Source organism: Chaetodon trifascialis, chromosome 19, assembly GCF_039877785.1.
Source record: "Chaetodon trifascialis isolate fChaTrf1 chromosome 19, fChaTrf1.hap1, whole genome shotgun sequence".
Taxonomy (NCBI): Eukaryota; Metazoa; Chordata; class Actinopteri; order Chaetodontiformes; family Chaetodontidae; genus Chaetodon; species Chaetodon trifascialis.
In genome coordinates this window covers 337,658-914,373 of record NC_092074.1, presented here as the reverse complement: position 1 = coordinate 914,373, position 576,716 = coordinate 337,658, and the positions used below count along the sequence as shown (strand labels likewise).

The 576,716-nt window shown below is 42.4% G+C and overlaps 9 protein-coding genes across 12 annotated transcripts in view; 4 read left to right on the top strand and 5 right to left on the bottom strand.

Annotated features, from left to right (window-relative positions):
• Positions 1–107,207: 107,207 nt before the first annotated feature.
• On the top strand, positions 107,208–115,088 carry LOC139347490 (uncharacterized). The gene is given in 4 exon segments (XM_070987148.1): positions 107,208–107,261; positions 113,421–114,047; positions 114,541–114,670; positions 114,940–115,088. Coding segments are annotated over 4 exon segments (960 nt in total).
• Positions 115,089–308,564: 193,476 nt separating this feature from the next.
• Positions 308,565–314,189, bottom strand: gja1b (gap junction protein alpha 1b). Its single transcript, XM_070988161.1, has 2 exons — positions 314,080–314,189; positions 308,565–311,440 (listed from the first exon to the last, which is right to left on the bottom strand). The coding sequence occupies exon 2, from the start codon at positions 311,422–311,424 to the stop codon at positions 310,258–310,260; it is 1,167 nt and encodes a 388-aa protein (XP_070844262.1). The 5' UTR covers positions 311,425–311,440; positions 314,080–314,189; the 3' UTR covers positions 308,565–310,257.
• A 5,195-nt stretch (positions 314,190–319,384) lies between these two features.
• On the bottom strand, positions 319,385–321,886 carry LOC139347616 (gap junction Cx32.2 protein-like). The gene is made up of 2 exons (XM_070987334.1): positions 321,812–321,886; positions 319,385–320,286 (listed from the first exon to the last, which is right to left on the bottom strand). The coding sequence occupies exon 2, from the start codon at positions 320,268–320,270 to the stop codon at positions 319,398–319,400; it is 873 nt and encodes a 290-aa protein (XP_070843435.1). The 5' UTR covers positions 320,271–320,286; positions 321,812–321,886; the 3' UTR covers positions 319,385–319,397.
• A 1,228-nt stretch (positions 321,887–323,114) lies between these two features.
• On the top strand, positions 323,115–326,619 carry LOC139347376 (gap junction Cx32.2 protein-like). The gene is made up of 2 exons (XM_070986936.1): positions 323,115–323,167; positions 325,818–326,619. The coding sequence occupies exon 2, from the start codon at positions 325,827–325,829 to the stop codon at positions 326,592–326,594; it is 768 nt and encodes a 255-aa protein (XP_070843037.1). The 5' UTR covers positions 323,115–323,167; positions 325,818–325,826; the 3' UTR covers positions 326,595–326,619.
• Positions 326,620–327,343: 724 nt separating this feature from the next.
• mcm9 (minichromosome maintenance 9 homologous recombination repair factor) lies at positions 327,344–358,132 on the bottom strand. Its single transcript, XM_070986932.1, has 15 exons — positions 355,940–358,132; positions 348,291–348,479; positions 347,083–347,248; positions 346,298–346,404; positions 345,599–345,805; positions 345,007–345,088; positions 344,359–344,559; positions 344,150–344,275; positions 343,404–343,523; positions 343,032–343,206; positions 341,280–341,482; positions 340,632–340,835; positions 335,388–335,470; positions 332,315–332,460; positions 327,344–331,792 (listed from the first exon to the last, which is right to left on the bottom strand). The coding sequence occupies exons 2-15, from the start codon at positions 348,453–348,455 to the stop codon at positions 329,869–329,871; spliced, it is 3,909 nt and encodes a 1,302-aa protein (XP_070843033.1). The 5' UTR covers positions 348,456–348,479; positions 355,940–358,132; the 3' UTR covers positions 327,344–329,868.
• Positions 357,887–390,889, top strand: cep85l (centrosomal protein 85, like). 3 transcript variants are annotated; one of them, XM_070986934.1, is made up of 14 exons: positions 357,893–358,261; positions 358,394–358,458; positions 362,181–362,345; positions 368,798–369,663; positions 371,753–371,838; positions 372,336–372,453; positions 372,558–372,710; positions 373,033–373,185; positions 384,739–384,893; positions 386,272–386,389; positions 386,478–386,528; positions 387,976–388,080; positions 388,507–388,687; positions 389,194–390,889. In XM_070986934.1, exons 2-14 carry the CDS (start codon positions 358,410–358,412, stop codon positions 389,358–389,360), a joined length of 2,367 nt encoding a protein of 788 aa, XP_070843035.1. In that variant the 5' UTR covers positions 357,893–358,261; positions 358,394–358,409; the 3' UTR covers positions 389,361–390,889. The 3 variants fall into 3 exon arrangements, with proteins under 3 accessions (XP_070843036.1, XP_070843034.1, XP_070843035.1); XM_070986935.1 differs by having other exon boundaries at positions 357,887–358,458; positions 384,742–384,893; XM_070986933.1 differs by having other exon boundaries at positions 357,887–358,458.
• A 23,335-nt stretch (positions 390,890–414,224) lies between these two features.
• gopc (golgi-associated PDZ and coiled-coil motif containing) lies at positions 414,225–438,827 on the bottom strand. Of its 2 annotated transcripts, XM_070987626.1 has the most exons (9): positions 438,286–438,827; positions 433,211–433,375; positions 430,341–430,364; positions 425,841–426,016; positions 418,983–419,148; positions 418,803–418,898; positions 417,773–417,937; positions 417,526–417,691; positions 414,225–416,557 (listed from the first exon to the last, which is right to left on the bottom strand). In XM_070987626.1, the coding sequence occupies exons 1-9, from the start codon at positions 438,544–438,546 to the stop codon at positions 416,442–416,444; spliced, it is 1,335 nt and encodes a 444-aa protein (XP_070843727.1). In that variant the 5' UTR covers positions 438,547–438,827; the 3' UTR covers positions 414,225–416,441. The 2 variants fall into 2 exon arrangements, with proteins under 2 accessions (XP_070843727.1, XP_070843728.1); XM_070987627.1 differs by lacking the exon at positions 430,341–430,364 and having other exon boundaries at positions 438,286–438,817.
• A 10,660-nt stretch (positions 438,828–449,487) lies between these two features.
• On the bottom strand, positions 449,488–554,739 carry LOC139347565 (potassium channel subfamily K member 10-like). The gene is made up of 7 exons (XM_070987264.1): positions 554,212–554,739; positions 551,662–552,047; positions 470,659–470,776; positions 469,614–469,774; positions 467,872–468,064; positions 454,424–454,566; positions 449,488–452,668 (listed from the first exon to the last, which is right to left on the bottom strand). Exons 1-7 carry the CDS (start codon positions 554,264–554,266, stop codon positions 451,991–451,993), a joined length of 1,734 nt encoding a protein of 577 aa, XP_070843365.1. The 5' UTR covers positions 554,267–554,739; the 3' UTR covers positions 449,488–451,990.
• Positions 554,740–574,347: 19,608 nt separating this feature from the next.
• Positions 574,348–576,716, top strand: part of LOC139347273 (ankyrin repeat domain-containing protein 9) — a 4,102-nt gene continuing 1,733 nt past the window's right edge. Inside the window, exon 1 of the mRNA XM_070986700.1 lies at positions 574,348–576,716. This exon is cut by the window's right edge and continues 1,733 nt beyond it. Within this exon, the coding sequence (XP_070842801.1) occupies positions 575,375–576,259 (885 nt within the window). The 5' untranslated portion in view covers positions 574,348–575,374 and the 3' untranslated portion in view covers positions 576,260–576,716.

The following is a 576,716-nucleotide window of genomic DNA, read 5'->3' as shown; positions in this document are numbered from 1 at the left end:
TGAGCTGATCGTGCGCTGAATCAGTTGCTGCCGCCCCATGAGCCTGTCGCATTGCTTCCACCAGTTCTTTCCATGAGCTGTACTGGGTAGCATCAGGGATGGTATCGTTGGGCTCCATGGCTGTGAAGCAGCAGAAGGTGATACCTTTCAATTCGGATGAGCTCACTGTTGAAGTTTGCTCTGGTTTCCTCGGCCAGTGTTCTGCACTCTGTTTAAGGAGTGGGGGTCCTTGGCTCCAGCGACCAGGTCCTGCTAGCTCCAGCAGTGATTTTCCTCTGGTTATATCGTCTGCTGGATTGTTTGGACTGTCAATGTATCGCCAAGTTTGTCGGTCAGTGAGTTCTTGGATCTCTGACACACGGGTTCCAACGAACACCTTATATCGACAAGAGTCTGATTGAAGCCACTCCAATACTGTGGTGGAGTCGGACCGCAGCACAGTTTGTCGAATGGGAAGCGTCATTTCATTCTCTGTGAGCTTGGACAGTTGAGCTCCGGCTAGTGCTGCGCGGAGTTCTAGGCGGGGTATGGACTGTTGCCGTTTGGGAGCAACCCTGGACCTAGCCATAACGAAGGAGGTGTGGATGGTGTCTCCTGCATCAATCGTAAGGTAAGCTACTGCTCCGTAGGCTCGCTCTGAAGCGTCACAAAAGATGTGGAGATCATACTTCGCATCCGCACCTTTGACAGAAAGTGGCGAATAACAGCGGGGAATGGATATACTGTTAAGATGTTTCAGCTCGCTCTCCCAGGTTTCCCAGGCTTCTCGGAGGGCAGGAGGTAAGTCAGGATCATCCCAGCCCCTTTGTTTGGACCAAAGCTGCTGGATCAACACTTTGGCCCGGGTTGTGAATGGCACCATGAACCCTAGAGGGTCATACTGACTGGCTAGCACTTGATAGGCCGTCCTCATCATCAGGGTAGAGTGCTCAATGATCCGATACTGATAACTGAGGGTGTCAGCAGCACAGTTCCATCTTAGGCCTAAAGTGGGTTCGAGTGGGTCTGTGCGGCTCTGGCTCAGCCACTGCTCTGTGGCTGAAGACCTAGCATCGGTGGGAAGGTGGGCTACCACTGTTGGTTGATTACTGGCCCACTGCCTGAGGTCAAATCCTCCTTCGGCTAATAAGGAGCGGAGCTGGTCGACTCTTTGCTTGGCTGCAGATATGGTGGGAAAGCTTTCGAGGCAGTTGTCGACATAGAAGCTCTGCTGCACCGACTGTAGTACTTCAGGATGGCTGTCTTGGTGGTCACGAGCATGTTGCTGTAAGGCGAAGATAGCACAGCACGGGCTGCTGGTTGTGCCGAATGGTAGCACCTGCCATTCGTACACATCTGGTGGTTCTTCACAGTGTAGGTCCCTCCAGAGGAACCTAAGGAGTGATCTGTCTTCAGGTAGCAGGCGGACTTGGTGAAACATAGCACGGATGTCACCGCTCACTGCAATCTGGTGCTGCCTGAACCGGATGAGAACGCCTACCAGCGATGGACCGAGTGTAGGCCAAGGTAAGAGTTGCTCATTCAGGGAGACATTTTGGTGCAGAAATGAACAATTGAAGACCAGGCGTGGTTTATTGTTGTGACAGATAAGATGATGGGGGAGATACCATGCTTCAGCAGACTGTTCCACCTCCTTAGGTTGTAGCTTCCTGACGTACCCAGCGTTGACGAGTTTGGTGATCTCAGCTGAATAGATTGCTGCTCTCTCTGGCTCTCTCTTGAGTCGCTTCTCTGTGGCTCTCAGATAAGCCATGACTGAATGAGTGGAACTGTTGAGCTTGGGTGCTCCTTGTTTCCTCAGGAGGGGGGTTGCATAGCGGTGGACTCCTTCAACCTCTATTCGCCGTGCCTTTGTTTCCAAAAGGTTCATGGCATCCTGGTCCTCACAAGAGCGGACGACCATTTTCCCATTTCGGAAAGGTAGGACATCAAGTTGCCATAACCTCTCGACATTCCGGTAGAGGAGATCATCTGAGCTGGTGAATGAGGTGAACAGACACTGAGACACTGATGTTTGCTCTGGCACACACCTCACTGCTCCTTGCAGGGCCCATCCTAGGGCAGTGCGGATGGTTATAGGTCCACCATTGGATCCTCTGTGGGTTGGCTCTGTGGCTGTAATGAGGTGCACATGATCTGAGCCGAGCAACACTAGTGGCCGTACTTTGTTGAATGATCTCAGTGGTATTCCGCGCAAGTGGGAATATCGTTTTTGGAGCATCTGTACAGGGTAGGTTTGCTCCACTAGATCTAAACTTGCTGCTGTGAATGCTCCCTGCAGTTTGAACCGTTTCTGTGGGTTGCCTCTGGGGGAGATCTCGAAGTTAACCCTTAACCCTTGGAGGTGTGTGACATCTGTCCTTACAATGCGCAGGGCGAGGGTCTGAGATTCACCATTCAACTGGAGCTGTTGGACAGCGTTTGGTAAGATCATAGTCCGTTGTGCTCCATCATCTAATACAGCGAAGGTCTCTACTGAATTAGAATCATTGTGCAGCAGGACGGGAACCACCTTAAGGAGCACTTTGCTGGAGGTTATGCTGGGTGTCAAGTATACTCGGCTCTCGGATGTTCTTGACTGTAGGTTGGTGGAGCGGCATTGAGCAACGCTGTGGAGCACTTGAAGATGGATGTCGCCACAGTCACTGCAAGGTTTCTTGAGGTTGCAAGACTCAGGTGCGTGGGCACGTGCACACTTCCAGCAGCGTTTTCCATCTGTTATCCACCTGTCCAGCTCTGTTGTCGATTGCACTTTAATGCTAGGGCAGTGGCTGATGAAATGTTCTTTGCTGTCACAGAAGAGGCAGTGCACTTTAAATGGCTTCTTACCACTTGCTGACATGGGCTTGCGTGTAGTGCTCAGTTGGATAGGCTCTGCACCATGATACACTGCTATGCTCTGACCTTTCCCTTTGAATGGGATTTTCTCTCTCCCATTACTGGCAGGTTTCTCAAGTTGATAGTGCTGTGCTAGTCTGTTTGACAGGCGTTGTTGTTGAGCCTTACCTTGAAGCCAACCATTCAAGTCTTGTAGGTTGTAGGGGTTGAGGCTTGTGGTGTTGAGCTTTCCCTGCAGCTGGAGATATTCAATGAACCCATCCCTATGATATTTAGGCAGTTTACTGATTAGGCGGTCGACGTGGGAGCAGCGGTGGACTCTGAGAGCAAAGCTTTGGAAGGTGCGTGCGTCCCCAGACTTCACATCAGGTGTAGTGAGGATAGCTGCTATTTCACTCTGTGCTAGCTGATATGGCTGACCATACTGAAGCTGCAACGCATGCATGGCTGCTGTGTATGGGCATGGATCATGTCTGCAGGACTGGCCGATCATCTGTGCCTCTGGAAACTTGAGATGTTCAAGAAGCACATGGTATTTGTATTTTTCAGACAATTCAGAATGGGGCTCGAGCAGGTTATTCAAGGCTAACTTGAGGTTAGCAAACTCCCTTTCACTATCTGTAGTGAAATCTGGGATTTTGGGCTTGGGCACACCATATATGGAGCGTGGTTGCAGACTGAAATTGTGTGGAGCTGTAGCCTGGCTTATTGGGAACTGTGGCTGAACAGCTGGGAAAGCAGTCGCTACTGGGGCAGATGGCAGTGATTGAAGTGGCACTACAGGTGATGGCATAGGTGTGCATTGAGGTGGACTATAGATCGAGGGGGACTGAGGCGGAGGATAGTTCGGCGCCGCTTGTGGTCCGTGAAATGAAGCTGTGGGGTTATAGGGTCGGGCTGTAGTTGTCAACAGCTGCTGCGCTGGAGGTAGGTGACTGGGGACTGGTTTTATCAGCTGCTGTGGGGCTGAGGTTGCCGTCACTCTACCAGATGAGATGACTGGATAGGAGGAGATTGGGTGCTTTGGAGAGGCTGGATGTATTGGTGTGAATGCAGATTTTGCTCTGTTAGCTACTACTTCAGGGGTGTAGTTTTCCAGCTCAGTTCCTTTCTCTAATGTTGAAATCACACCTGCTGGTAGGTGTCTTTCAGTGTGAGACTCTTTGCTATGCACCTGCTTCTCTGTGGATGGGGAATAGCTTGAAGAGTGGATGTATGAAGGGGAGCGTAGTGGTGAATGTGTTTGCATTAGGGGGGATGTGGCACCCTTCACATTGTAATTCTCATTATTCTCCTCTTCTTCCCGTAGAAATGATGTAATATGCTCCAACAGCTCTCGGCGACGACGTTGTCGATGTTCATATTGGCGGAGTTTATTGGTGACCTGAGCTATTTCAGCCCTTTCCTCCCTCTCACTCTTGGATATGGATTCCATAAGTTGCATGAGTGATGTGGTGCTCAGTGGATCACCTGGACTGGGGCTACGTGAGGCTCTGCTGGTACCAAGACAAAGACCTGCATCTGCTTGTCTACTGTCTGCTGCGGCTGCTGCTCCTCTCTGCTCCTCATGCTCTCTGTCGTTGGGGTGGGAGGAAAGGGCAGGTCCATGATGATGGTAGGCAAGGATGTAGTCTTCTAGGTGCTTTGCCGTGCGGCGTTGCCTCCTATGTCGCTCTTGCGTATTGACAGGTGGGGGAGATGGATCTTCCTTTGATGACATATTCTGCAGCAGTCAATATATCCGGCTCGAAGGACCTTTGTTGAGGATTATGACCTCTGATGCTGATTTTTAGCCTAATTGACCACTGCAGGGCTTCAGTCAGAAAGCACACTAGACTTCAGAGGAATTCACGTTGTTTACTGTGCAACGGTGCAGTGATGCATGTTGATACAATGCAGTTTCTGAAAATACATCCCAAAATAAAGAACTAATTACTACTATGTACGGCTTAAATTAAATACAGCAGGCTAAACAATCACTTTACAACAAACTCATCTATCTCACTGTCAATCTCTTATATTGAAGAATGCTGCTTCAGATTTTAACCATGTAACATACAAATGAAAGTGGTATGAAAGCTAACAGTCATACATTCAACTCACTCCAACTCAGTTAGCTTAAACATGCTAATTCGCGATCATGCTAACGAGTGAAAAACGGACATTTTAACGAGAGCAAGTACACCCCAGGAGCAACGCAACGTAATCAGAAAAAGCAAGTCACATGTACACGTTCATTTTACATCCCTATGGACCCTACTTACATCGTCAGTGACTGCTATCCCACCGCAAACATGTCAAAACGCTGAACGTGAGGCAGGAAGAGGAACCACATGAACTATCTTCAAAATAAGATGCTCATGTCAAAATAAAGGCATGCATACAAACATTTCTGGCTTGAAGAATTCTTAACAACTATCAACCAGGAAGTCAATCTGGGAGGGACTAACGTTAGCATAAGACTCCTCTGTTGTATTGAGACATGGCATTGAATTAAATACTGATGGGATCATATCCTTAAATTTAGCTACAGCACTATCAGACAGGAGTCTGGTATAAGAATTTTTGCCTACTGGCTGGTAGTCTGGTAATATGAATTCGAAAGTTATTAAATGATGGTCTGATAAAAGAGGATTCTGTGAGGAGACTATTAAGTCTTCGATTTCAATGCCATATGTCAGAACAAGGTCGAGGGTGTGGTTAAAACAGTGAGTCGGTTCATGTACATTCTGGCGGAAGCCAACTGAGTCTAATACTGAGATAAACGCAGTGCTAAGGCTATCATTATCAACGTCGACATGTACATTAAAGTCACCTACAATAATTACTTTATCTGCTTCAAGAACTAAACTTGATAGAAACTCTGAGAACTCAGCTATAAATTCGGAGTAAGGACCAGGAGAGCGGTATACTACAACAAATAAAAGTGGCTGCACTGTTTTCCATTTCTCATGAGAAAGAGTGAGAACAAGGCTTTCAAATGAGTTATAGTCGAGTTTAGGTTTAGGGTTGATCAAAAGGCTTGAGTCAAAAATGGCTGCAACTCCACCTCCTCTGCCGCTGCCTCAAGGAATGTGGGTATTAATATGGCTCGGAGGAGTAGCTTCATTTAGGCTCACATACTCTTCAGGACACAGCCAGGTTTCAGTCAGACAAAATAAATCAACATTATGGTCTGATATTAACTCATTTACTAGAACAGCTTTAGAGGACAGAGATCTGATGTTAAGGAGTCCACATTTAATTCTCCTATCTTGTTGTACTATTGCAGAGGTTGTTCTAATTTTAATTAGATTCTTATGTTTAACTCCTCTTCTCTGTACTTTTGGTTTACTTAGTTTACGTGGTCGGGGGGCAGACACAGTCTCTATGGAGTGTTGGGTGGGTAACTGCTCTAATGGAGGCGCAGAGAAGCGTGTAGGACTGCAGCTCTGCCTCCTGGTCTCAACTCTGAGTTGTCAGGGGTTAGGTTCATAAATAAAATCGGTCAGATTTCTAGAGATGAGAGCTGCTCCCTCCAAAGTGGGATGGATGCCGTCTCTCCTAATCAGACCAGGTCTTCCCCAGAAAGTCTGCCAATTATCAATGAAGCCCACACCGTTTGCTGGACACCACCTCAACAGCCAGCGATTGAACGGTGACATGCGGCTAAACATGTCATCACTGGTCAGATTTGGCAGGGGTCCAGAGAAAACTACGGAGTCCGACATCGTTTTAGCATATGTACACACCGATTCCACATTAATTTTAGTGACCTCCGATTGGCGTAACCGGGTGTCATTACCGCCGACGTGAATAACAATCTTATGGTATTTACGCTTATCCTTAGCCAGCAGTTTCAAATTTGATTCGACGTGGCCCGCTCTGGCCCCCGGCAGGCATTTGACTATGGTCGCTGGTGTCGCTAACTTCACATTTCTCAAAATGGAGCTGCCAATAATCAGACTTGGTTTCTCAGCGGGTGTGTCGCCGAGTGGGGAGAACCTGTTAGAAACATGAAGCGGTTGGTGGTGACCTGTGGGCTTCAGCCTGGGACTATGCTTCCTTCGAACAGTCACCCAGCCTCCCTGGTTTCCCGGCTGCTCGGGAGCTGTTGAGGGACGGCTAGCCGGAGCTGCACTTGGTCGGTCCGCACCGACTACGGGGGCCTGGCTAACTATAGCTAATGGTTTTGTTTCCATGGTGCGGAGCCGCACTTCCAATTCACTAAGCCTCGCCTCCAACTCACCAAATAAACTACATTTATTACACGTACCAGTATCACTAAAGGAGGCAGAGGAGTAGCTAAACATGTGACACACCAAGCAGGAGAGAGCTGGAGAGGGACAGAGAGAAGACATCGCTAGCTGCTAGGCTAAGTTGGTATAGCTAGCAGAGCAGACAAGCGCGTAGACAAATAAAATTGACGGTCGCTAAATAAACAGACTTATGGGTGCTTGAGCAGAACTAATGTTACTCTAGAGCGCGGATAAAAGGCCGTTGTAACAAAACACAGAGCAAAATACACTCAGAGGAACAAGAGCGACAAACGCACACTACTCGTAAGGCAGCAACCAGAAACAGGAAGTGAGACGATACGCTTACCTCAGCACGTCAGCACGTCCCTCAATCATTTCTTGTCAATCCCATTTTCTGCAGGATTGTTCTAAACATTAGTGAAGCATGACAAAAGGTAAAGACACAAGATTACATTATCACAGATATGTACAGATTCACAAAAAGTGACATCAGGACAGACATAAAATTCCCACCCCCACCCAAAAACAACATTCATTTGATGTGATCTAAAGATTATATTTGTTCCTTCATGTAACTTTCACATGCAAATACAGTATGTATAGAGAACAAATGGGCTATTCATTTATGCCTCAACAGTTACCTCCATCCAAGTGTGGCCGTGTTTTTTGCCCCTGTAAACAGGTGGGCGTTTTGACCACGGAGTTTAATAAACTCCGTGGTCGTTTTGACCACGGAGTTTAATAAACTCCTCCATCTGCTCCTTGTTCACAAAATGACACGCAAGCCATATTTTCTGTTACGTCAACAGACAAAATTATTGTTCGATAAAATAACGACAATAACAATAATAATGGTGCTGCTGGTGCTGTTGGTCGCTATTGTTAAAAAAAACAATCGGTGCGCAAAGCATTTTGGGATATGTGAGGCCGCGAAGGATAGTAGCGATGCATCCTCCGAAAACAGTGAAAAGGAGGACGCATTTGTCGGCTGCATTTGGAGGACCCTTCGAATTTGGACGAATTGGGACAGCCTTAGCGCGGCGCTATGACGTAATCAACCTTTTAATGCGTCCTCCAAAGGATGCAGCCCCTGAATTGGGACACACTCAGCTAGACAGACAGGGGAAAACAGACATACAACACATAACACTGGGAGAAGGGAAAAAGAAACACTAGGAACAGACAGGTCTGCAGGATCGTAACACAAACAAAGAATAGAAACACATTTCTCCCTCCTTTCTTCCCCAGACTCCAGAAAAGTTACATTTGAAAGGCAGATGTAAAAAACAATGATCATAGCTGAGAGCCAGAGATATCCTAACCTTAATCCCTAGTATGTGTCAAACTCCATAAACACTGGGTCTTACATTTCCCATAACACACGGTGATAGCATCTTTTTATTAGATGTCTTTCTGCCTGGTAAATACCCTTTAAACTCCACACCTTCAAACTGAAATACAGGTATTTCGTTACAAATTTGTAGTCTCCAATAATGATCTGAGTTAACTTCTGGGACATTACTGTGGTTTCATCAGGGTTATTTTCTCAGAGCTCATAATACTCCTAAAGGGCCACAGAAGAATAACAGTTTTCAGAGGCAGGATAGGACTACAACTGGTAGCATGCCCCTTTAATGGCAAATTGAATGATTGGTAAACATGTCTGTAACATAACATGTACAGCTGAATTCAGATGAAAACATAAATGATAGATAGATAGATAGATAGATAGATAGATAGATAGATAGATAGATAGATAGATAGATAGATAGATAGATAGATAGATACTACACAAACAATGTATAAGTTCTTATTTACGTGAAAGTTCTTATTTATACTTTTCGTGCTTCTCTCACATATGTGCATTGTCCTGTAGTTTTATTTTTGATCACCAGGGGGTGTTTGTATCTTCACAAGCTCAGGAAGAATGTGATGTGGTTTATGCTTCCCTGCCTATGACAGAGCACATGCAGAGAGCTCAAACACAAAGGCAAACATCCTGCAACAGGGAAACCAAAAAAAAAAAAAAAAGTGAATTGTGAGAAGACTGACGGCAGACAAACATAGCTGAGCGACATCTGTGTCACACTGTGGGATGACAGGAACTCCTCACCATGGGAACTGTGTGAGGGGAACACAGGGTTCCGGCAACACTCAAAGAGAGCTGAACTCTCTTTTTCTCACACACACACACACACACACACACACACACACACACACACACACACACACACACACACACACACACACACACACACACAACAAGTACTGTTTGTATATAAACATGCCTCATATCCTCTGTTCTGTGGTGGAAGCATGCAAATCATCCACATGTATACTTGAGGGAATATGGGAGCTGCTCTCAGTAAATCCCTATAGTTCCTCCATGTAAGCATTAACTGTGATATCCAGTGAAATGCTTTACTGTTTGTAGAAATAAGGAGAAACTGTAATTATCTTTTTGAGAAATAATGGCAAACTTTTATACATGTAGTTTTTACAATCTAGGTCTTATTTCATAGCTTTGGCTGTTGCTATTGTGTGATATGAGAGCATTTTATGCATCGCTGCAGTCTGAGAACACAGCAGTACTATGACAGCAGTATCACCAGTCCCACCATACCTTCATAAAATAACCATTAGGTTAGTATTAGGCCAGTAGTAGTATTAAGTAGTAAGAAGATGCCCCTGTATCCACAGTGAATGTAGGAAACTTCAGTGCTGTGAATTTCTGCTCTCTGAAACTGACCTGTCAAAAACCAGCTCTCAGTAAGTTAGCCACTGAGGTTCGATATCCAGTTCTATTTACTTCTGTAATTTAAGCTAACATAGTTTTCATTTCTAGTATATATTTGTTTTCCTCTTGAATGATGGCAATTCATTGCTTACTTTGATCTTGCAGAAATTGTGAATGTCATTCCTCCTTGTATCCACACTAGAGTGCTGTGAGTGATGTGTGCACACTTGGAATAAGGGCATCAAAGCATTTTCTGATGATAGGCTTTTTTTTGCCATTACCATCATTGTTTCCTCCACAAACTTGGTAACGGTACTTGAACTATATACAGGCATGCAGTCATAGCTGAAGAGGGAGTAGAGGAGAGGACTCAGTGCACAGCCCTGTGCGACACCGGTATTTAGGGTGAGGGTTGAGGAGGTGTGGCTGTTTAGCCTAACATAGGAGTATGTTGGGAAGGAAGTCCAGTGTCCAGTTGCAGAGGAAGGTGCTGATAACAAGGTAATCAAGTTTGGTGATCAGTTTGGAGGGAATGGTGGTGTTAAATTCTGAGCTGATGTTTATGAACAGCACCTAGGTGTTTTGCTATTGTCCATGTAGGAGAGGGCAGAGCGGAGTGCTAAGGAGATGGATCAGCCTCTCAACAGGGCTGGTGGCCACTTGCAAACTTGTCATGGTGAACGTTTCACCAAGCAGTTTCACTCTCATTTTATTTCTAGTTTGGTCTCCAACTCCTGATAGACATATCTGGCTTTATAGCAGCTCGGTGCTCCACAACATTCAACAGTTGGTAACTAATTTGAATTCGAATCCCACTGTGGGCGCTGGTGGCGTGTCCTCCACCATGTCTTCAGTGCCTGCTGCTCAAGGAAAAAGGGGGCCTTTCTGTGTGGTGTTTGCATGTTATCCCCGTGTTCACCCGGGGTTTCCTCCTTAAATAACCCCCACTAAAAACATGCAAGAAGATCACCACCTGATCAACGGTGACGAAAAAAGATGGGTCCCCGGGCGCAGGCACCGGCATCGGCTGGCAGCCCACCGCTCCTGGTCTGCCGCGGAGGAACGACGGACCGAGGATGGGTCAAACGCGGAAAAAATAATTTCACATTGCATGGCGTGTGTACAGTCTCCTCCTCCCTGTAGCACGTGTATGCTGTGATGAATAAAGTACAAATCTTAATCTTAATCTTAATCTCTCTAACTGTGTCTGTCTGTTTAGTGCTGAGCAGGTGTGGCCAGAGGTTGTTTCCCTTCTGGCCACTGTTGGGCACTGCACCAGCGATGCGGGCTTCGGGATTGCTGGGCAGTGCCATGGGCACCAGGTGTGTTATATCCAGGTGTGTGGCGGTGGCTCTTTCTCAGTGGCACAAGTGGTAACACTGTCGCCTCACAGCTAGAAGGTCCCCGGTTTGAATCCCGCTGTGGGCGCTGGTGGCGTGTCCTCCACCATGCCTTTGGTGCCTTCTTCTTCTTCTTCTTCTTCTTCTTCTTCTTCTTCTTCTCACTTGCTCCTGTGGTGACTGTGGCTTGGTGTGGCAGCATTATGTTTGGGCAGTCTGGTGTTGTGATCACCATTGGGATGCACTATTCTCTCCACTCATGTAAGTGCCCAGCCATCTTTTCCTTGCTGTCTATGCGTTAACATGCTTGCTGGTCACACAATCTCCACTCCTTTCAGCGCGGCTGATTGCTGTGGCCAGGGAAGAAGAGTGATCTGCTGCGACCCCGCTGTGCGGTGCACGGTTACCTGCAGCTGTGGTACGTTAGTTTGCAGCCTGGCCATTTTGTTCGCAAGCGTGATGGTGAGCAGGTGCTTCCCCACTCCTGTGCTAATTCTGTCTCTGGTGTGAACTCTAACACTGCTGAACTTCCTTCCCCCCACATGCCGGAAAACTGAAGCCTGCTGAGTTGCCAAGCCACAGCTCAGTTGGAGAGTTGTTCACAAGCTCACAAGTAGGTGCAGTGGCTGAATTAGTTGCTCCCTCTCCAAACATTGAAGTCTCCATTGAGGGGTCACGGTTTCATGCTTGGTGGACACAGGTTCCATGGTGTCCACTGTCACCGAGATCTTCTTTATGGCACAATTTGCACCTTGGGGCCATGATCGCCTTCACTCTTGTCACTGGCTACAGCTGCGAGCAGCTAATAGCCTAGCCATTCCATATATCAGCTACTTGGAGCTTGATGTGGAACTTTGTGGTAACGTGATGCCCCTCTGTGGGATCCTTGTTATTAAAGACCCCCCTGGTGCCATGTCCCTTGCCCCTGGAATCTTGGGAAAGAATGTGATTCAGGGGTGCTACAGAGAACTCTTTGGTGCATTTGGCCCCTCTCTTTTTGATTCACCTTTTGTGTCACAGGCACCTAGCCCAGTCATTGCAGCCTTGCAGAGGTGCTATCAGGCTGCCACTGAAGCCCTGAAGAGCTTCACAGGTGCTGTGAGGGTCCAGGGCAGGCAAGCTGTGCACCTACCTGGTGGGGTAATGAAGTTGGTTGCTAGCACCTGCCCTGGACAGTTCTCTGGTCAGTGTGTGCTGTTTGAGCCCCCCAAAGCTGGGCTACCTGCTGGGTTGTTAGCTTCTCCTTGTCTTGTCCAAGTTGTCCAGGGTACAGTGTATGTCCCTGTGGTTAATGAGGTTCGTCTTTACCCTAGGACAGGTCTTGGCACACTAGGAGTTGCCCAGGTTGTCAGCCTGCCTGCTGGTGTGACTAAAGAGCCCATGGTGGTTACTGAGTCCTCCCAAACAGCTACCGCCCATGATGATGACTTGGGCTGCACCAACCTCATCTCACATGATATACCTCTGCTGGATAATGTGCCAGTCAGGCATCAGAATATGAGGCAGTGAATACCCATATCAACCAGTTTCTGGAGTCTGAGGTCATCAGGGAGAGCAGTAGTCCCTTCACATCACCCATCGTTCTGGTTCAGAAGAAGGATGCGAGTTTGCGTCTGTGTGTGGACTACCGCCTCCTAAACAGCAAGACCAGGAAGGCCTCATATTGAGGAGAGCTTGGATGCGCTTTCTGAGGCCTGCTGGTTCTCCTCACTCGACCTGGACAGCGGTTATAACCAAGTTCCTGTGTCGGAACAGGACCGGCCCAAAATTGCCTTTGACCACCCTTTGACCTTTTTGATTTTGATCGCGTGCCTTTTGGCTTGTGTAATGCCCCAAGCAATTCCAGTGGCTGATGCAGAGGATGTTTGGTGACCAGCAGTGTCAGTCTGTGCTGCTCTATCTTGACGACATTGTCGTCTACTCATCCTCTGTTAAGAAATATCTGCACCGCCTGGAAATGGTGTTTGGTGTTTACGGACCCCAAGAGGAGAGAGGCTTTGGCTAACTGGTGGTGCCCCAGCCATGTGTCAGAGCTGTGCTCTTTTTTAGGTTTTATCAGCTACTATTGGTGCTTCGTAGAAGGCTTTACCAATCTGGCAGCCCCTCTGCATCGGTTGGTGGCCGAACTAGCCAGCACAAAATCAAAGGTCGGGTCAGGCTCTGGGGCCGCACGGACACCTCAATGTGAAGACAGCTTTGAGGCCTTAAAGACAAAGTTGGTCCCAGCCTCAGTCCTTACCTATGCTGACTTCTCGTGCCCTTTTATTTTGGAGGTCAACACCAGTCACAGTGGCCTTGGAGCTGTCCTCTCACAGCAGACAGCTCAATAGCTCAAGTGGGCCATGACAGAAGTTCCGGGAGTATCTGTTGGGGAATAGGTGTATTGTTTACAAGGACAACAACCTATTGAGCTATCTCCACTCTGCCAAATTGGGGGCCACAGAACATCATTGGGCTGCCCAACTTGCTGCTTTTGACTGTGACATCAAGTATTGTTTTGGCCGCAGCAACAAAAATGGCAGTATGTGCCAGCTTCACATGTAGTTGCTGATTCCTTGCCTGCACTCCAGTTCCCAGCGACCTTCAGCAAGACCCACGCTTAGGCCCTGTGGTGTTCAGCACTCAGTCTGTCATCTCAGTCCTTCCCTCCCACTCTGTTGCCGATCTCCGCTCCTTGCAGGAGACGGATCCCCTCTTGAAGGCTGTGCTGCCATTTTCGTGTCAGAAAGCCTCGCACATCTGGGCTGAGTGACAGCAGCTTTCAAAGGCAGCTCCAGTTCTTCTGCACCAATGGGACCGCCTGGTAGAGAGGGATGGGGTTCTTTTCCACAAGGTCTTCTGTCCAGATGGGGGAAAAGAGTGTCTCCAGCTCCTCTGGCCTGAAGAGGACGCGTTACGCGTTAATGATGACTCCTCTGTGCTCACTAAAGTCAGCTATGGAGTTCCGCAGGGTTCTGTGCTTGGACCAATTCTATTCACCTTATATATGCTTGCTTTAGGTAAGATTATCAGGAAGCACTCAATAAATTTTCATTGCTATGCAGATGATACCCAGCTATATTTATCAATGAAGCCGGAAGAAACCAGTCAGTTAACTAGACTACAAGCATGTCTTCATGACATAAAGACCTGGATGACCTGCAATTTTCTGATGCTAAACTCGGACAAAACTGAAGTTATAGTAGTAGGCCCTAAACATCTTAGAAAGTCACTTTCTGATGACATAGCAGCTATGGATGGCATTGCGCTGGCCTCCAGCACCACTGTAAAGAATCTGGGAGTCATCTTTGACCAAGACATGTCCTTTCACTCCCATGTAAAACAAATTTCAAGGACTGCCTTTTTTCACCTACGTAATATCGCAGAAATCAGGCATATTTTGTCTCAAAACGATGCAGAAAAACTAGTCCATGCATTCGTAACTTCCAGGCTGGATTATTGCAATTCTTTACTATCAGGCTGCCCAAATTCGTTGCTGAATATTCTCCAGTTGCTCCAGAACGCTGCAGCACGTGTTCTGACAAAAACCAGGAAGCGAGATCATATTTCTCCAATACTCGCCACTTTGCACTGGCTCCCTGTAAAGTTTAGAATAGAGTTTAAAATTCTCCTCCTTACTTACAAAGCCATAAATGGCCAGGCACCTTCTTATCTTAAAGAGCTCATAGTACGTTATTGCCCTACTCGAACACTGCGTTCCCAGAATGCAGGTCTACTTATGGTTCCTAAAGTCTCAAAAAGCAGAACAGGAGTCAGAGCATTTAGCTATCAAGCTCCTCTCCTGTGGAACCATCTTCCAGTCTTTGTCCGGGAGGCAGACACTGTCTCTACATTTAAGAGTAGGCTTAAAACTTTCCTTTTTGATAAAGCTTATAGTTAGGGCTGGCTCAGGCTTGTCCTGGACCAGCCCCTAGTTATGCTGCTATAGGATTAGACTGTCGGGGGACAACCAAAGATACACCGAGCTCCTCTGTCCCTCTCCATCCGCACGCTCTCATGTCCTACCACGGCGTGTTACTAACTTAGCTCCTTCCCCAGAGTCTCTGTGCTTTGTCGTCTTGCAGGTTCCCATGGACAGTGGCTGAATCTGGATTGTGGATTGCAGCTGCGTCTCCTGCCTTGGCCCTGCCTGACATCCACTGCAACTGCTACTGCTATTATTACATCCACTGTCACTGTTACTGTGATTGCATGTCTGTCTCTCTGTCTCTCTGTCTCTCTGTCTCTCTCTCTCTCTCTCTCTCTCTGACTGCATTTCTGTCTGTCTGTCTGTCTGTCTCACTCTCCCTCTCTTGCTCTCCCTCTCTCACCCAACCGGTCGAGGCAGATGGCCGCCCACCCAGAGTTTGGTTCTGCTCGAGGTTTCTGCCTGTTAAAAGGAAGTTTTTCCTCGCCACTGTCGCCAAGTGCTTGCTCATGGGGGAATTGTTGGTTTCTTTGTAGATAAAAGAGCTTGGTCTGTACCAGCTCTATATGGAAAGTGTCCTGAGACAAGCAAGCCTATCCACGTTTCCATGTTGATAACAGTATTAAAATGATAATTAATGGGACATTTAGAGTAGATAAAAATGTGTGATAAATTTGCGATTAATCGCGAGTTAACTATGACATTCATGAGATTAATCGTGATTAAATAATCGATTGACAGCACTGATATATATATATATATATATATATATAGTTACAAGGATGATGATGATGATGATGATGATATAAATGATGACTGGGATAGATTAGAGGGAAGGATGACAAAACAGACAAATAAACAATAACATAGAACTAATAACAATATTAGCTTCTATTCATATATTGGCCCTATTTTCACATTTACCATTACCACTAATACAATTAATACTGAGAATAATGTCATTACTATCTTGATCAATGATGTTATTATCATTACTGTTATCATCATCATCACTATTACTGCCATCATCATCATCATCGTCACCATCAATTTTATTATTATTATTATAATTATTGTTATTGTTGTTATTATTGTTATTAAAATTAACAATTATCCGTATTAATACCAATATTGTCACCCCCTACTGTTACAAAACCTGTATTATTACAATTGCCATTATTGCTATCATTATTATCATTACCCTAATTAATTGCGCTGTTGCCCCCACTATCACCATTCCTAATGTCATTTCAGTTTAATAATGTTATATTATGTATACCTATTGTATCCTAAAATTACTATTACCACTATCATTCTAATTTTGTTACTTACTATTGCTATTATTATTATAATCTAATTTTATATGGTAAAATTATTATTGTTTAAATAATATTTATATATATGGTTACAATGACTTGTTAATGGTGTTGAAGCTGGCAGTGTAATGATAATAACTCTCTACTGTTATTGATAATATTACAAAAAATACACGTATCATCATTATTATTATTGTCATTATCCCTGCTATTACTGATACTATTATTATTATAAATTATTTATAATCTTGATATTGTTATTGCTATCATTACAAGCACGATCTCTATTAATAAACCACTATATTATACCACCATTAATAATATGTGAAACAAATAAACACACCACACAAACCACACATTACATCAGCAATATACGCAATACCTACATCAGTTCGAATTATTACACCCAATCAGTAGTTTTGTTTCCCTTTTTTTTTTGTCTTTGTTATTATAATTTCATTATTAATATTACTTTAATCATAAGATTTTATTCCCCCCTTTGTTTTCTCTCTCTCCCTCCATCTTCCTCCATATCTTCCTGACCCTTCCCCAATGCCTCCACGCCAAAAAAGATGGGGTGATATCTCAAAAATAAATAAATAAATAAATAAATAAATAAATAAATAAATAAATAAATAAATAAAAAATGAATAACCCACATCCACCCCATGAACGCCCACTCCCATTGGGTCTGGGGGTTGTTCTGCATGGGTGAAGGAGCAGCAGGTGATGTCACCTGAAAGTCAGCCTCCTCACCAGGGTCTGGGGGCGACTGAGGGGAGTCAAACCTCTGCAATTTAACTCAACTAATAATTTATTATAATAAATTTAGGGGCGAATGGAGGAAGAGAAAGAAAAGGAGGAGGGGGGATGAAAAGGGAGGGAGGAGAGAGGGAGAGGGGTAAAGGAGAGGGATTATTTATTTATTTATCTATTTATTTACTTATGTCTGTCCTTTATATTTATTATTATTATCATTTATTATTAATATTTAAGTATTTATTTTCTCTCTCCTATTTCATCTAGTTCAACTTATACCCTTTTCTCTTTCGCTCATGTTTGCTCCACCTGTCTCTCTCATATTCCCCTTTGCAACTTTGCCAGCACGCGCGCACGCACACACACACACACACACACACACACACACACACACACACACACACACACACACACACACACACACACACACACACACACACAAGCTACCTTTCACAACCCTCAACACTCAACATACATTTAACAGACTTGCCATTATGCCTGTAAGTTTGTCTATCGTGCCTACTGTCTCTTACACTTGTCCTTTTCTGTTGTCTCTGTTATTCACCTTTTGTGTACTTGCATCACTTAATAAAAAATAAATAAATAAAAATGAAGCATGTCCCCCCGGCTACAGTTACTTGGAGGCAGCCCGCAGCACTGGCCGTGGTGGTGGCCTAGCTGTCATTCACCAACAGAACCTGGAGCTGTCCCCCATCTCACTGCCCTCAACATCCTCCTGTGAGTGTCTTGCATTTAAATGCAAACTCCCCTTTCCCATGACTGTTCTCCTTATCTACAGGACCCCAGAAATGTCTGATCTCTTCACACGACTCTGCCTCTGTCTCAACATCATTATCTTGGGAGATATAAACATTCATGTCAACACCCCCTCTTGCCATCATACTGCTGATTTCCTTCAGCTGCTAGACTCCCTCAACCTACAACAATATGTTGATGTCCCCAAACATTCTAGGGCACACGCTCGATCTCGTCATCTCTAACTCTGCCCCCATCATTACCCTTCAGGTCTACAATCTTGGTGTTTAAGATCACAAGGTAGTGTCAATGGAGCTGCCTTTTCCTTCCCACCACACCAAACCAAAGCGACAGATCCACTTCAGAAATCTGAAAAACATCAATCCTGATGTACCTTGGTACACCTGTGAGCTGCAAAAAATGAAGACAGCTGGGTGTGTCAAGGCCTCTGTTCACAAATAGGCATACAGGGAACAGAAGAGGGTGTATGCAGAAGCTCTGAGGGATGCACGGTTTATGTCTACCATAATCAACAACAGCCCTGTGTAAGGGAAATTCTCCTTGTTGCTTGTTGAGAGTTGCTAATTCTCTGAAGAATTATAGACTCGGTGTGATGAATCAGGTCTCTTTAATACATGCAGCATGGAGGGAAGACTCATGTAGAGTGTTCTCTCCAGATCTCCACAATGTCTTGGCTTTTATACTTTTCAACAAAAGGACAGATGATTATCACACACACACCTGGTAATCATAAACCTTCCTTCAAAGACAACGACCATTTGGGGGAGTTCACTCTTCCTGTTTCCCAGGGTTTATACTATACCATAAACTCCTCAGGTACAGTGAATCGCACCTTAACCTTCCCCCTCTATCCTGTGTCCCTCACTGAATTGTCCTTTGATCCTCTTTCTCCCCTCAGTGACAAAGGGCCATAAAGAGTTTTACAATTCATAGAATGATTCCCAGGATTAGTAAGTCATCTAATTCCTACACCTGGTAAGTCCAAAAAACTATTTTCAACAATAAATCACCTTCTTTAACCACCCTCACCCTCCCACTCCAAAAAATTGATAACATCCACTGCTGCCCCCCCCCCCCCCCTTTCTTAAAACTAGACAGTGCCAAAATGGAAGCCATCCTGGTTGGCCACATCAGCTCTGCTCTTCTCCTTCACCAGTATCAACTTCTTTGGCCAAAACATCTCCCTCTCCACATCTGTCACCAACTTGGATGTAAAAATGGACCCCCACCTCACATTTGGCCACATCAAACACTTTTGTAAGACTTCATTCTACCACCTCAAGAACATCGGCAAACTCTGTCCAACACTCACCCTGGCAGATGCAGAGAAGCTTGTCCACACCTTAATCTCCTCCAGGCTGGACTACTTTAATGCACTTCTCATCGGGATCTCTGGCAAGAGCTTCCAAAGACTGCAAAACAATTTGTGGTTTTCTCAGTATTCCATACTATTGCATTACAGCTACTGGTAGTGGGTATTTTCAGCATAATTGACTGTTCTGACTCTTGTCAGTGTTTGTGTATTGTCCCGCTGCCCCTAGTGGCATGTCAGGGTATTACGCCCATGAAAAAAAAAGTCCGTGAGGAGATACGAGACGATACATGCAGGCTGTGCTCTACCGCAGTTGCTGTCTAACCCCTTAGTAGATCCGTCAGTGAGTACAGCTGTTATAACCCCATTAAGTTATGTTTAAGGTTGTTGAGAGCATGTTTAAGTTAAGAACATTTCATTTTATGTGTTTTATGGTTAGTGAACAACGCTGACGGCACAATGCTAATGCTAACTAGCGTCGCTATTAGCATAGCAAATTCATGTTATTGTTCAGCCTCATCCGCGTTGTGTGCGGCGTTCGTGTGTAAACTATGATTGTTTAATGTGTTTATTTGTCATCTGCCTGTCAGAACATCCTGTAAAGAAAGAGATGTGTTTAATAATTTGATATTGTGTGGGCACTTGGCCAATGCATAACTTGGTAAAGGAAGAAAGGAAAGTGTAAGTCTAACCAGTGTTGCTGCATATATTTAATTTGATATAATTGTAACATACTGTATGTTTACTGTATTGCAGTTTTACAAAAATACAAACAGACTACAAACAGACAAGCAAGTTTTCAGTAAACCCTTGAACTGGAATCAAGTCTACGGAGTCTTCTGTGTTCGCTATCTGTCTAAAGACACCTGACGTGTTATCCAGGACAGAATATTGACAGAATATACGCAACAAAGAACTTCACCACAAGGTAGCAAGTTTCCTTGCATCCAAGTAAACATCCATGGAGTTTCTGCTTTCCCAGAGGAGCAGTTTGACATTTTCCTCTGTGCACACTTATTTCCAGTATACAACAACAGCATACATGAGGTCTTTTGAAATACAAAAAGTGTTTGCATTCCATGCATTTCTGAATGGTGCTGATGATGTTGGTCACAGGTCTTGCTATACTGTTTCATGAAGTGCTTTTAAACATGTCTGAGCTGTGGTGAAGAGCATTCTCACAGGTACAGTAACTTGGAGTAAATGAACACAATAGTAAATCTGAGTACAAAAGCATCAGTCGGTTTATTTCTTTTACAAAATTAAGCATTCATAAGCAACATATTCAAATGAGCCTATAACGAGTGATTTGATGATCAGCAGATTTGTCAATCATTGCTCAGTGTATTCTTTAAATTTTCTTTACCATCTGGTGTTTATTTCTATCCTTATGAGGACACTCATTGACATAAAGCGTTCCCTAGCCCTTACCCCAACCTTATCCTAACCCTACGTTTCCACAGGATCTGCACCTTCCCGGAGCATGTGGAGGAAGCCGTAGGCACCCTCTTCACTGCGCTGAGGCCTAGGGGTTACTCGAGGCGTCAAGGCAGGCAGAGGTCAGCCGAACTTTTAAAGAAAAATATCACAATATCGTCCCCCAGCCAGCCGGCCCCACCCTCGACCCCTGGTGGTCACCTACTCAGAGACCACCAGGAGCCTCCTCTCTACCATCAAAACCAACTTTGAAGGGGCTATAAGGAACTGCGACGTGCTGGGGGACTGTCGGCTGATCTCTGCCCATCGAAGGAACAAAAACCCCAGGGACATACTGGTGCACTCAAACTTGAACAAACCAACACAAACTGGGGAGGCGCGTCAAGGCTTGGCGGTTGGTTTTATTTCTCTGCCCCACATTTTTAACCCTCACGCTAGAACGGGTATCAATCCGTGGCAGGCCTTCAAACCCTCAACCAGTAATGTTATATATGCTATTAGGTGCAAGGCCTGCCACAAGTTGTATGTGGGGAAGACCAGACACTCAATTGCAACTAGAATAAAACAGCATTTTATGAACAACGGGAGTGGCACCAGTGTCCCGTATGCACATTTTAAACTCCATGGCCAACACAATGTCCAGAGCATGGGCCTGGAGAGCAGAAGGGATTGGACTACGGGCCTGAGACAGGCAGCGGAGAGGAAATGGATTCATCTACTAAAGACCATAGATCCCACTGGGCTAAATGAAAAGCATGGTTGATGAGTCCATTTCCACTTGATAATAACAAACTTTTTTTTTTACAGAATTTACTAGAAGTGCTTACCTCCTTACTTTCAAGGGCCTCTTCTCCCACAGGTTTCTGACAGGGCTCTGGCTGCGGCAATCCAAGTGTGATGTGTATGTGCATGTGCATGTATGTATATATGTATATATATGAGTGTGTGTGTGTGTATAGATATATATTTTTATGCATAGTTTTAATCTTCCTTTATATATATTTTTATTTGTTCTTATTAAAATTTATAAAAGGATCATTTCCTCAAAGAGGCCTCTCACTGCAGCCTGAGCCCCAATTAGTCCTTGCTTTTAATAAAATGTGTTTTATTACTAAGAATAAGCTCTTTTACTTTAGAATTGTTTTTTATAAATGTAAGGCTTTAGGCAAGGAACGACAGAACCATGCACGACCCAATTTTAACCCTGTTTGTATATGGATGTGTTTATCTCTTATTTAACTTTTAACCTCAGCACTTGTTTATATATTGTTATACATTGTGATTCTTACTAGCACTTGTTCAAAGGCACTTTTTTATATGCTTTTAGCACTTATGTTTTACTAACCCCCTTGTTCTGTGTCTGACTTCTTACATCTTAGCACTTATTATTTATTCTCTTATTATTATAATTTATAAAGCTTGCTCTTTTTAACTGATGATAGCCCTAAACGTGACAGCAGAGACCCCAGAAAGAGGAGGTACTCTGATAAACATACAAGTTCCCACTTCCTGCCTGCACCGTTGCCCAATCCACCATGGATTTCTGGGTATTACACTTGGCCAGGTTTTCAAGTATTTTTTTAGGATCAAAGATCTTTTGAGCCCCCGAGAGCCCATGCCGCTCGGAGTGTTCCCCCAAGAGCACTGTGCCTTTACCCAAACCTAACCTAAATTCTCACTCCCAAGGTCTTAAACTCAAAGTGGTTCACAAAGTATCACAGAGATAGCTGTACAAGTAAACAGACACACGCAGCTACACAGTTAATAGTCCAGATAATATTCAGTATAGTTGAGTGGAAGTATGGAAGTTTTTTATTAGCCTTTAACCGTTCTAACCTACAGAAAACAATCCACAAATCTGCACCATGATTAACAAATGTGACCCGCCACGAGAAAACCAGCAACAAGTCGGCCCGGCGCACTTGTGTAAACAAAGAAAAATCTTTTTTTTTTTTTAATTAGTGATTTTTGTTTTTTTGCAGAATATTTAAGTTGAAATCATGAAGAAGCCACTCCATGTTTCAAATAACAGTATTGAGAGCCTTAAAACGATAAATGTTGTATTTGAATTTGGGTTGTTTTGCATTACACTGGAGAACATCCCTAATCTACAGTTGACCTCAGCTGAAGATGAAGACAATGAATAACACGACGAAGAGTAGTAGTAGTGATGCCAGCGCGTGCGGACACAGTGGCTCCTCTCTGTCCCGATAATGTGGTGTCTACATGTTTGTCTTTGTCGGTGTGTTCGAATGATTTTATGTTTTTGTCGCACTTGTTTGTCCCAATGTGTACATACAGCCGTAGGACTCATTTTGACAGCAGCAACACAGCAATCTGCAAATTAAACCCGGCACACGCTAAGGAGTTACTCGACCTCGGCCTACTCTGACGGCCCATTTCGACACCGACCCCCACTTCTGCAGTGCACCTGCAGAGGAAGCACCGCAGGCAGTGCGAGAGGAGGCGGAGAGCGCGGGGGTATCCGGGCCAGGCTAGTGGCGAATCCACACAAGCAAGCTCATACACTGCGATCATAAGTGTAGGTAAAGATAATGTGACTTGTGGCACCTCCTGGCAGCATAATGTTCTCAGGCTCTGACTGCATTGTTGCACAATTTTCACATGTGCACCTATTCAAACAAATTAAAAAATGACGATTCATGCATATATAAAGCTAAAGAAATAAGAAACCTTGCATACCAGTATTTGCAACCAATAATAGCACCCACGTATTAGATTTGAATATGCATGCTCTAGCCAGTTACTTTTTCTCAGCCTGAGATGAAAGGCCAGTAGTGCTGGTCAGTAGTGTCCTCTGTGTGCCCTCTGCTAATTCATCTAATGACAAGGCGCGCTGAAACTAACAGCGCAGTTAGATTGGTCAACGTCTCAGCAACCCAGTGGTCGAATTTAATGATTGACACCTCTATCGACCAGTCAGAGGCAAGAGAATCGAAGGGCAGCACCCAAGTTCACCATAGAAACACTAATGACAATCCAGAAGGAAGTAACCCCAGAGACAGTATATTGCATGAGGAGCGCTCCCCCCACTCTAGAAACCCCCTCTTTATGTAAACAACATCTCTCTGCTTTCATATGATACCAGGCTTGTGTGGTTTGCATGACGTGGTGACATCAGCAGATGCACTGAAGTGGACATTTGCTATTTTCGTGTTTTCGTTACATGCTCATGGAATTTCTTGGGGTATGAATTATGTATCCTTTGGGTGGCAATGCTTGGTAGAGGCTTTTAGTTGAGTTTCTCCCTGTCATTCTGGTATGCTACAAGTTAGGATTGGTGCTGCCTTAGCATGAGCAATGACCGTCTGAACTGCGCACATCTCACGGCGCCCCCCGTATAGGTGGCGCTCGCATTAAAGAGAAAAAAAATAGAAAGACATTTTTGACCAACCATTCAGAAGTGTCCTATTGAATTCTCTAAGTCTGAGCTTCTGTAGGAGCCTCCCCTTCAGGATCCGATTCAGGTTCGAACAAGTACGGTTGAACCAGGGACGGACTGACCATCTGGCATACCAGGCATTTTCCCGATGGGCCGACGTGCATTTTGGGCCGACAGTCAGCCACTTTTTTTATTCTAAATATTGGTCATATTGGTAATGGAGAGAAAACAAAAAGGAGGTGCGGAAAAACTGCGAGACAAGAAGAAGCTGGCTCTTCAAACCAATGCTGCCAAATGCGCAAAAATTTCTGCGATGCTTGCCACGGCAGGGCCCTCATCAGCTCCCTTGGCTGATGACAGTGGTGGTGGTGGTGACATTGCACAGGGACATGCAGTTAAACTTGCGGTAAGCTGGACTGCTTTCAGAACACTTGTAATGAGTAAAGCAACCCAATCCCTTGGTAAATCTGAAAATGATAAAACGTCAATAACATTTTTTTGGCTAATGTTCCATGGCTAGGTTAGTTTGTATTCTAGTTAGTTTTTAATACCTGTATACGCAGGTATTTTTAAGACATTGTGTATGTAGCCCTCTCCCTCATTCATATGTCAACATCCCTCTGAAGTTTTCAGTTTCTACACTGCTATTTTTATCTTGAAGATTGACCAAGAATTAAATCTCTCTCTCTCTCCTTCTCTCTCAAACATACATACACAGAGTTCAAAGTTTATTCAGGAGTTCAGCTACATTAATCCTTTTGGACTGGGTAAGTTCACAATTTATTGAGTACTACTCTTGGAAGAGTTAGCATCTGATCCATCATTTCTCATCTCTATTATTTCTTTTTTCTTCCTCCCTGAAACACATAGGTACACCCAATAGGATAAATTCTGCTTAAAGATCCATTACTGTGATGGACTGGTGGAGTATACTTTTTTTGTAGTGTTAATAAATTACAGTTTTTGGAAGTATTTAATGTGTCCACTCTCACTGATTCCCGTTAACTCATTGCATGGCTTAAGGTATGTGGTTTTAAAGAGTTGCACAGTTGGTATGCACATTCAAGAGACCGAAAAGACCGAAAAGGTGTGTGTTGTCAAATGTGGTGGGCCAGTCTGGTCCAAAATGCCAGGGCCGATTTCTTGTCCCAGTCCGCCCCTAGGTTGAACGACTGAAGAACTTGGTCTGTTCATTGCCACCATGTCTGCTACTTTCACATGGGTAGTGCTACATGAGACTAAGCTCTCCCTGTTACCATGGTAACAGTTTATGGGTGGGGCATAGGCTTGAGCAGCAGCTCATTTGCATTTAAAGCTTAGACACCAGAAACAGTGCAAAACTTCACTTTTAACAGGCTAAAACCTCATCAGTCTGTGTCCGTCAGGAGGGTGGGAGATTCTATTATGCTTCTTTGCTTCAGAGGCCTGTGCGACGATTGGGCCAGAGTTCTCGCCTATTAAGTATCAAATGGTGACTGCTACTGTAGGAAAGGAATAGGAAGAATTCTGGTTTTTATGTTCATTCTGTCTTTTTTTTGTAAAGCACTAGCTATTCTTGTATGGAAAGTGTCCCTTACAGAAAAACCACATGAATGTCACGTGTGCAAATCACATGTGGTCACATGTGATTATATGGACGAGTGATTTTGCACATGTGAATATAACATGTTAAAACATGTTAAATCCACATGTGAAAAATGTGGAACACATGTGATTTGCACATGTTAAACATGGGAAACATGTGGTTTTGGAACATTTTTCATGGTGTAATGTGTGAAACCCATGTAAATTCCTATGTGAACCCCATGTGATCACATGTGAAACTCATGTTATTACATGTGTAACCCATATAAACTCCCATGTGAAACCCATGTAAATTCCTATGTGAAAGCCATGTGATTACATGTGAAACTCATGTTTTTACATGTGTAACCCATGTTATTACATGTGTAACCCATATAAACTCCCATGTGAAACCGATTAAAATACCCATGTGAAACCCATATTATTACATGTGTAACCCATATAGACTCCCATATAGTGTGTGTGTATTGTGTGTTTGTGTTGTCTCAGTCCTCTGGGTATCCTCCAGCATGCTCCCTGTTTTGGGATTGAAAGACAAAATCAAGATTAGGGCAGTGCAAACACCAGTCTATTCTATCAAAGTAAAGGTTAATTTTCTTTCTATCTGGATTACAGGGTTGGTTCTGTTGTTTTCAAGTGATGACTGGTCTATGTAGAGTAGTCAAATATGTAAACAAGCACAGATCCTGTGCAGACCCACAGCAGCCCCCTTAGAAGCCATCCAAAACTAGATTCTACGAATCAAAGTATAATCAACAGTATCATATACAGTATAAATAGGTTACCCTGTTTCCCTCTCAGCTCGTCTGCTGGTGTCTTTTAATTTTTGTGCCTCGCAGGCTTTGATTTCAGTGTGTCCGATGGCTCCGTGAACTTTTTTGACATGGTCTGTAAGAAATGAAATGCTACTAAATTTACTCGGGGTTCACCAATGAATTCATGTTGTGTAAGATAGGTGTCAATGAGGATGCTAATGAAAATAATTGAAAAAGAGCAACATCTTTGTGTGTTAACAAGCTGATACAATAGCATTTTGCCCAACCCAAACAATATTCAGGCATGCTTACCAATTACTAGCTTCACTTTGCCTTTGTCAAGGCTCTGTCTTTTCTCCCCTATAATCCCCTTTTTTCCTGTGATGGAGCATGGTGGTCGGCATCTCTTCCACAGTGAAGATGGAGTCCATCACAGTCCTGCTTCTTGTAGCCATCACACCTTTGAGCATAATCCAAGGTGGTTCGATTCATTTAATCCATTACAGACACTAATTCTGCCTTTATTTGCTGCCTAGTTTTCTGCATTTATTTGCTGCCTTGTTTGCTGCCTAGCCACAGCATGACTGAGATCTCTGACAACAATCAGTTGGGTGCTGCGGCCTATTTTACACACTGTCTTAAAAAATAAATGAATAAAATAAACAACTACACACAAAAAAAACCTTAGTTCTACTTTTAATAACATGAACTGTTACATTTAGCTTTGGTCATTTTGGAGTCCTGTATGGGTCCTCCTGAAAAGTCTGAAACACAAGTGTGGGGGAAGGGTGCAAAAGGTCAGCAGTTATGGTGATGAGTATAAGACTGAATAGTTATATGTGTACTGCCCAAAAGTTGTATACATACTCAGGTTTGTAAAAGCATAATGATAAATGTATGACATAGACAACAAATCATCAGTAAATTATGTCACAACTGAAGCAATCCAAAAAATTAAAATAAAAGGTAACTGAAAAAAAAAGCAAGAACATGAACATATGTTTGTACAGCCTTTCTGTACCTTCTGGCTTTGAGATGTGTCATCCTCATCATCAGAGCAACCACTTTCCTCAGTGGCAATTGTAGTCTGACAAAACAGCGAATTGCAAGGGAAAGGAGAGGACAGGAGGGAGTATAAATGGTTGGTTGGTTAATGCTCACGTTATGCTAATGTTACTTCCACGTCAACATCATCCGCCAACATGTCCCAAGTAATGTTAGGAGTAACACTCACGTTACTATCGCTAACTTCTGCAAACTTTTGCCAATGCTCACGTTATGCTAATGTTAGCCGGCCCGTGGGTCGACAACTGCCAGTAACACTAACGTTACTATTGCTAACTAGCTAATCGACTTAATTTCTCTAAATTCTCTCACATCAACTCACAGCATCACTCGACTGACAACTCAAGGACACAGCTCAGCCCACAGCCATGTGATTGGTGCCTTGAGCTTCGCATTGCATGCAGGGAGTATTAGTTTTTTTGCATGCCTGAAAGCCATGAAACAAAACGATACAGTTTTCTTAAAGAACGACGAATATTGATATAACGTTATGGTAGCATTGCCTGCAATCTGAGCGATCACCTGTGCGAGAAGGTTTTTTTTCCTTTTCGTATACATTATTAATTGCCCTCACCATGCTTGTTCCGCGTCCTGGACAAGCCCTGTTGATGTATTTTTTGTTCGAAAGGAACTTCTCCAGATTAGGAAACTGACTTCATACTACTAAACTATTCCAGTTTGGATTTTTACAACATATGGAAGGTAAGGAATCACCTTTTTGTATATCAGAAGAGTTCACCCTTCACCTCTCTTAAATCAGGAAATGCGTTGAAATTCGAGCTGTTTGAAAGATTTTATATGCCGAATTTAACACCCTACCACTACCACTATATACCTACATATATATATATGTTTATATGTGTGTGAGTATACACACACACACACACACACACACACAAACACACACACACACACACACACACACACACACACACACACACACACACACACACACATATATACATATATATACATATACATACACACAAACACACACACATATATATTAAACACGGTAACTCTGGCGCTACTTCGTAATCACTTTTACAACCCGTACACTTTCTCCGTGTCTGTGGGTCCGTGAGAGACAATGGCTCCCATTGTTTACAGTAGGGATCAGCTGCTGGCCCTGCGTAACACAGCTGTGCGGCCGGAGGAGCGACCTGATGTCCCCCACGAGTTAAGGAGGAGGATGCGGGGGTGCCGTGCTGGGATCAAACGCCGCGACAGGAGGAGAGCTTACAGACCGACTCTCCCGTCCGTCATCATAGGGAACCTAAGATCTCTTCCCAACAAGATGGATGAGCTGGCAGCGCTGACGCGACATGAGCAGGACTACCGGCGGTGCAATTTGCTACTGTTCACGGAGACTTGACTGCGAATGCAGCACACGGACGCGACTGTGGCGCTGGATAGACCGGACAGAGAAGAGCGGTAAGAGAAAAGGAGGAGGGCTGGCAGTGTTTGAGAACGATAGATGGTGTAACTCCAGGCACATCACTATCAAGGAGCAGCACTGCTGCCCGGACATTGAACTGTTGGCTGTTTGTCTGAGGCCATATTATCTGCCACGGGAGTTCTCGCACGCCATAGTGGTGGCTGTGTATAATCCCCTCTCTGCTAACGCCGACGCAGCCTGTGACGTCATCAACACCGTGATCAGCAGGCTGCAGACTCAGAAACCACAGGCTTTTAATCATGCCTCTGTCCTCCACTCTGCCCAAATTCATGCAGTATGTCACATGTGCCACCAGAGACAATAAAACACTGGACTTATTCTATGCCAACACCAAGGAGGCATACGAATCATCACCCCTCCCTCCTCTGGGAAGAGCTGATCACAACCTGGTTCATCTCTTGCCTGTCTACAAGCCCCTTGTCAACAGGCAACCAGCTGTGTCCCGCACAGTGAAGAGGTGGTCTGACGAGGCTGAAGAGGCTCTGAAGGACTGCTTCGAGACAACCGTGTGGGATATATTCAGTGACTCTCATGAGGAGGACATCGACAGCTTGACAGACAGCATCACAGACTACATAAACTTTTGTGTGGGGAACACTGTACCCACCAGGACTGTACGGTGTCACTCTAACAACAAACCCTGGATTAATCCTGACATTAAGGCTCTTTTAAGGGAGAAGAAGAGGGCCTTCAAGGCAGGAAACAAAGAGGACCTTAAAACTGTTCAGAGGGAGCTCAGAAGGAAAATCAGAGAGGGGAAGGACAAATACAGGAGGAGAATGGAGGAACAGCTGCAGGAGAACAACACCAAAGGAGTCTGGAGAGGCCTGAAAACGATTTCAGGCCACCAGAAGCCAAACTCCCAGGCAGCTGGGGATTCAAAGTGGGCAGATGAGCTGAACAGCTACTTCTGCAGGTTTGAGGAAACATCTGCCACTCCCCCAGCTGTACCAGCCCTGCAGCAGCCCTCCTTTGTTCTGCCAGCACTCTGCCCAAGTACCCCTATGACCCCCCCCCCCCCCGTATTCATCATTCATCTCACCGCCACCAATGCCACCCCCCATTGTTCCTCCCAGCCCCCCAGCCACTTCACAAGACACTCAGCCCCCCTGCTCCAACTTGTCTCTCACTCCTCTCCAGGTGAGAAATCAGCTGAGGAGGTTAAAGACCAGGAAGGCTGCAGGACCAGACGGCCTCAGTCCCAGACTCCTCAGATCCTGCTCTGATCAGCTGAGCGGGATCATTGGACATCTGTTCAACCTGAGTCTGAGGCTGGGAAGGGTGCAGCGACTCTGGAAGACGTCCTGCGTGGTACCTGTGCCAAAGACCCCACATCCTAAGGACCCTAGCTGCTACAGGCCGGTGGTACTAACATCGCACCTCATGAAGGCCTTGGAGCGGCTGGTCCTTGCCCACCTGTGCCCCCTGGTGAGCTCGTCCATGGACCCGCTGCAGTTCGCGTACCAGCCTGGCATCGGAGCGGACGATGCCCTCATCTTCCTCCTCCAACGAGCCCTGTCTCACCTGGAGCTGCCGGGGAGCTCTGTTCGGGTCCTTTTCCTGGACCTCAGCAGTGCTTTCAACACCATCAGGCCAGCCATCCTGAGAAACAAGCTGGAGCTTTCAGGAGTAGACCAACACCTCACATGCTGGATAGTGGATTACCTCTCCAACCACCCACAGTATGTGAGGACACGGGACTGTGTGTCAGGGACTGTCCTCTGCAGTGTGGGGGCCCCCCAGGGAACGGTGCTGGCACCGTTCCTCTTCACCCTTTATACAGCAGACTTTTCCCACCTGTCACCCACCTGCCATCTGCAGAAGTTCTCTGATGACTCTGCCATTGTCGGCCTCATCACAGATGGGGACGATAGGTCATACAGAGGACAAAATGCGGATAAAACCAAGGAGCTGGTTGTGGACTTTCGTCAGCGCCCACACACTGCATGAAAAACCACATTTTCGACCCGTAAATCTCCGCGAAGTTCATTGATTTTCGGCGATTTATGGCAAGTTTACGGGGAACTTCGCCGGCTCCGAAAATCGTCGGAAACGAACCATCTGTCGGCGGGGGGCGTGGTTAATTGCGCCTTCGCGAAGGTGCGAATAGCTCTAATTAGCACATGAATGCTACCAACGTTGATCTACTCAGGCTGGCCTGCTGACTTCACAAACAACCATTGGATGATTCCACAGGCATTTTAAAAGGTAACCATCATGTGATTGGATAGCAACTCCAATCACATGAGTGAGTGATCATGTGATTGGATGACAATTCTGCTGCTATTGGTCATCTGTGCGCCACAAATAATAATAATAATAATAATAAATACATATTAAATTCATATATTATATAATAAATTAATATATTAAAATAGTTATTATATTGTTATATTTATGTATATATAAAATACAAATGACATATTTTTATATATATATATATATATATATATATATATTTTATTTGATTGATGATTCATTGATTTATTTGGCAATCCACCTTCTACACGACCACACAGTGGAACACAAAGAATACAGTTGACAGAAACATTTTGAAAAAAAGTCTCTAATGAAATCGTGACACACACATTAACAAGGATCAACCAAGTAAAATCAGTGACTACTGGGGAAAAAAAGCAAGGAAATGTGCAGAGGGGTTCACTGATAAGAGTCTCTGGGTTGGGCCATGCCGCTGGTCCATGGTGCATGAAAAAGAGTCTAAGGCCTTTGGAAATGCTTCTTTGCTGCCTCTAGGGCATACTGAGTTGGCGCCTGTCGCTTTGAAGGGGACTCGATGCGAAGCCTCTTGCGGTGTGTCGCCACATACTTTGGGTTGCTCTCCAGCCGATCTTGCAGTGTCTGGCAGAGTTTGGAGAGCTAGGACACTCCTTCTTGCTTCCAGAAGCTGTAAATACAGGTATTAATATAACATTAGTACTGCTAAGAAACAATAACACATGATAACATATGTGAGTATGTTTGTCAAAAACAATGCAGATAATAAATAAAATTCAGCCCATTTTTACATTGTTGTGAAAATAAAGCGGCATTTATGGGACTCTTACCCGCTTCCTTCTCTGTCTGCTGCGAGCTGAAATCTTCACAGCTGCTGCCTGAACTGAAAGAGCTGGCTGGGCATACCTGAAGTGCATCCACACCATCTCATAATATGTCTTACAGGCCGCTGGAAGCAAATATATATTGGTTTGAAATAATTAAGACAGGCTTCAGTAAAAAAACAACAAGAAACAACAGAAAGGGTTTAAAAGACTGCTGTCCACACCATCCATGTCTGGACTCCCAGTTAAAGTCGCCATCAAATATGACGTCACCGTTTCGTTGTGGGGCGAGTTTAGTCTGTAAAACACAAAAAGTACAGGTCATGCAACGTTTACGTTTACTTATATTCTGCAGAATATTTCCTGTGTATTTTATTAACTTACCCCTGCTCAGGTTCATATCGCCTGTCGTGTCCGTCACTATTGTGCAGACGTTGCACCTTTTCCTTTAGAATACAAAATACATTGTAATGTTAAATGCAACGTGAACGATTACCAAACGTTTGGAACGTAGTGCAATAAGAATAATAAAGGTTTGGCGCCCTAAAAACTGCACAATGTCGTACTAAATGCTAACGTTTCTTACGTAACTTACGCACCCGTCTCTTCGTCTCCGCAGCAGCAGTTCGGTCGGGGCTGCTCCTCCAGAGCGAGCAGTCTGGCTTTTTTCACGGCCATTCTCCTCACCAACTGCGCGATCAGCTGCGTTAGCAGCCGAGACAATCCACTGAAGACGCTCAGCAGTTTCTTCTCTAAATTGTTTGGACTTTCTGGATATGGTCGCTCCGCAGCCAGGCCGTCCACTCGTCGCAGAGGAGTGCCTTCTGGGATGAACTGAAGACGACGTCCGGCCATTGTATGAACAGAGTTAAAGTTTAGCAAGACCCGAAACGTAACTGTTGTAATCCAAGCTCGATTCGCATTCACAGACGCGCCGACATCATTTTCTACCGACGTCATTGCGTCAGAGGAGGCATCCAATCATATGCGAGGCCGCGCTCTCGGAATTTCTCGTGAGACCATTTTTGTTGCGTAAATGAAAAACATGCTGTGATTTTGTTAGGTACTTTGATTTTCTATTTTTGTACCTGAATATTTTATAAAACATGGAAACTTCTTTAGTGACATCATCGAAAATAAAAAAAAAGAAAAGTTACTTTGGTGTATTCCCTTTTTATTCCTACTTAAAGAATCATCAGTGGACTTACCCTGCTGGAATTTTGCAAGCTAATCACGCAAGCACTGCACCTTATAAAAAAGGACAGGAGGAGGCTGAGGTCTTTTGGGGTGCGGGGGGGGGGGGGGGGGGGGGGGGGTACTCCTGAAGTACTCCTTCTATGACTCTGTTTAGGCCTCTGCCTTGTTCTATGGTGTAGTCTGCTAGGGAAGCAGCATCACAACAGCTGACAGGAAGAGGCTGGACAAACTCATCAAGAAGGCCAGCTCTGTCCTGGGATGCCCTCTGGAACAGGTAGAGGAGGTGGGGGAAAGGAGGATGACAGCCAAGCTGTCCTCTATGACAGACAATTACTCCCACCCCCTCCAACACACTGGATCAGAGCTCCACTGATGGAGCTCTTCCACTGCACTGAAGAGCTCCATCAGTGACAGGATGCTACATCCAAAGTGTGTGAAGGAGCGGTATTGCAGGTCTTTCCTTCCTGCAGCCATCAGACTTTACAATAGAAACTGTTCCAAGTAGGCGGTACAATAATCTGCATAACATTCTGTGCAATAACTGAACTGAACAATTTTTTGGGAAACAATCTGTGCAATAACCTGGGCAATAATCTGTGCAATATTTCAGTACATAAAAGCCTGTAATCTGTGCAATATTTCTCTGTAAACTGTGCAATATTTTAGGACATGAAAGTCTGTAAATACAATTCCCGGTACACCCTTTTGTACATACTTTGTGTTAACTGCATGCACTTTGTCTTTTAATATTCTATTCTGTTATTAATGCTGCTGTAAAATTCGGAATTTCCCCTCGAGGGACGAATAAAGGAATATTGAATTGAATTGAATTGAATTGAACAATAACAAAATAATGAATTAGAAAATTCCAGTGTTAGGGGTTATTTTATAGCGAGGTGAGCTGACACATTCAATAATGCCTAACTAGCTGTTATTAATATGATAGTGTCAGGTTTTGCTGTGATCTGTACGTTGTAGCTAGGTTAGCGGTTATAGTATCTTGCTGGCTAAGTTTGTTAGCCAACCTAATGGAGATGCAACATTAACGAGTTCCCTACAGACCACTACTATACGTTACCATTTTGTTGCTTGACTTAACGGTAAGTAATAATAAGATGGGCGCAATTGATCATAAACACTTATAGCACTAACGTTGAATTATTTATAATTGATTCACTTACCTTTTACACTGAGTATCTGGGCCGGAAAGCTTTCCAGCCACCTTTAGGTGGCTTTACTCTAACCGCCCCATGTTCCACCAGGCCAATCCTCTTTGGGTCACTTAACATTTTTTTGTCTTTTACACTTCTCTCCAATCCCACACTTACTTTGTTTTCTTCTATCCACTTTATCAGCACATACATAGCTTTCTTGTCCCTTTGCTAACGTAGCTTATACCTCTGGTGTAATTAGTTTTGCCTCAGCAACTGACAGTAAAAGCAGAGCCAATCAGCGGGCTTGCAAAGTCTCCACGCGCGTCATCTATAGTTTCTAACAAGATGACCATGTGGTGATTTAACAGAATTGTTTCCCCTCTTATACAGCAGTCCTTTGATGACAACACTGACAGCGATGGGACAGGCGCAAGTTTGGACTCTGACTTTGAGGTGAATTTGCATTTAAAACACCTTAACAGCTCAGAAATCACTTTGGCCTCATAAGCACACCTCATGTCTTCTGCCATTGCTCTGAGAGGTCAGCCTACTCATGTTATCAAATATGAGTAATGATCAAGACTTAGCCCCACTTTGAAATAATGCTACCTATTGTCTCCTAGCAATTCCTTGATGACCACATGGACAGAGACAGCAATGGCACGGCCGCAAGTTTGGACTCTGACTTTGAGGTGAGTTTGCGTTTTAAGTTTTCACTTTCAAAGCGGAGTAATCAAACATGATGTTCTGGGGGACCTCTCAGAACCAAGGACCGAAAACATGACTAGTAGTTGTGCTAACAAGGCTTGAAATTGATTTACAGTATTTATTCATCATCATCATCATCATTATCAATATGATGATTTTGTATAAATACTGTATATCAACTTCTAAATCCTTTCACAGAAACTGATTTAACACAACAATTTAAATCCAGCACTTCTCTTAACTAATAACAGCTATTGGTGTCTCTCCTCTCTGTAGCATCTCCTCTAAAGCAATACGGATGACGATGATGGTGGCGATGGTGATGATGGTGGTGATAACGGCTCAGCTTCTGATTCTGAACACATGGTAGGATCATTTTTGATACAAACCAGTCTGATTAGAAATATGAATCAAATCCTTGTTGAAGTTCAATCACTTCCTATAAAATATGAGCTGTTGTGGTTCACACTACATGCAGTTGGATAATCTTTATTATAATATATCCCACAGTAGAGCCATCAAACATTTTGTCCTTGTACCATAGTTAGCTTGGAATGAGCACTGGGAATGGCTGAGCAGGATTCAAAATAATGACAATTTCTGATAATGCACTAATAACTCATAACACTCATAACAACCAGTGGTTCTGAATAGTGTGCCATCATAGAGCCAATGGTCAATATTTAGTCAATATTTTACGGCAGCCCCCTGGCACTTCACAGCTGGAATCCAGATTCTTGATTCTTCTGCCAATAGCAAGCAGTTTAATTTATGATGTCACAACATTTCATACTGCCTCTGAAAGAGGGTGGGGGTGCCTCTGCTGCCAAGAGGCCAAATGGTTCGATCACATCTCCTACTTTAACCACATTACAGGAGCTATAACTAATAGGGATCCTGTTTTTTATTCAAGGTTAATGATGACATACTGAGGTCCCCACTGTACAGAGGAGCATCTGTTACTCTTGGGACAAACCATCCTACTTTTGATGGCTTTTGCTGGAGCAGTGGGATTGACACAAGATTGTCTGCAAACACTTCTCCAAATTGTGATCCTTATTCTGCCACAAACTTTCCTCTTGCCATCCACCAAATATCTGCTCAAAAAACTTTTCAAACTAGGGAAATATGATTTTCATGTATATTGGCCCAACTGCTTTTGTGCTTTGGAAAACAATGCATGCAAGACTTGCCATCAGGTATTTGATAAAAATGAACTAATGAAAAATGGTAACTTTGTCTTTACCTTATCCCTTGTCAGCCAACTGAAACATGTCCTAGAGACTCTAAATCTTGGAGAGTTCTTTCAATACATACAGTACTGCATTACATTCAAGACTACATCTGGTGTCATTATTTCATACTTAAGTCCAGCTTCACTAAGTCATTCAGTCAAAATAAAATACTTTTAAATGCCTACCATCTTTGTAGTGTATGTATTGCCATTATGCAGATTCTATATGTATTTATCATTTATCAATATTGCTGAACCATTGTTTAGTACTCAAATTACTGCACTTGTTTAAAATGTTATGGTGAAACCTTGAAAATGTGCAGTATTTCTCACATATGTGTCCTGCCACGAGAAAACGAACAACAAGTCGGCCCGGTGCAAGTTGTGTAAACAAAGAAAAATCGATTTTTTTTAAACAATTAGTGATTTTTGTTTTTTTGCAGGATATGTAAGTTGAAATCATGAAGAAGCCACTCCATGTTTCAAGGAACAGTGTTGGGGGCCTTAAAACCATAATCTTTGTATTTGAATTTGGGTTGTTTTAGAGGAAATTGTCGGTCCTAGTTGGGGGTGTGGAGATGGTATGGTATGATATGGTAACATGATTTCCACATGTGCTCCATATGTTGCAACAAGGTAAAATGTTTGCTACATGCACTCCACATGACCACATATTAACAACATGTGGAAACACATTTTCCAAATGTGCTCTTTATGGTACCACATGTTACCATGTGCCTCTGTGGGAAAAACACATTTAAAGTATTAGTCAGCATCTCATCAAGCTCACGTCTGCATTTTGACCCACGCACGCACGCACGCACACACACACACACACACACACACACACAGACATACACACACACACGTTTCACATGTGTCGACATATAGTAACGTGGTACCACATGTTACTATATGTGATAACGTGGTATCACAGGTGATAACATGGTACCCATGTGGTACCACATGTTATCACATCTGTCCACATGTGGTACCACATGTTATCACAAGTGGACACATGTGGTAACATGTGTTTCACCCATTCAAGATGTAACAATACTTGACAGTTGTGTAGCTGAGATCAAAATGAAGGCCAAATTAGAAGATGGGTGCAGTCTGACTACTCATGTAATAATGAAGCAGTGACTAATGGGTACTAATGGGTTGGAACATCAACATGTTGATGGGCATCATGGCTGGTGTGTTCACCAAGACAGTCTCTAGTCTTCATGTAAAAAACAGAAAACAAGGATTACAATGATCTGACCTACAATGAGGAAAGCCAGTCAAACCATGGGGAGATTTCAGCCAGCCAGCAGATTTTTAGCCTCATGTCTAATGTGCCCTGTTGTCAAGTTTTTGACATAAGCTGAAAGGAATAAACTAAGTCTAGACTCCATTGATCTGGTATTTCCATGTGGCAGAATGGAATTTTCCAAAGCAAATCACTGGTGAATTAAGCCAACTGCTTTCAGTCACGGTGGCCAGAGGCAGCTTTACTGAAAGGGAGAATTACTGTTCAACCATGACTTAAGGTTGCATAAATGCTGTTTAAAAAAGCAAAGTGCCAGGTATTTTCCAGTGTGGAGGGGAGGTTGATGGTGGAGTTACTTGTCTGACATTAAATTTGCTGCATACTTACTACACTTCATTTAGATCATAGTAAAAACATTTTCTCTCTATTGCAGCACACTATGGCACTCTCAGTACTAGTCCTGCTTATCTTCCATGATGTTAAGGCCTATTATCTGATAGGATCTGAAATAAGATATAAAAAAGCAATTATAGCAAACATTCCACAAAGGGAAATATTTTTGTCTTGAATAAATTCAAGATATTTTCTTCATGTCTGCTCACTGTAGGTTGAGCAAGTGAGTCAGGGGAATGTTGGAACAGCACTGCAACATTTCCAGGTCACCAGAACCACTGATAGTCTGCTGTGTCATGCAGCTGTTCACACCAGAGCTACCAAAGACAGTCAAAGATTTTATGAACTCAGAGCATAGTGCCACTGTTTCATATCAATTACAGAGCTAATCCATTTACTTTACTTGAAAGACCACGTGATCAGAATGTCAGTGCTCTTACATAAATTGTGTGTTCATGATATACTGATAAATAATTAATAAGAGTGAGGAATCTTCATGCAATAAATAAGTTCATAAATGAATAATTTGATGTAAGGTTAAAATTTAGGCGTTAAAATCTGTCATGTAAGAGGTAAAATAATCTAATTTACTAAAAATGTTGTAAGCACATATGCTTTAGTTCATTGTTTTAATTTTATGTTTCTTGTCCGGAACCAAAATTCATTGTTTGCGGCGCACCTACAGTCAAGTTTACTGTGGGACTGTACACAACACAAGGCGAACGTTTCATGAGGCCTTGCCTGTTTTTTCGTTCAAGTTGAGTTAATGTCTGAAGCCTAAGCAGACATTAAAGGGACGTTAAGTTACTTATAAGTCTGTAAAGAATTTTTCATGGACTTCAAACCTCTCTTTACAACAAGCGGCCAATGAGGTATTGTTTAATTTGTAAATGTTCTTTATTTCATGGCGCTGAGTGTCATTTTATGTTTACTTTTATTTTCATGTCATGGTGCCTTGTAGCTCATTTAGATACTTTGCACTGTGTTTAGTCACGAATATAGTTCTCAAGGCGTAAGTGGCATAAGTGGCGTAAGTGTGATGGCATCAAGGAGAGGATGCAGCGGAGATATGCCCAAGCAATAAACGCCCGTTTCAAAGAACCGACCTGTGTCTATGTTGTTGTGGAGAGAGCTACACAGAATGGATAGCAATTCTTTTTGGTACAACATGGTATCAAGGTTCAATTCACAGTCAGCAGTGTTCCATAGATGGAAATCAGTCTAACATTATACCTACTCAAGATGAAATTTACAGCATTTCTACCAGATTACTACTAATATGGCACTTTCCATATGAAAAAACAAACAAATAAAACAAACAAACAAACAAACAAAAAACCAGCTTGAAATCAGTTATCTTCAAGATCACAATTATTTGTCACCAGAACTGTAACTGCACTCAAAGGATTGGTTCAGCTAAATGACAATAACATATTTCTCTCTCACCTCTGCTGGACAGTCAAAAGTGGGCAATAATGATGTTAATGACCACCAATGCTTCCAATGATGAACTGTGTTGAATTGCTGATCCAACCAGCTACCTTATCGACCCCAGCATGTTTTTACCCACTAGCATGGTTATTTTAGTGTTTAGTGTGTGTGCCATAATTTTGTTTTAACTTGTACTTAAATATTCTGGCCTCCATTTTCGATTCCGCCGCCGGTGCAGCGGAGATGGAGCGCAGTCAGGTTCGCTTTGCCGATGGGGCATGGCGGCGCAGACTTTGGTAATTTCTTCCACTGCGCTGCCGGCACAACTCCTCCCCCTTCTCATCTCAGTCCCACCCAGCGGCGCAACTCAGAAGGAGGGAGGGGAGAAGGCGTGGAGTGGGTTTGACACAGCCGAGTCCAATCTTCACCAATTCAATTTTTTTTTCAATTCAATTTTATTTGTATAGCGCCAAATCACAACAGAAGTTGTCTCAGGACACTTTCCATATAGAGCTGGTACAGACCAAGCTCTTTTATCTTCAAAGAAACCAACAATTCCCCCATGAGCAAGCACTTGGCGACAGTGGCGAGGAAAAACTTCCTTTTAACAGGCAGAAACCTCGAGCAGAACCAGACTCTGGGTGGGCGGCCATCTGCCTCGACCGGTTGGGTGAGAGAGGAAGAGCAAGAGAGAGAGAGTGAGACAGACAGACAGACAGACAGACAGACAGACAGACAGACAGACAGACAGACAGAAAGAAAAGCAGTCAGAGAGAGAGAGAGAGAGAGAGACAGAGACAGAGACAGACAGACAGACATGCAGTCACAGTAACAGTGACAGTGGATGTAATAACAGCAGTAGCAGTTGTAGTGGATGTCAGGCAGGGCCAAGGCAGGAGACGCAGCTGAAATCCACAATCCAGATTCAGCCACTGTCCATGGGAACCTGCAAGACGACAAAGCACAGAGACTCCGGGGAAGGAGCTAAGTTAGTAACACGCCGTGGTAGGACATGAGAGCGTGCGGATGGAGAGGGACAGAAGGACAGAGGAGCTCGGTGTATCTTTGGATGTCCCCCAACAGTCTAATCCTATAGCAGCATAACTAGGGGCTGGTCCAGGACAAGCCTGAGCCAGCCCTAACTATAAGCTTTATCAAAAAGGAAAGTTTTAAGCCTACTCTTAAATGTAGAGACAGTGTCTGCCTCCCGGACAAAGACTGGAAGATGGTTCCACAGGAGAGGAGCTTGATAGCTAAATGCTCTGACTCCTGTTCTGCTTTTTGAGACTTTAGGAACCATAAGTAGACCTGCATTCTGGGAACGCAGTGTTCGAGTAGGGCAATAAGGTACTATGAGCTCTTTAAGATAAGAAGGTGCCTGGCCACTTATGGCTTTGTAAGTAAGGAGGAGAATTTTAAACTCTATTCTAAACTTTACAGGGAGCCAGTGCAAAGTGGCGAGTATTGGAGAAATATGATCTCGCTTCCTGGTTTTGTCAGAACACGTGCTGCAGCGTTCTGGAGCAACTGGAGAATATTCAGCAGCGAATTTGGGCAGCCTGATAGTAAAGAATTGCAATAATCCAGCCTGGAAGTTACGAATGCATGGACTAGTTTTTCTGCATCATTTTGAGACAAAATATGCCTGATTTTTGCGATATTACGTAGGTGAAAAAAGGCAGTCCTTGAAATTTGTTTTACATGGGAGTGAAAGGACATGTCTTGGTCAAAGATAACTCCCAGATTCTTTACAGTGGTGCTGGAGGCCAGCGCAATGCCATCCATAACTGCTATGTCATCAGAAAGTGACCTTCTAAGATGTTTAGGGCCTACTACTATAACTTCAGTTTTGTCCGAGTTTAGCATCAGAAAATTGCAGGTCATCCAGGTCTTTATGTCATGAAGACATGCTTGTAGTCACACCAGCTCCTCGCCTCACCTTTTAAAACGCCGCTGGCGAGGCGCATGGCAAGTTTCAAGGATGACTGAGCCCGCGCAAGAAAGTGTCTGACGCCCAAACTTCTCCCAGGAGGAGACTGACGTTCTGGTCCGGGAGGTCCAGGCTTGCAGTGGCCATATCTACAGCCTCAGGAAATTTATTTCAATACTGTCTCTCTGTTTAGTGTGGAAAGTTATTGATAGTCAGATGTTCGCTCCCTCCTCTCTCATACGCTCTGCTGCTCTCCCAGTTGACACGGCACATGCAGTTCAGCCTCTCTCTGTCTTAAGTTCCTTAATGTGTCCTCCGTGAGTTCATAGTGACATCCACATCGTACAGCCATGTTGTGTTAAACGCAACATGCCACGAAGAATGCATCCACACTCTGAGGGCTGTATGTTAATGAACCACCTGTCCTGTCCAGATATCTAAAATGCATTTTAAGAACCCCAAATGTGCGTTCGATGACTGACCGAGCACTACTGAAAACACCGTTAAAACCACACTGCCGCTTCTGGTTTGACCACCATCGTGAATGGCTGTGCCGTGAGAGGGCTCCCGTAGGGACATGAGCAATTAGTGATTTAACCCCGTTTAAACGATGTAAACAAATAAATAACTGTGAAACAAGAAACGGGGGAGAGAGTGAGTGAACCAAGAGACCCAAGTGAAATTTGTGCACTAGAATTAGCGACTCAAGCTAATACGCAAAGCTAAATAAGTCAACAGTAATACATAAAATAAAATTACGGGCCATGGCCAACTATGAAGTTATCCTACAAGAACTGAGGGATTTTCGACGAGAAAATAAGGAGCAACTAGAAAGCCTCAAGGAAGAGCTGACCAAAGTGAAAAACAGACTGGAAGAAGCCGAGGAGAGGATCGAAAAGTCCGAGGAGAGAATTCAAAACATAGAGGAAGCTACGACCGAACTTGTACAGCTACACATACAACTGGAGGAGAAGATGATGGATATGGAGAGACACTGTAGAAGAGAGAATATCAGAATCTACAGTGTTCCAGAATCATCCGAACAAGACTCTCCATCAATGTGCGCTTTTGTTGAGACACTACTGTGTGAGGGCTTAGAGCTGGACGGTGTGGATATTACCATTGAACGCACCCACCGCTTTCCGGGTCCCCCACCCCCGAACGAGGCTCCAGCGTGCTCTATCGTGGTCAAGTTCCTGAGCTTCAAGATTAAAGAGCAGATACTCCGCAAAGCATGGCAAAAGAGAGTATTAACTTGGAAGGGTAAACATAACGCTGGACAATGATTATGCCCCTCTTATCCTTAAGAAACGAAGAGAATACGCAGAAGTGCGCAAGATTTTGAAAGAAAATCAAATACTGTTTCAAACCCTCTACCCAGCCAAAGTGAAAGTGAAATTCACGGACGGAAACAAGATCTATATCAGCGCGGCGGAGGCGACTGAGGATATGTCAAGAAGAGGCTATGCTCAGGAAATTAAGGTTTTACTTTGACCAAGTTAAGAACTCTATACATGTTTTATCTGTGACATAACAATATTACTGATATATTTCTGGGTGCAAACATTTAAGAAAAGCATGGTCCTGGGAGATCACATTTCGCAGCAGAGCCCCAGCCACTAGGGCCCCCTTCATGGAACTGATGTGGAAGTTGCCTTTAGAGGCTCTGCAGGGTCTGTTTAATAGACCCCAACCTTGGGAGTTTGCATTGTTTATAGTTATTTTTGTTTTAGGTTCAATGTTTATTATGGGGAGAGGGGTACCAGTCCATACACACAATGCAGCTAAAGGTACAACATAAATGTACGACAAACATGTAAAATTGGTAACAATTAATATAAACGGCTTACATAACCCAGTCAAAGGATGGAAAGCCCTATCTAAACTCAAAAGAGATAAAGCACAAATTGCTATGATGCAAGAAACGCATCTTTCAGATGAAGAACACTCAAAATTGATAAAAATGGGCTTTAAACACATATTTTTTTCCTCTCACAGTTCAGGACGGCGCAGAGGAGTGGCAATTCTGATAACTGGGGCCCTGAATTATGAATACCTCAAGAAGGCAGATACATAATGATAACAGGTAGGATTGAAGGTACTCTTACAACCTTACCAAACATGTATGTCCCCCTGGGTAGTGACTGGTGCTTTTATAAACATATATTATGGCGCATTTCCATTACACAGTTCCAGCTCTACTCGACTCGGTTCTACTCTACTCGACTTGGTTTGGTTGAGTTTCCATTACAATTGAGTACTTCATAGTACCTCCTCAACGTAGGCGGGGTCGTCATACCACGGCTGCGCGAAACTGCCATGACGTCAATTTGTACGCGACGCAAACAGAGCCAACAAACAATGGTGGACATCGAGGCAATGTTGTATTTGCCGCTCGGTTTGTGGTCTGGAAAAGTCTGGACCTTGTCGACGGACCACGGTGATATTTTACGAGCAGCCATTTCCCTCGAGTGAGAATAAAGAATAGAGTCAGCGGTTGTTGTTGCCCGGCGTTACAATGGAGGGGGCGGGATTGTTTTTCCGGTGTTGGACGTCGCAGACCAGTGACAACACTCTCCGGCCAATCAGTGGCTGACAGGCTGTTGACGTCGTACATATAATATCGCTTCTACTCGCTTGGAACCTCGCCAGAGCAGGTACTAAAAATAGTATCGGGTACCAGGTACTATCCCTAATGGAAACACAAAACAACCGAGTAGAGTAGAGTCGAGTCAAGCCGCGCTAGTGGAAATGTGGCATTAGAAATAATGACAAGGGACCCTAATATGTGGTGGAGATTTCAATATTATACTGAATGCAAAATTAGATTCTTCAAATGGGAAAGGTGACTCGAGAAATATAGGGAAAAAGATGACACATTATATGGAAGATATCGGTGTCCTCGATGTATGGAGAGACATTAATCCAACCAAAAGAGAATATACTCACTATTCTCACGCCCACAATGTCTACTCCCGTTTGGATTATGTATTCATGTTCAAAAATGATTTACTCAGGATACAGAATTGTGAAATTGGGCCTTGCACAGTTTCTGACCATAATCCTGTTTATGTGCAAGTTCTTCTTGCAAAGAATAGAAGATCCACTCTTTGGAGGTTAAACACAAATATCTTAAATGATTCAAAAATTAAAGAAAACTTGAGAGTGGCAACCAAGGAGTATTTTGAACTCAATGACAACGAGGAAGTCAGCCCAGGAATACTTTGGGACGCATATAAGGCAGTAATTAGGGGGAAAATAATAAGTATTTCTTCCCATCAAAAAAAGGCCAACCTTCATGAAATAGAAGAGAAATGATCGAAATTGCAACAGGAACATTCTAAAAATATTAAAGATGAGATCAAATCTGAAATAAAACAATTGAAGGAAAAAATAGATGAACTTAATACAATGGATGTACAAAAAAACCTAATCTTTACTAAACAACAGTATTTCGGTCATGACCCAAAGTTCATGACCATAGGTGAGGGTAGGAATGTAGATTGACCGGTAAATTGAGAGTTTCGCCTTTCGGCTCAGCTCCTTCTTTACCACGACAGACCGATACAGCGACTGCATTACTGCAGCCGCTGCACCGATCCGCCTGTCAATCTCACGTTCCATCCTTCCCTCACTCGAGAACAGGATCCCAAGATACTTAAACTCCTTAACTTGAGGCAGGAACTCTCCCCCAACCTGAAGGGAGCAAGCCACCTTTTTCCGGTCGAGAACCATGGCCTCGGACTTGGAGGTGCTGACTCTCATCCCAGCTGCTTCACACTCGGCTGCGAATCACCCCAGCGCATGCTGAAGGTCCTGGCTCGAGGTAGCCAACAAGACAACATCATCCGTGAAAAGCAGAGGCGAAATCTGCCGGCCCCCGAACCGAACCCCCTCCGGCCCCTGGCTGCGCCTAGAAATCCTGTCCATAAAAATGATGAACAGAACCGGTGACAAAGGGCAGCCCTGCCGGAGTCCAACATGCACCGGGAACAGGTCCGACTTACTGCCGGCAATGCGGACCAAGCTCCTGCTCCGGTTGTACAGGGACTGTACAGCCCTCAACAGAGGGCCTCCAACCCCATACTCCTGGAGCACCTCCCACAGAATGACGCGAGGGACACGGTCGAATGCCTTCTCCAAGTCCACAAAGCACATGTGGACTGGTTGGGCAAACTCCCATGAACCCTCAAGCACCCTGTGGAGGGTATAGAGCTGGTCCAGTGTTCCACGGCCAGGACGAAGACTGCATTGTTCCTCTTGAATCCGGGGTTCGACTATCGGCCGGATTCTCCTCTCCAGTACCCTGGAATAGACTTTACCAGGGAGGCTGAGGAGTGTGATCCCCTGATAGTTGGAACACACCCTCCGGTCCCCCTTTTTAAAAAGAGGGACCACCACCCCAGTCTGCCAGTCCAGAGGCACTGTCCCCGTCTGCCACGCAATGCTGCAGAGGCGTGTCAACCAAGACAGTCCTACAACGCCAAACGGTTTGCCAGAATTTCCTCGAGGCCGACCGGTAGTCCTCCTCCATGGCCTCCCCGAACTCCTCCCAGACCTGAGTTTTTGCTTCTACAACCGCCCGAGCTGCCGCACGCTTGGCCTGCCGGTACCCATCAGCTGCCTCAGGAGTCCTATGAGCCAACCAGGCCCGATAGGACTCCTTCTCCAGCTTGACGGCATCCCTTACTTCCGGTGTCCACCACCGGGTTCGGGGGTTGCCGCCATGACAGGCACCGCCGACTTTACGGCCACAGCTACGGACGGCTGCATCAACAATGGAAGTGGAGAACATGGTCCATTCGGACTCAATGTTTCCAACCTCCCTCGGGATCTGGTTGAAGCTCTCCCGGAGGTGGGAGTTGAAAACTTCCCTGACAGCAGGTTCCGCCAGACGTTCCCAACAGACCCTCACGGTACGTTTGAGTCTGCCAAGTCTGTCCTGCTTCTTCCCCTGCCAGCGAATCCAACTCGCCACCAGGTGGTGATCAGTTGACAGCTCAGCCCCTCTCTTTACCCGAGTGTCCAAGACATACCGCCGAAGGTCAGATGATACGACTACAAAGTCGATCATTGACCTCCGGCCTAGGGTGTCCTGGTGCCACGTGCACTGATGGACAATAACAATAATGATCCAATAACAGAACACCACTCGGGTTCAGATCGGGGAGGCCGTTCCTCCCAATCACACCCCTCCAGGTGTCACTGTCGCTGCCCACGTGAGCATTGAAGTCTCCCAGCAGAACAATGGAGTCCCCGGTTGGAGCACTTTCCAGTACCCCTCCCAGGGACTCCAAGAAGGCCGGGTACTCTACGCTACTGTTCGGCCTGTAGGCCAAAACAATAGTGAGAGACCTATCCCCAACCCGAAGGCGCAGGGAAGCAACCCTCTCGCTCAGCGGGGAGAACTCCAACACATGTCGGCTGAGGGGGGGGGCTATAAGCAAGCCCACACCAGCTCGCTGCCTCTCACCGCGGGCAACTCCAGAGTAGAAGGGAGTCCAGCCTCTCTCAAGGAGTTGGGTTCCAGAGCCCAGACTGTGCGTGGAGGTGAGCCCGACTATCTCTAGCCGGTACCGCTCAACCTCCCGCACTAGCTCAGGCTCTTTCCCCCACAGTGAGGTGATATTCCATGTCCCCATAGCCAGAGTCGTTGTAAAGGGTTTGGGTCGTCAGGGCCCCCGCCCACGACTGCTACCCATTCCACATAGCACCGGCCCCTTCTGATCCTTCCTGCGGGTGGTGGGCCTACGGGAAGGCGGGCCCACGTCACTCCTTCGGGCTGTGCCCGGCCGGGTCCCGTGGGCAAAGACCCGGCCACCAGGCGCTCACCTGCGAGCCCCAACCCCAGGCCTGGCTCCAGGGCGGGGCCCCGGTGACGCCAATGCGGGCGACGTACGCTTCCTTGATTTGATGTCTTTCATAGGGGCTTTTTGAACTGCTCTTAGTCTGACCCGTCACCTAGAACCTGTTTGCCTTGGGAGACCCTACCAGGGGCATTAAGCCCCGGACAACATAGCCTCTAGGATCATTCGGGTACTCAAACTTCTCCACCACGATAAGGTGGCAGTTCAAGGAGGAGCACTTCAAATGGAAATGGGATGCAGAATTCATCAAATACCTAGGGGTTTTGCTACATAGAGATTTTACAAAGATGTATGATGTCAATTATGGACCTCTGAATACAAAAATAAAATCTGACATGGATAGGTGGAATACCATACCCTTCTTAGATCTCTATTCTCGGATTGATTCTATGAGAATGAACATCCTTCCTCGAATGCTATATTTGTTCCAGTGTTTGCCTTTTACTTATACCTCAAAAACAATTTGTAGAATGGGACAGAATTCTGTCAAGGTTTCTATGGAAAGGTAGAAAACCCAGAGTCAAGTTTAAAACCTTACAAATAAAGAAGGAAAAGGGTGGTATGAGCCTCCCATGCCTACGAAAATATTATTATGCTGCCCAGTTGAGACCCGTGGTATGCATGTGCTCTCCGGTTTACACAGCAGGGTGGAAAGATATAGAAGAGGCGATAATGAAAAAGATGCCACTTAAAGCTTTCATAGCAGACACAAAATTGTAATCTAAACTCTGCCTCTCAACTGAATGCATATCATACACAACAATAACAACCTGGAATGAAAGTCTAAGTCTAAAATTCTGCGATGGTGTGCATATGACTCAGAATTCACTCCTAACAAATACGACGATCGATTCAAAACATGGATTTCTAAAGGATTAACCGACTATAACTCATTTGTCCACAAAGGGGCTTTCCAAACATTTGATAATCTCAAGCAAAAGCATGGGTTGAGCTCTGAGGACTTTTTTAGATACCGGCAAGTCAGGCACTATTTCAACCAGAACGTTAAAATACCTTCAACTGACCAAGGGCCGATTCAAACATTTATGTCACTTATCACAAAATCAACATTTCCCTCCAAAATTATCTCTAAGTTGTACAACAACATGCTGCAGAGTGGGGGGGAGTACATATTATGTGAAAGAAAAATGGGAAAGAGAAGGAAGTTTTATGATAACTGAGGAAGACTGGGAGTGCATCTGTGAAATCCAATGGGTCTCAACAGCGTCAAATATGTGAATTTTGTTGGAAGAATATTATGCGTTTTTTCATTACACCAGCTCAAAAAAGGATACCATGGAATTGGAGATGCCTGCTGGAGATGTGGTATAGAAGGAGCTAACCATTTCCATGTTTTTTGGAACTGTCAAAATATTCAAGGGTATTGGGTTGAGATTCATCATCTTGTACAAAATGTGTTTTCAGTTGGTTTCCCCTTTGTATTTGAAACTGTGTCCCTCGGTAACATAATACTAGACGGCCTTAGCAATGGAGACAAGAAACTGCTTTATATTCTTTTAGCAGCAAGCAAAAAGGCCATTACCAGAAGATGGCTCAAGCCTGAGCAACCAAGAACTGAGGACTGGATCAACATTATACAAGAAATCTATAAAATGGAAAAAGTGACTTTTCAACTAAAATTGCAAATGGACTCATTTTATAAGACATGGTCAAAATGGACAGAATATGTCAAGCCTATAAGATCTGATTTTATGTAAACCTGTTAACTAACGATGACTGCTGCGAAAGATGATGATATGTGAAAAAGATGATGCTGTGTGGTAGAGGTACCCCCACCCCAACTGTTCCGGTTCTTTGTTCTGTATAAATTGTTAAAAAATCATCAATAAAAAGTAAATAAAAAAAAAAAAAAACACTGCCGTCTTGTTGAAGGTGTGATATATGGCGTCATCAACCACATTTTCAGTGGATAGCCGTTATCACCTAGCAGCCACCCATCCAGAGGGGTGTCCCCCTGAGAGACTGTAGGGATGCTTGAATTCGCCAGGATGAACGATTCATGTGCCGATCCGGGGAAATTGGCTTACACGTTTGTCACCAGGCAATTTGAATCACAGATCACCAGACATCCCTGTTTCACCTGTGTACATTAGGTCAGTGTGAGTGACCATTACGCGTGCCGAACGTGCTTGCGATGTGGTCAGTTGAGATACTGATCAAAATATATAAATTTAGGTCTGACTGTACGTGCTGAGTCAGATAATTGCATTGAATCATGGCTGTTGCTAATTATTGATCGCAGTGAAATGCCAGAGACTGTGGAAACCTGCCTGTGAGGTATTGGTGCCATGGGTGCACGACTCTGCCGGTTTAAGAAAATCCACTTGCCCAGCGGTGTGCCGCTGGCGCACAGAGTTGATCAGGGGCCTCATGTACAAAAACGTGGCGTACACTCTTTCTCACGCAAAGGTCAGATGTATCAAGAGTGAAATGACCGTGGAAATGTGCGGTGCCTCACGCCAACTTCATGGCTGACGTACGCACGTTTTTACAGCTGTTGATCCTTTGGTGACATTAGAGGTGATGCTGGGATGTGCACATCAGAGACACATGAATAATTAACACTGATGAACAATTAACGCACCCATGTGTCTGCAATTACATGAGTGGATATATAAGTATGCGCAAAGTGGTGCAAAAAATACCGTTAAAAACAATGGCTGCTCTAGCAGCATTCGAAGATATTGCAAATGGTGCAATGCGAAGAAAGCATGTGTTCAGAGACAGAGAGGATTTACTGGCACTTATTTCACTTTTTTTTCCCTGTAATCGACTGACGACTGGTCCAGGGTGTACCCCGCCTCTCGCCTGTTGACTGCTGGGATAGGCTCCAGCCCCCCGCAACCCTGAAAGGGATGGATGGATGGATGGATGGATGGATGGATGGATGGATGGATGGATGGATGGATTGCACATTGTATTTATCACAACAGCAAGACAGTAAACAACGTGAGTGATTTTATATTTTCCTTTAACCTATTTGGTGAATTTGATCATTTTGAAGACACACACAAGCGGTTAGAGGTGCACTTGCCCTCTGAAATGATACTTTGTATCATGTAACATAATGTTACATAATGTAGTAATTGTCCTACTATTAATCCCCATGATGCGCATTCAGCAGGTGCGCCCCCAAATTCTATCCCATCTTCACAGCATCATTACTAGTCAGTGGTTAAAGTTAGTGACTTGCTGTTTGTTGCTGGTTAAACTACAGCTTAAGATATTTTTAACAAGCCCTTGATTGTCTCTGTGTGCAAAGCACTCATGTTAATAACCCAGTGCGTAAGGTGTGAAATGCCTTAATCAGCCTCACCCTTTCCCCAGGCGCACTTCTGCACTAATTTGCAACAATAGTGTGTGATCCATGTATGTAGTATATAAAATTAATGAATGGAAACTGTAAATCCAGTTTATTTTGTCTGCTTTCAATTGATCCCAGGCAACCGTGGCTACCCACTTAAGAGCTGGCTGATGACCCCTCTCACCAACCCTCAGACTGACCAAATAGGGGTGTGGACAGGAAGGGGTCGGGTACTCCAACATGTGGGCTCAATTCCATGTTGATTGGGATGTACAAAGGAAATGTGCTTGGATTTGTACGTGCACACAGATTCATAAATCTGGACGATTTCCTGGATTTGAGCGTACGCCATGTCTCAGTAGGAAATCCACACAAGTCTTTGTACATGAGGCCCCTGGTCTGGGGTGACGAGCCTTCAGCGCACTTTTACCCCACTGACGTGGACCAAAATGGACCGAAAATCCAAATCTGCTGATTATGCCGATACCTCCCCCTACTGTGCCACAACGCCCATTTAATTCCCAAGCTCCTAACTAGGGGTTTTGCTTTACATATCATTGCATATATACTGCATACTGTATATGTGAGAGAGACGGTCATCCGTGAAGACAACACCTCTCCAACGTGCCAGACGCCGAATGTGAGCATTTGCCCACTCAAGTCGGTTATGACGACGAACTACCGTCAGGTCGAGACCCCGATGAGGACAACGAGCATGTAGATGAACTTCCCTGAGTCAGTTTCTGCCAGTTTATGCAGAAATTCTGACTACTTTACATTGTATCAAAGTGTCATATCTTCAGTGTTGTCCCATGAAAAGATATAATAAAATATTAACGAAAATATGAGGGGTGTACTCACTTGTGAGATGGCATAGGGATGCGGATGAGTAATGAGCAATGAGCAACTATCCAGAGAATTAATTGATTAATTAGTTGGACCTAAACTAGTGTAATGTAGTATGTAGTATTTATTATTATTATTATTATTAATGATAATAATAACAATAATAATAATAATTAATAATAATAAATAATAATAACTTTGTTTATATAGCACCTTTTAAAAACAAGGTTTACAAAGGGCTTGTGGTCTTGAGTCTTGACTTTGGAACAACCAAGAGTGACTCACCCGACGATCTAAGGCTACGAGTTGGGTTGTATGGTGTCAACAAATTGCCGATATAATTTGGGGCCAAGCCCTGACGAGCTTTAAAAGTGATCAGTAGAATCTTAAAATCAATCCTAAAACACATGGGGGGCCAGTGGAGGGAAGCTAAAATCGGGGTAATGTGGTGATATCTATTAAAACCGGTGAGAAGCCTAGCTGCTGTGTTCTGGATCAGTTGGAGGTGAGAGAGTGATTTGTTGTTTATGCTGGAGAAGAGTGAGGTGTAGTAGTCCAGTCTTGAGAAAATGAAGGAGTGTTTTATTTTTTCCAGGTTGGTGCATGAGAGCATGGGTTTGATTTTGGAGATGGTGCGTAATTGGAAGAAGCAGGACCGGACGAATTTATTAATGTGCGGTTGGAAGGCTAAGTCAAATATAATTCCTAAATTTCTGGCAGTGGGCTGGATGTATTTGGACAGTGTTCCCAGGGTGTTTTCCGTGGGAAAGGTGGAATGTGGGGGAGTGAACAATAACATTTCTGTTTTTGATTCACTGAGTTGAAAAAAGTTTTGGGCATTCCAACATTTTAAATCAGTGAGACAGTTGAACACAGCAGCTAGGCTTGCAGGGTCATCATCAGGTCTCAACGGGAGGTATCTCTGTGTGTCATCCATGTAGCAATGGAAAGAAACTTTATGGCAACGGATAATCTGACCAAGTGGCAGCATGTATATAGAAAATAAAATTGGACCTAAAATTGAACCTTGCGGTACACCACAGGCAGCCACAGCTTTAGAGGAGGTGTGACTGCCTATGGCAACTGCATAGGTTTGATCTAACAGGTACAACTGAAACCAGCTGAGTGCAGTGCCCCTGATGCCAACCCAAGTCTCTATGCGATTAATTAAAATGCTGTGATCTATAACAGAGAAAGTTTCTACTACAAGATAAAATGTGATCTGAGGGGGTAATCTGATTCCTTAAAGTATTGACTTTATTGGTAAAAAAGTTTAAAAATTCTTCTCACAGCCCTTCAGATGCATCATTAAAAGGACAGGGGGAGGGATTGGTGACAGCATCTAAAACCTTAAATAAAATTTTGGGGTTGTTTTTGTTTGTTAAAACTAAATTAGAGAATAAGTGAGCTCTTGCTTCTTTAACTGCTCGTTGGAAGGTCTTCATAGCCTCTTTCCAAATTTCACAAATACCACTGGGCCTGTCTTCTTCCAGCGCCTTTCTTTTCTCCTACAATCCCACTTCAAGTCATTGGTGGACTCATTTAACCATGGTTGTGGAGTGGCATTGTTTCATTTTAATTTGTAAGGGGTGACAGAGTCCAGGATATTTTGACAGGTTTGACAAGAGACCTGCTCCTCTATGCTAAAATTTGTATTAAAAGCAGTTGAAAAAGCAGCACGAAAAAGCTCAGTAAACTGGCTGGCAGACTGGGAATTAAAAACATGACGACGGACAGGTAAAATATGATTAAGATGGGAGAGAGATAAAACTATACTAAATAAAACAGCTTTGTGGTCCGACACACAGATATCTGTAGTTGTGAATTTGTCTAGGTTGGGACCCTGATGAAGCACCAAGTCAAGTGTGTGGCCTTTGGCATGTGTGGGTTCCTGTACAGCCTGAGTTAGGTTAAAAGAATCCAAGATGTCCATAAAATCGGTACTAAAAGTCATAGAGGGACAATATACATTTATATTAAAAATCACCCAAAATAAGAATTTTCTCATGCTTTGTTATAAAACCAGAAATAAACTCAGCAAACTGTTGGATAAAAGCATTATTTGGCCTTGGTGGTCTGTAGATAATTAAAACCAACACAAGAGGTAAAACTGCTATGTGGAATGGGTCTGCACTTAAAAACTTTCTTATAGATGACAGCAACTCCCCCTCCGCAGCCTGATAGCCGCGGTTGGTGGAGGTAGGTAAAATCAGGGGGGGTTGCTTCGATGAGAGGGCCATAGTCACCTTTGGTTAGCCAAGTCTCTGTTAAGATAAAAAAAAGTCTAATTCATTTGAAGTAATAAAATCATTGCATATAAAGGTTTTACTATTCAAAGATCTAATATTTAAAAGGCCAAAGTTAACAGGATTAGAAACAAGGGCAGATGGTGGCAAAGAAAGCAGAGGGATTTTGATCAAGTTACGGTGGTTTACGGCTGAGGGGTGTGATAGTGGGCGTTTTACTGTAGGTCTGTGGTGAGAGATGAGTGCTGGGATGTCGGTTCTGCATGTGTTGGATGAGAGTGGTATTTGGCCAATGGATGTCCTTCAGGACCTTCTTTCTGTGTTTATTTTAGTGCTGTCAATCGATTAAAATATTTTATCACGATTAATCTCATGAATGTCATAGTTAACTCGCAATTATTCGCAAAAAAATAATAAAATATAATAAAAATATCGCATATTTTATCTAAATGTCCCTTGAATTATCATTTTAACACTGTTATCAACATTGAAAAGGGGATAGGCTTGCTTTTTATGCAAATGTTTTTTAATTGAAAACAACGTGTAGTGTTATATTTCACAGACATGCTCACTTTGAGCAGTCATTCACATTTGACTGAATCGAATCTCACACAATTTAACACTGTCAGTAAACAGATGACAAAAAAATAAATACTCGGTTACAAAAAAGCCCCTTTCAACAATTCTTTCTAAGGGATCAGAACAGGGTGATACAAGATAAAGTTACGAAGTGCACATCATTGTAAACTAGGACTCAGGCTATAGTGCAGGTAAACCATGGCTTAAACTTTCCTTTCTTAAGTTTCCTTTGAACATAATAGCATCCATATGCCTCTGTCCAAAGCCATCCATTGTTGCCTGATTTTGACAAGGAGGTGGCGTAGTATTCGTATTCACCGTGTGTTTGGCCATCAAGTGGTATTTTAGAATCTTGTTTGCATCCAATTTGGCGTTTCGCACGTGACATCCACACAAACCAGTAGCCTACTCTTTTACAGCTAGCGAGCAGACAAGTGCAAACACGTGCGTGGGGCATGCCTATTGTTTTGTTTCCCGTTTACAACCGGATCCTGTAGTTTTTCTTACATTACTAGCGGTGGCCACAGCTTATAAACAACTACAAGTTCACTAGGTCACAAAGAGCGTTAATCTCGCAATTAAAAAAATGACGCAGTTAAAATTGATTTGCGTTAACGCATTAATAAAGCAATATTTTTGACAACACAAGTTTATTTACTTCCTCCCACCCTAACCACATCTCACCGAACCTTCTCACATAACTTGTAGTGTTACAGTATTGCTTGCATAAATTTTTCTCTGTGTGAAAAGAAACTGAACCAAGAGGAAAGCGCAACAAGTTCATTTACTAATCAACTGATTTAGTTCAGAGCAAATGAACTAAAATACCTGAACATTAGGAAAATGGCAACATATTTTCCTCTTCCTTCTCTGTCTGTTAGCAAACAACAAAACCATGCAAGCCTCCCAACATCTGGTGAGGACTGGGACAGACATAATTAAACTTCTGTTCTCTCCCCTTCAACCCTCCATCATCAGCTAGTGGCGTGTCCTCCACCATGCCTTCGGTGCCTGCTGCTTGAGGAAAAAGGGGCCTTTCTGTGTGGAGTTTGCATGTTCTCCCAGTGTTCACCTGGGGTATCCTCCTTAAGAAAAAAACATTAAGAACATGCAAGAAGATCACCACCTGACCAAGGGTGACAAATGAGAACTGGGTCCCCAGGCGCCGCTGTTGGCTGGCAGCTGGCGCTCCTGGTCTGCCGTGGAGGAAGGATGTGACAGGATGGGTTAAGTACGGAGAAACAAATTTCACAGAGATGCATGGCGTGTGCAGTTTCCCCCCTCTGTAACTCTGTGTATGTGACTAATAAAGGGATGTCTCTCTTTTTTATTTCTTTCTTTTTATCTTGTCAAACTCAAAATTTGTTATGTTCTCTTCTGCATATTTTTTGGTTTCTGTCAGACAACACAACGCAACTCAGCTCAACTGAAACAAGGATCACTGCTCATCAGTACTACAAAACAGAAACTCCAAGGTCACTTAAGAGCTGAAAAAAAAAAGGCATGGAATGAACTGTGTGTGTAACATTTGGAAGAAAACACCCTATTTGTGGACAACAAAAACAGAACAGTTTTTGAGTCCAACACTTTTACAGTTGCTGTAAACAGTAATTATCTGGGGAGACAATGACTGCTTACAGTTATTGTCTTGAAGTGATACACATTAAGTTTATGGTCTCTCTAACAAACATTATGTAATAATAAACCAAAATGTATGATTTCATCTGTACACGTCTGTACACACTTTTAACAACTGAGTTTAATTAAGCTTTTTAAATTATTGGACTCCTATGCCCTCTTGGGGTTATAGTTGACTCTGATTTTAATCTAAATAGCCACACAAAAGCAGTAACAAGAAAGCCCTTCTTGCAAATATTGCCAAACTAAGGGACTTTATGTCAAAAGCCAACCTGTAGCAGGGTTGATTATTACAATGGTCTCTTGATAGGGCTCCCAGACAAGACTATCAAAAAGTTTCATCTTATTCATTGATGCAGTTGCAAGAGTTCTTACAGGGACCAAAATTGCAGACCACATCAATTCAATTCTTAAGTCACTACACTGGCCTCCTGTCAGCCACATAATCGAATTGAATTCTACAATAGTATAGTATAGTATAGTTTATTTTAAACAATTCCTTATTTTTTGCATCACCCACAAAATTGACCACAGATAAGCCTCATCAACGTGCACACAATTGTCGATGCACTTAGACCTGCACCCACCAGGAAATGGGAGCAAGATTTCAAGTTGTACATATCAAGTTATGTCAGCAATTACGAAGGTGAGTAATTAAGCCTGTAGTTTTATGTCGACAAATTTCTTGTCATCGTTTTGTTTTTTGTCTTTTATTGCTAAACTAGTTTAAAAAACAAGACAATGGACAGTGTGTGCATTTTTAAAGACTTTATTTTTTCTCAGTATCCAAGAAAAAACAAGTAGTCTTTCTGTGAGGATTTTATGCTAATGTTACAGGTCCACAGGGAAGTCAGACAAGCCCTATAGAGTGAGTGTGGGATGAAGGAAGCAATTTTAAAATTCGTCAACCGCACATTCCACTGGGCATAACTGTGTTACATTCCAGCTGCAATGATTGTGACCATTCCAGACAATGCTTGCGATTCCACCAAAAACACTGCAGCATCTCAGAAGCAGCTCTATTTTTGATGTAAGCCGAGTCATGCTGCATAGAGCAGATTGAGCCAGGCAGAAACAAGAACAGACATAGAAGAAACCATTTAAATACATAGCGTACTTTCTCCTGGTAGAAACACAAACAAAAATCAAGAAAAAAAATGAACAAATTATCAAAGTCAACAACATCAGACAGGCAAAACAATCCAATTCTGAAACACTTTCAGTGGGGTACACTGCAGCCCAATTGCAACGCAGTCATGCCTGGTGGGATCTCCAGGCTACTGTGATTGCTACCCTTCGGTTAACCATGTTCCAGGGGATTTGACTAAGTTCAGACATCCATCCATCCATTTTCTATACCGCGTATCCCTTTCGGGGTTGCGGGGAGTGCTGGAGCCTATCCCAGCCGCCAACGGGCGAGAGGCGGGGTACACCCTGGACTGGTTGCCAGCCGATCACAGGGTACAAACAAACAATCATTCACACACACACTCACACCCAGGGGGCAATTTTAGAGTCACCAATTAACCTAATGAGCAGTTTTTGGTCTGTGCAACCTTGTTGCTGTGAGGCACGTGCACTACCTGCTGCACCACCGTGCAGCCCAAGTTAAGACATGTTAGAGCCAACAGTAAAACCTTTACCATATACCTAAAGAACTGAAATTGCACAAGATAGCTAGTCCCCAAGATCTGTGTATCTTCATCCTTGTTATTTTCCTGTTCTGAAAAAAAAAAAAAAAAAAAAAAAATCAGTTTTCTTTAAAAATAACTGTTTTGTCACTCACTTTGAAAAATAAACAGGAAAGCATTTTTTCTGACAGGATAGATAGAAAACGGCTCGAAATTCAGTTTTTCATTAGCAACTTTCATTTTTCTTGATAAATGTAAAAATGTATCCTGTATCGGAGGTTAATATGAACCCTAACCCTTCATCATTATTAACAACAGCTACAACACAGACAGTTGAGTTATATGTAGGTTGCGTCCCGTCTATAAGTAAGCACAGGACAAGTGCAAGACAGCAGATTTCTGCCAACAACATGGGGGTAATCTCCCAAGTCTTCTCAAACTAATTTTAATTCTATTCTAATTCAAACTGCTCCCAATTAGCTTGTATGTGTCTCCTTGTATTTGAAAGTTTTTTTCAGCCAAAATTTCAGTCCCTTTACAGTAACAAAATTGGCAACGATTACAATGATGACCTGCAAGGGCAGTAATCACAAGACATGGGCCCACTGGTAACTGTGCTATACTCAGAGCTTAAATAGACATTTGGTGAACAGTAATGTTAGCCATGATAAACAGAGGGGCTAACGCGATGTAGTTTGCACTCACCCACAGACACACATACCGTAGAGCCTCACATAGAAGAGCCAATAGCTTAGCTACACAAACATTGACCCTCTTCTACCAGCAGTAGCAATAGTCACACTATGTAGCAACGAGGCCACGCTGCCTAAAGTAGTTGCTCTCTCCCTCCTGTTGCTTTTTGTAAATATGTTGGGAGAGGGCGTTGCAGCAGACCTTTAAAATGTACCTTTAACATAAACTTGACAGGGTTATGTTAATGAAACTATAAACAGCAACATTTTGCAGCAACTGAAAACAACCTCAGTGTGTGCCTCAGTGGAGCACCGATCACTAAGAAATATGAAAATAAAATAAAAAAAAGGAATAATAAACAAACTCAGTTCTTAATGTTCTAATTTTAATGTTGTAATGTTTATTATTTTAACCTGTCATTGCTTTGCTTTGCTTTGTCTTTGCTTCCATGCACACAATTTTTCAGATTAGAAACAATATGATTTTAGATATTTATCTTAATCCATCAAAAAGTCCTCCCAGAAAAGATGAAATACATAGGTGAAGAAGAAAAGCACACTTCAGTAGATTGCAAAAAAGTCCTTATTTTTGAGAATTTCAATTTGAGTATTTTTGTTTGTTTCTAGGATCCTAAGCGAGGTTGACAACAATGGGGATTTATTCATTTTGCATCATACAAAAATTTAGTGGATCATAACATTTTTGGGTATGAAATCAATCTGCCACGCTCCAGTGAAAAAGTAACAAGTACATGTGCAATATAAATTTAAAATTGGAATTTATAAATAAACAATTTGTAGCATATAGGTCTAATAGCCCCCAAAACATTCAGGGTCAATCTTCACCCATGCTCAAGCATCAGATTCTTGCCAGTCAGAACCGGATGACTACCCATTTCAAGTTTCAAGTTTGTTTATTGTCAGTCATCCATACACACAGTACCCAGCTGAATGAAATGTCATCCCTCACAGGTCCAAGGTGCTGCTACACCACCAAACAAAAAATGTCACCAAAGTGTATTTATTGAAATATAATGAAAATCTAGGGCTCTATTTTCGACTCCGCCACAGGTGTGGCGCAGGCGCAGCGCAAAGTCAGGTCTGCTGCGCCGATGGGGCGTGGCAGCGCAGACTTTGGTATTTTCGTCCACTGCACTGCCGGCGCATCTCCTCCCCCTTCTCATCTCAGTCCCACCCAGCGGCGCAAATCAGAAAGAGGGAGGGGAGAAGGTGTGGAGTGGGTTTGACACAGCCTAGTGAAATTTTCACCAATCACAACAGTTCCTCGCCTCACCTTTAAAAACGCTGCTGGCCGGGTGCATGGCAAGTTTCGGGGACGACTGAGACCCCACAGGAAAGTGTCCAACGCCCAAACTTCTCCCAGGAGGAGACTGACGTCACTCATATCTCATGACATCTGTTTGTATTACTTTGGACACCCGTTTGTTATAATGTTTATTTTTTCTCAGTATATATATATTGTTTTATATTCTGTTCTATATTTTATGGTATATTTTGTATGAGGTCCTTAGATGCTAAATCCTCGGCCTCCTCCTCATCCTCCTCAAAGCAATGATGTACTCCATCTTTGTAGATAACGTTAAGCATTACAATGATAACATTTGTATTTGGAATGAAATGACGTGGGTAATAGCGGACAACGATGCTCTGTAGGATGCCACGGCTGTTTCTGGTTGGCACAGCGACGTCAATTGATTAGTTCGCATCCCTGTTTCACCTGTGTACATTCGGTCAGGGTGAGTGACCATTACGCGTGCCGAACGCACTTGAAATGTCGTCAGATAAGATGCTGATCAAGTGATCGCAGTGTGCGTTCAATCACTGATCGAGCACTGCTGAAAACACCATTAAAACCATGCTGCTGTCTTGTTGACAGTGTGATATATGGCGTCATTGACCACGTTTTCAGTGATAGCCGTTATCACCTAGCAGCCACCCATGCAGAGAGGTGTCCCCCTGAAAGACTGTAGGGATTGGCATGATTCGGCATGATGAATGAGTCGTGTGCCGACCCAGGGAAAGTGGCATATACATTTGTCACCAGGCAATTTGAGTCACAAATCACCAGACATCCCTGTTTCACCTGTGTACATTCGGTCAGTGTGAGTGACCATTACGCATGCCGAACGCGCTTTCGATGTGGTCAGATGAAATATGGATCAAAATATAATTTAGGTCTGACTGTATGTGCTGACTCAGATAGTTGCATTGAATTGCGGCTGTTGCTAATTATTGATGGCAGTGAAATGCCAGACACTGTGGAAACCTGCCTGTGAGGTGTTGGTGACGTGAGCGCATGACTCCGCCGGTTTACGAAAATCCACTTGCGCCGCTGGCGCACAGAGTTGACCAGGTCTGAGGTGGTGAGCTTTCAGCGCACTTTTACGCTGCCAGGGCAGACCGAAATGGTCGAAAATTCCAATGTGCCGGCTCATTATTCAATTCAATTCAATTCAGTTCAATTCAATTCAATTCAATTCAATTCAATTCAATTCAATTCAATTCAATTCAATTCAATTCAATTCAATTCAATTCAATTCAATTTTATTTGTATAGCACCAAATCACAACAGAAGTTGTCTCAGGGCACTTTCCATATAGAGCTGATACAAACCAAGCTCTTTTATCTACAAAGAAACCAACAATTCTCCCATGAGCAAGCACTTGGTGACAGTGGCGAGGAAAAACTTCCTTTTAACAGGCAGAAACCTCGGGCAGAACCAGACTCTGGGTGGGCGGCCATCTGCCTCGACCGGTTGGGTGAGAGAGGAAGAGCAAGAGAGGGAGAGTGAGACAGACGGACAGACAGACAGACAGACAGACAGACAGACAGACAGACAGACAGACAGACAGACAGAAATGCAGCCAGAGAGAGAGAGAGAAAGAGAGAGAGAGACAGAGAGACAGACATGCAGTCACAGTAACAGTGACAGTGGATGTAATAACAGTAGTAGCAGTTGCAGTGGATGTCAGGCAGGGCCAAGGCAGACATTATGCCGACACCTCCCCCCTACTGCACCGCAACGGCCATTCTGGCGCACCTCTGTAGGCCTGGTTTTACCAAAATACCAAGTGCGTTGTGCGCCTGCCTGCGCTGCTCGAAAAATAGAGCCCCTAGTCTCAATTTAGTCAATTTACATACTCAGAGTGAAACCTGGGCCTGTTTCATTAAACACAAAGCTGATATTCTCACAGGAATTGACGGAAGACACACACAGGACTCTTAAGTTTGAACTGAGCTCAGAGTGAAATTTTGGCAGTGCCCGTGAGGGTTGGGGTGGATACAGGGGTCTGATCTGATAAATGACACATAAATTCGTACAAATAAAAATACTTATTCAATTCAGCATTTCTTAGTGCAAATATGTGTGTGCGCGCGCGCTGTGTCTGTAACCCCCGCCCATCCCCCTCCTGCTCAGTGCCTACACACAAAAGCCACCACACATCATGTAGTTGACCAATCACGTGTGGTTTGAACAGAAAAAAAGTTCAGAGAAAAAAAACACAGAAAACAAAGTGGCTCCCACTCCAGCTCCCAGGCAGTAGCTGGCTCTGATCGTTCACTTCAAAGTGTCGACTCTAAGAGCTGTTTCGTTTGCGACCGACACATCACTAATCCCTCTACCTGTTCCACTGTTATAAAAAATAGTGGCGCAACTTGGTGGGCGTTATCCTGATAATTTCTCTGCTTGAGAAATATAAAATATGGCGTGTGAGTGTGTGAACGGGTTGAAATGCATGTGTCTCATGCTCAATGGGTGAGACTTGAGAGCTTTGCATACAGGAAGATTTCACTTGATTGGTGCTCTAAGGCTTAGATGTGAAGGCCAAATGCACAAACCACAAAGGCCAAAAACACCCAAACTCAGCTATCTAATTATTTCAAAAAATCTTCTTGAAGGTGTCCAAATAAAGATCTACAGGAGTCAGAAGTCCAAGAGAGCAAAGTACTTTATTGTCGACAATAAAGGGGAACACATCAGAAACACCCAACAGGCAATCCTGATCAATTCCAACTCACAATGGTCTGCGCTCTGTCTTTTATACAGTTCAGCTCAGGGTCTACTATTGTCATTAAGTGCACTTTGAGATTACATTAAATCATAGTGAGATTATATATTGAACCATAGTGTGATTATAAGAACATTCAATCTATCAGTAGTCATTGTAAAACACACAAATATGAGTTGTAAAAGAATACATGTTTAAAGGCTCTGTTCAAATAGTAAGGTTACATAAAGCCACACAAAAAAAGCTGCTGTAAAGATACCTGCAAGGGCACAGAAGGCCTCAGAGATCCCTGATAAGGGTGCTCTGCGACTGTGATTTCATGATCTCTCCGCTCTGCACTTTGACTTTCTCTGTTTCTCCTACAGTGTCATTTTCAAAGCATCAGCTGCACTCTAAGTACATGAACTATTATCACATCACATCAAATGGATCGTCTTCACTTACAATATCATGTTCAACAAATCAACTATTATCATGCTACCATTGGTTATAGTGTTTTCTCTCAATTCTCTCAAATCATCACATATAATGTAATTATACTACAAAAGTAAGACTAGGCAGTCATATCCCCCCCGCTACTCCTTCATGCCTCCATCCCTCCTTCCTTTCACCCCTCGGCCCTCACCCCCCATTCCCCTTGTCCATTCATCCATCCATCTGCTAGCCTTTCCCCCTCCTCCCAATATGCTATGCCAAGCTAACAGGCTGACATGGTAGTGGTATTGATTGACTCATCTGACTCTTAGCAAGAAAGCATATAAGCGTATTTTCCAGTGTCAAACTTTTTCTTGAAACAATGTCAGGACCTGCAGTTTCCCCTCCTTTTTGCCCTATTATGCCTTTGTGTTTCCCTTTCCCTTTGTTTCATGTCTGTCTATCCCCTGTCTGTCTTATGGGTGTATGGGTGTTTATTTACAGGTGTAGCAGAACTGGCCTCTAACTGACCTTCTCTTACCCTCTCTGACTTCTCATGAGAAACGGAGGTGTAAACCAGCCAACCGATTGAATTATATACCATCTGGTTTACTTATAATGAAATGTGATTTCGGAGAGAGACAGGATGTCTGGCTGAGTCGACTACTCTTCTCGCACGTTGAAGGAGGCGAGCCAAAAGGTCAACGCCTATCTCCTACCCAGGATGTCCCATGTTAAGGCTAATTCTTCCCCAATAGCCCTAAGGGCTCAAGACAATAAAACTGTCTGGAGAGACAAATGACATGCCTCAGAGGAATCCACAAAAATCAGCAAATGCTGATGGGTTGTAAATTGGACATTCCTGAAGCAACTGGTGCATGCTTGTGTGCTTTTTCTCAATACTCCAGGATGTTATTACATCCACTGTCACTGTTACTGTGACTGCATGTCTGTCTCTCTGTCTCTCTCTCTCTCTCTCTCTCTCTCTCTCTCTGACTGCTTTTCTGTCTGTCTGTCTGTCTGTCTGTCTGTCTGTCTGTCTGTCTGTCTGTCTGTCTGTCTCACTCTCTCTCTCTTGCTCTTCCTCTCTCACCCAACCGGTCGAGGCAGATGGCCGCCCACCCAGAGTCTGGTTCTGCTCGAGGTTTCTGCCTGTTAAAAGGAAGTTTTTCCTCGCCACTGTCGCCAAGTGCTTGCTCATGGGGGAATTGTTGGTTTCTTTGTAGATAAAAGAGCTTGGTCTGTACCAGCTCTATATGGAAAGTGTCCTGAGACAACTTCTGTTGTGATTTGGCGCTATACAAATAAAATTGAATTGAATTGAATTGAATTGAAATTGATAACCAAGCTTCTATGTTAAACTTGACTTTTGATGTTTTCACCTTACAGGTCTCATTGTATGCATAATATTGGTGTTTTCCCAGTATCTCTAACCTGAAGTATGACAAAGTTGTGATTTTAACTGTTTTATAAAGTTTGTCTGAATTTTTATCATGGAACCATACTGGGGCTGCACGGTGGCGCAGCAGGTAGTGCAAGAAGCACCTCACAGCAAGAAGTTTGCCGGTTCGATCCCCGGGTCAGGTGGGGCCTTTCTGTGTGAAGTTTGCATGTTCTTCCCGTACATGCGTGGGTTCTCTCCGGGTACTCCGGCTTCCTCCCACAGACCAAAAACATGCTCATTAGGTTAATTGATGACTCTAAATTGTCCGTAGGTGTGAGTGCAAGTGTGAATGTTTGTTTGTCCTTGTATGTGGCCCTGCAATCGGCTGGCGACCGGTTCAGGGTGTACCCCACCTCTCGCCCATTGTAGCTGGGATAGGCTCCAGCCCCCCGCAACCCCGAAAGGGATAGGCGGTATAGATAATGGATGGATGGAACCATACTGCCATCTAGAGGTTCATAATAATACGCTTGACGTGATGCATTTATTAATAAGTAACCGTAATAATGATAATCATCTTGGGCAAATATAGTCTGCCTCTCTTTATTTCTTTATTTTGTGTTAGTTATACCTTGAGTCATCATTCATATTAGGACGAGTATTATAAATTGTCACCATGATTATCGTTTAATGTTGTCATCCAATCATAGGAATTGCCTAACGCATGTTGTGAACAATGTTGAAATGTCATTGAAAATCGTCCATTCAAAATATATGTGATTGACCATAGTGAGAAGCAGATGAGCCCCTCGTATGAATCATTAATTAATTCCAGTTCCAGGAGGCGAGATTACATTGTGCGTCACAAACCGTCTCGTGTGTGACGGCCTGCCCATTAGACACGCCCCGGAGCGAGATTTAAATGTCTGCAGCCGCAGCATGAATTCAGTGCGCGTTACTCAGTCTTGTCTTAAGTTATGTTACGTTATGTCTTAGTTTTGTTTGTTACTTCTTAGTTATCTTAGTCTTGTACAGTCGTTTTGCTCTTTAAGTTTTTCCCGTCTTCGAGCTATGCAAAAGCCATACCGAGTAGCGTGATTTAATTTTCCGAAGACGTGTTTCTATAGTTTGCCGTAAAACCTTCATTTTTCTAAGCCACATGTTTTTGTTTTAGTCTGTAAATTTTAGTCAAATAATAATAATTTTGTAGACCCTTTTCGATCGGCCATCGAAGAGACTATCAATTTTGTTACTATCTGTCTAAAATAATCCTTCACGGACTCAACCGAACCAAAACCCTGCAGCCAGCTGTTGATCCTTGGTCTGGGTTAACAACCATCCGGAGCCGTCCCTTATCTGTAACCGACACCGTAGAACCCAGTTCGAGAGACATCACCGTCCAGCATCAGCTCTTCACCTTGGTGTGCCTGGGCCTTCCACCGGACCACCGAGCAGATCGAGCCACGGACGAGCACCTGGGCATCTTCGAGTTAGTTTGGAGCAGAACTCACCGTGACGCCATCAAACCAGTGGGCATGCTCAGCGGGTTTGAATAAGAGTTGGTCCGCGAGGTTAAGATACTGCTAATTTATCCAAATTCTCTCAAATGCTCATTTAATCCCTTAACTTTACGTTCGGGTCCCCATTATCCCCTTTACAACTACTTCTCACTATCGCCAAACTTGTTTGTCATCGCGTTGCCATAAGTTTCTTTTGTGTTCTGTCATATCACCTCATATCTTCTGTCGTACCATTCATGATATATCATTCATTATCCATAATTCTGCTTAATAAATGAGATTTTGATTTAAGTCCTGGTTAGACGGTGTCCTTTTGAGCTGAATATATACGATTCCTGTATCCAGAGTTTACACTTCAGATTATCAGACTGGTTCTCCGTTAGTTCATTCGTTAGTATTGTATCAGTGTTATAGCAGTTAATTTCTGCAGTCCTTCTTAGCTGAGGAAGGTGGTGCCCCATCATTTTATCAACGAATGTAACATCAAATTAAGGTAGTTCCCCTACACAGGGCATGGCTAACAGGTCTGGTCTGGCCTTCTCCTCTCCTGAGCACACCTCTGACCAATTATTCAATCAAAACCAATCTGCTGACACAATATAAAAACGCCACCCTTTCACCCAATATTCGTCAAATCATCCGGTCACCTCTGTGGTAACACTGAGACTCCTGAGATCTACCTGTTATAGTGACTATTTTTGCCTTGTCTTCTTCTTGACTTCCTCAGTTTTGTCTTCATGTGTCCAGGTGCTTAGCCTCATGCTACAGCCTATGCCCTGTCAGTCTGTCGTCCTGAATAACTTGGAACTGAATTCTCACCTTTTATATGAGGTGGTCCAAACTTGTAAAACACACATACACACTAAACCATTTATTGTTGGAATTGTATACACATGTTTTTATATAAAAATAATAAGAAATTATGAATCTTTATGAAAACACATAATTAAAAAACAAGCAGCAGAAAAAGGCTACCAGCAGGGAACCTTGAGGGAACGTCGCAGAAATTACCCCTAAAAAGTGTTACTCCATGTGGTTATTAGAATGCTTTGGAAATGGCATGTTGAACAAAAACATTTGCACAACATTTTTTCTGCAAGTTGTGGGAAGTTGCTAAATAGAAACCTGCAAGGAACGTTCTGGAAATGTTATTGGAAGGTTTGTGTTAGCTGGGGTACAATCATATCTCAAAGGAAATTCCTACATACTGACTAACATTTAACATTCAAGTATGGCACTGTTAGCACAGTAAGTATTGCAGTGTGTGACTCTGACTCATGCCACTTAAATAAGTGAATAACAAAAGCGATGTTAAGAAGTTGTTTATCACCTCATCGTGTTTTGGATGGACAGACATGTCGGGTACGACTCCTATGTATTCAGTATTTTTAAATTAAACACCATCCTGGCAAATCCAGCCATTGTATAATGCCTGGATTCCTGTCTCCATACCACACAGCAGCCAGACTTAATGCACACATGATGGGGCAGAAAACAGAAACAAGTTTCTATTTTTTAAACCATCACATTAGATATAAAGGAGAGGTTCACTGTGCAGCTAACAATGCTCTGTTTGCACTGTATTGACTGACGAAGAAGGTTTGATACTTTTTTGTGTGTGTGTGTGAGCATGTGTGTGTCCATGTCTATATGAGGCTGCTGAAAAGGCAGGAAGCAGGGGGAAAGTGCTGTTTTCAATTAGCATGCCAGTCTGATGGTCATGTTCGAGTGGGAGGACTTTATAAGCAGCTATGAATGAGAGGAGAGGGAGAGAGAAGTACACTTCCTCTGTGTGGGAGAGAGAGCAGAGAGCAGCCCTTACCCATTTATACACTAACATCTGAATTGACTTCAAATTGTATAAGTTTTTCCGAAGTGTCTGTGTGTCCGTGTGTGTGTGTGTGTGTGTGTGTGTGTGTGTGTGTGTGTGTGTGTGTGTGTGTGTGTGTGTGTGTGTGTGTGTGTGGAGGCTGGGGGGGGGGGGGGGGGGGGGGGGTAGTGAGAGAGAACAAATTTGGCGTCTACAGTCAGCCCAAGGTATGTCAGGTATGTGTGCCAGGGCATGTGAGGGCACACACCAGTGAGCTGTCAGCAGATCTAATCTATTTCATGTTATCTTGTTCACTCTCTCCAATAATGTGAGATTACCTTGGATAAATTCCTTGTGCTTTATTGGCCTCCTATGTGCAAAAAAAGGAAAAAAAGTTGAACCTGTTTTCCAGGTGACTGGATTAGGTAGAGCACAAACACATAAAATCTAGGTGAAGATACAATGAAAGATGTTGTCAGCACCCACCCTTTTGCACTGTTCAGCCAAAATAAAGGACCAATCAGCCATTTTTTCCACCACATAAATTACAGGAAGCAATACAGGCCAGTTTTACTCATTGTTTACAGCAATGTTTACAGAATGATGTGAAAACACCTATAACAAATTATATCCTAATTATTAGTTAGAACTTTGTTGTTGTTCATTGTGTAAAATATCTGTCAGAACTATCCCTTTCACCAGACATGAACACTGATACTGGTCAATTTTGGTTTATACTGGTCAAAACCCCAAAATATGTACAGTGACAAAGTTATTCAGTAATTTTTTTCAACAGTATTCTGCACTTGGAAGTTCAGTTAAGTTTTTTTGTTAGTGTTTTTTGCAAGACTGCGGTGGTTAGTTTAAAAAGAAGCAGAAGTTAACTGTCATTTAAGTCTGGTCTCATTTAAGTCAAACCCATCCACGATCGTGACCTCCATACCTGTTGAGTCATGCATTATATGCTGTTGATTTTTTCAGGGTGACTAGGTGTTAAATGTTTAAGTTGTGTGTGAGATATGTGCCAGAGGGCAGTAGAGGGTCCGAGTGTTCACTTTTCAGGGAGAAAGTGAGAAGCACCAAGCTGATTAACCTTGGTTGAGCACCTGGGTGGCCTTTGTCTGCCCTGGGTTCAGCTTGATGGAGAGAAGCACAGAGACGCTATTGGTATGTATGAGTGTTTATGTACATTAATTATATGTTGATATAAAATTGATTTGATTGAGGATATGGATCTGAATCTGTTGAATTTGCGAAGGCTAAGACAGAGAGCTGATTACATGATTACATGAGCTGATTAAGTTCAATAACTTTGATTTCATTTTTAGGAAATGGTGTTCTTATATTCTGCAGGCTCTCTTTATTAAGTCAAAAAACCTATTCAACCTGTTTTTATTGGTGGTGTGAAAACAACATGACAATGTCAAAGGGGTCAGTCAATAAACTGGCAAAGAATTATCACATGAATTTGCAGTTTGCCTCTGTTTTGCATCCATTATTGCAAGTTATTGGCTACTCTCCATTTTATGAAAATTGCTTACAAACATGATTTTGAACTGATGATATCTTTCTGAATATCTCTACTGATTATTTGGCATTTTTTGCTGTTTGGCTTTGAGACCACAGTCGTCGTGTGATTAAATAAAATGGATTTTTATCTGCTTATCTTAGATTCATGTTGTGAATACTTTTTATACAGCAACTCTTCCCAAATAAGTCAGTTTAGATTTCTGATATTGGAGTTTTATAACAGTTTGTTCATAAGAGGTCAGGGAGTTAGATTTTTCTATTTTACCCAGTAAGTGTAACATCACCTTTAACAATCAATGTGTAAACTCATTTTTGGCAAAGGGAGGGTTATCACTTCAATACTTCGCTACATTTTGGGTTTGACAGGAGAAAATTAATTGGTTTTCAAATTATTGTTTGGTATAATCAGGGCCGGCGATTGCTATAGCCAATCTAGGCGATTGCCTAGGGTGACAAATGTGTTGGGGGCACCCTCTAGTGTCACCCTTGCTTTTTGTTGCCCTTAACCATTAGGGCGCCCCTCTGCCGCACGTTTACTTGTCAATGTGATTATTAGATTGAATTGATGAATTTGTCGATCATTCCTAAGGGGGGGTGGTGCTAGTTCGCATGCGCACTCTATTTGTGTTGCGTTACATTAGGCAAGCACTCAGCTGCTGCCTTGATCAAGCTTCACCACCTAGGCTGATTCCCAAAATGAGGCGGTCTAAACCCTCTGGTGCACAGGGTCGAAAATGGAAAAAGGAAGAAGATAAAAGAAAGCCAAATATAGAGGTAAGTCTTCTCATCTCAGTCATTTAAGTGTCAAACGTTAAAGTTTGTTAAGTTAGTATTGTGCATCACCTAATATTGGATTTTCCATTGCTGTCACTACGCTATGGCTAGCTAGCGACTGTTACTTTGCTAGTGTGCTACGTATAGGTATAACTTCACTGATAACCTACATAGATGTAAATGTCAAAGGCAAGTATCTGGATAACGTATACTTTGAATAGTGCAGGTTGTCAGAGAGGTTGCATTGTAACATTCATTTTAATTATCTCTTAAACATAGGATGTTTCAGATACATGAACATGAACTCTATTTTTGCAAGCATAAGCAGGCTACTGCGTCTGAGTTTAGCCATGGTTCTGGGCAGTGGACTCCTTAGCTTATTCCACAACTTCCAGAATCATAGCCTAGATCGCCAGCTAATGTGCTGTCAGTAATATCTCCAGTGCTTCGACCCCTTCTTTCATTTTTTTTTGCATTTTCCCCCTCCTTTTGGTTTTGAAAACCCTCATAATAGTTATGAAAAGTAGGCTACAGTCTCTACATTTATTATAGTTAAAAGTGGTGCTGTCAGGCGATTAAAAAAATTAATCTAATTAATTACAGGATTTGTAATTAATTAATCTAATTAATTGCATTTTAATCTCATATCTGCTAAAGGTCCCCAAATAAAGAATTTGAATTCTAGGACATTACAAAATTGTAGTGCATGACTTATCAATTGAATACACCAAGAAGAGAAGATTTGATATCCACATTTTTATTGGTGAAGTGTGCTTCATAAATGAAATTCAAAAGAAAAAAGGTCAAACACATCAGCAAACCAATTAGGCCAGGTGCATTATTCAAAAATGCAATAAAACGGTAGCTGGAAATTAGAGTCAGATGACGCTATCTGAAACGCCTCTTTTAGGCCCTCGTCTTCCACGATTGAAATCGGCCTGCAATCAGCAGCAACCCACTTTGCAATTGAGTTTGTCAGTTTTTCTGATGGCTTTGCTCATTCGTTTTCCTAACTCAGCAAGTGTGGGTTGGCGGAGTGAGCTCACGGTAGCACTAGCGGCACTAGCAGCAACTACATGTTTAGCATTTAAATGATAATTCAGGCTGGAGCTGCTACGGTGATAGGAAAATTCTTTTTTACACAAGGTACAAATCACTGCGTTCTTGTTAATAGTCCAGTCTTTGTTCTTTTTATAAATAAACTTGCCGTTCAAAGGTCCAAGTAGGCTTGCCTCGCTCTCCGCTGTCGAATCCATGTCTGTTGTCACCCTGCTTATGACTAGTGGCGTAGGTAAGATGCGACCTGCCACTGCAGCCTATACGGGTCACTCAAAGGGCCAAATTTCAAATGCTTGCGCATTGACTTGCCACTCATGATTAATTGCGTTAATTTTTATAGCGCGTTGATTTGCAGCATAATTAATTAATCTAATTAACGCGTTAAACTGACAGCCCTAGTTAAAAGGTATTCTTTTTAGTGAGTTCTCAACTAGCAATACAGTGGGGTTTTTGGTGATAGTGGTGGTGTTCACACTTCTGTAAAGTTCCCCTCCAGGAATATACTAATATAGGTATATGTTTTTTTGTTGTTGTTGTTTTGTTTTACTTTGTTTTTTTTGTTTGTTTTGTTTTGTTTTTTTAAATGGCCAGATCCACTCAGGCAATATTTGTAGAGGCCAGCACCTGGTAGAGAAAGGACACCAGATCCTTCATGTTCGCCTCCCTCTGAACTTTGTAAGTACAACTAGTACTATTGTTTCAGGTTTTTGTTATTGTTACTATTATTAGCAATTGTTACTTTTATAATCACATCACATTAACACTACTAGTATTAATCAGTAGTGTTATTTAACTTTGTTACAGCCTAATAGTAATAATAGTAGTGGTGGTAGTAATTGTAATTTATCTACCACAAGTCACATGGTCAGATAAAATGTATTTGTACAAACAGAAATATTAAATTAAACAATTTTATAGTTATATTTGAGAATGCATCACAGAGTTTCATCTTAAAACAGCTTTCTAAAATGAAAATGTTCTCCATCCAGACAAATGGTTTAGCACTGTATCAGAAATAATCTCCATCCAGACTAACACACCTGACAAAGCATATCACATAACCATTCACGTACAGTGACTTGCAAAAGTATTCACTCCCTTGGCATTTTTCATGTTTTGTTGCCTCACAATCTGGAATAAAAATGGATTGTTTGAGGGTTTACATCATTTCATTTACAGAACATGCCTACAACTTTGAAGACGTGATTTTTATTTTATTTTTTTAATTGTGAATTAATCAATAAATAGGACAAAATAACAGACAACTTCAGCGTGCATAACTATTCACCCCCTAAAGTCAGTACTTTGTAGAGCCACCTTTTGCCGCAATTACAGCTGCAAATAGCTTTGGATAAATCTCTATGAGCATGCTATATCTTGCCACTGGGATTTTTGCCCATTCCTCAAGGCAAAACTGCTCCAGCTCCTTCATGTTGGATGAACAATGCTGAAATTTGTCTCCAGTGGTTACAATCATGGATGCACCAACTTTTCATTACACTTCAAATTTGAAAGGCAATGATGTTATTTCTAAGAGTGGTCCTGGAGAACCATGGCATTTACCAGCTACCAGAACCACTGGATGTGTAGATGTGTTTGCTTTTGACCTTACTGCTGTAACACACTGTTTCTCTCAGCATCTTAAATAAATAAAAGCATTACATTCTAAGCCACATAAGTCCAAAAAGTTTTCATGCATATTGCCTTTTCATTAAACAGAGACTGAGGATTGAGAGGAGACCTTGCAGGGGTTTCTGGGTGCTTTGCTGTTCAGTGGAAGAGGCAAAACAAGCTTTTCATTCCAACTTTGGCACATTCTCTCAAAATGGGGCTTAAGAGGCAGTGTGGAGGTTGGGCTTCGCAGTGTGCTTTTAATGTTTTCCCAGGCACATCCAAAATAAAAGTCCCACAGTGCCTTTGTTGCTGATGGTTGCACAACTTCAGCAAGACTACCTGGTGTTTATTCATGGACCTGCACAGCTGAAGTGTTAACTCCTAGATGGCACAGATACATTATAGAAGCTTTCTTCAGTGAATTAATAGTCTTCATTTATGGTTAAAAAAAAGACAGAATGACATGAAGCAAAACAAATTCATCCAATTCATCAAGCGCTACTGCATTTTAACTTGATCAGCAGCACATCAAATGGCTTCACGTGATTTTCAGTGAGAAACTTTTGTGATATTGGGGTGAGCTTTATATGAGCTTAGTTCTTCCAATGAACTGTTAAGTTGTTTTAAACTACATGACACTTAAATACACCAATCCTGTTAAATGTGCTGTATATACATATATGATATGAAAAAAAAAGTATTAGAAACCCCTGTCAATGTGAGACATTGACATAACATCACTATTAATTGCATAGCCTAATTAATTAAACCCACAGATGACAATCCACAAATGTGTACCATAATTGGTAAACATTTCACTATCCATAAACATGCAATTTTTTTGTGTTGTGTAGTCATATCAATGGAGTGATTTACAAATATGCATGACTTACTCTGTAAACACACATTTTAATTTCACAAAAATGATGGTGTCTTGACATTTAAAACTTCCCTTCTATTTGTTAACATAATTCTGTCTAATTTGTACTGCAGCAGATCTGTAAACAAAACATCTACAGATGTGAGGTGCACTTAGTAGGTACCCCAGCAATGACAAGATTCTGAATAGAAAGTTTAGTTTCAAAAAGTTGCCAGATGGGTCGACTGACAAGATCTAAGTTTGGACAGAGGCATATGGATACTGCAACTAAAAACAAGCTTAGTGCAGCCATAGCCAAGTAATGTGCGTTGATAAACCTCTGGTGAATAAAACAGAAGAGCAGGAAAGTTTAAGCCATGGTTTAACTGCACTATAGGCTGAATCCTAGTTTACAATGATGTGCACTTTGTAACTTTATCTTGTATCACCCTGTTTTGATCCGTTAGAAAGGGTTGTTGAAGGGGCTTTTTTTGTAACCAAGCATTTATTTTTTTTTTTGTCATCTGTTTATTGACAGTGTTAAATTGTGTGAGATTTGATTCATTCAAATGTGAATGACTACTCAAAATGAGAATGTTAGTGTGAAATATAACACTACACATTGTTTTCAATAAAAAACATTTGCACAAAGTAAGCCTATCCACTTTTCCATGTTGATAACAGTATTAAAATGATAATTAATCATTATATATATATATATATATATATATATATATATATATATATACATATTATCAATATGTACATATATATATTGAAAAAGTCCAAGGGCCATTTAGAGGGAGGAGTTGTACAGTTTGATCGCCACAGTCAGGAGTGATTTCCTGTGGTGTTGTGCATTTTGGTGGGATGAGTCTCTCACTGAAAGTACTCTTGTGCCTAACCAGTACATCATGAAGTGGGTGTGAGACATACAAGATAGTCCGTAGCTTAGTCAGCATCCCCCTCTCTGACACCACTGTCAGAGAGTCACACTCCATTCCCACAACGTCACTGGCCTTGCTGGCTAGGCCACTCCAGAACCTTGATATGCTTCTTACGGAGCAACTCCTTGGTTTTCCTGGCTGTGTGCTTCAGGTCATGTTGGAAGGCCCAGCCACGACCCATCTTCAACGCTCTGACTGAGGGAAGGAGGTTTTTGCCCAATATCTCACAATACACGGCCCCGTTCATCCTCTCCTTAATACAGTGCAGTTGTCCTGTCCCCTGTGCAGAAAAACATGCCCAGAGCATGATGCTTCCACCCCCATGCTTCACTGTAGGTATGGTTTTCTTGGGATGATACTCCTCCTTCTTCCTCCTCCAAACACGGCAAATCGAGTTAAGACCAAAAAGGTCTATTTTGGTCTCATCTGACCACATGCCTTTCTCCCATGACTCCTCTGGATCATCCAGATGGTCACTGGCAAACTTCAGACAGGCCTTGACATGGGCTGACTTCAGCAGGGAAACCTTCCGTGCGCTGCATCATTTTAACCATGACATCTTGGTGTATTACTGATAGTAGCCTTGCAAACGGTGGTCCCGGCTCTCTTCAGGTCATTGACCAGCTCCTCCTGTGTAGTCCTGGGTTGATTCTTCACCTTCCTTAGCATCATTGATACCCCACGAGGTGAGATCTTGCGTGGGGCCCCAGTCCGAGGGACACTGACAGTCATCATTAGCCTCTTCCATTTTCTGACAATTGCTCCAACAGTTGTTCTTTTCTCACCAAGCTGCTTGGCAATTGCCCCGTAGCCCTTTCCAGCTTTGTGAAGGTCTACAATTTTGTCTCTTGTGTCTTTTGACAGCTCTTTGGTTTTGCCCATGTTGGTTGTTAGACTTTTGACTGATTGTGGGGTGCACAGGTGCCTTTATGAAAGCTAACGACCTCAAACAGGTGCTACTAAATTAGAATCATGAGCAGAGTGTAGTTGGACTATTTAAAAGCAGCATAGCAGGTCTTTGCTGGTCAGAAATCTGTCTGATAAGCAAGTGATCAAATACTTATTTGACACAGTAATAAACAAATAAATTGTTTAAAAAAAATCATACAATGTGATTTCTGGATTTTTTTTCTTTTTCTTTTTTTAGATTCTGTCCCTCACAGTGGAAATGCACCTACGATGAAAATTTTAGAGCCCTCCATGATTTCTAAGTGGGAGAACTTGCAAAATCACAGGGTGATCAAATACTTATTGACCTCACTGTATATAGTGCTTGTTGCTGCGGTCATTGTATGGGAAACAATTTTATACAACATTCAGCCAAAACCTTAAACCTGGTACCTGGTTTTAATGTTGTGATGTATATCCAATCTAGATATGAAGTTAAACAGCTTGCCACAGTATGATAATACAAATGCCTGTAACTAACTACCTTTCTTATGAAACTAATGATTTATTATTATTCTAATAAGGAGTTATATATTTTATTTTTGAGTGTCCTACTTGCTAAAGGTCTTACCATATTTTGGGGTGAATACTTGATGATGGCTAGAAAGACAATGAGACAGCAGAGACTTTCATTTTAAAAAAATTGTTAGGTGATTGTGCAAGATTTGTTACCCTCACCAATATAAGACAGATGTACACTTTGAGTCAGTTCCCGAGACCAATGTAGTAAGAAAACAATTTGAAAATTACGTACTTGACTTTGCTCCAAATCCCTCGCCGCCGTCATCTTTCACGCATGCGCAGTTTGTAGAATCGATGTTATCTTCCACTCGATACATAATGCCTGTGACCTCGTGACGTAGTTTTGACAGTTACTTCACGCTTGTTAGATTCGTATTCATTCTGAAGGAAGCGTACGTCCGTAAACTGCAATCAGTATTTGTCATTTTGGAAAGTTGTAACTTTACGAGTTGCATTCTCACAGATAATTTATACACTGCATAATCTATGCATGATTTGACTTAAACAAGAGTTTACAAATTTTTTATTTATGCACAACTACAGACTAACACGCACACATTTTTAATACGTGCACGATTTTTATGTGTCCACGCACGAAACTTTTGACAGTAACCTTACCCCATAATTTTCAGTTTCAATTCTGCCTGTTGGTCTCACATTGTCATTGGCAAGAAAAAAAACTTTTGGCTTTTCTTGAGAGTTTGTGGTGACTATGTTTGATTGAAGTGCCCAATGTTCTTTTTTTTTCTTTCTTTTTTTTATTAGGTGATGAAAATACGCAAAAAGTGAATAACAGAGACAACAAAAAAGGACAGGTGTAAGAGACAATAGACACAATAGACAAACATACAGGCATGATGGCAAGTCTATTAAATGTATGTTGAGTGTTGAGGGTGTTGAAGATGTTGAAAGGCAGTGTGTGTGTGCATGAGCGCGTGTGTGCTGGTGAAGTTACAAAGGGGAATATGAAAGACAGAAGACAGGTGGAGCAAACACAAGGGAAAGAGAAAAGGGTATAAATAAGTTAAGCTAGGTGAAATAAGAAAGGGTAAATAAATAAATAACAGGTAACAATAATAAATATAAAGGAGAGACATAAGTAAATAAATAGATAAATAAATAAACCCTCTCCTTTACCCCTTCTCCCTTTCTCCTCTCTCCCTCTTCATCCCCCCTCCCCTTTTCTTTCTCTTCCTCCGTTCGCCTCTTTAAATTTATCATAATAAATTATTAGTTGAGTTAAATTGCAGAGGTTTGAATTCCCTTAGTCACCCCCAGACCCTGGGGAGGAGGCCAACTTTCCGGTGACACCACCTGCTGCTCCTTCACCCATGCAGAACAACCCCCGGACCCAATGGGAGTGGGTGTTTGTGGGGTTGATGTGGGTTATGTGGGTTACCCCCCTTTTTTTTGGCATGGAGGCGTTGGGCAAGGGTGAAGAAGATAGAGGTGGGAGGTTCAAGGGAGAGAGAGAAAACAAAGGGGTAAATAAGATCTTATGATTCAAGAAAAAAAAAAAGGGAGGGAGACAAAACTATTGATTGGGTGTAATTATTCAAACTGATGTAGGTATCGCGTATATTACTGATGTTATGTGTAGTTTGTGTGGTGTGTTGATTTGTTGCAAATATTATTAATGGTGGTATAATATAACGTGGATTATTAATAGAGATTGTGCTTGTGCTTGTAATGATAGTAATAACAATATCAAGATTATTAATGATTTATAAGAATAATAGTATCATTAATAAGGGGATATTAATAAGAATAATGATGATAAGTGTATTCATTAAGTGTATTTTTTGTAATATTATCAATAACAATAGAGTTATTATTATACTGCCAGCTTCAACACCATCAACAAGTCATTGTAACCATATATATAAATATTATTTAAAAGATAATAATTTTATCATTTAAGATGAGATTATAATAATAGCAATACTAAGTAGCAAAATTATAATAATAATAGTAATAGTAATTTTAGGATACAGTAGGTATGCATAATATAACATTATTAAACTGAAATGACATTAGGAGTGGTGATAGTGGGGGCAACAGCACAATTAATTAGGGTGATGATAATAATGATAGCAATAATGGCAATTGTAATTATACAGGTTTTGTCGTAATAGGCGGTGACAATATTGGTATTAATTCTGATAATTAATTAATTATTAATAACAATAATCACAACAATAACAATAATTATAGTAATGATAATAAAAATTGATGGTGACGATGATGATGATGACAATGACAGTAATAGTAATGATAGTGATAACAGTAGTGACAATGACATCATTGATCAGGATAGTAATGACGGTATTCTCAGTATTAATTGTATTAGTGGTAATGGTAAATGTGAAAATAGGGCTCATATATGAATAGAAGTTAATATTGTTATTAGTTCTATGCAAGGTATAGTAATATAGTTAACGAAAACGAACGAAACAACAAAAACTAAAATTGAAAAAACATTTTCGTTAACTGAAATAAAAATAAAAACGAGAGTTTACAAAAAAACGATAACTAACTGAAACTGTTTTGTGTTTTTACAAAACTAACTTAAACGAACTAAAATTATAGCAAAAACATCCATAGTTTTCATCTTTGTAAATGTACTTCATACATAATCCTTTTGGGTTGATATGAAATCTATTTGCTTAGCTCTGCCGGTTTTACGCCAGGTGTCTGCACCATACGGCACCTCTTGGTCCGTGACATCACCTGCTGAAAATGTGCCTGCACCAGCTAGCGTGATGGCTACAGCCAAAGTTGGGAGAAAGCGGCAGAGTCCTATTTGGGATTTCTTTGAATATGGCCGCGTCGACGGTAAAAGTAAGTGCCTTGTTGTAGAAGCAGGCGATAAAATATGTGGAATACTTCTCAAGGGGAAAAATCCCACGAATCTGAAAGTCCATTTGAGAAGCTCGCACAAGAAGGCTAACAAAGAGTACCTGGACAAGGTAGCCTCTCTGCCCCCCTCCCCAGAAAGAGAAGCTACAACAAGGCCAGGAAGCATGAGGACGGAACGTGAGACAGCAGCATCCATAATGGACTGCTTCCACCGGCGACCAAATAGCTGCTGGTCAGTAAATACGCAAGAGCACCACAAGCGGGAAGAAGCATTGGTAAATATGTTTATTGAGACTGGAATGTCTCCGCGACTATGTGACTCGATTGCCTTCAAAAAGTTCAGCACTTCACACGAACCAAAATTCAAAGCACCCGGAGCTGCAAGAGTCAATAACCTCATTGGAGCTAAGATGGATAAGGCTAAGCAGAAACTGAAAGACATCATAAAGGAGGCGGGGAAGCTGAGCCTATGTGTAGATGGTTGGAGCAAGAGAGGACTAACGGCATCATTCATGGGTGTGTCAGCTTGTTTATATCATCCGCCCGGAGGCCATGTTCACCATGCTTTGCTGAACCTACACCGAATGGAGCACCCACACACCGGGGAGGCCATTGCCCGCTGCATTGATCAGATGTTAGATAGACATTGACATATATATTAGTTTATATTATGTGATTTTTTTTTTTTAATTTGGATGTTAAATGTCACAATGATATAAACAGCATTCTTGATAGTTCCTCATAGAGTTCAACAGGGGAAAAGAGAGAGGAAAATCCTTGTTTACTTGCTCCCATTTACTGCAATTATGTATTTCATACATACTGCAGCTACCCTTTAGTCCTGTGTATGAAGCAACCTTCCCCAAACTTGGAGATGCCTCTTAATGTGGTCCCTTTATTTATTTTTATTTTGTTGAACTAAAATGGCCAATAATATTTAGACTAGTCATTGACATGAAAAAAGATTATCCATGCTTTTGTAGTTGATTAGCCTACATCAGTACACTTTTGGCTACCGATATAAGTCTACACAAACTTAAAAAAAATTCCAAGCCAAGTAGTATACACCTGTTAAAAAGTAAGGAGGGTACTCTAGCCCAGGTTAAAAACTTTGAAGTTTAAACTAACTGTCTGCACTTTGACATCGTTATTATTACCATTTCCTATGATTTGATATTCAGGATTCCAGGAGGTTGGATTCTGATAGGAATTCGCCAGTGGCAAATGAAGCAATGATCAAAAAGTGCGGCAAAACTCTGGTCCGGGATTGTAGCACACGCTGGAACAGCACATTTGATATGCTGAGAAGACTGCTGGAGATCAGAGCGGAATTAAACCAAGTACTGGAAGAGCTGGGCATGGACACACTTCTCACAAGCAATTGGGCTAAGCTAGAGAACCTGGTCAAGCTGCTTGAGCCCTTTGCCATTCACAAAGACCAGCTTCAGAGTGACAGCCAGTCACTCTCACAAGTAGTACCATGCCTGCTCAACCTTGAGGCACACCTGCTGACGACTACTGCTGGAAAGCAATTAGCTCAAGTGCTGCTGAAGTCCTTGCGAGAGCGTTTTGTTGCCATTCTTAAGCCTGATTCCCCACAGTTTGATGCTACACCAGCAGCAGCCTGCCTAATGGATCCAGGTGTTTTGCTGGTTCTTCAAACACCAGACACAGTGCCACTGAGGAGGGCAGCACAGTCTTTTGTGCAGAACATGGCTGCTCAGTATAACCCAGCTTCTCAGGATGATGTTGCCACTGCAAGGGCCAGTCAAACTCCAACAAGCTCCCCTCCTACTGTCCTGCAGAAATACTGCTTCCTTGCATCCCATATGGAGGTCAATGTATCAACGACAAATCAGCCTGATGTGACCAATAGTCTGTTGACTGAAATGAAGAAGTATGTTGATGATGTCAAGCAGGGTGTGTTTAATGAGACAACTCTGCAGTTCTGGAGATCAAGAGAGGCTGTCTATCCAAAACTTGCCCCTGTCGCATTGGACCTTGTTAGTGCCCCTGCCTCACAAACCTTTGTGGAGCGTATCTTCTCTGTGTGTGGACTGTTGTCATCTGGCCTTAGAAACAGAACAACCACATCTCTGGAGCAGTGTGTTTTCCTCAAGATCAACAAGAAATTGTTGCTTGACTAAAGTGACACACATCTCTTGCTTTTTCTCACACACACACACACACACACACACACACACACACACACACACACACACACACACACACACACACACACACACACACACAATCTTGAAAACCTGAATTTGAAATAGTTCATTCATTCATAATGCTAAGACTTAAATTTGTTTTTGTTTAGAATGTTGGACAGAAGGCTATGTAAGTTTAACATAGAAAAAAAGCACATCAGCATCCAGCTGAAGTAGAACAGTATCTTAACCAGCAGTCTGCCTCTGTGTTCTATCAGATACTTGTGCACTTTCAGTGTCTAAAACATTCACTGTATTCACTTTATGATGTCAAATATGACATGCGAAGTACTGTATTATTAATCAACTGCAGTGATTTGCACTAATGCTTAGGCAGCTAGGCAGCTCTAGTGCAATTCTTTATGTAGTTAATTTTGAGTTGGTTCATCTAAATTAATCAAACCTCAATCCAGAGTTTGTTGGGTTTTTGAGGTTGTTCATGATTTCTTAGATTGAGCTCCCTAAGACACCTGGCTGCCAAGCAATGTGACTTGTCTCATGAATGGGTTCATGTTGTTATGTCCTTGTTATGTGTGTCTTTAGTCTGTTGGCTATGTGGATTTTTACCCAGCACATTACGTGCATCTAACCTCAGAAGCAGTATTGCACTCATTTTGTACTAAAGGCTGCTATCTTGTGGGCTGTTGTATTTGATTTGTGGATGGCTGTTTATCTATCCTCTGAATACATGTTTTAAAATTCTGTTTCGTTGAGTTTTTATTATACAATACATATTCTGACGATTTTGACAAATACCTGACAAATACCCTTATTTAGAAAAAAACTCAAACTAACACTAAAACTAATAGAAACTAAACCAAATCTAAGCATTTTCAAGAAAATAAAACTAATAAAAACTAGAAAATATGCTCTAAAAACTAATTAAAACTAACTGAATTTGAAAACAAAAAATCAAAACGAAATAAAAACTAAAACTAATAAAAAATCCAAAACTATTATAACCTTGGTTCTATGTTATTGTTTATTTGTTTGTTTTGTCACCCTTCCCTCTAATCTATCCCAGTCATCATTTATATCATCATCACCATCCTTATAACTGTATAGGTATACAGTATGTGTATATATACATACACATTCACACACTCACACACACACACACACACACACACACACACATATATACACACACACATATACATACATACATACATACACACATACACACATACATACACAATCACACAGATATATGCATGCACAATACATATATTTATACAAACATACACACGTACACACAAATGCACACGCACACATACACACACACACACCCATGCACACACGCACACAGGAGCATACCCAGCCATCATCACCATCTTTATATACGGAAACATATATATATATATACGGAAACAAAACAATAGGCACGCCCCACGCATGTTTTGGTCTCGCCTGCTCGCTAGCTGTGAAAGTCTAGGTGGATGTCAAGCGCAAAACGCCGAAATGCGAACAAGATTCTGAATAGAAAGTTTAGTTTCAAAAATTGCCAGATGGATCGACTGACAAGACCAAAGTTTGGACAGAGGCATATGGATACCGCAACTAAAAACAAGCTCACTGCAGCCATAGCCAAGTAATGTACATTCTTTTTGGAGAGAAATAAGAGGCTGGGTTGAGCAGTATAGTCTGACTGCTTGTATGTTCAGAGGAAAGTGTAAGCCATGGTTTAACTGCACTATAGCCTGAGTCCTAGTTTACAATGATGTGCACTTTGTAACTTTATCTTGTATCACCCTGTTTTGATCCCTTAGAAAGGGTTGTTGAAGGGGCTTTTTTGTAACCAAGCATTTATTTTTTTTGTCATCTGTTTATTGACAGTGTTAAACTGTGTGAGATTTGATTCATTCAAATGTGAATGACTGCTCAAAATGAGAATGTTAGTGTGAAATATAACACTACACATTGTTTTCAATAAAAAAACATTTGCACAAAGCAAGCCTATCCACTTTTCCATGTTGATAACAGTATTAAAATGATAATTAATGGGACATTTAGAATAGATAAAAATGTGTGAGTAATTTGTGATTAATTGCGAGTTAACTATGACATTTATGCGATTAATCGCGATTAAAAATTTTAATTGATTGACAGCACTAATATATACATATATGTATTATATACATACACACATATACATCTGATGAGGCTGATATCTATGGATAGGATCAGGATTGTAAAAGGTTAATGAGTAGTAACCAGATCAAGAGGGGTTCTATTGCAATGTATTGAATGGGGGTGGATAAGTATTCTGTAGAGATTTGTGCGATGTTTGTGTTGACTTTTGATTTCCAGTTCATAAGGATAGTTTTCTTGGTGATAGTTAGTGAAGTGAGGACTATCATATTATTCGATCCGTTGAGGTTGATTGTTGATATGTCGCCTAGTAGACAGAATGGGGGGGGGGGGGGGATAAAGGGATAAGGCACCCAAAGAAAGCAGAGAGTGATTCAGTGACTTTTTTCCAAAATTGTTGGATAGGTATGCAGTGCCATATTGCATGAATATAACTGTCCGGTTTCTTTTGTGTGCAGTTGGTACAAACTTCTGAATTGAATCCCATTTTAAACATTTTCTGCCCAGTGATGTGAGTTCTGTGGAGTATTTTGTATTGTATTAGTTGTCGATTTGCGCTTTTTGACATGATGTAGTTGTTTTTGTAAATTTGGTTCCAGAAGTCGGGATCAGGCGCAAGAAATAGGTCTTTTTCCCATTTTGCTGATGGTATGGATAGTGTTGTGTGAGATTGTAAAATTACTCTGTTTATTTTGGAGAGGAGTTTTCTTGTAGAGCTGATGTTAACCAATTTTGAGCTTAAAGTGGGGAGGTCATGATTGATTGTTGTAAAGTTATATGTGCTTTGAATTGATGATTTGAGTTGTATTGAGTTAGTTTGACAGATATCCTAGAAATTGATCGCTTCTGATTCTGTACTGCTGGACCAGTTGGGGAAATGAGATAAGAGTATTATTTTAAAATATGTGTTGCAAGTGTGTGATCCCTTTGTCTGACCAAGAGCGGAAATTAAGTGGTTTTTTGTTACTTAGAAAGCCAGGATTGTTCCAGATCAGAGTGAATTTAGACGTGGTCAAAGTAGAATGATTTATTTTATGGAATTTCCACCAGGCTGTCAGAGTTGCCAATATTGTTATTGATTTGAAACAAGTGTGGTGTTTTATTAGCTGGCTGAGGAATGGTACATTTGAGATCATAATTTCTTTGCAAACTGTCTGTTCTGTGTCTAACCATGTGACATCTGATTGTTGGGGGTGAATCCATTTAATGTTTTATGTACTGCAGTTGATTTGCCAGAGAGTAATAGCCAGCCCCCCTTGTAATTTGGGTTTTTGTAGGGTTGCCAATTTTATTCTTGGTGTTTTATTTTTTCAATAAAATTTTGAAATTATTGAGTCTAGTGATTTGAACCAGGAGGCGGTTGGTTGGGTTGGGATCATAGTGAAAAGGTAATTTATTTTGGGGAGTATTGACATCTATGCTGTTGCTATTCTGCCTATTAGATTGAGTGGTAAGTTCATCCAGTGGTTAAGGTTGTCAGTTATTGTTTTAAGAAGAGGGGAGAAATTGAGATCAAACAGCTCTGACAGCCTGGTGGAAAGGTAGTGGGAGGATGGATGATTTCAGACAGTTCATGGAGTTATCAGAAATGTTGGAGTATTCTTCTATGAGTTTGACTGTTTCTTGTAGTGATGTGTGTGGGTTTTGTAGGAAAAGCAGAATGTCATCAAAGACTAATTTTATGGTGTGCATTTGGTGTTTGAATACTTGTGATTTTTGTTGTTTAGGCAGATGGCTGCAGCAAGTGGTTCAGTGAAAATGGTTAATAGTAAGAGTGAGAGTGGGCATCCTTGCCTGGTCCCCCTGTGTAGTGTGAAGCGTTGTGACGTTAACCCATTGGTGATTACAGTTGCTGATGGTGCAGTGTACATGATTTTAATCCAGTTAATAAATGATTTCCCAAAGCCAATTTTTTGTAGCGTGGAAATGAGAAAAGTCCAGTTGACTCTGTTGAAAGCTTTTTCTGCATCTAATGTAGCAATGATGGTTTGTGATTCTTGCTGCGAGTAGTCCATTAAGTTGAAAAGTCTACGTGTGTTACTGGATGAATTTCTCCCCTTAATGAAACCAGTCTGATCTGGGTGGATTAGGGATGGAATGTTTTTTTCTATTCGGTGGGTGAGTGCTTTAGTGATGATTTTAGTGTCAACATTGAGGAGAGAGAGATTGGGCAGTAACTAGCTGGTTGTGTTGGGTTTTAGAAGAGGAGAAATTGTGGTTGTGTTCATGTTTGGCAGTATTTTTGAATTTTGTTTTATATCTTTTTATGAGTCTGTTGAAGAGTGGAGCTAAAATGGACCAGAAGTGTTTATAGAATTCAGCAGGGAAGCCATCGGGTCCTGGAGATTTATTGTTGTGCATAATATTGAGAGCAGTGGAAAGTTCTTTATCTGTCAGTGGTGAGTCTATTGTGTCGATTTGTTCCTTGTTGAGTTGTGGTAGATTGATATTGTTAAGAAATGAGTCCATGTCTTCTTGGCTTGTTGTTTTTTTTGATGAATATAGATTTGCATAAAAATTTCTAAAAATGTTATTTATTTGTTCAGGTGATTGTATTAGTTTCCCTTCTGAGTCCTTGATGATGGAGATTATTGATTTTTCTTTGTTTTGTTTAATTAAATTTGCCAGGTATTTGCCAGATTTGTTGTTATGGTGAAGATGCTTTTGGCAGAGTCTATGTATGAAAAATTGGGTTTTATTGTTTATGATTTCATTCAATTTAAATTTGTTCTTTCTTAATACATTCTGTGTTTCTTCTGTTGGGTTACCTGAGTTGATGTTTTCTAATTGTACAATTTTATGTTCTAGTTCAGCTTCTTCTTGTTGATCTTTCTTTTTTTGTAAACGGAAAATGAAATGAATATGCCTCTAAGAACTGCTTTACCTGTTTCCCATAAAACAGACAGAGATGACTTTAGGGAATCATTTAGTTCTAGGAGGGATGCCCATTCTTTTTTGATGAGGCTGTCAAATTCTGTATCTTTGAGGACTGATGTATTAAAGCACCATCTAGTGTTGGGTTTGTGTGAGTTGATTGTGTTCCATGTGAATGTTACTGGGGCATGGTCACTGATAATTATAGGGTGGATCTTTGAAGTGAGGATGCTAGGTGTAATTGAGTTGCTGGTGAGGAAGAAATCAATTCATGAATAGGAATGGTGAACTGGTGAAAAGGATGAATATTCTCCAGTGGATGGGTGTTGTAATCGCCAACTATCGCCAAGACCTAGATCACTCATGAATTGTTTTATTGTTTCTGTTGAATGCCAGATTGGTTGTTGTATGATGTGTTACTTCTGTCTACTGATGGGTTAATGACTGTGTTGAAATCGCCTCCCACTGCATGAAAAGTAACATTTCCTTCAATTTCCGTCACTGTAAATTGCTGTGGAAGTTCTCTCTCAGCCCCTGTGACCATGAGTTGTTAAAATGCAAATGTAAATGCTGCAAGCTTTACAAATGCAAATTGGGATTGTGTGTGTGTGTGTGTGTGTGTGTGTGTGTGTGTGTGTGTGTGTGTGTGTGTGTGTGTGTGTGTGTGTGTGTGTGTGTGTGTGAATACAAAGATTTTTTTTTTTTTTCATGAGGATTTAAAAGTGTGTTTAAATAATTTTATAGGGTACATACAGATTAAGTGTCCTGACTCTCAAAAGACTTTAATTTTCCACTTAAATTCCTAAATCAAATTGTGAAAATTAAAGCATCTACAGTTCTTGGACACTGGTCACAATTTTTCTCATTTTGCCACCACAACACCAGATGAACAATGCTTGCATGATTAGCTTGCAAAATTCCAGCAGGGTCAGTCCACTGATGATTCTTTAAGTAGCAATAAAAAGGGAACACACCAAAGTAACTTTTCTTTTTTTATTTTCGATGATGTTAGTTTAAAGAATTTTACATGTTTTATAAAATATTCAGGTACAAAAATAGAAAATAAAAGTACCTAACAAAATCACAGCATGTTTTTCTTTCTGCAACAAAAATGGTCTCGCGAGAAATTCCGGGAGCGCGACCTCGCATATGATTGGATGCCTCCTCTGACGCAATGACGTCGGCAGAAAACGACCTCGGTGCATCTGTGAACGCGAATCGTGTTTGGATCAGAACAATTACATATCGGGTCCTGCTAAATTTTAATTCTGTTCATACAATGGCCGGACATCGTCTTCAGTTCACCCCAGAAGGCACTCTTCTGCGACGAGTGGACGGCCTGGCTGCGGAGCAACCATATCCAGAAAGTCCAAACAATTTAGAGAAGAAACTGCTGAGCACCTTCAGTGGATTGTCTTGGCTGCTAACGCAGCTGATCGCGCAACTGGCGAGGAGAATGACCATGATAAAAGCCAGACTGCTCGCTCTGGAGGAGCAGCCCCGACTGAACTGCAGCTGCGGAGACGAAGAGACGGGTGCATAAGTTGCAGTAAGTAACTTTAGCATTTAATACTACATTGTGCAGTTTTTAGGGCACCAAACCTTTATTATTCTTATTGCACTACGTTCCAAACGTTTGGTAACCGTTCGAGTTACATTTAACATTACAATGTACAATGTAGGAAAAGGTGCGACTTCTGCACAATAGTGACGGAAACGACAGGCAATATGAACCTGAGCAGGGGTAAGTTAATTAAATACACAGGAAATATTCTGCAGAATATAAGTAAATATAAACATTGCATGACCTGTTTGTACTTTTTGTGTCATACAGACTGAACTCGCCCCACAACGAAACGTGACGTCATATTTGATGGCCACTTTAACTGCGAGTCCAGACATGGATGGTGTGGAGAGAGAAGTCCTTTTATGTAAGTTTTTATATAAGAAGGAGTGTCCTAACTTTTTTTTTTTAAATTTAACCCCTTTCTGTTGTTTCTTGTTGTGGTTGTTGTTGTTGTGCTGTTGTTGTTTTTACTTTCCTGAATCCTGTCTTAATTATTTCAAACCAATAAATATTTTCTTCCAGCGGCCTGTAAGACATATTATGAGACAGTGCGGAGGAGCTTCAGGAATGCCCATCCAGCTCTTTCAGTTCAGGCAGCAGCTGTGAAGATTTCAGCTCGCAGCAGACAAAGCATGTTATCATGTGTTATTGTTTCTTTGCAGTACTAATATTATATTAAAACCTGTATTTACAGCTTCTGGAAGCAAGAAGGAGTGTCCTAGCCACCCAGCAGGAAATAGATTTTTGGCAGGGGGTCACTGCTGACATGATGTCTAATGAGGAGGATGACACCGTGGAAGGGGAAGCTGGGTGGGTCGTAAAGCCTCCATCTTTCCGCAGACAGAGGCTCTTCCGACTCTGCCAGACACTTCAAGAGTGGCTGGAGAGCGACCCAAAATATGTGGCGACACACCGCAAGAGGCTTTGCATTGAGTCCCCATCAAAGCAACCGGCACTAACTGTGTATGACCCAGAGGCAGCAAAAAGGCATTTTCACAGGCCTTTGGCATGCACCGTAGAACAGCGGCATGGCCCAACCCAGAGACTGTGTGAACCCCCACATTTCCTTTCTTTTTTTCCTTCCCTTGTTAATGTGTGTGGCACAATTTCATTAAAGACTTTTTTCAAAATGGTTCTGTCAACTGTGTTCTTTGTGTTCTACTGTGTGGTAGTGTAGAAGGTGGATCGCCAAATAAATCAATGAATCATCAATCAAATAAATCATCTATATTTTATATTTTATATATACATAAATATAACAATATAATAATTATTTTTAATATATTAATTTATTATATAGTATTTAATTTAATATGTATGTATTTATTATTATTATTATTATTTGTGGCGCACAGATGACCAATAGCAGCAGAGTTCCAATCATCCAGATCATCCAATCACATGATCGCTCACTCATGTGATTGGAGTTGCTATCCAATCACATGATGGTTTCCTTTTAAAATGCCTGTGGAATCATCCAATGGTTGTTTGTGAAGTCAGCAGGCCAGCCTGAGTAGATCAATGTCGGTAGCATTCATGTGCTAATTAGAGCTATTTGCACCTTTGTGAAGGCGCGATTAACCACGCCCCCCGCCGACAGATGGTTCATTTCCAACAATATTTGGAGCCTGCGAAGTTCCCCGTAAACTTGCCGTAAATCGCCAAAAATCAACAAACTTCGTGGGGATTTACGGGTGTGGTTTTTCATGCAGTGTCCTAGATAGATGAAAAAAGTTTTGAAAAAAAGAAGGGTTGTCAGTATTTTGACCATAGATATTGCCTATTGTGATTGGATTATTATCGATTGAAATGTTAACGATGATGAAACGTCTTTCTGGATGTGTAATGGTGGAATTATGGGAAAGAGAGACATTTTTGTTTATTAGAATAGATACCCCTCTTTGTTTCGAGTTATAATGAGCTGAGGATGTATGAGTGAATTGTGATGATTTTAATTTGTCGTGGTCTGATTTGGAAAGATGGGTTTCTTGAAGTAAACATTGTATTGTACATTGTATTTTAGCCAGGTGATTCAATATTTAGATTTTTTTTTGCCTGTGAACCAATCCAATTCAATTCAATTTATTTGTATAGCGCCAAATCACAACAGAAGTTGTCTCAGGACACTTTCCATATAGAGCTGGTACAGACCAAGCTCTTTTATCTACCAAACCAACAATTCCCCCATGAGCAAGCACTTGGCAACAGTGGCGAGGAAAAACTTCCTTTTAACAGGCAGAAACCTCGGGCAGAACCAGACTCTGGATGGGCGGCCATCTGCCTCGACCGGTTGGGTGAGAGAGGGAGAGCAAGAGAGGGAGAGTGACACAGACAGACAGACAGACAGACAGACAGACAGACAGACAGACAGACAGACAGACAGACAGACAGACAGAAATGCAGTCAGAGAGAGAGAGAAAGAGAGACAGAGAGACAGACATGCAATCACAGTAACAGTGACAGTGGATGTAATAATAGCAGTAGCAGTTGCAGTGGATGTCAGGCAGGGCCAAGGCAGGAGACGCAGCTGCAATCCACAATCCAGATTCAGCCACTGTGTAACCTGCAAGACGACAAAGCACAGAGACTCCGGGGAAGGAGCTACGTTAGTAACACGCCGTGGTATGACATGAAAACGTGCAGATGGAGAGGGACAGAAGGACAGAGGAGCTCGGTGTGTCTTTGGAGGTCCCCTGACAGTCTAATCCTATAGCAGCATAACTATGGGCTGGTCCAGGACCAGCCTGATCCAGCCCTAACTATAAGCTTTATCAAAAAGGAAAGCTTTAAGCCTACTCTTAAATGTAGAGACAGTGTCTGCCTCCCGGACAAAGACTGGAAGATGGTTCCACAGGAGAGGAGCTTGATAGCTAAATGCTCTGACTCCTGTTCTGCTTTTTGAGACTTTAGGAACCATAAATAGATTTTGGGAACGCAGTGTTCGAGTGGGGCAATAAGGTACTATGAGCTCTTGAAGAGAACAACAACAACAAAAAACAAACAACAAAAGCAAAAACAAAAACCTCTGTGTATGTGTGCAGGGGAATGAGAGTGCGTGTGTGTGTGAGAGTGTGCCCATTGTTCTTGAAGCATTTAACTAATATGCAGAGTTGGTTTTTGTAGCATTGGCATTGTATACCAGGTTAAATTTTGGTTTAATAAATGCTTTCTTAAAATGTTACTATGTGTACTTTTTTTTTTATTAACAATTGATTCCATTAAAGCATTCCTGGAGTAAAAGGTAAAATACAATTTTAAAATTAAGTAAGTACAACCTAATTTTTTTTGATAATTAACCATCACAACAATTAGTAAAATTAGCACATATGTCTAATTTTCAGTTACATCGACTTTGCATTTGGAATTTTATGTACTTAGTTTTTTTTGTGGTTTTCGACTTACGAGGCACAGTTGCATTGACTCAGGATCTACTCAATTGTTTCACGTCATGGTACTAAACGTGTTTAGTTAGACTTAATATTTTTACTTAGATTTACCAAGATCATAAAGTCTATTTACTATTATAATATTTACTCAATATTTGTAAGTATAAAAATGTTTCAGCAAAGAAATTGAGTAGAGCACAGTAAAAGTTTTGAGTGCAGGCAGCATAACATTCAACATAGCATCTTCAGCAGTAAAATGCAACATAGACAATTAATGGAGTGCTAATATAAATCCAAACCATCGGACATAATAGTAAAACACTGACAGGGACCATTTTACTAGCCTTACACAGCACTGCAACAGTGGCTACAGATGTTGGTTGTGTTTACATTGGCCATGCAAATTCACAGTTACTTAGCTTCTAAAGTACAGCTGTTATTCAAGCCTCTTGTAAAAAAAAAAGAAGAAAAATCTCTTCACCAGGAGATAACGATGAAACTAATGATAGCAAACTGAGGCTTCCTGAACCACTGAAGCTTCACTACCCGAAGCTTCATTCAGTTCTCACTAGCGACACCTGTTGCAAGAAATAAAACTAATTTTGCTCATCACCTGAGTAGACACTTTTTCTGTGATTGTATATAATAAAACATTAATCTTTGTCACAGTTCTCTCACACACCCATGTTTATGCTCATTTGTCAAATATTGTTTTTGATTACAGATGCCTGTGTGAACACCACAAATAAAACTTTGTTTTTGTGCTTAGGGTTATGGATGTTGGACTGGGAAAGTTACATGGGAGACACTGTTTCATTGGGTGGTGGATGAGACTACTTAATGTTGTTCATGGATGTTGTTGTTGAAGATATTGCTGAAGAGGCTGCTACCTGAGCTGGGGTTGTGCCACTGGCAGAATTTACTGCAGATAATACTAATAATAATACTATGAATAATGATAATAATTGTTATGATGACGGGCAGCACAGTGGCGCAGCAGGTAGTGCACGTGCCTCACAGCAAGAAGGTTGCCGGTTCGATCCCCAGGGCAGGGCAGGGCCTTTCTGTGTGAAGTTTGCATGTTCTTCCTGTGCATGCGTGGGTTCTCTCCGGTACTCCGGCTTCCTCCCACAGACCAAAAACATGCTCATTAGGTTAATTGGTGACTCTAAAATTGCCCCTAGGTGTGAGTGTGTGTGTGAATGGTTGTTTGTCGTGTGTTGCCCTGCGATTGACTGGCGACCGGTCAAGGGTGTACCCCGCCTCTCGCCCATTGATAGCTGGGATAGGCTCCAGCCCCCCCACAACCCCGAAAGGGATAGGCGGTATAGAAAATGGGTGGGGTGGGTGTTATGATGACATGAGTACTGATCTAGCTATATACTGATCACTTGCTAATAGTCTATTTATATAATCTACTGAACTCACTACTGACACGCTGAAACACTACCACCACACTACCATAAACACCGACACACCCACAAAGACACATGCATTTCGAACGCGCTTTATATGGAAGCGATACTCGGAATGAGACAGTTACGTCACCCACACAAACCGAGGCCTCGTTTGTCATCAGTCACGTGATTTCCACAAGAACGATACAAGCCTCAAATCGGAGCTTCATCTGTCACACCCACTTTTACTCAACAGATGCTCCAACGCCTCAAATCATGTGTCCCATCATTAGATGAGACCAATCATGAATCAGGACTAATGGGTTAAATAAAGATGGCCCACTTTGTCTTTCATGCTTGTTTTCTCTTGTTGTATGAATGTAGATGCTAGGTGGACCCTTGTTGAAGCCTTCTAATACAGACTGTACTTCTATCAACCTGTGTGAGCTACAGATGCAGCAGCCTCGAAATTCCCCTCCCAGCCAGAGGCCATCCAGCTCCCAGCTGGCTCCCAGCCGGCTGCCAGCTAGCTACCAGTCCCCCCCCTCCTCTTGGGGGTGTGCCCAGAATCCACTATAAACACGCCTCTTCATTCAATCGCAGGGTGTCACCAAGAGATGGCGTGTCCCTCACAGGAACACATCTCAAGGGCAAAGATTTTTACTCCACTACATTCATCTGCTTTAGTAGGCTTATTTGTAGTTAGGCAGTCACAGTTACTCAACTATTTTACGTTGATTATTTAAATCAACTTAGAAAAATATTTCTCGCACAAAGTCTTAAAAAAGTCATAAATGTGTGTTTCCATCAGCCTGTTTTAATGCATATTTTCGATTTGCAAACAGGAAATTCCTAAGTTTTTCTCTTACAATATACTGTATGAATTTTTTTGTGATTGTTGCGATCAAAAAAAACAAACTCATGTAAAAAAGTTGTATATAATCACTTCCTATATGATAATAAGCATACTTCACATTACAGGAACAGTCGAAAAGATTCAGTTCTCATCCTAAAAAAAAAAAAAATGTTTTAACTTGATAATGAGAAGTATCAGCTCAAAGTTACGTGGAGGAGATTTGGCGCAGTTGGTAGAGCATCCGCCCCATGTTCTGCAGCGGCTACGGGTTCGATTCCCGCTTTCAGCCCTTTGCTGCATGTCATCTTCCCTCTCTTGAACCACCTTTATGGCTGCTCTTCAGCTGTCCTATACACTAAAGACCAAAAAGCCCAAAACATAACTTCGAAAAAAAAAAGTTACCAAATCATTCCTGAGTCATAAAAGTGATGTAGCTTTACAAAACAGCCTGTGACCTCAAAAATAAACAGGCTCCATCTGTTTACATAGTTTGCTTTTGATAATTATCAACAAAAATGATGACCTAATTTTACTTTACATGCGCTGGAACAGAGACAGAGCTGCAGGAGCAGAGCGTGTCATCTGGAGAGGGCAGGGCTCGCCTATGTTTTCCGCAACAGGCGCGCGCGGCTCTCCCTCAGCCCTCCACCTATTTTACTGGCCATAGCTAGTCTGTGGGACAGTGGGGGCTGGGAGCCTGTTTGGCTGGCAACCATCCATTGAGTTAGAACAAAGGATACACTGTAATGCAAATAATGACTTTTCAGCCAACAACGTGGCCGGCTCGACACTACACATGCCTGACAGAGTGACAGACAGGAGAACATCATGACGCCCATGGTGATGATGCGCGATGTGTCAGAGAAACTATAGGTTTACTCAGCTCTGAAATGTGCCGGGAGTTAATCGCTTCAAATGCACAAATGCAGTGAAGTTCACAAACCACCAACAGTTTATAGAATAGGATGGACTGTCTATCAGTGGCCATTAGAGCAGCTCTCTAATAATTAAAATAGATGTCACACTGTGCGGAAGAGCTTATTAAGTTAACAAGAGATTTGGCCACGACAGCTGAAATGTAAACTTCTGTGATGCAAAACTGTGTTTGCTTCTGATGTCTAAGTGTGAAGTGTGCAAATCATGTGCGTCTTCTTTGTACTCAGAAGCACATCAAGAATGCATTTTCTACTCCGGAAATTATGAAGAATCAACAAAATATCACAGCCTAGAGAAGGATCACAAACTTTTCAATGTCTAATGTCAATTTAGTCGGCTTTATATTTATTTATTTACGTGCATAACGTGCTGTCTGCCACCAGCTTTGTGTGGAAATACTTCAAAATATGAAACAATGAAACAATTGGATTTATACTTTATCCAAAATCGTGGTGCAATATTGCATGCCACGGATTAGATAGATACAGAAATCATCATCTGAGAAATAGTCATGATACTGATTTCACTGTTTATTGGCCATTTTCATGTCTGTGTGTTAACTGATTGGCCAATAAAAACAAGTAGATTGGCCCATCTACATCGGCCCATTGGCCCTTTATGCCCCACAACATTGTTTTTTTTCATTGGTCTGATTGGCCCATTAGGATTATTCATGATTGAATGTAGGTGTCGTGCGGGGGATGAGGCTCGCTGGCTGCGGAGGGAGAGTTGATGTTGTAGTAAGAACCTGTCTGCCTGGTCTAACATGAAGTCATGTTGAACATTTCCGTTTCCCAAAAAAACATTTATTTGAGGTGCAACGGCACAATATTAATATCAAACACGCATGCACAACGCCTGATGTAAAAAAATGCATTCTTGGTGTGCTTCTGAGTACTATGTTTTCCCGCAACTATAACTTTTTTTAATAGTTACTGTTTATATTCATTGCGTGAACAGTCTGAAAAAAGAGACAGAGACACAGAGAGGAGGACACAGACAGTCACACAGACAGAGTGATGAAAAAGATCAGTGATAATTAACTACAGTATATTAAGCCTATGATGTTGAACATCGCAGTGCGCAGTGCGAGCCGTCTGCTGCGCTCCGCAGCCGCCTATGAAGGCGAACGAAATCTGGAACCTTTCATCTCAATGACATGACATTGAAAGCACCAGGTGATTTGTTTTAACGAATTTCGTTAGATTAAAATATGTAGAACTGTAAAATATCACTTCCATGAGGCTGTTCAGTCAGACATTAACAGATCACAGGCTGAAATTGGCATTTCATCCTCCCGTCCCTCCCTCTTCAGCGCACTGTAAATGATTTCTGTCCAGTAATATACAGTACACACACATACAGGACTCTGCGTATTGCTGGTCGCCGCATCAAATAGCGACCCGCAAATCTAAAATGCGCTATAAAAACAGGAAACCCACCAACTGAAAAGCAGAGTGGCTCCGCGAATCAGGCAGAGTATTAAACATTTAACTGTTTAGCAGTTCAAAATGCTAGAAAAACGCGACGCACAACTTCTGTTATTCATGATTAATTTTCTGGGCACAAATCACTCGGCACGCGGAGATGCGCTGGGAGCCTCTCCAAAGGTGGAGAGAGATGTGGAGGAAAAGGCAGGATGGGCAGATGAGCAGATCCAAGAAGTTTGTGAACGAGCACTACAATAATGTGGATGATTAAGCATAATTATATTTAAAAAACTGCACAGGGTGCTCTACTAGACAAGCAGTTTTTCTTACAGCAGTGGAGGCTAGGTGCAGATCTAATGAATGACTCAGCAAAGCTGACACATTGGCCAATTATAATGACTGCTCCTCCTGGTGGACTGATCGAGCGAGTGCAGGTAGTTTCCGCAAATGGAGCTTAGGGGCGTTACGAGTTGGCCCCGCGCCGATGACGTCATCGCAGGGGATCTCATTACAGTCACGAACCCGCCTACTGCAGAGCAGGGACTGGTCACGGACCCGCCAGGGCCCCAGCACGAGATTAGGGGAATTTCGAGGCCGCTACATCTGTATTGGCGACGTGAGCACATGAATCTGCCGGTTTACGAAAATCCACTTGCCTGGCGGTGCGCCGCTGGCGCACAGAGCTGACCAGGTCTGGGGTGGCTAGCTTTCAGCGCACTTTTATGCAGACCAAAATGGTCGAATATCCCAATGCACCGGCTCATTATGCCAACACGTCCCCCCTACTGCGCCGCAACGCCCATCCTGGCGCACCTCTGTACGCCTCAATTTACCAAAATACCAAGTGCGCCATGCGCCTGCCTGCACTGCTCAAAAATACCACTGCAGCCTGCGCCGCACTGGCGGCAGAGTCGAAAATAGAGGCCCATGCGTCTCAAGTCGGAAATGGTGTGAAGCCATCAGAAATATTTTAAGTCCTGACGGCTGTTTAAAAGGCACAGTTTCTGAATACAGACTGTGCGCATTTCGTAGGGGATTGAGCATTTTGATACTTTTAATCACTGTAGTTATATGGCACCTAGACCTGATTTATAATAATAAAAAAAAAAGATACAGAAATTTCACTTTCTACAATACAGGACTTTTAAAGCTGGCACAAACAGCAACATTACAGGGTTATTCAAGAATAGTATCAAAAAAATTGTTAATATCACAGCTAAATATATATATACACAGAACTGTGCAAAAGTTCTAAACAGGTGTGAATAAATACAGTAAACTAAGAATGCTTTTAAAAATATACGTAATAATTGTTTATTTTGATCAATTTACACAATGCAAAGTGAGCAAAAAATCTATATCAAATCAATATTTGGTGTTACTACCCTTTGCCTTCAAACTAGTATCAATTCTTAGGGACACTTGAACAAAGTCAGGGATTTTGTAGGATTATAGTCAGGTGTATGATCAACCATATATACCAAAAAGGTGCTAATGATTATCAAGGTAGTTATGCTGCATCAGCAAGGTCTCTCCCAAACAAAGATTTCAAAACAGACTGGGATTTCAAGTTGTGCTATTCAAGCTCTTTTGAGGCACAAAGAAACGGGCAGTGTTGAGGATCGTAGATGCAGTGGTCAGCCAAGGAAACTTTTCCGTCCTGAAATCGGAAAATGTCCAGCAGTGCCATCAGCTCAGATGGCAGAAACCAGTACACACATTTACTGTCCAAAGAAGTCTGGCCAGAAGTGGTTTTTGTGAAAGGGTTGTAGCCAAAAAGCCATACCTCTGACATGGAAACAAGGCTAAGCGAATCAATTATGCATAAAAACATAGGAACTGGGGTGCAGAAAATGGCAGCGGGTGCTCTGGACTGAGTCAAAATTGTAATATTTGGCTGTAGCAGAGGGCAGTTTTTTCACCGAAGAGCTGGAGAGTGGTACGATAATGAGTCTCTACAGGCAACAATGAAGCATGGTGGACATTTTTGGTTTGGAGATTTTGGTCATTAATCCTGACCAAATCTCCAACTCCATTTGCAAGTCTGGGGCTACATTCCTGCAAATGGAGTTGGAGATTTGGTCAGGATTAATGGTGTCCTCAATGCTGAGAAATATAGGCAGATACTTATCCATCATGCAATACCATCAGGGAGGCTTATGATAGGCCCCAAATTTATTCTGCAGCAGGACAACAGCCCCAAACATACAGCCAATGTCATTAAGAACTTCAGTGTAAAGGAGAACAAGAAATCCATCACCTCGATGGTATGGCCCACACAGAGCCCTGATCTCAACATCATCAAGTCTGTCCAGGATTACATGACAGAATGATTTGAGGAAGCCTACATCTACAGATGATCTGTGGTTAATTCTCCAAGATGTTTGTAACAACCTACCAGCCGAGTTCCTTCAAAAACTCTGTGCAAGTGTAAATAGAAGAATTGATGCCGTTTTGAAGGCAGAGTGGTCACACCAAATATTGATTTGATTTTGATTCTGTTCTGTTCATTCACTGCATTTTGTTAATTAATGAAAATAAACTACAAACACTTACATTTTTTAAATCATTCTTAGTTTACAGTCGCATTTTTTTACACCTGCCAAAAACTTTTGGCAAAGAGGAAGAGAGAGACAGAGAGAGATAGAGATGTAGCTGGGCATTTGTTCCATTATCTCACATCTTTTACTTTTAGTATCCACTGAACAACCATGGAAGGCCTGGTAGGCTTAGGCTTCATCTAATTAATAATAATTATATTTCTTACATCAACAAAATATGTAGTATATGACTTGAGTGTGGTAAACAAGGTGACACTTCTAATAACAACAAGGTAAGAACTAGAATGGGTCCAGGGGTGTTTTCTGAATATTCTTCATTTCTTGTTCCAGTTCCAAATATTTTAGTATGGCCATCTATCATACCACAGTTTCTCCAGCATTTGTTGGTAGAATTGCTTTTCAAACATAAGTTGTCAGCAGGGTCCTAAAGAACCTCACTGCAACCTTCTAATCACATTCTTTCTATAACTGGCTCCTAACCCCTTGCACACACTTTCTGAATGGCCAATCAGTATAGAAACAACTTTTCACCAAGATGGACGTGTTTCTGACTCACATTCTTTCAGTAACGCATTGAGATTGACTGCCAACACAACTTTAATCCATGTCACGTGTCAGTCTGAGAAGTATATGATTGGGTTTCCATTTCTAAATTTTTAAAGCTTTGTTCGATCCCATCTTCCTCCCACCTGTTTAGCTTCAGTTCCTCTTCTTCTTCAGTCCCTACACACACACACACACACACACACACACACACACACACACACACACACACAGACACACACACACACACACACGTTGTGTTTATAGCACTTGCGGGGACATTACATAGACTTACATTCATTTCCTGGAGCCTTACCTTAACCCTAACCATAACCACTATTTGCCTATTCCTAACCCTGTACTTAACTTAACCTTACCTAACCTGTAACCCTATCCTCATTCTTCACCCTAAAATTTAATGATTTACATTAAGGGGACCTCCATTTAGAGTCCCCACAATGTGACTGTGTAAAAGGATGTATGTCCCCACAACGTGATGAATACCAGGTCACACACACACACACACACACACACACACACACACACACACACACACACACACACACACACACACACACACTTGTTGTCATATCAGTCTTCCATACCATGAAGGTTTCAAACACTAATTCCTGCTGTCAGCGGCCTCTTTGTTTTCAGCGTCATCTAACTTAACAGGTGACTGAGTGACCCTTGCCTGGAGATTAACTAATTTCTTTAACAACTCTGAGCTGTCACATTTATTACAGTCTCTGCCTTCAGACATGACTAAAACGCTGGAGAACTGAGCTCATACATACTGTGTGTGTGTGTGTGTGTGTGAACAGGTATTTATCACGTTGTGGGGACAAAAATCTGTTTACAGTCACATTGTGGGGACTGACCTCCCTTATGGGGACAAAATGCAGGTCCCCTTAAAGTAAATCATTAAATTTCAGGGTGCAGACTGAGGATAGGGTTACGGGTTAGGTAAGGTTAGGTTAGGTACAGGGTTAGGAATAGGCAGATAGTGGTTATGGTTAGGGTAAGGGTAAGGCTCCAGGAAATGAATGTAAGTCTATGTAATGTCCCCACAAGTGATATCAACACGACGTGTGTGTGTGTGTGTGTGTGTGTGTGTGTGTGTGTGTGTGTGTGTGTGTGTAAACCTGTGTAGTCATGGGGCCTTGATTGGCCACTATCAGCTAAAAATAATAAGCCACTTGATAAGTAAAATTGGAGGCATCATTAACAATTTGCACACCTCAATGATCAGTTGTTGTTGAGGAAATCCTTGGTCCTAGTTGGGGGTGTGGCAATTCAACAGTAAATTAGCACACTGACTTTCTTTGGCTATTCACGTGCTTCTGTTCTTTTTTCAGCCAATCAGCTGCATGGTAAAAGGGAACCACATGGCTACTTATGCAGCTTCTGGTTACGCCAACACCGAGCTCACCTCTGATTCTGAACCCAAACTAAAAGATGAAACTGAAGAAATCAATGAGAGCAACTGCATGCTGAAAATGAAGACAATGAAGAATATGACGAAGAGTAGTAGTAGTGATGGCGGCGTGTGTGGACGCAGCGGCTCCTCTCTGTCCCGATAATGTGGTGTCCACATGTTTTTCTTTGTCGCCGTGGGACTCAGCATCACAGCAATCTGCAAATTAAACCCGGCACGTGCTAAATTAACTGAGTTACTCAACCTCGGCCTACTCTGGTAGCCCATTTCGACACCGACCTCCACTGCTGCAGCGCACCTGCTGAGGAAGCTCCGCAGGCGGTGCGAGAGGAGGCGGAAGTGGGGAAAACGCAAGGGTATCTGGGCTAGGCTAGCAGCAAATCCACACAAGCCAGCTATACCATCTATCGTACTTGCCAATGTACACTCCTTGGACAACAAACTGGACTATATACACCTTAAATGAACACCTGAAAATGACCCAGCAGATCGTGAGAGTGCTGTGTTTCCCACCATCCAGCTGGACCGGCTAACATGCTACAGAGCCGACAGAGCCCTCATTGAAGGAGGTAAAACCCGCGGTGGCAGAGTCTGTGTTTATACCAGGGATGCATGGTGTCAAGACGCTGTGGTGATTTTTAAACACTGTTCACCCCTTGTGGAGTTTATGATCATCAAGTGCCAGCCTCTGTTAATGTCCTGTACATATAGCAACATTGACAATAAAGTTGACTTGACTTGACTCATTCAGCTTATTCAGCAACAGACTGATCCATCCCACTGTACCGCAGTGACAGAATTGATTTTATTTTATTTAATGTTAGAAATAAGTATCTACGTTTGCTCCTTCTGGCTCTTAAGTATATTACCTTTCTTGTTTTTTTATCCAGGGGCTTTTTGTAACAAAAGAATTTCCATTTCCATTAGATAACCATTGATCAAAATACTACAATCTTTCCTGCAGCCTAACAGACACCAGATGCCACTGATAGCTAGGCCAGTAGCACTGCATGAAAAACCACATTTACGACCAGTAAACCCTCGCGAAGTTCATTGATTATCGGCAATTTACAGCCAGTTTACGGGGAAGTTCGCCCGCTCCAAATGTTGGAGGAAATGGACCCTCTGTTGGCGGGGGGGCGTGGTTATTCGTGCCTCCGCAAAGATGCAAATAGCCCTAATTAGCACATGAATGCTACCAACGTTGATCTACTCAGGCTGGCCTGCTGGCTTCACAAACAACCATTGGATGATTCCACAGGCATTTTAAAAGGAAACCTTCATGTGATTGGATAGCAACTCCAATCACGTGAGTGAGTGATCATGCGATTGAATGGCAACTCTGCTGTTATTGATCATCTGTGCACCACAAAAGAAAAAAAAAAATCATAATAATATATTAATATTGATTAATAATTGATTAATCAAATATTTGAATCAATTGATTAAAATATTTAATTGTGATTAATCGCATAAATGTCATAGTTAATTTGCAATTAATCGCAAATTAATCGCACATTTTTATCTATTCTAAATGTCCCATTACTTATCATTTTATTACTGTTATCAACATGGAAAAGTGGATAGGCTTGTTTTGTGCAAATGTTTTTTATTGAAAACAATGTGTAGTGTTATATTTCACACTAACATTCTCACTTTGAGCAGTCATTCACATTTGAATGAATCAAATCTCACACATTTTAACACTGTCAATAAACAGATGACAAAAAAATAAATGCTTGGTTACAAAAAAGCCCCTTCAACAACCCTTTCTAAGGGATCAAAACAGGGTGATACAAGATAAAGTTACAAAGTGCACATCATTGTAAACTAGGATTCAGCATATAGTGCAGTTAAACCATGGCTTAAACTTTCCTTTCTTAAGTTTCCTCTGAACATACAAGCAGTCAGACTATAATGCTCTTCTATTAATTCACCAGAGGCTTATCAACCCAGCCTCTTATTTCTCTCCAAAAAGAATGAACATTACTTGGCTATGGCTGCAGTAAGCTTGTTTTTAGTTGTGGTATCCATATGCCTCTGTCCAAACTTTGGTCTTGTCAGTCGACCCATCTGGCAACTTTTTGAAACTAAACTTTCTATTCAGAATCTTGTTTGCATCTATTTCAGCGTTTCGCGCTTGACATCCGCCTACACTTTCACAGCTAGCAAACAGGTGAGACCAAAACATGTGTGGGGCGTGTTTATTGTTTTGTTTCTGGTTTACAATCGGATCCTGTAGTTTTTGTAATGTTACTAGCAGTGGCCATAGCTTATAAAAAAACTACAAGTTCACTAGGTCACAAAGAACGTTAATCACGCGATAAAAAAAATGACGCAGTTAAAATTGATTTGTGTTAACGCCTTAATAGCGAGATATTTTTGACAGCACTATATATATATATATATATATATATATATATAATTTTAATGATTTATTTATTTGACTATCCACCTTCTGAAAACTACACTACCACACAGTAGAACACAAAGAACACAGTTGACAGAAACATTTTGAAAAAAGTCTTAAATAAAATCGTGGTAAACACACATCAACAAGGATCAACCAAATAAAAATACATTGTAATGTTAAATGTAACGTGAATGGTTACCAAATGTTCGGAACGTAGTGCAATAAGAATAATAAAGGTTTTGGCGGCCTAAAAACTTGCACAATGTAGTATTAAATGCTAACGTTTCTTACTGTAATTTCTTACTGTATACACCCGTCTCTTTGTCTCCACAGCTGCAGTTCGGTCGGGGCAGCTCCTCCAGAGCGAGCAGTCTGGCTTTTATCTCGGCCATTTCTCCTCGCCAATTGCGCTGCGTTACCAGCCAAAACAATCCACTGAAGGCGCTCAGCAGTTTCTTCTCTAAATTGTTTGGACTCTCTGGATATGGTTGCTCCGCAGCCAGGCTGTCCACTTTAAACTGAAGACTCCATTTGCGTTCACAGATGCACCGAGGTCGTTTTCTGCCGACGTCATTGCGTCAGAAGAGGCGTCCAATCATATGCGAAGTCGTGCTCTCGGAATTTCTCACGAGACAATTTTTGTTGCGTAGAAAGAAAAACATGCTGTGATTTTGCTAGTTATTTTGATTTTCTTTTGAATTTCTTTTTTTTTTTATATAAAACATGTAAACTTCTTGAAACTGACATCATCGAAAATTTAAAAAAGAAAAGTTACTTTGGTGTGTTCCCATTTTATTCCTACTTAAAGAGTCATCAGTGGACTTACCCTGCTGGAATTTTGCAAGCTAATCATTAGTAGCAGAACTGGCCTCTAACTGACCTTCTCTTACCCTCTCTGCATTCCTTCAGAAGAAATGGACTTTTCACGAGCCATTGACCATTTGACCTGTTTACAGGGAAGGTGTTAATTTCAGAGACAAGATGTGTGGCTCAGAGACATCCCCTCCACACTCTTTCGGAAGAGCAAGAGACACAGATATCTTAACATCAGAGGTTGCCTTCTCCTCACCATGTTTGTTTATGGCAATGCTAATTCTTTCCTGATAGCCCCATGAGAGAGCACAATAAACCTGTCTGAATGAAAAGTGCCAGGCTCCAGAGGAACCTACAAAAATCAGATAATGATGATGGGTTGTAAATTAGACATTCCTGAAGCAAACTGTTTTGTATGTCTGTGTGCTTTTTCCTAATACACCAGGATAACCAAACCTCTATGTTGAACTTAACTTTTGATGTTTTCACCTTACAGGACCCACACTATGTTGTTTAATGTGTTTTTTCCAGTTTCTCTAACTTGAAGAATGACAAAGTTGTGATTTTAACAGTTTCATAAAGTTTGTCTGAATTTCTACCATGGAACCATACTGCCATCTAGAGGTTCATAACAGTCAGGTTGAATACGCTTGACATGATACATTTATTAATAAGTAACCGTGATAGTGATAATCCATCCATCCATCCATTTTCTCCCGCTTATCGGGGGCCAGGTAGCGGGGGGAGCAGTCTGAGCAGGGACGCCCAGACTTCCCTCTCCCTAGACACTTCCCCCAGCTCTTCCGGGGGGATCCCGAGGCGTTCCCAGGCCAGCCGAGTGACATAGTCACCCCAGCATGTCCTGGGTCTTCCCCGGGGTCTCCTTCCGGTGGGACATGCCTGGAACACCTCCCTAGGGAGGCGTCCAGGGGGCATCCGATAAAGATGCCCGAGCCACCTCAGCTGACTCCTCTCGATGTGGAGGAGCAGCGACTCTACTCTGAGCTCCTCCTGGGTGACAGAGCTCCTCACCCTATCTCTAAGGGAGCGCCCCGCCACCCTGTGGACGAAACTCATTTCAGCCGCTTGTATCCGGGACCTCGTTCTTTCGGTTCAACAAAGTTCATGACCATGGTGAGGTGGTGAGGGTAGGAACATAGATTGTGCATACATAGATAGAACATAGATCCGCCTGTCAATCTCACGCTCCATCCTTCCCTCACTCGTGAACAGGATCCCAAGATACTTAAACTCCTCCACTTGAGGCAGGAACTCTCCCCCAACCTGAAGGGAGCAAGCCACCTTTTTCCGGTCGAGAACCATGGCCTCGGACTTGGAGGTGCTGACTCTCATCCAGCTGCTTCACACTCGGCTGCGAACCGCCCCAGTGCATGCTGAAGGTCCTGGCTCGAGGGAGCCAACAAGACAACATCATCTGCAAAAAGCAGAGACGAAATCTGGTGGCTCCTGAACCGAACCCCCTCCGGCCCCTGGCTGCGCCTAGAAATACTATCCATAAAAATGATGAACAGAACCGGTGACAAAGGGCAGCCCTGCCGGAGTCCAACATGCACCGGGAACAGCAAGCTCCTGCTCCGGTTGTACAGGGACTGTATAGCCCTCAATAGAGGGCCTCCAACCCCATACTCCCGGAGCACCTCCCACAGAATGACGCGAGGGACACAGTCGAATGCCTTGTCCAAGTCCACAAAACACATGTGGACTGTTTGGGCAAACTCCCATGAACCCTCAAGCATGCTGTGGAGGGTATAGAGCTGGTCCAGTGTTCCACGGCCAGGACGAAAACCGCATTGTGTCTCCTGAATCCGAGGTTCGACTATCGGCCGGATTCTCCTCTCCAGTACCCTGGAATAGACTTTCCCAGGGAGGCTGAGGAGTGTGATCCCCCACTAGTTGGAACACACCCTCTGGTCCCCCTTTTTAAAAAGAGGGACCACCACCCCAGTCTGCCAGTCCAGAGGCACTGTCCCCATCTGCCATGCGATGTTGCAGAGGCGCGTCAACCAAGACAAGCCTACAACATCCAGAGACTTGAGGTACTCAGGGCGGATCTCATCCACCCCCGGTGCTCTGCCACCGAGGAGCTTGTGAACTACCTCAGTGACTTCAGCCCCGGTGATGAATGAATCGACCTCCAAGTCCCCAGTCTCTGCTTCCTCTACGGAAGACATGACAGTGGGATTGAGGAGATCCTCGAAGTATTCCTTCCACCGCCCGACAATATCCCCAGTCGAGGTCAACAGCTCCCCATCTCCACTGTAAACAGTGTTGACAGAAAGCTGCTTCCCCTTCCTGAGGCGCCGAATGGTTTGCCAGAATTTCCTCGAGGCCGACCGGTAGTCCTCCTCCATGGCCTCCCCGAACTCCTCCCAGACCCAAGTTTTTGCTTCTCCAACCGCCCGAGCCGCTGCGCGCTTGGTCTGCCGGTACCCATCAGCTGCCTCAGGAGTCCTATGAGCCAGCCAGGCCCGATAGGACTCCTTCATCAGCTTGACGGGGGTTGCCGCCACGACAGGCATCGCAGACTTTACGGCCGCAGCTACGGCTGCATCAACAATGGAAGTGGAGAACATGGTCCATTCGGACTCAATGTCTCCAACCTCCCTCGGAATCTGGTTGAAGCTCTCCCGGAGGTGTGAGTTGAAAACCTCCCTGACAGCGGGTTCTGCCAGACGTTCCCAACAGACCCTCACGGTACGTTTGGGTCTGCCAAGTCTGTCCCGCTTCCTCCCCTCCCCCTAGCACAGAAATCCAATAACAGAACACCACTCGGGTTCAGATCGGGGAGGCCGTTCCTCCCAATCACACCCCTCCAGGTATCACTGTCGCTACCCACGTGAGCATTGAAGTCCCCCAGCAGAACAATGGAGTCCCCAGTTGGAGCACTTTCCAGTACCCCTCCCAGGGACTCCAAGAAGGCCGGGTACTCTGCACTGCTGTTCGGCCCATTGGCCGAAACAACAGTGAGAGACCTATCCCCGACCCGAAGGCGCAGGGAAGCGACCCTCTCGCTCAGCGGGGAGAACTCCAACACATGGTGGCTGAGCTGGGGGGCTATAAGCAAGCCCACACCAGCTCGCCGCCTCTCACCGCGGGCAACTCCAGAGTAGAAGAGAGTCCAGCCTCTCTCAAAGAGTTGGGTTCCAGAGCCCAGACTGTGCGTGGAGGTGAGCCCGACTATCTCTAGCCAGTACCACTCAACCTCCCGCACTAGCTCACTCTTTCCCCCACAGTGAGGTGACATTCTATGTCCCCATAGCCAGAGTCGTTGTCCAGGGTTTGGGTCGTCAGGGCCCCCGCCCACGACTGCCACCCATATCACAAAGCACCGGCCCCTTCTGATCCTTTCTGCGGGTGGTGGGCCCACGGGAAGGTGGGCCCACGGCGCTCCTTCGGGCTGTGCCCGGCCGGGTCCCGTGGGCAAAGTCCCGGCCACCAGGCACTTGCCAGCGAGCCCCAACCCCAGGCCTGGCTCCAGGGTGGGGCCCCGGTGACGCCAATCCGGGCGACGTACGCTTCCTTGGTTGTTTCTCTTTCATAAGGGGCTTTTGAACCGCTCTTAGTCTGACCCGTCACCTAGAACCTGTTTACCTTTGGAGACCCTACCATGGACATTAAGCCCCGGACAACATAGCTTCTAGGATCATTCGGGTGCTCAAACTCCTCCACCACGATAAGGTGTCGGTTCAAGGAGGAGAATAGTGATAATCATTTTGGGCAAATATAGTCTGCCTTTCTTTATTTCTTTATTTTGTGTTAGTTATACCTTGAGTCATCATACATATTAGGATGAGTATTATAAATTGTTACCATGATTATTGTTTAATGTTGTCATCTAATCATAGGAATTGCCTAACGCATGTTGTGAACAATGTTGAAATGCCATTGAAAATCGTCCATTCAAAATATATGTGATTGACCATAGTGACACATTAGACACGCCCTGGAGCGAGATTTAAATGTCTGCAGCCGCAGCATGAACTCAGTGCGCGTTACTCAGTTAGTTTTAGTTGTCTTTTTGTTTCTTCTGGTCCAGTTGTCCTTTTGTCTTCGTGTTTTTGTTCCTTCGTTTTCTAAGTCTATTGTACTGATTTCATTCTTCAGAAGACGTATTCTTCAAGTTTGCTCTCCTTAAAACTTTAATTTTTACTTGCCACGCTAAGTCACATGATTTGTTTTGTCTGTAGTAAATTCTCGTCAAGTAATAATAATTTTGGAGACACTTTTCGACCGGCCATCGAAGAGGTTATCAATCTTATTATTGTTAAACCTTAAGTCTTGCTTCATGGTTACCAACCAAGCTGAAGCCCTGCAGCCTGCTGCTAACCCGCTGGTCCGGGTCAGATGACCATCCAAAGCCATTCCTCGCCTGTCACTGACGCTGTCAAAATCCAGTTCCTGAATCATCACTGTCCAATATCAGCTCTCAACCTTGGTGTGCCTGGGTCTTCCATCGGACTGCCGAGCAGACAAGCCACGGACGGACACCGGAAGCATCTTCAGCTAGTTTGGAGCAGGCCTCTACAGGAGTGTTGCTGACAAGTAGGCATGCATTAAGCGGGTTTGAATAAGAGTTGGTCTGTGAGGTTACGATACTGTCAATTTATCCATATTCTCTCAACTATTCGTTTAATCACTTAACTTTATGTTTGCGTCCCTATTATCCCCTTACAACTACTTCTCACTATCGCCAACTTGTTTTGCCATTGTGTTGCCATAAGTTTCTTTCGTGTTATGTCATATCACCTCATATCTTCTGTCGTACTATTCATGATACATTATTCATTATCCATAATTGTGCTTAATAAATAAGATTTTGATTTAAGTCCTGGTTAGACTGTGTCCTTTTGAGCTTAATATATACGTTCCCTGTATCCAGAGTTTACACTTCACATTATCATACTGGTTTACTGTTGGTTCATTCGTTAGTATTTTATCAGCATTATAGCAGTTAATTTCTGCAGTCCTTCTTTGCTGAGGAAGGTGGTGCCCCGATAGTTTATCAACAAATGCAACATCAAATTAAGTTTGTGACGTGTCAAAGAACTGTCAATGCTCTAATTTTCAAAATTTGATTTAGCAATTTATTTGGAAAATGAAAGGCTTTTGAGAGTCAGGACACTTATCCTGTATGTAACCTATAAAATTATTTGGCAGATGGCAGTATAGTTCCATGGTAGAAACTCAGACAAACTTTTTAGGAGAGTTAAAATCACAATTTTGTCATTTTATAAGGTAGAAACACCGGAAAAGCGTTGATATCATACAGATTATGGGCTTAGTAATGTAAAAACATCCAAAGTTAAATCAGACATATAGATTTCATTATCCTGGTGTGATAGAAAAGGGGCACACAGACATACAACACAGTTTGCCTCAGGAATGTCTAATTTACAACGCGTCAGCATTATCTGATTTGTAGATTCCTCTGAGACATGGCACTTGTTCATCCAGACAGTTTTATTGTCCTTATCTCTCATAGGGCTATCAAGAAAGAATTACCATCTCCATGAGAAACATCCTGGGTAAAAGGTAACCTTTGAAGTAGAAGTGTTGGTATTTCCCGCTTCCCTGAAAGAATGTGGAAGAGGTGTTTCTAAGCCAGACATCCATCCATCCATCCATCTCTCTCCGAAATCACACCTCCCTGTGAACATTCCAAATGGTCAATAACTCTTAAAAGTTGGGATGTTTTACAACTCCATTTCTCCTGAAGGAATGCAAAAGCGGGAAAGAGGGTCAGTTACAACTCCAGTTACAACAATAAAACTCCACCTAGGTCACCATCTCCAACTACTAAAACTCCACCAAGGTCACCATCTCCAACTACCCAAACTCCATCTAGCTCATCATCTTCACTGGGTATCCCATCACCGTCCTCCCTCCAGCTGGAGTTTACTGACCAAATTAACAAACCTGTCAGCGCTGGTATCAGGCTTACTCCTCGCCCATCTGGGATCCTGTCCCCCCAAATCCCACCCCACCCCCCACAACCATCCTGTCCCCCTCCACCACCACAACGCTGATGGGTACCACCACCACCACCCCCTCCACAGCTTAATCTGAGCCTACTCCAGTCCCCTTGTGAGAGCCCAGCACAGCCACCTATTTGTGTAACTGATGTGTTCTGGGTCCAGCTTTTAAGGCAAATGTTATGCCTGACTTTTCCAAGGAAAAGCCAGGGCCTATTGTGCTGGAAGCTTCATTGATTCATGTCTCAATAGGTAGGAGGAGAAGATCTGTCCATCTCTCCAGAAACATCACATCATCGAATTTAACATGTATTCCATGTCAACCACAGTATGTTCTAAAACATGGAGATGTTGGACTTTTTAGCACATTTAAGTTAGGTCTTTTAAATGTTAGGTCTTTGGCAGGCAAATCATTCTTAATCAATGACTTTATCATCAAACACAAGCTTGATTTTATGTTTTTAACTGAAACTTGGTTCGGACAAATAATGGCACAGCAGTTCTCAGTGAGTCAGCCCCTCCGAATTTCAGTTTCATAAGTGAAGTAAGAATGCATAAGAGAGGAGGCGGAGTCGCCATTTTTTTTAATGATAACATTCGATGCAAGAGAGTCTGTTATGGTCAGTTTGAATCTTTTGAATATGTTGCCATTCAATCAAAGTCTCCCTGTCGATCAGTCTTCGTAACCATCTACAAACCCCCAAAATACAATGCAAAGTTTTCTGATGAGTTTGCCAATCTACTGTCTGTTGATTGTATTGATTTTGACTGTGTTGTGTTAGTGGGTGACTTCAACATTCATGTTGATAATCTCAAAGATGGATGTGCTACAGAACTTTGAAACGTTCTGGATCATTTTGGCCTCAACACGTAACACATTCAACACATAACAAAGAGCATATATTAGATTTGGTTATCTCCAAAGGGCTTAATATCTCTGAGGTTGTGGTGATGAATGTTGCTCTTTCTGATCATTACTGTGTATCATTTAAAATGGCCACACTTGCTATTCTTAACAAAAGTGGAACAGAGTCAATCAAACTCAATGTGTGTTTTTTAACATCGCCAGTTTTATTCAGCGGGAGGCACCAGTGAGAACAGTAAGGAAACGCTACCTAACTCCTGAAGTGGCTGCAAATTTTATCCAGATTTTACAGAGCACTTCTGCAGAGATTTTACCAGCATCCTGTGATTTTATCGTTGACAATTTTATCAGTAATCTGAAGTCAACGCTGGACTCAGTGGCTCCTCTTTTAACAAAAACAATTAGGAAAAAACCTACACCTCTGTGGAGAAATGAAGATATTAAGCATCTGAAAAGAAACTGCAGGAGTGCTGAGAGGAAATGGAGAAAATCAAAACTGACAGTCCACTATGAAATTTTACGTCATCACCTCAAAACTTACAATAACACCATTAAACAGGCAAGAATTTCTCACTTCAAAAAGCTAATCTCTGACCATAAAAATAATCCCAAATTTCTCTTCTCCACAATTGATCTTTTAATAAACAGTAATTTTAACAGACCTCATAAGACAATAACAAATACCCTGTGTGAACACTTTGCAGATCACTTCAGGCGCAAAAAAATAACATCAGATCCAGTCTTTTATCTCAACAGGTTTTAGCTACCAATACGTCTGGATCACATGTATTACCTGAGGAAACACTGGAGAGTTTTGCCCTGGTTGACACAAGGACACTTGGTCGAGTTTTCTCCCAGGTAAACCCCACAACCTGCCTTTTAGACCCAATTCCCACACCGGTTTTTAAAACTCTCTTTGGGTTCTTTGAGGAACAGCTGCTATACATGGTGAATTGCTCTCTTCAGACAGGTGTCTTCCCTGTCTCCTTTAAAACGGCGGTGTTGAAGCCCCTTCTGCAGAAGAGCAATTTAGACCCCAATATTCTCAATAACTACCGACCTGTATCCAACTTACCTTTTTTAAGTAAAATTTTCAAAAAACTGGTTTTTAACCAAGTAAATGATTTTTTAAACAAAAAAAAAAAACATTTTAGAAAGTTATCAGTCTGGTTTTAGGATGAACCACAGTACAGAGACAGCCCTATTAAAGATTCTAAATTATATCAGATGCAACTTAGATAAACACAAGCTCATAGTCTTGGTACTACTGGATCTAACTGCCGCCTTCGATACAGTAGACCATCACATTTTATTAAACAGACTGAGGCACCTGGTCGGCCTCTCAGGTACTGCTTTTAACTGGTTTGTCTCATACCTCACTGACCAACACTTCTTTGTAAGTTGGGATGCATGTTCCTCAGGTACCCATGAGATCAAGTGTGGGGTTCCCCAGGGGTCAATTTTAGGTCCACCTCTTTTTAATCTGTACATGCTACCCCTCGGGGACGTCATCAGGAGGCACAGCATCAGCTTCCATAGTTATGCTGATGATATGCAACTGTACATTGCCGTGTCTCCTGATGACACAGGGCCTATTGATGCCCTTTTTAACTGTATTTTAGACATCAAGTCATGGATGGCAGAAAATTTCCTTCAGCTCAATCAGGACAAAACAGAGGTCTTAGTCATTAGTCCTGAAGGCCAGAGAGAGAAACTTTTACCAAAACTAAAATATCTTAATCCAACACATTCTGATTTTTGACTCTGAGCTTACTTTTATTCCACACATCAAAAACATAACAAAGATAGGTTTTTACCATCTTAAGAATATAGCCAGAGTCCGCCCGTTTCTCTCTCAGGCCAGCACAGAGGTGCTGATGCATGCTTTTATCTCTTGTCGCTTAGATTATTGTAATGCCCTGCTCTCTGGTCTTCCCAAAAAGAGTATCTCAAATCTTCAATTACTACAGAACTCAGCCGCTTGCGTGCTGACGAGGACCAGAGGGCGGGAGCACATTACACCAGTTTTAAAATCGCTGCATTGGCTCCCCGTGCGTTTCAGGATAGATTTTAAGGTTCCTTTATTAGTTTTCAAATGTCTTAACGGTCTCGGGCCTTCTTATTTATCTGAACTACTTTTACCATATCAACCCTCGTGGACCCTGAGGTCCTCAGACTCCGGCCTCTTAACCATACCAAAAGTAAGAACTAAAACACACAGTGAGGCGGCTTTTAGTCATTATGGCCCCCGACTGTGGAACAGCCTGCCAGAGAACCTCAGGGCCGCAGAGACTGTTGATGTTTTTAAAAAGAGGCTCAAGACTCACTTTTTAATCAGGCTTTCGATTGATATGTTTGATTTATCTCATTCCTTTAATCAAGCTTCTTATCTTATCATATTTTAGTTGTATGTTTTAACGACATGACTATTTACTATTTATTTCATTTACTCATCTTATTTCATTCAATGTTCATGTTTTATATGTTGTATTATTTTACTCTATTTTATTTACTTTACTTATTGTCTTATGAACTTTTCTTCTTTTAAATGTTTATTTTATTTATTTATTTATTTAATTCCAGTGTTTCCTCGGCAGGTCCTCCACACTGAGAGATGTGTCTGATCTGTTGCAGGGGGCGCTGTCCTTGGGCCCTCTTGGCCCGGCTGGTTGGGGGACTCCCTACCTTGGTGTGGGGTCCACCGGTCTATTTTTTATGGCTGATGGTTTTCTCCTTCTGTAGCTGTTGTAAACACTGTTTTCCCCTTGTAGTGTGATTACATTGAAAAAAGGTTAAAACCGTCATACAACTACAGTAATAATGTAGTTGAAGTGAACACGCTGAACAACAGCTTGGAGGGAAAGGCATCACAAACATTACTGTGTAAGCACTTCCTGGATGATGAAGGTAGTGATGCCATTGACACCAAACAACAAACTTGACAAACTACTCAATTCAGCAAGGCATGATTGGAAATGTGGGCTTTCGCTGTCAGCAAACTCTGTCCAGACAGCAGCACACTCTGCTCCACCTAGATTGCAAAATGTAGATAAATATATTCTGTCTCTCTTTATTGAGCATCTACCTTGCGTTAATGTGTGTAAAAAATAGACTTGAAGTGTAAACGCTTCAGGTAATGGTTACATCTGTGAGAAACAACAACACATGCATGGCGCTGGTGCAGACAGCTGCATATCTTAAAAGAATATTGCAACCCACACAGGAATGTAATTTAGGGGAAAAAAAAATCCAAAATACAGTGCATTCAGAAAGTATTCACAGCCCTTCACTTTCCCCACATTTTATGTTACAACCTTTTTTGAAAATGGATTCAGTTCCTTTTCTACACACAATACCCCATAATGACAAAGTGAAAAAGCTTTCAGAAATGTTTTCACATTTATTAAATATAAAAACTTGAAATATTGCATGTACATAAGCAACACTCTTTGCTATGACACTCAAAATTGAGCTCCGGTACATTCTGTTTCCACTGATCATCCTTGAGATGTTTCTACAACTTGATTGGAGTCCACCTGTAGTAAATTCAATTGATTGGACATGATTTGGAAAGGAACCCCTCTGTCTATATAAGGTCCCACTGTTGACCGCACATCTCAGAGCAGAAATCAATCCATGAAGTCATAGGAATTGTCTGTAGACCTCTGAGACAGGATTGTATCAAGGCACAGACCTGAGGAGGAGTAAAAAAAAAAATAAAAAATCCGCTGCAGTGAAGGTCCTGAAGAGCTCAGTGGTCTCCATCATTCATATATGGAAGAAGTTTGGAACCACCAGGACTCTTGCTAGAGCTGGCCACCTGGACAAACTGAGAAATTGGGAGAAATGGGCCTTTGTCAGGAAGGTCAGCAAGAACCGGATGGTCACTCTGACAGAACTCCAGCGTTCCTTTGTGGAGATGGGAGAACCTACCAGAAGGACAACCATCTCTTCAGCACTCCACCAATCAGGCCTTTATGGTAGAGTGGCCAGATGGAAGCCTCTACTCAGTAAAAGGCACATGACAGCCTGCTTGGAGTTTGCCAAAAAGCACCTAAAGGACTGTCAGACCATGAGAAACAAGATTCTCGGGTCTGATGAAACCAAGATTGAACTCTGTCCTGAATGCCAAGTCTCACATCTGGAGGAAACCAAGCACCTCTCATCACCTGACTAATAGCATCCAAATGGTGAAGCATGTTGGTGGCAGCATCATGCTATGGGGATGTTTTTCAACAGCAGGAACTGGAAGACTAGTCAGGATCGAGGAAAAGATGAACAGAGCAAAGTACAGAGAGATCTTTTTTGAAAACCTGCTCTAGTGTGCTCAGGACCTCAGACTGGGGCGAAGGTTAACCTTCCAACAGGACAGCGACCCTAAGCACAAAGCCAAGACAACGAAAAAGTGGCTTCCCGATAAGTCTGTGAATGTCTTTGTGTGACCAAACCAGAGCCCAGACTTGAATCCAATTGAACATCTCTGGAAAGACCTGAAATCTAACCTGACAGAGCTTGAGAAGATCTGCAGAGAAGAATGGGAGAAATCTGAATCAGAAGCTTTATTGCCAAGTATGATTTTACACATACGAGGAATTTGCTTTGGTGAGGTTGGTGCATGACACATGACATGACACGCAAAAATAACAATCTAAATATATATATATGCACAAGTCTGAGGTTGTGGTTCTGATGGACCGCCGCCTCCTGCCAGAGGGAAGTGACTCAAAGAGTTTGTGTCTGGGGTGGGAGGGATCAGCCACAATCTTTCCTGCATGCCTCAGGGTCCTGGAGGTGTACAGGTCCTGAAGAGATGGGAGATTGCCATCAATCACCTTCTCTGCAGTCCTAATGACGCGCTGCAGTCTGCCCTTGTCCTTGGTGGTGGCAGCAGCGTACCAGATGGTGATGGAGGTGAGGATGGACTCAATGATGGCTGTGTAGAAGTGCATCATTGTCTTTGGCAGATTGAATTTCTTCAGCTGCTGATGAGGGAGCTGATGTTCAGCTCCCACTTGAGGTCCTGGGCGATGATAGTTCCCAGGAAGAGGAAAGACTCCACAGTGTCAATAGTGGAGTCACAGAGGGTGATGGGGGCAGGTGAGGCTGAGTTCTTCCTGTAGTCCACAACCATCTCCACTGTCTTTAGAGCGTTGAGCTCTAGGGTGTTCTGGTTGCACCAGGTCACCAGATGATCAACCTCCCACCTGTAGGCAGACTCGTGGCCATCAGAGATGAGTCTGATGAAGGTGGTGTTGTCCGTAAACTTCAGGAGCTGGTGACTGGAGATGCAGAGGAGAAAGAATGCAGCCCTGAGGGGATCCGGTACTGATGGTCTTTGCGTCGGAGATGTGTTACCCCAGTTTCATGCACTGTTTCCTGTCAGACAGGAAGTCTGTAATCCACCTGCAGGTGGAGTCAGGCACGCTCAGCTGGGAGAGCTTCTCCTGAAGCAGAGTTGGGATGATGGTATTAAAAGCAGAGCTGAAATCCACAAACAGCATCCTAGCATAGGTTCCTGCGGAGTCCAGGTGCTGGAGGATGAAGTGGAGGGCCAAGTTGACTGTGTCGTCTACAGACCTGTTGGCTCTGTAGGCAAACTGCAGGGGGTCCAGGAGAGGGTCGGTGATATCTTTGAGATGTGAGAGCACAACGCGCTCAAAGGACTTCATGACCACAGAGGTCAGGGCGACTGGGTCTGAAGTCATTAAGTCCTGTGGTCCTTGGCTTCTTGGGAACAGTGATGATGGTTGAAGACTTGAAGCAGGCTGGCACATGACATGTCTCCAGTGAGATGTTAAAAATGTCTGTGAACACTGAAGACAACTGATCAGTGCAGTGCTTCAAGGAGGATGGGGAGACAGAATCTGGTCCAGCTGCTTTCCAAGGGTTCTGTGTCCTGAAGAGCTTGTTGACGTCCATCTCATGGATGGAAAGAGTCGTCACTGGGGGGGGGGGGGGGGGCCTTTAAGGTAGGCATTGCTGGATGTGACTGCAGCTGGAGCTGTTGGGAGGTGTCATGGGGGATGGTTGCTGGACTGTCCCTTTGTCTTTCAAAGCGGCAGATAATATTTAAAGAAACACAGAGAAAAGTGGCATGAGGACAGACAACTAGGGAAGGTGAAGACAGTTCAAGACTTGCGTGAGAGGGAGAAGAGATGCAAGAGACGCTATTGGAGAAGAACCCAATGCCAGGCCAGAAAAAGAAAGTGATAGAGAACCTCCATCCCAGAGTCCTGAAGAAGTTGAGCCTCAGATGTCAAGGTAGAAATTTATTTAACAAAAAAGTTTTAGAAAATAGATTTGATCATACAATCATGGTGAAAAGAGTAGTGTAGTGTATAAAGTTAACATTAGCATGTGCATTACCCGTACAGACATCAGGTCTTTCATGGCAAGGAAGGTGGGGAAAGGGGAGGTGGGGAAAGGGGTGGTCAGGGGTAGAGACATGGTTGTCTGATATCAAGTGAAAGACCTCTAAAATTTTCTTTGTTTGCGTATCATTTCAGACATCGTAGTGCTGGAAGGAAAAAAATCAAGAGGAGGGATTCCAAACTGTATAGGGAAATTGAGGATCTGAAGGAAAAACTCAAACAAGAGAAAAGAAAAACTGACAAATTCAGAAAAAGACTTAACAGCAAGATTCAGAATCACCCAGATCAAAAACTCAGCACTTGTTAGAAAGGTTTCCTGTGCCTAGAGAATTGCACAAAATGTTAGTTTTCCACCATGCTCTGCTGGACAACATACGCACAAAGTTCACCTTGACCAAAAACAAAAAACATAGACAGGTAATTGCAACTGCAGTTTCAGGAAAGATTTTGAAAAAATATTAGTTCAAGAAAAGAATTCAGGAGACCCTTGCAATTTCTAGAAAACAACAAAAACACAGTGAGTCATCCATCATCAACAAGGTGAAGTAAAAATCCCTGTGCTACAAACTGTGGGAAACTGCTGAAACTGCTGGGAAATCTTAAACAATTACAAGAGGAAAGTTCAAGAAACAGAAAAGGTTCCTGAATGACACTATGAGAAACTTGCATAGGAAGTTCTTTCTTCTAGTTACCGTGATGTGAGCTGCCTTTGCTCAACAATCAGAATCAGAATCAGCATCAGAATCAGATGTTCCTGCATCCTGTCCAGCTCAACTTTAACTCTGTCTTTCATAGCCACAGGAATACGATGTGCAGGACGAACAACAGGTCTCACATCCAGATCTAGTGTCATGGAGTAGGTTACAGGTAGCTTTCCGAGCTCATTAGAGAAGAGGTCGCTATATTCAGCTTGAATTAAGTGTGAAAAATCATCATCAGTGAGGCTCAGCTGATGAACGTCTTTGCTGAATGAAACTGGTCCCAACTGAATGCATGCACGTAGCCCAAGTATTGGCAAAACATCTTCCTGGACAATGAAGAATGGTAATGTATACCTCTGTTCTTCTAGCTGGCACTGTAGCTTAACCATACCATGAGTCTCTATTTCACTGCTGTCCGAAAGCGGGGCATTTATCCTTCTTAGCAGCATGGCTGCCTCCACAGTTGTGGCAGTTAACAATGCACCGTGTTACATTTGTTTCTATATGCTCTTTCATCTTTGTGTTATGCTTTTGTTTTCTCGTGAACTTAGCTTGGACCGCATCAACACTTGCGGCAGAGTGTTGTGGAAAAGCTAGTGTTTTGTTGAGCTCTTCAGTTACTTTATGAACCTGACATATGTTAATAGCCTTAGCCAATGTCAAATCAGTGTCACGCAATAACACTTTTCTCAGATTGTCATTATTGATACCACATACCAGTCTGTCTCTAATAAGTTCCTCATGGAGATCTCCAAAGTTGCAGCTTTTTGCTTTAATCCTTAAATCGCTGACATGAGATTCAATTGTCTCACCAGCCCTTTGACTTTGTGTGTTGAACTTGTGTCTTTCCATGGTGATGTTGGTTTGAGGGTTACACATCTCTCGAAACTTTCTCTTGAGGCACTCAGGGTCCCCTTTGGATTCAGTGGGAACAAGGATGTTTCCATCCTGGCCTTGTTCTCTTACTTCTCCCATATACACAAAAGACACACGTTCAATGGCCTCTGGTCCTGGCAGATTGAGGAGAATGTACGCTTGTGTGCGGGCCGGCTTGTCAAAGTGTGCTGCCGCAATAAAGATGTCATACTCTTGTTCAAAGATAAGCCAATTTTCTGCAATGTTGCCGTGCAGTGGGTCCGGCCTCCGGAATCTGTCCGCCATGTTTTTTGTTTAGCCGCGTTGTTATACGTCCATGTGTCTAACCGACTGTACTTCTCCTCGCTCGAAAAAACCTAGAAAATCACTTGTCCGTAAAAAAAATCCGGAAGAAATCTTCTGACACCATGTTGAAAAATGTGTTCAAAAACACGTCAAGCAGAGTTGCTTCAAACTTAGTTTAAAAGGCACATGACGACGATGCAAAGTAAGCATGACAGTAGCACTGAACCATGAGCTCAACACCATATTGACATAGTGCACATGCGCAGCATACCGATTAGAAACTACGGCATCAGTAACAGATCAGTATAGACAGCTGTGAACGTAATGACTGATCTACCTCCAGGAAATATTGGCGTTCAAGAACAGTCTGTCAAACCTCAGGAAACACATAAAGGTAAGTCATTAGTGCTAGCTACCGCGCTTTTTTCTACTAGTCAGCTGTAACGTTATGACCAGGGCTGCACATAAGCGTGGTGCTCAGTACTCATGAGCGCTCAAAATATTAAAATGAGCACCACATCCAAGTGTGTTAGTGCTCATTTGACTACCTAACATTTTACAGTGCAGACATTATTGCTATGAGCATCTAGATTAACATGAATTCATGTTCTTAGGGATACAAACATTGTCTGGGGAAATGATTTTAGGTAGATGGTGCTATTGTTAAAACTCAAAAACAGTAAACAGTACTGTTAACAGCAGTAATGTTATAGTGAAACTTGTGGGTTTTTTTTCTTTTCATTTCATGAAGTCAGATGTTAATCTGTAGGTTTTATTCAATTTCCAGCAAAACTAAAGATTCAGATTCCTTTATTGATCCCCGAGGGGAAATTGTTTTTTTGTAGCAGTGCTCCGTACAAGATAGAATTACAGAAATAGAATAAAAATAGAAAGAAAGAACAAGAAAGAAATATATATATATAAAGGCAAAATTAAAAAAACTGAATATTAATACTAAGGATATATGTAAGTAACAAATATACAACATAATAAAATGCACAACAATAAAACAAGTATATATACTGAGCAACTGTGCAAAATTGAAATGGGAAATATATATTACAATTACTATATATGGGTCAAAGACGTGGCATGTCGATTCTGGTGTGTGGAGGCATGTTTATAATGTTAAAAATATATAAAAATTTTAAAACGCTACATTTTCAACTCTCCCCACTTTATTTACTCATATGAGTATTTAGCATAAGAAATGAAAATTCAAGGAGCTATTTAGCTCAAAAGTACAAAACTGTCCTTCCTGGATAACGTCCGGGCTAAAAATCTAAGCACAAAAATATGCTAAAAATGTCAAAAATCTCAATAAAAGCATAAATGATGTACTGGGGCATAATGTGTTGATGTTTGTAATGAAACCTACAAATATAGTAACAACACTAAGCTCATTTACATTTTTATTCAAGAAATACTTTTGTCCCTATTTTTGGATTCTCTAATGTCCTTCCTGGGTAACAGACATAAAGTGGCTATACATGACTATAATTGGATATGGATAGTCATGTGGCAGGGTGCTGCATCAGCCAACAGATTCTGAAGGACCCCCAAAAGATATCAGAAGGTCAGTCTCTCTTAAAATGTTGATAATTTGACCTTTTCGCTCGGTGGTACATGATGTACCACCATAATGTGTCTTTCTGGATAACGCTAAAAAAAATTTGAATGTGAAATATGACATTGATGTGTTGAAGATTAAGCTAATATTTTACACAGTAGACCCAGTTAGTGCCTGATAATAAAGGAAAAATTGTTTTTTTGTCCTTCCTGGATAACGATATGTCCTCCCTGGATAACAAAGATATTCCGTTACCCAGGACATGTCCTCTGTTATCCAGAATGGACATGTTAATCAATTCAGATTTGTATCGGTATCTGTAGCTTTTTAGGCATTGATTTGATGTTGTATTGTTATACTTTTATTATTATTAATAACAGCAATTGATTAATTCAATAAAAGAAGCAGTGTTGTGTAGTGCTGGGCGATTAATCAAAAATAGACCCTCGATCTAGATTCAGATGCTCGTGCGATCTCATTCCTGATAAGATCGAACTGCGGCGATTCTATGACATCACGCTGCATTCTGTATTTTATTTTGCTTGTGAATGCTTCTTCTGTAAAGCAAATTAAGCTATTGATTTAACAAAGTATTCAGATTGTGTTCTGTCCGTCTCCTCATGCAGCAAGGTCCCCATTGCTATGGCAACCCGACACCCAACACTCATTTACTGCACTTGATTAGCACATTAGCTTTAATGCAGGGAGCACTCAATGCAGTCAAGTGCGTCAGCACAGTTGGTGATGGACCAAAGAGAGAAATGAGTGACCAAATGAACATTGAAGGCAGCGCAGACGATGGCCACGACGAATGTGGCCAAGCCAGCGGGCGAGCCAGCGAAGTTCTCGTGCCGAAAAAAGGACCACATTCTTCCAGCGTGTGGAACTTTTTCGGTTTTGCTCCCGACGATGACCTGCAAAAACAAGCCATCTGTATGCAATGTCATGCATTGTCAAAACCAAGTCAGATAACACCATAAACCTGCTCAATCACTTGGAGCGGCACCACAAAATACAATACAAACAAGCAACGAAAGACAATCCAAAAAAGAAAAAGCCAGGTCGCCCGACCACACAAACATCTATAACTCAACGGAGGCTGTAACCCTTTTTTTGGCTAAAGATATGGCCATCCATAAACACCGTTCAAAATGACGGGTTCAAGCACTTGGTGAAGACGCTGGATAAACGATACGAGATGCCGTCTCGCAACTACTTTTCACACACTACACTGCCTGCTTTGTACTCCGAGACCAGAGCCACAGTCGAGACAGAACTGCAAGACGTCACTTACTTTGCTGCGACAACAGATTTCTGGTCAAGTTGAACCATGGAACCATACATGAGCCTGACGCTTCATTTCATCAGCAGTGATTTCACTATGAAAAGTCGGTGCTTACAGACGGCATTCTTCCCAGAAGACCACACAGGTGACGAATATGCAGTGGGATTATTGGAAAGTCTCAACTCATGGAACTTGGATCAGGAAAGGATGGTGTACATCACTACTGCACTTTATTTTTAAGTTTACATTTTGATCTTGATCTTGTTTACACTGCATGTTATACCAAATTGCACACACATATAATAACAGAAAAAGATGGTTATTTATCTATTTATTTTTGTTGATTTTGTTGTTTTATTTACAAGGATTCAGTTTTAAGGTGTGATGTATGTGCCTTTTTAAGCCTCAGCAGTTGACTAAGGCTTCTTGTTCCTTGTTTTAATTTTTATCAATGTTCAAAAAATTTTCAATACAGTTTATAGAAATTTTTAAAAATGTTGAAAAAAAAATTGTGTGAGAATCGTAGATCTCAATCTTTGTGGAGTAAAAAAAAAAAATTCACATTTTAGCAAAAATCGCCTAGCACTAGTATTGTGTATTTTTGAACTTTTGTGGTATTTTTGCCATCTTTTTCAATGATAGCAACACAGGACATTGTCATAGATATTGTGAAGCTATTACCCAAAAATGAGTATAGCTTTTGATGTTTAAGGGTCAGTTTTGTTCTTGCAGATGCCGCTGTCTAATAAAGAAAGGCAAAGACTTTTCAGGGCCAGGAAGAATGCTGACCCACAAGCTAGGGCTGAGTATCTCGAGAAAAAGAGAGCAAGGTATTGTGATTTAGTAATAAAGTGATTCTGCAGATCAGTTAAAAAGGATTAAAAAATAGGTTTACACTTGTTTGCAAAAGGCTCGATATGTAAGTTAAGCAATATGATAGCTTATACCAGGATACATTTCTTCTGGAGCAATTGGCATCGAGGTAATTGATCAAACCATTATGTCATTTGTTTTGTTTCTAGCTACTACAAATCTAAATTCAAAGCTAAGCCCAAGACACCTATACATCTTTGAAAGATTTGTTGCTTTTAGTTCATTTTATTGTGTAATCAAATCCATTGCATTTTAAGTGTTTACTCGTCTTTGTGTTTAGAAAAATCAACTCAAGGTTTTTGAACAGTTTAATATTCTAACATTGAAAATGACTTGGTCACATAGTGACTTTAACTCTGACATTGTGGAAAAAAAAGTTTGAATTTTTGAAAAAAAAAAAAAAAAAAAAAAAAGTCACCAAACCTGTTTCCTTCCAGTTACATTGCTGTGTTGCACAAGTTACATTGTTGCATGAAAAAGATGAAAGGATTAAAGAATTTTAACTCTTCAAATCTTTAGTTGTCAGTTTCTTTGCAATATGTTTGTTAAAAACTATGTTCCTTAAACAGCCTTTCATGAAATACTTGATCATGGTCATTCCTGGCTAACAGCATGACATTCTGGGTAACAATGGCAGAGTCAAATAATTTAACCCAGATTTCATGTTATATTACAGTATCGTGTTTTTTGAGTTGAGGATACAATAACAACCCTTTTACTTATAATGTAAAAAAAAAATTAAGACATTTTCTATCATTTTTCTCTTTTTGGCATTAACTATAGTGTGACAAACAGGAACGAATGAAGCAATTTCACTATAAATGTTTAAATGCATTACATTAATTCTGCTGAAAATGTTGTTTTCTGAGCAGTAATTATTTGGTGGGCTCTAACTGTTGTTATCTATAAACTTTTGAATGCCAAAACAATAATAAACATTTTAATTTATTTTCAAATCCATTGATGTTACCCAGGAAGGACATTTTTCATGGGAGAAATCACGATTCACTGAAAAATGTTTATTGTATTCTCACAACAACTTCCTGTTGTTGAGTGGTATACAGAACACTCTAATAAAGGTAGAAAGTAACTTAATGGGCATTTTTAGCCAATTAGATTTTTTTTTTTTTTTTTTTTTTTTTTTTTCATTTTTTTAGATCCTTATTCATCTTTGACCCATATACTGAACTTTGAATGTGCAAAATTGAATTGGATGTGCAAACTAAACTAAAGCTCTGCAAACCTGTAGTGAGGACATCAAGGAAGTGGAGGATCTCCAGGCGTGTTTGGACTCTACTGACTGGGATGTGTTCAGGACTGCTACCAACAGTCTGGATGAGTACACAGAGGCTGTGACGTCCTACAGCAGCTTCTGCGAGGACTGCTGTGTTCCATCATGCACCAGGGTGAGTTACAACAATGACAAACCCTGGTTCAAAGCCAAACTCAGAAAGCTAAGGTTGGTAAAGGAAGAGGCCTTCAGGAGTTGGGACAAAGACAGATTCAAAGAGCGAAGTACAAGTTTAGCAAGGCGGTGAAAGAGGCTAAATGACTGTACTCTGAGAAGCTCCAATACCAGTTCTCAAACTATTTAACAGTTTCCTCGCCCTCCCTTGCTCTCAGTCCCTCCTTTCTCTGTCCACCCCCTTCTCTTGTATGCTAATTCTGTTTCTTCATTTGGTTTTGTATCCCCCATAGGCCTCGACTACATCAAAACCCACCTGAAGGAACAGAGCAGTGCAGCCCAGTCTGGTGACTCTCTGCCCTTGGCGGAGGAGGAGGACTTCTTTTCGACAATCAAGCAGACGGATCAACAGGATGGTAACACCAAGGAACTAGAGTCCTACCTGGGCAGTCCAACTGATACCATGGACATCCTGAAAACATTTCCATCTTTGTGCCACCTGTCTCTTCAGCTCAACACAGCAGGAATAATTTTTAGACCCAAGAGGGCTAAGCTACTTTCTGAGAACTTGGAAAACCTGCTTCTCATGAAGCTCAACAAAAGGTTTTGTTAGATTTGTTTTGTTTACCATGCCTTCACATTAGACTTGCATAGAGGGATGGAGTGATGCAGTGTAGAGAGATGGAGAGGGGGCTCTAGTATGTGTTGTGTTGGTGTAAACATATGATGAGTTACTTATCTGAGGAGCACAAGAATTGTGTCTTTAATGTGAAGGGTTTTTCATTGAGCTTCACTGAATGCACAGTGTGCAACTTTTTCTTTTTTTCCATTTTTAATTTATTTGGCAGGGACATTGCACAGTGTTTATTGTACCAGAAAATAGCTAGAGAAAATAGCTAGAGAAGCTTAGTTATTTTCATCTGTAGTTCCTGGGTGTGCTACTCACAATAACCCACCTGTACAGTGTTAAACAATTGTTGCCTGATGTGTTATTAAAATTTTTTGATTAAGAGTTGGGAACTTTGAGAACCTGCTTCTCTTGAAGTTCAACAAAAGAGTTTGTTACATTGTTTTGTTTACCATGCCTTCATATTAGACTCACATAGAGGGATGGAGTGATGCAATGTAGAGAGATGGGGGGGTCTAGTGTGTATTGTGTAGGTGTAAACATATGGCGCATTTCCATTACACAGTTCCAGTTCTACTCGACTCGGTTCTACTCTGCTCTTCTTGGTTTGGTTGAGTTTCCATTACATTTGAGTACTTCATAGTACCTCCTCAGCGTAGGTGGGGTCGTCATACCACAGCTGCGCGAAACTGCCATGACGTCAATTTGTACGTGACGCAAACAGAGCCGACAAACAATGGAGGACATCGAGGCGATGTTGTATTTGCTGCTCGGTTTGTAGCTTTTTGTCACACACAAAGCAAGAGAAGAAACCCAGAAAAGGCTTCGGGCTGCAAGGCAGAACACTCTGATATTTTACGAGCAGCCATTTCCCTCGAGTGAGAATAAAGAATAAAGTCAGCGGTTGCTGTTGCCCAGCGTTACAATGGAGGGGGCGGGATTGTTTTTCCGGTGTTGGACGTCGCAGACCAGTGATGACACTCTCCAGCAGATCAGTGGCCGACAGGCTGTTAACATCACACATATAGTATCACTTCTACTCACTTGGAACCTCGCCAGAGCAGGTACTAAAAATAGTATCGGGTACCAGGTACTATCCCTAATGGAAACACAAAACAACCGGATAGAGTCGAGTTGAGTCGAGCCATGCTAGTGGAAATGTGGCAATAGTGAGTTACTGTTCAGAGGAGCACAGGAATTGTGTCTTCATTGTGAAGGGTTTTTCATTGAGCTTCACTGAATGCACAGTGTACAAATTTGTTTTGTCTTTTTATTTTTTATTAATTTAATTGGTGGGGATATAATGGCTAGAGAAGCTTAGTTATTTTCATCTGTAGTCCCTGGGTGTGTCACTCACAATAACACAACACCTGTACAGTGAGAAACAATTGTTGCCTAATGTGCTATTAAAAAAAAGTGCTACTAAAAAGGTTGATTATGAGTTGGGCCTATGAGCATGATTTGTGACACCATAGTTTACAAGCTAATCCCGGTCAGAAGTGTGATGTGTTAACCTTAATTGTACAATACGTAAGGGATAATGCCCGACGAGGTGTCCATTATCAGAAATGAATGGATGATGCAGAGGCGTGAACCATCCGACGCAAAGTAATTTCTGATAATGGACACCTCAAAGGGCATTATCCCGCTTATACCATGGTCACTTATGAAAGAAATAAATATTAAATCAATTATTAATACATTGTTGTTTTTTACCATTGAAATCGTAAGTTTTTCACAAGAAGCAGCTTAGTGGACTATTTAATATTTCTCATTGTGATGCGTTGCCAAGGTAACCGGCTCTGGCCACAGTCGCAAAATGTCATTGAGAGTAGTGGCAGTGTAAATCTCAAAGTTGATGTCCATGTTTTTCTGAGCCAGGAAGTCTCTTTAACTGCCCATTTTGTGGTTTTCTTTTTGTTTACCTCGTCCTTGTCATCCTCTAAATTGTTAAATTCCTCCGGTGTCACCTCCTTGTGTCACATCTCCTTCTTCTTATATTCTCTTCTCTCTTTTTCTTCTGCTGCATCCCAGTCTTCAAAATTATCGAATTCACCAAATAGGTTAAAGGAAACTATAAAATCACTCATGTTTTCTACTGTCTTGCCGTTGTGATAAATAAACTGTGAAATAACGTATGTTAACGTATGTTCTGAGTTTCTGTTGCCACGGTTACCAACTAGTTTGAGCCAGCACAATAATTTAGAACAATCAGGCTATTTGACCATGACTTTTTTATAGGTGTCCTACAACACTTTTTAACAGACACCCTGCAGCCAATCAGAATCGAGTATTCACCCAGACCATGGTATAAAAATGCCGAAAGAACTATATAGTGAAGTACATTGGGATACCTTGCAGGTAGTGTTTATTCAAACAATAACATTGCTAAAGTAGATTCCATATCAATTATCCTGTTTAATAGCTTTGCAGCCAGCAAATCATGCAATAGAAATACTTTTAAAAATACTTTTGAGTACATTTCAGAGCCTGTACTTTTTACTTTACTTGAGTAGATATTTGGATCAGGCTGGTCTCAGACGATCATGGAGGTGAACATGCTGCATGTGGAGGTCCTGTGCTGGTGTGGTTACACGTGGTCTGCGGTTGTGAGGCCGGTTGGATGTACTGACAAATTGTCTGAAATACCTTTGGAGACAGCTTATGTAGAGAAATGAACATTCAGTTCACGGGCAACAGCTCTGGTGGACATTCCTGCAGTCAGCATGCCAATTGCACGCTCCCTCAAAACTTGCGACATCTGTGGCATTGTGCTGTGTGATAAAACTGAACATTTTAGACTAAGGCACACCTGTGCAATAATCTTGATATGCCACGCCTGTGAGGTGGGATGGATTATCTTGGCAAAGGAGAAGTTCTCACTAACACAGATTTAGACAGATTTGTGAAGAATATTTGTGAAAAACGTTTTGTTTTGGATTTTTTTGCGTATATAGAAAATGTTTTAGATCTTTGAGTTCAGCTCATGCAAAATGCGAGCAAAAACAAAAGTGTTGCGTTTATATTTTTGTTCAGTGTAGTTGCTGAGAGCCGACAGTGGTGTCCTGGGTGGGAATGATCTGTTAGAAATCACCGGCTGCTTAACGTGGCCAAGACCAAGTAGATGGTGATTGATTTCAGACAGAACAGGATGACCACACAACCACTGTGTATGCTGGGGGAGAATGTCACAGTGGTGGAGAATTACAAATACCTCAGAGTGCGTCTCCACAACAGACTGAAGTGGAAAACTAACATCAGTGCTGTTTACAAGACAGGGATGAGCAGACTCTATTTCCTGAGGAAATAGATCACCATTTCCTTGGTCTTGGCCATGCTGAATGATCCTCAGATCATTCAACATGTGCAGCAAGATGTTGGAGATCTTCTACCAGTCTATTGTTGCCAGTGTACCTTTCTTTGCTGCAGTGTGCTGGGGGAGCAGCAGCAGAGCTGGTGACACCAACAGACTGAACAAACTGATCAGGAAGGCTGGCTCTATTATTGGCTGCAAATTAGACACCTTTGAGGAGGTGGTGGAGAGGAGGACACTGGACAGACTGTTAATCATGGATAACACTGAACATCCTCTTCACCACTTCATGGACAGACAGCAGAGCTCCTTTTCCAATAGACTGCTTCAGGTCCGCTGTCACAAGGGCCGCTTCATGAAATCATTCCTGCCACGAGCCATCACACTATACAATAGTAATTTAAACAGTTAATCTCCACTGACCACACAAACTCCAACAGTTCAATATTCACATATTATTTGCTCTACTGCAATATTGCACATTACTGTTTATTGTTTACATTTATTTATCACTTGGAACTTGCACATATTTTTTCTAGTACATTGTTTATAGCTCTGCCTTTCTCACTTTAAGACTGGCTTTTATTCTTTGTTTATATGCTTAGTTATACTGTATTTTATGATATATTATCATAATATATATTGTGAAATATGTATTATATATTATAATACATATTATAGAACTATAGATTTAGTTATACAAAGTTATATTTTTAACAATTACTGTTATTCTTGTTTAAACATTCTGTCATCTTTTATATACTTTATATACTTAGTTATTTTTTATCATCCTTATTCTTCTTTATTATATATTTATGTTATGTGTATGTTGAACCTGCTGCTGCAACAAAATAATTTCCCAAATTGGGATCAATAAAGTAAAATCCCAGTCTAAGTCTGTTAGCAACATTTCAAGTAGGGGTCACTTTCAGTTTGCCTCAAAATAAAGTGGTTTAGATACTTTGGAGAAACTTAACAATTATCCTTTCGTAAGAGTAAAGAGTAAAAAGTTGTAAAAGTATGCAGTTAGAAAATGGGAACACCCAGTTGCTTCAAAAATGTACCTTGGTGTGATACTTGAGATAAATACTTCTCAATTTAACACTATAACAACATGACAAAGACGTGTTTTCTATTTTGTAGTTCAGCATATATTGCTGCTGTCTCTTACGAAGAAGATCTGGATTTAATGGACTCTCCCATCTATTTATTTGACTTGATACATCTGCTCAAACAGCCATGTTCAACAAAGATCAGAGATTGTTTATTGATGGAGACAGCTATCCCTGCCTGAGAGCTTTGTTATATCTCTCCCAGCAGTTTTCAGAGGGACAATAATAACAGTAAGGTGAATCCTTTCACTTTGACTTGAATAACAGTGCAGTCACCACTGAGCCCTGGATCCATGCTGCTGCATCCCACTGAATCAGCAGGTGCTGAGACTTAGAGGAGAGGAACAGCAGAGAGTGTTATTCACAGCTAAAGTAAAGTAGATGCACCTTCGCACTTTCCATTATCTGTTGCAATTGCCCAAGGAAGGAAATGCAGGAGGTGATGCGCGAGGAAACTAATAATGTCATATGTAGGCTGGGTTCCATACTATTCTAAATGCAAAACCCAACAGGCCAACTGTCCTATCATTTCTATTGTCCGATGCCCAATCACTGGAAAATAAACTGGTATAATACTACACACAGAGAAATGAGAGCCATTTTGCTGCAAATTTAATCTCAGAGAAATGTGGCTTCATGACAACATTCCAGACACAGCCATCCAGCTGGATGGGCTGATATCCTTACATGTAGACAGAAATACTATGTAAAAGGATACTGTGTGTCTGCTTCAAAAGAACCTGGTCTACTAATGCTTTGTTAGTTGATAGCCATTTGTTGTACAGTTTTGATTGTGAAATGCTGACCATTTGACCCTCCAAGGGAATTCACTGTCACTATAGTGGTGGCTGTGTACCAAATATCCTCCAAGTGCTAACTTTAATGAAGCACTAGGGGAGAGCCACAAAATTAAAATGGAAAATTCAGAGTTAACCAGCCATGGCAGGCAAACAGGATGTGACACGAGAGCAGTCTACGATGAGTCATTCAGTGTCACTTCCAATAAATAAGCAAGCCCTTTTACATAGTCATGTGACCATTAAATAAACCTTCTCTCCACCACTCCACAACAGAATGTTTCATATTTCGCGTATCTGTGTGTGCATGCATGTGTGTGTGTATTACTCATCTCCTGTATGGCAGCAAACAATACTGGGAAGCAGATAAATGATCGAAGGAAAAGTAGGAAGGATAAGAGAGTGTGGCTCACATTAACCTGGTGGGAGGACAGAGAGAGAGAAAGACACAGAGAGAGAGAGAAAGACACAGAGAGTGACGCGTAACAACATGGTCATCTTATCTTCAATGTTTTCACAGGGGAAGTCTGATCCGGGGTCAGGCAACATCTCTGCTGTAATTTCATCACACGCACACACACACAGACTGATGGGCCCTCCAAGTATCCCACTGACCAGATCAGTTATGAAATAACTCATCAGGTGTGAGATCAGTTCCCATCAGTATTACCACCGTGAATGTTTGACTGAATGAAAAAAATCATTCCTCATTGATAGTGTGGGACTTGGTGTCTTTACTGTATCCTCAGGTGTTTCCAGCTGGCAGGGTTCCAGTCCTCTATATGCTCTCACAAAATGCCAGTCAGTGGTAAAGCTAACAGAAAACCTGAAACAGACTAACCAGACTGATCTCTGTTTTTCCACAAGATCCTGCCCTTCTGTGCCTCTCTTTCTTCTTTTGTCATATCATTTGCTCTGTGATTCACTCAAAGCAGTCCTTCAATTTAAAAATCAAAGAAAAATATAGTATCATGTTTTCATTTCAAAATCAAACACAAAAGAGGTGATATCCATTTTGCTCAGATCAGTCTCATCACATCTAACTATATACCTTTTACATGATATATTTACTAGTGCTGTCAAAAATATTGCATTATTAACGCATTAACGCAAATCAATTTTAACGGCGGCATTTTTTTAATCACGTGATTAACGCTCTTTGTGACCTAGTGAACTTGTAGTTTTTTATATGCTGTGGCCACTGCTAGTAACATTACAAAAACTACAGGATCCGATTGTAAACCGGAAACAAAACAATAGGCACGACCCACACATGTGTTTGGTCTTGTCTGCTCGCTAGCTGTAAAAGAGTAGGCTGTCGGTTTGTGTGGATGTCAAGTGCGAAATGCCGAAATGGATGCGAACAAGATTCTGAATGGAAAGTTAAGTTTCAAAAAGTTGCCAGATGGGTCGACTGACAAGACCAAAGTTATCTGTGTGTATTGTTGGTGTGAACTACATTATCACCGCAGCACATCCAGTCTGAAATACCACTTGATGGCCAAACACAGGGGGAATGCGAATTGTCCGCCGCCCCCAGGCAACAATGGATGGCTTTCAGCAGAGGCATACAGATACCGCAACTAAGAACAAGCTTACTGCAGCCATGGCCAAGTAATGTTCATTCTTTCCGGAGAGAAATAAGAGGCTGGAAAGTTTAAGCCATAGTTTAACTGCACTATAGGCTGAGTCCTAGTTTACAATGATGTGCACTTTGTAACTTTATTTTGGATCACCCTGTTTTGATCCCTTAAAAAGGGTTGTTGAAGAGGCTTTTTTTTAACCAAGTATTTTTTTTTGTCATCTGTTTATTGACAGTGTTAAATTGTGTGAAACTTTGCTTCAAATGTGAATGACTGCTCAAAGTGAGAATGTTAGTGTGAAATAAAACATTACACGTTGTTGTTTTCAATAAAAAACATTTGCACAGTATTAAAACAGTATTAAAATGATAATTAATGAGACATTTAGAATAGATAAAAGTGTGCGATTAATCGTGTGCGATTAACCATTTAATTTATAGGCGACTTTCTTGACACTCAAGGTCACCTTACACCATCAATCATAAAAACAGAAAAATGCAAAATACAATTTAAATTAGGCAATGCAGCTGTGATCAGAGGGAGTAAGCTAGTTTAAACAGATGAGTTTTGAGTTTGGATTTGAAATGTGGTAGTGAGTCTGTGTTACGGAGGTCAGGTGGGAGTGAGTTCCAGAGCTGGGGAGCAGAGCGGCTGAATGCTCTGCTCCCCATGGTAACAAGACGGGCAGGGGGGACAGTGAGATGGATGGAGGAAGAGGATCTGAGAGTGCGGGCAGGTGTAGCAATGTGGAGGAGGTCAGAAAGATATGGAGGGGCGAGATTGTGGACAGCTTTGAAGGTAAGAAGCAGTATTTTGTAGTTGATGCAATATGTGATGGGGAGCCAATGGAGCTGTTGTAAAATAAATGTGATGTGATGGATTGAAGGGGTGCGTGTGATGATACGGGCGGCTGAGTTTTGGACCAGTTGTAATTTATGGAGGGTTTTATGCGGAAGGCCAAAGAGAAGAGAATTACAATAATCTAAACGGGAGGTGACCAGACTGTGAACAAGAACAGCAGTGGAGTGACGAGTGAGAGAAGGACGAAGCCGGTTGATGTTGCGAAGATGGAAGTAGGCAGACCGAGTAATGTTATTGACATGGGAGGCGAAGGAGAGGGTGCTGTCGAGGATGACGCCCAGACTCTTGACCTGAGGGGAGGGAAAGATGGAGGAATTATCGATGGGAATGGAGAAATTATGGAGTTTGTTTAATGTAGATTTTAATGTAGAAGCTCTGTTTTACTGCAATTTAATTTAAGGAAGTTTGAGGTGAACCAGGATTTTATTTCAAGGAGACAGTTGGTGAAGGACAGAGGTGGGAGTGTGGAGTTGGGTTTGGTTGAAAGGTAGAGCTGGGTGTCATCCGCGTAGCAATGAAAGTGAATATGATGTTTGCGGAAAATGTGACCGAGGGGGAGAAGGTAAATAATGAACAGCAGGGGCCCCAGGACAGAACCCTGGGGGACACCTGAGGTGACGGGGACTGGATGGAAGGTGAATGATTTTAACTGAATGAACGAAAGATATGAATGAAACCAGTTTAGAGGTGTATTTGTAATGCCAAGAGAGGAAAGTCTGTCCAGAAGGATGGTATGTGAAATTGTGTCAAAGGCCGCAGTCAGATCAAGCAGAAGGAGAATGGATAGTGAACCGGAGTCAGCAGCGAGGAGGAGGTCATTAGTGACTTTAAGGAGTGCTGTTTCAGTGCTATGGAGGGGACGGAAACCAGATTGGAATTGTTCATATGAATTATTGCAGCACAAGTGAGTATGGAGTTGAGCAGCAACTGTTTTTTCAAGAATTTTGGAAATGAATGGAAGATTTGAAATTGGACGCAAATTATTGAGGTTATTGGGATCTGAACCAGGTTTCTTGAGTATTGGGGTTACAGCAGCTGTTTTAAGGGCGGAAGGAACAACACCAGTGGTAAGGGAAGAGTGTATAAAGTCTGTGATAAGAGGGGACAGAGAGGGGAGGGTGGCTTTAACAAGAATAGTGGGAAGCGGGTCTAATTGGCAGGTTGAAGATTTGGATTTTTGAATGAATTTAGAGACTTCATTGACTGAGGGCAAGGTGAATACTGAGAGTGTGTGGGTGGGGGCAATTGAAACAGAGGCAGAGGAAGTTGAAACAGAGGTGGGTATAAGCTGTTGGTGAATGTGTTCAATTTTCGAAGAAAAAAATGATACCAAAGTGTTACAGAAATCAGAGGAGTACAGGTCGGGAGGGAGTGAATCTGGCGGTTTTGTAATATTTGTAAGTAGGGAGAAAAGGGCCTTAGAATTACCCTCATTTGAACTGATTAAACCAGAAAAGTATATGGATTTAGCTGTAGAAATGCAGTCCTTGTAGGAGAGAATATGATTTGAATACATGTCTTTGTGCACAGTGAGACCAGTTTTCCTGTAGTCTTTCAAGTTGACGTCCTTTTGCTTTTAACTGTCTAAGAGTGGGAGTAAACCAAGGTGCAGTATGAGTGAATGTGACAGATCTGGTTTTGAGTGGAGCGAGATTGTTTAGAAGGTTATGAAGGCTGTTGTTATAGTGTGAGAGTAGTTCATCTGGTGTGGAAAACCTGTCAACACTGGGAAGGCTGTTGATACAAGAAGATAAATTGTCCAAGTCAATGTCCTTAATTTTACGAAAAGTTATATTGCGTGGGGGGTTAGCTTTGGAGAGTGAAAGATTAACACTGAATGATAAAAACATATGGTCTGAGACAGGGAGGGAATCTGCTTTGCAGTCAACAGGTATAACACCTGAGCAGCAGACTAAGTCCAGGATATGTCCTTTAGCATGTGTAGGAAAATTGATATATTGCTGCAGTCCAAAGCTGTCCAAGCAGGATGTAAAGTCTTTTGTGAGTGTATTGTTGGCATTGTCCATATGAATGTTAAAATCCCCCAGAAGTATTATGTTTGGTGAGAGTGTGGAAAGATGCATCAGGAAGGCTGCAAAATCAGTAATAAAATCCTTGTTGGGCTTCGGTGGGCGGTAACAATAGTGGGAGTAGGTCCAGAGAGCTGGCATACAGTTGCCTCAAATGAGTGACAGACAGGAACATTCACAGGCGCTATCTTCCACTTCTCGCGGTAGATTATTGCGAGACCTCCCCCTCGACCAGTATCACGAGGTTGAGCGATGTAAACAAACCCCGGAGGAGTAGCATCGTTAAGTGGAATAAAGTCATACGGCTGCTGCCACGTTTCAGTTAAACATAGAAAGTCTAATTTACGGTCAGCGAGGAGATCCTGCACAAAGTACCCCTTACTCGTGAGTGAGCGGATGTTGAAAAGACCGAAGTTGACAGTAGTCCTGTTGTTGGTGGGAGCCGTGTTAGCTGACCTAGCCAGGCGGGCCAGCACACTGTGATCAGCGCAGCGACCGGTGTTCCTCAGTGGACGCCGAGCAGTAGACCAGAAGGACTTGATGGAGTTGGATCCGTCCCACCGGAGGTTCCGGCGGGAGCCGCGGTGAATGTATTTCCGACGGGGCAGGTGTAAAATGTCCGGGTGCTGCAGCAAAGCTGGTGGTGGTGGCACATGCAGATGTAAGCGGAGCTTAAGAAGCTCAGCAGCAGAGTACTGGAGCAGTGCTGTCGTTGGATGATGGACTAGAGACAGGACGATCCAGGCCAGCACAAGCCACACATAACAAGCCCACATAGTTGCCAGAGCCATGGCAGCGGCGGAGGCAGCAGGTAGTCCAACACGCACAGATATGGATTGCAGCTAATTTACGAGTAGGAAGACTGGATTTACGAATGTTCAACACATAGATAACAGCTGCAGAGTCCACATGTGATAAAATTACTTAAAAACCATAAAAGCTGAGGGGGTAGCGGCAGCTAAAACGCGCAAGCGTTCACTCTTGCGGCCATCATGTGATGTTGCTCAGAAAGTTTGGTGCGCTTTAGAAATCACAGTGTGAAAGCAGAACCGAAACTAGTGATAAATGCAACAATGTTGCAACTTTCAGCTCCCCAATCAAACCGAGACCTCTTGGTCAGGTGTGAAAACGACCTAAGAAACTAGTAGTGGACCTGAGGAGAACCAAGGCACCAGTGACCCCTGTTTCCATCCAGGGGGTCAGTGTAGACATTGTGGAAGATTACATGTACCATTGTATTTAAGGTTATTAAATCAGTATTGATTCATGAAAACCTTTGACCTGCTTCAAGCAAGACTGAACTGTAGATTATATGAGTTTTGTTCTTTTTATGACTCTTGGGTATATTAGATAGATTTTTTTTATATGTGACCAGCCACGAGAAAACCAGCAACAAGTCTCCCGGGGGCATTTTGAGTTATTTACAGATTCTGAAAGTGTAGTTTCTAAGCTTTCCAACGATGTCTAACACATGGAATTGAAGAAGATGTGGCCATTTGAATGTAGGCACTCCTCAAACTAGTTTTATAAAAATAAATTCTGTCACTCTGTGGTGCAGTGGGATGGATCAGTCTGTGGTGGTGTGGTGGTGGTCGGTGTCGAAACGGGCGCCGGCGTGTGCTGGGTTTAATTTGCAGATTGCTGTGTTTCCGATGTCAAAAAGAGTCCCACGGCTGTATGTGCGCATTAGGACAAACAAGTGCAATGAAAACATGAAATCATTCGAACACACCGACGAAGACAAACATGTAGACACCACATTATCAGGACAGAGAGGAGCCACTGCGTCCGCGCGTGCCGCCATCACTACTACTACTCTTCGTCGTAGTCTTCATCGTCTTCATCTTCAGCTAAGGTCAACTGTAGATTAGGGATGTTCTCCAGTGTAATGCAGTCACTCTCATCGATTTCTTCAGTTTCATCTTCTAGTTCGGTTTCAGAATCAGAAGTGAGCTCGGTGTCAGTGTAACCAGAGGCTGCATAAGTAGCCATGTGGTTCCCTTTCAACGTACAGCTGATTGGCCGAAAAAAGAACAGAAGCAGGCAAATAGCCAAAGAAAGCCAGTGTGCTTAATTACTGCTGAATCGCCACACCCCCAACTAGGACTGAGGATTTCTGCTAAAACAACCCAAATTCAAATACAAAGTTTATGGTTTTAAGGCCCCAATACCGTTATTTGAAACATGGACTGGCTTCTTCATGATTTCAACTTACATATTCTGCAAAAAAATGAAAATCACTATTTTTTTTAAAAAAAAATCGATTTTTCTTTGTTTACACAACTTGCGCCAACTTGTTTTCTCGTGGCAGGTCACATATGTCTTTAAAGAAAACATATAAAGTATATTGTTAGTTGTTTTTTGCATGTTACATATCCATCTTGAGAGATAAGTAAGTTGAAATCAAAAATGTGGAAAAATTCGTGTAGATTGTTGAAACTGTAGTTTTACTATGAAAATCTCTACTGTTTGGTAACAGTTGAGATATCTACTGTAGAAATTTAAGAGCATTCATAGAAACATGTAGAAAATGATTTTAATTTCTAAGGTGGAAAAAGGTGGTCCTGGTTGTTAATGAACTGGGTCTGTAAGTAGTTTAAGGCTCAGTTTGAAAAATAATGTGTACTTATTTAACATGCATCTCTGGCAAGATGCAAAATGCACTCTGTGAAACCAGTGAGTAATCAAAGCTGCTGTAAAAGGGACTGTCGGACCACACCAAGACAGACATATAAATAAAAAAATTGAATAATATTGGAATGGACACAGATTTAACTCACAGTAAAAACTGTGATTTGACACTGCATCCATTTCGTTATTTATTTTCATCACTGACATAGTGGCTTTACAGTGGGCCATATGTGTTCACAACTGAGTGCTCACAATTGTAAATTAGAGTAATTGCTCTCATTAGTATTGTTATTAGGATTAGTATTGTCTTTTGTATCCTTATTTAAGATCATCCTGAATAACACAATAATTAATAAGATCATAAGCCTTGCCTTGGGGCTGCTCTCTCAGCAGCTTGCCTCACACCTTTGTGGTTGTAGGAGGTGTGTTTTGACTGAGTCCAGAAGAATGTGCTGATGGCCCTAGCTGTAGGGCTCCACCATAACAACAGCCACATTCCCTCTGGCTATTGACCCAAGAAGGATGGAATGCAATTAGCACCTATTAGAGAGAGCCTGGAGGAGGCCTGTCAGGCCCACCGGAATACCATAGCTACCAGCTCAGACCTGACCTAGGCACAAACACACCCACCCTGGCAATTATTGTATGATGACAAGAACTACTTCAGTAGTGTACTAACACTACAAAAACACTAAAAATATAACACTGACCCATGACAATAATTCAACGATAGAAATTATAACACGTCACCTAGTCTTTATCAGTGTAAAGTGAGCAAAAATGAAATCAACCCTCCACTCATTTTCAGCCTTATGAATGTTGTCAGTGTTGATCAATTCATTAAAGACAGCATGAACACATGTGACCATTGGCTTTAAAACGCGAAACATATTCGTGACCCTATACTGAGAGTTGAGTAATAGTCGATCAGTTCAGGGTGTAAGGTGGGCTGTCCAAACTTTTCATGCAAGGTGCCACAAGGAGAAAAAAAATATGGTCACAGAGAAATGACATGCAAAAAAATATATGACACAAAAAGATATCAATTTTTCAGCTTGATAACAAATAAATTAACATCAATATGCATAAATGTAGATACCCATTATCATTATTACTATATGACAGAAAAGTCCACAACACATAATACAATGGCTGTTATGTTCTGTTCTGTCTCCTTAAAAAGATCATTTTAGCTACATAGCTTATTTTCATGCTCATGCTCAAAAGACATTAGCTTCAGGGCATTCAATCGATCGCAACTGGACTTTGTCAGTTTGTCTTGGAAGACGTTTCGCCTCTCATCCGGGCAGGCTTCATCAGTTCATGCGCACCGGACTAGATAGGACAGCTCTAGTCCAATGAAATGTTGTTAGGTTCAAGTATTTATCCTCTGAGTGAGGCCAACCCCCAAAACCAAGGATGGTATCATTCTATTGTGAGGCAAATGATCCCCCATTAAGGTGGGGTAGGGTGCGACCCTTGGGTGTCAACGACAGTCGTCTTCCTCGTTAGTGTCCCATTCTTGTCATTGGGAGGCTCCTTGAGCCATGTGTGAATGGCTTTGTTGTTTATTTTCAGAGGCTAAGTTTTGGAATCTCTTTGGAAGAGATGAAAGGACAGCATTGTATGTGGGAGATAGGTGGTGTCTCAGACCTCCCCCTCTGTTCAGAGATGGTTTTTCAACCTTGACATGGATGGCTTCTCTCACTCCTCTTTCAAACCATCTGTCTTCTCTGTCCAGAATATGCACATTTTTATCCTCAAAGGAGTGTGCTTCCTCCTTGAGATGCAGGTAAACAGCTGATTCTAAACCTGAAGAGTTAGCTCTTCTGTGTTGTGCCATGCCTCTGCTCAGTGGCTGTTTTGTTTCCCCAATATATAAGTCTGTGCATTCCTCACTGCACTGGACTGCATACACCAGATTTTTCTTCTGAGTATGAGGTGTCCGGTCTTTGGGGTGCACCAGCCTTTGTCGGAGAGTGTTCCCAGGTTTGAAATGTACCGGGATGTTGTGTTTGTTAAAGATTTGCCCGAGTTTCTCTGATACACCAGACACATATGGAATGACAATGTTATGCCGTCTGTCTCTCTTTTCTTCCTCTGTCACCCTGTTCTTTCTGGAAGTGGCTGAACTTTTCGCAAAAGACCAGCTGGGATAACCACAAGTTTTGAGAGCATCCCTCAGGTGTTTATGTTCCTTGAGAACAAACACAACATCCCGGTACATTTCAAACCTGGGAACACTCTCAGACAAAGACCGGACCGGACAGACCCCAGAGGTAGGTTGGATTGGTCACAAAACTTGTGTCAGGTGTTATCACTGTTTGTAGGACTGCAATGCAATGTAACGCTGTATGTTAGCTGTATATAACTTATACTACACTCATTTCATGTTCAAGTAACTTGGAACTCATTCAGACATTTACAGACCTTGTTTTCCTGACTTAGCATGTTTGTGCTACTGCTTCCTTTCTTTTACAAGTAAAAAAATCTATTGATATCCATGACTGACCAACCGCGTGAGCTTAGCTAGTTAGCATTTGACATAATAACCTTTGGAAAATTGACAGTCTTGTCAACCAATAAGACACAAGTATTTCAACATATTTTTGTTTAAACCCTCTCTGGTCTCATCTTGACTATGTTCCATTAATTGAAGATAGACAAAACACCAAACACCAAAGTGAAGAATTATTCAGGGAAAAGGAGAAAAATCTTAATGACCAGGCTAGGCGACAGCTGTGGTGCTTGTTAAGCCTTCCCTGTGTATGTAATTATCTATCTCTTCACTTGCTTTATTTAGTCTTAATTTGTGTACCAGGAAGAGGCTAAAGCCCTACTGAGTTTAATGAAAATACAGATATTACATAACAGGTGTCCTACATATTAGCAATGATGTAGCCATTTGATAGTGCTTTGTAATACCTAATATTTTCCCAACAGACCTTGTGATTCTAAGTGCTTCCAAAGGCAGCTGGACTTGTTTGTTGCTCTAGAAGATGTTTTGCCTTTTATCCAAAGGGCTTCTTCATTTCTAACTGACTGGTTAGGAGTCTCAGGTATTTATCCTCTTGCAGGATCATACCTCCACCCAGAATCATGCACTCGCATGATAGGGCCACATGAGTCACAGTGAGTCAAGGCTGGCACAATAGGCATTGATGGGTGATAATGGTTGGGTCGTTGACCCACCCACCCATCATGTGATACAACAGGGTCATGTGATTCCTGGATTCCTTGCTGCGCTGCCTGGGGAGATAGTGGCTGATAAGTTCAATTCAATTTTATTTGTATAGCGCCAAATCACAACAGAAGTTGTCTCAGGACACTTTCCATATAGAGCTGGTACAGACCAAGCTCTTTTATCTACAAAGAAACCAACAATTCCCCCATGAGCAAGCACTTGGCGACAGTGGCGAGGAAAAACTTCCTTTTAACAGGCAGAAACCTCGAGCAGAACCAGACTCTGGGTGGGCGGCCATCTGCCTCGACCGGTTGGGTGAGAGAGGAAGAGCAAGAGAGGGAGAGTGAGACAGACAGACAGACAGAAAAGCAGTCAGAGAGAGAGAGAGAGAGAGAGAGACAGAGACAGAGAGACAGACATGCAGTCACAGTAACAGTGACAGTGGATGTAATAACAGCAGTAGCAGTTTCAGTGGATGTCAGGCAGGGCCAAGGCAGGAGATGCAGCTGAAATCCACAATCCAGATTCAGCCACTGTCCATGGGAACCTGCAAGACGACAAAGCACAGAGACTCCGGGGAAGGAGCTAAGTTAGTAACACGCCGTGGTAGGACATGAGAGCGTGCGGATGGAGAGGGACAGAAGGACGGAGGAGCTCGGTGTATCTTTGGATGTCCCCCGACAGTCTAATCCTATAGCAGCATAACTAGGGGCTGGTCCAGGACAAGCCTGAGCCAGCCCTAACTATAAGCTTTATCAAAAAGGAAAGTTTTAAGCCTACTCTTAAATGTAGAGACAGTGTCTGCCTCCCGGACAAAGACTGGAAGATGGTTCCACAGGAGAGGAGCTTGATAGCTAAATGCTCTGACTCCTGTTCTGCTTTTTGAGACTTTAGGAACCATAAGTAGACCTGCATTCTGGGAACGCAGTGTTCGAGTAGGGCAATAAGGTACTATGAGCTCTTTAAGATAAGAAGGTGCCTGGCCATTTATGGCTTTGTAAGTAAGGAGGAGAATTTTAAACTCTATTCTAAACTTTACAGGGAGCCAGTGCAAAGTGGCGAGTATTGGAGAAATATGATCTCGCTTCCTGGTTTTTGTCAGAACACGTGCTGCAGCGTTCTGGAGCAACTGGAGAATATTCAGCAGCGAATTTGGGCAGCCTGATAGTAAAGAATTGCAATAATCCAGTCTGGAAGTTACGAATGCATGGACTAGTTTTTCTGCATCATTTTGAGACAAAATATGCCTGATTTTTGCGATATTACGTAGGTGAAAAAAGGCAGTCCTTGAAATTTGTTTTACATGGGAGTGAAAGGACATGTCTTGGTCAAAGATAACTCCCAGATTCTTTACAGTGGTGCTGGAGGCCAGCGCAATGCCATCCATAACTGCTATGTCATCAGAAAGTGACTTTCTAAGATGTTTAGGGCCTACTACTATAATTTCAGTTTTGTCCGAGTTTAGCATCAGAAAATTGCAGGTCATCCAGGTCTTTATGTCATGAAGACATGCTTGTAGTCTAGTTAACTGACTGGTTTCTTCCGGTTTCATTGATAAATATAGCTGGGTATCATCTGCATAGCAATGAAAATTTATTGAGTGCTTCCTGATAATCTTACCTAAAGGAAGCATATATAAGGTGAATAGAATTGGTCCAAGCACAGAACCCTGCGGAACTCCATAGCTGACTTTAGTGAGCACAGAGGAGTCGTCATTAACGCGTACAAACTGAGAGCGATCTGACAAGTAGGATTTAAACCAGCTTAGCGCAGTTCCCTTAATGCCAATGAAATGTTCCAGTGTCTGCAATAGGATGCCATGGTCAATGGTGTCAAATGCAGCACTAAGATCCAGTAAGACTAGTACAGAGACAAATCCTTTATCAGATGCAATTAGAAGGTCATTTGTAACTTTAACCAGTGCTGTCTCTGTGCTATGATGCACTCTAAATCCTGACTGGAAATCCTCGAATAAACTATTATTGTTTAGAAAGTCGCACAGCTGATTGGCAACTGCTTTCTCAAGAGTTTTTGAGAGAAAGGGAAGGTTGGATATCGGTCTATAGTTGGCTAAAACCCCTGGATCAAGAGTAGGCTTTTTCAGTAGCGGTTTTATCACAGCTACTTTAAAGGACTGTGGTACGTAGCCTGAGAGATTGAGAGATTGATCATGTCTAAAACTGAAGAGTCAATTAGAGGTAATACTTCTTTAAACAGCTTAGTCGGGATAGGATCTAAAATACAGGTAGATGATTTTGATGATGAAATTATTGAAATTAGTTGGTGAAGGTCGACAGGAGTAAAACAGTCTAAAACTGCGACAGACTGAGTAACAGTTTCTACGATTTCTGCGTTTGAAGACAAAACAGTACCTGTTAACGGCAGGAGTCGATGAATTCTGTCTCTAATAGTTAGAATTTTATCATTAAAGAAGCTCATGAAGTCATTACTGTTCAGAGCTAAAGGAATACATGGTTTAACAGAATTATGGCTCTCTGTCAGCCTGGCTACAGTGCTGAAGAGAAACCTGGGATTGTTCTTATTTTCCTCTATTAGTGCAGAGTAATAGGCTGCCCTGGCACTGCGGAGGGCTTTCCTGTATATTTTAAGACTGTCTTGCCAGGCGGACCGAAATTCTTCCAAATTGGTAGAACGCCATTTCCTTTCTATTTTCCGTGAAGTTTGCTTTAATTTGCGGGTTTGAGGAGTATACCATGGAGCTAACCTCCTATGTTTAATTTTCTTCTTTTTTAGGGGAGCAACAGAGTCAAGTGTCATACGCAACGATCCTGTAGCACTATCAACCAGGAAGTCAATCTGGGAGGGACTAACGTTAGCATAAGACTCTGTTGTATTGAGACATGGCATTGAATTAAATACTGATGGGATCATATCCTTAAATTTAGCTACAGCACTATCAGACAGGAGTCTGGTATAAGAATTTTTGCCTACTGGCTGGTAGTCTGGTAATATGAATTCGAAAGTTATTAAATGATGAGTCGGTTCATGTACATTCTGGCGGAAGCCAACTGAGTCTAATACTGAGATAAACGCAGTGCTAAGGCTGTCATTATCAACGTCGACATGTACATTAAAGTCACCTACAATAATTACTTTATCTGCTTCAAGAACTAAGCTTGATAGAAACTCCGAGAACTCAGCTATAAATTCGGAGTAAGGACCAGGAGAGCGGTATACTACAACAAATAAAAGTGGCTGCACTGTTTTCCATTTCTCATGAGAAAGAGTGAGAACAAGGCTTTCAAATGAGTTGTAGTCGAGTTTAGGTTTAGGGTTGATCAAAAGGCTTGAGTCAAAAATGGCTGCAACTCCACCTCCTCTGCCGCTGCCTCGAGGAATGTGAGTATTAATATGGCTCGGAGGAGTAGCTTCATTTAGGCTCACATACTCTTCAGGACACAGCCAGGTTTCAGTCAGACAAAATAAATCAACATTATGGTCTGATATTAACTCATTTACTAGAACAGCTTTAGAGGACAGAGATCTGATGTTAAGGAGTCCACATTTAATTCTCCTATCTTGTTGTACTATTGCAGAGGTTGTTCTAATTTTAATTAGATTCTTATGTTTAACTCCTCTTCTCTGTACTTTTGGTTTACTTAGTTTACGTGGTCGGGGGGCAGACACAGTCTCTATGGAGTGTTGGGTGGGTAACTGCTCTAATGGAGGCGCAGAGAAGCGTGTAGGACTGCAGCTCTGCCTCCTGGTCTCAACTCTGAGTTGTCAGGGGTTAGGTTCATAAGTAAAATCGGTCAAATTTCTAGAGATGAGAGCTGCTCCCTCCAAAGTGGGATGGATGCCGTCTCTCCTAATCAGACCAGGTCTTCCCCAGAAAGTCTGCCAATTATCAATGAAGCCCACACCGTTTGCTGGACACCACCTCGACAGCCAGCGATTGAACGATGACATGCGGCTAAACATATCATCACTGGTCAGATTTGGCAGGGGTCCAGAGAAAACTACGGAGTCCGACATCGTTTTAGCATATGTACACACCGATTCCACATTAATTTTAGTGACCTCCGATTGGCGTAACCGGGTGTCATTACCGCCGACGTGAATAACAATCTTACGGTATTTACGCTTATCCTTAGCCAGCAGTTTCAAATTTGATTCGACGTCGCCCGCTCTGGCCCCCGGCAGGCATTTGACTATGGTCGCTGGTGTCGCTAACTTCACATTTCTCAAAATGGAGCTGCCAATAATCAGAGTTGGTTTCTCAGCGGGTGTGTCGCCGAGTGGGGAGAACCTGTTAGAAACATGAAGCGGTTGGTAGTGACCCGTGGGCTTCAGCTTGGGACTATGCTTCCTTCGAATAGTCACCCAGCCTCCCTGGTTTCCCGGCTGCTCGGGAGCTGTCGAGGGATGGCTAGCCGGAGCTGCACTTGGTCGGTCCGCACCGACTACGGGGGCCTGGCTAACTATAGCTAATGGTTTTGTTTCCATGGTGCGGAGCCGAGCTTCCAATTCACTAAGCCTCGCCTCCAACTCACCAAATAAACTACATTTATTACACGTACCAGTATCACTAAAGGAGGCAGAGGAGTAGCTAAACATGTGACACACCAAGCAGGAGAGAGCTGGAGAGGGACAGAGAGAAGCCATCGCTAGCTGCTAGGCTAAGTTGGTATAGCTAGCAGAGCAGACAAGCGTGTAGACAAATAAAATTGACGGTCGCTAAATAAACAGACTTATGGGTGCTTGAGCAGAACTAATGTTACTCCAGAGTGCGGATAAAAGGCCGCTGTAACAAAACACAGAGCAAATTACACTCAGAGGAACAAGAGCGACAAACGCACACTACTCGTAAGGCAGCAACCAGAAACAGGAAGTGAGACGATACGCTTACCTCAGCACGTCAGCACGTCAGGCTGAGGAAGTGGTGTCTTAGCCCACTTCCTCTGTTCAGCAAGGGACTTTCCAGTTTGACATGGATGGCTGCTTCACTCCTCTTTCAAACTATTCATCTTCCCTGGCCAAAATATGTACAGTATCGTCCTCAAAGGAATGTCCCTTATCCTTGAGATGCAGGTGTAGGTGAACTGCTGAGGTGGCTTTAGCTCAGGAGGTAGAACGGTCATCTGCCAAGCAGAAGGTTGACAGTTCAATCCCTGGCCTTGACATGCCGAAGGCAAGATACTGAACCCCAAATCTGTCCCCGATGGTGCTCCATCGGTGTGTGAATTCACATGTACGTTGCTTTGGATAAAACTGTCTGCCAAATATAACGTAATTGTAATTGTAATTGTGTTGTGTTGGCTCCTCTATGTTGTGCACTTGGTTGCTTGGTTTCCCCAGTGTACAAGTCTCGGCATTCCTCACTGCATTGCACTGCATAAACTACATTGCTCTGCTTGTGTCTGGGTGTTTTGTCCTTAGGGTGGACAATTTTCTGTCTTAAGGTGTTACTAGGCTTGAAGTGAATGGGGATTTGGTATTTGTTGAAAATCCCTCTGAGTTTTTCCAGATACTTTTGCAATGTAGAGGGTGACGGTGATGTTGTTCCGTTTACGGTCCCTTTCTTCCCTCTCTGTTCTGTGTCTTTTTGCGGCCTTGATGAAAGCCCAGTTTGGGTAGCCACACATTCTGAGTGCTTTCGTGATGTGTTTCTGCTCCTTATTCTTGCCTTCTAGTACCCCTCCCAGGGACTCCAAGAGGGTTACTAGAACCAGAGACTCCATTGTTCTGCTGGGGGACTTCAATGCTCACGTGGGTAGCGACAGTGATACCTGGAGGGGTGTGATGGGGAAGAATGGCCTCCCCGATCTGAACCTGAGCAGTGTTTTGTTATTGGATTTCTGTGCTAGTCACAGTTTGTCCATAACGAACATCATGTTCAAGCATAAGGGTGTCCATCAATGCACGTGGCACCAGGACACCCTAGGTCAATGACTAACTTCGTAGTCATATCATCTGACCTTCGGTGGTACGTCTTGGACACTCGGGTAAAGAGAGGGGCTGAGCTGTCAACTGATCACCACCTGGTGGCAAGTTGGATCCGCTGGCAGCGGGACAGACTTGGCAGACCCAAATGTACCATGAGGGTCTGTTGGGAATGTCTGGCGGAAGCCACTGTCGGGGAGGTTTTCAACTCCCACCTCCGGGAGAGCTTCGACCAAAAACTCGCGTCTGGGAGGAGTTCGGGGAGGCCATGGAGGAGGACTACTGGTTGGCCTCGAAGAAATTCTGGCAAACTGTTTGGCGCCTCAGGAAGGGGAAGCAGCTTTCTGTCAACACTGTTTACAGTGGAGCTGTGGAGCTGTTGACCTCAACTGGGGATATTGTCGGGCGGTGGAAGGAAAACAAGGATCTCCTCAACCCCACTGTCATGTCTTTTGTAGAGGAAGCAGAGACTGGGGACTGGGGACTGGGGACTGGGGACTGAGGACTGGGCTGAAGTCACTGAGGTCCGCCCTGAGTACCTCAAGTCTCTGGATGTTTTAGGGCTGTCTTGGCTGACACGCCTCTGCAACATCGCGTGGGAGTTGGGGACGATGCCTCTGGACTGGCAGACTGGGATGGTGGTCCCTCTTTTTAAAAAAGGGGACCGGAGGGTGTGTTCCAACTATCGGGGATCACACTCCTCAGCCTCCCTGGGAAAGTCTTTTCCAGGGTACTGGAGAGGAGAATCCGGCAGAAAATCGAACCTTGGATTCAGGAGGAACAGTGTGGTTTTTGTCCTGGCTGTGGAACACTGGACCAGCTCTATACCCTCCACAGGGTGCTTAAGGGTTCATGGGAGTTTGTCCAACCTTCTTGGGGGTATTTGTGTCTGTTTGCGTGTGTGTGTGTTCCTGTATCTTGCATGCGTCTGAATGGTTGCAGGTGAAGGGGTGTGGAAACCGGACTCCTCCTCCTAGTCAGCTGCTGCCCAATCGCCTGCAAGCTGTCATTTCCTACCAGCTACAAGAGACGTCTCAGCCTGGCAGTCTGCTGCTGGCATCTTGGTGACCAGTCCTTGGCACAGGAGAGACACAAATTGATTTGTGACAGTTTTGCTCTTTGTATTGTTTTGGCAACCAGACTTGAAAGTGTGTGTGTGTGTGTGTGTGTGTGTGTGTGTGTGTGTGTGTGTGTGTGTGTGTGTGTGTGTGTGTGTGTGTGTGCGGGGGGGGGGGGGGGCTGATTTGTATACACACTTAGGAATATTGTTGTTAGCTTCACTAGGCTTAGGGGTGCTATTTCATCTTGTACTTTGTGATTCTCGTTTACACCTTTTACTGTAGGCCTCATTTAAGAGGGTTTTATTTCCATTTTGTTTTGAGTGTGGGAATTAGGTAAGCTCTTCTTTATGAAGAGTTCTGTTTTCGTTTGCATTACTTAAGGTCTTCCTTTTGAAAAGTTCTCTTTTAGTTAAAGTTGGTTAAACTCTCATTTTAGGAGAGTACTCTTTTGGTTTGGATTATTTCAATTGTTTGAAAAGCACCCACTCGCTCTTTCTATTGTCTTGGCCTTTTGCCTTTTGTGAATTAAAACAATTTAGAACACTTTGGTTTCAATAAATAACTACATTTCAACCACTGCCATCGGTTACTACCTTTCCCCTAGTGAGCTGGGTTGTAACAAAGGAGCTGAGCCGAAAGGCGAAGCTCTCGATTTACCGGTCAGTCTACGTTCCTGCCCTCACCTATGGTCATGAACTTTGGGTCATGACCGAAAGAACGAGGTCCCGGCTGAAATGAATTTCCTCTGCAGGGTGGCAGGGCGCTCCCTTAGAAATAGGGTGAGGAGCTCTGTCACCCGGGAGGAGCTCAGAGTAGAGTCGCTGCTCCTCCACATCGAAAGGAGTCAGCTGAGGAGGCTGGGGCATCTCTATTGGATGCCATGCAGGCATGCCCCACTGGGAGGAGGCCCCGAGGAAGACCCAGGACACACTGGAGTGACTATGTTGCTCGGCTGGCCTGGGAACGCCTTAGGATCCGCCCGGAAGAGCTAGAGGAAGTGTCCGGGCAGAGGGAAGTTTGGGCGTCCCTGCTCAGACTGCTCCCCCCACGACCCGGCCCTGGATGAAGTGGGAGAAGATGAATGGATGGATGGATGGATTCTTGCCTTCTGTCCTTGTGGACATGTTCTGAGCTTGGTGTTGAAGGGTTCTGATAACCCCCAGCTTGTGCTCCAGAGGGTGGTGAGAATCAAAGAGCAAATTTTGATCAGTGTGTGTGGGTTTTCTGTATATTTCAAATTTGAGGCTCCTGTCCTCTGCAATGTGCGATGGACAATCCAAAAAGGCCAGGCTGTCTCCTTTGACATCCTAAGTGAACTTGATGTTGCTGTCTTCTGCATTGATGTATACAGTGAAAGCTTCCACTTCCTGTGTTCTTAATTTTGACCCAGGTGTCATCCACGTACCTAAACCAATGGCTTGGGGGAGTTCCTGTGAAGGTGATCAGGGCTCTGATCAGAGATTGGCCATTATTGGAGAGAACTGGTGATTCTGTACACCATACTGCACATACGGTGTAATGGACAATGATGCCAAAGAATGGGATCGAACATCATGGAGGAGGAATCCTTTATCTAGACTTTTGACACACTTTGTCAGAATATGGGAAATCAGAGCAAAATATGTACTGACCAGGGCTTAATATGTGCTGGAACAGGATCCTGCTGAAACAGAATCTGAGACCTCCTAGAGGGTTGACACCTGATTGAAAGCAAGTGGGCATTCGAAGTGTGTGAAGTGTGAAAGTGTGAAGGGACAGCCCCCCTGCTGATTTTGAGAGATTAATGTTAATGCTCTCATTCATAAGTGTAAATAAGTAATGCTTTGTTTGTCACAAGAGTTTTATTTTGTTTCATTTAGTTTTAACATCTAGCACCTGGGTGTTTTCCAATGTGCTTCAGGCACTGTAGATTTTGATATGACCTGTTCTTTTTCTTTCCACTAGAACAGCACCCTTTCCGTGTTTCGGGACCTGCTGATTTACAAATTAAAAACTGGTACCAATCCTCATAGGGAAATAGCTTCTGTCTTCAGCAAGTATAGAGGATTTGAGTTTGTTGTTTGGCATGTTGATTTTTTAATTGGTGCATTGACTTGTGCAGGAGTGATGCAGGAATCTCTTTGAAAGAAGATTCACCCAGTAAAATTATGGAATGTATTTCATTTGAACTCATTCTCTCTGCTCCACAAAAATGGCATGCTGACACAAATAATGTTGTTTGTTTCAAACAAACTTCATTGTCATTCAGTAAACAGCAAGTGTACGCCAAACAAAATGTTGTTGCAACATGCTCAGGACAGGATTAAAATATATATAAAATGTTGTGATATGCACAAGTATATTAAATTAAACAGCAGAAATATACACTGAGGTTATTGTAAAGTGTATTAGTGAAGAATGACCTAAGGTGTTAACAGTGGTGCAAAAATATTCATTTTGAGTTCAGCAGTCTGATGACCTGAGGGAAAAAGCTGTTGCAGAACCTGGCACAAAATGCTGCAAAACTGCATTTCATTGTCTCTGTGTTGCACTCTGACAATGACAATAAAGTTGAATCTAATCTAAAAACCTCTTTCCAGAGGCTAGCAGAGAGAACAGACAGGGGTGTGAGGAGTCACTGATGATGTTTCTGGCATATGACATGCAGTGTTTAGGTGCGATGTCCTGAATGGAGGGGGGAGAAGTCCCAATGATTTTCTCTGATGTCCTCACCACTTTCTTCAAAATCTTCCAGTCAGCGACACTGCAGCTTCTGCACCACACAGAGATGCAGCTGGTCAAGATGCTCTCTATGGTGCTTCTGTATAATGTAGTGAGGTTGGGCGGAGGCAGGTGGGCTCCCATCATCCTGAGCAGGAAGTGCAGCCGTTGCTGTGCCCTCTTGACCAGTGACGTGCTGTTCACAGACCAGATGAGGTCATCTGTGATGTGCACCCCCAGGAACAACCATGTTTTTGAGGAGAAGTGGAGCGTGGCTGGGCTAGTTCTTCCTGAAGTCAACAATGATGGTTAACTGTCGCGAGCCCATGCAGCCAAGCAGGGTGCTGCCATCTTTTCTGTCGCCAAGTGCTTGCTCATGGGGCAATTGTTGGTTCTCTGTAGATAAAAGAGCTTGGTCTGTACCAGCTCTATATGGAAAGTGTCCTGAGACAACTTCTGTTGTGATTTGGCGCTATACAAATAAAATTGAATTGAATTGAATTGAATAGTTGTCATTTTCTTTACTAGCAGTTTCTTATATTTTCCATTGACATACTATACTGAATAAAATACATCATTTTAAGTTGTTAATGTGCAGGACATTGCTTATGTGTTATCGTTTTTTTAGGACATGTGGGCTGACATACTCCACCTTGTCACAGGAAAACACAAGTAGGCTCATAAAAGTGATAGGGATAGAGTAGATAGAGATGGAAGATAATGCTAAATGCTAGCTAGGGGAAGTTGAGTGGCACCTGGGCTTTAGGTGTGTGGGCATGGGTTTTAAATTGTAATGTTTACATTCACAACTGTTTAACAATGATTCCTATGCTTGAATTAGAGCACAGATGACATTGTTTAAATATTACTCATATACAAGGCAAGTATAAGTCATTAATTTAATTTCTCAGTGGAAGGATGATAGCCCGGGGGTTAACCCTCAGAGCAGACATGAAAAAACTCCCTACAAATTCACATAGAGAAAGAAAAAGGGAGTAAATCTTGGGAAGAATCTCACAGAGAGTGGTTCCCTTCCTGACAAGTCTCGAAAATACAGGTAGTTGTAAATGAAGCAGCACTTATTAGAGACTTATTAGAGTCCTTTCAGAACCAAATTCTGATGCATACCAGGAAGAGATTCAGCTTTATCCCGCTTGTCTATTAATCTCGCACACAACTTTCCGGTTTGGATTCTAATCATCATATTGTATTTACATATCTTAGGTCCTGTCTACCACATTTAAAACTGAATGACTCATGAGTGTGAGGACTCAGTGTCACGCTGTTTGACACTGAAGAAGGTTTAGAAGCAGACTTATGTTCCAACAGTGTTCTATGCCGTAGATGAGGACATGAGAGAGAGGCAGAAAAGAAAATCTGAAACATTGTGAATACATGCAGGGATAAACCCAATAGCAATAGCTCTTAGAGGGTGAATCCTTTCTGAAATAGTACCACTAACCAGTGCAAAGAAAAGCTGATGGCTCCATTTATTAAATGCTTGAAATTAACAACAATATACCCACTAAAACAGAAGGGTTCATTTTATATAAGATGAAAAATATATGTCCATGCTGCAGGCCATGTTAACTGTATGAAGCACACATCTAAAATAATCATAGTCAATGTCTCCCTTTTCCTGTTCTGGTCATATTCTAATTTCCTTATGTCAGCTACCAGAAGCTGTTCAACAAGAAGTCATGGAAGTGGAGCCTGTAATCAGTGAAGATAGACAAGGAGTATGACTACATCCCTGACCCCAGACATGACATGAATTACTAATTACTCACTGGGTGACATGTCTCTCATAACAGTACAGTTTTATGGGACAAAATAGCTTTTGTAGGGTTTTTTTTTTTTTTAGTCTTTCCCACCTTGGTCATCATATCCCTATTACTACTTTTTTTATTTAGTAAATTTCTTGAACAAAGAGTAATCCTAAAAATATCAGTATTGAGGTATTTGGTCATCAATAGCATATTTAATTTTGTCTATTTTGCCCAGCTCGAAAATGGGATAAGTCTTTCAGCCTTCATAAGATGTTTGTCATTACACTGATTCAAGTTGCCTATATTTTGTTAATTACAAGCTGCTTTTTTGACAGTTTGTCACAGATATTATACAGACACTGCATGGTGCTATACAGGAAAAGAGGCAGCATAATTTCTGTTGACCAACAAAATACCAATATAGAGTTCAGAACAACTGAATTCAAATTCGAGTATACTATTCTGTGTTCCTTCACAAGGCCAAAGACTATCAACATGAATGGCTGACTACAAGAGTAGATGAGATACCTGTGAATACTTAAGTTCCCCTCTAATTAGGGCCACGGGGCAATCACACTGAGGCCTATTGCCCTTACAGCTATGCAAAAGGCAATAGTTTTTTCGCAACGAGTAAAACTGCGATAAACTGTAAAATTGCGATAAATTTTCCATAAAGAATGAATGGGAGGAAGTCAAAAAAAAAACCTGACAAATCATTGGACTTTTTCTACTGCCTATTGCTCTGGCACACTTTCACCTAGAGACTCCATTTAAACTTCAAACTGTAGACATAAGTCTTGTGTATTGTTGTGTTATTCCACATTTTGATAGGTGTTATAGTTTTTGATCAATTACTGTTCAATGACCATGATCATTTTGGGAGAAATTTTGAGCTTTCAATGGGTGTGTACTGCACGGAATGTTCATGTCAGAGTGGGTGATATCGGTCAGAGTTGGGAGAGAGCCGAAAAAGTCCTGATTTTTGATTCTTTCCATATTCCTCCCAGCCACAATTTACACTCTACATGCATGATTTATTCCAAGTTTGTAGATAAATTTGTTCTGTCTCTCACAATGTTCTTGAAAAATCAGAGAGACTAACAGAATTTGAGTTAGCAGCCTCTAAGTGTGGCCACGTCTGTCTCTGCTCCTCGTTGACTCCAATACAAAGATTTTCTGAGAGAAGCAGAATGGACCCCTGATTTAAACTCGCAAGTGTCTCCAAAATATTGACTGTAGAAACATCGAAATCACACCGACTCGTTCGGGAAGTCCTTATAGCAATGATGGTCTGTGTTTATTTCTGATAGGAGCTACGGTTTTGTCAGCATGTGAGACCAGTGGCTCTTTGTCTCTGAATGCATGTGTGTCTGCTGCGCTGAGAGCAGGCGTGTGTGCATGTGCACCTGTGTTTGAGTGGGTGACATCATCGGTCAGAGTGGGAGAGAGCCTAAAATGACTCCAGATTTTTTCTCTTTCCACACTCTTCCCAGCCACAATTTACACTCTACACTGGTGCTGTCAGGCGATTAAAAAAAATAATCTAATTAATTACAGGATTTGTAATTAATTAATCTAATTAATCGCATTTTAATCTCATATCTGCTAAAGGTCCTGGGGTTGGGGCTCGCAGGCGAGCGCCTGGTGGCCGGGTCTTTGCCCACGGGACCCGGCCGGGCACAGCCCGAAGGAGCGACGTGGGCCCGCCTTCCCGTAGGCCCACCACCCGCAGGAAGGATCAGAAGGGGCCGGTGCTATGTGGAATGGGTAGCAGTCGTGGGCGGGGGCCCCGACGACCCAAATCCTGGACAACGACTCTGGCTATGGGGACATGGAATGTCACCTCACTGTGGGGGAAAGAGCCTGAGCTAGTGCGGGAGGTTGAGCGGTACCGGCTAGAGATAGTCGGGCTCACCTCCACGCACAGTCTGGGCTCGGGAACCCAACTCCTTGAGAGAGGCTGGACTCTCTTCTACTCTGGAGTTGCCCGCGGTGAGAGGCGGCGAGCTGGTGTGGGCTTGCTTATAGCCCCCCAGCTCAGCCGCCATGTGTTGGAGTTCTCCCCGCTGAGCGAGAGGGTCGCTTCCCTGCGCCTTCGGGTTGGGGATAGGTCTCTCACTATTGTTTCGGCCTACGGGCCGAACAGTAGCGTAGAGTACCCGGCCTTCTTGGAGTCCCTGGGAGGGGTACTGGAAAGTGCTCCAACCGGGGACTCCATTGTTCTGCTGGGAGACTTCAATGCTCACGTGGGCAGCGACAGTGACACCTGGAGGGGAGTGATTGGGAGGAACGGCCTCCCCGATCTGAACCCGAGTGGTGTTCTGTTATTGGATTTCTGTGCTAGTCACAGTTTGTCCATAACGAACACCATGTTCGAGCATAAGGGTGTCCATCAGTGCACGTGGCACCAGGACACCCTAGGCCGGAGGTCAATGATCGACTTTGTAGTCGTATCATCTGACCTTCGGCGGTATGTCTTGGACACTCGGGTAAAGAGAGGGGCTGAGCTGTCAACTGATCACCACCTGGTGGTGAGTTGGATTCGCTGGCAGGGGAAGAAGCGGGACAGACTTGGCAGACCCAAACGTACCGTGAGGGTCTGTTGGGAACGTCTGGCGGAACCCGCTGTCAGGGAAGTTTTCAACTCCCACCTCCGGGAGAGCTTCAACCAGATCCCGAGGGAGGTTGGAGACATTGAGTCCGAATGGACCATGTTCTCCACTTCCATTGTTGATGCAGCCGTCCATAGCTGTGGCCGTAAAGTCGGCGGTGCCTGTCGTGGCGGCAACCCCCGAACCCGGTGGTGGACACCGGAAGTAAGGGATGCCGTCAAGCTGAAGAAGGAGTCCTATCGGGCCTGGTTGGCTCATAGGACTCCTGAGGCAGCTGATGGGTACCGGCAGACCAAGCGTGCGGCAGCTCGGGCGGTTGTAGAAGCAAAAACTCGGGTCTGGGAGGAGTTCGGGGAGGCCATGGAGGAGGACTACCGGTTGGCCTCGAGGAAATTCTGGCAAACCGTTCGGCGCCTCAGGAGGGGGAAGCAGCTTTCTGTCAACACTGTTTACAGTGGAGGTGGGGAGCTGTTGACCTCGACTGGGGATATTGTCGGGCGGTGGAAGGAATACTTCGAGGATCTCCTCAATCCCTCTGTCATGTCTTCCGTAGAGGAAGCAGAGACTGGGGACTTGGAGGTCGATTCATTCATCACCGGGGCTGAAGTCACTGAGGCAGTTCGCAAGCTCCTCGGTGGCAAAGCGCCGGGGGTGGATGAGATCCGCCCTGAGTACCTCAAGTCTCTGGATGTTGTAGGACTGTCTTGGTTGACACGCCTCTGCAGCATCGCGTGGCAGACGGGGACAGTGCCTCTGGACTGGCAGACTGGGGTGGTGGTCCCTCTTTTTAAAAAGGGGGACCGGAGGGTGTGTTCCAACTATCGGGGGATCACACTCCTCAGCCTCCCTGGTAAAGTCTATTCCAGGGTACTGGAGAGGAGAATCCGGCCGATAGTCGAACCCCGGATTCAAGAGGAACAATGCGGTTTTCGTCCTGGCCGTGGAACACTGGACCAGCTCTATACCCTCCACAGGGTGCTTGAGGGTTCATGGGAGTTTGCCCAAACAGTCCACATGTGCTTCGTGGACTTGGAGAAGGCATTCGACCGTGTCCCTCGCGTCATTCTGTGGGAGGTGCTCCAGGAGTATGGGGTTGGAGGCCCTCTGTTGAGGGCTGTACAGTCCCTGTACAACCGGAGCAGGAGCTTGGTTCGCATTGCCGGCAGTAAGTCGGACCTGTTCCCAGTGCATGTTGGACTCCGGCAGGGCTGCCCTATGTCACCGGTTCTGTTCATCATTTTTATGGACAGGATTTCTAGGCGCAGCCAGGGGCCGGAGGGGGTTCGGTTCGGGGGCCGGCAGATTTCGTCTCTGCTTTTCGCGGATGATGTTGTCTTGTTGGCTTCCTCGAGCCAGGACCTTCAGCATGCGCTGGGGCGGTTCGCAGCCGAGTGTGAAGCAGCTGGGATGAGAGTTAGCACCTCCAAGTCCGAGGCCATGGTTCTCGACCGGAAAAAGGTGGCTTGCTCCCTTCAGGTTGGAGGAGAGTTCCTGCCTCAAGTGGAGGAGTTTAAGTATCTTGGGATCCTGTTCACGAGTGAGGGAAGGATGGAACGTGAGATTGACAGGCGGATCGGTGCAGCGGCTGCAGTAATGCGGTCGCTGTATCGGTCTGTCGTGGTAAAGAAGGAGCTGAGCCGAAAGGCGAAGCTCTCGATTTACCGGTCAATCTACGTTCCTACCCTCACCTATGGTCATGAACTTTGGGTCATGACCGAAAGAACGAGGTCCCGGATACAAGCGGCTGAAATGAGTTTCCTCCGCAGGGTGGCGGAGCGCTCCCTTAGAGATAGGGTGAGGAGCTCTGTCACCCGGGAGGAGCTCAGAGTAGAGTCGCTGCTCCTCCGCATCGAGAGGAGTCAGCTGAGGTGGCTCGGGCATCTCTATCGGATGCCCCCTGGACGCCTCCCTAGGGAGGTGTTCCAGGCATGTCCCACCGGGAGGAGGCCCCGGGGAAGACCCAGGACACGCTGGGGTGACTACGTCACTCGGCTGGCCTGGGAACGCCTCGGGATCCCCCCGGAAGAGTTGGAGGAAGTGTCCGGGGAGAGGGAAGTCTGGGCGTCCCTGCTCAGACTGCTCCCCCCGCAACCCGGCCCCGGATAAGCGGAAGATAATGGATGGATGGATGGATCTGCTAAAGGTCCCCAAATAAAGAATTTGAATTCTAGGACATTACAATTCACTGACATTCACATTACAGCTAAATTAGAGTCAGATGACGCTATCTGAAACACCTCTTTTAGGCTCTTTTTCTTCCACGATTGAAATCGGCCTGCAATCAGCAGCAACCCACTTTGCGATTGAGTTTGTCAGTTTTTCTGTCGTGGCTTTGCTCATTCGTTTTCCTAACTCAGCAAGTGTGGGTTGGCGGAGTGAGCTCACAGTAGCACTAGCGGCACTAGCAGCAACTACATGTTTAAATGATAATTCAGGCTGGAGCTGCTACGGTGATAGGAAAATTCTTTTTTACACAAGGTACAAATCACTGCGTTCTTGTTAATAGTTCCGTCTTTGTTCTTTTTATAAATAAACTTGCCGTTCAAAGGTCCAAGTAGGCTTGCCTCGCTCTCCGGTGTCGCATCCATGTCTGTTGTCACCGTGCTTTTGACTAGTGGCGCAGGTAGGAGGCGACCTGCCACTGCAGCCTACAGGTCACTCAAAGGGCCAAATTTAAAATGCTTGCACATTGACTTGCCACTCATGATTAATTGCGTTAATTTTTATAGCGCGTTAATTTGCAGCATAATTAATTAATCTGACAGCCCTACTCTACACGCATGATTTTTACCAGATTTGTAGACAAATTTGTTCTGTCTCTCACAATCTGCTCAAAAAATCAGGTTTGACTTTTGATGTTGGGTTGTTGTGCTAATGATTAGCATGCTAATGCTAACATGATAACCTACAGTAAAATGATTCTTAAATGCATTCTAATGGTGTTTGAGATCTTTTTAATGTGTTATTTGACATGCTAATGTTAGCTTAACATTAGCCGCTGTTAGCATTGTCATAATATACACACTCCAGCAGTAGCCCCCGTGGTCCTTTCAAAATTTCCCCAGGGGAAATTGTCTAGTTGTGGCAACCCTATCCAAAACTACTAACCAGGCCAGACAGGCCCGAGCCCACACAAAGATGGTAGTATGTTAATTTTATAATGTTATGTATATTTTTGATTGCCATATATATTTTCCAATGAAAGCTATGTCAGCTATGAATGTCTTTCCTTCACAATACTTCAAATTGGCACTAGCTGTCATTTCAACGAAGGAAGCAGGTGTTCATCCTTCAATGGATTTAGTTTTTCCAAAAACAATGGTATCTATCAGAATCAGAGTTTCACTAGTAGGAAGTTTTTCATTGCTCTCAATGTATTACACAGGAAAAGACACAGCTAAGAACAAGGACAATAAAGCTGAACAAATAAAGATTTTTAAAAAAAAAGTAAAAAAAAAAAAAACAGTATATAAGCTGTGCTTGGGTGTTAAAAATGGTGTCCCTCTGGTGCTCTTCAGTTTGGGGATCCTACTCAGTTCTAATTGTTGTACACATCTATGACACTCAAGAAAGTGGTGAATTAAAAAGCCTTCAATATCTCACAGCTATTGAATCACAACAACATGTTTCAGCCACTGAAGTCTTCATCAGGGCAAGTACATACAGAGAGTTGGGCCGCTTTGCTGTCACTTTTTCCTTTTTAAAAGTTAAAGATTCACAACAAATTGCTATTATTATATTATATGTGGTGCTGCACGGTGGCGCAGCAGGTAGTACGCGTGCCTCACAGCAAGAAGGTTGCCGGTTCGATCTCCGGGTCAGGCTTTCTGTGTGAAGTTTGCATGTTCTTCCCGTGCATGCGTGGGTTCTCTCCGGGTACTCCGGCTTCATCCCACAGACCAAAAACATGCTCATTAGGTTAATTGATGACTCTAAAATTGTCCGTAGGTGTGACTGTGAGCGTGAATGTTTGTTTGTCCTTGCATGTGGCCCTGCAATCGGCTGGTGACCGGTTCAGGGTGTACCCCGCCTCTCGCCCATTGTAGCTGGGATAGGCTCCAGCCCCCCGCAACCCCGAAAGGGATAGGCAGTATAGATAATGGATGGATGGATATTATATGTGCCTTTATCTGTTTGGGGTGCTGTGGGCGCTGGGGGGCGTGTCCTCCACCATGCCTTTCGTGCCTGCTGCCCTTTATCTCGAGGAAGGGGCCTGTCTGTGTGGAGTTTGCATGTTCTCCCCGTGTTCACCTGGGGGGGTATTCCAGGTAGGAGGTTCAACAAACTCTGAGTTTATCTCTGAACTCTGAGTTGACTTACTCTGAGATGGGCAACTCTGAGTATCTGGTTCCAGAACAGCTGGAGGGTATTCCAGAAAGCGGGTTATGTGAAAACTCAGAGTAAGTTAACCCTGAGATGAGGGAAACTCTGAGTTTTCCGTTCCATAAAGAGAGGTAACTGAAACTCTGAGTCAGTCACCATGGTAACAGACTCTGTGAACATAACCTGCTCGCTGGCAGGTTTACTTTAAGAAACCCTGAGTTTCTACCTCTCCTCCCACATGAAGAAAGCTGGTAGACATGGATTGCCCGTTCATTACCAATCCGATTGATATCGAAGCCCAACTGATTCGAAACGCTTTACGCTGCAAGAGAGTCTTCCGACCGAGATTAGATGTCCAGTCATTTCCAGAAGAATATCTGTTCAAACGCTACCGCTTTTCATCAAACGGTAGAATTTATCTCGATGACATTCTCCAGCCATACATCACCAACCTCACACACCGCGGACGTGCGCTCACATCACAGCAAAATTTATGCATAGCGCTACGTTTTTCTTTTTGCAAACGGTAGTTTTTTGTACAATATTGAGGATGCAGAGCACTTCGGAAAGGCAACAGTGTGTAGAGCTGTGAGGAAAGAGCTGTGAGGAAAGTGATCCTCGCACTGAAACGCCTGTTACCAATGATGGTTGTGACTGGTGTCTGATGTAGAAATCATATATTCTTTTATTTAATTCTGATATACATTCTGCTGCGACCTCAGAGTGGGTTCAGTAGCTTAATTAGCTGTCATTTTGCAGGGCTTCCAAATGTGATAGGATGCATAGATGGGACACAAATTCCTGTTACTGCGCCTTCAGAAAACGAAGGGGACTATGCGAATAGAAAATCCTTTCACAGCATCAATGTCCAGGTTTATGACCTACCATCTTAAAAATTATGTACATGAAAATGTATACATTACAATACACTGTAACTCATGTCATTCTCTGCACTGTGAAGATCATATGTGATGCTTACATCATTACAAATGTAGAAGCCAGGTGGCCTGGCTCTGTACATGATTCCCAGATCTACTGGAAGTGTAGTCTGAGCAACACATTTGCACGCGGTAAGGAAGCTAAAACTTTGCACAAATGTTTTTTGTCTCCCTTTTTAATGCGCTCAAAAGTGTCCTCTATAATTACAGGAGTGCTTGATGGCTACCTACTGGGGGGTCGAGGCTATCCATGTCAGCCCACTCTGTTGACCCCTTACCCTGACCCTGAGCCGGGGCCCCAACAACGTTTTAATGTGGCCCACTGCAGGACTGGAGCCCAGATAGAGGTGGCCATAGGCATATTCAAATCCTGGTTCCAGTGCCTGCGTAACCCCAGAGAGGGCATGTGACATCATTGTGGCACGTGTTGTTCTCCATAATATTGCAACTATTAGAGGAGAACAACACCCTGCTGTACAAATGAATGACCCTGAGGATAACCATCCCATCCACCCTGCAGATATCCAGGATGGAAGGGCTGTAAGGGACCTAAACAGCAGACACTTCTTTTGATTAAAACAGTCAAATAATGACAAATTCACATGTGGTTTGGTCTTCTTTATTCCCTAAAAGTAGAAAAGCAGCAGTTAAGATTTGTAATATAGTTCCATCCATTAACATATTTCACCTGTGAAGTGCACCCACCTCAACTGGCATCCCAGTAATGGAATTTCAAGGTCTGTTTTTCTAATCTGGCAATCCAGATGGACCATTTCCTTTTCACTTTTCTCTATACTCTTCATGAAGTGGACTCTATACAAACTTATGGATGACATTTAAATCCTACAGTTCTACATACAGATTTAACATGGTATTGACCAAAAATCTGACTGTGTCAAGCTGTGCTGTGAAAGTCGATGGACCTTCCTCCTGGTGATGGCCAGTTGTTCTGTTGAAGGACAAGAATGTGCTGGTTGTTTGTACATTATCTATGCTCATCAGTGTACACGTCAAACTCCAAATTCCACTCCAGAATGTAAAGGAATGTGAATGGGCAGAGCACTGCCAGTAGTTATACATAATATTAAGACACACTTCAGTAGGCCTCTCTGGATTGCTCCCTGTGGCAGCAGACAGTGTTTCATCATCATCATCATCCTCCTGTGATGAAGGAAAATATACTGTTTCAGAATACTTTGGTGGTGGAGGTGGCCCTCTGCCATCTCTCTATTGGCTGAGCAGAACTCAAATGTTAATCCATCCATCCATTTTCTACGCCGCGTATCCCTTTCGGGGTTGCGGGGGGGCCGGAGCCTATCTCGGCTGTCAACGGGCGAGAGGCGGGGTACACCCTGGACAGGTCGCCAGCCGATCGCAGGGCACAAACACACAAGCATTCAGACTCACACTCACACCTAGGGGCAATTTAGAGTCACCAATCAACCTAATGAGCATGTTTTTTGTCTGTAGGAGGAAGCCAGAGTACCCGGAGAGAACCCACGCATGCACGGGAAGAACATGCAAACTTCACACAGACCTGGGAATCGAACCGGCAACCTTCTTGCTGTGAGGCACGCGCACTACCTGCTTGCGCCACCGTGCAGTCCTCAAATGTTAATCTTTTTTAAATTAGTATTTTATTCAGTGTTCGTGTACACATCGTCACATTTTAAATGACTTCAATACCTGTAAAATAAAAATGTGTAAACATTGTATCAAGTGTTAATCTACTAAGTGGGATATTAAGTGAGATGACATATTAAAACAACATGTTGTTAGGGGTTTAAATTACTACTTGAAGTCGCCACTGAATTAATATTCACTTTGTTTAATTTAAGTCAATTAAAAAATAAAATTAAAATCAAAGTGAGGTACAATCATAGCCTAGCAAAATATGCCTTACCTTTTTGAATGATGTTTTTATATTTCATTTTTCGCTGCTTCTTTCTCTGCTGTTGGATTGCACCTAAATGAAAATCAGATTTTATTCCTACTTACATTCATAACTGTATGCTACGATCTTAAGTACGGTTAAATGTTAAGTCGATGGAATAGTACACTTTAAACTTACGCGTTGTCTCGGGTAGCAGTTTTCTCCCATGCCGTTTCTATCTCCTTCGCTGCTGCAGCGGTGATATATTTACGCCGAAATATGTGCTCATACTCCACATAGGCCAACAATAAGACCTCCAACTCCGTCGGGGTAAAATAACTTGATCTTTTTTTCTCTTTTTTTTTTTCAGTTGTCATGGTGACTCGCGGTATCGGGGCTCTATTGATGATGGCTTTTTATAGTGGCTGTGCACGCGCGCAACTCAAGGTTAACATACTCAGAGTTGATTGAACTAACTCAGATCAGCTGTTCTGGAACCGGATACTCAGAGTTTCCCATCTATCTCATGATCTATCTCTTGTAAGTCAACTCAGAGTTCAGAGATAAACTCAGAGTTTGTTGAACCTCCTACCTGGAATACCCCCCAGATCTGAGTTAGTTCATCCATCCATCCATTTTCTATGGCGCTTATCCCTTTCAGGGTCGCGGGTGAGTTAGTTCAATCAACTATAAAAAGCCATCATCAATAGAGCCCCCATACCACGAGTCACCATGACAACTGAAAAAAAAAAAAAAAAGATCAAGTTATTTTACCTTGATGGAGTTGGAGCTCTTATTGCAGGCCTATGCGGAGTATGAGCACATGTTTCGGCGTAAATAGGAGTTAGAAATGGTATGGGAGAAAACTGCTACCCGAGACAACGCGTAAGTTTGAATGTACTATTCCATTGACTTAACATTTAACCGTACTTAAGATTGTAGCATACAGTTATGAATATAAGTAGGACTAAATATTAATTCAGTGGCGGCTTCAATTAGTAATTTAATCCCCTAACAAAACATTCTTTTAACGTGTCATCTCACTTAATATCCCACTTAGTAGATTAACACTTGATACAATGTTTACACATTTTTATTTTATACGTATTGAGGTCATTTAAAATGTGACGATGTGTCCACGAACACTCAATAAAATACTAATTTAAAAAAAGATTAACATTTGAGTTCTGCTCAGCCAACAGAGAGATGGCAGAGGCCCAAAAATGGGTGGAGGGCCACATCCACCACCAAAGTATTCTGAAACAGTATCTTTTCCTTCATCACAGGAGGATGATGATGATGATGAAACACTGCTGCCACAGGGAGCGATCCAGAGAGGCCGACTGAAGTGTGTCTTAATATTATGTATAGCTACTGGCAGTGCTCTGCCCATTCACATTCCTTTACATTCTGGAGTGGAATTTGGAGTTTGACATGTACACTGAAGTGATGAGCCTAGATAATGGACAAATAACTAGCACATTCCTGTCCTTCAACAGAACTTCCACAGTGCAGCTTGACACAGTGAGATTTTTGGTCAATACCATGTTAAATCTGTTTGTAGAACTGTAGGATTTAAATGTCGTCCATAAGTGTCCCAGTTACCAGTGAAGAAGTTGTATAGTGTCCACCTCATGAAGAGTATAGAGAAAAGTGAAAAGGAAATGGCCTATCTGGATCGCCAGATTAGAATAACAGACCTTGAAATTCCATTACTGGAGCACCAGTTAAGGTGGGTGCATTTCACAGACGAAATATGTTAATGGATGGAATTATATTACAAATCCTAACTGCTGCTTTTCTACTTTTAGGGAATAAAGAAGACCAAACCACATGTGAATTTGTCATTATTTGACTGTTTTAATCAAAAGTAGTTTCTGCTGTTTAGGTTCCTTACAGCCCTTCCATCCTGGACGTCAGCAGGATGGATGGGATGGTCATCCTCAGGGTCATTAATTTGTACAGCAGGGTGTTACTCTCCTCTAATAGTTCAATTCAATTCAATTCAATTTTATTTGTATAGCACCAAATCACAACAGAAGTTGTCTCAGGACACTTTCCATACAGAGCTGGTACAGGCCAAGCTCCAACAAGACCCAACAATTCCCCCATGAGCAAGCACTTGGCAACAGTGGTGAGGAAAAACTTCCTTTTAACAGGCAGAAACCTCAGGCAGGCAGGAGACGCAGCCACAATCCACAATCCAGATTCAGCCACTGTCCATGGGAACCTGCGAGACAACAAAGCACAGAGACTCTGGGGAAGGAGCTAAGTTAGTAACACGCCGTGGTAGGACATGAAAGTGTGCAGATGGAGAGGGAGCGAAAGAAAGAGGAGTTTGGTGTGTCTTTGGAGGTCCCCCGACAGTCTCATCCTATAGCAGCATAACTAGGGGCTGGTCCAGGAACTATAAGCTTTACCAAAAAGGAAAGTTTTAAGCCTACTCTTAAATGTAGAGACAGTGTCTGCCTCCCGGACAAAGACTGGGAGATGGTTCCAGGAATCATGTACAGAGCAAGGCCACTTGGCTTCTACATTTGTAATGATGTAGGCTGGATCACCTATGATCTTCACAGTGCAGAGAATGACATGAGTTACAGTGTATTGTAATGTATACATTTCCATGTACATAATTTTTAAGATGGTAGGTCATAAACATGGACATTGATGCTGTGAAAGGATTTTCTATTCACATAGTCCCTTTCGTTTTCTGCAGGCGCAGTAACAGGAATTTCCATCCCATCTATGCATCCTATCACATTTGGAAGCCCTGCAAAATGACAGATAATTAAGCTACTGAACCCACTCTGAGGTGGCAGCAGAATGTATATCAGAATTAAATAAAAGAATATATGATTTCTACATCAGACACCAGTCACATTAGTAACAGGCGTTTCAGTGCGAGGTTACTTTCCTCACAGCTCTACACACTGTTGCCTTTCCGAAGTGCTCTGCATCCTCAATATTGTACAAAAAACTACCGTTTGCAAAAAGAAAAACGTAGCACTGTGTGTAAAATTTGCTGTGATGTGAGCGCACATCCGCGGTGTGTGAGGTTGGTGATGTATGGCCGGAGAATGCTATACCGTTTATACCGTTTGATGAAAAGCAGCAGCATTCGAACATCTCGCGACGTAAAGCATTTCGAATCAGTTGGGCTTCAATATCATATATATATATTGGATTGGGAATGAATGGGCAATCCATGTCTACCAACTTTCTTCATGTGGGAGGAGACAGGTAGAAACTCAAGGTTTCTTAAAGTAAACCTGCCAGCGAGCAGGTTATGTTCACAGAGTCTGTTACCATGGTGACTGTCTCAGAGTTTCAGTTACCTCTCTTAATGGAGTGGAAAACTCAGAGTTTCCCTCATCTCAGGGTTAACTTACTCTGATTTTTCACATAACCCGCTTTCTGGAATACCCCCCAGTTGTATCCTCCACAAAAAAAAAAAAAAAAAAAACACTAGAAACATGCAAGAAGATCACCACCTGACCAATGGTAACAGGAAGGAACTGGGTCCCCAGGCGCCACTGTTGGCTGGCAGCCCACCGCTCCTGGTCTGCCGTGGAGGAAGGACTTACCAGGATGGGTTAAACGTGGAGGAAACAATTTCACAGAAGCATGGCACATACTTACTAGCCAAGTATAGACCGATATCCAAACTCCCCTGTCTCTAAAAATTCTTGAGGAAGCATTTGCTAGTCAGCTGTGCGACTTTCTACACAATAGATTATTTGAGAATTTCTAGTCGGGATTTAGAGTGCATCATGGCAAACAGACAACACTGGCTAAAGTTACAAATGACCTTCTAATTGCATCAGACAAAGGATTGTCTCTAGTCTTATTAGATTTTAGTGCTGCATTCAACACCATTGACCGTAGTATCCTATTGCAGAGACTGGAACACTTTATTGGCAGTAAGGGAACTGCACTAAACTGATTTAAACCCTACTTTTCAGAGCACTCTCAGTTTATACCTGTTAATGATACTCCTCTGTGCTCGCTACAGCCAAGACCAATTATATTTACCCTATATATAATTGGTCCTTTAGGGAACATTATCAGGAAACAAATTTTCATTGCTATGCAGACGATACCCAGACTACAAGCATGTGTTCAGGACATAAAGACGTGGATGCCCTGCAGTTTTTTGTTGTTAAACTCGGACAAAACTGTTGAAGTAGTGGGCCCTAAACACCTTAGAAACTCACTTTCTGATGATATAGCAGGGTGGTATTGCGCTGGCCACCAGCACTACTGTAAAAAATCTGGGAGTTATTTTTGATAAAGCTTATAGTTAGGGCTGGCTCAGCCTGGTCCTGGACCAGCCCCTAGGTGTGCTGCTATAGGATTAGACTGTCGGGGGACCTCCAAAGATACACAGAGCTCCTCTGTCCTTCTGTCCCTCTCCATCTGCACGCTTTCATGTCCTACCACAGCGTGTTACTAACTTAGCTCCTTCCCCGGAGTCTCTGTGCTTTGTCGTCTTGCAGGTTACGCAGTGGCTGAATCTGGATTGTGGATTTCAGCTGCGTCTCCCGCCTTGGCCCTGCCTGACATCCACTGCAACCGCCACTGCTATTATTACATCCACTGTCACTGTTACTTTGATTGCATGTCTGTCTCTCTGTCTCTCTGTCTCTGTCTCTCTCTCTCTCTCTCTCTCTCTCTCTCGCTCTCTCCCTCTCTCTGACTGCATTTCTGTCTGTCTGTCTGTCTGTCTGTCTGTCTGTCTGTCTGTCTGTCTGTCTGTCTGTCTGTCTGTCTGTCTGTCTGTGTCTGTCTCACTCTCCCTCTCTTGCTCTCCCTCTCTCACCCAACCGGTCAAGGCAGATGGCCGCCCACCCAGAGTCTGGTTCTGCCCGAGGTTTCTGCCTGTTAAAAGGAAGTTTTTCCTCGCCACTGTCGCCAAGTGCTTGCTCATGGGGGAATTGTTGGTTTTCTGTAGATAAAAGAGCTTGATTTGAACCAGCTCTATATGGAAAGGGTCCTGAGACAACTTTTGTTGTGATTTGGCGCTATACAAATAAAATTGAAATTGAAATTGAAATTGATATGTCTTTTAATTCCCATGTAAAACATATTTCAAGGACTGCCTTTTTTCACCTTCATAACATTGCAAAAATCAGGCACATCCAATTGTTAATTCTGACAAGAATTTAAAATTTAGTGTTAGTCTTAGTTGTTTACTGAAAATAATTTGAAATGTATTTTTAGTCATAGTCACATAGTGAAAATCATTTTAAATTTAGTTTTAGTCTTAGTTGCTTAGCTGAAAATTGTAGTTGGTTTAAGTCACATTTTAGTCTTTTATTTTGTTCTCCTCAAGATTAAGTCAGTGGAATCCAGGTTTTGTTTAATTTTAGTTAAATGTTTAAGTTAGAATTTTCTCAGACAGTTTCATGATACTTTGGACTATGCATTTAGTCAGAAGGCTGAGAATGTGTTACTAACTTACCATACTTATACTATATATATATATATATATATATATATATATATATATATATATATATATATATATATATATATACACCATACTAAATCATATAAAAATGAATGCTTACAGTGTGCCAGATAAAGTGCCATGAAACAATTAGGTTTCCTTACAGGTCATCCTATTTTCTTATTTTCTGCATACATGGCACTGTGACTGGATGTACAGTAAAAGTGAAGCAGACAAGTAGACATGGCAATTATTTGGTCCAACTTATATTTCTACTCGTTGACTGGGGGGTCGTCTCTCCTCTTTCTTCCCACCTGACATACTGGTGAAGATGAGACCCTCAGCAGTGTCTCAGCAGATGAGACACTGCTGAGTGGCCAGCAGCAGCTAAAATTGTTTCTTTAGGCTTTAAGCTAGCTAGCTTAGACTAGGGGTGTCAAACTCAAATACACAGTGGGCCAAAAAAATTGTTCCCAGTTGAGGGCCGGACTGGTGAAAATTGAAATTGACTGAAATTACCTTATTGCACATATTGAACCTGGAGCCTATAAGTTATTGCCTATAAAACAACATTAATCATTATAAAAAATGAAAAAATCAGTTGCATTCATTTCTTATGGCTTTATCTGCAGCTTTCCATAGTAATTTCAAATGAAAACATTTTCTGACAGGCCAACAACAGCCAAAAAATAATTTCCTTCAAAGAAAGCCAAACATGCCCATTGGTAGCAAGAAAATAGTGCCAAAAAATAAAAAATATATTAAACCTGAGTTTGCTGATCTCTGATGCAGTCTAAGACAGATACTTGAACCTGAAACTAACACAGTTTGTGAGACCATTTTTTATCTATAAACGACAACGTTAAATACAAGAAAAATCAGTTGCATTCATTTCTTATGGCTCTTGCAGCTTTTCCAGAGTAATCTATCTGTCGTGGTGTCCTTTCATATTGTCTTCTTAGGTTATATTCTTTCATTACAGCCACACTGTCTCCGCACAGAGGACAGCTTTGCCCTTCATATCTGTGGACATATACTCTGCCTCCCACCTGCCTTGAAGACTGTTTTCAAAGTCCACCTTCTGTTTAGCCATTTTTTGAGGAGAGGGAAACTGAAAGTTGACCACAGGTAACTAGCTCCGTCAGGCTGATTACATTGAGTCGATGCATTCATAACTTCCAGGTTGGATTATTACATTTCCTCACAATCAGGTCAGGCCCTAAAGTCGTTGCTGTATGTTCTCAAGTTGCCCCAGGGTGCTGCAGCACATGTTCTGACAAAAACAAGGCAGAGAGATCATATTTTTCCAATATTAGCCACTCTGCACTGGCTCCCTTTAAAATTTAGAATAGAATTTAAAATCCTTCGCCTATGTACAAAGCCAGAAATGGTCAAGCACCATCTTATCTTAAAGAGCACTACTACTGTAATTAACCTTGTAAGCCAGGCAAAGGAATGCTGCCACCACCTGTAACTTACCAGTAAGGTTTCTGTCAGAGGAATAGAATAAACCCACAAAGGACAGACAGCCGTAGTGTATGAAATATGTACTTTATTGATATTCTTAAAATAGTTAATAAATTAGGGCGCAGGAATATGATGGCTATAAAACACAGACAGGCAAGAATTACAAGTCAGGCTACAGAGCTTATCCCATCATAAAGAGCTAGATAGAAACTGGACTAGCATTAACCACACAGCACTCCGGTTTAAATCACGCATGCCACTGCACGCTTCAGTTACACAGCACACGATACACGCTGGAGATACTGCCCGTATTAATCCCCACAAGGTTGTCATCCACCCGTTCTCCCGATTCAGCCTGCCGGCTCCCCATGCAATTTAAAATAAATCAGTAACACAAATAAACTAACATAAGATAACATATAAGACACAACTCAATAATAAGATAAGGTCACAAAACACAAATGAGTACTTAACACGCCCGTTGGCGAGGATATTATGGTTTCTGAAACATTCGGAATAACCTGTTTACATGCGTGAGCAAACAGGGGTAATCAATTGGGATATCCCGATCAAAACAGCGATGCACAGACAATGTTTCGATGCACGGAGAACGTCATGACACAATGCGTGTCATTTCAGTTTCTTCTTCTTGTATCCAAAAACAACAACAACAGCAACACGGCAGATAATGAACAGCCCAGTGCGGTAGCAGTCGCCTTCGTTTGCTCTTTTGTGCTGGTACTGACCCACCACCAGTACTGGACAGTATTCCGCCTCACTTTCTTCATTAATGGAAGGCGAGAATGTGAAGAAATAGGAAATGGAGCTGGAGCTGTGCCAGGGGTCATATTCGGATTTTTAAAAACCAGAATATAAGCATATTCTGTTTTTTCAAAAGGGTTATTGGTGTTTACATGGCCGTGCGCAACTGGGTTGTTGCTGATATTCCGGTTATGAAAAGGTTACTTGACTGCATGTAAACGTAGTGATCGTCCCTTTTTGACACCTCTCCTCTCTACCTGGCATTCACCAGGTGTGTACCATTGTCTTTATTTAGTCTTTCTCTTGCAGGGAGACAGCTCTGCCTGCTGTCTCACTACAGTACATTATTACCCCACTAGAACCCTGCATTTCCAGAATCCAGCCTTACTTATGCTTCCTACAGTCTCCAAAAGCACAATGGGAGCCAGAGCCTTTAGCTATCAAGCTCCTCTCTTGTGGAACCATCTTCCAGTCTCTGTCCAGGATGCAGACACCATCTCTACATTTAAGAGTAGGCTTAGTATTTTCCTTTTTGATAAATCTTATAGTTAGGGCTGGCTCAGGCTTGCTTTGGACCAGCCCCTAGTTATGCGACCATAGGATCAAACTGTCAGGGGACTTCCAAAGATACACCAAGCTCCTCTCTTCTTGCTTTCATGTCCTACCAAGGCATGTTACTAGCTTAGCTTCTTCCCCAGTCTTTGTGCTTTGTCATCTCACAGGTTCCCATGCTAAACCTGGATTGTGGATTATAGCTACGTCTCGCAAGGGCTATGCCAGACATCCACTCAACTGCTACTACTGCCTATTTACCTCTTGCTGCACTCTCTGTCTCTGTGAAGCACATGAGACTACCCTCTCAGTACTCCCTATGCAGTCTGGTTAGCAGAGATGGCAAAAGTACCCAGATTCCTTACTTGAGTAGAAGTAAAATACCTATGTAAAAAAACGACTTGAGTAAAAGTAAAAAGTACTTATGCAAATATCTACTCAAGTAAAAGTAAAATGTACAGGCTCTGAAATGTACTCAAAAGTACTTTTAAAAGTAAAAAGTATTTCTATTGCACAATTCACTGGCTGCAAAGCTATTAAACAGGATAATTTATATGGAATCTACTTTAGCAATGTTATTGTTTGAATAAACACTACCTGCCTAGTATCCCAGTGTACTTCACTATATAGTCCTTTAGGCATTTGTATTGTACAATTAAGGTTAACACATCACACTTCTGAACACTGAATTTTGGACCGGTATTAGCTTCTAAACTATGGTGTCACAAATCATGCTCATAGGCCCAACTCTTAATCAACCTTTTTAATAGCACTTTTTTTAATAGCACATCAGGCAACAATCGTTTCTCACTGTACAGGTGTTGTGTTATTGTGAGAGACACACCCAGGGACTACAGATGAAAATAACTAAGCTTCTCTAGCCATTATGTCCCCACCAATTAAATTAATAAAAATGAAAAGACAAAACAAATTTGTACACTGTGCATTCAGTGAAGCTCAATGAAAAACTCGTCACATTAAAGACACAATTCTTGTGCTCCTCAGATAAGTAACTAATTAACTCAGCCATTGTGCTGCCACAGAAATTAATTTAGAGAGAGACACACACACACACACACACACACACACACACACACACACACACACACACACACACACACACAGATATCTCTATTTTAGGGTTAGGCTCTATTGTAATCTTACCCATTCACTTTTAATGACTAGTCATTTCTGACTGGGAAGACCAAGGGTGTACACAAGTTCAATAAAACATCAAAAATTGAAAAAAAATCTCAAAATTCATTTTGTGTGTTCAGATACCATGGGTGAACAAAGTCAAGGAATGTTATTACAAACAGATGAAATTAACTACATAATTTATAGGGAGAAACTGTCATTCAGTCAGATTTGACCATGAAGACAACAGGAGGGTTAAAAATGACGAACAGAACAGAGAAAAAATGTGAGATGTGATCAGGTACAACTTGCATTTGAGTGGATGTTATTGTGCACTGTTACACAGATGGCTGTGGGCAGAAATGACCTGCGGTAGCACTCCTTCCTGCAGTGGGGATATAAAACTCTTGTGCTGAAGAAGCTGCTCACAGTGTGCAGTGGGCAGCCCAGGACAAAGCTGGTGTAGCACTGGTCGAATCGGCTGACCACTCGGGTATAGTTAAGGCTGTCTAGACCGCTCTGGTATAGTTATGGCTGTCAAGCCATACCTGTATGTCATACTCCAGTCTCCTGGTTGCTTAGGCTGTCGTCCTGTATGTCCTCCCTGTGCCAATCAGACGATCTCCTCCGATTTACTACTACCGCCCCTTTCACACGGTAAAGTACGAGCAGCGTCTCAGTCATTCAAGTATGTCTGGCCGTCTGTCGCAGCAGGACACTCGCTGCTCGTGGCTCATTTTGTACACCATGGTTGTGGATTTCAGTTAAGTTGGAGTTGGATGCTGTGCATTTTGGAGGCATTCCTGGCACTGTTGACCATCTTCATCTGCTACTTTGTGCTGACGCGCCGCTGCTGCCATGGAGCTGAGCAGACACTCGACAGACCACTGGTCAAGTTTTTGGATGGAAAATGGAGCGAGCTGAAGGAATCGAAAACCTTGAAGAGACTCTGATCACTCCACCTGGCTGACTCCTGTAGCGACAGGCTCCAAGCCTGACACCCTACATATTCGGTGGTGTGGTAGGACGCTTAAACCCTTGGAACATTGAATCATCCACTTCCTCACTTAAAAATAGAATTCACTAAATAAGTGAGATCCTGTGTAGGACTGTTTTACCTCTTTTTCCCTATTGTTACTAGCAACAACTTTTAAGCACTTTAGCACATTGGCACTTTGAATTTAAGTGCAATAGTAACCGTAAAGGGTTTAACTGGGAATTGTGCATTTTTTGTCCTGTGGAAATTTGTGTGTGTGAAACTTAATGAACTGGCATCTATTGAATGATGAAGGTGATTTATGATTAAGGGATGTGGATTTCAATGCATTGTGAACAGGACTTGAAGCAACTACTAGTAGTACTGTGCTCTGAATACATTTTCATTGATTTTGGTTTTTCTTATTTTAAAGGGTCAACTTTTTTTTGTAATTTAATGTCATGGTATTTTCTCTTGCATATTGGCAAGTATTTTTGTTATAATTGAATCCAATACAACCGGTTAATTCAGTTCTGTCTCCCGAGTGTTCTGTTAATTTTCCCTTGGCTCCCCGAGTGAACCTAAACTAGCCCAGACTCACCTTAATTATATGCTAACCTTGTAGCCTAGCATACTTACCATCTTTACCTTAAGTGCTACACTGGCTCTCTTAACCAGTTTGTTCAGTCTCCTCCTGTCTCTGTCCGTGCTGCCCTCTCCCCAGCACACTATGGCATAAAACACTGCAGAGGTCACCACAGTGTCATAGAAAGTCTGGAATAGAGCCCTGCACACACCAAAGGACCTCCGACTCTGGCTCCTTCCAGGTGTAGCGGGCAAAAAGGAACGATGACAGCACCGTTCCCTGGGGGGCCCCTGTGTTGCTGGCTACCACATCTGACACATGGCTGTGTAGCTTCATGTACTGCAGTCTGTCAGTGAGGTAGTTGATGGTCCAGGCAGCCAGTTGTTGGTCCACACCAGCCACCTCCATTTCCCCTGCAGCATTGATGGCTGGATGGTGTTGAAAGCACTGGAGAAGTCAAAAAAACATGACTCTCACAGTGCTCCCGGGGGACTCCACGTGAGACAGGGCCCGGTGTGGCAGGCAGGTGACGGCGTTGTCCACCCTGATGCCAGGTCGATAAGAGAACTGCAGCAGGTCCAGCGCAGAGTTCACCTGGGTGCGGAGGTGGCCGAGGACAATCCTCTCCATGGTCTTCATGAGGTGGAAGGTCAGGGCGACAGGTCTGTAGTGGCTTGGTTCCCTGGGATGGGCTGTTTTTGGAACCGGCACCACACAGGAGGTCTTCCACAGGGTTGGGACTCTGCAGACTGAGGTTCAGGTTGAACATGTATAGAACCACCTGACTGAGCTGGTCTGCACATCCCTGAGCACCCTGGAGCTGATGGCATCTGGGCCTGTGGCTTTCCTGGCCTTTGTCTTCCTGAGCTCCCTCCTCACCTGGTCCATAGTGATGAAGAGGTGGGAGGGGGATGACTGTGGACAGTACTCCAGAGCTGTAGGTGGTGGTGGGGGGGGGGACCTTGATGACAACGGGGGTTGGAGCAAAGTGGTCTGAGGCGAGCTGAGGTGTTAAGGACTGCAGCTAAGAGGAGACAACTGGCCTGGAGAGGTGTGAAGAAGTTGCGCCCCAATGACAGGGGGCTGGAGTGGAGGCAGAGTCAAATCTATTAAAAAATAAGTTCCACTCATTTGCCTAGAATTCGTGTATCATTCGTTCATCGTTTTTCAAAATAAAACCAAAAACCGTTATCCGTTTTTTCGTTTTGGGTCTGGAAACAAATATTGAAAAAATTAGTCGTTATTTCATTTTTCTGGTTTTGGTTTTATTTTGAAAAATGGATGAATGAATGATACACGGATTGCCTAAGCCTGATCTCCAGTGGTGGCTTGCCCATCCCCACTTTTGCCATGGCCTGAGATATGTTTCAGACCTCTGTTACGGAAAACATCTTGTACTCTGGTACACAAAAACACCTTGTCACTGTGATAGAAGACCTGACTCTTAGCCCTGAGTCATAAATATCAGGTCTCCAGAGACAATCAGTAGTGATAAACAAGATGCCCATGGCACCTCTCCTCCTTATTTATGACGTATGTAATATTATCCTCACGCCTGATGACAACACACATACACACATATAGATTACTTATCACATGTTCAGAAGCTAGTACTTGAAGATGTCTAGAATGTCCTGAACTGATTAATGTACGGGGTTGGTCAATCCCAACTCCTTAAATGTGAACCATTGTCTGACAACGGTGCTCATTCTGGCTGAGATCCTGAGGGAGCTCTGTCAGTCTGAGACTAGCGCTGCATTGCTTTACCTGTGACCTACAATAAATACTTTGACTGTGAACTGAAGACTTCTCCGGACCGTTCTTGAGCTTCCAATAAAGAACCGAGCTTCAAAGCTAACACCTCTCCACACATCTTAGACATTGTTTTTCTCCAGGTGCTGCTCCAGTTTCTCTCTGTGGTTTTCTTACACCTCCTGATACTTCAGTTCCCGTTGTACTCTCTGCAGCTCCTCTTTGTCCCCTGAGATGAAGGCCCTCTTCTTCTCATTTAGCAGAGCTTTCAGGTCAGGGGTCACACAGGGCTTGTTGTTGGGAAACACGGTACTCTCTTGGGTGGCACAGTGTTTTCCACACAAAAGTTGATATAGTCCGTGATGCAGTGAGTCAGACTGTCAATGTCCTCCCCATGAGAGCTGCACAGTATTTCCCAACTGGTGGTGTTAAAGCAGTCCCAGCTTTCCTCTGTGGAGACTGTCTTTTCAGCACTGATGTGTATTCTGGCTGCAGATGGATGAAGTTATGATCAGAGCAACTGAGAGGGGGGAGGGGGGTGGAGGTGTATGTGTCCCTGACATTAGCACACAGAAGGTCCAGAGTTTTATTGTCCCTTTTGTGACAGTTTACATACTGTGAAGTTGGGGAGAGTGGTGGAGGGAGTGGCATGATTGAAGTCCCCAGAGATGAAAAAGAGGGCCTGTGTATGTCTTGTCTGCAGCATAGACAATGTGCTGTATGTGCTCACAGGCAGCAGCAGCATCAGCCAATGGGGCGATGTACACAGTCAGTACAATAACACGTGAGAACTCCCGAGGAATGTAATACGGCCAAATGCTGACTGCAAGAAGCTCAATATCCCCGCTACAGAGCTGATCTTTAACAGTTACGTGGCCAGGGTTACACCATCTGTTGTTAAGAAACACACACAGTCCACTGCCTTTCTTCTTAGCGCTCTCTGCCACTTTCCGGTCCACACGGGCTAGGGTAAATCCGTCTAAGGAGACAACAGATTCCGGTGTGTCCTGGTTTAGCCATGTCTTCAAAAAACACATAAGACTGCTCTCCCTGTACTCCCACAGCAGCCTTATTAACGCTGATAGTTTGTCCATCTTGTTGGCGAGAGAGTGGACGTTTCCCATGATAACAGCCAGTAAACATGGTTTATACCTCTGTCTTCTCTCACAGCGCTTGAGACCACCTCTACACTCTCTCCGTTTCCTCCTTATCACTGGAGCAGTACAGTGTGTCTGAAGGCTAACAGCTGGTCCCATGTGTAGACAACAGAGCCGTGGCTGAAAGGGTCTCCCAAGGCAGACTCAAAAAGTCCAAAAGTAAAAAAAAAAAAAAAAAAAAAAAAAAAAAAACAGAAAAAAGAGCGCAAAAATTACAGAAGTGGCTAACTATTTTGAGACAATGTGACCAAAATGAGAGCTGTCATTCTCCAGGTATGGTGGCTTTAGGAACTGGTCTATTGTCTCAACATACCTCCATTAAGAAGATTGTTATCCATGTTAAAATGTGATTTTAAGTGCCTTTTTAATCTCCTGATGCTGAAGCCAAGTCTGATTATTACCTGCATTCCTTTTATCAGATCTTCCCATGATACGGGTACAGTTTTAAAAGTTGTTAAATCACTTTTTAACAGCTCATTTCCAACTCACATTGGCAGTGGGCACAATCAACTAACATATCTTACAGAAATATGCACTGCTTTTAATAATCATTTTGTTGCCTCTGGTCATCTTTTTGATTTTAACAGTCTTAATCATAACATCGAACCACATACTAAATCACAGGGTACCATTTCTTGAAGCTTCAGTCACTGCATGAAAAACCACATTTACGACCAGTAAACCCCCCTGAAGTTCATTGATTATCAGCAATTTATGGCAAGTTTATGGGGAACTTCGCTGGTTCCGAATATCGTCAGAAACGAACCATCTGTCAACGGGGGGCGTGGTTTTTCACGCCTTCACGAAGGTGTGAATAGCTCTAATTACCACATGAATGCTACCGACATTGATCTACTCAGGCTGGCCTGCTGGCTTCACAAACAACCATTGGATGATTCCACAGGCATTTTAAAAGGGAACCATCATGCGATTGGATGGCAACTCTGCTGCATTAATATGTTAACAAATATTATATTGTTATATTTATGTATATATAAAATATAAATGATATATATATATTATTTGATTGATGATTCATTGATTTATTTGGCAATCCACCTTCTACACTACCACACAGTAGAACACAAACACAGTTGACACAAACATTTTGAAAAAAGTCTTTAATGAAATCATGACACACACATTAACAAGGATCAACCAAGTAAAATCAGTGACTACTGGGGGACAAAAGCAAGGAAATGTGCAGAGGGGTTCACTGATAAGCGTTTCTGAGTTGGGCCATGCCGCTGGTCCATGGTGAATGAAAAAAAGTCTAAGGCCCCTGGAAATGCTCCTTTGCTGCCTCTCGGTCATACTGAGTTGGTGCCTGTCGCTTTGAAGGGGACTCAATGCGAAACCTCTTGCGGTGTTTCGCCACATACTTTGGGTCGCTCTCCAGCCGCTCTTGTGGTGTCTGGCAGAGTTGGGAGAGCTAGAACACTCCTTCTTGCTTCCAGCAGCTGTAAATACAGGTATTAATATAATATTAGTACTGCTAAGAAACAATAACACATGATAACATATGTGACCATGTTTTTCAAAAACAATGTAGCTACTAGATAAAATTCAGCCCATTTTTACACTATTGTGAAAATAAAGCGGCATTCATGTAACTCTTACCCGCTTCCTTCTCTGTCTGCTGCGAGCTGCTGCCTGAACTGAAAGAGCTGGCTGGGCATACCTGAAGCTCCTCCACATCATCTCATAATATGACTTGCAGGCCGCTGGAAGAAAATATATATTGGTTTGAAATAATTAAGACAGGCTTCAGGAAGTAAAAACAACAACAACAACAACAACAAGAAACAACAGAAAGGGGTTAAATTAAAAAAAATTTAAAAAAACTTACATAAGAGGACTCCTCTGTCAACACCATCCATGTCTGGACTCCCAGTTAAAGTCGCCATCAAATGTGACGTCACCGCTTCGTTGTGGGGCAAATTCAGTCTGTAAAACACAAAAAGCACAAACATGTCATGCAACGTTTACATTTACTTCCATTCTGCAGAATATTTCCTGTGTATTTCTGTGTATTTCATTAACTTACCCCTGCTCAGGTTCATATCGCCTGTCGTTTCCGTCGCTGTTGTGCAGACGTCGCACCTTTTCCTTTAAAATACAAAATACATTGTAATGTCAAATGTTACGTGAACGGTTACCAAACGTTCGGAGTGTAGTGCAATAAGAATAATAAAGGTTTGGCGGCCTAAAAACTGCACAATGTAGTATTAAATGCTAACGTTACTTACTGCAACTTATGCACCCGTCTCTTCGTCTCCGCAGCTGCAGTTTGGTCGGGGCTGCTCCTCCAGAGCGAGCAGTCTGGCTTTTATCACGGCCATTCTCCTCACCAATTGCGCGATCAGCTGCGTTAGCAGGCGAGACAATCCACTGAAGGCGCTCAGCAGTTTCTTCTCTAAATTGTTTGGACTTTCTGGATACGGTCGCTCCGCAGCCAGGCCGTCCACTCGTCGCAGAGGAGTGCCTTCTGGGGTGAACTGTCAACGATGTTCGGCCATTGTATGAACAGAGTTAAAGTTTAGCAGGACCCGAAACGTAACTGTTCTGATCCAAACTCGATTCACGTTCACTGACGCGCCGAAATCGTTGTCTGCCGACGTCATTGCGTCAGAGGAGGCATCCAACCATATGCGAGGTTGCATGGAATTTCTCACGAGACAATTTTTGTTGCGTAGAAAGAAAAACATGCTGTGATTTTGTTAGGCACTTTGATTTTCTATTTTTGTACCTGAATATTTTATAAAACATGTAAACTTCTTTAAACTGACATCATCAAAAATAAAAAAAAAAGAAAAGTTACTTAATTAAGTTAGTTAGTGTTATCCCTTTTTATTCCTACTTAAAGAATCATCAGTGGACTTACGCTGCTGGAATTTTGCAAGCTAATCACGCAAGCTTTGTTCATCTGGTGTTGGGGTGGCAAAATGCGAAAAATTGTGACCAGTGTCCAAGAACTGTAGATGCTTTAATTTTCACAATTTGATTTAGCAATTTAAGTGGAAAATGAAAGGCTTTTGAGAGTCAGGACTCTTATCCTGTATGTAACCTATACAATTATTTAAACACACTTTTAAATCCTCATGAAAAAAAAAAATCTTTGTATTCTGTAGGCACAGAACACACACACTTTTAGTCTTAGGGATATTACTGATGCTCTTCTTACAGTTGATACAAGGAAAGCAACTTGAATGCCCGTTTTCAGAAACTCTCAGTGCCACTGACTCATATTTTTAATCTCTGTCAATACTGGAATAATCCCTACTGCCTGGAAAACAGCTCATGTCCTTCTTTTGCATAAAGGTGGTGACAAAACTAATAATTATTGTCCAATCTCCCAATTGTGTTGTCTCACTAAAATCTCAGAAACCTTGGTGAATGATCACCTTAAATCATATCTCTCCTCATGTTCTTTACTCACCCCCTATCAGTCTAGATTTAGACCCAAGCACAGAACCAGTCCTTGGTCTTAAATGACACTTGACCTGGATAGCAAAATGTCCTGCGCTGCTCTGTTTATAGACTTGTCAAAAGCTTTTGATTATGTTGACCATTCACTACTCCTTAGCAAACTCTCCAACTTTGGTTTTTATTCAGATGCTTGCCTTTTGTTTGAAAACTATCTTTCAAACAGATTTCATGATCTCAGATGTAAAAATGGGTGATGTTTACTCAAACACTTTATATATTACCAAAGGAGTTCCACAAGTTTCAGTATTAGGCCAAATCTTACTCTCAATTTACATTAATGATATTGTCCCCTCTTCTGATTCCTGTAAATTTCATCTTCATGCATACGATACAATTTTATATTGTATGGCAACCTCTGTGAAATCAACCATTGAATGTCTTCTTTTGACTCACCCCAACTCAAAGTATAAATTAGTGCTTTATATATATATATATATATATATATGTATATGTATGTATGTATGTATGTATGTGTGTGTGTGTGTGTGTGTGTGTGTGTGTGTGTATATATATATATATATATATATATATATATATATATATATATATATGGGCTGCACGGTGGCAGAGCAGGCAGTGCGCATGCCTCACAGCAAGACGGTCTCTGGTTCAAATCCTTTCTGTGTGAAGCTTGCATGTTCTTCCCGTGCATGCGTGGGTTCTCTCTGGGCACTCTGGCTTCCTCCCACAGACCAAAAACATGCTCATTAGGTTGATTGGTGACTCTAAATTGCCCCTAGGTGTGAGTGTGAATGGTTGTGTGTATGTGCCCTGTGATCGGCTGGCGACCAGTCCAGGGTGTACCCCACCTCCCGCCCGCTGACAGCCGAGATAGGCTCCAGCCCCCCCGCGACCCCGAAAGGGATAAGCGGCATAGAAAATGGATGGATGGACATATATATATATTTATATATATATATAACCAATATAATATAATATATAATTATAATATATAATTTCAGGACCTGTGCTACATATATATGTAGCACAGGTCCTGAAATGACCTGTGTTCTTAGTAGTTTTCTCTGTGCTGTCACTATGTCAAGATTCTCTAGCATTGTTTCCAGTCCAGCCATCTTCTGTAGTGCCTATGGATGGCGAGAAGGTGTGTTTAACAATTTCCCATTCACTTTTGCAATGTAATCTCAGCATAATTTCTGCACCAGCAGGAAGGACATTGTAGGTGTATTATAGACCATTTCTTTGAGCTCACCTGGAGTCCAACATTTTAGAACAACTTGATTCCCTATAGTTATTGTGGGAGTTTATACCTGGCTCATCTCTTCTCGCTTCCTTCTCTCTCTTTCTTTTAATTTGTTTTTCGTGTTTTCCGTCTGCCCTCTTTCCCTGTTGCTCCTTCACACTCTTCTGGTCTGGAGGTGTGCAGATTTTTATTTTTTCAGCATCTCTACATATATGACAGCCATTCCATTCCAGTGTCTGTTGAATTCAAATACAAGCACACCTAGCTCTACTAAATGAGGTACTCATTAGGTAATCACCTGGACCAAATATTATTGGATGAGTGCCACTCATAAATAACTATTGACCATGCCAAAAGAGTTAAAAAGAACGAAGTAGAGGGAGACCTGGTAAGGCTTACAAGTCACAGTGTCTCGCACCCACTGTGAAATTTGGTGGAGGATTGGTGATGATCTGGGGGTGATTTAGCAAGGCTGGAATCAGGACACATGAATCAAGCCACGTACAAGATTATCCAGGAAGAAAACTTGGTTCCTTCTGCTCTAACCCTAACCCTTACTGTCAGGATCTGTCACGTCTCTGTTTTCTTTTGTTTCCTGTTTTATTTTGATAGTCTCGTTTTCCCCTGTGTTGTCTCTACATTTGCTTCCTCCCTTTGTTCTTTTTCCCGCCATTGTGATTGTCTGCCCCACCCTAATGTGCTTCACCTGTGCTACCTCCCTCCTAGTTTATTTAGTCTGTGTCTTCCCTTCCTCCTGTGCCAGATCTTCTTTGCCTTCATGTGAGAGTTCCAGCATACTTTATATCTATATTCCTAGTGTGTGTTTCGACCCTCTCTTTGTTCATTGACCATTCTTCTGCCTGCTGTTTTGGATACCTCTGCCTGATTGGATTGCCTGCCCGTGTACCGACCTTTGCCTGGATTAAACCTTTTGAACTGTATCAGTCTGTTGTCTGCTTTGTGAGTCCATACTTTTGTGAGTCTGATAGCAAGATCTGGCCACATTATGAACTCCGCAGACCCAGTTACTCTCTGCCAAGCGCTCCAAATGCAGGAAGAAAGACTGCAACACCAGGAGGAAAAGATAAGTGTTCTCGGACATGAATTGAGAGCAATGTCTGAGCAGCAGGGGAGCCTGTTGTCAGCCTTTGGTTCCCAGATGAACTTTTTGGTGGAGCAGATTCAGCGGCTCCAGAAGCTGCCACCACCCAGTGACGCCGTTCGTGATCCATCTCGGCAGTCCGTTCCTGTCCCATCTCCTCCCGTGTCCCCTTCCTCGCCTCCTCACATCCAGTTGTCCAGACTGGAGCGCTTCTCTGGTGACTCGGGCAACTGCAGAGCCTTCCTAACACAATGTGAGTTACATTTTGAGTTTCAAACCACATCTTTTTCTACCGACTGGTCCAAGATAGCCTACATCATTTCCCACCTGACCGGTAGGGCTCTGGACTGGGCCACTGCTGAGTGGAACAGGAGGTTGGAGACCTGTAATTCACTCAGGGGGTTCACTAAGACCTTCTCCCAGATTTTTCAGACTACATCACCGGGCTGGGAGGCAGCCAGGCTGCTTGTTGCTCTTCGTCAAGGGAAGAGACGGGTCACAGATTTTGCCATCGAGTTCCGCACCCTGGCAGCTGAGAGTGGTTGGAACGAGTTCACTCTGTCGGATGCCTTTCTAAATGGCTTATCTAAAACAATTAAGGATCACTTAGCCCCTCTTGACTTGCCCACTGAACTTGATTCCCTAATCGCCCTAGCTTCTAAGATTGATAAAAGACTGTTTGAACGCGAAAGGGCTAGACCTAGTGCTTCCAGTCCTGTGGTTACAAGTCAGAGATCTTCATCTGGTGTCACCCCGTTTTCCTGGGGTCAGTGCCCATCCTTTAAGCCAGTCGAAACCCCCTCGCTTCTACCTGAAGAGCCCATGTAACTCACCACACCTCTCCAGTAGTCCTCACCTTCAGTGACTCTCAGCACCCCCCAGCAGTCCGACTCACCCTTGTAAGGTGGCCCAAAGTGAGGGCTCTGAAACAGACTTTACGGACCTCTCCAATGTGCCTCCCTGCTACATGGACTTAAAGGAGGCCACCTCCCTGCCTCTTCATCGCCCCTATGATTGTGCAATTGATCTGTTGCCGGGCACCTCCCCTCCCAAGGGGCGTCTGTACTCCCTCTCAGGCCCTAAGACACAGGCCATGAAAGATTACATCGACTCTGCCCTGGCCGCAGGTATTATCCGCCTGTCCTCCTCCCCGGGCAGGGTCTTTTTTGTGGACAAGAAGGACAAAACGCTCAGGCCCTGTATTGATTACAGAGGCCTGAATGGCATCACCATTAGGAACAGGTATCCTCTCCCTTTAATTTCTTCTGGGTTCGAACTGTTGAAAGGGGCTAAAGTGTTCACTAAACTGGACTTACGTAATGCTTACCATTTAGTTGGGGGGATGAGTGGAAAACAGCGTTTAACACCCCTAGTGGACACTATGAATATCTTGTAATGCCATTTGGCCTACCCAATGCCCTAGCCGTGTTCCAGGCCCTAGTGAATGATGTACTCCGTGATATGTTAAACCACTATGTCTTTGTGTACTTAGATGACATCCGCTTTCTCGGGTTTGCTAACTTTTATAGGAAGTTCATCAGAAATTTCAGCACCATTGCCGCCCCCTTGCATGCTCTAACCTCCACCAAAGCTCAATTCTTTTAGAGCCCACAGGCAAAGAAAGCCTTCCAGAGACTTAAACAAAGCTTCACCATGGCACCTGTTCTCACCCTGCCCGACCCCTCTCTTCAGTTTGTGGTTGAAGTGGATGCCTCGGATCTGGGAATTGGAGCCACCTTGCCACAGAGGTCAGTAACTGACAATAAGTTACATCCTGGTGCCTTTCTGTCCAGGAAATTATCCCCGGCAACTGAGAAGTGCTAGCCATCAAGGTGGCCCTGGAGGAATAGAGGCACTGGCTGAAGGGGCAGAGCAACCCTTTCTTGTGTGGACTGATCATAAGAACTTGGAGTACCTGAGAACTGCCAAGAGATTGAATGCAAGACAGGCAAGGTGGAAATTGTTTTTCGATCGGTTCAGCTTCCATCTGTCCTATCGTCCTGGTTCTAAGAATGTAAAACCTGATGCTCTGTCAAGACTATTCTCCCCAGATTCGGGACCCAAGGTCAACGTCCCCATTCTGCCCCCCTCATGCTTCATTGGGGCACTTACCTGGGAGATCGAACGCAGAGTGATGGAGGCTAACCGAGGCCGTTCCACTCCTGAAGGGGTTCCCCCTAACCGTCTGTTTGTTTCCCCAGAGCTGCGTTCTCAGGTTATTCATTGGTCCCACTCGTCACTCCTGTCCTGCCATCCTGGCGTCAGCCGGACCATCTTTATGATTCGGCAGAGATTTTGGTGGCCGGCCATGAGGAGGGAGGTAACTGAATATGTGGCTGCATGTCCTGTTTGTGCCAGGAACAAGTCCTCCCGAAGACCTGTCTCAGGCCTCCTGCATCCACTGCCCGTGCCTCACCGCCCCTGGTCTGATATCTCTTTGGATTTTGTCACAGGATTACCACTTTCTGAAGGTAATAGTAGCACGGTGGCACAAGTGGTAACACTGTCGCCTCACAGCTAGAAGGTCCCCAGTTCGAATCCCGCTGTGGGTGCTGGTGGCGTGTCCTCCACCATGTCTTCAGTGCCTGCTGCTCGAGGAAAAAAGGGGGCCTTTCTGTGTGGAGTTTGCATGTTTTCCCCGTGTTCACTCGGGGTTTCCTCCTTAAATAACTGCCACTAAAAACATGCAAGAAGATCACCGCCTGACCAACGGTGACAAAAAAAGGATGGGTCCCCGGGCGCGGGCACCGGCATCGGCTGGTAGCTGGCAGCCGATGCCGCGGAGGAACGACGGACCGAGGATGGGTCAAACGCGGAAAAAATTATTTCACAAAAAGCATGGCGTGTGTACAGTCTCCTCCCTGTAGCATGTGTGTGCTGTGATTAATAAAGTACAAATCTTAATCTTAAATCTTAATCTTAATCCTAATACCACCATACTCACTGGAGTGGATCATTTTTCCATTTCATTCCGCTGCCTAAACTCTCGTCTGCCAAAGAGACAGCAGAGGTGGATTTGCACCATGTTTTCCGGCTCCATGGTTTCCCTAGGGATGTCCTGTCAGACCGGGTGTTAGGATCCTGCCTTTCTGTCTCTCCTTTTGTGTCTCCTCCCCTTTTCCCTGTGTGTGTGTCCGTCTGTTCACCCCTGTTTCCACGGCTGGGCATCCCCTTACCTGCTGCCGGCTCCGCCTCCAGGTGCTCACCTGGAGCACACTTCCTGATTGCCAGAAGAGTATTTAAGAGGCATGCAGACCTTACCTCCTTGCCGGATTATTCCTTCGCCCTTCCATGTCGGTGTTTGGTCTACAGGTCTTAAGTTCTAGTTCTTCATCTTCCTCTCTATCTGAGAAATTGCTATTGCTCCATTGTTTGTTCCAGCCACTTATAGTGTGCTTTGTCTTTTGTTTGTTTCAGTGCCTGCCAGCCGCTTCCACGTGTGCCAGTTGTGTTGATACCCGCCTCGTCGGTGCTCTTTTCGTTTCTCCACTCCTTTTGAGTGCGCTTTTTGTTGTTTGTTCATCCACTCGTTCGAGTGCGCTTTTGCTTTTGGTTTTGTTAATAAATCATGTTTAGTATCATAATGCCTGTCTCCTGGTCTGCATTACTGGGTCCTATAACTGAGTGGCACTCTGCCTAACACCGGGGGCCACAGTTCGTGGCACAGTTTTGGAAGGCATTCTGCAATCTCCTTGGTGCCTCTGTCAGCCTCTCTTCCGGCCATCACCCACAGACCAATGGACAGACGGAGAGACTCAACCAGGAGCTGGAGACCTGACTACGGTGTTTCACCTCTCAAAACCCCACCACTTGGAGTAAAAATCTCATTTGGATTGAATATGCACGTAACACCTTACCTTGTTCCTCCTCCGGCATGTCTCCTTTCCAGTGTGCTTACGGCTATCAGCCTCCTCTGTTACCTGCCTTCGAACGAGAAGTCAGTGTCCCCTCTGCGCTCGCCTGAGAGTTCCAGTGTACTTTATATCTATATTCCTAGTGTGTGTTTCGACCCTCTCTTTGTTCATTGACCATTCTTCTGCCTGTTGTTTTGGATACCTCTGCCTGATTGGATTGCCTGCCCGTGTACCGACCTTTGCCTGGATTAAACCTTTTGAACTGTATCAGTCTGTCGTCTGCTTTGTGAGTCCATACTTCTGTGAGTCTGATACCTTACACCCAAACCTAACCCTTAGGTTTGTTTTTTTTTTCCAGCAGGACAATGTTCCATGCCACACAGTTAGGTCAATCAAGGTGTGGATGAAAGACTACTAGATCCTGTCAAGACCCTGTCATGGCCAGCCCAATCTCCAGATCTGAACCCCATTGAAAACCTCTGGAATGTGATCAAGACAAAGATGGATGGTCACAAGCCATCAAACATAGCTGAGCTGTTGAATTTTTGTGCCAGGAGTGGCATAAGTCACCCAACAGCAATGTGAAAGACTGGTGGAGAGCATGCCTAGATGCATAAAAGCTGTGATTGAAAATCAGGGTTATTCGACCAAAGATTGATTTGTGAACTCTACCTAAATTAAAACATTAGTATTGTGTTGTTTAAAAATTAATATGAACTTGATTTCTTTGTGTTATTTGAGATCTGTGTCTTAACGATCTTGGGCCTTCTTATTTATCTGCATTACTTTTACCCTATCAACCCTCGCGGACCCTGAGGTCCTCCGGTGCTGGCCTTTTAACGATACCACAAATTAGAACTAGAACACACGGGGAGGCGGCATTCAGTTATTATGGCCCCCGATTGTGGAACAGCCTCCCAGAGAGCCTCAGGGCCGCAGAGAATGTTGATGTTTTTAAAAAGAGGCTCAAGACCCATCTTTTTAATCAGGCTTTTAACTGACTCATTTAACTATTTATAATTTCTTAAGCTGACTTTTATTCTTACATTTTCTAATATTATATTATATATATTTTTATTTTTTATTTTTATTTTTTATTGTGTTACTTCAGTGTTTCATTTCAATTGTTTTAGTCATTACTTATGGTCTACTTTATACATTCTATTGTTTTATCCTCAGTTTTAGCTTCTATACCTTTTATTTTACTGCTCTAGCCCCTCATTTTCCAGTGTTTCCTCCTGGGGGCCTACCACACTGGGATTTGATTCTGGTTCACCGATGGGGGTGCTGTTCCATGGATGGCCCTGGCCCGGGTAGCTAGAGAGCTTTACACTTTGGTGTGGAGCCTCCTGCCTGCCTGCCTGGGCTGGGGTGGTCCCTGTGTCAGCGCCCCCGCAGTCATGGACCATGATTCCTCTCGGTGTGCATGGCCCCCAAAGGCAGCTTCTTCCTCGCCTCGGTTCTCGGTGCCCAGCCATGTCTCCTCAGTGACAGTTAGTGTATGTATGTGGGTGAGTGTATGTTTGTGTGTGTGGGTATGTATGTCTGTCCGTATGTCTATGTATGTGCGTGAGTGTGTATGTAATTGTGTATCTGTGTGTATATTTGGGGGGGGTGGGAGGTTTCGGGTCACAGTGTTCTGTATTGTTCTGTTTTTTGTTTTTACCCCCTGTGAGGCACTTTGTACTACAGGAACGTATGAAAAGTGCCATATAAATAAATTAATTTGATTTGATTTGATCTGAAAACACTGCATTTTTTGTTATTTTGACTATTTTTTTTTTCCATTTTCTGCAAATAAATGCTCTAAATGACAATATTTTTATTTGGAATATGGGAGAAATGTTGTCAGTAGTTTGTAGAATAAAGCAAAAATGTTCATTTTACTCAAACACATACCTATAAATAGTAAAATCAGAGAAACTGGCAATTTTGCAGTGGTTTCAGTTTTTTCCAGAGCTGTAGAGGGATGTGCCTAGTCTGAGGCTAATTTTCACTCTCGTGTCAACGCGAATACCTCAGAATTATTTTTTGTTGTTATTTTGACTTAAAACTATACATTGTTACATTTTAGTTCTCAGTCCAATGTAGCAGCATGGTTAAAGCTTTTCCAACATTCTCAACCAAATCATTCAAGTTCCAGCTATTTCTTTTGTTGATCTTTGGGCTACTGCTGTTATGTGAAAAGAAACAAGAAGACAGGGAGGTAGAATTAGGCCTTGGGCGTAGTTTTTGATAGATACTGCCAGGCAGTGGATGGTTTGGAGGTAAATGCAGTCACTGCTCGGCCATATGACGAGATTGCAGAGATGAGATAAATTCAATTTATCAATTAGATCAATTAGATACTAATATGAAATATACCACTGCCCAGTTCTCAGAACGTGCTCAGGGTGATGCAGTCCACAATATTGCTAAACATTTCTGCTTTCAAGTAGATGTCAAGCAAATCACTAATTGTCACCATTGTAATAGGGCAGATTATATTGCTAGGTTCTGTTGAGTAAACCTTATAGTCTCCAAGACCAACAGAGGATCTGATTCTGAAGTTGGGGTGCACAGCCAAGGTAGAGGGAGGTGGCTCTGACTCAGCCATTGGGAAACTAGACTCCTCTAGTGCAAAGATCCAGGCACCATAAAAGGGTTTTGCGGGCTCACTTGAAGAGAAAATGGATGATCCCTCTCAATTTATTGGAGATCGCCAGTGCTTGAGATCAGCAGTGGGGATGCTATGGTGCCCTGTTTTGGATCCTGGGTCAAGGGTCACTACCATCAGATGAAGTTTTTTAGAGAAACAGCTATGTGAGCTACATATGATCCATGTCCAGGCTTGGTCTTCATTGAGAAGACAGAGGATCAGAACACGAGAACACTCTAATTCAAAAGGAGACGGCAGTCAGTTCCCCTTCCATTGATATTACCAAGGATTAGAGCTTTTGCAGAAGCATAGCACAGTCTTCAGTCAGGGAGAAGAAGACCTGGAATATTATGCAGTGGTGGAGCACGACATTCCTTTAGTGGATGATGCCCCAGTGTGGCAACACTACTGCAGGCTCCCACCATCCAAATATGAACAAGTCAAAGCTGCTGGACAGAACATTTATTTGCAGTAGCTGATGTGTTAACATCATTACCAAAGCATGTAATGTGAGAGCACATTGAAAATGTTGGTCAAACTACGGAAACAAACAAGCATTTGTTTCCATAGACCTCACTGGACAGCAGTTTAGATAAGATTGTTTACCTTATAGATGCACTGTACTCAACTCTCTTACAGCATCATTCAAATTGCTTGCCTGTAAAATGCACATAATGTGGTTTTTGTTTTACCATCAGGGCTGTACCTTAACTTTTTTGCAGCTTGAAAGTTTTGTAGAGGACACAAAATTAGAGCACAAATATAAAATGTCTGTTACCTTCTCTATGGTAACATGACTGTCCTGATACTTCAGACTAAGTTTAGCTAATTTATTGTTTGTAAGATAAAGAAAGAAGATTATGATTTTTTTTTATTTAAGTAACATTAGCAAGATGCTAAAAATTATATTTATTCAATGATCATATTTATCATATATCTTTTAATTTATCGACTGTGATAGAGCTAAATTTGTGTAATTCATCTCTCTTCTAAAAACATGCAGCCATAAATCTTTTTTTTTTTTTTTTTTTCTCCAGTTGTACAAAGCTATAACATTATTTTATCAGAATGTGTAACTGTTACATTGCAACTCTGCACAACACTCCTGATATGCTGGATATACTGTGTATTTTTGTATATAATATTAGATATTTTACCATGAGGGATAGTTTATTATTGCAAGGACCTTTATGTGATAAAAGGAAGTAAGTCACACACTTATCAGAAAAAGTCTATCTATTTAACAAAAGAATTTAATTTGCATTGAATTAACCTTAGGGCATCAGTCTTTGATAGGGAAAAATTTAATTAATTGCTAATTAATTAATTTAAATTCAATCTGAAGATTACTCTGGAGTTTTAGACTTGTGCACAATGACCATAATGCTTCACACACACAAACTCACACAGCAAAGTTTGAAAATAAAGCTTTATTTGTATTGAATACAGTAAACACTAATTACACACTACGCACATGACTTCAAGTCCGTTTCCAAAATAATTGGGACACTGTGTAAAATGTAAATAGGAACAAAATCTCATGATTTGCAAAAGATTGAAACTCCATAATTTAATTGAAAATAGCACAAAGACAACACATCAAATGTTGAAACAGAAGAATTATATCTTCATTTAAAATTTGAAAAAGTTCAAAAAAGTATTTTCAATTTAATATGGGGTTTCAATGTCTTGCAAGTCATCAGATTCTGTTTCGCTTTACATTTTTCACAGTGGCTAAAATTCTTTGGAAATGATATGTATGGTTGTAACACACAGCTACTGACTACAAACAACAACCACCCAACTAATAGCGAGTCATACACACACAATTAAATGAACAAATAAATGTGACCATTAACAGGATAAATGCTACGATGAATGAATACAAAGAGTACAATGATTAACAATTAATGGGTAAATGATTGCATGGCTGACTGAAGTTGTGATTGCAGTAACCATACCAAATTTGTGAATGAAGACCATCCGACCAGATAAAGCTTGATATCTTAATCAGCATGCATCAATTAGTCAAAACACAAAACACATGAAATTTTTAAGGCTAAACATTGAAATAAGGCTTAAAGCACTGTTCGCTGCTGCTGAGATGGATGGGAGGCCATAAAAAAATTTCTGAAGTAATTAAATATGATAACTATATCGATGGATCAGAAATGCAAACTTTTGATCTAACCCTTATTAAGTATTCCTATTAATCTTTTGCATCAACCCAGTATCAAAGGAGAAGTATTGTTTCAGCTGTTGCTTGATGGCTAGGGGAAGAGGTCGCTCTGTGGGGAGGAGCAGGTTGGCCAGCTGATGTGTCTGCTTTTTCATCTGGAGCTTCCTGGGGGTCTTGGCCATTTTCAGGCCTCTTGAATCCCACATGGTGCCTGTGGCTTGAGTCAGCTGGCTCTCAACAGGCAGCAGGGTGATTACCAGTTCACAACACTTCCACTTGTGCAGGAGACGTGGTGGCAGCTTTGACAAAAAATTGTTACAGTTCTGACTTTTCTTACTTTGATCTAGTTTGAAATAAAGAGTCTTTGAAGAAGGCTTTATTCCTTTCAAGTTAGCTGGATGCCTTCAGCACATTCACAGTAGCTCTTGATTCACCTGATCTCAAGGCCATAGAGGCGAGTTGGTCTCAAGATGGGACAAGGCTCAGTCAATAGAATGAATTGAAGAGCAAATAAGGTGTGAACTAAAAAAAGACCCTGTCAGGGGCAAAAAACTTCACACTATATATATATGTATATATGTGTGTGTGTGTGTGTGTGTGTGTGTGTGTGTGTGTGTGTGTGTGTGTGTGTGTGTATGAATGTATGTATGTATGTATTCTGTTATTGATGCTGCTGTGAAATTCAGAATTTCCCCTCGAGGGACGAATAAAGGAATATTGAATATTGAATGTGTATATATATATATATATATATATATATATAGGTATTCCAAGAGTGTATGTCACAAATCCAGCAGAGGGCTGGTGGTTGCGAGCAGCCAGAGTTTCTGGATTCACCTCCTGTCCACTCGCTACCCATCATTCTGCCTCTTCCTGTCAGTGAACCCCCAGTGGGCACCCCTGAAAGCTACACTGGAGATCCAGAGACCTGTAACACCTTTCTGACCAACTGCTCCATACTCTTTGCTCTACAGCCCCACACCTTCGCCCCTGAGCAAGCCGAGATAGCCTTCGCCATTAATCATTTGACGGGAAAAGCTGTCTTGTTCAGGAGTTGTCAACTGACCACCATCTGGTGGTGAGTGGTGGGGAAAGACTTTAGACAGACCTGGTAAACCCAAGCTTTTGGTGCGGGTGAACTGGGAACATCTTGAGGAGGCCCCTGTCCGAGAGATCTTCAACTCATACCTCCGGCAGAGCTTTTCTGGCATCCCTGTGGAGGTTGGGGGCATCGAACCTGAGTGGACGATGTTCCAAGTTTCCATTGCTGAAGCTGTGGCGGAGAGCTGTGGTCTAAAGGTCTTGGGTGCCTCAAGGGGCAGTAACCCTCGTACGCCGTGGTGGAGACTGGTGGTGAGGGAAGCCGTCCGACTGAAGAAGTCCTTCCGGGATATGTTATCTCGGAGGACTCCAGAGGCAGTTGCAAGGTACCGACAGGCCCGACTGGCAGCAGCTTCCGCCATAGGGGAGGCAAAGCAGCAGGTGTGGGAGGAGTTCGGAGAAGAACTTTCGATCGGCACCGAGGTGTTTTTTGGAAAACCGTCAGGAACCTCAGGAGGGGGAAACGGGGAACCATCCAAGCTGTGGACAGTAAGGATGGGACACTGTTGACCTCTACGGAGGAGGTAGAGGTGGTGGAAGGCACTTTGAGGAACTCCTGCATCAGATCAATACGGCCTCTATTGTCGAGGCAGAGCTGGAAGCTGATGGGGGATCATCATCAATTACCCTGGTGGAAGTCATTGAGGTAGTTAAACAGCTCCGCAGTGGCAAAGCCCCGGGGATTGATGAGATCTGCCCAGAAATGCTGAAGGCTCTGGGTGTTGAGGGGCTGTCTTGGATGACATGACTCTTCAACATTGCGTGGAAGTCTGGGACAGTGCCTAGGGAGTGGCAAATTGGGGTGGTGGTCCCCATGATTAAAAAAGGGGACCAGAGAGTGTGTGCCAATTATAGGGGTATCACACTACTCAGCCTCCCTGGTAAAGTCTACTCCAGGGTGTTTGAAAGGAGGGTTTGGCCGATAGTCGAACCTCAGATTGAAGAGGAACAATGCAGATTCCGTCCTGGCCGTGGAACAACAGACCAGCTCTTTACTCTCGTAAGGATCCTGGAGGGGGCCTGGGAGTATGTCCATCCGGTCTACATGTGTTTTGTGGACTTGGAGAAGGCATATGACCGGGTTCCCCGGGAGATATTGTGGGAGGTGCTGCAGGCATATGGGGTGAGGGGGTCACTACTCAGGGCCATCCAATCTTTATATGCCCAAAGCAAGAGCTGTGTTCAGGCACTCGGCAGAAAGTCAGACTTGTTTCCGATGGGGGTTAGCCTCAGGTCTGTGCCTTGTCACCAATCCTGTTCGTGATATTCACTGCTGCTGTAGGTGATCCCAGAGGAGAGAGAGGGGCGTCGCCAGGCCAACCTCTGCATGTATTGTGGCTAAGCTGACCATTTTGTAAATGTAAAAGGTGGTGCTCACCAGTAGATGGAGAGGTACTGGTGCCTCTGTCCAGACCCATCTTCGCCAGTCCACTCAACTCCTCCTTATACCAGCGACCGCTGTTCCAGTCCAAGCTTCTCCTCTCAGAAGGCTCACATGCTGGCCACTTTCATAGACTCTGGGACCGATGTGAGCACAATGGATGAGGAGCTTGCCTGCCCTCTCAGACCCATCTCCACCAGTCCACTCAACGACTGTCTCACCACCCCATCCACATTCTGCTTTCCAGAAACCACCAGACCTCTGCATATTCCCCTCATCCTAGGCTACTCTTGGCTACGACGTCAGAACCCTCACATCGACTTGACTACAGGGGTCATCCTGGTATGGAGTACTTCATATCAGGTTTGTGTCAGACAGGCCACAGCTCCATAGCACTCCCCTACCCCAAGCTACACTCCTGACCTGTCCACAACACTGCTGGAATACCACAACTACCGAGAGGTTTTCAGCAAGGCCAAAGCCACCTCTCTACCTCCTCACCACCTCTATGATTGTGCCATCGACCTACAGCCTGGCACGTCTCCACCAAAGGGCCTGTACCAGCCTGTACTCACAGAGAGTCAATGGAGAACTATATTAATGACTCTGGTGGCAGGCATCATCCAACTGTCATCTTCACCGGCTAGGGAAGGTTTATTCTTCGTGGGTAAAAAGGATGGGACACAGAGGTCATGTATCGACTACAGGGGTCTGAATGACATCACCATCAACAATTGCTATCCACTCCAGCTCATCTCCTCCACCTTCAAACTGCTCCAAGGGACTACGGTCTTCACAAAATTTGATTTCTGCAATGCCTAGCACCTGGTTCACATTTGGGAGGGAGCTGAGTGGAAGACAGCCTTCAACACCCCCACAGGCCTTCATGAGTAGCTGGTGATACCTTTTGGACTAACCACTGCCCCAGCAGTGTTGATAAATGACGTCCAAACCATTCTGTAGCACCTCGCCTAATCACCCTGGACTAGAAAGGGTGCTAGTGGAGTTGCGGCACCAGTATTGGATCCTGAGAGGAAGGGAGGCCATACATAAGCACCACCGCACCTGGAGACTGACAGTTCTGGAGGGCAAAGTCAAATATCCCCAAAGTGGCTGATCCTTCCACCTTGGCGTCTAGATCTCTATAAGACACCATTTTACTCAACAGGAGTTGACTGCTTCAGCCTGTTCACTGTAAAAATCATCTGGTGGACTGAAAACAGTTGGGGTATAGTGTTGAACTTGCCATTGGATAGGTCGTGTTCATCATCAATCCCCAACTCCCACATGCTTTATGGCCTGTGGGCATGGTTACTGACTATGCAGGATCTGAGGGGCATGTCAGGCTTTTAAAGTCAAAGAAGGATGTATGTTCGTCCTGTCGCCCAGTTGATGAAGCTAAGTGAAATGTATGATGAAGAGGATTCTGCCACCAGACTTTCTCCATGATAACAAATGTCCTGATAGACATTTAGGGATGGCTGTGTAAGAAAGCCTGGCAATACCCCCAGCAGGCCCCAGTAGCACTTGTTGATGACTGCTCAGAGGGAAAACTGACTATATTTTCTTTCTCACTAGTTTCCTGTTTATGCTTTCATGAGGATAATGTGACTACTGTACCTCTAAAGCCTGCTAAATAAGGATATGTTGTGGCCTAAAGTTATGGTTTTAAAAGGGTAAATGGTGCAGTTACTAATATGCCTGTGTTTTTTCTTAGAACAATTCACTCAGGGCTCACACATTAATTATGCAAGTCATTTAATTTCCATGCTTCCTTTAGTATATCACCACTGCAGTTAATGTCACTGCCTGTCCTTTACTTTGAAGTGTTTATTTGTTTAAGTTTATAGCTTAAGTAAATGGAGCGTGAATCTCCATTTCCTTGTTCTCTGTGTACTGAGTTAATTCTCTTAATTGCTTGTAAAGCCTCATGTCGGTCCAAGAAGCAGCTACAGTTAATATTGTGCATTGATTGATTATGAATACCTTATAGAACACAAACACATCTTAAACCCACACAGACGAACTGTGCACACTTGATGTGCTGCAACTAAACAATACAGCAGCTATGAACAGAATTATCTCTCCTCTGGAGCCAGATACTTTGACTGGAATCGAGCCCATATTTGCTGCCTCAACCAGCTAATCTGTTAAGGTCCTTGCCCTCCGTTTTATTAAGAAAAACCAGACATAATTTTAGAGTATTTAACATTTATCATTTGGGTTGAAGCAGGAGCCTACGCTAATGAAACTGTTTCCGAAATTATTAAGAGTGTCACTGAAAAAAGGGTTTATATCAACCACAAAAAATTGTGATCCCTGTTTTCTAAAAATACTTCACACCTCATGTCTTCACATATGGAAACAATTCCTGTTAATCCAGGGGTTTTTTGTTCCTGCATCCAAAATTGTACCAATTATCACTATAGTGACCGGAGATATTAATACTCCCAACTACAAGAAAGCTGCAATGACTAGTGTTCCTGCTATCAAGTATAGTGCTTAATAAGTAATTCTATTTTATCAACCCAAGTTCCATCACTTTATATTGGAAAGCTTACATTGCCTGAACCGTCTTGCGCCACTGTAAGGTTGGGTGACATTAGATCCTAAAAATCTGGGGGATAAGTTGCATTTATCTGTCATCCTCTGCAGTAAAACAAAACTAATGAGTAATGACCCCTGTTAAATTTCAGTAATTGTAATTGTATTATAATCACTAGTAAATGTGGTACTAGTTGTAATTCCCCCCAGGCACAAGGAACACAAGTAGCTTTCTTGAACTGATTTAATGAAGCCTCCTCCTCTTCATCAACACCGTGAAAACTGTGCAGAACAATACAATTGACAAAATTAGCTACCAAGCACATTGTCAAACCACACAATATACATTGCATGTAGCTAGCTTGCAAGAGAATGAAACAATATACAGACAAATAATAAAATACTTCGTTGGCTGCATGCCACAAGGAGGAAATTATCCATGACACTTAAAGGTGATGGTCCTTTTGTTGTCCTTTGCTTGACGAACTTAAACTTATAATGTGATCCAAAAAGACCACAGGGCCATATGACGGTCCATCCATCATTGTCAAGAAGATGAAACCCAGAAGAAGAAGGAAACTACGTCTAACTAACTCCATGTCATTGTATGAGCTTCTCCAGCCGTGCTCCTCTGACTCCAGGAATCACCATGTCTCTCTGTAGCCTGGCTACAGTGCTGAAGAGAAACCTGGGGTTGTTCTTATTTTGGAAAAATAATGTTCACAAAAAGTAAACATGGAATAAGAGCAATTCTTAAAATTGACGAAGGATATAAACATAGAATAGCAACAATTCTTAAAAGATAACAAAGTATATAAATGTAGAATAATAGCAAAAATGAAAATGAAAATAAATGACAGACAAGAATAACAGCAATCGTTAAAAATATAACTAAGTGTAACTAAATGTATAGTTTTATAATAGATGACATATTATATAATATTATAATAATCGAATAAAAATACAATATAACTAAGTATATAAACAAGTTTTAATGTGAGGATCCACTAGAAATCGTAGAAACTGTTACTCAGTCTGTCGCAGTTTTAGACTGTTTTACTCCTGTTGACCTTCACCAACTAATTTCAGTAATTTCATCATCAAAATCATCTACCTGTATTTTAGATCCTATCCCGACTAAGCTGTTTAAAGAAGTATTACCAGTATTAGACATGATCAATCTCTCTTTATCAACAGGCTACGTACCACAGTCCATTAAAGTAGCTGTGATAAAACCGCTACTGAAAAAGCCTACTCTTGATCCAGGGGTTTTAGCCAACTATAGACCGATATCCAACCTTCCCTTTCTCTCAAAAACTCTTGAGAAAGCAGTTGCCAATCAGCTGTGCGACTTTCTAAACAATAATAGTTTATTCAAGGATTTCCAGTCAGGATTTAGAGTGCATCATAGCACAGAGACAGCACTGGTTAAAGTTACAAATGACCTTCTAATTGCATCTGATAAAGGATTTGTCTCTGTACTAGTCTTATTGGATCTGAGTGCTGCATTTGACACCATTGACCATGGCATCCTATTGCAGACACTGGAACATTTCATTGGCATTAAGGGAACTGCGCTAAGCTGGTTTAAATCCTACTTGTCAGATCGCTCTCAGTTTGTACGCGTTAATGACGACTCCTCTGTGCTCACTAAAGTCAGCTATGGAGTTCCGCAGGGTTCTGTGCTTGGACCAATTCTATTCACCTTATATATGCTTCCTTTAGGTAAGATTATCAGGAAGCACTCAATAAATTTTCATTGCTATGCAGATGATACCCAGCTATATTTATCAATGAAACCAGAAGAAACCAGTCAATTAACTAGACTACAAGCATGTCTTCATGACATAAAGACCTGGATGACCTGCAATTTTCTGATGCTAAACTCGGACAAAACTGAAGTTATAGTAGTAGGCCCTAAACATCTTAGAAAGTCACTTTCTGATGACATAGCAGCTATGGATGGCATTGCGCTGGCCTCCAGCACCACTGTAAAGAATCCGGGAGTCATCTTTGACCAAGACATGTGCTTTCACTCCCATGTAAAACAAATTTCAAGGACTGCCTTTTTTCACCTACGTAATATCGCAAAAATCAGGCATATTTTGTCTCAAAATGATGCAGAAAAACTAGTCCATGCATTCGTAACTTCCAGGCTGGATTATTGCAATTCTTTACTATCAGGCTGCCCAAATTCGTTGCTGAATATTCTCCAGTTGCTCCAGAACGCTGCAGCACGTGTTCTGACAAAAACCAGGAAGCGAGATCATATTTCTACAATACTCGCCACTTTGCACTGGCTCCCTGTAAAGTTTAGAATAGAGTTTAAAATTCTCCTCCTTACTTACAAAGCCATAAATGGCCAGGCACCTTCTTATCTTAAAGAGCTCATAGTACCTTATTGCCCTACTCAAACACTGCGTTCCCAGAATGCAGGTCTACTTATGGTTCCTAAAGTCTCAAAAAGCAGAACAGGAGTCAGAGCATTTAGCTATCAAGCTCCTCTCCTGTGGAACCATCTTCCAGTCTTTGTCCGGGAGGCAGACACTGTCTCTACATTTAAGAGTAGGCTTAAAACTTTCCTTTTTGATAAAGCTTATAGTTAGGGCTGGCTCAGGCTGGTCCTGGACCAGCCCCTAGTTATGCTGCTATAGGATTAGACTGTCGGGGGACATCCAAAGATACACCGAGCTCCTCTGTCCTTCTGTCCCTCTCCATCCGCACGCTCTCATGTCCTACCACGGCGTGTTACTAACTTAGCTCCTTCCCCGGAGTCTCTGTGCTTTGTCGTCTTGCAGGTTCCCATGGACAGTGGCTGAATCTGGATTGTGGATTTCAGCTGCGTCTCCTGCCTTGGCCCTGCCTGACATCCGCTGCTACTGCTACTGCTATTATTACATCCACTGTCACTGTTACTGTGACTGCATGTCTGTCTGTCTGTCTGTCTGTCTGTCTGTCTGTCTCACTCTCCCTCTCTTGCTCTTCCTCTCTCACCCAACCAGTCGAGGCAGATGGCCGCCCACCCAGAGTCTGGTTCTGCTCGAGGTTTCTGCCTGTTAAAAGGAAGTTTTTCCTCGCCACTGTCGCCAAGTGCTTGCTCATGGGGGAACTGTTGGTTTCTTTGTAGATAAAAGTGCTTGGTCTGTACCAGCTCTATATGGAAAGTGTCCTGAGACAACTTCTGTTGTGATTTGGCGCTATACAAATAAAATTGAATTGAATTGAATTGAATTGAATTGAATTGAATTGAATTGAATAGATCTGTCTGCTCGTAGTGTTCTCTATTTCACCTTTCCTTTAGTGTTTGCTCTCCTGTCTCCTGTGGCCAGAGTTTTTAAAAATGATCGTTTTCCGTGAAAAAAAACTCTGTTTGCGTGTAAACGAGAGGCAAAAACCGCATGAAAACATATGCGTTTTCCCTATGCGTAAACGGGGTCTCAGTTAGAGTGGTCCACGGATTATCCTGATTTCTTCCATGAGTTATTAAGAACCGAGCCCAGTGAGTTGCGATCTCCGGTGGGTTTTTCCCTTGACTCACCTGTGCTTGGTCTGTTCGTAGTGCTTACCAGTCACGTTCAGCCTCAGCCTCCCACGTGGGGAAATTGTTTGTTCCACTCGTCGAGTGCGCCTTTTGTTTTTCTCTCCACTCGTTAAGTGTGTTTTGTGTTTTCGTTCCCACTCCTTATGAGTGCGCTTTTGGTTTAACTAATTGTTAATAAATTTGTTTATTTTTTCCTCTTACTCTTGTCTCCAGGGGCCTGTTGCACAAAACTAGGATAAGGGATTTGTTTGGCAGAGTGCCACTCAGTTATAGGACCCAGTAATGCAGACCAGGAGACAGGCGTTATGAAAGTAAACACGATTTATTAACAAAACCAAAACCAAAAGCGCACTCGAACGAGTGGATGAATAAACAACAAAAAGCGCACTCAAAAGGAGTGGAGAAACAAAAAGAGCACCGACAAGGCGGGTATAACACAACTGGCACGCGTGGAAGCGGCTGGCAGGCACTGAAACAAACAAAAGACAAAGCACACTATAAGTGGCTGGAACAAACAATGGAGCAATAGCAATTTCTCAGATAGAGAGGAAGACGAAGAACTAGTACTTACGACCTGTAGACCAAACACCGACATGGAAGGGCAAAGGAATAATCCGGCAAGGAGGTAAGGTCTGCATGCCTCTTAAATACTCTTCAGACAATCAGGAAGTGTGCTCCAGGTGAGCACCTGGAGGCGGAGCCGGCAGCAGGTAAGGGGATGCCCAGCCATGGAAACAGGGGTGAACAGACAGACACACACACAGGGAAAAGGGGAGGAGACACAAAAGGAGAGACAGAAAGGCAGGATCCTAACAGGATTAAGCCGGAATATGTTGGTTATCCTGGCTCAATTTATCCGTGATCCGGTTGCACAAAAGCAGGATAGTTGAAAGTGGGATATGTTATGGGATAAGTTACCATGGAGATTTACTCTGCGGAGCTAGCCTGCTCCAGACCAGGCTAAATTCCAGGATCTTATTTAATCTCATCCTTTATCTCAGTCAGCAGTCATCACAAATGGAAACCAATAGTTATTCCACTGCCCACTACACATTGTTATCACAACCAGCTAGATCCACTGTCATTATTTAAACATTAACACAAAACATAAGCATCAGCATCATCAATTTTAATTAATTTCATTAATTTCAATCATTGTAGATAAATTATGATTTTAGATGATGTTGCAATCATTAGATAGACAGTTTCCCATAGACTATATATAAAATACACATCCAATAGAAATATAAATACACATCAAAGAGTAACATGATGTACCTTTATTGAATAAGGATAACTCAAAGCATCAGTTCCTTTCAAAACTGAAGTCAGACAGTGACTCTACAAGATAGAAAGCACAGAATCAAAGCATATTATACAACACAAGAATAAATACACATTCAAAGGTCTATATATAATACACCCCACATGTCTGCACACTGAAATAAATGCAAGACAAATCCGTACACAACAAATGAACAGACGAATGGATGCATTAGCCTCCCTGCAAGCTTGTATACACACAGTATACAGCACAAACATAAGAGGCCAAATCAATCTAAATTGAAAACAAACAAACAAAAAACAACAACACAAATTTCTCTGCCAATGCAGGACATATTTAACTAAAACTCACAGCATGCGTCTCTGCCAATGCAGGCCATATTTAACTGAAATTCACAGCATGCGTCTCTGCCAATACAGGACATATTTAACTGAAATTTAAAGCATGCATGTTAACTAAAATAATTTAACACATATTGGTCCCTGACCAGCCGAACACTGTTGTCATCAGGGAAGATGGCAGGATTGTCCCAGTCCATGTGTGATGGCACTCTGGGGGCCCTCTCCCTCCTCAGACAGGCCACATTGTGGAGGACAGCACAGGCCACAGTGATGTCACATGCCCTCAAAGCCTTCAGGAGGCCAAAGGTCATTTCAGCCCTGGCCCTTGTCCTGGCAAGGGCATGATTGTAGGCCTGCTATGCTTCCTGGGGGTCTGTGTACGGTGTCAGGAGAAGGCTGGCAGGCATACCCCCTGTCCCCCAGCAAGACACCAGAGAATTAACCTGTCGATACAAAATCTCATCACAACCTCATAAATAGAGTAACATTCTTGACAAAGCTATGTATGTGTGTGTGTGTGTGTGTGTGTGTGTGTGTGTGTGTGTGTGTGTGTGTGTGTGCTGTCAAAAATATCGCGTTATTAACGCATTAACGCAAATCAATTTTAATGGCATCATTTTTTTATCGCAAGATTAATGCTCTTTGTGACCTAGTGAACTTGTAGTGTTTTAAAAGCTGTGACCACTTCTAGTAGCCTTAGGAAAACTACAGGGTCCGATTGTAAACTGGAGACAAAACAGGCATGCCCCACGCACGGCTTTGGTGTCTTGCCTGCTCACTAGCTGTGAAAGAGTAGGCTACCGGTTTGTGTGGATGTCAAGCGCGAAACGCCGAAATGGGTGCGAATAAGATTCTGAATGGAAAGTTTAGTTTCAAAAAGTTGTCAGATGGGTCGACTGACAAGACCAAAGTTATCTGTGTGTATTGTCGGTGTGAACTGAGTTCTCACGTAACAGACGTAGACGCTGATCAGTGGGAGTGACACGCTAACACGCCAATCACGTAAGAGTATCATGTTCGGTTGCGCCATCTTGTTGTCTCGTAACTGAATTGAATAGTTCATGTATGTTTAGAGTAAGAAGAGTGACTAAAGTTATTCATATGTCTAGGCTGGTTTTATAGTTCAATCAATCTTATTCTACTGTCTATCATGTTTGTTTACAGATGTCAAGTCTACCTCAGTTTCTGCTATGTTTACAAAACACTGTACATATTTGAAAACATTTTATTCACCACAAGGTGAATCAGCTTGTGAACTTCCTGGCACTAAACCTGCAGAAAAAAAGTTCTCAGGTTTCTCTCTGTTTATGTTTTTACACTTTTATTTACATTTATTATTTGAGTGTTTTCCATGGTTGTGTTGACAGTTCCTTTCCTTTCTGCCTTGATAGCTGAGGGGATTATAATCAGAGGAAGGTTAAATTTAGAATAAAAAATGTGTAAATTGAATGTATTTTTCTCCTGGTCCTTATTTTGAATAGGTAATAAAAAAATATCAATAATTATCGATATCGACTGATATAAAACACTTATATCGTCATACATTTTTCTGCCATATCGGTTAATAGACACTTTCAGTTCAGTCACTTATCCTGGATGTCTTTATCCTACTTTTGTGCAATGGGCCCCTGGTTTGTGCTTTGAGTCCAGTAGCTTCTAAATACAGGCCAAGCCTAACAATTAACAGCAATTCTTAAGAGAGAGAGCCAGAGCTATAAACTATATACCAGAAAAAATATGTGCAAGTTGCAGATGATAAATAAATGTAAACAATAAACAGTATTGTGCAATATTGTACCAGTGCAAATAATATGCAACACTGAAATATTGGAGTTTGTGAGGTGGGTGGAGATTAACTGTTTAAATTACTATTGTATAGTGTGATGGCTCGTGGCAGGAATGATTTCCTGAAGTTGGAGCTGGAGCAGTCTATTGGAGGAGGAACTCCACTGTCAAGAGGATGTTCACGGTTATCCATGATGAATAATAGTCTGTCCAGTGTCCTCCTCACCACCACCTCCTCGAAGGTGTCTAATTTGCAGCCAATAATGGAACCGGCCTTCCTGATCAGTTTGTTCAGTCTGATGGTGTCATCGACTCCAATGCTGCTCCCCCAGCACACTGCAACAACAGACTGGTAGAAGATCTCCAACACCTTGCTACACACGTTGAATGATCTGAGCCTCTTCAGGAGTCTGTTCATCCCCTTCTTGTAAACAGCATTGATATTGGTTTTCCAGTTCAGTCTGTTGTGGAGGTGCACTCTGATGTGTAATCCTCCACCAGAAAACACAGTGGTTGTGTGGTTTTTCTGTTCCTTCTGAAATCAATCACCATCTCCTTGGTCTTGGCCACATTATGCAGCAGGTGATTTCTACCAGACCATTCCACAAAATCATTCACCACTGCTCTGTATTCCTCCTCTCATCCATCCTTTATACATCTCACCACCATTGAGTCGTCTGGAAGTCTGAGGTGTACAAGATGAAGAAGGAGGCGACAAAACAGTTACCTGTGATGCTCCTGTACTACTTTCCATGGTCTCTCTCATGGACAGAATATTGCCCAGTTGAACAAACTGTGGTTTGTCTGTCAGGTAGACAGTAATCCACGGGATAGTGGGTGAGTCGACAGCTTCTCACGCTGCAGCAGGTGTATAATGGCGTCGTCCACACCCAGATGGGGTTGGTAGGTGAACTGTAGAGGGTGCAGTGATGATTTCACCCGGTGGGCCAGGACCAGCTTCTCCAGCACCTTCATCATGAGTGATAACTGTTTCCTCTTTTAGTGAAGAGTAGTAGGCTGCTCTGGCACTGCTTTGCTGTATGGTTTAACACTTGCTAGGTTAAACGAAACTCTTCCAAATTGGTAGAACGCCATTTCCATTCTATTTTTCGTGATGTTTGATTTAATTTGTGGGTTTGGGGTGTATACGATGGAGTTAACCTTGTCTCTTTTTTTATCCTCTTTTTTTTAGAGGGGCAATAGAGTCAAGTGTCATATGCAATGAACCTGTAGCACTAGCAACCAGATAGTCAGTTTGGGAGGGACTAAAGTTAGCATAGGAGTCCTCTGTTGTATTGAGAAATGGCATTTAATTAAATACTGATGGGATCATATCCTTAAATTTAGCTACAACACTATCAGACAGGAATCTGGTGTAGGAATTGTTGCCTGATATCAGGTAGTCTGGTAATATGAATTCAAAAGTTATTTGATGATGGTCTGACAAAAGAGGACTATTAAGTGTCAGAACAAGTTTGAGAGTATTGTTAAAACAGTTTGTAGGTTTGTGTATGTTGTGATGGAAGCCAGCTGAGTTTGATAATTTGTACATTAAAATCTCAGAACTCAGAACATTCAGAATAAGGACCAGGAGAGCGAAGCACAACATTTTTTTTTCTTAAATCATTGGAACAATTTTAAAAAACAGCCTGATTTTTCAACATTCTCATCCTCCTCAATCTCAGCGCATCAATCACTTCATCCTTCTCTGCCGACTGGAAACTACCTTTCATATCACTGGCTCTGCCCTCAACTTGTTTTTCATATCTCTCTGACAGACCTCAATTCCTCTCCATCAATAACTGCAAATCCCCCTCTGCTTCCCTCCCCCAAGGTGTCACCCAAGGTTCAGTCCTCGGCCCCCTCCTCTTCGTCGTGTACCTATTTCCTCTCTGTCACATAATCCACCAACATGTCTCACTGCTTCACTGATGACATCCAGCTCCTCGTATCTACACCAAGACAATCTCCGCTGCCACAGCCTCAACCTTGACAAACTGCATCAATAAAATAAAATCCTGGCTTCAAGACAGTTTCCTCAAACTCAGCTGTGACAAATCAGAAATCATCATCATTGGACCAAAATCACTCTCTAAATCCGCCCACAACATCAACCTAAATATTGACGGCTCCACAGTATCCACCTCCCCCCATATCTGAAATCTTGGCATCCTATTCAACCAAACCCTCTCCTTCAACCAGTACATTAAACACATCACACATCATAATTCTTTCACCTCAAGAACATTGCCCACCTTTGGCTATCCCTCTCAGAAACCCTCATCCATGCCTTCATCACCTCTCGTCTGGACTACTGCAACAGTCTCCTCTATGGTTCATCTTCAAAAATTCTCAATATTTGGAACTTACTTTCAAAAGCCACCAGAGACTCCTCCTCACTCTCCATTTTCAAAAAATCACTTAAGACTCACTTGTTCAACACTGCTTTCCATCTCCGATAGTCTCATCTCCTGATGTCCTATTTATTCTTTTTCTCATTATTTCATTATTTTTATTGATTTTGTGCAGTGTCTTTGAGTACCTTGAAAAGCACTATATAAGAATAATGTGTTATTGTTATTATTATTGTAGTTTAAAGTTTAAAAACTATAGTGGATCGCTATATTAGCTCTGCAGTTAACACTAGTGCAGCAAACAGTTGCTGCTGTCTGGCATGAATGAGTGACCAAAAACAGATCAGTGTGGATCATCCTATTGCCTCCAAAATGGAAGAGGAAAAGACAAAGAGTCTCCATCCATGCTAGCAGCTCTGTGAATCTATGTTTGCGTAGCTATGCTTTGAGCTAAAGTCAGGGAATTACCTAAGTCAGTAGGATACATCCTCTGGGAGGCCATGCATATCTGCACAAATTTCCATCTTTATCAAACCAATAGCTGTTGAAATTGTTCAAATGGTGGATCAGTAAACATCAGTTGACTGGCAGAAATTATCATCGCTAAAGCCATACAACTGCCATGGCTAAAAGAACAATCCATTTAGGTATGGCTGCATACCTCTAAATCCTGTAGAAAGGCTAATCTCCCTTTGCAATGATGACAAAGCTGAGAGTTGGACTGCTTCAAGTGGAGATAAAATCTGTGTATGACAAACGGAAGCAGATGGCTCTGTTGTGCGCTTGCAGAACTGTGGTGTGCACACATCCCTAATCAAGTTTAGAAAATGTTTCTAGATCTTGCAGGGAGAGGCATGTGGTCACTATGTATGCACGCAAATGCGAACTGCAGTACTCAGCCTGTCTACTTTTAGTTTGTTGTCCTGATTCTTGCTCACACTAATAGACACGATCCCAGAAAATGTGTGTGCATCTTTCTGTGTGGTTTTGTGAAGCATGTTTAATGATTGCATCAAGGGAGCAGTGACTAGCATGATGGTGCAGAAACCACAGAAATCCAGGTAGAAGATACAAAAGTAGTGGAAGCTTAACACAGACAGATTTTTAAAGGGAGTGTGTGTGCATGTATACTTGTGAGAGAGAGAGTGTGTGTGTAAGGATAGGTGGTCGACTAGGTGCATGTCGGGCACATGCTAGAAAGAATGTGTGTACGTTTCTTTGCTCCGCCTCTGTATGTTTCGCGTGCATGAGCATTAGCACGTGTTATAACCAAAGAAATTATGTGACGCAGGGGCTTTGAGTTTCCTCTGTGTGTGTGTGGCTGATTATGATTAAGGTTTGTTCAAAGTTATATATGTGATCTGTGTAGGATAATGGTGCCAAAAATAGGACAGTTTGTATGCAGGAGTAGCAGTTGCTTATTGAAGTTACTGAACGTAACTGCAGTACTACAAGTGTGTGCATAAAACATAACTGAACATCAGCTTACCAGTGTAGCTATCCAATAACCTGACTACAAAGGCATCACAACAATAGGCAGCGAATTAACCAGATCAATACATGTACACTGCTTATCCATATACTAATACGTTATGCTATGCCCAGTTAACGTTACCAGTCTGTGAAGGGAGACGGGTTGTTTGGCTTGCTGCTTTGTTAGCTGGTGATTTCTTCATTTGTGAGTTGGCCAGGTTGGGAAGAGTTGTGGCTCAGGGGTCCGTTGCACAAAATTAGGATAAGGGATTAAGCTGGGATATGTTGGTTATCCTGGCTCAATTTATCTGTGATCCAGTTGCACAAAAACATGATAGCGAAAAGTGGGATATGTTATGGGATAAATTACCATGGAGATTTGTTCTGTGAAGCTAGCCTGCTGCAGACTAGGCTAAGATCCAGGTGTGCTGAAGGACAGCCTCAGAAGGAGAAATGTGGTATTAAGTGGTAGAGCTGTGCCCCCTGCTGACCAAAGAGAGTCGCAGCAGAGTGAGCCGATGAATCGGGGGAAGCGTGCTATGGAGAGAAAGGAGACTTTGGCTGGGATTATTATTGCTGTTGTTCCTGTCGGGAGCTAGACGTGTGTGTTCATATACCAGTGAATGTAATGTTTATGGTTGCCAAACATGTTATGCTGTTATTGTAGTCTATTTCTGTGTTGATAACCGGGCTAACCCGGTCACTCGTTAAAGCTAATAATTGCTAATAGCAAGCAGTTGCTCACGTGTATGTTCACAGTATTAGCTTATAACATCGGTTGATGTAAGCTAAGAGGAGGATTCATTCTTATTTCATTGATTATTTACTTACATTGGTTAATTACCACTACTGGTAGCAAAGTGTACAGTTAAAATAATATGCTGCACTGATCATTTATTTTCTTATTCTCTGTGTTACAGAACCACACACATAAACCTAGAAACATGCTCCTCAGACACAGTTTCATACTGTCCTTTATTATTGATGGACAATAAATGAATGAAAGGAACATCATCTGGACTTGTGCATTTTAACTGATGCCCCCCAGTGGCCACAAGTGTTTGTGCCCAGCACATGTACAGTCCTTAGAATAATCTCCAGAACACCAGGATCTATTTAATCTCATCTCTTATCTCAGTCAGCAGTCATCCCAAATGGAAACATACACATTGTTATCACATTCAACAAGATCCACGGTCATTATTTAAACATAAACACAAAACATAAGCATCATTAATTTCAATTTTAATTAATTTCATTAATTTCAATCATTGTTGATAAATGATGATTTTAGATGATGTTGCAATCGTCAGATAGACAGTTTCCCATAGATATATATAAAATACACATCCAAAAGAAATCACCGGTTCTTGAAACTTTGGCAAAAACATGTCCCACTAAGAAAAGTGCTAATTCTGTTGGTAATTAATAACATTTTCATGAATAAAAAGAAGTAAGGTTATAATCAGGGAGTCCTTCGCACATACGTAAGGTTCTTTCATAGGCTTATTTTTATTTTTTATTAATTTAATGATTAGAAAATCAAAACTGCACCCACAGTGAATCCTGAATCTTAAGTCATTGGATATTCTGTATTGTTATGTGTACTTAATGTATCTGAAATTTGTACTCGTATTATTCCTGTGTATTTGTCTAGCTGTTAGGAATGTTGCTGGTGACGGGCCAGTCTGGTGACCCTGTATGCCTGCATACATTTACTATGTATGCAAATTTTGTAAAGGCATACATAAGTATATCTATGTATGCTATCCTGTGCAATAACACCTGCACACACACGTCTGTGTGTGCAAAATATGTGCAATTTGCCAATGTGCAATATCCATTCAGCACTTTGAAACTTTAGCACTTTAGCACCTAAGCACTTTAGCACTTATATCACTTTAGTATTCCAGCACTTTAACATTTAATGGTCTTTCTTGTTCTTGTTTATTGTTTCTTGTTTTTTTTTTTTTTTTGTCTGTCTTGAGTAACAAGGTTTTTTGTCTGTCTATGCGAAGTACTATACCTGTCATTCCTATTGTTATTGTACCTTACACCTTTTACTGATAATGTATCTTTTTTTTTATTAACTCCATGTTAACACCAACCTGCCAAGGGACAAAGGATGGAAATTAGCTGCTTGCTACAATCCTATGTATTTACACGAAAGTGTCTATTAATATGTATTGTCCCTGATGTTTTTCATTAAATAAAATAAATCCAAATCCAAATTATATGCTGGCCCATTGCCTACAAAATCAGTTGTCCTCAGATAGGAGATAATCATTTCAACTTGATTTAAAAAAGAAAAAGTAATAATTGAATTGAATAATATCTTTACTGCGTGAAAGAGTACATTGTAATATGTATTAAATACTACGAACACTGAGTTTTGAACAATATTTACTATTATTTTGTGATTGCTCAAAATGTGTCCCACATATTCGTCACTACTGTTAGATATTTATAAAAAGCAATAAAATCAGGCAACTACAAGGTCAACTATATTCCTGAGGACCCTATTTTCAAACCTTCAGCTCTGCTGCACACCTCCAGATCACTCAAGCTCCTATAAGTTTACTATTTTCTCTTAAACTTGTTCATATTTTTTATATTCAACCATAACATGTCAACACCGTCACTTTTGTAAAAAAAAATAAATAAATAAATATTAGATTAGATTATGACATAAATGTATACTTTTCAAGAAGAGGTCGGAAGTACCTAGTAACAGAAGGGAAACAAGATGGCTAATCTGCACAACTCATGCATATCATGTGAAAGAGTTGGTTTTTGTCACCACCATCAAACGTCACCACCGTCAAGTTTTCTGTCTTACGGTGGTGACGTACAGTCTGATGGCGGTGACAAAAACCTCCAAATGGTCCTCAATGGAGGCTAGAATATAAATGTTGATCACAATAAATACCAATATGACCTGTGATCTTTCTTTAACCTCTTTTATATTTTTATTTATTTAATTTCCCCTATATTTCTTCCGTATTGTCCAACCCTAGAGGATGAGGTGTGCCTTCCCTCTCTCTCAATTCACTATTAAGCCATGTTCATTTGGCTTACATCATTTGGGATGCACATAGTGCACCTGCTACCTACCTATATACAGTGGTGTTGCTATGGTCTCTTGGGGCTCCAAGCAAGAAATCCCTGGGGCCCCCAACCCACCTGTGTACACTGCAAAAATTTGTTTTTTGTGCACCTAAATGCACAATTTCTGGGACATTTGAGATGAATACTGAAAAAATAGATTAGTGGTTCACAAAGTGAAGTCCAGGGACCAACAGAGGTCCCTGAAAGCCCAGGCCTATCAATAATCGTTATAAATAAGTTGCCAGGGCCCCCCCAGTGGCCAGAGGCTCCAAGCAACTGCCTAGCTTGCCTGTCCACAAGCCCTGCCCCTGCCTATATAGCACATAGTATAGAATATCCCTTGTAGGCTATGCATCTCCAATGACTAAAGCCAAATGAAAATGGCATGACAACATTGAACCAAATCTAATATTCAGAACATTCCCCCCAATTTCATAGTCATTTGATGATAAGGGGATGGGGTACTTTTAAAAATGATATTGCTTAATTGTACCATAGGCCTATATTCCTTGAAAAATGTTCTCACAGTGATCAGGATTGTTATTTTTTGGACCAAATAGCTAACTGAAGTTATCAAGCAAGAAGTCATTGACTTGATTGGTATAAATTTTGGAATTGTATGTTGTAATGAGGCCAAAGTCACCACTGTCAGTTCTAAAGTCACTACCATCAGAGGGAGTTTTATTTGTTTTAAATGAATATGTTTACAACATCTTTCTTCAGTTGAGTTATTAAAGTAATAGTCTCTCTTAATAAAAAAAAATATGCTTGTTAAATAAAAAAAAACAAACATTATTTTTCTCTTTAGGCTTAAAGTAAACATTCTATGACATTAGATCTTTTAAAGGAGTACATGTGAAGCAGTATAGAAAATGAACAAAAGTGAATATTCAACATTTAACACCATATATGTGTACTGAGAATGCCAGATAATGATTTAAAAACTCTAAATACATATTAGACCAAATAAAAAAAAAGATTAGCTTTTTATTGTGCCTGACGGTGTTGACAGAAACAAAGTATTAACTAAAAAAAAAACACCTATTTTATGGAGAAAAAAAAAAAATGAGGAGGTTGCACCGGTACATTGCTGAACAGCCAAGAGCTTGGTCTATAATGATATACCTTCAGATTTTGTAATTTAAGTAATTTTTTATTTTCAAAATTAAAACCTGTTTTATCCAAATTCCCAAGAATCAGTGAAATATAAATACACATCAGAGAGTAACACATTCCTTTATTGAATAAGGATAAATCAAAGCAGTTCCTTTCCAAACTGAAGTCACACAGTGACTCTACAAGACAGAAGGCACAGAATCAAAGCATATTATACAACACAAGAATAAATACACATTCAAAGGTCTGTATATAATACACCCCACATGTCTGCACACTGAAATAAATGCAGGACAAAACCATACACAACAAATGAACAGACAAATGAATGGATGCAGTAGCCTGCAAGCTTGTGTACAGCACAAACATAAGAGGCCAAATCAATCTAACTTGATAAGATAAGATCAACTTTATTTATCCCAAAGGGAAATTATGTAAGGGATAATACCCGACGAGGTGTCCATTTTCAGAAATGAATGGACGGAGGCGTGAACCGTCCAACAAGAAGCTCCGCTTATACCATGGTCACTTACGAAAGAAATAAGTATTAAATCAATTATTAGTACGTTAATGTTGTTTCTTACCTTTAAAATCGTAAGTTTTTCCACAAGAAGCGGCTGAGTGGACTATTTAATATCTCTCGTTGTGACGCGTTGCCACAGTAACCGGCTCTGGCCACAGAACCTGCAGCTCGGTTGGCCACAGCTGTTATATTAGGCCTAATCAGTGGAGGGAAGTGAGATGATTGCTTAACGTTATGTTACGTGATACAAAGTATCATTTCAGAGGGCAAGTGCACCTCTTACCGCTTGTGTGGGTCCAGAGGATGATGCGAAATTTTGTTTCCAAGAAACAAAGTCCACAGATAGTTTCCTAAATCGTTTTTATTGCAAGAAATATTATCCACCATTCACTCTGATCATTAAATGTGTATCAAGCAAGTAAGTCTATCCTAAATCGATTTTATAAATATTATCCACCATTCACTCTGTATCAAGCAAGTAAGTAAGTAAGGTAAGCAAGACAGTTTCTGTTGCCACGGTTACCAACTAGCGTTTGAGCCAGCGCAATAATTTAGAGTCAGGCTATTTCACCAGAACTTTTTGATAGGTGTCCTACAACACTTTTTAAGGGACACCCTGCAGTCAATCAGAATCGAGTATTCACCCAGACCATGGTATAACAAGGAGTTATACAGTCTGATGGAGTTACATTTACACAATTTCAATTGATTCAACTGATTCATAATCAGAGTAGTAACTACGTTGATTGTATCAGTGTTGGTTAGTCACTGTGTGGATTTGCGACCTGAGTGGTATTCAGTGCTAGCTTCAGAACTTTGCCATTCTGCATCTGCATTTCTCTCGTTGTTATAACTAATCCTACTACTTTTGTGCGGGATTTTGTTGACCTGCTGATATCACGGGTCAAAGGCCACACACAACCATTGGTGGTAGCTGAGATCTGGGTCCATGGAAGGAATACATAACTGTGAGTAGCTGGAGGATTTTGGAGAACGGGAAGGAGTTAGTCAGTAATACATATAACTGAATTCATCGGTGGAGTTTCCACGGTACATACAATGTGGATGAACTGTTAGTCTGTTTGAAATGTCATCATCCTACTGCTTGTGTTTGTTGACCAATCAGATGGTGATGTCACCACGCAGATCTCAGCAACTTGATGAGTACACAAGACAAACTAAAATAATCAGATATCTATTCAAATGTTGCTTAAATCATTACTTTATTCCACTTTAATGGTTAATCTACAGTATACAGAGTTGAATTCAAACTGAAAAATCCAAGCAGAGATGGGTTAAGAATATCACTTCCAGGTACCTTTGTAGTTTGAAACAGATGTGACTAATGTGTCTGAGCAGATGTGTTTGAAGCAGAAATGCGTCAGAGGGTGAAAAAACAGTCCAGTGTTAGTATGGTTTCATATCCATCCTGCCGTTATTGTCAGTGTTGAGCATGGGGATGGAGGAGAGCTTGGGAACCTCTGACTAGCTTTGTTCTCTGCCATTGTTCGTCTTCAGGATGTCCTTCAGGAAAGTTAAGCAGGAGGTCAGAGGAGCAGCTCTGTATTACTGTCTGGAGGGAAGCCAACAGGGCCCAACTCCTCTGATGTCCCTGGAAGACTAACAACAAAACAGGCCAGTTTTGTTCCTCTGGGAAACAACCTGTACATGTATTCGGTGTGTGTTGGTGTTCATAAAAAGTTCATGGTGCCTTATTTATTTACAGTACTCACTTTTAAATTAGAACCAGATGAAAATTCCACACCCAAACTGTAGATTTAGTTTTTGAGTATATTGTTTTACATGGATAGATTTCACTTTTTAAAGTAATGCTTTCACTTGTCACGAGCTTTACATTATTACTTTTCTTCCAGTGGGGCAACCAAAGAAACTCATTTTGGCCCCTTAAATCCGTGATCTCATTCTTTCAATCTTTCAATCCAAAGCTCATAACCATAAGTAAGGCTTGGAATGTAGATCCACTAGAGCTTCATCTTCAGGCACAGCTCCCTCTGTGCCTGAAGGTGAAGCTCATGACACACCACTTTAAATTTTGTTTGGAAATATTGTCTCTGAGATGTCTGCCTCAACTCTAAAACAATGGAGAACAATGGAATTTAGTTTGTGCTGTGCACAGCATTGAAACATTGCACTTAAAATTGGAACATATAGGAGCATCTCTTTACAGACAGTGCCACGTGAATTTGAAATAATCTGTGAGGTTAGATACCACAAAGAATTACAGAATAAAATAGTTTTTTTTCAATTTGCGCAAACTAAGTGTGCATGGCTAATGAAAATGTGCTACTTGTTCAATACAAGCATTTCATATGTATCACAGTCTGGAAGTGTGCAGTATGTTTTCTCTGAAAACTTTAAAATTAAATAAATGAAACTGTTATACCACACACACCACACTGTTATACCACACACACAACAACAACAACAATATACAACTGACTTTTGTGAAACCCCACAGATGTTGATTTATTTATAGCAAAGAGTTTTATTTGAACAGTGATTGTTGGATTTTTATGGATTTCCTGAGTAGATTAACCTCTCAGACAATAGGCTCCCCCATAGACTTTATAGCTCAAATTACAGTCATTGATGGTTGGAAACATCTGCCCTTAGTGTGGTTTCCTCTGCTCTCTGTTCCCTGGTAATGAAGCCTGTCTACACTGTTATTTGTACTCAGCAACGATGGGGTACACTGATGGAGCAAGGAAGGCGTAGTGTGTGTGTGTGTGTGTGTGTGTGTGTGTGTGTGTGTGTGTGTGTGTGCGTGCGTGCGTGCGTGCGTGCGTGCGTGCCTGCCTGCGTGCCTGCCTGCGTGCGTGCGTGCGAAAGGCAATTACATGAAGAAGCAACCCATGACGGCAGTTACTGTTCTCATAAGCGAGGCATAGAGGAGTACTGAATGCACTGCACACTTGCTTTGTTAGCACACACACTTGCATCAATTTATGTGTGTGGTGGCTGTGGCTGAAGAGGCAGTCCATGTGTTGAAGTGTCCTTAGGCAAGACACTGAAGCCCACATTGCTCCCTAGCAACTGGCGATATGCAAACCAGTGCCTTTTTAACTTTCGGTCCCAAGTCCAGATAAATAGGGAGGGTTGCATCAGCAAGGGCATTTGGCCTATAAAACCTATGCCAATGCTTATATGTGGATCTCCCTGTCGAAATGGGAGGTCGGTCTGCCAGTGAGCAGATGATCTGCTGTGGCACCCCACCAATGAGGAGCAGCAGCAGAAGAAGAAGAAGAAGAAGAAGAAGCCTTGCGTGTCCAGGCTAGACGGTCTTCTTTCTTGTCTAGCAACCAGTCTGACAGCAGCAATTATGTCAGTGCGTGGATGTCAGTACAAACATAAAAACCCTCTTTTAGTGCCTGGCTGGCTGCTGAGATCATTCTGTGAATAATTATATTTTTCATTTGATAGCCACACTCACTTATGTTGTGGCCAAATCTCTATTCTTCAGCCCTAAGTGGCACTTAAATCATCGAGATAATTACCATCATCTTCTGCAGACTTTATACTGTATTTAAGAGCTGGGACAATAACAGATTGTGACAAAGCTGAGGTTCTGCTTTTCACGTCAAGCCTGAAACTGATTTTAAAAAGTGGAGAAGCTGGAGATTGTACCACATACTGAAATTTTAGCCATCACTTCAAGATCTCGTCTTTTTTTTTTTTTTACAGTTATACAGGAATATGAGTTCGGAGCCTTGTTTGTTTATTATTTATTTTAGGATTACAACAGTTGCATTTTTTTTACTTACAGACTTGTACAGTACAGTTGAGAGAGACAAGGTTGACATACTGACCATTCTAAACATCTTGTTTGTTTTTGCATAACTACTATGACTAAACCATGACTTTAATCACAATATGTGATTGTAGTTGCTTTATTTTTCACACAAGAGTCTCATCAGTTTCTAAAAGAATACAAATCTTAAACAGCTGCTGCTCTTAGATGATAAGGCAACAACTTCTGCTTTTTCTTCCAATGTTATGATAACATTCATTCCAAGGTGGATGAATATTCTGCAGTTAAAAAAGAAGTTGTGAAATATTGGAGAATACTCACAAATTTTAAGTAAGCGGTTCTAAGATTATTTGTGTTTATTCACAAAATAAATCAGCAAAGTTTTAGTCGCACATATCTTGCCTGAGTCTTTCTTGCTTCTCTTTGTTGCATCTCCATTGGCCAGAGCTGAAACACAAGGAAGGGAAGCGAGTGAGAGAAGCAAGAAGTCATCTTAGCCAAGTGGAAAGCAGCCTTCAAATGGAAAGGTAAATGGACTGTATTTAAACACCCCTAACCCCTAACCCTTACTTTTAATTCATTTTATTCCTTTTAATCTCCTTCTTTGGATTTGTGGAGCTTTTTTAGAAAGCAGTGATTGCTTTTATTGGATCTTTTTATTTTTTTATTTATTTCTACCCTCATGGCCCAGCTTTTAACAGACCCCACAACGGCAGGAAGAGTCATGGAAATGAACTCCTAAGTGGTGAGTGAAAAATACCAAAAAGCGTGTGCACACTGGAGAATTTTCATCTTGCCACTGAAATGATGCCTTCTATGCACTACTAGATGCTGCTTTTAACTGTTTTTACTGGCCCCACTGGTGGCCTTGGTGGAAACTTAGGGAGGGGCAAGCCTTGACAAGGCCCTCTCCCTATCCTGTCAACATAAAACTAGTCTTACACCAGCACCAGGTCGTCAATCTGTGAGTGTGCTTTTCTTTTATTTACTTTTATTTTCCATTTTACTTCTTTTTATTTTATTTTTTATCTCATTTCTTTCTATGGAGGCCATAGCAATAATCAAATCAAATCAAATTATACTATCATCAAAACTGTAATTAATTAAATCTTAACAGAACATGTTCAGTATAGTGTTTGGCTGGCAATGTGCAATCAATACAACTTTTTACAATTCAACATTTTGAGAGCACAACATAATACAACTGAACGGTAATTGCCTTGCAGTTGCAGTTGCTAGCCATGTCGATCTTGCAGTCTCCCGAGTCCCGACACGTGCGCGCGCGCTGCAAGTATCTTTTTTTCGTGCGCTGTGCGTATAGTCCGAGCACACATCAGTGCATATGAGTAGTCTGCGAAATGTTTAAATCCGGGCATTCGGGTCCCAAATCCGTCACCCTTTTCTTGTCCACATCCGACCGAGGAAAAAAGGAGTTACACGTAGAGAAACAATCGAGTTTTCCTTCACCACAGTCGCCATCCTTCCTTCACAGTCTCCACTAGCCATCTTTTCTCATCTCTGGAAGTAGTTACAGCTGTGCGAATGCTTGCTGATGGACGTGATCGATTCAATGAATTGTCCAATCACGCTAAGATTAAAAAATTGGAAAACAATGCCATTGGTGTAGGCACACAGAGGTGTGAACTAGAAACAAATTTTCATGCGGCAATGAAAAGCTGTCTCTGCTCATAAACAACAAAAAAGTTTGCTAGCTCTCATAGACTCCAGTATTACCGGTGCCCTTGAGGAGGAGGGCCTTATATCAAATGGCAAATCGTAAGTCTAGCTTAAAGTTGGACGCATTTAATGGTTGCTGGCAGTGTGGCTGGTACCACTACACCATTGCACAAGTATAAACACGATGTATTTTTGTTTATTTGTTTCATATTTGATTGATTCATGGTTGATCTTGGTAGATATATAAAAGAGTCAATATTTCACGGTAGAGGCGGTGCCCTAGCGCCCTCTATTGACCAGCTGCCACTGCTAACCGTGCCCTCTGGGGGGGCCTTAAAACATTCTGGCTATGAGAAGCAAAACTACCAGCTCATGGGGTGCTGGAAGCAGGTGAATGTTCTGAATCTTTTCATTAATAGATTTGATCAGTCATCTGCCCCTCCCCCTGTCCAGTCCTTCCTGCTACAACTCCCACTGTCTGCAGCCCCTGTGTAGCAGGTGTGTGCCACACCCACAAAGACTGTAGCCCAATAACCTGAACAGCTACAGGCCAGTGGGAATGACAATCCCACCTGATGAAGACACTGTGTAATGGGTACCAGAAAGACCGAGGTGCAGTACCGGCCAATAGTAAACGGGGACAGGCAACCAGACGACCAAGACAACTGTGTGACAGCACATCTTTGACAAATTTGCTGTGATGAGATTGTTTTGAGGATGGAAGCCACTGAGAGACTTCAGCAAGGGCAAAAGTAACAAGAACAGGATCAGATGAGGAGTTCAGGTCAGGTTCAGATGAGGTTGAAGGCTGAAAAACATGCTGAAGAAGATCACTGGAGAGTCAAGCATGAGCAATGACAATCTGGAAAGTGAAGACAATCTGGAAAGTGAACAGTGGTGACTAATAATTGACTACAGATGAATGAAAAAAAAAAAAACTGATCCCACTTCAAAGGAGTACTATAACAGTTTAGTGTGTCACTTTCACACAGTTGAGGGACTTATGAGAGACAGACTGAATCCTGGCTTCCTGGCTTTTGGTCACTTGTGTGAGTCAAGCTCCCAATTTGTTATAACCTATAACAAACCATAACTTCAACATATACTCAGCTGTCAGTTTATTAGGTACACCTTACTAAAACTAATTAACTTAAATACAACAGTCATATAATAGTTAGTTTTTGTTAAAACTGTTGTAGAGAGGTGTGGGTGAACTCATTTTGGAGGATGTCAGTTCTGTTGAACTGTATCACATTATTCCAGGCTGATTAAAGAGGTCAAACAGTTAAAAAAATGTTAAACTGTGGACAGATGAAGCAACAGCAGCTCTACAGGCGTGTTTAGAGTGCACAGACTAACACATGTTCACAGATGCTACCACCCATGAGAACCCTATCAATCTTGAGGAATATACATCAATACTGGCATCATACATCAGCAAATGACCGAAAACTGCCATCGAGGAGGCAAAGCATAGATCAGCAGAGACTAGAGAGAGACCTCAACACCAACCACAAATATGTGGCCAGTGACCCAGATCACAGTAGGCTACAAGAGCAGACCCATCTTGTGTGAGCGCACATTGCCAGATGAGTTTAGTACATTTTGTGCTCACTTTTACCAACTAAGCAAAGAGTCAGCTGTGGTGTCTACTCTGCCTCCAGAGGGCAAGACATTGAGTGTTCCACAACCTGTTCCTACAAATGTTTCACAATAAAAGCGTTTTTTTAAAAATGCAGAGACTCTATCCACTGAAACCCAAGATGGCCTTTACTTTGAAATGGATACAAAAAGCGTTCAGTTTGTATACAGCATATCACAGTAACAAAAATGTAATGGGGCAACTGGGAACAGATCAGAAAACAAAGGAGGCTTTGAACTGAAATAAAGGCAAATATACTTATCAAACAGAGGGCATTAGGAATAGAGGACTGTCTCTAATATAAGCCTGCTTCAAATAGGGGGGCGAGGTGGAGCGGTCATCCACCAATCAAGAAGTGGATTGATCCCTGGCCTCAGCAGTCCGATGCTGTGCCATCGGTGTGTGAATTCATATGTACATCGCTTTGGATAAAAAGCAACCAAATGATAAATTGTAACTGTAAATAAATGGATTGTTTTTATATAGTGCTTTTCTTGTCTGATGACCACTCAAAGCACTTTTACAGCATAAGTATACATTCACCCACTCACACACACATTCATACAATGGTGGCTAGGCCACCTGTTTATTACTAGCTTTAACCATTCACACACCAATGACATACAGTAGCATCAGGAGTAATTTGTGGTCTTGCCCAAGGATACCTGTTTCTGGTACTCATGTAGAGTGCTGAGGCCAGGGATCAAACTATTGACTTTCTAGTATGTGGACAACCACTCTACCTCACCCCTGGGTAAATAAAGGCCTAGTACCCTCTGTAGTTGAGGTAAATAAATCGTTAGACACTATTTTCTTAGCCACTAAAATAAGTTTTGCATCCACAAGAAAAATGGTAGGTTGGGAGCTGCTATTTTAAAGTGGTTACTTACATCTACTGGATTTACTTACTATGAAATAAGTCAATAAGTGCTCACATTACATTTCACGTACAGCAAAGATGCCTGTCAGAAACCCAGCCCAACCCAGTATTATCCCATTGTATAAATAATTTTGGCAATGAGAGGAAGTGCAGAAATAATAGAGCAGACACCCAAAAAGCTGCTGAATGTGACAATCCTCATTTACAGTAGTTACCAAAATCTCAGGACCCCGCTCAAAATCCAGAGAATGGACTCCACATATGCCCCCTTACAACAATAATGGAGGCATTCATTCCAAATCCATGAAATAATAAACCAGCAGATATTTCCATTAACCTCTGAGCTGCTCTCATGTTACACAGTCACCTGACCTGGAATAACACTGAGTAAAGGTTGTGCAATGGACAAAATAGTGTTAACATGGCTAACAGGACTTTTTACATGTTAACACATTAATGTCAAACTACTCTTTCACTATATTGAGGAAAAGAGGTGTCAGAATGCACTAAATCACTGCTACATAATCCAACTGTCCCATTCCACACACTCCACTGCCAACGTTGCTGGTTTTGGACAAGACCCAGTCAGACTTCTAGTTGTAGGTAGCCTACCGGTAATTAGATTTGAGGCAGTGGCTTGTGGCTACAATTCCATGATGTCAGCATCTCAAGTTGAAGCATGTAGTTCCTGTTGTCAGCCACTTTTCTTGCCCATGCACACTGACCAATATCCAATGTATGACTCTCATCAAATCCTACTTGTCAGATCGCTCTCAGTTTGTACGCGTTAATGACGACTCCTCTGTGCTCACTAAAGTCAGCTATGGAGTTCCGCAGGGTTCTGTGCTTGGACCAATTCTATTCACCTTATATATGCTTCCTTTAGGTAAGATTATCAGGAAGCACTCAATAAATTTTCATTGCTATGCAGATGATACCCAGCTATATTTATCAATGAAACCGGAAGAAACCAGTCAGTTAACTAGACTACAAGCATGTCTTCATGACATAAAGACCTGGATGACCTGCAATTTTCTGATGCTAAACTCGGACAAAACTGAAATTATAGTAGTAGGCCCTAAACATCTTAGAAAGTCACTTTCTGATGACATAGCAGTTATGGATGGCATTGCGCTGGCCTCCAGCACCACTGTAAAGAATCTGGGAGTTATCTTTGACCATGACATGTCCTTTCACTCCCATGTAAAACAAATTTCAAGGACTGCCTTTTTTCACCTACGTAATATCGCAAAAATCAGGCATATTTTGTCTCAAAATGATGCAGAAAAACTAGTCCATGCATTCGTAACTTCCAGGCTGGATTATTGCAATTCTTTACTATCAGGCTGCCCAAATTCGTTGCTGAATATTCTCCAGTTGCTCCAGAACGCTGCAGCACGTGTTCTGACAAAAACCAGGAAGCGAGATCATATTTCTCCAATACTCGCCACTTTGCACTGGCTCCCTGTAAAGTTTAGAATAGAGTTTAAAATTCTCCTCCTTACTTACAAAGCCATAAATGGCCAGGCACCTTCTTATCGTAAAGAGCTCATAGTACCTTATTGCCCTACTCGAACACTGCGTTCCCAGAATGCAGGTCTACTTATGGTTCCTAAAGTCTCAAAAAGCAGATCAGGAGTCAGAGCATTTAGCTATCAAGCTCCTCTCCTGTGGAACCATCTTCCAGTCTTTGTCCGGGAGGCAGACACTGTCTCTACATTTAAGAGTAGGCTTAAAACTTTCCTTTTTGATAAAGCTTATAGTTAGGGCTGGCTCAGGCTTGTCCTGGACCAGCCCCTAGTTATGCTGCTATAGGATTAGACTGTCGGGGGACATCCAAAGATACACCGAGCTCCTCTGTCCTTCTGTCCCTCTCCATCCGCACGCTCTCATGTCCTACCACGGCGTGTTACTAACGTAGCTCCTTTCCCGGAGTCTCTGTGCTTTGTCGTCTTGCAGGTTCCCATGGACAGTGGCTGAATCTGGATTGTGGATTTCAGCTGTATCTCCTGCCTTGGCCCAGCCTGACATCCACTGCAACTGCTGTTATTACATCCACTGTCACTGTTACTGTGACTGCATGTCTGTCTCTCTGTCTCTGTCTCTCTCTCTCTCTCTCTCTCTCTGACTGCATTTCTGTCTGTCTGTCTGTCTATCTCACTCTCCCTCTCTTGCTCTTCCTCTCTCACCCAACCGGTCGAGGCAGATGGCCGCCCACCCAGAGTCTGGTTCTGCTCGAGGTTTCTGCCTGTTAAAAGGAAGTTTTTCCTCGCCACTGTCGCCAAGTGCTTGCTCATGGGGGAATTGTTGGTTTCTTTGTAGATAAAAGAGCTTGGTCTGTACCAGCTCTATATGGAAAGTGTCCTGAGACAACTTCTGTTGTGATTTGGCGCTATACAAATAAAATTGAATTGAATTGAATTGATCATCAACTGGAGCAGAAACAGGGTATGATTTGTACCTTACAACATTGGGGTGAGACTGTATACACACATTCAGAGGCTCAGGAGAAGGAATATAATAACATTAAACAAGCACTGAAATGTTGTAAGTATTCAGAGTGGTCATCAAAACACACTCAATACACAAGAAGATATCTAGACAATCAAGGAAAAGGGATTGCAGTGACTGAGGAAACCTGTCATCATCTAATAAAAGTTCTGAAGAGTTTTCTCCAAGCACAATGTTCCTGGGTATTTTAAATTTAAGAACAAATAATGTTGCATATGTGTAGTGAGGAGTGTAAGAAACTGTATACAGGGAGCAATCAACATGTCTCTGCACAGGCACACAAACTCCTCAGAACAGAATTCAGGCGTTTTCTCTCAATTACAACAAAACTAACACAGTTTTAATGATCATGAGATATATATCCCAGACCGAGTGTTAGGCAGAATTGCCGCAAAGTGTTAGGACCCAGAGATGCAGACCCGGAGACAGGGTTTGTGTAAAACCAAACAATATTTATTAAACAAACGAGAAACAAAAACGCACTCAACGAGTGGATGGGAAACAAACAAAAGACGCACTCAAACAGAGTGGGTAAATAACAAAACTAAAGACGCACTCAAACGGAGTGGATGAAGGAAAGGAGCTCCGACGAAGCGGGTTCGGAAAAAACGAGGCACGCGTGGCAGCGGCAGGGAGGCACTGAAACAAAGAAAAACACAGCACATAGTCAGTGGCTGGAACCAAACAATGGACAACAAACAATTTCTCTGAGATCGAGGGAAAACGGGAGACGTGGTACTTACAGACCAGAAAACCATACACCGACATGGGCGGATGAAGGAATAATCCGGCAAGGAAGAAAAGACTGCTCACTCCTTAAATACTCCAGCTCATCTGGGAGAATGAACACAGGTGAGTCGAAGGAGGTGGAGCTGGCAGCAGGTAAGGGGCTGCTCAGCCACGCCAGCAGGGGTGAACAGACAAACACACACAGGAGACAGGAAGGCAGGATCCTAACAGTACCCCCCCCCCAATGGTCGCCTCTCTGCGGCCTAGGTGGTCTATCCAGGTGTCTTCATCATCGATGAGGGTGTGATCCAAGATGAAAGACCGGGGCACCCAAGAGCGCTCCTCAGGACCGTAACCCTCCCAGTCTACCAGATACTGGAAACCCCTGTCACAAGACAGGATCCCCGTCGATGAGTTGGGGGGGGGGAGGAGGTTCAGCTGGGGGGCACAGAGGAGACGGGCTTCAGCTGAGAGACGTGGAAGGTAGGATGGATCTTCATGGATTCAGGAAGCTTTAGGGTTACAGCCTGCGGATTTATTATCTTGATGATGGGGAACAGACCAGTGAACGTGGCGGACATTTTACGGGATTCAGTCTTAAGAGGAATGTTGCGGGTAGAGAGCCAAACGGACTGACCTGGTCTGTACTCTGGGGCAGGTGTCCTATGGCGGTCCGCAGCATGTTGCTTGACCCCCGGTTGCGTTCTAGGGCCCTTGTGGCTGTTTGCTAAAACCCCTTGATTCTTTTTATGTGGTCTGCCACGGACGGAACAGCAATCTCGGCCTCCTGTGCTTGAAAGAGAGGAGGTTGGTAGCCTAAAGAGGCCTCGAACGGAGAGAGTCCACTGGCCGAGGAGGTGAGGGTGTTGTGGGCGTACTCCACCCAGGGGAGGAACGAACTCCAGTTCGTCGGGTTCTCGGAGGAGATGCACCTGAGCGCCGTCTCCAGGTCCTGGTTGGCTCATTCAGTCTGTCCATTAGACTCTGGGTGGAAACCAGAGGTCAGGCTGACAGTAGCCCCTAGGGCCTTGGCGAAAGCCTTCCAAACTTGGGATGCAAACTGTGGTCCGCGGTCGGAGACAATGTCCGCTGGGATCCTGGGAAAACCTGGGAGACCAGAAGCTCGGCTGTCTCAGATGCGGAGGGGAGCTTGGGGAGAGCGATGAAATGGGCGGCTTTAAAGAAACTGTCAACAATGGTGAGAATATTTGAATTACCTTGGGAGGGAGGCAGACCAGTGACAAAGTCCACAGCGATGTGAGACCAGGGTCTGCTGGGGATAGGGAGAGGAAGGAGGAGCCCCACTGGTGCCTTATGAGATGCCTTCCCTCGAGCACAGGTGGAACAAGCGGCCACATATTCCCGTGCGTCGGCCTCCAAGGTGGGCCACCAGAAGTGGCGACGTAGCAGGGAGATGGTGTGGTTGGCTCCGGGATGGCAGGAAAGGCGATGAGCATGTGTCCACTGCAAAACCTGAGAATGAACAGTGGGGGGGGCAAAAAGCTTATTGCGAGGACTGTTACTTGGGTCCGGGTGTTGCCGTTGAGCCTCCTTGATGACCCCCTCAATCTCCCAAGAAAGGGAAGCGATGATACAGTCCTGGGGAAGGATGGACTCGGATTCTGTAGTGGCGTCGGGAGGAGAGAATTGTCTGGATAAATCATCCGGCTTAGTGTTGCGTGAACCGGGTCTATATGTAAGGGAGAAACTGAAGCGGCTGAAAAATAACGCCCACGGGCCTGCCGGGAGTTAAGGCGCTTGGCTGCCTTGATGTAGGCCAGGTTTTTGTGATCAGTCCAGACCACAAACGGATGTTCAGCTCCCTCCAGCCAATGTCTCCATTCTTCAAGGGCTAGCTTAACTGCTAGTAGTTCACGATTGCCCACGTCGTAATTTTATTCTGCAGGAGAGAGACGACAGGAGAAAAAAAGCGCACGGGTGCAACCGGTTGTCTGACTGGGCGTATTGGGAGAGAACAGCCCCCACCCCAATATCCGAAGCATCAACCTCCACCACGAATGGTCTGGAGGGATCAGGTTGGATTAACACGGGCGTGGAGGTGAACAGAGCTTTAAGTTTCTTGAATGCCTTGTCAGCCTCTGCTGACCAGTCGAACTTCACTTTGGGAGAAGTCAACCTGGTCAGGGGAACGGCTATTTTACTGTAGTCCAGAACAAACCTGCGGTAGAAGTTGGCAAAACCAAGAAAGCGCTGCAACTCCTTCCGGGTCTCCGGGACTGGCCACTCAGCTACTTCTCTGATCTTCTCTGGGTCGGCCTTCAGGTTGCCACCCTGAATAATGAATCCTAGAAAAGAGACAGTGCTGGCATGAAACTCACATTTTTCAGCCTTAACAAAAAGACAGTTCTCCAAAAGTCAGGCCAGAACCTGCTGCACATGTCCCTCGTGTTCCTCCAGAGAATGGAAAAAGATGAGTATGTCATCCAAATAAACGAAGACAAACCTGTTGAGAAAATCTCGGAGGACGTCATTGATTAGGGCCTGAAAGACAGCAGGAGCATTAGTGAGTCTGAAAGGCATGACTAGATATTCGAAGTGGCCCAAGGGGGTATTAAAGGCGGTTTTCCACTCGTCTCCCTCCCTTATGTGCACCAAGTGGTAGGCGTTTCGCAGGTCCAGCTTAGAGAAGACACGAGCCTGTTGGAGGGAGTCAAAGGCGGAATTAATGAGCGGAAGGGGATACTTGTTACGCACCGTAATTTCGTTGAGGCCCTGATAGTCAATGCAGGGTCAGAGAGACTTGTCTTTTTTCTCCACAAAGAAGAATCCCACGCCCAGCGGGGACATGGATGGTCTAATAATACCTGCCGCTAATGACTCTTGGATATACTTCTTCATAGCCTCCTTTTCCTGACGAGAGACATTGTACAGCCGGCTTTCTGCCAGCGAAGATGAGCCCGAGCAGGAGATCCGGAAGATCTGCGCTGAATTCGCTCCCTCCGCCTGTTGTCCAACTGGACCGCCAAGTCGACCAGTGCGTGCAGATCTGCAGGTTTCTCTCTGGTGGCGATCTCCTCCTGCAAGCACTCAGACAGTCCATGAATAAACACTCCCTGAAGCGCGGTGTCATTCCACCCTGAATCCACAGTGATCGTGAGGAAATCCACTGCGTAATCAGCAGCAGACTTGGTACCCTGTGTTAGCCTCAGGAGACGACTGGATGCATTACCCGCGTGGTCAGGATGTTCAAAGACCAGTCTCAGTCTCCTCTCAAACTCAGAGAAAGAGAGTGCGCTAATGTCCACGGAAGAGTTGAGTGCCTCTGCCCAAACCAACGCCTTACCTCGCAACAACCCGAACGCGTAATGAACCTTGGAACGGTCGGACAAAAAGGCTCGGGGTTGTTGATGGAAAACAATATTGCACTGAAGCAAGAAACCCCTACACTTGTCATGGGGATTTGTAGCAAGAGAATCGGCAAGAGCTGGTTCGGAGGGATTAGCAAGAGGCTGAGCCGGGGGAAGAGAGGAAACTAGACAGGTTAGTCATGTGGCAAGACAGGTCGGCTACCTGAGACGCCATGTGCTGTGTGGATTCACACAAAGCCTGTAACAGCTGCTCATGCTGGCCCAGCAGTGTGCCTTGCATGGAAACTGCCTTGCGAACGGGATCTGCTGGGTCCATACTGGCCGGATTATTCTGTTAGGCAGAATTGCCGCAAAGTGTTATGACCCAGAGATGCAGACCCGGAGACAGGGTTTGTGTAAAACCAAACAATATTTATTAAACAAACGAGAAACAAAAACGCACTCAACGAGTGGATGGGAAACAAACAAAAGACGCACTCAAACAGAGTGGGTAAATAACAAAACTAAAGACGCACTCAAACGGAGTGGATGAAGGAAAGGAGCTCCGACGAAGCGGGTTTGGAAAAAACGAAGCACGCGTGGCAGTGGCAGGGAGGCACTGAAACAAAGAAAAACACAGCACACGGTCAGTGGCTGGAACCAAACAATGGACAACAAACAATTTCTCTGAGATCAAGGGAGAACGGGAGACATGGTACTTACAGACCAGAAAACCATACACCGACATGGGAGGATGAAGGAATAATCCGGCAAGGAAGAAAAGACTGCTCACTCCTTAAATACTCCAGCTCATCTGGGAGAATGAACACAGGTGAGTCGAAGGAGGTGGAGCTGGCAGCAGGTAAGGGGCTGCCCAGCCACGCCAGCAGGGGTGAACAGAGAAACACACACACAGGGAAAAGAGGAAAAAGATACAAAAGGAGAGACAGGAAGGCAGGATCCTAACACCGAGAAGACAGGTGGTTTGAAAGAGAGGTCTAGGAGGCCATCTATGTCAAAGTGGCACAGTCCTCACTAAACAGAGGAGGCAGTTTGAGTGACCATCCTTTCCCAGCTTACAATGTTGTGTTAAAAACTATATGTCAGCGCTTCATGGATGAACCGGCTTGCTACACCTCACAAGGGATGAGGGGCATAACAATAAGCTGCGGGGATACACCATCTCCTCTGACAAGCACACTTCACTTCACTTCGTGAACGTCTGATATGTCTCTTGACTTGACTTGAATGGATTGTTAGTGGACTCAGTGAAAGCAGATGTATGAAAAATTGAGGCTGAAACAATCCAAAGACAGTTCTTACAGTAACATAGAACACATTTATATTTCATCTTGACCAAGACAGAGTTAAATAAATGAGCATAGTTTCCCCATAATCTAATTCTGTCTGTCAGACTGATGATTTTTATTATTATTATTATTATTATTATTATTATTATTATTATTATTATTATTATTATTATTATTTTGTTTATTCAGCTGTCTTTGCTAGGGCTCATAATATATTTTATTAAAAAGCAAAAGAAAGAAAAGTAATTCCAGAGAAATACAAACCAAACAGACAAATTCAGTTGTAATGTCTTTTTGGCAGTCAGAGATGTGACCTGGATGTTCAGACAATAATTAGATATTGTCTTAAAACTGACAAAAACAATGCATCATCTATTATGTTAGCTTTTAACTTATTAGCAGCTATGTGACAATACTGTGGTTTCTGATAACTAAATGAACATCCCACTGTCCCCAACACATGATGAGCAGACCCACTTGGTGATGGCTCAAAAATGTTGTGATATCATAACAGGTTCATATTCAGTCCAAGAGGAAATTAAGTAATTGGGATTTTAACCTTTTCTGATAGAGGTATGTTGTACAGCTGTTTGTTCAGCTGTATGTTTGAGGGCGTGTGTCTGTGACTGCATTATATTTGTGTATTTGTGTTCGTATGTATTTTGAAAATGAACAGTGCATTCTGACTTTGGAAACAAGGTTCAAGTTGAGGTCCACTGGCCTATTGCAGATTTTTTGACTCTGTCACATGGTCTTTATCAACATGAATATCAGTATGATTTTCACCTCAGAAAGGCTACAGACACTGATCTGTCATGAGCAAGCGGGCCCAAACATTTCCTTTGGGGAGCCAAAACTGAAGCTTAATGTTGGGCCATGGCACAAAGCTAAACACCTTTTGCTGTGTATTCTGTTGTTAAGATGCAAAATGGTACTAGTGCTACAAATTTCCTTTATTGCATATTTTTTTTGGCTTTTACATAGTAACAAGTTAACACTGCATGTTTCAGTCAGTACAATGTTATATTTGAAAGGAACTTCCATTACATTGCATGTCATTTTTTCAAGTGGAGGTAACTCAGGTGGAAACAATCAGAACCAGAACTACACATATAAAACTTAAGAATCTTAATATCAGCCATCCAGTCCATGATCAACTGCAATATCAGTGACCAGTAGAAATATATATTCTGGTCGAGAGAGTTGAATTTCCTTTTGAGCTCTGAGTCACACTGAAACTCAATCAGTTCCATCTGAAGGTCATCACTGACTGAGTAAACATTAGTGCTGTTTTCCCAGTCCTTCAAGTCAGCTGCACCCTCCCTGAAGTCCTCAAAACATCAAACTCCTGGTCTAGATTGCTGTGAAGCGCAGCACACTTAGACAGCCATATCTACCTCTCTGACACAAGGAAAGTCTCAGAGAGTTAAGTATTAAGTTCCCTGTGAGATGCAGAGAGAGAGAAGTTGGGTGGGGGGAATGTTTAATTGGTTTAATGAATGCAGTTACATAAGACAACTTTAAATGTATTTATTTCTGTTGTATTCTGTATTTGGGCATTAAAAGATTATGAGAACTGATTCAACTGCATGTAACCAGTGGTGGAATGTTGGAATGAGTGCATTTACTGAAGTACTGGACTTAAGTAACCTACAAATTCAAGTTATTTGTACTTTACTTGAGTATGTACATTTTTCTATACTGTGTTTCAGAGGAAAGTATCATACTTTTACTGCACTACATTGGTCTTACAGTTACAGTTACTTTCAGATTAAAATTTTTCATACACTTCCCGTCCAGCGAAAACCAATTAATACATTCAAATGGAAAAAATTTTGTATAAAAGAATTCAAAGATTTTTTCATACAAACATGTTATTAAAATATCATTCATTGATTTAACAACAGAATATGGCATTCCTAGGTAACAGATATTTTAAATATCTACAAATTCAGTCTATTCACTTATCATATAAAATAAGTCAAGGTTTGAATGCTCTGAAATAGGGGATATGATAAAGGTAAAATTAGTGAAATTACTGTTATTTGATCTAAAGGAGATCACTCATCTTTCTAAAATACTGCCATAGGAGGTGCTGGTGAGCTCGCTCCCAGGTCCCCTTGCAGCAGCGAACCAAGGACAGGGCGGGTGGAACAGAGCTCACAGGGTCTGAGGAAGGGAGAAGAGACAGTGGGTGACCATGGACAACATGAAAAGGAGGAAAACCAGATGATGCAGAGGGTAGAGAGTTATGGGCAAGTTCAATCCAGACCAGTTGTGATGACCAGGTGTCAGGATGTCGTGATGCTGTGATGCATAGACCCTTGGCAGTTCCTGGTTAAAACATCAGGTTCTTCTTGGCCAAGGGAAGCTTGGGAAGTGGGGTGAAATGAGCCATCTTAGTATATATATATATATATATATATATATATATATATATATATATATATATATATATATATATATATATATATATACACACACACACACACACACACACAGTGGGGAAAATAAGTACACTGTTAGAAATTTTCCTGTAAGCAACTAGCAGTAGGGTTGCCATTATGTTACTGTAAAATTAACATCTTTTTACTGTCACTGAAATTTACGGTTTTGTACTGTAAATGAAAAAGACAGTATGAACTGTTTTTTTTAATCAATTTTCCTGTAAAAAAAAAAAAAAAAAACGGTAAACAACTGGCAGTAGGGTTGCCATTATGTTACTGTAAAATTAACATCTTTTTACTGTCACTCACTTTACAGTTTTGTACTGTTCATTAAAAATACAGCATGAACTGGTTTTTACTTTCACAGAATTTTACAATTAAATGACTACTAGTTTGTATTGTTTGCACATTTTAATAAACTTTAAAAAAAAAAAAATTAATTAAGACATGATCAGTCATACAATTACATACAATTAAAGGCACTTTTGTTAAGAAAAACATGTTAATAGACCTCACTGGTTGTAGGTTTCACAAAATCTCTGTTTGAACCTGGCTACACGCACAGAAGGCAAAAATAAAATGTCCTTTGTGAATGAAGAACATAATCATTGATTTTTCAATCTGTGATTACAAAGTAAGAAAAAAACTTTGCTTTGCATGTTAAACGAATGCTTACAAAAACCAGAGACAGAGCCTTCTCTCTCAAAATGAAATGAAAATAGTGCAATAAGTTAGTACAAGGCACTTGCAACTAACAATATTGAAAAATGATACAGTCTTTAGAAAATTAGAAAATTAAACCAGGTGACCAGTACAGAGCAAACAACTTGCCCTACATCATGTAACATCTGAATATACTGTATTGCCCAGCCTTAAGGCATATCCGTGGTAAAAATAAAACAAAGAATAAATAAATAAATATAATGTCTGTGCAACAGTTCAAATTAAAAAATAACAGTATAATGAAAATCACTATACAGTACATGTTACACAAGCACACAAGAATTTTCATATGTCTCAAATAGGCCACTGAGGTGCTAGACTGATGTTCACAGATCTGACAAGAAAACACCATTGCAAGCCAAACAGACTTGACTGATGTGGTTCAATAAACAGTAAACTACAGTTGTAAAACTGTGAAGCAAGAAATTAGAAAACAGCTCCTTTTGCCAGTTAACCTGACAGTTGCTTATTTCAGGGTTTGATGTCTGAAAAATTAACTGATCAATTGTGTCATGTGATGAAGATGCAAGTATGCTGCTTACTGTGATCAGTAGGGCAGCGGTAAAGTCATCTACTGCATCTGCAATATCAGAGAAATGTGTCAAAAATCAATCTAAATACAAATGAACAGTCAATTGAGATGATGCACAGTACACGGTGGAGAAACAATAACGGTTACAGCAAAGCAAATCTTCAGTACTTAATTTGTGATCCAATAATTATCTTTAAAATAATCCGCCTTTATTTGAATCTGCACTATGACCCACAATAATTAGCATGCACTGTATTCTTACATAATATTAGTCTAATTCAGCTGTTGAAGTGACTTACATAGACTGTAAAATGTTTACACAAGAATTCACTGGCAAAATGCAGGCGTCAACACACGTTAACTTAGTAGAAATTAAAATGTGCTCCTTGTGTTGTTTGATTAATTGGCAATCATCTTTGAAAATTTAGCTGCTAAATCCTTCTAGCATGATGTGTACATGCTGTAATCATCAATGCAAACAAAACAAAACATTGCTTATAGTAGCTACATACTTTGCACCAATTTATAAATCAAATAAAATTGCTACTCACCAAATAATTGATGGGGATAGATCATGAAAGGCGAGTATCTAGTTACACATGTGCAGCTCAGGTGATGTATTTCCCAGAATGCAAAAAATACTGCATGATACTGTTAGTTAAGATACTTTAACGGTAAAGTGCTGCAATTTAGGAATACATTACAGTTCTGTTAAAAAACAGTAAATGGGGTGTAATTTAACAGATTTTCTTTAGTATTAACAGTAAAGCACTGTATTTTTTAAAAAACACCTTAATACTTTTGAAATCCTGCTGTAAATTTACAGCAATTTTTTACAGTGTATTTGACCCCTTGCCAGGCCCCGGAGTGGCTAGTCTGGAGGACTGGGACAATTCCCGGTGGGCCGGTGTGATGTTTGGGCCGCAAGGACCGGTTTATTTTTATTATGTTTTTTGCCCAGTGTTCAGTCATGGCACTGGGTTGATCATGTATTCTGCTACCGCTGTCCCTGGGCCGCCTTTGCTTCCATTGCAGCGCTTTTTTTTTTTTTTTTTTTTTTTGCAGATGGACCCTGACGTAACACTTCCGTGCACTCGGTCAGTGGTGTCTGAAAGATGGAAAATAGGAAGAGCAAGGGTGGCGCAGAGAAGGCAAGAATTAAAAAGAGGAAAGCTCTGGAAACAGACAGAGCCAAATGTGCTAAAATTGGAAACTTTTTCAGTAAAACGAGCTTGCTTGGAAACGACAAATGAGGACGATGAAACGGGCACAGCAAGATGTTGAACTTGCCTGCAAACCACCATTCAAGTTAATTAATTATCATGTCAAAGAACTGTGTAGCATTGTGGCATGTAACATTTAAGTTTTAGCATTAGTTATTTAAATTATAGTATAATGCGATGCCACATAACTGGGAAAATTTGTCTTGTAGCCCCACAGAGTCAGAAGCAAGATCCAGCACCAAGCACCAGCCATGAGCCCACAAGTCCAGAGTGGGCAGGTAGGGTTGCTCGTTGAGTGAATATTATTACAATTAATAGAATGAAGAGTATAGTGTAGACCTGCTCAAAATGAAGAGTGCCCTGAGATGGCAGATGATTCAGCACTACATTAATGAAACTGACCTGAAATGATCAGAAGTCTTTGTAAAAAGGGGAGATTTGTGCTGAGAATTATGACCACTTTTAAAATGTGATTTAGTGTCGGAAGCAGAGCCAGGAGCCAGTATGAGGGGATTGCTCCTGTCAGTATGGAAGGAACAGGTGAGCTGTTGTAACAGAGTGTGTGAACAAGCAAGCATTAGTTCCAATATAACCGCTTTCTGTGCCCAAATGAACACTGAATATAGATTCAGATATTGTTGAAAAGGATGTGTTGTAAAGAATAATGTTGAGGTTGTGCACTCATGTTGATACAAATCTACATTGTGAAACAACCCTTACTTGCACTGAATTGGACATATTTTAGAAAAATACACTGAATTACAAGGCTTTACATAACAGTGTGCTATTGTAGACTTAAAATGTAAGGTTATAATTACATGATTTTAATAATAATAATAGGTCGTGATCTTAAGTGGGCTGGTCTGAGGCATGAAACTCCAGGGCTGAAAATGAATCCCACTCCAGCCCTGCCACTTGCTGATTTTGCAGGTTTGGCCACTTATAACGAATGCAACAATCTATAATTTTAATCATATGTACATTCTAACAGTGAGAGACGGAAAGAAAGAGAATTCCAGAAAATCACATCATATGAATTTATAAAAATTCATAACCATCTGATGAGGAAAAATAAGTGTTTAACCCCCTACTAAACAGCAAGTATTCTGGCTCCCACAAGCCAGTTAGTCTTTCTCTAAGACACACCCCCCAATCCCAGCTAATTATTTACATCACATACACCTGCCTGACCTCATTACCTGTATAAAAGACACCTGTCCACATCCAGACAACCAGATTCCCACATCTCCACCATGGGCAAGACCAAGAGCTGTCTAAGGACATCAGGGACAAGATTGTTGACCTGCACAAGGCTGGGATGGGCTACAAGAGAATCGGAAAGCAACTTGGAGAGAAAAGATCAACTGTCGGTGCAGTTATCAGGAAATGGAAGAAGCACCACACAACTGCCAACCTCCTTTGGCCTTGTGGGGTGTCCCTGATCATGTGAACGGTGAGGAATCATCCCAGAACCACAAGGGGGGAACTGGTTAATGAAGTGAAGGCAACTGGGACCACAGTTACAAAAGAAACGGTTGGTAACACACTACACCGTCATGGATTGAAATCCTGCAGCGCATGCAAGGTCCCCCTGCTCAAGAAGGCACACGTACAGGCCCGCCTGAAGTTCGCCATTGACCACTTGGATGACTCAGAAGAGGCCTGGAAGAAGGTGATGTGATCAGATGAGACCAAAATAGAACTTTTTGGGCTCAACTCAACTCGCCGTGTTTGGAGGGCAAAGAACCAAGTACAACCCAAAGAACACCATCCCAACTGCCAAGCATGGTGGTGGCAACATCATGCTTTGGGGGTGCTTTTCAGCCAAGGGGACAGGACAACTCCATCGCATTGAGGGGAGGATGGATGTTGGTCATGTACAGTTGAATTCTGGACCAACACCTCCTTCTCTCAGTGAGAGAGCTGAAGATGGGTCAAGGATGGGTGTTTCAGCACGACAACAACCCTAAGCACACCGCCAAAGCAACCAAAGAGTGGCTGAAGAAGAAGCACATCAAGGTTCTGGAGTGGCCTAGCCAGTCTCCAGACCTGAATCCAATTGAAAATCTTTGGAGGGAGCTTAAAATTCAGGTTGCCAGGTGACAGCCTTGGAACCTGAATGGTTTGGAGGCTGTCTTCAGGGAGGAGTGGGCCAACATCCCTGTCAAAATGTGCACAAACCTTGTCACCAACTATAAAAACCGCTTGACATCTGTGCTGGCCAATGATGGCTTTTCTACAAAATATTAACATGCTGTTTGTCCAGGGGGTCAAATAATTATTTTTGACCAAAAATATGTAAATAAATTCCTAAAATGCATATAATGTCTTATTCCACTTTTTTTGGTGACATTCTGTCTCTCACTGTTAAAATGAACTGTTACGATCCCAGCTTCCTGTCTCTCCCTGTGTGTCTCCTCTCCCTTTTCCCTGTGTGTGTGTCTGTCTGTCTACCCCTGGATCCATGGCTGGGCAGCCCCTCACCTGCTGCCAGCTCCTCCCACTGCTACTCACCTGCAGTCACTCTCCCTGATCAGGGAGAGTATTTAAGGCATGGACCTGTTCCTCTCCTTTGCCGGATTATTCCTCATCCCCATGTCATGTTCTGGTTGTTGGTCCGTAAGTACGAGTCTCTTTGTCTTTCTCTCTGGTTATCAAAAGTCATTATTTAGTCCTTCGTTTTTTCCAGCCTCTTACGTGCTGTGTTTTTCTTTTTCAGTGCCTGTCTGCCGCTTCCACGCGTGCCTCGTGCCATACCCGCTTCGTCGGTGCTCCCTTAGTTCATCCACTCCGTTTGAGTGCGTCTTTTGTTTTCTTCGTCCTCCACTCCGTTTGAGTGCGCCTTTTGTTTGTTTATCATTCCGCTCGTTGAGCGTGTTTTCTGTTCTTCGTTTTGTTAATAAATTTATTACTTGGTTTTACACAATCCCTGCCTCTGGTTCTGCATCTCTGGGTCCTAATACTCGGCGGCTGTATAGCCTTAACAGCATAATTTGGCCAGTATGGACCCAGCAGATCCAGTGCGCACGGCATTATCCATGCAAGGCACCTTGCTGGGCCAGCATGAGAAACTGCTCCAGGCATTGTGTGATTCCTCGCAGCATATGGTGGTGCAGGTTGCCGACCTGTCGCGCCACATGTCAAATATTTCCAGTTTATTTTCCGGTCCGTCTCAGCCCTCGGTTAATCTCTCCGAACCCGCACTCGCAGATTCCCTGGCCACAAACCCCGAGCCGTTTGACGGCACTCGGGGCAAGTGTCAGGGGTTCCTGTTGCAGTGCAATATTGTTTTTCATCAGCGTCCCCGGGCGTTTCAGTCCAACCGCTTGCGAGTCCATTACGCTTTCAGGTTATTGCGAGGCAAAGCATTGACGTGGGCGGAGGCACTGAACTCGTCTGTGGACATTAGCTCGTTGACTTTTGCTGACTTTGAGAGGAGGCTGAGATTAGTCTTCGACCATCCAGATCACGCGGGTAATGCCTCCAGCCGCTTACTTAGGCTTACTCAGGGCTCCCAAGCCGCCGCTGATTATGCTGTTGATTTCCTCACCATTGCCGCCGACTCCGGGTGGAATGACACCGCTCTGCAGGGTGTATTTTTTCATGGACTCTCCAAGTTTTTGCAGGAGGAACTCGCCACCCGGGAGAAACCCACAGACCTCCATGCTCTAATTGACATGGCAGTCCAGACGGACAACCGCCGGAGGGAACAGTCTCGGCGCCGCTCTTCTCGTCTCCCCGCTCAGCCGCCACTCCGTTGGCGGAGTTCAGCGGCCGCCTCTTCGGAGCCCAGGACTGTTCAGCCCCTCGTCTCTCCGCCTCCGCCCGCCGACAGGGAGGAACCCATGCAGCTTGGCAGAGCATGGCTTTCCGTCACGGAGCGTCAGCGGAGAATCGCCGCGGGTGAGTGTGTGTATTGTGGACAAACTGGCCATATCCTCCCAGCCTGTCCCATTTGGCCAAAAGGCAGGGCTCGTCAGTAGGTTTGGGGGTACTGACGAGCCCAATCGACACCAAGTCTCAACCCCCCAAATCTCGCAAGTTGCAAGCTCGAGCCTCTCTGGGTGTGGGAGAGGAGGTTTTTTCTTGTCTGGCTCTCATAGACTCTGGCTCGGAGGAGAATCTTCTGGACAAGCACTTGGCTTCCGACCTGGGCTACGTGCTGGAGAGGCTGGATGAGCCCATCAAAGCCTACGCTCTCAATGGTGAGGTTATGGCCAAGGTAACGCACTGTACCACACCCATCAGGTTGACTATTTCTGGGAATCACCATGAGGAAATTTCTCTGTTTGTTGTCCGTTCACCACACTCACCCATCGTTCTTGGTCATCCCTGGCTTAAAAAACACAACCCCCAAATAGACTGGAGCCAGGGAAAAATTTGGGGTTGGAGCTCTCTGTGTCACACTAACTGTCTTCGTTCAGCCATTCCTCCTACAGGCGGAGACAATGGAGTCTCTGCCACACCTCCTGAGCCCCTGGACCTCTCCCTGGTCCCCGAGGCCTACCACCATCTGGGGGAGGTGTTCAGCAAAGAGAGGGCGCTGTCGCTTCCTCCTCACCGCCCCCTACGATTGTGCCATCGACCTCCTTCCTGGCGCTCCTCTTCCCTCCAGTCGTCTTTACAATGTGTCACGCCAAGAGAGAGACGCCAAGAAAGACAAGTCTCTCCGTCCATGCATAGACTATCGGGGCCTGAACGAGATCACTGTGCAAAATAAATATCCTTTACCCCTCATAAATTCTGCTTTTGACTCCCTCCAACAGGCTACCGTCTTCTCCAAGTTGGACCTACGCAACGCATATCACCTGGTGCGTATCAGGAAAGGGGACGAGTGGAAGACTGCATTCAACACACCGCTCGGACACTTCGAATATTTAGTGATGCCATTCGGGCTAACTAACACCCCTGCTGTCTTCCAGGCCTTAATTAATGACGTCCTCCGTGACTTTCTTAACCGTTTTGTCTTTGTCTACTTAGACGACATCCTGATCTTTTCCCAGTCCCTGGAGGAGCACGAATCCCATGTGCAGCAGGTTCTCTCCCATCTCTTGGAGAATCGGCTGTTCGTGAAGGCTGAAAAGTGCGAGTTCTACACTAACTCTGTCTCTTTCCTCGGGTTCATTATTCAGGAGGGCAACCTGAAGGCCAATCCCGAGAAGATCAGGGCTGTCGCGGAGTGGCCTGTCCCGGAGACCCGGAAGGAGTTACAGCGCTTCCTAGGCTTTGCGAACTTCTACCGTAGGTTTGTCCGGGACTATAGTAAAATAGCCTTACCTCTGACCAAGTTAACCTCTTCCAAAGTGAGGTTTGACTGGTTAGCAGAGGCTAACAATGCGTTCCAGAGACTGAAAGCCATGTTCACTTCCACACCCGTGCTCATCCAACCCGACCCCTCCAGACCATTCGTGGTCGAGGTTGATGCTTCCGACATGGGTGTCGGGGCTGTACTCTCCCAGTACGCCCAGCCTGACAATCGTCTGCACCCATGTGCTTTCTTCTCCTGTCGTCTTTCTCCTGCAGAACGCAACTACGATGTCGGCAACCGTGAGCTTCTGGCTGTCAAGCTAGCGCTGGAAGAGTGGAGACACTGGTTGGAGGGAGCGGAACAACCGTTCGTGGTCTGGACAGACCATAAAAACTTATCTTATATCAAGTCTGCCAAGCACTTGAACTCCCGCCAGGCCCGCTGGTCACTTTTCTTCAGTAGATTCAACTTCACTCTAACCTACAGACCAGGCTCCCGGAACACCAAGCCAGACGCTCTCTCCAGGCAGTTTTCCCCCTCAGAGGACTCTGGGGAACCCGAAAGCATTCTTCCTTCAGAACGCGTCATCTCTGCCCTCTCCTGGGAGATCAAAGGAGTGGTCAGGGAGGCACAACGCCAGCATCCCGACCCAGTTAATGGCCCTCCCAATAAGCTGTTTGTTCCTCAGTCTGTCCGCTCTTAGGTTCTCCAGTGGACTCACGCTCACCGCCTCTCCTGTCATCCCGGAGCCAATCGCACCATCTCCCTGCTGCGTCGCCATTTCTGGTGGCCTTCCTTGGAGGCCGAAGATCGAGAGTACGTGGCTGCCTGTTCCACCTGTGCTTGCAGTAAAGCCTCCCACAAGGCTCCTGCTGGTCTTCTCCTGCCGCTTCCCGTCCCCAGCAGGCCATGGTCCCACATCGCGGTGGATTTTGTCACCGGATTACCTCCCTCCTGAGGTAACACCACCATCCTCACCGTTGTAGACCGTTTCTCAAAGGCTACACACTTCATCGCTCTCCCTAAGCTTCCTTCCGCTCTAGAGACTGCTGATCTCCTGGTCGCACACGTGTTTCGCCTTCATGGCATCCCTGCTGACATCGTCTCTGACCGTGGCCCTCAATTCTCCTCTCAAGTATGGAAGGCGTTCGCCAAGACGCTGGGGGCCACGGTCAGCCTGACGTCTGGATTCCACCCTGAGTCCAACGGTCAGACCGAGAGGGCCAATCAGGACCTGGAAGCAGCCCTCCGGTACATCTGTGCGGACAACCCCATGGACTGGAGCTCCCTCCTTCCCTGGGTGGAGTACGCCCGCAACTCCCTCACCTCTTCGGCCAGCGGTCTCTCTCCCTTTGAGGTCTCCCTGGGTTATCAGCCACCGCTTTTTTCTGCGCAGGAGGCCGAGATTGCTGTTCCTTCCGTGGCTGAGCATATTAAGAGGGTCAAGGAGATCTGGCAGACGGCCACCAGAGCCCTCGAGCGCTACCAGGAGGTTAAACAACCCGCGGCCGACCGCCACAGGACTCCAGCTCCCTCCTACAAACCAGGTCAGTCAGTTTGGCTCTCTACTAAAAACATCCCACTCAAGACCGAATCTAGGAAGATGTCCCCCAGGTTCATCGGCCCGTTTCCGGTCGTCAAGGTCATCAACCCTCAAGCTGTCACCCTGAAGCTCCCTGATTCCATGAGGATTCATCCCACCCTCCATGTCTCTCAGCTTAAGCCGGTCTCCTCTAGCCCTCTGTGCCCACCAGCCGAGCCCCCTCCTCTCCCCCAACTCATTGACGGGGATCCAGTCTTCTCTGTTCGCCGCCTGGTGGACGTAAGAGGTCGTGGCAGGGGTTTCCAGTACCTCGTCGACTGGGAGGGTTACAGGCCGGAGGAACGCTCCTGGGTACCCCGGTCTTTCATCCTTGACCAATCCCTCATCGACGACTTTCATCGGACACACCCAGATCGTCCTGCTAGGCCGCCGAGAGGTGAACTTTGGGGGGGGGGGGGGGGTACTGTTACGATCCCAGCTTCCTGTCTCTCCCTGTGTGTCTCCTCTCCCTTTTCCCTGTGTGTCTGTCTGTCTGTCTACCCCTGGATCCATGGCTGGGCAGCCCCTCACCTGCTGCCAGCTCCTCCCACTGCTACTCACCTGCAGTCACTCTCCCTGATCAGGGAGAGTATTTAAGGCATGGACCTGTTCCTCTCCTTTGCCGGATTATTCCTCATCCCCATGTCATGTTCTGGTTGTTGGTCCGTAAGTACGAGTCTCTTTGTCTTTCTCTCTGGTTATCAAAAGTCATTATTTAGTCCTTCGTTTTTTCCAGCCTCTTACGTGCTGTGTTTTTCTTTTTCAGTGCCTGTCTGCCGCTTCCACGCGTGCCTCGTGCCATACCCGCTTCGTCGGTGCTCCCTTAGTTCATCCACTCCGTTTGAGTGCGTCTTTTGTTTTCTTCGTCCTCCACTCCGTTTGAGTGCGCCTTTTGTTTGTTTATCATTCCGCTCGTTGAGCGTGTTTTCTGTTCTTCGTTTTGTTAATAAATTTATTACTTGGTTTTACACAATCCCTGCCTCTGGTTCTGCATCTCTGGGTCCTAATACTCGGCAGCTGTATAGCCTTAACATGAACGTATCATTAAAATTATAGACCGTTGCACTCTTTGTCAGTGGGCAACCCTGCAAAATCAGCAAGGGGTCAAATACTTATTTCCCTCACTGTAGCATCTTGCTAGACCAATCAAACCCTGGGCAGCTCTGGTCTTGAGAATTTGGAGAACTGTAAGCACATGAGAGTGTTTTTTTTAATCTAATAGTACATAGTTTACCAACTGCTGAACACAAGGGCTTATTCTGTCTATTTCATGTGATTCTCATACTGAAGCACTTGCAGTTCCAGAAGTCCAGAAGTCTTATTATTTTACTCTAAGTTTCTTTAATCATTTTAATTAAACCAAGAACTTTTCCATTCTCCGACATTTTGTTTACCAATATTTTTATGGAGTCTCAGTTAGATGGTATTGCTTTTGCTCAAACTTCGGACTGTCAGTCTAAAGGCATTACAGTATATATCCCACATTGCAATTGAGTACAGCCATACAACTAAAAAATGTTTTTGCTCAGCTGTACTGTTCTACATGGTTTGTTATGTGTATCAAACAGTTAGCCCAGCTCATCATTTTATTGAAATGTTACCTCTCAGCTATGCATTTTTAACAGCAACTTTATAATGATAGTATATTGTAGCACAGATGAATGGCAGCATGTGAGTGTGGCTGTAAAATGAGTTTAAACACACAGCAGACTTGGAATTTGTCCATTTCCTGCCTCTCTGCTCTGAATGCTGACAACGTTGACCTATTTATATCTTCTGGGGATACACTTTACATACAGAATGATTATTTTGTGTGTGTATATGTTTTTGTGTTTATGTGTCTGTGTGTGCGTGCACACGCCCATGTATTATCCACATTGTGGGACCATAAATCTGTTTACACAGTCACATTGTGGGGACCCCCATACTTGTGGGCACAAAATGAGGGCCCCCATGATGTAAATCACTAAATTTTAGGGTGAAGACTTGAGTTAAGGTTAGGATAGGGCTAAGGTTAGGTTCGAGTAAAGGCAAATTAAAAGAAAGGGGGCTAAAAATTAGTTAAAGGACAGTTAAATGGCCCCCAAGGGCAAGTAGTGGTTATGGTTTTGGTAAGGGTAAGTCTGGAGGAAAGGAATGTAAGTCTATGTAATGTCCCCAAGGATGAAACCTAACGCATGTGTGTGTGTGTGTGTGTGTGTGTGTGTGTGTGTGTGTAGTCCCCAGAACAGGAAGCAGCACTGACCACTAGCTGCAGTAAAGATAACTGAATACACTGTATGCACACACACATAATGCTGTTATTTGTATGTATACTACTGTTTCAACATAAATGTATTTTACATATATCATATGTGTATGAATAAGACTGTTCATGTTTGAGTTGCATAAATTGTAGATGTCCACACTGCAGCCTGAAGAAGAATGTGTTTTTTTCCTGTCCTACTGGCTTAGTCACAGGGTTATAGCTACCACTGGGGACAATGAGGTCAAGTCTTTGGTTTTCCATCTGGGAATTATGGGGTTTTAGCAGCATTCTGCAATTAAGAACATGTTTAAATAGGCCAGTGATGGTGAATTTAACGTTTCTTCACCATTCCTGGAAATGTAGATAAAGCTTTGAAACTAAATGTAAATGGTCCAGTGCTGTGAAAACAAGCTGTACCCAGGCACCATATTGTTTTTGTATCTGGTTTGTTGGTTCGTCTATAACAAGAGGTTGAGATGCAATTAAAACATTTGTTTTGGTGCCTTTGAGTAAAATGAAAGTGACCACTGTTTTTTACAACAGCTCTTTCTCATCATAAAGCTTTTAAGTCACATCTAATTGCTTGTTTAGTTATCCAGAGAACAAAAATAAAATGCTTGCCACTGGGTCTGAAAGTGAGTCAGAATGTGTATGTGTATCTGTGTGTGTGTGTGTGGGGGGGGGGGGGGGGGGGGGGGTATTTTTTTTCTTTACAGAACATAACCTGATTAACATGCTTTTGCAAACATTTAATTTAATTAATTGGCAGAATTGGCAGACTGTGTCAAAATTTATAGTTTGGAGCACAGGTTAACTCTCATGGTTGGAATAGGAGTCTGTGCTTAAGATCAAGTTAACTTGCCATCAAGATCCATCAAGATCCATCAAGATGGCGCCGCGGACGGCTGCCTCGGTGTGTTAATGCACATTGTTTTTTCATTCATTCTGGTCAGCGTTTACATCCCGCCACAAGCCAACGTGCAGGACGCACAGTGCATGCTCGCCGACAATGCCAACAGGTCTGTAGACAATGCAGTCAACATGGCCCTCCATTCTCCAGCACCTGGACTCCGTAGGAACTTACGTCAGGATCCTGTTTGTAGATTTCAGCTCTGCTTTTAACACCATCATCCCAACTCTGCTTCAGGGGAAGCTCTCCCAACTAAGCGTGCCTGACCCCACCTGTAGATGGATTACAGGAAACAGTGCATGAAGCTCAGTGGCGGCTCCTGACAAATTTCTCAGAAGGGGGCAACTGTTGCGATGATGGCTAAGATGACCCATTCAATGAGTAAATTAATAATAAATAAAAGTCAGATAGCTAACTTTACAATGTTACATTGTATTGTTTTTGATTTGGTTTTCCTGTTCAACCACTAGGTGGCAACACCAGACATGAACTGTACATACTGTACAGTGTTTTTGTATAGCTATATCAAGTTAAATGTCTCAAATACAATAAATTAGGTTCCACAATAAAACACTTCCACCGTGGCCATCAACAGATACATTCTCATCTACTAGTTTGCCCATGAAATCACTGTTAGTACAGTCTACAATTTATATGCACCATGGATGCCATAGCAATAATCAAATCAAATCAAATTATACTATCATCAAGGCTTATTGAGAAGAGGATATATAAGCCGTGTCTCCCCTCTCTCATCATGGGCAACGTGAGGTCACTGGCAAACAAGGCGGACACGCTAACAGCACTCGCCAGGAGTCAGTGGGAGTACCTGGAGTGCAGTCTGATTTGTTTTTCCGAAACATGGTTGCATCAGGACATACCCGACGACAACGTCTCCATCAGTGGCTCTCAGACTGTTCGGGCTGACCGGGATTGCACCCAAAGTGGTAAGCGTAAAGGAGGGGGGCTCGCCGTTCTAGTCAACAACTGTTGGTGTAATCCTGACCACATTACCATCAAGGAACGTATTTGTTGCCCTGACATTGTACTGTTGGCTGTTGGACTCAGGCCATATTATTTGCCCAGGGATTTTTCACATGCCATCATCGTTGCTGTTTACATCTCCCCCTCAACCCGATGGCGGCATGTGACGTCATTCACTCCGCTGTGGCCCGTCTGCAAACTCAACACCCGAGTGCATTCTTCGCTATCTCGGGTGACTTCAACCACATCACCATGGCAACAACACTGTCCAATTTCACGCAGTATGTGAGCTGTCCCTCAAGAGAGGAGAGAACCCTGAACTTGCTGTATGCTAACATCAAGGATGCATACAGCTGCTCCCCCCTCCCCCCTCTGGGCAGGTCAGATCACAACCTTGTGCACCTCACTCCCTGTTATGTGCCTCTGGTGAAGAGTCAGCCTATAACCACAAGGACTGTGAGGAGATGGTCAGAGGACACATATGAGACACTGCATGGCTGTTTTGAGGTGACAGACTGGCAGGCACTCTGTGAGCCACATGGGGAGGACATTGACGGGCTCACAGAGTGCATCACGGATTATATCACCTTCTGTGTGGACTCCAGCCAGGACTGTCCATTGTTATCCAAACAACATACCATGGGTGACAAAGGACATCAAAGACATCCTCAATCAGAAGAAGTGGGCTTTCAGAGCTGGTAACAGGGAGGAGGTGAGAACGATACAGAAGGAACTGAAGGTGAAAATCAAGGAGGCTAAGGAGAAGTACAGGAGGAAGCTGGAGTGGAAACTCCAGCAAAACAATTTGAGAGAGGTCTGGAGTGGTATGAGGACCATCACTGGCTTCAGAACAGGCAGCCAAGGAGTTGAAGGCAGTGTTGACGAGGCAAATGAACTGAATCTGTTCTTTAACAGATCTGACACTTCAGGCCTGGCTCATCCCCCCTCTGACTCCTCTGCTGTCTGTCCTGGACGACCACCATCAACCACTCTCCACTCCCCCCCTCCTTCTCCTTCTCCTCCTCCTTCTCCTTCTCCTCCTTCTCACCCCCCCCCCCCCCCACCTTTCTGTGTGTACTCTCTTCACACCTCCTCGGACTGCCAGACCAACTTCACTCACCAACCAGAGGACTACACCACACCTCCCCCACCTGTCACCTCCACAGTGTACTTTACTGCTGACCAGGTGAGAAGACAGCTGATGAGACTCCACTCTAACAAAGCTCCAGGCCCTGATGGTGTCAGCCCCAGGGTGCTCAAAGCCTGTGCCCCCCAGCTGTGTGGAGTTCTTCAACATGTCTTCAACATGAGCCTAAGTCTCCAGAGAATCCCCATGCTGTGGAAGACGTCGTGCCTCGTTCCGTGCCAAAGACATCATGGCCCAGGGCCTCAATGGACTACAGACCTGTGGCACTGACCTCCCACAATATGAAGACTCTGGAGAGACTCGTCCTGGAGCAGCTCCGGCCACTATTGGACCCCCTCCAGCTCGCCTATCAGCCCCAACTTGGAGTTGAGGACGCCATCATCTACCTGCTCAACCGTGTCTACGCCCACCTGGACAAGCCGGCAAGCACTGTGAGGGTCATGTTTTTTGACATCTCCAGTGCATTCAACACCATTCGTCCAGCTCTACTGGGTGACAAGCTGACAGCAATGCAGGTGGACGCCCCCCTAGTGTCCCGGATTGTGGACTACCTGACTGGCAGACCACAGTATGTGCACCTGCAACACTGTGTGTCAGACAGAGTGGTCAGCAACACTGGGGCCCACAGGGGGACTGTTGTCTCTCCCTTCCACTTCACCCTCTACACCACGGACTTCAACTATTGCACAGAGACCTGCCACCTTCAGACGTTTTCTGATCTCTCTGTGATAGTTGGATGTATCAGCAAGGGCGACGAGGATGAGTACAGGGCTACTTTGTCACATGGTGTGAGCAGAACCATTTGCAGATAAATGTGGCAAAGACCAAGGAACTGGTAGTGGACCTGAGGAGAGCCAAGGCACCGGTGACCCCTGTTTCCATCCAGGGGGTCGGTTTGGACATTGTGGAGGATTACAAGTACCTGGGGGTACACATTGACAATAAACTGGACTAGGCAAAGAACACTGACGCTCTCTACAGGAAGGGCCAGAGTCGTCTCTATTTCCTGAGGCGACTGAGGTCTTTCAACATCTGCCGGACTATGCTCAGGATTTTTTATGAGTCTGTGGTGGCAAGTGCTATTCTCTATGCTGTCGCGTCCTGGGGCAGCAGGCTGAGGATGGCAGACGCCAACAGACTCAACAAACTGATCCGCAAGGCCAGTGACCTTGTGGGGATTGAGTGTGACTCTCTGACGGTGGTGTCAGAGAGGAGGATGCTGAATAAGCTAAGGACTAACATGGACACATTGACTGCAATCTCCCGTCTCTTCAGGACCTGCACACCTCCAGGACTCTGAGGCGTGCTGGAAAGATTGTGGCTGATCCCTCCCACCCCAGACACAATCAACAGAGCAACAACCACCTGCAAAGGAGAAACTGCCCATACCGCCGCTGCCAACAACAGCATGTACAGCTAGGACAACAAATAACAATAAAGCTAATATGGTGATTGTTACAGTAACACTCCGCGTACGGTATGTTAGCGACTGTGATGTAGCAGCTGGGCAGAGTTAGCTTGTTTCCGAGGCTAAGGCTAATGTTATTGGTTGTCACGGCAGCCGCGCACATGCCACAGGGAGGAGGGACTTGGAGCAGGGCATGAGTACAGCGGAGAGGGAGGTAGAGTGACGTGTAACTTGGGTTGGTTCAAATTTTCAGGCTAAGTCTGCTCTCTTCTCGATCTTACCTACTGCAGCTTTAAGGTGTGAGGGATGTGGCCTTTCCATTATTCAAATTTTGGGCCTTAATTACATTGCCTTTATCTGGCTAGTTGGCCCCATATTTCCCTGGATGCATGCTTACATAATTGGGCCAAGTTTCGTGTTTCTAGCTCATTCCAGCTCACAGCAGTTTGAGCTGTTGTGGCGAAATAATAATAATAATAAACATATGGTGATTCCGGGTTAAAGCCCTTTTGTGCCCAACAGGCACAGGCAGCTCAATGGGGAAAAATTAAGACTGCAGGCAGCCATGAACAGCTTTCAAGTATCACAAAGGTGAGAAAAGTCACTTCAGCTGGTTAATTGGTTTCAACAAGGGGTCAGGCCAATCACACACTTGTTTCATCATCACAAAGCCTGCATCATCTCAATACTTGGCAAAGTTCTGCCTTTTGTCTCGTCTTCAACAAATTTCAACCAAACTTGGTGGCGTTTAAAGGCTCCTTGAGTAATGTGATGAACCCTACCCACTTGAATCAATCATTATGGCACTTCAGGTTTTTGGCTAATACTTGCGCAGCAAAATGAATGAAATTCTGGCCATTTGGTTTAGGTACACATTTTTGGTATTTGTGGTAGACTTATGGTCCATAGGCTTTTTTGTCGAGCATATTGAGCTACACTTGTGTGTCCAGTTTCAAGCCAATCAGACGTATAGTGTGAAGGTCATGGCCTTTCTAAAATGTATTTTATGGGGCTTAATTACAGTGCCATTATTTGGCCAAATGGGCTCATATTTCAGGGGAAGCACATGTAAATCATCTCCAGTTACTTGGCCGAGCCATCTCAGGGCTATTTTAGTCATTGTGGCAAGAGGAAAAAAAATGATATAATAAGAAACTGATACAAATGCAGTGGGGTTGTGCCCCTTCAGGGCTTGAATCAAAATTATAAACCCATACAAACACATTAGGGTTCTGGCCCTCCAGGGATTGAACAACAATAATAACAATAGTCTCTCCCCAGTGAGGCTGTGCAGAGCTTGCTTATCCTAATGACCCATCAACTGCCTGTGGTGTGTTCATTCCTGTAATAGGAATGGTTCATGTCTACATGTTAATGTGACATGGTTATGATATCCATTTTCCATTCTGATTACATCATCTGTCTGAATGCCTGCACTGATTATCAGGCCACACTGACAGTCCTCAACAACTGTCAAAGCTGAACTACAGTTAAACAACTGACGTGCACCTGAAACATATGTTTTACCCTTTTGCAGTCCATGATATTTTAAAGCTCCAAGTCGCTCTCCAATGCCATACTTTACTCTACCTTACTATATAGAAACAACACAAGTCAAGATAGAGTTTGAAGATATCAGAAGTGATTTAAGAGGAAATTTGCAGTGCAGTTTGTGTTTGAAGTTTGTTTTTACCGCATAGACTTTGTATAAGCTAAAGAAAGGGTATTTAATTGATAAACAGAATAATGAAGTGCTGAGAAGAGTGGGCAATCCTAATGGATACTGTATAGTATAGTATAGTATAGTATAGTATAGTATAGTATAGTATAGTATAGTATAGTATAGTATAGTAAAGAGTATAACACATTTGCAACCTTATCTTATTCCTGCTGGACTGTGAGAAATCAGTCAGTATAACTGAAATCTATTGAAGATGTTTCTGGAAAAAACCTTTAAACCCCTTAACTACAATGTTTATGCAAGACAAAGGGAATATCTGAAGAAAAAGATGAAAAGTTACGTGCTTGTTTCATGGCTTGATCATTTTCCCTCACAATGTGCAGTACCTTTCCATCAAGTCATCATTCCTCACCTCCTCTCAGGTCACTCAGTCTTATTAGTCAGCAGGATGATATAAGTCTTTGCAGTGAGGACAGAGAGCTATTTGAATGTGGGTGGGGAATGTGGTTGTGATCATGTAACTGAGGAAACATACATATTTACTCAAGGACCTCAGCCCTAGTCTGCTGGAGGTTGCCCAGAGAATAACAGGAAGGATTCCCTCTGTGTTGCGGTAATGCAGTATGAGCTACACTGTTTATGAGTAAACTAGTTTCTTGTTTTTTGGAAACTAGGTTTATAATTCTAGGTTTTTTTAATGTGTTACAGATATTTGATGGAAACAAGAAGAAGAAGAAGAAAGTACAACAGTGCTTTCTTGGCCGATAATATTACATAATAATCTAGTCTATTCTAATCTAAATTGAAGGCAGGAACTCTACTGCCAAAAAGTCTTAAGAATAGGGTTACAATTTTTCATTACAATATTATATACCATATACAGTAGTATGCTGCACGGTGGCGCAGCAGGTAGTGCGCGTGCCTCACAGCAAGAAGGTTGCCGGTTCGATCCCCGGGTCAGACGGGGCCTTTCTGTGTGAAGTTTGCATGTTCTTCCCGTGCATGCGTGGGTTCTCTCCGGGTACTCCGGCTTCCTCCCACAGACCAAAAACATGCTCATTAGGTTAATTGATGACTCTAAAATTGTCCGTAGTGTGAGTGTGAGTGTGAATGTTTGTTTGTCCTTTCATGTGGCCCTGCAATCGGCTGGCGACCGGTTCAGGGTGTACCCCGCCTCTCGCCCATTGTAGCTGGGATAGGCTCCAGCCCCCCGCAACCCCGAAAGGGATAGGCGGTATAGATAATGGATGGATGGATATACAGTAGTATAATAATTCCTACATGAACAGGTTTGAGCAGCATGAACAGCAGGCTTTTCTTGCTGTAATCATTATTCCTGTTCATGACTATTAAGAAATCATTTTCCGAAGAGATTCCAATAGAGGGCTGCATGGTGGCGCAGCAGGTAGTGCGCGTGCCTCACAGCAAGAAGGTTGCGGTTCGATCCCCAGACGGGGCCTTTCTGTGCGAAGCTTGCATGTTCTTCCTGTGCATGCGTGGGTTCTCTCCAGGTACTCCGGCTTCCTCCCACAGACCAAAAACATGCTCATTAGGTTAAATGGTGACTCCAAGTGTGTGTGTGTAGGTGTGAGTGTGAGCGGTTGTCTGTGTATATGTTGCCCTGTGATCGGCTGGCGACCGGTCCAGGGTGTACCCCGCCTCTCGCCCGTTTACAGCTGGGATAGGCTCCAGCCCCCCTCGCAACCCCGAAAGGGATAGGCAGTATAGAAAATGGATGGATGGATGGATTCCAATAGAAGTGCTGGGAGAGAAAATCCACAGTTTATTTGAAGCTAATATGAGGCTTCAGTAGTGTGTGTTCATCAAATCAAGGAGAAATCATTACAAGAAATCATTACATTACAACATTTCATATTTCTATTGTTTGAAGACAGACTGTATCTTTAGCTGTGTTTTTTACAAACCAGCCAAACCACAGAAACACATTTAGATTGTCCAACAATGTCCACGGTACAAATACTATAGTATTGGCTGTTGGTTCAAACACTTAAAACAACCTATGTTTACATTTCTCTGGCAAGCCACCTCTAGCGGTCCTGCAAATAATAACCATTCGTTCTATGCAGGGAAGGTGAATGTAGTGTGATATAGGTCTTGCACCACCACTAAACCTCTGAGTGAGTAAGTTAAGATGGATGGTTTGGCATGTAAAGTGTCTGACTTGGACATCAGTGACTGCAGTTCACATCCTGTCTCCTACCAACAGACAACTTTGGTTTCTCTTAATAGCATTGCCACCACCCTTCCCTAACTTTGACCACGTAGTTTTAGTTCTCTAAATTTAACCAACTATATCATGTCACTATAGAGGTGATACATCACAAAAGGCTGATTGGATCATTTCTGTAACAGTCATATGGTTTGCTTTGGAAGGTACTGACAAATTACTCATTCATTTCATTAAAGATATGAGGACTTGTGACTTGATACATAAAAGTGATTATATGTCTTATAACTGATTTGATCCCAATCAGAACCTGCACCATAAATTATTTTTTTCACAGAGCAGGGCCCAGGAATGGTGTATTTGAATGATTTTGTTTCTCTTTTTCTTCTTTTTTTTAATATATATTATTGAATTATTGTTTTTCTTCTCTACCTAACTTTTAAAGACATTTAACAGCACCTACATACTTTAATAGTACCTTCACATTTATTCCAAAAGCCTAGTGTCTGTAAGTATTTCCCAGAAAGAAAACAAAAGTTACAGCAAAAGAGGTTTTTTTTTCAGTAAGTGACAAATTGTACGATCTTAGCTTGACTACACAACTTTTTTTGAGACTTTCACTAACTTAAATATCCAAACATATATTCCAAAGGCAAGACATCTATCTGTAATATTAGTTCTGGGAGAATAAGGCCAGTCAGCACCTCACAGTATCATTACATAAGCCACATTAATGCAGCCTGAGTACAGATTACTGTCCTCCCAGCAATTAACTCAGAAAATGTTGCTTGCTTTGTCATGTGCGAGACTCTGTGTGTATTTACTTATGTTTGTACATGACTATTATATGTGTGAGTTATATGATTTTGCCTCCTTTCATTGGACAGCATATGATACAGTTTAATCTTTGCCCACACTCCGCTCAGTGGAATACACTAACCCTGTTTTTGTGACAGTGGTTCATCTTATTTTTTAGATAAAATGTGGGTTTGGTGGGTTATGTGTGTAGAATCTTCAAAACTTTAAAATGTGTCTGTCTATCTATAGCCTTGATGATATTGTTTCAGAAATAATGGCAAGGACAAATGGGATGGACACATGGTGTAGAGTATATTGACTGTGTAAATATATGCCTCATGGCCTTCTCCATCTTGTTTGTATATTCAGCTGAGTGTTGCTGGATGGAGGAATTCCACTGGCTCTCCACTGTGTGTTCTCATTGTTTCAAACATTCCAGAGGTGAGTGGAGGTTATGCTGGTGGCAGACTTCAAAACTGCACAACATTACTCTACATGGCAGATATACTGTATATTTTATTGCACATGTAATTCTATACATTTTCACCTCCCACCCACCCTACCACATTCTGAGTGTCATGTTTGAGCTGTGGTTCTCTGGAGAACTGTGACATTCCTGAAATCTGTTGGTACTGTTCTTGGGATCAAATCCTAGAATGCACCTATTTACTTCTAGTTTCTAGTTTCTCTTTCACCCCAAGTGCACATTCCCCACAGCTTTTTCCTGCTGTGGGACTGATGTACTAGAGCTCTGCTGCACTTGATACAGTGTTCATCCTCTTGAACTTTTTATAATTTGCTGCACTCTTAGGAGGGGTTAGATCTAATGGGTCTGTATCATGTAATAACATATAATAGTCTATCATTTAAAATGTAGAATACTGCTAAATGCACTGCCTTTGACCAGCCTGCTCACTGAACAATCTGTGGCGTAGTAGAAGAAAATAATTTTCAATCTGTGTCTGAGCAGGTTATCAAGTCAAATCAAAATTATGAGTGGGTGATGTTTTAAATCAAATGTAAATGGTTTTAGATTTTTTCATTAATATATTGGTGACTTGTGTTTGACTCCAATCCAGTTTATGTGATGCAACTCTACAGATCTCATCACAGTCAGCTCAAAGGAGGAGAACATGCATGTTAAATCCTATAATTCAGCAGCCTATAATTAGTGGGATGTGATGTATATGTTGGAAACTGTCTCCACCAGGAAAACAACAACATTAATTGCAGATGTGGGAAGTGAGTCAGTACATGTACTCAATTACTGTAGCCTGCAAGAGTACAATTTTAGAGTTACTTGGTTTCTACTTCAGTATTTCTATTTGCTACTCTACTACATTTTAGAGTGCAATATTGTACTTTTTACTTCTTACATAGCATTGCCAGCTTTCTCACAACCAAATAAGGGACAAAAGGTGGTGATGTGTGAATATAAAGTATGTTATTTGGAGTCATTATTATAATAATAACTAATCTTTTGCAGTCAAGTAACAATCTTGGCAACACAGGTTTTAATATAGTTTCTGTTACTTTAGAACAGGTACCATAAACACATCCCGTTATTTGTAACCATTAGCCTAATACAGCTTTTCATTTACAACAGCGCCTTCTCTGTCACAACACTTGTGACTCTTGTACTGCAGGTTAGAAAAAGGCATCCTCTTCTCATTAATCCTACAGGTGATGAACTTGAAGCAACCGTAGATTTGCAGCACAGTGTATATTCATATTCTTATTCAATTGGAGACGCAATGTGTATATTCCATTCAGTCTGTATATATTTATGGCGGTAATTTTGAGGGCAACCACCACCTGCTCCAGGTCAGTGAAGAAGAGCTCCTCATTGAGTTTTACCATTACATTTTCTGATGAGAAATCACCAGACCTCTGGACCTTCAAGCACCATTTGTTTGTCTATCAGCTGCTTGGATATCCAAAAAAAAAAAAAAAAAAAAGCTGTCTCATTTCACTGAATCATCTTCATTTTGAACTTTTGATTTTAAAATTTGTTTGCTCCAGCTTTTTTACGAGTTGGTTGAAAAGACACCCCATGTTTTGGAAAAAGCACAGATAAATCTCAGGAGCTCAAGTTTTTTTCTTTATCTTCAAAAATCCTCTTTATTGTTCCAGGACAGGTCTCATGGAGGGAAATGAAGTATGAATTAAGAGCTGGCCAGCTTTGAAGGACACAGTTCCTCTCTTCAGATACTGAGAAGTGACTGAAGAGCTTTAAAACAGCTGATTCAATATTGATTCAATATCCAGGCGCGATTGCAGGTAAATGGACTTAGGCTTAGGCACCATGCCAAAATGATGCTCATTTTATCCGCCTACATAAATATGTGAGCAACTTGATTTTTATGACACTGATCAGACTGACATCCAGATGACTAATAGGACCCTCTACAACACTACAACACACAGCTGACCGGAGTGCAATTATTCAGCCCAAAGCCCAGCATCACTATTCATGTACTTTACTGGGGAGTGAAATTTAATACTGATAAAATCATCTTACTGTTGATTGAAGTGTGCAGCACAAAGTGCTTTAAACTCATTTAAGGTTAAAAGGCTCATGGACCTGGACTACATTTTTGTTTTATTTATTGATTTATTTTTTGCTACAAATGGCTCCTGGCACTTTACATAAAAGAGTATTTTATATATAGTATGTTTTATATTGTATTGCATTGGTGGTTTAAACCTCCAACAGCTTAAAACAGCCAATGCTGTCCTGACAAAAGACCTCCAGTGTTTGCTTTTCCAAAAAAGGAGAAAATCTGGAGTTTCCATGTTGCTATAATAAAGTCAGGAGGTATAACTGTAAGTGCAGGCAGACTGCCACTATTTCCGTCTTTCACAATACTGACATTCATTTCTAGAGTCCTGAACCATGTGAAGCTACACTAAGAGCATGGAATTTACTTAATTTCGCCGGCCTGGAATCAATAAGGTTTGTTTGTTTGTTTGTTTGTTTGTTTGTTTGTTTGTTTGTTTGTTTGTTCTTCAATCTTATCTCATCCCACTGGCATTTTGTTCATCGGTGAAATAAACTTTTCATTTGGATGAAAATGAGACCACATGACTTGTTAAGGTGGGTGATTTTTGCTGTCAAGACTCGTTATTACAGAAATACATCAGTGGTTTTTGTCAGAAAGATCTAACAATCAAGTATTTACAAGTAAGACTTTTATTAAGCATTTAATTCATTAGTGATTAAGAGTTACTGCCAGTGCTCATTTTCAAAAGGCCCAATATCTCTCTACCTTCTCTCTCCTCCACCATCACTGAGAGACCTCCAGCAGCAGTTCAACTGAAATGTATTTCAATAGAGGAGGGAGTGTGGGATTGTGTGAACAGAGAAGAGTCACAGCGGAAGGGAAGAGGAGAGAGAGAGAGAGAGAGAGAGAGAGAGAGAGAGAGAGAGAGAGAGACTTAAAGAGAGGAAACTGGGCTTCATGCATGACTGAGCCATTTATTGTGTAAGAGCTATAAAGTGTAAAATTTCCAACAAAAACTACAACTCTCTAATGCCAACTCCAAAATGTTTTGATAAAATAGTACAGGATTAACTTGGCTCAGCACAGGGACAGGTCTGTTGCTGACTTCTGAACAGCAAGTCCCTGTAGTGAATAACAGCACAGAAATCCTCCTGACAACACAGCCAGACTGATACATGTCTGATATCTGAGTCACATGGCTGCTTCAGGGCACCTCAAACAAGCAAAGCACAAGACTGAAGTCCTCTATTTATTTGGTCACCTGAATTTGTTATTAAATATTGAAAATGTTATTTTTGTATTTTATATATTTACACTCTCTATTAAACAGTATAGATAATATCTGTGAACAGATTCAAAGGGGTTAATTTCTCAGACTTGACAGAGCTCCTGAAGAGACTCAGAACACATGATACAACTGTGTTTGACAGTGTGTGGAGAACTAATCATAACTACATATTAAAGTCAGTTTTCTTCTCATGGTTAGTACATAGTGTATTCTAATGATGCTCCCAAGCAGCACTATGGCATGTGTAGGATCCAGTGTTTTTGAGCTTTACCCACAATGGAGACTAAATGCCAGAATATATCAGCCTAAGATGCTTTGCTTTTTAATTTTACTCATAAATTTCTCAACTTTATGAAATGAGTGGAATTCTCTTGTAAGCAGCTTGCATTATGTGTCTTGGTCCCAGCTGTGTCTCTCCTTCATCCCTGGTGTTTCTGCTGTTAATCCCTCCCTTGTGTTTCTTGTTGGTCCTGTTTGTTCTCTGTCTGAGTGTATGGTCCTCTTTACACAAGGTATGTGTCTCATGTGATCCGATCACAAGTGGACAGCCGAGACACATATATGTTCAAATCTGTGTCTGCCATGTGTCTCCTGATGACAACTTGTTTTAAGTTTTTAGTTACTACTTAAATCACTTCCGCTACACAGTCGGAGGGCCCTGCGCACAATTATGGCATGATGCCATGTTTTTTTCACACTGGCTGTGTGCTAGCTAGCTAGCTAGCTAGCTAGCTAAGAAAACAAAAATGTTTCAAGAACTAAAATACATGTACAGACTATCCCAACTATTGAGACTGACAGGACTGAGTCATTCCTTTTTTTTTTTTTTGAGCGTTGGTACGCTGTAAGCAACACAACCACCACGTCCTACATTGATGAGGTATGTTCCTGTTACATCCTTGTAGGGCACGTATCAGGACGCATTAGCATTTACACTGCAAGTCATATATGGTCACCCAGACCAGCTTGGCCAGTGGTTTGAGTGATCGGATCACAATACATCTTGGTGGTCATTTACGCTTGTATTTAGTGCTGTTCACTTGTGCTCCGATCAACCAGGTTGTTAATGTTAATGTCAGGTGTAAACAGGGCCTGTGTGTACTGGCACACCTATGACCAATCCACTCATCAAAACCAGGCAGTTTATATACAGTACATATACTCTTCTCTCCAGTCTTCGTCAGACTATTCAAAAGAGGTACTTACTTAAGATCCAATTTAGTAATTTCTTGTTGTTTGAAACTCATTTATCTTTTGTTTTCCTGTGCTTCAGGTTCACTTCCTGCCTGTCATCCCCACCTCACTCAGCATCTCACCAATCCATTCTCCAGTCAACAGCCAGCTCTCCTTCCTGCCATGCTCCAGCATGGTCTCCATCTCAGATCAGACAGAGAATCTTGGCTGTGCTTAAGAGAACCAACAAGAACAAATGACAGTCTATTCTGTACTTTCAAACATTTTAAACCAATGCACAGGGAGAATGGCACCTCCCTGAAAGACCACACACTGTCAGAGGAGAAATCAAAAGGTGAGAAGACCTCAGATGTTTCACAGCACAAACTGGATGTTTCCTTCAAAAAGCACAGAGAAAGAGAAGTGTGGGCGTCATGCTATGTATTTTATGCAGGCAGGCCTAACATCTATACTTTTACATGTAAGTTGAACCACATTGAGTAAAAGTTGTAGTGGTCAGTATTATTCCCCAGGCACAGCATCCATCCAGTCAGTTTACTGCCATTGCGACTCGCTGACTCAGACTTGTTATGGAGAGTCAAGCCAGGCCACAAACGGAAAGAGCTGCAACTTTCTCATGTAAAACCACTGGATACTGTACACAGAGTGTGTGTGTACACATGGCATAGCTTTTTCTGCAGAGTCAGTGCTGTTCTTGAGCATGCAATTGATTGTGCTGTGGCTTTTCTAGCCAAAAGCAGTTAAAAATACCCAGCCCAACCAAATGAGGTGCAATTTGTTTGTTTCTCTTCAAGCCTGTAAAGTGGAACCATGTGAAGTTAAGACTTATATCTCCTGAAGGCTGTTTTCTTTCTTGTCTTCTTTGAAAATAATTGGAAATCTCGATATTCTAGTTACCACATTTCAAACATAATTACAAGCTTTGGGCATTGTTTTCTTGTCTGATGTGGTCTCATGTCTTTTTTTTCTCTTGTATAAAAAGGCAAAAAAAAAAAAAAAAGCATGAATAGTTTCTTTTTTTGTCTTTGTCCTAATTTGTTGCAAAACTGCCCTTCTATTAAACTTCTGTAGGCCAGGAAATGCTGAAGCAAGCTCCAAATTCAACTGAGTTTTAGAATGCAGAAGTTGAATCACTGATAACATGAAGAGACAACAATTTCCCATCTTCTTTTAGCATTTGTGATTCTTTGAGTTGGAGTGTACATAACTGCAGTCTCAACTGAAAGTCATTTTAGTCTCATACCACATGCTCTTGTTCTCCAGAACAAGTGAGGAAAGATCATCAGTGCAGGACAGGTCCTGGCTTCTCTTTGGCAACGCCCCTACAGTCACAGTGTGGTGAGTTGGCTGAAATGAAGCCCTGCAGTAACTATCGAAAACTATAATCAGCAAAAACTGTAATCAGGCTGAGGCTGAGGTTTAGAGCGAGGTATCTTCGCTCCTCTGTCGGCTTCAAAGAATTTTCATGACAAGCAGAGACAAGAGAGCTGGCTGTTGTTTTGGGTGTGGTTCCATTTTCAACAAAAGGTTAAGTACAGTATATGATCATATTTTCTAAAATAATAACAGGAATATTTATGCTTGCAACCTTTCTCATATGTCAAAGAATTGAATGGGTTTGAGAAAACGGGATCTACTCGTGAATCTCTGAGCTGCTTTTCATTAGTTATGAGTGCGGAATGAACGAAAAAAAACAGCTTTTTCTAGTTTAGGAATTGTTTGGGTTTTTTAGTTGATTAACATACAATAGACCTGCAGCCATTTTGCCACTTAGTTCCTGTAGCTGTCCAAGTTCAACTCCTTCATTGCTACATGCTCGAATCAAATCACATTTCAAAGTAGTGAGATTAATCTGGATTATTGTTTGTATGTATGACAAAACAATCTAACTCAAAGATCCACTTCCGATCTTTTCCTAAACTTTCAACCGCGATTACAGTCTTCATTAACAAATGGAGTTGGCTCAGCTGTTATGGAACTTTTGCCATATGGTGACAGGTTGTTGTTTTAGATGGGGAATCATTATAATCCATGTCTCTGTCCAAAGATGGTCTCTCAGATGTGAATGTCCCACTAGTCCTGGTGAATAACCTTTGACCCCTCTCCAGCTGATATGAGGGCTCGTTTTGATCTGCTGTTCACCAGGGCAAGTTTAACCAGGGCAAAAATAAAACCAGTATTTCTACAGCAGAATAATACCTGCCCGAAGTTTGGTGTATGTCAGTTAGTTTGTCATAGTTAGATAAACAGACATCTGTTTACGATTATACGTCATATATAAGTGATATCAACTGAAAGAGGAAAAGCAGATTTTGACACAGATTTTTCCTGTCTTCAGCAGAAAACTCCCCAATGGTTTGTGGTAAGTGCTGACTCCTTCCAACTTGAAGACTCTGGCTAGATGTTCTGACAGTCCAGTCATGAAGAGGAAAACCTGGATTTGAGATTACTGATTGTGTTGCAAAACACATTAAACACCAGTTAACACATGAGCATAGCAACGTCTGTTCAGTAGTGATATGTATAAGCACTCAATGAATGCTTTGGAATGCAGTATGATGTAGTTTTAAGTACATATAAGGATGGGTACATCCTGGATAGACAGGGGGCCCGTTGCACAAAACTAGGATAAGGGATTAAGCCGGGATATGTTGGTTATCCTGGCTCAACTTATCCGTGATCCGGTTGCACAAAAGCAGGATAGCGGAAAGTGGGATATGTTATGGGATAAGTTACCATGGAAATTTGTTCTGTGGAGCTAGCCAGACCTGGGGTCTGTTGCACAAAAGTAGGATTAAGACCCCCAGGATAAGTGACTGAGCTGAGTTCAACCAATCCAAAACATGAGCGTCCAGGCTTAATCAGTTGCACAAAGACCAAGCCAGGATGAGCAGACACGGATTCAACAAGCCAGCTGTTGAACATTAATGTATTAATAATTGATTTAATATTTATTTTTTTCGTAAGTGACCATGGTATAAGTGGGATAATGCCCGACAAGGTGTCCATTATCAGGTGGAGGTGGCCTCTTATGTTTGTGCTGTATACAAGCTTGCATGCTCCTGCATCCATTAATTTGTCTGTTCATTTGCTTGTATGGACTTGTCCTGCATTTATTTCAGTGTGCAGACATGTGGGGTTTATTATATACAGACCATTGGATGTGTATCTATTCTTGTGTTGTATAATATGCTTTGATTCTGTGCTTTCCATCTTACAGAGTCACTGTGTGACTTCAGTTTGGAAAAGAACTGATGCTTTGATTTATCCTTATTCAATAAAGGAACATCATGTTATTCTTTGATGTGTAATTATATTTATATTGGATGTGTATTTTATATATAGTCTATGGGAGACTCTCTGTCTGATGATTGCAACATCATCTTAAATCATCATTTATCTACAATGATTGAAATTAATGAAATTAATTAAAATTGAAATTAATGATGCTTATGTTTTGTGTTAATGTTTAAATAATGACAGTGGATCTAGATGAATGTGATAACAATGTGTAGTGGGCAGTGGAATAACTATTGGTTTCCGTTTGTGATGACTGCTGACTGAGATAAGGGATGAGATTAAATAGATCCTGGAATTTAGCCTGGTTATGGAGCAGGCTAGCTCCACAGAATAAATCTCCATGGTAACTTATCCCATAACATATCCCACTTTCCGCTATCCTGCTTTTGTGCAACCGGATCATGGATAAGTTGAGCCAGGATAACCCGGCTTAATCCCTTATCCTAGTTTTGTGCAACGGGCCCCAGGTTAAGTTTCAGGAACTATTTAATCTCATCCCTTATATCAGTCAGCAGTCATCACAAACGGAAACCAATAGTTATTCCACTGAGCACTACACATTGTTATCACATTCAACTAGATCCACAGCCATTATTTAGACATTAGCACAAAACATAAGCATCGTTAATTTCAATTTTAATTAGTTTCATTAATTTGAATCTTTGTAGATACACAATGATTTAAGATGATGTTGCAATCATCAGATAGACAGCTCTCCATAGACAATATATAAAATACAAATCCAATATAAATATAAATACACATCAAAGAGTATACAGCACAAACATAAGAGGACAAGTCAATCTAACTTGATATGATAAGACCAACCATCAAGCAAGTAAGTAAGTAAGGTAAGCAAGACAGTTTCTGTTGCCATGGTTACCAACTAGCATTTGAGCCAGCGCAACAATTTAGAACAATCAGGCTATTTCACCAGAACTTTTTGATAGGTGTCTTACAACACTTTTTAAGGGACACCCTGCAGCCAATCAGAATCGATTATTCACCCAGACCATGGTATAACAAGGAGTTATACAGTCTGATGGAGTTACATTTACACAATTTCACTTACAATTTCAACTGATTCATAATCAGGCGGGGTACACCCTAGACCGGTCGCCAGCTGATCACAGGGCACATACACACAACCATTCACACTCACACCTAGAGGCAATTTAGAGTCACCAATCAACCTAATGAGCATGTTTTTGGTCTGTGGGAGGAAGCTGGAGTGCCCGGAGAGAACCCACGCATGCACAGGAAGAACATGCAAACTTCACACAGAAAGGTCCGAACCAGGAATCGAACCAGCGACCTTCTTGCTGTGAGGCACGCGCACTACCTGCTGCTCCACCGTGCAGCCCACAAATACTACCCATACACACAAATATTTCTCACTACTGTGATTATCTAAATATCTTTAAGACAACATAACCACATAAATGGTTGAAAATAGGTTATAATCTTTTGTCAAACATTCATTAAATGATATACCTTGGATGGTTCTTTGGAGTAGAGCTCAATGCCATTTAGAGTGACTACATAAAACACGGTTATAACCAACACATCAATGACTTTCTCAGTGATGTGCTTTCATAGGTTTTTATTTGTTCACGTGTATTGTGTATACAGTATAGTCTGGGAACCAGAACAGATCTGCAAACAGCATATATCCACACACCGCACTGTGGGAATGCAAAAAAGGTGAAAAAACAACAAATACACCAACACCGATTCACAGGATCTTGGGAGTATGCTGATCCCATCTGTTGTTTGGGGTTGGATAAGGAGGAATTATATCAACAGCTTCATATAGATGTTATCAATATGCACAATGCTTGACATATGAACAGAAAACATAATGTCACCCTGATTATCTGTCTCTTAAGCATATTGTTCATAGCCTACTCATTTGATAATATTGACACGTTAACAAGACATGCAGACAGAATGTGTACATATTTTGACAAGACTGTACTCAAGGACATTTTGCTTGATAAGTGGTTGTGGTTATCATGGTAATCAGTGACTGTTTGTATGACTGACTAATCATTTAAGTGATTTTTGATGCGCTGCACGGTGGCGCAGCAGGTAGTGCGCGTGCCTCACAGCACGAAGGTTGCCGGTTCGATCCCCAGGTCAGGCGGGGCCTTTCTGTGTGAAGTTTGCATGTTCTTCCCGTGCATGCGTGGGTTCTCTCCGGGTACTCCGGCTTCCTCCCACAGACCAAAAACATGCTCATTAGGTTAATTGATGACTCTAAATTGTCCGTAGGTGTGAGTGTGAGTGTGAATGGTTGTTTGTCCTTGCATGTGGCCCTGCAATCGGCTGGCGACCGGTTCAGGGTGTACCCCGCCTCTCGCCCATTGTAGCTGGGATAGGCTCCAGCCCCCCGCAATCCCGAAAGGGATAGGCGGTATAGATAATGGATGGATGGATGATTTTTGATGCAAAAATGCTCTACATTTCATGGTTTCACCTTCTTAAATGTAGCATTTTCTTTTTTTCTTTTCATAAATTGCTGTAAACTGAATATTTTGAGGTTTAGACTGTTGGTCAGAAATAACAACATAATTTCAAGATGATTAATTGCAACCATATATAAAAACAATCGACAGATTTTCTAACAGATGTATAAATGGAGCAGCACGGTGGCGCAGCAGGTAGTGCGCGTGCCTCACAGCAAGAAGGTTGCCGGTTCAATCCCCGGGCGGGGGCCTTTCTGTGCAAAGTTTGCATGTTCTTCCTGTGCATGCGTGGGTTCTCTCCAGGTACTCCGGCTTCCTCCCACAGACCAAAATCATGCTCATTAGGTTAATTGGTGACTCTAAAATTGGTCCAGGGTGTACCCGCCTCTCGCCCGTTGACAGCTGGGATAGACTCCAGTATGAGGTATGTGCAGTGGTTGAAGTTAGGATTTGACAAGCCAGGTTAACTTTCCTCAGTCTCCACAGGAAGTAGAGACACCGTTGAGCCTTTTTTAAGAGGGTGGAGGAGTTGAGGGTCCAGGAGAGATCTCCAGAGATGTGGATGCCCAGGAACTTGAAGCTGGAGACACGTCCAACCTCAGCCCCGTCGATGTGAATGGCTGCAGTCTTTAGTTTTCCTGTAGTCTACAATGAGCTCCTTGTTCTTCTTGGTGTTGGGGGTCAGGTTGTTGTCGCCAGCTGCTGAACCTCATCCCTGTAGGCTGACTAGTTGTTGTTGTTAAACAGGCCTATCGCCATGGTGCACAGCCATGCACGCATAGGTGAAGAGGGAGAAGAGGAGAGGGCTCAACACACAGCCCTGTGGGACGCTGGTGTTCAGGGTCAGGGTGGCGGAGGTGTGGTTGTCTAACCTAACAGACTGGGTTCTGTTGGTCAGGAAGTCCGGGGTCCAGTTGCAGAGGGAGGCGCTGATGCCGAAGTCACTGAGTTTGTTGACCAGCTTGGAGGGGATGCTTGTGTTAAATGCTGGAGCTGAAGTCGATGAAAAGCATCCTTGTGTTGGTGTTGTTGTCCAGGTGTGTCATGGTGGAGTGCAGTGCCGTGGAGATGGCATCCTTTGTTGATATTATAAGCATTAACCATTCACACACTGATGGCGCAGCATCAGGAGCAATTTGGGGCTTAGTATCTTGCCCAAAAATACTTCAATACATAGACTGCTGAGGCCAGGGATCGAACCACTGACCTTCTGATAAGTGGACAACCGCTCTACCTCCTGAACCACAGCCGCACAAGAAAGCACAATTCCTCCTTTCTGATTGTGCATCAACACTTTCAGTTTCTGCCATCTGGGACCAAATTCAAACACTCTTTTATACCCTCTGCCATTTCCTTCCTAAACTCTAGGAGGGAAAGGTAGTTATTTGCACCATGTTTTAACTAGCTTGCTTTTTATTTAGTTGATAAGGGGTTTCAAGGTTTCAAGGTTTTATTAGGATCCCCATTAGCCTGGACAACCAGCTATTCTTCCTGGGGTCCTTTAACCCCTTGGGGTTATTCCAGGTAGGAGATTCAACAAACTCTGAGTCTATCCCTGAACTCTGAGCTGACTTGTTCTAGAACAGCTGATCTGAGTTAGTTCAGTCAACTCTGAGTATGTTAGCCTTGAGTTGCGAGTGTGCACAACCACTATAAAAAGCCATCATCAATGGAGCACTGATACCACGAGTTACCATGACTAACTGAAAAAAAAAGAAAAAAAGATCAAGTTATTTTACCTCGATGGAGTTGGAGGTCTTATTGCCAGTCTCCCTATGGGGAGTATGAGCACATATTTCAGCGTAAATGTATCACCGCTGCAGCAGCGAAGGAGAGAGAAACGGCATGGGAGAAAATTGCTACCCGAGACAACGCGTAAGTTTGAATGTACTATTCCACTGACATAACATTTAACCATACTTAAGATCGTAGCATACAGTTATGAATATAAATAGGAATAAAATCAGATTTTCATTTAGGTGCAATCCAACAGGGGAGAAAGATGCATCTAAAAATGAAATATAAAAACATCAAAAAGGTAAGGCATATTTTGCTAGGCTATGATTGTATGAATTGACTTAGGCTATTAAACAAAGTAAATGTTAATTCAGTGGCTACTTCAAATAGCAATTTAAACCATCCATCCATCTTCTCTACCCCGACTATCCCTTTCAGGGTTGGTGGGTGGGCTGGAGCCTATCCCAGCTGGCAACGGGCGAGAGGCGGGGTACACCCTGAGCCCGTCGCCAGCCGACTGCAGGGCAACATATATAGACAAACAACCACTCAGACTCACACTCACACCTAAGGACAATTTTAAGTCACCAATTAACCTAATGAGCTTATTTTTGGTCTGTGGGAGGAAGCCGGAGTGCCCAGAGAGAATAGTAATTTAAACCCCTAGCAAAATGTTGTTTTAACACATCATCTCAATTAATACCCCAATTAATAGATTAACACTTGATACAGTGTTTACACATTTTTATTTTATACGTATTTAAGTCATTGAAAATGTGACAATGTGTCCACGAACACTCAATAAAATACTAATTTAAAAAAAGATTAACATTTGAGTTCTGCTCAGCCAACAGAAAGAAGGCAGAGGCCCGAAAAACAGGTGGAGGGCTACCTCAACCACCTCTGACAAAGACTGAGGAGCTGGCCTTCAGCCAAAACCGTGACCAGTGGCTGAAGGCATCCCCGGGGGGAAGCTCATCTGAGCCTGTCATCCCCCAGCACACAAGTGCTTACATCAGATGCAAGTATACACTTGTGTCTTTTTAAAAATAAAACGTGTATTATAAAACTTCTTATATATAAAATCTCCACCCCCCAACAGATGTGGATGGTGTCATCTGTCTCGATCAGCCTCCTACTACTGAAACAATTGAACACCCTGCAGTTGTTAGTATTCCATACTCAGATCTTGCCTCAGATGGAAGTTCAAAATATTCTGAAACAGTATTTTTTCCTTCATCACAGGAGGATGATGATGATGAAACACTGTCTGCTGCCACAGGGAGAGATCCAGAGAGGCTTACTGAAGTGTCTCTTAATATTATGTATAGCTACTGGCAGTGCTCTACCCATTCACATTCCTTTACATTCTTGAGTGGAATTGGAGTTTGACGTATACACTGAAGTGATGAGCATAGATAACGGACAAACAACTGGCACATTCTTGTCCTTCAACAGAATATAGCTGGGCATCACCAGGAGGAGGGTCCATCAACTTCCCCAGCACAGCTTGACACAGTGAGCTTTTCAGTCAATACCATGTTAAATCTGTATGTAGAACTGTAGGATTTAAATGTCCTCCATATGTTTCCCAGTTACCAGTGAAGGAGTTTTATAGAGTTCACCTCATGAAGAGTATAGAGAAAAGTGAAAAGGAAATGGTCTATCTGGATCGCCAGATTAGAAAAACAGACCTTGAAATTCTATTACTTGAATGCCGGTTGAGGTGGGTGCACTTCACAGGCGAAATATGCCAATGGATGGAACTATATTACAAATCCTAACTGCTGCTTTTGTACTTTTAGGGAATAAAGAGGACCAAATCACATGTGAATTTGTTTTTATTTTACTGTTTTAATCAAAAGTAATTTCTGCTGATTAGGTCACTTACAGCCCTTCTATCCTGGATGTCTGCAGGGTGGATGGGATGGTCACCCTCAGGGTCGTTCATCTGTACAGGTGGGTGTTGCTCTCCTCGAATAGTTGCAATATTATGGAGAACAACACATGCCACAATGATGTCACATGCCCTCTGTGGGGTGACCCTGAGCTTACGCAGGCACTGGAACTGGGATTTGAGTATGCCTATGGCCATCTCAACCCGGGCTCCAGTCCTGCAGTGGGCCACATTAAAACGTTGTTGGGGCCCGGTGTCACACTGCGGTGAGGTCGTCCTGTCTTGGGTTATTGTCTTGTCATTTCCTGTTTTATTTTGAAAGTCTAACTCTCCTCTCGTTTCAGATCACTTGCCCTTCCTCTTGTGTCACCTGTTCGTCATCCCTGATTCCTGATTGTGTCCACCTGTTCCCCATTACCCTCATGTGTTTAAATAGTCTGCGTCTCCCTTTGTCCTGTGCCGAAGTGTTTCGTCTTATGTCCGATCACCAAAGCCTGCATCATAGCTCACAGCCACAGTCTGTACTTGTAAGTCTTGTTTCCTCGTCGGAGTGATTTTTTGTTGTAACTTCTGTAGTTTAGTTTAGCATTTATAGTCTTCTGAGTAATTTGCTTTCTTGGTTTGCCTCCCTTAGGAGTGATTCTTAGTTCATATAGTTCATAGTTGTAGTGAGTCTAGCCTCCATCTTTTAGGAGAGTTTTTTGTTTCTGTCCTGTTCTTTCTATTTCTTTGTTAGCTCATTCTCCATTCGGAGAGACTTTAGTTTAAAGTTTTGTAGCCTTTTGATTTTCCTCTCTGTGAGTGATTTTGATTTTGATAATTTTAATAGATCCGTGTTTGAGATATTTTCCTCCTTTGGAGTGTTTTTTGTTTTCACTAGAGTAGTCAAGAATTCTCATAGATCAGGTTTCATAGCCCCTTTGTTTGCTCTGCATTGAGGTTGTCTTGACTCAATAAAAGTCTGCTCACTGTCATTCTCTGCTCCTGAGTCCTGTTTTGAGTTCGGGCCTGACACCCGGGTCAGGGTAAGGGGTCAACAGAGTGGGCTGGCATGGATAGCCTCAAACCCCCAGTAGGTAGCCATCAAACACTCCTGTAATTATAAAGTGTATTAAAAAGTGACACAAATAACATTTTTACAAAGTTTTAGCTTCCTTGCGCATGCAAATCTGTTGCTCAGACTACACTCCCAGTAGATCCGGGAACCATGTACAGAGCCAGGCCACCTAGCTTCTACATTTGTCATGATGTAGGCTGCATCACATATGATCTTCACAGTGCAGAGAATGACATGAGTTGCAGTGTATTGTAATGTATACATTTTCATGTACATACATCATTTTTAAGATGGTAGGTCATAAACCTGGACATTGATGCTGTGAAAGGATTTTCTATTCACGTAGTCCCCTTCATTTTCAGCAGGAGCAGTAATAAGAATTTGTATCCAATCTATGCATCCTATCACATTTGGAAGTCCTGCAAACTGACAGCTAATTAAGCTACTGAACCCACTCGGAGGTCGCAGCAGAATGTTTATCATAATTTAAAATAATAGAATATATGATTTCTACATCAGTCACCAGTCACTACCATCATTGGTAACAGGCGTTTCAGTGCAAGGTTACTCTCCTCACAGCTCTACACACTGTTGCCCTTCCGAAGTACTCTGCATCCCCAATGTTATACAAAAAACTACCGTTTGCAAAAAAAAAAAAAAAAAATCCATAGCGCTGTGTATAAAATTTGCTGTGATGTGAGCGCACGTCCGCAGTGTGTGAGGTTGGTGATGTATGGCCGGAGAATGTTATTGACATAAATTATACCGTTTGATGAGAAGCGGTAGCGTTCAAACAGATATTCCTCTGGAAATGACAGGACATCTAATCTGGGCCGGAAAGCATTTTGAATCAGTTGGGCTTCGAAATCAATCGGATTGGGAATGAATGGGCAATCCATGTATAACAGCTTTCTTCATGTGGGAGGAGACAGGTAGAAACTCAAGGTTTCTTATAGTAAACCTGTCAGCGAGCAGGTTATGTTCACAGAGTGTTACCATGGTGACTGACTCAGAGTTTCAGTTACCTCTCTTTCTGGAACAGAAAACTCAGAGTTTCCCTCATCTCAGGTTTAACTTACTCTGAGTTTTCACATAACCCGCTTTCTGGAATACCCCCAAGAAAGACTTCCCATGCCGGGGAAATTTAGTTGTTACAGCCAGCAAGTATTGCAAAGAGCAAGCAGGAGCTAGGCTGTTAGCAGGCTTTTTGTTGTTATTGTTGTTGTTGTCAGAGCACTCGCTCTCAAGTTTCGATAGTAGAGTCAGCTGACACGGGTCACACCCTTTATCTGCCGCTTGCCGGCGAAATCCTGAAGGGGCGGGATTTTTACTAAACTCGTAAGAGAGACTGAGCATACCACTAGCAGAACAAGCCATGTTGCAGATGATAGGAGTTGGTAATTGATTAGGAACTAGGCTGTTAGCAGGCTGTTAGCAGGCTCTGTTGTTATTGAGAGCACTCGCTCTCACTCTCTGAGCTTCAATAGTAGGGTCGGCTGACGTGGCTTATACCCTCTATCTGCCGCTTGCTGGTGAAATCTTACTTCTGAGCGGAAAGCCCTCCAACGGGTGGTGAAAACCACCCAGTACATCACTGAGGCTCAGCTAACCACCATCGAGGACCTCCAGTGCAAGCGCTGTCTAACAAGGGCACGCAGCATCAGCTGCGACAGCTCCCACCCCAACCATGGACTGTTTGCCCTCCTACCATTTTGTAGGAGGTTCAGGAGCCTCCATTCCCGCACCAGAAGGCACAGGAACAGCTTCTTCCCCAGAAGAGTTACCTTGCTGAACTGTGTCCACCAGCAGCCCCCCTCCAACCCCTACCACCCTCCCATTAACAATGACACGCAACGTGAAGGAGGCCTCCCTGCAGGTCGACCAGCTTCCCATCCGCTTCCTGGAGGCGCCAACTGGCGGACATTCTCGCTTACAGCTCAGCAGCCAGCTGTTTGTAGGTAGGCTTGCCATCAAACTAAACATCTCCATCTGAGAGGGTCTTTTGTTTAAACCTAAACCTTCATTGATTTTTCTAGCAGCAAGCTGCAAACACAGCAAGCTGTAAACACATTGTAATATTAGTTTAACAGCTACAAGGAGCGGGTTTGACACGAGGCACGCGTGGAAGCGGCAGGCAGACATTGAAACAAAGAAAAACACAGCACAATCAAAGGCTGGAAAAAACGAAGGACCAAAAACAATGACTTTTCTTAACAAGGAGAGGAAGACAAAGAGACTCGTACTTACAGACCAACAACCAGACATCGACATGGATTGAGGAATAATCCGGCAACGAGGAGAAGAAGGTCCATGTCTTTTATACTCTCCCTGATGAAGGGAGAGTGAATGCAGGTGAGTAGCCGTGGGAGGAGCTGGCAGCAGGTGAGAGGCTGCCCGGCCACGACTCCAGGGGTAGACAGACAGACACACACACACAGGGAAAAAGGGAGAGGAGACACACTGGGAGAGACAGGAAGGCAGGATCATAACAGGAGGGGCAGAGCTCTGGCTCCAGCTCCTCTCCCTGCCCGGCACCCGGAGCTGCCCATGGAGCATCCCCCAGTTCCAGACTCCAATGATACTGGCTCGGCCCCCCTGTCCACTGTTCAGCCCCACGACACTCATTGTAGGGGACAGCATCATCCGGAACGTCCATTTCTTCAATGCCACTACACGGTGTTTTCACGGAGCCACTGTCACCGTCATCATGGACAAACTCACTGAACTGCTCTAGTCCATGCCATCCTCCATAACCCAGATTATCATTCACATTGGCACAAATGACACAGCTCGGCAACAGTCCAAGTTAACAAAGAGGGATTTTAAAGACCTCCTCAGAGTCATGCGGGAAGAGGGTCTCCATCAGCGGGCCCATACCAACCCACTCCCGCGGTGCTGACTGGTTTGTCAGACTCCTCAGCTTGAACACCTGGCTCCAGCACACCTGCACATCACACAACCTGGTTTTTATTGTCAATTGGAGGAAATGGAGGAAATCTAAATTAACAGTCCACCTTGAGATTTTACGCCAACAACTCAAAACCTACAATAACGTAGTTAAACAGGCAAGAATTTCTCATTTCTCACAACTCATCATAGACCATAAAAACAACCCCCGGTTCCAATTCTCCACCTTTGATATTTTAATAAGCACAAATTTTAATAAAGCTAGATCCAGCCTTTTATCCCAACAAGTTTTGTCTGTTAAGATACCTTAAATGTTGTCCTTGCCTGAGGAAACACTAATTCAATGGCTTTTTAAACAGAAACAACATTTTAGAGAGACATCAGTCTGGTTTTAGGATGAACCACAGTACCAAGGCAGCACTTTTAAAAATTATAAACGACCTCAGGTGGAACAAGAAACTCTACTCTACTCTACTCTACTCTACTCTACTCTACTCTACTCTACTCTACTCTACTCTACTCTACTGGATCTAAGCGCCACCTTTGATACAGTTCCTCTTGGGAACATCATTCTTCTGTAGAATGTAGTGAGGATGGGCGGGGGCAGGTGGGCTCTCCGCATCCTGCGCAGAAAGTGCAGGCATTGCTGTGCCCTTTTCACCAGTGATGCCGTGTTCACAGACCAGGTGAGATCATCTGTGATGTGCACCCCCAGGAACTTGGTGCTGCTGACCACCTCCACAGCTGTGTTGTTGAGGAGAAGTGGAGCGTGACTGGGCTGGTTCTTCCTAACAATGATCTCGTTGGTTTTGTCTATGTTCAAGATCAGGTTATTGTCTTTGCACCAGCCCACCAGCTCCTCCACCTCCTCTCTATAGGCTCTGATGAGGCCCACCACTGTTTCAGTCATGTGTCATCAGGGTGAAAAGGAGAGGGCTCAGGACACAGCCCTGAGGGGAGCCTGTGCTGTGGGTGATGAATGAATGAATGAATGAATGAATGAATGAATGAATGAATGAATGAATGAATGAAGGCTTTATTTCAAACATGTGAGAGTAGTACAAAAAATAACAAAAACAAATGAACAAATGAAAACACTTAATTGAGAGCCAATGGAACAATATCAACATAACATGTTCAAAAAGGAGTAGGAAGAAGCATTAGCTTATTGAATCCTACCCCTTCTCCACTTAATGATCATACCGTATACTTCCTGTGTAACCCCTTTTTGTTTTTTTTTATGATTTTATGATGACACGGGAGGTGTTCTGTCCCACACACACCAACTGAGGTCTTTCAGTGAGGAAGTCAAGCAGCCAGTTACACAGGGGGGTGCTGAAACCTAGGGGTCCCAATATACAGCACGGCACTTGGTGCAGTCATCTGCTCACATGGCTTCTCATACCATTTATATGCAGATGATACCCAGCTCATCCTTTCGTTCCCACCAGACGACCCCACAGTCTTGGCACGCATATCGACATGCCTCGCCAATATCTCAACATGGATGAAGGAGCGATACCTTCAGCTTAACCTCAGCTTAAGCTCCTTGTCCTGGCCAGTCCCTCTATACAACAGCAGATTACTATCCAGCTTGACTACCTCTGCTCACTCCGCAAAATCTGCCAGAAACTTGGATGTCATGATTGATAACCAGCATGTGGCCTCTGTTGCTCGGCCATTCCGATTTGCCCTGTACAGTACCAGGAAGATCAGACCCTACCTGTTTAAGCATGCAATACAACTCCTAGTACAAGCGCTGGTACTATCACGCCTCGACTATTGTAATTCCTTACTGGCAGGGCTCCCAGCATGCTTGTTAAACCCTTGCAGATGATCCAGAATGCGGCAAACGAGCATATGTCACTCTGCTGTTCATATCCCTTCACTGGCTCCCAGTTGCTGCCCGCATCAAGTTCTTAGCTCTTGAGCTTTAGAAAAAGAGAAGACCAAGCTGAACACCTGCTTTCTTAAAAAAATTCTATTCACTCTATGCACTCTATGCATTACTTCGTAGCACTGGGCACTTACTTTTGTTGTTCTCTCCTGTCCAGAACCTTGCTTGTGATGTATGAAAATCTTATATGTACATCGCTTTGGATAAAAGGGTCTGCCAAATTAGAAAATTGCACCAGGTGAAATGGAAAATGTGAGCATATATTGGCATTGATAACAGTTAAATAGTCTGACAGCTGTGGGGATGAAGGACCCACGCTAGTGTTCTTTCTCACAGACTGGATGCATGCAACTACCACATTGGACACGCAAGTTGCGAAGCCTCACATACTGTGGTCTGTTGGTGAGGCTGTCGATGGTCCACACAGCCAGGTGGCAGTCTACGCCGGCTCCTTCAAGCTTCCCCCTGAGCAGTGATGGTTGGATAATGTTGTAAGCACTGGAGAAGTCATAGAACATGACCCTCACCATGCTTCCAGTATGCTCCAGGTGGCAAATAGATTGAGAGAGGAAAGCGATTCCTCCATGCCAATACTTTGACGATATGCAAACAGTAGGGGTTCCAGCTCGCTGCTCCCCAGGTGATGGAGGTGGTTCAGTATAATCCTCTCCAAGGTCTTCATCAAGGGGGACTGGAACCCCACATAAAGTTTTCCACAGGGCCAGAACACTCTACAGGCTCATGTTTATGATGTGCAGGAGGACCCCGCAGAGCTCATCTGCGCGGTCCCTGAGCAGTCTGGAGTCTGCTCGTGTTGCTCAGAGTGATCAGCTATTCCCAAGTGTAAGTTTGAAGTTAATCTCCTGAAGTTAATGAAATGAATCCACAAAGTACAAAAAAGCAAATACCTAGTTTCAACAGTTGTACATTCATATGTACACTCGATCCACTAAGACTAGTGATGGAAAAAACACAAGACAGACATAAAACGCACTAATACAAAGGAAATGGCCAGAGCTGCTGTAACAAGCTGCCATTCTCGCGGCGCCACCTTGATTGTTGACAGAGTATTTTTCTGTGTATTTTTATTTATTTTTGTCCTAGTGTTGTGTTCATTTGCCCTGTGCTTTATGTGTGGTAAATGTATGCATCCCACTGGTGCATAAATGGGGAATTATGCCTGAGTTTTCACCGCATAATCAGTGATTTAGATTAGATGCTTTAACTGCTGAGACTGTGGACTTCTTTAGGACTTTGAGCAAGAGAGGCAAGTGTGTGTGTGTGTGTGTGTGTGTGTGTGTGTGTGTGTGTGTGTGTGTGTGTGTGTGTGTGTGTGTGTGTGTCTGTCTGTCTGTCTGTCTGTCTGTCTGTCTGTCTCTCTGTCTCTCTGTCTGTCTGTCTGTGCATGTGTGTGTGTGCATACATGTGTGTTTGTTTCAGGGGGAGGGAAACAGTCTACAGCCAGAAACACATAAAAAAAAAAAAAAAAACACTATAAAAGGGATAATTTCTTTGTTTCTGCTTCATGCTGACTGCACTGCCTGGAAACGCCAACGAATTTCACAAGGCATTTAAGACCCAGGAACATGATAACTAGAAAACCAAATAAATTGCCTAAGTTCCTTTGCTTTTCAACACTTTGAGACTCTTTCTAATTACTTCTCCTCTCAGCCTTTTCAAAGCGCACAAAATTTCTTGAGTGAATTTCTTCTTTATTATTATTATTATTATTATTATTATTATTATTATTATTATTATTATTGTTATCTACATATTGTTTTTTATCTCTATATTACTATTGATACCACTGCTACTGTTTCTAGCTGCTGCTATTGTTAATGTGGGTAGAGCTTTTGAGATTTAGAGATTCTCATTTCAAAAGAACTACAGTCATCATGGAAACAAGAAACCACCTGTTTAAGCATGTTCAATTGAAGAACTTGAAAACAAGTCACCAGTGGTGACCTCACAGCTGACCCTCTCCATGGTGTTTCACAGTGTGGTAACTAAGGTTGTGTTTGACTATTGCTAATGTGCAGCCACCACATTCATTTCAATGGGACCTCTTTATTGGGTGCTGCCAATGCAGAGAACACTGGCAAAAAAGTTTAACCTGGTTTGACTTTGCAATGCAATTTAATTATTCAGCAAACAAATATGAACAAGCATACGTTCCTAGTAGGCTACTTATTGTGATGTGAATGGGATATTTCTACAATTTACATGGTAATCACCACAGTAAAGGATAAAATGATCCTGTTATGAGAGAGGTCCTCACATTATAAAACAATGTGGACTAATTTGAAGAAGGAGTTTTGTAAGTATACTCTGCTGTGCATTTTACCAGGTTTATCTTTTATGACAAGACATTCTATGTAAAAATTTCTACAATTATGAAAAAAGTCTTAGCGAAACATACATTTAGTACTAGCAGGTACTAGCAGTTTGTACTACTTCTGAAGGATGAAAATAAAAAACAAATATGTGTGTGTGAGTGTGTGTGCTCAAGCGCACATGATCAAATATTCCTCTCGGATGCAATGAATGCTGGATTTCTGGACAAGATTTCTGGAGATAATTGGCTCAGGCATGCAAAAAGATACTTTCCTAAGTGTATTACAAAACAGGACATAAGATGTGATGTTGATGGAAACTGTTGGACAAATGCAGGAGGCAGGGTACACTAGCACAGTTGTATTTCTATATTTGTAGCTACAAGTATGTATCATTGGATAGTTTTGTATTATATACATAATAGACAACATGTAGGCCTATGCACAGGTAGCACAATACATGCAAATGTTGTCTGTTTTTGAATGATAAAACAGATTTTTTTGTCAAAAAAAAGTATACTGGTCACTGGGAGATGATCCAGTAAGGAGTGGGCAAGCACATGAGGTGAACCAGCAGGTTTGCTGGTGGTGGACTGGAGCTGGGCAGACTTGGCAGCTTGCAACATTAGGAGATGAGCCTGAGACAAAACATGGCAAACAAAACATGAGCATGTGCAAAGCACAAAGAGAGCTGAGAGACAGACGCAAGGAAAGACTGGCTCCCCTCGTTCTTTCTTTTCTTTGTTTCTTTCTTTTTCAATGTGGTTCAAAGATGCTTTTAGGTGTTATTATGTTTGTTGGCATTATAACTTATAGATATATGTCTGAGGACCATAAATGACAGTTAAATTAAATCTAGATAAAAGAAATAGTTATACACAGATGCAGATACAGATAGACTTTTAAACCCATTAATCTGATTATATCTGATTTCTGCACCACACAATAGAGGTGTGAAATGGGACTGAATCTTTCAGGTGTTCAGGATTGTGGAAATGAGACTCTAAGTAATTTCCTGATAGGCAAGCACTTCAAGTCTTAGATGGACATATATATCTAGAAAACATTTATGGGACACAACTCCATGTCCACACTGGTGACAGTCCTTTTACAATGAAAATGCAGTGAGTTCTTGTCAGCTAATAAAGCCCAGCACAGAGGCCACTGACACACCTGACACACCATCTGGTATCAGAGCTTAGAACTGATGGTCAGTAAAGTGTATCTGGTGTGTGTTTACGCATGTAGTCTCAACAGATTGCTGTTTGGATTAAATATTTTCCACTTGACATCTGCAGGGTCATGAACAGTGATGGCAAATAGCCCATGACAGTACAGATTTTAACATCAAAAACTGGAATCACCTATCATGAATATAACTTATTGGCCACATGGCCACATCTCTTGTCTTTTTTCTTTTTTTTTTTTTTTCTTTTTCTTTGTTTCACTTTTCCAAAAAATCTATCATGGGAGCATGGCAGCTTCATTTGCCATCTTTGACCATGTTTTCCTTATGCAGAGTTGAAACACAACATTCCCTAAAGATTGCCTTTCAGAGGAGCTGTAATTGTAAAATTAGAGACTGATTGTAGATCAGATCAGATTGTTGCATGAAGGTTCTGTGTGTCTCAAATGTTTTTGTGTCTTTTCTTATCTGCTTTCAAAAGACAGAGGTAGTGGTGGACTTCATTCCACAGGACTCATAGCAAAGCAGCATACCTAGAAATAGCAACGTAAAAAGGCTTTGGAACCACATGACACATGGATATGATTTCACTAATAATTTTGAGAAAATTCAGCTGATCAGCACATCAGTTTTACTATTATCTTGTTCTCCATCTAAGTAAATCAGCATTACAGAAACACAGCAAATAAAGGTTAATTTGTTTGGTATTAAATTTAAGCAGTAAGCAACAGGAAATATAATTATATACATCGCAGCACATTTTTAAAGAAGTAAACATACAAGACATATTATTTACTAAAAGTTGTCATATAATGGTTCTATGGTCAAAACAGTCTCATAAGTTATGTTAGTCATAAAACACAATGCACAAATAAATGCAGAGTGATCTGTGTCTGAAAATTTGTATCTGTGCCTCTAATTTACCACTTGCATATCTTCAATTAAACATCACCACGTTTTTCAATGGGAATGTGTGTCATACCAAATTGACAAATGCAGAGAAGACCAAGAACATTCCAGCTTATAATAAATTTTAACTCTGTCATGCTAGTGTCAGTCTACACCACATATGTCAAACTCAAGGCACACTGGCCGGTTTATGGAATTTTCTTTGGCCCGCATGATAATATCTAATTATTTTTAGAGCTGGCCTGCCAGTATATTGCATGCACCACTGGTACTACAAGTCCCACAATGCACAGTGCATTGCACATCAATCAAAGGCCCGCAAGCGCGAGTCCCTGCCCCACTCATTCATCAGCAGCCTGATGGAGCTCGTTACCTATATCAACTTTCAGCTTCCCTCTCCCCGAAAAATGGGTAAACGGATGGTGGACTTTGAAAACAGGGGTTTTCAAGGCAGGTAGGAGGCAGAGTATGTTTTTGCGGATATGAAGGACAAAGTTGTTTGTCTTCTGTGCGGAGACAGTTTGGCTGTCATGAAAGAATATAACGTAAGACACAATGAAACGAAACACAGTGACAGGTAAATTACTCTGGAAAAGCTGCAGTGCTGTTTAAAGATAAAAATGGTCTTATAAGCTGTGTTAGTTCCAGCTTCAAGTATCTGGCTTAAACTAGTGCGCATCAGAGAGCAGCATACTCAGATATAATATGTTGACTTTTTGCACTCTTGGTTTGCATTTTTGGTTTTTGTTTGAAGGAAATTATTTTTTGGCTGAAATGAATGCAACTGATTTTTCATTTATGTAATGATTAATGTTGTTTTATAGGCAGTAACTTATAGGCTGTGTTAGTTCCACATTCACTGTGTGCAATATGGTAATTTCAATCAGTCTTCAATAAACATTGAACCTGTCCGGCCCTCGACTTGGAAAATTTTTTTAAATTTTGGCCCACTGTGTAATTGAGTTTGACACCCCTGGTCTACATGGTCTGTGAAGCATTCAGCCTCTGTTCTACAGAGAGAGGTTCTCTACCAATGACCATGCTGCATACAATGAGGTCCTACATGTGACTATTAGGCTAAGAGGGAAATTCCACTGCAAAGCAACGTTAAACTCATTTATCAGACTGAGACATGAGACACAACGGAGCATGTGCAGTTGTTTAAGGCTATATCTCTGGCCTGATGATGTGTGCAGAGCTGGCTGTGACCTCATTGTAGTCATTGTAAGACCAAGAGTGGAACTCAGCTTTAACATAATTAACTTCATATAAGTTATTGAATAAAGCTATTTACATGCTTAATGAATAGAAATGCTTAAAACATTGACATGACATCTTATGTTCTCTGGCACGCGACATCTCAACATAAGTGCTTCTCTCAATTGTAATAGATACAGGAAAACAGAAATATAGTAGAAATTCATGTCACACAAAACCAGCATGACTAACACACTCTATAGAGACACAATTGTTAAGATGTGCAGCTGGTTTTAGGGCTAAAAAGCAGACTCAGAAGTGGAATGAAAAGTTACACTTTTTATTGCGGAGAACAAGAGTTTCCAGATGCATTTATGAATGGTTATTGTTATGTCCAGTAACGTGCATATTACAATATAGTTCTCACTGTTAGCTTTATTGACTCTAGCATCAACACCTGACAACAACTCTCCCACTTCGTCTCTCATACACAGCAAATTTCTGGAGTGGAATAATCTGGAGTTAGACATAAAAGTGTGAAAGAGTAAGATTTTTGGAGTTTATTTTTAAGTTAAACTACAGTTTTTGTTGGGGATACTCCATTTCGGTGTTCATTCTCTGGGTGTTGAGGGGCTGGATTCAACACTTCTCAGGTGTTGAGTGATCTACAGTTTTGTTGCCACTCCCACCTGTTTAGTCGACTTTGTCGAGCGACAGGTAAAAGTGCTATTTTACTTCTCAACTTTTGTTAGGCTGTGATGGACTTTCTGTCAGTGTAATGCTTGGATGAACTAAGTTAGTTGCTGAAGTTAAGGCTGGCCCCAAACTGGCAACTGTGCTGAATTTAACTCGATGGCTTCTTGTATCTCACTCGACGCACATGATTGAAATTAACGTTATACTCCCCAGTACTTATCCTTCTGTGTGTATTATAAGTCAGTTAACGTTAGCTAGCTGTGTTTCTTATTCTATCAACATATTTACTTAACATGTGTGTTGTAGTGCAGCAGGTAGTGTGCATGCCTCACAACAAGAGGGTTCGATCCCCGGGCGGGGCAGGGACTGTGAATATGCATTTCAGATGCAGCATAACACTGTGTCAATGTTTTCCACACATTAATATCTAACAAACAATGCCTTTTGAAATGTTACTAATCCAGTGTATGAAGAACAAATCACAGTTGCACTTATTTGTGGCCCAGCTGATATTTTTTAAGTGACCTGTCAGGTTAAGAAAAGACAAAATGGGGACCCACAGAGCAGACCAGAGACTCTCAGGTGATGAGAAACGATTTATTAACAGTCCAAGGTCGGTACACAGCAGGCAGTCAGGATAGGCAACAGTACAAAAATCGCTAGGCATATCGGGAGTCAAAAAACACAAGCAAGAGTCAAAAACCAGAAATCATTGTAGTGCGCATTCGCCAACCGCGCGTGCAGCCTGTAGCAGTCGCTCCTGTTTTCTTTTCTTAGTGTAGCAGTACGAGGCGCTGCTTTGGCTGAATCCAGGTGGGTCTACTGCTCTGTACTCTACCTGGCCTTTACCCTATCAGCGCAGAGAGCGAGGGTATAAAAAGGAGGCTGGGTTCCTCCCTCACCCTCTCTCTCTTCCTGGCTTGAAAGCCCCTCTGCTTCCGGCCCTCTGTTTCCTCCTCCGTTCGCCATGCAGTGGTCCATCGTGCTCAAGGGGAGGGCAGCGATCTCCTTCGTTTGCTATCAACACTAAGAAGACCAGCAGATCCGAATGCAGCACCGGCGCACCACAGACGCTCCCCTTCACGCGGAACCGTGTAGAGCCTCCTCGTCTTCCTCCTCACCTAGAGCACACCCACTGATCTGGACATTAAGATAAGTGCAGGAACACTGCTGCTTCGCCCTGCTGCTTCGCCCTGCTGCTTCGCCGACTCTCATCGACTGTAGCGTTTTTGCACGCCGCTTCTGCTTGGCTCGCCACTGCCCGCTTCGCTTCCTGTCGCTGCTACTGCTTCGCTCAGGGAGTGAATCTAGGTGGCTGTTTAGCCCCTGGTACTCCAACCCAGCTTATTTATTAATATTGGACTCTAGTGGTGGTTGCACCGCGCTGTGGGCTGAGTGTATGCGTGTGTGTGCGTGAGCCTGCGTGCGTGCGTGGAGGAGTGAGTGCGTGCCGGGCGAGTGAGATGGGGTTAGGGGATTTTACGTTTCTTTTGATTATAGAGTATTATTTTGACTCCATTGGTTGGTTTGTCATTATTTAGTTTTCATTTCAAATTAAGGATTATGTACATTTGTTTTTGTTTCTCTGGCCAGAGACCTGGTTCTTTGTTTCCTTTTTTTTGTTTGTTTGTTGGTTATTTCTTTTTTTGTCCTCTGTGACTTTTAATTAAAGTAACCAACAGTATTCAATTTCAATTCAATTTTATTTGTATAGCGCCAAATCACAACAGAAGTTGTCTCAGGAAACTTTCCATATAGAGCTGGTACAGACCAAGCTCTTTTATCTACAAAGAAACCAACAATTCCCCCATGAGCAAGCACTTGGCGACAGTGGCGAGGAAAAACTTCCTTTTAACAGGCAGAAACCTCGAGCAGAACCAGACTCTGGGTGGGCGGCCATCTGCCTCGACCGGTTGGGTGAGAGAGGAAGAGCAAGAGAGAGAGAGTGAGACAGACAGACAGACAGACAGACAGACAGACAGACAGACAGACAGACAGACAGACAGACAGACAGACAGACAGACAGACAGACAGAAAGAAAAGCAGTCAGAGAGAGAGAGAGAGAGAGACAGACAGAGACAGAGACAGAGACAGAGAGACAGACATGCAGTCACAGTAACAGTGACAGTGGATGTAATAACAGCAGTAGCAGTTGCAGTGGATGTCAGGCAGGGCCAAGGCAGGAGACGCAGCTGAAATCCACAATCCAGATTCAGCCACTGTCCATGGGAACCTGCAAGACGACAAAGCACAGAGACTCCGGGGAAGGAGCTAAGTTAGGACATGAGAGCGTGCGGATGGAGAGGGACAGAAGGACGGAGGAGCTCGGTGTATCTTTGGATGTCCCCCAACAGTCTAATCCTATAGCAGCATAACTAGGGGCTGGTCCAGGGCAAGCCTGAGCCAGCCCTAACTATAAGCTTTATCAAAAAGGAAAGTTTTAAGCCTACTCTTAAATGTAGAGACAGTGTCTGCCCCCCGGACAAAGACTGGAAGATGGTTCCACAGGAGAGGAGCTTGATAGCTAAATGCTCTGACTCCTGTTCTGCTTTTTGAGACTTTAGGAACCATAAGTAGACCTGCATTCTGGGAACGCAGTGTTCGAGTAGGGCAATAAGGTACTATGAGCTCTTTAAGATAAGAAGGTGCCTGGCCACTTATGGCTTTGTAAGGTACAGCAACTAATTGTGTTCTCCCCTCTCCTTTTAGTTGTTGGGAGCCGACGGTGGTGGTGGTGTCCTGGGTGGCAGTGTCCTTCGTGTGTCGTGTGGCTCTGGAGTTTAGTTTGCGGTGTATTTCACGTTTGGCTGGGTGGCACGTATGAGTGGGGTGCTCCTCCTTTAAGTTGGGTTTCCTCCCCCAAGCCCCCTCCCCGCACTGTCGGTAAGCCTCAACATTGGAGTAGGGTGTTATCACTTTAGTTTCCTTTAATGTTCTTTTCTTATCTGGTGTGTAATCAGTTTAATAAATTTGAGTATTGGTTACATTGAACCACATCTCCTGCCCTCCTTCGTATTCCTTACCTGTGTGCCTTGTCTACTACAATTTCTATTCATTCAAAATTCCCTGGGTGAAATTCCCAGGGTGGCGTTGTCGGTTTTCCTGTCAAAGTCATATACTTGGATCCTTACCATAATCTTGTATTAGCCCTCGTATCGCCACATTAGTTTTACAATTCTTTGCCTCTTTTCTTTATTATTAATATCTTTATCTTAAGGACCGTCATTTTGAAGCTGTGCCCTCTCCAAACATGCTGGCTGAGAGAGCTCTGGTTTGTTTTTTCACATTGAAATTACTACTCTCACTGGGACACAGCACCGAGGTGCAGCGCATTGTCCGGCGCATTGGCCGGCCTCAGCTGATCGCGCTGAGGCCGGCCGGCCTGTCGGCCAGAACAACAGAGATCCCCGCTGAAATATGGAGAAAAACACACAGAGGAGGGTAGGGTACTTCATCATAATTTTAATATGAAGTATCATGAGCCTGGCTAACTGTGTTTGTCCCCTTTTTTCTTTAGGCCCTCCTGCCCCTTTACCACTGCTGCTTTGCCCAACTTGGTTCTATCTGCTTTGTCCCTTTATTTTGCCTTTTGCCTGTTTTGCCCTAAGTCATTAATTTGTTCCTCTGTTACTTATTACTTTAGTTATTGTATTATTGATTTGTGATTTAGCTGATTTTGTTTAGTTTTGCCTATTTTGTTATTATCTTGAGTTCTCATAGTTGAGTTTTGAGTTAGTTCATATTGTTTACCCAACAGGGATACATGCATTTCCCAAGTGGCTTCAGCTCCATTTATTTTCTTTAGTTTGGTTACTTTGGGCTGAGTTTTTAACTATTGTATCATTCATTTTTAGAATTTCTATCAAGGCCTTTTTTAGTATAAATTGTAATAAACTATTTTTATCTACCTTGATCTTTGGTTGTTTCTTGTTTATTAATATTATTCTTTTCTCCTTTTCAGCAGCCCCAGCCCCTGCCATTTGCTTTGATTATTTTGTTTATTAATAAAAACATTTCTGCCTTGACTGCTTACACATCCCCGCCTCTTTCAGTAACGAACCTGTGTGCCTTAGTAATTATTCTACATACCATTCAAGGTATTTCACGTATTTCCTGGGGTGAAATTCCCCAGGTGGCGTTGTTGGTTCACCCTCCATTGTCCCTTGTGTTTAAATCCCAATCTATACCTACCTACCCTACCTCTCTCTCGCCACATATGCTATCGTCAAGGATGCATACAGCTGTTCCCACCTCCCCCCTCTGGGCAGGTCAGATCACAACCTTGTTTACCTCACTCCCTGCCCCTGGTGAAGAGTCAGCCTGCGACCACAAGGACAGTGAGGAGATGGTCAGAGGAGACATATCAGACACTGCAGGGCTGTTTTGAGGTGACAGACTGGCAGGCACTCTGTGAGCCGCATGGGGAGGACATTGACGGGCTCACTGAGTGCATCAAGGACTACATCACCTTCTGTGTGGACTCCACTGTCCCATCCAAGACTGTCCATTGTTATCCAAACAACAAGCCGTGGGTGACAAAGGACATCAAAGACATCCTCAATCAGAAGAAGAGGGCCTTCAGGGCAGGTAACAGAGAGGAGGTGAGAACAATACAGAAGGAACTAAAAGTGAGAATCAGGGAGGCTAAGGAGAAATACAGGAGGAAGCTGGAGTGGAAACTCCAGCAAAACAACTTGAGAGAGGTTTGGAGTGGTATGAGGACCATTACTGGCTTCAGGACGGGCAGCAGAGGAGTTGAAGGCAGCATTGACAAGGCAAATGAACTGAATTTGTTTTTTAACAGATTCGATGCTTCTGGCCTGGCTCATGCTGCCTCTTTCTCCTCTGCTGTCTATAATGGACGACCATCATCACCCACTCCCCTCTCCTCCCCTCCTTCTCCCCCTCCTCCTTCTCCTTTATGAAGACTCTGGAGAGACTCATCCTGGAGCAGCTCTGGCCCATGGTCAAGCCACTGTTGGACCCCCTCCAGTTCGCCTACCAGCCCCGACTTGGAGTTAAGGACGCCATCATCTACCTGCTCAACCGTGTCTACGCCCACCTGGACAAGCCGGCAAGCACTGTGAGAGTCATGTTTTTTGACTTCTCCAGTGCATTCAACACCATTCATCCAGCTCTACTGGGTGACAAGCTGACAGCGATGCAGGTGGATGCCCCCCTAGTGTCCTGGATTGTGGACTACCTGACTGGCAGACCACAGTATGTGCGCCTGCAACACTGTGCATCAGACAGAGTGGTCAGCAACACTAGGGCCCCGCAGGGGACTGTTCTCTCTCCCTTCCTCTTCACCTTCTGCACCACAGACTTCAGCTATTGCACAGAGACCTGCCATCTTCAGAAGTTTTCTGATGACTCTGCGATAGTTGGATGTATCAGCAAGGGCGATGAGGATGAGTACAGGGCTGCTGTGGACAACTTTGTCACATGGTGTGAGCAGAACCATCTGCAACTAAACGTGGCAAAGACTAAGGAACTGGTAGTGGACCTTAGGAGAACCAAGACACCGGTGACTCCTGTTTCCATCCAGGGGGTCGGTGTGGACATTGTGGAGGATTATAAGTACCTGGGGGTACACATGGACAATAAACTGGACTGGGCTAAGAACACTGACGCTCTCTACAGGAAGGGCCAGAGTCGTCTCTATTTCCTGAGGCGACTGAGGTCCTTCAACATCTGCCGGACTATGCTCAGGATTTTTTATGAGTCTGTGGTGGCAAGTGCAATTCTCTATGCTGTTGCGTGCTGGGGCAGCAGGCTGAGGATAGCAGATGCCAACAGACTCAACAAACTGATCCGCAAGACCAGTGACATTGTGGGGATTGAGTGTGACTCTCTGACGGTGGTGTCAGAAAGAAGGATGCTGAAGAAGCTAAGGACTATAATGGACAACGTCTCACACCCACTTCATGATGTGCTGGTCAGTCACAGGAGTACGTTCAGTGGGAGACTCATACCACCAAAACTCAGGACTGAACGATACAGGAAATCATTCCTGCCTGTGGCCATCAACCTGTACAACTCCTCCCTCTGAATGGCCCTGGGACTTCACTGTCACTGTCTGTTCTGTTGTACATCTTACATTTCAGTTTTTGCACATTTATTTCAGTTTTTGCACATTCAACATTCAGTACATAGTACATAGTAATTCTAATATATATTTTACATCTCAATTTTGCACATCCAATTGTATTGCAGTACATTTTATATTGTTGTACACTCATTGAGTGGATATTTCTGTATATTGTATATTTCTTATTTACATATATCCTTAGTATTAATATTCTGTTTCTTTTATATTGCCTTTATATATATATTCCTTCTCGTCCTTCTTTCTAATTTTTATTCTAATCTATAATTCTGTTTTGCATGGAGCACTGCTAAAAACAATTTCCCCTCGGGGATAAATAAAGTAATTCTGATTCTGATTCTGATTCTGATCATGTATCAGGCAAAGGTACAGAGACGCTGGGCAAAAAGGCGACAAAGAGCAAAAACAGGTTGAAACACAAAGAAGTCAAAACATGAGGAAAATGCCGGAGAGCTGCTCACAAGGAATGCAGTCAATCTGACAAAGACACACTGGGGAGAGCAGGTATATATATACAACAGGGGGTGGACACAATGAGACACAGGTGAAGACAATGAACAATCACATACATGGGGAGTCAAGACACCTAACAAGAAGGACAAACAGGAACTGAGAAAACCCTACAAAATAAAACATGACCCTCTGAGGTGGTGTGTTTTCAGGCTCAAATGAAGTTGGTTTCTGATCCCTCCCAAGATGGGACTGGTTTTCTCATACGCCTCGTCGTTTTCATATTGCCCTTCCAGGTTTTTGAATTACATTTTTTGTCTTTACTCTGGCTTTATCATAATCTGCCTCCTCTAATACTGTCATTGTATGATACTATGATAAATAAAAAAAAATAATTGTCTCATCTGTTCAGAGGCCTGTACCATAAAGCTGGATTATGGTTTAGCGAGATAACTTCAGGCTTATCCCTGGCTTTTCTGTACCATAAAGGTGGCTTACTTTCTATCAGGCTACGTTGCCGTGGTAACCTATGCTGAACACCTAACCTGCTCCGGAGCAGGATAAATTCAGGATAAGAGCTCAACAGGTATAAAAGCACCACCTACTGACCAATCAGTTCTCTTGGAAAATGGCCTGTCCGTTTTATGAGAACCCGGTGGATCTTGGTACACAGCTTGTGCGAAGAGTACTCAGGCGCGAGAGAATATTTAGAGATCGCTGTAATCCGTTCGAATTGTCTGAACAATCACTGTACGAAAGGTACAGGTTTTCGGGAGAGGGGTTACAATACATCTGTCAGCTGCTGGAGCCTTACATCAGTAATGTAACGCACCGCAACCACGCGCTGACAGCCCCGCAGACAGTGTGCATTGCACTGAGGTTTTTTGCCACAGGTAATATATTTCTTAGTGATGTTTGTAATTATTATGATGTCTTTAAATCCCTCGTTGGATGGGTTACAAGCAAGCCACAGATAAAATGCCATTAATCAATTATTTGTTTAAGTAAATCATGGATTGATTGATTCATTCATAGGTACTTTTATGTATTCTGTTGGCGATGCCGAAAACCTTGGGAAAAACACAGTATGTAGAGCTATTCCTAAAGTCGCGGGGGCCCTGACTGAGCTTGTCGATGCATTCGTGGTGTTTCCCGGCCACCTGCCCACGCAATGCATCAAAGAGGGCTTTTATGACATCGCAGGTAAGCAAGGTTGATGTGTAATTTGCATAATGTAGACTAAGCCCTGGGATGTTTGCCGTTATATATTGTATTGTATATAGCCTCCAACATGTAGGCCTACATATACATATGCTACATGTATAAGATATAGTAAGCGTACTGACCACTTTGAAGTATATTTTTATACTTATGTTTGATTTGCTCCCATGTTCTCTTTGCTCCACTCGGGTTGCATCTGAAATAATAAGGCTACAATCACATGCCATAATGAAAAATTTCATACACACATACATTTATGGAACACACAAATGTTACTGCAGTCAGATATACAAGTGCAGTCATAGTGGGGAAGTAATATTATAATGGCACTAACTTACGCATTGACACAGTCGGCGATTTTTTGCCAGCAATCCTTGTGCCATTTGGCAGCTGCAACTGTGTTGCTTTTTGCCTGGATTATTGATTTGTATTCCTCGTATTTATTAATTATTATTGTTTGCTCCTCCGTAGTGAAATATGAGGCTCGGGCTGATTTTTCCATGTTTGCGATTGGTCGCATGCAGCAAACTCCGCCCTTTTTATGTGACCGCGCACAGATCTAGATTGGACAAGCCTGAATTGAATTAGTGAGTTGATAGCCGGCTTTATGGTACCGAAAATCCGGAGGGCGGATGTCTCGTTAAGTGAAGCCCGATAATTAGGCGGAAGCCCGGCTAGGTTAATCAAGCTTTATGGTACAGGCCTCTGGTGTCAGTCTCTAGGGTGTTGCCATTACCTTGTCCTCTCATTGGAGACACTAACTAAGACACAAAATTCAAGGAAAATGACATGGCAACTATAGTAAAACTACTTTAACATCCATTTCAATGGCCATTTAGCAGGGATATGTGACCAGCTGAGAGAAAACCAACAACAAGTCTCCGGGGGGGCATTTTGAGTTATTTACAGATTCTGAAAGTGTAGTTTCTAAGCTTTCCAACAATGTCTAACACATGGAAATCTGCAAATATGTGAGGAAGATGTGGCCATTTGAATGTAGGCACTTCTCAAACAATTTTTTGAGAAATACATCCTGAAAGATTCTCACCTACCAGGGGAGCCAGGTAACACAGTGCTGCTCATTGCATCTCATTTGCATAAGTCCAACCCCCTAACCATTGTTCTACTATTGTAGTAGTTTGAACAACGGTTATCAAATGGAAATGAAAATTATTTTGTTACAAAAAGCCCCTGAATAAAAATGAAAAACAAGAAAGGTAATATACTTAAGAGTTAGAAGGAGCAAATGTAGATACTTATTTCTAATATTATATAAAATAAAATAAATTCTGTCTCTCTGTGGTGCAGTGGGATGGATCAGTCTGCTGCTGAATGAGCTCCTGTGGCTGATCAGCACATTGTTATCTCATGCTCCAGCTCCTTCACCTCGAGGCCGAGGGATTCTCAAGTCCAGTCAAGTCAACTTTATTGTCAATGCTGTCGTATGTACAAGACATTAACAGAGGTTGATGATCATAAACTCCATGAGGGGTGAAAAGTGTCTACAAATCTTACGGGTCTTACCTCCCTCAATGAGGGCTCCGTCTGCTCGGTAGCATGTTAGCTGGTCCAGCTGGATGGCAGAGTCCGGTATGCTGTTTTTGAGCCATGTTTCTGTTAAAACGAAAACACAGCACTCTCTCACGGTCTGCTGGATCGATCTCAGAAGGTGTATATAGTCAAGTTTGTTGTCCAAGGAGCGTACATCGGTGAGTATGATAGATGGTATAGCCAGCTTAAGTGGATTCGCTGCTAGCCTAGCCCGGATACCCCCGTGCTTTCCCCACTTCCACCTCCTCTCGCACTGCCTGCGGCACTTCCTCTGTGGGTGCACTGCAGCAGTGGGAGTCGGTGTCGAAACAGGCAACTGGTGTGTGCCGGGTTTAATTTGCAGATTGCTGTGTTGCCGATGTCAAAAAGAGTCCCACGGCTGTGTGTGCGCATTAGGACAAACAAGTGCGACGAAAACATAAAATCACTCAAACACTCCGACGAAGACAAACATGTAGACACCACATTACTGGCGCCGGCATAACCAGAAGCTACATAAGTAGCCATGTGGTTCCCTTTTAACGTGCAGCTGATGGGCCATAAAAAGAACATAAGCGTGTGAATAGCCAAAGAAAGCCAACTAGGACCGTGAATTTCCACTAAAACAACCCAAATTCAAATACAAAGTTTATGGTTTTAAGGCCCCCAATACTGTTATTTGAAATCAACTTTTCATTGGCTGCACGGTGGTGCAACAGGTAGTGCGCGTGCCTCACAGCAAGAAGGTCGCAGGTTCGATTCCCTGGTCGGGCCTTTCTGTGTGAAGTTTGCATGTTCTTCCCGTGCATGTGTGGGTTCTCTCCGGGCACTCCAGCTTCCTCCCACAGACCAAAAAAACATGCTCATTAGGTTGATTGGTGACTTTAAATTGGCCCTAGGTGTGAGTGTGAGTGTGAATGGTGTGTGTATGTGCCCTGCGATCGGCTGGCGACTGGTCCAGGGTGTACCCCGCCTCTCACCCGTTGACAGCCGAGATAGGCTCCGGCCCCCCTGCAACCCCGAAAGGGATAAGCGGTATAGAAAATGGATGGATGGATGGACTTTTCGTTGTTTACTCAACTTGCGCTGGGCCGACTTGTTGCTGGTTTTCTTGTGGTGGGTCACATATGGTACAATAGCTGAACAACTATAGCAGCAATTTCTATGCTGCTTCTCAGAGGACATGCCTTGCTACGAGCCCACAAAGGGCAATACACTATAAGACATGTTCCCAAAGGCTGACAAAAGTTTGATTTCATTTTCAAATTAAATGACCTCGAAAACAGTATCGGTCCTATAGGTTGTAAGTCTCTAGATGTATCTAAATGACAATGATGATGGAGAGATATTGAAATTGTTGTCACATCCTAATAATGTTAGTTTGCAGAAAGACATGTTCGGGTTAACCAGCCAACAAGCAACAAGCTCAGTAATTTATCCAGCTGTTGCTATGATAATGCTTAGCTTGCTAACGTTGCTTTGTAGACCGTCTGACTGTGATACAACTAACTGAAAGCACAAATGCCTTTCTGATGGAAGCTTTCTGACACTGATATGAGTCAGGGAGGGTAGCTTGATATTATATATTTACATCTTGAATTTTGTGTCATTTCCAATCTAAGCAGTTGGTTCCAGCTCAAAGCCCCGGTCCAAAGGCACAGCTCAGATGCCAGCTATTTCTCATGTTGGCTAAGATAGATAGCCTGAGAGGCTTTTGATAATAAAAATAGTGTAGAAAAAAAACATCATCATTCTAAAAAGTAATGAGAGAACATATGCCTCCATGGCTGCAGCGAGTGAGTTAGCCATGCTGCTGCAGCTGCCCCTTCACTTCACAAGTAAGCAAATAGTGACAGCGCTTGGTTTTCCATTTAGTGTAATAGCAGTTGGCACCCATAAATGTTGCTTTACTACCAGTACCGCTGGAAAGCTGTTGGTCTTACCTGCATTTGAGAATAATGTCTGACACCTAACCATGCGGAAAACCAAAGCATAAAATCCATACAAATCTGCTGAAATACATTTCAAGTTGATGCTCAAATGACTATATGCGAGTGGTGAATTACAGGCACAGTTAAAGATGTACAGTGATTTTACATGCAAATCACTCTGTATGATATTTGTTCATTGTATTTTACAAGTTACGTAACTTATGAGACTTTTTTTTAACCCCACACGGTTTACTACAAGCCTGAAGAACAGATTCATTCAGATGGCTGGAGAGTGAAATATATGGCTCCAACCTCCCAGCACTAAAATTACATTTCCCAGTATTTCTTGTCAACATAGTGAGGAAATGTTGGTGAGAGTATATGCAAAGTTGCAAAATGTTCACTATTTTCTTTTTTATCCTGCAATATCCACTTAGGGCAACTACTGCATGATTCATTTTTAATGATTCTATTTAAACATTTAAAACACCCGATTAATGTTAGAGAAAGATTAAAAAAAAGGTCTAGTTTTCTTTTTCACTCTGGCTACATGTGTCACCCATGTTGACAGCTGTACCCTACCTGCTCATGCTTAAATGTCTGGTGTTTAAAAATGTACAGACGATAGTGCATCTGTTTTGTTATATCCTGGTGCTGTGTTCAACATTTAAAATAATTAATGAAGGTTCCAAAACTGTGCAAATTATGCACTACACCTCCCTCAAATTAGAGTCTGCAAATTAAATGCAGTTATCATGCCTACTGCTGTATGATGGCTACAGGCAATCATCTGAAAAGAAAGGATTGTATACCTTTGAGCATTTATGGCTGACATTAAACTTATGCGGTTGTGACTTATGTCATAGCAATGCAGCTAGGAATTGACCAAACACAAAAAATGGACCACATGAAAATGGTATCACGGCTGCATTGGTGACACTGAATGTTTGGGGATAGTAACTGAGGAGGCAGTATGTAGGAGGCCTCTGGGCCTCCTGCTGCTCACTGTTCTTTCTCTGATTGATGTTTGAGCCTCTTACTGAGTTCAGCCTTGTATTTCACCAGAAAGTTTGTTTAATTACTGATTTAAAACCACATAAATATTTCACCAGAGACTTAATAAAGCTCAGCTTCAAAACACAAGACAAAGTTGAAGGTCTGTCTGTCTGTCTGTCTGTCTGTCTGTCTGTCTGTCTGTCTCTCTCTCTCTCTCTCTCCCTCTCCCTCTCTCTCTCTCTCTGTGTGTGTTCTTTACGACCCCCTTTTCTAGCAATGGTGTTTGGCAGCCTCAGCAGCTAGAAACTCCACAACAGCTACAATCAAGTTTTCTTGAGAACAGATAGCTGTATAGAACAAAGACCTCAACAAAGACAAAATAAATCAATTACCACTGTCACTTCAGATTTACAACAATGTAAAGACATAAATGTCCCTATTAAGTGTCAATCACAAAAAAAGCCTAGAACAAGTATCAACTAATGAGAAGTGTTCCCATAGACAACATGTCTTAATCACTGTGCCAAAACCAAGACTGACAGTAAAGCGGGCAATTTTCTCTATTCATGTGACATGAAGACACGTCAGGGTCTGTACAGTTGTCAAGGTGCACAGACATTTGGAACACACAGAAAGCTAGGCACATAGATCCATCTCCCCTGGGAAGAAAATCTATCCATCCATTATCTATACCGCCTATCCCTTTCGGGGTTGCGGGGGGCGAGAGGCGGGGTACACCCTGAACCGGTCGCCAGCCGATTGCAAGGCCACATGCAAGGACAAACAAACATTCACACTCACACTCACACCTACGGACAATTTAGAGTCATCAATTAACCTAATGAGCATGTTTTTGGTCTGTGGGAGGAAGCCGGAGTACCCGGAGAGAACCCACGCATGCACGGGAAGAACATGCAAACTTCACACAGAAAGGCCCCGCCTGACCCGGGGATTGAACTGGCAACCTTCTTGCTGTGAGGCACGCGCACTACCTGCTGCGCCACCGTGCAGCCTGGAAGAAAATTCAGGTGGGTAAATGCACTTGGAATATTTTCTGGCCTCCACAGTTAGTGAGCCTTTTCTTTTTGGTTTGCGGCAGGATTAGCCATTCTTATTTGGACAGTAGGTGACTGGAAGGGCATATTTATACTCATTTCCATAGTCATTTATAGGAGGAAGTTGGGGAAGTGGCTTATGCTCGTGTTCAATTTCAAGTCGATTGGAATGTGGTACACAGGACCTGGCACAGGCACAAGTACCACAGAGCTGAACATAAATATAACTGAGTTAAAAGCCAGGCCTCGATGCTATAATAAATAAATAAATTAATTAATTAAAAATAAATAAAATAAAATAAAATAAAATAAAATAAAATAAAATAAAATAAAATAAAATAAAATAAAATAAAATAAAATAAATGTAGAGCCAAAATGGACTTAGGCTCTGTCAGAGTGTTTACTCTCTTTCAGTTGTAAAAATGCAACTAGTTGATTTGGAAAAACAAAAAAGTCTAAAACATATAGCTGTATCTAAGCAAGTCCTTCCTATTGACAACAAAAGACTATTGAAAAGAAAGGACAAATAATACAACAATAGGGAATGCATTTTATGAGCAGCTGGTGGAACCCAATCCTGGTGTTTAGAAAAGCAAAATACAAAAGCTTTGATTAACTGACTTCAAGAATAGCCAGTGACTCACTTTTATCAGTCAGCCAATCAGACTCGCAAAATGATCTTGATTTATATTAGAATTTCTGCAATGTGACCAATTTCTTTATATACCTTCAATCAAATCTTTTAATATTAGTGGCATAGAGCTGACAAGCTGTGCTGGACAGTAACAGACTATGTACCACTACCACAAATACTGCACATAGGTCATTTACTTTATTGTTATTGTTATTGTTGTTACTAATGCTGTGGATGAAATATGTGCAAACTAGAATTTCTATTCATCAATGTACATTGTGATTTACATGAACCGTGGTCCTGTTCTCCAGGCCAGGTACTGGACTGATGGCGAGCTAAAGGAGCAGGCCTAGAGCCTATGAACTGGCACATGCTGAAGAGTTGCACTTCTCCTGCTGGACCGGTATGGGGTTCTCTGTAGCCCACATTGATCACCTCTCATCCCATTCACTTTGCCCAAAGCCACAACCCACACACATTTTCCCACACACACTCTTTCACCAATATTCCCCCCTGGACTCAACTTCAAACCCAGGCGTGGGTTTCAATGAACTGTGGGTGGGCTGTTCAGTTTAGATTTGTGTCTGTACTGAACTTGGGATTTCAGAGATTTGATATTGACTGATTGTTATTCACTGTACATAATTTCGCCTTATTTGTTGTATGTCATTTATGATTCTTCACAATATATGGTGCCACCCAACAAGCAACCTCAGTCTCCTGTCCACTCTCTCCTTGAGCGAAACCTAGACGTTGCTGTGTTAAACCTCACATATACATCATTTGGTATCTATATTGTACTTATGAGCTTTTGCATTATTACATGATTGACACAGTTGCTACAGTTATGTTTAGGCACAAAAACTGCTTGGTTAGGCTTAGGCTTCAAAATTACTTGATTAGGTTTTGGCAACAAAACTACTTGTCTGGTTTCACTTTTAGTTTCTCACTGGACACAAATTCTAGTTTCCTGCATGAAAACCATGTGTTTGTTTGACCTACCTGTCCACCCCACCTTCCTCCATTTGCTGACTTTCTTGCTCTTTGTAGTATGTTTATTTACTTGTTTTGAGTTTACAGTGCCATGTGCATCACATACAGAATTTAAGGGTACCTTGTGCATCTGTATGAGACACTGAGGTGACAAAGCGTCAGTATTTGATGCCTTGGGAATCAGACCCGGCTGGATGATCCCCAGGGTCAAATTCACAAGCAGTATAGTGTACTGAAAAGCAGTTCCACCTTTACCAGCTGCATCATTAGTGATATATGAATACATCAGTAATTATAATTCAATGATGATTTATAATGGGCCTTTCTGCATAATTAGTACTTGTACTTTTTGCAATTGGCTGTGAGAATTCAGTAAACTCTACTGGATGATCAAAAAATCTTCTGACACACATGCAAGAATCACAGAGTCAAATGCTTATCCATATAATGAGAGCAAAAACATTCAAACTCCATGCCACAAGTCCAGTTCGCTACAGTAACTGTAGGGATTCCACTGCCAGAACCAGAACATGACATCTGTCTCTGGCATCTTCTTAAAGTTTTGTCACTACAAGCTGTAACATTCTGGATTGTGGTTATGTTGTTTCCTGTTTTATTTTGTAACGTTAACCTCTTGTGTCATTTCAGTTTGAAGCCCCTGATTACCCTTTACCTTCCCTGTGTATATATATACCCACCAGCTCCTCATCTCTTTGCCAGATTGTCTTTGTTCCCTATGAGCAATATTTCTAGGATCTGCTGTGTTTTTTCTTCCCGTGATTTTTGAACCTTGCCTGTTCCTCTTTTTGTTTGTTTTCAAGGATTGCCTTTTTCCCTGTCTGTTTTTTTGGTAGCCTCTTTTTGGATTCCTTGTTTATATTTGCTTTTGTTTGACTAGTAAAGACAGTGATTTTTATTTGAACCTGAGTTTTTCTCTGCACCTGAGTCAAGTTTACCAGAGTCGTTACACATGGCTCAAACAGTGGCGCTGCTTGGCAGACAACTCATCAGCTAAAAAATATCTGGTTTTATAGGCATAAACATGGCTTCAACAGTGGTGTGCTGCTTGGCAGTCATCTGGCCTGGCTGTCATGAAATCACAATCCCCCCCATGAGGAAACTCAGCACATATACCTAGGCCTGTCCTTCCTGGAGGTAAGCGTATCATCTCACTTCCTGTTTCCCGTTGCTGCGTTAGTAGCAGCATGCGTTTGTCGCTCTTGCTTGTCTGAGTGTAATTTGCTCTGTTCTGTTACAGTGGCCTATTATTCGCTATTTAAAGTAACATTAGTTCTGCTCAAGCACCCATAAGTCTGTCCATTTAGCGACCGTTAATTTTATTAGTCTACACGCTTGTCTGCTCTGCTAGCTACACCAGTTTAGCCAAGCAGCTAGTGATGGCTTTTCTCTGTTCCTCTCCAGCTCTTTCCTGCTTGGTGTGTTAGATGTTTAGCTACTCCTCTGCCCCCTTTAGTGACACTGGTACGTGTAATAAATGTAGTTTATTTGGTGAGTGGAGGCGAGGCTTAGTAAATTGGAAGCTCGGCTCCACACCATGGAAACCAAACCATTAGCTGTAGTTAGCCAGGCCCCCGTAGCTGGTGCGGACCGACCAAGTGCAGCTCCGGCTAGCCGTCTCTCAATGGCTCCCGAGCAGCCGGGAACCAGGGAGGCTGGGTGACTGTTCGAAGGAAGCATAGTCCCAAGCTGAAGCCCATGGGTCACCGCCAACCACTTCATGTTTCTAACAGGTTCTCCCCACTCAGCGACACACCCGCTGAGAAACCAACGCCAATTGGTGTATGTGTGGAATCGGTGTATACATATGGAAAGACGATGTCGGACTCCGTAGTTTTCTCTGGACCCCTGCCAAATCTGACCAGTGATGACATGTTTAGCTGCATGTCATCATTCAATCGCTGGCTGTCGAGGTGGTGTCCAGCAAAAAGTCTGGGCTTCATTGATAATTGGCAGACTTTCTGGGGAAGACCTAGTCTGATTAGGAGAGATGGCATCCATCCCACTTTGGAGGGAGCAGCTCTCATGTCAAGAAATCTGACTGATTTTATTTATGAACCTAACCCCTGACAACTCAGAGTTGAGACCAGGAGGTACGCTCCTCTGCACTTCCATTAGAGCAGTTACCCACCCAACACTCCATAGAGACTGTGTCTGCCCCCTGGCCATGTAAACTAAGAAAACCAAAAGTACAGAGAAGAGGAGTTAAAGATAAAAATCTAATAAAAAATAAAACAACCTGAATCCTGGCTGTGTCCTGAAGAGTATGTTAGCCTAAATGAAGCTAATCCTCCGAGCCATATTAATACTCAAATTCCTCGAGGCAGTGGCCGAGGCGGTGGAGTTGCAGCCATTTTTGATTCAAGCCTTTTAATCAACCCTAAACCTAAATTCAATTCAATTCAATTCAATTTTATTTGTATAGCGCCAAATCACAACAGAGGTTGTCTCAGGACACTTTCCATATAGAGCTGGTACAGACCAAGCTCTTTTATCTACAAAGAAACCAACAAGTCCCCCATGAGCAAGCACTTGGCGACAGTGGCGAGGAAAAACTTCCTTTTAACAGGCAGAAACCTCGGGCAGAACCAGACTCTGGGTGGGCGGCCATCTGCCTCGACCGGTTGGGTGAGAGAGGAAGAGCAAGAGAGGGAGAGTGAGACAGACAGACAGACAGACAGACAGACAGACAGACAGACAGACAGACAGACAGACAGACAGACAGACAGAAATGCAGTCAGAGAGAGAGAGAGAGAGAGACAGAGAGACAGAGAGACAGAGAGACAGACATGCAATCACAGTAACAGTGACAGTGGATGTAATAACAGTAGTAGCAGTTACAGTGGATGTCAGGCAGGGCCAAGGCAGGAGACGCAGCTGCAATCCACAATCCAGATTCAGCCACTGTCCATGGGAACCTGCAAGACGACAAAGCACAGAGACTCCGGGGAAGGAGCTAAGTTAGTAACACGCCGTGGTAGGACATGAAAGCGTGCAGATGCAGAGGGACAGAAGGACAGAGGAGCTCGGTGTATCTTTGGATGTCCCCCGACAGTCTAATCCTATAGCAGCATAACTAGGGGCTGGTCCAGGACAAGCCTGAGCCAGCCCTAACTATAAGCTTTATCAAAAAGGAAAGTTTTAAGCCTACTCTTAAATGTAGAGACAGTGTCTGCCTCCCGGACAAAGACTGGAAGATGGCTCCACAGGAGAGGAGCTTGATAGCTAAATGCTCTGACTCCTGTTCTGCTTTTTGAGACTTTAGGAACCATAAGTAGACCTGCATTCTGGGAACGCAGTGTTCGAGTGGGGCAATAAGGTACTATGAGCTCTTTAAGATAAGAAGGTGCCTGGCCATTTATTGCTTTGTAAGTAAGGAGGAGAATTTTAAACTCTATTCTAAACTTTACAGGGAGCCAGTGCAGTATGTGGCGAGTATTGGAGAAATATGATCTCGCTTCCTGGTTTTTGTCAGAACACGTGCTGCAGCGTTCTGGAGCAACTGGAGAATATTCACCAACAAATTTGGGCAGCCTGATAGTAAGGAATTGCAATAATCCAGCCTGGAAGTTACGAATGCATGGACTAGTTTTTCTGCATCATTTTGAGACAAAATATGCCTGATTTTTGCGATATTACGTAGGTGAAAAAAGGCAGTCCTTGAAATTTGTTTTACATGGGAGTGAAAGGACATGTCTTGGTCAAAGATGACTCCCAGATTCTTTACAGTGGTGCTGGAGGCCAGCGCAATGCCATCCATAGCTGCTATGTCATCAGAAAGTGACTTTCTAAGATGTTTAGGGCCTACTACTATAACTTCAGTTTTGTCTGAGTTTAGCATCAGAAAATTGCAGGTCATCCAGGTCTTTATGTCATGAAGACATGCTTGTAAACTCGACTATAATTCATTTGAAAGCCTTGTTCTCACTCTTTCTCATGAAAAATGGAAAACAGTGCAGCCAGTTTTATTTGCTATAGTATACCGCTCTCCTGGTCCTTTATAGCTGAGTTCTCTGAGTTTCTATCAGGTTTAGTCCTTAAAGCAGATAAAGTAATTATTGTAGATGACTTTAATGTACATGTCAACGTTGATAATGACAGCCTTAGCACTGCATGTATCTCAGTATTAGTGGGCTTCCGTCAGAATGTACATGAACCGACTCACTGTTTTAACCACACCCTCAACCTTGTTCTGACATATGGCATTGAAATTTAAGACTTAATAGTCTCCTCACAGAATCCTCTTTTATCGGACCATCATTTAATAACTATTGAATTCACATTATCAGACTACCAGCCAGTAGGCAAAAATTCTTATACCAGACTCCTATCTGATAGTGCTGTAGCTAAATTTAAGGATATGATCCCATCAGCATTTAATTCAATGCCATGTCTCAATACAACAGAGGACTCCTACGCTAACCTTAGTCTCTCCCAAATCGACTACATGGTTGATAGTGATACAGGTTTGCTGCGTATGACACTTGACTCTGTTGCTCCCCTAAAAAAGAAGATAATAAAACAGAGGAGGTTAGCTCCATGGTATACTCCTCAAACCCACAAATGAAAGCAAATCTCACGAAAAATAGAAAGGAAATGGTGTTCTACCAATTTGTAAGAATTTCGGTCCGCCTGACAAAACAGTCTTCAAATATAAGTGAGGCAGGCAGTGCTTGGGCAGCCTATTACTCTGCACTAATAGAGGAAAATAACAACAATCCCAGGTTTCTCTTCAGCACTGTAGCCAGGCTGACAGAGAGCCATAATTCTGTTGAACCATGTATTCCTTTAGCTCTGAACAGTAATGACTTCATGAGCTTCTTTAATGATAAAATTCTCACTGTTAGAGACAGAATTCATCAGCTCCTGCCGTCAACAGGTACTGTTTTTTCTTCAAATACAGAAACCATAGAAACTGTTGTTCACCCTGTTGCAGTTTTAGACTGTTTTACACCTGTCGACCTTCACCAACTAATTTCAATAATATCATCAAAATCATCAACCTGTATTTTAGACTAAGCTGCTTAAAGAAGTTCTACCTTTAATTGACTCTTCCGTATTAGACATGATCAATCTGTTTTTATCAACAGGCTATGTACCACAGTCCTTTAAAGTAGCTCTAATAAAACCTCTACTTAAAAAGACTACTCTTGATCCAGGGGTTTTAACCAACTATAGACCGATATCCAACTGTGACGGACTCTGAAACAGGACTCAGATGCAGAGCGGCAGAAATCACAGTTTATTTTCAAAGTAACAACAAAAGAAGGAAACAACTGAGGGCGCCGATAAACGGGAACGGAGATGACATTCTCTGCTGGAGGACACTCAACAGCTTCTAATGAAATAACACAAAACTCCGTAAAAGAAATGCACACGGGCAAAAAGGTCCAAAAACAAACGCTGGAGGGAAAACTCAACAGCCACTACAAAAAACTCAAAATCACCACTCGGGGAAAAACTCACTGGTAAGAAGAAAGTCAGGTGCTGGAGAAACTCGACAGCCTCAGGTACGGTAAGAACTCAGGGAGGACGGGAAAAAACTCCGCTGGGAAAAAAGAGCACACAGTACACAAAAGAAACAACAAGCGCTGGAGAACAACTCGACAGACACTTAAACAGAAATCTCCACAAGGGGATAGCACTCAGGCAGGAACAAAAACTCACAAAAGTCACTCAGTGTGCACAAAGGCAAACGGCTGGAGAATACGAGGCAGGGGTCAGGCAGTCGGCACAGAGATGTGGACACGAGCGTAAGCACAGGTATCATCTGGCACCAGAGTGTGGGAGAAGCCTGCTTAAGAAGGGGAGTCCTGATTAGCGGCAATTAGTGACAGGTGTGTCAGGTAGACGCTCAAACCCCGGCAACGATCAGCCCCGCCCCTGCCTCGCTCCAGCCCTGAAAGAATACACAGAACAAATCAGAGCAGATCGCTAAACCACGGCCACAACATCCAACCTTCCCTTTCCCTCAAAAACTCTTGAGAAAGCAGTTGCTAATCAGCTGTGTGACTTTCTACACAAAAATAGTTTATTTGAGGATTTCCAGTCAGGATTTAGAGAGCATCATAGCACAGAGACAGCACTGGTTAAAGTTACAAACCTTCTAATTGCATCTGATAAAGGTTTTGTCTCTGTACTAGTCTTATTGGGTCTTAGTGCTGTATTTGACACCTTTGACCATGGTATCCTATTGCAGAGACTGGAACACTTCATTAGCATTAAGGCAACTGCGCTAAGCTGGTTTAAATCCTACTTGTCAGATCGCTCTCTGTTTGTACATGTTAATGACGACTCCTCTGTGCTCACTGAAGTCAGCTATGGGCTTCCGCAGGGTTCTGTGCTTGGACCAATTCTATTCACCTTATATATGCTTCCTTTAGGGAAGATTATCAGGAGGCACTCAATAAATTATCATTGCTATGCAGATGATACCCAGCTATACTTATCAATCAAGCCAGAAGAAACCAGTCAGTTAACTAGACTACAAGCATGTCTTCAGGACATAAAGACCTGGATGACCTGCAATTTTCTGATGCTAAACTCGGACAAAACTGAAGTTATAGTCGTAGGCCGTAAACATCTTAGAAACTAATTTTCTGATGACATAACAGTTCTGGATGGCATTGCGCTGGCCTCCAGCACCACTGTAAAGAATATGGGAAATTATCTTTGATCAGGACATGTCCTTTCACTCTAATGTTAAACAAATTTCAAGGACTGCCTTTTTTCACCTACGTAACATTGCAAAAATCCGGCATATTTTGTCTCAAAATGATGCTGGATTTCTGTTCTGACAAAAAAGAGGAAGAGAGATCATATATCTCCAATATTGGCCACTCTGCACTGGCTCCCTGTAAAGTTTACAATAGAATTTAAAATTCTCCTCCTTACTTACAAAGCCATAAACGGTCAGGCACCTTCTTATCTTAGAGCTCATAGTACCTTATTGCCCCACTCGAACACTGCGTTCCCAGAATGCAGGCCTACTTATGGTTCCTAAAGTCTCCAAAAGCAGAACAAGAGCCAGAGCATTTAGCTATCAAGCTCCTCTCCTGTGGAACCATCTTCCAGTCTTTGTCCGGGGGCGCAGACACTGTCTCTACATTTAAGAGTAGGCTTAAAACTTTCCTTTTTGATAAAGGTTATAGTTAAAGCTGGCTTCGGCTTGTGCTGGACCAGCCCCTAGTTATGCTGCTATAGCATTAGACTGTCGGGGGACCTCCAAAGATCTTCTGTCCTTCTCTCCCTCTCCATCTGCACGTTTTCATGCCCTACCACGGCATATTACTAACTTAGCTCTTTCCCCTGAGTCTCTGTGCTTTGTAGTCTCGCAGGTTCCCGTGGATAGAGGCTGAATGTGGATTATGGATTACAGCTGCATCTCCTGCCATGACCCTGCCTGACATCCACTGCAACTACTACTAGTCTTATTACATCCACTGTCATTGTTACTGTGTCATTGTTTCTGTCTATCTCTTTCTGTCTGTTAAAGGAAGTTTTTCCTCGCCGCTGTCGCCAAGTGCTTGCTCATGATGGAACTGTTGGGTCTCTGTAGATAAAAGAGCTCAGCCTGTACCAGCTCTACATGGAAAGTGTCCTGAGACAACTTTTGTTGTGATTTGGCACTATACAAATAAAATTGAATTGAATTGAATTGAATTGAATTGAATTGAATTGAATTGAATTGAATTGAATTGAATTGAATATATGTGTTCTGGTATATCTGAAAGACAACACTTTTTTATAGAAAGTTGATTTGATATTTATGAAAAATGAATTTGTCGTATTCATGGTTTGCAGAAGTGTACGATGCCAATATTTTATTCTGGCGACTGGGCTGCATATCAACACAATTTCCATCTTCACCTGCTGCACTCTGGGATGCTGGACCTCTCTTTTGCTCTCCCTCCACCAGTTGCACTGCCTTGTGTGTATTTTTTGTTTTCTATTTGTCTTATCATATCACTTCTTCTCCTTTTCATTTCCTATGAACATGTTTAATTATTCCTTCCTTCCGAGATTGGAAAGATGTAACATCACTTGAATTTCAGTTTTCAGTGCCAGGATTTGAAAACACAGGTGTCAATTTTCATCACCTTTAACCTGGACTTGCAAAATAAGTCTATGGCTAAGTGTAAGACAAAATAGTCGTGTCATTAAAAACAAAAAAACTGTCCGAGTATATGCAGCCATACTGTAAGTCATTGCATCTTTAGAAAATCTTATTCAAGACTTAAAAGCCATGCCACATAGAGAAAAAACCTACGCTTCAGAATGTGATATTCATAGTCATAATGATATTCATATACTATCTTAAAACATTATATATATGTGTGTGTGTGTGTGTGTGTGTGTGTGTGTGTGTGTGTGTGTGTGTGTGTGCATATTTCACTATGTTTCTGTTTTGTTTCTGAGTTTTGTCCGATGTAGACTTCAATCACTCACTGAATTCATGATTATCCTGCATAATTTTGAACAAATAAATAATCAGATATTATAGAAGATCTATCAACATAGAGGGATACACAGTCGTACTGTAAGGGTTGATCGTGATTAGGTGAAATCTCATAAAGCCAGGGGAGGACTCTGCATATTTATTGACAATACTTGGGCCACACAATTCAAAGTGCTCCAGAGAGTGTGCACTAGAGACTATGAGCTGCTGTCTGTTTCTATCAGACCATTCTACCTACCAGAAGCTGTGGAAGACATAACTGACAGCCTCAATGCTGCAGTCTCCTGATCTGCAGAACAGCTGGTCTTTATTTTGGGGGACTTCAACACATGTTAGCTGTCACCTCATCTACCAACTCTGCAGCAGTATATAACCATGCCCACTACCATACTGGACCAATGCTTTGGAAGTATCCCAGAGGCATACAAGGCAGTGAGCCGGCCTCCTCTTGGAAAGTCTGATCACAACGTCATCCATCTCCTCCCAACATACAGACAGAAAGTCAGACATGAAAAACTGCTCATGAAAACTGTAAAGCAAAGGTCTGATGGGGGGGAGGAGGAGCTCAGACATTGTTTTGACACTACAAACTGGCACGTGTTTTTTGACGCATGCTCAGATCCACATGAACTGACAGACACAATTACTTCCTGTATTAGATTCTGTGAGGACATTGTTTTCACAACTAAGACAGTTAAAGTGTTCAGTAACAACAAGCCATGACTCTCAAAGGATCTTAAAATGTGTTTAAATGAGAAAAAGGCTGCATTTTTGAGAGGACAAGTGAAAGTAGTAAAGGAGAAACAGGAGTTCAGGCATAGCGTTTTCACAGCTAAGATAGATTTTAAAAATAAGAGAGCAAAGGTTTTGTACAGATAATGCAAAACAGGCATAGGAGGGACTAAATGCCATAACAGACAGGGAAAGAAAAAACGTGTAAACATATATATATATATATCTTCTATGGAAGGTTTGATGTGAGAGATCCAAAAGCAGGCTACAGCACTATCAGATTGTCCTGTTTTCTGAGGAAGAAGTAGCCATGTGTCTCTCCAAAATGAGACCCAACAAAGCTCCTGGGCCTGATGGCCTCAGAGGAAGGGTGCTTAAGTCATGCTCTCAACAGCTTAGTGGGGTTGTCACTCAGCTGTTTCAAACTCTGTTGAATTGTTGCATTTTTTGTAACCTATGGGAAATATCTGTGCCTATCTCTAAGGCCTTCGCTCTTGGAGATTTTAGACTGTTGGCACTCACTCCACACTTAGCTAAGTGTATGGAGAGAGTGGTCAGCACCCATCTTATGCTCTCTGTCACTGATCAACTTGACCCCTTTCAGTTTGCCTATCGCCACATAGGGACACAGAGGATGCAACTGTTACCCTTGTGGATCATATAGCTAAACATCTGCAACAACCAAAATCACTTGCCCGTGTTCTTTTTATTGATTTTAGTTCTGCTTTTAATAAGACACAAACTGACCCTTTTAAAATGATTTTTTATGATGAACATGAATGGTGGGCCCATTCACCGGATTCAATTTTTTTAACTGGCTGTCCTCAAAGAGTTTAATGAGTGGGGTCTACTCAGAGGAGCTTGTTATACTGGAGCACCACAAGGCTGTGTGTTGTCACCTCTGTTGTTTTCAGTTTATACAAATGTCATGACTGTGAGTAGTAGCAATGTTCAGCTATTTAAATCTGCTGATGACATGGCCTTAGTTGGACTTGTAACAGAAAATAATGCCACACATGAGGATGCTTATTTCAGACAGATTTCCCTATTGCAGGACTGGTGTCAGGCCAGTAATTTAGAAATTAACATGGCCAAAACAAAAGAAGTCAGTCAACACATACTGGCATATAGAGGCTTTGGTGAAAGCATATTATAGTTCAACATAGCTGCCTGGTATGACAATTTGAGTGTGAAGCACAAAAACAAGCTTTCCACAATTGTCAGTGTTGTAGGGAAGGTGGTTGGTAAGCCACAACAACAAATCTGTGAGGTATTTAATAGGGCAGTAGTTAGGAAGGCCAGACAGATATCTGTGGATGCCTCACACCCCTTAAATTCAGAGTTCCAATTGCTTCCATCAGGCAGAATCAGCATTTCTGGAGCTCAAGCGCTGCTATACCTCAGCACCAGTCCTAACTCCAGTTCATTGTGGAGGTGGATGTTTCCAACACTGAGGTCGGTGCTGCACTTTCTCAATGTTCCCCCTCTGATCAAAAATGATTTGCATTCTTTTCTTGCAAACTTCCACAGAGAGAAATTACTACATTGGCTGGAAGGTGTTGCGATGATGGTCACTTATGAGCAATGCTAATATAGTAGAGTTCATTATTTTACGTGCACAACTGCACACAACGTGGTCAGCGTATGGTCATTGCATATAAAAATATTACATGCAATGACTATTGTGGTTGTGTGTTTGTCAGACATGCAGAAATGCAACCTTTCAGTGGTTGACCAGGTGAACATGATAAGGAGCTTAAGCTGACAGCCAAGTAATCAGTCCCTATTCATTCTTCAATCTATAAGGGACGGTAATACACACTGATATGTAAGCACTGTGAGACTATAACAAAGACTGTGATACAAAGTTCTCAAACAGGATTACACTGTTCAACCTGTGTTTGACCCATTCGTACCAGACTGCTGGCATTGGTTAATTCCTAGTTAAGACTGTAGATTGATGCACATAACTGGTAAACTGTAGAATTATACACGAGCTTGCAGCTGAACAAGAAAAAGAAAAATGCCCCAATATCTAATTTAGGGCAATTTAGGGGAAAACAAAGAAAAAAAAAAAACATACTGTAGTTCATCTTTTTTGGACAGACAGACATACACACTCATACAATGGCATTGGCTTCGCATGGAAACATGCTTGTACTGCACTGAAAACACTGCATCCTGTCTGTAGCATGTCCTGATATTTGCTTCTGCACATGCTTAAGTAAAATTGTAATGTGTTGACAATGGATATTCATTTGTAGTATCTAAGCAGCAGTACTGTCCTGAATTGAATAGATGATGACTCACCTCTACACACCCTGTTTGGATCTACACATCATGGTCTCTTTACTAGCTTTTTTAGTCACATGACATGGTCTTTTATGAGCATATGAAGTTTGCACATTCATGTCTTGGAGATGGATCTGCTGTTATGAGAGCTCAGTAGCTGTTATGATTTTATCCATGGCTCCGCCATCCATGGCACTCCCTCTCTGGTAGTTGTTGAATGGCATTCTGGGAAACATAGTGAAGCAGAAAGTAAGCAGTAGCAGGAAGGCCATTCTTCATAGAGCTGAGGTGAAGCATTTTCATCACTAACTTTTTTTCCTTTCGAAGAAAAACTTGGCCTGAAATATATCTCAGATGAATTACTTCCTTTACTATGCATATTATATGACATCAAAGGCCTGTGGCCTGTCCTTGCTGCCAGCTGGTTCTGTTTTGAACATGACATTACAATTTAAACAGCTAATTGAAGGGCCATTTTTGGAGAGCACACTCAAAAACACATACTATCTATGCATTTTGCCTAAGTAAGCCAAAGTTTCCATACCAGCTCTGTGGTGTGTGGTTATTAGCCACTCTGTGACATCTTTGGATGTCTGAGAGCAGCAAACCAGCTGCAGTATAACCACTGCCACCATTAATGTTCATTTACACACTAAAGTCAGAGTCACCAGAGCATACATGGTCAGTATATAACATGTCCTTGGAAAAATCTGTCTCACTCCTTTGACTTTTTAACATATGCAACTATGAAATTTGGGCGTCCTGTATACTATAGATTTATGTTCTGTGCATGAAAGTTCACCCTTGAAGAAACACTGTGAACATAATCCATGCAATTACATTTCCCATTACAACATAACTGGCAACACAGTCAAGAAGAATATATATGCAATTTCTAGAAGACCCAAGACCAAAACCATTCACAGCATCAACTGAGAAGAGTCAGGGATCATCAGCTAGGAGTGGACAGCCAAAGAAACTTATATGTTACTATGTAACACACACACACACACACACACACACATACATATATATAGACACACACACACACACACACACACACACACACACACACACACACACACACACACACACACACACACACAGACACACACACATATATGGTTCTTGGGCATTAGCTTTTTAATTTAAGCTCAATTAGTGAGTTTTAAGCACAAGCAATCAAGTGCTAGACACTTGAATCAGCAATATAGTAAGATTGTTTTCTCACTTTAAAATGTCACTCACCAGAATCTCCTCATGTGAACAGTGTTGCTGGGCCTTTGACTGAAGAATTGCCGTCAGGTCAAACGCAGATCATGTAATGCCGATTCAAAGTAGACCACAAAAGTGATTATCAGTCATGTTGGACCTCAGTTTGCTCCTGTTCCTTGCCATAAAGAGGCAATGTTTGCTCACATACTATATATGTAGAGTCAAATAACCTGAGCATCCTTTAGGCACAGTGTCTCATTTAGGAAAATATGGACTTTTCTAAACCTGTGTAGAACTCATAGTTGGACCTGCTGGTGGCAACTTCAGAGTATAATCAAAACTCCAGCTGAACATCCTCCTGTACATATTCCACATCAACAGAGAAAGTATTTGACACCAAGTTAATGTCCTTCTCAGTGGCAGTGAAATTTTTAAAGTGCTGGCTAGATTTTGGAATAAACGATCAGTCACATATTTCCCTATTGTCCCATATGTTGGTAATGTCAGGAAATTGCAGATAATTTCCAGCAGAGTTGGGTGCGTGCTACATTGCTGACGCTGATTTGCTTGTCAAAAAGTCAAACATTCCACAAGAAATGATTTCATGTGTTCATACATTTGTGACATCCATCTTTTCTTTTCAAGTTTTTGTACAACATGTTCAAGCAGCCAGTGAGATCAACCAAAAACAAGGACTGCCAACCAATCCGGGTAGCGCAGTTCATCATGGCTTTGAGTTTTTCCATTAAGAAAACATTTAATTTCAGAAAATCAATTAATTTTTTAATTTTAAAATAACTAACTGGTCACGTAACCTAAAGTTTTTGGTTGCAAATGGCCTGTGCAAGATGTTGTATTATCTTCAAAATCTAGCATCTTAATACAGTAACTGTTCAAAACTGTATATCATGCCATCACCAGCTGAAAGCTGGATATGAAACCAGGTCCAAGGACATCAGAGTTGCAGTGTGTGCACCTCTGACGTGTTCTGACCTGCAGGACAATAAAAATGACACAATGTTGTTTTAACCTCCAAATGATGACAATTAACCAAACAAGACATAATGTGTTAATTAGTGAGCTTTGGATGTGCTGTAACCAGGTCTTTTTTGTTTTGTTTTGTTTTGTTTTGTTTTGTTTTGTTTTGTTTTGTTTTGTTTTGTTTTGTTTTGTTTTGTTTTTTTGAACCACAGCCATGCAAGCTGGCAAAGCTAAAGTTACTGGTTCAATTACATATATACTGTACAGATGTAAGAGTATCATCTAACTCTCAGCAAAAAACAAAACAAAACAAACAAACAAAAAAAACAAATAAGCGTATTTTGCAAGATATCAAACTATTCTTTTAAGGAAGTGTCGAACCCTACCTTCAAGGTAAAGGCTGCTAGATAATATTCATGATAGAATGTTGATACCTTAATACACTGTTTCATGTCTATTCTCATTAATGTTTGTTTCTTATACAATGTCATGTGACTCTGGTCTTTTGTTATTTGAAAAATAATATATATGATTATGCTTCCCAATTTGTAGTATTTTTCATTTAGAATATGTCTGGTTAAAATTAGACTTTTTGTCTTCAGTCTGATAAAGGATTATGTACTGTGATAGTACCATTGTTCTATTCCTGACAAAGTCTGAAATGTATTTTATAAATGTATTTGAATATTGTCATTAAACCAAGCCAAACCAAACACATTCACTACTCTCCCTTGGCTGCACTTTCCCCATCACAATGGAATTAAAGAGAGCTTTTTGCTCTAAAATAAAGCAATTATTTGACAATGGTAGTGCTGGTCTGTAAACTATACTGTCAGCTTACTGAAATTAGAATGAATAAGTCATAAATGAAAGTTTGACATTCCCCCTTGCTCCTCTCCTTCTCTAACTCTGAGCCACATGTGGTCTTCTAGCTGCAGCTCCATTCTCGCACACATGTGGTTTGATTTAGTGCTGTGGAAAGATTAAACGGGGAACTCAGAGAAGCTAAAAAGAGCTGTGTCTTTTCATATGCTGATATTTAATTGCATCTCTCAGAAGGTTTTATCAAAGCTACAGTACAGTACACTTTAGGACAGAGAACCTCCTAAGCCCGATCACCCTCCTTTATCTGGACCATGACTTGGTTTATGTGGTTTTCAGAGGGCCCCAAGTTTTCCTCTGTTTTAAGCACATGATGCAATCCTCTAAAATTGTTACAATAGTTAAGTCAGAAAAACTGTGATCATTAAGTTAAAAGATTATAAATGAACGCCAATATGGTTGTATTTGGCAGTAGAGGTGTAGCTCTGCAGGGTGCTCTACATACAGTATGTATCCATGCACACAGTAAGGCCTCAGCACAAAGGATGTTATGTATATAATAGGCCCTTTTTCCATATTTGAATTAAAATGCATAGCACACCAGATTTGATTAATTATAAAAACCAAAGTAAGAGAAGGCTAACAGGATGGACAGAGAGGCTAACACAACTTGTAACATGTGGCAGTTAGAGTAAGCAATGTCATGGTGATGACTGTGAACCTCATATATCCAGCTTCAGTCTTGTTTTAAGTTTGATGAAAATGCATTACTGGCACAACAGGTCTTGAAATGGCATTATAAGAGGTTAGAGTGTTTTTCAGCAGTGTGTGGCACCTAACCAGCAGTCAGCAGTGGCGTATGACAGCTAACACGCCTAGAATGTGGTACTTACAGCCTAAAAAGATCATCAAACATTGAGAAGTCAAATGTGGTTGGAAATAGTTTAGATCAGCTGACCTCAGTGTCCTGCCAAAGCTAACATATTTTATTCACTTGAGTGAGAAATACACTACAGCACTGCTCAACTGAATACGAGCTGGATCGAAAGTGAAAGGGGGTTTTCTTCTTTCTCTTGTAATACTGACAACTGGGTGTTACACTTTCTCTTTCCTGATCAGAAATTCTTTGTTAGTATTTTATGAGACACTGGAACACAATATAATGTGCAAAAGACCAGAATAATGCTTAGTTATACATTTTCTTTTAATAATTCATGTGATGTCAAAAAGGTGAAGCCATAGTTGTCAGTTTTTACTGCAGTCTTAATCAGCAAAAACTATATTAAAAAAAAGATTTATTGATGACCTTTTTCCACAGTGAAAATGAGACTGAAAGAAATAGAAGGTTACCTTTTTAGCTTTTAGCTAACATTACTTATTCTTTGAGAAAATTAACAGATTCATGAAGTAAATATGAAAAAAAAAAAAAAAAACAGCAACACATTAGCTGGAACAACCCAGACAATGGACAAGAAGAAAAATCAGTAACCTGAATGATTAGAAGACATAAAATTTTAAAATGCATAACATGAACTGGAATGGCAAATAACCTGAAAGTCATTCTGAAACTACGAAACTAATATTGACAGGAGATGGTGATCATTTTTTTTTTTTTTTTTAGACTCAATCTAAATCATATGAAGTGCCAAAATTAACACTGAAAAGAAAAATGAATACTTTCTTGGCGGTGGTCCATTCAAATCACAGAGATGACAAAGAAAATGGCCTGAAATGAAACCAATAAATCAGTGATTAAGACAGAAAAAATATTTATTGGTTAAAATAGCTTTTCACAGATACAATTAATGAGTTTTTGTTTTGCTATCATGCACTTAAACTGTACAAGAGTGGATCCCCATGGATTAGCATTGTCGAAATTACTGCAATGAAGGACTATTGCTCCTGTTCTGTCAATGGAAGATATTTCTCACAGAACCAGTCAATGAAATCAGTGGTCAGATGTCTGATATTATGCACTGTAGTGATTTTTGTGTTATAAAATAAATTAGTAACATGTGTGAAAACTTTTACCACTTACTGTGTGCATCATATCTCTATCACCAAGATCTCAGTGCAAACGCTATTGAAGCTGGAAGATCCATGACACATGTAAGTACTGACTAAATGATGCACAAATGGCAATTTAAAAAATTACAATAATAAGAAAAAAAGCCCAAATTGAAATTTATCCTAGTGATGGAGCTACAATGGCATACATTTTAATATAACTGACTAAATATTAGTCCAGATCTATAAGCAGTCTTCTAAAAACTCACATTTTTTTGACATCGCTTGATTTACAGTACTAAACATCTATTTCTCAAGCAGCAACAAGTTACATCAAGTCTGAAAAACAAAACAATACCTACAGAACGAAAAAAATCTTTCACTCAAATACGTAAAACACACATAATCATTCTACTATATTTCGCTACCGCCCACAAAAGCTGAAAAAAAGAACACACTTGTCGAATCAATGACAGTGATAAAGCCTTTCTTCAAGGAACCCCCCCAAAAAAGCAGATCAGAGTTTGCTGCATCACAGCAGCCTGAACCCTCAGCCCTGCCATTCTCACAGACACCCCAAAAAAGACAAATAAAACCACAAAATGAAACATAACACCACATAAATTCAAAGTTTATCAGGAAACAACAGTCCACACCGACTGACAATGTTACTTAAGAAAAACAAATGTTTTTACTGTCAATAAATATGCAGTTTGTGGGAGTTAATGTTTACGTTAAGAGATAGTGTTTAGTAGTCAATTTTTCCTTTTTGTGGTAGGTGTTCTGCAGATGTAAAGCAATAAATATTCACTACAACTGATATTAACCATTCTCCCCAAAACCCTTACTGTGATCCACATGTAAAGGGTGAGGCAAGTGGTTGATATGCTACATGTAGTTGCTCTCTGTCTATGCGAAGGCACTGGACAATAACTCCTGTCTTTGTTGTGGCTGAGAGACAAAAATGAGATTTTTATTGAAACTGGGATAGGATATATATGATGTAGGTGAAAACAATAATAATAATATTGATTCACACGTATATTAAGCTTTATTACACAAGCAAACTATATGAGAAACTCAATTCAAGTGTGACTATGAGTCAATTATCTTTCAATACAAACATGTCTGAAAAATACTCAAGGGCAGTGTGTGTGTGTGTGTGTGTGTGTGTGTGTGTGTGTGTGTGTGTGTGTGTGTGTGTGTGTGTGTGTGTGTGTGTGGGTGGGTGGGTCAGCGACCTCACCTGTCTCAATGAAGAAAAATTCTGCTTTAATATGGCCTGGTTTTGATTTTCCTTTTTCATACTTTTGGCCATCATTCCTGTTGGTTATGATGACATCTTATTCACCAGGTTGACAAACACAGTTTTATAACAGAGTGCAGAGTCCTCATGCAAGATATCGCACAGGTTTATCGAGTATTTAAGCAAGGGACTGTCCTCAGCTGAAAAACAACAGTATTGGTTGTTCAAACCACTAATATGACCTGCGTTTATGTGCTCCCAACAAGAGATCTGTTCCAGTCCTGCTCACCATTACTGGCACCCATGAAGTTTAAGTACATAATGTGGAATATCTTCTGAAAAAAAAAAATGAATCAAGTGAAACATTTGCTTTCTAAAGAGAACTTGTGTTTGATACAAAAGAGCAGATGATAAACAACAATTTAAAACAATAAACAATGGGAGGAAAAAATAGAAAAACTATTGGCACCCTTTGCTGTAAATCAGTATGGAAACACATTGTGACTCATCTTTGTTAAATTACAAATGAGAATCACCTGTGATAAATTATCTGTGCCCATGTGACATGAATTAGCCAATGAATGATTACCTCTGCGTTTAACAAAGCCATCTGTTATCCCCTATTGCTTTGTCACAATGGTGAAAACAAAGGAGCTATCTGAGGACATCAGAAATGTGATAATTAGCAAACACAAGACCTCCAAAGGGTAAAAGACCATCTCCAAAGACCTTGGTATCCTTGTTTCAGCAGTGCATAATGTTATTAAGAAGTTTCACAAGCATGGAACTGTCAAGAACCTCCCTGGACGTGGGGGGAAGGGAAAAATTGATGAGAGAAGTCTTCGAAGGTTGGTACGAATGGTGGAAAAAAACACCATGTCAAACATCCAAAGAAGGCCTGAAGGCCAACCTGGAACAGTTTGGGTTTATGGTTTCAACAAGTACTATACGCCGCACACTAAACCAAACAGGGCTTTATGGGCAAAGGCCAAGGCCAAGACCATTGCTGAGGCAAAGACATAAAAAGGAACAAGCTTTTTTCTTTTTTTTTTTTTTTTTAGAGCTCTTTGGCAATGCACACCAAAAGTTTGTTTACAGATGGCGCAATGAAGCCTACAAGGAAAAGAACACCTTACCAACAGTTAAGCATGATGGAGGATCCATAATGCTGTGGGGCTGCTTTGCTGCATATGGTACTGGAGTCCTTGACCGTATCACAGGAATCATAAAATCAGAGAATTATCAAGACATTTCAGAATGAAATGTCCTACCCAGTGTAAGACAACTTGGTTTGAGTTGAAGATCATGGGTCCTCCAGCAAGACAAAGACCCAAAGCACACATCCCAAAAGCTCACAATGGTTAAAAAGGAAAAAATTGACTGTTTTAAAATGGCCAATAATGAGTCCTGATCTCAATCCGATTGAAAATCTTTGGTATGAGCTGAAATCTGCCATTGGGGAAAAGAAACCTGCAAACGTTCAAGAGCTTGAACAATCCATTGTTGTACCATTATTGCTGCATATGCTGTTTTTTCTGTTTCTTCTTCCTGAAATTACAATATGTAAGTTGAAAATACAATTTTCTTTGTTAAATTACTTTGGACCTCCAATTAAAAGATCCTGACAATATAAATTTGGTACATTTCCATTTATTTCTGAAGATATTGTAGAGGTTATGCAAAAAATGAAGGGGTGCCAATAATGGTGAGCAGGACTGTTAAGGTGGAAGTAATGTGTCATCATTCTGCAGTAATGCCTCTTAGGGACAAAGAAAGTGAGTGACATCATCAGAGTAGAATTTACATCCTAATGAGAAAGTCGTTTTTTTTTTTGTTTGTTTGCTTGTTTGTTTGTTTTTTAACCATAAAGGAGATCTTTTCCCTAACTAACCTTAACCTTAATCTTAAAACCTAATAGTTTTAGTTAGTTTAATCACAGGGAACCGTGTTGCTTGTATGGGCTTTTTATACCAAAAATATCCATGGTTGCAGTTATAATTATTGCCTACAGCCTGAATTATATGGATGTGTTCACCCTCAACTCTTTAAATTACAAATTCTATGGTTTACATCAACTTGCTAAATTGAGCATCTGAGGTATGTGATTAGGAGATTGTTAACTGTCCTACTGTACTCTACTTTTATTTTTTTAGTTTATCTGACAGGGACAATGCTAACTGATCAATGAAAAAAAGCACTGCCAATGAACCAGAGATAGCCTAGAAATGATTTTTTTTATCTGGTCTGTTACAAAGATGCAGCTAAGAAGGCAAACTATTCTAAAGCTGTTTTACCTTCAGATTTCAGCTATGACTGTGGCAAGAAAAATGCTGTCACCAGTTGGAAGACAAGCAAAAACTATGAAAACAATAAAAAACAGAATTTTCATTTAATGTAAGCTGGGCAAATTAAAACCAAATCATGCTGTTGAACTGATCAGTAAGTGGTTCTAAGGAGCGCCTCTGTTAGACTCTTGCATCATTCCTGTGGCTGTTCTGTTGTCTTAAAGCTGGATTAGCTCCACTAAAAAGTTACGGTAAACGCAATTGAAAAAATATTTGTAACTTGTACCTTTGACAGTGTTACATAACAGGTTTTAATGTCTCTTTGATTGACTAAGATCTCTATGCTGAAGACAGTGATCAAAATTAGCTCCACCTCATATGAATCTATATGATTGAGTGTTTCCTGATTCTCTGGCTGCAGCCACACATCCCGTCAGTCAGGCAGAGGTGGGAGGAGGAAACAGGGCTTACACATCCAGGTCATCTGGCCTGGCTCGGCTGCTCATCCGGCTGCTGGCCCGGCTACAGGGCCTGGCATCCATCAGTGCCAGTGGCTGCAGCTCGTGTCCTGCTGATGAGGACAGTTTCTTGTGCTCGTGGGTATCATCAGGGAAGTCGAAGGCTTGTGCATGGGAGTTTGAAATAGTGCTTCCTCCACCATTCTGCCCGAGCCGATTCTGCTCTGTGGAGTAGTTGGCCCAGTTTTGTTCATTGGCCTGCTTATTATAATTACGACACGAGCCAGTTCCCCGCTCCCCTGTGGCTAGCTTGTAACCTGGAGGGGACATGGGTGATAGCGGGGCCGTCGGGGAGGAGCAGCCATTATAGTAGGCGTACTTGGCTGTGGACAGTTCTTTTGGGGTGGGGCCCAAGGTGCCTCCACTAGGGTAGAGTGTGGGCTGCTGTTTGCCCTTCACACGATCTTTGATCCTCTTAAAAAACACATAGAAAAGCTCAATAACGTTGAGCAGCAGGGACACCAGTGAGACCACCAGCATGAAGATGATGAAGACGGTCTTCTCTGTGGGACGGGACAGGAAACAGTCCACCCTGTGTGGGCATGGGGACCTCTCACAGGTGTAAACTGCAGACAGGCTGAAGCCATACATGTACCACTGAATAACCAGGAACCCCACCTCAAACATAGACTTGAAGAAAATGCTGACTATATAAGTTCTGAGCAGGGCCCCCTTCATCTTCACTTTGCCATGTTCCTCAATCCCATACTTTAACTTTTTCATCTCAATTTTCTTCAGTGGAATGTCAACATCACCTCCATCATTTTGCACTGCTTTAAGTTCCTCCTCCTTCCTGTTGAATTTCTGTTCCTTCCTATTCAGATAGAAGACATGAGCCAGGTAGAGGAGTGTGGGTGTTGACACAAAGATGATCTGGAGGACCCAGAAACGAACGTGGGAAATGGGGAAGGATTTGTCATAGCAGACATTCTCACAACCAGGCTGCTGGGTGTTACATTTGAAGGCAGACTGCTCGTCTCCCCAGGCTGATTCCACTGCAGTACCCAGGACCAGGATCCTGAATATGAAGAGGACGGACAGCCAAACCTTCCCCCCAGCAGTAGAGTAGGCCTGGACCTTGTCCAGCAGACGACCCAAAGCACTCCAGTCACCCATTTTCAGGGAGCGGTAGCTGGTGAAAAAAAGGACAATGTTGAACTGGCAATAAAATACAAACAGCATCAGTTCAGGCTTACACACATAGAGGGTAACATATGCATGTTCCAAACAGTAGTGTTGTTTCTAATGTCCTCAGCATTCTTGACATTCAGCATTTTGGTAGACCTATGTGATTAAACAGCATCGTTATTGAACAATACAAAACTAGATGTTTCATGATGCAAAACACAAGCTAATCTAATTACTGGAAGCAGAGGTGGAAGGCACATTTTGGTTTCTACCACACTGCCCCTTAATTCAAGGAAAGGATGTGAAAATCTGTAAGAAAATTTGACTTATTAAGTCAAGAAAATCTTAGCAAACTTAAGTATTCATCAAATGTAAAAGTGCTTTAAATGAAATTTACTAACCAAGTTTAAGAAATCCTGACACCCATCAAATTAATCTAATCATTGACCCAATTCTTTGTTAACCCATGCAATAAAGAACAACTGGGACAATAAAGATGTGGGGGAGAGATTAACAGTCAAATGTGGCTGGTGTGAATATTTAAATACCTTGTGCAACACTAAACATCTTAAAATAACATAATAAGCTTAGTTGGGGAAAAACAGACTTCTCTTAGTCTAAAGCACATCAACCTGGCCAATGCCCCTGAAAAAAAAACATTTTTCAGTCACATGAGAGGATTCTACCTACAACACGTTTCTGCTGCACTTCTAGGCCTCTTTCTCAGGCCTTCAAACTATGTTGAGTTAGAACACCTGTTATCTATTGACTTACACAACTTTCGGTACAGTTGTAAAAACTATAAACAAAGCTTATATATGTGAAAAACTTGAATTAGTCTTTAACTCTTCTACTCTTATTGAGTGGTATCAAAAAAATCTACTCTACCTCAACCACCCAAACCAAACCACCTAACCAGAGTGAGGAGGACAGAATAAATGAAAGCTATAACACAGAACGCTGGATCATCTGCAGACTGAGTTAGTGTGCTAGACAGAAATGCAAAAAGGATTCAGAAAACAGCAGAAAATCTTCTGAATGCTGATGTCTTAGCCAAGCTGTTCAGAATGAGGTTGCTGGAAAAAAGCCACTATGCTGCTGATAAATGTGTGTAGCAGAACTGACGCTGTGGCTAAATCTTCTCAGTAAGAGGCGAGCCTGCGACGAGCTTCTCTCGCCGGTGCTAACAGAGAATTCCTGCAGACACATTTCCTGTGGGGATATTTGCCCATTATAAAAGTATGGTATTAGTTGAGTTCTTGTTGACAGTTTACTCGTGGCCATTGTGACACAGTTCAGTCCAAAGCTTCAACAGGACAAATATCAAAGAAGGGGTCCTCAAAGGGGCACTAGGTGTCTTTTGGGACTTTCTGGGGTTACCACGTGTTTACCAGTGGATTCCTCAGCAACAGTCACATTGCACAGTGGGATTTTTGTCATAATTTAATGATAAACCGTAGATTAATCCAGGTTTCACTATCACCTTCACAGCTCAGCCATTTCATATGAAATGTACAACCTTATCAAGATTCTGATGGGGGTTTGTACACTCCGAATTGGATCTCTTTCCCCTCTCTGACATGAAAACAACCAAGATGAGTTGTTAAAAGGTTACAGCAGATCTTATGAGGTGAAGGAGAAAAGCCCCCAACAGAAAAAAGACATCTAACTACAGAGAGTGGGGAGAATCTTGACCATGCCTTCAGAAGAAATTTAATGAGGATAAATAGGAACCTCAAGTGTTGTCCAAATGGTGTCAGACATGTGCTGTCACTTATAATATACCACATACACTGACCTGGAAAATACACAGACTGCACCATGATTCTGAAGAAATCACCTTCAGTATGTCAGTCTCCAGTGTCAAACAGAAAAAAGGGACTTAATAAAAATCTTGTTGTTATTAGACAGAGAATATCCCGCCACTTTCTACATGACTGAGTTTGTCTGGTGAAATGACAAAGAAACAATAGCAGAACAATAGACTCACAACACAATGACTCCTTAAGCAGGCCCCCAAAATCTTGCTGAAAACTCTGTGAAGTGGTTTGCAATGAAAACCATCCAAATAATTGAGCATTTCAGTTTTGGAGTTTCCTGTTGTCACGGGTTGACAACAGGAAACTTCAGGAAATGAATTTTTTTTTTTTTTTTTTTTTTTTTTTTTTCGTAAGAAAGTAGTCACTGGGTTATGGGAAAAGTAGGAAACTTAAAATACAAAACAGAACTTTCCTCCAGTTCAATGGACGGATCAATAGTTCTGAGGCATAAGTTCAAGCCAGCACAACACAACAGGAAGTTTGGATGGAAAAAGAACAAACTTAATGCGTACAGGACTTCAACGCCCATCATAGAATAAATAAAGCAAAAAAAAAAAAAATACATCCAATAAATGGGGAAAAAAACTTTTTCAGTGTATCATTTATCACATGTAGACGTGAGCCTCGAGTTTTCTGTCTCATTACTGAAGTACGACTAAAGCAAACGAACTGGGGAGGACAACTCTAAAACTTTCTAAGTTGCATTGCTGAAGTTTTGAGCGCACCGGAGCTTTTCCAGCTCTTTCCACAGGGGGTACTGACAGGGGGAAAGTTTTCTCCCACCCGTCCGTTTAAAGTTCAAGAGACTAGGGCTTGAACTTACCTGGAAAGTTACAGTGAGAAAGAAGAGAGCCCAGGGGGACTTTCTCCGCCGCTTGTTGAAGTCACTCTCTGGCGAGGACGAAATCCAAGTTTGGGATCAGGAGGGAAACTGAGTCAAACTTGTCAAACCCCTCTTATAGCAGTCCCGTTAAAGGAGCTGCAGTCACCTGATCTCTACGTCAAGACCGAAGCCCTGTCCGCTGGGAGGGCACATCAAGAGAAAAAGCCTCCTACTGAAACGGCCAAGGTGTTCACTTTGAGCTGTATTGTTTCACACAGAACAGATCCTCTGTGATGAGACAGCAAATCGAAGTGCGCGAATAAAAAGAGAGATTTGTGTCTTTCTTAAAACTACAGAGATTCAGACAGAAACTACGATTAACTTCATACGAGATGTACAAACCCGACTCTGACAATGTTGGGACGCTGTGTAAAACGTAAATAAAAACAGAATGAAACAATTTCCAAACGATCATGTGAGAGCATGTGGTACTATCCTTAATAAAATCATGTATTCACAAAGTTGTGACCCTCGCTCCATCCTCGCTCCTTTCATACCCAACCTTGATACTATCAGCTGTTACCAATGAATCTGTTTACCTGTGGAATGTTCCAAACAACTTTCCCAGTCCTTTAGATGCTCCTGTCCCAACTTGTTTGAAATGCGTTACTGCATCAAATCAGATATCATCAGAATAGCCATATATTTACAAAAAAATCAATGAAGCTGATGAGGTCAAGCATTGAATATGGTCTTTGCACTGTTTTTAGTTGAGTATGTGTCAGACAGGATCAGCAAATTATCCCACTCTTTTATTTATGTCTTACACAGCTGCCCAACCTTTTTTGAATAAAGCTGGTATTAAGTATCAAGTGGTTTGTGACACGAGGAGGGCTGTGTGTATATTTCCCCAAGTAAAGCACAGAAGTTGAGGTACTTTAATTTGACTTGAGTATTTGTATTTCATGCTGCTTTGTATTCCCACTGTATTCACAACCTTCTGAGATATGTTATTCTGCATAATGTTTACTTTTCCTGATGTACACTGTTTGCACATCATGATACCTGTGTGCATTTGCCTTAGTAAAATATCAAATGCAGGACAATGCTTGTAATGGGGAATTTTTTTCATAAAGGTAATGATACTCTGACTGAAGTGAAATAACTGGATACTTTGCCAACCAGTGATTGTAATGAAATGGCAGATATTTATGTAATTACATTGTGTTTGATTAAAATTAACCTGTTAATGAGACTTTATTTTTTCTTGAAATAAGACAAAAGATTTGAAGTTTTCCCCTTGAAGGATGTCAAGACTTTTGTTTCACCCTTTTGATTTCAGTGCAGTGAGCAGTTGTTTTTTCTTGTTTCGTGACAAATCCTGGAGCAAAACATTTCTCAACATTTTCAAGAAAAATAAGTGTTAAGGGCTGCATATAAGAAAGTTACTTAGTAGCAGTATTGAATCATTACATACATTACAATACACTGTTTATATTAACAATGCACCCATAATGTAATTTTAATGTGCTTTTAATGCTTCATTGTGTCATCACAATATTCAGCCATCCAGTTTTTGTTTGCCTTGTCTTAGGGGAAAAAAAAAGCCTAGAGTGGTTCTGAAATCTTAAAAGGCCACCTCATCTTTATAATGATAAAAAAGTGAAATGGTATGATTATTAATGTGAATTCAAATACACTCAATCCTGTTGATACTGAACCTTCTTTTGTATTTTGGAACTTTCTATTAAACTGCTTGGCTCACCTATGTTGCACTTCTCTGGTGCACAGCACCACCTAGTGATGGAAATATTGTAATGCAAGTGTATGTATGGGAACCCACTCCTATGTGCATGTGGTACTACATGATATGAAACAGACTATATATATTTTAGCATTTAACAGGGTCATTGGCTTAACAAGGGGAATAAGAACACAAGTTACTGTCCTCTCACACACACAAAGTGTTAAGAAGACAAAGCCAATGTTTGGCTAGAGTTATTGGACAGCACACTTAACTCCACATGATCAAGGCCTGCACCTCATTAAGACAGTAAACAGTGAGGGACAGATTGTTTGTGCCTGAGTGCGTGCTGTTTTGTGTGTGAAGTTCCCCAGATTTGCTGTGTGGGTTTAATAATACCACCTAAGTCAATTTCAGTTATGCTTGTTCATATTTATCTATATAGTAGGTTTTCAGTTCATGTTCTCCTAATTAAATTAAACTATTAGAATGTGACAGTATCATCCAATAAGACACTTAATATACCTTAATTCTACCAATTATGATGGCTAAACTTATGGATGTTGTTACAGTGTAATTGATGTATGGAGTGTGATTTAATAGCAATGAGTTCCTACTCTTCAAGCAATTTCATTGTGAATAAGAGGGGGACAAAATCCACAGTCCTTGTTCTGTGTAAAAATGCACTCAAATATTCAACTGAAACTGATGTGAGGTTTCAGCGCTCCAGAGTAGACAAACAATGTGAGTATCACCCAAAGTTACAAGATTTTTAGTATGAAATTCACTCTGTGCTTTCACAGTGTTTCCTTGCTGAGCCACAGCAGAGGTAACACAAAATGGCAGTTTGGTACCAAAATGACTGTAACTTTGGATTGTACCCACTTGCTTTTTCTAAGTCTGCCTTATATTAGCTTGGGTAGAACTTTGGCATGCATTTTCACACAGAACAAGGACTGTGAATTTTGTTCCCATCACTTAGATTGAAATCGCATTAGGAAAGCATTTTTTCCACAGCTAATGTGGACAAGAGGAATGATCACAGAGAGCAAAAACAATTTCAATGTGCATACGTGGACAGGTGAATATTGTTTTAAGACAGACAGATCTTGCAACAATTGTGAGCCTATCCTTTAATATGTGTATTATGTAGCTGCTGGCAGCTAGGTACTGCAGGTGCCATCTTGTGATCCTTTTTGGCAACAGCCTGGGAATTCACAAACACTGTGGACTATAATTTACTGCTTGTTTATATATATATATATATATTTTTTTTTGTAATGGGAGTAGAGCAATGTGTTTACTTTAGGTAATTAACATGTAATTTTATTCCTTAGTATACTTGTAGACGTGCTGATAACAAGGCACATTTACAGGATATTGTGAGACTGCCTGCAACTCATGCTGTGACCAGAAGACTGTGTGAATCTGACCAGCCTACCTATTTATCACACAATCCTTTGACCCCTCCACACACAGGGAAAAGAGATTTTCCTGTAATGAAGACTAGGCTAATTTGAAACAGTGTGATCATAAATATTAATTAAAAGAAATCTGTATAGAGTTGATTAAACAATACTGGGCCAGGTTCCTCATTTAAGGAAAACTGAAAAACTTGATTTGATTGTCTATGACTTGACAGCAGCCTGGATTTTTATGTTCTTCAAGGCTTTGTCACATTCAAGACACAGGACAGCAGGATCTGTGATGACAGCAAAAGCCAGCTGTAGTTTGTATTCACTATTATACCTATTACAATATTTCTATTTTATTTTGTATATTACATGTACTGTATCCTTCAGTTTGACTCTTAACACTTAACACGTCACTATTCCACCTCAATACAGCATGCAGCATTGCACTGCTAGACTCATTATGTTTGACCATAGCATTGTAATGTATATAATGTATACTTTTTGAATCGAATGTTTTCATTTCTTATTTAGTTAGTTGTCCTCGATCAACCAAGTCAAGTTTGTGTCATAGGGACGATTCAGGCAAACCTAGATGAAACAAAGATAATTTACAGTGTAAGGCCTCTAACGGATCTAAAACTAATTTGTAGTTCTCGTCCCTCTATCTAAAGCTTTTGTAAGAGCAAAAAATCCTCAAGCCCAAATCTGGTGAGAGGAAGCTCTTTCACAGCGACCACAGTCTTTAAGGGGAACCAAAAACATGAAGTCATTTTCATTTATAGTGACTCCTTCCCTTCGAGGCACCAATAAAAAAATGTTATGACCATGATTTAAGATGAGATCATGTACAATATGGAGAAATCATCCAAAATTCAATTGATCAAAATGTAATCTTCACAATAAAGACAAGATAACATGGGTTACACAATCAATCCACTTGAAAATAGAATAGCCAACCCACAGTGAGAGAAATATCCATCCATCCATCCATTTTCTATGCCGCTTATCCCTTTCGGGGTCACGAGGGGGCCGGAGCCTATCTCGGCTGTCAACGGGCGAGAGGCGGGGTACACCCTGGACTGGTTGCCAGCCGATCGCAGGACAAACACCATTCACACTCAAACTCACACCTAGGGGCAATTTAGAGTCACCAATCAACCTAATGAGCATGTTTTTGGTCTGTGGGAGGAAGCCGGAGTGCCCGGAGAGAACCCACGTATGCACGGGAAGAACACTTCACACAGAAACCCAACCCGGGAATCGAACCTGCGACCTTCTTGCTGTGAGGCACACGCACTACCTGCTGCACCACCGTGCAGCCTGAGAGAAATATATTCGAGTAAAATCCTCTGATTGTTTTTAGACTGATGGATAAAGAAAACATTTATTGCATATGGGGATTTGTCATTTAACACTAAAATCTACTAAATATTGTATCATCAATATAAATTGTGTACAGTTGGATTGAAACAATGAATTTTAAATGAATTTGGGCTATTTTCATAAATTATAAATGAGTTGCATGACTGATAAATCAAAGATTATGGCAGGTTTTATATTTATTATGACTGGAAACCTCAATCACTGCTGAGAATTTACATGAGGGTTCACATCAGACCTGCTGGTTTATAAATGACCTCCAACAGTTTAAATGCTGGGTTATGTGCACTGTAAATAATTATTTCATTATGGCTTAGGATCAGTTGTATAAACATTTATTGCAGCACAATGTGAATCACACTTTCAATAAAACAACAAATATGCAATTATTACAAATATGGGACACAAAATAATTGATTAACTTCCTTCAGTGAAGAATGACTGAAATTCTTCCAAGCCAAGACCGTCTCTGGAGCTGTAAAGCCTTCACTTGGCATGGATATTGCATTCATTCATTCATTCATTCATTCATTCATTCATTCATTCATTCATTCATTCATTCATGTAATTGAGCTTTCAAAGAAAACCACAGTGAATGCTATTTGATTATTCAATATCCATATTACTATTCCGAGGCACAGCATATTTGATAATTCAATCAAAAACCTTTCACACAATCCAGCTATTGACCATATTAAAAGAGCTGCAGTTATTCAAGAGTATTAAGCAAAATAATTACAAGGGGCAAACATCCAAAACCGACATGTATAACTCATGTATTAAGAGTTCTTTTCTTTACTGATGGAGTCACTGTGTTTGTCATCATTGCAGAGGCCTGTCAGACCCAGGACTGGCAGAGGTGACAGTGGGAAGTCTCCATACTGGCTGCTCATTGCCCTCCAAGCTGGGTTTGATGGGCACTGCTGTGAACTGAGCATATGCTGCTGAGCTAGAAGCTGTTTCCTGATGTCTCTTCTCCTGATACAGAGCAGGTAGATTATCTCCATGATATTGAGGATCACTGAAATGCCTGAAACTACAAGCATGAAGATGATGAAGATTGTCTTCTCTGTGGGACGAGAAATATAACACTGGGCACCGCTGAAACGGGCACAAGGTGGAGACATTGTACAGTGGAAATAGGGGACCATGAACACAGAACCAAAGATGTAGAATTGGCCCACACAGAATCCCACCTCCAGGAAGATCTTGAAGACCAGCTGAGTCATGTAAGTGCACAGCAGGTTGCCCTTTATCTTCACTTTTCCTCTGTTGTCTATATACTTGGGCTTCTTCCATACATTTTCATTAGTGCTGCCCTGTAGTTGCTCCATCATCCTCTTCTCTTTGTGGATAATGTGGACAGCATGGCCCAGGTAGACCAGGGTGGGTGTGGACACAAAGGTGATCTGCAGGACCCAGTAATGAATGTAGGATATTGGGAACAACCAGTTGTAGCAGGCATGTTCACATCCTGGTTCCAGGGTGTCACAGGAGAACTCTGATACTTCATCTCCCCAGACTTTATCTGCAGCAGCACCAAGGACAAAGATCCTGAATAGGAAGAGGACACTCATCCAGATCTTCCCCACTACAGTGGAGTGAGACTGGACTTTGTCTAGTAGTGAGGACAGGTAAGACCAGTCACCCATGGCTGGAAACTAATGTCTGAAGTAGAGGAGAAACACACATACATCAAACCTACAGTTGTAGGTTGAAAAATACTGTAAATGAGACAAGTACAAAGAAAAAGCATTATTCTACTCTATTTCTTTTATTAATCAGGGTGTCTGCAAGTCAAACAAAGATAAAACCTTATTAAAGCCAGAAGAAATGAAATATTTGTCTGCAGAAAACAAATGTAATAAAACAATTATAACAGCTATAGTCTTTAAAAATCCAGTTATTTAAAAATCCAGTTCTGTGTGAAAGGCCAGAAATGCAACAGGTATTAGAATTTCTAACATTCAGAAATCTGAATTTAAACCTTTTTTACTTATTTACTTAAACTTCCTTATTTACCTGTACCTTTACCTGTCTTACTTATCAAACCTTCAAGAGCACCACAAATTCTGTAAAGAGCCATCTTCTCATTGAGTGAATTTCTGAAATGAATGACACTTTAAGAGAATGCTGTCACCTGTTAGAGGGCTCAGATGATTTATGTTTCCATAGTTATGAGGATGACACACAATTGTACGTCTTTGCTAAAACAAATAATGCTGCATCTACTCTATTACTAACTGCCTTTTGGATGAGCAATAATTTCTTAAATGAGAACAATGGAGTACATTGGAGGACACTGAAATCTTACTAGTCAGTCCTAAAACAAAGAGAGAAGTGTCGTTTAATAATCTGGGGAAATTACCTTCGTGGATAAAATCTTGTAGTTGCATGTGGAAATTTAGTTGTGATGAAAACTTCCATACAAACTTACATCTTACATAAAAACGACCATTTCTAAATGAAAAAGATGATGACAAACTCATTCGTGTCTTTAATTCTGTTAATTAAAGAGCAATTAATTTGTCTGAATTAATCTAGTACCACACTGACAACCACATAAAGATGGCATCTTATGGAAAGATACTGCAAAATAAAACCAGTGCCAAGATTAAGAACATGTCTTGTAGTTTCCACCGTAAAAAATGCTGAGATAAGTAGTTTAACACTTTCATAGCAACCAACAAAGCAGCAGCTGCATCTGTTAAACACCCTGAGGTGAATTTCACATTCCTTGAGATAGCATGTTGTTCATCATGAGTAATGATCTACAGTACAGTCAGTCAATGGCTGCAAAGATGTGCTTGCCTTTGACTCTAATAGGCTTCTGAGGTGCTGTCTTAAATGTAAGCAAAAATTTAGATTTAAATACAACAAAATTAAATGGGGAAGTTTTATTCTTAAGTATGTGAATAGACAAATACTGAAGGAGTATTTCTTTTACCTCTGCTTAAGCCCAAATTTCACTTTTAACTGTTTAATTAATACAGGCCCAGATGTCTCAAAGCTGAGGCTTTGTAAATACTGTATAATTAATAGACAAGCACACGCTTGTCATAGATATGTTGAGGTGGTTACTTGGAATTATCATGATTTGTATCAAAGATACACTGTTACACCTGCTGTGACACAATAACATCAATGAATGAACATTTTAATTCAAGATTGCAGAAACATATAATGCACTCACCTGTCAGGCTTCAGACAATAGGAATTCTTTGGGATGAGCCCATCGCAGAAGAGCCAGAGTGCAGGCAACAAAAGACATGACACACCAATGATACTTAAATACTGTTGAGGCCTGTGGGTTTGGTCTTACTGACTCAGGCATGTATACTTAAGTCGCCCAGTCACAGCTTCTTGTTTCACTCAAACTCGTGATAATTTTGATGAGTCTGATGAAAAGGTTTCATCACCATCAGTTAAAGGAAGAAAAGGAAGACTTTGTAACTCTTAAAACACACTTTCCTATCACTTATTCATGCTGTAAATCATATTTTGTGAGACATGCAACACACATTACACTCAGATTACATGTATGCATTCTTTTTGTCGACACACCCTGTTTATGTGAAATACCATGCAGAAATGTGTGTTTGCCTTCAAGGGAAGATATGAAATTGCAACATGTTGCCCAAAGGACAGATGGGCTGCATCAAAGCACATAACACTATGTTATGTGAGAAGTACTCTATCAAACGATGTTAGTTATGAGGGTCTTCTGATGTAAAAAGCTCCTTGATTGTGTGTATAGTCACTGCTCAAAATGTCAAAATGCCTAACAAATACAAACCACAAACTCTGAGATGTATACAGTCTTCTTTTTGGGCTAGGTGTCTCTTGAATTACAAAGCCTCAAAGCCAGTAAGATGAACCAGAGAAATGATTAATGTAAGAAACAGGTAAAATAAGATATAGTCCCACTTTCTATGCTGTGTGTACAGTTTTTCTATGTTGGGATGCTACACAACCCCAAGTCTGCTTTGTGGTTATTGGATTAAAATTAATTTAGTCTTAGAACTATACCTCACTGTTCCATCTTTGAGACAGGGCATCCAGATCAGGAAATAACACAAGACCTATTTACAGGGCCGGCTGACAGTGTGTTTTAGTGGTACTGTACCTATGCCCAAACAAAATTAAAAAATAAATGACCACAAACCAGTTGACGAACAGAAAATCTGGGGTTTTCAGGGCCCCCAGCTTTCTGGAACTTAATCTGACAGATTAATCCAGTCACACCTACAATTTTTTAGACCATCTTCAGCTTCAGCACGGAGCTAATGGGGATCTATTGAGTGAGGTTTAGTCATACATATTGCAACAGCTGGTCTGGTGTCAGTTATTCTTAGCAGTGAATAACTAAGTGTTCCGTTCCGTTTCAGCAATACTGCATGACAGTCATGTTGTGTGGGATGTTTGGGTGGGTCAGTCAGGCCTGGAAGGAATCTGATTATTCTGCAATGTTAGCCTGAATTATAAGAAGGAAGTGAAAGTTTTCCAGTCACAGTAGGACTCGCAGAAGTAGGCAGTGGTCATTACAAAGGTATGTAATTCTCATTGTTGAATTAATATAAGAGTTAAGTTAATATTTTACAATACAATATTAATTATTAATCAGTTAAAATGTGACTTTAAAATGTAAAATGTAATAACACACCACAAATATGATTTGTGTTGACTGGCCTGATGTCAAAATGTGATTTCAGATATATCTGAACTCTGTCTAATCCATCTGGCAGCTACAATCTAATACTCTTGGCAACGGTGTCAGCCAATCATTCAGTATTCAAAATACAGAATAAAAAATATATAGTGGCAATATGCACTATGGACAAATACATCTGTAAAAAATGCACATGATGAATCCTATATAAAGTCTGTATAATCTTTTGTGGCTTGTCCTGATTTGTTTCTATTCATCTTGCAAGCTAGAATTCTGTAAAAGCATTTTTCTGAGACAGATGCTGTTTGTTCAGAAGCATGGCTACTGTAAGACTAAAGACCTGAGTGTAACAGTGAAGCTCTTTAATCCCTGGCTTTTACTATCCAGTCAGTCTAAATGACTTTATGTTTAATGTTTTAATATGAACTCTATGGACCTCTGAAGTCTCACTGCTCTGCAGCTGCTCCTAAAATTCAATCTACAGCAACAGGTCCTCATACTGAAACAACAGGTAGGTCCGCATGCTGCAAACGATTCACATTACTAGAAAAGGTAACTTTTCTTTAACTTGATTATGGGCAGAGCCAGCTGATGGAAACACTGATTCACTGTGCATATGGCTCTGGCAATAACTTTGTGGTAATTGCAAATTTGTTTGGTAATATGGACCACTACACTCTGCACCATTAAGATGCAGTGTATTTTTTAAAATTCTGAATGCCACATGCATATTCCAAAGCCTTACTTGAAAATATTCCTTAAACTCGTTTTAGCAATCAAAATGATTGCTTCCATGCCAGTACAGTTCTTACCATATGGCCAGTGGCAAGAAAGTGGCGTCACCCACAATTTGAAACATCTTTGCTAATGGAACAGTTATGTAGCGTGACACCAATTATGTGAATTTATAACTTCTGTTGCATAAATCTACCTCTTCAGAGATGGTACATGTGGACTGGTTATTGTATCAGTAGTAATCTTTGCACCTAATCTAACATTAATAGATCACAAATACATTGGGGTACCAGTGTATTTTTACATACTTCTAGAGCAGTTTCAATACACTTTAAGTGTACTTAAAAACTCCTAAAAATGTATTATAATTGATGATTTAAAGTGTACTACCAATTTGCTTAAATATATTGCATTTATAATGTACATGAAAAGTATTACTTATGGATTCCAAATACATCTACATTTATAAATATTGCTTGAGCATTTTCAATACGCTTTAAGTGTTACTTAATAATCCTAAATTTAGACCACTAGTGTATTTTTTCCATTATTCTTGAGCATTTTCAGTACATTTAAGTACTTTGAAACTAAGGATTAACAGGACGCACTAAACATATATGTCCTCAGGTATATTATGGATTCAGTGCACTCCTTGGAAAATACTGGTCACTTCCTATTTTTCCTGTCATTGTCAACATGATACAGCTTTCTGGATGTTTGATCCTAAAATGATAATAATATAAGCAATAATTCAAGCGTGAAATAAGTTTATGTAAGAGGTAGGCCTTATATATGTATTTGCTTTTGTGCATCTGCATGTGTTACACTGAATGGCAAATAGATATATACAGATGAGCTAGTAAAAATGTATATTTGAGTATGTCATGACAACATAAAATTGATAGAATTTTAATCTGTACAAATTTAAGTGCACTATTATGTAAATAGTGTTTTAACACACTTACTGTAAATACACTACACAGTATTTGACATTACCTTAAAGTGCACTTGCATGAAACATGTAATCTGTGGAAAAAAAAACAAAAAAACCCCAGCTCCATTGGTCCCACCTACTGCTCCTACTGCGATTTGCAAGAATCCACCGCGCCTGACACAAAACAACCTATCAGAGCCAGAGAAGCATCTGAGGGAGTGTGTGACATCTGTCAATCACTACTCACACAGGCTGCGAATGGCCCCCTCCCTCCACTCATGCTGCCGGCTGCCGCTCAGTCAAACAGCTCTGTGAGCGGTGCCAGGAGGCTATTGAAAGCTATGGCTGAGCAACAGCCACTTGCAAAGGAGGAACTGCCCATACCGCCGCTGCCAACAACAGCATATACGGCTAAGACAACAAATAACCATAAAGCTAATATTGTGATTGTTATAGTAACACTCCACATACGGTATGTTAGCAACTGCGATGTAGCAGCTGGGCAGAGTTAGCTTGTTTCCGATGGTAAGCCTAACGTTACTGGTTGTCACGACAGCCACGCAAATGCCGCAGGGAGGAGGGGCTTGGAGGCAGAGCATGAGTGCAGCGGAGCGGAAGGGGGAGTGATGTTGAACTTGTGCTGGTTTAAATTTTCAGGCTAAGTCTGCTCTCTTCTTGATCTTATCTACTGCAGCTTTAAAGGAAATACACACATATATTAATTTACTGGAAACATGCTTTGCAATATTTAAATATACTTTAAGTATGCTTAAGTATATTTTTTTGTTCACTTTAGATTCTTTTCTTGAAATTCTATTGACGCTGTATTCATCATTGATGTCTTCATCTTCTCTCTTGTAGGCTGCTATCATGGGGGAGTGGTCCTTCCTGGCTGCTTTGTTGGACAAGGTGCAGTCACACACCACTGTAGTGGGCAAAGTCTGGATGAGTGTTCTTTTCCTCTTTAGGATCTTCATTCTGGCTTCTGGCATTGATAAAATATGGGGAGATGAACAAGCAAACATGAACTGTAACACCAAAAGCCCTGGCTGCAAGAACGCCTGTTACGATCGATCCTTCCCCATGTCTCACACACGCTTCTGGGTCCTCCAGATCCTCCTTGTCTCCACACCGACACTCATCTACCTGGGCCACGTCCTGCTGGTGATTCGCAAAGAAAACAAGCTGAGGAGACGCGTAGAGTACAAACTTGGAGTGAATGGGTTGATTAAAGCTCCAAAGTATTCAGATGAACATGGTAAAGTGCAGCTCAAGGGTGTCCTGCTGGTCAGCTACATGATGCAGCTGCTGTTTAAGATCCTGTTTGAAGTGGCATTCATTTTAGGCCAGTACTACCTATATGGCTTCATACTTATGCCTACAAAGATTTCATTCCCTGACTACCCCTGTCCAGCACCTGTAGATTGCTTCATAAGTCGTCCCACAGAGAAAAGCATTTTTATTGTCTTCATGTTGGCCATGGCCATTCTCTCTGTGATCCTCAACATTGTGGAGATGTTCCACCTGATGATCTCAAAAATGAAGGCGAGAAAAAGGAGAAGTGGCTCAATCCCCCCAGAGACGTATAGTCTCAACAAACCAAACCACAATTCAACTGATAGAGTTACACTTTGTTGAAGGCTTGCGAACAGAGATCTTCCCCTTATATTGAGCCTGAGCATATTTGCAAAAGTTGTATCCAGTTTGAAACTGTCCGAGCACGACATCCATCTTATGTACCTACAGCAATAAATTGTCTCTTTTACTTTTTACTTCAAGCTTTAAATATATCAGCTCTTTGGTCAGTAGCAGGAAACGTTGTATCCAATCTGAGGCTCTAGTACAGGGTCATTTTGACTTGGCTAACTATAAAACCTTCATTCATACACCACATTGAGTCACTTTGGCTCATTTCAACAGCTGAATTGTTGAGGAGGGCCTCAACCTTATTAGGACTGATATATACAGTAAACTGTCAAACGAATATTTTACATAATGAAGTGCAACAAATTTTGTATTGTTTCATTTTATGAGTTTCATGGGTGAGAACACATTTCTTTATTCTACTGTGGCACAGGGGAATACTCTTCCTTCAGGCCTTAAACTGATTTTCAATCATGAAATGAATTGATCAGTAAAGCAGAAGAGTGGATGACATACCTTGGCTTTATGCCTTTACCTTTGAAATCGATGAGGGAATAGTGCACTGCCCAGGAGCTGGACATCAGAATTAAGGAGCGAATCAAAGGCAAAGTACATTCACTCATTCTTTACACTACTATTTACCACAGACATTAATCACTGTTATTACATTACATGTTGATTGCAAATCACAGTCTTACGCTAAAACATTCTCGGAATGTATATGAATTTGCTTTGAGGGATGTCCAAACTTTAAATGCCAGGTATCACATGGAGAAAAAGTATCTGAGGCTATGAGCCTTTTAAGAAATCTCAATGAGTTTGACACACCTTGTGCCATAGGCTTCAATCTGAAGTACAGTCAGATGATTTTTTTTAGCACTATTAAAATTCACTGAACAGAAAATGCAACTCGGAATGGGGATACTGGACCTTAGACTGAAAAACTGCTGTCAGGTCAGGTTTAAGTCTTGTAATGGAGATACAAAGCACATCAGGAGGACTCTCAGTTATCTTGGAACATCTTAAAATGTCAATAAGGAAGAAAGTCAGTGAGGCAAATATCATTTGAAAGTCACAGGTCATTTAAAGCAAGGCGTTACGGTGCACATGAAGTGTGCGCTGTAATTTGGGCATGTTTTCAGCAAAGTCTGAAGGCTGAGTCAGTTAATTTCATTTGAAATCACCTAAATGTATTTTGTTATTTGTATTTATGGTGTGATGATGGATTTTAGTTCCTTTGGTCAAATTAATGGCTAATTAAAGTTTTTACTTTGCTTGGTCATTTTATTGAGATATTTTAGGGTGGAGGTGTGTTGATGCAAAAGTAAAGATTTCAATGACTAAATTTTTTTTGCACACTGATGGTAAATTTCACTGCTGTCCTTTAGCCCAAGTGACAGGAGTTTAATTTACATGATAATGTGAAAAAAGTTGTCCAGGCAACCCCTTCTGTTACAGTATGGATCTGCTAAATAGCATCCATCATGGTGAAACCATACATCTCCCAAAAAGTCAGCTCAAATTTAGGCTGTTAGTATATAGTTAACTACTTTTATTCATGCAGATATACTTAAAAACACATGTATTTATACACTTTTATAGATACATTTAAGCAAAAATTACCTGATTACAGAAGTTAATCCTTAATCATCAGGATCAGAATGTGTAACACTGTTATGTCAAATCAAGGTCGATTTACAGGCTTTTCTGAGCTTTCAATTGGTCAGTAGAAAGGACTTGTCTCAGCTGTCATCGTGTGACATAAGTATACAACTTTGGTCACATTATCACAGGTAGTCAGATGAGGGGAGATGGTCTGTCTCTAGTGACTGGTGTGAACGGTCTCCACGGACTCCTGGCTGATGACCTTTGATACCTCCCAAGTTAATGCTTATAATAATTTGAAAGGTAGTGCAAAAATCATGTAAATTAATAAAGCTGTCTTCTGTTTCTTTACTTGCAAAATAAATAAAAATATAGAGATAAAATAATGTCAGCTTTATCATCATTAAACATTTCCGTGAAGAGACTAAAACCAACTATAAATTGATTCAACAAACAATCTGCTGTGGAGTTAAAGTAAAAACTGATGTCACTTGTACATTTGTGCCACAGAACTTAATTTAAAACACAACAAAGATCCACACTTTTGCTTCTTGTGACACACTCCATTGAGTGTTGGCAAGTGTAGTTTCCTCAGTAATTCAGTCATGGAGGTGTATGGGTTTTTAGATTTACATTACACATTTGCTTTGACAAACTGAGATGACTCAATTGCACTCACCATAGATTACAGGATATTACTTGTTATTATGATCACTTTGTTGTTTTGAAATGCTTTGAACTTCCCCAATATAATTCCTTTAGTTTTGACTGTTTTTGAAGTGGCTGCAGAATTTATTCAGACAGATCTCAAAAACAAAAATAAAACCACAACTACATGCATGACTCAAAACCATTAAAAGTGGGAAGTCTTGTTTTTTAATAGTAAAGAAGTGTGTTTTTCTCATTTCCCTGACACTGGGTGCATTATCCGAGTAGGGTCTTTAGCAATACAGTATATAGGTCATACTACAAGTCCTATTGTATATAATGTTAACATGGGAGTGTATGTAGGTGCCAAACTAAATTTTGTATTAGCTGCCGAGCAACATATATAAATATAAATATCAGGCTTTAAAGAGCCTGGCAAAAGTAGTACTATCGTTAAAAAACATTTTTCCACTTTAGTATTAATTTGGCAGAAGCAGTACATGATACATGTAGTGCATACAGCAACTCATAGAGACATTGTGTGACAGGACACCTACAGAACGAAGAACATCCCACTAAGGATACCAGGCATTCAAATCAGGTATACTGCACATAGAAAGGAAAATGACTATGTGCTGGCAAACAAATGGTTTAACTGTCACACAAATCCCCAGCATTTTTTATTAATCCAGAAAAAGTACAATGAAACTGTTAAAAAAATAAATGCAATTGATGTTGGGGGAAATACCACATATGATAGCTGATACTTTCATTTGTTTAGGTTTATTCTTTGCAACTAAAACAGCCAAAACTCACCAAAACACAGAGTTGCTCATCATGTCGGCATCATGCAGTTAATAATTTGTCTGAACTCTAGCACTGTAACTGAGAACCCGTCTCATCAGGTATTTATTCTCAGGCTATAGAAGGTAGCTAAAATCAAGATGTGATGTAAAATAATTGATCATAGCACTGTGCTTTATCCACATACACATGGTGATAGTTGCCTATGATTTCAGATTTTAGCTTTCTTTGAAACCTCTTGGTCCCAGTCAGTGTCAAGAACATCACTACTTATGTCAACAGAGCCAAACAGAGACAGTCCTGAAAATGGACCCTTGGAACAATCAACATTAATTGTTGGAGGGCCCAGCTCAAAACACTTTCTCTTCTTCAGACTGACAGAGTTTTCATAGTCAACAGAACCAACGTTCACTGTTTTAACACTGTTGTGCTTTTCAGAATAAGTGGGCTTTATCACATTTTCTGTGCACTCAGACATTGTTTTGGTTGGTTGCTCTGTCCCTTGTTCATGTTTCTGTCCTGGTGTGAACTCTGTGGCTGAGGGCTGATGTAGTATATCCTTTCCTTTACCCATGACTACAGTTTTGAACTTCTTTCCTAAGAGACTGTGGTCAGGGGAATTTGGAGATTTCTTGTCTTTAGAATTCACTCTCAGGCATGTAGCACGATCTCTTTCAAGTGAACTTTTATCCACTTCAGTAGAAGGTGTGCTCGTGGGCTCAGTTGTACAGATGAACGCAAATCTTGAGAGTTTAGCCAGGGCTGAGGAGGCCACAGTGGAGTTGATGTGGCCTGATTTGGATGGCGCTGTATCAGCAATGGAAGTGCTTGGTATCAAAGGTGGGATACAAGTAAAGTGATCTACTTTAATCTCAACACCAGCACTGACTATGGTTCTCTGTTGACACAGATTTTCTGTACTGTCTTTCCCCTTTATTATACCTACAGTTTTTCTGCATGCCACTTCATTTTTTCCAAAGGAAAAAACATTCTCATCAAGCTCTGCTGATGTAAAACAAATACTAGCTTTAGATGTGCTGTTTCCCACCTCACTGACACAGCTCACCTGTTTTCTCCTGCTTCCACTGTCAGAAAGACTTTGGCACTGGTCCTGTCTTTTCTTCTTCTGTGTCTCTGTAAGTGGTCCAGCTGAATCATTATGACAAACTGACTTCTGTTTACTTATTCTGTTTTCTGTGTAAGTGTGAAGATCTCTGCTGCCTGGGTTACGTTCAGTTTGGAACTCTGTGCTGACGTCTGAGCTGGCATTAAGGTTGTGGTTGTGGACAGGTCTCATTTTCCTTGGTTTAAACATAAAGCCTGACAACTTCGCATGCAATTCTTTACTTGTTTCATCTTCAGTTGTTATCTTTTCCCTTTGTACAGCACTAATGTTCTTAATCCCAATCTCGTCTTCCTTTCCAAATCTACTTTCTTTGCCACAAAACAGGTTATCCTGACCTAGGGTATTTGAGAGGCAGTTCCTACCGGATGACACTGTGCTGCTAGTGTGGGATTCTGCAGTAGTATCAAAAACATTCACAATTCTACTTGCGCTATCTCCGGACCCCACCCTTTCTTCATGTCCGCCTCTTCCCTCTTTGTCACACTGCTGATGATTAAGCTCCAGCTCACTGAGTCTTCTGTCTCTCAGATTCTTAGAAACTTTCTGAAACACACATTCCCATGACTCTGGGTGATTTTTTTCTTTTGGTCTGTCAGTTTGCATCATCTCTTCTCGGGTTATAGAGCTTTTTCCTTTAATGTTTTCATTTATCTCACTTTTTTGGCTTTCTTCTTCTGAAGCAGAGGTTACTGTTCTGAAATGATTTGTGACAACATCATTGCTTAAGATCGAGTCAATCTGACAGTTTGGCTGATTGGTTACTGCAGACATTTCTGACCAACAGGACTTTGGTTTTCTATTTAGGTTTTCTTGAGCTGAAGTAATTGGGGGTGAGGCCACACCATCTGGCAGTAGCGATGGAGTGATGGAGTGGAACCAGTCCAAGCCATCACTATTGCAGTTACTGGTAATATCAAAGCAGTGTGTTTTGTTGATCGAGTTTGTGTCTCTGAGTTGATGCTGGTGATCATCAGTTGGTGGGGAGGCCTCTGAGGTGTTGTTCTTTAACCTAGTGAACAAAGAAAATGCAGATTAAGTCCTATCCATGATATGATGTGAAAAGATATAGGAACTCTGATCTATGTACAGTTATGTGTCAGAGAACTCTCCATGGTCATCCATTAACTACTTATTCAACATGACAATGAGTAGTTCTCTCAGTTTACTGTGGAAGTATTAAGAGAAAATACAACTACAAGATGAGACAGAAACTATGCTTGCCATGTTCATCGAAGTAAAGGAACATGTATCCAGTATAACAATATGGATGTTTTATGAGTCTTGTTTTAATAGTTTTTGTACAACAGTGGGGTTTGATGTCATGGATTAGGCTACATGGACAAGACATAGGGTTAGGAAACTGTTATGAAGTTCATTGGTGGTTTTGGTCTCTTTGCGATTTAATGGCAGTACTAAAAAGATAGCAAGAGCCGCATCCTTTAAGCACTGAAATGTACATGACAGTGGGAGGTAATCCAACACTTGCACTATAAACTAGGACTCAAAAACGGGAAATAGCACTATTACTCACCTGGCCAGTCTGTCCATCTCCTTCCGAAGGAGTAGTGGCAGCTTGAGTGCCTCTAGAAGTATCTGACACTGAGTTTGATACTGCTGACAGGGGTCAGCAGGGAATGAGGTGAGTAATGCATTTACATTTCCCAGCAGCGCACCACCCTAATAGAGGAGTGCAGTAGTTATGGACAATATTAAGGGTCACGAGTATGTCAATGTGGAAATTATGATGACAATTGTACTAGATGTACTAGATTCTGAAAGGAGCAAAGCATAACCCTACTGGCCCCTATGGGTTGTAAAGTGTATGCCTCTTGAACCTCTGACCAAGGCCGACATCACAGCAGGAGAGGTATGATCTGTTGTGCTTGTGACACAACCAACTGTGATGAACCTACCTATGTCATTGCTGCACAGGATGTGAAAACAGCATGTTGTCACCAGCCATACAGTATAATCAGAATCTATTACATACAGAATTGTATAAAGATTCACTCTCTACTTTCACTTGGTGTAGATTCAGAATGTCAAAAATGGGCTACTAAACAGGAAAGTCTACTTAAACTAGACAAAAGGGCCACAGGGGCTACTGCCGGAGTGTGTCCATTATAACAATGCTAACAGCGGCTAATGCTAAGTTAATATTAGCATGTCAAAAAACACATTTAAAACATCTTAAACACCATTAGAATGCATTTAAGAATCATTTTACTGTATGTTAGCATTAGCATGCTAACATTAGCAAATTAACACAACAACCTCATATCAAAGTCAAACCTGTTCATAGGACCTCATGTTAGCATTAGCCACAATGCTAACAGAGGCTAATGCTAAACTAACATTAACATGTCAAGTAACACACTGAAAGATCTCAAACACCATTAGAGTGCATTCAAGAATCATTTTACGGTAAGTTAGCATGTTAACATTAGCATGCTAATTATTAACTTATTAGCACATTAGCACAACAACCCAACATCAAAAGTCAAACCTGTCTGCGCCAACTAGTTCATAGGATCTCATGTTAGCATTAGTATGTTAGCATTGTGGCTAATGCTAACAGGCCAACATCACTCATTACATTACATATCAAACTCACCAGTAATAGTAAGCAAGACAAGTGGCTTATTATCAAGCCACTGCAGAGCTTGATGACGAGCTGATCATTTGAATCAGCTGCATAGCTGCAGCTGCAGCTAAATATGTGTGTTTGTGTGTGTGGGAGAGGAATGCTCAGAGAAGTACTGAGGCTCAGTGGTTGCCAAGGCAACTTGAGCTGGCCATTGAAGATAGGGCCCCCCCAGGCAGACAGACAGTGGCAGACAGAAACGTGGAGAATAACAGCCACTTTCTGCCTCTGCACTGGTCTGACATTTGGACTTACGCTGACAAAATGGTAGCTCCTATCAGAAAAAAACACAGACCATCATCGCTGTCAGGACTTCCTTAACGATTCGGTGTGATTTTGGTGTTTCTACAGTCAGTATTTTGCAGACACTTGCAAGTTTAAACCAGGGGTCCGTTCTGCTTCTCTCAGAAAGTCTTTGTATTGGAGTCAATAAAGAGCAGAGACAGACATGGCCGCACTTAGAGGCTGATAATTCAAATTCTGTAAGTCTCTCTGATTTTTTGAGCACGTTGTGAGAGACAGAACAAATTTGTCTACAAACTTGGAAAAAACCATGCATGTAGAGTGTAAATTGTGGCTGGGAGGAGTGTGGAAAGAGAAAAAATCTGGAGTTTTGCCCAGCTCTCTCCTACTCTGAACGATGATATCACCCACTCTGACACAAACGTTCCGTGCAACCCATTATAATCTCCAGCGGTCGCTGTGGTGATGGGCCCTTTTGGCTCTGTGAGGGTCTGAGAAACGTCTGAATTTGGCCTCGGCGCACCCCTCGAACAAACGCTTCTCACGCAAACAACAAAACTCCTATTGCCAAAATTTCTTCACCATCAAAGTGCTACAAGGCTTTGCTGTACACGCTGATCACTTTATTTTTTTGCTGGGGTCAAAAATGTGGATTTTAGAGTGAAAAAATGGGTGGCTTCTGTCTCTCCTCTTTTTGATTTGTATTGGACCCTATGGGCCAGGTTAGAGTTACTCTCCTCGTTCAGAGGTGCAGAAGTCAAACATCGTAAGTCCTATTGTTTAGCCAGGCACATTGTGAGAATCAGCACAAGCGGCACTACAACTTTGGAAAGTTTCACACGCGTAGAGTGAAATTTGTGGTTTGGAGGAGCATGGAAAGAAAAAATTTTAGCCACTTTTCAGAACTTCTCTCCACTCTGGCAGTTGGTCTCCTCCACTCTAGTGCCAAAATTCCACGCAATACACACCCATTATAATCTCAAAATTTCTCCCAAAATGATCATGGTCATTGAAGAGTGATTGATCAAAAACTATACGACCTATCAAAATGTGGAATAATACACCAACGCACAAGACTTATGTCTACATTTTAAAGTTTAAACAGCATTTCTAGGTGAAAGTATGCCGGAGCAGTAGGCAGTAGAAAAAGTCCAATGATTTGTTCGTTTTTTTGACCTCCTCCCATTCATTTCTTATGGGAAATAAGAAATGGGTGGGTGATGTCAATGGAAATAATAGGGCTCCGCCCCGAGCCCTATTGAGGCCCATTAGGCCTCAGTGCGATTGCCCTGTGGCCCTAATAATAAAAAATAATAAAAACAACATGAAAATTGTGAAAAGTCCTGCTGTGCAAAATGTTTACAGCCAGAAGGGTAATACTGCCTTAACAGTATGGTGATGATTCAGTTGATAAAACCAGCTGTGGTATTTTCTGTCTTTACCTGGCACTTTTCAGCAAACTTTACAATATACATCATCAATCTGATGCTTAAATATAAGTAGCCCTGTTACCATCAAATCATTGCCATCTTGTTACCTGCTTTATTCAATACTTTTCTTTACTTTTACTTTTTCATTCCATAATGCACAAAATACATCACTTACATTGCAAGGTGTAAAAGCAACAGTTTCGAACAAGAAACAAACAAAAGATGAGGGAAAAATGATATTACTGATGATTATTTGTGGCGCAAAGTATCTCTTGTTTTCTCCCTACCTGCATGGAGCACTCCATGACTGAGACAGCCACGACAGCATCCTCTATGGTCACAGTCTCTCTGTACATGAGCCTGGCATGGGCTGTAAGGTAAAAAACAATTCTATATGAGTGGTACTGTTGGTTTCAGACATTTCGATACAATGCAATTTGTTTGCATTTTTGTTTTGCCCAAAACAGTGTTTGCTATTAATTGCTATTGACAAAGGGAAACTTTGAAGACACATTATTTATAATATCCACAAGTGTGAATATTCAAGGCCAAAAAGGCTACTTGTGCAATAAGAATGAGTCACGACTGGTTTCAACCAGTTCCATACATGGGAATGGGAGGTGTTAAGTCCATTAGCGCGCATAATTTTGTGTTACTGGCAGTACTGATACAGATACAAGCAGTTGCCATTAGTGGAGTGAAGGGAGGGAATAAAGAACATTAATAATCACTTTAAACAACAGTCTAGCAGTGATATCTGATTTCTTTGCATCCCTACTACATCTGATGGACACCATCCAATTATTTTCAAAACTATCAAGTTATACTACTAATTGGAATATATTTGAAGCAATGCCCCTATCTAAATTTTGTCACCAATTTATGGTAGAAAAGTTCAACTTAAAGTGGGTCAGCAATGGAATGAAATACCACGGCATCAAACTTTCACAGGATGCTGGGGAAATGGCGTGGTGTTAAATTGTAACCCACTACTAAAAGATTAAAATGGCAAATGGACTGCACCACTGACCACTCAAAGTGGCTACCATGCAGGGTAGAGAGAAAAGCTGCTGCCTCTACATAGAAATCACTGGATGCTGTCAGCCATAAGGTTTAGAACTGCCATTTTTGCTAAAAGGACGGCTGGTCATCTTGGGCTGTGAGGTGAGGTGTTTTTTGTTTCTTTGTTTGTTTATTTGTTTGTTCCGTTTTGGCTTTTGCCTTTACTGAGAGTGGAGAAGGTGATGGAAGACAGGACAACATGCAGCAAAACCCACATGTGTATCGACTACATTTCACATAACCTTGGTTCTTGTGGAGCAGGTTGTTGCTGCACATTATATTAATCAGAACTTGATTTAGGAAAGATGTCACCACAACTCAGAGAGAGACACTAAATCACCAACTCTTTCTGCAGAGGTCAAACTTGAGTGGATATTGTTCAAACGGCTCAGTGGCTTGTGGACCAAACTGGCATTGAGGCCCCTACACATGATATCTGCCCTCCTGTTCAACTCTCTGGGTATGTAAGATGCCCTGAGAGACAGAAAGCACTTTTGTGATCAGCACAGCAGATTTCTGGCTATGTTCAAGAGCTGTGCTTAGCATATTCCACCCTGGCATTTCCACTCTCTGCTGTTAGAGCTGTGCTCTTTTCCCAGTTTATCGTGAAACCCAGCTTTTATTAAGTGCAACACAAGTTTCCTTCCTGGAGCGAGTCAGCAACAGCAGATCGCCCAATTAGAATGGTTTCAGAGCCCTTTCCACACATCTAGAAAATGTGCGGGGAGCCAGAGAATAGCCAAATGGCAGGCAGTTGTACTGACACTGAACCCCTTGAAAAAAGAAATACACAAACCTCCTTTGTATCTGTATGATGGGGATGTGGGAATATACATCCTTCAGATCTAAGGAAGTGAACCAGTCACCCTTGCAAACACATTCCAGCACCCGCTTGATCGTCAGCATATGAAACGGTCTGTCCATTATGGAATTGTTGAACAGAGACAGAGAATGGACCTCCTCCCTCCCGTCTTTTTTGGAACCAGAAAATAACAGAAGTAAAACCCCTGAAAAAAGTAAAACCCCGGAAATGACGTTTCATCAAAGGTTCCTGCCAACTGAAAGGCATACATTGCACTGGGCTCACAGTTCACTGTAAGAAGCCATGACTGTCTATAAAAAAGCAATATATCTGGCAAGAAAGGATTATTTTCCTAAGATTATTACAGAGAACACTGGGAACTCCAAATATTATTCTCCACTGTTGACCAGCTGCTCAGCACAGCCCCCACCCATCCACAGTTCTCTACATCAAACTATGAAGCACTTGAATCTGGTTTAAAACAAACATCAAAGGGAGAAAGTTTTACGTCAGTCTGGAGATCATGTATCTCAGAAACATGACATCTGTTTTGGGGTTGCATAGAGAAGATGCCTCACTATACACTATAAAATATATTTTTTCATAGTTACGCAGATGATACACAACTGTCCATCTGTGCGGAACCAAATTACGCTGCAGCCATAGACTCATTACAAACTGTCACTTGGCAATAAATAAATGGATGATCAATAATTTCTTGAGGTTAAACAAGGACAAAACTGAAGTCCGACGAGTCAGTTCTAAAACAGAGAGAGAAATGGTGTAATATGACAAAATTAACTTGCTGGATTAAATCTAATCGCTGCACGGTGGTGCAGCAGGTAGTGCGCGTGCCTCACAGCAAGAAGGTCGCAGGTTCGATTCCCGGGTTGGGCCTTTCTCTGTGAAGTTTGCATGTTCTTCCCGTGCATGCGTGGGTTCTCTCCGGGCACTCCGGCTTCCTCCCACAGACCAAAAATATGCTCATTAGGTTGATTGGTGACTCTAAGGTGTGAGTGTGAGTGTGAATGGTTGTGTGTATGTGCCCTGCGATCGGCTGGCGACCGGTCCAGGGTGTACCCCGCCTCCCGCCCATTGACAGCCGAGATAGGCTCCGGCCCCCCCGCGACCCCGAAAGGGATAAGCGGCATAGAAAATGGATGGATGGATGGATTAAATCTAAATCTTGGTCTTGTCCTAGACTCAGATCTAAGCCTCAAGTTCCATATCAACAGGGGGAGTGAAACTTTTTTTTTTTTCACCCTAGAAACATAGCTAAGTACGACCATTTCTAAACCAAAAAGATGCTGAAAAACTGATTTATGCCAACTTGATAACACGCTATTTACTGGAAAAAAAAAAAAAAAAAACAGAACCAAGAGGAGAGATCCCATTAGTCCAGTTTTAGCTGCTCTGCACTGGCTTCCTATAACATTCAGAATTGATTTTAAGGTCCTCTAACTAGTATACAAAGCTTTTAATAGGCTAGGACCAAGCTACATCGCTAACTCCCTCATTTATTGTTTGTCTTCAAGAACACTGCAATTATCTGCTGCTGGTTTATTGGAGGGTTCAAGCAACAGTCTAAAGAAAATTGGGGATGCAGCCTTTGTCCATTATGCCCCAAAGCTCTGGAACACACTACCTACAGATATCAGGGAACCAGCTTGCCGAATATTTTCAAAAGAAAGCTTAAAAACTTATCACTTCACTTTAGCCTTTCACTAGCTTGTGCTTTGCCTCACACTTACACACTGCTGAATTTTTTTTCAAATGCTGTATTTTACTTGATTTTATGCACTCTATGTAACCTATTTTAACCTACCTTTGCCATCATTTTATGCTGTGTTTTGCCTTATTTATTTTTGTCTTTATTTCATCTTATTTTACATTCAGCAGTTTTTCTGTCCATGTTGTTATCAGTATCTGTAGAGGGAAAAAGAATCTGTTGAAACACAGACAGCAGAGAGAGATAACAGATGAAGAGTTCTTTTAGAGCTTTGTCCTAATAGATTCTTATCCTCATTCTACTCTATTTTTTACCAAGATTTTAACATTGTGTGGTTTTATAAATTGTCTTTTTTTATTTCATCCTTATTTCAGTTTTATTTTACATACATTTTTATCAGTTTTTATGTTCATTCTTTCTTTTATATGTGAAGCACCCACTGATGAACCACTAATGTTAGCCTTAGAGAGCGAAGCCTATACAAAATAGAACTGACCACAACCCATAAGTCAACTTTTAAGAGGTTGACTAATTTAAGATTTAAATTGATTTCAAAATGACCAAACAAAGATTACATCAAAATTCCACCCTCACACCAGAGACTCCCTAAAGATATGGCAGCAATTTAGGAAACATTTCCACCTCAATCAGCCAATCACTCTCCTCCCCCTGGTTCGAAATCACCTGTTTCCCCCATCTCAAGCTGACACTGCTTTTGAAATGTGGCACCGCAATGGGTTGGTGTTTTTCAAGGATCTCTTTGTAGATGGCACATTTGCTTCTTTTGACCTACTGCAGAGAGACAACAATATTCCTAAAAATCACTTCTTCAGATACCTGCAGGTACGCAGTTTTGCTAGAAAACATTTCCCATTCCCTCATTTACCGCCTAAATGTGTATTGAGCACTATGTTGGAGTTGGATCCAAATGGAAGAAGAAGGGTAGCCAAGATTTACCAACTGTTACAAGATATTGACCCACCATCGTGGGAAAATACTCGGCTGACATGGGAAAGCGACTTAGGTACTAGATTATCTGATGAGATATGGCAAAAAAGCTTCAAGTCAATACACACCACATCTCTCTGCATACCGCATGGTCTTATACAATTTAAAGTTGTACACATGATTGCACTATTCAAATGAGAAACTAGCCAGAATATACCCTAACGTCAGCCCTGAATGTCCAAGATGCAGACACAGCCCAGCCACTGTGGGTCATATGTTCTGGTTGTGCAAATCTCTGAACAGTTTCTGGACAAAGGTTTTTGAAGCAATATCTTACATACAAGGTGTCAATGTAGATCCTGACCCAATAATTGCCATCTTTGGGACAACACCGTCAGAAGAACATTTTACCACCTTACAGATGAACGCCATAGCATTTCTAACGCTGATGGCACGGAGATCGATTCTCATGCAGTGGAAGTCAGCCGGACCTCCGTCATTTAAACACTGGGTTAAGGAGGTCCTCTCTATGATCCCACTGGAGAAACTGAGGTATGGCCGTAACAGTAGCAAAGACAGATTTATTAAAACCTGGACTCCTTTCATAGAGTTTATTGAAAGCACATCCTTCACTTGACATTACTCTAGTGTGCCACCCTTTGTGCAGATAGGATGACCAGCAAGTTCTGTGTAATAGATCAGAATGTCGCCATCATGCCCTTTATACAGAAGTGTATGTGATAATTGTTCTGTACCTGTATGTGAATATACAATATGTGTGCACGGGACCTTGTATGAGTATGAGTGTGTCCATGTATTTACGATGTGTACACAAGTAGGAAGTTTTCTTTCTTTTTTTTTCTTTTTTTTTTTTAATATATAATAATTTATGTCAACTGTGTTATTGTTGTTGTTGTTGTTGTTGTTTTATGCTCTGGAAAAAAAAATCTCTAAATAAAGTAAAAAAAAAAAAAAAAATTCCACCCGCACCTTCAGCCAGTCTACTCAGACTCTCCAACATGCGAATGGTGGTGCGGGCAGTGTTGCGGCCATCACTCTGTCTCTGCAGCTGGTAGTAACGTGTCAGGATGTTGCCAGCCTCCTCAGACACCTGCGGCTGCAAGCGTTTAATCACACTGAAATAAGCCTTCATTTTCTCCATTGACCACAGGCTGGAAGACTCAACAGACAGTCCTGAGAGCAAAACAAAAGCAAGAGCACTGATATTTTACCATTTTCATTAAGAAGGTCTTCAAGGGCTGTGTGACAAAATTATCATCACTGATGTCATGATAGTAAATCACAACGAAAGTATTTAAATCATACCTTTACAAATCATTATTAATTAATCCACATCATTGAGTAGATTTTTCTCCATGTTCTGATGAAAAAGCATTGTGCAATTTTCATTCAATCTGTATTCTTAGGTATTCAAGATGTATTTTCAGTGTATACCTCTTACTTTGAATGATATTGATAACATTTTCAATGTACACTTGACATACATAATGTTAATGACAATGATGCAATAAATATCACAAAAACAATCATTAAAATATTAATAGCAGTCAAAATGTATTTTTCTAAATTGTTTTGCTTTTAAAATTTAATTTCCAAATTTAAAAGCTCATCCACTACCTCTGTCCTCCAGAATAAAAGAGGAGATGATGCGGTCCCACTCTGTGTTTCTGGTGTCCATGAGAACTAGAACAAGGTCAAAACGACTGAGCAAAGGGCTGGCCAGAGCTACATTCACAGACAGCGGCTCGCTGGGATTGTACTGTCCTTTAGGGTTGGTGGCTGCCAGGATGGTGGTTCGAGTGTTCAGCTTGCACACTATACTGCAGAGAGAAGAAAGAATGTAAAGAAAGAGAATAAAAAGAAAAGTAAATCCTCATGTTAATAACCACCTTAACCTTGCTTACCAACTAGAACATTTTGTGTGCATCAAGTTTCTGCAGAGGTCCATTTGAAAACAGTTGGCCAACATTCAGTTTTTCACTATTAGCAGATTATTTCTAGAATATTGTTGTGGGGGACTACATGAAGAACCTAACCACTACCATAACTGGTTACCACAACCACCTCTTGCCTCAAGCTGGTTGCAGGACTCCAGTAATCTTATTAACAGATGCTCAAGGGATAGAGGCTTTTCCCCACAGATCCAGCAGTGACATTAAATAATCAATTCAAGGTTGAATAATCACACTGGAAATATCGCCAACAATGCTTTCATTGTGTGGCACATTGGCTGTCCTGTATGTAAACAGCATGAATGTATGTGTAAATAACACTTCATATCCACGTAGGCCTGCTAGGGCCTGGTGTGTATCAATGCCAGGGGATCACCTGAATTGATCCACTCCTCACAGTCACACCTTGTCCCTGAATAAATCCATGTGAGACGATTCATGTTCCATGGCGAAATGTCTTACTTCCTCCTGCAGTTCATACAGATGGGCCAAGACCTTTCCCTGTGAGTCGCCTCACCTCTGTGTGACGTAGCATAACCGGGTGCTCAGCCCACAGAATTGAGTACAGTTTAGAGTACAGGGGACGTGATTTGTCAAAAGTTTTAGTGCACTTAACAACAGCATCAGCAGATAGCAGCATCTCCTTGTTTCTGGGAGAGAATGAAAATATTTAAACTCAAAATAAAACATGTTTAAAACTCTGTTAATACCTTAGTACACGCAGTAGCACCCAGCAAAATCCCTCCGTTTTCGGTCCCAATGAACATTTATTTAACACTCACATATTATTCACTTGAACATTGAAAAATATTTGAAAATAAAACACTGACATGTCTGCAGATATTTTTTGTTTAATCTGCCTTATGAATGCGGGTATCAGCTAATGTGTATTATCTCAAAATGCCAGGTATCAGCCTGATTAACTGGCCAAACCCATAACTGACTCCTATTCCTTTGCTCACAAAGCTTGTACAGGGTATAGATCAGTTGCGAATGCATACATTGCTATTCACCAAACAAAAAAGATCCACCAGGCACATATTTGATTATTCGCCAATTAATCCATTGCTCACACCCAAAATTCGCATAAGAAGACACCCACAAAGGACTGACATATGAAGTATGATGAGCCCCAGGTTCCCAACTGAGGCAGCTCTAGAAATCATGTCATTTTTTACAACCTATTTACCTCCTTACAGTGTATAACATTTCATGTAAAATGCAAACCAATTGCTAGTCCAAGCAACCTCCATCAGTCACACAGCACTTGTCATACGTACTGGTTCCCATTTAATAAGACAATATAAAACTCAATGAGTGAACAATTACATTCTCAGAATACGGTGAAAACAGAACATGCTGTGGACCTGGTTATCATGCATGGTGGTATTTTGCCTAAAGCAGAACTCTATCTTACCCAGCTTTGGCCACACTAATAGATTGTTGCTCCATAGCTTCATGGATGCTGATGCGGTCATGTTCCTTGATACTGTTGAATTCATCAATGCAGCACAAACCACCATCTGACAGGACCAGGGCTCCTGCCTCCAGGTGCCAGTCACCTCCGTCTTTCACCGCTGCCACTGTCAGGCCTTCAGAACAAATTCAGCTTATTGCAGTAATACACAAAACAGACTGGATATGTTTATATGTGTATAGTGCATATGTATAGCATGTATAATTCTTAATTTGAGAACATCAATCTCTCAATGACAAATTCCTGATGGCTAATATGAGGCACTAACAACAAACTCCTTTAATCTGAGAGCTGACTGTGAACAAGGCATACCTGCACTTGTTGATCCAATTCCAGCTGTGAGTACAGAGCGAGGCATGATCTTAGCAGCATATTTCAGGAACTGAGACTTCCCTGTGCCAGGGTCACCAACCAGCAACATATGACACTCACCTACAGAGCACAACACCACAGTTAGACAGCATTCCACAGACCACTTTTTCCAATGACAAAAACCAACACACAGCAAACATTTGTCACAGATTCCATATTGTCTTGGTCACAGATGTCATTTGTATTTTATTTGTAGTCATTTTCAAGAGTGTGGGTCTTACCTGATGAGCCTGCCAGAGGTCAAACTCCAGAAATAACTGACACCCCGCATTCCCTATATTCGAAGTATTTGGGTTTGGATTCTGTCTGTGTTTATCTGTTCACCTGAACGAGCTAAACCTAACTCAGAGCCTAGTGCATAATAGTTAACCCAAAAGGGGACATGAGCAGGGCCAGTCTGCACATTCAGGTGGATGGCACTTTCTTGAGTGGAAACCCAGGCTCTCTGGTATGCCAGTTAGTAGCTCAACTAAATCCTTAAATAAATAATTTTACCTGTACTACCTGCAGTGTGGCAATATATTTCATAATAAAGATGTAAACTCTTTGGCTTGGAGTTCATAAAAAATGTGCTGAGATTTATTTAAAAAAGTAAAGTTATTGCCATTTTTAATCATTACAAAATGGCAAAACATTGTGATACAAGTGTCCTTTTCAGATGCTTAATTAACATACAAAGAAGGTACCTCTGATCTTGGTCCCAGAACAATCAGTTCTTTGCACCCCACCAGCCAGCACCATGGCCACCGCTAATTTAACCAAATACATGCCAAACACCTGTGGGCACAGGCTCAACAAGATCTGGTTACGACCTACAGAGAGAGGGGAAGAGAACATTTTAAAAGAGAAAAAAAATGTTTTAATTTAATTGTTTTAATTGCAAATTCTTACATACCAGCTATGGGATTATGTCTGTGGCTAATCCAGAACTGCTCAAATTCTTTCTGAACATCCTTCATGACCAGAGCAGCAGCAGCCTGCTGGTTGCTCACTTCTATGTTGTTAGCTTTGAGGACCAGCTCCACATCACAGCAAGTGCCATCAAAAAAGGGTTTCCAGCGTTGACGCACCACCCCATAGACAGTCACATCATCTCCTGATGAGCATGAGCACAACGACAATTGCACATTGCCACCATTAGATGAAAATGAAGACTGTTGTTTTTAACTACAAGACCAATAAGGTTTTTTGTATTTTATACTGGTATTTTGTAGCAGAAATATGAGGTATAAAAGGCAGTTGGTAATGTGACTGTGGCTTTCCACAGCATCATCACTGCCAGTCAATATAATGACACAGAGTTCTGTTTGCTTTTGATGAGCAGTTTGGTATCTTGCATGGCAGTTTCTGCCATCAGTGTATGAATGTATGTGTAAATGTTGGCATATGTTGTAAAGTGCTTTGAATACTCGGTAGACTAGACTAAACTATGTAAATGCAGTCCATTTACTATTTGCACCTTGAGTTGCATGAACATTATTGTTTGTTAGGCAGAGCTGGTAGTATGTGTATCTTGCCTAATCTTGCTATCCACAGTTCTTACCAGATTTACAACTGTCAACCAGGTCATCCTCCAGAATCACGACCATAGATCGAGGAATACTGCCCACTGACAGCCTCTGTGCCTGTGGGAGGGGGGCCAAGATTTACACTGACCAAAGATACAACCCATATTTTATACACTCTGCAAATGACCTCTTTTAACAATAATAATACCATCCATCCATCCATCTTCTATGCCGCTTATCCCTTTCAGGGTCGCGGGGGGGCCGGAGCCTATCTCGGCTGTCAACGGGCGGGAGGCCAGTCGATCGCAGGGCAACATATACAGACATACAACCATTCACACTCACACTCACACCTAGGGGCAATTTTACAGTCACCAATTAACCTAATGAGCATGTTTTTGGTCTGTGGGAGGAAGCCGGAGTGCCCGAAGAGAACCCACGCATGCACGAGAAGAACATGCAAACTTCACACAGAAAGGCCTGACCCGGGAATCGAACCGGCGACCTTCTTGCTGTGAGGCATGCGCACTACCTGCTGCTCCACCGTGCAGCCCAATAATAATACCATAGGAGAAATTAATTTGTTTAGTAATTAAAACATTTGAATCACGTGTATAATTGTCCTACTTGCTCTTGTATCTTGATTTCCTGGTAGTCCCTGCAGGCAGCAGGCTCAGATCCTTCAGATAGACAGTTGAATGTATAGCAGTTACAGCCATCAGGATTAGGACAGGCCACCAGTTTGACAAAGGTATAGAACTGGTCAAAATCAGCCTGTACTGTGAAAACATGACGACACTTCGTGCACATGTAATCCCGTTCGTATTCCAGAACCTATGAAAGATGAAGAAGGCACTGATTCAAAGCACAACCTTGACTGCAGCACTTCTGATCTCACTTTAAAAATATATATATACCATAACTTATGAATTTGCTGTGTTGTATTTACATCTAGAGGCATATGCAACATTATTTTATTATGCATTATTTAAGTTATCATATCCTTAAATATCTACTTAGTTCATAACCTCTGCACTTTGTCTAGCTGTTGCCTTTTACATGTAACCAACTGTTCATCACCATAATAAATAACAAATATAATAATAACAAATTATTTAAATTATGTCTGATTGCTTCATTATTAATTGATGGATTAAAAATGAGTTGTGTGAAGTGATGTGTGATGTGTGTGTCTGTGTGTGAGTATGTCTGTTTGTGCATATGCGTGTGTTTCAACTCCTGGCACATGTACTGCTCATGTCACAGAAGCACTATGGTGTGACAAGTGGCACTCAAGTGGAAACTGAACATGTGTCATGCTGTTACCTTGGTAACACTGGTGCGTATGACAGTACCAGTGACAGACAAAAAGTGCCCTACATCTCTGGACCTGGGAATGGTGTCTCTAGTCAGCTCTGGACACACTGGCAGACCTGTGTATACATATGAGCCAATAAATAACTGCAAAGTACACAAATTTAATCTATTTGTTTGTAGAACATGGTGCAACAACTCCTGTGTGGATAATGTTGCTCTAACAGAGAATGCATGCTGTTTTCCCGACAACAAACCCAGCATCACCAAAGACATCAAGGGGCTGTTGAATGAAAAGAAGGACTTTTGGAAGGAGAACAGGAAGGAGGACAGCTACAGTAAATGCTAGAAGAAATGGCTCATTTCCACCACACCCTTTCAGTATAGGGCCTTTAAAACCTGTACCTGACCCATACATACACTTACCTAAACCCTAGATCTGCTTTGAGTTTCCACTACAGAAAGCACTCAATAGTGCAGGTAGCTTTGTTGCTAGGGTTTGTAGAGTAAGTCTTGTGTACGACTTTCCAGAAAACAATGTGACTCCTGGAATCCAAATAGACTCCCCTAAATGCTACTTCAGTGTAACAAAAACAATAGCTATTGTTTAAACCAGTGATTCTCAACTGATGGGTCATGGCCCCCAAAAAAACAGCTAAACCAGATAATAATTTCTTTTGTAGGCAACAAAGCAGACTGCAGTACATTAACCTAAAAATGACTGATATATCAGGCCAAAAAAGAGTACATTTTTATGTCAAGGCAAGTTTTGAGCACTATCTGGTAACATGTCTAACCTGTAATGCGGGCATGAGGAGTGTGTCTCATTCTGTGCTCCTTCGTCCTTTGTCCTCCACAGTGGATGGGAGAGGCATTCTCTGATAACTCCATGGCTTTTCTATGTAACACTTTATCAAATATAGCCAGGACATCATTGGGATAGGCATTGAAATAGTCACCAACCTGCCACAGATAGGAGAAATACTATGTAATTAGTGCAAATACAGATTAAATGAGTTAAGTGTATAACACATGAAAAGCTGCTTAGAGTTCAGTGCAGGCCAGCTGCTGTGCAAGTGTACAGAGTAACTGCACAGAAGAGATTATTTTACAGAATTGTTTGAAATTTTTTGAAATTTTAAGAAAAAAATGTGCAGTGACTAAAACATTAACACTGTTTGTAGTGCTGAAGCACACTGAACACACCCATGTCACTGTAACAGTACATAAGAACACTCTCATATCACATTACTTTAACAGCTAAGCTACATCAAGTTACAATATGATAATCAATAAGCCTTTATATTCAGGCAACTGCAAATGTAAGGTTGATTGATTCAATATCAGCATTTATTGCTGATATTGAACGGTGGTATCATGTCAGGGTGATATGATAATACTATGTATTTTCAGTTGTCAAAATTAACAAAGTAAGCAGCACAAATCAAATGTAATTTAATTTAATAAGTAAGAGTTCTGTCTTATGTGATGTATGATAGCAGAACACAGTTCACTGAACTTTGATTATTTTACATGTCATTACATTTGCCATTTTGTGATTAATCCATCCTTAAAGCTGCAGTAGGTAACTTGTATAAAATAAATTTTTTGTCATATTTGCGACTGTCCCTATGCCCAGACAGCAGTACATGAAACATAATCTGTTTAAAAAAAAAAAAAAAAAAAACGGCTCCACTGGTCCCACCAACTGCTCCTACACAAAAAAAGCAATAAGAGCCAGACAAGTGTCTGAGGGAGCGTCTGATATCTGTCAATCACTTCTCACACACACTGCGAACCGCACCCTCCCTGCAGGGCATGAGTGCAGCGGAGAGGAAGGGGGAGTGACGTGGAACTTGTGTTGGTTTAAATTTTCAGGCTAAGTCTGCTCTCTTCTCGATCTTACCTCCTGCAGCTTTAAACAAAATCCAAATCTCAAGTCCACCAATTTACCTCTATTCATTTTGAATACAGTAGATTGTGTTTTGAATTGTGTTGACATTACCTCCATATTGGCTTCAAACAACGTCATGGCATTAACAACAACAGGATGATGGGTTTCTTCATTAGTATCTGCAATTAGATGGAGAATGTCCCCATGATGATGCTCTGCCAGATAGGTTTCAAACACTCTGCTAATCAGGGCTTCCTGCTCTGGGCTTATCAACATAGTGAAGTGATGTGACCTGGAACCCTGGATAAATAGAAAAGAACAATGCAATGGTCAGGGTTTGACATTTATATAGTCTGAGATCATACAAGTGTCATGTTAATTGCAGTTAAATAACCATTTAAAGTCCATGTGCACTCAAATGTAAGCGATTTCCCATCCGCATAAATTGCTCTATGGACTCTCATTTGAAATCAAACAGATCATTTGTAATCATTTAACAGGATGTGCTTTTCCATAGCCTATTTGTTGATATGTGACAAAAACTGATGATCCATTAATCACATTATTTTCCTTTTTTTCTATGAGTCAATTAATCATTTCTCCACAAAATTAAACAATTAAAGCAAAGGCAACATTTGGCCAATCATGGAAACACACAATACACAAGTCACATTACACATCCACAGCCTGTATCAGCCAGAAAAACTCTAAAGCACAATCACAAAAACATCTCAAGGTATTTACTGAGTTGTGTGGTGGCTCTTAGGCTATTACATGTGTAGAGTTATAATCAGATCATAATTAACATACTAATCACAACACAGGTGCCTGTCTTTCAAGGAAAAGCTAGGTGAGACATTTTAAGCCAGGTGAATCTGAATACTAACAAACTCATGTCAAAGCAACAAGACAGTCAATCACACGGAACTAATTCATGAGAACTGCAAGCAGATGAGGAGGAAACAGCGCATGGATGCGGGCTGCAGATGCGACCGATAACGCAGCGCGCTGAGGATACAGACGTTTCATAAAGGAGACGAATGAAGCCTAAACGAAGATCCATGTGTCTGTCACTGTTAGAAACACAATTGCTAGGTTTCATGGTCAAATAAAGTTTCATCGCATTCACACCTACGTACATATGATCACGTAATTTCAATCCCTTTCCTTTCAATTCCTATGACGTATATGGAACAACACGGGGGAAAAAAAACACACGGGGCGAATGCACTTTCGGCAGCTCACCTAGTTCCCTGCATGTGTCTGTCCGTTTCAGCACAAGTCACTATCATCCGCAATAGCATAATTATGTCGCCTCGTTCCACATTAAGTGCGGTCCGACTCACTTTACACCGCCGTTGCATAGACTTTGTGAATTCTCCTTTACATCTTTCTTTAACTACGTAACGTTTTGCATCTATGAAACGTATTTAGGAAAAGACATTAGACGATATGCCACACAGCTTTGAACATTCAACAGCGCTTTTGCCTTCGCAATTAAGACATTAAGACAATTAGCTAATGGAGAATTTAATGTTGACTGTCTTTAACCACACAGACTCTTGGTCATAATGTCACCTTACTCGGCTAACTGCAACACTGATCTAATACAAACGATGTAGAATAACGTACCGTATGGTACAAGGACAGAAACTTTTTGGTCGTGCACCTTGGCTTGCTCGTCGATGTGAACAAACTTGTGTTTCGCGGGCAGATTTGTGGGCGGGTCTGTCCGCAACACTTCTTCTTCTTCTTCTTCTTCTTCTTCTTCTTCTTCTCTGAGGTTTACGGCAGCTGGCATCCACGATTACTGCCATCTTCTGGATTCACTTTCCATCTTAATCCATTAAGGGGAGATAATGTAGCGTCTCCCTAGATCCGTCTGTCTAGTCCAGTCCAGTCGTTCTTAGAAAACGGAAAATCCATTTCCTCCCTTACTCATTATCCCCACACTCTAATAGATTTTTAATGCTGTCCTCCACCTGCCCTATTTTGTAGCTGTGTCATCATAACTCATCTCTTGCGTGTAAATTTCCTGCATGACATGAAAATATGCTCTACTGTCTCAGCCTCATGACACTGATTGCAAAAGCCTGTTGGATGCTTTCCCATGATGAAGAGTGTGCTGTTAAGGTTGCTGTGGCCAATTCTCAGTCTGCTTAGTATGACTTGTTGCTTCCTCTTGTGTCCCCTATTTCTTGTAATACCCACTCTATTTTGTATTGCATGTAGATGTCTTCCTGTTGCTGCATTGTCCCAAAACTGTTGACACTCCACTCCACACTATGCCTTTCCCTTCTAGTTTTGACAATTTAATATTGACTTGAACCATTTCTTTTTTGACTGCTTCTTTCGCTAGTTTGTCTGCTCTCTCGTTTCCTGGGACACCTGATGCTGGAACCCACATGAATGTTACATTTCTGCCTTTTCTTACTATTCGTGAGTTGGTGCTCAAGACTTCATAGAGCAGTTCCTCATGACTTCTTGCTGTTCCTGATGAAATGCTTGCAAGGGCTGACACTGAATCACTGTATATTGATAAATGACTGCAGTTAATCTGCTCACTTCACTCTAATGCCATTAGGATAGCAGCTCAACTGTATATATATATTCAAATAGTCCAATGTTCTCTTGTTGAATCCTACTTTGTAACTGGGTACAACTGCAGACCCTGTTGCATTTGTTTGAGGATCCTTTGATCCATCTGTAAAAATCTGAACCCATTCTTTATATTTCCAGTCTTCAAATCAGTATTCTTACAGAACTTAATTCTGAGTAGTTCTAGGTCAACACAAGGGTTTTCTACTATCCATACGGGTCTAACTGGCCACACACCAGTATCCTCAATCTCCTTATCATTTACTCCTCCATCTCTTGCGACTTGATTTCCTGTCAAGCCAAAACTGTCTTTGTATGGCCTGTCTGTCTCAATCTGCAGCACCCTTTTTGCAGGATGGCTGTCTCCATGTCCCCTTATATTTATCCAGTACTTGCCCATCAGTTGCTTCCTACGTATCCCTAATGGCATCTCAGCTGCTTCAACTTGAATTGCACATACTGGTGAAGTTCTGCTCCTATGCATAATCTTAAGGCCCGAGCTTGTATGGTTTTCAGGTCTGCCAATACAGATTTTGCTGCTGAACCATATACAATGCTTCCATAATCTAATCGCAATTGCACTAGGGCTACATATATGTGTTTCAGCGATGCAAAGTCAGCTCCCCATTCCAATCCTGCCAGACATCTCATGACATTAATTACTTTCTTACATTTATTAGCTACTCTCCAATCTCCATGTTAATCTCTGATCAATAAACACTCCCAGAAAACAAAAACTCTCACCTCTCTATAGGTTTTCTCCATATAACTGTCCTGAACTCACTCGAGACATTGTTCCTCTTTCCTCCTTTTTTTTTTTTGAACTTTATTGAATATGAGACAGAACCAGAAAAAAATCACTTGAACAAAATGTCAGAGTGGCTCACAAAAAACACATAAAAACACAAAGAAAATTTAAAAAGAGTACCTCAAATTTTCAACTACTACAAAATTCAGCCGCACGAGTGCTGACGAGGACCAGAGGGCGGGAGCACATTACACCAGTTTTAAAATTGCTGCATTGGCTCCCCGTGCATTTCAGGATAGATTTTAAGGTTCTTTTATTAGTTTTTAAATGTCTTAATGGTCATTCATTCTCACACAATTTAACACTGTCAATAAACAGATGACAAAAAAATAAATACTTGGTTACAAAAAAGCCCCTTCAACAACCCTTTCTAAGGGATCAAAACAGGGTAATACAAGATAAAGTTACAAAGTGCACATCATTGTAAGCTAGGACTCAGGCTATAGTGCAGTTAAACCATGGCTGAAACTTTCCTTTCTTAAGTTGCCTTTGAACATACAAGCAGTCAGACTATGATGCTCTTCTATTTATTCACCAGAATCAACCCAGCCTCTTATTTCTCTCCAGAAAGAATGAACATTACTTTGCTATGGCTGCAGTAAGCTTGTTCTAAGTTGCGGTATCCATATGCCTCTGTCCAAACCTTGGTCTTGTCAGTCGACACATCTGGCAACTTTCTGACACTAAACTTTCTATTCAGAATCTTGTTCGCATCCATTTTGGCGTTTTGTGCTTTACATCTGCCTACACTTTCACAGCTAGCGAGCAGGCAAGACCAAAACATGCGTGGGGTGTGCCCATTGTTTTGTTTCCGGTTTACAATCAGATCCTGTAGTTTGTGTAACGTTACTAGCAGTGGCCACAGCTTATAAAAAAGTTCACTAGGTCACAAAGAACGTTAATCACACGATAAAAAAAATGACGCCGTTAAAATTGATTTGACAACAAAAGACGCACTCAAACAGAGTGGATGAACTAAGGGAGCACAGACGAAGCGGGTATGGCACGAGGCACGCGTGGAAGCGGCAGACAGGCACTGAAAAGAAAAACACAGCACGTAAGAAGCCGGAAAAAACGAAGGACAAAATAATGACTTTTGATAACAAGAGAGGAAGACAAAGAGACTCGTACTTACAGACCAAACAACCAGAACTCGACATGGGAATGAGGAATAATCCGGCAAAGGAGAGGAGCAGGTCCATGCCTTAAATACTCTCCCTGATCAGGGAGAGTGAGTGCAGGTGAGTCGCCGTGGGAGGAGCTGGCAGCAGGTGAGGGGCTGCCCAGCCACGGATCCAGGGGTAGACAGACAGACACACTGTGGGTGCTTTTCATTACATAAATTGGTCTCCTCGTCTCCTCCACTCGCTTCCTCTCCTCGCGTCTTAGCTCCGCCCAGCGAGGACATGAAAGAGGGATGCGAGGAAGGGACGTGAGGACGGAGGAAACGAAACTCCAAAATGAAAAATCCTCGCTCCACAGCGTCAGTCCGAAGCGACGTCAATTACTGATGACGTTTGCACAGCTGTAAAAGCTGTAAAACGTGATATTATGGTCAGATCTGCAGTCAGACTGTTCAACTCCTGATTGCTATTGATGAGGTTTCAATTATATGCCGTTAGAGGCATAACAGAGGACGGGTGTGTGGTAGATTAAACCAACAGCCTTGTAGCCTTGCTTTAAAAAACTGTAACTATATACCAAGAATTTTCATTAATTTCTTGGTAACAGATACAATTGTTAAAAGGACACAGTTGAAACAAGAATCAAGATTACATTTGTGAAGACCTGCACCCGCCATGATTCAAACGTGTGCCACATACGACACGCCCCTTAAATAATAAAAGACTTCCGCGTAGACTACACCGGTGTATCCTCACTCTGATCTCCTTCAGAAGCCTCCTCTCTCCTCGCTCCTCGTCTCCTTCAGGTGCATTTAAGCAATTGGAAGATCCTTCATTATGGCGGAGGGGAAACGACTCCTGGGTCGACGAAGGAGAGAGGAGACGAGGAGGCACAATTCAATGTAATGAAAAGCACCCACACAGGGAAAAGGGAGAGGAGACACACAGGGAGAGACAGGAAGCCAGGATCTTAACAGCTTCAAGAATATCTCATTTACAACCCATCAGCATTATCTGATTTTGTAGGTTCCTCTGGGACCTGGCACTTTTCATTCAGACGGTTTTACTGTCATACTCTCATGGGGCTATCAAGAAAGAATTAGCATCTCCATGAGAAACATCCTGGGTGAAAGGTAACCTTTGAAGTACAAGTGTCTGTGTCTCTTGCTCCCCTGAAGGAATGTGAGAAAGTGTTCTACAGCCGGACATCTTGTCTCTCTCTGAATTAACACTTCCCTGTAAACGGTCCAAATGGTCAATAGCTCTTAAAAGTCGGGATGTTTTACGACTCCATTTCTCCTGAAGGAATGCAAAAAAGGGGGAAAGAAGGTCAGTTACAGGTCAGCTCTGCTACACTGTAATCTCTCCACTCTTTGTGTGGATCATCTGGATTGATATATGCAGACTCTCATTTTAATTTATTCTTCTTTCGCATTCTGCTTCAGACACCATACAATCTCAGTTAATGCAGGAAAATCTGATACACAATCAATGCAAGATAAATGTCTAACATAGTAGTAAATGGTGAAGCAAAAACTTAAGTAAAAAAGGGGCTATTACCGTTATACTGGTGTATTGCCCATCTTTTAGCAATATCGTATATAACAATTTTTTATGTCCTTGCTTATAGTAATCGATAAGTAATGCCATGCTATCAGTGTCCAGTCAATTGATAAAATAGGATGATATGACTATTTCATGGCATGAGTATTTCAATGACTATAAGCAATTGTAAAGACAAAAGAAAGTTGTGAAACTATCCAATGATGGTTTCCATCAAAGCAACAGCAAAGATGAGGGGGTTCCACCGCTTGCAGGGGACACTAATAGCCAATGTGTGGGGCAGTTATTCTCGGGGATGCAGAAGAACAATTCCCTCCTCAATATGCTTACACCCTATGCACACATGTTCCTACAGAAGAATATCTTTCACAACCATGTAATGAGATATCTTATTATTCATCTTCTCTGTTCCTCAATAATAAACCAAATGATTTCATCTACTCTTTAGTCAGTTGTAAGCATTCACTACTGTAAAGCCAAATGATTAACTATGTCATTTGATTAGGTGTATGTATGTGTTATTTTGCTGACCATGACACAACACATGTACTCACCTACTGATTAAGGGAACATCCTGCATGATCAAAGCTGCTGATTGACCATTGTCCTGATTGAACAACACATTATGATGTGCCCATTGTGCTGACATTGTTCTGATGGTTGTCATCCTATTTACAAGATAATGTATTGTGTATAACCTGACAACTTTCCCTGTTCTGGGCTCACTTCTTGCCATCTCACACTTGAGACGGCAATTCAATTCAATTCAATTCAATTCAATTCAATTCAATTCAATTCAATTCAATTCAATTCAATTCAATTCAATTCAATTCAATTCAATTCATCCATCCATCCATTTTCTATACCGCATATCCCTTTCAGGGTTGTGGGGGGTGCTGGAGCCTATCCCAGCCGTCAACGGGCGAGAGGCGGGGTACACCCTAGACCGGTCGCCAGTCGATCGCAGGGCACAAACACACAACCATTCACACTCACACTCACACCTAGGGACAATTTTACAGTCACCAATTAACCTAATGAGCATGTTTTTGGTCTGTGGGAGGAAGCCGGAGTACCCAGAGAAAACCCATGCATGCACAGGAAGAACATGCAAACTTCACACAGAAGGGCCCAACCCGGGAATCGAACCGGCAAACTTGTTGCTGTGAGGCACGCACATTACCCATTAGCCCTCAATTCAATTCAATTCAATTCAATTCAATTCAATTCAATTCAATTCAATTCAATTCAATTCAATTCAATTCAATTTTATTTGTATAGCACCAAATCACAACAAAAGTTGTCTCAGGACATTTTCCATATAGAGCTGGTACAGGTACAAGCTCTTTTATCTACAGAGACCCAACAATTCCCTCATGAGCAAGCACTTGGCAACAGCGGCGGGGAAAAACTTCCTTTTAACAGGCAGAAAACCTTAGGCAGAACCAGGCTCTGGGTGGGCGGCCATCTGCCTCGATCGGTTGGGTCAGAGAGGGAGAGCAAGAGAGAGAGAGTGAGACAGACAGAGAGAGACAGACAGAAATGCAGTCAGAGACAGACAGACAGACAGACAGACAGACAGACAGACAGACAGACAGACAGACAGACAGACAGACAAGCAGCCACAGTAACAGTGACAGTGACAGTGGATGTAATAACAGTAGTACCAGTTGCAGTGGATGTCAGGCAGGGCCAAGGCAGGAGACATAGCTGTAATCCACAATCCAGATTCAGCCACTGTCCATGGGAACCTGCGAGACGACAAAGCACAGAGACTCCGGGGAAGGAACTAAGTTAGTAACACACCATGGTAGGACATGAAAGTGTGCAGATGGAGAGGGAGAGAAAGACAGGGAGGAGTCCGTCTGCAGGCATAGGAATAAACTCCCAGAAAGACAACAAACAACTTTGTGCTTTTTAACACAGCAAATGAGTAATCATGAATAGCTTGCTTTGTGCACATTTAATTGTGGATTCATGATAGATGTGGTCTATGTGTTTGAAATAGAATTCAATAGAAATGGACAATATTCAAATTAGTCTTGTTGGGGACAGGAGCTGACTCAAACACAGGAAAAGATTGTGAATTGTCTGTTGGAATATAGAACATACAAATAGATTTTAAAATTAGTATTTCACAATTGTCTTTCTGTCAGTTTCATGGCATTGGAAAGCAGAGGTAACCCAGATGAACCAAAGTAAACAGCAATGCTCTGAACATCACACACTGACCTTTGAACTTTGGGACGGCTTGAGGATTGATGAATGACTTGTAAATATGGAAATAATGGAAAGACAAAATGTCACTATTTTATCAGTACAAATTAATTAAATGTTGCTTTTTCCCTCTTATTTTAAAGATCCTTAAAGTCATAGAAAAGCTGGCCAATGACCAGGTGGTGAAGTGGAAATGTATACTCTGCTGTTTAGAATCTTTTCTGAAATAACATACGTCTTAGAGTGCATCAAAGTATTTTCAGCAAGCAGCTGCATCGCTCACAGTTGGGTTTCACCCTTGTCAAAAAATCCTCTTAACCACCTCCCGCTAATTATAATAGCTGATGATTCAAACGTGTGCCACATACGACAGCCCCTTAAATAATAAAAGACTTCCGCGTAGGCTACACCGGTGTATCCTCACTCTGATGTCCTTCAGAAGCCTCCTCTCTCCTCAATCCTTGTCTCCTTCAGGTGCATTTAATCAATTGGAAGATCCTTCATCATGGCGGAGGGGAAACGACTTCCGGGTCGACGAAGGAGAGAGGAGACGAGGAGGCACAATTCAACGTAATGAAAAGCACCCCTAGCTTGTCATGCTAGGGTGTGCTATTGAGAATGGTTGGTATTGGAGATGTGTTGTGATTATCCATAATGTAGAAAGAGCACAGAGAACCTGTGCGAGAGGACCTGTAAACATTTGTGAATGTTTCTTCTTCATAATGCAGGTATCAAAAGGGCAATAAAAATTGAATAAAGAGTTAGACCCACTACACCTCCACTCCTGACATCAATCAGGTTTGGGTATGTGATATGCAAACTTATATACCTGTGTTTTGCATCGAAAAGTTTGTCATAATTATGCATTCAAAGTGTCTTGTTGCAGCAGCATGATAAGAATTATAAAATATTCCTCCAGGTCAGTGTACAGACTAGTAGCAATCCATGAGCTACTTCTATTCGTCCTGTAGAAGCACCCCTTTATTGGCAGTGCTATTGGCAGCCTCTTGGTGGTGCCTCAGAGATAGTCGTCTTACCTCAGATTCTTTCCAAGAACCCACGGGACAGAGAAGTAGCTGTCCAGATCCTCAGTGAAGCCAGCAACACAATGGACCAAGAAGGTTGGGAAGACACCATGGAAGCACTTATGTTCAAATTCATGTTTCAACCTGTTTATGTTGTGTATTTTGAGGAGTATGTAAAAAAAACAACAACCTCAAAATCAGTGCTTGCTCTAATGAGTGCAGTTGAATTGAGAGGTTGAATTTGAAATGCGCACGATTCTCCTTACATCACAAGGCTGAAATATTTGTGTTATTTGGAGGATGTCGTGTACTTCTTAAAAACGTCCATCAGATGGTGCTGTTCCTGTCATTGGGATACAGATGTCTGTCCCCGCCCCATTCCGCGTGTCGCAGCGAGGGCCTATTGGTTTGAGTCCTGGAGGTTTCGGAGGAACTTCATTCGCGCAAATCCGTACCGTAATTGCAAGAGTATACGCCGTCTGCTCTTGCAACGGTCTCAGAGGGCCTTCGTTTATTTCACAGTGGGAAGCAACTCCCACTGGTCCAACGACAGTCGATCTTTGGATCATCTTGCGTGGGTGATGCTGTGTCGTGCTGGCAGTCCGGCGGCTGAGCTGCGGAGGAGGGGTTTGTTACGATCACTTCCACCCAGAGGACGTTCAACCCAGGACGTGCAGGTTTAATTTATAGGAAGGATACCGTTACCGGACAGAGAATGTTTTTCAGACCGAAGACTTTCCACACAGGGTTTGCGATTTTCTCTACTGAAATGTTATGAACATGTAACATGAAACAGCACGCATGTTTACAGACTTTGACCTTGTTTTTTTCTCTTTTGTCCTCTGAACGGATTGCTATTTTTCCTGCTGTTACATAAAGTCCGCGATCATAGAGAATGTGGTACAGAAGTGACTTCGAGGATGGATACGAATTCAATAAAGCAGGTGAGACGCTCCGATTAAATTAAGGGTGTGAGATTAGAAGAGGGTAAAGATGCGAGTAACATCCAGTGATTGTGTTGTCAAAGGCCAGGATGAGCTACAGCACCGCAGCTAGCTCAGACGATCAACGAGGATATGATGCTTCTGCGACTGTGCTACAAGTCTACATTAATATAATAGATGACATGAGGAAGAAGTGTCGTTCATAGCTGTTTACCTTATTCTGAGGTGTTATGCAGCCCGTTTGTCACGATGCAGTTAAACTGAACAGAGCAGATGAAACAATTGAAATGACTGCAGGTAAGGAACCGATTTACTAAACGAGGTAATGATCAGCCAGGGCTGTGGTGTGGTTGAAATCAATAGAAAATAGTGTTTCTAATTATTTTAATAAACAATCTTGGCATAAAGCACAGTACAGCAAATGTATGTAAAACCAGAAAAATAAGCAAATTGATATATAATGTAAATAACTCTTACACTGTTATTTTGTACTGCCGAGGACAGAATTTTGTAAAGTGATTAACAGATTAACAGTTAATCACATTACTTTTCCTAGTATGAAGAGGTGAAACACGTTACTGTCTGATTTTCAGATATACACCAGTTACTGCTCAGCTGAATACTGCATCAGAAAATGTCAGCATAATTCATTTTATGACTCACTGAATGAAGACATGTCAGATTCTGCAGACGAAAATAACTTACATCCATGCCTCTTTTTTCAATAAGAACGTTTGAGGACGACTCCTCCTCTTGGGTTAGGTGAGACTTTTTCCAATTCAGTAGATTTGGGAGAGCAAGATAAGATGAGAAAAGATACAACTTTATTAATCCCCTATAGGTGAACATAGGGTGTTACAGGCAGCAGCAATAGTAACAGGAATATTACAATTACAATTAGTCATTTGGCAGATGCTTTTATCCAAAGCAACGTACATATAAATTCACACATCAATAGCACAGCATCAGGGGCAGTTTTGGGGCTCAGTATCTTGCCCAATGATACTTTGGCATGTGCACTGGGCCAGGGATCGATTTTCTCTCTGCAGTTCTCTCAGTCTGTCAGTCACAGTCTGCAGCATACAGATTTTGTCATCTTGTTTCCCTCTTGATCCCTGTTTTCCAGTCACAGACACAAAAAAGCTTCTTTTTATTTGGAAGTGATACTCACACAGTACTGAACATGTAATATAAGTGCTAAGAAATATGGTGGTAGCCTTTTGACTGATATTGATATTGATCGATATGGAGAAAATTATTGTCATCATATTTTTACTGCATCTCTCAGCCCTACTTTAACTGCAGACTTGCGTGTCTTGAGTGGATGATGTTTAAAAGCAGCGGGTTGAGTGGTCAAAGGAGTGACTGTACCACAGTGGATAAACATATTTTATTCTCTATAAATTCTTCCCTAGAAAAACCTGCCATTATTTTTGTTTTGAATGTTTTTGTATCAGGCAACATGTCAGATAAAAGAAGTTATAGCTGTTTGCAGAGGTACAGTAAGAGCCTGTTGTCTGCAGATCTTCATCAAACATCCCACTGTGGCTCTTTCTGCTTGTACTCTTCCTCCCTGCAGTATTAGTTGCCTGTTTTTGTAACCTATCATGACTTCTATACAGCTGAGAGTGAACATGAAACAGTAAAATAAAGCAGATATCTGAAAGTACAAACAGGGACACAGGACAGAAAGCAAACTGTTTGAAACTACAAAAGCACTGAGAGCTGAACACACAGAAACTTTCCCAAACGTCTTTCTGGGCCTCCTGGACTGGATTGCCCTTGCCTCACATTGAGAGGTGTGTAGTTCCTTCTGTTATTCACAGCTACATACCTTTTTGAATCATGATTCCCAATCGACTGTGGCCACAGTCAACCAAGTTCCAGAACTTTGAGTGGTCAGTAGACTAGAGAAGCGAGTCCTTAATTTATGTCATCCTACCCACCTATGTTGTTATGTACTGATTTATGCCCCCTTTTGAATAATCAATCCATTTTGACTGAGAATACCCTGTGTTCATAGTTTTGTGTTAAAGAACCTGTTGGTTTTTATGACATTTGTAGGAGCCATGAATGGATGTAGCAGTGCTGTGCGATATTACGATATATGTCGTAGTGCGACAGAAAGATGTCTACCGTACTATATAATCCTCTATTGTCTATATCGTAATTTTAATGTGTGGGCTGTGGTTAGCTTGGCTAATGTAACTGCAACAATGCTTAGGGTTGCCACCTTTCAGAAATGAAAATAAGGGATGACCACCACAGCTCCTTGGGGCCATGACCACTACGGGCCCCGACTCCCATGGGGTGGGGCGCCCACAGCAGTGGTATGTTTTATTTTGTGCCACTGTTTTTAGTAAAGGTGTGATCAAGAAAGCAATTAGTCATACTTAAAGCTTGAAATGCTTTATTACCAATGAACACATTCGTTATTGTGCAACATTGTTGCATATAAAGTGCTGTTAATTAGGCTACATAAAGCCGTAATTACATGTATCCTTATTTAACATACAATGAGGAAAATATAATAAGTCTTATGACTTGAAAGGAAGTCAGGTCATCCAAACAGTTAAACCACACTAATAAAAGAATTTATGTAATGATCACTGAACACTGTATTCCTCAAAAATATAAACATTTTGACATAGAATAAGCAGAAAGCTCTACAAACATTTTTAATCTAGGAAATGTATATATATTTTTTTAAAAATAAACGTTTTCTCTTAATATTTATTTATTTATTTATTTATTTATTTATTTATTTATTTATTTATTTATTTATTAACTGTTAATCCATTAGTATGATTTGTTCTTTAAATGGCCATTTATATTGGCTAATACTACTGTATATTAAATAAATGATCATTCATTCAACTTTAAAAACTCAACATGTCTAGTAACAAAACAAAAAGTAGTAACAAAAAGAGGGACTCTGGCACTAAGAAGACTTTTTATTGTTTTTTAATTGTCTTGTCCCTTTATATATAAATGTGTTTTATAAATAAAAGGAGAAAAGATCAGAGGAATTGGCATTCATTTTATGTGTATATATAATTTTAAGTAAAAATACTATATTGGGATATATATCGTAATCGGGATATAAAATTACCTATATCGGGATATAAATTTTTGTCCATATCGCACAGCACTAGGATGTAGTATAAATAGATAATTTTGTTATGGTTCATGTATTTGCTATTTGGGTTATTTTTGGTTGTTTATTTGTTATTTAATGATTGTGGTGATTGTGAGAGGTCACAGGGCTGTGGGCGGTGATATGTGGTAACTTAGATAAGCACCTTTAGCTGTGTGGTGGCTAGAGGGAGAGAGAGAGGGTGAGTGGATCACCATAATTTTTATTTTTATCTGTTTTGATCGCTGTGAATTATTTTGAGTATATTTTCAGCACGTTATTCTGAGTGTATTGTTTTCTTTTATAAAAGTTATTAATGTATCTTTGACCTCAGTGAATCTGTCTTTTGGATGTGTGTCATACAACCACCGAGCAAGGCCCTACCTCACCCTCTCAGCAACTTTTACTTCTTTGTTTCCAGTAGGCTAGGCCTAGTTGTAACAACATTCTTTCCAATGTTGCACGACTCTACACTACTATAAACTGTTTCTTGCTATCCGTGAGTATTACTTGGCCCACCTGATAAACACAATTTTTTGTAACTGAATTGACTTTTGTAATAGACTTTAAAAACTTGTTTTTTTAGGCTCCAATATTGGTGGATCTCCAGGATGGGTCCCTGGCCAAGAATATGCTTGGCATAGCAACCCTACTGGCACTGGCAACAGTATCTGTGGTGGACGCCGACACAGCACAGTGTCTGACAGTGGTGACACTGGCATTGGCACCTACTGCTCTGACAGTGTGGAAGGTAGGATATCCTGTCTATTTATTTTGCATTGTATACCTCTTTCAATAAGGTTCAACCAGCTTTATCACTTAAATCAAAGATGAGAGTGTAGTGGCATTAACTGTCAAAAGTGGTGCAGTGTTGGGAGTTGTTTTTGGGATATGTTTCACAGTTCATCATTCAACAATTCCAATCAACACAACACCTCAAGTAAACTTATTTGAACTGAAAACACTACAGTGCAGCTTCACCATGTTCAACCCAGCAAAAAAACAAATGAAAGCGTATGCTGAACACTGATGGTCAGTACGCATGAGATATGAAGCTTATGCATGACAAACTAAAAAAACAAAACAAAACAAAAATTGCACAGTAGGCTCTGCATTTTGCTGTGTATGTACTTAAGGTAGAGAGTGGGTGAGTGCATGTGTGACATTAATGATGCCCACAAGCTGTTTAATGTTTCATGTTCACCCACAGCTGTGACAGTATAGCCATATGTATGTGGTTAACAAATATAGTATTGCTGCTACCACACTGTTAGTTTGACCAGAACCCCCATTTTGTCTTATTCCATGAAATAATTTGTTGCATTTATTTTTTGTCACCAGCTTAGTTTCTTGTATCCAGTTCTGCTAAAATTTACACTGCATAATCTCCTTTTTCTTGTTACGTGAGATCACTTGCTTACTTGGGTGGGGGTTTTATGGTGAAAGATTCTGCCAGATGTACATTTCTCTTCTTATAGTCCTGTACTGTTCAACAGTTCATAGACTGCATATCAGTGTGACCCCCAGGTGAGACTGGTATTCAGTATTTTGACCCTTTATGGGGTGTCCCACACTCAGAGGTGTTTCAGAGGAATGCAGCATTATAATGGTTTGTGTAATTGTCTGATTTCTGTCACTAATTATAAAAGCCTTTTTTTTTTTCTTTTTTTCACAATTAAAGAAATCATGTACACACCTACAGACAAGATTTTGGACACTGTCGTGGAATGTGAAGGCCAAATGCACAAATTACAAAAAGCCAAAAACACTCAAATTCAGCTGTCCAATTGTTTCAGGAAAAAAATCTTCTTGAAGGTGTCCAAATAAAGATCTGCAGGAGTCAGAAGTCCGAGGAGCAAAATACTTTATTGTTGACAATAAAGGGGAACATGCTCAGAAACGCAAATAGTGCAATCCTGATAAACTCCAACTTACAATGGTCTGCACTCTGTCTTTTAAACAGTTCAGCCCAAGGTCTATCATGCCCCTCGGGGCATCTTCTCTGTTTTCTAAGGTTGCCCTAATTTTACACCATTACGTCATCTTTTGGCAGCTGTTCTGCCTTGGATTTCCCTATCTTTCCCAATTTGCATTGATACATTTAATGTGCATCTTAAGGATGCATACTTTTTAATTTCTCTTTATTCTTCCCAAATTACACCATTATCTTTTGATCTCTTTCATACTGATTTTTAAAAAAGGTTTACACACTTTATTATAAGCAAGGAATGGATATTCTAAAGTATAAAGGCATATTACGCAATACTATTGTCATTAAGTGCACTTTGAGATTTCATACATTGATTTGCGCAAAATTTTGAAAAAATATCAATGAAAAAATAAGATTGCAATAAGTTCAAACAATCTTGAGATATTTTATCCTAAATTTTGTCTCCAATACTAGTAACAGAAATCAATAGACTGGAATATTTTAGCTTTTCTGTAAGTTACCCTTCAGGTCCTAAATAGATTTTCTCTGTTAGAGTTTGTGATATTTTAACACGTTATTCAAAGCCAGAATCCCTTCATGTCTGTCAAATGCTAAAAGTTCCATAACCAGCCATTTTTATTATATAGGTTTTTATGTTGTGTTGTACAAACCATTTGTCACTTGTTTTGTCATTTTATTGGTGGAGTGAATAATTGACAGATGTAAATGAAACATTGTCCAAACTGTGTGGCTTTGATTATTTTCAGGTGATACAAACCTTCCCTTACACCTCTCTTAAACCATGTTTGCAGTAAGTTTAAAGTAGATCAGAGATAACAATGGCATCTGGGGAGGAGAAATTGGCTCTGCTGATGATCTATTCATGAGTTTAGCACAACCCACACAGACACTCCCAAAATTGGTAAAAAAGTTAAAGGAATATGGTTTAGTGTCTGGATATAAAATCAGTATTAGAAAAACTCAAGTTTTAACCTTTAACTATGACCCACCATTGGAGATTAAGAAGTTATGTTATTGTAAATGGGATGCAGAGTTCATTAAGTATCTGGGAGTCATTCTGCCGAAGGATCTTTCAAAAATGTTTGATCTCAACTATGGACCCCTAAATTCAAAGATAAAATCAGACATACAAAGGTGGAATGTTGTTCCTTTTTTAAGTTTGAGCTCTAGGATAGAATCAATTAGGTTGAATATCTTGCCAAGACTACTCTACCTCTTCCAGTGCCTGCCAATTGAAATACCACTTAAACAATTTTTAGAAATTAGTAAAAACTTAGATTAGATTGGAGGATGCATCTAAAATCCTGAGGTGGTGTGCCTATGATTCGGATTTTGAACCAAACAAAAATGATGACAGATTTAAGAGATGGATCCAAAATAGGTGGTTAAACCTATTACTCTTTTGTCCACAAGGGAGCATTCCAGAGATTTGAAGCTCTGCAAAACGAACAATCTTTGGGAAAAGAGGACTTTTACAGGGACCTGCAAGTTAGAAGCTATTTTAATCAACACATGAAAGAAGCTTTAGTAGAACTCAAATCAGGCTTCCTGCAGGGATTTTTATCGCAGCTTAAGTCCCAGGGCTCTATTTTCGACTCTGCCGCCGGCGCGGCGCAGGCTGCCCCTGCCGGCGTAGTAGTATTTTCGAGTGGCGCAGGCAGGCGCACTGTGCACTTGGCATTTTGGTAAACCAAGGGGTAAAGAGGTGCGCCAGGATGGGCGTTGCGGCGCAGTAGGGGGGAGGTGTCGACATAATGAGCCGGCGCATTGGAATTTTCGACCATTTCGGTCTGCGCCAGCGGCGAAAAAGTGTGCAGAAAGCTCGCCACCTCAGACCTGGTCAACTCTGTGCGCCAGCGGCGCAAGTGGATTTTTGTAAACCGGGCGGAGTCGGGCGCTCACGTCACCAACACCTCACAGTCAGGTTTCCACAGTGTCTGGCATTTCACTGCGATCAATAATTAGCAACAGCGGCAATTCAATGCAACTATAGTCAGACATAACTTTATATATTTTGATCCGTATTTCATCTGACCACATCGAAAGCGCGTTCGGCACGCGTAATGCTCACTCAACCTGACCGAATGTACACAGGTGAAACAGCGTCTGTGAGTCTGTGACTCAAATTGCCTGGTGACAAACATATATGCCACTTTACCCAGGTCGGCACATGACTCGTTCATCCTGGCGAATTCTAGCGTCCCTACAGTCTTTCAGGGGGACACCCCTCTGGATGGGTGCCTGCTAGGTGATAACGGCTATCCACTGAAAACGTGGTTGACGGCGCCATATATCACACCGTCAACAAGACGGAAGCATGGTTTTAATGATGTTTTCAGCAGTGCTGGTCAGTCATGGAACGCACACTGTGATCAATAATTAGCAACAGCGACTATTCAATACAACTATCTGAGTCAGCACATACAGTCAGACCTATATTTTCATCAGCATCTCATCTGACGACATCGCAAACGCGTTCGGCACGTTTAATGGTCACTCAACCTGACCGAATGTACACAGGTGAAACAGGGACGCAAACTAATCGGTTAACGTCACTGTGCCAACCAGAAACAGCCGTGGCATCCTGCATAGCATATATACTGCATCTATCTCAGAGTACTCGAGAAACAGAGAGAGACAGACACAAGGAAAAACGTAAGTGATGAATCCTTCACTGAATGTACTGTGGGGTTTACGTTCAGTGAATGGATCACTTACTGAGCCCAATTTGGCGAGTAGACCAGTTAAATAGCATACCATAGGACAGGACACTTAAAACATCATGATTTATAAACAAGTTTTATATTTACAAATGTGTTTGTCAAAGCAACACAGTCACAACACTCTCGTCTCCTGGTCCTGGAAGCTGTGAACTGAACTGAAACCTGATCCGTTCAGCCGTATATCAATTCAGGAGTACTGAATGATTCGGTGATTCGAGGAACAAATCTTTTGAACGAATCTTTCTAGTGAACTGATTCAAGTGATTCAGTACATCTAAAAGAACTGGCGTGCCCATCACTATTGCTTTGAGGAGGATGAGGAGTATGCCGAGGATTTACCATCTAAGGACCTCATATTTAGACATCAGAATCAGAATCACAAATCCTTTTTTTAGCCCCGAGGGGTAATTTTTTTTGTTGCAGTGCTCCTTTCAAGAATAGAATTAGAATAAAATTAGAAAAGAAAGAAAAGAGAGAGAACTATATATATAAAAATCAAATAATAAAACAAAATATTTATATTGAGAATATATATATATAAACAAAATACCACAAAATATAGAACATTATATAAAACAACACACACACACACACACACACACACACACACACACACACACATATATATATATATATATATATAGAGAGAGAGAGAGAGAGAGAGAGAGAGAGAGAGAGAGAGAGAAAATAAACAGTATACACAAATGGGGGTCCAGAGAAGGATTGAATTGTTGTAAATGAAAATGTAAATATTTGCTCTTCCAAATAAAAAGAAAATCTAAAAAAAAGAAAGTGTGCAGGTAGAGAGGGAGAGAAGGATAGAGGAGTTCTGTGTATCATTGGAAGTCCCCTGACTCTAATCTTATAGCAGTATAATGAAGCGCTGGTCCAAGGCAAGTCTCATCCAGTCTTAATGATAAGATTTATCAAAAGGGAAAGTTTTAAGCCTACTCTTAAATATAGAGACAGGGTCTGCCTCCCAGACAAAGACTGGAACTGCATTTTGGGAACGCAGCGTTCTAGTGGAGTAATAAGGTACTCTAGCTCTTTAAGATAAGATGGTGCCTGACCGAGGATTTTAAATTCTATTCTGGATTTTACAGGGAGCCAGTGCAGAGTGGCTAATATTGGAGAAATATCACATGTTTTTGTCACAACACGTGCTGCAGTGTTCTGGATCAGCTGGAGAGTATTTAGCAACAAATTTGGGCAGCCGATATTAAGGAATTGCAATAATCCAGTCCGGAAGTAACTAAAGCAGGGACTAGTTTTTCTGTATCATTTTGAGACAGGATGTGCCGGATTTTTGCAATGTTACGTAGGTCAAAAAAAGCAGTCCTTGAAATCTGTTTTACATGGTAGTGAAAGGACCTGTCCTGATCAAAAATAACTCCCTTTTTCTTTACAGTGGCGCTGGAGGCCAGCGCACTGCCATCCGTAATTTCTGTATCAACATATAGTGAATTTCTAAGGTGTTTAGGGCCTAAATACTGTAACAGTTTTGTCCAAAATTAGCAACAAAAAATTGCAGGTCATCCAGGCCTTTCTGTCCATAAGACAGACTTGGAGTCTAGTTAACTGATTGGTTTCCTCTGACTTCACTGATAGATATAACTGAGTGTCATCTGCATAGCAATGAAATTTATTGAGTGCTTCCTGATAATGTTCTCTAAAGGAAGCATATATAAGGTGAATAGAATTGGTCCAAGCAGAACCCTGCAGAACTCTGCGACTGGCTTTAGCGAGCACAAGCACAAAGGCGTCATTATTAATATGTACAAACAGAGAGCGATCTGACAAGTTGGATTTGAACCAGCCCTTAATGCCAATGGTGATTGGTATCGAATGCAGCACTAAGATCTAACATGACTAGAACAGAGACAAGTTAATTGTTTGATGCAATTAGGTTTGTAATTTGTAACTTTAACCAGTGCTGTCTCTGTGTTATGATGCACTCTAAAACCTGAAATAACCTCTAAATCCTCAAATAAAGTATTGTTGAGTAGAAAGTCACACAATTGATTAGCAACTGCTTTCTCGAGAATTCTAGAGAGAAACGGGAGTTTAAATATACTGTAGGTCGAAAGTTGTCTAAAACCCCTGGATCAAGAGAAGGCTTTTTAAGAAGAGGTTTTATTACAGCTACTTTAAAGGACTGTGTTATGCAGCCTATTGATAAAGACAGGTTGATCATGTCTTATAAAGAAGAGCCAATTAAGGGTAAAACTTCTTTAAGTTGCTTTTTCGGGATGGGGTCTAAAATACAGGTTGACAATTTTTGTGAAGAAGTTGGATTGAAATTAGTTGTTGAAGGTTGACAGGGTATATGTGCTTGTGTTGTTGTTGATGATGATGATGATGATGATGATGATGATGATGATGATTATTCTGCATTTCGTTGTCTCTGTGTTGCACTCTGACAATGACAATAAAGTTGAATCTAATCTCATGATGATGATGTATGACATGATTTCTTCCAAATTAACATTCTTCCACAGTCTCAATCTCTGCCTGTATGTCTTCCTACAGATGACTCCAATTCCAGTACCACACCTTTGTCTTTCCAGCAGCTGACCCAGCCTCATTTGGGCCAGGATGATGATGGCATCCCCATTGTCCATGTCATGTCATCTCCATCTTCCTCACCCCACACCAATTTTAGAATGCCAGCCTCACCCAGCAGTACAAGCCGCTGGAGCAGGTCTTGCCAGCTTCTTACACCAGCCATGTCTCCCCTGGGTGCACCAAGTTGTCTAGACATGAAGGATCAGCCCATCAGGAGGTGGTCCTCTCTCACCAAGTTATCATCTGGTACTGATAAGAGTTCCACAAGGACATCAGGCAGTCAATACAACCCAGGTTCACAAGGCTCGCTGGACAGAGGTCTGTTATATGGGTACCGAAAGGAACTCCTTGGTTCAAACATGGACCTTTATCTACCATTATCTTCCTCAATGGTCTGCCACAGCTTGCTGCAGCGTTCACCAGGTGCTGGCCCCTGCTACCGGTACAACCACAGCAGTAGAACCACTGGTTTGGAAACAGACCTGTCCCTTTCCTCAACTCTGTCTTCACCAGTAAAACACAAAAGTTTGGAAATGAACTACAGTGCTTTAACAGAAACTAAACTGGCTCAGGGAGGTGGAAAGGTTCATAGCCTTACTTTACCCAAACAAGCAGACTCACCACTGGTTCATCAAACTGATAGAGGCTCCCCAATTCAGACTGCAGTTCGCACCCAGATGTGGCTCACTGAGCAGATGGAATACATGCCGAAAGTAGAGCATGGAGGTAAACTTGGTCAGATCACAACTGGAAATGGAACAGAGACCTGTGGCACAGGTGCAATGTTGCCATGGCAACAGGGACACCAGCAGGAACCAGGACTAAACCAGGTGAGAGGAGTATTATAATAATGATGTGAGAGACAAAATGACGAAGTAGAGGAAGTTGTAGGAAAAGAGAGAAAGATAGGAAAAAGAACAAAGAGATGGAGTAGTGATCGAAGTTAGGACAGTAAGAATGAGGTAAAGGGCAGATGGAGGAATAAGGTATTTCCTCAAATATCCATTTTTAACATGCACAAATTTCCTAAAATATCCATTTTTAATATGCACAATTCACCTGACTTTAATATAATGACTGCAGTGTTTCCCCCAGAATTTTTTTCAGGCCCGGTGGCACCCACTGAAAAACCCTAAACAGACAAGACACGTGGGATGGTGTATTGGCGCACTTGGATTAAGTCAGGTGGCACAGCAAGCAGTCTGCAATTCTGCAATTATTATATTTGCATTCAAATTTTTGTTCACCCAGACTGTATTCAAGATCACAAGGAGAGGGTGACTTAATAAGGTGCATTTATTGCATACAAATGGAACATGCTTGATTACACATTGGCACTTCAACCACACAGTGTGCATTGTTCTGTGCTGCACTTGATTTTTCTTGGTTTAGAGAACAACTTCACCAAGGCATTGTGGTAGGGGAATTTCCTACACATAATTGAGATTATATCAGTTATAAATAATTTAAACATTTAACAAACATTAAACATAGAAGTTTTTTATTTGTTTTATTATAACAGAGTTACATACATTTGACAATGCCTGGGGAAAAATGACCCCTTAGTGGCTTCAGGGCATTCAATCGATCGCAACTGGACTTTGTCAGTTTGTCTTGGAAGACGTTTCAATGTTTACAAACTGACAAAGTCCAGTTGCGATCGATTAAATGCCCTGAAGCTTACAATGACCTGGATGAATGAGAATATTCACAGGCACGACCCCTTAGTGGAAAACTAGCCTATTGTCTGTGTTATTTTCATCATTATTGCTTACCAAAAAAAAAAAAAAAAAAAGCTCAATCAGAACAAAAATATAAGCTAAACGACAAATTGTAAACTTACCATGGGGAGTGTGGTACAACCAAGTGCTGTATTTATGGTTATTAAGCCATTCGGGATCCCAGCCAGATGTTCTGTGTTTAGCTGTATTTTTTTTGACTGGGTTACCAGTCAGACCAGGCCCGCGGACACCCATCGGAGCGGGGCCGGCAGTCGGAGCGGGGTCACCTGTCAGACAGGTGTCAGCGGCAGTAATGGTCCTCGAGCAGCCCACCTCTCCACTGCAATCTGCCCCCTTTCTTCTGTCTCACCTGCACCTGTCATTTTATTTAGAGTTGCCTCTGTTACTCTCCCTTCATCTATTTTCCTTGGCTCCGGAGTCTGGCAGAAAAACTTCTTTATATTAAGTTGTCTGTCGCCTGCAATATTTTTTCTTTTCTTCTGCGACGCCATAGTTGGCTAGCTACAAACCCTAAACATCCCATAAAATATGCCCGTGCTCTCAGCAGCGGTATTCGCATCGTTACTAGGCAATGAAGCAGGTTGAGTCACATTGCGCTGCACAGAGGCGCTCCTAAATGTAAATGATTATTGATTTATGAATGAAAGGATAGATGGCTTATTTTTGAGATGGTTTTTTTTTTTTTGGCCTGGTGGGGGGTCTCCTTGGCCTGGCGGCCCGTCAGGCCTGTACAATGGTAGGGGAAACACTGGACTGAGTGCCATATTAAGTTAAAGATGTCCTTTGGAGTCTTTTTGCTGATTAAAAAAGTGAATTTACTGTTAAGTTTATCTTAAGTGTGGGTGCATCCAGTCTCATTAACATGAACCTTGAACAACCAGTGTTGACAATACTCCATCCTTTACAATTGATTATTATTTGTTTTTTGATATGAAAAGACCCCATGGAAATAGTTTTTAAAAAGTTTTGTTGAGCAAAGAGAGCAAAAACACTGACTTTATGGAATTTTAATATTACTTAATTGTTATACAATAATCATTAATCAATTAGTGATCATTAACATGACTACTATGATTTATGAAAATCAGAAGATTATGTTACTGATGCCATTACATCATGTCATGATTTATTTGTGCACTGTATGTGTTCAATTATCTGTGTTTTTGCTTGTTTCCAGATGCTGATGGGTACCTCCTTTCCTCTCAACACTCTGGTGAAGGTTAAAGAGGGGCTGCTTCAACAGAGAGAGCTAGAGATAGATAGGTACTACAAGACACACTCACAGACACTTTGAGCTTCCTCGACACTTCCTCCAAAAGTAGTCTTTGTCATGTAATTCTGTGCAGACCAATGTGTCTCCTTTTTGGTTGCATGTCCACCCAATTTATAGTGTATATCATTCATGGAAGGCTAAATAACAGAAATCTTTTATCTGGTTATTGCAGTTCCATAGCGCCACAAAATACATCCCACACAGTTGAACACTTTTCTAAACCAATTTTAACAAAGACTGGACATTATAACGTACACAAAGGTGGGATTTATTGCAGGACTGTAAAATTGGACTGTGCAGGTTTTAGCTGGTGTGCCTAATAAAGTTGCAACTGAGTGTATTAGGTAGGTAACAAATATGTAAATAGATATCATTTCAAAATAATTCGGTAAAACTAACCTATTGCTGAACTTCATAAAATTTTGTGTCTAAACGACTGCATATTTGCAGATGTCTATTTTTAAGCAGGAGGAAATCTGTGTTTCAGACAAAAGCAGCAGATTTTGCAGCTCCATACCCGGATCAGAGAGAATGAGCTCAGAGCACAGCAGGTCCTGCAGAGCCAGAGAGGATGGTTTGACACCCCCCACTTTCTAAAAACCAAGGTGACGCATTTCTGTGATGAATGAGGATCCAAATTCATAATTTGATAATCACATTAAATATTTTCCTAATAAAAGTCACAGCACAAGTTCTGCTTGTCCAAAAGGAGTCAACAATGACAACACCAAGCAAACAGCCATCTAATGAAGAACTTGGTAGGAAGCTAGCAGTGGCTGAACTGGAAGTACTTCATCTGAATGAGTTCTTCAAGCAAGTCACACAGAAATATACAGATGACATCAGAAAACTGGAGGAAAAGGTACAGCAAATTGCAGACAGAATTCAAGAAGTTATTAATACAAAGGAAGTGGAAGAAAAATAGTGACGGTTGAATCTGATCCTACAAATGACCAGAGGAGTAAAAATATAGGCCACTTGTACCATTTGAATGACAAAGGATAGCCTTTGTTTCATTCATTGCTTTTTAAATGATTTTGTGTACACAACATAATAACTGATGTGAAAAAATTCATTGTGCTTTATTGTAGAATATTTGTATGTGCTTGGAATATGTTGAAAAAGGGTAATTACATTCAGCATTGTTATATAAAATCAGTGCATTAGTTGTTTTTTGTCAACAGATAAAGACGAGGGATCGCTACATCAGTAGTCTGAAAAAGAAGTGTCAGAGAGAGAGCGAACAGAACCAAGAAAAACAGCAACGCATAGAGACACTAGAGAAGTACCTTTCTGACCTGCCAACGCTGGACGAGGTCCAGGCCCAGTCCCAGCAGGTACACACATACGAAACATAGACATACATGTTGTCTGCCAGTACAGCCAAAAAGATGTTTTATACCGAAGGCTTAGAAAAGCTGCACTTACTGTGAAAGTATGGCTTGAGTGAGTTGCTTTTCTATAAAAACAGGGATATTCAACCATTCATACTGTGATGCCATGATGCTAATGTTACTCTACAGGACAACATGACAAGGTTTGTTTGAGGTTCACAGGTTTGATCAAAACACTGTAAGAATCTGTTATCTGCAAAGCTTCATCTAACAGCTCACTGTGGCTGTTGCTTCTTCATCCAGTCCTCCTTGCAGCAGGAGTAATCTGCTGACCAAATTGTCCAGAATATGTCCACATGACGTGTAGACCGAATTTACATGAAAAAGATGACTAACAAAACACTGCAAAGCGCTCAAACTGACAAATTCACTATAGTGCATGAAATGGTAGAGGCTCATAACATGGTGGAACAAGAATATAGGAGTTAAAGTAAACCACGGAGATTAACTTAGAAGATGCAAAAGTACTGAGACCTGAACTCTAAAATAAATCAGTTTTTTGCAAGAAATGGCTGTGGTAGAGGGAGGAGGTGGTCACAGATTGGCCCTGGTTAGCCCTGCTACTAGAGCTGGGCGATATGGCTGAAAACTGTATCACGATGTAAGTGTTGCATATCGGTCGATATCGATAATTATTGATATTTTTTTATTACCTATTTAAAATAAGGTCCAGGAGAAAAATACATTAAATTTAAACATTTTTATTTTAAATTTAACCTTCCTCTGATTATAATCCCCTCAGCTATCAAGGCAGAAAGGAAAGGAAAAGTCAACACAACCATGGAAAACACTCAAATAATAAATGTAAATAAAAGTGTAAAAATGTAAACAGAGAGAAACCTGAGAACTTTTTTTCTGCAGGTTTAGTGCCAGGAAGTTCACAAGCTGATTCACCTTCTGGTGAATAAAATGTTTTCAAATATGGGCAGTGTTTTGTAAACATAGCAGAAACTGAGGAAGACTTGACATCTGTAACATACAAAAAAACAAACATGATAGACAGTACAATAAGATTGACTGAGCTATAAAACCAGCCTAGACATATGAATAACTTTAGTCACTCTTCTTACTCTAAACATACATGAACTATTCAATTATACTTTTATTCCAAGTGTGTTTAAAAAAAAAAAAAAAAGCATGTAAGAGATTTTTATAACCTGGCTTCTCCACAGTGCTCAGCGGAAGCATGTCTTTAGCTATATGATATGCCAGTGCCTCCGTTATGTCTTTGTGCCTCTTAGATGATTTGTCATAAGGCACTGAAGCAGAGTACCTCTGCATTGTCTGCTGCTTGTGCGGTGGTGCTGCAGTTGCAGATGTTGTTGGACGTTGGTGAATACGGCTGCACTCCAAAGGGTGAGTGCGGCTAAGGTGGTTAAACAAGTTTGTGGTATTACCGGTGTTGGTGGGGACGACAGTCTTGCATAAGTTACAGACCACATTGGCTTGACTACGGTCCAACATAAAATCCAAAAAACTCCATATTGGCGAGCTGACTTTCCCTGTTTTATGGACAGTTTCTTCGCTCGCTGCAGCACTCTCGCTCTATTTCTCATCTCACTCCTCGCAAAACATCAAAGACGAGACAACGAGATGGCGCAACCGAACATGATACTGTTACGTGATTGGCGTGTTAGTGTGTCACTCCCACTGTTCAGTGATTACTCCCTACGTTGCTTGGTTACCTGAGAGCGAGTGCCTTTGTTCATGCAACCAAATTTGTTTCACAACTGTTCCTTCCGACGAAGAAAAAAAATTATTGAATGCATTTTTTATTGATCTTGATTACGTGTCTATCGCGAGACATATCGTTATCGTTTTATTGCCCAGCCCTACCTGCTACAGAGCAGGACCATAACAACACAGCTCAGTGAAGTATCACCCACTGTGAGGCTGAAGAGAAAACATGGAATTCTGACTGCTGAGTGCAGCCGAGGTGGGCTATTGCTGGACTAAGCCGTTTCATGAAGCAAACTTTTATTAATTCTCTTTCATTTTCAGACAGAATGAATGAATTGGATAATGAAACAAAATTCTCAAATCATTACTTTCCTTTAAGATCAGAGTTAATGCAAATTTTTTCAAGAGTCAGAGGTCTGAGGGTATTTACTCATATGTTTGGAAAGGTTCGAGTAGTTCAGAGGTATTGGCGGAAGATTGGACTTTTCCAATCTTGTGTCACGTCCTGACACTGTCAGCCCTGTCACTTTTTGTTGCTATCTCTGTGTCATCCTGACAAAGCACCAAGGAAGGACTAAACACAGCAGTTTTTTTACATGTTGAACGTCTCAGCTTTAGGTCTGCTTTTCTGGATCCACTTTCTGAAAACTATCCCAATTCATACACCGTATTTTCCGGACGATAAATCACTCCGGAGTATAAGTCACGCCAGTCAAAAAATGCGTCATGAAGAGGAAAGCCCAGGGCTCTCAAGTCTCAAGCACTCAGCTCAAAACTTGAGAGCTCTGGGACAACACTGGACTATAAGTCATATTTATTTAGAATTTTATTTCACAAAAAAACAAGAACAGATATTCAACAGACACATCTGACTGAATAGGTGTCTGGTATGTTAACGTAAAACATTAACAGATAATTAGCTACACAATAGCATAAACATAACATACCTGGGAAGCTGAATACGCTAAATTAACATAACAAGCCAGCGAGACCAACAAGCAAGTTCACCAAGCTCCCGATGTCATTCCACGTCACTGAATCCATTGAAATCTTCATCCTTGGTGTCGCTCCTGAACCTCCCTGTTGCCGTGAAGCTGTGGTCTCCATCCACCATCCACTCCTCCCACGGGCAACGCAAGGCTGCCTTAAAGCTCCAGTTCACAGAGATGTCGAGTGGCTTGGTTAAGCTGGTACAGGGATAATGGCAGTTATGGAGTTTCAAGCTTTTATTTTATTTTTGAATTGTGACGTTATGTGCGCTCGCATACTGTCCATCACAAGCAGGGCTTTGCGTGTTTTAAAGAAGCCAACCGGAATGCTTAGTGTAGCACTTTGTAAGCCAAATGTTCATCATTTGTTAATTCATCCACCCTTTCTCATTCACGGCCACGACAACTTTGGATGGGAGGGATTCGTGTTTTGGCATGGTTTTCCGTTTGAAAATGACCATCGGTGGCAGTAAATTCATCTCCTTGGCAACTGTCTGGGCATGGAGACGTAACTGCACTGTTGACAAGCCTCTCCCGGCAGCACATTGTTCAAGCCCGCGATTAGCTTTCTTGGTTTTTTTCTTTGCAATAAGAGAAACCTCTGCTTTATGTCAGTCCCTCACAAGTTTCTCACTCACTCCAAACTACCATTTTTGGCTGCATATTTTACTATTTGCAGTTTTTAACCTGCAGTATAGGATGTTCTTTTTGGGGGCATTTTGTTTGTGTTCAGTCTTTCTCAGTTGTCTTTTTTTTTTCAGGTAATTTGTGGTGCAGGAGTGGTACAGGTGCAGCATATAGTTGTCACAAGCCTAGAGCACCCTCACGCAGCTATAGATGGTAATCCGTGAACTGTGACCTCACCTGACTATAAGTCGCAGGACCGGCCAAACTATGAAAAAAAGTGCAACTTATAGTCTGGAAAATACGGTGAAGTGAATTTTCAAACACAGTTCTGAAACAGCTGCGACACATCACTGTCAGGTGATTCCTCTTTCCTCCAGCCTGTTTGCTGTAACTTGTTAAAAATGCCTCATCAACACCTTCTCAAGTTAATGGTCAAATCCAACTCTTCATGCATATGGTATTAAGATGGTGAGAGATGTATATGGCAATAATGAAGTCCTTTGAGAACCTTTGTCAAGAACATACAGTGATTCGCCAGTTAATCATGTGGAGATACATCCAAGTTCATAGTCTTTTAGCGCATACATTTAAGGCGATTTACTTCAAGACTGTCAATATCAGACACACAATGCCTGGACTTGGTCATGAGTTAGCATTTTCTTTTAATAAACAAATCTATGAAATCAGCTGTTTTCAATTTAAATTTTTCAATTAAATTTTATTTGCATAGCCCCAAATCACAACAGAAGTTGTCTCAGGACACTTTACATGTAGAGATGTTACAGGCCGAGCTCTCTTATCTACAGAGACCCAACAGAATTCCCTCATGAGCAAGTACTTGGCGACAGTGATGAGGAAAAACTTCCTTTTAACAGGCAGAAACCTCAGGCAGAACCAGGCAGACAGACAGACAGACAGACAGACAGACAGACAGACAGACAGACAGACAGAAATTCAATAACAGTAACAGTGACGGTGGATGTAATAATAGTAGTAGCAGTTGCAGTAGTTGTCAGGTAGGGCCATGGCAGGAGACGTAGCTGTAATCCACAATCCAGATTCAGCCACTATCCATGGGAATCTGCAAGATGACAAAGCAGAGTTAGTTACATGCCGTGGTAGGACATGAAAGCGTGCAGACTGAGAGGGAGAGAAGGACAGAGGAGCTCGGTGTATCTTTGGAGGTCCCCTGACAGTCAAATGCTATAGCGGCATAACTAGGGGCTGGTCCAGGCCAAGCCTGAGCCAGCTGTAATTTTAAGATTTATCAAGAAGGAACGTTTTAAGCCTACTCTTAAATGTAGAGACAGTGTCTGTCTCCTGGACAAAGGCTGGAAGATGGTTCCACAGGAGAGGAGCTTGATGGCTAAATGCTCTGGCTCCTGTTCTGCTTTTGGAGACTTAAGGAAACATAAGTAAGCCTGTATTCTGGGAACACAGTGTTCTAGTAGGGTAATAAGGTACTATGAGCTCTTTAAGATAAGATGGTGCCTGACCATTTATGATTTTGTAAGTAAAGAGGACAATTTTAAATTCTGTTCTAAACTTTACAGGGAGCCAGTGCAGAGCGGCTAATATCGGAGAAATATGATCTCTCTTCCTCGTTTTTGTCAGAACACGTGCTGCATCATTCTGGATCAGCTGGAGAGTATTTAGCAACAAATTTGGGCAGCCTAATATTAAGGAATTGCAATAATCCAGTCCGGAAGTTACAAACACATGGACTAGTTTTTCTGCACCACAGGATGTGCCTGATTTTTGCAGTGTTACGTAGGTGAAAAAAGGCAGTCCTTGAAATTTGTTTTACAGATGTAGTGGCCTCCAAATTCCCCTAACCTCGTGCTGGGGCCCTGGCGGGTCCGTGACCGGTCCCTGCTCTGCAGTAGGCGGGTTCGTGACTGTAATGAGATCCCCCGCGATGACGTCATCGGCGGGGGGGGCCAACTCGTAACACCCCTAAGCTCCATTTGTGGAAACTACCTGCACTCGCTCGATCAGTCCACCAGGAGGAGCAGTCATTATAATTGGTTACCGTGTCAGCTTTGCTGAGTCGTTCATTAGATCTGCACATAGCCTCCACTGCTGTAAGAAAAACTGCTTGTCTAGTAGAGCACCCTGTGCAGTTTTTTAAATATAATTATGTTTAATCATCCACATTATTGTAGTGCTCGTTCACAAACTTCTTGGATCTGCTCATCTGCCCATCCTGCCTTTTCCTCCACATCTCTCTCCACCTTTGGAGAGGCTCCCAGCGCATCTCCGCGTGCCGAGTGATTTGTGCCCAGAAAATTAATCATGAATAACAGAAGTTGTGCGTCGTGTTTTTCTAGCATTCTGAACTGCTAAACAGTTAAATGTTTAATACTCTGCCTGATTCGCGGAGCCACTCTGCTTTTCAGTTGGTGAGTTTCCTGTTTGTAGCGCATTTTAGATTTGCAGGTCGCTATTTGATGCGGTTACCAGCAATACGCAGAGTCCTTTATGTGTGTGTACTGTATATTACTGGACAGAAATCATTTACAGTGCGCTGAAGTGGGAGGGACGGGAGGATGAAATGCCAATTTCAGCCTGTGATCTGTTAATGTCTGACTGAACAGACTCATGGAAGTGATATTTTACAGTTCTACATATTTTAATCTAACGAAATTCGTTAAAACAAGTCACTTGGTGCTTTCAAAGTCATGTCATTGAGCTGAAAGGTTCCAGATTTCGTTCGCCTTCACAGGCGGCTGCGGAGCGCCGCAGACGGCTCGCACTGCGCACTGCGATGTTTAACATCATAGGCTTAATATACTATAGTTAATTATTAGTGATACAGGGGCGAAGCCCCTGCTGTGTTCAGTGCAAAGCACTGAACCACTATTGTTCTTCTGTGCGCTGCTTCTTCTTAAACTTATTATTCTTCTTCCGTACTTTTTTCGGTTCGCTACTAGTCATAAACGATAGCGAGCACCCAGGCAAATTATATATCAAAACGTGCGGCTCGATCGGGAATGGTGTGCTATTATTTTTCTCTACACGAAAAAATCCCATAAGAAATGAATGGGACGAGCCGAAAAATGCGAAAAAATCTCCCCCTTTTTCAAAGGGCTACTGCTCCGGCATACTTTCACCTAGAGACGCCGTTCCAACTTTAAAACGTAGACACAAGTCTCGTCTATTGGTGTATTAAATCCCGTTCTGATAGGTCGTACAGTTTTTGAGCAGTCGCTGTTCAATGACCGTGAGCGTTTTGGGAGAAATTGTGAGTTTATAATGGGTGTGTATTGCACGGAATGTTCGCGCTAGAGTGGAGGGGATTAACTGCCAGAGTGGAGAGAAGCTCTGAAAATTGTGTGAAACTTTCGTCTTTCCACGCTCCCCCAAAGCACAAATTTCGCTCTACAGGCGTGAAAATTTCCAGAGTTGTAGTGCCGCTTGCGCTGATTCTCACGATGTGCCTGGCTAAGCGATAGGACTTACGGTTTTTGAGTTCTCAGCCTCTGACCTCGCCCATAAGGTCCAATGCAAATCAAAAACGGGAGAGACAGAAACCAGCCGTTTTTTAACTCGCTCTAAAATCGGCATTTTTGAGCCCAGCGGAAAAAGAAAGTGATCACCTCGTACAGCAAAGCCTTGTGGCTCTCACGGTGAAGAAATTTCGGCAATAGCACTTTCGGTGTCGGTGTGAGAAGCGTTTGTTCGGAGGGTGCGCAGAGGCCAAATTCAGACGTTTCTCAGACCCTCACAGAGCCGAAAGGGCTCGTCACCATGGCGACCGCTGGAGATTATAATGGGTGTGTATTGCATGGAATGTTCTACTGCCCTAATAGCAGGTGTCTGTGTGTGTGCACCTGTGTCTAAGTGGATGACATCATGGATCAGGCCACCTCAAGTTAACATGGCAACCTCTGAGCCTCAGTACTTCTGTGAGCACTACTCTCCCACATACACACACATATGTAGCTTCAGCTGCAGCTGTGCAGCTCAGTCAAATGAGCAGCTCTTCATTAAGCTCTGTAGTGTCATGCTAACCAGCCACAGCCAAGCCTACTAATGAAGTTGTATATGTTAGTGAGGTAATGAGTGATGTTGGCCTGTTAGCATTAGCTACAATGCTAACATGCTAATGCTAACATGAGGTCCTATGAACTTGTTGGTGCGTGGAGGTTTGACTAGTGATGTCGGGTTGTTGTGCTAACATGCTAATGTTAGCATGCTAATGCTAACATGCTAACATGCGTTAAAATGAATGTACAGTGCGTTCTAATGGTGGTTCAGAGGTTTTTAATGTGTTATTTGACATGCTAATGTTAGCATGCTAATGCTAACATATGTTAAAATGATTGGTAAAAGCATTCTAAGGGTGTTTGAGACCTTCTCAATGTGTTTTTTGACATGCTAATGTCAGCTTAGCATTGTCACTGATAGGCACACTGGATCACTCTCCAAATTTCCCGCCGAGGGGAATTTGTCTAGTTATCACTGATCTTTTTCATCACTCTGTCTGTGTGACTGTCTGTGTCCTCCTCTCTGTGTCTCTGTCTCTTTTTTCAGACTGTTCACGCATTGAATATAAACAGTAACTATTAAAAAAAGTTATAGTCGTGGGAAAACATAGTACTCAGAAGCGCACCAAGAATGCATTTTTACGTCAGGCGTTGTGCACGCGTGTTTGATATTAATATTGTGCTGCTGCACCTCAAATAAATGTTTTTTTGGGAAACGGAAATGTTCAACATGACTTCATCATGTTAGACCAGGCAGACAGGTTCTTACTACATCAACTCTCCCTCCGCAGCCAGCGAGCCTCATCCCCCGCACAGACACCTACATTCAATCATGAATAATCCTAATGGGCCAATCAGACCAATGAAAAAAACAATGTTGTGGGGCATACAGGGCCAATGGGCCGATGTAGATGGGCCAATCTACTTGTTTTTATTGGCCAATCAGTTAACACACACACATGAAAACGGCCAATAAACAGTGAAATCAGTATCATGAGTATTTCTCAGATGATGATTTTTGTATCTATCTAATCCGTGGCATGCAATATTGCACCCCGATTTTGGATAAAGTATAAATCCAGTTGTTTCATTGTTTCAGCTGTCGCGGCCAAATCTCTTGTTAACTTATTAAGCTCTTCCGCACAGTGTGACATCTATTTTAATTATTAGAGAGCTGCTCTAATGGTCACTGATAGACAGTCCATCCTATTCTATAAACTGTTGGTGGTTTGTGAACTTCACTGCATTTGTGCATTTGAAGCGATTAACTCCCGGCACATTTCAGAGCTGAGTAAACCTGTAGTTTCACTGACACATCGCGCATCATCACCACAGGCGTCATGATGTTCTCCTGTCTGTCACTCTGTCAGGCATGTGTAGTGTCGAGCCGGCCACGTTGTTGGCTGAAAAGTCACTATTTGCATTACAGAGTATCCTTTGTTCTAACTCAATGGATGGTCGCCAGCCAAACAGGCTCCCAGCCCCCACTGTCCCACAGACTAGCTATGGCCAGTAAAATAGGTGGAGGGCTGAGGGGAGTGCGTACCTCCAGTAATTAAAAAACAATTTGTGCACAGATATTAATATTGTGTCGCTGGCTACTTTATAGACTTCACTAAATGTTTCCATTACACTTAATTACATTTATGGATAAGCCAACTTTCCCACCTCCCTCATGCATCAAAATGTATATTATCAGTCCAGGAAATCTTGCGATCGCAAAAATTAGCGCATATTCAACCAATACTAATATGACTGTCTACTGGCCGCTTCCTGGTCTATTTTTGCCGAGAGCCGCGCGCCTGTTGCAGAAAACATAGGAGAGCCCTGGAATCTCCAGATGACGCGCTCTGCTCCTGCAGCTCTGTCTCTGTTCCAGCGCATGTAAAGTAAAATTAGGTCATCATTTTTGTTGATAATTATCAAAAGCAAACTCTATGTAAACAGATGGAGCCTGTTTATTCTTGGAGTCACAGGCTGTTTTGTAAAGCTACATCACTTTTATGACTCAGGAATGATTTTGTAACTTTTTTTTTTTCGAAGTTATGTTTTGGGTTTTTTGGCCTTTAGTGTATAGGACAGCTGAGGAGCAGCCATAAAAGTAGTTCAGGAGAGAGAAGATGACATGCAGCAAAGGGCTGAAAGAGGGAATCGAACCCATAGCCGCTGCAGAGAATTTCATACATGGGGCGGACGCTCTACCAACTGCGCCAAATCTCTGCCACATGATTTCGTAACTTTGAGCTGATACTTCTCATTCTCAAGTTAAAACTGTTTTTTTTTTAAGATGGGAACTGAATCTTTTCGACTGGTTCTGTAATGTGAAGTATGGTTATTATCATATAGGAAGTGATTATATACAACTTTTTTACATGAGTTTGTTTTTTTTGATCGCAACAATCACAAAAAAATTCATACAGTATATTGTAAGAGAAAAACTTAGGAATTTCCTGTTTGCAAATCGAAAATATGCATTAAAACAGGCTGATGGAAACACACATTTATGACTTTTTTAAGACTTTGTGCGAGAAATATTTTTCTAAGTTGATTTAAATAATCAACGTAAAATAGTTGAGTAACTGTGACTGCCTAACTACAAATAAGCCTACTAAAGCAGATGAATGTAGTGGAGTAAAAATCTTTGCCCTTGAGATGTGTTCCTGTGAGGGACACGCCATTTCCTGGTGACACCCTGCAATTGAATGAAGAGGTGTGTTTATAGTGGATTCTGGGCACACCCCCAAGAGGAGGGGGGGACTGGTAGCTGGCTGGCAGCCAGCTGGGAGCCGGCTGGGAGCTGGATGGCCTCTGGCCTGGAGGGGAATTTCGAGGCTGCTGCATCTGTACATGGGAGTGAAAGGACATGTCCAGATCAAAAATAACACAGATTCTTTACAGTGGTGCTGGAGGTCAGTGCAGTGCCATCCATAACTGCTGTGTCATCAGAAAGTGAGTTTCTAAGGTGTTTAGGGCCTAGTACAATAACTTCAGTTGCACAGCAATGAAAATTTATTGAGTGCTTTCTGATAATGTTCCCTAAAGGTGGCATATATAAGGTGAATAGAATTGGTCCAAGCACAGAACCCTGTGGGACTCCGTAGCTGAATTGAGTGAGCACAGAGGAGTCATCATTAATGTGTACAAACTGAGAGCGATCTGAAAACTAGGATTTAAACCATCTTAGTGCAGTTCCCTTAATGCCAATGAAGTGTTTGAGTCTCTGCAGTAGGATACCATGGCCAATGGTGTCAAATGCAGCACTAAGATCTAATGATACTAGTACAGAGATAAGTCCTCTAGCTGATTGCATTAGAAAGTCATTTGTAACTTTAACCAGTGCTGTCTCTGATGCACTCTAAATCCGGACTGGAAATCCTTAAATAAACTATTGTTGTGTAGAAAGTCGCACAGCTGATTAGCAAATGCTTTCTTAAGAATTTTTGAGAGAAAGGGGAGGTTGAATATCGGTCTATAGTCGGCTAAAACCCCTGGATCAAGAGAAGCCTTTTTAAGTAGAGGTTTTATTACAGCTACTTTAAAGGACTGTGTTACGTAGCCTGTTGATAAAGACAAATTGATCATGTTTTATAAGGAAGAGCCAATTCAAGGTAAAACTTCTTTAAGCAGCTAAGTTGGGATGGGGTCTAGAATACAGGTTGATGAGTTTGATGACAAAATTATTGAAATTAGTTGGTGAAGGTCGACAGGTGAAAAACAGTCTAAAACTGTGACAGGTTTAATAAGTTTCTACGGTTTCTGTTTTTGTCGGCAAAACAGTACCTGTTGACGGCAGGAGGTGATGCATTCTGTCTCTAATAGTAAGAATTTTATCATTAAAGAAGCTCATGAAGTCTGCCGTTCAAAGCTAAAGGAATAATTTTAAAGTCGCTTTGGGGAAAAAAACAGCCAACTGTCTGTGAACATATATTTCTTTATCTTATGGCCATGTTGATTTCATTGGTTGTTTTCTTCTTTATGTCTGTTATCACTTGTATTCTGTTTTTTCCTGCTGGGTCACTACTACTACTACTAGTATTTAAAATGTAAAAAACAATTTGGATATGTATTGTTTTTAATGCTTACCTTGTTTATAGTCTTGCACATCGAAATGTACAAATCAATGATGTATGTCACACGTTGTCATTTTGAACAATTTAAACAAAACACTGATAATTCCAGTGACCACTCTGTGTATGATTGTGTGTACTCAGCAGGAGGAAGTACAGCAGAAAGCCAAGGATCTGGAGAAAACATTGTCTCTGTTAAAGAAGAACCTAGAGGAAGGATATACTCTACTGAAGGAGAAAAACATCAAGATCGAGATGCAGGCCAGGAGAGAGAAGGAGTTGATTGCATCTGTACACAGGTACATAATCAGCTAATTTCGACCATGATAAATAGCTGCTGTTAGCTTGTTTTAAGGTGTATGCAAAGCAAATCTGCACCTTGTGTTATTAACACTAATTTGACTGCTGGAGCACTGCTCAGACAGCCAATGTATAACCAAATATTTGCTTTGGATAGTTAGCACTAAGTACACACCAGCCATGTTTGTGTATGCACCTCAGCTCTGTTTGTGTGATAGCTTTGACTCTGACTGATCTCCAAACTTGGAACTAGGAACTTCAGTTCTTTTTTATTTACCTGTGGTTTCTCTCCTTTTCATCATATCTCTGTACATTTATGAAGTTATGAAGTCTTTGAAATAAGAAAAGTCCACACACAAGGTCATCACCAGAGTGCGTGCCTGGTGTCTGGTGTCTTTACACTAATTAATTAGTGCTGTCAGGCGATTAAAAAAAATAATCTAATTAATTACAGGATTTGTAATTAATTAATCGAATTAATCACATTTTAATCTCATATCTGCTAAAGGTCCCCAAATAAAGAATTTGAATTCTAGGACATTACAATTCACTGACATTCACATTACAGCTGGTGAATTCTTTTCATCACTGTAGTTCTCGACGGTAGCTGGAAATTAGAGTCAGATGACGCTATCTGAAACGCCTTTTAGGCCCTCGTTTTCCACGATTGAAATCGGCCTGCAATCAGCAGCAACCCACTTTGCGATTGAGTTTGTCAGTTTTTCTGTCGTGGCTTTGCTCATTCGTTTTCCTAACTCAGCAAGTGTGGGTTGGCAGAGTGAGCTCACGGTCGCACTAGCGGCACTAGCAGCAACTACATGTTTACATGTAGCGTTTAAATGATAATTCAGGCTGGAGCTGCTACGGTGATAGGAAAATTCTTTTTTACACAAGGTACAAATCACTGCGTTCTTGTTAATAGTCCCGTCTTTGTTCTTTTTATAAATAAACTTGCCGTTCAAAGGTCCAAGTAGGCTTGCCTCGCTCTCCGGTGTCGCATCCACGTCTGTTGTCACCCTGCTTTTGACTAGTAGCGCAAGTAGGATGCAGCCTACGGGTCACTCAAAGGGCCAAATTTAAAATGCTTGCGCATTGACTTGCCACTCATGATTAATTGCATGAATTTTTATAGCTCGTTAATTTGCAGCGTAATTAATTAATCTAATTAACGCGTTAAACTGACAGCCCTATAATTAATTAAACATGTATGTATGCAGTTGAGCTGCCTCTAAACTTTGAATTGTGTCTGAACAAACTCTTTCTACATTAGATGACAAAATGACTGCTAACATCTTATCCCTTGCTCTGTGTAAGTACATGTCTGTGTGTCGCTCTGTCTCTTTATTATTTAATACAATTTATCTTATTGTATTGAAGTCTGCAGAAGAAGGTGCAGCAGTGTTTGGATGATGGGGTGAGGTTGCCAATGCAGGACCTGAAGCAGCTTGAGGTGGAAAACACTGAACTTCTGGAGCAGCAAGACCACAGCAGCAGGGTAGCATCCTAAACATACAAATGCACAAATGCATCCATATATACACAAAGTCAAAATCCATTAACATGTTACCTTTATTCCCTACCAGCTGATTGAGCGTCAAAAAGAACAGATTGAGAGACTGACATCACAGCTAACGGTAGGGTATTAAGCATATGCACAAACTCAGAGGTTCTCAACCTTGGAGTCATGTTATTGAAAACAGAATTTAAAGTGCCTTACTCAAATTTACCTGACAACCAACTTGACAGCATGTGATCCAAAAGTAGACTTACTGTATATCACACCACTGGTCAACTTGTAACTTGTAACCTTGTAAATTTACATCAGTGGTTTTCACACTTTTTGTACCACATGGAGATAATTTTAGGTCATAATTAAAATTTGAACTGAAAAAGCAAATTTCAAATGTAAAATGATAATTAGAAAATGTAAAGTGACATTGAAAAAAAGTGAAATTTAACTGTACAGTCTGTTCATCTTTACTGGTTAAGATAAGATTGCTCTTCATCTTCTCATCATCTTCATATTCTCCAAGCGGAAATTAAGGTGTCATAGCACAATTACATGGACTACAGAAATGTACCGTAGGGAATGGCAAGAGATAACACACAAGATAACAATAAGATAAATAAATCAAGGTAATTGTAGCTCATATAAATGTAAAAATTGCATGTGTGTGGTTGTTTGTGTGTGTGTGTGTGTGTGTGTGTGTGTGTGTGTGTGTGTGTGTGTGTGTGTGTAGATATATATATCTATATACACATATACCACTAACTTGAAAATAATTTTCCCTTTTTTGTAATATCAAAAGGATTATAGATATTACAGCTATTGTAGGGTTTAACAGTTGAGAATATCTTGAATAAACTGGCAACTGTATGTAATCATGGACACCTCCAATGCGCCTGTGGATTATCATGCAGTTATGGGCTGTATTTAAGCACTGTACCACTTTATAACTGATGTATCTTGAAAGGTCCTTCTGTCCAAAATGCCATTTTTAAATAACCAAACAATGGACAGACAAAGTATCAGAATAGCTGGTGAAAGAAAGTCACTTGGACAGTTGGAGTATTATGTTAATTCAGGGCCTCGAGTGCAGTGACTGCAAAGAGACAGAGAGACAAATAGGTGAGGTGAAGGCTTAAATGTTCTTCAGATAATCACTGGATGATAGGAAAGCCCAGTGCACAGAGCCCAGTGAAATCATTTGATAATAGTTGAGAGGTACTTTTGCAACTCAAAATGAGCTCATATGCTACTCTCTGAACTTGAAAAGTCATTTATGCTGAACTCTGTAGCCCCTCATCAACTGTGACAAAATATCCAAGACAATTTCTTGTTGTTGTCAGTGACAGATTTTCATTTAATTCATCATTTGTCTAAACTATAACGCATCATCATCATTCATCCAGCCACCCGCTTGTGCTTGGCTTTGTTTAAGAATTAAATATGTATCACTCAGTAAACAACCTCTTTAACTGAAATGGGGAAAATAAACATTCCTGACCTCACAGATTTGCTGTATATTCTTCCTCTAAAGAATAATTCAGGCTAACCTGTCACATTCTGTGCTTTGTTAGGCCACCAGTTCAAAACTGCAAAAAAAAAGAGGCCTTCCTCATCGACAGTCTTATCCGCTGGAAAAGGAGGAAAGCCTAGCCACCCTATGCAGAGCCTTCCCACAGGTATCAGTGTTGGAAGTCTTGGTGTCTTTCACTTTTTTCTGTATGTCTTGCTGCAGAACACATTATGAGATAGCGACTGATATGCTGACTGATAAGTAACAGTGCATCTTACGTTTGAATAGTGCCACCATATTGCCATTCATAAATCTCTTTACATTTAGGTTGTGCCACCGCAAAGTCATTTACAAAGCTCTTAAATTTCCTGTCCAGGCATTGATTAAACCCCTAAAAACTCATGTCTCTTCATCAAAGTTACAATTTACAAGTTTTTTCCATGAAATTCCTTCATGCCTTGCTTTGGCTTAAATGTAGCTCCATACCTTTGCCTTTATGTAGTTTGCACGGATTTAAATAGTCCCTATCTAACTCTGCTCATCAAACACACAAACCTCATTAGCACATGTGCCTTTGTTTCCCTCTGAGAAGCAGTGGCAAGTGGATGAAGGGCTGTTGGTGCATCCTCTACCACACGTAAAGATACCAGAAGTGGGTCGGCTGCTGAAAGAGATGTCCTTGTGTCTGCTGGACCTCCAGGCTCTCTGTAGCATCCTGGCTCAGAGAGCGCAGGGGAAGGAGCCCAACCTATCTCTGCTTCTGGGCATGAAATGTATATGGATAACACACACTTACACACATTACAGTCTTTATGCAACGCTTACATCTTAAAGTTACATCTTAACTGCAGTTTTGATAAAATTTGTGTTGTGTCCCAAGATGTACATTATTTCACATAAAACAAAATACAACAGATAACAAAAATAAATATTTATTATTTGTTGTTATAAATAATAACAGGATTTGTGTTTGCTCTGAATGACATCAGCCTCCCAAGAAAGGAAATGTATTGTTATGCCTTACTACAGATATAATCTACATATGTCTTTTTTTTTTTTCTTTTTTTTTTTAACCAACATTCTGACCCCAGTGCAGCACTGGACAACACACAGTGCTATCAATATTCTCATCTTACTCTTTGAAAGAAAGCAAATAACCGCAGGTGTGTGTCAGTAACTAGTAACTTTAGCAATGTTTCCGTAAGGGCCTTGATTCACCCTTCCTGAATGTGCAGTGTGTACCTCCTGCTAACTTTTCTCCTCTGCTGTCTTTTTCCAGCGTTGAGTGTTTCAGTGGAGGAGAGTGACTGCAGAGTGGTGGTGGAAGAAGAACTGAGGTTCAAGCTTCTGGAGGTCAGCCAGCTGAGGAGAGATGTCGATGAGCTGAGGAAAAGCGTCTCAGATCGTTATGCTCAGTATGTGGGTGACAGCTGTGTCTCCCAGTAACATTCAGCACTGCCCAACTCTAAAGGCACAGCTCTAACCCAGTGTGTGCTTTCCCTCTTTTATTACTTCATAGATAACCATATAAAGAATTATAACAGGAATTGAAAGGTCCATAACAATACAGGCTTTACCCAGAGAAGTGTTTTGTGTCATTTTCATGCTGTGGTTTGTACATGATTGATGACAGTGTAACATGTAGACTAATCATGGTGTTCAGCACATCCCCATATGGAGTGATTGTTCTTCACATTTGTTGTGGACTGCACCAGAGAGACCATGCCTATCAGACTTCTAGACAACAGATATCTGTTAGAAGTTAATGAAAATGTCTTGGTTTAATAAGCAATATCAAGTGGCGCTTTGTGCTGTTAACCATGTGACCTATGTCAACCATAGGACTCTTTGGTAATTAATAGGCAGATAAATAATTCAGTAATGACCCTTGATACAGAGGTGATACAGAGCTGCTTGTCATACCAAAACAAAAGAGCAGCAATTCAGGAGCTGCTCTAAGAGGGTTATTTGAACAGGCAGAAAATGTATTTGGCATGATGGTATCAATTTGTCACTGTAAATGATTATTGTTTCCATTTACACTGGGGTAAAGTGAGTCTTGCAGCCAAATACACTGAAAGAGCGAACTGAAACAGCACATGCACTTTTTGGTAGATATTGTCTTGTGTGTGTGGTGAGGGCAATCGGGAGAATGGAGAAAAGAATGACAGTGCCACCTGGGGGATCGAGGAAGTACTGTCTCAAGAACTTTGAATACAGTTTTGGAAATTGTTAAGACAGGGTTAGACCTGTCAAGACAGATGTTTTACAATAAACCAACGGTTGTATTGAAATAGATCTTTGGCTTCTGCTCCATATACCATACACCGCTAATCAATATATGATCTGATAAAGGTCCTATAAATATCCAGTAGTGTATGGTAACTGCTCCCCATTCATAACCAGAAACTGATCTCATGAGATTAAGCACTTTTACATTTTCTTTCACTTTGTTTAACTTGATTCCTCCGTATAGATACTCCTGACCCAGAGTCTGTCCTGGGTCCTTCCTCACTAACACTGCACCTGATGCAGTATTCACGTGCACTATAGGGAATATTCTCCACCACGTGTGAGGCCACACAGGTTAGAGAATACATGAATTATCAAACATGATATATCAAACAAACAATCAAACAGTTTTTTTGTTTTTGTTTTTTTGTTTTTTTTTGTCTGCATGATTTAATGGATTTGTAACTTTTATGTGCTCTAACCCAGCCATGACAACCACAACCAAATGTGTTTTGGTTGTTGTAGTAGGTGTGTTCAGTCCATCTGTGGATGATTTAAAGAGTCACTGGATGGCTTGTTCCTCTGTTTAAGAAATTATCCTTTGTTTGACATTCCTGATAATTAATGCTGAAGGTGTATGTTTATATGCAGTGATGTTCCTAATGTTTTTTTTTTTTTTTTTTTGTAATATGAAGGTTTGATCTCATTTCTTCAGATGGTAAATAAAATTATTTTTGTAAAGAAGTTGTATGGGCTGGTGTCAGAATGCAGTACATTGTGTATGCAATATGAAATAATGTCAGTCACCAGCAAACAGCTGGCTCCAGAAAGTTTAATATGCTTTCTTGCATGCCCACAAGTACAGATTACCTGCAGTTCAAGAATGCACAATGTTTGACATTCATTGAAGAAAATCAAACATACTGAGAAGTTATTCCACTTTCCCTGCCTGAATTTCCCTGCAATTGCAAGTGATATTCATGTCACAGTAATTTCCCTTTTCCTTCCTTTTTCCTTTCTGTCTTTCTGCCAAACCCTGCTGGCTCCCTCTTCTCGTTCTCTTGCTCACTATTACTTATTTCGTTTTCAGCTTATTTCAGACTCTGTTTTTAAAAATGTTTAAAAGATGGTAACCCTAACCCTAAGATGCTTTCAAGACCCACTGCTCATCACTGCACCACTAGCCTCCCAGGCTGTGTAATTGTGGATATTGTGTAGGTAGGAAAGTAGCCTCTCATTTGCAAGCAGATTGATTGCCAGGGAATCATAACATTTCTCAGGGCACAGCCAGAGAGTCTTCAAGTCTACATTCTGACAAAACTTTGAAACTTCAGTATACTTGGGCCTATTGATCTAGCTGCAATTCCTTGCTCTTCCAACACTAGAATTTCAAAATGTAGCAAGAAAGTCATCTGAGCGTGCTTGATTAGCAGTTGACTGTGACATTGTCCTGGTTGTTAGCTCTACCACTTGTTGATAACATAGAGTGGGTGTTGCAGGGTCTGAGTAGCTGCATCCAGTGTAAGCTGTCGCCCTGTGAATGATGAGGACTTTGATGATGATTTTATTTACAAGGGCATGTCAATGTATAGCCATAGCCACCATGTATAGCCATATATCAATGTATTTCGATAAAGTAATACAATCAGAATGAGTTTGATTACTGTATACAAAAACTAGAGGAGATGTTAAAATGCAGAAGATAAACAGCAAGCAGATCAAATACAACAAAAAAGATACCACTCGACTCTGTCAAAGACTTTCTCTGCATTCAGATGTATATTTTGTGCAATTTATACTCTAAATACAGTGGCACCCCTGGTCAAAATTTTGGTTACTGTGAATAGTTAAATGAGAAGAAGATGGACTGATCTCCAAAAGGCAAAAAGTTAAAGATGAAACATCCTCTCCAACATTTTAAGTGAGATAAAGGCATTAATTTAGTTTTGCACAAATTTAGAGAAAAAAAAAAGGAAAGGAGCACCATGCAGAAGTCAGATTCTCTTCTCTTTTTTTTAGCTTGATAATGCTATGGCTTGCTCACAGGCATTGTTAGGAAAGGCCAAGTGATACAAATTTCAAAGCTTTATGAATAGTCTGACTCCTCATATGTTGTCCCAACAATCAGCTGCCATGGGCTCCTCTGAGCAGCTGTCTATCTCTTTGAAAATGAAAATAACTGATGCCCACAAAGCAGAGGAAGGCATAGCACAGTATTTTCAGGTCGTTGTTTCCTCAGTTTGTAATTTCTTAGTTAGAAATGTCAGTTAGCAGGAAAAGTGGACGTCAAATTGAGGTCTGGAAGACCAAGAAAACTTTATAGACAGGTAAATCAAAACCAACACCTTGCAACACCTGCAAAAATATGACCTTCAACAGTCATCAGAGGAAAACCTTTCCTGCATCCTCACCACGAAATTCAGCCTGTAATTCAAAATCAATGGAACTTTGTGTCCAAAATGAGCAAAGGTTTATTTGAGGGAAAAACCTCAAATATCACATTCTGATTGAAAATGTTGCTAAATCCTGATTGGTACACGGACAGACATGAAATCGCTATTTTCCAAAGTTTGAATTGATATGCAGATATTGGTGAGAGTGCAGGGTTTCATTGTGCCTAGTACTGATGATTTGTATGTCAAATCCACAAGCTTTCATACTTGCAAAAACACAAAAACAAGCTCTGAATGCTGAGCAGCTAACAGCCTCTTTTATCACCAAATTCAACACTAAATTCTTCAGTTTCATAAGATAAGATAAGATAAGATAAGATAAGATAAGATAAGATAAGATAAGATAAGATAAGATAAGATAAGATAAGATAGATAAAGAAGTCAGACAAAAAAATATTGCACAAATGTTATATACCCCATGTAATTTACAATATATACAATATGTACACACTTAGGTAATTTAAAAATGTCAGTTGCACATGAAAAACAGGAAAAATGTGAGATGTGATCAGGTTATCAGTACAACTTGCATTTGAGTGGATGTTCTTGTGCACTGTTATACAGTCTGATGGCTGTGGGCAGGAATGACCTGTAGTAGTGCTCTTTCCTGCACTGGGGGTGTAAAAGTCTTGTGCTGAAGGAGCTGCTCAGGGTCCTCACAGTGTGGTGCAGGGGGTGGGAGGAGTTGTCCACAATGGCTGTCAACTTGGCTAACATCCTTCTGTCCGCCACCTCCTCGATGGAGTCCAGTGGGCAGCCCAGGACAGAGCTGACTGTTTTAACCAGTTTGTTCAGTCTCTTCCTGTCTCTGTCCGTGCTACCCCCTCCCCAGCACACTAAGGCATGAAACACTGCAGAAGCCACCAAGGTGTCATAGAAAGTCCAGAGTAGAGCCCTGCACACACCAAAGGACCTCACTCTCCTCAGCAGGTGTAGGCGACTCTGGCCCTTCCTGTACAGGGCATTAGTATTGTCTGTCCAGTCCAGTTTATTGTTGAGGTGAACACCCAAGTACGTAAATGAGTCCACCATGTCAATGACTAAGCCCTAGATGTTCACTGATGTGTGAGGGGAAGGTTTCCTTCAGATATCAATAACCATATCCCTGGTCTTGCTGGTGTTTAGGATCAGGTGGTTCTGCTGACACCAGTCCACAAAGTCCGTGATGACCCCCTTGTACTCCTGCTCATTCTCCTCTGACACACACCCAACAATGCTACTGTCATCAGAGAATTTCTGCAGATGACAGAGGGTGGACTTGTACATGAAGTCCGAGGTGTAGAGGGCGAAAAGGAAAGGTGACAACACCATTCCCTGGGGGGCCCTGTGCTGCTGACTACCACATCTGACACACAGCTCTGTAGCCTCATGTACTGCGGTTTGTCAGTGAGGTAGTCGATGGTCCACGCAGCCAGCTGTTGGTCCACACCAGCCACCCCCATTTCCCCCGCAGCATTGAAGGCTGGATGGTGTTGAAAGCCCTGGAGAAGTCAAAAAACATGACTCTCACAGTACTCCTGGGGGAATCCAGGTGAGACAGGGCCCAGTGTAGCAGGTAGGTGACGGCGTCATCCACCCTGATGCCAGGTCGCTAAGCGAACTGCAGCAGGTCCAGCGCAGAGCTCACCTGGGTGCCGAGGTGGCCGAGGATGATCCTCTCCATGGTCTTCATGAGATAGGAGGTCAGGGCGACAGGTCTGTAGTGGGATGGGCTGTTTTTGGAACCAGCACCATGCAGAAGGTCTTCCACAGCGCCGGAACTCTCCAGACTGAGGCTCAGGTTGAACACGTATAGAACCACCTGGCTGAGTTAGTCTGCATACTCCCTGAGCACCCTGGAGCTGATGGCATCTGGGCCTGTGGCTTTCCTGGCCTTTGTCTTCCTCAGCTCCCTCCTCACCTGGGCCATAGTGATGGAGGGGGGGAGGGGAGGTGACTGTGGGGGGTAGTCCAGAGCTGTAGGTGGTGGTGGTGACAACGGGGGTTGGAACAGAGTGGTCTGAGGGGAGCTGAGGTGTTAAGGACTGCAGCTGAAGAATGACTGGCCTGGAGAGGTGTGAAGAAGTGGGGCCCCAATGAGTGGGGGCAGAGTCAAATCTATTAAAAAACAAGCTTAACTCATTTGCCCAGGCCTGATCTCCAGTGGTGGCTTGTCCGTCCCGACTTTTCCCATGGCCTGAGACATGTTTCAGACCTCTCCACACATCTTGTGTCTTGTTCTTCTCCAGGTGCTGCGCCAGTTTCTCTCTGTTTCTTACACATCCTGATTTTATATGATGATCAGTCTGCTGAGGCTGAAACTTGCTGACTGACTTGTTGGTGGTGACTTGTTCACTTTTGAAATGCTGGGATAGTTTGAAGACTTCAGAATGTATCTAAAGCAGAATTCCTTGGTAAGTCTTTTATTCACAGTCAAACTGATTTAAAATGACACTGCCCATGTCAGCTTGGATATGGAGCCCAACCCTCTGATTGCTCTTTTTGGCACCACAGATGACATCCATGTGCGCCTGACCCCAGCCAAACGCCGTACTCTGTCTTTCGCCTCTCTCTTCGCCAGACGTGCAATATTGCTGAGGTGGAGAGATGCTGCCCCGCCCATCCACGCTCTGTGGTTGAGAGATGTTATGTCTTGTTTAAACCTTGAAAAAATACATTACTCACTTTGTAACTCTAAAGAAAAGTTTCAAGAAGTGTAGGTATCCTTCCTGGAATATTTCCATAACTTTCAAACTAGCTAGAAATTGGATCCCTCACTCACATCAGCAATACCAAGTATATAAATGGTCCTCTCTCTGATACATCCTTTTGGCCAGTGTGTTGGTTCATATTGAAACCCGACTTTCAATTGGTCTATTTGTCCTGCCAATTCTACGTAAAAGTCTGGCTTGGTAACGATGGGTGGGCTGTGTGGGTTAGACGTTTTTTGTTTTGTGTTATTTTCTCCCCATTGTGCATGGACAGGATTATCTTTCTCAACTGAAGTTGATTATGTGTTGTGGCCGTGGTTTAGCGATCTGCTCTGATTTGTTCTGTGTATTCTTTCAGGGCTGGAGCGAGGCAGGGGCAGGGCTGATCGTTGCTGGGGTTTGAGCGTCTACCTGACACACCTGTCACTAATTGCCACTAATCAGGACTCCCCTTTTTAAGCAGGCTTCTCCCACACTCTGGTGCCAGATGATACCCGTGCTTACGCTCGTGTCCACATCTCAGTGCCGATTGCCTGACCCCTGCCTCGTGTTCTCCAGCCGTTTGCCTTTGTGCACGCTGAGTGACTTTTGTGAGTTTTTGTTCCTGCCTGAGTGCTATCCCCTTGTGGAGATTTCTGTTTAAGTTTCTGTCGAGTTGTTCTCCAGCGCTTGTTGTTTCTTTTGTGTACTGTGTGCTCTTTTTCCCAGCAGAGTTTTTTCCCGTCCTCCCTGAGTTCTTACCTGAGGCTGTCGAGTTTCTCCAGCACCTGAGTTTCTTCTTACCAGTGAGTTTTTTCCCCTAGTGGTGATTTTGAGTTTTTTGTAGTGGCTGTTGAGTTTTCCCTCCAGCGTTTGTTTTTGGACCTTTTGCCCGTGTGCATTTCTTTAATGGAGTTTTGTGTTTTTTCATTAGAAGCTGTCGAGTGTCCTCCAGCAGAGACTGTCATCTCCGTTCCCGTTTATTGGCGCCCTCAGTTGTTTCCTTCTTTTGTTGTTACTTTGAAATAAACTGTGATTTCTGCCGCTCTGCATCTGAGTCCTGTTTCAGAGTCTGTCAAATTATGTGTTTTACAAACTTCCTGTCAACATTTTACGCCTGTACCATATATTTATGAAAAAAAAATCAATAAAAATATCTTTGAGAAAAAAAAATGACACTGCCCACATTGTAAGTGCCCTTTCTTCTTTTCATAAAACACAATAAAATGGTGTGATAAAGACAATACATACTTGTAAGAATTTACAAAGCATAATTGTAGTTACTTTTCAACAATTTAAAAAGTGAATACAAACAACAGAACTCACTTATGAATGGGCATGTTCTAACCCCACAAGGAAATACCTGAAGCTTCAGGTTTTTCGGAATAGAAATTCATCTCATAATACCAGGCCAAGTGAATTTCTGTGGCCCCACCATATCAATAGTCATGAAAGACTTATCATGAAATGTACAGACACTCAGAGAAGACATGATAGGACTATTATGTCATTTACCTCAAGACTACAAACTGTGCTCAAATTTATAAACTGATTTTATCGGATTTTATCATTGATTTTTATCAGATATCACTTTTTCATTTAAACAACTACAACATCAATTCTCAATTGCCATTCAGCCAATGACATGGGAGACACCCACTCAGAGGCTCAGGGCCAGGGGCTGGGCTTGCAGACAGGCAAGCCAGGCAGTTGCTTGGAGCCCCCAGCCACTGGGGGGCCCCAGCCACTTATTTACAACAATGATTTGTGATAGGCCTGGGCTTTCAGGGACCTCTGTTGGTCCCTGAACCTCACTTTGGGAATCACTAATCTATTTTTTCATTATCCATCTCAAATGTCCCAGAAAGTGTGCATTTATGCCTGCAAAAACCAAATTTTTTGCAGCATGCATGGGTGGGGTGAAGGCCCCAAGGATTTCTTGCTTTGAGCTCCCCAAACCCTAACCCTTACACCTGAAGGGAAGTTAATTTAGTCAAAATATCTCATTAATGGGCTGCACGGTGGAGCAGCAGGTAGTGCGTGTGCCTCACAGCAAGAAGGTCACAGGTTCAATTCCCGGGTTGGACCTTTCTGTGTGAAGTTTGCATGTTCTTCCCGTGCATGCGTGGGTTCTCTCCGAGTACTCCGGCTTCCTCCCACAGACCAAAAACATGCTCATTAAGTTGATTGGTGACTCTAAATTGCCCCTAGGTGTGAGTGTGAGTGTGAATGGTTGTGTGTATGTGCCCTGCGATCGGCTGGAGTCGCTGGTGAGATGTTCTCACACACTTTAACAGTATTATCCAGTCACTGGCAGAAAAGAACTTGGCGCTGAGGGAATCTTTTGACACACTACATCAGGCCAACAATGGGAACTTTCTAAAAGAAGTGGAACTGATGGCTAAATTTGATCCTGTGTTGAGGGATCACATGAGACGCATTAACAGTGGAGCAGAGCAAATCACATACTTGGGGAAAGCGATTCAAAATGAGTTGATGACAACCTGTGTAAGTGATAAAATAGTGGAGACAATGGTGTCTGAAATCAAAGATTCAAAAAACTATGCTATCATACTGGATTGAACCCCAGATGTAAGTAATCAAGAACAAATGTCTGTTGTTGTGCGCACTGTAAATCTTGGCAAAACACCAGAGATAAAGGAGCTCTTCTTGGGGTTTCTTCTAGCTCCTGAATCTATTGGTCAAGGCTTGTCTGAACTAATTCTTCAGAGGCTTGAGGAGTTGAACATCCTCTTTGAGGACTGTAGGGGGCAATCTTATGACAACGGTGCAAACATGAAAGGTGCAAATAAAGGTGTAAAGGCAAGGCTTTCCAAAAAAAATCCATGTGCTTTTTATGTGCCTTGTGGAGCCCATAGCTTAAATCTAGTGGTTTCTGATGCTGTTTAAGTGTCCATGGATGCCACTTGCTTTTTTGGAAATGTGGTAAAAATATACAAGCTCTTCTCAGGTTCCCCTCAAAGGTGGGTCATCTTGAAGAAGCATGTGAACATCACACTCAAGTCTTGGTGTGAAACATGATGGGAAAGCCGGGTTAAAAGTATCGAACCATTATGCTACCAAGCAGACAAGGTGAGAGAGGCTTTGTTAGAAGTCAGGGAAAAAACTACTGACCCCGCAGTAAAAGTTGTTATAGCTTTACAATACCTTCCCAATCCACATATGTTGGGGGCTCGGGATTTAACCATTTAACTGTAATGCATTTCATTGCTGCTGTTAGCAATATTAGTAGCAGGTATTTTTTGGCCCTTCCCTCTAGACCTGCCGGGGTCAAACCCAGTAGTGCCACCTTTGAGTCTATTATGATGTCCTGGTGAAATGCTTTTTAAAGTGCCTCTACGACCTCTTTTCAAAATGTTCTCCGTTTTGGGCAAGTCCAAAATATATGGGTGTGGTTGCCAATTTGTGTACCACATTTTCTCCAGCATAGGTTTGAGCACACTGGGCTCATCTTGGTCACTATTTCGGGGGTTTGGAAAAATCTCATTACTACCTTCCACTTAAATTCCCTCCATGTATTTGAGTTGGTAGCTGCATGTGCCTCATTACATATTTCATCCCATTTGTCCTGAAGAATGTGCGTGTTCATTTCGGTTTCCCATTTACTCTTTATGTGATATGTGTTGTTCAGAGTGATGTTTAGAAATATCTGATAAAAACTACTTATAACTTTCCTCCCGGCATCTCCTGTTCGAACTTTTATTCAAAACACCTCGACTGGATTTGGAGCCGTCACTTAATTCCATTCCCCATTCTTTGTTAGAAAACTCCTTAGTTGTAAGTATCGGAAGAAATCTGTATTTGGGAACATAAATTCCTCTTTTAAGTGTTCAAAGGATTTAAGGTTACCATTCTTATGGAGTTGGTATAGCCTAATCAATCCGTATTCTGCCCATTTCCTGAAGCCTGCATCAGTACATGAGGGTATAAAGTCCATCATATATCCTATATGGGTCAGTGAAGAAATAGCTTTGGTTAATCCGAACGACAGTTTTTTGTTCTCCAAGTTTTTAGTGTAGCTTTGGTCCATTCACCCATTTCTATATCCTTCAGGGGAGTATGTAGAAAGGTGAGAGGTCTTAAACGTAAGCTTTTTTCTATATCAAGCCACCATGTACACTAAGCTGAACAAGGACATGTTAGGCCACCACATGTCTGCCACCAAATAGATAGACCCAATGATGCAGACCCGGAGACAGGACTTATGAAAATCAAAACGCAGTTTATTAACAAAAAAGGCAAACAAAAAGCGCACTCAACGAGTGGATAAAAACAAATGAAAGATGCACTCAAAAGGAGTGGATAAACAAAAAGAGCTCCGACGAAGCGGGTATGACAAACGAGGCACGTGTGGAAGCGGCAGGAAGGCACTGGAACAAAAGAAAAGAGCACACTATCAGTGGCTGTAACAAAACAGTGGAATACTAGCAATTTCTCGGGAAAAAGAGGAAGACAAAGAGACTTAGTACTTACAACCAATAGACCAGACACCGTCATGGGAGGATGAGGAATAATCCGGCAATGTGTGGGAGAAAGCTCACTCCTTAAATACTCCACCTGATCAGGCAGAGTGTACACAGGTGAGTAGCAGGAGGCAGAGCTGGCAGCAGGTAAGGGGATGCCCAGCCACGCTAACAGGGGTGAACAGACAGACACACACACAGGGAAAAGGGGGAGGAGACACAAAAGGAGAGACAGGAAGGCAGGATCCTAACAGTACCCCCCCCCCCATTGTTGCCTCTTGGCGACCTAGCAGGTCGATCCAAGTGTCTCCGATGGAAGTCATCGATGAGGGTGTGGTCCAGGATGAAAGACCGGGACACCCAGGAGTGCTCCTAAGGACCGTACCCCTCCCAATCCACCAAGTATTGGAAGCCTCTACCATGTCTTCTGACATCCACTAGGTGCCGCACGGTGAAGACAGGATCCCCGTCGATGAGTTGGGGGGGAGGAGGGGGGGGGGACGGTGGACACAAAGGGCTGGAGGAGACAGGTTTGAGCTGAGAGACGTGGAAGGTAGGATGGATCTTCATGGACTCAGGGAGTTTGAGCGTTACAGCCTGTGGGTTGATGATCTTGAGGATGGGGAACGGGCCGATGAACCTGGGAGACATTTTGCGAGATTCGGTCTTTAATGGAATGTTTTTTGTGGAGAGCCAGGTTTGTATGCCTGGGCAGGGGTCCTGTGGCGATCCGCAGCACGTTGCTTCACTCCCTGGTTGTGTTCAAGGGCTCTGGTGGCAGTCTGCCAGAACTCTTTGACCTTCTTAATGTGAGAATTGGGGTCCGTGGTCCGACACGATGTCCGCTGGGATACCATGCTGGTGCGGTTGGCTCCAGGATGGCATGAAAGGTGATGGGCATGTGTCCACTGCAGCACCTGGGAATGGACAGTGTGTGGGGCAAAAAGCTTATTGCGGGGGTCGTTACCTGGGTCTGGATGTTGTCGCTGAGCCTCCCTAATTACCCCCTCAATCTCCCAAGAGAGGGAGGCGATGAAGCAGTCCTGGGGAAGGATGCTTTCGGGTTCCGTGGTGGCGTCGGAGGGCGAAAACTGCCTGGATAAGGCATCTGGCTTAGTGTTATGGGACCCTGGTCTGTAAGTTAGGGAGAAGTTGAAACGGCTGAAGAATAGCGCCCAGCGGGCCTGGCGGGAGTTGAGGCGTTTGGCTGCCTTGATGTAGGCCAGGTTTTTGTGATCTGTCCAGACCACGAATGGCTGCTCAGCTCCCTCCAACCAGTGCCTCCACTCTTCCAGCGCCAACTTGACCGCCAGCAGTTCTCGCCCACATCATAATTTTGCTCTGCAAGAGAGAGACAGCAGGAGAAAAAGGCACATGGGTGTAGCCGGTTGTCTGACTTGGCATACTGGGAAAGAACAGCCCCCACCCCAGTATCAGAAGCATCAACCTCTACAATAAATGGTCTGGAGGGGTCAGGTTGAACCAGAACAGGTGTAGAGGTGAACAGTGTCTTTAGTTTCTGGAACGCCTTGTCACCCTCTGCTGACCAGTCGAACTTCACCTTGGAGGAAGTCAACTTGGTCAGAGCGATGGCTATTTTACTGTAGGCCCAAAAAAAACCTGCGGTAGAAGTTTGCGAAGCCAAGGAAGCACTGCAACTCCTTCAGTGTCTCCGGGACTGGCCACTCAGCGACTGCCCTGATCTTTTCTGGGTCAGCCTTCAGGTTGCCCTCCTGGATAATGAAACCAAGAAAGGAAACAGTGCTGGTGCAAAATTCACATTTCTCGGCTTTTACAAAGAGGAGGTTTTCCAAAAGCCGGGAGAGAATCTGCTGAACGTGTGACTCGTGTTCCTCCAGGGACTGAGAAAAGATGAGAATGTCATCCAGATACAAGAACACGAATCTGTTCAGTCGCGAAGAACACCATTAATGAGTGCCTGAAAGACAGCAGGAGCATTTGTTAGTCCGAAGGGCATGACCAGATATTCAAAATGCCCTAAGGGAGTACTGAAGGCAATTTTCCACTCGTCTCCCTCTCTGATGTGTACCAAATAGTATGCGTTGTGCAGGTCGAGCTTCGAAAAGATGGTAGCCTGTTGAAGGAAGTCAAAGGTGGAGTTAATGAGTGGCAGAGGATACTTATTGCGCACCGTTATTTCGTTCAACCCCCGGTAGTCTATACAGGGTCTGAGAGATTTGTCCTTCTTTTCAACAAAGAAGAACCCCGCACCAAGCGGAGAAGTGGAGGGTCTGATGATCCCTGCAGCCAGAGACTCCTTTATGTACTTCTCCATGGCCTCACGTTCGGGACGAGAAACGTTGTACAGCCGTCTGGAAGGAAGTGGAGCGCCGGGAAAGTGATCTATGGCGCAGTTGTAAGGACGGTGAGGGGGAAGAGACAGCGCCCGCTCCTTACTGAAGACCTCTTGAAGATGGTGATAAACAGCCGGCATGAGAGAGAGATCCAGCGGCTCCGGAGGAAGATTGGAAGTTCCAGTGTCTCCCCCTGTGGGCGGAATGGCTGAACGGAGGCAGTTAGCATGGCACAAAGAGTTCCATCCCACAATTCTCCCTTGGCTCCAATCTATGCGTGGGTTGTGTTTTTGAAGCCAGGGATGCCCAAGAACCAGGGGTGAGTGTGGTGAGCAGACGATGAGTAACGAAATCTCCTCATGGTGATTACCAGATACAATCATCCTAATAGGTGTGGTGCGGTGTGTTACCTTGGCCATGACTTTGCCGTTGAGAGCGTATGCCTTGATAGGCTCCTCCAGCTCTTCCAGCTGGCAGCCAAGGTCCGCTGCCATATGCTCATCCAGGAGATTCTCCTCAGCGCCAGAGTCTATGAGAGCCAACACAGACAGCGAATCCTCCCCCACACCCAGGGAAGCATGAGTTTGAAATTTGCATGGTTTTGGGGCATGAGAGACAGGAGAAATCGGGCTCGTCAGTACTCCCAATTTAACTGACGAGCCGGGTCTTTTTGGCCGAATGGGACAGGCAGGCAGGGCATGATCAGTCCGTCCACAATACACACACTCACCCACTTGCACTGCATGAAAAGTCACATTTCCGTCAATTTCCGTCACTGTAAATTGCTGTGGAAGTTCTCCCTCAGCCACTGTGACCATGAGGTGTTAAAATGCAAATGTAAATGCTGCAAAGCTATACAAATGCAAATTGGGATTTTGTGTTTGTGTGTGTGTGTGTGTGTGTGTGTGTGTCTGTTCTGTGCCTACAGAATACAAAGATTTTTTTTTTTTTCATGAGGATTTAAAAGTGTGTTTAAATAATTTTATAGGTTACATACAGGATAAGTGTCCTGACTCTCAAAGGTCTTTAATTTTCCAATTAAATTGCTAAATCAAAATTGTGAAAATTGTCTACAGTTCTTGGACACTGGTCACAATTTTTCGCATTTTGCCACCACAACACCAGATGAACAATGCTTGTGTGATTAGCTTGCAAAATTCCTGCAGAGTAAGTCCACTGATGATTCTTTAAGTAGGAATAAAAAGGGAATACACCAAAGTAACTTTTCTTTTTTTTATTTTCGATGATGTCACTAGAAAATTAATTTAGAAAATCAAAGTACCTAACGAAATCACAGCATGTTTTTCATTTACGCAACAAAAATGGTCTCGCGAGAAATTCCGAGAGCGCGACCTCGCATATGATTGGACGCCTCCTCTGACGCAATGACGTCGGCAGAAAATGACCTCGGCGCGTCTGTGAACGTGAATAGAGCTTGGATTAGAACAGTTACATTTCGGGTCCTGCTAAACTTTAACTCTGTTCATACAATGGCCGGACGTCGTCTTCAGTTCATCTCAGAAGGCACTCCTCTGCGACGAGTGGACGGCCTGGCTGCGGAGCGACCATATCCAGAAAGTCCAAACAATTTAGAGAAGAGACTGCGGAGTGTCTTCAGTGGATTGTCTCGGCTGCTAACGCAGCTGATCGCGCAGTTGGCGAGGAGAATGACCGTGACAAAAGCCAGACTGCTCACTCTGGAGGAGCAGCCCCGACCGAACTGCAGCTGTGGAGACGAAGAGACGGGTGCACAAGTTACGTAAGTAACGTTAGCATTTAGTATCACATTGTGCAGTTTTTAGGGCGCCAAACCTTTATTATTCTTATTGCACTACGTTCCGGACGTTTGGTAATCGTTCACGTTACATTTAACATTACAATGTATTTTGTATTTTAAAGGAAAAGGTGCGACGTCAATGCACAATAGTGACGGACACGACAGGCGATATGAATCTGAGCAGGGGTAAGTTAACAAAATACACAGGAAATATTCTGCAGAATATAAGTAAACGTAAACGTTGCATGACCTGTACTTTTTGTGTTTTACAGACTAAACTCGCCCCACAACGAAACGGTGACGTCATATTTGATGGTGACTTTAACTGGGAGTCCAGACATGGATGGTGTGGACAGCAGTCTTTTAAACCCTTTCTGTTGTTTCTTGTTGTTGTTTTTACTGAAGCCTGTCTTAATTATTTCAAACCAATATATATTTTCTTCCAGCGGCCTGTAAGACATATTATGAGATGGTGTGGAGGAGCTTCAGGTATGCCCAGCCAGCTCTTTCAGTTCAGGCAGCAACTGTGAAGATTTCAGCTCGCAGCAGACAAAGAAGGAAGCAGGTAAGAGTCCCATGAATGCCGCTTTATTTTCACAACAATGTAAAAATGGGCTGAATTTTATTTAGCTGCATTGTTTTTGACAAACATACTCACATATGTTATTGTTTCTTAGCAGTACTAATATTATATTAATACCTGTATTTACAGCTGCTGGAAGCAAGAAGGAGTGTCCTAGCTCTCCAAACTCTGCCAGACACTGCAAGATCGGCTGGATAGCGACCCAAAGTATGTGGCGACACACCACAAGAGGCTTTGCATCGAGTCCCCTTCAAAGCAACAGGCGCCAACTCAGTATGACCCAGAGGCAGCAAAGAAGCATTTCCAGAGGCCTTAGACTCTTTTTCATGCACCATGGACCAGCGGCATGGCCCAACCCAGAGACTCTTATCAGTGAACCCCTCTGCACATTTCCTTGCTTTTTTTCCCCAGTAGTCACTGAATTTCCTTGGTTGATCCTTGTTAATGTGTGTGTCACGATTTCATTAAAGACTTTTTTTCAAAATGTTTCTGTCAACTGTGTTCTTTGTGTTCTACTGTGTGGTAGTGTAGAAGGTGGATCTACAAATAAATCAATGAATCATCAATCAAATATATATGTCATTTATATTTTATATATACATAAATATAACAATATAATAACTATTTTTAATATATTAATTTATTATATAATATATGAATTGAATATATAAATTATTATTATTATTATTATTTGTGGTGCACAGATGACCAATAGCAGCAGAGTTGTCATCCAATCACATGATGGTTTCCTTTTAAAATGCCTGTGGAATCATCCAATGGTTGCTTGTGAAGTCAGCAGGCCAGCCTGAGTAGATCAACGTCGGTAGCATTCATGTGCTAATTAGAGCTATTCGCACCTTCGCGATAGCACGATTAACCACGCCCCCTGCCGACAGATGGTTCGTTTACGACGATTTTTGGAGCCGGTGAAGTTCCCCGTAAACTTGCCGTAAATCGCCGAAAATCAATGAACTTCGCGGGGATTTACGGGTCGAAAATGTGGTTTTTCATGCAGTGTTGAATCCTACAGCACCGTTCAGAGGAGGATAGATGGGCTCTACCTAGTTGCATGGGCTCCTCCTTCTCCGTAGGCTGAGTCAGCGAGATGAGGGGACGGATAGTTCTGGGCTCAGGGGAGACTGCACCAGAAATCTGGAAGAGCGACGCCGAGACTGCTCCCTCCGTCGATTGTCCATCTGAACTGCCATGTCGACCAGACCGTGGTGATCTGCGGGCTTTTCGCTGGTAGCGATCTCCTCCTGCAAACACTCAGAGAGTCCATGTAAAAACATTCCCTGAAGTGCGGTGTCATTCCACTCTGAGTCTGCCGCGATCATGAGGAAGTCAATGGCGTAATCAGCAGCAGATTGAGTACCCTTAGTTAGCCTTAGCAGTCGGCTTGAGGCATTACCCGCGTGGTCAGAATGGCCAAAGACTAGCCTCAGCTTCCTCTCAAACTCCGAGAAAGAGAGCGAGCTAATGTGCACGGACGAGTTAAGTGCCTCTGCCCAAATCAGCGCCTTGCCTCGTAATAACCCGAATGTGTGGTGGACCTTGGAACGGTCAGAGAGAAACCCTTGGGGACGCTGACGGAAAACAATGTTACATTGGAGGAGGAACCCCCGACACTTGTCACGGGAACCGTCAAACGGCTCGGGGTTGGTAGCTAGAGAGTCAGCGAGTGCCGGTTCAGAAGGGTTAGCCTGAGGCTGCACCGGGTGTGATACGCAGCTCGAAAGCTGAGCAATGTGGCTAGACAGGTCGGCTACCTGAGACGGCATGTGCTGCATGGATTCGCATAAGGCCTGTAGCAGTTGCTCATGCTGGCCCAGTAAAACGCCCTGCATGGAAACTGCTTTGCAAATGGGGTCTGCTGGGTCCATACTGGCCGGATTATTCTTTTAGGCAGTCTGCCACCAAATAGATAGACCCAATGATGCAGACCCGGAGACAGGACTTATGAAAATCAAAACATAGTTTATTAACAAAAAAGGCAAACAAAAAGCGCACTCAACGAGTGGACAAAAACAAATGAAAGATGCACTCAGAAGGAGTGGATAAACAAAAGGAGCTCCGATGAAGCGGGTATGACAAACGAGGCACGTGTGGAAGCGGCAGGAAGGCACTGGAACAAAAGAAAAGAGCACACTATCAGTGGGTGGAACAAAACAGTGGAACACTAGCAATTTCTCGGGAAGGAGAGGAAGACAAAGAGACTTAGTACTTACAACCAATAGACCAGACACCGTCATGGGAGGATGAGGAATAATCCGGCAATGTGTGGGAGAAAGCTCACTCCTTAAATACTCCACCTGATCAGGCAGCGTGTACACAGGTGAGTAGCAGGAGGCAGAGCTGGCAGCAGGTAAGGGGATGCCCAGCCACGCCAACAGGGGTGAACAGTCAGACACACACACAGGGAAAAGGGGGAGGAGACACAAAAGGAGAGACAGGAAGGCAGGATCCTAATAGGGCAAGGGTAATGTTGAGCGGCTTAGTAATAGTAATAGTAATAGTTAGGTCCTTAGTAATATTTTGGATTATACTTTTAGTTTGCCTCATATAATTTATCCAATGACTCAGGGATCTACATGCCAAGATATTTGATGCAAGCTGTTGGCCATTTAAACCTGCTCTGTACTTCAATTGCTTGTGGGAAAAGAATCCGAAGGTGGAAATAAGGTCTTTTAAGTGTGGGATTGTTGTTGCCAGATCAGTCAAATATAGGAGCACATTGTCCGCATATAGAGATAATTTATGTTGTTCACCATTTATTGTCAGTCCTTTTATGTTATTGTTGTCCCTGATAAGTTGCACAAAAGGTTCAATACTAATATCAAACAGCAAGGGTGATAGGGGACAGCCCTGTTTGCAGCCGTGTTTGAGATTGAATCTGATAAAAACCCATTGACTTTAACAGCAGCCTGTGGATTGGAGTATAATATTTTTATCCACTTTATGAAATTTGTACCAAATTGAAATCGCTTTAATGTTTGAAAAAGGTATTTCCATGATACACGATTGAATGCCTTTTGGGCATCAAGAGACAGTATCATTGTTTCCACCTCTTTTCTTTCGCTATAGGGTGAGACATTAAATTTGGTAGTCTTCTGACCTTATATCCATAATCGTGATTATTTCATCCCTTTTCAGGTATGTTGTGGGTTGTCAACAGTGTAAACATGTCTTTAAAACTGACTAAACGTAACATTTTAAAAGTGTTCAGAGGTTGTTACTGTTATGTTTGAGAAAGTTAAACCAACGTTTTGCTTAGAGTATTTTGTGCTGAAACAAAATAGCGTGTCATCCTGTCGAGCACATAGCGTTACACAGATACATGTTATATGGGTTTATTGTCATTTTTTTTGTAAATTGTTAGTGCGTTTTAGTGTAATTTTGGTAAGTTGTGAGACTAGGAACAAGAGTGACAAGAATTTCAGGGAAATGTTGTATATTATTGACGTTCTAATAAGGTGTGTGCTGTCTACCTCTCTAATTACCTGTAGATGTATTGTTTGGAGGTTGTTATGTTTATGTGAATTAATTCCAGTAAAAGACTTACTGAGGAAAAGCCGTACAATCACTCTTGTGATTATTTCATCCCTTTTCAGGGGTATAACATTAACACGTCTTGCTAAGATGGCTGTTAATATACGTAGGTCTGTATTTAGCAGCAATATGAGTCTATATGATTGACAGTTGGTGGAGTCTTTGCCTTCTTTATGTATCATGATTATTGTTGCCTCCTTCCAAGAGGGGGCCATAGTTCCAGATGGTAATGCATAGTGATACGCCTTTAAAAGTAGAGATGATATTTTCTTTAAATTTCTTATAGAATTCCTTGATGAATCCATCTGGGACTTTTGTTATTTTTCAGAGCGATCACCTCTTGTATTTCAGATTCTTTGATATGTTCATCTAATTCCTTTGCCATGCGTTCTGGTAACTCTGTTAATTTGATGTCTTTCAAAAATTGTGCCACCTCATTATCATCTGTAGAAGTATCTGTATTTTTGTAAAGGGATTTGTAGAATTGTGCAAATGACTGTGATATCTCAGCTGGTTTCCAGACTGTTGCATCATCTAATTTCAGTTTCTGAACTATGTTTGATGATTGCTGTTTTTTAAGTCTAAGTGTTAATAATCTACTAGCTCTGTTTCCATTTTCATAGTAGTTTTGATTAGTGAACCAATCCAATCCAATCAATCAAGTAAGTTACCCTCGACCTTTTCAGTGATTAGGTCATTTAAATCTCTACGTGCTTGTTGGGTGGTGTTCAATAGTTCAGGGGTTGGTGCTCTCATGTTGTTGTTCTAGCTGACTGATTTTGTCTTCAAGTCACACGGAGCTCTGTCACCTGGAGGAGCTCAGAGTGAAGTCGCTGCTCCTCCACATCTAAAAGGGGGGTTTCAGAGGAGTCAGCTGAGGTGGCTCAGGCATTTTTATCGGATGCCTCCTGGACACCTCCCTAGATAAGATAAGATAAGATAAGATAAGATAAGATAAGATAAGATAAGATAAGATAAGATAAGATAAGATAAGATTTATACTTTATTCATCACAGCACACACATGCTACAGGGAGGAGGAGACTGTACACACGCCATGCTTTTTATGTGAAATTATTTTTCCGCGTTTGACCCATCCTCGGTCCGTCGTTCCTCTGCAGCAGACCAGGAGCGGTGGGCTGCCAGCTGCCAGCCGATGCCCGCGCCCGGGGACCCATCCTTTTTTTTCGTCACCGTTGGTCAGGCGGTGATCTTCTTGTATGTTTTTTTTTAGTGGGGGTTATTAAGGAGGAAACCCCGGGTGAACACGGGGAGAACATGCAAACTCCACACAGAAAGGCCCTTTTTTCCTCGAGCAGCAGGCACTGAAGGCATGGTGGAGGACACGCCACCAGCACCCACAGCGGGATTCAAACCGGGACCTTCTAACTGTGAGGCAACAGTGTTACCACTTGACCCACCGTGCTACCCAAAGGAGGTGTTCCAGGCATGTCCCACCGGGGGGAGGCCCCAGGGAAGACCCAGGACATGCTGGGGTGACTATGTCACTCGGCTGGCCTGGGAACGCCTCGGGATCCCCCCGGAGGAGCTAGGGGAAGTGTCTGGGGAGAGGGAAGTTTGGGCGTCCCTGCTCAGACTGCTCCCCCCGCGACCCGGCCCCGGATAAAGCGGGAGAAAATGAATGGATGAATAAATGGATGGATGGATGGATAGAAAACAGCATTATGTTGGGGATAAAATGACAGCCACTTAATATTTACTTTACAATGTAAAACATGATCAAAATGAGGTACCCCCATTAAATTATGCCGAGGTCTTACCTGTTTGAACAATGTTTTTATATTTCATCTTAAGCTGCTGCCAAGTGTGCTTCTCCCCTGTGGGATTGCACTTACATGAAATAAATTAATGAGCTATCATTCAAGCAGTTTTCCCCTGTAATATTATTGTGATTGCAAAGGACTGCATTTAAACTTACCCATTGACCCGAGCAGCAATGTTCTCCCACGCCGTCTCTCTCTCTTTTGCAGCTGCAGTGGTATTGCACTTTTTTCTAAAAACGTGTTCAAACTCGCTGTATAAACGCATTAAGATTTCCAGCTCTAATGCGGTAAAAACCGTAGCCCTCATCTTCCCCGTTGCCATGGTGACTCGTCGAATCAGGGCTCCATTGATGTTGGCTTTTTATAGTCGTGGTGCATGCGCTTAACTCTGAGTTAACCTACTGAGTTGATTGAACTAACTCTGAGTTTCCTATCTCAGGCTAGATCAACTCAAGGTTCAGGATTAGACTCGGAGTTTGTTGAACCTCCTTTGTGAAACGGGCCCCAGGGGGACTAAACAGACACAGGTGGACACAATCACGATAATGAGGTGGGAAACATACAGGAAGTAAAGAAACTAAGACACACAAGGGAAGCCTACCAAAATAAAACAGGAACTCAAGATGCCAAAATAAAACAGGATCATAACAGTACTCACCCTTAAGGCACAGATCCCAGATGTCCCTACAAAACAAAAACAAAAACAAAAACAATGCCCGGAAAAACAAAATGCAGAGTCAAATGACGGTTGAACAACTCAGGAGGATGGGCAGGCGGGTGGGCGGGAGGTCAGCAGCAGCAGAACCTCTCAGGAGGACGGACAGATGGCCAGCAAAGGTGGACCCATCCAGAGGCTTTTGGTGAAAGTGGACCCCCTTGGTAAGGGCGAAGCGTCTTGGTGAAGGCGAATCCCTTGACCAAGGCAAAGACCCTCTCCATGTTGTTGGCCCAGGCGATATTCCCCTGGAGACCGTCGGCAAAAGCGGAGCACCTCTGAAGTCTATGTTTTTTGTAACCCCAAACAAAATCTAGAACGATTGTCTCAAGCTTCTTAAAAAAATCAAATTGGCAAGTTTTGAAAAAGGTACAAAATTGTTATCATTTTTATGGCATTAACTATGGAAGTATTTCTGTGCCATCTGAGTTTGAATATGAATTTCTAAGATTGAATTTTTTCAGCATCAAAATCAGACTTTGAATTTTAAAAACCATCAAATTTCTAGCACTTATTTTCTTAAAATTTCTTAAAAAAAAATCAGTCTAAAAAATTAAACGTCAAAAAATTCAGTGTAAAAAAATTAAACGTCAAAAAATTCAGTGTAAAAAGAACCAGACTCAACATTTGGGTCACCAGGGAGAAGTAATCGATCCCTGTCTCAATTCAGTCAACGTCCAGCCAATCCTTCAATGGGATCGATCAAAGAGGAGCTGATGAGTGCAGCTTCTGGTAAGCAGGCTGGGCCAAATGCAGGTAAAGCAAGGAGAGTAGGCCAGCTAATGGGAGGACTGGTGGGTATAGACTGGTTTGTTGCTTGTAGCCGTTTGTCAACAGCTACCATCACTAACTTAGAGCAACCACGATATGCTGTCACCCAGTGTTTCCCAACAGAAAAAAAAAACAAAAAACTGCGTTTCACCATCTATCATCTCTGCCAGTCAGCCCCTCCACCTGCCATCTCTCTCATGCATATACGCACAGACAGGCCGCTAATAAACAGTAAATGCGCTATATGATGCTGAAAAAATTCAATCTTAGAAATTCATATTCAAACTCAGATGGCACAGAAATACTTCCATAATTAACTCTGTCGATCATAGATAGCGGTAGAGTCCTCCAGTATTCTATACTACGTTTTAATTTATCTATGCCCTCTAGTAAATTTCATTTTAACAACTATTTAGGACTTTTGGAGATTTTAATGCCTAAATAGGTTCTATAGTTCTGGACTATCTTGAAGGGACAATTTTTTATAATCCTACTTTCATTAGTGAACATAAATTCACTTTTATCCCAGTTTATTGTGTAACCAGAAATTTTGCCAAACATCGTTATATACTGTAAAAGATGGGGAATGCTTTCTTCAAGCTTTATTTAAGTGAAAAGGAAATCATCCACATAAAGCGTCACAAGACATTCTGTTCCACTGGCTGCTATACCCTTTATGTGTGGGTGACTTCTTATCCCAATTGCCAGAGGCTCCACACACACACACACACACACAGTGCAACACTACACCTGACCTCATCTCTGCTCATGTCACACCAACCTGTACTGAGGAAGAAGGGAACAGTGAAGACGACACTTGTGTTTTCTTTCTGTTTGAAGGCTCTGGGATTTTGAAGTGGAGGACTGGTAATACCACAATCCTATTAAGACTCTATAGTAGTTTTGGAGTCAATAGTTGATTTATTCTGTAAATCTGTCAAATCTGCTCAGGAGCCTGACATGGCAGGAGCAGAAGACCTGCTCTGCTCATGGGAGCGGGGGGTGGACATGGTTCGGGAGATTCTGCAGGGCTTCCGGTTGCCTCCTCCAAACATCTCCTTCAACATGCCCTCCCAGCACCTCAGTAAAATGGAGTTACAAAAGCAGGTGAGGATTGGGTCTCCACTGCTTAGTCCTCCATGCTTTGTCAGGTCACCTTCTCCTGCTCCACCAAAGAGGACATGGTCCTGTCTATCCAGGAAAAAGATTAAACAGGGTTGCACTCCAGACGTCCTGGTGAAGAGGGTCAACTGCTTTGCAGGAGAGCACCATCATCAGCATCACAGCAAGATCTGTGCTTTGTTTCAGCCTCAGAGTCACACTAATAACTACAGTACATCCAGCCAGCAGACATGGTGTTTGATATTGACTTCATGACCCTTCCACCAGCTCCTCTGAGCTGCAGAGCTGGACCTCCTGCCCACACTCATATCCACCACGGCTTCAACAGTACTCTGGAAGAAGCAGAGGAACAGCCATCATCTCTCATAGGACCAGACCCTGCTGTGACTTCAGCTCCACCTGTGATTCAGCCCCACCCTGACGAACTGCCTGTCACATCTTTGTAGCACAGGATGAGTGGAACAACTGTGCTGAACCCCCTGCCAACATTGGCCTGAGGGAAACAGAGGAACAGCCAGAACCCAGTCCAGAACCAGCCTCTACTGTGGCTGCTGATAATGAACAGCCAGCACACAGTCCAGAGGAAAAACTCTGCTGCGGTTTACACTCCACCACCACTTGTGACCCCCAGTGCTGAACCTCCTGTCATCTCTGCTGCTGTCCAGGAGGGTTTAACAATCAGCCACATTGAACCAGTGTTGCAGGCTACATCCACCCAGGACCACACTCTACTGTGGTGTCATCTCCTCCACCTCCTCTGATCCTTCCTGCTGCTCCACTGCCTCTGAACACTCCACTGCTGTTTCATGTCTGAATTCACAGACTATTCCTCAGCTGAAATAATACATTCATTGTAGTATTACAGTAAGTGTGCATCAGTTTCATGTATTGTGAATTAATGCAACATAAAGACATTATCAAATACGAATTATAAGATACATTCACTGTATGCTTGCTCCTTCTCCTGGACCTTGTAAATGGACAGGTAGACCTGTCAATTTGCAGCACAATTTATGGTGACATTACACTTCAGAGGCACAAACTGCACTGGGATTAGCTCCTATTCATTTGACTAGTCACTAAAACGGTACATACTGAAAAGAAACATTTAATCATATGTATCCTGTATCTATTTACTTATTTATATTTAGGATGTCCATGCACATTTATTATTTTTAATATATTTCATTATGAACTTCATTTTAAAGTCCAGTGTGTAGGATTTTGTGGCATCTAGTGGCGAGATTGCAGATTGCAACCACTTGAATACACCTTATCTCATACTCTTCCAAGTGTGTAGAAGAACCTATGGTGGCTGCTGGAAACACAAAAGGCCCTCTATAGAGCCAGTGTTCAGTTCACCCGTTCTGGATTACTGTAAATTGTAATGACCATGGCGGTGCAACATGGCAGGCTCTGTGGAAGAGAGACCACTCCCTTTGTAGATATAAAGAGCTCATTGTAGACAAAAACACAACAGTAAGTATGTTCGGGTGATTACATAGTAATGAAAACCAAACTAGGAATATATTCCATTTCTACACACTGGAACTACAAATCTGGTTTGACATTGTTAAATATTTTTCCTGGCTGGATCACATCCTGGATGCTTTCTGAGGGCATCCAATTCTGCCCATTAGTACAAATGTTGGTTAAACTCCCTGTCAAAGCCCTTTCAGTGACGCTGATAGTTTATAGATCACCTTGGGTCAATTAGCCTTCAGATCCAAATTCCATGGGGGAGCTCGGACCCCACTCCTACCATACTTGAATGCAAGTCAAGCTAGAATTTATTCAAAAAAGGTAAGTTTTAAGGCACTGAAGACATAAAAAAAAGGAAAAAGTGCTGCAAATGTATTGTAAATAAATCAAATTGGAACCAATCTTTATTTAAAGGCTAAATAAACTGTTAAACTTCAATACATTACCTATAAAGATGCACATCATATTGTGTGTAAAGAGTTTAAAGACACAAACAAGTGCTAAGGAAAAAGAATAACGGACAGTAAGTAAAGAAATTGCCATGTGAACACTGCAAGGTTACGGAGTCATGGTGTAATAAGGGTTATCCCCGTGGTGTTCCTTTAGGCCAGAACACCAGCAGGTACTGTAGCAATGGTGACAACAGATACAAGAGTTGGACACAATAATGTATTCACCTGAATATCTTTGCATTGGTGAGGCCTGTGTCAGGGAGCAGTTTTTTCAACTCTCTACCCAGTTTGGAGTTTGTGGTTTGTTGTATTTTACTGCATTATACTGAGTGGTGTTCCTGACAAAATATGTGACACAGCAGAATGTAATGACAAGTGACAAAAAATGACAAAATACAGTATACAGCATTACAGAGTTAAGAAGACCCCAGTATTATGAATGATTGTATTCAATTACATCAAAAAAGTGTTATTGTGCCCACCCCTGTATACTTTTAACATACAGTGGCATGCCAAAATATGTTAGTGATGGAACAAGGTTAAAAATCTATGGCAGGATAACAGGTCAATGGAACATCTACCCTACAGTCACCACCTTATAAATAGGATATAATATCAGGTCAGAGCTTTGAGGTCATACACTGGTATTACACATAAAGTCACTGAAATGTCCTCACAGAATTGGGAGGGGATTTGCAATGTTAGTCATTAGAAGGTATAACATGCATTTAGTTTTTACACTTTAAAAATATCTGGAGGAAAGATGTATTTCCTTCAGCCTAAAATGGACATGTGGTATAATCATGGTTTGACTGTTTGACTGAGCTTCATGACTCGACAAAGACACCGTGCCCATACCATTGATAACTGGGATTTGGGATACTACTAGAGTGTTACAGGACACTGCTCATGCCCTAAAAAATTGGAGAAAAGAAGGTCGCAGTTCTGGATGGGATTGGGAGGCGCCTCTGGAACAGCACTTGAAAAACCTTTATGCTACCTTGAAAGACTCGTTTCAAAGAAGGAAACCCCTGGAGTGGGATGCAGGTATGGTTATCTGTTTCACAGCTTCTCTTGCCAAAGAGCAAGAGTAGTCACCAGAGGGTAAATGACATCACCTGAAAGCCCTCTTTTACACATTTCTATGCTGGATATCAGAAAACTGCGATACTAATAAGACTTTTGGTTTATTAAGTGTAAAAATGCACTACATGCTATGGATACTGTAACTATAGAGACAGATTCAAAAGTTTAAACTTCAGACCCAAAAGTAACTTTTCAAGTACTTTTACACTGTTCAGCAAGTACATCTCCAAAGAAATGTTGCCCAATGTTCCTCTTTAGACCCTGAATAAACTGATTATATATAGTTCCTATCTGCCCTCTTTGGCTTTTAATTGCTTTTCAGAAATGTTTGAAGTGTATTGTGACAACAAGCAAGATTTAACAGCATTTTTCCTTTTGATGTTTATTTTAAGAGGTTTCTGAATTTGATATTGTCATTGAACATGAATGTATGAATGGCCTTGCTCTTGCTCACTAAAATGATCAATTACATCTGAGAAAGTTGTTAACCAATTTGTTCTCTTTTTGTAAAACTTTTTTTTTTCCTTCATTCATTTCCTTCTTGTGATATTTTCCTGGCCTCTCCAGGGGTCCCTGTAGGACAATATAGTCTTGTCATAGTGCTGTAAAGACCAGAAAAATAAACAGAAGCAAAACACTACCTCAAAAGCAGCCCCTGAAAGACATTATCAAAACTGAGTAACCTCTTCCTCCATGATGTCACTGTGCCTCCATGAAAGCTTGGTAGCATCTACTTCCTTTTGCCATTTTCTCACATAAAGCTGTCAATACCCATTACAATTGTAATAATACATCCCAAAAAAGTTACACATTGTTCAGTAGCACTCCCTCCTCTGCGTGTAATTTTAGCCCCAATAATTGCCACATGCCCAGGCTAAACCCCTGAATCCCACCACCTCAGAACAACAAGAGAAAAAAGGGAAAACAGACTGTTTCTGTTAATTTTCCCTTGTCCCTAGGTTTATCGTAGAATTCTTTGATTGAGTTCTTTGAGAGGGATTTCCCCACCAATCCTTCTGTTATCTCTTCATATACTAATGGTTTGGCTGAGCCTCTAGGAGCAGTCAGTCTCATGGGGCTTTGAAAGGTTTTCATCTGAAGGTGTCTCACTGGAGATCCCAGTATCTCCTCCATTCTCTGGTCCATTACTCAGAGACATCTTCTCAAGTGCTGCAGGGAGGACACAGATTGAGATGCACAATAAGTAATATGCTGTTCTCTATCAAGCAAAAAAAGCGGGAGTGGGGGGTGGGGGTGGTTCCATGACACTGAATGATAATAAATGCTGGTACTCTACCTTTAAGGCACAGTCACTGAATTTAGATTTTCTTACATACCTCCATAGCATTGATGTCATAAGATGACAATCCCCAAAACTGTCCTTTCAACCTGTCAGTCTGTATGATTTCATGTTTATTAATTGGTTCATTTGAAAGGCAACTGACATATTAATCTCATCAAATACTGACCAAATAAGTCCATACTACTTAACGTCCCCTCAAATTTTCACTGAAAGTAAACCATTAAGTTGGAGTTCCTAATTCACGCTATCTAGATGAAGAGTGAAGAAGTAACAATTCCATCTGGCAGCCTATATCCCACTCCTCCTGCGAGTACTGAAACTACCACATTGTATTTCCTGAAAGAGCAGGAGGTAAGAGAATGTAGCCTGAATTTACAGCACATCAACACATTAAAGCAAGTGTAAATAAAATTTTGCCTATATGTAGAGTAGGATATGTTCAGCGCATTACTATATGAGACTTGCATGGAAGATAGTCTTAAAGGAACAAGGAAGAAAAGCAGCAGGAAACAACAAAAACAACTGTGCGAAACATTCAGTGAGAAGGAGGAAAGTGAACTGTGCATTTTCTGTCTTTATGGAAGATTGCAGGACTTTTCAACCTGGGTCCTCTTCTCATATGAGGCCATTCTGACTATAGGTCATACTAACTTTGTGGCTGCCACCTCTGTTGTAAGGATTTGATACAAACTCTGAAAAACAATGTATATTGGAAGCAACACAAGCCCTCTTAAGCTTTCCAAAAAAGAGAACATTTGTTTTTCTTATTTAATTCTGGATGACCTTTTATGGATCTCTGAGCATAGCGGTCAAAGCAAGTTTGTAAAAAATTCACCTTGCAATGATGCCGAGCTGTTGATTGGTGGCGCTGTGCTGCTGTTGTCCAGTTCATCCAGGTAAAGTCTGTAGTGATGACCACTGTCGTCTTCGTACTCCACATTCTCATCGTCGCTGTCCACCTCTGGGGCCACATAGACCACCTCAAACTCTATCTGTCCTCGCTGACACAGACACCTGGAATGAGCACTTTTGGAGAAACAGTGAAGTGTAGTACTGTGCTTATGTGTGCAAGTCTGTGTTACCTGTTGGGACAAAATTGTGACAGCCTCCTTGTGTTTGGCATCTCGCAAATTGATGCTGTTGACGGCAAGGATGGCATCTCCAACATGCAGACCTCCACATCTGTCTGCAGGCTGACTTGGATGGATCTCTGAAATTAGAATGGGGACACCGTGCTCTTTCCCACCCTGATGAGAACAGACACACAAGAGATAACTTATTTGGTGAGCAGCAGAGTAACACAGCAAGCCAAGCTAGTTACCGCCAATCCCACTATTGACCTTGACCACACATTACAGGCTGATGCTATCCACCTCCTGTAATCTCATTATGCAGCTAAATAGAGGTTATTATTAGCAATATGCCACAATTACAGCAAGTGCTGTCAAATAATATCAGTGCTTTCTTACTGGTCAAGACAAGATAATCAAACTCTGAAACTGATGTTGATCCAAGATCATTTCTCTTCAGTAAAATGTCCACTGCTGGTGAGGAGATGTGGAATTCAGTGATTTATCTTCAGAGATAAATGAAGATAAAGACAAAGATCCTCCTCCTCCACGTGGCTGCCATGTGTACATTACAAACAATGGAGGTGGCAAAGGACTGCTGTCTGTAAGCATCTTTAATGCTTTGTCTTGTGGAAATTGTATGCTACATGCATTTTAAAGTCTTTCCCTGCATCACACGAGTCAGTTCTCTCAATTTACAGATTTCCAAGCACACCTTGATGAGTAGAAAAGTCAGTAAGGTTTAGCTGGCACTACATATGAAAGCTTATACAACCATGATCTGAATGGAGCAGTTATTAGAACGCCTTCCCTGCGACCTGCACACAAAACCCAACTATGCAACACAATATAAAGATAAGTCAGAGGCTTAGTTTACTATCTGCTGCCATATTTTCACTTGCAGTAGGCAGGTTTGCATTCAAGCACATGGATTTGTTGGCTGCTTTAACTGGATCAGGGTTAAGTTTAAAAAGGCTCTCAGCCACTTTTAGAAAGGCCAGGGAAAAACAACACAAAACAAAAAACAACTGTGACTTCTTACTGTAATGGAGATTCCCAGCCCTTCATGATCATCTTTGACTAGTACCACCTTCCTGATAGGACCCACTCCCTGGGTTTTCTTCAACATATCTGGGTCCTGTAATAACATTAACACATTGAACTTTGGAAGCACAAATAAAAGTTATGAACAGTTTCAACTGCTTCATAGTTTTACACTCACATGCCCCACAGGAGAGGGAAGAGGCTTCTTAGAATCATTACGACCTCGACATGCCCTGATCACAGTCTTATGGCGGTGAAGGTGAATCTCTGCCTCCAGCTGGTTCCACAGCTTGTCGTGTGCTGGTCCTTTCATGTCACGGCCCAGTAACTGGATCTGCTGTACCCTGGAAGACAAACCATCCCTGTCCATGAATAAGTTCATCTGTGCAAACACCCATTGGCATTCCATCATCCAAATATTAGAAGCATACACCAGTCACAAAAACTGGATCATCTGAACATGCTTGTTTCACAGGCAGACTCTGATATTTCACTGTAAACTGAAACCTGGCTACATAAAACTAGAAATGACTCTGATGTATCTCTGAATGGTTTCAATTTGTACAGGACGGACAAATCTAGAGGGGAAGCTGGGGTAGACATTTATGTCAAATTCTGGTTTTCAGTCACAGCTTTAGTACTACTGTTACTATTACTGTTCCAAAATGTTTTGAATTCTTAGCTCTGAAAAACAATATAAGGTCCAAGAGTCAATCACTGTAGTGAGTGTGCATAGACCCCCCCACCCACACATCCTTCTGGCATATAAACTGGCTCAACAATTTCTCATTTTGTAGCTCAGAACTGCTAATCTTGGGTGACCTCAACTGAGACTGGCTGACTACTGAGTCTGAACAACTAAAATATGTGCACAATAACCTTAACTAGACAAATTCCCCTCGGTGGGAAATTTGGAGAGTGATACAGTGCGCAAACGCCGGGCCGTGTGGCAAACGCCGGGCCTTGGGCGTGCCTAGTGCTATCATATTAGCATGGCAACCCGATCTCAAAAGTCAAACCCGTTCATAGGACCCAATTTCAGCATTGGTGACAATGCTAAGCTGACATTAGCATGTCAAAAAACACATTGAAAAGGTCTCAAACACCCTTAGAATGCCTTTACCAATCATTTTAACGTATGTTAGCATGGGCATGCTAACATTAGCGTATCAAATATCACATTAAAAATATCTGAACCATCATTAGAACGCAATGACCAGTCATTTTAACCTATGTTAGCATTAGCATGCTAACATTAGCATGTTAGCACAACAACCCGACATCAATAGTCAAACCTTCATGCACCAACAAGTTCATAGGACCTTATGTTAGCATTAGCATGTTAGCATTGTGGCTAATGCTAACAGGCCAACATCACTCATTACATCACCAACATATACAACTCACCAGTAGGTAGCTTGGCTGTGGCTGGTTAGCACATCACTATAGAGCTTAATGGAGAACTGATCATTTGAGCTGCACAGCTGCAGCTAAAGCTACATATCGTCGCTGTCCGATAAAAAACACGTATCTCCACTTTTAACGATTTTGACTTTCCATTGGCTAAGGAATATTCACATTCTCCCCCAGCAACAGGTAGCATTGGGGATCCAAGTGACCAATGGAAAGACGTTTTATTACATCATATATTTAACACGTATCTCCATTGGGTGTCAGAAGTGTCCATCAATGCGCGTATCTCCCGTATGCGCGTATGTCAATCTATTGTATGACAACTGTGTTCAAGTTTTCGACTAGTTAACAGACATTCACGATTGTCATTTGCACGTAGTATTTCACATATTTTCGTTCTGTACAACTCAATCCTGAGGGCTAACTGCTAGCTAACCTTAGCCTGTATATCAGATGATTTGTCATGTCCGTAAACACAGACTGTATACCGTCAGTACTTGGCAGACTTATTATAGCATCTAACGCTAGGCTAATGTTGTCCTTGTATCGAGCGATGCCAAATGTATCTGTTCAGGAGGAAACACTGCACCGTTTCTTGTAACAAAGCATCTTAATAGCCCACCGATACACGTAGGCCGAAAGGTAAGTTTCTGCAGTAATTTGTGTGGTGCAGTGTTACGCAGGAACAGAGAAATTATGACAGGGGTTTAGATGATATCTGGGTAAATAACGTTAGGTTTTAAGCAAGGGATAGACGATAAACTCTGTGATTTCCTTGACCCGAGTCAGACTGATGCATGTGCGTTAATACAGTATTATACAGATTTAGTGGGACATGAACGGGAGACTCGAGGCTCGTAAATGACCGGACATCATTGGAACGCATTATTTAAAAAACACGTATGTCCACTGTCACTCACAACAACGCACGTAAATCCGATTAAAATACTAAACGGGTTGCTAATCACTGTGTAACTATAGGTTTTAATTTCGAGTCCTAAGTGTGTCTAATTACTGTGTTTTGGGTTTAATTTGTAAGTTAATTGACGAGTAAAACACTTTTTTCATGCTCCTGGAAAAAAATGAGTTTTGGAGATACGTGCTTTTTATCGGACAGCGACGATATGTGTGTGTGTGTGTGTGTGTGTGTGTGTGTGTGGCACTGAGGCTCAGGGGTTGCCACGGCAACTTAAGATCAGGCCACCTGCGGGTCTGTGAGAGTCTAAGGCTGAATCCCATTTCACCCCTTGGCCCTCCCCCTCCGTTTTGCGCGTTCACGTGGAGGGGTAGGGGTGTCCCAATTCCCATTATGACGGAGGGGTAGGGGGAAGTGGTAGGGCTATGTACCCCTCCAAACGGAGATTTTTCCGAGGCACACTCCAAACGACAGATTTCTCAGAATGCCTTGCAAGACCGGTATTTTCTCCATGAACGAAGTTTTAAAATGTACGAAAACCACTTTATTGTCTATTTTAACGTTGTTTCAATGTGTAGTGGTCATTTTCCTCGTAAAAAAACAAAACAGAAAAAAATCGATAGTAGTCAAGGCTTCAGTTACGTGGTTACCGTTGCCAGGCTGAATGCCACTAGTGGTGCTCTGTGGGCAGCCCTGATGATAATCTGTAGTGATAACGTTATCAATAATAACTTTGGCAACCTCGCTGCTGGTATTCAGTTACATTGATAGCGTTGTGGGATACAACATGCAGGAATGTCATACACAAATCGAATGTGACGGTAGCATTAGCTTGTCGCATCTGCCTACGTAAGAGGCAGCGGCAACTACTGATGACGTACGTGATTATCGAAGGGGTGTCCCAATTCGGAGGGGTTGACTTTCATTTTGCGAGGGAACACCAGGACGTCCGTACGTCAGCACGTCGATGATGATCTCAACGCTGATAGGCTGTCGCGGCGCGTCTTCACGTGAATCCGCCGCAAAAGTTCAATAATTTCAACTCGAGTGATGAAGCGATGGCGCGATGGGGCAACGCGATGAGAGCGATTTTCGCGGCCAACGCCTCCATCGTGTCCATCGCGCTGCGCAATCGCGGCCAACGCGTCCATCGCGCTGCGCAATCGCGGCCATCGCGTCGCCCGGCAAAATGACGCTTCAAATCGCGTCTTTGCATTGACTTTGTATGTAATCTTGCGGTGCGATCTTGTTTCATCGCGTTTGGTGGGAACGTAGCCTCAGAAACATCTGAATTTGGCCTCTGCGCACCCTCCGAACAAACGCTTCTCACACCAACACTGAAACTCCTATTGCCGAATTTTCTTCACCATGAGAGCCACAAGGCTTTGCTGTACACACTGATCACTTTCTTTTTTCGCTGGGCTCAAAAATGCAGATTTTAGAGCGAGTTAAAAAATGGCTGGTTTCTGTCTCTCCCGTTTGTGATTTGTATTGGACCTTATGGGCGAGGTCAGAGGCGCTCTCCTTGCTCAGAGGCTGAGAACTCAAAAAAGGTAAGTCCTATCGCTTAGATAGTGAGAATCGGCGCAAGCGGCACTACAACGCTGGAAATTTTCACGCGCGTAGAGCGAAATTTGTGCTTTGGAGGAGCGTGGAAAGACGAAAGTTTCACACAATTTTAAGAGCTTCTCTCCACTCTGGCAGTTAATCCCCTCCACTCTAGTGCGAACATTCCGTACAATACACACCCATTATAAACTCACAATTTCTCCCAAAACGCTCACGGTCATTGAACGGCGACTGCTCAAAAACTCTACGACCTATCAAAACGAGAATTACTACATCAATCGATGAGACTTGTGTCTACGTTTTAAAGTTGGAATGGCGCCTCTATGTGAAAGTATGCCGGAGCAGTAGCCCTTTGAAAAAGAGGGAGATTTTGTCGCATTTTTTGGCTATTATTTTTCTGTAGAGAAAAATAATAGCACACCATTCCCGATCGAGCCGCACGTTTTGATATATAATTCGCCTGGGTGCTCTCAAAACTGTAGGACTAGTAGCAAACCGAAATTTGTACGGAAGAAGAAGAAGAAGAAGAAGAAGAAGAAGAAGAAGAAGAAACACGCAGAAGAACAATAGTGGTTCACAGTGGATCACTAATTAATAATTGATCCTCAAGGCCAAATCTGAAAGATCACACAAAATCAACCCTAACAGATTTAATCCTCTCGAATAGAGATGATAAAATTGTTGCCTCTGGTGTACTTGACCTGGGTACCAATGATCATTGCCTGACAGCCTGTGTTAAAAACATAAAACTGAAAGGAACACTGTCTTGAGTGTCACCAAAAGACATTTAAAAGCTTTTGACAATCCTACTTACATGACTTATTTCATAGTTAAATTTGGCACACCTCTCTCATTCCAGATGTCAAACTAGCTCTAGATTACCTCAGGAAGTCCTTCCAAGTTAATTGTAAAGAAACATGCACCTTTTAAAAACTAAGAATGAAATTAGAGTAAATCTTTGGTATTCTCCTGACTCATCAGCTGTCTTTAAGAAAAGAAATGAATCCTGATCACCCGCCAGACACACAAGGGACAAGCCACTGGACATCATTCAGACACCTAAGAAACAAGTGTACAGCTTCAGTTAATGCTGTACACTTGCTGTACACTGAAGTCAACATAATATATGGACTTCATTACAGATACTTATTTGGACCTGGCCAAATTCTGGAAAGAAGTCAAAAACAGTGAAGCCATTACTCCTCAAGTCTCAAACTTCATGGTAACTTGGTGTCAGAACCCAATCATGTCTATTCAGCTATTAATTAACATTTTACTGCCACTGCCCACTGGGACCACTTCCACAATGAATAATTATGTGGATACTGCCAACCCAGAGTCCTAGTTGTCCGTTCAGCTTTTCCCTTTGATCTTGCTTTGGAAGCACTGCAGGCCACCAACATCAAGAAGTCAGTCAGTAAGGACAACTGGGATCCCTTTTTTGTCTGCACCTCTTATTAAGGAACACATCACACATATATATGTATGTGGATATATCCTAACTTTCCATCTTGTCAGGTATAGTCCCCAGTGTTTACAAACCCAGGTGGTCCCTATGCACAAAGCTGATGAGAGTATCTAAACAACAATCTTAATACCGTCCAATTTCAAAATTGTCCTGTCTCTCACAAATTCTGGAATGATTAGTGAAAAGCCAGCAGAGATTGTTCCTCACAAGTCCACATCAATCTAACCACAGCACCACCTCAACTGTGAGATTAGTACCAAACAACCTGATTACTGGTTTAGACAACAGAAAACACTGCGCTGCTATATTCATAGATTGAGCATTTAGCAAAGCATCTGATACAGCTGACCATTCTCTACTTACAGAAAGATTGATCATTACTGGCTTTGATAGGAATGCTTGCAGCTGGCTTCAGAACTACTTCTGTGATAGAAGTCAGTGTGTGAGGATGGGGGGAGCCCAGTCTGGATCTCTGCCGGTTGCAACAGCCATGCCATGAGGATCTGTTCTGGGTCCTGTCCTGTTAAATACTACAATACTAGTATAATACTAAATACTGTCTTTGTACATGGACGATACTATTTTGTAATGTATTGCTGATTCTGTCCAATTAGTCATTGAGAAACTGCAACTCTCCTTTCATGCATTGCAACATTAATGCAAAGTAATGAAAATAAAATGAAATCCCTGGTTTTCTCAGTTTTCTGCATAGCTCCACTGTTGATGGTTTAAATATTGAAAACATTACAGAAAACAACAATCTTGGCATCTGGCTTGATGATAAAATTTACATTTGTCACCAGCAACCTGTTGGAAAATTATGACAAGAGACTGGCTTTTTACACAGTAATAAAACCATCTTTCTTGTGATTTGTAGGAAGAGGATTGCTAAATGAACTTCCCCAATTTATTTTATTTATTTCATTATAGTAATTTATGGACTTGCTGCTGCATCCACACTAAGGCCCTTATATTTATACCACTCAGTCCTGAGGTTTATTACTGGTAATAGATACAATGCTCGACACCATATCCTCTCTGATAAGGCGACCTGGCCTGACCTGTGTATGCACTGTGTTTAGGTTGTGAAAGGGGTAATTAGCACTTGACAGGTGGACTATACTTTCCAACAAATTGTCATGAAATGGAAGCCTACTGCTATTACCAACCCTTTGAAATACCTTATTCGAGGATCTTAGAATAGAAAATTCACTGTCCTCTTTTATACCGTCTCACAAAACCTATTTTCATCATTTGGCTTTTTCTTAATTATTTTATCTGTTAATTGTTTTAATAGCTATTTCATGTGTTATTCATCAATTTATCTTTACCTTTAGCTGTGATATTTGTTATTTTTGCTCAGTAAGTATGACTATGTATTTGACTGTTCTCCTGCATTTTTTATTTGGTCTTGGTTGTGACACTTTTTAACAGTAGTTTTGAAAGGTGCAATGTAAATAAAGTTAGTATTATTATTATCATTATTATTATTATTACTTGACTTATGTTTGATTTTTTTCTGAAAGTGAGTACACTTTCATTTGTGTACATGATCCCACCCCTGGTTACTATATTGCTTGCCAATAGTATCATCAGTTGCAACATAATAATGTTTTCTTTGCACACCCTCAACTTTAATCTAAAAGGTGTTGTCAGCTCCAATTCCTTACCTGCCAGCCAGTTCCTTGTCCAGGTATTTGGCAGCAAGTCTGGCTCCGTATACTTCGGCCTGCAGTACTGCCATGTGCCTACGAAGGGCCTCGTTTTCTTTCTTATATAGTCTCACTTCTGCCTCCAGCCTTGACTCTGCTAATTTCTCCTTCTTGCTGGCCTCAAGCTCCTGTTCCTAGAACAAACACATCAAAAGTGAACATCAAACAAACAACACAACAAGCACTATAAGCACAATAAACAAAACTCCTGTGAATCTGTGGCAGCCAAATGTAGTACCATTTTATCAATATATAGTGTATTGCAAAGAAGTGTGCATTTTAATCTTACTAATATCTATGTTGAGAAATTTCAATTCATCAATTACTAGTTCTAGCAGGATAAGTGAAAATCAAATGAAAAGACTGATCATTCATAATCACTTTAGGGTTGACTGTGGTTTCCAGTGATTGAACTAGGAAAAGTAATCAGAAGAAATAGCTGCAGCTGAAAAGTTGATACATTAATAACTGAATTTTCAAGGTTAATATTTGGCTTGAAAAGATGTTTGGTGGCATTAATAAGGGCTAAAGAATGTGTTCTTGCTTCAGTTCATACAATTGGTTTCAAAACATTACCACACATGGCACATAGACACACAAATCCTGGGGTACCAGATATTTTTTAATCAGGAAAGGATACATTTGGCAACAATTCCCAGTAAATACCAGGATGATGAGCACTCAGAAGCTGTGAGTTCTAGGTTTTTTTTATTAACCGTTACAATATTAGACTCCTTAGCGGTCACACTTTACCTCCCACAAATTGTCAATTGCACAACCTTGTCTGGCTGCCTACTTTTCACTACATGTGAAGCTCGTCGAAAGAGTCATCACCAATAAGACACCAAGATTTACATATATGCAACATGGTTTTGAGAGAAGGTTTTCAGGATGACAGAACTGGAGTCACAGAGTAAAGTTCATGTCACGCCACAACACCAAAACACAGTGCAGCTGTATGATGCCACATGGGAAAATATATAGAGTACACTGAAGGGTAAGACACTCGTCGAGGGGTGGGGTGCATAATGCAATATGGGAATTACATGTTGGTTCAAATTCATGTGAACTTAACTTTTTGAAGAAGCATTAGCCTTACATTGTTTGGGCTACCAATTATCCAGCCAACCTCCTCTCTTCACAAAAACAATTCAGCAGACTTTCCACTTTTTGCTAGCTGAGCACAAACTTTCATTCTTTCCACCTTCAACATAAATATCAAAATGTATTTTATCTTTAAGTGTATATGTGTATGTTTTAGCCTGATTTAGTGTCCTTTTAATAAGATTTTGGAGAAAATCCCAGAGAAAAATCAGCTATATCAAGATTTAGAAGTACTTCCTCTCTGGTTTCTATCAGACATGAGGGATCTCAGTGGTGGAGCAAGTATTATTATAATGTAACTCACATTTAAGTTTAAGGCTACTTGGTATGCAAAACCCCTTTAATTCTGTACTCTGTAGCCTTTTCGCTTTCATTTTAGTAACTGCATGTCATTATTGTAAAGTGTTAATTATTGGCGACATAATATCATTGGTTGATAATTGTATTTGATATACATCATTTTATTGCTTTTATCATAATTTCTTTCTTTATAAATCCATTTCAAATGTCATCATGTACTTTATGATGTGGTACCTGATCACTTCAGCAACTCCACTTGGGCAGCCACTTGTTCCCAACCTGAAGGGGGCAATGCACGGGATTTCCAGCAAAGTGTTGTAGGAATTAGATGACTTACTAATCCTGGGAATCAGTCTATGAATTGTAAAACTCTTTATGGCCCTTTGTCACTGAGGGGAGAAAGAGGATCAAAGGACATGCAGCGGGGGACACTGGATAGAGGGGGAAGGTGAAGGTACAATTCACTGTACCTGACGAGTTTATGGTATAGTATAAACCCTAAAGAAACAGGATGAGTGAACTCCCCCAAATGGTCATTGCTCTTTAGATTTATGATTACCAGGTGTGTGTGTGTGTGTGTGTGTGTGTGTATGTGATAACCAGTTGTCCTTTTCCTGCTAACAGTATAAAAGCCAAGACATTGTGGAGATCTGGAGAGAACACTCTGCATGAGTCTTCCCTCCATGCTGCATGTATTAAAGAGACCTGATTCATCACATCAGAGAATTAGCAACTCTCAACAAGCAACACGGAGAATTTCCCTTACAGTGTCAATGCCTCAAATACAGGCCCATATATCACCTGCTTAGCCACTCATCTGGACTGGAGGTACTGTATTGGCCTGAACATAAGACAATGTTTTTCCTTGAAATTAAATATTAAAAAGTGTGGATCGTATTATATTTGAGGACTACTTAATTCACATTCGGACCAAACCTACATCACTTCATAGTTTCAGTGCAGTCAAGTGGGATAGATTGCATGGAGAGATGCAGGGAATTTCTTGAAAAAAGGCTGCCAAGAATACAGCAAGTTAATCAAGGCTTGAGAAGAATTTTAAAATCATGGTGACCAATGCGGCAAGTCAAACAACTGTCAAGCAGTCAAGAAATATGGTGCCACTAAAAGTCTCATTAGAAAATGGTGAGTTCAGGAACACAGCCTAAAAATGGTAAATGTCAGAGAAATTTATCTTATGTTGATGCCTTTTATTTTGCTGTTTTATATTTGTATTATTTTATCCTATTTATTCTACTTTATTTATTATCTTATGTATTTTTCTTCCTTTAACTGTGTAATTTATTTTAGTCATATCATGCCTTTTACTTTTAACTGCAGTGTTTCCTGTTTCCTCAGGGGGGTCCTCCACACTGAGAGTTGTGTCTGGTCTGCTGCTGGGGGTGCTGGTCCCGGGTCCCTTTGGCCCAGATGTAAGGCACGTGGGGGACTCCCCAAACATATGGAGGAAGGTGCTCTGGTCAGATGAGACTAAAATTGAACTTTTCGGCCACCAAGGACAACGCTATGTCTGGCGCAAACCCAACACATCCCATCACCCCAAGAACACCAACCCCACAGTGAAACATGGTGGTGGCAGCATCATGTTGTGGGGATGTTCTTCAGCAGCAGGGACTGGGAAACTGTTCCAAGAGTAGGAAAAGATGGATAGTGCTGTGTGGATAGTGTGAGATATTCTTGAGCAAAAACCTGTTTCGGTCTGCCTGTGATTTGAGACTGGAACAGAGGTTCACCTTCCAGCAGGACAATGACCCGAAGCATACTGCTAAAGCAACAATCTAGTGGTTTAAGGGGAAACATATAAATGTGTTAGAATGGTCTAGTCAAAGTCCAGACCTGAACTGAGAATCTGTGGTCAGACTTGAAGATTGCTGTTCACAAGCAAAAACCATCCAACATGAAGGAGCTGGAGCAGTTTTGCCTTGAGGAATGGGCAAAAATCCCAGTGGCAAGATGTGGCGAGCTCATAGAGACTTATCCAAAGTTACTTGCAGCTGTAATTGCTGTAAAAGGTGGCTAGTATTGGTTTTAGGGGGATGAATAATTATGCACGCTGAAGTTTTCTGTTATTTTGTCCTATTTCCTGTTTGCTTCACAATGAAAAAAAAAAATCACATCTTCGAAGTTGTAGGCATGTTCTGTAAATGAAATGATGCAAACCCTCAAACAATCCATTTTAATTCCAGGTTGTGAAGCAACAAAACATAAAAAATGCCAAGGGGGTGAATACTTTTGCAAGCCACTGTATACGTAGGCACTTAAGTACTAGCATATGCAACAGGTGGCCATGGACAACTGAGTTCTTGGACGTGTTACTGAGGAGGAAGACAGCTATAATTCATGTCCCAGTCCTGTCTACTCCTGCCTTTAAGCATCTCTGTTAGCACCCACAGTTTCGCCCCTTTTTTTCCCTTTGTGCCTTGTGTTTCCTCTCTCCCTCTCCCTCTTGTCTGTCTCTCCTGTGTCTGCCTAATGTTCGTGTGTCACCTTGCAGGGGTGTGGCTGACAGGTCGGGCTCAATCCCCTCAATCAATCAATTATTTAATCAAGGTTCACCTGCCGTCACAGTATAAAAGCCCTGGTGCTGCATTCAGTATTCACTGAATCATCTGTTCATCTCTGCCATAACGACAGAGACCAAGCAGAATCTGCTCAGTACCTTTTGATCAGTTTCCTTGCTTGCCTGCCTTCCCGACTCTGCTTTTTTGTATGTGCTCAGGTGCCTTGCCCTCACCTGTCCCCGTCCCTGCCCTGTCAGTCCGCATCCTGGAAGGAAACTGGATAAATATCCTTCTAGCCTGCTCCTTCTCAAGATCAACCCACATGCTGAAATCTCTTGACCGCCTCAGTCTGTTTTTGACAATAAGGAAGATTAAACATTGAACCTTTCCTGCTCTCTGTTCCCTCTCCTTTAAGTATGGCATTTGTGTCCTGTATTCAGTTAAATTTAATAACTGAATCACTAGTAGCTACACAAGCTATATTCAATTCAAACAATTGATTTTAAAAATCTTATTTTCTGCAAAACACACTTACCATCTCTTCAAATGTTGGTGCAGGCTTTAGGGGAAAAGGGGCAGAAGAAGAACAGAAAGAAGTAAATTAGAGAAATTCTAATTTTAGGCAGCAGAGATCATGAGCGAGTAAACCAGTTGATACAAGATGGTAGATATGTTCAAAAACAACACCGATTGTAAAAGGTACAACTCCAATTCAACAAAATGGGACACTGTGTATACCATAAATAAAAGCGGAATGCAATGACTTTCAAATCCTTTTCTACCTACATCAACAGTACAAAGACAAGATATTTAATGTTCAAACTGATCAACTTTATTGTTTTTTGTAAATACGTGCTCATTCTGAATGTGATGAATCTGTTGCAGAGATTGAAAAAAGTTGGGAAAGAACATGCTTACCACTTTCATGTCACCTTTTCTTTTTTACAACATTCAGTTTGTTTGGAAACTGCTGACACTAATTGTTGAAGTTATGAAAGTGACAATCTTCTAGCTTGACATACAACTTCAGTTGCTCAACACTCTCCATTGTCTTATTTTGTTCTATATGAAGTGCCACTCATTTTCAATGGGAGACAGGTCTGGAGTACAGGCAGATTGTTCTAGTACCCACACTCTTACTACGAAGCCATGCCGCTGTAACACCTGCAGAATGTGGTGTGGAATATGCAGGGACGTCCCTGAAAAAAACATCTGGATTGCAGCATATGTTGCTCTAAAACTTGCATGTACCTTTCAGCATTGATGGTGCCTTCACAGATGTGCAAGTAACAATGAGCAGGAACTCATCATTTGAGTCAATTGGAGGTGTAGAAAAAAAAAAGGCATGAACAACATTATGCTTTGAGGAAAAAGGGGAGGCTTGCAAGCCGAAGAACACCATCCCAACTGTGAGGTATGGGCATGACAGCATCATATTATGGGGTGCTTTGCTGCAGAAGGGACTGGTGCACTTCACAAAACGGATGACATCATGAAGTGAAGTCAAAGCTTGGTTACAAATGGGGCTCCCAAACAGACAATGACCCCAAATCAAAGCTGTGGCAAAATGGCTTACGGACACGTTAACATACGAAAGGACGCAATAAAGTCACTCACTTCCGGTGAGTACAGTTTGGAGGTAAAGGTACCCGGAGTTTGGAGTTTACATTACAGACACTTCAGTGTTTACATTTTACCAAACTTCTCTCAGAGATCAAAGAAACCAGATACACGTTTATGTCTCATATTCAACTGAACATGGGACAAATAGGATTTCTAAATCATTGCATTCTGTTTTTATTTACCTTTGACGCAGCACTTTTGGAATCAGGGTTGTAACTGAAAGCAGTGGAAACAATAGGAAAGCAAGAGTAGGAAGTACCAAAGCAAGAGCAGCCTAGACAAGTTCCAAAACAGCCACGTTATGCATGTCACTGCATACATCCATATAGTTTTGGTTTTCAAGTGCATTTTCCTGTGACTTCCGGGCATTACTTCATTGACTGCATTTTGGGCTGTGTGCGATGTCCAAAACACTTCAAGTGCATAGCAGTACTTTTACTACACTTGCTACTATGCACTGTGTGCATGTAAATGGAGCAGGGTTTTAAGAATGGTCAAATAGTTTGTATCATTGAATGCCCTTCGTAATCTAATAATGACAATTTCAAACATAAAAGAAATTATATTTGTGTATGTCTGATTTTAATGACTAAAGATAAATTCTTTACATTATTTTCAATAATCTTCCATGGAGACCCTGCAATATCCCACTAAATGCATTAGTACCAGCTACACAATCTTTCAAGTTTTTAAAGGTTAGCTGCAGACACACACAAAATGCTGAAGTAAATAAGTTATTGTATGTGTTCAGTAATGTCCATCTAATAATGCATGCTCCAGCATACATTTCATTGTTTCTGGTACGTAAAGTGTAATTCATTTTCATGCATTTCAGTGACAAGTGATTATTATGAGGGATGGCACAAATGTATGCTCTGGTCAATTTTGTGTTGACCATTTGTGAATTATGTTCAACCCCATCTCGTTTACCATGCTTTGTGGGTGTGACTTTTTTTGCTGGATCATTACCACTGGCCCCTAGAGGGCCAACCTAGAGTGTCCGAAGTCCACCCACCATAGTATCACAAAATTCAGTGGGGACAAACTGTTCAGTGCACAGGTGTTCTTCTTCCTCTGAATGAGATAAAACGTCTTGCTTTTTTTGTTGTTGTTGTTATGACAACAGTGTAAAATACACCCCAAATTTTAAAAAGGGAACATTTCCACTGTTTATGAATAGATGAATAGAACAGTGCACCATGATGGGACGAGGTGTCTAGTTGGTCCAGATTGGACCTCCAAAGAAACGTCCTGAAATTGCAGACCTTTCTCACATTTTCCAACATCATACTTTGATTAGGCTGGTATTAAACAGCATTTATGCATCACACTGATTATGATGGAAAGCTCACAAGACCACAGGATGTTGCCAGAAACATCATCTTCAAGAAGTATAGCCAAAGATTCCCCTTATTCCTGGAGTTTGTTAACAAATAAGGCAAGCTCACTAGATACATAGTTAGAGTATGATTTTTGGTCCTTTCAACCACAAAAACCAACAACCACCTTGGTCAAATGTCAAGTCAAATATATTGTGCTCATATTTTGGTTAACTTGGTTTGCCCTGGGTCGTAAGTGATTAAGATGCATACTATATAGCACTGACCTTTCTATAATGTCACATCCCCCTCTCTCTTACTGCACTTTATTTCTTTATCTATACTGTCTCTATCAAATAAAAGCAAAATCCTATTAAATGAAATAAATCTAAATAGTTTCTCCTAATGCAAAATGTTGAATTATTCAGTCTAAAAGTTGAGAACAGCTTCTCCTCCTACCTACCAGTCTGTCTTTGATAGAGTCAGAGTCCTCAGCCTGGCCTTGCTTGGCATGAAGCTGCAGCTGGAGGGCATGAAGCTGCAGGAGCTGGTCATGGACCTCTCTTTCTACCACGGCCCGCTCAGCCTTCGCCTCCGTCAGCTCAGAACGCAGGTCCACCAGCTGAGCCTGGAGTGGATGAAATGAGGTAAAGAGACAAAGTATGCAAAGGTCAATTTCAACTATAGTTGTGCTATAGGAGTTGTCCTCAGATGGGAGACAGAACCAACATGTCTGGACTGCCAGAACATCTAGTCAAGTTTTCAATTCACAAGGACTCAGCACTCACCACCGTAAGGTCACTGTCCATACACTGATAGTGACTGGCAAACCATAAGTTATGTCATTAGGATCTGCCAGGGGGTGTACTAGTTTAGAAATAGTTTGCAAAAAGTACTTCTGTACTTTGTCCATCAAAGACAACTGATAGTTGTAAGTGGCTAAAACCAAAATAAAGCCTACAAATTTGACGGGCATTTTTTCTTGCTGAAATTGAAGTTATCACTATATTGACATGTATGATTCCTGTGAATAATACAGTGAGGAGTACAGAGGACTGATAAAGAGCTTCATCACATGGTGCATATGACGTCACAGTGAAGCATCATCACTTCATAATTTTATAAGACATCTGTGTGAAACTTTGTCATAATTATGTGATAAAGTTTATGTATTTTTTGGTTTAGTAATTTAGTTATTTTAACAGCGCAAAACCATAATGCCTCCAGCCACAACCATCACTGATACAGAAGCATCAAAAACACAAGACCCAACCTTTTTAAATCTGTCTAGTCATAATGGCCACTGACAATGATTCCTGAGTTAGCTGTGAGAATATTCTGCCCCTACATCGCTGCTTCTCTGATGTCCGTCTCTTTCTCTCACTGCTCTCTTGATTTGGTGAATCAATCAATCAAACATTTCAAACAACAGTTGGTGGTGTGTGTTGGAACAGTGAAAGACGAACTAAGAGGGTTTGGTGAGTTTTATTTTTCATTTGGTTCAAACTCGGCACAGTTGTCAAGTTTGAATTAAGTATGTATAGGTATATAATATTACTGTTTAGAAATTGAAATGAAATATAATGAAATTGAATGCTTCTATTGTGTTTCTAAGAAATATTATAGCTCCTAAAGGAACAACGTATGTGGTGAACTCTTTGGGGGCGACCAGTAGTTTGGACAGAAATTCTGAATAAAAACATTAAGCCACAAAACAAAACAAAACAAAACAATACAAGCATTTGTATGACAATCAACTCTTTCTAACACAGAGCTGCAGTGCAATAAATTCCAGGGCCTGCATCTACATTCACTGCTTCAAAGGTACTCAGGTCTTTAAACACATTAGCAGGGTGTTATGCATATTAATATTTTGCTCATACAAAAGGTATGTTTATTGATCCCGAAATGCTGCTCATGAAGTGAAAAGTTGTGTTTTTACACAGACATGGGCATGAGAGACATTTTTTGTTTGGCAGTTCGACAATTTCAGAGGGAGCTTTTCCATTTTTTAACAATAACAGAAAATGAACTGTGAAGAAAATAAAATGGACGTAATGCAAGAACAATTCTTTCTTCCCATCCTCACCTCTCTTCCTTTTTTCATGCTTGTTGTGAATTGCTCGTTTCAACCCAATGAGAGCCACCTGCTCATGAGGTGAAACGTTTGTGATATTTAATCAGTATAATTTACGCCCCTAAAATTTAAATATAAGGCTACCTGCTCCACTCTCCATCTTGTTGACTTTTGCTCTCAGATCAAATTACAGTTTTTTTGGCCTTTGCAGATAGACAGATTGTCTATCTGTCATGATGTCTACGACCGGTCTGGACCATTCATGAATTTTGTTCATAGCTAAGGAAAAATTATAAGTATGAGAAAATTGGTGAAAGCCAAAAAATTTTTTTTACTCACACATGCCGCAGAAGAACTAGCCTGTTTTTTGCATGTGGCCTAAAACGTGGTGTCAAAGTCCCAGTGTTTCAAATTTAGCTTTGGCAAAAGAGATCCCAAGCTATCCCAGAAGTGGGATTTTGGAAAACCTTTTCCTTTATTAAGTATTATTACAGAAAGATGTTTGGACAGCATTTTCCCCCTAAATGTATTCATTTATTTTAAGGTACAATCAGTTCCAATGAAAAATAAATTGACATTTATGTTCCCCTGCATTTACTCACACTGCATTACCACAGCGTGTCACCATTTATTCAACTGTTTTTGTGCATGAGAGATGATGACGTCCACTGTCACTGTTACTGTGATTGCATTTCTGTCTGTTTGTCTCTGTCTGTCTCTCGTTCTCTCTCTTGCTCTCTCTCTCTCGACTAGAAAGCAGGAGCATATAACCCCAGTCTTGGCATCGCTACACTTGCTTCCTGTTCATTTTACAATAGTCTTTGAGGTTTTATTTCTTGTTTTTAAAGTTTTACATGGGTTGGCCCCCCATTATTTAGCAGACCTTATTCAGGTCCACAAACCTATTAAAGAACTGAGGTTGTCCAGTCAAGTGGTCCTGGAGGTCCCCAGATCCAGACTCAGGACTAAAGGTGACCAAGCCTTTTCAGTGGCAGCCCCTAAACTCTGGAACAGCCTGCCACTGGACATTAGGGCTGCTCGGACTAGGGAATCTTTTAAGTCCCAGCTGAAGACCCATCTTTACTCAATGGCTTTCAGTTCGGTTTGGCGTTGACATCCTGGCTGCATATATATTGTTTTTCTTCATTGTATATTCTTTTTGCAGTGCTTAGAAGTCTGTAAAGCACTTTGGTCAACTTTGTTTTTTTTTAAATGTGCTATATAAATAAAATTGACCTTGACCTTGACCTTGTAAATAACACACACAGAGTGATGCACGCAGGTCCAGGGCATATGACTGAGACATGTGCCAGTCAAGTGAGGTAGAGGTTGAGCAATTCAAAGGGCTGGTTGGCACCCTGAGCCCGTGTACGTTTTCCCATTGAAGAGCTACTGTGACTGAATGTATTGAAAACCACTTTGAAGAGACGGATGAGCAAAAAGTCAAGCTAGCTCTGACCACTGACTGCTGGACAGCTCTAACTAACAAAAGCCACTTTATCAGTGCTGACTGGGAGCCAGGTTCTGTTATCTAATTGTCGTTTTTACAAGGAAAATGTGTTGAAGTCCAACATACTTAAGCCTCTCCAGTCATGATGTCAGCTGAAATTAACTGTTGAGTTATATGTGTTTATTGCAGCTCTACACACTGTTTTCCCACACTGCTTCTCTAAAGCCTCTGATGATGATATTTTGTTTCTGAGTTTGAATGAGGTGTGTTTTACAATCATAAAATTACTGTTTCTGTAAATGGATATCATGGCTGTTTCTACTTAAACAAAAAGGTTTACTCTGTTACAAAAAAGTCTATATCTGTACGGATCCTTTCATAATGTTGTCAGATCTTAGGAATAAGAATCTGAGCCTGTCAGCGGCAAAAACAAACACTTTTAGGGGAATAAACTGACAGTGCCTGAGGGATTACATGGCAGCCTCTCTCTGCCACAGTGCTGTCACTCTATGCAAAGAACAAGCAATTTTGGTGGACAGACACTGCGCAAATATCCAGAGGGATTACATCGCAGCACTCTTGTTCAATATGGCAGCAGTTTCAAAAATGAGTGTCCCCATTGGTCACTTACACACAAAAACAAGGCAAAATTGGGTCCATAAACCCAGATAACATTTTAGTGTAATTTCTCCTATTTGATCGGGACAATTTATACTTTAAACGGCCATGTGACCTTAACACTGCATACAAAACCTAACATCCAAACCTTAAGGCACACTTCTACAACACAATTCTGCATCCACACTATGGTTAGGCCACCTGCTCATTACAAGCTTTTAACCATTCGCACACACAAACCAATGGCACAGCATCGGGCGCAATTTGGGGTTCAGCTTGGCCGCAGAATAAACTGATAGGTGGGTGACCACTCTACTTCCTGACCAAAGCACTGCCAAAGCGTTTTTCCAACATTTTATTGGCCAATAATGGTAAATTGCAGGTAACACATCTTGCTATACAATAATAATATATTAAGCTTCAAAAGAGCAGTACAAATCTCAGTATATTTATATCATCATATATTATTTATATATTGGCATACTGTGTATGTCCCACTGTACAGCCCTGAACAGGGCCACATTTGTCGTGAGTTTTTTGGCCTAAGTCTCTCTCGTGGAAGATGACGTCAAAACTTTATTTTCGAAGTGACAGATATTTCATCCATCCAGGTGGTTAGAAGAGTTTCTGAGGATTCTATAAATACCTTCAGAATAGCAGTAAGTGTTGTTAAATCTGTCAAAAATCAGTTGGTATTCCAAATATTGGACAAAAAACAGCTCTGTAGTAGGGCTGTGACTCGAACGTAATGGCGCTTCATGAGAGGCTAGTCCAACAGCAGCTAGCTATAGGAGTCAAATATGTTTACCACATAAATGACTGCTGCCAAAAGTGTGGCGTTACCTTTGAATATAATGTTATGGCGGTTACTAGTTTTACAGCTATCTTCCGATGTAAGAAGCATCTGTCGATGGCACGGTTACACAGTATGTGGCGCATAGCAGGAACATGTCAGCAGTCGTGCCAGTGAAGAATCGTAATGAGCAGGTGGATAGTGGCATGAGGCGGTGCAACCACTATGAGAACGTTTTCACGTTCGTCAAAGTGGCGGCATAGAACTCGTCAGAGTGCCATAAAGGATGGGCATATGACTCTTCAGTTACAGTGGTGCACCATCGGTATATGCCGGTGGACAGTAACAGCGTCTGCCTGAGTAACAAGAGGCATAACGCACATTCAAGTCACACACAGTAACGATATATCATACTCAGTAGTAACACTGCAGTAAAAATCGACATGTCGGTGAGTGCTAACGTTATGTGCCAAAGTTATGTGCCAGCTGAAAAGCAGCGGTTCACCTTTCGATCTCGGCAGGGGTTTAATGATAGCTACGTTCACTTAGATGAAACTTTTATGTGTAACATTTTTCGTGCATCTTACATCAGTTACTAACCTCTAGCTTATGGTTGAGTTGGAAAACCGTCTGGGTTTTGTGACAAAGCTGAGCAAAACAGGAACTGAGGCTGGTCATCTTCTGCCGACCCTCATACGTAATATCAACTTGATCTGGGTCTATTTCTCCGAGCAGCAGATCCACGTCTACGAAGGCCTTGTCAAACTCTTTCTCCAGCACTTCCAGCCAACGAAACATAGACATACCAGGGCCAAGGCCCGAGCTGTGGCCTGCCGGGGAGCATCCAGCCGAAGCGGACATTGCTAGAGCACAGCAGAATCAGAACGTCAACGTTAGCTTCACCTTACCAGCTAAATTTTAAATGCGAGTAACGTCAGCGAAACCCCTCCCAGCGAAATAACGTTGAAAATCGACGACTTATGTTAGACTGCGTATTGGCTTCACAGACTGAAGTCTGACAAGTTTCGTTTTCTGATTCTTGTGAAAAACACAGTCTATCCAGGAAGTCCCACATCAGACTCCCGATTGCATCTGGTATGCAACTACTACAGTCTGCCTGTCAGTGAAAAGCAGTGGATTGCAGAGTGGGACGATACAATCAGACCGGTATGGCAAGCCTAAACAGCCAAATATCACCTCTACTTCCACGATTTCCACTACCACGCTATTTTTCCACATTTTTTTTATTCGTCAAAAATGCCAGCCGTTTTTTAGTAGCAAATCTGGTCTTCGTGCCAGCACTGTTCAGGTCATTTTCCCCCTTTTCCCCCTTTTTTTAATTAACAAATGATAACATACTGGAAAAGCCAGGTGCAGAAAAATATCAGCACTTATAAAACAAAGAGATGAAGCGTATATTAGTGCTGTCAATCAATTAAAATATTTAATCACGAATAATCTTATGAATGTCATAGTTAACTCACGATTAATCGCACATTTTTATCTATTCTAAATGTCCCTTGAATTATCATTTTAATACTGATATCAACATGGAAAAGTGGATAGGCTTGCTTTGTGCAAATGTTTTTAATTGAAAACAATGTGTAGTGTTACATTTCACACTAACATTCTCACTTTGAGCAGTCATTCACATTTGAATGAATCAAATCTCACACAATTTAACGCTGTCAATAAACTGATGACAAAAAATACCTGGTTACAAAAAAGCCCCTTCAACAACCCTTTCTAAGGGATCAAAACAGGGTAATACAAGATAAAGTTACTAAGTGCACATTATCGCTATTATCGATCAACTAGGACTATTTTTGAATGGAAAGTGTAGTTTAAAAAAGTTGCCAGATGGGTCGACTGACAAGACCAAAGTTATCTGTGTGTATTGTTGGTGTGAACTGAATTATCACCGTAGCACATCCAGTCTGAAATACCAGTTGATGGCTAAACACACGGCTTATACGAATTTTCCGTCGCCTCCTTGCCAAAACCAGGCGACAATGGATGGCTTTCGACAGAGGCATATGGATGCTATTATGTTCAAAGGAAACTGAAGAAAGGAAAGTTTAAGCCATGGTTTAACTGCACTATAGCCTGAGTCCTAGTTTACAATGATATGCACTTTGTAACTTTATTTTGGATCACCCTGTTTAATCCCTTAGAAAGGGTTGTAACCAAGTATTTATTTTTTGTCATCAGTTTATTGACAGTGTTAAATTGTGTGAGATTTGATTCATTCAAATGTGAATGACTGCTCAAAGTGAGAATGTTAGTGTCAGGTCCTACTCTGGGTTTAGTCTGTGTCAGTTCCTGTTTTATTTTGAAGGGTATTTTCAGTTCCTGTTTTGTGTTGTCTTGTGTGGTGTCTTGACTTCCCCATTTGTGTGATTGTTCATTGTCTACACCTGTGTCTAATTTTTCCACCCTTTGTGTGTATATATACCTGCCCTTCCCAGTGTGTCTTTGTCAGATTGTCTGCATCCTTGTGAGTAGCTTTCCGGCGTTTTCCTCGTGTACTGTATTCCTTATGCTTTGACCTGTTTCTGCTCGTGTTCTCCTTTTTAATTTCTGATTAATTGTGAGTTAACTATGACATTCATGAGATTAATCGTGATTAAATATTTTAATCGATTGACAGCATTTCTGTCTATCTATCTATCTATCTATCTATCTATCTATCTATCTATCTATCTATCTATCTATCTATCTATCTATCTATCTATCTATCTATCTATCTATCTATACACACACACACACACACACACACACACACACACACACACACACACATACACACACACACACACACACACATACATACATACATGCATACATACATACAGTACAGGTATCAAGGGGGAAAAAACTAATTTATTGTAGTATTAAATATTATATAATTAATATTCAATAACCTGAGGGACTTAAGCAGAGACCTCATTTCCATGAAAAAGGCAAAAATTTAGAGAGTATTTTACAAGGTTTTGAATTTTGCATACAGAATAAAGAAATTAATTACATATTCAAGGGTGGTGTCATATGGATTATCTATAGTAACACGCAGTATCTTTAAGGTTAAAAGAATGGACAGAGCATGTACTCTTAAGAAGATGAGACTGTCCAGAATCATCAGGATATTTCACAGGGGAAACAAAGGCAACAAATTATACTGTCAACAAAAGGTACACATAATAACACTGCTGACAGGGTATATTTTATGTAAATATTTTGAACCTGCAACCTGCACTTGAGGCCAAGCCCTTCTCCAGTTTATGTTCTCAAGGTTAGACCTCCACATAAACCTGCTTCTAGGAACAGTTTTGTTCTTCCTTTGAAAAAAGTTTAGCAAATATGCCTGTTGTTACACTTTATATCTGTTCAATTCCATCCATCATCAGTAAAAGCTGTGCTTTAATATTCACTCCATAATTTAAGTGTTTTTTCACAAATTGAATTAATCCATGTGGGATAGCATGAGTTAAGGAATTAAACTCTCTGATAGGGGTTGGAAAACTGTGTGCAGACATAAATTAGGTATAAGCAGCATATTACCAAGTTCATTAAAAAGATTGTAAATATATCTCTTTGAAACATTTAGGAAAGAATAAGGATTTATTTCTGATGAGTATGTCACCGTTGTTCCAGAGAAAAGCTTTGTGGGGTAAGAAATTGTGAACAAAGACAGCTTCCAAGCTAGCAGGTCTTGCTGATAGAATTTTCATGATTTGATGACCTGAATACTGAACTCAAGACACAGAGATAGAAGTAGTGTAAGAAAAAGTCAATACTGTCATAAATAATTAAAAAATGTGCAGCAGATGGGTCTAGGAGATCAAAATGACTGATGAGATGACTGAGAGTGAACAGGCAGGGAGAGCATCCAAATCCAGATACCCAGACTGACCAGTTATGGACTGTAGCAAGTGACGCTTTGGAACCTGGGCACAATAAGACAGGGATCAGGAAGGCAGACAAGGAAAAAGATTATCAAAATCTGGAGGAGAAAATAAACACAAAGTGCACTTACTAAGAGTGAGTAACAAAACAAAAGAAAACCACCAGGTGGGTAGAAACAGAACTGGACGTGGCTGGGAGGTACTGAAACAGAAGAGCACACGTGTGTGACAGTCCAAAAGAAAAAACTATCATAAGGTTCACTAAGCACACAGAGAAGATACTGGAAGCAAAACTGGGAGATACTAACAAAGAACATACACTCAAAACTCATGGAGGATATCTGATGCGCACCAGGTGCGCTGCTTGAGGCTGAGCCAGCTGAGTGCAGGGACACCCCCACCCAGCTTATACAGATAGGAGAACAGACAGACAGAGAAATAACACTAGGGGAAGAGGACAAGAAAACACAAGGACCAGAGTTAGCAGTTAGGAGACAAACAAAGTGACAGTTTCCAAATGGTGCAGAGAAATTCTAGTCACATCTCATCTGATTATTGACCCCATTTTCCCATGTTTTTGTGGCTAGTTTGTAGGAATTAGATGACTTACTAATCCTGGGAATCAGTCTATGAATTGTAAAACTCTTTATGGCCCTTTGTCACTGAGGGGAGAAAGAGGATCAAAGGACAATTGAGTGAGGGACACACTATAGAGGGGGAAGGTTAAGGTGCGATTCACTGTACCTGAGGAGTTTATGGTATAGTATGAACCCTGGGAAACAGGATGAATGAACTTCCCCAAATGGTCATTGTTTTTGAAGGAAAGATTTATCATTACCAGGTGTCTGTGACAACCATTTGTTATCAAGTATAAAAGCCAAGACATTGTGGAGATCTGCAGAGAACACTCTGCATGAGTCTTCCCTCCATGCTGCATGTATTAAAGAGACCTGATTCATCACACCGAGTCTATAATTCTTCAGAGAATTAGCAACTTTCAACAAGCAACAAGGAGAATTTCCCTTACAATTTGGCGACGAGGATGGGATGGACGCTCTACTGATCGACACCTGAGCCTGGACTGAGGGTCAACTGCCGGCAGGAGTCTCATAAGACTCAGGGAAAGTTCCGCTCCGACAAACGGAGGACAGGATCCCGTCTGAGGTCAGGCATGGGTGGCGGACAGTGGACGCTCCATCTATTTTAATAGGTGAGTACGGTGTTATGAATCAATCTCTAGACGAGTTGTGTAATGCCTGTGTGGTCTCAACCGTCAGTCCTCATGTAATTCCTTCGTGGTCTTAGGGACAGTTCCCATGTAATACCTGTGTGGTCTTGGGACAGCTTCCATGTAATACCTGTGTGGTCTTGGAAGTTTTAAGGTATTGAGTTGACTACTGGAGACAACAATTTCTGAAGTTTTTCCAGTATTTAGTGAGAGTGCTGCAATTTACAGATGGGAAACAGGCTGCAATTTAATCCCTCTGGGCATTTTTGCTTTGTCAATGTACATCCACTAAAAGTGTTTGTTTTTGCTACAGACAGGCTCAGATTATAATTCTGTAAGTGTCTGACATTATGGACAGGATAGGAGATACGTTTTTGTTAAGGAGTAAGAACTATTTTGTTTGTCCAGAAACAGCTGTTATACCGCTGTCAACAAGCCACCAGACTCCATTTACAGAAACAGTAATTTTACATAGTAAAGCAGCAGACACCACAATCAGTTTCTGTGGTTTCCATGATAGTTAGGTTTAGGTTTGGGTTTAGGTTTAGGTCCTTTATTTGTCATTTTACAACACAGGTTTGTAAAATGAAAAGATAGTAACTCTTATTATAACTTATAACTTATTTGAATCATAAATCACAGGTTACCTGTGACCCAATGTGACCTAGCCACATCAAATCAGTACAAGAACCTGATTAAGGTTTTCAACCAATGACCATTTTATTTTTCCTTACTCTGAGGTCATGAAGAAACTGAGGAAAGTTGTTACTGTGCTAGTTTAGATTAAATTATAAGAGAAAGGTATAAACAGGAAATATGAGCATATGTTGGATGTGACCCTTACGTATCAAGGAGTGATTTTTGAACTGGAATATTTGCCTGCTATTGGGGGAGTAGATATAACTAACTACCTGGCCATGCAGACATTGTTCTACTCGAGAGCATACTAAAGCATCGAGGGATCCAACTTTTTTGTTAGCAGTTGGACCCACCACCTCGGTACGAAGGTGTTCCCTGATTTCTAAATAGTGGAGACCCAATGATGCAGACGCAGACACAGGACTTATGAAACCAAAATGCAGTATTTATTAACAAAAGGAGGAACAAAAATGCACTCGAACGACTGGAACAAAAATAACCAAAAACGCACTCAATAGGATTGGATAATAACAAAAGGAGCTCCGGAGGCGGGTATGTAATCAAGGCACGCGTGGAAGCGGCAGGTAGGCACTGAAACAAAAGAAAAGAGCAAAGGGCACACTATAAGTGGCTAAGACAAAACAGTAGAACATAAACTCTTTCTCAGGAGGAGAGGAGGACAAAAGAGACGTAGTACTTACGACCAAGAGACTAGACAATAATCCGGCACCGATAGGAGAGAGCTCTCTCCTTAAATAGGCTGCCAAATGAGGATGCATGCTTCCAGGTGAGTCCAGAGGGAGGCGGAGCTGGCTGAGGTACGGGGACGCCCAGCCACAAAGACAGGAGAAACATCCATCCATCCATTTTCTATGCCACTTATCCCTTTCGGGGTCGCGGGGGGGCCGGAGCCTATCTCGGCTGTCAATGGGCGGGAGGCAGGGTAAACCCTGGACCGGTCGCCAGCCGATTGCAGGGCACATACACACAACCATTCACACTCACACTCACACCTAGGGGCAATTTAGAGTCACCAATCAACCTAATGAGCATGTTTTTGGTCTGTGGGAGGAAGCCGGAGTACCCGGGGAGAACCCACGCATGCACGGGAAGAACATGCAAACTTCAAACAGAAAGGCCCCGCCTGACCCGGGAACCGAACTGGCAACCTTCTTGCTGTGAGGCACGCGCACTACCTGCTGTGCCACCGTGCAGCCAGGGGAGAAACAGACAGACAACAAACACTAGGAAAAAGGGCAAGGAGACACACTAGGAGAGACAGGGAAGCAGGATCCTAACAGTGATGACTGTTGTTTTGTTTTTGCAAGGGTGTGTAGCTTTTATTGTCCTGTGGATTAACCTAGCAGCGAACGTTCAGTGCTGCGGTGCTGAATATTGATGCTTACGTTACGGTTGTTTGCCAGGTTAACCAAGGTCTGCTGAAACCCCACTAAACTTAACGAGACAGTTATTTATGTTCACCTGTCTTATGTGAAACTGCTGTTTGTCGTGTTGCTTGTAGCTATTACTTAAAATCACCATAGATGTAAAACAACAGGTAATATTACATCATTCCCACCATTATCCGACACGGCTCCTACCAAACGCAGGTGGTTATCAAGCCATTTTTTCTGCCTTTTTCAGTCAATTTCTTGCATTTTTCACCCTTATGAAGAATAACTTCCTCAGTTTGATCGATCTGAGCAACCATAAACAGAGCAGAACAAATGCATTTTGAATGTCTGTTATAGTGATTCCTATGCAGAAAATAATTTCTGGCCCTCCATCTGCAGCTCGCGCCACAACAAAAGTGACATGCGGTCAAATGCATACAACCTGTGGATTTTAGTCCTACTTAATACACAATCTTACATCATGAAAATATTTTGCCCTGAATCAAATAGCCTGTGAAGTTGTCAAAGTTAGCTAGTAATTACAGTTAGCTTGCCAACAAGCTTAGCTAATGTTGTATCACTTACCTTCTGGTAGTCGATAGCAGTTGATACCAATCAATCAATCAATCAATCAATCAATCAATCAATCAATCAATCAATCAATCAATCAATCAATCAATCAATCAACTTTATTTATCCAGCACTTTTCATACACAATGAAATGCAACACAAAGTGCTTTACAAGAGTTAAAAACAATATAAATAAAAACAGAACAACAACTCTGTTTTGTCCTGGTTGAGCTGTAGGAAATTCCCTGCCATCCATGACTTGATATCTAAAATGCAGTTAAAAAGGGTATCTATTGGATCTATCTATCTATTCATCAGGAGACACGGCAATGTACAGCTGTGTATCATCAGCGTAGCTATGGAAATAAATGCCGTGTCTCTGGATGACGTCTCCAAGATGAAACATGTAAAGATTAAAAAGAATTGGACCTAAAATTGAGCCTTGGGGGACCCTACACTTAATTTCATGGGTTCCTGAGGAACAAGTATCCATACTTACATAAAAACATCTGTCTGTGAGATAAGAGTGGAACCAGTTAAAAACAGTACCAGAGAGGCCAACCAGGTGTCTAAGTCTATTTAATAAAATGTGATGGTCTACTGTATCAAAGGAGTTCCACAAAAGTTCCACCTGATATTGTTTAAAATCTTTATAAGTGCTTTCTCAGTGCTGTGGTTCATCCTAAAACCGGACTGATGTTTCTCTAAAATGTTGTTTCTGTTTAAAAAGTCATTGACTTGGTTAAAAACCATCCATCCATCCATCCATCCATCCATCCATCCATCCATCCATCCATCCATCCATCCATCCATCCATTTTCTATACTGTCTATCCCTTTCGGGGTTGCAGGGGGCTGGAGCCTATCCCAGCTGTCAACGGACGAAAGGCGGGGTACACCCTGGACCGGTCACCAGTCGATTGCAGGGCTGGTTAAAAAACAGTTTTTCTAAAATAAGGGTAAGTTGGACACAGGTCGGTAGTTACTAAGAACGTTGGGGTCTAAAGTGCTCTTCTTCAGAAGGGGCTTCACCACAGCTGTTTCAAAAGTGGTGGGGAAGACACCCATCTGAATATATATAGATATATACATCTTTGAGCCCTTTTCCCCTTTGTTCTCAGGGCTGTGCTTGCTGCTTGGACCAGCCAAACCTAAGATGTAGATGTAGTCTTCAGCAGGTCTTGGAGGCATCTTGTGCAAAACACAGCCATCTTTGTATCTTCTCTCTTTAATCTGCGGGCAGGAGGTGTATCAAATGCTCAAGAAGTGGAAGTAGAAACATATCATTATATGCAACAACGTAACAAACATCACCAACAGACAACACAGAGGTGTATAAACAATATAAACTCCATAGTAGCTGCAGCCACCAACTTATCTTACAAGCAATGAGAGCTGCATTGTTTTTATGCACCATGTAGCACACACACACACACACACACACACACACACACACACACACACACACACACACACACACACACACACACACACACACACACACACACAGGTCTCAGTGCAATTCTCTATGCTGTTGTGTGCTGGGGCAGCAGGCTGAGGATGGCAGACGCCAACAGACTCAACAAACTGATCCGCAAGGCCAGTGACATTGTGGGGATGGAGTGTGACTCTCTGACGGTGGTGTCAGAGAGGAGGATGCTGAATAAGCTAAGGACTATCATGGACAATGTCTCACACCCACTTCATGATGTGCTGGCCAGACACAGGAGTACGTTCAGTAAGAGACTAATACCACCAAAACTCAGGACTGAACGATACAGGAAATCTTTCCTGCCTGTGGCCATTAACCTGTACAACTCCTCCCTCTGAATGGCCCTTGAACTTCACTGTCACTGTCAGGTCTGTTCTGTTGAATATTTTACAATTTCACTTTGCACATCTGATTCCATTTTGCACATTTTTTTTGCACATCCAATATACTCAGTATATTACTTATTTTTATTACTGTACATTTCATTGTGTTGCATATTTTGTGTTGTATATTTCTTAATTTGTGTTGTATATTTCTTATTTACATATATCTTTAGTTTTAATATTCTGTTTCTTAATATTGCCTTTATATATATATTTATTCCTTCTTGTTCTTTCTCTCTTTTTTATTCTAATCTGTAATTCTGTTTTGTGTGGAGCACTGTACAAAAAACAATTTCCCCTCGGGGATCAATAAAGGAATTCTGATTCTGATTCTGACACACACACACACACACACACACACACACACACACACACACACACACACACACACACACACACACACACACACACACACACACACACAATACCACATTGCTAGACAATGCAGTGCTTGTTGACAGCTTTGTAGTTGTAGGCTACTCACCTGTCTAAATGCATTCTGTCTGCCCTTTGCACTGCAAAGTCCTCAACAATCTGCTCTTAGTTCAATTGACCAGTCTCATTTCATATTATTATCAGTCCACTCAGCATCTCTGTCCTGAAATAACCTGTCCACCGGTCCCACTGCACTCCTCAAAGTTTTCAAATCTTTTGAACTGAAAAAGGCTCTTCATTCACGACTGCAACATAAATTGTCAGAAGCAGCAGAATAGTCTTACACACCTCATTGATAAATCAAAGTTAACAACACAGATTAGCTATGATCCCTCTGAACTGTAAACGCTACTGAGAACAGATTAATTAGACCGAGCTAGTCTTCTCAGCTTTTACAGGGTGAAAACGAGGGTGCCAAACCAAAGTAGTTAGATCCCTGATTGTTGAATGTGCAGTGCTGTCCATTGTGCTGGTGAAACTGTCATCACGTTGCTGTTTTTGTGTCTTTGTTTTAATTAAAGGAACAAATAAAGCTCTTCTTCGAAGATCACATTTGTAATTCTGATCAAATTCTTTTTACCCTTAGTACACAGGGGGCTCATGCCCACCTTAATATTGTCTCTCTTCCCCCCTTACATATTAATAATAAGATTCTCTAATTTTTGTCTGTGTCTTCCCAAGATTTTCTGTGCCCTGGGGAAAGGAATACTTTCTAAAAAATTTCTGGGGTCACCACTGCTGGTATGGAATAACTTAACCTTGCTCATCTGAATGCAAGTGTTGGCCTGCTTCAAGTCTTGAAGACCGTCTGGAAGTGTGTCTGAAGATAGTACAGTTCTGTGAACCCTTTCCCAGAAATTTTCAGAGGTAGACAGGAAAGAACAGCTAAAACCAGGGTATAATTTCAGTATTGCAGAGGTCACAGGCAGTGACTGTGAAACTAATCCATCCTCTTTCCATCCTAATAAAAGCCACTGATAATAGAAATGAAAGACAGAAGTACATGAGACTCAAAACCATCTAAAGGACCTTGAAATACACTGCCACACATTCAGAAATAGCACTTAATTCTGTGATTCCAAAAGGCAATCACTACATTTAATGCACTGGTTGCATGAAAGATGCTGTGAGCAAGTACAGAGCATGTGCTGCCCGTGCATCTTAACACAGGAAGTTAAAAAAAAGCATGGTAAAAGCATCATCCTCTGAAGCATGTGGTGGTTACAATCAACACCATATACATCATAATATAGTTTTGCAATATAGCATGCCTTTTTTGTTCCATGTCTTGGTTTTCTTTTTAAGAGTTGACATTTTAATAGTTCTTAGTAGCGTTTTTAAAACACGTGTAGTCCTTGCTTTTATTGCATTCACACTAGCTTCACTTAGTAATATGAACAGTAGGATCAGACAGATTGTGTGCATACACAGATAGAGCATACATTAACATGTGGCTGGGGAGTGTGGTGGCACGGTGGAACAGGGTAGAACAGCTAGAAGGTCCTGCCTGGGGCGTTAGGAGTGTGGAGTTTGCATGTTCTCCCTGTGTTCACCTGGGGTATGTCAGCTGGCTGCCCACAACTCCTGGTCTGCCGCAGAAGAAGGACTACCAGGATGGGTCAAACGTGGACGAATTAATTTCACATAAGCATGACGTGTGCATGTGATGCATGTGGTCGTGTGGAGTGATTAATTAAGTACGTCTCTTCTCTTCTTCTTCTTCTTCTTCTTCTTCTTCTTCTTCTTCTTCTTCTTCTTCTTCTTCTTCTTCTTCTTCGTCTTCTTCTTCTTCTTCTTCTTCTAATAATATTACTGTAGTGGCACAGTTCACATTTTTTATGCATGTGATGTCATTTCCCCCATTGAGACATGGCAAGTATGAAAATGTATTGTACTCTGTGGGAATAATAGTGTACGCTCAGGCAGCCAGCCCCATGGCTGAAAGCAGCAGCCGATGCAGAAGTGCCTTAAGATGCAGTACCACCAATGGCCACTAAATGCTGGCTGCAAAAGTCTCCAACTGCATAGAATTCCATTCAAAAAAATCCCAACTTTTCTGCAGAAGCACATTTTTTTTCTCTTCTTTTGTACATCATCAGGGTGAGTTTGAGTATCCATCAAGAGGTATTAGGGTTTCTAAAGAATTATGTTTTGGAACTTGTTTGCTTGACTGACTGGTACATTTGTATATCAAGCGTGTGAGTTGTGGTGGTTGTTACGTGCTTGTCCCAACTAAGTTACATCCAGGCACCTCTGTTGAAACTTGAATTTTCCAGGTTGTAGATGATGGTTAAATGCAAATACAGCTCCAAAATGTCCCTTCAGGAAACTTCAGGTTATCCATACTTCCATGTTTTTCAACAGACAGGATATACTTGAGTTACAATGACAAGTATACAGTACACTCTCACAGTAACAGCAGTGCGCTTTATAATCTCAAACCCATCCATCACTTCACTGGTGTTCCATGTACAGTATGGAACAGTCCCTCTTCTTGCATTATGGCTTATCTTACATTCTGTTGTCATTCATTTTCATTGAGCACGGATGCAGTCATTTTCCCCTCATCCTCTCAAAGTCTGAATGCAGCACTTAGACAATGTCAACAACAAACATTAAGACAACAAGCCCTGAGATAGTGTTCAAAGAGGTCATGATCTAGGTAGCATTTTTGGACATTGTACTGAGACAACAGCTTAGCTCAGGGACCATGCACAGACAACATGTGGGATGTTCTGGATTGTTTTCATTCCCAATTAAATGCGCATTTTAAGTTTCAATAGGCAACATGAAAAACAGCATGACAACACATAGTAGAAGTCTTACATTTCAATCAAGCTTCTGTCATGTGTTACTGTTCTCTTCTACAGCAGCTCTTTTTTTTTCTTAGATGATTCCTCATTATTTTTCTGTAATATGTTCTGACTTGAGCCACATTGGTCACAGCACCAAGTTGGAGGTCTATGTGCACATGTCAGACCTCATTCAAAATACTTCCAATCATCTCTTTGGCATCCATTAAATATTTTCATTTGTTTTAATTTCAAAATTATTATTATTATCATTTTTTTATTTTGCATTGTCTGCTTTTATCCAGCCCCCAATCTCATACCAGTGTGAATTCTGCTGACAGCTTGTAAAGCTAACACATCTTGGATGTGACCAACCGCCTCCCTATGTTCAGGGATAATTCCAGATATATTACAACTTTGGTTTAGTTTTAATAAATCCGAAAATAACATAGTTTTGGCCATCATTTTTATCAGTGATGATAACATTGCACTCAGCTACGTTAGGACTACACCAACATCACAACAAAGAGGCACGAAACCAGTAACCAAAATGCATCTTCCTAGATATCAACAAGGACAGACTGTTCAGTCAGATATTAGAGGGGAGTTATTCTACCACAACAGCATCAGCATCAGCTTTGCTACTTAAATTGATAGCCTTACAACCTCTGGAGGGGCCCAATCATCCTTTCATTAGCTAGACTTCTATTTGCTTCTGAAGCCTCACACCAAATTGCACTAGCATGAACAGTTGCATATTAATTTTGGTCTGTACATGGACCCTCTTGTGGCTACACAGATGGAAAAACTACATGTGGTGTTTAACAGCTTTCACATTGGTAGATTTACGCATTTATATATATATGTGAATTAGTGACGGAGTCATTCAAACAGCATATTCCTGGTATATTAGAGATATGTGCAGGATGTGCAGAGGATAAAGAACTGAAACAAAACTGTGGCGGTTAATTTGCGTGTACTTGTGTTCATTGTTGCTGACTGACATGTACGCTAACATGAAGCAGGAGGTATTCAACACTACATATCCAGTACAGTTTGGAATTGGAAAAACTAAATATTGAGTGAACAAATACTGATGGAGCAAATCTGCTTTCCACTTGTCCCTCAGGGAGATTATGCACTGGATATGACCATTTACTTTTGTTCAATACAATGTGATCATAACTGTGAGATATAATGGCCAAAGCTGCAAAATTAGTTGTAATCCGTTAAACACCTATTTGCAAACAAAATATAGCATAGCACAATTGCAGAAACCCTACCTGGTCTTGCATCTATACAACACAATGTGTGTCAATCAGATCCATAGGGCACAGTGAATATGTGAAAATTACAGTACATAGCACAAAGGAACAGGTAGTGTTCCTGCTTAAGCACACACAGCAATAAGGGAGACTTAAGGCACTAATGGTGGTATTTAAAACCTACTTTTGTAGGAGGACACTGTCTATGGGTCCATTTGAATATGCAGCGCTTTTGTTGTAAGTACTTTCTCATTGTCATTCTCTTTGGTCTGCTCCGGAATAAACCCATTCTTTGGCTTGCAAGCCTCCACAAAAAGTGGAAAATCAGACAAGCTAGTGTTGTACTCCTTTTCCTCATTCTCATCCTCTCCTTCCTCCTTCCTTTTACCTTCATCTGCAGTGGGTGTGCTGCAGTCAAAAGTGGGTGTGCTGCAACAGTAGGCCTCGCTGTGAGGCCGACGAGCCTCATCCGGGATGTTTTTCTTCAGATCCCGATTCCTGTTGCGCTTGGCCAGCTTGGTGACAGAGCCAAGGCGGTTGAAAATGTTGTCCTCAGACGTGGTCTGGTCGTTGGAGCGCCGGTCACACTGCTCAGGCCCCCGAAGTCGAAGGTTGTTCAGCTTGGTGTCGATGCTCTCCTGGGAGGAGGTCTTATAGCTGTTGGTGTCCAGGCTGTTGAAGATGGCACGGCGCTCTGGGGAAAGCATGTCCAGGGACACAGCACGTTGGTCCAAGCCCAGCTGCCGTCTCTCCATACTCCGGATGGTGGCAGCTCGCTGCAGCTTGTCATGGACCTCAACACTCATGCGCCGTCGTGTCTCCCGTAGCTCTGCTCGCACGTTTGCTTTCCACTCTGCTGCATGAGCCTTGATCTCTCCAACCTTGGCAGACAATTACAAATCAGTACATCAGTTATCACTGTATGTTTACTGTATTTAGCATTTTTACCTTCTCTGGCCTCTATAGATCCCTCTCATAAATCAATCTGAGGTTATAGATCATAAGCATATTGCAACAAGGAGCTGTTTGTACATTGCTTTGTTTAGGGGGACACAAGATGAAAAGAGCTGGGATCGTTACACTACACTTACACTACACATCAATAAAACTGGACAAGGAGACTATCAAGCAAAGCCAAGCTGATCAGATGATCATGACACCAAAGCATCTAAAAAGTGTGAAAGTAGTTGGTTGTTCACCATAGATGGAAAAATGACCAACAAAGATAAAGCTTTTTGCTGACTTTGTACAGCTGTGTCACTCTACTGCAAGAAATCTGAGAACTCACCTGCTCGCTGCAACTCAAGTGAGGGAGTGGAGGCCCAAGAAAGCAGAATACATGAATACCAAGCAGATTGTCTATTTGTACACAGATACAAGAGTTCCTTCTTCTCTATTTCTTGTCAATAACTGACTACTTTTAAGTGTTTGGCTGTTGATTCAGAGAAATAAAGGTGATTTAAATCATAACCTAACACTTAACTTTCTGAATCACATTGTGTTTATATGTAATATTCAAGAATAACAACCAAGAGACTACTGCCAGGGAGTCATGTGAGAGCTGAGCTCGCTGACAGCTTCTGTAGGCTACTTTTAGGCAGCCTTGCAAACAATGTCATGTAGGAATTAGATGACTTACTAATCCTGGGAATCAGTCTATGAATTGTAAAACTCTTTATGGCCCTTTGTCACTGAGGGGAGAAAGGGGATCAAAGGACATTCAGTGAGGGACACTGGATAGAGGGGGAAGGTTAAGGTACAATTCACTGTACCTGATTATGGTATAGTATAAATCCTAAAGAAACAGGATGAGTGAACTCCCCCAAATGGTCATTGTTCTTTAAGGAAAGATTTATGATTACCAGGTGTGTGTGTGATAACCAGTTGTCCTTTTCCTGCTAACAGTATAAAAGCCAAGACATTGTGGAGATCTGCAGAGAACACTCTACATGAGTCTTCCCTCCATGCTGCATGTATTTAAGAGACCTGATTCATCACACCGAGTCTATAAGTCTTCAGAGAATTAGTAACTCTCAACAAGCAACAAGGAGAATTTCCCTTACAGTCAACACTATTTATACTGTCAGAATGTTATCAGAGCTAGTGGAAAAGATTGCTAGCAGTAGTGCTAGCTTGGTCATGTGACTTCCTTCAGTGTTGCTACTGTATGAACTCTAGCTATCTTTCCTTTTGCAGATGAAGAGCTCATCTGCAGCTTTTTGATTGCAGCTTTAGATAGCAGGAAGAGGAGGAGATAAATAACTTTTCAACAAGTTGTTGACTAATCTCTTCGCATTGAAATTGCAATACATTCTGCACTTACATCTGCACTAACAGGTGTTTTTCCTCACCCAGACAAAATATCCATATGTAAATCAGGTCAAATATGGAGAGGGTCTTAATCTCATTCCCAGAATACTCAACCAAAAATGTACTGAAAACTTTGGGGCCTGACATCTCTAAATATGATAATAAGTTGTATGTATTATTATTATTATTATTATTATTATTATTATTATTATTATTATTATTATTATTGCTTGTAGAACACAGCTTACCCTTTCCTGGCCAGGAAGATAACATGAGTCTCAACATCTTCATTATATCAGCATTTATAAGTCCTTATGAGAGCATACCTCTTCTTTTGTCTTTTTGGACAGCACCCTCAGCCAGTCACCAATCATGTTGAGCACTGCAGCAAAGTAGGCTAGACCACCCAGGATCCAGAACCACACTAGTGGTCTGTACCACTTCCGGTACTCAATCCTCCTGTCTCCCCCTGATTAGAAAATGAGACATGAATGAATAAAGAAATGTTCATCTCTTTGTTGCTATTGGTATGCATCTTCACCTGAACATATCAAGGAATGAGGCCTTTCACATTACTGAATGTCACAAAAATACAGTGAGGTTGTCCATCACACATAAACCTGTTGTCCGTGGAGACATCATCAAATGGGATTCAAGAGAGTACAAGCCAGGCTAGAGCTGAGCTGCTACACAAAAATGAAGATATTGCTATTGAGCATCATCATGCATACTCTGAAATTAACATTGACTATGTGTAAAAGCTAATATGCATAGTTTTACTGAAAAGAAGGAAGGTTTGTGGTTGTGAAGTGACCCACATATAAGAATGCCAATGCACTGACTGAATAGCATATTTTATTTTCTCTGCATCAGGCTTCGTTAAGTCAATCAAAAATGTACCCATTGAATTGTTTTAGTGTGATTGTGCTTGTGATGACTTTCTGTTTCACTTGTGACCACATGACAACTGATTACTGATCTCTAAATGATTCTTCTAGATACTATGGTCCAAGGTATCTCGAACAGATATCTTTCCTTCAGTGTCTGTGTCTGGCACAGAGTGTGTGTTAGTTCAGGCAGACATGCTCAGTTATAAGTCACACTCATGCTTATTACCAACTCTCTTTCATTCATGCTGGCCAATAAAGATAATATAATAAATAAAATAATCATATTCACGATTTTTTTTTATTTTAAAAATAACATTGTGCGTTTTCAAAAATGTTGTCGTTTACATGAACCTGGATAAATTCGCCGTCGAGCGCACCATAACTATGCCAAACCTATGGGCGCGAGTGTAAACATAGGTCACTCACATGATGTTAAGTAGTTGCATGTTGTGACGTTTCGGAACCTAAAACGCCGTTTAACCTTGTTTACACGCCAACACATAACCGGCGTTTTCAGAAATCTCCACTTTGGCCGGAGTTTTTAAAAATGATTGTTTACCGTGAAAAACAAAACTCTGTTACGTGTAAACGAGAGTCCAAACCGCATGGAAACATATGCGTTTTCTCTAAGTCTAAACGTAGCCTCAATCTTGATTACTGTCTGCTGGCGTGATCATGTGTTCCATGATTGTGAGTAACAGATCCTCTGTCTCCTCTGCTCGTGAGTGTGCTAATGTTCCTCTCTTGAACTACCACTCAAAGTGTGTTCATGTGTTTCAGTTGCCTGCCTGCTGCGTCAGCATGTGCCTCACTTCAGACCCATCACAACGGAGCTCCCTTAGTTTTTCCTCCACTCCTTTTGAGTGCGCCTTTTGTTGTTCATTATTTATTATAAATAAATTGTGTTCTTACTATAACTACTTCTCTGGTCTGCATCTTTGGGTCCAACCAAAAACATTGGGCATAAACCATAACACATTCTTCATCACTGTGGGCTCATTGTCACTGCAATATATAATTCCTGTAGCTGTATGGAAAAAGCACAATGAAAGAACTCAAAAATATCTTTTGTGTAGTATAATTATACAAAGTTATAATTATAATCATTTATTTATTTTACAGAAATTTACAAAAAATATATATACTTATTATATTTTTCAAAGCACCAATAACTGTTGCTGAAAAAGAAAAAAAATGAAAAAAGAAATGGGGGCTCTACATGCTATACATAGAAACACTGTCTTTCTCTCTCTCTCTCTCTCTCTCTGACTGCATTTCTGTCTGTCTGTCTGTCTGTCTGTCTGTCTGTCTGTCTCACCCAACCGGTCGAGGCAGATGACCGCCCACCCAGAGTCTGGTTCTGCTCGAGGTTTCTGCCTGTTAAAAGGAAGTTTTTCCTTGCCACTGTCGCCAAGTGCTTGCTCATGGGGGAATTGTTGGTTTCTTTGTAGATAAAAGAGCTTGGTCTGTACCAGCTCTATATGGAAAGTGTCCTGAGACAACTTCTGTTGTGATTTGGCACTATACAAATAAAATTGAATTGAATTGAAATTATTTTCCATTATTTTTCTCCCTCAAAGATCAGCACTGTGAAGATGGTTTACAATTGGTCATTGGTGCAAAATTGTATGTGAAAATTCCCTCAACAAGGGAATCCACTGAACACAATTCCATCAAAATTTAAATTAGTTAAATTTTTTGCTGTCATAACTGCTGGCAACTATGGAGAGACACACTTGAAACACCTGCATAAAGTGACTTGGCATTGTCTTGCTGGAATAGTTAAGGATGACCCTGAAAAAGACATTGTCTGGATAGTAGCACATGTTGCTCCAAAACCTGCATGTACCTTTCAGCATTCATAGTGCCTTCACAGATACACACACCCATAGATGGTGCCTTTTGAACATTGCACAGGTAAAAATCTGTATGGTTTTCTTTAAACCAGAAGACAAGACACTCATGATTTTCAATAATAATTTGAGATATGGACAAACCACAGTACACTTTTCCACTTAAAAGGACAGCTCCATGTGCCTACGAGTGATCTGCATGATGCCTGAGCCAGACAGCAGGGGCCCGTTTCACAAAGCAGTTTAGTGAAAACTCTGAGTTTGTTAAGTCTGAAATGAAGGAAACTCTGAGTTTTCCGTTTCACAAAGTAAGGTAACTCAAACCAGAGGAGGAGGGGTAACTCTAGCCTGTGTCACAGAGAGAGGTAACTTAAGCTCTCGGTCAGTTACTATGGTAACAGACTCTATGAACCTAACCTGGTTGGGACCAGAGGCCTGTACCATAAAGCTGGATTACGGCTTAGCGAGATAACTTCAGGCTTAACCCTGGCTTTTCGGTACCATAAAGGTGGCTTACTTTCTATTGGGCTACGTTGCTGTGGTAACCTATGCTGAACACCTAACCTGCTCCGGAGCAGGATAAGTTCAGGATAAGAGCTCAGCAGGTATAAAAGCACCACCTACTGACCAATCAGTTCTCTTGGAAAATGGCCTGTCCGTTTTATGAGAACCCGGTGGATCTTGGTGCACAGCTTGTACGAAGAGCACTCAGGCGCGAGAGAATATTTAGAGATCGCTGTAATCCGTTCAAATTGTCTGAACAATCACTGTACGAAAGGTACAGGTTTTCGGGAGAGGGGTTACAATACATCTGTCAGCTGCTGGAGCCTTACATCAGTAATGTAACGCACCGCAACCACGCGCTGACAGTCCTGCAGACAGTGTGCATTGCACTGAGGTTTTTTGCCACAGGTAATATATTTCTTAGTGATGTTTGTAATTATTATGATGTCTTTAAATCCCTCGTTGGATGGGTTACAAGCAAGCCACAGATAAAATGCCATTAATCAATTATTTGTTTAAGTAAATCATGGATTGATTCATTCATTCATAGGTACTTTTATGTATTCTGTTGGCGATGCCGAAAACCTCGGGAAAAACACAGTATGTAGAGCTATTCATAAAGTCGCGGGGGCCCTGACTGAGCTTGTCGATGCATTCGTGGTGTTTCCCGGCCACCTGCCCGCACAATGCATCAAAGAGGGCTTTTATGACATTGCAGGTAAGCAAGGTTGATGTGTAATTTGAATAATGTAGACTAAGCCCTGGGATGTTTGCCATTGTATATTGTATTGTATATAGCCTCCAACATGTAGGCCTACATATACATATGCTACATGTATAAGATATAGTAAGCGTACTGACCACTTTGAAGTATATTTTTATACTTATTTTTGATTTGCTCCTATGTTCTCTTTGCTCCACTCGGGTTGCATCTGAAATAATAAGGCTACAATCACATGCCATAACGAAAAATTTCATACATACATTTATGAAACACACAAATGTTACTGTAGTCAGATATACAAGTGCAGTCATAGTGGGGAAGTAATATTATAATGGCACTAACTTACGCATTGACACAGTCGGCGATTTTTTGCCAGCAATCCTTGCGCCGTTTGGCAGCTGCAACTGTGCTGCTTTTTGCCTGGATTATTGATTTGTATTCCTCGTATTTATTAATTATTATTGTTTGCTCCTCCGTAGTGAAATATGCGGCTCGGGCTGATTTTTCCATGTTTGCGATTGGTCGCATGCAGCAAACTCCACCCTTTTTATGTGAGCGCGCACAGATCTAGATTGGACAAGCCTGAACTGAATTAGTGAGTTGATAGCCGGCTTTATGGTACCGAAAATCCGGAGGGCGGATGTCTCGTTAAGTGAAGCCCGATAAGTAAGAGGAAGCCCGGCTAGGTTAATCAAGCTTTATGGTACAGGCCTCAGGTTTTTCTCAATGAACCTCGAGTTTCTCTCTGTCTCCGCCCTCTGTCAGCCACACGTTTTTTGATTACCTCATTCATTCAGTTAGCAGGCGAGTTTTGGTATAACGTAGTTCTGCCGTCTGTTATTTAAAAAAATCAGTCAGTCGGCCTATATTAGAAGTCCACTTTTTTTCCACTAACATGGCATGTCCTTTGGAGAACGATCCTGTGGATAAAGGTGCAGCATTACTGCGCAGCTAAATATTCGTCGGGAGATGGTTATCAGACCGCGCATAGATGTTCTGGCATTTCCAGACAATTATCTTTTTGAATGGTACCGTTTCACGTCACAGTCCATCATCTACACACACAACCTAATCCGTCCTTACATTTGCAACATTACCAGCCGTAGTCATGCTCTCACATTCCAGCAGATATTGTGTGTTGCGCTGCGTTTCTTTGCAAATGGGAGTTTTTTGTATAATATCGGAGATGCAGCGCACTTAAGCAAGGCAACTGTATGCAGGGCGGTCAGAGAAATGTGCCTCACGCTGAAACGACTATTACCCATCTTTGTGGTTTTCCCTGGACATAAACCTGTCAGAGTCATCAAGGAGGAGTTCCACAGGATTGCAGATGAATGATATAGAGATCCAAATGAATTTTAAATTATATTCCATTAATGACATTGTGCTGCAACCTCAGAATGGGAGTAGTAATTTTAATTTCTTTTAGGATTCCCCAGTGTGATTGGCTGCATAGATGGCACACACATCCCCATCATGGCTCCCTCACATAATGAAGCAGATTATGTGAATAGGAAGTCCATTCACAGCATAAATGTGCAGGTTCATGTAGATTGACTACTGTTTCAAAATGTTAAAGACTGCATCGTAGTTCAAAATCTGTCATTCTCTGCACTGTCAAGATCGTATGTGATACTGCATACTTAATTTCCAATGTGGAGGCCAAGTGGCCTGGGTCTGTTCATGACTCAAGGATTTATCGCGAGTCTAACCTGAGCAACAGACTGCAACGTGGTAAGCAGCCTAAAGATTTGCACAATATAATTCACCTGTCTCCCTCCTTTAATATACTCTGATATGTCCCCTACACATTACAGGAGAGTTTGATGGCCTTCTGCTGGGTGACAGAGGTTACCCATGCCAACCCAGGCTGCTGACCCCTTACCCTGACCCTGAACCAGGCCCCCAACAGAACTTCAACCGGGCTCACTGCAGGACGAGAACCCGGGTGGAGATGACCATAGGCCTGCTGAAAGCCCGTTTCCAGTGCCTACGTCACCTCAGGTTGACCCCTGAGAGGGCCTGTGATATTATTGTGGCATGTGTTGTTCTTCATAATATTGCCACTATTAGAGGAGAGCGACACCCTGCCCTACAAATTGAAGACCCTCATGATGACCCCATCCACCTGCCAGCTATGCAGGACGGCAGAGCAGTCAGAGACACCATATGCCATAGTCACTTCAGAGATTGAGTCACCATCATCACCATCACCATCACCATCACCATCACCACAGCAGTCAAATAAAGACACAATACACACTTCATTTGGTCTTCTTTATTTCCTACAAATACAAGAGCTAGATTAGTTAATGTTCCAATAGTTAACATAATTAACATAATTCACCTGTGACCATGCACCCACCTCTAATTTGTGTTCCAGTATTTCAATTTCTAGATCTGCCCTCCTAATCTGGCGGTACAAGTATTGCATTTCTTTGTTGGTTTTTTGGATTTTTTTCAGCAGGTGAATTTTATAAATCTCTTTTACTGGTAACTGGGAATACATAAGGAGGACATTAAATTATACAGTTGCACACGAATTCCACGGAATGAACCTCTGGTGTTTACTGAACATCCATCTTACTGTGTCAATCTGTGCAGTGGAAGTTGAGGGACTCTCCTGCTGCTGCCCAGCCATGCCCTGTGAAAAAGGATGAGAATGTGTTAATACTTCAGTGTAGGATAAATGTCACACTCTATATTCCACCAGAATGGTAAGAAATGTAAATGGGAAGAGAACTATCAGTAACATATCAAGATGTTACCTCTATAGGCCTTTCTGGATCCCCCTCTGTAAAGGCAGCAGATACAGTTTCCTCATGTTCTTCATCCTAGATGAGTGATATGTTTCAGTATACTTAAACGACCATTTGGCAAAATCTTTGGAGTATTGCCTACTTACAGTCACAAGGTCTGTTGTGGCATTAGATGGCTCCACCAGGCAGATAGCACCATCAGAATCTGTTGGGACAAAAAAAAAAAAAAAGACATGAAAGGGAAATAAATATATTTAATGAATAGGCTTAAAAGAGATATATTGGCCTAGGCATATTACATTTTATAAAGGCACTTGTGTCTTGGGGGGTAAGCTCTGAAGATGAGCTCCCTCCAGGAATTCCCTCAGCCACTGGCCTTCCTAAATTCTGGTTTAGGGCCAGCTCCTCTGCCTCCTTTAGAGGTGGCGGTGCTGGGCCACCACCCGATTTGCGGGCATCTGCCTTCTTTCTGTTGGCTGAGCAGAAGTCTGTGTTAGTTTAAATAGGCTTAATTATTTAACAGAATATGATATAGATGAGAAGACATTTATATGTGTGAAAACAGCATTATGTTGGGGATAAAACAACAGCCACTTAATATTTACTTTACAATGTAAAACATAATCAAAATGAGGTACCCCTATTAAATTATGCCGAGGTCTTACCTTTTTGAACAATGTATTTATATTTCATCTTAAGCTGCTGCCAAGTGCGCTTCTCCCCCGCGGGATTGCACCTCCATGAAATAAATTAATGAGCTACCATTCAAGCAGTTTTCCCCTGTAATATTATTGTGATTGCAAAGGACTGCATTTGAACTTACGCACTGACCCGAGCAGCAATGTTCTCCCACGCCGTCTCTCTCTCTTTTGCAGCTGCAGCGGTGTTGCAGTTTTTCCTAAAAATGTGTTCAAACTCGCCGTATGAGCGCATTAAGATTTCTAGCTCTAGTGCGGTAAAAAAACGCAGCCCTCCTCTTCCCCGTTGCCATGGTGACTCGGCGAATCGGGGCTCCATTGATGTTGCCTTTTTATAGTCGTGGTGCACGGGCTTAACTTTGAGTTAACTTACTCTGAGTTGATTGAACTAACCCAAATCACCTGTTCTGAAACCGGAAACTCTGAGTTTCCTATCTCAGGCTAGATCAACTCGAGGTTCAGGATTAGACTCGGAGTTTGTTGAACCTCCTTTGTGAAACGGGCCCCAGGCCATTAGGTTAGTGGCGGGCCCTTTGTTATAATCCTACAGACCTGTGTTTTTGTTGTCCAGTGTGTTTCCTTTTTTGTTACTGTTGCCTGCCTGATCTTCCTCTGTCTGTTTAGCTGAGTATTGTCATGACCTGGCTCAGGCAGTCACAACAAAAGAGGGAGACAACACCATGGCAAAGTTTTTAAGAGTCTTTATTTTCAAATTAAACCAAATTAAGCATTCAACTCAAACAAATCTCTAATTAATCCAAGTAAGGCAGAACAAAGCCAAATTGGGCCAAATCAAATAGTCAAATTAGGCAGTTTACTGTTAAACTGGATTGGACCAAATTTAACAATCAGAAAAGCCAAATTAGACCAAATTAAACCAAATTACTCAAAGTTACCTCAAATAAGATCAAATCAAATATTTAAAGCATGGCCATGTCATGGCCATCACAGTGTTCACCTATACCCAGGCCACATTTACACTTAGGGAAAACACATATGTTTTCATGCGGTTTAGCCTCTTGTTTACAAGCAAACAGAGTTGTTGTTTTGTTTTGTTTTTCACAGGAAACAATCATTTTTAGAAACTCTGGCCAAAGTGGAGATTTCTGAAAACGCCAGCTATGTGTTGGCGTGTAAACAGGGGTAACCTCTTCAGCATGGTGCCCCCTGTACAGGGGGCAACCTGGGATGCGTGCGCCGTCGATGATCGAAGGTCACACTCGCGAGCACCAATCCTAACTTGTAGCATACCAGAATAAGGGGAGAAACTCAGCATATAAGGAAAACACGAAAACAGGGTACGTCCAGTTTAGAGTGTCTGCTGTGTTCACCACTTTATACAAACCACAAAAGCCTGGTAAATCATATGAAAGCAGAGAGTCTGACGATCACGACAATGTCTGCCTCCTCACTGTGCGACCAAAATTCGGCGAGCCAGCAGCCAAAGAGTAGCAGAAAAATATTTCTCAAAAGCATACAGTATGTCTTACCTTTGCTGTTTTATGGTCAAAAGTAATATTCCAACTCGAAAAAACGCTGTCTGCTCCTATGACTCTGTGTTAGTTTACGATCCACCGCGAGTGTCCTGGTTGTTTCCATAAAGAGGAGGGGGTTTCAAGAGTGGGGGGAGTGCACACATCAAGTACCCTATCTTTGGGCTTACTTCTACGATACCTTCTGTATCGTCATTGGTGTTTTTCTGGTGAACTTGGGTAAGTACGCAGTTAGTTTCACTTCTCCGTGTCATTCACAAGTGAATAGGCAGAGCGCTTACAGAGGCTCACAGACGACCCTGCTAAACAGGCCGAGGTGTTATTTTACTGTTTTATTTGTATTTCGTCCTTTCATGAGGGTGAAAACGGCGCTACAGAAAAGATTGGTAGAGAGCCTTCAGAGAGATAACGATACTCCGCTCGCGCGAGCGCCGGTGGGAAACCTCCATAAAACTGCTCAGGTTCATTATTTTGGCATGTATTTTTGCACGACTTTACTAATTCGTAGAAGAATTTGGCTTTCATCACATGATTTAAAGGTGGTTTTTACTCCAAATAATGTTTTGTTTTTTTTAATTAAGAATTTCTACTGTGTTCAAGATTAATTTACTCTGACATAGTAACATATATTTTGATTCTGACACTTCTGTAGTAATCTCACAGGTCTTAGCTTACTTTGAGACCAAGATTATTCATACAGCCCTTGTAGTTGTGAAGATATACGCTATTTATTTTGGGTAGGTCATTTGGGAGAAGACAGACAAAATAAGCCTGGTACTGCGTTTAAGGTTCCGAAACGTCACAACTTGCAACTGAAAATACTTCACGTGAGCGACCTATGTTTACACTCACGCCCATAGGTTTAGCATAGTTATGGTGCCCTCAACCAGTGGCGCTGCCAGGATTCAATTTCATAGTATGCACAGACCCCCCCAAAAAATATCAACAAGAAAGAATTTTAATCAATTCCATAATTCAAAGATGAAGATCAGTTAGGCTTTACAGCAGAGGATGGTGACAGCGTACAGAAACACAGATGAAAACAGCCCAGCAAAACGTTATGGTGACAGCACACCAGGCAGAGACACATGGTAAAAACACACAAAAACACACTTTATTATGTTCCTACCTATTTGAAATGAAGTCTATGCCTCCCTGTCGCGTCAAACTCCTGCAGAATGGCCTCAGAATCGATAGGAATATCACGATGAATGTTCATCAGGGAAAGTCCACTCAGTCTCTTGTCTGTCATGGTGTTCCAGAGGTATGTTTTCAAGCGATGTAAACTGCTGAATGAACGCTGAGCACTGGCAGTGGACACGGGTATTGTTAGAAGAACCTACACGACAGTATGCACGTTGGGGCAAAAGTCTGCAGTTTGTCTCAGAACTTGGAGAATGTCACTGGTGACAGGTGTATCATCCTTCGGCCTTTTGTGCTCCCTCCATAGATTCAGCTCCATGTCTGCAGTGTCAACACTGGGCACCAATGCACCATACCCCGCCTTTATCTCCATCCATAAATTGTCTGTCAAAAGCGTCTTTTACTGTTACTGTTGCTCAGCAAACACTGCAGGCGTTTTTGGGAGGCTGTAATGAAGCTCACTAACTCTTGAGCTGTATTCAGAGTGTTGCGGACAACAGGGATTTTTGTAGAGTGCCCAGTGGCTAGGTTTAGCGCATGATTTCTGCAGTGCACATACACTGCTGCGGGATACTGTTCTCTGATGCGTGCCTGGATGGCTCGCACCTTTCCACTGACATTCCCAGCCCTGTCATACCCCTGTCCAACAATACGAGCAGGGTCCAGATCCAGTTTTCTTAAACAGTCCAGCAGGAGTTGGGTTAAGGTCTCGCTGTAGTGTCAGCAGTAGAAAAAAATCCCAAAAAGTCCTCACGCACAGAGTAGCTGCAGTTAACACAGTCCACATATCTCAATACAAGAGCTACTTGCTCAACATTACTTATATCAGAAGTCTCGTCAGCCAAAAGGGAGAACCACTCTGCATCCCTGCATTTGTTCAGAATTGTGTCTTGAATCTGTTTCCCACACAGCTCAATCAACTCATTCTGGATCTGATGACTGAAGTATTTGGCATTGCTTGGTGCATTTTCGAGATACTCTTTCAGTTTCTCATCTCCTGTAGCACGGTAGTTCAGAAGCACCTGGAAATTACTGCACTCATCAGTGTGGCCACGAATGGGTAGGTTTTGCTGTCCACAAACAGCGATTAGATCAATGGCTGCTTTCAGCCCATGTTTAGTGCGTTCTACTGCTTGTTTATGTGAGTGATCTAACTTAGAATAAATAGACTGGCTCTTTCCCAAAGCAACATTAACAAATTCACCTGCACGCAGTTGGGCACTACTGTGCGCTGGAGTTGACGTGTCTGGAAACTATTTTTTTTCCATTACTCCAGTCAGTAAGTGGCTTCGTTCTCAGAACCATGTCTCCTGATGAGAAAAGCATGCAAGCTACACAAAAAACGCCATCAACGCCTTTGCTGTAATGCAGAGTGGGGTAAATGCTCTCATCGAAAAACTCCTCCGGTATTTTCTGTTGCTTCCCACATATGACTCTAGCTGGGGGCACCCACCCTCTGGGAGGCTTGAATCTCGACTGCATCGCTTTCAGTTTAACAGAGTCAGATGCCGTTTTGAGTTCATCAGCATTAACACAGCCAAGGTCATCTTCATATGCAGCAGCACTCACCACCATTTGCTGCTGCTGTGTGTCCTCGGTGGGCTCGGGGCTTGGGTCTGCACTGGCAGCGACTGCAACCGCCAAAGAGGCAGAAGAGCTAGAAGCATAGCTAGCTACCTTATCTTCCCATCCTGCCTGACTGCTGCGAGTGCCTTCATTCTCGCTGCTCTGTGTGTTTGCAACAGTAGCAGGCTTAGTTCTTTTTCTTTCAAATGCCTGGAAAAGGCTCAACTGTCTTTTCGACATTTCTGTAACATTACTACCGCAAACCGTAATCACCAGGCGGTAGGCTACATAGTGTAGAAGAAGAATATAGCTAGCGCCAGAATTCAAAATCACTAAGTGACAGATGGCGTAAATGACAATCATTGGCCTTTCTGTTAGGCTTCAATTAATTGGCTTAAAAAATAAGTGGACTCAGCATGTTTAGCCTATAACAAACCAGCATCTTTATTATCCCCTCCCCAAAAACAATAAAAAAAACCCTTTCAAATATTTATTTTTTTCACACCTTCAAAAAAAATTGTACGCACAGTGCATACAGGATTCCGGCTGGCGGCGCCACTGCACTCAACGGCGGATTTATCGGGGTTCATGTAAACAACAACATTTTTGAAAGCGATGTTGTGTGCACAATGTTGTTTTTGAAAACAGAGGGGGCAAAATATCTGTTTTCCAAAATACCCTGCTACGTCAGCACCACCTCCTCACCTGACACACATGATCCTGATTAGGCACAGAATAAAAGGAGAGAGCTCTCTCCTAGCTGTTGTCCTGAATCCCTGGCGGTGTCTTTGCTCGTGTCATCGTGAGTACTACACTTCATTACCTCACTTTCTAATGCTGACTACTTCTGCTCTTCCACTAATAGTGTGCTCCTGTGTTTTAGTGTCTACCTGCTGCTTCAGTGCATGCCTTGTCTCAAACTCGCTTCGTCGGAGTTCCTTCAGTTTTTTCTACCACTCCTTTTGAGTGCGCTTTTTGTTACACCCCCTGTGTTTATAATAAATTGTATTTTTTCTTACTTCTTGATCTCTGGTCTGCATCTTTGGGTCCCAACAAATTTACTAGGCATAAAACCTAACACCCTTCACACCTGGCTCAATGCTTTTCAGAAAGCTTCTATCCGGCTGCAGGTTTGGCTCCATCAGCACCAGCACAACCAGACATATGAACAGTTTTTTTCCCCAAGGCCTCAGCGACCCATCCTAGCTCCCTCCCTCATCCTCTAACCGCCCACAACGCATTGTAGCCAGTGTGCTGCCCCACACAGACACCTGTCCACAACACACACACACACACACACACACACACACACACACACACACACACACACACACACACACACACATTGTGTTTTTATCACTTGTGGGGACTTGTATTCATTTCCTGGAGCCTTCACCTAACCCTAACCACTATTTGCCTATTCCTAACCCTATACCTAATCTAACTTTACCTAACCCGTAACCCTATCCTTAGTCTTCCCCCTAAAATTTAATGATTTACATTAAGGGGACCTGCATTTTGTCCCCATAAGGCAGGTGAGTCCCCACAATGTGACTGTGTAAATAGATTTTTGTCCCCACAACATGATAAATACCTGGTCACACACACAAACACACACATACAATATTTGCCAGGACTATGCAATAGTCTTTTCTTCACTGTGTAGAATTCTTGCGTTTTAAGTCAAATACCTGTCTACATTGTACATTGGCAATCAAAGCAATTCTGATTCTGTGTTCTGGCCCAGAGTTTGGTGGCGTTTCTAGGTGTTGTTGATATGGTTTTTGTTTTGCATGGAAGAGTCTTAATTTGCATTTGTAGATGTGAAGATGCAGCAAAGATCTGTGTTTACCGACAATGGCTTTTCAATGTGTTCGTGAGCCCATGTAATAATGTCCTTTATACTTTTATGCCGGTTTTTAATAGAATGCCGACTGAGGTGAAAGGCATTCAATGTTGGTTTTTGGTCCTGACATGCATAGATTTCTATGTAATCTGCAACTCTAACCATGGCGTAAATGTTGTTTAAGTCTGATACAACTTTTGATGTGCTCTGATTATAATTAATAATCAAATAAACTCAAGAATAAAACAGGTCAGGCACTTTCATGAGTATTTGGACTATGAATGACAAGCTCTCTCACCTGCCACATAGTCGCCTATTCCAACTGTTGTCAGAGTGATGACGACAAAATATGTTGACTCCAGAGCGGTCCAGCCCTCAATGTGTTTGAAGATCACAGCTGGGATGGTGACAAACAAGATGCAGCCAGCCAGGATGAAGAGGAGGGTGGAGGCCACACGGATTTTAGTCTGACTTATCTGGTTGTGTTTATTCTGTGAGAGAAAGTCACATCCACACAAAGTATAAGTAATGGAAGCCGTTATACCTGTCTTGTTTTCAGCAGAGTTCTGATAGTGTTTGGACTCCTTGGTGGCAACCCACAGAGGTCGAGGACCTTGATTAATTGGTTACGGTGGGTTCATTATAGCATCAGCATGATCAGTGATTATGATGAGAGTACACTGTTCACTGTGGATGGCCTTGAGGAGGATGAAGTGTCCTGGAAGTTAACAAGTTCAACAGGGATAGTCACCCTTGCAGTTTGTTTCCTTTCCTTTGTTTCCTTCTCTGTCTCAGATTCACTACACAAAATTTTAGACAGAATTACTTTGCTTTGAATAAATACATTTGATCTAAAACCATTAAATATACTGATTTCTGCTCTGGACAAATATTTAGCACTGACATTTATTTTTTACCTGCAATGTTTTTGAATAAAAAAACAATGATTCCTTGAACAATAAATAAATAAAAATGTTACACAAAGCATTACATTTAATTAGAAAGCATTAAATTTAAACACCAACAACACTAATTTGTTTTTTTATTATGATTAAACAGAGTCCCTTCAAATTGTAGAACTGTTAGGGTCTGGGGTTTTGTTGTGGTCTTCTTGTGGTGTTTCTTGCAACTCGAGTGGCAGGAGGCGGGGCTGGTTAATTTTCCACCTGCTCTGGTCTTCAGTGGAGGCACACCGGTTCCTCATCAGCAGTAATCTACATCTCCATTAAATCCTGGTCATCCCTTCAGCTCGTCACCAGATAATTCCGGTCTGCTCGGCTGTGTCTCGCCGTGCGTCTTGGTCTCTGTCTCCGATGCAACTGTGACCCTCTTCGTTTCTTCACCAGTCTCCCTGTGGACCGCCGACTCCCGTCTCCTTTCCCGAGGGTTAGAAGAGCTGGATCTTTCGTTCCTCCTTAGCGACTTTTGTACTGTTTGCCTGTGTCCGGCTCCGCTACTCTTGGTCCGAGTCCCCAAAAATGTAATAAGAACCTCATAATTCCGAACAGAAATTGAGTTTTTAGGATTAGAAGGTTCTATCTACATTTGGCCTGTTCCTAAAATCCCATTTGTATATTTGATAGGATTTTGATAATGTACATTTAGTACACATTTAGGGTGTCTGTCATTCTCATATATGAAAGAGAAACTTGTTCCCCATATCACCTTTACTATTGGATTGCAAAAACTTTCAAACTCAAAATCTCAAAACCACTCATAATGTAGATAGAACCTTATAATTCCACATACTTATGCATAATGTCAAAAGACATTGCGGGAAGCGCAATCCTTACATGGCTCATTTAGGAATGTAGAATTACATCAAACAAAAATATCATAAAACCCTTACCCTAACCTCATGTCCTGATGTTTCACAGTCCAGATACAAAGCTTTCAGCAGCTTATATGTTAAAAGTGAACATCGATAAGTCATTAGCCTAAAGACACTTCTCACTGAGTGTCTTGTCATCTTGTTTTCACCCAAGGGACCACATTACAAAGCTGAGTCATAGAAAAACGGATATTTATATTGTGACTCACCCGGAACATCTTCTCCACCTTGGCGATGCTCTTGACAAATATGGTACCTAGCTGGTCCCCAACGCCTGCCAGGAGGAATCCAAACAGTGGGATACCAAATATTGCATACAGAATACAGAAAATCTTCCCTCCCTCTGTGCTCGGGGCAATGTTACCATACCCTGGAGGAGAAAAAGGAGGCAAGAAGAGGTTTTACCAGACTGCATGAAGCAAACAAAAGCAGTAGAGTATCATTCAATCAGTGTTACATTATTACAGTATTACATTACATCAGCTCGTTATCAGGCCACCACAGAGCTTGATGACGAGCCGATCATTTGAATCAGGTGTGGTGGAGGAGGGAAACATCTAAAACATGCAGGGCAGGGGGGCCCGAGGACCGGAATTGAGAAACATCAATTCCGGTCCTCGGGCCTCCCTGCCCTGCATGTTTTAGATGTTTCCCTCCTCCACCACACCTGATTCAAATGATCGGCTCGTCATCAAGCTCTGCAGTGGCCTGATAACAAGCCACTCATTTGAATCAGGTGTGTTGAAGCAGGAAACATCTAAAACATGGAGGGCAGGGGGGCCCAAGGACCGGAATTGAGAAACACTGCTGTAATTTAACATCACCTGCACGATCTAGTGACATCACTGTTGGGGTTGAATTATCACTTTTGTCCACCTGTCACAGTAATTAGAGAGATAATGTGGGCCATTCTTCACTTTGACAATAGATTTTTTCCAGACACTGCACAGCTTAGTTTGGTTTCATGTGAGGGATTGCTGATGCTTACAACCCATTCTTATATCGATCTTTGAAAGGATACAAGTTACAATTGCTGTTTGGAAAAGAAAATTTTTTCTTCACAAACTGATCAACATAGTAGCTAAGGATAAAGCAAGCAAATATTCAGTGCCATAAAACCATAGATACAAGGTTGAGTACAGGGAAAATCATTTTCTACAGCTAGCTCCCAATGCAATATAGAGTACATTGCTGAGTTTGAATTATATGAACATGTTAAGTGTAAGACATTGAGTCATACCATAATCACAGTACCTATGGTTGTGATGACAGTTCCAGCAAAGAAGAAGGCACTTCCGAGATCCCAGTGGCTGGAGTTGTAGGAGGTATCACCAATAGGATTCACTCCGGCATTCACCGCATCTACAGAATGCTGAGAAGAGAAGCAGAGACAGAGGCACATAGTAAAATCTTGGTCTCAATCTGGTTACTGAAGATTTTGTCTTATTGTGGTTTGGATTTAACATCTTGCTAGAATGATAAACTCTCCACTCTTCAGTGTCTGCTAGGCTCCAAGGAGACTTTTCACTCCTGAAACACTACCGAATGCTCTTCTTGCTGCTGATGTTACTGTTGGTTTTGTCCCTGCTGTATTGCTGCTGCTGTTGTGTAGATGTGGATAGTGTTAACTATTGCTCACATATATTGGATCACAGAAACTAATGCAGACACACATTAGGGATATTGTCTAACTGGGCAGGTAAAATGGTTTGGACTGCTTTTGTATTATTTGGGCCAGTTCTACTGACAAAAGGTTAGGCTGTATTTGAAATAATCAGCCAATCCTCTCACCAGTGTGATTGAGACTTGGCAATGACTTCAGGTTCAACTTGACATGCAATGACTGTTAACCAAATTGCCACCTTGGACTTACAAAGCTCCATATGCCCTCTGAGCTGTTTTGAGATATTGAGCTCCAAATAGCAAAACCTATATGTAGAACAAGTCTCTTTCATACATGAAAATGACAGACATCCAAATGTGTTTGTCATTTCTTATTCAAAAATGCATTGCAGGTTAACATCAACTGCTAAATTTTTTGTCCAGTGAAAGATCAGTTTTAGGTACAAATATGGTTAGTTATTAGACACATCATTCCAGAAACCATCAGTTTAAGTTTCATTTGGGTTAATCACAGAACATGTGGATAACTACATTTCTGCAAAAATGTCAGACAGAACCTTATAATTCCAAGGTTACAAAACTGTCATTCGAGTTTACCAGTAAATTTAATGAAGTGTAACTAATTCTAAAATTTTTGCTTGCTCCAATTGGCTCGGCGATAAAAGGTAAGGCAAGACAAATTTATTTGTGTAGCACATTTCCCAAAGGCAGGCCAAAATGCTCTGCAGGGTACACAGGCAAAAGCTTAAGAGACAAATGATAAAACAAGCACAAGCACATATAATAATAAAGGCAAAAAGACAAAAGCACGCACAGTGAAAATAATAAAAACAATAACACAATCAAAAGCACACAAGCAAACAAAACTTAACAACCAAATTAACAAATGAATTTGATTTAAAAGAAAAGTAATTGAAAAAGATGGCCAAAAAAAGGCAAAATTCGAAGACTACATGACTTCTCAGGACATGGGTGATGCACACCCATGTAATACTATGGTAACAACTACTGTGTACTCAGGGGTCAGTGTGTCAACATGTTGACAGCTTATGTGGTCCTGTCACATGGTCTCTATCAAACTGTACAAGTGAAAAAATTTTAAGTTTAATGATCACCACATTGTCAACACATTTGCTGATGTATGATGTCACTCTTGATATATTCATGATTTTCATGGATGGTGGCATCTCTTAACATGTGCCAGGCCTGTAGAGCCACTATATAGCTTCAACTGCCCAGACTTTGACAGGTTTTTCTAAAGGTTTGACCCTTTTTATCAGCTGGTAGTAAGTAGGCAGGCCAAACCAGGAAACATGGTCTTATAGACCAACATGGGGGCACGGAAGAGCTTTATAGCTGCATGGAATGTTTGTTTAAACATGGTCCAGAGCATTGCTTCACCTAGTGGGGATGTGGACATGCTGGTGGAATTTAGTTAAAACAGTTCTGCAGTCTGTTTGATTTAAATCACAAGGTACAATAAAAAAGCATCTGGGTGTTTTGTCATGTGACTGCTGATTACTTCACACCATTCCTGTAGTATTTTTTGACTTTATATCTCAAGGAATGTAAACAGCAACAACAAAAACACTGGTCAATTGTCTGGGCAGATAATATAGTCAATATCTTAACATTAAAAACTAAAACAAACATTGTCCATCCACTTTGACTGCATTTGTTTAACATGCATCATTGACATAGACACAGATTCCGCCTCCCCTCGTCTTCCTAGAATCTTGTATTCTGTTGCTGTGGAACACAGTCAACCTGACAGGTGCACAAGCTTGATCTAAGATGTTGTGAAGCCAGGTCTCTGTAAAGATGTGAGCAGAACAGTCTTTGATTTCTTTGAATTTTGATTTGTTGCTGAGTCTTATTTCATCCATTTTGTTTTCCTGCAACCAGACATACAGTAAACCAAAAGGCTGGGTAGTGGAGTGGTGGTAAAACGCAGAGAGCTCACTGAAAAATAAAGCATTAAAGCACTCCATAATGCTGGATGGTCTCTGAGACAAATAGGGAAAGACATAAAGTGTTCTCACAGTGTGGTCAAGTATGCTTCTGAGTCAATTGCCGAAACTGGTACTTACAAAATGCACCAAGGAAGAGGCAGGTAACAAAAGTAAACTGAAGCAGATGCCAGACACCTCAAGATTTGAAGTGCTAGAGACAGAAGGAAGACCACTGCTGATCTTCAGGCAGAGATGAATGCCTCTAGATCAGAGTCTGAGAAAGTCTCCAGAATGACCATAAGCAGACGACTGACGGAACAAGGCTTAAAGGGAAAAATAGCTTCTAAGAAGCCATTATTGAGGCCTGCAAACATCCAGAAATGCCTCAGATTTGCCAGGGAGTACAAACACTGGACAGCTGATGACTGGAAGAAGGTACTCTGGAGGGACAAGTCCAAGTTTGAACTCTTTGGTCAGCATCGTTGCGTTTATGTCCGCAGAAAAGCCGGAGAACATTTTGATGCCAGATGCATTGCACCCACAGTGAAACACGGTGGAGATTCCATTATGGTTTGGGGTTCCATTTGTGGAAACAGCACGTTCCATTTGTGGAAACAGCGCAACGGCAAATTAGTAAAAATCGACGGTATCATGAACAAGACCGTCTACCACAACATCTTAGTACATCATGGAATCCCTTCTGGACTGAATCTGATTGGCCGTGGGTTCATATACCAACAAGACAATGACGCCGAGCATACTTCAAAGCTGTGCAGAGAGTATTTTACCAAGAAAAAGGAATCTGGTGTATGGAACTGATGGACTGGCCAAGTTAAAGTCTGGATTTGAATCCTGGGATTTAGTAGATTCAAAGATTGATCGCACAAAAGTTTCATCTAAAGCAAGTCTGTGGTAACAGCTAGAAACTATTTGGAACTCAATTACAAAAAAGACTGTCGAAAAGTACATAAAAAACAATGCCAGTAAGAAGGCAAGCTGTTATCGAGGCCAAAGGAGGCCATACAAAAAATATATGTGTGTGTGACTATTCAGTCATTTCAGTTTGTTGTTTGTTAAATAAATAACAATAACATTTTTAGTTTTAAACAAGTTTTTGAAAGATTTCTAAAACAATCTAAATCCTAACAAAGATAGGTTATTACCGTTTTAAGAATATAGCCAGAGTCCGCCTGTTTCTCTCTCAGGCCAGCAGGGAGGTGCTGATGCATGCTTTAATCTCTTGTCGCTTAGATTACTGTAATGCCCTGCTCTCTGGTCTTCCCAAAAAGAATATCTCCAATCTTCAATTATGACAAAATTCAGCCGCACGAGTGCTAACGAGGACCAGAGGGCTGGAGCACATTACGCCAGTTTTAAAATCGCTGCATTGGCTCCCTGTGCGTTTCAGGATAGATTTTAAGGTTCTTTTATTAGTTTTTAAATGTCTTAACTGTCTCAGGCCTTCTTATTTATCTGACCTACTTTTACCCTATCAACCCTCATGGACCCTGAGGTCCTCCAGCACTGGCCTCTTAACCATACCAAAAGTAAGAACTAAAACACATGGGGAAGCGGCTTTTAGTTATTATGGCCCCCGATTGTGGAACAGCCTGCCGGAGGGCCTCAGTGCCACAGAGACTGTTGATGTTTTTAAAAAGAGGCTCAAGACCCACCTCTTTAATCAGGCTTTCAATTGATTTGTTTGACTTATCTTATTCCTTTAATCAGGGTTCTTATCGTATTTAGTTTTTATTTGTATCTTATTTTAGTTAACAACATGTTTAATTACTATTTATTTCATTTATTCATTTATTTATTTTATTTTATGTTTATGTCTTAGTCCCTTGTTTTTTAGCTCCAGTGTTTCCTCATGGGGGCCCCCCACACTGGGAGCTGCTTTTGTACTACTGATGGGGGTGCTGCCAAGGGGACAGCTCTGGCCTGGATGGCTGGAGGCCTCTGCACCTTGGTGTGGGGCCTCCTGTCTGCCTGGGTCGGGGTGGTCTCGGGCGGCGCCCCCTAGTCATGGGCCGGGGGCCCTCTCAGTGTGGATGGCCCCCAAAGGTGGCTTATTCCTTGCCTTGTCTGTATGGGTGTGTGCGTGGGTGTGTATGTGTGCGTGCGTGCATGTCTGTGAGTGTGTGTCTCTTTATGTCTCTGTATGTTTTTATGGCGGGGGGGCTGGGTTTTCTTCTTTGTTGTTTTTAGCCTCTGTGAGGCACTTTGTGTTGCTTTTAAGTATGAACTATGTATGCCATATAAATAAAGTTTGATTTGATGTTTTCTCGTTTTTATGACAGGTGGTCTAATAAATTTGTTAAGCACTGTACACAGGTGGTCATAAAATTAGAATATCATGGAAAAGTTGATTTATTTCAGGAATTCCATTCAAAAAGTGAAACTTGTATATTATATTCATTCATTACACACAGACTGATATATTTCAAATGTTTAGTTCTTTAATTTTGATGATTTTAAACTAAAAACTAATGAAAATCCAAATTTCAGCATCTCAGAAAACTAGAATATCACCTAAGACTGATACAAAAAAAGGATTTCTAAAAATGTTGTCCAACTGAAAAGTATAAACATGAAAAGTATGAGCATGTACAGCACTCAATACTTAGTTGGGGCTCCTTTTGCCTGAATTACTGCAGCAATGCGGCATGGCTTGGAGTCGATCAGGCTGTGGCACTGCTCAGGTGTTATGAGAGCCCAGGTTGTTTTGATGGTGGCCTTCAGCTCTTCTGCGCTGTTGAGTCTGGCATCTCGCATCTTCCTCTTCACAATACCCCATAGATCTTCTATGGGGTTAAGGTCAGGGGAGTTTGCTGGCCAATCAAGAACAGGGATACCATGGTCCTTAAACCAGGTACTGGTAGCTTTGGCACTGTGAGCAGGTGCCAAGTCCTGTTGAAAAATGAAATCTGCATCTCCATAAAGTTGGTCAGCAGCAGGAAGCATGAAGTGCTCTAAAACTTCCTGATAGACAGCTGCATTGACCTTGGACCTAAGGAAACACAGTGGACCAACACCAGCAGATGACATGGCACCCCAAACCATCACTGACTGTGGAAACTTGACACTCGACCTCAGGCAACGTGGATTCTGTGCCTCTCCTCTCTTCCTCCGGACTCTGGGACCTTGATTACCAAAGGACATGCAAAATTTACTTTCATCCGAGAATATGACTTTGGACCACTCAGCAGCAGTCCAGTCCTTTTTGTCTTCAGCCCAGGTGAGATGCTTCTGACGCTGTCTCTTGTTCAAGAGTGGCTTGACACAAGGAATGCGACAGCTGAAACCCATGTCTTGCATACGTCTGTGACTGGTGGTTCTTGAAGCACTGACTCCAGCTGCAGTCCACTCTTTGTGAATCTCCCCCGCAGTTTTGAATGGGTTTTGTCTCACTATCCTCTCCAGGGTGCAGTTATCCCTATTGCTTGTACACTTTTTTCTACCACATCTTTTCCTTCCCTTTGCCTTTCTACTAATGTGTTTGGACACAGAGCTCTGTGAACATCCAGCCTCTTTAGCAATGACCTTTTGGGACTTGCCCTCCTTGTGCAAGGTGTCAGTGATCGTCTTTTGGACAACTGTCAGGTCAGCAGTCTTCCCCATGATTGTGTAGCTTACAGAACTAGACTGAGAGACCATTTAAAGGCCTTTGCAGGTGTTTTGAGTTAATTAGCTGATTAGAGTGTGGCACCAGATATCTTCAATACTGACCTTTTCCACAATATTCTAATTTTCTGAGATACTCAATTGGGGGTTTTCATTAGTTGTCAGGTATAATCATCAATATTAAAAGAAGTAAATACTTGAAATATGTCAGTCTGTGTGAAATGAATGTATACATTATACAAGTTTCACTTTTTGAATAGAATTACTGAAAAAAATCAGCTTTTCCATGATATTCTAATTTTATGACCAGCACCTGTATAACAGCCAGCCAACAAATTCCAGTTACTCTCATTACTGTGACAAAGTGTTTTTTGTGTACTTTTTACATATTTTTAAAAATATGTAATTTTACTTTTAATCCAGTGCTTTTTCACAGTCTTGTACTAAAGTCATGATAAATTGAGTGAGAGTGGAACAGAAGAAAGAAGCCAGATCAGCAGCTGCGGAAGAGTAGAAGCTGCTGGTAGACCTGCGCAAGAGAGCAGAGCACCATGTCTAGGGAAGTGACATTCACCCTGGAAAACGTATATGATTTAAATGTGACTGTTCACTGACTTCAGTACTAAATTTCATTCCTCAGGTGTTGTTCGTGGGGTTCACCACAAGCAGCATCCAGATGGACTACAGTCAAGGCTGTCATGGCTGTCCCTTCCACTTGCAAGCAGTAACAATGCTTCATGGGGTTCGTCAACTTCAACTGGCATTTCATCCAGAACTACATCTTAGTGTCTGCGCCCCTTAACACCCTCTCCTCCCTGAATTCCCCTTTTGTGTGTTTTCCACCTGCTGCAGGAGCTTTTGAGAAACAATGGGATTTCAATTACAATATTTTTTTTTATTGAAGTGCAATCTCTCGTGTGTCTCCCCCGGTGTCTCCTTCCGGTGTCACACCTAAACAGGTCTGTGTGACACGATTACTATTGACACACTAATTAGGTAACTATCTCAAATCAGAACTGCATGAAAGTGGAAACATCCATATGTACTCATCAAATAATGTTTAAAACCATTGTGCCATGAGAGACAAAAACATCAAAATGCAGACACAATACATAACATACTTGCAAAGAGCAGATCAAAACAGCAACCCATCACCATGAGAAATTAAAAAAACACTTCCCATCTGACATACAGTATCACAGGAGGACTATGCAATGGTTGTTATAGCTGAGGGTGAATGCATCGATCATCTTGTCGACGTTCAGGGCTCATGCTCTTTTAATGGTATATTGAATTGAATTGAATTGAATTGAATTGAATTGAATTGAATTGAACTGAATTGAACTGAATTGAACTGAATTGAATATTGATAGCCAAAAGTCCAAGGTTACTGCTTAGGAGCATGTCTGCTACTACTCCTCAGATAGGTTTTCAAACGGCGGAAACAGGAGAAAGATCGTTCACGTAATGTCAGGGATATACAGAGGAGTTTGTACAAGTCCATAAACGCGTCCTTGTATGGTGCCATGAGTGTTCAAAGTTCCAAAGTTGTGTTAACGGAGTGTCCCTGTTGTGAATGTCTTTCGAGAAGACGTCGGGCTTGATGCAACTCTGCATTTAAGTTATCCTCAGTGATGCCATAATTCTGTGCCATTGTCACACCGCGGTGAGGTATTGTCTTGTCTTGGGTTTTTGTCTTGTCATTTCCTCTTTTATTTTGAAAAGTAACTCCTCTCATTTCAGGTCACTTGCCCTTCCTCATGTCTCCAGTCTGATTGTCTTCCCGATTACCTGATTGTTTCCACCTGTTTCCCTTTTCCCTCATGTGTTCAAATAGTCTGCGTTTCCCTTTGTCTTGTGCCAGTGTGTTTCGTCCCTGCATGATCACGCCAGCATTCCTTGCCACAGCCACAGGTTTTCCTTCCAAGTTCTTTTTGTCTTCCTCTGATTAAGAGTGATTTTTTTGTTGTACCTTTGATAGACCAGATTAGTTTTCTTGTTTATTCTTACTTAGGTCTTTCCTCGTTTTAGAGTGATTTTTTGTTGTAGTTCTTATTGTTTAGTTAATCCTGTTTGTTCCTCCATGGAGTGATTTTCTGTTCTTTGTTATTTTACGCTAGATTGTATAGTTATTCCTCCTATTGGAGTGAATTTCTGTTCGTTGTTATAGACTCTAGTTCGTTAGATATTCCTCCCTTTGGAGCTATTTCTGTTTGTAATTTTTGCATACCCTGTTTTTGGTTTCTTGTTTCTTTGTAATGTTTCATAGCCGTGTGATTTCCAATAGGGAAGATCACGCGTCAGGAAATAGCCACCTTGTTTTCTCACTCTGCCCAGAGGTTTGTTCAGACTAAAGGCTGAACTTGTGAACAAGTCTCTGCATCTGAGTCCTGCTTTGAGCCATAGCCTGACAGCCATAGTCAATAAGCACCTCTGATCTAAAAAAGATCTGTGCTTTGGGTTTAGAGCTGAGACCCCTGACAGCACATGATAAAAAAGCACATGAGATAAAATGTCATAAAAATATACTTTGTTTAATGATTTTTTTTATTGGATTTCATGGGGGTGCTATGTTACCACTAGGGGGAACTGAAGCACCAGCAAGCCCCTCCTTGGTGCCGCCTATGTAAGTGACTAATGGGTGCACCAATTTTTGAAATTGGTTAAGTACCGAATAAATGAAACTGGCAACCATGATATGAGCTGCAATGTAATTCCTTTGGCTGTTTGCACACCGTCTGTCGATGTAATCCACTAAAGGTACTTGTTTTTGACACTGACTCAGATTGTTATTCTAAGTGTCTTGACATCATTATGGAAAGGATCCATTTTTTGTTAAAGAGTAAGATCCCTTTTACTGGGACCAGCTGCTACATCTCCTGCATGACCTACTAATCAGACAACAGTGTTTTCAGTTGGAGCCTTCTTCAACTTCAACTTCAGTAACTATGCACATTCAACTTCAATTGAGCTACTTTATTTGATCTTAATTCCAATCTATTATTTATATATATATATATATATATATATATATATATATATATATATATAAAGCTAGTGCAGTAGTCTCTATGCACATGTGTATACATTTTTTTCATGTTTGTCTGACCTACCACCGTTCAGCTTAGTGTAAGTTATCAGTGTTTTGTGATATGTGAATTGGAATCAGAGTAGTAATAAATGTAACTTTACTGAAGTTTATCCTCTGGCAATGGACACCTGCAGGCTGCAGCATGTGGAGGTGATGATGGATTCAGTCAAGTATCAGGAAACCTTAGTCAAAAAACTCATGCCATCTGTGAGGAAGCTGAGGCTTGGGCATCATTGGACCTTCCAACGAGACAATGATCCCAAGCATACCTCAAAGTCCACTAAGGCTTGGTTTCAGAAGAAGAAATGGAAGATTCTAGAGTGGCTGTCACAGTCGCCTGACTTGAACCCCATAAAAAAATCTTTGGTGGGATTGAAGAAGGCGGTTGCAAAATGCACACTCAAGAATATTACTGAACTGGAGGCCATTGCCCATGAGGAATGGGCTAAGATTCTTCAGGAACGCTGCCGGAAGTTGGTGTCTGGCGATGCATCACATTTGCAGCAGGTTGTAAAAGGGTGCTCTATTAAGTATTGAAGATACTTGTCATGAAGGGGCTGAATAATTTTGAGACTGCAGTAGTCATTAAAAGTAGCATTTTGTGCTGAATTTGGATCAAAACCCTTGTAATATTAGTTGCATTGAACTACTTAAACAGTTCTTGTGTAATTTGTTTATTGCAAACAGCTGAGAAATTGTATATTTTGCCAATAAGCCTAATATGCAATGGGGGTTGAATAATTTTGATTGCAACTGTACATGTCATTGTTATGTTTGTTACATAAAGTACATTTATTGAAAACTGGTCTCTCTTTTACTGTTATAGTTATATGCCGTGGAGAGGTCTGAAGATCAACTGGCCCAACTGAAGACTTTTTCCACGACACAGAATAGCGGCCAGTCAGCTGACTGACATATAGTTGTCAGCAAGCGTTCCGTGTCACAAAGCACAATGGACCGAGCCTTGAGGACGGTTTTCATTTGACTTTTTACCTCCAATGGCAGCCCTGATGTGTTTATGGAAAATACCATATCAAGTGGCTTTAGCTCAGGACCTCCATGTGGAGGACCCTGGCATGTAGTGCTGATGGACATTTGATACCCTTGCACCTGGTATAATACTCCTGCCAAGAACTACTCCAGCTTTTTTTTTTTTTTAACTGGGTAGACATGTGGGAACACAGAGTTCTGAAGCTTACTGAGAATCCAACAGGATATTAGCTGAAAAGTCAAAATACTATCCACATGGTCCAGTTTGAAGGTTGATATTACAACAATAAAGATCTCATCATCAGACAATATGGCTGGCTTAAAATCTGACATCACTCTAAAGTATAATCCTTTGAAATGGATGCTAGTTGTGGCCCATTAAAACAAGTGCATTTTTTCCAACCAGTGGCATACATGATGCCACTGGCCATGTGTAAGCTTTCTCCATCCCACTGATTTAAAAGCTGGGATTTATTGGCATCTCTGTTTTACTGACAGAGTACAGTGTAACCCTTTTGAGAAAGAAAAGTAAAGGGGATAGTAACTAGATTTAGTGGCCAGTGAAAAAGATGTTCTAAGATCAACTACAGAGCCCAGGATTGATCAAACGATGACATAGGAACAAGACAAACACAGTATTCTTTTTAAGAAACAATGACGCTTGCCTATTTATTACACGATGGGAAGGATGAATAAAACACATTAATTGCACAGAATATCACAACTTCTTTTCTCTCTCTCTCTGACTGCATTTCTGTCTGTCTTTCTGTCTCTCTCTGTCTGTCTGTCTGTCTGTGTCTGTCTCACTCTCCCTCTCTTGCTCTCCCTCTCTCACCCAACCGGTCGAGGCAGATGGCCGCCCACCCAGAGCCTGGTTCTGCCGAGGTTTCTGCCTGTTAAAAGGAAGTTTTTCCTCGCCACTGTCACCAAGTGCTTGCTCATGGGGGAATTGTTGGTTCTCTGTAGATAAAAGAGCTTGGTCTGTACCAGCTCTATATGGAAAGTGTCCTGAGACAACTTCTGTTGTGATTTGGCGCTATACAAATAAAATTCAATTGCATTGAAAATTGACTCATTTATAAATGCATTGAAATTACATTGATTCTACATTGCAACAATGTTATTAAGTAAAGGAACATTACAGCACTTTTCAGCCTTCATCTGTAGGTTTTAAATATGCTTCATGCAAGGCAAATTGCATGAAGCATACGCGATTTGAAGCGTCATTTTGCCGGGCGACGCGATGGACGCGATGCGCGATGGACGCGTTGGCTGCGAAAATCGCTCTCATCGCGTCGCCCCATTGCGTTATCGCTTCATCGCTCGAGTTTAAATAATTGAACTTTTGCGGCGGATTCGCGTGAAGACGCGCCGCGATAGCCTATCAGCGTTGAGATCGTCATCGACGTGTTGACGTACAGACGTGGTCGACGAGAGAATGAAATGGTGGAAGAAATGTTGTTGTTGGGCGGGCTTGTCGCGCGATGCGATGACGCCGCAAGGGGTTTTTGTACCAGCGTCAAAACTGGAGCGTCTACCAAACGCGATGAAACAAGATCGCGCCGCAAGATTACATACAAAGTCAATGCAAAGACGCTATTTGAAGCGTTTGCCGGGCGACGCGATGGACGCGATTGCGCAGCGCGAAGGACGCGTTGGCCGCGAAAATCGCTCTCATCGCGTCGCCCCATCGCACCATCGCTTCATCGCTCGAGTTGAAATTATTGAACTTTTGCGGCGGATTCACGTGAAGACGCGCCGCGACAGCCTATCAGCGTTGAGATCGTCATCGACGTGCTGACGTACGGACGTGGTCGACGAGAGAATGGCTCGTCGCCTTAGGCTACGTTCCCACCAAACGCCTCAAATCACGCCTCAAATGAAATCGCGCTGTGCCAGACGCTCCAGTTTTGACGCTGATACAAAAACCCCTTGCGGCAAGCCCGCCCAACAACAACATTTCTTCCACCATTTCATTCTCTTGTCGACCACGTCCGTATGTCAGCACGTCGATGACGATCTCAACACTGATAGGCTGTTGCGGCGCGTCTTCATGCGAATCCGCCGCAAAAGTTCAATAATTTCAACTCGAGCGATGAAGCGATGGCGCGATGGGGCGACGCGTTGGCCGAGAAAATCACTCTCATCGCGGCCATCGGGTCGCCCGGCAAAATGATGCTTCACATCGCGTCTTTGCATTGACTTTGTATGTAATCTTGCGGCGCGATCTTGTTTCATCGCGTTTGGTGGGAACGTAGCCTTAGCCTGGCAGGAGGCAAGTAAAGCCTGGTGGCCCGCCAGGCTTATAATACACTGGGGGAAACCCTGAACCCTCAGCGTAGCCTCTGCACACGGACACACTAGCATTAGCTAGCGTTATCTAGAATGCTAGCGCTAGCTAATGCTAACAATGCTAATAAGCTACAACCTCACGGTAATAATTCACAAAGTTGACATGCTGGTGAAAATACATTGTGTTCTCATTAGGACTTACCAGTTTGTCTTCTTTTGTCACTCGAAGATAATAAAAGCCGCTAAAGGCTGCCAACCGCTGCCAACTGTTGACTGGTTTGAACTGGTTTGGTCTCAGGAGAGAGCAAGTCTCGTGGGCAGGGGCACAGGTGCACAGCCACAGCATGCCATACATTGAAACCATGTCTATTTAATGTTGACATTTCAACATTGAAAACCCAGCATCTATACAATGCTGATTCAACAACATTTTTTCAAATGTTGAAATGGTAGCTCTAATTCATCCATCCATCCATTATCTATACCGCCTATCCCTTTCAGGGTTGCGGGGGGCTGAAGCCTATCCCAGCTACAATGGGCGAGAGGCGGGGTACACCCTGAACCGGTCGCCAGCCGATTGCAGGGCCACATGCAAAGACAGACAAACATTCACACTCACACTCAAACCTACGGACAATTTAGAGTCATCAATTAACCTAATGAGCATGTTTTTGGTCTGTGGGAGGAAGCCGGAGTACCCGGAGAGAACCCACGCATGCACGGGAAGAACATGCAAACTTCACACAGAAAGGCCCCGCCTGACCCGGGGATCGAACCGGCAACCTTCTTGCTGTGAGGCACGCGCACTACCTGCTGCGCCACCGTGCAGCCCTCAGCTCTAATTCAATATTGAATAAACATAGATTTTTCAACATCAACCAAAAATAACCAATTTCACCAAAATTCAACGTTGAATCACTGTATTTTGCTATCTGGGTCCTCAAGGCCGACCGGTAGTCCTCCTCCATGGCCTCCTCGAACTCCTCCCAGACCCGAATTTTTGCTTCTACAACTGGCCAAGATGCCGCGCGCTTGGCCTGCCAGTACCCATCAGCTGCCTCAGGAGTCCTATGAGCCAGCCAAGCCCAATAGGACTCCTTCTTCAGCTTACTTCCGGTGTCCACCACCGGGTTCGGGGGTTGCCGCCACGACAGGCACCGACGACTTTACTGCCACAGCTACGGACGGCTGCATCAACAATGGAAGTGGAGAACATGGTCCATTCAGACTAAATGTCACCTCCCTTGGAATCTGGTCGAAGCTCTCCCGGAGGTGGGAGTTGAAAATCTCCCTGACAGCGGGTTCCGCCAGACGTTCCCAACATACCCTCACGGTACATTTGGGTCTGCCAAGTCTGTCCCTCTTCCTCCCCTGCCAGCGAATCCAACTCACCACCAGGTGGTGATCAGTTGACAGCTCAGCCCCTCTCTTTACCCGAGTGTCCAAGACATACCGCCGAAGGTCAGATGCAACGACTACAAAGTCAATCATTGACCTCTGGCCTAGGGTGTCCTGGTGCCACGTGCACTGATGGACACCCTTATGCTTGAACAAACTGTGACTAGCACAGAAATCCAATAACAGAACACCAGTCGGGTTCAGATTGGGGAGGCCGTTCCTCCCAATCATACCCCTCCAGGTATCACTGTTGTTACCCACGTGAGCATTGAAGTCCCCCAGCAGAACAATGGAGTCCCCGGTTGGAGCACTTTCCAGTACCCCTCCCAGGGACTCCAAGAAGGCCGGGTACTCTGCACTGCTGTTCAGCCCATAGGCCGAAACAATAGTGAGAGACCTATCCCTGACCCGAAGGCGCAGGGAAACGACCCTCTCGCTCAGCAGGGAGAACTCCAACACATGGGGGCTTAGCTGGGGGGCTATAAGCAAGCCCACACCAGCTCCTCGCCTCTCACCGCGGGCAACTCCAGAGTAGAAGAGAGTCCAGCCACTCTCAAGGAGTTGGGTTCCAGAGCCCAGACTGTGCGTGGAGGTGAGCCCGACTATCTCTAGCCGGTACCGCTCAACCTCCCGGACTAGCTCAGGCTCTTTCCCCCACAGTGAGGTGACATTCCATGTCCCCATAGCCAGAGTCGTTGTCCAGGGTTTGGGTCGTCGGGGCCCCTGCCCACGACTGCCACCCATATCACATAGCACTGGCCCCCTCTGATCCTTCCTGCGGGTGGTGGGCCTACAGGAAGGCGGGCGAGCTCCAACCCCAGGCCTGGCTCCAGGGTGGGGCCCTGGTGACGCCAATCCGGGCGACCTACGCTTCCTTGATTTTTTCTCTTTCATAAGGGGCTTTTGAACTGCTCTTAGTCTGACCCGTCACCTAGAACCCATTTGCCTTGGGAGACCCTACCAGGGGCATTAAGCCCCGGACAACATAGCCTCTAGGATCATTCGGGTGCTCAAACTCCTCCACCACGATAAGGTGTCGGTTCAAGGAGGAGAGGAGAGATTGCACTTCAATAAGTTTTTTTTTCAATAATTTTTTTTTTAATTGAGATTGCACTTCAATAAAAAAATAATGTAATTGAAATCCCATTGTTTCTCGATCTGTGCATAACTTTTGGCTTTTGAAGTAAGTGAATGTCAGACAGTGGCATAATAATACAGTTCTGGAATACTTGCACAACTATATTAACGTTGTGTAGTTACTACTGTTTATGTGTGTGCTTGTGCACATACTGTATTTCTAGGAGCACCCCCAGTCAATGTTGGAGCACACTCATAGCACCCGCAATCAAATTTCTCTGGCGCCGCCCCTGGGCATGGGTAATGGTCACTCACCCTGACCGAATGTACACAGGTGAAACTAATCGGTTAATGTCACTGTGCCAACCAGAAACAGCCGTGACATCCTACAGAGCATAAATACTGCATCTATCTCAGAGCACTCGAGAGACAGAGAGAGACAACACATGAAAAAAATGCAAGTGATGATCGTTGTCCGCTATTGCCCACGTCATTTCATTCCAAATACAAATGTAATCATAGTAATGCTTAACTTTATCTACAAAGATGGAGTACATCATTGCTTTGAGGAGGATGAGGAGGATGAGGAGGAGGAGGAGGCTGAGGATTTACCATCTAAGGACCTCATATTTAGACATCAGAATCAGAATCAGAAATCCTTTATTTATCCCTGAGGGGAAAGTATTTTTGTTGCAGTGCTCCTTACAAGAATAGAATTAGAATAAAATTAGAAAAGAAAGAAAAGAGAGAGAACTATATATATAAAAAGCAAATATAAAAACAAAATATTTATATTGAGAATATATATATATATTTCAACAAAATATACCACAAAATATAGAACAGAATATAAAACAATATACACACACACAGAGACATGAGTGACTTAAGTCTGCTCCCAGGAAGAAGTTTGGGCGTCGGACTTGCTATTTGCCATGCGCCTGGCCAGCGGTGTTCTTAAAGGTGAGGCGAGGAGCGGCTGTGATTGGTGAAAATTTGACTCGGCTGTGTCAAACCCACTCCACGCCTTCTCCCCTCCCTCTTTCCGAGTTGCGCCGCTGGGTGGGACTGAGATGAGAAGGAGGAGGAGATGCGCCGGCGACGCAGCGCACGAAAATACCAATTGGCGCAGCGGACCTGACTTTGCGCCGTGCCTGCGCCACGTTGGTGGCGGAGTCGAAAATAGAGCCCTCAATTTTCCCTCTATTTGAACTGTTGGTAAGAACAGAGAATATGCATCACCTGATGCTGTTGTAACCCAGGCTAAAATCTGCATTAAAAACATAGTTCATGGTATATTCAAAACAGAGATGTTTGAGTTAAAAACAGTGAAATTCCATTAGCATAGGACCTCACATCGGACCACTAGTTTCCAGTGCTGATCGGCGCAAGGGCAGACACACTAGATGCAGTAATGCTGAAACACTGATCCATTTTAAAAGTCCCTACGAGACGTTTGATTGCTCTTTTGTTTCACTTGTTACCCTGAGTAACATGTATTATGTGTGTGTTTAGCACTTTATCTGTGCATTCTAAGCACGTTTAGCCATACTTTACCAACTGTGCACATTACATATGTTTCTTTCTGAATGATTGATGTTGTTTGTGTGCTAATTACCATGTAAAGAGCACAAAATATTTTGACACTGTTGATTTGAAGAAATTATTTTAATAACATAATCTGGGGCCTGTTTCACAAAGCAGGTTTAGTGAAAACTTTGAGTTTGTTAAGCCTGAAATGAAGGAAACTCAGAGTTTTCCATTTCACAAAGGGAGGTAACTCAAACCAGAGAAAGAGGGGTAACTCTAGCCTGTTTCACAGAGAGAGGTAACTTAAGCTCTTGGTCAGTTACCATGGTAACAGACTCTATGAATCTAACCTGGTCGGGACCAGGTTTTTCTCAATGAACCTCGGGTTTCTCTCTGTCTCCGCCCTCTGTCAGCCACACACGGTATTTGATTTCCTCATTCATTCAGTCAGCAGGCAAGTTTTGGCATAACATAGTTCTGCCATCTGTTATTTAAAAAAATTAGTCAGTAGGCCTATATTAGAAGTCCACTTTTTTTCCACTAACATGGCATGTCCTTTTGACAACAATCCCGTGGGTGAAGGTGCAGCATTACTGTGCAGGGAACTAAATATTCGTCGGGAGATGGTTATCAGAAAAGTGTGCCTCGTCCTGAAACGGCTATTACCCATCTTTGTGGTTTTCCGTGGACATAAACCTGTCAGAGTCATCAAGGAGGAGTTCCACAGGATTGCAGGTGAATGATGTAGAGATCCAAATGAATTTTAAATTATATTCTATTAATGACATTGTGCTGCAACCTCAGAATGGGAGTAGTAATTTTAATTTCTTTTAGGATTTCCTGGTGTGATTGGCTGCATAGATGGCACACACATCCCCATCACGGCTCCCTCGCATAATGCAGCAGATTATGTGAATAGGAAGTTCATTCACAGCATAAATGTGCAGGTACATGTAGATTGACTACTGTTTCAAAATATTAAAGACTGCATTGTAGTTCAAAATCTGTCATTCTCTGCACTGTCAAGATCGTATGTGATGCTGCATACCTAATTTCCAATGTGAAGGCCTGGGTCTGTTCATGAATCAAGGATTTATCGCGAGTCTAACCTGAGCAACAGACTGCAACGTGGTAAGCAGCCTAATGATTTGCACAATATAATTCACTTGTCTCCCTCCTTTAATATACTCTGATGTGTCCACTACACATTACAGGAGAGTTTGATGGTCTTCTGCTGGGTGACAGAGGTTACCCACGCCAACCTAGGCTGCTGACCCCTTACCCTGACCCTCAACTGGGCCCCCAACAGAACTTCAACCGGGCTCACTGCAGGACGAGAACCCGGGTGGAGATGACCATAGGCCTGCTGAAAGCCCGTTTCCAGTGCCTATGTCACCTCAGGGTGACCCCTGAGAGGGTCTGTGATATTACAGTGGCATGTGTTGTTCTTCACTCCTCCTTGAACTGCCACCTTATCGTGGTGGAGGAGTTTGAGTACCCGAATGATCCTAGAGGCTATGTTGTCCAGGGCTTAATGCCCCTGGTAGGGTCTCCCAAGGCAAACAGGTTCTAGGTGACGGGTCAGACTAAGAGCAGTTCAAGAAGCCCCTATGAAAGAAATTAAAGCAAGGAAGCGTACGTCGCCTGGATTGGCGTCACCGGGGCCCCGCCCTGGAGCCAGGCCTGGGGTTGGGGCTCGCAGGCGAGCGCCTGGTGGCCGGGTCTTTGCCCACGGGACCCGGCCGGGCACAGCCCGAAGGAGCGACGTGGGCCCGCCTTCCCGTAGGCCCACCACCCGCAGGAAGGATCAGAAGGGGCCGGTGCTATGTGGAATGGGTAGCAGTCGTGGGCGGGGGCCCCGACGACCCAAACCCTGGACAACGACTCTGGCTATGGGGACATGGAATGTCACCTCACTGTGGGGGAAAGAGCCTGAGTTGAGCGGTACCGGCTACCGGTACCGGCTAGAGATAGTCGGGCTCACCTCCACGCACAGTCTGGGCTCTGGAACCCAACTCCTTGAGAGAGGCTGGACTCTCTTCTACTCTGGAGTTGCCCGCGGTGAGAGGCGGCGAGCTGGTGTGGGCTTGCTTATAGCCCCCCAGCTCAGCCGCCATGTGTTGGAGTTCTCCCCGCTGAGCGAGAGGGTCGCTTCCCTGCGCCTTCGGGTTGGGGATAGGTCTCTCACTATTGTTTCGGCCTACGGGCCGAACAGTAGCGTAGAGTACCCGGCCTTCTTGGAGTCCCTGGGAGGGGTACTGGAAAGTGCTCCAACCGGGGACTCCATTGTTCTGCTGGGAGACTTCAATGCTCACGTGGGCAGCGACAGTGACACCTGGAGGGGAGTGATTGGGAGGAACGGCCTCCCCGATCTGAACCCGAGTGGTGTTCTGTTATTGGATTTCTGTGCTAGTCACAGTTTGTCCATAACGAACACCATGTTCAAGCATAAGGGTGTCCATCAGTGCACGTGGCACCAGGACACCCTAGGCCGGAGGTCAATGATTGACTTTGTAGTCGTATCATCTGACCTTCGGCGGTATGTCTTGGACACTCGGGTAAAGAGAGGGGCTGAGCTGTCAACTGATCACCACCTGGTGGTGAGTTGGATTCGGTGGCAGGGGAAGAAGCGGGACAGACTTGGCAGACCCAAACGTACCGTGAGGGTCTGTTGGGAACGTCTGGCGGAACCCGCTGTCAGGGAAGTTTTCAACTCCCACCTCCGGGAGAGCTTCAAGCAGATCCCGAGGGAGGTTGGAGACATTGAGTCCGAATGGACCATGTTCTCCACTTCCATTGTTGATGCAGCCGTCCATAGCTGTGGCCGTAAAGTCGGCGGTGCCTGTCGTGGCGGCAACCCCCGAACCCGGTGGTGGACACCGGAAGTAAGGGATGCCGTCAAGCTGAAGAAGGAGTCCTATCGGGCCTGGTTGGCTCATAGGACTCCTGAGGCAGCTGATGGGTACCGGCGGACCAAGCGTGCGGCAGCTCGGGCGGTTGTAGAAGAAAAAACTCGGGTCTGGGAGGAGTTCGGGGAGGCCATGGAGGAGGACTACCGGTCGGCCTCGAGGAAATTCTGGCAAACCGTTCGGCGACTCAGGAGGGGGAAGCAGCTTTCTGTCAACACTGTTTACAGTGGAGATGGGGAGCTGTTGACCTCGACTGGGGATATTGTCGGGCGGTGGAAGGAATACTTCGAGGATCTCCTCAATCCCTCTGTCATGTCTTCCGTAGAAGAAGCAGAGACTGGGGACTTGGAGGTCGATTCATTCATCACCGGGGCTGAAGTCACTGAGGCAGTTCGCAAGCTCCTCGGTGGCAAAGTGCCGGGGGTGGATGAGATCCGCCCTGAGTACCCCAAGTCTCTGGATGTTGTAGGACTGTCTTATTTGACACGCCTCTGCAGCATCGCGTGGCAGACGGGGACAGTGCCTCTGGACTGGCAGACTGGGGTGGTGGTCCCTCTTTTTAAAAAGGGGGACCGGAGGGTGTGTTCCAACTATCGGGGGATCACACTCCTCAGCCTCCCTGGTAAAGTCTATTCCAGGGTACTGGAGAGGAGAATCCAGCCGATAGTCGAACCCCGGATTCAAGAGGAACAATGCGGTTTTCGTCCTGGCCGTGGAACACTGGACCAGCTCTATACCCTCCACAGGGTGCTTGAGGGTTCATGGGAGTTTGCCCAACCAGTCCACATGTGCTTCGTGGACTTGGAGAAGGCATTCGACCGTGTCCCTCGCGTCATTCTGTGGGAGGTGCTCCAGGAGTATGGGGTTGGAGGCCCTCTGTTGAGGGCTCTACAGTCCCTGTACAACCGGAGCAGGAGCTTGGTCCGCATTGCCGGCAGTAAGTCGGACCTGTTCCCAGTGCATGTTGGACTCCGGCAGGGCTGCCCTTTGTCACCGGTTCTGTTCATCATTTTTATGGACAGGATTTCTAGGCGCAGCCAGGGGCCGGAGGGGGTTCGGTTCGGGGGCTGGCAGATTTCGTCTCTGCTTTTCGCGGATGATGTTGTCTTGTTGGCTACCTCGAGCCAGGACCTTCAGCATGCGCTGGGGCGGTTCGCAGCCGAGTGTGAAGCAGCTGGGATGAGAGTTAGCACCTCCAAGTCCGAGGCCATGGTTCTCGACCGGAAAAAGGTGGCTTGCTCCCTCCAGGTTGGGGGAGAGTTCCTGCCTCAAGTGGAGGAGTTTAAGTATCTTGGGATCCTGTTCACGAGTGAGGGAAGGATGGAACGTGAGATTGACAGGCGGATCGGTGCAGCGGCTGCAGTAATGCGGTCGCTGTATCGGTCTGTCGTGGTAAAGATGGAGCTGAGCCGAAAGGCGAAGCTCTCGATTTACCGGTCAATCTACGTTCCTACCCTCACCTATGGTCATGAACTTTGGGTCATGACCGAAAGAACGAGGTCCCGGATATGAAATGAGTTTCCTCCGCAGGGTGGCGGGGCGCTCCCTTAGAGATAGGGTGAGGAGCTCTGTCACCTGGGAGGAGCTCAGAGTAGAGTCGCTGCTCCTCTGCATCGAGAGGAGTCAGCTGAGGTGGCTCGGGCATCTCTATCGGATGCCCCCTGGACGCCTCCCTAGGGAAGTGTTCCAGGCATGTCCCACCGGGAGGAGGCCCCGGGGAAGACCCAGGACACGCTGGGGTGACTATGTCACTCGGCTGGCCTGGGAACGCCTCGGGATCCCCCCGGAAGAGTTGGAGGAAGTGTCCGGGGAGAGGGAAGTCTGGGCATCCCTGCTCAGACTGCTCCCCCCGCAACCTGGCCCCGGTTAAGCAGGAGAAAATGGATGGATGGATGGCATTCTCTCGTGTGTCTCCCCTGGTGTCTCCTTCCAGTGTCACACCTAAACAGGTCTGTGTGACACGATTACTATTGACACACTAATTAGGTAACTATCTCAAATCAGAACTGCATGAAAGTGGAAACATCCATATGTACTCATCAAATATTGTTTAAAACCATTGTGCCATGAGAGACAAAAACATCAAAATGCAGACACAATACACAACACACTTGCAAAGAGCAGATCAAAACAGCAACCCATCACCATGGGAAATTAAAAAAACACTTACCATCTGACATACAGTATCACGGGAGGACTATGCGATGGTTGTTATGGCTGAGGACAAATGCATTGATGGTCTTTACGATGTTAAGGGCTTGTGCCCTTTTAATGGTATATTGAATTGAATTGAATTGAATTGAATTGAATTGAATTGAATTGAATTGAATTGAATTGAATTGAATTGAATTGAATTGAATATTGATAGCCAGAAGTACAAGGTTACTGATATGAGTATTTCTGCTACTGCTCCTCAGAAAGGTTTTCAAACGGCGGAGACAGGAGAGAGATCGTTCACGTAATGTCAGGGATATACAGAGGAGTTTGTACAAGTCCATAAACATGTCCTTGTATGGTGCCATGAGTGTTCAAAGTTCAAAAGTGTCCCTGTTGTGATTTTCTTTCAAGAAGACGTCGGGCTTGATACAACTCTGCATTTAAGTTATCCTCAGTGATGTCATAATTCTGTGCCAAAGTCAATAAGCACCTCTGATCTAAAAAAGATCACATTCGTCACCAGGCAATTTGAGTCACAGATCACCAGACATCCCTGTTTCACCTCTGTACATTCGGTCAGGTTGAGTGACCATTACGCGTGCCGAACGCACTTTCAATGAGGTCAGATGAGATACCGATCAAAATATATAAATTTAGGTCTGACTGTATGCGCTGACTCAGATAGTTGCATTGAATTGTGGCTGTCGCTAATTATTGATCGCAGTCAAATGCCAGACACTGTGGAAACCTGACTGTGAGGTGTTGGTGAGGTGAGCACATGACTCCGCCGGTTTACGAAAATCCACTTGCGCCAGTGGTGCAGAGTTGACCAGGTCTGGGGTAGCGAGCTTTCAGAGCACTTTTACACCACCGGCGCAGACCGAAATGGTCGAAAATTCCAAAGCGCCGGCTCATTGTGCTGACACCTCCCCCCTATTGCGCCACAACGCCCGTCCTGGCGCACCTCTGTACGCCTTACCAAAATACCAAATGCGCCTTGCGCCTGGCTGCGCCGCTAGAAAATACTACTATGTCTGCGGCACAGCGTGCGCCGCGCTGGGGGCGGAGTCGAAAATAGAGCCCTCTGTCTTACAATCCTTTCACCTTGTTTAACGGGGGCTAAAAGACAAGTTGAAAACTTGAGCCATTTCTCAATACCAAGTACGTCAAGTTCGGACTTGGCAGTTCTGACTTCGCAAGTTCAACTTGGGAGTACGGTCTCTTCAGGATGGGAGGACGCAGGACCGTCATTCTGCAATTGGGACAGCAGCGTACTTGATGACGTTAGCAGGACGACACATCTCCGAAAACTTAGGAGCAAATTTTAAGCTACGTGCTATTGTGATGAATTGACCACAGATCTTAAGTTTTAACATCCACTTTCTCACATAAAATAATCTTAAAACCACATTCCGTACTACTAAAACAGCAGTATTTCGAAACTTGTAACTTATAGTTGTGAGTCGTCTCCTCCGGCATTGTGGCTACGAAATGCATTCTGGGATACATGGTTGCCCCAAGTCCGCACAAGTCACCATCCGATGCATCCTCGATAAAGTGGGAGGGGCAAGAACACATCTGGGCATTTGAGTGTACTTGTCGAGATGAGGACTTTTGAATTGGAACAGTACTTGGACTCAGAGTGATGACGTTTCTCAAGTACACAAGAACACAAGTACAGAGAAAAACGCATATTGAGAAACGGCCATTGTCTTCAAAATCAGTACGAATCAGAACCAACTAGAGAATTTTATGTGCATAAAAATGAGGTTATGTGTTAAGCCAGTTAAAACACAGACTGATTGATGAGAAATGGTGATATTAGATCCTAATAATGACATGTATAGATTTGTACGTTATGAAAAGTGGGAACCTTTCTCGCTGTGTGCGTGTGTGTGTGTGTGTGTGTGTGTGTGTGTGTGTGTGTGTGTGTGTGTGTGTGTGTGTGTATGTATATATGTATGTATGTATGTATGTACAGATGTAGCGGCCTCGAAATTCCCCTAATCTCGTGCTGGGGCCCTGGCGGGTCCATGACTGGTCCCTGCTCTGCAGTAGGTGGGTTCCTGACTGTAATGAGATCCCCCGCGATGACGTCATCGGCGCGGGGCCAACTCGTAACGCCCCTAAGCTCCATTTGCGGAAACTACCTGCACTCGCTCGATCAGTCCACCAGGAGGAGCAGTCATTATAATTGGTTACCGTGTCAGCTTTGCTGAATGTTCATTAGATCTGCACATAGCCTCCACTGCTGTAAGAAAAACTGCTTGTCTCGTAGAGCACCCTGTGCAGTTTTTTAAATATAATTATGCTTAATCATCCACATTATTGTAGTGCTAGTTCACAAACTTGGATCTGCTCATCTGCCAATCCTGCCTTTTCCTCCACATCTCTCTCCACCTTTGGAGAGGCTCCCAGCGCATCTCCGCGTGCCGAGTGATTTGTGCCCAGAAAATTAATCATGAATAACAGAAGTTGTGCGTCGCGTTTTTCTAGCATTCTGAACTGCTAAACAGTTAAATGTTTAATACTCTGCCTGATTCGCGGAGCCACTCTGCTTTTCAGTTGGTGGGTTTCCTGTTTGTAGCGCATTTTAGATTTGCGGGTCGCTATTTGATGCGGTTACCAGCAATACGCAGAGTCCTGTATGTGTGTGTACTGTATATTACTGGACAGAAATCATTTACAGTGCGCTGAAGAGGGAGGGACGGGAGGATGAAATGCCAATTTCAGCCTGTGATCTGTTAATGTCTGACTGAACAGCCTCATGGAAGTGATATTTTACAGTTCTACATATTTTAATCTAACGAAATTCGTTAAAACAAGTCACTTGGTGCTTTCAAAGTCATGTCATTGAGCTGAAAGGTTCCAGATTTCGTTCGCCTTCACAGGCGGCTGCGGAGCGCTGCAGACGGCTCGCACTGCGCACTGCGATGTTCAACATCATAGGCTTAATATACTGTAGTTAATTATCACTGATCTTTTTCATCACTCTGTCTGTGTGACTGTCTGTGTCCTCCTCTCTGTGTCTCTGTCTCTTTTTTCAGACTGTTCACGCAATGAATATAAACAGTAACTATTAAAAAAAAAAACATAGTACTCAGAAGCACAGCAAGAATGCATTTTTTACGTCAGGCGTTGTGCACGCGTGTTTGATATTAATATTGTGCCGCTGCACCTCAAATAAATGTTTTTTTGGGAAACAGAAATGTTCAACATGACTTCATCATGTTAGACCAGGCAGACAGGTTCTTACTACAACATCAACTTGTGACAACCTGGATCGCAGCACCAGGATAGTTGCACCTTAAACACACCCCAGATACACCCACAGACACACCCATCCACGATTCACTCACCCATTCGTTCGCAGTTTGCGCTTCCATTCAATTCACTCCCATATCCATCACTCTATGGAGAGCAAGAGAGGAGAGTGTGGGAGACGTACCGAGCAGCACGCTCAGCGCGGTTCAAAACTTAAGTAAGGCCGTTTAATCCCTTCTGGACGTTTCAACCTCCGCTGTCTGTTCATCCTCTGGCACACGATCTCCGCCAACGCTTTTCACACCCGGAACACTTCCATCCACTTCTCAAAATCAGCTGTTCACTGAAACCGGTCACTCTTCCTCAAACCAGCAGCCAAAACCCGGACTGGACTTCCCCGTTTGACTGGACTGGACGGACTGACTGACTAACTTCAGTAAGTGAACTAAGTACTTTTTTTTTTTTTCTTCCTTTCAGTTTGCTTGAAGGTTTTTTTTCTTTCTGCCCTGTTCCTGTTCAGAACTGACTGTTATAACTTGGAACTGAACTGAATTGAACTGAACTTTATTTCTTTATGAACTGAGTCGGTTCTTTTTTTTGTGGAGCTGAAGGAAAACCCGGAGTGGAATTTTAAGTTGATTGCCTTGAGTTGTCTGTGGACTGGATCGGGATTTTGTGGGTGTCTTGTAAATATTGGTCACTGTGGTTGTTGCATTGTTTTGTGGGGTTTTGGGGGATCTTGTACAGCACTTACAATACATTTTGACTGTTTTTTTTGCAACATATACTGTGTTGGGTTGTGTGTTTTGTGGTGTCTCATTCAATGTGCAGGGTGTAATATTCTATGTATGTACATCCTTTGTGCGGTTTGCTTTAAACCCATTTAAAGAAAAACCAAACTCACCAACTAAACTATAACTGACTTACTACTCTTAAATGCCAGGAGAGAGACCTGGCTGGCACCCCTCATAATAATTACAACCATAACTCAAAAAGAACAAGTCAAACTGTCACAAACTCTCCCTCCGCAGCCAGCGAGCCTCATCCCCCGCACGACACCTACATTCAATCATGAATAATCCCAATGGGCCAATCAGACCAATGAAAAAAAAACAATGTTGTGGGGCATAAAGGGCCAATGGGCTGATGTAGATGGGCCAATCTACTTGTTTTTATTGGCCAATCAGTTAACACACACACACATGAAAACGGCCAATAAACAGTGAAATCAGTATCATGAGTGTTCCTCAGATGATGATTTCTGTATCTATCAAATCCGTGACATGCAATATTTCACCCCGATTTTGGATAAAGTATAAATCCAATTGTTTCATTGTTTCATATTTTGAAGTATTTCCACACAAAGCTGGTGGCACGTTATGCACGTAAATAAATAAATATAAAGGCGACTAGTAAATTGACATTAGACATTGAAAAGTTTGTGATCCTTCTCTAGGCTGTGATATTTTGTTGATTCTTCATAATTTCTGGAGAAAAAAATGCATTCTTGATGTGCTTCTGAGTACAAAGAAGATGTACATGATTTAAAACGCTTCACACTTAGACACCAGAAGCAAACACAGTTTTGCATCACAGAAGTTTACATTTCAGCTGTCGTGGCCAAATCTCTTGTTAACTTATTAAGCTCTTCCGCACAGTGTGACATCTATTTTAATTATTAGAGAGCTGCTCTAATGGCCACTGATAGACAGTCCATCCTATTCTATAAACTGTTGGTGGTTTGTGAACTTCACTGCATTTGTGCATTGGTGGAGGGCTGAGGGGAGCGCGTACCTCCAGTAATTAAAAATCAATTTGTGCCACGGATATTAATATTGTGTCGCTGGCTACTTTATAGACTTCACTAAATGTTTCCATTACACTTAATTACATTTATGGATAAGCCAACTTTCCCACCTCCCTCATGCATCAAAATGTATATTATCAGTCCGACCAGGAAATCTTGTGATCGCAAAAATTAGCGCATATTCAACCAATACTAATATGACTGTCTACTGGCCGCTTCCTGGTCTATTTTTGCCGAGAGCCGCGCGCCTGTTGCGGAAAACATAGACGAGCCCTGGAATCTCCAGATGACGTGCTCTGCTCCTGCAGCTCTGTCTCTGTTCCAGCGCATGTAAAGTAAAATTAGGTCTGCATTTTTGTTGATAATTATCAAAAGCAAACAGATGGAGCCTGTTTATTCTTGGAGTCACAGGCTGTTTTGTAAAAGCATCACTTTTATGACTCAGGAATGATTTTGTAACTTTTTTTTTTTTTCAAAGTTATGTTTTGGGCTTTTTGGCCTTTAGTGTATCGGACAGCTGAGGAGCAGCCATAAAAATGGTTCAGGAGAGGGAAGATGACATGCAGCAAAGGGCTGAAAGAGGGAATCGAACCCATAGCCGCTGCAGAGAACTTCATACATGGGGCGGACGCTCTACCAACTGCGCACATGAGTTTGTTTTTTTTGATCGCAACAATCACAAAAAAATTCAAACATTATATTGTAAGAGAAAAACTTAGGAATTTCCTGTTTGCAAATCGAAAATATGCATTAAAACAGGCTGATAGAAACACACATTTATGACTTTTTTAAGACTTTGTGCGAGAAATATTTTTCTAAGTTGATTTAAATAATCAACGTAAAATAGTTGAGTAACTGTGACTGCCTAACTACAAATAAGCCTACTAAAGCAGATGAATGTAGTGGAGTAAAAATCTTTGCCCTTGAGATGTGTTCCTGGGAGCCGGCTGGGAGCTGGATGGCCTCTGGCTGGGAGGGGAATTTTGAGGCTGCTGCATCTGTATGTATGTATGTATGTATGTATGAGTGTGTGTGTATATATATTCACACATATATGAATACATACATGCATACATACATACATACATACATACATACATACATACATACATACATACATTGTATGTATATATACTGTACATATACATATACATATACATATATTGAAACCACATTCATCTGGAGACAGGATTGCTGTGAATGATTTCCATCAACACTGTTCACAACATTGTCCCAAGCTGAAGCCCACGGGTCACCACCAACTGCTTCATGTTTCTAACAGTTAGTGACACCAGCGACCATAGTCAAATGCCTGCCGGGGGCCAGAGCGGGCGACGTCGAATCAAATTTGAAACTGTTGGCTAAGGATAAGCGTAAATACGGTAAGATTGTTATTCACGTCGGCGGTAATGACACCCGGTTACACCAATCGGAGGTCACTAAAATTAATGTGGAATCAGTGTGTACATATGCTAAAACGATGTCGGACTCCGTAGTTTTCTCTGGACCCCTGCCAAATCTGACCAGTGATGATATGTTTAGCCGCATGTCATCATTCAATCGCTGGCTGTCGAGGTGGTGTCCAGCAAACGGTGTGGGCTTCATTGATAATTGGCAGACTTTCTGGGGAAGACCTGGTCTGATTAGGAGAGACGGCATCCATCCCACTTTGGAGGGAGCAGCTCTCATCTCTAGAAATCTGACCGATTTTATTTATGAACCTAACCCCTGACAACTCAGAGTTGAGACCAGGAGGCAGAGCTGCAGTCCTACACGCTTCTCTGCGCCTCCATTAGAGCAGTTACCCACCCAACACTCCATAGAGACTGTGTCTGCCCCCTGACCACGTAAACTAAGTAAACCAAAAGTACCGAGAAGAGGAGTTAAACATAAGAATCTAATTAAAATTAAAACAACCTCTGCAATAGTACAACAAGATAGGAGAATTAAATGTGGACTCCTTAACATCAGATCTCTGTCCTCTAAAGCTGTTCTAGTAAATGAGTTAATATCAGACCACAATATTGATTTATTTTGTCTGACTGAAACCTGGCTGTGTCCTGAAGAGTTTGTGAGCCTAAATGAAGCTACTCCTCCGAGCCATATTAATACTCACATTCCTCGAGGCAGCGGCAGAGGAGGTGGAGTTGCAGCCATTTTTGACTCAAGCCTTTTGATCAACCCTAAACCTAAACTCGACTATAACTCATCTGAAAGCCTTGTTCTCACTCTTTCTCATGAAAAATGGAAAACAGTGCAGCCAGTTTTATTTGTTATAGTATACCGCTCTCCTGGTCCTTACTCCGAATTTATAGCTGAGTTCTCGGAGTTTCTATCAGGCTTAGTCCTTAAAGCAGATAAAATAATTATTGTAGGTGACTTTAATGTACATGTCGACGTTGATAATGACAGCCTTAGCACTGTGTTTATTTCAGTATTAGACTCAGTTGGCTTCCATCAGAATGTACATGAACCGACTCACTGTTTTAACCACACCCTTGACCTTGTTCTGACATATGGCATTGAAATCGAAGACTTAATAGTCTCCTCACAGAATCCTCTTTTATCGGACCATCATTTAATAACTTTTGAATTCATATTACCAGACTACCATCCAGTAGGCAAAAATTCTTATACCAGACTCCTGTCTGATAGTGCTGTAGCTAAATTTAAGGATATGATCCCATCAGTATTTAATCCAATGCTATGTTTCAATACAACAAAGGATTCCTATGCTAACGTTAGTCCCTCCCAGATTGACTACCTGATTAATCGTGCTACAGGTTCATTGCGTATGACATTTGACTCTGTTGCTCCCCTAAAAAAGAAGATAATTAAACAGAGGAGGTTAGCTCCATGGTATACTCCTCAAACCCGCAAATTAAAGCAAGCCTCACAGAAAATAGAAAGGAAATGGCGTTCTACCAATTTGAAAGAATTTCGGTCCGTCTGGCAAGACAGTCTTAAAATAAACAGGAAAGCCCTCCACAGTGCCAGGGCAGCCTATTACTCTGCACTAATAGAGGAAAATAAGAACAATCCCAGGTTTCTCTTCAGCACTGTAGCCAGGCTGACAGAGAGCAATAATTCTGTTGAACCATGTATTCCTTTAGCTCTGAACAGTAATGACTTCATGAGCTTCTTTAATGATAAAATTCTAACTATGAGAGACAGAATTCATCGGCTCCTGCCGTCAACAGGTACTGTTTTGTCTTCAAACACAGAAACCGTAGAAACTGTTACTCAGTCTGTGGCAGTTTTAGACTGTTTTACTCCTGTCGACCTTCACCAACTAATTTCAATAATTTCATCATCAAAATCATCAACCTGTATTTTAGATCCAATCCCGACTAAGCTGTTAAAAGAAGTATTACCTCTAATTGACTCTTCAGTATTAGACATGATCAATCTGTCTTTATCAACAGGCTACGTACCACAGTCCTTTAAAGTAGCTGTGATAAAACCGCTACTGAAAAAGCCTGCTCTTGATCCAGGGGTTTTAGCCAACTATAGACCGATATCCAACCTTCCCTTTCTCTCAGAAACTCTTGGGAAAGCGGTTGCCAATCAGCTGTGCGACTTTCTAAACAATAATAGTCTATTTGAGGATTTCCAGTCAGGATTTAGAGTACATCATAGCACAGAGACAGCACTGGTTAAAGTTACAAATGACCTTCTAATTGCATCTGATAAAGAATTTGTCTCTGTACTAGTCTTATTGGATCTTAGTGCTGCATTTGACACCACTGACCATGGCATCCTATTGCAGACACTGGAACACTTCATTGGCATTAAGGGAACTGCGCTAAGCTGGTTTAAATCCTACTTGTCAGATCGCTCTCAGTTTGTACGCGTTAATGACGACTCCTCTGTGCTCACTAAAGTCAGCTATGGAGTTCCGCAGGGTTCTGTGCTTGGACCAATTCTATTCACCTTATATATGCTTCCTTTAGGTAAGATTATCAGGAAGCACTCAATAAATTTTCATTGCTATGCAGATGATAGCCAGCTATATTTATCAATGAAACCAGAAGAAACCAGTCAGTTAACTAGACTACAAGCATGTCTTCATGACATAAAGGCCTGGATGACCTGCAATTTTTTGATGCTAAACTCAGACAAAACTGTAGTTATAGTAGCAGGCCCTAAACATCTTAGAAAGTCACTTTCTGATGACATAGCAGCTATGGATGGCATTGCGCTGGGCTCCAGCACCACTGTAAAGAATCTGGGAATCATCTTTGACCAAGACACGTCCTTTCACTCCCATGTAAAACAAATTTCAAGGACAGCCTTTTTTCACCTACGTAATATTGCAAAAATCAGGCATATTTTGTCTCAAAATGATGCAGAAAAACTAGTCCATGCATTCATAACTTCCAGGCTGGATTATGGCAATTCTTTACTATCAGGCTGCCCAAGTTCGTTGCTGAATATTCTTCAGTTGCTCCAGAACGCTGCAGCACGTGTTCTGACAAAAACCAGGAAGAGAGATCATATTTCTCCAATACTAGCCACTCTGCACTGGCTCCCTGTAAAGTTTAGAATAGAGTTTAAAATTCTCCTCCTTACTTACAAAGCCATAAATGGACAGGCACCTTCTTATCTTGAAGAGCTCATAGTACCTTATTGCCCCACTCGAACACTGTGTTCCCAGAATGCAGGTCTACTTATGGTTCCTAAAGTCTCAAAAAACAGAACAGGAGTCAGAGCATTTAGCTATCAAGCTCCTCTCCTGTGGAGCCATCTTCCAGTCTTTGTCCGGGAGGCAGACACTGTCTCTACATTTAAGAGTAGGCTTAAAACTTTCCTTTTTTCCTTTTTTCCCTTTTTCCTTTTTTTATTTTTGATAAAGCTTATAGTTAGGGCTGGCTCAGGCTTGTCCTGGACCAGCCCCTAGTTATGCTGCTATAGGATTAGACTCCTTCTGTCCCTCTCCATCTGCACGCTTTCATGTCCTACCACTGTGTGTTACTAACTTCCCCCGGAGTCTCTGTGCTTTGTCGTCTTGCAGGTTCCACAGTGGCTGAATCTGGATTGTGGATTTCAGCTGCGTCTCCTGCCTTGGCCCTGCCTGACATCCACTGCAACTGCTACTGCTATTATTACATCCACTGTCACTGTTACTGTGATTGCATGTCTGTCTCTCTCTCTCTCTCTCTCTCTCTCTCTCTCTCTCTCTCTCTCTCTCTGACTGCATTTCTGTCTGTCTGTCTGTCTGTCTGTCTGTCTGTCTGTCTGTCTGTCTGTCTGTCTGTCTGTCTGTCTGTCCCACTCTCCCTCTCTTGCTCTCCCTCTCTCACCCAACCGGTCGAGGCAGATGGCCGCCCACCCAGAGTCTGGTTCTGCCCGAGGTTTCTGCCTGTTAAAAGGAAGTTTTTCCTCGCCACTTTCGCCAAGTGCTTGCTCATGGGGGAATTGTTGGTTTTCTGTAGATAAAAGAGCTTGGTCTGTACCAGCTCTATATGGAAAGTGTCCTGAGACAACTTCTGTTGTGATTTGGCGCTATACAAATAAAATTGAATTGAATTGAACATGACTAACAATTTAATGATCAATAGAAAATTTATTTCAAAATTGAAAATGTTAACTTACTTACATAACTTCCTGTAGCCTATACATAACATGAGGTGGCAAGGGCCATATTTTTTTCTAAGCTGTCACTGTGGAGACTGGACTTTCAAAAGAAAAAACAAAAGAAAAAAATAGACCTGATTAACCTATTATTGTTTATTATTATTATTTCCACTCTTTCTCAAAAAAACAAACAAACTGTGAAGTAACTGAAGTCTCAGCAGATACGGTGAGGACTGTACTGCATCCATGTGTCAACTTCAGAGTATCATTTCAGTAGTTCACTAGTATATGTATATGTATGTTTTGAAATGCTTATCAAAGCTGTAGATGATCTGTTTCATACCCCGTCAAAATATCTGAGAATACTGTATAATTTATGATGTGTTATATCGACACCATAGTAAAAGTGACTGTGAAACAGAGAAATGTCTTGTCTTGCTTACAGTCACTATTTTCTATGTGTAATAAAGGATTCCAAGCAAAATTCTATTGCATTTTCATAATGAGGATGTGAAATAGACAAGATTTTTTTTACCCTTCTACACACATGAAATCACACTTTCCAAAAATCCTTTATGAAAGACCATGATATACCACAGGACCCTTAAATGACCAAAACTCTCCTGTAAGATAAAGCACTTTATTCATCACCATTCATTCACACACATCCAACGAGACTGACTCAGGACATGTCGAGGCCAGTCTCCAAGAATGAAATTCATCCATTTGTCTGTGACGTTTTTCTCTCACAAATCATTGTAGTGATTTGTTTGATGCACTGCAGCCAGGAATAATGCACTTCAACGTGGCTACACTCTCCCACTTCACACTCATCTCAAAGGCTCGCCTGGGAAGAAGCCAGCAGTGAGAGGGTGCAGTTATACACATTTTTAGCTGGATGACTATTGGTTATCCACAGTGGTGTAGTGCGGTGTATATGCAGGTATACAGTGTATACCCACTTATTTTTCAGTTGGCATTGCGTATACCCACTTAAAATTATTTTTTCCTAGGATGCAAAGGCATGACCCACCTTACTCTGTCCTCTGATTGGCTACTACTTGTTGTTGTCTTCATTGATTGGTTGGGTAAGAATATCAGAGTAAGCAAATCAAAAACAGAGTAGGGCGGGTCCTACGTTGTCAATGCCATCTGAGGAAAATAAATGTCGCCTGTGGTCTACCTGCTTGCCGTGTTGGATAATAAAGTCAATAATTAAATTAATGACAGAAAGAAGGAAATGGAGGAAATATGAAGCGAACAACTCAAACAACAATCTGCTTCCAGCTAACAATAGCTCAGTTCCCCCTCTCTCTCATGGATCTGTTGCTGCTGCTCCGTCTTTCTGTGGCTAATGTTAATTTCATAATGATTGTTACTCCCTGAAGTCCAGCAGCAGAAGTTAAGTGGCAATGTGTAAATACTACTAGCATATTTTTGGGTGAAGTAAATATGCAAAAGTAATTTTACATGTCAGTGTTAATAACACAGGGCGTTTATCCTTGTCAACTGGCTGGACGGGTCACAGTTTCTACATAGAAAGCCTATCAAATTCTTACCAGCTTCTAAAGCTGGAATCAAGATGTTACTTGATTTTATGTTGAAGTTGGAATAATATTTTGGAAATTTTGACAGCAATATTGTTAAAAATGTTATCAGTACAACCACTCCCCAATTTACCAATCATGACCAAACCTTACACAATGAATTTAATATGACTTAATATAACATATGACAAACAATAACCCAGTTGTTATGAGATATTTTTTGGGAAGAAAACATTCATCAAATAGGTGAATAGGTGAACTGTGTTCATTGCATTGTAGTTGTATGTAGTATGTACTGTTACCACAGTCCAAATAACCAACCAACCATCATCTTTATGAAGTTACAACTTAGACATTTTAATTCAAGCTTCAAAGAGAGTGATACAAACACCATCCAATTTATGTATTACTTTTTTGTTTCATTCTGAATATAATGTTACTATTCAATGTGTGAGCAGAACAAATGGATTTAGATTATTTAGACCATGTGGCGTCATCACTTTGCTAGGGCTACAGTAACACCTCTCAGGGGACAGCAAAAAGAAAACTTCTGAGGCTGCTTCTCTGCAGTGTGTGCATCTGCACAGTTAACAAGCTTGGCTGGTGTGTAGGAAGAGGACACGGTAGATATCAAGAGCTGGCATCATGCTCAGTGCCAGTCTGCCCTGCAAGTGTCTGGCATGGCAGATGGAGTGTCAGTGTAATGAGGCACACTCAGGGTGTGACAGATAGCTGTGTGGCCAGCTAAAGGGCAAACACACAAGGACACAACTGATGCAACTCATCCACAGACTTCAAATTTGGATTTTTGAAGAGCACATCACACTAAATGAGGATACATAACAACAGAAGAGGATATATGTAATGATGTGAAATTGTCCTGGTCTGGACTTTTTTTTTTTCTTTTACCTGTGAAATAGAGAGCATTAGCAATGCCAAACTGTCAACGCAAAGAGTTTCAAGGTCAAGGTCTGTCCACTTTTTAATTTACATAGCCCACTTCTGTCTGAAGACTATCATACTAACGACTTGATGGACTGTTTTAAATTGCTCTTCCTAAAGTCCTCCAGTCAAAGCCTCTGTTAGGCAACACTAGTTTTCCTCCTTTTTCCCTGTGTTTTCCCTGTGTTTCCTGCCCCCTTGTGTCTTGTCTGTCTTCCCTTGTCTGTCCAGGGGTGCTTTTCATTCCATAAATTGGTCTCCTCGTCTCCTCCACTCGCTTGCTCTCCTCGCGTCTTAGCTCTGCCCAGCGAGGACATGAAAGAGGGATGCGAGGAAGGGACGTGAGGACGGAGGAAACGAAACTCCTCGCTCCACAGCGTCAGTCCGAAGCGACGTCAATTACTGATGACGTTTGCACAGCTGTAAAAGCTGTAAAACGTGATATTATGGTCAGATCTGCAGTCAGACTGTTCTACTCCTGATTGCTATTGATGAGGTTTCAATTATATGCCGTTAGAGGCGTAACAGAGGATGGCTGTGTGGTAGATTAAACCAACAGCCTTGTAGCCTTGCTTTAAAAAACCGTAATATACCAAGAATTTTCATTAATTTCTTGGTGACAGATACAATTGTTAAAAGGACACAGTTGAAACAAGAATCAGGATTACATTTGTGAAGACCTGCTCCCGCCATGATTCAAACGTGTGCCACATACGACACGCCCCTTAAATAATAAAAGACTTCCGCGTAGGCTACACCGGTGTATCCTCACTCTGATGTCCTTCAGAAGCCTCCTCTCTCCTTGCTCCTCGTCTCCTTCAGGTGCATTTAAGCAATTGGAAGATCCTTCATCATGGTGGAGGGGAAACGACTTCCGGGTCGACGAAGGAGAGAGGAGACGAGGAGGCACAATTCAACGTAATGAAAAGCACCCAAAGTCCGTGCTGTGGGCTGCACCTGCCTATTCAGCTCCTCCAGTGCTGCCTCCTCTCACACCTGCAAACCATCACCTCATCTACCATCTAATCAGCAGTGTATTTAAACCCAGCTCAGTCTTCCAGTATTCGTCGGATCGTCTGCTTTCCTTTGTGGTACTATTGGCATTTGGTTTGATAGTAATTTAAGAAAAAAATAGTGGAAACTGAGAGGCTGACACAGACAAATGGGGGAGAATAACATGTATTTGCACATTGATATATGTTATGAAAATTGCCATTCTTATTAGTCTACGCCCCAGCAATTTTGTGAAGAAATTTTTGTCCTGACCTCACAGAGCCTTGAGTTGGTTAAGGGAGGAGACATAAATGCTGACTGTAATCTAGAACTAGATACTGTTAGGGCCAAGCCTTGAAATGTTTCTTTTACTGGACTCAAATAATCAGAACGATACAAATTAAAAGAAAAAAGGAATATATTTAAACAAAAGGCAAAACTCTCAAACAGAAAACGCACTCTAACAGTGGAAATGTGTTCAAACAAAAACTGAAGAACTGAGGCAGAGCGGCACATTGAACGTGGCTGGAGAACGCTGTAACAGAGAACACACTTAGCAAAAGAGTCCAGAAAGCAAAACAAACAAAAATAAATAAAAATAAGATGCATTAAGTAAAATGTAGAGAGGGAAATCCCCAGGCCCTGACAAGATCCAACCAGAAGTACTGCTGCACTTTTGGGATCTCCTTAGGCCAGTACTTTTGAGCTCCATTTGGACTGCTATAGAGAAGGGTGCTTTCCATGAGCATAGTAATGTAACCTTAATTTAATTTTTACCTTAAAAAAAAAAAAAAAAAAAAAAACTGACTGTACTGCTCTAAGTACAGACCATCTCTGATAAAAAGGCTTAAAGGTACACTCCAACTTGCTGGCAATATGTTTAGAGAGTTACTTGGACAAACTTAAATTTGCTTCAGATAATCTGAGACATTTCATACATGTGTTAGAGTAATCCAAATAATTACACATACTGTTCACCATCATGCCAGTTGATTTTGACAAAGCTTTTGACAAGCTTGAGTGGCAGTATTTATGGCTGTAGTTCTATATGTCCACCCCTAAGCCATGGTTTGTATAAATGGACTAAATTCTAACCTTTTTCCAATTCTTCATGGTATGAAACATGTTGCAGTTGCAGTCTACGCTCAGTCTTTTCATTCTCTCTATTGAACCATTGGCATAACCCTTGTAGCAAATCTCAACAACATCTGGACAAATTAGACAAACGTCTCACACTATTGGTAGAACCCAGTTTTAAAAGAATCCTACAATTAAATTATACTTTCTGAAAAATAAAAGTACGCCTTGCAAGATTTTCAATCATCTTGAACAGTTTGAGTCATCTATCTGTGTGTTAAACTCTTTTAAAAAAAACATCAAAGGGAGAAAGTTTTACGTCAGCCTGGAGGTCATGTGTCTCAGAAATATGACATCTGTTTTGGGGTTGCATAAAGGCGCTGCCTCGGTCCATTACTGTTCTGACTATACATGCTGGCACTTGGTGACATCATCAGAGACCACAATGCAATTTTCCACAGACAGATGACACTCAACTGTACATCTGTAATGAACCAAATTACACTGCAGCACTCCATTACTAACAGTTTTTTGGCAATAAATAAATGGATGAACAATAATTTCTTGAAGATTAAATGAGGACAAAACTGAAGTCCTACCAGTCAGCCCTGAAACAAAAAAGAAATGCTTTCTTCATAATCTGGGAAAAATGACTCTCTGGATTAAATCTGAGGTTACGAGTTCTGGTGTTATCTTAAATTCAGAACTTAAAAAAAAACAAAAAAACACAGAGATTTCAGTTCATTCAAAAATGTATAGCTTGGAACCTGGATTAAATCTGAGATTACGAGTTCTGGTGTTATCTGAAATTCAGATCTTTAAAAAAAGATGCTCTGCATTGGCTTCCTGTAACAGTCAGGATTGATTTTCAGGTCCTCCTCCGAATAGTGCTAAGATACATTTCTAAATCCCTGGTTTTTATTATTTGCCTTCAAGAACACTGTGATCATCTGGTGCAGGTTTACTGGAGGTTACCAGCAACAGCTAGACTTCAAACAAGCAAGATTATGGCAGTGTGCATGTTATGGCCCCAGAGTGTATATTTCTGTCTGTTGCCATCATCCTCTGATGATCTGTGTGATCTGACAGGTGCCAGTTCCAGTATGGATTGGCTCCAGTGACCTCCAGTTTCATTGCCACTGGAGAATGGCTGATTTAAGGGGTGGGCCTATTTAGCTTGTCCATAAGACACCAAGGGTCAATGCTGGCAGCAGTGTCTCAATTCTCCTTATCCTCCACCCTTTTTGTGATATCATGTTCAACTGTTAAATTTGTATGATTATACCAGTGAACTAGATGTTTGTGTTAGTCTACTATTAGCTTTGGATAGGGCTTTCTTTGTACACTCTGTGATTAGACCATCTTTGCTTTACTGAACTTTTGATCCACATATGGACATTATGCAAGTTATAATTCTGCTACTTGGTTCTCTTCTTCCTATGAAGAGTGACTACATTGTGACCATGCAGATTTCTTTGAAGACAAAGAATCGTTCTAATTTCTTAAGTTCTGTGAGTATGATGTGAATATTAGGCATAAACCATACAGTCTTGGCAGTTCTCGCTGCAAAGATGCCAAGGTGTCTGCTGTCTCTGTGTTTCTGGATGTCTGTCTCATGTTGTCTTGTGCATTTCTCTGAATGTATTCACCTATGTCAAGTTGCTCCTACGAAGCAATTTTTGCATGCTTTTTATACACCAAGAAAATAATAATAATAAGACAATAAATATCTGAATCATTTTGATATTTTGCATGTATTCCTGTTTGACTACTACTACTGCTAAACAAAAGAAAAAAGCAATGATAATGCTGTGCATCTTTTCTCATAAAACAAATACTAGTTTTATATAGTAATACATGCGGTAAACTACATGTACAATGTATAGGTTATAGTTTTATATCAAAGTAAGTAGAGCCTCCAAAGAATTGGGCCTGGCTGAATAAATAGCATACATCTTAAAAGAAGATGGTAGTAAAGTTTATTAGTGACACAGCATAGCCAAATATAGAAATGTAATGACACCATATCACAATCCACAGTCCTGGGTGCCTGTAATCTCCTGGGGTAGCCTCCAAACTTTATACAGTCACTGTGGAGCCCTTAGGAACAGTAATTTCATGAGAGACCTGGTCAAATTGTAACATCAACACAAGTCTAAACACTACGTGGCAGACAAGGGAAACGCGCCGCAATCGGCAAAATGCTGCAAACACAGGAATGATGCAAAGCCAAAAACACACAAACACATAAAACAAATGCAACAGAAAAATGCTGCAAGAGAAAAATGCTGCGATCACAGAAACGAAGCAGAAGCAAAAACTTACAAACACACAAAACAAATGCATATTGGCATATTTTAATATTCATATGGGATTAACAGCAATAGAATATTCTGATGTAGCCTAGACTGTAGACAGGTATTAAAAAGAGAGAGAGTTGAGTTTTATTTCGCATGAGTGTTATACAGATGCAGCAGCCTCGAAATTCCCCTCCCAACCAGAGGCCATCCAGCTCCCAGCCGGCTCCCAGCCGGCTGCCAGCCAGCTACCAGTCCCCCCCCTCCTCTTGGGGGTGTGCCCAGAATCCACTATAAACACGCCTCTTCATTCAATTGCAGGGTGTCACCAAGAGATGGCGTGTCCCTCACAGGAACACATCTCAAGGGCAAAGATTTTTACTCCACTACATTCATCTGCTTTAGTAGGCTTATTTGTAGTTAGGCAGTCACAGTTACTCTCTATCTATTAACTATTTTACATTGATTATTTAAATCAACTTAGAAAAATATTTCTCGCACAAAGTCTTAAAAAAGTCATAAATGTGTGTTTCCATCAGCCTGTTTTAATGCATATTTTCGATTTGCAAACAGGAAATTCCTAAGTTTTTCTCTCACAATATACTGTATGAATTTTTTTGTGATTGTTGCGATCAAAAAAAACAAACTCATGTAAAAAAGTTGTATATAATCACTTCCTATATGATAATAAGCATACTTCACATTACAGGAACAGTCGAAAAGATTCAGTTCTCATCTTAAAAAAAAAATGTTTTAACTTGAGAATGAGAAGCATCAGCTCAAAGTTACAAAATCATGTGGTGGAGATTTGGCGCAGTTGGTAGAGCGTCCGCCCCATGTATGAAGTTTTCTGCAGCGGCTACGGGTTCGATTCCCGCTTTCAGCCCTTTGCTGTGTGTTATCTTCCCTCTCTTGAACCACTTTTATGGCTGCTCCTCAGCTGTCCTATACACTAGAGGCCAAAAAGCCCAAAACATAACTTCGAAAAAAAAAAAGTTACAAAATCATTCCTGAGTCATAAAAGTGATGTAGCTTTACAAAACAGCCTGTGACTCCAAGAATAAACAGGCTCCATCTGTTAACATAGAGTTTGCTTTTGATAATTATCAACAAAAATGATGACCTAATTTTACTTTACATGCGCTGGAACAGAGACAGAGCTGCAGGAGCAGAGCGCGTCATCTGGAGATTCCAGGGCTCGCCTATGTTTTCCGCAACAGGCGCGCGGCTCTCGGCAAAAATAGACCAGGAAGCGGCCAGTAGACAGTCATATTAGCATTGGTTGAATATGCGCTAAATTTTGCGATCGCAAGATTTCCTGGTCGGACTGATAATATACATTTTGATGCATGAGGGAGGTGGGAAAGTTGGCTTATCCATAAATGTAATTAAGTGTAATGGAAACATTTAGTGAAGTCTATAAAGTAGCCAGCGACACAATATTAATATCCGTGGCATAAATTGATTTTTAATTACTGGAGGTACGCGCTCCCCTCAGCCCTCCACCTATTTTACTGGCCATAGCTAGTCTGTGGGACAGTGTGGGCTGGGAGCCTGTTTGGCTGGCGACCATCCATTGAGTTAGAACAAAGGATACACTGTAATGCAAATAATGACTTTTCAGCCAACAATGCGGCCGGCTCGACACTACACATGCCTGACAGAGTGACAGACAGGAGAACATCATGACGCCTGTGGTGATGATGCGCGATGTGTCAGTGAAACTACAGGTTTACTCAGCTCTGAAATGTGCCGGGAGTTAATCGCTTCAAATGCACAAATGCAGTGAAGTTCACAAACCACCAACAGTTTATAGAATAGGATGGACTGTCTATCAGTGGCCATTAGAGCAGCTCTCTAATAATTAAAATAGATGTCACACTGTGCGGAAGAGCTTAATAAGTTAACAAGAGATTTGGCCACGACAGCTGAAATGTAAACTTCTGTGATGCAAAACTGTGTTTGCTTCTGATGTCTAAGTGTGAAGCATTTTAAATCATGTGCATCTTCTTTGTACTCAGAATTGATCGTACTCAGAATTCTTGTAACAAGAATGCATTTTTTTACTCCGGAAATTATGAAGAATCAACAAAATATCACAGCCTAGAGAAGGATCACAAACTTTTCAATGTCTAATGTCAATTTAGTCGCCTTTATATTTATTTATTTACGTGCATAATGTGCTGTCTGCCACCAGCTTTGTGTGGAAATACTTCAAAATATGAAACAATGAAACAATTGGATATATACTTTATCTAAAATCGGGGTGAAATATTGCATGCCACGGATTAGATAGATACAGAAATCATCATCTGAGAAATAGTCATGATACTGATTTCACTGTTTATTGGCCGTTTTCATGTGTGTGTGTTAACTGATTGGCCAATAAAAACAAGTAGATTGGCCCATCTACATCGGCCCATTGGCCCTTTATGCCCCACAACATTGTTTTTTTTCATTGGTCTGATTGGCCCATTAGGATTATTCATGATTGAATGTAGGTGTCGTGCGGGGGATGAGGCTCGCTGGCTGCGGAGGGAGAGTTGATGTTGTAGTAAGAACCTGTCTGCCTGGTCTAACATGATGAAGTCATGTTGAACATTTCCGTTTCCCAAAAAAAACATTTATTTGAGGTGCAGCGGCACAATATTAATATCAAACACGCGTGCACAACACCTGACGTAAAAAAATGCATTCTTGGTGCGCTTCTGAGTACTATGTTTTCGAGCGACTATAACTTTTTTTAATAGTTACTGTTTATATTCATTGCGTGAACAGTCTGAAAAAAGAGACAGAGACACAGAGAGGAGGACACAGACAGTCACACAGACAGAGTGATGAACTACAGTATATTAAGCCTATGATGTTGAACATCGCAGTGCGCAGTGCGAGCCATCTGCTGCGCTCCGCAGCCGCCTGTGAAGGCGAACGAAATCTGGAACCTTTCAGCTCAATGACATGACTTTGAAAGCACCAAGTGACTTGTTTTAACGAATTTCGTTAGATTAAAATATGTAGAACTGTAAAATATCACTTCCACGAGGCTGTTCAGTCAGACATTAACAGATCACAGGCTGAAATTGGCATTTCATCCTCCCGTCCCTCCCGTCCCGCACTGTAAATGATTTCTGTCCAGTAATATACAGTACACACACATACACACATACATAGCTGGTAACTGCATCAAATAGCAACCCGCAAATCTAAAATGCGCTACAAACAGGACACCCACCAAATGAAAAGCAGAGTGGCTCCGCGAATCAGGCAGAGTATTAAACATTTAACTGTTTAGCAGTTCAGAATGCTAGAAAAACGCGACGCACAACTTCTGTTATTCATGATTATTTTTCTGGGCACAAGTCACTCGGCACGCGGAGATGCGCTGGGAGCCTCTCCAAAGGTGGAGAGAGATGTGGAGGAAAAGGCAAGATGGGCAGATGAGCAGATCCAAGAAGTTTGTGAACAAGCACGACAGTAATGTGGATGATTAAGCATAATTATATTTAAAAAACTGCACAGGTAAACCCAACAACCTGCCTTTCAGATCCAATCCCACATCACGTTTAAAATCATTTTATGGATTCTTCGAGGAACAGCTTTTAAACATTATGAATTGCTCTCCAGACGGGCGTCTTCCCCACCGCTTTTAAAACAGCTGTGGTGAAGCCCCTTCTGAAGAAGGGCACTTTAGACCCCAACATTCTTAATAACTACCGACCTGTATCCAACTTACCCTTTTTAAGTAAAATTTTAGAAAATCTGGTTTTTAACCAAATCAATGACTTTTTAAACAGAAACAATATCTTTGAGAGACATCAGTCTGGTTTTAGGATGAATCACAGCACCAAGACAGCACTTTTAAAGATTTTAAACGACATCAGGTGGATGATAACAAGAAACTTACAGTCTTGGTTCTACTGGATCTAAACGCCGCCTTAGACCATCACATTTTATTAAATAGACTCAGACACCTGGTTGGCCTCTCTGGTACTGTTTTTAAATGGTTCAACTCCTATCTCACACAGAAGTGGGCTCAATTTTAGGTCCAATTCTTTTTAATCTTTACATGCTTCCTCTTGGAGATGTCATCAGGAGACACAGCATCAGTTTCAATAGCTACGCTGATGATACACAGCTGTACATTGCCATGTCTCCTGATGACACCGGGCCAATAGAAACCCTTTTTAACTGCATTTTAGATGTCAAGTCATGGATGGCATGGAATTTCCTACAGCTCAACCAGCACAAAACAGGGGTTTTAGTTATAGGTCCTGAAGGCCAGACTGAGAAACTTTAACCAAAACTACAAGATTTTAAACCAGTACAATCTGTTAAAAACCTGGGCATGATTTTTGACTCTGAGCTGACTTTCAACCCACATATCAAAAATATAACAAAAATAGGCTTTTATCATCTCAAGAACATAGCCAGAGTCCGCCCGTTTCTCTCTCAGGCCAGCACAGAGGTGCTAATGCATGCTTTTATCTCCTGTCATTTAGATTATTGTAATGCCCTGCTCTCTGGTCTTCCTAAAAAGAGTATTTCAAACCTCCAATTACTGCAAAACTCAGCCACACGCGTGCTGATGAAGACCACGGGGTGGGCCCACATTACACCGGTTTTACAGTCACTGCATTGGCTCCCTGTCTGCTTCAGGATCGATTTTAAGGTTCTTTTACTAGTTTTTAAATGTCTTACTGGCCTTGTGCCCTCTTATTTATCTGACCTGCTTTTACCATATCAGCCCTTGCGGACCCTGAGGTCCTCCGGCACCGGCCTTTTATCCATACCAAAAGCCAGAACAAAAACCCACGATGAGGCGGCATTTAGCCACTATGCTCCACACCTGTGGAACAGCCTGCCGGAGAGCCTCAGGACTGCAGAGACTGTTGATATTTTTAGAAGAAGGTTAAAAACGCACCTTTTTAATCAGGCTTTTAGCTGACCTTTAAAATCTTATTACATTTTATCATTTATCTTATGTTGATGCCTTTTACTTTGCTGTTCTATATTTCGTATTATCCATCCATCCATTATCTATACCGCCTATCCCTTTCGGGGTTGCGGGGGGCTGGAGCCTATCCCAGCTACAATGGGCGAGAGGCGGGGTACACCCTGAACCGGTCGCCAGCCAATTGCAGGGCCACATGCAAGGACAACAACCATTCACGCTCACACTCACACCTACGGACAATTTTAGAGTCATCAATTAACCTAATGAGCATGTTTTTGGTCTGTGGGAGGAAGCCGGATTACCCGGAGAGAACCCACGCATGCACGGGAAGAACATGCAAACTTCACACAGAAAGGCCCCGCCTGACCCGGGGATCGAACCGGCAACCTTCTTGCTGTGAGGCACGCGCACTACCTGCTGCGCCACCGTGCAGCCCCCTATTTCGTATTATTTTACCCTATTTTATTTACTTCACTTATTGGGCTCTATTTTTGACTCCACTGCTGGCGGCGCAGTAGTATTTTCGAGCGGCGCAGGCAGGCGCACGGCGCATTTGGTATTTTGGTAAACCGAGGCGTACAGTGGTGCGCCAGGATGGGCGTTGTGGGTGTCGGCATAATGAGCCGGCGCATTGGAATTTTCGACCATTTTGGTCTGCGCCGGTGGCGTAAAAGTGCGCTGAAAGCTCGCCACCTCAGACCTGGTCAACTCTGTGTGCCATCGGCGCAAGTGGATTTTTGTAAACCGGCGGAGTCGTGTGCTCACGTCACCAACACCTCACAGTCAGGTTTCCACAGTGTCTGGCATTTCACTGCGATCAATTATTAGCAACAGCCGCAACTCAATGCAACTATCTGAGTCAGCGCATACAGTCAGACCTAAATTTATATATTTTGATCGGTATCTCATCTGACCACATTGAAAACCCTTTCGGCACGCATAATGGTCACTCAACCTGACCGAATGTACACAGGCGAAACAGGGATGTCTGGTGATCTGTGACTCAAATTGCCTGGTGACAAACGTATATGCCACTTTCCCCGGGTTGGCACATGACTCGTTCATCGTGGCGAATTCTAGCATCCCTACAGTCTTTCAGGGGGATACCCCTCTGGATGTGCGGCTGCTAGGTGATAACGGCTATCCACTGAAAACGTGGTTGATGATGCCATATATCACATCGTTAACAAGACGGCAGCGTGGTTTTAAAGGTGTTTTCAGCAGTGCTCGGTCAGTCATCGAACGCACACTGCGATCAATAATTAGCAACAGCGACAATTCAATGCAATTGTCTGAGTCAGCACATACTGTACAAGCGCGTTCAGCACGCGTAATGGTCACTCACCCTGACCAAATGTACACAGGTGACACAGGGATGCGAACTAATCGGTTAACGTCACTGTGCCAACCAGAAACAGCCGTGACATCCTACAGAGCATATATACTGCATCTATCTCAGAGCACTCAAGAGACAGAAACAGACACGGAAACGGAAAAACGGAAGTGATGATCGTTGTCCGCTATTACCAACGTCATTTCATTCCAAATACAAATGTTATCATTGTAATGCTTAACGTTAAAGATGGAGTATATCATTGCTTTGAGGAGGATGAGGAGGAGGAGGAGGCCGAGGATTTACCATCTAAGGACCTCATATTTAGACATCAGAATCAGAAATCCTTTATTTATCTCCGAGGGGAAATTGTTTTTGTTGCAGTGCTCCTTACAAGAATAGAATTAGAATAAAATTAGAAAAGAAAGAAAAGAGAGAGAACTATATCTATAAAAAGCGGACCTGACTTTACACCGCGCCAGCGGCAGAGTCAAAAATAGAGCCCATTATCTTATGAACTTTTCTTCTTTTAAGTGTTTATTTTCTAATTCCAGTGTTTCCTCAGTCCTCCACACTGAGAGATGTGTCTGATCTGTTGCCAGGGGGTGCTGTCCTCGGGCCCCTTCGGCCCGGCTGGTGGTGGGACTCCCTACCTTGGTGTGGGGGTCCGCTGGTCTGTCAGGGTCGGGTGTGGGTGCCCCCTGTGCTCACAGTCCCTGATGACTCTCGGTGTGGACGACCCCAAAGGTGGCATTCTCCTTAATCATTAGTGCCCTGCCATGTCTCATTACCCCTGCTATTGTCTGTGGTGAGTATGGGCTCTATGTTCGACTCCGCCGCTGGCACGGTGCAGGCGCGACGCAAAGTCAGGTCCGCTGTGCCGATGGGGTGTGGCGGCGCAGACTTTGGTATTTTCGTGAGCTGCGCCGCCAGCGCATCTCCTCCTCCTTCTCACCTCAGTCCCAGCCAGCGGCGCAACTCGGAAAGAGGGAGGGGAGAATACGTGGAGGTGGTTTGACACAGCCGAGTCAAATCTTCACCGATCACAGCAGCTCCTAGCCTCACCTTTCAGAACACCGCTGGCGATGCGCATGGCAAGTTTCCAGGAGACTGACGTCACTCATGTCTCCTGACATCCGTTTGTATTACTTTGCAAACCCGTTTGTATATACTGTGTATTTTTTTTCTCTCTCTCTCTGTCTCTCTCTCCCTATATATATATATATATATATAGTTTTATATGATGTTCTATATATATTTTGTGGTATATTTTGTTTATATATATATACTCAATATAAATATTTTGTTTTTATATTTGCTTTTTATGTATATGGTTCTCTCTATTTTCTTTCTTTTCTAATTTTATTCTAATTCTATTCTTGTAAGGAGCACTGCAACAAAAACAATTTCCCCTCTGGGATAAATAAAGGATTTCTGATTTTGATTCTGATGTCTAAATATGAGGTCCTTAGATGGTAAATCCTCCTCATCCTCCTAAAAGCAATGATGTACTCCATCTTTGTAAATAACGTTAAGCATTACAATGATAACATTTGTATTTGGAATGAAATGACGTGGGTAATAGCGGACAACGATCATCACTTACGTTTTTCCAGGTGTCTGTCTCTCTCTGTCTCTTGATGTAGTATCTATGCTCTGTAGGATGCCACGGCTGTTTCTGGTTGGCACAGCGACGTTAACCGATTAGTTCGCATCCCTGTGTCACCTGTGTACATTCGGTCAGGGTGAGTGACCAGTACGCGTGCCGAACGCGCTTGCGATGTCATCAGATGAGATACTGATCAAAATTTAGGTCTGACTGTATGTGCTGACACAGATAGCTGCATTGTATTGCGGCTGTTGCTAATTATTGATCGCAGTGAAATGCCAGACACTGTGGAAACCTGACTGTGAGGTGTTGGTGATGTGAGCACACGACTTCGCCGGTTTACGAAAATCCACTTGCGCCGCTGGCGCACAGAGTTGACCAGGTCTGAGATGACGCTTTCAGCGCACTTTTACGCCGCCGGCGCAGACCGAAATGGTCGAAAATGGCTCATTATGCCGACACCTCCCCCCTACTGCGCCACAACGCCAATCCTGGCGCACCTCTGTACGCCTCGGTTTACCAAAATTCCAAATGCGCCCTGCGCCTGCCTGCGCCGCTCGAAAATACCACTGCGCCGGCGGCATAGCCTGCGCCGCCGAAGCCGAAAATAGAGCCCAATGTCTGTGTGTGTGTGTGTGTGTGTGTGTGTGTGTGTGTGTGTGTGTGCATGTAGTTGAGGGTGGGTGTTTGTACATATGGAGGGTGGGAGGGATGGGTTTTTATTGTTGTTCTATTTTGATTTATATTGTTTTAAACTCTTGTGAAGCACTTTGTGTTGCATTTTATTATGTATGAAAAGTGCTATATAAATAAAGTTTGATTTGATTCGATTTGATACCCTTCAAGTTTAGCTTTTTTAAACATTTTTTTGAAATAATATTTATTATTGCTTTTTTTAATCTCATCTGGTAATCCACTCCATAGTTTCACTCCCTTAACTGAAATACACATACTCTTTAACGTAGTCTGTGCCTTAGGTTGCTGGAAATTTAGTTTGTGTCTATATTCATATCTCCCTTCTCTTTCCCTGAACAATTTCTGTAGGTTGCCAAGAAGCAGATTATTTCTTGTGTTATAGGCTATCTGGGCTGTTTTCAGTTCAGCTATGTCCAATAATTTCAAAGTGCTGGATTTGAAAAACAGTTTGCTGGCGTGGTGGGTGTATCCCACATTATGTACAGTTCTTATAGCCTTTCTTTGCATTACAATGAGGGGATTCAAATGGATTTTATAAGTGTTTACCCAGGTTTCAACACAGTACGTCAGGTATGATAATAGGAGAGTGCAATAAATCAAATACAATGATCTCAAATTTAATATGTCTTGTTTTCCTAAGCTCCTAGCCGTCTTCAACCTGACATAGCTGATGTGGAGTTTCCAGCTTATATTCTGATCAATTATAACCCCCAGAAATTTATGCTCCTGTACTCATTCAAGTTTTACGTTCTCAATGCTTATCCTTAAATAGGATAAATTTGGACTTGCTGATGTTTAATGAAAGCTTATTATTATCAAACCACAGTTTCAAGTTCTCAAGTTCTACCATAATAGCTTGCAGCAATCGCTGCAGGTCCTTGCCTGAAGAGAAAATGTTGGTGTCGTCAGCAAAAATTATATATTTGAGCATGTCAGATGCCTTATTTATGTCGTTGATGTATAGGGTAAATATGGACCCAGCACAGAGCCTTGTGGTACTCCGCAGGAAATGTTTAAACGACCTGTAATCTCATATTTGTACAAATTGTTTTCTATGTAGCTCCTTACCCAGCTATCCTCTGATGCCATATCTCTCTAGTTTGTGTGATAGTATATCATGATTTATGATGTCGAAAGCTTTCTTTAAGTCAATAAAGTCTCCAACAGTGCCATTGAGGTGGATCTATTGGTTCTGAATCCATACTGGCCTTCAATCAAGATATGGTGCTTTTCAATAAAACTGTCCAGTCTTGCAACAAATAGGTTTTCCAAGATTTTAGAAAACTGTGATAATAGTGAGATCGGTCTATAATTTGTATATAAATGTTTGTCTCCTGTTTTATAAATCTGTATTATAATAAAACTGTTTTCATTACTGTAGGAAAGGTACCCAGTTTGAATGATAGGTTGCATTTATGAGTAATGGGGTCAACTATTTCTATAATAACTTTTTTAATTAAGGCCATATCTATGCCATGCTCATCAGTCGATGTTTTGTTCTTTAAATTCTTAACTATATCTATTATTTCTTTTCCAGTTACTTCATGTAAGAAGATTGTGAATGGGTTCCTATCAATTATGTGTTTACAAGTAGCTCCCCCCTGTGGAGGTTTTATTTTATTTATTTTCTCTTTTTTCCAAATCTGGCCCCACACTCAGGAAGAAGTTATTGAAGCCCTCCACTACATCATCCATGCTGGTTATGTCCTTATCCTTTTCAATGAAGTGATTTGGATAGTTAAGTTTGTTTGTAGAATTTCTGATAATTTTATTAATTACACTCCATGTACCCTTGCTATCATTCTTGTTATTTTCCAATAAATTGTTAAAATATTCTTTCTTACACTTTCTAATTATATCAGTTAGTTTATTCTTACATCTTTTATATTCAATTTCTTTCTCACTAGTACTATGCTTTATAAAATCTCTATGTAAAGTATTCTCTTTATTGCACGCATTCAAAATTCCTTTTGAAATCCAAGGCTTGTGTGAGGTCTTTAATTTTCTATCCAATCCACCATGTTGCAAAACTGGACAGCTCCTATCGAATAGCTCCAAGAATTTGTTGAGGAAACCTCCATAGGCTACATCCACATCAACGGCTTTGTACACATCCCTCCATTTTTCCATTGCCAGCTCACATTTAAATATGTGTATTGTGCCATCTGTACATAATCTCTTACTACCTCTGTATTTAGTCATAGTATCCCTCTTCGCCTGGCCTACACAGTCGATCATTACGAAAACTGGCAAATGGTCTGTTATGTCATTCATCAATAAACCACTGAATATACTATTATTATCGATGTTGTTAGTAAAAATATTATCTATTAATGTACCTGAGTGGGAGGTTATTCTGCTTGGCTTACTTATGACAGGATACAGGCCCATGCTGTAAATTGTCTTGAATTCATCAATCCTGAGTTGCTTGTTAGTGTTTAACAGATTTATATTAAAATCTCCGCAAACGAAAGCAACTTTCTTTTCGGTTTTTGTCAGTAGCCCCTCCATTGTGTCTGTGAAAGTAACAATATTTGAGCTGGGCGCCCTATAAACGCAACTGACCAAAATATTCTTCTGTCTTTCCATGCATATCTCCACCGTAATGCATTCACATAAACCCTCAATAGCAGTTGTCATCTCTCACCCTCTTAAATTTTAAATGTTTCTGAATATATAAAGCTGTCCCGCCTCCCCCTTTATTTGTTCTATTCATATATTCAAAGTCATATCCATCTAACTGAATGTTGGATACTCCTTTTGATTCTTTGATCCATGATTCAGAAATGGCTATCACAGAGAAGGGTGTGGTGAATTGGCTTAAATAATCTTTAATATGTTCAAAATTTGCATAAAGCTTCTACCAATGAAGTGTATATTTGAGAATCAATCAGTCCCATCTTGTAATAATTCATCATTGACTTGTTTGCCTGTATAATATTCACAATTTATTTTGATATTCTTGAAAAAATTACTATCAGGGTCTATGTCTTGCTCAAAATCTTGCATAATTACAAGGAGCAGATGGTCCAGAAAATGGGAATAAATGTAGATAATCCAGCATACACCATCAAGATGAGCACATAGCACATAACATCAGAATAATGGGGAGATAGAGAGTTCCAGCACGTACCATCAGGATAATAATCAAAATAATACCAATAATAGATCGCCCCACTTAGTGGTCCACAGTTCACAAAGCTATACCAGGAGACACAGTAGTCCATTGGTTGGCCAGACCTTAGCCACACCCATTGTGAGCACACAGTTCGCTCAACCAGGCGAGGTGTTTGTACACCCTCAGTCTTTCCAGCAACACCCAGACACCGTTTCCATTCCATACTCTCACCTGTACCCAAAACACAATTGCGCAACAGTTTCCATATGCACCACATCAATCCACTCACACTCTCCAGTACCCATACAGAGTGGATGCATTCACTCACACACATCCACGCATTCATGAGTATCCATATGCAGTTGCACCATTGCTGGCGATTTGGCGATCCGCAAAAAGTATGATGCCAGAGAGAGAAAAATATTTAGTCCCAGGAAAAAATAGTTGAGATGCAAATAATATAAAACCATCCATCCATCCATCCATTTTCTGCACTGCCTATCCCTTTCGGGGTTGCTATCCCAGCTGTCAACGGGCGAGAGGCGGGGTACACCCTGGACCGGTCGCCAGTCGATCGCAGGACAACACACAAGACAGACAACCATTCACGCTCACACTCACACCTAAGGGCAATTTAGAGTCACCAATTATCCTAATGAGCATGTTTTTGGTCTGTGGTAGGAAGCCAGAGAGAACCCATGCATGCACAGGAAGAACATGCAAACTTCACACAGAAAGGCCCCGCCCAGGGATCGAACTGGCGACCTTCTTGCTGTGAGGCACACGCACTACCTGCTGCGCCACCGTGCAGCTCTTAATATAAAACTATAAAGAAAAATTTATTTAGTCCCACAACAAAATCAAAAGGTAAACAAAAATCTAAATTATAAATAATCTAGATAATACGATATGCCAACTATTCCTGTCATGTTCATCTGTATAGGTCAAGCTGCTCAAGCTCCTTTATCATCAGCACTTTCTCGGCTTCAGGTGAGGGACCATTGAGCAGAATAAGAACTTTGCAGTCTCTGGTCCATGTTGCCTTAATTTTGCCATTTCTCTTCAGCATTTTTCATTGTGAGGTGTTCATTTATATAGACAGATGTTCCCCTGAGCTTTCTCCCTTGCTTCAGTAATTCTCCACCATGAATTTTGCGTATTTTGCAGACACATAATAAATGTACAGCTGAGGTGATGAGGCTTCACCTAGGCACAACCATACTTTGATGTAATTAATTAATAGTTTGGAAAATACAATATATCCAGACATATCAGTGGTTTCAGATTTGTATCGTCATCATTGAAGATGAGGCCTTGGTGGCATATTTGCTTCATCTGCTGAGGACTGATGTGGCTGGCTTGTGTCCTATCTGTCGTGTTGCTGATTCCACTGGTCCTACTGTATGTTCATGTTTGACCTGTGCTTCCTAAGACCTATACAGCCTCTCCTGTTCTGTTGGAGAGTCCCCTCCTTATCCATCATCATTCCAAGATTTTTTAATATAATTTTTTTTCTCATTAAAAACTTTTTGAATGTTTTCTCTTTGTAAACATTGGTAATTGTAACATAGAGGGCTCTATTTTCGACTCCGCCGCCGGCGCGGCGCAGGCTCGGCGCAAAGTCAGGTCCGCTGCATCGATGGGGCGTGGCGGCGCAGACTTTGGTATTTTCGTGAGCTGCGCCGCCAGCGCATCTCCACCTCCTTCTCATTTCAGTCCCACCCAGCTGCGCAACTCGGAAAGAGGGAGGGGAGAAGGCGTGGAGTGGGTTTGGCACAGCCGAGTCATATCTTCACCAATCACAGCAGCTCCTCGCCTCACCTTTAAGAACACCCCTGGCGAGGCGCATGGCAAGTTTCCAGGAGACTGACGTCACTCATGTCTCCTGACATATATATACTCAATATAAATATTTTGTTTTTATATTTGCTTTTTATGTATATAGTTCTCTCTATTTTCTTTCTTTTCTAATTTTATTCTACTTCTATTCTTGTAAGGAGCACTGCAACAAAAACAATTTCCCCTCGGGGATAAATAAAGGATTTCTGATTCTGATGTCTAAATATGAGGTCCTTAGATGGTAAATCTTCCTCCTCCTACTCATCCTCCTCAAAGCAATGATGTACTCCATCTTTGTAGATAACGTTAAGCATTACAATGATAACATTTGTATTTGGAGTGAAATGACGTGGGTAATAGCGGACAACGATCATCACTTACGTTTTTCCATGTGTCTGTCTCTCTCTGTCTCTCGAGTGCTCTGAGATAGATGCAGTATATATGCTATGTAGGATGCCACGGCTGTTTCTGGTTGGCACAGCGACGTTAACCGATTAGTTCCCATCCCTGTTTCACCTGTGTACATTCGGTCAGGGTGAGTGACCATTACGCGTGCCTAACGCACTTGCGATGACGTCAGATACTGATCAAAATATATAAATTTAGGTCTGACTGTATGTGCTGACTCAGACAGCAGCATTAAATCGTTGCTGTTGCTAATTATTGATCGCAGTGTGTGTTCGATGACTGACCGAGCACTGCTGAAAACACTGTTAAAACCACGCTGCCGTCTTGTTGACGGTGTGATATATGGCGTCATCACATTTTCAGTGGATAGCCGTTATTACCTGTCCCCCTGAAAGACTGTAGGGATGCTACAATCCACCGGATGAACGAGTCATGTGCCGACCCGGGGAAAGTGGCATATGCGTTTGTCACTAGGCAATTTGAGTCACAGATCATCAGACAACCCTGTTTTACCTGTGTACATTCGTTCAGGTTGAGTGACCATTACGCGTGCCGAACGCGCTTTCGATGTGGTCAGATGAGATACGGATCAAAATATACAAATTTAGGTCTGACTGTGTGTGTGTGTGTGTGTGTGTGTGTGTGTGTGTGTGTGTGTGTGTGTATATATATATTTTATTTTATTTTTTTGCCTGATCTGTAGAATAAAATATGGTTCTTTATAGACCCCTCAGAGGACATGAGGGTTATAGGTGAAACCTATTTTGTTTTCATTTTCATAATATAAAAGGGTTCTCAGTGGAACCCCCTGGGTGGGTTCTGGATGAAACCCTTAGAAGGTGAAAAGGCTCTGAATGGAACCCCCACAGAAGGTTCTAGATGAAATCCTTAGAAGGTGAAAAGTTTCTGGATAGAACCTCCAGAGAAGGTTCTGGTTGAAACTGTATGCCCATACAAGGGTTCTCTGTAGAACCACTAATAGGGGGTTCTGGGTGGAACCTTCCACAGACAGTTCTAGGTATAACCCTTTATGTAGGGTTCTAGGTGGAACCTTTATAAAAGGTTTTCTGTTTATAAAAGGTGTTCTGTTTGTACCAGGTCACCAGATGGTCAACCTCCCACCTGTAGGTGGACTCATCGCCATCAGAGATGAGTCAGATGAGGGTGGTGTTGAGATGAGACGGAGCTGTACAGGGAGAAGAGCAGAGGAGAAAGAACGCAGCCCTGGGGGGATCTGGTGCTGATGGTCTTTGCGTTGGAGATGTGTTTCCCCAGCTTCATGCACTGTTTCCTGTCAGACAGGAAGTCTGTGATCCACCTCCAGGTGGAGTCAGGCACGCTCAGCTGGGAGAGCTTCTCCTGAAGCAGGGTTGGGATGATGGTATTAAAGGCAGAGCTGAAATCCACAAACAGGATCCTAGCGTAGGTTCCTGCGGAGTCCAGGTGCTGGAGGATGAAGTGGAGGGCCAAGTTGACTGCGTCATCTACAGACCTGTTGGCTCTGTAGGCAAACTGCAGGGGGTCCAGGAGAGGGTCGGTAATGTCTTTAAGGTGTGAGAGCACAAGGCGCTCAAAGGACTTCATGACCACAGAGGTCAGGACGACGGGTCTGTAGTCATTAAGTCCTGTGGTCCTTGGCTTCTTGGGAACTGGGATGATGGTTGAAGACTTGAAGCAGGCTGGCACGTGTCATGTCTCCAATGAGGTGTAAAAAATGTTTGTGAACACTGGAGACAGCTGATCAGCGCAGTGCTTCAAGGCAGATGGGGAGACAGAATCCGGTGGGTTCTGTCTCCTGAAGAGTTTGTTGACATGCCTCTCATGAATAGAAAGAGTCGTCACTCAGGTGGTGGTGGGGGGGGGGTCCTTTAAGGTGGGAATTGGTGGAGGTGACTGGAGCTGGAGTTGTTGGTGTCGGTGATGGTTGCTGGACTGTCCCTTTGTCTTTCAAAGCGGCAGTAGAACTCATTCAGGTCATTGGCTAGGCGTTGATCATTGATGGAGTGGAGTAGTTGTAGCTTGTAATTTGTGATCTGCCTGAGCCCTTTCGCTTTCTCTATTTACAATTGCAGCTCCTCAGGTGTCTCCTCTATCATAAAGCCACTTGGTGTGCATGGTTAAGAAGGTGCAGGAAGTATTAAGCAAAATATAAAGAAAGTATGTTTTTAACACCACTTTTACTGCAAAAAAAGGACTCATTAACTGCACTTTATTTAAATGAAGGTAACTGTTACTGTTACGCAATACAGTGACCAATCACAGAATCATGACATCCAAATCTGTAAGCTGCTTATACTGTGGTCAGACACTCTGTGTTGAGTAGTGATCAGCCACTGATTACATGCAGAAATTTTAATGTGTGTAAAATTTTGTAAGATGTGTATCTCATTTAGAGATTTAGAGGGGTGATGGGAGGCCATCATGCCAGTCTCTACTGAGTAAAAGCATCACCATAAACGTTGCCAACCTAACACTGAAAAAGCCATTGTTCTATGGATAAAACAGAGTGAATAGTGTGCATATGAGAAAGGCTTTTCTGCACCTCTGGGTACATAGTTCAGCATGTTTATCACTGGCATAATAAGCAGCAATAAATAGTTTATCAGATTTTATGATCCCTGCTAATGCTATCCTCAAACAGGATGCATTGTGTCCTGGAGAATAGGGGACACATTCTATATCTACGATTTAAGGGGTGACAGCAAATTCTTCAGTCTAACAACATAAAAAATGTGTGCAATAATCCTTCGTTTTAGAAAAAGAAAAAAAAAGAAAGAACACAGAATAATTCTGGATTTGGACAAATGTAGTTGAGACGTCCTGCCATACCTCATGTTATGAATAGGCTACAATACCTTATCAAGTGTAACATATTCTATTTTGATATCAATCAACATCTCTGTCATGGTGACATTAACTGCTGGACAGAGTGTTGTGTGTTGTTGCTGCTGAGTTCACCCATTAATATTACATCAGAGAATTTGCTATCAGCTCCTAAATTACTGTTACAAAATGTCTCCATTTTTCTAGGGCACAATAACTAGTGTAAATGCTGTTTATCCCATTCTGTCTGAGTCAGAAATAAAGGTAAAAACTGTCTATAGAAAAAAACAACAACAATCTAAATCAATCAGACTGATTTAACTAAGCACATTATAAATCATGAATAAGTACTTACATTCCATTTCTGTCAGGACCAGGAGAGACAAACTGAGGACCCACAGAGCAGACCAGAGACAGGTGGACGATAAGAGGCGTTTATTGACAGTCCTAGTCGGTACACAGAAAATCAGTCCAAAAGGCAGCAGTTCTTACAGGCTGAACCTCACTGACGTGAAATGTGGGGTTAACTCGAAGGGACCTGGGAAGGTTGACACTCACAGACACAGGATTAATCACCTTGGACACTGGGAATGGACCAGCAAAATGGGGAGCCAACTTACGGGATTCCATTTTGAGGGATAAGTGTCAAGTGGAAAGCCACACCCTCTGTCCAACCTTATACTCAGACGCCGCTTTCCTCCTTCTATGGGCGAACCTCTTCTAGGTGCTGGAGGATCAGAGGAGGTTCTGCCGGGCCAGAGCCCACGCGGAGGGGAGGGGACGCTGACCACTCTCCTGCTCAGGAAACAGCGGGGGTTGATAGCCGAAGACACATTGGAATGGAGACATCCAAAAGGAGGAGCAGGGCAGGGTGTTGTGGGCATATTCCACCCACATGACAACCTTACTCCAGGAGTCGGGATTCCGTGAAGCCAGACAGCACCCCTTCTCCAGCTCCTGGTTTAGCCGTTCCGTCTGCCCATTGGATTGAAGATGGCGGCCTGAGGTCAGACCAACCGTGGCACTCATCAGCTGGCAGAACGCCCTCCAGAACTGTGCCACTAACTGCAGACCCCAATCAGACAGGACATCCCTGGGAAACCCAAAAACTCGACAGACATGAGTCATGAGCGCCTCCACCTCCTTGGTGGAGGGAATCTTAGGTAAGGGCATGAACCGCACCATTTTGGAGAACCGGTCCACTACTGTCAGTACAGTGTACAAAGTCGAGTGAGATGTCTGATGACCAGGACCGCCGTGGCACAGGAAGAGGCTGCAGAAGTCCAGCACTGGGGGCATTCTTGCTTTTATTCTGTTCACAGGTAGAGCAGACCGCCACATACTCCTTGACATCATTCCTCATTCCAGGCCATCAAAACCTCTCACCGACCTGGGCCAGAGTTCTGCGGAAACCAAGATGACAGGAGATCACAGAAGCATGAGCCCAAGAGATTACAGGACCCCGAAGGTCAGGGGTGACAAACAGTCTATTGCTGGGTACCTCAGTTGGGATCTGGACTTCCTGATTGGCCCTCCTAACCTGCTCCTCGATTCCCCAGGTGACACCACCCACAACACAGTTTTCAGGGATAATGGGAACAACAGAGGTAGATTCCCCTCTGAACAGTCTGGATAGGCTTTGTGTTCTTAGAACCAGGACAATAGGAAATGGTGAAATTAAATCTAGAAAAGAATAGAGCCCACCTGGCTTGCCGAGAGTTCATTCTCTTCGCGGACTTGATGTATTCTATATTTTTGTGGTCGGTTCAGACCAGGAAAGGTTGTTCCGCCCCCTCCAGCCAATGCCTCCACTCCTCCAAGGCCAACTTAATGGCCAGTAGTTCTCTGTCCCCACATCATAGTTCCTCTCGGCAGGACAGCACCTGTGGGACAAGAAAGCATGAGGGTGTAGCTTGTCGTCCTTCTCCGCCCGCTGAGAGATCACTGCCAACTTCCAAGGTCGGAGGCATCCACCTCCACCACGAACTGTCGCTTGGTCTGGTAGGATCAACACGGGAGCAGAGACAAAACTGTTCTTGAGTCTGTTGAAGGCGGATTCTGCCTGGGGAGACCAAAGGAACTGCACCTTAGAAGAGGTTAGGGCATGCAAAGGTGAGGCAATATGGCTGAAGTTGCAGATAAACTTTTGGTAAAAATTGGTGAAGCCGAGGAAGTGTTAGACTTCACATCTGGAAGTGGGAGTAGGCCATTCCTACATGGCCCAGATCCCCTCCGGATCCATGCCAACCCTCCCCTCGGACACCACAAACCCCAAGAAAGACACAGTGGACAGATGGAATTCACACTTTTCAGCTTTCACAAACAGTTGGTTTTTCAAGAGCAGTTCAAGCACCTGTCTAACATGTCTCTCATGGGTTACAGGATCTCGTGAGAAAATCAAAATGTCATCCAGATATACAAACACAAACTTGTTCAGGTATTGGCGGAGGACCTCATTGACAAGAGACTGAAACACAGCAGGAGCATTAGTTAAGTAAAGTTAAGTAATTAAGTATTCATAGTGACCTGTGGGTGTGTTGAACGCCATCTTCCACAGGAAGGTGGTGAAGCCAGGAAGCACCATGTCTTACAGTCCCCCCCCCCCATGACAGAATCTTGCCGGATTCCCAGTCAATGTGCGGGTTATGCTGGACTGACCAGGGATAACCCAAGATGAGAGGATGTTGAGGAGAGTCAAACAGCTGGAAAGTTATCAATTCAGAGTGTGAGTCAGAGAATTTCAGAGTCACCGGAGGTGTGCGGTGGGTGACCAGATGCATTACATGACCGTCTAGGGCGGTGGCTGGTACGGGGAGTCTAAAAGAACAGAAAGGAGATTTAGCTTGATTGCAAGTTGCTTATCCAACAGGTTAGCATCTGCACCCGAATCAATAAGAGCAGTGAGAGAAACAGACGGAGCAGACAGAGCAGAGAAAACGCTGTCTCCTGATGCTGGTTAGACTCCACTAACTCTTGCCTTAGTGTAGCCATCTGTTGTTCATGTCTATAAAGCCACTGGTCCTGCATCTTGAGCGCACTGCGGACGGCCTCTGGTTCTGCGGGGTCCATGGTGTGGTCAAATTGTACTGTCAGGACCAGGACAGACAAAATAAGGACAGACCCACAGAGCAGACCAGAGACAGTCAGACGATAAGAGGCGTTTATTGACAGTCTGAGTCAGTACATAGAACTCGGGAGTCACAAAAACCAGGCAAGAGTCAAAAACCAGATGATCAGTGAGACGGGCAAAAGTACCAAAACGCTAGACAAAAGGCAACGAGAGAGAAAACAGGTCAAATCATGAGGAGATCACAAACACGAGGAAAACGCCAGAAAGCTACTCACAAGGACGCAGACAATCTGACACACAGGGAAGGGCAGGTATATATACACAGGAGGGGTGGAACAATTAGACACAGGTGGAGACAATGAACAATCACACACAATGGGGAAGTCAAGATAACACAAAACAGGAACTGAAAATACACTACAAAATAAAACAGGAAATGACACAGACAAAGCCCAGAGTAGGACCTGACAATTTCTCAGGTAGGTACAAAGAATATCTGTGTGTCATCTTGACACAAGTTAAACAAAACACACGAGTATCGCTACATTAAAGACACCCATATTCAGCATATTCTCTGCAAATGACGCAAATATCTGTGGATGGTGCTGAGGGTCAAATAAGGCCCAAAGCACTTCACACTCTTCAGTTGTTCGCATACACTGAGCTCTTTTGCATTTGTCTTGTTGTATATAGTCTGTGCTTTAGAACTGCTGCTGAGTCCAAGTTCTGATTGTCGTGGCAGGGACAGGTGACGTAAACCAAGACATTTCTCCTTGCATGATCTTATGGTAAATAAGTGAAGGAGTCTGTAAAATTATAGATATGTCAGCTGCAAGTTAAGAAAAACTGCAGACTGTTCATCTAACTTTTTTGCTAACTGTTATCCAACAACCTGACTGCAGTTAAGATAAATACGACTGTGCTGTATGTGGTCAGCTGTTTTCAGTGTAAAATGTTGAAGCTAAATATCATGGACTTCCTCAGAGGGTTTAGATAATGATTTAACATTAAGCAAGTGACGTCACCATCATGCATATTTCATGCTCAACAGCCCAGAAAAAAAAACCCTCATCAATAGGCTCTAAACTGATAGAGGTAACACTGGGAATTATTAAAGAAAGACTTGAGAGAGCAATTTTCCACACCTAAATATTCAAAGTTTACATATAACTGTCAATATCACTCTCAAGTTCACTTATCTGACAAGTCGTAGAGCATAAGAGAAAGATGTACTTATGGAAACGGTCAATCCAGCCTATTTGACTGGGTTACTGTTTATCAGTGACAATAATAGATGATATGAACTGTCTGGCCTCCTGGTAAGTGCAGTTTGCCCCTCCAGAGGTATTGCAATGGTAGTGATATCAACTGATAGTTGCCATTCCACGGGCTGATAACATTCAAACGTGACAAAATAAAACATCTCCCTTCTCAGGGCAGTTCAGATTCTAAGCCCATGAGACTCCACTGGTGATACAGTTACCATTCCAATGAGTTTAGCAAAGCTTACCAAGTTACATTATCATCCAAGGGAACTCTTTTATTGCTTTCCATTTAAATTCATTGGTGTATGTGTTTAGTTACATGAATGTTATTATACAGTAGTTCACATTTTAAATTTAGGTTCCATTTAGAGAGAGAATCGGAGCGACAATCCCCTTTTATTTGTCACACAATTTTTCATGCACACACACGACATGCACGTTAGTGAAACTTGTCCTCCGCATTTATCCGATTCCGGTCGTCCTTCCTCTGTGGCAGACCAGGAGCGGTGGGCTGCCATCCGACCGGCACCAGGGGAACCAGTTCCTGTTCGTCACCATTGTTCAGGTGGTGATCTTCTTGCATGTTTTTAGTGGGGGTATTTTAAGAGGGAAACCCCAGGTGAACACAGGGAGAACATGCGAACTCCACACAGAAATCCATCCATCCATTATCTTCCGCTTATCCGGGGCCGGGTTGCGGGGGGAGCAGTCTGAGCAGGGACGCCCAGACTTCCCTCTCCCCGGACACTTCCTCCAACTCTTCCGGGGGGATCCCGAGGCGTTCCCAGGCCAGCCGAGTGACGTAGTCACCCCAGCGTGTCCTGGGTCTTCCCCGGGGCCTCCTCCCGGTGGGACATGCCTGGAACACCTCCCTAGGGAGGCGTCCAGGGGGCATCCGATAGAGATGCCCGAGCCACCTCAGCTGACTCCTCTCGATGCGGAGGAGCAGCGACTCTACTCTGAGCTCCTCCCGGGTGACAGAGCTCCTCACCCTATCTCTAAGGGAGCGCTCCGCCACCCTGCGGAGGAAACTCATTTCAGCCGCTTGTATCCGGGACCTCGTTCTTTCGGTCATGACCCAAAGTTCATGACCATAGGTGAGGGTAGGAACGTAGATTGACCGGTAAATCGAGAGCTTCGCCTTTCGGCTCAGCTCCTTCTTCACCACGACAGACCGATACAGCGACCGCATTACTGCAGCCGCTGCACCGATCCGCCTGTCAATCTCACGCTCCATCCTTCCCTCACTCGTGAACAGGATCCCAAGATACTTAAACTCCTCCACTTGAGGCAGGAACTCTCCTCCAACCTGAAGGGAGCAAGCCACCTTTTTCCGGTCGAGAACCATGGCCTCGGACTTGGAGGTGCTAACTCTCATCCCAGCTGCTTCACACTCGGCTGCGAACCGCCCCAGCGCATGCTGAAGGTCCTGGCTCGAGGAAGCCAACAAGACAACATCATCCGCGAAAAGCAGAGACGAAATCTGCCGGCCCCCGAACCGAACCCCCTCCGGCCCCTGGCTGCGCCTAGAAATCCTGTCCATAAAAATGATGAACAGAACCGGTGACATAGGGCAGCCCTGCCGGAGTCCAACATGCACTGGGAACAGGTCCGACTTACTGCCGGCAATGCGGACCAAGCTCCTGCTCCGGTTGTACAGGGACTGTACAGCCCTCAACAGAGGGCCTCCAACCCCATACTCCCGGAGCACCTCCCACAGAATGACGCGAGGGACACGGTCGAATGCCTTCTCCAAGTCCACGAAGCACATGTGGACTGTTTGGGCAAACTCCCATGAACCCTCAAGCACCCTGTGGAGGGTATAGAGCTGGTCCAGTGTTCCACGGCCAGGACGAAAACTGCATTGTTCCTCTTGAATCCGGGGTTCGACTATCGGCCGGATTCTCCTCTCCAGTACCCTGGAATAGACTTTACCAGGGAGGCTGAGGAGTGTGATCCCCCGATAGTTGGAACACACCCTCCGGTCCCCCTTTTTAAAAAGAGGGACCACCACCCCAGTCTGCCAGTCCAGAGGCACTGTCCCCGTCTGCCACGCGATGCTGCAGAGGCGTGTCAACCAAGACAGTCCTACAACATCCAGAGACTTGAGGTACTCAGGGCGGATCTCATCCACCCCCGGCGCTTTGCCACCGAGGAGCTTGCGAACTGCCTCAGTGACTTCAGCCCCGGTGATGAATGAATCGGCCTCCAAGTCCCCAGTCTCTGCTTCCTCTATGGAAGACATGACAGAGGGATTGAGGAGATCCTCGAAGTATTCCTTCCACCGCCCGACAATATCCCCAGTCGAGGTCAACAGCTCCCCACCTCCACTGTAAACAGTGTTGACAGAAAGCTGCTTCCCCCTCCTGAGGCGCCGAACGGTTTGCCAGAATTTCCTCGAGGCCAACCGGTAGTCCTCCTCCATGGCCTCCCCGAACTCCTCCCAGACCCGAGTTTTTGCTTCTACAACCGCCCGAGCTGCCGCACGCTTGGTCTGCCGGTACCCATCAGCTGCCTCAGGAGTCCTATGAGCCAACCAGGCCCGATAGGACTCCTTCTTCAGCTTGACGGCATCCCTTACTTCCGGTGTCCACCACCGGGTTCGGGGGTTGCCGCCACGACAGGCACCGCCGACTTTACGGCCACAGCTATGGACGGCTGCATCAACAATGGAAGTGGAGAACATGGTCCATTCGGACTCAATGTCTCCAACCTCCCTCGGGATCTGCTTGAAGCTCTCCCGGAGGTGGGAGTTGAAAACTTCCCTGACAGCGGGTTCCGCCAGACGTTCCCAACAGACCCTCACGGTACGTTTGGGTCTGCCAAGTCTGTCCCGCTTCTTCCCCTGCCAGCGAATCCAACTCACCACCAGGTGGTGATCAGTTGACAGCTCAGCCCCTCTCTTTACCCGAGTGTCCAAGACATACCGCCGAAGGTCAGATGATACGACTACAAAGTCGATCATTGACCTCCGGCCTAGGGTGTCCTGGTGCCACGTGCACTGATGGACACCCTTATGCTTGAACATGGTGTTCGTTATGGACAAACTGTGACTAGCACAGAAATCCAATAACAGAACACCACTCGGGTTCAGATCGGGGAGGCCGTTCCTCCCAATCACTCCCCTCCAGGTGTCACTGTCGCTGCCCACGTGAGCATTGAAGTCTCCCAGCAGAACAATGGAGTCCCCGGTTGGAGCACTTTCCAGTACCCCTCCCAGGGACTCCAAGAAGGCCGGGTACTCTACGCTACTGTTCGGCCCATAGGCCGAAACAACAGTGAGAGACCTATCCCCAACCCGAAGGCGCAGGGAAGCGACCCTCTCGCTCAGCGGGGAGAACTCCAACACATGGCGGCTGAGCTGGGGGGCTATAAGCAAGCCCACACCAGCTCGCCGCCTCTCACCGCGGGCAACTCCAGAGTAGAAGAGAGTCCAGCCTCTCTCAAGGAGTTGGGTTCCCGAGCCCAGACTGTGCGTGGAGGTGAGCCCGACTATCTCTAGCCGGTACCGCTCAACCTCCCGCACTAGCTCAGGCTCTTTCCCCCACAGTGAGGTGACATTCCATGTCCCCATAGCCAGAGTCGTTGTCCAGGATTTGGGTCGTCGGGGCCCCCGTCCACGACTGCTACCCATTCCACATAGCACCGGCCCCTTCTGATCCTTCCTGCGGGTGGTGGGCCTACGGGAAGGCGGGCCCACGTCGCTCCTTCGGGCTGTGCCCGGCCGGGTCCCGTGGGCAAAGACCCGGCCACCAGGCGCTTGCCTGCGAGCCCCAACCCCAGGCCTGGCTCCAGGGCGGGGCCCCGGTGACGCCAATCCGGGCGACGTACGCTTCCTTGTCCACACAGAAAGGCCACAGAAATTGCACAACCTTACTAATACACCAATGTCTCAGATTAACGTTTGTATTTGGTGGTTAATATTTGGTGCTGGGCAGGCAAACTTGTGTTAATCATTTAATGAAAGCGGTTTTAGTAATGGCATTCATTCATTCATTATTAATTGAGCTTAATCATTCAAACACCATTCAATTCAGCCATGTCAGGTTTAGCATCATTTTGCCTCCGTTATTATAAGATTTCTGAATGTGACCTTTGCAAAGTTGCAAATTAATTAGGCAAGTCTTGAATACCCTCAAAAGACTAAGCGACTACTCTAAATCCTAGAACTGCCTGGCTGTGCAGCAAGTGTGTGATTTGATCATCACCCCTTCTAAAGCTTATGAAACAGTCTGCCATTTCAATCAACTGAGCAGCCTCCCTCTGGTCCCAGGCAGTTTTGGGTCAATTTGCTGTCTTCATAAAAATGTAACAATGTACTTCACTTGGTTTCTCAAGAAACAATCATTGCAAAAGCAATGGTCAATATTCACCTTCATATTCAACAGTTTCCTCTATTATCAGTTATCATTATCAAATCCGTCTAATTTCTCCATTCACTGTACAGCAACATGCTTACTGCTGTTGTGGTAGTCTATTTGTGTATTGTGTTTTCTTTTTTTTATTGTGGTGCTTGTTTTAGTTGTACTTAGTTATAAATGTACCTACAACTTGTCCACATTTGTGTGTTTACTTGACTACATTTATGTCACTTGTAGCGTAGAAGCTTCTCAAAATATGAAATAATGTTGGGTGCCAGACAGGAGAATACTCAAAAAAATCAACCTGCCAATATTTTAACACATACTACGGTAAATGGGAGAAATAACCTGGCAGCTGGCTTCTTAGCTACAAAACCACACAATAAAACACAACTAATTGATGCAGTTATTTTTCTTACATTCAATCAAATATTAATCAAAACATATCAGGTCAAACTCAAATGTCTCTCAATTCAGAAATGTTCATTCATAAAAGAGAAACCAAATTCAAATGAAATTTTCAGACTACTCACCAAAAAAAAAAACTTCTTTACATAAATAATAACAGCTTCATCCTCCAGTGTCCAGTTTAATGCACAACTTCCAGCCCGTCCTCAACACTTGGGGCTCTATTTTCGACTCCGGCCCAGTGGTATTTTCAAGCGGCGCAGGCAGGCGCACGGCGCATTTGGTATTTTGGTAGACTGAGGCGTACAGAGATGCGCCAGGATGGGCGTTGCGGCGCAGTAGGGGGGAGGTGTCGGCATAATAAGCCGGCATTGGAATTTTCGACCATTTCGGTAAAAGTGCGCTGAAAGCTCGCCACCTCAGACCTGGTCAATTCTGTGCGCCGGCGACGCAAGTGGATTTTTGTAAACCGGCGGAGTCGTGCGCTCACCTCACAGTCAGGTTTCCACAGTGTCTGGCATTTCACTGCCATCAATAATTAGCAACAGCCGCAATTCAATGCAACTATCTGAGTCAGCACATACAGTCAGACATAAATGTATATATTTTGATCAGTATCTCACATGACCACATAGAAAGCCCGTTCGGCACACGTAATGGTCACTCAACCTGACTGAATGTACACAGGTGAAACAGAGATGTCTGGTGATCTGTGACTCAAATTGTCTGGTGACAAACGTATATGCCACTTTCCCCGGGTCGGCATATGACTCGTTCATCCGTCGAATTCTAGCATCCCTACAGTCTTTCAGGGGGACACCCCTCTGGATGGGTGGCTGCTAGGTGATAACGGCTATCCACTGAAAACGTGATGATGCCATATATCACACCGTCAATAAGACAGCAGCGTGGTTTTAACAGTGTTTTCAGCAGTGCTCGGTCAGTCATCGAACGCACACTGCAATCAATAATTAGCAACAGCCACAATTCAATGCAGCTATCTGTGTCAGCACATACAGTCAGACCTAAATTTATATATTTTGATCAGTATCTCATCTGACGACATTGCAAGCACGTTCGGCACGCGTAATGGTCACTCACCCTGACCGAATGTACACAGGTGAAACAGGGATGCGAACTAATCGGTTAACGTCGCTGTGCCAACCAGAAACAGCCGTGGCATCCTACAGAGCATATATACTGCATCTATCTCAGAGCACTCGAGAGACAGAGAGAGACAGACACATGGAATAAACGTAAGTGATGATCGTTGTCCACTATTACCCACATCATTTCATTCCAAATACAAATGTTATCATTGTAATGCTTAACGTTATCTACAAAGATGGAGTACATCACTGCTTTGAGGAGGATGAGGAGGAGACCGAGAATTTACCATCTAAGGATCTCATATTTAGACATCAGAATCAGAATCAGAAATCCTTTATTTATCCCCGAGGGGAACTTGTTTTTGTTGCAGTGCTCCTTACAAGAATAGAATTAGAAAAAAATTAGAAAAGAAAGAAAATAGAGAGAACTATGTATATAAAAAGCAAATATAAAAACAAAATATTTATATTGAGTATGTGTGTATATATACTGAGAAAAATTAAACAGTATATACAAACCGTTGTGCAAAGTAATACAAAGGGATGTCAGGAGACATGAGTGACGTCAGTCTCCTGGAAACTTGCCATGCGCCTCGCCAGCGGCGTTCTTAAAGGTGAGGCGAGGAGCTGCTGTGATTGGTGAAGATTTGACTCTGTCAGGCTGGAGAGCCAATAATAAACTGGACCCAGTAATGCAGACCCGGAGACAGGACTTAAAAGAATCAAGAATAAATTTATTAACAAAACGAAAACACAAAACACGCTCACCGAGCGGATAGGGAAACAAACAAAAGGCGCACTCAAAAGGAGTGGAAAAACGAGAGACGAAGACGCACTCAAACTGAGCGGAGGAAAACAAAAGGAGCTCCGACGAAGCGGGTATGAGGCACGCGTGGAAGCGGCAGGAGACACTGAAAGAAAAAACACAGCACACAATAAGTGGCCGGAATGTAGACGACTGAAAACAAAACACTTTCTCTGAAAAATGAGAAGGAACAAGAGATGTAGTACTCACAACCAGATGACCAAACACACTCATGGGAGGACGAGAGAGAATAATCCGGCGACTGGGAGAAGACTGCAACTTCTTTAAGTACTGCAAACAATCAGGAAGTGTGCCCCAGGTGAGCACCTGGAGGTGGAGCCAGCTGTAGGTACAGGGATGCCCAGCCGCGGGAACAGGGGTGACAGACAGACACACACATAGGGAAAAGGAGAGGAGACACAAAAGGAGAGACAGGAAGGTAGGATCCTAACAGTACCCCCCCCTCAATGGTCGCCTCTTGGCGGCCTAGCAGGTCGATCCGGGTGTCTGCAATGGAACTCATCAATGAGGGTGTGATCCAGTATGAAGGATCGAGGCACCCAGGAGCGCTCCTCCGGCCCGTACCCCTCCCAGTCAACGAGGTATTGGAACCCCCTGCCCCGTCTTCTGACGTCTACCAGGCGTCGCACAGTGAAGACTGGACCTCCATCAATGATTTGGGGCGGAGGGGGGGGGGATCAGAGGGAGGACACAGAGGGCTGGAGGAGACAGGTTTAAGCTGCGAGACGTGGAAGGTAGGATGAATCCTCATAGTCTCCGGGAGTTTGAGAGTGACAGCCTGGGGGTTCACGATCTTGGTGATGGGGAAAGGTCCGATGTACCGAGGTGACATCTTACGAGAGTCTGTTTTAAGTGGGATGTTTCTAGTAGACAACCAGACTGACTGACCTGTCTTGTACTCCGGTGCCAGGGATCTGTGTCGGTCTGCCGCTCTCTGTTTCACGCCCTGGTTCCGATCTAGTGCCCTGGTAGCCGTCTGCCAAAACCCCCTGATCCTCTTGACGTGGTCAGCCACTGAAGGAACAGCGATTTCAGCCTCCTGTGCAGGAAACAGAGGGGGTTGGTAGCCTAGGGAGGCTTCGAACGGGGACAAACTACTGGCAGAAGAAGTGAGGGAGTTGTGGGAATACTCCACCCAGGGAAGGAAACGGCTCCAGTCCGCAGGGTCGTCAGCGCAGATGCACCGAAGCGCCGTCTCAGGGTCCTGATTGGCCCTTTCCGTCTGCCCGTTGGACTCAGGATGGAACCCAGAAGTAAGACTAACTTTGGCGCCCAGGGCCTTGGCGAAAGCCTTCCATACCTGCGAGGAGAATTGGGGCCCGCGGTCCGACACGATGTCCGCCGGAATCCCATGCAGACGGATCACGTGGGTGACCAGTAGCTCAGCAGTCTCTAGGGCAGAAGGAAGCTTGGAGAGAGCAATGAAATGTATGGCTTTGGAAAACCGATCCACAATGGTGAGAATAGTGGTGTTACCTTTGGAGGGAGGTAGTCCAGTAACACAGTCAATGGTGATGTGTGACCAGGGTCTGCTGGGGACAGGGAGGGGGAGAAGAAGTCCAGCTGGAGCCTTATGTGAGGCCTTACCCCTGGCACAGGTGAAACAAGCAGCAACAAATTCCCGTGTGTCTGCTTCCAGATTGGGCCACCAGAAGTGGCGACGCAACAGGGAGATGGTGCGATTAGCTCTGGGATGACAGGCCAACCGATGAGCATGAGTCCATTGCAACACCTGCAAACGAACGGTCGGAGGAACAAAGAGTTTATTACGTGGCCCGTTACCTGGATCCGGGTGAAGACGCTGGGCCTCCCTGACCGCCCCCTCAATCTCCCAGGAAAGAGCAGCGATGATGCGGTCACTGGGAAGGATGCTCTCTGGCTCGGTGGTGGACTCAGTGGGAGAAAATTGTCTGGAGAGGGCGTCAGGCTTGGTGTTGCGGGAACCCGGTCTGTATGTGAGAGAAAAGTTGAAGCGGCTGAAGAAAAGCGCCCAGCGAGCCTGCCGGGAATTGAGGCGCTTAGCCGCCTTGATATAGGCAAGATTTTTATGGTCCGTCCAAACCACAAACGGATGTTCGGCCCCCTCCAACCAGTGTCTCCACTCCTCCAGGGCCAGTTTAACTGCTAACAACTCCTGATTGCCCACATCGTAATTCTGCTCAGCAGGGGAAAGACGACAAGAGAAAAAAGCACACGGGTGTAGTCGGTTGTCAGATTCCGCATCCTGTGACAGGACAGCCCCTACCCCGGTGTCGGAAGCATCGACCTCCACCACGAATGGTCTGGAGGGATCGGGCTGAATGAGGACAGGAGTGGAGGTGAACAATGACTTGAGCTTCTGGAAGGCCCTGTCAGCCTCCGTTGACCAGTTAAACCCCACTTTCACAGAAGTCAACTTGGTCAGAGGGGTGGCTATCTTACTATAATCCCTAACAAACCTCTGGTAGAAGTTGGCGAAGCCGAGAAAACGCTGCAACTCCTTCCGGGTCTCAGGGACTGGCCACTCTGCCACAGCTCTGGTCTTTTCTGGGTCGGCCCTTAGATGGCCATCCTGTATGATGAAGTCTAGAAAAGACACAGTTGAGGCATGGAATTCACACTTTTCAGCCTTGACAAATAGCTTGTTCTCCAGCAACCTGGAGAGAACCTGCTGGACATGGTTGACATGCTCTTCTGGGGAATGGGAGAAAATGAGGATGTCATCCAAGTACACAAAGACAAATCTGTTCAGGAAATCGCGCAATATGTCATTAATAAGAGCCTGGAAAACAGCCGGGGCATTAGTGAGCCCAAAAGGCATCACCAGATATTCGAAGTGTCCCAAGGGTGTGTTAAAGGCCATCTTCCATTCGTCCCCCTCCCTGATGCGAACCAAGTGGTAGGCGTTGCGTAGATCCAGCTTGGTGAATACTTTAGCCTGCTGGAGGGAGTTGAAAGCAGAGTTAATGAGTGGAATGGGATACTTGTTACGCACAGTGATTTCATTAAGTCCACGATAGTCAATACATGGTCTGAGGGACTTGTCTTTCTTTTCCACGAAGAAAAACCCCGCTCCAAGCGGAGAAGTGGAGGGTCTGATGATTCCCGCCGCCAAAGACTCCTGGATGTACTTCTCCATCGCTTCCCGTTCTTGTCGTGAGATGTTGTAAAGACGACCAGAAGGCAGCGGAGCGCCAGGAAGCAGCTCAATGGCACAGTCGTAAGGGCGGTGGGGCGGAAGAGACAGCGCCTGTTCCTTACTAAAAACCTCCTGGAGATGGTGGTATGCAGTGGGAACGAGGGAGAGGTCCGGTGGTTCTGGCGGAGAGCAGGGAGACAATTAGCGTGACAGAACGAACTCCAGCCCACAATCCTCCCCTGACTCCAATCAATATGGGGATTGTGCTTTTGGAGCCAGGGGTGACCAAGAACCAGTGGGGAGTGAGGCGAATGAACAATAAAGAACGACAGTTCTTCGTGGTGATTACCAGACACAGTTAATCGAACAGGAGTGGTTTGGTGCGTTACCTCAGCCATGATCCTCCCATCCAGGGCATAGGCCTTGAGGGGCTCCTCCAATTGCTCCAACTGACAGCCGAGGTCCGCCGCCATGTGCTCGTCGAGGAGATTCTCTTCGGCACCAGAGTCAATGAGAGCCCGAACCGGGCGAAAAACCTCTCCCACAACCAGTGTGGCTTGAGCCTGGAGCTTGCGAGTCTTGGGAGAAACAGGGTTAGGAGAGACTGGGCTCGTCAGTATCCCCCGTGTTACTGAGGAGCCTGATCTTTTGGCCATAACGGACAAGCAGGGAGAGCATGACCCGTTCGTCCGCAATAAATGCACTCACCCGCCCGAATCCTCCGTCGGCGTTCGGAAGAGGAAAGTCGGGTCTGCATGGGTTCCGTTCCGTCAGCGAAAGGAGATGAAACGGCGGCGGACCAATCGACTCCAGACTCCAGAGAAGAAGGCGCCGCCGGCTGCCAGCGAGCCGAAAGAGGCACGGAGGATCTGGAGGAAAGACGCCGAGAATGCTCCCTCCGCTGGTTGTCCAGCTGCACCGCCATATCCACCAGAGCATGAATGTCCGTGGGCTTCTCTCGTGTGGCGATCTCCTCCTGTAAAAACTCAGAAAGTCCATGCAAGAAAACTCCCTGGAGGGCAGCGTCATTCCACCCAGAGTCAGCGACAATGGTGAGAAATTCAACCGCATAGTCGGTGAGATTGGAGTGAGATTAAGCAGACGGCTGGAGGCATTGCCTGCATGGTCGGGATGGTCAAAGACTAGTCTCAGACGTTTCTCAAAGTCAGAGAAAGTGAGGAGGCTAATGTCTACCGATGCGTTCAGTGCCTCAGCCCAAATCAACGCCCTGCCTCAAAGCAAACCAAACGCGTAATGCACCTTCGAAGCATCAGACAAGAAAGCGTGAGGACGCTGACGAAAAACGATCTTACATTGTAACAGAAATCCCCGACACTTATCCCTAGATCCATCAAAGGCTTCGGGATTAGTTGCCGGGGAGTCGACAAAAACCGGTTCGGAAGCACTACTAGAAGGCTGGGAGGGAGACGGAACAAAAGAAGTAAGCTGAGCCATATGGCGAGACAGATCGGCTACCTGAGACGCCATATGCTGGTTTGATTTGACTAAGGCCTGTAACAGTTGTTCGTGCTGGCCGAGAAGTGCACCCTGCATGGAAACTGCCTTACGAACCGGATCCGCTGGGTCCATAACTGGCCGGATTATTCTGTTAGGCTGGAGAGCCAATAATAAACTGGACCCAGTAATGCAGACCCGGAGACAGGACTTAAAAGAATCAAGAATAAATTTATTAACAAAACGAAAACACAAAACACGCTCACCGAGCGGATAGGGAAACAAACAAAAGGCGCACTCAAAAGGAGTGGAAAAACGAGAAATGAAGACGCACTCAAACTGAGCGGAGGAAAACAAAAGGAGCTCCGACGAAGCGGGTATGAGGCACGCGTGGAAACGGCAGGTGACACTGAAAGAAAAACCACAGCACACAATAAGTGGCCGGAATGTAGACGACTGAAAACAAAACACTTTTTCTGAAAAATGAGAAGGAACAAGAGACGTAGTACTCGCAACCAGATGACCAAACACACTCATGGGAGGACGAGAGAGAATAATCCGGCGACTGGGAGAAGACTGCAACTTCTTTAAGTACTGCAAACAATCAGGAAGTGTGCCCCAGGTGAGCACCTGGAGGTGGAGCCAGCTGTAGGTACAGGGATGCCCAGCCGCGGGAACAGGGGTGACAGACAGACACACACATAGGGAAAAGGAGAGGAGACACAAAAGGAGAGACAGGAAGGTAGGATCCTAACAGACTCGGCTGTGCCAAACCCACTCCACGCCTTCTCCCCTCCCTCTTTCCGAGTTGCGCCGCTGGGTGGGACTGAAATGAGAAGGAGGTGGAGATGCGCCGGCGGCGCAGCTCACGAAAATACCAAAGTCTGCGCCGCCACGCCCCATCGGCGCAGCGGTCCTGACTTTGCGCCGCGCCTGCGCCGCGCCGGTGGCGGAGTCGAAAATGGAGCCCTTGGTTTGCTTCACTGTTTTCCTTTAATTAATTAGGTAACTGAATCAAACTTTGAGTTATCTCCTTTTGTTTCTGTCTCACTTCTCACTTCATTTCAGTCCTCCTTCAAGCCTCCTTTGTTTGATTTCCCTCGTCTTTTGAGCTCTCAGGTGTGACTGATTTATCATCTCCCTCCCCCTTCCTTTCCAGCTCAGGTGGAAAAGGCTGTTTTGTCATTTCCTTTTCCCCTTCCTGCTACACACTAAACATTTAAATCTGTACAAATAATTATATACTTAAAATTCTTTATTATGATAGTAGTACTATGTAGTAGTAATAATAATAATAATAATAATAGATCATAAAGCCTCTCATAGCTTTCATAGCTTGCCACTGAGAAGACGTTTCCTCACTTTGTTACGCAAAAAATACGAAATTAAAGATTGCTGTGTTCGCCTCTTGAATCAGATGCAGAATAAAGTTATTACAGAGCTCTAAATAGACATGCCTTCTTTCCACATCCACATTTGTCTTTTGGCTTTTTCGCACACCATCACAGTTATGACCTCAACAAATTCTGGTCAAGTGACCCATAACTTCCTAGATGCACATAAACCCTCATACGAAGGACTCCAATTTTTTAAACAAAAGATTTTTACCATGGTATGTTTTTAGGTACATTTTCTATGAACTGTTAACATTTTAACCTCTTGTTTAGATTACATTTTTATCAATTCTTAAATTGCATATTATCGCAAAACCAACATCCCATTAAAATACCGTCTGCAACAGTTACAATCTATGTTTGGACAGTGGGAGGTACAGTGGCCGACAAGGGCAAACGCACCGCGAATGGCAAAACGCTGCAAACACAGGAATGATGCAAAGCCAAAAACACATAAAACAAATGCAACAGAAAAACACCGCAAGAGAATAATGCTGCAATCACAGAAATGAAGCAGAAGCAAAAACTTGCGCCTGCCAAACAGCACTGAGTTGAGGGGGTGACCGGTCCAAGATGGCGGCCCCACGGCTCGTCAGCACCAATAGGCAGTAGCGGTCAATGCGGCGTCTACTCTTTATATCTCTATGGTCTGGTCCTACAGGACCAGTCCATCCCTCAGGTCGAGTCCCCCTTGTGGCCTGTCGCACTTCCGTTTTGTGGAGTGAATTTGCTGCATTTGTCTCTTGCAGTTGTTTTGGGGTTGTGTGTCTTGATATTTGCAGCATTTTTCTTTCGCATTTGTTTTGTGTGTTTGTAAGTTTTTGGCTTTGCAGCATTCCTGTGTTTGCAGGATATCTGGTTTGTCTTTGTGATCAAGAGAATACTGTTTTCTAAGAGATACAGAGACACATGCCCATGAGGTATCTATGTCCGTTTTAAGAAAGCGGGGCTGTCAAAATTGGCCAAAAATTATTATTCCCTCTAAAAAACACATCCTTTTGAACCATTGAATATATTTTTCTCTATTAAGTCCATAAGAGTGCAAACCAATACAATAAACTACTTGTGTATTTATTTCAACATAAACATGTCAAAAAACAAAAGATATACATAAAACTGTGCACAGCTGCTTCCAATTTCACTGCAAGAGATCACAGGTCACAGCAAGATCACCTGGACTCAATCTGCCTCAGCGGCTGCATTCATTCCCTTTTTCCTGTAAGGCAGTTTGAGAGCCATTTTAGAGCCAGTGCTTAATCTAGAAGCAGTTTATTGCATTTCGACAGCCGAAGAACTGGCTCTCGTCCAGGAAAACTGGTTTCAGAGTGGCACCACTTTGTTGTTTTAGAAGAAAGAACTGCTTAGGTCAGGGGCTGGGAACCAGATTATCATGACAAACAGGACCAACTAAAACTATGTGCCTAACCCAAAGAGGAAGAAAAACTAGAGCCTGAGTATGGATGTGAAATTGAAGCAGCAGTGGTCCGTGGAGGAGACAAACTGCCTCCCTGCAGGCTACAGCCTTCAGCTCATTTAGAGGCCGTCTGGGCTCAGCTGCAGTGGCCATTTGCTGCATTATCCTATCCATTATCATCATGTCAACATTGGGATTTAAAAATAGGGGAAATTTTCCAGCGTCCCACCCATGGCCATTCCACCACCAACCACTGTCCACATACACCTTACATTTAGACAAGGGTACACACAGTGAATCATAAAATCACCAAAAATTGGGTTAGCTAGTTCCTATATTAAGTAAGAGACTTCATGTAAGTGGTCACTATCAGATGTCTGGGAATGTAGTCAGCACATCAAATAGGCGGTTCTGTGTCTTGTCAACGTTACAGCCAACCATTGTTTATCTATTTATTTATTTATTAAGAGGTTAAAAATACTGGAGATTTATGGGAAATATTTATGGGGGACAACACTGGAAAAGACAGGTTAAACACAGGAAAATGTCATATCATACCTGCTGCTGAGGTCAATGGCCATCAGGGCCAAACAACTATGTCTTACTAAGCTGCTTTACGAGTGGCCGTGAGCATTTGGCCATAAAAGTTCTTGGTGTTAGCTTCAAGTCAAATTAAGATCTGTTAATGTGATCTGGCTTTCAAGCATAAATTCATGTTCATGAAGGTCCTGATGTTTGTAGAAATCTTTCTCTAAGCCATTTTCTCACATTGAGTGTGGGAGATTTGGCTTCCAACATCTAAATACTGGCCAGACAACAACTAACTCAACAGCCCCTAACACATGCACCTTTTCCTCTTCAGATCTCAGGCAAGATAGAGTAAAAACCCTCAGATAACAGAAATCATCATCAGTCTCCCTCTCTAAATGTTTATCTTTCATACCAACAGTTAAACAGTAAAACACTGTTCATATAGCATTTAGCATGTGAGCAAATAGGAATTTAACATGGGTCACTTGTCTTGGGCTTTCCGACTGTATAATTTTGGCAGTATATTCAGTTGAATAAATGATCAAATTAATCTAAAAAATGTAGGCAGGGATCTACTAGTGATAAGTGTGACAATGCATCCCTCACATGCATGATGGTCATTAAGCAATAAATTGTAAAATACATTTTTACATCAGATTACATCAAAGCATCAGATATGCAGTCTGAGAGAACTCTCATCAGTATGATTATTTTCCAAGTCACTGTTGTTCTTCAGCAGTGTCAGCACTCCCTCTGTGAACAAGGTGACAAATATCTGACGAGCATTTCAGCTCTTTGGTCGAGTCACGTCTGAATGAAGCCAGGACAAACAAAAGGCCATTAGTGTAACAGATACAGGAAGCCAGTGGTATGACAGATTCCAGGTCTGAAAATAGACTGACTCAATGAAAGTTTGAAAATTTAGTTTGAAAAAATGGCTGAAGGATACACAGATCTGCCGTCACCGAGCAAAGATTTACTCCAAAATTTCAGTTTAAGTTTAAGAAATTAGCTTCTTGCTTTATCTGGTGGAATAAATGGATTGTGCATTGCCCTTGTAAAACAAACAATAAAATAAAAAAGAAGAAAGATTATCAGAGCTGTTCAGGGAAGGTTACAGTGCTGTGAGTGTTTTCAGCAAAGAAGGAGAGGAGGGAGAAAAGTTCAGTGGGAAGTTACACAGACATCGCTCTCTCTTTACTAATAACTGCGCAACTTTGACTGACCAAAAGCTTTTCTCTGAATCTTTTTTTTTTTTTCATTTTCCAGGGTGAGAAATCCCAGTTTTAAGTTTCCACTTATGGTGAACAAAAATATCTGTCATTTGACATCACCACAGGGGTGCCTGGTGGCATCAACCAGGACCTGAAGGATGTCACCTCCTGGCATGTATACTGGAGGACAGAACACCACCACCCACAGCGCACCAGTGACAGGCAGTGCCCACACACTATCTGACACCTTCCACAAGGACTTTTCAATAACCTTTAGGGCTCTATTTTCGACTCCGCCGCCGGCGCGGCGCAGGCACGGTGCAAAGTCAGGACTGCTGCGCCGATGGGGCGTGGCGGCGCAGACTTTGGTATTTTCGTGAGCTGCGCCGCTGGCGCATCTCCACCTCCTTCTCATTTCAGTCCCACCCAGCGGCGCAACTCGGAAAGAGGGAGGGGAGAAGGCGTGGAGTGGGTTTGGCACAGCCGAGTCAAATCTTCACCAATCACAGCAGCTCCTCGCCTCACCTTTAAGAACACCACTGGCGAGGCGCATGGCAAGTTTCCAGGAGACTGACGTCACTCATGTCTCCTGACATCCGTTTGTATTACTTTGCACACCCGTTTGTATATACTGTTTATTTTTTCTCAGTATATATATATTGTTTTATATGATGTTCTATATTTTGTGGTATATTTTGTTTATATATATATATTTTTTTATATTTGCTTTTTATGTATATAGTTCTCTCTATTTTCTTTCTTTTCTAATTTTTTTCTAATTCTAGTCTTGTAAGGAGCACTGCAACAAAAACCCTCGGGGATTAATAAAGGATTTCTGATTCTGATTCTGATGTCTAGGTGGTCCTTAGATGGTAAATCCTCCTCCTCAAAGCAATGATGTACTCCATCTTTGTAGATAACGTTAAGCATTACAATGATAACATTTGTATTTGGAATGAAATGACGTGGGTAATAGTGGACAACGATCATCACTTACGTTTTTTCATGTGTCTGTCTCTCTCTGTCTCTCGAGTGCTCTGAGATAGATGCAGTATATATGCTCTGTAGGATGTCACGGCTGTTTCTGGTTGGCACAGCGACGTTAACCGATTAGTTCGCATCCCTGTTTCACCTGTGTACATTCGGTCAGGGTGAGTGACCATTACGCGTGCGAATGCGCTTGCGATGTCGTCAGATGAGATACTGATCAAAATATATAAATTTAGGTCTGACTGTATGTGCTGACTCAGATAGTCGCATTGAATCGTCGCTGTTACTAATTATTGATCGCAGTGTGCGTTCGATGACTGACCGAGCACTGCTGAAAACACTGTTAAAACCACGCTGCCGTCTTATTGACGGTGTGATATATGGCGTCATCACGTTTTCAGTGGATAGCCGTTATCACCTAGCAGCCACCCATCCAGAGGGGTGTCCCCCTGAAAGACTGTAGGGATGCTAGAATTCGCCAGGATGAACGAGTCATGTGCCGACCTTGGGACAGTGGCATATACGTTTGTCACCAGGCAATTTGAGTCACAGATCACCAGACATCCCTGTGTCACCTGTGTACATTCAGTCAGGTTGAGTGATCATTACGCGTGCCGAACGCGCTTTCGATGTGGTCAGATGAGATACTGATCAAAATATACAAATTTAGGTCTGACTGTATGTGCTGACACAGATAGTTGCATTGAATTGCGGCTGTTGCTAATAATTGATGGCAGTGAAATGCCAGACACTGTGGAAACCTGACTGTGAGGTGTTGGTGACGTGAGCGCACGACTCCGCTGGTTTACGAAAATCCACTTGCGCCGCCGGCGCACAGAGTTGACCAGGTCTGAGGTGGCGAGCTTTCAGCGCACTTTTACGCCGCCACCGCAGACCGAAATGGTCGAAAATTCCAATGCGTCGGCTCATTATGCCGACACCTCCCCCCTACTGCGCCGCAACGCCCATCCTGGCGCAGCTCTGTACGCCTCGGTCTACCAAAATACCAAATGCGCCGTGCACCTGCCTGCGCTGCTCGAAAATACCACTGCGCCAACGGCGCAGCCTGCGCCGTGCCAGCGGCGGAGTCGAAAATAGAGCCCATAGTGTCTTCTCCCCTAAAATGTAAGGCTTTATATTGTTGCCTTTTAAGCAGCTGCTCCTTTGTATATACTAGTAAAGACAAGCCCACATATTTCATTAATTACCACCATGTAGCACCCATCCCCATTCTGATGAAGTGCTCTGAGAAACTGGGTCTCCAGCACATCAAATATAGCATAGCCAGCTTGGGCCCTTCACCGATTTGCATTCAGGACCATCTCCAGTGCCCTCCACCAAGTCTTCACACACCTTGAAAAGAAACAACTCCTATATTAGAATGCTGTTTGTTGATTCACTTCCTCACAAACAGATCACAGACAGTTCAGACTGGCAGTCACGCCTCTTCCACTCTAGTGCTCAACGTCTGAGCTCCGCAGGGATGTGTGCTCAGACCCCTCTTGTTCACGCCCATGACTGCAATTAACCACATGGCAAGAGCTTTGTTGTGAAGTTTGCAGATGACACCACCATCATTGGCAAAAACTGACGAGTCTTCATATCACAATTAAATTAATATTGACATTGCATTTACCATGTAAACAGCACTTTCTGGATAAACACCTGTGTAGTTATACATATATACATACACATATGTATTGATTGTATATTGTTTTTGTTTTGTTTTTTACTCTATTCTAATTTAAATATTTGTATTCTTTGTGTGTGTAGCATAACAAGGCTAAGACTTGCATTTCATTCTTCACCTTGATACCTTAGTGATGTGTAAATTGGTTGCTTGAAAATATTTTAAGAACTACTTTATTAGATTTATTTTACACACACACATGCACACGACCTATAGACATGCATTAATTAATGTTGAGAGCTGCTGCCCCCCAATCAAAAGCACCAAAATTGTAATGCTGTCCAATCAAAAGCATCTATGTAGGAAGTCACTGTAGCATCACAAGCTATAAGATAACCTACCAAAGTAACAGTTTGTAGAGGGATAATGTATTAGGAACAATATGTTGAGCTTAACTGATAATACTAGAGTTGTAGATAGGTACAACTCATTTATATATGAAAACATGGACATGTGTTCGTATGTTTCAAAGTGAGTAGTCGTCAGAGTGATTGGAAAATACTGCAACCTTAGAACTTCACTTGATCATTTTGTCTAATGTTATTAGTAGAGGATTTTGTAATTTGAGATCAATTGTTTTATTTTGAGAAATCTTCCCATCAATCTCATCACTATTAAAGAGCATTCCAATCAAGTTTAAGATCAGTTATGTCTACATATTACAATCTTCACTATCAGGCTCGTGCCCCTTTGCCCCTTGATGCCCAAAGTGCCCTTTTGTCAAAGTGATTTTTTTTTTTTTTTTTTTGTAAGTGTGTGTGTGAAAGTCCATCGGTGTGGCCCAAAATAATAATAAATAAAACAAAATGATCATAATTTAGATCTACCTTGGTCAGTCACATGATCCACAACGTGCCCTCACTCTGCCGTAGCTGCCCTGACGTGCCCAGACGTGCCCTTCTGCTAATCGCTGAGCTGCTAGAGACGGCCACTGCTAGTCTAGCGAAACCGAAGAAGACCCAAGGGAGTAAACAGCTGGTCCGGTGAATAGGTTTTGCAGCGGTATTCGCTTGTGTGTATTCTTGCAAGATGACTGACGAAGTGAAGTGAGCAATGAGCATCCTCTGTGTTGTCCAACTCTGCACACACACACACCTCTCACAAGTTATAGCCGCTAGTTAACCACACACAGCGTGCTGTGAGGTAAAGTATGTCAGGCTTTTTTATTTGTTTTTTTGTTTGTTTGTTTGTCTTGTCATGGGCAAAGTGCATTAGAGAGATATCATGTGTTATTCTACTGTCAAGCTTTTTTTTCCCTATGTTTCTAGAGGCAATGAGGCATAGACTATTTTATTTTAATAAAACTATGCAATATGCATATTCACATAATTGTGGACTATTACAATATAAATACAACAATAATAGAAGAATATGAATTTTGATTTTCTCAGCCTCTCATTTGTTTGTTTGTCTTGTCATGGGCAAAGTGCATTAGAGAGATATCGTGTTATTTTACTGTCAAGCTTTTTTTTCCTATGTTTCTAGAGGCAATGAGGCATAGACAATTTTGATTTTCTCAGCCTCTCACTTAAACATATCAGTACTTGTTTGTTTATAACATTTACACACAAATTAAATATAATATGCATTTAAATACATGATTTTTATATCATTTAATTATTTTTTACTTTATTAATTTAGCACTAGGAATAATAAAGGGCAGATTATGAATGGATTAAATTCGTAGCTATACAGTACAATTTTTGAAAAGGTATGAAATGTCATATCAGCAGCAGCAGCCTCCTCACCAACCCCCTCAACAGAAGCTGTTCATTGTACCCCATCAGGTAAAACAGAGACTAATTTTGCTTTGCACTGGCCTCTAACAAATATATGAGGTGTGAACAATGATATGGTATGTTGTAATTCCATGTTACATTCTTTATGAATATGGGTTGCTACCATTCAACCGGTTATATTGCAAGGTATGTTTCTGTATGGTGTTTCAAATTCGTGCTCCATGTGCCCCCTTTTAACTTTGAGCACCTACCCCTCCAAAGGTCTCAAGTCATTTATTAATATTCAAATTTTGCCAGTTGGTTCAATCAGTTACAAATCATCATTTGCTATGACAACTAATGTCTATCCAAGAACTACTTTATGGGTTGCAGTCTGTTTTAATGAAGCAATTTGTACATCTCCACATAGTAAAACATGCTCATCCCAAACTCCCGCACTGCCATTCCAGTTAAAATAGTTTTTCTATTCCAAAAACATCTAAGGGGAAAATTATTTTCAGATTCACCCAACTTCAAGGAGTTTCAAGAATGTATGGAAGCCATAAGACATTACACTTTGTATGTGCTAGACAGTTCAGTGTGGTTTGTATCTAATTCCAGGGTGGCTGGCAGAGTGTGGAGTATTTGTGGAGCTTGAATGGTGTCAGATCGATATGAAGCTCAGGTTTCAGTAGACCTGAGTCCTCACTCGGGACCACATCCAGGGCAGAGGAAAGGCTGAAGTATCGACCAGCGGCTGTTCTTACCTTGATGACAGCCTCTAGCTCATCCGGAGATACACACGGGTGTTTCTGAAGGAAGGCTGCCTTCTCTGCTGTTATGGTGATCTTCTGATTGTTTTCAAAGGGCTGTTCCAGTGCGCGGAAAACCAAGCCCCCTGCCACCAGGTAGGCCACCACCACCACGAATACTGCCAGGACTGTCTTCAGCTTCATCATGGTGAAGGGGGCTGAGCCATCAGCCACGGCCTCCATGCTGGCCACCATGCTGGGGGGTCGGGATGAGACGGAGAGCCGCGGCAGAGTACAGCCCATTGGGTTCTGCATGGTGGCCACGCTGGCATGCACCAGGCTGGACTGAAGCATGCCTGGCTGCACCTTCTTGGGAGGGACCAGGTTGGTCTGGACTGCCACTGAAACAAAGCACAAATCAACAACTGTGTGCTGCAATATCTGCATGATACAGTTATGCTTTGTGCTGATAAATGCTCAGATACGCAGTAGGTGAACAACATTAATGATAAGAGCACTGGCAAGGACAACTTATCTTTTTCAAAATGTGTGCTAATATCTTTGGCCAAAAAGAGTTGGAGAGAGAATGACAAAACAAAGAAAGAAAGTCCTCAAGGCAAATCAGTCTTCCACCATAGTCCGTATGGGGACTATTTTCCTGTTTGATAGAAAGAAGGGATGTTTGTTCCTTTCAGCAAAAGGACTGGTGGAACTTCAGGGCAGACAGGCAGAAGAGAGACTACTCCATCAGCCTCTCTTCTCCACTCCCAGACGAGAACAACAAGAGGTAAACCCTGAACACAAAGACATGACTTCCAAATAATACTGACAGCCTCCTCCTGATGAACTGTCTCAAAGTATAAACCTCCTTGTGGAACTATACCACTCTCTTATCCATGGCTGCTCTTTGTGTTGCAGATTTATTATTAGTGTAATGTCTTCCATGGCATTGGAGGAGCTTTGTATGGCAGAAAATAACTGTCATGATGTCAGAATGATGTCATCATGCTTGGGCATGGAGACTAAACATGAGAAAACTAGAGAGATGTATGAAAGGGGGATTTGCCACCTACATCTCCATTGTTTTCACTGTAAGCCTGCACTCTGTGTCTGGACTTGCAGATTATTGTTCATTTGACTCTCATCCATAAAGCATAAAGCACAATGTTTTTTTCAGCATGTTCATGTGTCACACCGCAATGCATCCAATGTATTTTGCACTCATCAGATTATATCAGAATATCTTTGCCTCAGCTGCACTGATACTGAGCTATTTTGACCACACTTTTAAAAATGTGTCTCTTGCGAGTCCCCCAACTTATGCGAGTCCCCCAACTTATGTGATTCTTGAGTTAATAAACAGTAAAATGGAAATAGCTTTACTTGCCGTCACCTCATGGATGTACCTCATTAAAGGTGTTCAGCTTTAATATAAAAAGAGAACATATTGCTAAATGTCACCTCTCCTGCTATGCTGCTAATTATCTCTGAGAATCAACACAGGCTGTTGACTGTTGTTAAGACTTCAATGTAAGTGTTGATTAGCTCCCAGTGTGACTGACAGTCAGCAGAACAAAAACAGCTGGATTTTTAGATTTCATCATCTGTTCACTAAACAATGTTATGTAACAGTGGGTTGGGGAATCGTGACCGCTGTGCCACATCTTACTGACACTGAGCATACTTAAAAAACAATAATCAATTGCTTTGATTTATATAACTCATTAGCCGCAATGTGCCATTCTGTTCATATGCAGGTGCAGTGATGAACAGCACCCCTTGGAAATCACAGCACTGGTGGTGTGGGAGAAGACTTGAAAATTAAACAATGTTGTCATATCTCCCTCAAAGGACGTGCTGAACATATTATCACATGTACACGCTGTAATGGCTAGATAAAGATGTGCTGATACTGACACTGTGTTAAAACGTGACTCACATGCAGGATTTAAGGGCATCACCCCGGTGGTGGATGAGGTAATGTTTCAAATAGACCCTGTTTACATCTCTCTACTGCATGACATTGAAGCTTTTGTTGACTGACAACAAAGCCTCAGCATGGGCAGAATGGGCTCATGTCATTTTTTTTCGCTGTTCCTTCCTTCCTATGAATCCTTCCTCAGGTATCAACACATGACTCCCTCGTGTTTTGAGCACGGGGGATGCCACAGCGAAGATGCAGCTGCAGTATTCTTCCATAGTAAACTTAAGCATGCAGCACCAGTATTTCCTGTGCTACCATATTTCTCTGGAAAGTCAACTTCTGGTCAGCATTAATGTTTCATAGGCATGTCTGTTGGAGCTGACTGGTTGAAACAAGTAATTCCAGACAGGTAAAGGCTATTAAGGCTGTAGGGAGACACAGTTTGCCAGACTGCAGCATTTCTTAACAAAACACGCAGCAATGAGAAAATCTGAAGATAACTTCCTCACGAAAACAAAAACAAAAACAAAAACAAAAAACAACTGGGAATTAAGCAGGTAAATGCAGATCGGACAGCAATCTACAACACAAAGACACACGGCAGCCTTTACGAAAATAGTATAAAAGACTGACTGTCTAACCTGGTGGGGGGTCCATGTTCCCAGGTTTTCTGGGATTCTCCGTCGGAAATTTCATCTTGGTTCTCCTGGCTGTTGATACTTCTGTTGGATGAAATAGATGTTTTTAATCTTTCAGGGTCTTTTCGATCGATGCCGTCGACTTTAACCGAGAGGAGATGGAGAAAGAAAGGGAGTGAAAATACAGCATCCGCGGTGAGGCTCTGCTGTCGTGGCTGAGGCAGGTTGGACGCAGCACCTCTTCTCTCTTTACCCACGGCGGTCCTCAGGACTCACACCCACAGCTCTCCGCATCAACGTATGCATTGTGTTTATCCTTGGTCGCTGGCAGCGGGAGAAGGGAGTTGGCGTTCTAAGGTTTACATTGTGATGAATTTCTTTCTATTATGTGAAAATCCTTATTTCCGTAAGGATGCGGCGATTCAGCGGCTTTGCGCCGTGAGCTCTCAGCCTCTCTCCGACACAACACCGCTTCTGCTGCGCATGGGTTGCGTCTCAACGCCCCTGCTCAGCAGCGTGCCAGGCTGCGTCGCCACTACAAGACAAGACGTCAGGTTAATGAAAGATAACTGTTGGCCTGGATGAGAGGACAAAACCGCTTGAAAATTCTCAAAATTATCATTCGGGAAGAGCGGAACATCCTGGCACTGGAGGAAGCTTCCTCGCTGGTTCTGTCTCCGATGTTACAAGGCGGTGCTGTCTAAAATAAACTCACTAATCCGAAGTTATGTTGCTCTTGACATGCAGTATATTGTCACTGTAATCTGAGGTAAGAACAATTTTCATATTGTTCACACATAAAGTTAAAAACTAAACCATTTATGTAAGAAAATGTGTATGTTCAATGATATCATTTCTGCATAAATAGAGGATACCTGTTTTGATACCTAAACCAAAGGTGTGTACTGGAGCCAGCCTGTGGTACAGCAATAGCACACGTCAGACAAGTTAACAGCCCTAGACTGACATCCAGTAAGATTACCCAGCTGCAGCCCTGCAGAAGCTGACTCTGCCAGCTGCTACAGTTGGTGGCTGCCATGTAACGTGTAATCATCAATGTATGTGTTGGCATATAGTTTCACACAGTATTAGTAGTAGTTTTTTACATTGAAATACACAGGAGGATAATTAGGAGGAATAAAATGATAAAATATATAATGGAATATGTGAACAGAAGCAAACAAATAAGGAAGGAAGGACAAAAGGATGTCTGTCAAAATTGTTCCGAATTATTTAAACAAAACAGCGACAATGGCAGCACAGCACCTGACATAAAATGAGGGACAGCGAGGCAGGGAGAGATGGAAAATCAATCCAGAGAAGAAGAGGAAGACAAACAAAGCAGAAAGAGAAGCTATGGATGATTGCCAGCATCTGCTGACAGGAAGTGGGCAGTCTTAAAAAGAAAATGAAAATACTCAGCTGAACTGTCAGATGATGAAGAGTGCTTCTGCCTCGTCTGTGTTGAGTCATTTTCCAACAGCAGCCCAAGAGAAAAATGGGTGAAGTGTATCAAATTTTTTTTTGTCAGAACTGTGACTGCTGATGACTGAGATGAGGCTGGCATCTGTCAGTGACAACATTTAACCTGTGTTGTGTCAATCAACTTGGTTCAATGTGCATTTGGTTTTGAGTTGGAGCTGAAAAAAGTGTTGGTTCAGGATGAATTATCTGCTTTGTAATTTGTTTTTCATTTACACTTGTTCCTCTGGTAAGAGTACATTTTGCTCTGCATAGACCTTTCAAACTGTCTTCCCCATCGTAGACTATTTGTTTATGGATAGATGACTGTGTACTTTATTGAAGGGAAATTGCAGTGTTGCAGCAGCAATTCACATATCACAAAATACCCATTTTTAGTCATTGTTATTTGTCCATTTATTTACTTACATGGCTTGTTTTTTCATGAACTGACACTGATGAAGTCCTGCATTTGAAACATCTGTCTGTATAATTTGACTTTTAACTGCAAATATGAGTAGAAAGCATCTTTTACTTACAAGTTGGCTTGCTGAGGAAATTAGGCTTTGGTCGATGACTTTCGATGATGATTCTTTGACACCCAGAATCTGCAGTCCAATACAATAACCAGGATCTAAAGTTTAATGGAAAAAGTGGTTTAAAAACTGGATAAAAATGTGAATTCATGACAGAGTTTCTGATACACAAACGCTTCACCAGCTACTGGTAGCAGATGTCTCTAGGAGAATCTCTGAGAAAAATATTTTGAATGTAGAAAGATTAAAAACTGAATCAATATGAAGGAAAACATGGATTTCTGTTCATTCTGCTTCATCTTAATCTTTATCTATAGACTGTTCCTTTCAGTCTCACTCATCGGATATCCATGTTTTTCCTGCATATTCTCTAGTTTTCAATGATTCTTAACTAGAAAGGTGTTTCTAAGAGCTTCTGGGAAGAACCTGCAGCTTCAGTTACAACAGTAGTCAAAATAATTCTAGAGCAGTAAATTAGATCTAAAATGGATATATGTTGTCTCTACACAGATTGACAAGAAAGTAACAGAAATCCATGTTCTCCTTCACATCAATCAGTACGTAACTCTTTAACAAACAACAAACAAACAAAAAACAAAACAAAAAACAACAAACAGAAATCTATGTTTTCTTTCATATTCATTCAGTTTTGAATGTTTCTGAATTACAAATGTGTTTCTAAGAGCTTCTGGGAAGAAATGGCAGCTTTAGTTACTGCAGTCGTCATGTAAGGCTAAATCAGTAAATCCTGCCAAAAATGGACAAACTATATGCTGTCTAGAGACAAGATTAGCAAGAAACTAACAGAAATCCTCATTCTATATCATTCTTCACACCCGCCAGAGGCAATGCTTAAGACTGGATGGTGTCTGTCTACTTTATGACCCCCTCAGCTCTACAAGATGATGCAGCTAATTTGACAGTCAACTGCTCTGCAAGTGAGGGCCTTGCGGTGTTATGTACAGGCGACTGCTGGCTCAGACTGTGTTTCTAAGAAATTCTGGGAAGAAATGGCAGCTTTCATTACGGCAGTAGTCCAGACGTGTCCAGAAGTGTCTTCAAGTTTCTGGAAAGAAATGATAGCTTCAGTTCTTTCACTTAAAGTTCTTTTAATTGCGTACAATTAGGACCTGAAGGACCTGAAGTGGCCTTTTATCTATTCCTGAGTCTAGCCTGAAGACTAAGCAGGGCCAAGCTAAAATGGATATATGTTGTCCCTAGACAAAGACTGACAAGGAACAAACAAAAAGCCATGTTTTCCTCAATATTCATTCAATTTCTATGATTCTGAACTATATCTTTTTAAGAACTTCCGGGAAGAAACTACAGCTTTAGTTACTTCATCTGTCAAAATAAGACTAGATGAGTTCATCCATCCATCCATCCATTTTCTATGCTGCTTATCCCTTTCGGGGTCGCGGGGGGGCCGGAGCCTATCTCGGCTGTCAACGGGTGGGAGGCGGGGTACACCCTGGACCAGTCGCCAGCTGATCGCAGGGCACAAACACACAACCATTCACACTCACACATGTGGAACATTATAAATAAAACTGAATTTAATTCCAAATCATGCATACATGAACTGTGGAAAGGGCATACTGTAGCAGTACACTACAAGTACTACAGTGCAGTAGCAATTTTGTGCTAATGATACATATAATAATAAACGATGAGTGTAACAGTGTTACTTTTGGTCTTTCTTTTTTGTCTGGGTCTTTGATTTAAAATGCCAAAAATTAAACTCATCATTTCCTGTCATCTTTACTTGTATTTCTCACGTCATGCATGAACCTTAAATCTGCCGTATACACCAACTAAACAAGTCTCACTGATTCCTGAACTCCTTGAAAGCCCCAGTGAGTTGGAATTTATGTTATGACAGGAACTTTCAAATGATTCAGATGACATAAGTTTATGTTTTTGATACTACCACGGTCAGTACTGTTTCAATTTTACACACAGGGGCTGTAAAGTTTTGCAGATGGTTTTGGTGCGGTTGCTGGTTCTCTGGCTGACTTCAGTTTAGCCACAGTTTAGTAAGTAAATCTTGTTCATTGTGTCTTCCAACAAGTTTATGTGTTTGATTTGCAGCTGGCCTCATCAACAAGACACAACCAGGTTTATTTTAATTTTGTTTATTTATAACATATTGTTACACTTCACATTACAGCTTCTAATGCACTGTTTATTTGTGATGTAACTACACATTTGCACTTCTGCAGACACACACAGTACAATATTAAATTACTGGACTATAAAATTGATAGTCCAATGAGACAGTCCTACTAAAATGACTACCGTGGTGGCACCGTGGTGGCATGGTGGCTCGGTGGTAACACTGTCGCCTCACAGCTAGAAAGTCCCCCCCCAATGGTGACAAATGAGAGTTGGGTCCCCGGGCGCTGGTCGACTGGCAGCCCACTGCTCCTGGTCTGCCGTGGAGGAAGGACCATGGATGGGTCAAAAAGCGGGAAAGAATTTCACAATTGCATGGCGTGTACAGTTTCCCTCCTCAACTATGCATTTTGTGTGTAATGTGACGAATAAAGGAATTCTAAAATGTCTTTTCACAAGCACTTCTTTTTGATTTTCAACTGAAGGATTGCTTGCTGCCTTTAATGTAAAAGATCACAATTTGGTGAGCAAATAAGCCTGAGAGGTTCATTAAATGTTGACTAGGAATTACACTGGAGTTGAAAGTGGGATTAAATTGAAAGCACTGTAAGAAATGATTATGTGGTCATGTAGATTTTAATTCATGTGTTAGGTAAAATATATTCAATATAATTGTGTCTTCGATTTTGTGGAAATTATTTAATTAAATTTCAAATAAAAATTTTTAGAATAAAATCCATACACTATAGTTAAATAAAACATAGGCATTCTGTTATTTAATTTCATATATGGAGAGTATTGAGTGAATTCAAATTAATGTATTCAGGCAATATTTAATTGAAAAGCACTTTGTGTCAGTGCGCTTTTGTGAATGCAGGAGGCTAGCATATAGCCACAAGACATTTGAAGAGAGTGCAGCCACTAAATGCTCATCTTCTTATCTTCTACCGTATTACTCATCGTTTAGCTGGTTGACTAAGGTAAGAAAACTTGTTTAGTTATCAATGAGTTAGTTGTTGTGCTTTTGTGCTTTAATATCAACCAGGCACGTGCGGGGGGGCAAACTCCCATGAACTCGACTATCGGCCGGATTCTCCTCTCCAGTACCCTGGAATAGACTTTACCAGGGAGGCTGAGGAGTGTGATCCCCCGATAGTTGGAACACACCCTCCAGTCCCCCTTTTTAAAAAGAGGGACCACCACCCCAGTCTGCCAGTCCAGAGGCACTGTCCCCGTCTGCCACGCGATGCTGCAGAGGCGTGTCAACCAAGACAGTCCTACAACATCCAGAGACTTGGGGTACTCAGGGCGGATCTCATCCACCCCTGGCGCTTTGCCACCGAGGAGCTTGCGAACTGCCTCAGTGACTTCAGCCCCGGTGATGAATGAATCGACCTCCAAGTCCCCAGTCTCTGCTTCCTCTACGGAAGACATGACAGAGGGATTGAGGAGATCCTCAAAGTATTCCTTCCACCGCCCGACAATATCCCCAGTCGAGGTCAACAGCTCCCCACCTCCACTGTAAACAGTGTTGACAGAAAGCTGCTTCCCCTTCCTGAGGCGCCGAACGGTTTGCCAGAAATTCATCGAGGCCAACCGGTAGTCCTCCTCCATGGCCTCCCCGAACTCCTCCCAGACCCGAGTTTTTGCTTCTACAACCGCCCGAGCTGCCACACGCTTGGCCTGCCGGTACCCATCAGCTGCCTCAGGAGTCCTATGAGCCAGCCAGGCCCGATAGGACTCCTTCTTCAGCTTGACGGCATCCCTTACTTCCAATGTCCACCACCGGGTTAGGGGGTTGCCGCCACGACAGGCACCACCGACTTTACGGCCACAGCTACGGATGGCTGCATCAACAATGGAAGTGGAGAACATGGTCCATTCGGACTCAATGTCTCCAACCTCCCTCGGGATCTGGTTGAAGCTCTCCCGGAGGTGGGAGTTGAAAACTTCCCTGACAGCGGGTTCTGCCAGACGTTCCCAACAGACCCTCATGGTACGTTTGGGTCTGCCAAGTCTGTCCTGCTTCTTCCCCTGCCAGCGAATCCAACTCGCCACCAGGTGGTGATCAGTTGACAGCTCAGCCCCTCTCTTTACCCGAGTATCCAACACATACCGCCGAAGGTCAGATGATACGACTACAAAGTCAATCATTGACCTCCGGCCTAGGGTGTCCTGGTGCCATGTGCACTGATGGACACCCTTATGCTTGAACATGGTGTTCGTTATGGACAAACTGTGACTAGCACAGAAATCCAATAACAGAACACCACTCGGGTTCAGATCGGGGAGGCCGTTCCTCCCAATCACACCCCTCCAGGTGTCACTGTCGCTGCCCACGTGAGCACTGAAGTCCCCCAGCAGAACAATGGAGTCCCCGGTTGGAGCACTTTCCAGTACCCCTCCCAGGGACTCCAAGAAGGCCGGGTACTGGGTATAGCCGGGGGGCTATAAGCAAGCCCACACCAGCTTGCCGCCTCTCACCGCAGGCAACTCCAGAGTAGAAGAGAGTCCAGCCTCTCTCAAGGAGTTGGGTTCCAGAGCCCAGACTGTGCGTGGAGGTGAGCCCGACTATCTCTAGCCGGTACCGCTCAACCTCCCGCACTAGCTCAGGCTCTTTCCCTCACAGTGAGGTGACATTCCATGTCCTCATAGCCAGAGTCGTTGTCCAGGGTTTGGGTCATCTGGGCCCCCACCCACGACTGCCACCCATATCACATAGCACCGGCCCCTTCTGATCCTTCCTGCGGGTGGTGGGCCTACAGGATGGCGGGCCCACGTCGCTCCTTCGGGCTGTGCCCGACCGGGTCCCGTGGGCAAAGACCCGGCCACCAGGTGCTCGCCTGCGAGCCCAACCCCAGGCCTGGCTCCAGGGTGGGGCCCCGGTGACGCCAATCCGGGCAACGTATGCTTCCTTGGTTTTTTCTCTTTCATAAGGGGCTTTTGAACCGCTCTTAGTCTGACCCGTCACCTAGAACCTGTTTGCCTTGGGAGACCCTTCCAGGGGCATTAAGCCCCGGACAACATAACCTCTAGGATCATTCGGGTGCTAAAACTTCTCCACCACGATATGGTGTGGTGGAGAAGAAGCGTTGTCCAAGAGCCGAGGACCATTGACAGAGACATTTAGAGACACCGGCAACTAGCAGATACAGTTGTAGAACCTATTCGAACACCAGGAGTTGGAAACATTCACTGGAACGGTACTGGACTATATCAAGTTCTGTATCGGAAATGTGACTGTGGACAAAAACATTTGCGTCTTTCCCAACCAGAAACCCTGGCTGTCCAGCCAGGTTTGCACACTCCTCAAAGCCCGTGATGCTGCCTTCAGGTCTGGTGACGACCTCCTTTACAGGTCTGCTCGAGCGGATCTGAAGAGAGGCGTTAAAAAAGCCAAGGCGGACCATAAGAGGAGGATAGAGTCCCACCTGTCCAGCAACAACACACGGGTGGTGTGGCAGGGCATCAATGACATCAGTAACTTTAGAGGCTGTCCTACTACAACATCAGGGGACCAGAATGCGGCGCTGGCAGAGGAGCTAAACTGCTTCTTTGCCTGCTTTGAAACATCACAGCAACACTCGTGAGCCTCCGCCCTGCCCTCCCCCCCTTCCAGTCCTTGCACCCCCACACTCACTGTCAGGGAGCATGAGGTCAGATGGGTGCTCCTGGCAGTGAACCCCAAGAAGGCTGCTGGCCCAGATGGAGTTCCGGGTAAGGTGCTCAAGACGTGTGCCCTTCAGCTCACCCCCATCTTTATCAGGATCTTCAATCTCTCCCTGGCCCAGGCAGTCATCCCACCGTGTCTGAAATCCGCCACAATCATCCCGGTACCAAAGAAGGCCCCCACCACCAGCCTGAATGACTACCGCCCTGTGGCACTCACCCCAGTAATCATGAAGTGCTTTGAGAGATTGGTCCTCCAGCACATCAAGGACTATCTCCCCTCACACTTCGATCCGTACCAGTTTGCATATCAGGCAAACAGATCCACCGAAGATGCCATCGCCGTAGCCCTCCACTTAGCGCTGTCACACCTGGAGCAGCAGCAGAGCTATGTCCGTATGCTCTTTGTGGATTACAGTTCAGCCTTCAATACAATAATTCCGGACATTCTCGTCACCAAACTCACCACACTCGGCCTTTTCCCTCTCACATGCACCTGGATAAGAGACTTCCTTACAAACCGGCCCCAGACAGTGAGACTCGGCCCCCACCTTTCCTCCACACGGATACTGAGCACCAGCTCCCCACAGGGCTGCGTGCTGAGTCCCCTCCTGTACTGTCTCTACACCCACGATTGCAACCTGGCCGACAACAACAACCTGATCGCCAAGTTTGCTGACGACACCACAGTGGTCGGGCTCATCAAGGGGGGTGACGAGACAGCCTACAGGGAGGAGGTCCTGAGGTTGGCAGCCTGGTGTTCAGGAAACAACCTGGCTCTGAACACCAAAAAAACCAAGGAGATCACTGTCAATTTCAGGAGGCTCAACACCGACCCAGCCCCACTATACATCAACGGCGAGCGTGTGGAGAGGGTCCACACCTTCTGGTTCCTCGGGGTCCTCATCACCTCTGACATCTCTTGGAGTGAAAACACCACTGCAGTCATTAAGAAGGCGCAGCAGCGGCTTCACCTCCTGAGAGTTCTCAAGAAATTCAACCTGAACCGCTCCCTGCTGCTGACTTTCTACCGCTCGTCTGTTGAGAGCCTACTGACTTACTGCATCACAGTGTGGTATGGCAACTGCACGGTGGCAGACAGAAATAGGCTTCAGAGGGTCGTTAAAGCAGCCCAGAAAATCATCGGCTGCCCTCTCCCCTCCCTGATGGACATCTACTCGTCCCGCTGTCTCACCAGAGCAAATAATATCATCAAGGACAGTTCCCACCCTGGCTCCACCCTGTTTGACCTGCTGCCCTCAGGAAGACGTTACAGGTGCATCGGGTCCAAAACAAACAGACTCAAGAACAGTTTCTTTCCCAAAGCCATCAGTCCCCTGGTCTACCTCTACCACAAATGTGCAATACTCCCTATTGGAGAAATACAATATGTTATGCTGTGCATTATATTGTACTGTGTAAATAACTTGCTTTTTTATCTTGCTTCTTCTACTTTTATATATTGCTGTGTATTTATTGTACCTTTTGCACTGAAGGAGCTGCTCTGAATTTCATTATACAGGGTATAATGACAATAAAGGCATTCTATTCTATTCTATTCTATTCTAGAAAAAAAAAACAAAACAATGAGTAGTGCACTCAACTGCCATGGCCTATATGCATGGGGACGCGTTCAATACTTACTTTCCCCGCTGTATATAGATGGATGTTGGCGATGCTTATGAGGTATGGCACATTTTATTTCAACATGAGCTGTGATGAAGAATGCTGCTGCGACCAGCGCAGCAGACACACAAATAAATGCCCACGCAATTAGGTGCTTCAACCTGGGGGTGGCCGAAGAGACTGGGAACAGCGGGCCAGAGAAACGTTGACTGAGGTAAATTTTAGATAGAAGTGTTTTTGCTGTTTGTGTTTTTGCTTTAAAGGAGCTGTGTGGGCAGCTGTGGCTCAGAAGGCAGAGCGGGTCGTCCACTAACCGAAAGGTAGGTGGTTCGATCCCCAGCTCCTTCAAGCAGCATGTCGAAGTGTCCTTGGGCAAGACGCTGAACCAACACTTGCCTCTCGATGTGCCCATCAGGCGTGTAAGTGTGTGAATTGTTAATTAGCATATGAATAGGTGTGTGAAAGGGTGAATGTGACAAACAGTGTAAAGCGCTTTGAGTGGTCTTGAGTGACTAGAAAAGTGCTATATAAGTGCAAGTCCATTTACCATTTCTGAAAGAACATGCCAAAAACTGTTGTAGGGGAACTACCTTAATTTGATGTTGCATTCGTTGATAAAATGACGGGGCACCACCTTCCTCAGCTAAGAAGGACTGCAGAAATTAACTGCTATAACGCTGATAAAATACTAACGAATGAACTAACAATAAACCAGTCTGATAACCTGAAGTGTAAACTCTGGATACAGGGATCGTATATATTCAGCTCAAAAGGACACCGATTAACCAGGACTTAAATAAAAATCTCATTTATTAAGCAGAATTATGGATAATGAATGATATATCATGAATGGTACGACGGAAGATATGAGGTGATATGATAGAACACAAAAGAAACTTATGGCAACACAATGGTAAAACAAGTTTGGCGATAGTGAGAAGTAGTTGTAAGGGGATAATAGGGACGCGAACGTAAAGTTAAGGGATTAAACGAGCAGTTGAGAGAATTTGGATAAATTAGCAGTATCTTAACCTCACGGACCAACTCTTATTCAAACCCGCTGAGCATGCCTACTGGATTGCTGGCGTCCCGGTGAGTTCTGCTCCGAAGTAACTCGAAGATGCCCAGGTGCTCATCCGTGGCTCGATCTGCTTGGTGGTCCGGTGGAAGGCCCAGGCACACCAAGGTGAAGAGCTGATGTTGGACGGTGATGTCTCTCGAACTGGGTTCTAAGGTGTCGGTTACAGATAAGGGACGGCTCCGGATGGTTGTTAACCCAGACCAAGGATCAACAGCTGGCTGCAGGGTTTTGGTTCAGTTGAGTCTGTGAAGGATTATTTTAGACGGATAGTAACAAAATTGATAGTCTCTTCGATGGCCGATCGAAGAGGGTCTACAAAATTATTATTATTCGACTAAAATTTACAGACTAAAACAAAAACGTGTGGCTTAGAAAAAGGAAGGTTTACGGCAAACTATAGAAACACGTCTTCGGAAAATTAAATCATGCTACTCGGTATGGCTTTTGTGTAGCTCGAAGACGGGAAAAACTTAAAGAGCAAAACGACCGTACAAGACTAAGACAACTAAGAAGTAACAAACAAAACTAAAACAAACTAAAACATAACTTAAGACAAGACTGAGTAACGCGCACTGAATTCATGCTGCGGCTGCAGACATTTAAATCTCGCTCCGGGGCGTGTCTAATGGGCAGGCCGTCACACACGTGAGACGGTTTGTGACGCGCAAGGTAATCTCGCCTCATGGAGCTAGAATTAATTAATGATTCATACGAGGGGCTCATCTGCTTCTCACTATGGTCAATCACATATATTTTGAATGGACGATTTTCAATGACATTTCAACATTGTTCACAACATGCATTAGGCAGTTCCTATGATTGTATGACAACATTAAAGATAATCATGGTAACAATTTATAATACTCATCCTAATATGAATGATGACTCGAGGTATAACTAACACAAAATAAAGAAATAAAGAGAGGCAGACTATATTTGCTCAAGATGATTATCACTATTACGGTTACTTAATAAATAATAAATAATGAATTAATAAATGCATCACGTCAAGCGTATTGTTATGTACCTCTAGATGGCAGTATGGTTCCATGATAAAAATTCAGTCAAACTTTATAAAACAGTTAAAATCACAACTTTGTCATACTTCAGGTTAGAGATACTGGGAAAACACCAATATTATGCGTACAATGAGTCCTGTAGGGTGAAAACATCAAAAGTTAAGTTTAACATAGAAGTTTGGTTATCCTGGCGTATTGAGAAAAAGCACACAAGCATGCACCAGTTGCTTCAGGAATGTCCAATTTACAACCCATCAGCATTTGCTGATTTTTGTGGGTTCCTCTGAGGCATGTTATTTGTCTCTCCAGACAGTTTTATTGTCTTGAGCCCTTAGGGCTATTGGGGAAGAATTAGCCTTAACATGGGACATCCTGGGTAGGAGATGCCCATGAGGTAAAGGCGTTGACCTTTTGGCTCTCTCTCTCTTTCAACGTGTGAGATGGGTAGTTCACTGGGCCAGACATCCTGTCTCTCTCCGAAATCACATTTCATTATAAGTAAACCAGATGGTCTATAATTCAGTCAGTTGGCTTGTTTACACCTCTGTTTCTCATGAGAAGCCAGAAAGGGTAAGAGAAGGTCAGTTAGAGGCCAGTTCTGCTACACTGTTGACAGTGTCATGGTCCTGGGTTTTTCGTTATGCCATGGTATTAATATCTGTTCTTTTTCCCTTTGACCACAGCTGATTCGGTGCGGGGAGGCGGAGCTGCCGGGGGGGGGGGGGGGGGGGGCACACAAGTCGCACCTGCAGCGCATCGCCAATCAGCCGGCTTCATATGCTCCAAGCACACTCGTTTCGGTGCAAGACTATTCTCTAGTCCAGCTGTGTTTCCCTCGTGTCTCTCGCTCTCATGCCAGTCTCTTGCCAGTTGCTGTTTGCCTACGTTCATTGATTCATTGTGTTTTCCTCCGCTAGTTTTGCAGAGCGTGAGTTTTCAGTTACAAGCATTTATAAAACTTGTCTCTCCCTTCTGGAGTTTTTTCGGTTGGTTTATCTACTTTTAGTTTTTCCCCGTTTGTGAGGTTTTTTCCGCCAGTTTTTTGTGTTGGGCGAGTTTTCTGTTCAAGCATTAGTAAGTCTTGTCTCTCCCTTTTGGAGCTCTTTAGGTTCTGTGTTGTACTTTGATTTTTCCCGTTCCCTGTGATTATTAGTTGTACTTTGTTTCCAAATAAACCTCTGCATTGTGACTCTGCCTTTTGGGTTCTGGCCTTGATTTCTCGTACATAACAGAGTCAAATTCGAAACACAGCAGCCTGTTGTTTCCCCTCCCCTACCCTCCCCAGACTCGAGGTTGCCGGCCACACACTAACCTCTGCTCTGCTCACTCACACAGTCAATTTCAAAAGAAAGATGATCATGCCTCTCTATGTTAGACAGAATTAGTTAGTCCAACATAGCCTTTTGGAACAAAACTCACTAAGCCAAGCTGAATCTGTCAACGCTTTCCCCTACTGTGCCACCACACCCATTTTTGCGCACCTCAGTCCGCCAAACTACAAAACAGACAGTGCGACATGTTGCGCTGCTCGAAACTAGCACTGCACAGGGTTTGCCACCCTGCGCTACCTTGAGTCAAGTCTGGTGTGCTGCTGCTTGGGTAGAACAAACACCTTCAGTCATACAGGCTTTTCTGGAGTAATTTGTCCATGCCTGATATTAAGAGACTCCCATTGTTAGGCTTAGTAGCTGCCAAGTATTAGGACCCAGAGATGCAGAAACCAGAGGCAGGAATTGTGTAAAACCAAGAATAATTTATTAACAAAACGAAGAACAAAAAACGCGCTCAACGAGCGGACGAAAAAACAAACAAAAGGCGCACTCAAACGGAGTGGAAGACGAAGCAAACAAAAGACGCACTCAAACGGAGTGGATGAACAGAAGGAGCACCGACGGAGCGGGTTTGACCCGAGGCACGCGTGGAAGCGGCAGGCAGACACTGAAACAAAAGAAAAACACAGCACAATCAACGGCTGGAAAAACTAAGGACAACAAATGACTTTTCCTAACAAGGAGGGGAAGACAAAGAGACTCGTACTTACGGACCAACAACCAGACATCGACCATGGAATGAGGAACAATCCGGCAACGAGGAGAAGAAGGTCCATGTCTTTGATGAAGGGAGAGTGAATGCAGGTGAGTCGCCGTGGGAGGAGCTGGCAGCAGGTGAGGCCCAGCCACGACTCCAGGGGTAGACAGACAGACACACACACAGGGAAAAGGGGAGAGGAGACACACTGGGAGAGACAGGAAGGCAGGATCATAACACCCATGGTTTAAAAGATAAATATGGAAATATGAAAATGAAATCACAAGGTTTAAAATATGTCTTACATATAACTTAAAAAAAAAATTATACCTGCAGAAACCCTATTTTTTTGCATCCCTATTCATTTGGTAGCCTAATACTGACAAATTACTTAAAGGACAAAAGAATAGATTTTGTTGTTGTTTATTTTTTGCATTACTTTCTTTACTTTGGCGTTACTGACAAATTTTCTCTTGTTCTTTTGTATGCAGGTACCTCCTGGGAATTAAATTGATGTTGTTGTTGCTATTTTTTAGTTAGTTAGTTCGTTTTGTTTTTTAAAATGTTGTTAAAAGAAGAACAGAAAGGCTAGTTTTAGCCTGAAAAAAAAATTAAATGGTTATACCAAAAAGAACTTTATTGTGGAAAAAAATTAAATGGTTATACCAAAAAGAACTTTGTTGTGGAAAAAAATTAAATGGTTATTCCGAACAAACAATTCTGAGTTATTTATTTACTGCCATAATCGGACTGATTAAGCATGGATGACTTCATGATAACCAGTAGAAAGTCCCTTCCAGGCTGAATACTGTAGATAATTTACCTCAGATACAGGTGAACAGTCAACATTTTGGCAGCTTTCATGTATTTGGTTCTGATTACTCAAACAATCAGGGGGCCCGGGCATAAGGGAAACCCAGAATAGCAAAATTCAGAGTCCAGCTCTATCAGTCCTGCCTGAACGAGATGATTCATCACTTTCTTAATTTACAAAGGAGCATGTACCATCCAGAATTACATACATAATGTCTTGTGTAGGTTGCCAAAGGCAGGGAATTCAACTTGCTCCTTTGAATGATGTCATATGTTGTTCTCATGCTGTTACAAAGCATCTGCCTTTTCTATTTCATCAGTTTCATATGCCTCCTCAAGGTCCTTTTAGTAAATGCATCCTCATAGAAATGTGCCTGCATGCCCTCAAAAGAACACCCGTAACCTCTGCAGGTGTGATAAGATGTTTAGGGTTTTTTTTTTTTTTGTAAAATCAACAGGAATTTTTTTCTCAAAAAAATGTTTGGCATTCTATGTATTCTTGCATCATTCTCAGAAGGAATAAGTGATAAAATGTGCAATATTATTTTAATGTAACATGACAGTAACCTGCGAGCTACAGAGTTGGTATTTTCCATCCATCCATCCATTATCTATACCGCCTATCCCTTTCGGGGTTGCGGGGGGCTGGAGCCTGTCCCAGCTACAATGGGCGAGAGGCGGGGTACACCCTGAACCGGTCGCCAGCCGATTGCAGGGCAACATGCAAAGACAAACAACCATTCACACTCACACTCACACCTACGGACAATTTAGAGTCATCAATTAACCTAATGAGCATGTTTTTGGTCTGTGGGAGGAAGCCGGAGTACCCGGAGAGAACCCACGCATGCACGGGAAGAACATGCAAACTTCACACAGAAAGGCCCCGCCTGACCCGGGGATCGAACCGGCAACCTTCGTGCTGTGAGGCACGCGCACTACCTGCTGCGCCACCGTGCAGCCCGTTGGTATTTTCACTTTCACTAAAAAGGATAATTGCAGTAAAGTAGAAATACCCACAAAATGAGCTGGGGATATGGACACCAGTCCAAGTACATTTGAAAGCTGGCCCAGCTGCAGCCCAGATGAAAAAACGGATCCGCAGCAGTATTGCCAGAAGACACCGGCCCAAGTCCGTTTGGGAGCTGGCCCAGTGTCAGCTCAGATGAAAAAACGATCTGCACCAGTACTGGCCTGGTATGCCAAAAGACAGTGGCCCAAGTCCGGTTAGGAGCCGGTATCACCAGAAGAAACTGGTCCGAGTCCGTTTTGGAGCTGGCCCAGCTGCGGCCCAGATGAAAAAATGGATCTGCACCAGTACTGGCCCAGTTGTGCCAAAAGACACTGGCCCAAGTCCGGTTAGGAGCCGGCCCAGCTGTGACCCAGATGAAAAAACGGATCCGAACCGGTATTGGCCCGTTGTGCTAAAGGACATCAGTCCAAGTCCGTTATGCGGATCTGGCCCAGAACTTATGGAGGGTCTGGGTCAGATCCAGGCCAAATAATTTTTGCTATCTGGGATGATATGTTGTGATTCCATGTTACATTATTTATGAATATGGGTTGTTACCATTCAATCGGTTATATTGCAAGGTATGTTTCTGTATGGTGTTTCAAATTCGTGCCCCATGTGCCCCCTTTTAACTTTGAGCACCAGCCCCTCCAAAGGTCTCTGCACGGCCCTGATATGAACAGGGCATTATATATTTTGGAATAATTCATGTGGACTGAAGCACAAACTTTTAAATGCTTTTATTTTTTTATTTAGCATTTCCACTATCATGTTTCCTATGTCCCTTGCGTGTTGTTGATATATCCTCCTCACTATTCCTATTAAATTGCATAAATAAGTACATTGTTCTTAATGTTAAGGTTAGACACCTTTCCAAAAGCAAAATATTAGGGGTTATCGCTGCTCATATAATGAGCATCTTACTTTTCGAACTGCACTTACCCCACTTCCGTTTACTTTCCTTACTTCCTTTGTGTGGACTGGAGCTCGTCTTCCCGTCGGGCAGGTAATGTAGATACCTGTTTCACTGGTTTGTTGCAACTTGCAAATGTGAAGGTAACTTATCTAAAACACACGTGAAGTTAGTGTGTTAACAGTGTTATGTTTTATAGCTGCAAGTTTATTTCTTTTCATGCATAAATCTATTAATTTAAGTGTGTTAATCTCCCGTTAGCAGTTAGTAGGTGTGGAGGAGGGTTAGCATGGCAGCTGCCTGGAAATGTTTTAGGCAAGAAATGGGAAATGCAGTAACAGAATATTGCTTCATATTTGATTGGCGCTGTTTAGTTTAATTGTTGGGAGATTGTTGGCTGATGAAAATGAGCAGAGCTTGGAGAAATAAAGGGAAGAGCTGGTCACTGAGTCAAAGAAGAAGAACTACAAAAAGATAATCAAGGACAAAATGAGCAAAACATTTGCCCTCAGCCGACATGAAATCATCAATCAGTGTCCAAGTGTTCGAGCCATGAAGGACCGCTGGTCTGCTGTTTGACCCTTCTCAAGTGAGTTGTAATTTGTAATTCCTGTTAAGAGATGAAAAATGAAAATGTAAAAAAAAACCAAAAAAAAAAAAACCAACCCTTTAAGGGATTGCTTCCAAATAATTTTGTCAAATTTACTTGATCAAAGATCCCCTCCAGACTGGTTTTAAGATGTGTAAAAATACTCTTACTAAGTGGCTAAGGACTGATGTGATACCTTTGTCTCCTGTGTCACCTTTGTGTTTCAGATCAATGCAGAATTTTAGAGAATAACCACTATGCAAAGGCAAAGGCAAATTTATTTGTATAGCACAATTCATACACCAGGCAATTCAAAGTGCTTTACAGAAGCATAAAAATACATTAAAATCATACATTTCAAAGAAAGAAAGGAAGAAATTAGAAGAGAATAGAAAGATTAAAATAAAATAAAATACATTTAAAGGAAAACTAAAAACAGAAGCCAGTAAAAGACAATAATTTAGCAATCAAAATCACTGAGCAGATATATTTACTTTAAGTAAAAGCTGTAGCAAATAATAATGTTTTCAACCCTGATTTAAATGAGCTGACAGTTGGTGCAGACCTCAGGTGTGCAGGGAGAATGTTCCACAGGTGAGGAACATAATAACTGGAAGCTGCTTCACTTTGTTTGGTTCTGATTCTGGGAACACACAATAGACCTGTCCCTGATGACCTAAGAGGTCTGGATACTTCATATATAAATCTAGAATATATTTTGGTCCTAGACCATTTAATGCTTTGTAGACCAAGCAGCATTTTGAATCAGCTGTAGTTGCCTAATTGCTTTTTTTTTTTTTGTTTAGGCCAGTAAAGACTCCATTGCAATAGTCCAACCTACTGAAAATGAATGCATGAACAAGTTTTTCCATGTCTGCATGCAGACATCCCTTAATTCTGGTTATATTTTTCAGGTGGTAGTAGGCTGATTTGGTAATGAGCTTTAAATGATTGTTAAAATTCAGGTCAGAATCAATAATTACACCAAGATTTCTGGCTTTATCTGTTGTTGTCAGTGACATGGAGTTAAGGTGAGCACTGATCTTTGACCTTTTATTTTTGGGGCCAAATACCATCACTTCTGTCTTATCTGCGTTAAGCTGAAGAAAATTCTGGCACATCCACTCACTGATTTGATGAATACACTCACTCAGTGAAAGTAAGGGACTGTAGTCATGTGATGACACAGAAATATAAAGTTGTGTATCATCTGCGTAAGTATGATAAGAAATATTATGATGCTCCATAATCTGAGCTAGGGGCAACATGTAGATATTGAAAAGAAGTGGTCCAAGAATGGACCCTTGTGGCACCCCACACATGATCTTTTTTGGTTCAGACACATGCTCACCAATTGACACAAAGTAGTCTCTATCTTGTAAATAGGATTTGAATCAGTGTAGTACAGTGCCAGTAAGTCCCACCCACTTTTCCAGCCTGTCAAGAAGTATGTCATGATCAACTGTATCAAAAAATGCATATGGAGCCAAAATTTTTGTCTGCATTAGACCATCACACTCCCAAGCTACTGACACTATTTCGTGCCAAAGGTGGAGCACTTGGAAAAAGACTGGAGATCATAGTGGAAACACTGCAGGTAAAATACTGTTCCAAATTAAAGGTAGCTTTGTTCTTTAAGATTTCCAAGTAACATAAATATGGACATCAAAATGCACGATAGACATTTGTCTGACAGAATTTAGCTGCTGCCCTAATACAATGAGTAACTATTCAGTGGGGCAATAATGAATAAATTACATGAAAAGAAAAACTAATAACAGCTCATGCCTTTAAGATGCTGTATTTTCTACACAAGGCCAATGTCAGTTCTGGAGCTCATCCCAGCTGTCAATGGGTGGGAGGCGGGGTACACCTTGAGCCGGTGGTCAGTCGATCGCAGGGCAACATATACAGACAGACAATCATTCATGCTCACACTCACACCTAAGGGCAATTTTGAGAGTTACCAATTAACCTAATGAGCATGTTTTTGGTCTGTGGGAGGAAGCCAAAGTGCCCGGAGAGAACCCACGTGTGCACAGGAAGAACATGCAAACTTCACACAGAAAGGCCCTGCCCGACCCGGGGATCGAAACGGCGACCTTCTTGCTGTGAGGCACGCGCACTGCCTGCTGCGCCACCGTGCCGCCCAAGGGGTATTATATTACATTATATTATATTATATTATATTATATTATATTATATTATATTATATTATATTATACCCTGCAATCGGCTGGCGACCGGTTCAGGGTGTACCCCGCCTCTCGCCCATTGTAGCTGGGATAGGCTCCAGCCCCCCGCAACCCCGAAAGGGATAGGCGGTATAGATAATGGATGGAATATTATATTATATTATATTATATTATATTATATTATATTATATTATATTATATTATATTATATTATATTATATAGTAAATCCCTCATTACAATTAAGAAGAAGAAGAAGAACAAAACAGCTCATAATGGCAATTACTGTGACCACAAAGCCTGGAGTTTCTACAAGCAACTGCCCAAAGGACATTGGAATTGTCATCGACAATTCCTTGTTTTTCCTCGCCACTGTCGCCAAGTGCTTGCTCATGGGGGAATTGTTGGTTTCTTTGTAGATAAAAGAGCTTGGTCTGTACCAGCTCTATATGGAAAGTGTCCTTTCTGGGTCATAGACTAATTATTCCTAAGAAAGAAAAATATTTAGATTAAATTCATTGTATTGATTAAATTCCAATCAATGCAGTGATTAAAGTGGATGATTATTACCCAATTATATATCATTGATATGTAGAATTCAGTAATTTTTTATTAGTACTATTTATACATTAAGAAGTTTGTCTTTTTCAAATCAACTCAATATTTTTGTTTAGGTTTTAATTAATTCCTTATTTTCTATTCAAATCTACTCATTAAATGATTAACTATTAAGGGTCTCTTTAATTAATATTTACTCAATGTTTAACCTGGTTACTAAAGACTACACTGACCATCACTTTTTGATGACTCAGTTGAAGTCTTCTGTTCAGTATTTAAAATTCACAGGACAATTAACTGAAGAGTAATGTAATCCCCAACTGCCTACTGTAGCACAATAAGAAAGCTGATTGGCACAAAGAGCACAAACCTGATGAGAATATGACAAAAGCAAGAAAAAGTGTTCAATTTTCATTTTGTTTCATTTTTCCATTTTTTTTTTTAATAAGTAGATTAAAGACCTTTGTTTCCTAAAGCCAAATTATTGCCCAAAACATATTGCCATTTTTTTTTTTTTATTAAATATAGCAATACTGTTAGAAAAGTCATTGTACCATGGTTGCCTTTGTCCAACTCTTTTCAGAAACTTTTCCAAAATCAGAGGTTTTCTTTCCCAGTCTGACTGACAGAAAGTAATGCATGCATCTGTTGGGTTGACAGGCTGGACTGTTGCAGTTCTCTGTTCATACAGCAGTTTGTAGTAGTATAGAATAACCATATATCAGATGTAGCAGTATCATAATAAAAGAAATCCAACAACACAGTAAGATATGTATCCAAAACAGCTTTATGGAAACAAAATAACTCAAAAAAAATAATTAATAAATTAAATTAAAATTAATTAAAAGTAAAATTAAATAAAAATCCTGTAGTCCAACCGGGAAACAAAGTAAAGTAAATTCTGTTTCTTAAAATTTAACGCTTCCCAGTGCTTCTTTTAAGCTAAGTAGGATAAACACACTCAGGATAAAACACACAGGTATAATGTTAATAACTATCTGTGACTAAGTTGTTTGGCCAAAATAATTAAGCAATTATACACCATTCTCACCTTTTTCCTATGGTAGTTTTAGTTACATCATGGTAATTTGAAGTTTAGAAATAATTCCCCAAACATTGTAGAGCAATAACAACCATCCTATGGAAAAATAACTCCTGTGATGTTTCTGTATCAGTGTCTCTGAATGTACAGCAGTTTACATCTTGTTAAACAGTCTCTCAAAATCATTTAAGGTTCTGAAAACTTCGGGTGAGATCATAAGACCAGGGTCTCTGATATCTGAACATTAATTCTCCGGGAGGAATTTGACACTTGTTGTCAATAAAGTTTCCTCGACGTTATTATGTTGCGCGCATGCGCACCAGCTCCATAATGCAGAGAGGAATCCTGCAGCTGTCAACCATGTAGAGAACTGTGGTGGAATTAAACGTATTGTTTCTGTGATCCGTCTGTGTAAATCATCAGCTCTTGAAGTAATCGCTTCAAAGCGATGAAGGACTGTGTGTAATCCGCTGACATACGTTAATTAACGTGACTTGGGTCGCTTGTTGCCATGGCTTCTTTAACAGTCAGCTCAGCGGCTCGGAGCATCGACAAGCATCGGAAGTCCTTCTCGCTGCTGTTCTACCGGGCTGTGCGTGACCTGAAGCCGGTCTGGATGCTGGAAGAAATGCGGACAATGGAGACTTTTTACCAAGAGGAGGACGTCAGCCAGAGAATTTACACCCCGTCAGAGGCGTTGCTGTACGCTATAGTTCACGATCACCAGGCGTATGCCCACTACCTGCTTAGCCGGTACACCGATGAAGCGCTAGCAAAGCCCGGGGAGCGCTTCTGCTGCTGCCCGTCCTCCGCACCACACCTGTCCATGGCTGTCCGCTACGACAGGCGGTGCATTCTCGGCTTCATCTTACAGGAGACCCATCGGGTACCCAGCACATCCACCTGCACGGATCGAGCCGGGTGTTTTCATATGGAGGACGGGAGAACCCCTTTACATCTGGCCTGTGAGCTCCTGCGGCCCGAGGCGGTCATCATGCTGCTGGGGAACGGAGCGTCCCCGCACGCCCTGGACCACAACGGCTTGACCCCGCTGGACGTCTCTCTAGAGAAACTCAGGGATTCCAAGGAGGTGAACGGCGGAGAGAAGAAGCAGTGTCTGGACAACCTGCTCATGTTCATGCCAAAGCTTCACTTTAAAATGAGAGGAGCTCTGGCCAGAGAGCCTGAGTGTTGGAGCGAGGTGCTCGGCGAAGAGACATACAAGTACTTGTCAGGAAGGAGCCCAGCGTCGCTGCTCCTCATCGCTATGCAGACTATTCTGAAGCAGCTGAGTCCTGCGACCTTTCCGGACAGTCTGCATGAGCTGCCCATCCCCCCCTCCCTCAAACCACCGGGACTGCCTGTGACCCAGCGGGACCGGCAGAGGGTGGTGTAGCATCAGTGTGACACGATGCATGCCGAAGGATAATTGTAATATTTTAGCATGGTGTGTGTGTGTGTGTGTGTGTGTGTGTGTGTGTGTGTGTGTGTGTGTGTGTGTGTGTGTGTGTGTGTGTGTGTGTGTGTGTGCCCATGCGCTGCGTTCGAGGACATGTTTCAGATTCAAGACAAATTCATAGCGGGATGGCTGATGCAAATAGAGAGAAAAAAAATAAGTAAAACTGAATTTTTGGGTTAGGGGGAATGATTCGGTTACGGTTATGGTAAAGGTTAGGGGTCGGCAAGTAGTGGTCATGGTCATCATTATAAGTCCCAAGAAAATGAATGTAACTCTATGTAAGTTAATTTCCCGAAAAGTGACCTAAGTTTTTGCGTGCGTGCGCGCGTGCGTGTGTTTGCTTGGCTGTTTGAAGAACTGTATGGCTACAAAGATTTCATTGTAGGGCTGCACA

What these genes read in the sequence shown, in the direction of transcription:
- LOC139347565 (XM_070987264.1), bottom strand. Translation starts at nt 554,266, where the DNA reads ATGAAATTTCCGACGGAGAATCCCAGAAAACCTGGGAACATGGACCCC. An exon ending in AATAGGCGACTATGTGGCAG is followed by an intron (nt 454,567 to 467,871) that starts GTGAGAGAGCTT and finishes TTTTCTAATCAG; the next exon opens with GGGGAGACAGGAGGATTGAG. An exon ending in CCAAAAAGACAAAAGAAGAG is followed by an intron (nt 452,669 to 454,423) that starts GTATGCTCTCAT and finishes TTGTCTGCCAAG; the next exon opens with GTTGGAGAGATCAAGGCTCA.
- LOC139347376 (XM_070986936.1), top strand. Translation starts at nt 325,827, where the DNA reads ATGGGGGAGTGGTCCTTCCTGGCTGCTTTGTTGGACAAGGTGCAGTCA.
- LOC139347616 (XM_070987334.1), bottom strand. Translation starts at nt 320,270, where the DNA reads ATGGGTGACTGGTCTTACCTGTCCTCACTACTAGACAAAGTCCAGTCT.
- gja1b (XM_070988161.1), bottom strand. Translation starts at nt 311,424, where the DNA reads ATGGGTGACTGGAGTGCTTTGGGTCGTCTGCTGGACAAGGTCCAGGCC.
- cep85l (XM_070986933.1), top strand. Translation starts at nt 358,410, where the DNA reads ATGTGGTACAGAAGTGACTTCGAGGATGGATACGAATTCAATAAAGCA. An exon ending in CCCACTTTCTAAAAACCAAG is followed by an intron (nt 372,454 to 372,557) that starts GTGACGCATTTC and finishes CTTGTCCAAAAG; the next exon opens with GAGTCAACAATGACAACACC. An exon ending in TCTGCTTCTGGGCATGAAAT is followed by an intron (nt 388,688 to 389,193) that starts GTATATGGATAA and finishes GTCTTTTTCCAG; the next exon opens with CGTTGAGTGTTTCAGTGGAG.
- mcm9 (XM_070986932.1), bottom strand. Translation starts at nt 348,455, where the DNA reads ATGTTGATAAGCCCAGAGCAGGAAGCCCTGATTAGCAGAGTGTTTGAA. An exon ending in GGTTGACAGTTGTAAATCTG is followed by an intron (nt 344,560 to 345,006) that starts GTAAGAACTGTG and finishes CATGCTCATCAG; the next exon opens with GAGATGATGTGACTGTCTAT. An exon ending in GAGATGGACAGACTGGCCAG is followed by an intron (nt 331,793 to 332,314) that starts GTGAGTAATAGT and finishes TTTGTTCACTAG; the next exon opens with GTTAAAGAACAACACCTCAG.
- gopc (XM_070987626.1), bottom strand. Translation starts at nt 438,546, where the DNA reads ATGTCCGCTTCGGCTGGATGCTCCCCGGCAGGCCACAGCTCGGGCCTT. An exon ending in ACTCTATCAAAGACAGACTG is followed by an intron (nt 430,365 to 433,210) that starts GTAGGTAGGAGG and finishes TTTCCCCTAAAG; the next exon opens with CCTGCACCAACATTTGAAGA. An exon ending in CACCAACATTTGAAGAGATG is followed by an intron (nt 426,017 to 430,340) that starts GTAAGTGTGTTT and finishes TGTTTGTTCTAG; the next exon opens with GAACAGGAGCTTGAGGCCAG.